The 547,183-nt window shown below is 40.8% G+C and overlaps 3 protein-coding genes and 1 long non-coding RNA gene across 9 annotated transcripts in view; 2 read left to right on the top strand and 2 right to left on the bottom strand.

Moving 5' to 3' along the window:
* Positions 1-227,726: 227,726 nt before the first annotated feature.
* Positions 227,727-419,721, bottom strand: mfsd3 (major facilitator superfamily domain containing 3). Of its 4 annotated transcripts, none has more exons than XM_069930860.1 (6): positions 419,058-419,721; positions 416,644-417,377; positions 366,330-366,477; positions 337,952-338,055; positions 318,495-318,604; positions 227,727-228,213 (listed from the first exon to the last, which is right to left on the bottom strand). In XM_069930860.1, the coding sequence occupies exons 2-6, from the start codon at positions 417,311-417,313 to the stop codon at positions 228,163-228,165; spliced, it is 1,083 nt and encodes a 360-aa protein (XP_069786961.1). In that variant the 5' UTR covers positions 417,314-417,377; positions 419,058-419,721; the 3' UTR covers positions 227,727-228,162. The 4 variants fall into 4 exon arrangements, with proteins under 4 accessions (XP_069786961.1, XP_069786966.1, XP_069786943.1 ...); XM_069930865.1 differs by lacking the exon at positions 227,727-228,213 and adding an exon at positions 247,345-247,909 and having other exon boundaries at positions 419,058-419,720; XM_069930842.1 differs by lacking the exon at positions 227,727-228,213 and adding an exon at positions 292,265-297,939.
* Positions 419,722-420,000: 279 nt separating this feature from the next.
* LOC138760374 (uncharacterized) lies at positions 420,001-455,530 on the top strand. Of its 2 annotated transcripts, XR_011355571.1 has the most exons (4): positions 420,001-420,501; positions 447,469-447,555; positions 453,572-453,895; positions 454,486-455,530. It is a non-coding gene; the product is annotated as an uncharacterized lncRNA (long non-coding RNA). The 2 variants fall into 2 exon arrangements; XR_011355569.1 differs by having other exon boundaries at positions 453,572-455,530.
* Positions 429,462-448,233, bottom strand: anxa1a (annexin A1a). 2 transcript variants are annotated; one of them, XM_069930879.1, is made up of 13 exons: positions 448,151-448,233; positions 446,582-446,651; positions 444,967-445,060; positions 443,456-443,550; positions 442,216-442,329; positions 440,599-440,689; positions 440,444-440,523; positions 437,533-437,589; positions 437,362-437,455; positions 436,389-436,484; positions 433,162-433,220; positions 431,420-431,542; positions 429,462-430,313 (listed from the first exon to the last, which is right to left on the bottom strand). In XM_069930879.1, the coding sequence occupies exons 2-13, from the start codon at positions 446,633-446,635 to the stop codon at positions 430,257-430,259; spliced, it is 1,014 nt and encodes a 337-aa protein (XP_069786980.1). In that variant the 5' UTR covers positions 446,636-446,651; positions 448,151-448,233; the 3' UTR covers positions 429,462-430,256. The 2 variants fall into 2 exon arrangements, with proteins under 2 accessions (XP_069786980.1, XP_069786991.1); XM_069930890.1 differs by lacking the exon at positions 448,151-448,233 and adding an exon at positions 447,050-447,130.
* An 80,317-nt stretch (positions 455,531-535,847) lies between the features above and the next one.
* LOC138753978 (uncharacterized) overlaps positions 535,848-547,183 on the top strand; it is a 21,626-nt gene continuing 10,290 nt past the window's right edge. The window contains exons 1-5 of the mRNA XM_069917643.1: positions 535,848-535,926; positions 535,992-536,194; positions 538,111-538,221; positions 540,619-540,894; positions 543,675-543,841. Of these exons, the coding sequence (XP_069773744.1) occupies positions 535,848-535,926; positions 535,992-536,194; positions 538,111-538,221; positions 540,619-540,894; positions 543,675-543,841 (836 nt within the window). The remainder of the gene's footprint in view (positions 535,927-535,991; positions 536,195-538,110; positions 538,222-540,618; positions 540,895-543,674; positions 543,842-547,183) is intronic.

Consider the following 547,183-nt stretch of genomic DNA (forward strand, 5'->3'; position numbering starts at 1 on the left):
AACACAAATTGGAAGAACAACATCTCATATTCCTCTTGTATGAACATTAGATTTTCTAAATTGATGTAATCCATATCCCCAATGTTCTCCTCCAACACACACATCTGTCTACCAAGTTTTCTTCTTCATTGGTTCATCTTTTTCACCCACTTTCCTCATGGTGCCCAGGCCAGCGCTCCCTCCCCTTCGGCTTCACCTTCTGTTATGGGAACACACATGCATGCATGACGTCATATACATAGAGTTACATTGTATGATGAGGTTCCGTTGGTACCATTTTGGCATGAATAAAGATGCTTATAGTTTCTCCTTCACTTTCTCTTTTTGTATTTTCTTACTTTTCCTTATTCTTGCTTTATCTCATTTCTATTTTCTCACTTTTCATTGTCTTCCTCTTGAGTTTCTTCCTTTTTCCTCCTGCTGAGCACATGGTTTCTTCTCATAGCAGATCAATGTTGTTCATGTCATTGTTCTCTTTTCACCACATTTTCATATCCAATGTCCCTTCAACCTTAAATCCTGTAGATCCCATTGTCCAGAGTGTGGAATTTTTCATCCTTGTCATTTTGTTGAGAGGGAACAGCTGGGGCCAAGACTGACAGGACAGCCAATCCAGGATGCCAAGCAAGGAGCCAAATAGCCAGAGCAGTGACAGCCAGGAGCTAGAAGACAAGATAGGGGCCAAACAGTTTGGGGCAGGATGCCCACAGAGGGGCCAGGCAGCCTGGACCAGGACTGCTGGATCAGCCAAGGGCCAGAAGCCCAGCAGGAGGCCAGACACTGCCTGGACGTTGGTCCAGAAAAGTGATGCACTAGCCAGTGAGTCAGTTACCTGTTTCAATGCAGCAATTTCCCATCTTTGGAATATCTGGGAAGATATTGGGATTCCAGAAAATCAAAAACTGCAAAGAACAGAGTTGTTAAAAGGGAAATTAAGGGTCTTTCGGATATGATGATTGCAGAGGAAGAAAATTTAAGGCAGTGGCTGAAAAAAGAGCATTGCTATGTGCCAGAAAGAGCTCCATGCAGAGTGTCAGGAAATTGGTTTGGATGCATGTCCGCCAGAAGAAGATTGCACAATGCTGCAGATGGAAAAAGATTTGTGGACATATTTGGAAGTCCTTTTAAAGGAGAAGAAAGAGAGGAAGACAAGATTAAAGTGTTTTCAGGAGGAAGATGAAGAGCTTTGTGATATGTTGTGTGCAATATTCTGTCCCTAGTTTTGAACAGCTAGATGCATTTCATCAGCACATTTTTTCATTTAATGAAGAAAAGGAACATAGAAGGGCTGAGTTTGTAGAAATGAAGAAACTCAAAGAATGTAATGTCTTCAGGGCACTTAAGGCAGATGAGATGAACTTCAAGGAAATAAGCAAAGAAATGGGAAAACACAAGAGGGAAGGATAAAGCTAAGGAAAAAGAAAAGGAGCACGTGCAAAGAAAATGGCAGTAAGAGAAATAATGTAACAAATGCAGAGAATGGGAGAGGCAGGAACGGTGAAACAGGAGGAAAAGTTTGATGGGAAATTTTGAAAAACTTGTATGACAGGAAATCTAAGTGAGACTCACAAGAGGAAAGAGAGCTTCAAGAACACAAGACGGAGAAAACCATGTGCAATTCACCAGACAGATGAGAAGAATCAATAGAAGATCAAGGTGAGAAGGATGATTCTTTGGCAATTAAACTTCCAAAAAAGTTGAAAAGTCATACTCCGTGTAACGCAACTGATTGCATTTGGAGACAAGTGAGAAGTACAAACACACTTTTAATAGCTTACAATCAATGGCCGGTAGACACAATAGTCCTCAGGTAAATCCGAGGTAAGGCGGAAAACCAAGGTTAATATTGGGGTAGGTGAGGGTGGAGCAAGGGGAGGAGCCAGCCATCTGAACAATACAGGCAGTGAATTCCAATTCACTGCATTCATCCCTTCCTTCAGAATAGAACCTGTGGGTGATAAACAAAGACCATTAATTTAAAAAAAACAATACTTTACAAATATTTAGAAGTTAAGTCTGTCAGGGGGTCTGGTAATTCTGGGTGACTGCTGCAGTACTAGAGGACTTTGGGGTTCCTGGACCCCCTATGGTGCAAAGTCAGTGGGTCTCAAGGGCTCCGGCTCAGGTCATGGGGTGATTGGACCACTTCCTGAACAGTGTCCTCCAGGATCCTGGGTGGGGTACTCAGAAGTTCCTAGCACACTTGAGTTCCGGAAGATGCCAAGTCTCTGATCAAGACGGTGTCCTCTCTTCCATCAGGGTATGCCATGTAGGAATATGATGGGCTGGCGTGCAGCAGGTGCACCCTCTTGATCAGGGGGTCTGTCTTGCTTCTCTTCATGTGCTTTCTCAGCAGGACTTGCCCTGGTGCCATCAGCCAAGCCAGGAGAGTAGTTCCAGACATGAATTTCCTCTGGAATGTAAGCATAAACTCAAGAGGATTACATTGGTTGCTGTGTAGAGGAGTGACCTTATGGAGTGGAGCATCATAGGTAGAACTTCTTGCCAGTGTGAGTCTGGAAGTCCTTTGGACCGGAGAGCCAATTTCATGGCCTTTCATTCAGTCACGTTCTCTTTTTCAACTTGTCCATTACCCTGGGGATTGTTGCTAGTCATCCTGCTTGAGGCAATGCCCCTTACGAGGAGGTAATGGTGTAGCTCTTTGCTCATAAATGATGAACCCCAATCACTATGGATATAGATGGGATACCTGAACAGGGTGAAAATAGAGTGCAAGGTCCTGATGACTGTGGAGATGGTCATGTCTGGGCAGGGGATGGCAAAAAGAAAATGTGAATATTCATCGATAACGTTGAGAAAGTACACATTTTCATTGGTGGAAGGGAGGGGACCCTTGAACTCGGCACTGAGTCATTTGAAGGGGTGGGATGCCTTTATCAGATGCGCTTTGTCAAGGCAGTAGAAGTGCGACTTGCACTCTGTGCAGACCTGGCAGGACCTGGTCATTTCCATGATGTCCTCAATGGTGTAGGGCAAGTTGTGTGCCTTGACGAAATGAGCCATGCAAGTGATGCCTCGATGGAAAAGCTCATCGTGTAGTGACTGCAACTGGCCGGTGTGTGCAGAGGCACAGCTTCCTCTTGACAGAACATCTGGAGGTTCATTGAGAGTATCTGCCCTGTATGCCATGTCATAATTATAGGTGGAGAGTTCAATCCTCCACTTAGTGATCTTATAATTCTTTATTTTACCCCTTTTTACATTATTAAACATAAATGCCACTGATCGCTGGTCAGTGAGCAGTGTAAATTTTCTGCTGGCCAGGTAATGCCTCCAGTGCCTGATGGTCTCTACAATGGCTTGAACCTCTTCCTCCACAGATAAGTTCCAAAGTTCGTGACCTTGAAGGGTGCAGAAGAAAAAGGCAGGTTAAGGGTTAAGGGTAGCAGCCGGAGTTACATCAGAGGCATCGCTTTCCATCTGGAAGGGTACATTCTCATCCATCGTGTGGTTGGTGGCCTTTGCAATGTAGGACCGAATGTAGTCAACAGCCCCCTGGGCTTCGGCCAACAATGGGAAAGAAGTGGACTTTAAAGGGGGCAGGCCTTATCTGTGTAGTGAGGCACCCACTGGGCATAGTAGGAGAAGAAGCTTAGACACCTCCTTAAGGCTTTCATGGTCCTCAGGATCAGGAGGTCTAACAGGCGGCACTTTTGATCAGGGTCAGGGCCAATTTTGCCATTCTCCACCACATAGCTCAGGATTGCCAAATGTTTTGTCCAGAACAAACACTTACTGGAGTTGTATTTGAGGTTCAGGGCCTTGGCTGTATGGAGAAACCTCTGGAGGTTGGTGTCATGGTCTTCCAGAGAGTATCCACAAATGGTGATATTGTCAAGATAAAGGAAAGTGACTTCAACCCATATTCATTGACCATTTGGTTCATGTGTCTCTGGAAGACTCAGATCCCATTGGTGATACCAAAAGGAACCCTCTGGAACTGACAGAGCTGTTGGTCTGCCTCAAATGCTGTGTAGGAGCGATCCTCTGAATAGATCAGTAATTGTTGACATGCAGCTTTCAGGTCCATGGTCGAATAGACCTGGTACATTGCAATTTCGATTACCATGTCTGAAATTCAAGGGAGGGGGTATGTGTCCAAAAGAGAGAAAGGATTAATTATTTGACTGTAGTCAATCCCTAGCCTGGACTTTTCTTCCCCTTTCATGACTATCACCTGGGCTCTCCATGGGCTGTTGCTAGGCTCAATGATGTTTTCTTTGGGTAGCTGCTGTGTCTCAACTCTGATAAATTCCTGATTCCCTAAACTGTATCACCTGCTTGTTGTAGCTATTGGTTTGCAATCAGGAGTCAGGTTCAGAAACAGTGGGTGTGAATCAATATTTAGGGTAGAGAGACGGCATGTGGCATCCGGATTTAGGGATCTTCCATTCTTCACCGTGATTGGAGGAAGTGGACCAGAGTACTCCATGGTCACGCTTTTAAAGTGGCACAGGAAGTCCAGGCCCAGCAATACAGGAGCACACAAATTCTTCAGTACATGCAATCAGAACTTACAAAATTCCCCCCTTTTTAAAGTTAGATATACTATACAATACCCCTGGATTGTCACAGAATGCTAGTGCAAAGCTAGGAAAATATGATAGTCTGTCTTGTACCTTCTTAATTTGTACTGCAGAGCAGTCGCAGAGTTTATAAAGCTCTCCATGGAGCCAGTGTCTACCGAGCAATCAGTCAAATGTCTGTTTACTCTCACCTCCATCGTCGAGTTATCCAATTGGTGACGTTTTGCCTGATCAAGGACGACTGATACCAGTGCTCTAGAAACCCCGCCGCTCCCCATGCTGATGTCAACTCTCTCCTCTTGGCACGCCGGCAGACAAGATGGCGTCGACCATGAGGCACAGCAAGATGGTCGCCCTCAATTTTGGTCTGACAATGCAGTAGGTGGTGCCAACCTCAAGGCATGGCACGATGGCCACCATGGTTTCCCGCGATGCTTCACTTCTGGTGGAAGGTCCTGCTACAAGGTGCAGCAAGAAGAAGCTTGCGGTGAAATGCACGGGGAGGCGGTGGCCAGTCCTTTGGGACTCAGATATGTGTCAACCAATGATTCTGGGGTTGCACATGCGGTCGTCCTCTTTGGGTTCCCTTTAACCCTGGAAACCTTCACTCAGTGCCTTTGCTTAGCACATCCAGAACACACGGAGTCCTTTGTGGGGCATCGGGCATGGGGGTGCTGCGCCTGTCCACAGAAATGGCATCCCCAATCACACATGGCCACAGCAGTCGGTGTTGGGGCTGTGGGGTGGGAGGGAGATCACAGGTGCCGCAATAACTTGTTCCTCTGAAAAGGCGCCGCTTTTGCCAGTAAGGTAGTCAGCTCCCAATTGGACCTGCTTGAGCACTTTCCCCAGCTCCAGGGTGCTGGCCAAGTCTTTTTTCCCCAACTCCAGCAGATTCTGCCTCACGTACTTGCGCTCAATCCTGTCATGACTGTGTCCCAGATTTGTTCCTCCTCTCTCATCTGGCCACTTCATAGTTCAAGAATACTTGGTTCGGGCTGTGAGTCGGAGGAGGAGGCGACTGGAGTTTGGGCGACTATCTGGAGGAGGAGGAGCTTGGAGAGAGTAAGGGGGTTAATTGGCCAAGGGGTCAATAAAAGGAGGATAAGTATAAGGGAGTAGCCAGCGAGAAGCAGCCCACTTAGGTGAGCAGAGGCTGAGGATGAGAATGCTGGACGAAAGGTAAAACATTTACAGTTAATTTAATACATATCTGTTTATTTTTTACTTTGTAAGGTGTGAGGAGCAGGTGAAAAGATGAGTGTGAGGGCAGTTTTCTGCTCTCAGTGTCACATGTGGGAAGTCATGGAGTCTTCACGTCTCCCAGACATCCACGTGTGCGCAAAGTGGGCTGAGCTGCAGCGTCTAAAGGACCCAGTCAGGGAACTTGAACTGCAGCTCGATGACCTCACTCTGGTTAGGGAGAGTGAGGCCATCACGGACAAGGAGTGTGGCCTGAAGGTCCGGGTCAAGGAACTTGAGCTGCAGCTCGATGACCTCTCTCTGGTTAGGAGAGTGAGGCCATCACAGACAAGGAGTGTGGCCTGAAGAACCGGGTCAAGAAATTTGAGCTACAGCTCAATGACCTCACTCTGGTTATGGAGAATGAGGCTATCGTAGACAAGAGCTACAGGCAGGTGGTCACACAGAGGCCACGGGAGAAGGGGCAGTGGATTACCTTTAGGAGATGTTAGGAGGGATCAGGTTCATTTGCAAGCACCCAAGTCTGTAATCTTCAGAAATCGGTACTCTATTTTGAGTACTGAGGAGGGGGGTAGTCAGACTATGGTGTGCAGAGGTGTGGTGTCCACCTCTGTGGCCCAGAAAGGTAGGGATAAAAGGAAAAGGGTGATAGTTATAGGGGATTCAATGGTTAGGAGGGCAGACAGAAGTTTTTGTGGACATGATAAAGAAAACCGGATGGTGGTTTGCCTCCCTGGTGCCAGGGTCCAAGATGTGACTATGCACGTTCAGAACATCCTAAAAGGGGAGGGTGAAAAGCCTAAGGTTGTGGTACATGTTGGTACCAATGATGTTGGAAGGAAGGAGGAAGTGGTCCTGCAGAATGAGTATAGAGAGTTGGGTAGGGAGCTTAAAATGAGGACCACTAAGGGGGTAATCTCTGGATTGCTTCCTGTGCCATGTGACAGTGAGGGCAGAAATAGAATTAGGTGGAGGTTAAATGCGTGGCTAAAGGGGTGGAGTAAGAGACAGGGTTTCAAGATCTTGGACCACTGGGACCTTTTTTGGAGAAAATGGGACCTATACCATAATGATGGGTTACATATTAATCCTAGAGGGACCAGAGTCCTAGTGGGGGCATTTGCTAGGGCTGTCGGGGGGTGTTTAAACTAGTATGGTTGGAGACAGGGTTTCAAGTTCGGCAGGATAGCAGGATGAGGGTTAGAAAGAAGCAAGCTTGAATAATTTGAGGGATAAAAAGCAGGAAGTAGTAAAAAGATGTTGTAGTGAAAATTGTGAAAATGGAAGAGAGGAGGATATGCAGAAGGTAGGATGTAGGAGATCCCTGAGTTGTATTTATTTTAATGTGAGGAGCGTAGTAAGGAAGCTGGATGAGCTAAAGGTATGGATTGACATGTGGCATTATGATGTTGTGGCCATTAGCGAGGTGTGGTTGAAGGAAGGTTGTGATTGGCAGTTGAATGTTCCAGGATTTTTCTGCTTTAGATGTGACAGAGTTGGTGGATTAAGAGGGAGAGGTGAGGGATTACTTGTCAGGGAGGATATTACAGCAGTGCTGAGGCAAGGTAGACTGGAGGGCTCGTCGAGGGAGGCAGTGTGGGTAGAGCTGAAAAATAAGAAGGGTGAGGTTACTATTATGGGGGTATAATATAGGCCTCCAAATGGAGAAAGGGAACTAGAAGAGCAAATGTGCAAGAAAATATGTGAGATGTGCAGGAGAAATAGGGTGGTGTTGGTTGGGGATTTCAATTTTCCAAATATAGATTGAGAAACGTAGTCAGTAAAAGGGCGGGATGGATTAGTATTTATGCATTCTGTTCAGGATTGCTTTTTGCAGCAATATGTTGAGATGCCAACTAGAGGGGGAGCAGTGTTAGATCTATTGTTTGAGAATGCAATGGGCAGGTGACGGAGGTAAGCGTTGAAGAGAACTTCAGATCCAATGATCATGGGTCCATTAGCTTTAACTTAATGATGGAAAGGGATAGGTTAGGTCCGAGGTTGAAGGTCTTCGAGTGGGGGAAGGCCAGATTTGGAGAAATGAGAAGGGATTTGCAGAGAGTTGTGTGGGCTGATCTTTTTTGCTGGAAAGGATGTAGAGGAAATTTGGGGGGCATTTAGGTGATGAGATTTTGAGAGTACAGGATCTTTATGTTCCAGTCAAGCTAAAGGGGAAGACTAAAGGTTTGAGAGACCCGTGGTTTTCTGGTGAAATTAAGAAGTTGGTTCGGAACAAGAGGGAGTCCTATACCAAATATAAAAAACAAGGGATTGAGAAGGTGTATGGTCATTACTTAGATTGCAGGAAGAACCTTAAGAGGGAAATTAGAAAAGCAAAAAGAAGGAATGAGGAGTCCATGGCTAATAAGGCAAAGGTGAATCCTAAGGGTTTTTACAGATATGTGAACAGTAAAAGGAGGGTTAAGGATAGAATCGGTCCACTGGATGATGGGATCGGTGAACTATGTCAGGAACCGTATGAGATGGGAGAAATACTGATGAACTTTTTCGCGTCTGTATTCACGAGGGAAAGGAACATTGGGCTATACGAGATAAGAGAGGCAAAGGGCTTAGTTGTGGAAAGGATAGGGATTAGTAAAGTGAGAGATTTGGAACTTCTAGGGTCAATTAAGGTGGATAAGTCTCCTGGTCTTGATGGGATTTTTCCCAGGACTTTAAGGGAGGTCAGGGAACAAATAGTGGGGGCACTGACAGTGATTTTTCAAAGATCACTGGAAGAGAGTGGTAGGTTCCTGAGCGTATTCTTCAAGATAATATATATGCACATCTGGATAGTCAGGGATTGATTAGGGGGACCCAGCATGGGTTTGTAAAAGGAAAGTCATGTTTGATGAACCTTGTTGAGTTTTTTAAGGAAGTGACAAAAAAGATGGATGGTGGATGAAGATCGAGTGGTGGATGTGATCTATTTGGATTTTAGTAAGGCTTTTGATAAGGTTCTGCATGGAAGGTTAATAAGGAAGGTTCAGTCACTAGGAATTAGTAGAGAGATTGTGACATGGGTTCAGAGGTGGCTGGGAAATAGACAGCAGAGAATCATGGTGGACAACTGTATGTCAGGTTGGAAACCTGTGACAAGCTGGGTGTCTCAGGGATCGGTGCTGGGTCCCTTGTGGTTTATCATTTATATTAATGATTTAGAGGAGAGTGTGGTTAATTGGGTAAGCAAATATGTGGATGATACGAAAATAGGGGGGGTGGATAGTGAGGTAGATTTTCTTGGATTACAGAAGGATTTAGTTTGTTTAAAAGAGTGGGCTGAAAGAAGGCAGATGGAATTCAATGTAGACAAGTGTGAGGTGTTGCATTTCAGTAAAAATAACCAGAATAGGACATATACAGTTAAGGCGAGGGCATTGAGGTACACAGAGGAGCAAAGGGACCTGGGGGTTATGGTACAGAGTTCACTGAAGGTGGATTAAGAAAGTATATGGTATGCTGGCCTTCATAAATCATAGTATAGAGTATAGGAGCTGGGAGGTGATGCTGCAGCTGTTTAAGCCATTGGTGAGGCTAGGTTTGGAGTACAGTGCTCAGTTTTGGTCTCCAAATTATAGAAAAGAACTAGATAAGGTGGAGAGGGTGCAGAGAAAGTTTATAAGGATGTTGCCTGGCTTACAGCATCTGGATTACAGGGAGAGATTAAGGAGATTGGGACTTTATTCATTGGAACGTAGACGACTGAGAGGGGACTTATAGAGGTATTTAAAATTATGAAAGGAATAGATAGTCTAGACATAAACAGACTCTTTCCCCTGAGGGCAGGGGAGGTTGGAACAAGAGGCCATGAGTTAAGGGTAAGGGGGCAACACTTTAGGAGAAATATTAGAGGTGGCTCTTTCACTCAGCGAGTGATGGCAGAATGGAATGAACTTCTGAATGAGATAAATGCATCAGGGTCCCTTCTGTCATTTAAGAGAATGTTGGATGTGTACATGGAGGTGAGGGGGTCGACAGTGAGCGGGAGGTTTGAGCTAGTGGAGTTGTTCTAGTGAACCGATGCGGACTCGAAAGGCCGACATGGCCTGTTTCCCCTCTGTAAATGGTTATATGGTTATATATGGTTAATATATTCATCCAGCGACTCACCCGGACCCTGCCGACATTTGGAGAGTTGGTGCCTCACCAGCTCATCATTCTGGGCCCTCATGTAGTGGGCCTTCAAGCTTTCTATGGCCCACTCATAGGTAGCACAGTCTCTGATGACAGTGAACCCTTTGGGGCCAACTCGAGAGAGACGTGCCAATCTTGGGACATCATCCAAGTTGAAAACATCTTGTGTGGCTGTCATGTAGGACTGGAAGCACTCCAGCTGGTAGACAAATTCCTCCGGAGCCTCAGGGGACAGAGGGTCAACCTGGAAAATGCCTGACTTCAACAGGGCTTCCATCCCATTTCAAAGTTAAGCTATTAAAATTGTAATGCGAGTGATTGCACTCCGAGACAAGTGAGGAGTACAAATATGCTTTTAATAGCTTACAATCAATGGCCGGTAGACACAATAGTCCTCAGGTGAATCTGAGGTAAGGCAGGAAAACCAGGGCTTATATTAGAGTAAGTGAGGGTGGAGCCGGGGAGGAGCCAGCCAGCTGAACAATAAACAGACAGTGAATTCCAGTTCATTGCACCCTGGTTCAGTGTTCTTAATCCCTGAGAAGATCCAAGAGAGTTAGTCACCCTCCAGAACATTTAAAAGACTATGTGCAGTGACTTAAAAATTTTATTCAGTACATTGCAAAGACTATGGGCAGTGACTTACAGTAAATATGCATGTATAATGTGAAAAATTTGGTACTAACATTCGAGCTCAAAGTAGGGGGTCGCATTATACACGCATACTTTTGGCAGCGCAAATCGGGCAGGCGAGGGAAAAGAGAGATGGCAGCGCAAATCAGGCAGACAAGGGGGAAGAGAGACGCCAGCGTGAATTGTGCGGACGAGGGGGAAGAGAGATGGCAGCACAAATCGGGTTAAATTTTTTGAGGGGGAAGAGTGTTAAAGGAACACTCATATGGCGAATGACATCATTTACATGGAGTTAGATTGTATGATGTGGTTCAGTTTGGCAGCATCTTGGCATGAATAAAGATGATTATAGTTTCCCTCATAATGCTGGCAATGTTTCCTCTTACCTCTCAGTCCTGATGCAGCCTCAACACAAAATATTGGCTCACATCTTTTTGCTTCCAAAGATGCTGCTTGATGCACTGAGTAAACCTCGTGCTCTGATTTCAGTAAGTGATTGAGTTACTTATCAAATAAAAATCTACAATTAAAAAATTGTATTTGCAACAATAACCATGAAACAAACTATTAAAACCCACCCGATTTACCATTACCTTTCAGTGGTGGAATTTTGTTGTCCCCTTTTGTCAGGAGAAACCAACACTCCAGACCTGAAGCCACGTGGTTGACTATGAAGTAGTTCAAAAAGCTAAGAAAGGATTTTTTTTTTAATTTTGTCACATAAAACATCACAAAAATAATTGGATTTCTGTTTCAGTTGTTGCTACTCTGATGTGTATTTCTACTGTTTTTATTTTTAATGATAATTTAACATCATTGTCTCTCATGTTTCCTCATATGCTCTGTTCTCTGTCAAATTATTTTAAGTTCCAGCATCTGCAGTTCACAAACCATTGTCAAATATATTTAATTAAATGCACATCAGAAGGACACATGAAACCAACAAAAAGCTGAAAGGTTTATGCCACCTGTTATGAATTTGTGATTGACTACATTGTGAAATAAATCAGAAGCTTGATTCTCTGCCAAGTTATCTCCCACAGATGCTCAGTAGATCCATGATGTTTTGAGAGAGGGGCATGGCAACCAACCTCAACTTGGTGGATGGAAAGTGGCCAAGATCCACAGGGCTACACTTAATTAATAAGGTGGAATATTTTGGAAACAAAGCTGCAGTCCTCTATCTCCCTTTAAGTGCTATAACGAAAACAGTAAAGTGAATCACAAGGATTTGTATGATCAATTATTCAAATACAGTATCTGAAGAGGAGTCAATGAATTGTGCACTGGTTGTATTATGGAAGTTGAATCATCCTGTGTACCTTACAACTTGTTCACAGTTTTCCTGGTCATGCAGCTACAAAATGGAAGATGATAGCATTACCAATATTCATATGTAATATATTAATCTTAGAACACTCCAAGAAGTGACAATATCATAAACTCAGAGTATCCAGTAATTTATAAATCTAGTAATTTATTAAGTGAGTGGATTGGTTTTAATTAAACATATTAAGCACTTATCTAGCAGAAGTCCCCATAGCAATTCCCTCTCTGCACTACCTGTAGCAATGTTATCTTCCTTGTGATCTGATTTTGCTGCTTCTGGCTCTTCTCGCAAACCATTCAATGCTATTCAGTAGCATTAATATTGGAGACAGAGTACAGCAGAGACATATAACACAGAACACTCCCTTTGGCTCAACTTGTCTTTGCTAATCAAGTTGGCATTGTGGGCGAGTCCCGTTTGCCTGCATTTGGTCCAAATCACCATAATTCTTTCCTGACCATAAATCTGCCCAAACAAATTTTGAATGACAGAATTGTGCCTGCTACTACAGTTTCCTCTTGTAGCTTGTTCCCAATGTGTACTAACCTTTGAGTAAAAAAGTTGCCCCTCAGGCCCCTCTTAAATATTTCCTTTCTCATCTTAAACCTAAGCTCTCCAGCTCTACAAAAAAGATTGTGAACATTCACTTTATCTGCAGTCTCGTGATTTTACAAACCTTGATATCACCCCTCAGCTTCCCACACAAAGGCCCAATCTATTCAACCTCTCTCTATATCTCCATGGCAATATCCTGGTCAATGTCCTCTGCACCCTCCTGCAGTTTATTGATGACCTTCCTAAAGCTGGGTGACCAGAACTGCACACAGTACTCTCAGTATGGTCTCTCTTCTTTGTACAGTTGGATCGCAGACTAAACAGTGAGGCAGCAAGTAAAGTTGTTGGGTCACAGCTGCAGAAACCAAGAATCATTCCTGACCTTGCAGATTGTCTGTGGAGTTTTCAGATCCTGTTGCATCTCAGAGACATGCTGGTGGGTGGGTTACTTGGCTAATGTAAATTGTCCCTAGCACATAGAATCTGAGGAGAGTTGATGGGAGTGTGATGGATTTATGCAGGATTATATTGCAAATAAGTGCTTAATGATTTGCATTGACTCAGTGGGCCAAAGTTGCTATTTCCATTCTGTATGATTCCATAACTTAACTGACTCGCAGGACAACCCTTTTCAAAACCCAATGAAGCAAAAGAAATTAGGAGTAAAAGTTGGCATCAAAGAGGAGCCTTAGATCAAGTCTTGTTCTAGATCAATCTTTGAAGCAGGTGTTGCTGATGGAGAAGGGTGTGAGGAGGATTGCCCCACTTGACATTCTTACAAACTCACCATGAGAGGTTTTCAGTGAAGCATTCCTGGTGAAAGGCAATGATTAGAGTCAAAGCTGCCTGCTGGAACCCAAAAGCAAGGAACAGGACAGATTTTGTCATGGCAGCATGACAATTCCTCCATCAGTTCAATATCTTACTTTTTAAGAAGCCGGTGACCCTTTGACAATGCACTTGTGGCCTTTTCAGTCATTGTGTTGTGGTCTTTCCTTATTCCCCACATCAGCCAGAAATAAGTCTGCCTGAAATTTGTATGCAATGATTTGGGAGAGAATGTATATGAAAGTTTAAATAGTGTGAATATATATTTGCAGGAGCATACCCATGCAAAAAAAAACTAAAACTTTTATGACTTCAAATTAATTAGGAATTATAAGCAAATTATGAGGAAAGATTTAATCTATAATTACTCCAGAAAGATGGAGGTAACTGGAATCAGAATGATATTTCACAAAAACAAGGTAAAAGGTGATCAGAAAGCATAACAAAAGCAAATTAGCAGCTAAAAATTAATTCCATGCCAGCAAGAAGCAATGAAGTGGTGAGAGTAATAAAATATTTAAATAGCCTTGAAACTGACATGGTAATAAATATTCTGACTGATAACTTCCTCAATGTATTCATAAGGGAAGACATAAACAACATATCTCATGAATGTAAAGATTGAAGATCTGGACAAACTGAACTGGCTCAAAACAAATAGATCCCCAGGGTCAGACAATATTTATCTCATTATGTTGAGAGAAATTAGTAAATCAATTTGTGAGGCATTAACTGTCATAATGAGGAAGCCAATGGACATCGGGGAAGATTGGAATTACACTAATGGAGTCTCCAGTCAAAAGAGCAGTAAGACTTGAGGCAACTACAAAGTTATTAGACTTAAAATCAAGAAATCCAATGGATTTGATTATTGGCAATAAACTTTAAAATCATTTGTTCAGCTGTGGAGAGAGCATTGGGCCTTAAATGAATGAATCAAGTTGGGCTGACTGACCTTTTTCATCCATAAAAACTCTGAAAATATAAAGCAGAAAATCTTTTTCCTTAGTTGTACACAAACAAAATTTTAAAAATCTGAAAAATAAATTATTACCATGTTTGTTCACCAAAATTATTCAACTATATCAATCTCAGATGCAAGAAATAAGTCAGATGTAAAGAAAATATGATTAAATGGATGTTTCTGATTGTATTGAAATTGATGGCAAGTGAAATTAACTAAATTAAAGTTAATGAATTGTATATTTTTTTTCAATTAATCAATTAGCAAGTTGCAAACATTTTAAAGTGCACTTACTGCATTTATTTTTATTCAGCCCAGTGAGGAACTAATGAGTAGCAAAAGTCAAGTCCAATGTCAGGCAAGGTAAATGAAGTGTACAATGTGCACACAGCACCTGTTCATATCTATATTAAGGCCTATACTCCAGCTGTGTTTCCATATGGTGCTTAGTATATCCTGAAGCTATTTATATCTTGACGAATTTTATTTTGTCCCTCACCTTATTTATGTTTCATTAATACAGTTCTTCTCAAAGCATTCAAACAAAATGTAAATGACTATTTTAAAGGTAACTACATCATACCTGCCACATTGACCACCGCCAGTGGGCTGATAACGCCTCAAACCGTGCATCTTGGCGCCTCACAGTTTGGCGGGCAGCAGCCTCCTTTGAAGAAGACCGCAGAGCCCACCTCACTGACAAAAGGCAAAGGAGGAAAAACCCAACACCCAACCCCAACCAACCAATTTTCCCTTGCAACCGCTGCAATCGTGTCTGCCTGTCCCGCATCGGACTGGTCAGCCACAAACGAGCCTGCAGCTGACGTGGACTTTTTTACCCCCTCCATAAATCTTCGTCCGCGAAGCCAAGCCAAAGAAAGACATCATCAAAGCATGAACAGTTGAAAGAAGAATTAGTTGCATTGTGCTTTTCGTAGCTGGGAATTGAACTCCAGCAGAGATGATGCAACTGATTCACAATTCTAATATGCATTGTCAACTTGAGTTGAAATATGATCCATCTGTTTTCTATCTGCTTTGTCCACTATGAGAGAGCAAATGAAGGGAATACTCAAGCAATTACTGGGGCACCAGTGAACAGGGGAAGGGGAGTCCAAAAAAGTCTGCTGGTGGAAGACAAAAGAAATTAAATAGGAAAAGTAAAGAAATGAAAGTAAAATATAGAAAATTTTGAAAATATTCGGCAGATCGAACAACATCTGTGAAACGGTAAACAGATACGCAAGTAGTTTGATGAAAGTTAATTGCTTTAAAATGGCCGCTGAAGTTGCGGGCTAGTCCATTGAATGTTTGTAAAATGAACAACTCCATCACTTTCTTTATTGTGGGACAGGCAATGATGACATGATTAACACCAAATCTAGGATGCCACAACTTTTAAAAAACCCCTTGTTAACAAGGTTCTAAGTTTATAATTTATATAAGCTTGCACCAATATTTGACAATATTCCTTTTATGAACAAGCACCTGAGTATAATGGTTGTACCAAACACAAAGGTGTGATAATATGCTTCTATAACCTGAATAATCTTTGTGAGGTTTTTCAGTTAGTTGTTTTTCCAGACTCTTTTGTGTAGTCTTCCAAAGGCGCTATTTGCCTTGGCTATCTCATTGTCGATCCTTGCATCCGATGAAATGGTGCAGCCGAGATAGGTAAACTGGTTGACCATTTTGATTTTTGTGTGCCCGATGGAGATGTGGGGGGGGCTGGTAGTCATGGTGGGGATCTGGCTGATGGAGGACCTCAGTTTTCTTCAGGCTGACTTCCAGGCCATACATTTTGGCAGTTTCCGCAAAACAGGACGTCAAGCGCTGAAGAGCTGACTCTGAATGGGCAACTAAAGCGGCATCGTCTTCAAAGAGTAGTTCACCGACAAGTTGCTCTTGTGTCCTGGTGTGAGCTTGCAGACGCCTCAGATTGAAGAGACTGCCATCTGTGCAGTACCGGATGTATACAGCGTGTTTATTGTTGAGGTCTTTCATGGCTTGTCTCAGCATCATGCTGAAGAAGATTGAAAAGAGGGTTGGTGCAAGAACGCAGCCTTGCTTCACGCCATTGTTAATGGAGAAAGGTTCAGAGAGCTCATTGCTGTATCTGACCCGACCTTGTTGGTTGTCGTGCAGTTGGATAACCATGTTGAGGAACTTTGAGGGGCATCCAAGCGCTCTAGTAACAACCAACTGAAAACCCTCACAAAGATTAGAGTATACAGAGCCGTTGTCATACCCACACTCCTGTTCGGCTCCAAATCATGGGTCCTCTACCGGCATCACCAACAGCTCATAGAACGCTTCCACCAGCGTTGTCTCCACTCCATCCTCAACATTCATTGGAGCGACTTCATCACCAACATCGAAGTACTCGAGATGGCAGAGGCTGACAGCATCGAATCCACGCTGCTGAAGATCCAATTGCGCTGGGTAGGTCACGTCTCCAGAATGGAGGACCGTCACCTTCCTAAGATCGTGTTATATGGCGAGCTCTCCACTGGCCACTGAGACAGAGGTGCACCAAAGAAGAGGTACAAGGACTGCCTAAAGAAATCTCTTGGTGCCTGCCACATTGACCACCGCCAGTGGGCTGATATCGCCTCAAACCGCGCATCTTGGCGCCTTGGCAGGCAGCAACCTCCTTTGAAGAAGACCGCAGAGCCCACCTCACTGACAAAAGGCAAAGGAGGAAAAACCCAACACCCAACCCCAACCAACCAATTTTCCCTTGCAACCGCTGCAACCGTGTCTGCCTGTCCTGCATCGGATTTGTCAGCCACAAACGAGCCTGCAGCTGACGTGGACATTACCCCTCCATTAATCTTCATCCGCGAAGCCAAGCCAAAGAAGAAATAACCTGAATAAATACAGAATATCAGATGACATTGGTACTTATTTGTACATGTGAGGTCAGCTTTTCAAATTGTTAGAAGGACCTGTCTCAGCAGATCTCTATAAATGAAAATCAAAATAACTACAGACGCTGGAAAACAAAAAGAGAAAAATACTGGAAAAATTCAACAATTCGGGCAACATCTGTGGAAAAAAGAACCAGTTGACATTTCTAAAACTCTTCAATTATTTCCAAACTTCAGTGCATCATTTTGTCAAATGATTTTGTCCAAATCAAAATTCTCTTTGCCCATGTCATCACTCCCGCTAACTTCTCTGCAACATAAAGCCAACTTATTTTCAAACTTTCATCCCAATTCTGACAAATGGATACTCTCCTCTTATTTGAGCAGATCCCAGAACTTGGTTTCCATCCTGGAAAACCATAACAGGTAGATTTACTTTCACAGAAAAAGATACCCTTCACAGCAGCCTCCTAGGAACCCAGCCACCAAGCATTCCCCCCCCACCCCCATATACACTTACCATCCTTCCCCAACCCCCCCCCCATATAAAAAACTTTTGGTTTCAATCTAGACACACCACCAGTTACTATCACGATAAAGCAAAATGGTGAGTCTCCAAATCATAGCCCAGCAATGGAAAAGAATAGACAGGAAAGACTTTGTAGCACAGTCAGCAGATAGGCTTATACTGTAGTTGACGATCCTCACAATGAACTATCAACCAACTGGTGGAAAAGTCAAAAACTGCAAGTGCTGGATACCTGAAATAAAAACAGGAAATGCTGAAAAGCCTTTGCCATTGCAGGTTCCTATTTAATTCTTCTTATCTATGCCCAAAGAATGTTAAGTTACAGGAATTTCTCCTTTGGGTGCGGTTGCAAAAATATTCAAGAGATGTTGTACACTTTGCAGTATAAAGCATTTCATTTATTCAATACTCCTATATTCCTGCTGTAAATTTAAAGTGCATCATAAACGATCTAAAATCTGTTCAGTCATATGTAGCAACTTGTCTAACCTAAACTGAGAGGGATTTACAAGCACTACGCCTTTCATCACGAGACAAGAATTTTTCAGGTGCATTCTACACTAAGAATGCGCCTGAAGAAGCAGAAGCGGCCCTTTAAATTGCCATTCAGGTGGCAGCGTTTAAAGCACAACGCTGGCCACCTGAAGGATACAGCTGCCCAGGATATGGCTCTGAGCACACTCTGGCTCCTGCCCAGTGTCAGCTGTGATCATCAGCCTGACCCTTTAACATCCGCTTTCAGCCAGCTGCATTCAGTTGGCTGGGGGAGCCACTGAGCTGAGCTGATTATCCCTATCAGAGGAGAGTTACGTAGCTCGCCTCAAGAGCACCTCCTGCACATTCAGGTGGCCTCAAAACAGCTGCATATTGCCTAAAGATGCAGCTTTACATGCGGGGCAATTGGCTACCTGAAAGTGCCTACAGAAACTGACCAAAAACACCAGTAACACCTTTATCTTATTCTCCAGCACTTATCTGTACTACCTTTTTCTCTAAGTCTGATACTATCCCATCTTGGAAATAAACTGCTATTATTTTATCATCATTGACTGCCTAACAAAGAGTCCCAGGTAATTAGCTTTCTATTTTGCTCCTGCTAAGGTTAAACATCTAACCAAATTAGATAAACATCTAACACTATGAGCATGAAGATCCTAATAAATGGGGTGGATGCTGCACCTATAGCAATAGAGTCCACAAATGAAACACTATACTTTGAAAAAAATAACTTATTATGGATCTTAATAAGCATTTGAAATTTGTAGATTTATAGGCTTAACACCTTCTCTTATGTAATAGCCAAATTGTCGTATGTATTCAACAACACCTATCATGTCAGCTACTTTGATGGCAACATTTGATCTAAAAGTTGAAATTGTTTCACAGTGTGCCATTATTTTTAAGAAATAAAACTTAAAATAGCTATATGGCAATGTAAATTTGTAGGGGACACAAGGAATCTCAATTAATGATATCAGGGGTCGTGAGGTTTAAGTCGGGGGACTAAGAGTGTGAAAAGGAAGGTCCAAGATGAACATTTTCCCAGTGGGGGTAAAGGGCAGAAATGGCAAGGTAAAGGAACCCTGACTATCATGATCCATGGAGGGCCAGGTCAGAAATGAAAAGGAACCATATATCATGTACTGGCAGACAGATTTGAGGGAATGCTTGAGAAGTAAAAGAATGTAGGAACATAGTGAAGAGGGAAATAGAGAGGTTCAAAGAGGTTTTGAGAGGGTTTTGACAGAGTGTAAAGGAAAATCCATAAAGATGATTGAAAACAAAAGGATTATAAGGGAAAGAATAGGTCTCCTTAAAAATCAGGTGGTGTGTCTATGTATAGAGCCAGAGAAGATAGGGAAGAGCTTAAATCAATATTTTGGGAATGAGTCTACTGTGGAGCAGGATAAGAAGGAGTGGGAAGTAAAGAGGGTAACAAAAGATAGCCTTGAGCATATCTGCTTCAGTAACAAAGAGGTGTTAACAGTTTTAGATTGTATCAAGGTGAATAAATCTCCTGGTCCAAACCAGGGGAATCCCAGAACATTATGGGAAGTCTGGAAGAAAATTGTTAGGGCATTGTCAAACATTTTTCTTTACTTTGGCTTGGCTTCGCGGACGAAGGTTTATGGAGGGGGTAAAAAGTCCACGTCAGCTGCAGGCTCGTTTGTGGCTGACAAGTCCGATGCGGGACAGGCAGACACGATTGCAGCGGTTGCAAGGGAAAATTGGTTGGTTGGGGTTGGGTGTTGGGTTTTTCCTCCTTTGCCTTTTGTCAGTGAGGTGGGCTCTGCGGTCTTCTTCAAAGGAGGTTGCTGCCCGCCAAACTGTGAGGCGCCAAGATGCACGGTTTGAGGCGTTATCAGCCCACTGGCGGTGGTCATTGTGGCAGGCACCAAAAGATTTCTTTAGGCAGTCCTTGTACCTTTTCTTTGGTGCACCTCTGTCACGGTGGCCAGTGGAGAGCTCGCCATATAACACGATCTTGGGAAGGCGATGGTCCTCCATTCTGGAGACGTGACCCATCCAGCGCAGCTGGATCTTCAGCAGCGTGGACTCGATGCTGTCGACCTCTGCCATCTCGAGTACTTCGACGTTAGGGGTGTAAGCGCTCCAATGGATGTTGAGGATGGAGCGGAGACAATGCTGGTGGAAGCGTTCTAGGAGCCGTAGGTGGTGCCGGTAGAGGACCCATGATTCGGAGCCGAACAGGAGTGTGGGTATGACAACGGCTCTGTATACGCTTATCTTTGTGAGGTTTTTCAGTTGGTTGTTTTTCCAGACTCTTTTGTGTAGTCTTCCAAAGGCGCTATTTGCCTTGGCGAGTCTGTTGTCTATCTCATTGTTGATCCTTGCATCTGATGAAATGGTGCAGCCGAGATAGGTAAACTGGTTGACCGTTTTGAGTTTTGTGTGCCCGATGGAGATGTGGGGGGGCTGGTAGTCATGGTGGGGAGCTGGCTGATGGAGGACCTCAGTTTTCTTCAGGCTGACTTCCAGGCCAAACATTTTGGCAGTTTCCGCAAAGCAGGACGTCAAGCGCTGAAGAGCTGGCTCTGAATGGGCAACTAAAGCGGCATCGTCTGCAAAGAGTAGTTCACGGACAAGTTTCTCTTGTGTCTTGGTGTGAGCTTGCAGGCGCCTCAGATTGAAGAGACTGCCATCCGTGCGGTACCGGATGTAAACAGCGTCTTCATTGTTGGGGTCTTTCATGGCTTGGTTCAGCATCATGCTGAAGAAGATTGAAAAGAGGGTTGGTGCGAGAACACAGCCTTGCTTCACGCCATTGTTAATGGAGAAGGGTTCAGAGAGCTCATTGCTGTATCTGACCGACCTTGTTGGTTTTCGTGCAGTTGGATAATCATGTTGAGGAACTTTGGGGGACATCCGATGCGCTCTAGTATTTGCCAAAGCCCTTTCCTGCTCACGGTGTCGAAGGCTTTGGTGAGGTCAACAAAGGTGATGTAGAGTCCTTTGTTTTGTTCTCTGCACTTTTCTTGGAGCTGTCTGAGGGCAAAGACCATGTCAGTCGTTCCTCTGTTTGCGCGAAAGCCGCACTGTGATTCTGGGAGAATATTCTCGGCGACACTAGGTATTATTCTATTTAGTAGAATCCTAGCGAAGATTTGCCTGCAATGGAGAGCAACGTGATTCCCCTGTAGTTTGAGCAGTCTGATTTCTCGCCTTTGTTTTTGTACAGGGTGATGATGGTGGCATCACGAAGATCCTGAGGCAGTTTACCTTGGTCCCAACAAAGCTTGAAAAACTCATGCAGTTTGGCATGCAGAGTTTTGCCGCCAGCCTTCCAGACTTCTGGGGGGATTCCATCCATACCTGCTGCTTTGCCACTTTTCAGTTGTTCGATTGCCTTATATGTCTCATCCAGGGTGGGAACCTCATCCAGCTCTAGCCTTAGGGGCTATTGAGGGAGCTGGAGCAGGGCGGAATCTTGGAATGAGCGGTTGGCACTGAAAAGAGATTGGAAGTGTTCTGACCATCGGTTGAGGATGGAGATCTTGTCGCTGAGGAGGACTTTGCCGTCTGAGCTGCGCAGCGGGCTTTGGACTTGGGGTGAGGGGCCGTACACAGCCTTTAGAGCCTCGTAGAAACCCCTGAAGTCGCCAATGTCCGCGCTGAGCTGGGTTCGTTTGGCGAGGCTAGTCCACCACTCATTTTGGATCTCCCGGAGTTTGCGCTGAAGATGGCTGCATGCACGACGGAAGGCTTGTTTCTTCTATGGACAGGATGGCTTTGTAAGGTGAGCCTGGTGGGCAGCTCGCTTCTTTGCCAGCAGCTCCTGGATTTCCTGGCTGTTTTCGTCAAACCAGTCCTTGTTTTTCCTGGAGGAGAAGCCCAGTACCTCTTCAGTGGATTGCAGTATGGTAGTCTTCAACTGATCCCAGAGGGTTTCAGGGGACGGGTCCGTGAGGCGGGTTGCAACGTCGAGCTTTGCTTTGAGGTTTGCCTGGAAGTTTCCTCTCGCTTCGTCTGACTGCAGGTTTCCAACATTGAACCTCTTTCTGGGGGCTTTATTGTTCCTGGGCTTTGGCTTGAAGTGAAGGTTGAGCTTGCAGCGAACCAGCCGGTGGTCAGTGTGGCATTCCGCGCTAGGCATGACCCTGGTGTGGAGCACATCTTGTTTGTCACTTTCTCGCATCAGGATGTAGTCCAGGAGGTGCCAGTGTTTGGATCGGGGATGCATCCAGGTGGTCTTAAGGCTGTCCCTCTGCTGAAAAAGGGTGTTTGTAATGACAAGTCGCTGTTCTGCGCAGAGCTCCAACAGGAGGCGCCCATTGTCGTTGCACTTGCCGACGCCATGCTTGCCCAGGATTCCTGGCCAGGTTTCTGAGTCTTTGCCGACACGAGCGTTGAAGTCGCCCAGGATGACAACCTTGTCGGCTGTAGGGGTACGTTGGATGAGGTTGCGCAGGTCGGTGTAGAACTTGTTCTTTTCTGCTGGTTCCGCCTGGATTTTAACTTATTATTAAAGACAGGAGAAGTTCAGGAGGGACTGAAGGATGGCAAATATAATGTAGCGGTTAGCGCAACACCTTTACAGCACCAGTGATGGGGACCAGGCTTCAAATCCTGCGTTGTCTGTAAGGAGTTTGTACATTCTCTCTGTGTCTGCATAGATTTTCCCTGAGGGCTCCTGTTTCCTCCCACCATTTGAAACACACTGGGGGATGTAGTTTAATTGGGTGTAAATTGGGCAGCACAGATTCATGGACCGAATGTCTAAAAATATATTTAAAAGTTTTGTAAGCATAATCTCAGTAACTACAGACCTGCTAGTCTAACATCAGTATTAGGGAAACTACTGGAGAGGATTCTGAGAGATAAAATTATGAACATTTGGATGGCATAGGCAAAATTATGAAAATGGCGGCACTGCCAGAGCCACTGTAATGCCAGCGAAGCTGCTGGTGCAGAACCTGGTGGAGTGAGGAGTTGAGATACAACACTCCCACGGGGTTCAACTACCCAGTCAACTGCTGTCAGCTCCGCACAGGCTTTGAACCATGGAAAGAGCCAATGGTAGTTTAATTTAAAATCCCATGACTGTGGGGTCTGCTTTGTGGCTGAAAGATCCACACATGTGGCGAGCTGCTGGCGACTCAAGGTGAGCAGCGGTGGGCTGCTGGAGACTGGCACTGGGCTGGGGATTGCTGGAGACTGGCTCAAAACTAGCTGAACTATCAGAACCGGGATGCAAGGGGGTGCCAAAAACACTGAAGGGTTCCTGACTGTGTTGGAGGTCTGAATCTGGAGCTTCGGTTGCCAATAGTTTGGACTGGACTCTGCATGGCTGCGGAGGCTGCAGAAGCCCTGGAGGCGAATCTACGGACACTCGGTGACTCTTGCTTCTCTGTAAAAGACAATTTCTGCCAATGGCAAATCTGCCTTACAGCAGGCAAAAGCAATTTCAGTAATATGACACGGTTTTATTACAATGAGAATAAATTGAAACTTGAATTTTGAATCTTGAAGGAGAGCCAGCATGGATTTGTGCATGGGTAATTGTGTCTCATGAGCGATAGAATTTTTGAAGAGGTGACAATAGGTTGTGAAAGCTGTTAAAATGCATATGGAATCCAGGAAATTATAGTCAAAAAAAATAGAAGTTGTGTTGAACCTGAATTAAACATTCATTCTGTCACAGTTAGACTATTGTGTACATTTCTGAACATCTCATTCTCAGAAATATGCAAAGATTTAGAAGTGGTTCAGAAAAGAATTGCTCTTGTTGTTTTCCTCAGAACTTAGATAGTTGAGAGATTATATGAAAAAAAAATCAAAATTGCAAGTGGTTTGTACTAAATGAATAAATTGGAACTATTTCTATTAGCTGAATAAGGTGTAAGTGAGAAAGGGGAAAGAGGTATAGGTACCACAAGACTTGCACCACAAGTTTCAGGAACAGCTGCTTCCCCTCCACCATCAGACCTCTCAACAAAAAACTCAATCAGGGTCTTATTTAAGGGCTCTTATTTGTGCAATTTATTGATTTTTTTAATTCTCTCTGTATTGCGCAGTCAGTTTGTTTACACATGTTTTGCACTCCCAATAAATGGTAATTCTGCTTGGCCCACAGGAAAAAAAGAATCTCAGGGTTGTATATTATGTTATGTATGTACTCTGACTATAAATCTGAAATCTGAAATCTGAATCTGAATCAGAAGGACTAAAAACCAGAAGATTCAAATTTATAATGAATAGCAAAAGAAATTCTCTCACAACAAATTGTGATCTGTGATGTAACATGTGAAAAACTGAGGTAAGTTCTCTAAAAAAAATAGAAAATCTGCATGAGAGGGAAATTATTTTCAGGATTGCAGGGGATGAGCTTAACTGGACGGGCAGTTAAAATACTACAAGGGCCCATGTGTGCTGCAACAGTTCAATGCATATCAGTTTCATTTAATATTTAAAAAAGAATGTATGACTCATTAAATTTCTATTGAACGACTAATCCATTTTTTAAATTGTGATCAATTTTTTTCATATTTAAAAATATAATGTGGGTTATATCACTATATTACAGCAACTCTTCTATTTTTGGGGAAAATATTTACTTGAAATATATGTTTCAAATAATTCAACTGACTATACCATCAGCTTTATGCACTTCTGCTAAGATATCATGGAATGACTTCCAAAGAATCTACTGATCCATGTGGTCTTAATTTAATAACCCAAGTTATGCTGGTTTTGGCTGCTTTGGGAAACTTGGAAGAAGTAAGAGATATTTTCCAGACATAGTATGGTGCTCCAATGGAGTTTATCTTTGAAAACATATAATTGAGCATAATAATCTTTCTCAGTCCCAGGTTTATTCATTTTGAACATATAAACAGTGTATCTCTTCATCATTAAAGCATCCAAACTTTGACAGTTACCACATTTCAAAGCTTTATAATATTGATTTAGAATTCATTCTGCTTCTTAAGTGCATTGAAAATAATGTTGGCATGGATAATTGCACACAAAGTTAAAAAGTTGTTCACGAATGATAAGTGCTTTGATGTATTCTGAAATATGAAATGCGACACATATTTGCATGTTTTTTTTTCTTACTTGTCCATGTGCTCTAGGCCCAAGATGTAATGTGCCATAAGGACTTTGGCTTTCTCAGATATGTTTGTGTAACTGACCCCCACGTACTTGACTGCTTCAGGTCCAACTCAGCGTACCTAAAAAATAAGAGTATATTCACAGTATTTAGCTCTTGACATTTTAAAAGTGCCAATATCATTGGGCCAAACTACCCCGTTCCATTGGCTGCAAAAGGCTTCAGGTTATCCTGAATGTGGTAGCCTTCACAAAAAGCCATCCAAAATAAAAGAGATTCAAAACCCTTCCAAATGAAAGTGGTCTGTCTACAGAACTGTGTAAATATTCCTTAAGTGGAATAGAGTTTGACCTCATTTGCATATAAACTCAGTGCTAATGAGTTTTGGGCATGGTTTGCACATATGCACAAGTATTTGTATGGCTTTGAGACCTGATTTAAGGGGGGACTGTGCACTTGAGACATTAAAGTAGCCTCAGGCCCCAATGACTGATAGCTGTGCCTAATATATTTTGAACCTTTGTCAGATACTCTGTATCTTTTAAACCCCATCAATCACTTCTTTGCTCAAGAGGTCAATGAAATTTTAGAAAGTCTATAATAATCCATCCGTTACGATGAACATTTTCAGCAAGTTCTCTTTCCAAATTCTTTATCAGTGTTTAAGTTTTCAACAATTGATCATTTAATGCAAAATAGTGATGCAAAGTAGTCAACTTCATTTGGTTCAAGACATCTCTCAGGACTTTTTACCCCCTCCATAAATCTTCGTCCGCGAAGCCAAGCCAAAGAAAGAAAAAAGAAGAAAAGTGATGCAAAGTAGTCAACTTCATTTGGTTCAAGACATCTCTGATAATAATCTTCCAAATGTGTATATCCAACTGTTTAAACAATTATTTTAAAAATCAAGCTGCAGTTGAATCTTAGAAGTCTCTCAATCTAGTTCCTTTGTTGGATTTCCTCTCATGCTCTATTTCAGTGGTTTTCAAACTTTATCTTTCTACTCACATTCCACTTTAAGTAATCCCTATGCCATAATTGTCCTGTGCTTATTAAGGGAAAGAAAAAGTTTGAAAGCCACTGTTTTAATCATACCTAATTGACTCGTTATGTGCACAGTTTCATAACTCCAAAGGAAATGAGCCAAAGACAATATTTCTCAAGCAAAATATTTCAGTAACAATTTGGTCTAGAGCAGTGTTTCTCAACCTTTTTTTCCCACTCACATAATCCTTTACTGATCACAGAGGACCTATGGCATAGGGATTACTTAAGGTGGTATGCGAGTGGAGAGAAAAAATTTGAAAACCACTGCTCTAACAGATTAATAAACAGGAACCACGAGGACACAATCTTCTCCAAGTTTCCATCAAAGTTACAATACATTCTGTCTTGGAAATATATCACCAATATTTCTTGGTGCTCACTCAAAATTCTGAAGCTGGCAGCACTCTAGGTGTACTTCCTTCATACACAATGCCACAGTCCATAAAAATCAGCTCACCACATGTTTTGAGGGCATTTATAGATGAATATTTAACATCTGCCTCTTTACATTCATTAGGAACTTTTTTTTTTGCTTTTGCTTACTTGTTTATATGTGAACTGGGGATTTTTTTAATTTAATTGCTGTCAGATATGGTTACAATGGTCATTATAAGATGACGATGAGCTATCAGAAAGCACACAGAACCAGGATTCACACCGGAGAAGGGAGTCAAAAAAGGTGAATAACAGCAAAAGGTCACATGTGAACACATGTGCGCATGCACACATACACACACACAACACATGCACACGTGCGTAAACTCACACACACACACACACACATGCATGCACACACATGTGCGCACGCACACACCAATGCCTGCACTGGTGCTACATCCTGTAATCATGCAGAACTTGACAATTTCATTAAATTCCTTGCTAATTTTTACCCTGCTCTAAAATTTTCATGGACTGTTTCTTACACCTCTCTACCTTCATTTCAGAGAAATCCATGGATGTATATTACAAACTCACCAACTCTCACAGTTACCTGGATTATATCTGATTTCATTCTATACATAGTAAAGATATAATTTCTTCCTCATAAATCCTCTGCATCTGTCACATCTGTCCTCAGGATGAGACCTTCCACTCCAGGACATTCAAAATGTCCTCTTTTTTAATAAACCTGGATTTCTCACTTTCATTGATAAACCCCAGACCTGTATCTCCTCTATTTCTTATACTTATATTCACCCACCTTCTCCCAGGCAGAACAAGAACAAATCCCTTATGATCATCACTTTCCTCTATATCCAACACATTGGCCCCTTTTAAATTACAGCACCTGGGTTGCCCTCCTGGGACCCGGGTGCAATTTCTGGGGCACCTTTTAAATTGCAGGGGGATCAATCCATTAAATCATCAACCTGGCGATTTAAGGGGGACATGCCCCCACAATGATGTGTCACGTTCTCACCAGAAGTACTGCCAATGTTCAGATTCTGGCTACCTAGTGATACATGCAGACAAGTGCTGTCATAACCGGAATAAGTGGGTCAGCCATTTTCCTTTATGAATCAGCCATGGACGAGACCTAGGTAAGTTTAACTGGGTTCCCTGGTGCCTCTAAGTTAGGTCAGGGACCTGCTTGGGTTCCAATGGGGTTGACCCAGTTAGAACCTTTCTAACTGCTTTGTAACTGGGGCACTAACCAGGTAAATTGCCTGGTTAACTGCATTTTACATGGCAGTCCTATAAGAACATAAGAAGTAGGAGCATGAGTAGGCTACTTGGCCCAATGTGCCTACTCTGCTAGTCAATAAGATCATAGATGATAGGCTTGTTTCCAGCTCCTTCCCTTTTCCTCATATCCATTATTTCCCTTACTATGCAAAAATCTACCCATTCTTGTCTTAAATATGTTTACTGAGATAACCTCCATGGCTTCCATTGGCAGGGAATTCTCCACCCTCTGGCAAAAGCATATTTGTCTTAAATCTACTATCCTGAATCTTGAGGCTCCTTGGTTTTCATCTCACCTACCAGGGGAAAAAGCTTATCTACCTCTAGCTTATCTATTCCTTTCATAATTTGATATGCTTCTATGAGATCTTCTCTCATTCTTCTCAATTTTAGTGAGTACAGTCCCAAACAATTCAATGACTCCTCAAAGGCTAACCCCATCGAATCTGGAATCAATCTAGTGAACCTTCTCTGCACTGCCTCCAATGCCAGTGAGTCCTTCCTCAAGTAAGGACACCAGAACTGCACATATTACCAGTTGCAGCATATCCTTCCTGCTCCTAAACTCAATCCCTCTACTAATGAAACATTCAATTTGCCTTCCTGATGGCCTGCTGCACTTGCAAACCCACCTTTTCCCATCATACACCAGCACTCCCAATTCCTTCTGTACAGCAGCGTGCTGCAATTGCTTGCCATTGAAGTAACAATCCGATCTTCCATTTTTCCTTCCAAAGTGAAAAACCTCACATATACAAACATTGTAATGGGTGGTAAGGTTAGCAGAGCAGTTAGTGCAACACTGTTACAGTGCCGGTGACTGGGGTTCAAATCAGGCACTGTCTCTAAGGAGTTGGCACGATCTCTTTGGCTCTATGTGGATTTCCACTGGGCCCTCCAGTTTCCTCCCACCATTTAAAATGTACCAAGTTTGTAGATTAATTGGGTGTGATTAGGTGGCACAGGCTTGTGGGCTGTATGTCCATTTTTAAAAAATGTTTAAAACATTACACTCCATATGCCAGACCCTTGCCCACTCATTTAATCTACCCAGAGTATATCTCTATACAGACTCTCTCTATCCTCTCCACAATTTGGTTTTCCACTCAATTTAGTGTCATCAGCAAACTTAGGTACACAGCCCTCTGTCCCCTCTTCCAGATCATTGATGAGCATCGTGAGTAGTTGTGGGCCCAGTACCGACCCGTGCAGCAAATCAATCACCACTGATTGCCAACTAGAAAAACACCCATGTATCCCAACTTTCTGCTTTCTATTGGTTACCCAATCCTGTATCCAGGTGACTACATCACCCCCAACCCTATGCATCCTTATCTCATAGATAAGCCTTTTTGGTGGCACCTTTTCAGAAATCCAAGTAAATAATGTTGACCTTTTCCCCTCTTAGCTACTCCACCCAATACATCCTCAAAGAATTCCAGTACATTTGTCAAACAAGACTTGTTTCTGCTGAATCCATGCTGTGTCTGCCTGATAGTTCCAATTCGTTCCAGATACTTCTCTATTTCTTCGTTGGCAGATGTTAAACTAACTGACCTATAGTTATCTGCCTTTTTCTTACATCCATTTTTAAACAATGTATTACATTCACCTTCTTCCAAAATGCGAGAACATGCCCAGAGTCCAGAGAATGTTGGTAACTTATCACCAAAGCATCAACTGTAACTTGTGCCATTTCTTTCAGTACTTTGGGATGCATTCCATCAGGACCAGGGACTTATCTATCTTTAGGCCCGCAAGATTGGAGAGCACTCCTTCTATTGTTGTATCCAGGTCCTCACCTCCCACTGTATGCATAACTTCTGTATTTGTCATGGCAGACATGTCCTCCATACTGAAGACTGACACAAAATTGTCATTTAAAGCTTCTGCCATTTCCTCATGACTCACTACCAAACCCCATTTCTTATCCTCCAGGGGGACCTACATTCGCTTTAGCCATTCTTTTGCTTGCCATTATATAAGAATAAAAACATTTTCAGATTTTGTGTTTATCTTTTCTCATAATCTACCTTCTCTTTCTCCACTGCTCTTGGAGACTGTGTACACAGGGGCTTTTAGTTTGATACTTTCCTTTATTTCCTTAGTTATCCAAGTGTGACTGTCCTTGCTTTTAAATGGAATATACTTTTGTTGAGCACCGTGAAAAAAATCGCTTTGAGAGTTTTCCACTATTCCTCAATCTGCGTTCCCAGTCTACTCTGGCCAACTCCTCCCTCATCTCCTTGTAATTTCCCTTGTTTAGGCATAGTACACTGTTTTTAGTACAAACTATTGCATCCTTCATTTGATGTGGAACTCAATCATATTGTGTTCACTCTTTGCAAGAGAATCCCTGACTACAAGATTGCTATTTTTACCAATACCACATAGAACATTACAGCACAGTACAGGCACTTCAGCACTCAACGTTGTGCCGATCTTTATATTCCTACCAAAAAAAACCCTTCCTACCTCGTAACCCTCTATTTTTCTTTCATCCATGTACCTAAGAGTCTCTTGAATGCCCCTAATGTTTCAGCTCCACCACCACCATCCCTTTCCATACCAGGCACCCACAAATCTGTTTAAAAAAAAACCTACCTTGATATCTCCTCTGAGCTTCCCTCATTTCACTTTGTTGAGATGTTCCTTGATGTTTGCTATTCCTGTCCTGGGAAACCTGAGCTGGCGGTCCATCTTATCTATGCCCCTCAGAATCTTGAAATCCTCGATTAAGTCTCCTCTCATCCTTCTTTGCTCCAAAGAGAAAAGTTCCAGTTTTGCTAACCTTGCCTCATAAAACCTATCTTACAATCCAGGCAACATCCTGGCAAATCTTCTCTGCACCCTCTCCATAGCTTCCACATCCTTCTTATAATCAGGTGACCAGAAATGAATACAATATTCTAAGTGCAGTCTCACCAGAGATTTGTAAAGTTTCAACATGGCCTCTTGACTCATGAACTCAATCCTATAGGGTTTCTTAACTATTCTATCAACCTGCACAGCAGATTTGAGAAATGTATGATTTAGACCCCAATGTCCCTCTGTTCCTCCACATTATAAAATATCCAACCATTAACCCTGTACTCTGAATTGCCGGTCTTGACTCTGTTGTATAATAATCAACTTATTTATTTCTCAATACATAATCAAAATTTATTATATTGGAGATTTAAAGGTGTGGAAAATTTGCGAGATTGTTTTAAAGAAGGTAAATTTTTATCTTTTGATCAGATGAGGGACAGTTATGGTATTGATAAGAATTCTTTGTTTCTTTATTATCAGATTCGATCTTTGGTAAAGCATGTGTTTGGTAGAGATATGATTTTACTTGAAATGACTAAATTTGAGACTTTTCTTATGAAGGTACCAGAGAAGGGTTATATTTCAGTTATGTATCAAATATTACAGGATGATATAGATAAAAAGGGTTGGGATAAATCTAAAGGTAAATGGGAAGCGGAAATTGTTTTTATTTTTTCCACGGATGATTGGTCAGATATTCGTTATGATAGTGTAACTAGACTGATAAATGCACGCTATGCAATGATTAATTATAATTTTTTACATCAATTATACTTAACACCTGAAAAACTAAAAAAGTATGGTTTTCATGAATCAGATTTGTGTTTTAGATATGGTAACGCTGTTGGAACTTTTTTTCACGTGGTTTGGTCATGTATATATACAATCTTTTTGGAAGAAAATACAATTGTTTCTGGAATACTTGTATAAGATTATAATACCTTTAGATCCGACAGTATTTTTGTTGGGTAGCTTGCAACCTCTGAAAGATCTGGGATTAGATAAATTTCAACTTGCTTTTGTATATTTAGCATTATCTGTAGCGAAAAAATGTATTGCTAGTACGTGGAAAGATATAAATATGATTGATATTAATAGATGCATAATGAGATGAAATATTGCTCAATAATGGAAAAAATCACATGTTTCACATGATAATTATAGTTTTTTTATTAATAAGTGGTTGTTATATTCAGAATATTTACATTTTGATTTACATTGATTAGATTTTAATATGTATGCTTAATTTTTCTTTTTTTTCTCTCTTTATGACTCTCCTTAGGAGAGTTGGATGGAAGGGGGGGGGGTTCTCTTTTTTTTTCTTCTTTTTTTTTCTTTCTTTTTTCTTTTATATATATATATATAAAATATATCGTTCATGTTTAGTTTATTGTTATATATGTTACTTATTATCTGTATTTTGAATGAATAAATAAAGTTTAAAAAAAACCCTGTACTCAGTCATCTGGTTTGACATTCCAAATTACATCACCTCACACTTAGCTTGATTGAATTCCATATGCCATTTTTCAGCCCAACTCTGCACCTTGTTTATATCCTTTTGTAACCTATAACTACCTTCAGCACAACCCACAACTCCTCCAACTTTCATATCATCCACAAAATTACTGACCCATCCTTCTACTTCTTCATTTAGGTCAGTGGTTTTCAAACTTTTTCTTTCCACTCACATACTACTTTAAGTAAGCCCTATGCCAATGGTGCTCTATGATGAGTAAGAAATTTCTTAAGGTAGTATGTGAATGGAAATAACAAGTTTGTAAACCACTGTTTTAATCGTACCTAATTGACTTGTTAAGTGCATGGTTTTGTAACTCCAAAAGAAATGGGCCAATGACAATTTTTCTCAAGCAAAATATTTCAGTAAAAATTGGGTCTAGAACAGTGATTCTCAACCTTTTATTTTCCCACTCACATACCACCTTAAGTAATTTCTTAAGAACGTTCTTACGTTCATTCCTGGCTACCATATAATTCTCATGAGCCCTTCCTAATTCCTGCTTCCTAAACCTAATGTCTGCTTCCTTCTTCCACTTAACTAGCTGCCTCGCCTGTTTTGTCAACCACGGTTCCATTGACCTACCAGCTTTTTCCTGTTTCAATGAGTATCTCCTTGCACAGGACCAGATTCAAGATAGCATGTTCCCTTGTCGGTTATGTAATATGCTGTTCAATAGATCCAACACATATGCATTCTATGAAGTCCTCCTCAAGGCTGCCCCAACCAATCTGATTCATCCCGTCCAACTACTTCACCCGGTTTATGTGGATATTAAAGTTTCCCACAATAACTGCTGTTCCATTCTTTCGCTTTTGATATTTCTTGGTTTATTACTGTAATGTTATTATTAGATGGCCAATAGACCACCCCATCAGAGTTTTTTTATCCCTTATCTCTACCCAGATGGATTCAACATTTTGCTCTTTAGATCTTGCATCATCTCTCATTATCATACTGATCTCATCTTTAACTAAGAACACTACCCCACCTCCCTTACCTTCCTACCTGTCCTGTATTATTTTATATCCTTGGATATTTAATTCTCATGTTTATGTATTGACCACAAAATCATACTCTTTTGTATTGATTTGTGCCACTAGTTCATTGACCCTGTTTCAAATACTACAGGCATTCAGATAAAGTGCCATCAAACTCATTGAGCTTTTAAACTCTCATAATAATTCCCTCTGTTTCCCTTGACATTTATCCACTCTGCTCTTACTTTGCTTTTTCACTTTTGCTTTTACTTTACCCACTCATTACCATTTTACTTTATTCACCCTTCTCCATAAATGTTGAATCCATACCTCTCCCTCCCTCAATCTCACTATTTAGTTTAAAGCCCTATCCACTATCCTAGTTAGGCGAGTTGCCAGGATCCAGGTCCCATCATGGTTCAGGTAGAGCTTGTCCCCTTTGAACAGTTCCTTCCTTCCCCAAAACTGGTGCGAATTTTTCATGAAGTGGAACCCACTTCTCCAGCACCAGTCCTTGAGCAACACATTTAACTCTTTAATCTTCTTGACTCTGTGCTCATTTGCACACAGCTCAAGTAGTAACCCGGAGATTACCATCTTTTTGGTTCTGTTTTTTACTAATTTAGTCCCTAGTCCCTCAAATTTCCTCAACAGAACTTCTTTTCTGGTTTCACCTATATCAATCATACCAAAATAGACCATGACAGCTGGATCTTTCTCATCTCACTGCAAATTAATTTGTAGTTGAGATAAGATGTCCCAAACCTGGGCACCAGGCTGGCAACACAGCCATCGAGATGCTTTATCTCTAAAGCAATTTTTACCCTAACTATACTATCTCCAATTATGACTACATTTGTCTTCTCTCTCCTCCACACCCCCACCCCAACCTTGAAAGGCTTCCTGAATCATGGTGTCGTAGTTAGGTTACTCATCCTTGCTACAGACCCCACTCTCATCAACATAGGAAGTTAGAATCTCAGACTTGTCAGATAAGATCTTGGGTTCCACTATCTGCCTCAATCACAGTCACATCCTCTTGCCCCTGACCACAGACTGAATTTGAAGCAACTGTTCTAGTGATCTAACCACCAGCCACATCTTCCCCTCTCCATCCTTATCTGCTTTTTGCATGGATAAGTCTCTCTGAGACTCCCTCATCTGCTCTTCTCTCCCCACCCAACCTTCCATCTCCTTTGGCACTTCCTACTGTAACCTCAGAAAATGAAAGTCTTATCCCTGTTCTCGTCCCTCACCTCCATCCAGGTCCACAAATAAACCTTCCAGATGAAGCAGTACTTTACATACACACCACCCAACCTAATCTGTTGCATTTGGTACGCCAAGATTTGCCTCCTCTACTTTGGTGAGACCCAAAAGCAAATTGAGTGACTACTTTGCTGAATGTCCATGCTCTGTTTCAGGGTCTAAACTTGAACTTCCTGTGACCAATGATGTTAACACCCCCAAACCATTCCTACAATGACATGTCCATTCTTAGCCTCATCGATTGCCATGTCGAGGCAAAATGTAAACTTGAGAAACAACATGTCATATTTCACCAGGACAGCCTGAATTTTAATTTGCCCTCACCCTCATCTGTTTCCACTGTTTCCATCACTTTATCTACTCTTGTAGTTATTTCTTTTCTTTTCTCCCTCCCCCCACCCCCTCCCCCCACCCCCTCTCCCCCCCGTCTCTCCATCTCAGACCTTCTGTCCTAAACTCTATCACTTTTGCACCCCTCCCCCAGCTTCTTTCCCCCTTTAATATTGTTACCTACCCTATTTAATCTTAGATTCAAATGCTGACTGGTCATTTCTATTCCTAGATGCTGTCTGACCTGTTGAGTTCCTCCCCCATTTTTTTGACAACACAATGTTTGGATTATTGTGTTCTTCAGTGATCAGGTAGACTGAAATGTCTTTGACCAAGCTAATAGTTTTATTCTAAAAATCTTCTTCAAAAATCAGCATCTTGAAGCAAATATTGATACGAATTCAACTTCTGAAATTTTTAGCAGAGCATGGCATTTGACACTCTTCTCATTGTTCAAATACATCTTTCAAGTGATATTTCATTTATACTAAGCATTTACAACATGTGGAAATATTGGCACGTGTCATGACGTAAGTGTTAAGATGTAATGGGATTCCATCCAAGCCCAACCACAATTATTCCTTTTAACATCTGAACTGAAAGAAGAAAAGATAACACAATGATGTAATGACATCAGAAGCAGTTTCATCAATGGAATTGTTCCCCTAAACTTCCTTCATAAATATGAGGGAAACTTTACAACTAAAATAATTGAGCACTATTTTAACATTTTCATTCCATGAGTAAGATTAAGCTCCAGACTCTGCAACTGTATTCAGGATCCAGACTTGTTAGGAGAACTGTTCTGACAACTGGTGCTAGGGAGTCATCTCTCTAAATAACGCTGCTATCAAATATAGCTTCTATTGAGAACACAGCATTAGCTAATATAGCTTTTCCAGCGCAGTTAGTTTAAAAAAAACACTAGCAAGGAATAGTTATTTGTTTATTGAACAATATATAAAATATTCATTGCATTTAAATAAAATAGACCACTGGCACATGAATATACAGTATCCTCCTTTGATAATTAAATCAAACAATGCAGATTTTTTTAGGTCAGCATGGCATTTGGCAAGTTAAGATGACATATAACTACCAAATCTTCTCCATCCCATGCCATATATCTTCTGGAAAAAAAACTGAAGGGCATTGCTCATGATGAAATCATTGGACACTTGGGAGATATTGTAGGTCAAAAAGCAAATTAATGTGGTACCTCTATTATGAAAGGATGATAAATCTGATGGAGCAAAACATAAACTCAAGAGTCTAACATCAGTGACAAGTGAAACAATGGAAACTATTTTTAGGGTCTAACTGGTGAAACTGCATCTGCACTGCAACTCAACTGAAAACGTTAAGATAGTGAAGATTTTTTTTAGGAATGTTACAGGAAAAATGTTACAAGAAAAATGCAATGATTCTAAACTTTGACTGAGGTTTCACAGAACTCTCATGCAACTTCAGTGAAGTATATCTGGTGATGGCAGCTAGAGTTTATGAAATGATGCTGGTCGATGACAAATTTAGAAGTTTGGGAGAGATTGAATTCAATGCCAATAAACATTGCACAATAATTGACAGAAAGGAGATGACAAATACACAATAAATAAAATGAAGCTGAAAGAGAGAGAGATTGAAAATATTGAAAAGTAAGGAATGACAATTTCTGTGTAGCCTGATTCTATTGAAAACAAATTAAAACATGAATATATTTATGTAGAACGAGCCCTACATGTTTGGTTGGTTTTTTTCAAGCCATGGTCAATTCGACCTTATTGATCATTCCTGGTGAAATATGAAATATGAAAGACATGAGAGGAATGCAATAAGTGCAATTGGGTAAATGCAAAGAGATATTTCTATTTTAACAGCTGTAAAATAACCAGAAGGCACATACATTTAAGAGTCATCTGATGAATATAGATTAGTTTTGTTGATGAACAATCTTGTAAATCCTTATTCTAATTTTAGAGTTGTACAGATTATCCTTGAGTTTACTTTTAATCATCGATTCTATTATTTACCATGTATTTAAAGTAAGACTACTGTTGTGTTGTTACACATATTGTCCAGCACCTTTGGCTTCAAAAACAATTTCTTTCTTCCAGCTACCATGCTCTTGAACTAATCATGGACTGTGCACTTTTGCAACATCACTTTTCTTTCTTGCACTGGGAATATTTATTTATCAAGATATTTTGTGATCATTGCTTCTTTATTATTCAAGTTGTGTTTACTATTGTAGTTTTTTTTTTAATTAAGTACCTGTTTGGATGCAGCAAGTAAGAATTTCAGTGCATATTCTGCAGGTGATAATAAACTTCTTATTGTTATTGTCCTTTTGAAATATGGGAAAACTTTAATCTGTTACTGTCAATGCCTCACAATCTCTTTTTGATTGAGAGGCTGTGACCAGTGGGGAAACATGGATTGATGTTGGGACCTTAGTTGTTCACAATCTAATTCCATAATTTGGATGGGGATCAAGTTTGCTGATGAAGTAGTGTAGACTGTGCAAAGAATGCAGAGGGAATGAATGAATAGGCAAGGGTGTGGCAGATGAAGAAGAATATCCCATCTATTTTGGTGGAAAAAGACAGAATACTATTTTTTTTAATAGAGTTTGAAAGATATTAGTGATCATATATTCTTGTGCATCCTTGTACAATAATCACTGGCTGTCTTAGTAGACAATTAATAAGATAAATGGTATGCTGTCCTCTAATGCAAAAGAGATTAAGTCCAAGGGTATGGATGTCTTACTCTAATTAAGCAGAACCCTTGCATTGGAATATAAATGGCAGATCTGCTATCTCTACCCAAGGAAGTATATACACTCGCAATTGAAAGAGTGCAGCAAATGTTCAGGAGCTTGATACACAGGAAGGGGAGCTTGAAGTAGGATTATGCAGATTAAAGAATGGCAGGAGTTCTCATTGAAATGTATAAAATTCTTATGGTCTTGAATTGGTGAATACAGAGTTGAAAATTCCCTTAACTATTATATATGTAACCAGGATCTCAGTTTCAAACTAGGGGTGGCATTCGAGGAGGAGATGAGAGGTCCTTCTTCAAATGGGTATTGAATCCTCAAACTTGTCTTCCAAAGAGGACAGTGAATGTTTAGTTACTGAGTATAATAAAGAGGAAAACATAGTTTTTTAGATATTAAAGAGATCTGGAGATAGTAGCTCTAAAGAAAAAGTTTACCCATTAACTTATTAAACAATAGAGCAGGCACAAGAAGCCTAATGACATACTCCAGCTCTCATTTCTTAAGTGGCCATGTTTAGATTGAAATGGTCAAGCTATTTAAGTAAAGGGCAAAGTGGTTTATATGTTAATGTATTCATCTCATCTAAACATACCACGTATCTTTTGAGCAACAGGTTAGACATAAGATACCAGATGTCCACTAGCCATCTGAATCTATTAGAGTATTGGCTCTCCTGAATGAATTCCATGACGCAATCCAACATGAGTGGAAAAAATATGCACAAATTAGCAATGTTTGGTCACAGGCACAAGGAATACGACAACTAGTTGAATCCAAAAATGTTGATAGGGCCCTTTTATATAATCATAGGGCTTTGATTTGCTTATTTATACTGCCTATGGGGCTCCATGTTCATCACCAATTCTTAGAATGTTTACATGGAAAAACTATTTGATGGAAAGAATAATAAATCATTCCCCTTGATTTTGCTTTTGCCCTTTTCATTGGGTAGGAACTCTTAACTTATTCCATCTTGTTTCTTAATTCTATTTGTGTTAGGTATAAGTTCGCCCTCTGCTGGACATCGTGACGACACCCTTCCACATATATAACCCTGTGTGACAGTAGCCATGTTAGTCTAATAGAAGTAAAGGATGAGAAAGTATCACGTCTCCAAGTCTTAATTGTGTGAGTACATACACAACAGTGGCGACGAGGAAAAAAATGAACCCTACACATACTCTATGCACCAATCATGAGAAATAAAATAACAGAAGAAAGTTAGAAAACAACTTCCTAACAACCCCAACAAATTTACACCAAAAGATCATGGCGAAAGTGCACCAAGATGGCGGAGAGAATGTTCGGGGAATTCAACGAAGTAGAATAAAGTTGGGATAACTATGTAGAATGATTTAACTACTACTGCATAGCCCACAATATTCTGGAAGGTTCAGTAAACCACAAACATGTCCTCTTCCTCAGTATATTGGGCAGCAAAACATTCGACCTCCTTAAGACGTTGCTGACAACAGAGGATCCAGGAACAAAGACATTCAACTAATTATGCACAGCTCTAAGGAACCATTTAAGCCCCAGACCACCAGTTATGGCAGAAAGGCAATGATTCTATGAAAGGAGACAAGGACCAGAAGAAACAGTAAGTGAATACCTAGCATCATTGCACAAACTGGTGGAGTACTGTCATTTCGAGCAGTTTCTAAATCAGGCACTGTGAGGCAGATTAGTGATGGGGCTGGCAAATTGCTAAGCGAGGCAAAAATTATTAGGAATGGATCAAGAAGTTATGTTACAGATTGTATTCAGAACTGCCTGCAGCTCTGAAATGGCAGATAAAATCTTGGATGTGGGTCAACCAGACCTACTGGTCAGAAGGTCTTCCTGCCAACAGTGCTTCCATTGTGGGAAATACAACCACCGACCAGAAAACTGTTTCTTCAAAAATTCTAAATGCAACCATTGCAAAACAGAAGGACATATCAAAGCTAAATGTCCACTTCTAGAACGCAGGTGGCCTTCAAATAAACAGGCAGCTAAAGTCAAAGCAATTGCAGCGAGAAAGAGAGAGAGAGAGAGAGAGAGAGAGAGAGAGAGAGAGAGAGGCAACCCAGCAACGATGATGATAACAGCCCAATGGCTGACCTTCAGGCTCCTGAAATTTCAGCTCCTGAGATATTCTTCTTAGGCTTGGCTTCGCGGACGAAGATTTATGGAGGGGTAATGTCCACGTCAGCTGCAGGCTCATTTGTGGCTGTCAAGTCCGATGCAGGACAGGCAGACACGGTTGCAGCGGTTGCAAGGGAAAATTGGTTGGTTGGGGTTGGGTGTTGGGTTTTTCCTCCTTTGTCTTTTGTCAGTGAGGTGGGCTCTGCGGTCTTCTTCAAAGGAGGTTGCTGCCCGCCGAACTGTGAGGTGCCAAGATGCATGGTTTGAGGCGATATCAGCCCACTGGCGGTGGTCAATGTGGCAGGCACCAAGAGCTTTCTTTAGGCAGTCCTTGTACCTCTTCTTTGGTGCACCTCTGTCTCGGTGGCCAGTGGAGAGCTTGCCATATAACACGATCTTGGGAAGGCGATGGTCTTCCATTTTGGAGACGAGACCTACCCAGCGCAGTTTGATCTTCAGCAGCGTGGATTCGATGCTGTCGGCCTCTGCCATCTCGAGTTCTTCGATGTTGGAGATGAAGTCGCTCCAATGAATGTTGAGGATGGAGCGGAGACAACGCTGGTGGAAGCGTTCTAGGAGCCGTAGGTAATGCCAGTAAAGGACCCATGATTCGGAGCTGAACAGGAGTGTGGGTATGACAACGGCTCTGTATACACTAATCTTTGTGAGGTTTTTCAGTTCGTTGTTTTTCCAGACTCTTTTGTGTAGTCTTCCAAAGGCGCTATTTGCCTTGGCGAGTCTGTTGTCTATCTCGTTGTCGATCCTTGCATCCGATGAAATGGTGCAGCCGAGATAGGTAAACTGGTTGCCCATTTTGAGTTTTGTGTGCCCGATGGAGATGTGGGGGGGCTGGTAGTCATGCTGGGGAGCTGACTGATGGAGGACCTCAGTTTTCTTCAGGCTGACTTCCAGACCAAACATTTTGGCAGTTTCCGCAAAACAGGATGTCGAGCGCTGAAGAGCTGGCTCTGAATGGGCAACTAAAGCGGCATCGTCTGCAAAGAGTAGTTCACGGACAAGTTGCTCTTGTGTCTTTGCCCTCAGACAGCTCCAAGAAAAGTGCAGAGGACAAAACAAAGGAGTCTACATCACCTTTGTTGACCTCACTAAAGCCTTCGACACCGTGAGTAGGAAAGGGCTTTGGCAAATACTAGAGCGCCTCGGATGCCCCCCAAAGTTCCTCAACATGGTTATCCAACTGCACGAAAACCAACAAGGTCAGGTCAGATACAGCAATGAGCTCTCTGAACCCTTCTCCATTAACAATGGCGTGAAGCAAGGCTGCGTTCTCGCACCAACCCTCTTCTCAATCTTTTTCAGCATGATGTTGAAACAAGCCATGAAAGACCTCAACAATGAAGACGCTGTTTACATCTGGTACCGCACGGATGGCAGTCTCTTCAATTTGAGGCGCCTGCAAGCTCCTGAGATATTACACATCCGAGAAATGAACAGAGGAAACACAGCAATCTTTATACAGCTAAAAATAAATGGACACCCCCTAAAAATGGAGTTAGACACTGGGCAGAGGTGTCCCTAATGCTGTTACATGTAAAGGAATGCTTGCTATCTCGCCTCCTGGTAAAAACAACTGAAATATCTCTAAGATCTATTACAGGAGACAGAATCAAGGTGTTTGGAAAAAGTACAGTCCAAGTACAATACAAACTACAGCAAACAAAAACACTCTCTCTCTACATCGTAGATACCCAGGGACCATCATTCTTCAGAAGAAACACATCCCCCTAGACTGGCTGAAAATCAGTTCAATACTAAATGTAAAACACACGGACACCTCCTAGCCAGAACTTGACCAAATCCTCAACAACCACACAGTGGTTTTCCAACAAGAATTGGGGAAAATCAAAGGTGTTCAAGCCAGACTGCAATTAAAAGATAATGCTTCAAATTCTTTGAAAATTGTTCAAAGCCAAAACAGTCCCATTTGCTATGAAAGGAAAAACTGAGGCTGAATGAAACAGACTAAAACATGAAGGCATATTAGAACCAAATACAATACAGCGATTGGGCAGCGCCCAACGTACCTGTACAAAAAGCAAACGGTGAAATTCGCATTTGCAGTGATTACATAATCACCCATCAATCCATCACTCAAAATACCTGAACATCCAATGCCCAAGGCAGAGAATTGTTTCAAGCACTAAATGGAGGGCAAAAATTCACAAAACTAGATTTGTCACAAATATATCAACAGATAGAATTGGTGAAAAAAAATCAAGGGAATATATAACAATCAATACCATTCTGGGACCATTCATCTATATACGCATGCCTTACGGAATTTCCGCAGCACCTGCGATTTTTCAAGCAACAATGGACAAATTACTACTTGGATTCTCAGTTAAGTGTTACCTAGATGATATCATAATCACTGGCCGAAACGACAAATGTGTCTTCATGTGCCCCTCAGTAACATACCTTGGGTTTACAATTGACAAGGAGAGAATGTGAATAAATCCAGCAGGAACAGAAGCCGCTCGCAAGGCCCCATACCCAACCAACAAATTAGAATTAAAGTCCATCCTAGGACTTGTTAATCACTACCGAAAACACATCCCTAATATGTCTACACTATGCAGCCCTCTGAACCAATTACTCAAGAAAGATCAAACATGGCATTGGAACACAAACTAAAAAGTTTCTAAACAGTCGATCGACTAAAGGAAATACTAACGTCAATAAATATGGTGCTGATCCACTACGACCCTAATAAAGAAGATACACTCACCGTGGATGCTTCACCAGTGGGACTAGAAGCGGTATTATCCCAAATCACAGAAAAAGGAGAGCAACCAGTAGCGTATGCTTCGCAAACATTAACCACAAGCAAACGCAATTACGTCCAACTAGAAAAAGAAGGATTGGCAATAATTTTTGATGTAAAAAATTCCACCAATATCGTTACGGAAAAAATTCACCCTGATCACAGACAAAAAGCCTCTTAGTTTAATCCTGGGGCCACACAAAGGTATACCAGTATTAGTTGCAGCCAGAATTCAAAGATGGCCCAGGCTACTAGCGGCATATAACTATGATATAAAACATAAACCAGGAACACTCAACAGTCATGCAGATGCCTTATCACACAAGCTGCTACCTGAGACAGAACAGCGAGAAGAAATCATTAAATGGACAGCAGAGGCAGTAGCCATCAACCAAGAACAACTTCAACAACTGCCCATTACAGCCCAGATGATCAGAAAGTAAACCTGAATAGAGGCAACATTAATTAAGATCCTATACTTCACCCTTAATGGGTAGCCCGAATCTGAAGTTATTCCAGAAGGTCTAAAACCTTACCACACACGTCACCATGAACTATCAGTCGAAGAATGATGTTTACTATGTACAATTATTCCAGCCAAATGGCAAACTACCATGTTATCAGAGCTACACCTCAACCATCTGGGAATGGTATGAATGAAAGCACTGGCCCGGATGCATGTCTGGTGGCCCTCCATAGACAGGGACATTGAAACAACAGTAAGAGAATGCAAAGTATGTCAGTCAATGCAGCCAAAAATGCCACAAGCCGAAGCTAATCCATGGAAATGGCCATCCAAACCCTGGCATCAGATTCATGTAGACTTTGCTGGACCATTCATGGGTGAGACTTTCCTAATAGCTGTGGATGCACACTCTAAATGGCCAGTAGTTTCACAGCTGAAAAACACCAAACCAGATCCCACGATTGACTGTCTATGGGCTATCTTTGCCACTTATGGATTGCCTCCCGAATTGTTATGGACAATGGGCCTTAATTTACATCAGAACATTTTGAAAAATGTATGAGTGACAATAATATCAGACATATTTTGTCCTCACCCTATCACGCAAATGCTAATGGGGAGGCAGAACGTTTTGTACAAACATTCAAAAAAGTAATGAAAAACGTGAAACTTCTAAATACCTCCTGGACACACAAAATCGCAGATTTCCTATTGGGATACAGAAACACGTTGCATTCTACCACAAAATGTACTCCAGCAGAACTAATGTTTGGCTGCAACCTGGGGACCAGGCTGTCCACAGTTCATCCAGATCTGGGTATCCGATTGCAAAAACCAGCATCGCCACAAACCTCATTTAGAACATTGGAAGTGGGTGAGAGAGTTCTGGTAAAAGATTATAGACAATATAATGTATAATATATATACCCATGGGTGATAGGAGTAATCTTACAAAAATTGAGCCCCTGCTCATACTCTGTTCTAGTGGGGGACCAATTGTGGAAGTGACACATTGACTGACACTAAAGCCTATGAACTGCCTCATGAACTGGAGGAGGCGGAAGCAGACCTGCCGTGGCCTGCCCCGACTACCCTACCCCTCAGACTGAGTGGAGGGAGGGCAGAGACGGTCACAGTGCCATGCAATCCAGTTAGGAGTCCAGTAACTGAGACACGTAACCAGGAGGGCAGTGAAGACAGGCAGTCACCACCGAAGGCCAACAAAGGTGGGCAGTCACCACCAACTCAACCGATGACCCAACTATCTACAGGTCCTGAGCAAAGACCTGTACAGAAAACCACGCCGAGATTGTTCAAAAGAGAAAGAAGATCAGCTGAAGGCCTATGTGCCCTGATTAGTATTAATTACTTTCCCTTTTATAATTATAATTATTCTAATTCTCACTTGTAGTCCTGGGCCCTATCTTGTTAGTTCGAAGGGCCCCAGTCAGCATTTACTGTACGAGGGGGGAGGGGGAAGAGTGTTGAGTATAAGCCTACCCTCTGCTGGACATCATGACCCTGTGTGTCAGTAGCCATATAAGTCTAATACAAGTAAAGGATGAGAAAGCATCACGTCTCCGAGTCTTAATTGTGTGAGCGCCTACACAACAATTTGACTATGGTTAAAATGAACACAGTGTAAGGGACTACATTATTTTGATCACATGAAATAATGTGCTTTAAAATGAGCCCAGATTAATAAACTGAATTAGTGGGTATTATTTTAGAATAATTTCATATTAACATCAGATAATAGCCCAATTAATATGTTTGAAGCTTCATGAACCCTACATTTTTGGTGTGATTTTGTGTACATATTGAACACTGGGGAAAATTTAAATAACTTGTCTATTGGAAATAATATTATTTTAGACTGGACATCAGTTCTCCTTCTCTTCCCTATCTCTCTGTCTCCTTTCCTCCATCTCTTTACCCCCTTCCCTCCCATTCGCAGAGCTATCACTCCCTCCCCCTGCTTTTTGTTGTGCCCTCCCTCCTGTATTCACCTATTACCTTTTGTCATTGGGCCTCCTCCTCCTGCCCCTCCCCCAACCACCATTTTAATCAGGCGCCTGCCTACATTTTGTTCATACCTTCATGAAGGGTCCTCAAGTCCGAAATGTTGGCTTTATATCTTTATCTTTGTTTTATACACTGCTTGACGTGCTGAGTTTCTCCAGCACTGTGTTTTAAGTGCTGTTTTGTCTAATTAATCTCAATAAAATGTGAATACATAACTCTTCCATTATCTCTAAGATTTGATGATAAAAATTACCTCTCAATTCTTCAAAATTTAGATATTTATCTCTAAAATGGCTGAGCAAATCTGAACAAGTAACAGTGTAAGGAAAATAATGAATTTTAGTTTACAGAATGAATTTAAAGTGGATTGACATAAGCATACATATTTTATTTATAAAAGATGTGTTTATCTTTGATCATAAAATCCAGTTATTATTTTGGAATAACACAATTCAATTAATTCAAAATTATTACACTTGAAAGAGCAATTTACACACAGCATTCACACAGACAACTTTGCTCTTCATGAACTGGCTCTGAAGAAGAGTCAATTGAACTCAGCTGGACAAAGCCATGCTTGTTATGGGAAACAGCGAATGGTTTGTTTGCCGAATAAACAAGCATGTCTTCATGAATCAAATTAAAAAAAGGAATCAAATCTTATTTATTAGCAGTGTAACCTATGACGTGCAGCCATGGTCCTATGCATCATTTTTTTTTTGTCTAGAGATAGCGAAACATTGAAAAGTGACAAAGTCTTATGATGCTAGATGGACTTAAAAGAGAAATTGTCTTCTTTCTGAAAACCATGACACTTCTCAACACTGTTACAATGTTTCCCTCACAAGACCTTAGACTGGTTTATGAGCAATTAACTTCAATTTGAGTTTAATATGTCCTTGGAAATTATGCTATAAAAGAACAAATTAGAAATATATGTTCTGATAATTAAATGCAATATTGAATAGTGGAAGAACTGTACATTCAATATTCCAAAATATAATTGTATTTGTTTAGTCACTTCCATCAACACAACCAATCGGAATTTAGAAGGATTCTCTAATTCTATTTTACAATATTCCTGAATGAAAGGACTTGAATGATTCAAATATGCTGAGTTTAAAGTGTTAAAATATCGTTCACTACTTCTAGGTTTGAATTAATAGACACATCAGAAAGCAAGACCTTATATGTTGCGCTGTTTAAATGCTCACTCAGACCAAATCCTCTCATAACTAAACACCTGAATGGATGAGATATGAATTTAGCATAGGTATATCATATGTGGGCTTGTCAGTCACCAACGAGCCTGCAGCAGACGTGAACATACCCCTCCTAAATCTTCGTCCGCGAAGCCAAGCCAAAGTAAGTAAAGTAAGTAAGTAAGAATTCCACTGCTTAGGGGATTTATAATAATCTTTCACTCTGGTTTCCTTCTACATCCCAGGTTGGTAGATTATTTGGCTACTGTAGGTGAGTGGTGAATCTAGGGGAAGTTGTTAAGATTATGGAGGAAATAAAATGGGATTAATGACATCTGAGTGAAAATAGATGTTTGATGTTTGATGTGGACTCATTGACCTGAAGGGCATATCTCTATGCTGTCTCACTCTATGATTCAATGACTCTGTGGCAGGATCTGTCAGCTGGGGGTCAGTGGAAGAGTAATCTAAGCACCAATCAATTGGCGCCCTTGGCTCTACCTAGTTCCAAGAGCTCACCTGGTGACCTGATTTAGAACAGTGATTTCCTCTCTCAGAAGTCAAGTAATTCCTTTCCCACCAAGGCATCTCAGACTGTACCCATGCACCACAGCCAACTTAGATCATAGTTTCATCCTCCTGCTACAATTTACGCTGGGGAAAATGAATGCTGTGCACATTGATGACTTCATGTGTCTGGCACTGGAAAACGTGACACATAGTGACCCATGGATGCTACATGTCCAAACACTAGTCAAATACAAACATCGGCAAAATGCCTTTGAAACATAAAACTATGTGTAAATAGGTCTAATTTCTCAGCATCTATGTTCCATTATTCATCAAAGTTCAAAAGAGTCCTGTCAAGAACCCAGAAGGTGATGAATCTATGGAATTTGTTGCTGTGGATGGTTGTGAAACCAAATCATTGGGTATATTCAAGGGAGAGGCACATAGATTCTTGATTAGGAAGACAAGATTATGGAGAGAAGGCAAGAGAATAGGGTGAAAAAAGATAGGAAATCAGGCATGATGGAATAGCAGGGCAGACTTGATGGGCTGAATAGCACAATTCTAATCTTATGTCTTATAGTCTTAACCTGGCCATTATCAGTTCAGAGGAGTGAAAAAAAATTGACTAAACTCATAAACAGGCAATGGAGAAGCCCCACCTCCAGAAATATGTGGTCCATAATCATGGGTTTACTTACTTTATCCAAATAAGTTAAATGTATAGAAAACAAAGACCACAGATTCTGTCATCTTGAGCAGCAATGAGATGGTAGAGGGACTTAGCAGGTCAGGCAGCATCGATGAGTGGAAATAGTTTCAGGTTGAGACCCTTTGAGATTTTATCGAGTCTCGATAAAGTGTCCTAACCCAAAATGTTGACTGACCATTTTGACCCACGGATGCTGCCTGACCTGTTGCATCCCTCCAGCAACTCGTTTGTTTGTTAAAAGTAAAACTGGTTATCCCTCACATATCATTAAAATGTTATCTATGTAGAAATGAAGACCAGCTAATGGATGACTCTTGCACCCCCTGGATGAATTGCTGATAATATGTTATTAGAAATCTATTCCAATTTTTATGATTTGAAACCTTATATAATTTTACAAGGAGCAGCAATGCTTCGTAAAAAAAAAAAATAAAATCAAGGGCATCAAAGCTCAGTGAAAAAAAGTGGTTTATAATCAAGTGGTGAGGATGAAATATTTATGAGAGTGTTGAAATAGAAATACTTCTATGAAGTGATATCATTCTGAGCTGATTTAGAGTGAGCTACTACATTATTGTAATTGTTTGTGTGAGCTCTCAGTTCATATTGTGTCTGGCATGACAAATATTCCAAATACAGAAATAGAAAATTTTTCCAGTGTGAGTAGCCATTAAAAGCCTGATGTCAAAACTTAACATCATCTGATGCCGTAGGATCGACTGTGTATTTGAAACCTAATCTTTTTTCCAAAGATATAATAGAGAAGGCAACAACACCTGCTAAAGCAATGAATCATGTTTCTCCCTTTAAAATGAAGGAGTGGTGGCATAAGAGATTGCAGATGTTGTAATCTGGAGCAAAACAAAGAAATTTATTGAGGAACTCAGTGGGTCAAGAGCATCTGGGGAGGGGAGGAATTGTCAGTGTTTCAGGTTGAGATCCTGAATCAAGACTGAAGCAGGATTTCAACCCAAAATGTCAATAATTTCTTTCCATCCACAGATACTGCTTGACCCATTGAGTGTTTCTAGCAGTTTGAGTTCTGCAGCATAAGAAATTGTTTGATTTGTACTTGAAAAAAATACCACAGAGGAAAACAGAACAGCACTCCCACAGGAGCTGGTTGCTGGGATCAAGACGGTACAAAACTCCAAGGGGCATGGGAATAAGGAATGTTGTCCACTCACAATTTTGGTAAAATAAGATTAGCTAACCCAGCAAAGCCTCCTCTGAGCTGAATGACCAAGGATTATACACCTAAAATTTTGTCTGCTTTCTGAGATTTGGGCCCTACAGATGCCTACCTCATTTCTCAAGTTGCTCTGTTAGTAATCTTGACAAGACCATATCTCATTGCTCCAATAGACATTTTCCTTTTCTGCCTTGCCACCAAGAGAAAAAATAGTACCTGTGTCATAGAATGGTGTGTGTATATACTTTTCCCATAGAAATTCCATTGGATGCAGATTTATAACCAAAGTTTTTGGCATTGGGTAATCCCTGACTGATCCCAAGATGCATCAGGGTAAGGAAAAAATAAGTGTGCTTTGCCTTGCTGTTACAATGACCTAATACGAGCAAAAATTCCCTTTGGGTCAGTATTTCCTATGGTGTCAGACTCTATGTAAAAGCCTCCAGATGTCAGGTGAAGACTATTGTTTGGAATTTGAAGAATCCAGCAGCTGGAACAAAGCATGCCCTGGTGAAATTCTTGGAGTGCTTTTAAAATGTTAGTTAAGCTTAACACTTGCTGGTGGATTGTCTCTAAAATCTACCCACTTCACACCAAAATAGTAGTGGGGGAGGAGTGGAGGTTCGATGATCCCTGTTTTCGACTTAAAAATAGATGCGGGTGAATTGTTAAAATTTGGCTGAAAATGAATTCTCATGGTTTACCTCATAAAGGTTAATTACAATAAATCCAATTAACTACTCATCTGCAAACTCAATCCTGTTGTTACAAGGATTACAAGCTCACCAGATGTTGATCCAAGTTTGAGCATACAGCAATAAAGATGGTCCATCAATTAGCCAAACCTCCATGGAAGATAAGGGTTTTCTCTATCTTTTTCATAAACAAATGGAAAGACACATTGACAGAAAAACAAACATTCACGAGCACATACGCACACACTCACTCACTGGATAGTGACTTGCAGACGAATGAATACTGGGTAAGGTTTTTCTACACTGTTCTATTACAATTTTAGCCTATTGCTATTCGAAAGGTACAAGTACCATATTTTTATGCATATTACACCTGCATTATTTGTGTTTTTTTACAAACCATGAAACCCACTGCACGTTATATGTGTGTGCATGCTATACAAGAATTGTTTTTACATGTTGAATATAAAAGTGAACTTAACTGAGCACCAACTAGTTCTAAATTTTTATTTTAATCTCTTGAATTTAAAATAACCATATAACATCTTAAATAACAACTAAAAAAGCTGGACAACATGTTAAAGTCAAAAAACCATATAAGATCTGAAATAACAAATAAAAATGCTGGACAACATGTTCAAGTTAAAAAAAAACAACTAAAATAATGATGTCATTTATTCGTCTTCATCATCATCCATAACCCCTTTGAATCCTTCAAAGTCAAATTATTCACTCTCTTCATTAAAATGTTAGGAGAGCCTGCAACCGCTCTTCTGTTGCTGTGGTCAATACTGACACGTTATTACTGTCACTGCTTTTGTCATCAGTGGTGGAATCACCATCCATTATATACTACACCAGCTTTTCTGAATTCACTGTGTATAGTTTCTGGTGTTATCTTATCCCATGCTCTGGCAACCCTTTTGCAAACTTCAGTATAAGGTGGCTCTTTTCAACTGTCCGGCTGTGGTGAATTCAGTATTTCCAATAATCATCCATTCATTCCTTCCATTCTGATCTGATGAACGTCTTGAATGGATGATTATTGGAAATATTGAGTGGCTGCAGTCAACCCACCCGGAATTATTGCAACATGCAAACCAACAGAATTTATAGTCTTTTCTGCTGAATTCTCTTTACGAGCTGCATGGAATCAAATGTGAATAACAATATCTTTGAAAAAAATTTCCTTGTCTAGGCCTGTAACACATTTCCACCCACAGTTTCATAATATTGGAGTACATTCAACCTTTCTTGTTACGGTGCATAATCACAATATTGGGATTTTTTTTCTCACAGCAATGTACTCTTTTAAATATAATAATTGGCTTCAATTTTGCAGTGCACCCAAGGACGACCTTTCATGTCCAGTTGTGGTTATGGCTATGGTTTTTGTTCACAGTTCTTGTGGCGGGGATGACTTCATTCATGTTAATGACGTCTGCAGGTGCGATTTTAAGTTTGCAAATTTCATTGGTGACGAAGCTGAGAAAATCAATATTTTTTTTGTTCCCAATCTTCTAGAATTTACTGACCTACAGTTGTTCTAATTCTTACCAACAATCCATTTTGCTTCATAAACTTTGATATCATGGGGAGACCTTCCTTGAAATCCAGGCTGCCTCTTTCACTTACCAATACTCTTGCTTTCAGCTGAATAGTGACTGTAGATACAGCCCGATTTTGTTCTCTACAACTAAGTACCCACTCATTTAAGTCAGACTCTAACTGGGGCCATTTAGTCTTCTGGCCATGACATGCACATTTTCATGGATTCATCTTCTCAAACTCATCTTTCTCTTTCCTCCATTTGTAAATGGATGATTCGCTAACATCAAACTCTCTTGCTGCTGCTCTGTTGACAGTTTCTTCTGCTCTGGTAACAACTTTCAGTTTGTAATTAGCAGTGTCAGATTTGCATTTGACTCATCTCAGTGTCAAAACTATGGGTAGTCTAGATCTGAAAGATAGCCCTAAATGAAAGGGCCTTTTATACTGATTAGGCTAGATCAAATGCAGGTGAAACTATACAGGCTCATAATGTTATCTGTGCATGTATTGCTTTGTTTTTTGTGTCTTTTATAGGATATATTGTGAAGGTGCTGGACAGGACCAACTAATACTACACCCATGCATTTTATGTGGTGCACAACTTGCATGTGTACACTATACGAAAATATTTTTACTTAGTTTAAGATTTTCTGTGTGTTATATGTTTGTGCGTGTTACCTGTTTGTGCACATTATAGGAGTGAAAAAACTGTAGTTATTTGTTCAATACTAAGCTCATGCACTGCATGGATTTTAATGCCAAAAATATTGTCCAGGTTCAAGAGTATATTTTGTATTTTGAAGTTCTTTATCTCAAATGTTGATTTTGTTTCTTACTAGTGAGATATTCAAAACCACCCCAAAAGAAGAGGAACTCAGCAACATTTTCAACTGAAGGGGTGTATTGTAAAGTTGAAAAGATACAGTGGAGCTCTACAAATTTTCCATGTGTCAAACTAGTTCATTTATAAATTAATAGCGAAAAGGTCTATCAATTAGGTTAATCTAAAATTTCAAAAGACAATTTCCTGCAGCAGTTAACAAAGAAGGATTTGTATTTATCTTTATCTTTATGTCTTTATGATCAGGGTTTACAGAGTAGATCAGCTTATGGGTTGTAGAGTGGAACAGCTCTTGTTTCAGTGGTGCAGCCCATGGAGTGATACGCTGGCACCACTGGGAGACCAGCTGCTGCACAACTCCAGCAACCTGTGCACAAGTTTACGGGTTCTCCCTGTACTTATTTGGGCTTCCTCTGGGTCCTTCCTCCGACATCCCAAAGAACTGAAGATTGGTCGGTAAATTTATGAAAGAAAATTGCCCCATGTGGAGAATTGAATCTTGGGGAATTCATGGAAATGCGCGGATTGGGATGAGAGGGAAAATATGAGGGATGGAGTTTTGGCTTGTTCTCTGAGTTGCCATGAACTCTCTGGACTGAAATGCTTCCTTCTATGTCATAAAAAAGGAAATATTTTAAAGCAACCATAACCATTTTTCAGCTATGCCCTACCCCCACCCCTCCCAAGACTCTGCTCAAAGTTTATGGGCTCCCCTTCGCTGTGACCCAGTCAAGTTTTGGTTTCTTCTGTACTTCTCTCCCACTGGCCATAAAATAAAACATGAAACATATCTGCGTTATGTAAGGTGAAAAGAAAACAAGGCATTTTCTGAAATTTGGGCCTCAGATGGAAATGGCTGTTCTAAACTTGCCAAGGTGCAAAGTGATTGAACATTAACAGTGGATCAACCAGCAGCTCTGCATGGAATGGACAAATTTATCTAGTTTAAACATAATCATTCAACAAAAGGCACAATATTATTCTTTTGATCTCCAATTACCTCCACATTCAAAACCAAATTTAAACAAAATAGGAGAAAGAAGTGGTTACTATCAATGAAATAATTTTATTACATTTCTGACATCTGCACTTTCAGTCAGAGGGAGTGGAGGAGAGGGATGGGGGGTGTTACATAATCTTAGTCTTTGCATCAAAAGAACGTTTGATCTGGTTTCAATATTCTAGCACTATAACAAGAGAAAAAAATAAGCTGGATTTCCTGCTTTTGACCCCTTTCCAGTGGCTCAACTGGAAAGTGCATAAATGACAAAAGGACTAAACTAAAATAATGATATTGTGCAGACACAGATGGAACAAAGAGAACCAGACTCTCATATAATCTTGGAAAGCAAGCAGCTTTATTCATTCACCAGCTTCAATTTAAAGACGTTAGATTCAGGACTGACAGGCAGGCTTGCAGCAAAGAATGAAAGGAGATCCTGTTAGTGAGGCCTCCTGCCTACTACATGGCCCTGTCTCAGCCAGACCCATGATCAACATCACAATGTTCTGGGCTGGGATTGCTAGTAATTCATTATGTTTTAAGTGTTTGTTTATTTGTCACATTATACTTGCTACTGTGAAAAGGGTTTGTCCATTGGCAATCTAACATGTCAATTCTAATCTTCATACTATGTGTGAAGTAGAACAAGAGCATAATTACAGGAAAAGCAATGTCAGCATGAGAAATCTGTTGTGGGTTCATTCACAAGCCTGACAGTTGCAAACATGAAACTGCCTTTAAGTCTGTTGGTGGGTGCTTGATTTTACACTTTTGAGCCTTCTCCGTGATTGCGGGGAGGGGAAAGGGGGGGAGGGAAGAGGGAAGAGTATGTATCCAGTGTGTGATGGGTCCTTGCATATATTGGCTGCCTGTGGTAGGCAGCAGGAGATTTCAATGGAGTCCATGGAGGGAAGGGAGGTTTGTGTGATGTCTGAGTTATATTGAGTACCTGCTGCAGCTTCTTTGGATCTTGAACCAAGCAGCTTCCACCAACTATCCTTTCAATGGTGCACTGTAGAAGTTGTTGCAGGACATAGAGAACATGCCAAAATTACTTTGATTTCTCAGATTGTAAGGAGTGAAATTTTTTTTTTATGATTTAAGATCTGCTCCATGTTCCCCTCCAACATATTCTCCACAATTTCCGCTGCCTTCAGCATGATCCCACCAGCAGACACAGCTTCTGCTGCGCTCCCTGCTTTCCATAGGGATTGTTCCCTCTGTAACTCCCTTGTCCACTCATCCCTTCCCACCAAATGCTCTCCACTCCTCCAAATGCACTATCACCTCCTCCTTTATTTTTTGTAAAACAAAAATAGACTTCATTCACAATAAATTATTTACAAACACACAACCTTTCAAAGTCTTTTCCCACCCTGAGTTTCATATCCATAGATATCCATCACTATATTATTACATTCATTTTCTTGTAACACCTATAGCACCTTATTGTTACTCCCCCCCCCCCCCCCCCCCCCCACTGTTGTTGGAGGAGCTTTCCCTTGGTTTCAATCAGCTATTCTTAGTTTATTTTTGGCTATGGCCTCGAAAACTGTGCTCAAAGTTTAAGGGCACCCTTCCCTGTGAAGCAGTCAAGTTTAGTTGGTTTCCTCAGTATATCTCTCCTACCAACTATATAAAAAAATTCCGTGACTCCCCCCACCATAAATGTTCTGTGGCCCCCAGGATGGGGGAGTGGATAAGTATGGTTGGAGATTTGGAGTCTCCTTGCTTTTCAAGATCTCGGTCGCTACTGGGGTCTCTGTTGCAGTCAAAGTTGAGGGGGTGTTAACCTCACTGGGGATAGTGATGTCGACTATTTGAACTCTTAATTTCTGTGTGTAGGTGGCTACCCATTTTTGGCAGGCTTTGTAGAAGTGCCCTGCTTTCCCAAGCAAGCTGCAGCACTTATTCTCTGCATAGTCTTTGGTCTGACAGCCGTTGTGCCCCAAATAGTCTTTCCCAGTAAAGCAATACTTCATGTGAGAATCTCCAGGGGTCATTAGTTGAAAATGTTGCTGACTTTCTCTTCTTTAGGGGTGGTTTTGAATATTTCACTAGAAAGAAACAAAATCAACATTTGAGATAAAGAACTTCAAAGTACAAAATATACTCTTGAACCTGGACAATATTTTTGGCATTAAAATCCATGCAGTGCATGAGCTTAGTATTGAACAAATAACTACAGTGTTTTCACTCCTATAATGTGCACAAACAGGTAACACGCACAAACATATAACACACAGAAAATCTTAAACTAAATAAAAATATTTTCATATAGTGTGCACATGCATCTGGTGCTCCCGACATGGTCCTCCACATCAGGGAGATTGCTTTGTTGAGCACCTTTGCTCTGTCCACTGCACCAAAAGGGACATCCCGATGGCCAACCACAGCAATTCCACACCCCATTGTCATCCTAATATCTCTGACCATGGCCTCATGTACAGCCAGGTTAAGGCTACATGTAAATTGTAGGAACAAGATCTTGTATTCCATCTTGGCTGTCTCCCTCCAGATGGCATTAATATTGAATTCAATTTTTGGTAACCTCATCCCCTCATTCACTCATTTTCCCTCATCCCTTTCACTGCCTTCCTCTAGCAGCCCCCCTCCCCCGATCCTTTCCTTTCTCCTCCTATCAGAGACTATCTATCTCAGTCTTTTATCCCCTCTCCATCATTTCTCAGTTTATTTCTCCTCTTTCCCTCCCTATATCACCTATCACCTGCTAGAGCATGCTCCTTCACCTTCCCTCCCCTCCCTCCCTCCCCCACTCACCACCTTTGTCTGATTTTAAGCACAACTGAAGGAAGGCTCTGGCCCAAAACATTAACCGTCTATTCTTTCCATGGATTCTGCATAAGCTCCTGAATTCCTGTGTAGTCCCTTGTCCCCTTTCTAGCTTTACTCTAAATGCTGAATTTTTGTGTGGTAAAAGGCAACATCTGCAACACTTTTCTCTGCCTTGACCATTGGTCATTGCAAGCCTTGAATCTGCACAGTATCAATGTCATTTTACAACAGTAGCTGTGATCCATTCAGTAGAAGTTTGACTTCAAAATCAAAGGTTTCTAAGTCCAAATTCCACTGCAAAGAATGACACAAAAAAAAACCCACATTGGCTGACAAACCAGTGCAGTACTGATGCGGAGCTGCACTGTTAGAGGTGCTGTATCTGGACTGAAAATTTAACGTAAGGTCCAATCCATTCTCCCAGGTGGTTGTAAAAAATCCAATAAAATATTTTTTGATGGAATGTTCAAAAACTATATTCAGTGTTCTTTACCCATCTCTAGCCCTCAGATGATTTGATCATTATTAAATGCCATTATATTATAGTTTGTTATATACAAACTGGATGCCACATCACCTTATAGCAACATCACCAACATTACACTTCAAAAGTATTGCTGCACATGATGTAAAAGTCACTGTATTAATGCAGGCCATTTTCTTACCTTTCACCACTGAGTGCAACCATGTTGACATTTAATTCAGTTTCTAGTTAAATTTCCAACTGAATTACTGGGGCAATGATCAAAAGCAGAAACCCAGCTCAGTTTTTCCTTCTCTAGCTCTTGGGCACTGAAGCCAAAACTGGTAAGGCCAAGGTTACCTAGCTCATACAGACAGGGTATACAAAATTGGGCAATGAAGCCAAAACTGATAAGGCCAAGGTTACCTAGCTCATACAGACAGGGAATACAAAATTGGGCACTGAAGCCAAAACTGGTAAGGCCAAGGTTACCTAGCTCATACAGACAGGGAATACAAAATTGCAGAGAGCGTAATAAAAAGTGATCTCACAAATTAATCAGATTTTGATTTTTTAAACTTTTCCAATTACAGTTAATTAGAGACTGAAGAATAAGATTATGCATTGTGATGAAATGAAATGTTAATAACTGTTCTTATTTTTTCTGGTATCATGAATTACTAACATTCCATATTTTAAACAAATATCATTGCAAAAGATTGTTTCTTATTGGTTCGATATATGGTTAGAATATTTTCTCTTCCTTATAGTTTAAAAAATATCACAGCACTATACAGGCCCTTCAGCCTTCCATGTAGTGACCAACCATATAAAAATGCTAAACCCTCCCTACCCTATAACTCTCTACTTTCTTTCGTCCATGTGTCTAACTAATAGTCTTTTAAAGGCCCCTAATGTTTCAGCCTCTACCACCACTCTTGGCAAGGCATTCCAGGCCTCAACAACTCCCTGTGTAAAAGGTTTACCCCTAATGTCTCCCTTATACTTTCCTCCCTTAATCCTATACATGTGGCCTCTAGTGGTTGTTATTCCCACCCTAGGAAACAGGTATTGGCTGTCCAACCTATCTATGCCTCCCACAATTTTGTAGACATCAGTCAAGTCCTCTCTCATCCTTCTACACTCCAAAGAGAAAAGACCCAGCTTTGCCAATCTTGCCTTATAAGACATGCCCTCCAATCCAGGTAAATCTCCTCTGCACCCTTTCTGTAGCCTCCACATCCTTCCTATAATTAGGAGATCAGAACTGGACACAATACTCCAAATGTGGTCTCACCAGAGACTTATAAAGCTGCAACATGAATTCTCTACTCTTAAACACAATCCCCCTATTAATGAAACCCAGAATCCTATAGGCTTTTTTAACTATCATATCAACCTGAACAACTACCTTGAGGGATGTGTGGACATGAACCCCAAGATCCCTCAGTTCATCCATGTTCTTAATTAACTGACCATTAACCCTGTAGTCAGCTTTTTGATTTCTCCTGCCAAAATGTATCACCTTTCAGTCAAGTTTGAATTCCATTTGCCATTTTTCTGCCCAACATTGCATCCTATCTATGTCCTCTTGCAACCTCTGGGAACTTTCAGCTCCATCTACAATTCCTCCAATCTTCATGTCATCCGCAAACTTACTCACCCAACCTTCTGTATCATCATCCAGATCATTTATAAAAAGTCACGAAGAGCAAGGGACCGAGAACTGATCCCTGTGGCCCCTCCACTACTCACTGTCCTCCATGCAGAGAACCTCCCTTCCACCACCATTCTCTGACTTCTTCCTGCAGGCCAGCCTTTTATCAAGCCAGCCAAGGTTCCACTGATTCCATGCCTCTTGACCTTCCAGATGAGTCTATCAAACACCTTACTGAAATCCATATAGACCACATCTTCTGCCCTCCCCTCATCAATTCCTTTTGTTACTTCCTCAAAAAACTTAATTAGACTCGTGTGGCACTACCTTCCCTTCACAAAGCCATGCTGATTATTCTTGAGTAAATTATACCTCTCCAAATGTTGGTGGATCCCTATCCTTAAAAATTCTTTCCAATAGTTTACACACCACTGGCGTGAGACTCACCAGTCTAATAATTCCCAGGATTCTCTTTATTACCTTTTTTAAACAAAGGGACTACATTTGCCATTTTCCAAGACCATAGCTAATGTTCCCACAATTTCTTCTCTTACCTGCTACAGCAACCTAGGGTATGTCTCATCCAGCACTATCTTGATGTTATTTAGAAGATCTAACACTTCCTCTTCCATAATCACCATATTGTCCAGCACATAGTCAATTTCATCCCAATCAAGGTCCTTTTCTCTTGTAAATACAGACACAAAGTATTCATTCACGACCTCCCCTACCTCCTCCGCTTCTAGGAACATGTTACCTCTTTTATCTTTTTGGAGTCCTACCTTCACTTTTATCATCTTTGTAATTTTTATATACACATAAAACGCCTTGGGGTTTTCCTTAATCCTACCTTGCGAGACTTTTCATGCCATCTTCTATCTCTCCTAATTTTCTTCTTAAGCTCCTTCCTGGGTTCAATATATTTCTTATGAGCCCTATCTGTTCCCTGCTTCCTATATCTAACATATCTTCCTCTCTACAAGTTGCCTTACCTGTTTCATCATCTACAGTTCCCTTTTCCTATTATTGCTTTTCTTGTCCTAGTGGGACAAACCTGTCTTGGACCCAGATCATTTACATTACTTCTGTGCTCTCCCCCTTGAACATCTCTTTCCAATTAATATTCCCTAGTTCCTGTCAAATCCTTTCATAATTAGCTCTTCTCCAGTTAATCACTCTCCTATTTAACCTGAGTTCATCTTTTTCTATAGCTATACTGAAGTTAAGGGAGTTGTGATCACTGTCACCAAAGTGCTCCCCCACCACTTGACCAGGTTCATTACCCAGCACCAGATCCAGTTTGGCCTCTCCTCTCATCAGCCTGTCACATTCTGTGTCAAGAATCCTTCTTGAACACAACTAACAAATTCAGCCCCATCTATCCCCTTTGCAGTCAGGAGGTTCCAGTCAATATGAGGGAAACTAAAATCTCCCATAACTACAATCCTCTATTTCCTGCACCATTCTAAAATCTGCCTGCTTATCTGTCCTTCAGTTTCAGGGAGACTATTTGGGGACCTACAGACTACTCCCAGCGCAGTGCTGGCTCCCTTCCTATTTCTGATTTCCACCCACACCAACTCAGTGGACTCACCTTCCTCAGTGTCCTCCTTCTGTACAACTGAAGCAACAATGCCATTTCCACCCCCCTCCTTCTTCTTCCCCTCCTATTTTTTTTTAAAAACAGCTATACCTGGTACCTGCATCATCCATTCCTGTTCTTCCTCCAGCCAGGTTTCAGTAATGGCTACAACATCATAGTCCCATGTACTTCCCTTTTATTCCTTATACTCCTAGCATTGAAATAGACACATTTCAGCCTTTCTGACTGGTTGTATTTATGATTTACCCCCTTGCTGTCTTTCTCTAACATAGGACTCATAGCATCCTGCTTTTGTCCTAGTACCCTAGTCTCTGCATTTCACCTGAAATTTTATCTTCATGCCAGATAATGGTTAATGATAGAATGCTTAAATGGGCGTGTCTGAGCAGACAACGCAAACTTTACAGACAAGGTTAGCCATGCCTTCAGTGGGAATGCACTTTCAGCAGGAATACTAATCAGATCTCCGGTTAATTTTCTTGTCCTATCTCTATGATGCTTTAGTAAATGGTAGAATTCTGACCACAGGCTGACCAATATCTGCTCCCCCATCTTAAAGTAAACTGTTTCTTGACAGTAGCCTGTTGATTCCGTGCAGAAGCAATGGTAACATCACATGTCTATACAATAGATATTAGATTCATTACAATAGAAGACCCAAAATAAAGAATATGCTTATTCAATTTAGGCTTGAAAGGAAAATGTAAGTTCTGGGAGAAAATTCCATTTATGCAGTATTTTTATTTCATTAATCCTCTGTGAAATTGACAATAAGCAAAGTAAAAAAGGGCATAATATAGTCATCATTGCATACGATATAATTGAAAAAAAATTGTGATTTTTGTAACTTCACACATTTTTGTGTGCTCAACCCATTCCTGTTCATGCTACTGACTCAAGATCGCATTGCCAGATCCAGCTCCAATAATGTCATCAACTTTGCAGATGACACAACCATAGCTGGACTCAACAGCAATAACAACAGCAACAGCGACTGCACTTTTGGAGAAGACTCCCAGCCACCTTCTATAGGAGCTCTAGCGAGAATATCCTGGCCGGCTGTATCACAGGTTGCTGCAGAGAAATGGATCAGAGGTCAATCCACAGGACCATAAGACAGGGTCGCCACCAAGGGGGACATCTGCGGGCATCAACCCCCCCCCCCCCCAAGCAAGATGTGGTTCCCCCCATATATGAACAGAGGATATTAACATTCGTTCAGCAGATAGGTACCAACATCCACGAGCATCCCCCCCCCCCCGCTGAGCGAGTTTACGAGTGTTGGACTGTGTTCCCCCCCCTCAATTCCTTAATGCCCCCTCTAATACTTGTTCTGGCACCGACCCTGCGATAAGAATGTCAGAGATTATCACTGGAGTCTCCCTACCGGGGGGTGTCCCCCCACCCCCACCCCCACTGAAGTGATCTAATGGGATCGTTGTCTGAAGAGAGCATGCAAAATCATTGAGGTCTGTCTCCACCCTGCACACAGCATCTTTCAGCTGCTCCCGTCAGGAAATAGTATCAGAGCCAACACCACCAGTCTGAGAAACACCTTCTTCCCACGGGCAGTGAGAATGCTGAATGACCAAAGGAACTGCTCACACTAACCATCCGAGACTTTCATATTCATGAGGCAATATTCATTTATTTATACATATAGATGAAATACTTGTCCTGTGTATGTATTATTTGTCAATTATTTGTCTCCATGTGTGGCTGCATGTTTCTTGCACTGTGGACCAGAGAATGTTGCTTCATCAGGTTGTACAGGTTACACAATCCTTTATCCGGAACCCTTGGGGGACAGTGTGTTCCAAATTTCAGATTTTTCCAGATTTCGGAAAGCCAGATTAAACCCACCCGAATTGTGCTGCCGTATCCACCCCCACCCCCTTCCCGTCGCGCTGCCGGTCTCTCCCCCTCGCCCACCTAACTCGTGCTGCCAGTCTCTCCCCCTCGCAAAAAAATACATCTGAAATGTAAATGTTATATTTTAAAAATATATAGTTGTTTGGAGCACATATGAAATGCGAAAAATAATAGCAAATTCTGAAAATCTGAAAATCCAAATTAAAAGTAGAAACTGTGAGAATGCAGGTTGGGCAGCATTCATGAAGAGGGAGTTAATGTTCCTGGTGAATATCCTTGCTTCAGAACTGAACTTATCTAAGGTCACAAGCTTGTTTGTCCTCATTTGAACTCATTTATTTAATGCAGTTAAAAGAGGATGAAGTTTTTGGAATTTTGTCAAGTTCCATATCCATTCTACATTCACGTATTCCCAACATATCTCGAGCATTCTCTTACAGTTTGTAGAAGCCCTCTATATATTAAAAGGAACTTATAATGTAAAATAGTATTGTAAAGCTACTGTTAAAATCCACCACATCCTATGTTTCAAAATTCCTTTTTTTTTGCACGTTTTCTCTCCGAAAAGCTAATGTTGAATTTATATTTTTATAAATGTAGGTTTAAACTAGTTTGGCAGGGGGGTGGGGAACAGAGGGTGAGAGCAGTGTCCAGGGAGTATGGCCACCTAGCTAGGAATAAAAAAGATAACAAAGGTAGGATGGAGATTAGGGTAGAAGGTAAAAAAGAGAATATATGTGAACAAGGTAGATGAGCTGAGAGCATGGATAGATACTTGGGGTCACGATATTGTGGCAATTAGTGAGACCTGGCTACAGGAGGGGCAGGACTGGCAACTTAATGTTCCGGGATACATTTGTTTTAGATGTGATAGATCAGGGGGTAAAAAAGGAGGAGGAGTTGCTCTGCTTGTTAGGGAGGACATTACTGCCGTGAGGTGGCAGGATGGTATGGAGGGATCGACCAGTGAGGCTGTTTGGGTGGAATTGAGGGGTGGAAGAGGCAAGAGGGTGCTAATAGGGGTGTATTACAGACCACCAAATGGGCCAAGGGAATTAGAGGAACAAATTTGTAGGGAGATAACGTATATGTGTGAAAATCATAGGCTAGTGATCATGGGAGATTTTAACTTCCCACACATTGATTGGGATACCCATACGGTTAGAGGGCTGGATGGGCTGGAGTTCGTTAAATGTGTTCAGGATTGTTTTCTAAATCAGTTAGTAGAAGAACCGACTCAGGATGGTGTAACACTGGATCTCCTGTTAGGGAACGAGCTAGGTCAGGTAGCGGACATTAATGTTGGAGAACCAATTGGGTCTAGTGACCATAATTCTGTTAGTTTTAGGGTAGTTTTAAGGAAGAGCAAGGAGAGGCCTAAAGTTGAGGTTCTGGATTGGAAAAGAGCAAATTTCATAGGAATAAGAAGGGATTTGGGGAGTATTGAGAGGGACAAGATATTTTCAGGTAAGGATGTTAATGAATAATGGAGGATATTCAAAAAAGAAATTTTGAGGGTACAGAGTATTTATGTCCCAGTCTGGATCAAAGGAAAGGCTGGAAGTCATAGGGAGGCTTGGTTTTCGAGGAATATTGGAAATTTGGTTAGGAGAAAAAGGGAGGTGTACAAGAGGTATAAAGAGCAGGGAGCTGAGAAGTTGAAGGAGGACTACAAGGAGTGTAGAAGGAATCTTAAGAAAGAAATTAGAAAGGCCAAAAAAAGGCATGAAGAGGCTTTGGCTGACAGAGTAGAAATAAATCCAAAGTGTTTCTATAAGTACATTAAAAGTAAAAGATTAGTGAGAGATAAAATTGGACCCCTTGTAGATAACGAGGGTAGGCTGAGTGAGAAGTCTGAGGAAATGGGGGAAATTTTGAATGATTTCTTTCCCTCGGTATTCACTAGGGAAAAAAATGTTGAACCAGTTGAAGTAAAGAAAAATAGTGGGGAGGTCATGAAGCATATAAGGATAACCAAGGAGGTAGTGATGGCTATGTTAAAAAAGATAAAGGTGGATAAATCTCCCGGACCGGACAAAATATTCCCTAGGACACTCAGGGAGACTAGTGGACAGTTAGTGGGGCCATTAACAGAGATATTTAGGATGTCACTGGCCACGGGGGTGGTACCAAAGGATTGGAGGGTGGCGCATGTGGTTCCTCTATTTAAGAAAGGGTCCAAATGCAAACCTGGGAATTATAGGCCTGTAAGTCTGATGTCTGTGGTGGGCAAGTTGATGGAAAGTGTTCTGAGGGATGCTATTTACACATTTTTGGAGGTACAAGGATTGATAGGGAGTAATCAGCATGGTTTTGTCAGGGGTAGATCATGCTTGACAAACCTGATTGAGTTCTTCGAGGGGGTTACAAAAAAGATTGATGAAGGGAAAGCTGTGGATGTTGTCTTTTTGGACTTTAGTAAAGCTTTTGACAAAGTTCCCCACAGGAGGTTAGGAAAAAAGGTGGAGGCATTAGGTATAAATAAGGAGGTAGTGAAATGGATTCAGCAGTGGTTGGATGGAAGGTGTCAGAGAGTAGTGGTAGACAATTGTTTGTCCAATTGGAGGCCGGTGACTAGTGGAGTTCCTCAGGGTTCGGTCCTGGGTCCACTATTATTTGTTATATATATTAACGATCTGGATGTAGGGGTAGAGAATTGGATAAGCAAGTTTGCAAATGACACAAAGATTGGTGGTGTTGTGGACAGTGAGGTAGATTACCGTAGATTAAAAGGTGATTTAGGAAGGCTGGAGGTGTGGGCTGAGAAATGGCTGATGGAATTTAATACAGATAAATGTGAGGTGCTGCATTTAGGAAAGGCAAATTTAAATAGGTCATATACATTGAATGGTAGACAATTGAGGAGTGCAGAGCAACAAAGGGATTTAGGAGTTATGGTAAATAGTACCCTCAAGGCTGATACTCAGGTAGATGGTGTGGTGAAGAAGGCATTTGGAATGTTGGCCTTCATAAATCGGAGTATTCAATTCAAGAGTAGGGAGGTTATGATGAAATTGTACAAGACATTGGTGAGGCCAAATTTGGAGTACTATGTACAGTTTTGGTCACCAAATTATAGGAAAGATATAAACAAAATAGAGAGAGTGCAGAGAAGGTTCACGAGAATGTTGACAGGATTTCAGGGTCTGAGTTATAGGGAAAGGTTGTGCAGACTGGGGCTTTTTTCTCTGGAGCGTAGAAGATTGAGAGGGGACTTGATAGAGGTGTTTAAGATTTTAAAAGGGACAGACAGAGTAAATGTGGATAGGCTTTTTCAATTAAGAAAGGGGGAGATTCAAACTAGAGGACATGGTTTAAGATTGAAGGGGGAAAATTATAAGAGGAACATGAGGGGAAATTTCTTTACGCAGAGGGTGGTGGGGATGTGGAATGAGCTTCCGGCAGACGTGGTCGAGGCAGGATCATTGGTTACATTTAAGGAAAGACTGGATCGTTACATGGATAGGAGGGGACTAGAGGGGAATGGACCGGATGCTGGTCAGTGGGACTAGGAGGGTGGGGATTTGCTACGGCATGGACTAGTAGGTCCGAACTGGCCTGTTCTGTGCTGTAAGTGGTTATATGGTTATATGGTTAAATGATATGGCCTTTTGTAATTTTTATCATTTGAAAACCAATGTATGAAATTTGATACCTTGAAATTAATTGAAAATAATTTATGCTTTCACTTTTAATTAATTTTAAGATTTCAAGAATGGAACTTGTGTTTGTGAAAGAAGCAGCTACTCAAGAATGAAGGAACTTTATTTTTCATTTACAGTCCACACCTGACTACAATACTCAGCAGCTCTTAAAATATCCATTTCTATAGTGTATAAGGGTATGATTACTTCATTTATTAATGAAGCTCAGGACAATTACAAACAAAACAGTGCATGGATGCTTTTCTGTTTTTCTGCTATTAAAATATCACTGATGGCAAGAAAAACCTCAGTGTTAATGATACTTTTGTCATTAGTGAATTCAATCTTTTCCGGTAGTCGAATTACCCTTTTAAACACAAACCACAATCATCACACACTTATCAGCTGAAATCACTCTGGATAATTTATGTAATATTATCTATGTTCTTGCAGATAGAAGAATATTATTAAAATACAGAACAATTAGGTGAAAGAAACAAAGAACCATGACTAAAGGACATCATTATGAGTAAGGAGTTCCAACCATCTTTGTGAACGTGTTACAAAAATAAAATGACATTTTCCTTGCATGTTTAAATAATTATAATTGGAACATTGAGGAAAAAATATCATTGTCCTAAATGCATTTTCAAAGGGTGGAAAGTAAATGATTTCCTATCTTTCTGTGATAGGAATATAATTCTTTAGTGATTCTTTAGTGATTTAGTTCCAAATCTAAGGATTGTGACTGTTCAAAGGTTAAAAACAAGGAACAAGTAAATAAAAGTTCATAATTAATAAGCAGATAACAAGGTTTTCCATTTCATACTTTGATCTCAATTTTAACTAGTAGGTTAAAATAGGGAACAAACTACAAAGTTATCAAAGACATTGTGGACATCACAATATGACAATATTTTACTAAAACTTAGATCATTGAGAGAAGTGCTAACTTGTAAGAAAACCTTCTATGTTGATCTGATAGTAAGCTTAATAGTATCTTGAAACTCAATGCAATACAGCTATATTAGACCTACCTATCGAAGTACATTATTGGATATTTCTGTTTGTTGAAAATAAAATCACAATTATCGTTTCGATAGCATGTTAATATTTTTTTCATTTTGTCACTCTCCAATCAACTGAGCGTTTTTTGTTCTTTCACTACCTTCTTAGTTATGGACTTTAGCAATTTCTTGAACTTCAACTGCCAATTTTCAGTGATGAACATGTATGGTTCCTTTTAGAAATAAAGCACAGATCTCTCTCCAAAAGGAACTTTAACATCTAGTGAAAAGCAGATGCACTAGAGACGTGATTCCACAATCCTATGTTCCTGATGTGGAGCCAGGTTTCAGGGACTATATTCAGGGTAATTGAGTTGTTTTGTTTTCATGAAATACCGCTTTGGCTTCAGCAAGTAAAAATTTCTGTGTGAATGTACATTGTACAATGTATATGACCATAAATTAATTTTCCTCATTAACTTCATAAAATAGAGCCTTCTCTATTACATGCCCTGTTTGTGGGCAACTTGCTGTTTGTGAGCATAGGGCTGTAGAAACAAATAATATATTTTAATGAGACACATGAAACATCAGATTCTGAAATCTGAAATGAGAAACAAATGGCTCAAGGAATTCAGCAGGGTCTTCATGAGTTTTTACTTTACCTTTTATGAAGTCCATTTGGACTCTGTTCCACAGGGCTGTGAAACATTATTTGATAATATAATGAAATTATTGGCATATACAGATACTCCCAAACTTATGGGCTAAGCAACTTATGACCATCCCCACATACGACCGAAATTTTTTAAAAAAAATTTGTACAGGTATTATCCTCCCTAGAGGCAGACATTCCTACATCCTCTCCCTCTCTCCCTCCCCAGTGACAGCTTTGTGGCCAACATGTTGATATATTTCACCACATTTTAACTTCTTGTGTCCCTTTATTTCTGATTCTGTGACTCAATATTCTGATGGTCAGCCAGATCTTAGAGGCCAGTAGAATCCGTAGGGTGCTCAGGGTTTGCAGCCACAGAGAAAATGAGAAGGGTTCGGAGACAGAGAACGAAAGGAAATCGATCGTTTTACAGGTAGGGCAATTCCGAAATATGTCCATCCTGAGATATGATCGATCATTCAGAAGAGAACACGGACATATGTTAGAGTGTACTTATAGGAAAAGATGTGCTCAAATTTCAACTTGATTTTTTTTTTAAATCACATGATTTTGATTCATATATGTAATCACAATTAGTTTGGCTTCATTAAATAAGACAAATACAGTTCATCAGTTTATTTATTATTGTATGAAGCAAAGAAGGATACCACAAACATTAAGGAAAAAAGGAATATAGGAACACTGCCACCTGCAGGATCTTCTCCAAGATATTCATCATTGTCCAAATCTTCAACATATTAGAAAAGCTCCTTCACCAGAAGGGCTGCAGGTGTTTAAGATGGTGTTTTTTCAGATAGCATCAGGGATGGACAATCATTGTTGTCTTTGCAGGTAATGCCCTGATTATAAAAAATGAAATATGTAAAGTTATATGAATGGGCTATCACTAACAATTGGATGTTAGTTACTCAGATTCATACAGCAGAGAAACAGGCCATCTGGCCATTTAGACCACCAAGTGCACACTGACAAGAAGACATCTGTCTGTATTAATCTCATTTTACTGCCCCCGGCCCGTAGCTTTCTTATCTAGTGCCATCTAAATACTTCTTAAATGATGTCAGTAACTGTTTCCACCACTCTTTCCAACTCTGCATTCCAGGGAATCACCTCTCTCTGGATGAAAAAGGTCCCTTTCAGATCTCCCCTAAATATTATAACCTTTACCCTAAATCTACATCCTATACTTTTATTCACCTTTCTGATTGGAAAAAAAAGTTTCTTGCAGTCTACCCTATATATGTCCCTCAAACCTTTATAGATCTCAGTCATGTCTTCTCTTCATCTGCTCCTTTCCAGAAAAAAAAACAGATCCAGCTCTTCTCTTAACTAAAATACTTCATCCCAGACAATATCCTGGTGAATCTCAACTGACTGCAGCCTCTCCATCCTGATCTTGTCATTCCTGTTGTTTGATTCTGTCTATATGGTGGAGGTACAAGGACCAGTGGGGCATTGTGGATGAAATGAAGGTAGGTGGAGGAACAGGGTAGTGTAGAGAAAACATGGAGGCTGCAGAAGGACTTAGATTAGCAGAATGAGCAGGGAAATGGCAAATAAAATATATTGTCAGAAAGTGTACAGTCATGCACTTTTGTAGAAAAATAAACAGGCAGACTATTTTTTAAATGGAGAGAAAATTGAAAATACCCACATGCAAAGGAATCTAGAAGTCCTTGTGCAGGATAGCCTGAAGGAAAATTTGCTTGTTGAGAGGGTGGTGAATTAGGCAAATGCAAAGCACTTCAAGAAGAAGAGAATATGAGCGAAGATGTGATGTTGAGGCACTGGTGAGACCTCACTTGGAGTATTGTGAGTCGTTTTGACTCATTACAGAAAAGATGTCCAGAAATTGGAGACAGCTTAAAGGATTATTCCAGAAATGAAAGGTTTAACATATGAGAAACATTTGACAGCTCTTGGCTTGTATCATTGGAATTTAGGAGAAAAAGTGGACATCTTATTGAAACATTTTGAATATTGAAAGGCAGAAACAGAATCGAAGTAGAAAGGTTGTTTCCCATGGTGAGAGAGTCTAGGACAAGAGGCCACAACTTCAGGATTGAAGGGTATCAGTTTATAACAGAGATACATAAGAATTTCTTCAGACAGAGTGTGGTAATTTTGTGGAATTTGTTACCACAGGTGGTTATGGAGGCCAGGTCATTTGGTGTATTTAAGGCTGAGGTAGATAGGTTTTTGATTAGCCAGAATCAAAGGTTATGGGGAGAAGATCGGGTAGTGGGGCTGAGTGGGAAAATGGATCAGCACGTGATTAAATGGCAGGCAGGCTGAATAGCCTATTTCTGCTCCTTAATCTTATTGAGCAATGAGATCTAGGCCTGCCAGAATGAAAGAAAAGGGTTTCTCTAGATAAGCTCTTGCCAGGGTCATTATGGGACTGGTATCTTCATTACAGCCCTCTGCATTTGTTTTACCAAATGCATCTTTCTTTAATCAAGATGTTATTAAGAGTTTGATATTATATTTGACACCTTTTTTAAAATCTTTAATTTTGTGGTCACGATTTAACCATTGCAAATACATAAAATGAAATGGAAAAAATCAATGATACAGGTTGTTCATATTTCCAAACAGCCCCATCCATCCTCCCCCCACAAACAAACCCCAAGATAGAAAATAGGAAGGAAAGAAAGGGAAAGTGAATAAAGGAGATATAAACAGAAAAACAGGAAAAGAGGAAAAGAGGAAAGAAAGAGGATCTGTTGGGGTCTGGGATCCATTTCAGAGGAGCTAATTCTTTTTCTTGCCTGGATCTCAAATAAGGCAAAGAACAAGGATGCAAAACTCTGGAACAGAATAACAGAATATAGCTGCCATACCTGCAAGAAAATATTATACTTCTTCCTTAAATTGTAAGTAATTTTCCCCAGGGGAACACAACTATGCATTTCCACATTCCATTGGGCTATATCCAGAAGGGAATCAGACTTCCAAGTAACCACCATACATTTCCTGGCCACTGCCAATTCAATTTTAAGAAATTCTAATTGGTACCTGAACAGCCTTATTTTAGGTGTTATGTCCACAATATTTTCCAAGGAGAAACAATTCTGGGCTTTGTGGCAATTGTTTTGCAATAATCTGGTCTAATAAAATTCTTAAATTTTCCCAAAAAAGGTTTCACTTTAGAGCATGACCAGGTGGAATGTAAAAAGGTTCCTGTTTCTTCCCCGCATCTAAAACATATCAGATATACTAGAATTTAATTTATGCAACTTCTGGGGGTAAGATACAGCTGATGCAAAAAATTGCATTGCACCAATCTATATCTTACATTAATTGTATTGGACATGCAATCCTGGCATAAGTAAAACCAGGTCTTATCGCCAATACTAATATTCAAGTTTGATTGCCTGACTGAAGTAAAGAATACATTAATGATGTAAACTTCCTTGTGTTCCCCTTTCTATCAGAATCTCCATTTCACTGCACTCTGTAAACATCATAGTCAGTCCTAATTAATCTCGGGAAAAAAAGCTTTTAATTGAAAGTAGCAGATGATTGTATTATTAAGAAACTTGTCCGTGAACTACTCTTTGCAGATGATGCCGCTTTAGTTGCCCATTCAGAGCCAGCTCTTCAGCGCTTGACGTCCTGCTTTGCGGAAACTGCCAAAATGTTTGGCCTGGAAGTCAGCCTGAAGAAAACTGAGGTCCTCCATCAGCCAGCTCCCCACCATGACTACCAGCCCCCCCACATCTCCATCGGGCACACAAAACTCAAAACGGTCAACCAGTTTACCTATCTCGGCTGCACCATTTCATCAGATGCAAGGATCGACAATGAGATAGACAACAGACTCGCCAAGGCAAATAGCGCCTTTGGAAGACTACACAAAAGAGTCTGGAAAAACAACCAACTGAAAAATCTCACAAAGATAAGCGTATACAGAGCCGTTGTCATACCCACACTCCTGTTCGGCTCCGAATCATGGGTCCTCTACCGGCACCACCTACGGCTCCTAGAACGCTTCCACCAGCGTTGTCTCCGCTCCATCCTCAACATCCATTGGAGCGCTCACACCCCTAACGTCGAGGTACTCGAGATGGCAGAGGTCGACAGCATCGAGTCCACGCTGCTGAAGATCCAGCTGCGCTGGATGGGTCACGTCTCCAGAATGGAGGACCATCGCCTTCCCAAGATCGTATTATATGGCGAGCTCTCCACTGGCCACCGTGACAGAGGTGCACCAAAGAAAAGGTACAAGGACTGCCTAAAGAAATCTCTTGGTGCCTGCCACATTGACCACCGCCAGTGGGCTGATAACGCCTCAAACCGTGCATCTTGGCGCCTCACAGTTTGGCGGGCAGCAGCCTCCTTTGAAGAAGACCGCAGAGCCCACCTCACTGACAAAAGGCAAAGGAGGAAAAACCCAACACCCAACCCCAACCAACCAATTTTCCCTTGCAACCGCTGCAATCGTGTCTGCCTGTCCCGCATCGGACTGGTCAGCCACAAACGAGCCTGCAGCTGACGTGGACTTTTTACCCCCTCCATAAATCTTCGTCCGCGAAGCCAAGCCAAAGAAGATATTTATTTTTTTAACTGTTCAAATCATATTAGTTGCCCTTGCATATAACAATCTTCCACATATCTGATCCCTTTACGGGATCATGTATGTAGAATATTATTATCCATTGTTAAAGGAATTAATCTATTTTGAGTCAAGGGCATTTTTGAAGATATTTTTTCCTTTTGATCCAATTAAGTTATTCAATTTATACCAAATATTCAAAATATCCTTTATTAATGGTGCTTCCTTTCCATTTCCATTTACATATCAGATCTTCTGCTACTCTTTCTCTCTCTGACTTTGTGCAGTTCAATTTCCATCCAAGAAGGCTTGTTTCTTCTATCAAAGAGGGAAGTGACAAATTTTATTTGAACTATCCAATAATAATATTTAAAATTTGGGAGTTGCAAACCCCCCCCCCCCACATATGATATTTCCAAGTTAATATTTCCATGGTGATCCTGGCTAACTTACCTAATTAACATATTCAAATTTTGAAAAATCCTCTGTGGTAATGCTATTGGAAAACTCTAAAAAAGGTATTGTATCATGGAAATATATTCATTTGAATACAGTCAACTCTCCCGATCAAAGTTATCCATTTATTTAAGTCTTCCTCAACTTAAATAAGGGGAAGTAATTCATTTCATACAAATTTTCCAGTTCATTATCTGTTTTGATTCCCAAATACTTAATCAATTCTTCAGCCATCTAAATTGCATATTACTTTAACAATTTGTAGAATCCCCATCAGTTAATGGCATCATCTCACTCTTATCCCAATTTATTTTGTACCCAGAAACCCTCCCATAATCTTTCAGTTTTAGGTGCAACTTTGCAAAGAATCTAATAATTCAGAATATATTCCAATATAAAATTCTCAGTTTCAAGACTGATGGGAAATAGTTAAAGAGTGTATCCCTGTTCAGGGTAGGAGAAGGGCAAGTTTGTAACATTGCTCCTTGCACATGAAATAAATATCAGCAATTTTTTCAGTAAACAAAAATATCCTGATATCCAAGGCCAGTCAATAGTTAGAAGACAAATTACATTTTCTGGATTAATATCTTCAAGAAACTCAAATTAATTTTATATCTCTAAAGTTTTTTCCATAACTTTTATGTTTGTTCACTGGAATTAACAAAGAAATCTAGAAATTTTATATTGACCGAAATGGTGTGTTAAATCATAATGAATTGAAGACCAACAGATGTTTTATTCTGCTGTCTATTATAAGATTTTATTGGGTATCAGGCTCAGGCCATTAATGTTGGGAAAATAGGTTGCAGGTTTTGATCACAGGTCATTGAGGTGAAGTAAGATGGGATCATGGAGATGCAAGGCTCCCTGAGAGGAGAGGTGACTTTAAAGGGTGGTTGGGCATGAATATGGATTGGGGTACTTAGGAAAACTGATTAGGGAGGATGGGCATGTGCATTAGGGGCATGTCTTGAAGAAGTGGATCTGCTCAACAACATAGTTAAGATCATGTTGAGGAGATCTTGCCAAACTAGTTCATCTTGCTATCCATGGCCATAGATGTCAATGAATTTACAGAATAGGCAGTAAAATTAGTGTCATATGACATCGGGGAGAAACATTGCAATATGCAGTAGAATCTTTAGGCCAATGTGTGCCAAGATCATATTATCCAGGGACAATGGGCACAACTGATGAAAGGTGTAGCCTCCAAACAAACCATGAGACATAGAAAATACAGATGAAAACCAAAAATATCAAAGGCAAAAAGAAATATGAGAGGAACCTGGCAGTCATCATAAAAGAGAAATAACATGGGCTTTAATAAGTGCATAACAAATAAAATGAAAATGAATGAAGAAGTTGGACAGCCTAGACAAAAAAAGGGAAATCTTAAACATTAGCGTTTGGGAAATGCCGAACTACTTGATAAATACTTTTTGTCAGTTTTAAACATGAAGTTGAAAATAAGGTGGCAGCAAAGATAATGTTCATCCTAATTACACCTACAATGGCAGGTTACATAAAAAGGTATAATAGCAAGTCTTTGCTTTGTAAGATAAGTAAAACAGAGAAAGTTAAGGAAGGTCCAGGTGAGGTATCCAAAACTGCAAAATTCTGAAGGAACAAATCTGAAAATGTTACTTTCACAGGGTAGCAAATCTGCAATGAGAGAATAGAATAAAACAAATGGAAGAGTAATATTTTCACAAAAAATCTGAAGATAAAAGAGTAGATTGCAGAGTTTGTCAGATTCCAATTTGCAAGAGTGCAGGAAACACAATATTGGCTGCAAATAATAACGCTGGATTTAAAAAAGAACAATTTAAAGTTGAATTGGTTTAACTTTATGGAAGGGATAGAAAAGGGATACTATTGCAAATAAGATAAAGTTGTTGAATTATAAAGTTTAAGTACATAAACAGACTCATGGACACAACTTGTCCTTGCTCACCAAGTTGTCTATCCAAGATACAGGTACTCCCTGACTTACAACCACAATTGAGACCAAAGGGTCCGTCATACCTCGAAATAAACACAAGTTGAAATTTTACCCGCACGCATAGTGTACCAAACTCTTAAAGCAAACTTTTTCATCCAATGTTGTATTTGACAAACTATAACAGGGATACAGAGCATGTAAGAGCCAAAATATGTGTATTTGTTAGTCAGAGTCCCAGGATTCATAGGTTGGGTGTGGCCATCTTGATTTTTGTGTGCATGTGCGAGTCTTCATTTGGCACATGAGCAGTAGGTTGGTGTATTGGATTTCAGTTAGCACATGTGCGAGTGTTAAGTGACCTGATGATATTGACTTCACACCCTTACCTCTTGCGCATGTGCCAACTAAACTCCAATATGCAAACCCACTGCATATGCACCAACTGAAGACTTGTACGTGCACGCAGGATTCAAGATGGCTGTACCCAGTCTATGGAGCCTGGGACACCGCCTAACAAAGTAAGTATGCACATTTTGGCTCTTACATACTCTGTATCCCTGTTCTTCTTCTTTGGCTTGGCTTCGCGGACAAAGATTTATGGAGTGGTATGTCCACGTCTGCTGCAGGCTCGTTGGTGACTGACAAGTCAGATGCGGGACAGGCAAGCACGGTTGCAGCAGTTGCAAGGGAAAATTGGTTGGTTGGGGTTGGGTGTTGGGTTTTTCTTCCTTTGTCTTTTGTCAGTGAGGTGGGCTCTGCGGTCTTCTTCAAAGGAGTTTGCAGCCCGCCAAACTGTGAGACGCCAAGATGCATGGTTGGAGGTGATATCAGCCCACTGCCGGTGGTCAATGTGGCAGGCACCAAGAGATTTCTTTAGGCAGTCCTTGTACCTCTTCTGTCTCGGTGGCCAGTGGAGAGCTCGCCATATAACACGATCTTAGGAAGGCGATGGTCCTCCATTCTGGAGACGTGACCCACCCAGCGCAGTTGGGTCTTCAGCAGCGTGGATTCGATGCTTGCGGACTCTGCCAGGTCAAGTACTTCGATGTTGGTGATGAAGTCACTCCAGTGAATGTTGAGGATGGAGCGGAAACAGCGATGATGGAAGCGTTCTAGGAGCCGTAGGTGATGCCGGTAGAGGACCCATGATTCGGAGCCGAACAGGAGCATGGGTATGACAACGGCTCTCTACACACTGATCTTTGTGTGTTTCTTCAGGTGGTTGTTTTTCCAGACTCTTTTGTGTAGTCTTCCAAAGGCGCTATTGGCCTTGGCGAGTCTGTTGTCTATCTTGTTGTTGATCCTTGCATCAGATGAAATGATGCAGCCGAGGTAGGTAAACTGGTTGACTGTTTTGAGTTCTATGTGCCCGATGGAGATGTGGGGGGGCTGGTAGTCATGGTGGGGAGCTGGCTGATAGAGGACCTCAGTTTTCTTCAGGCTGACTTCCAGGCCAAACATTTTGGCAGTTTCCGCAAAACAGGACGTCATGCGCTGGAGAGTTTGTCATAAACTGGGTAAATGTTATATTTTTTCTTAAATATATTTTTTAAAGATTTGATCCTGCATGTGGATGGATGCAAGTCACACAAGTCGCATGTCATGGAGTACCTGTAATTCTATTCACTTGCATTCACCCCATAGCCATCATATCTTCCTCTGGCAACTCATTTCACCTGCCCACCACCTTCTGAGTGAAAACAATGCCTTGTAGCGGCCATGTAGTGGGCCAAGCAGGCACACAGTGCGGCAATGCGAACTGTCACCGGAGCGGTTCTGCGGGCGTGCGGAACCATAATACGAACGTCCGCCTACTCATCAGGACCGCACGCAAGGGATACCGAGTGCTGAGAAACGGCACGTTAAGCTGTTGAGTCTCCTGTCGAAAGGTGCGGGACACTTACAAGGCTAAATTTAAACCTGCCAGTCCCATGGATCAGCAACAATCTCATTGTGACATCCCACGTTGTCCTGTGGAGCCTAGGACATTAAGTATATAAAAGAAGCCTTTGTAAACCCTGAATAAATCAGTCTTCAGTTGACTAATCTGGTGTGTGTTTTTGTATTATTTCAGTAGCTCGACCGTAGTAACCACTACAGCTTTTCATTTAAATCGTTCCACTGTCACCTTAAAATCTATTTCCTCTATTTTTGGATTACCCTCTCCATGGTAAAGGACCATAACTATTTAACTTATCCAAATCCCCCATAATTTTATAAACTATTCAAATAATATAGATATTCCTCTCAAGGCACTCAACAAGCAGAGACCACTTCAGATATTCATTTGCTGTGAGAAAGTGACCTGTAGTTGGATTCAACAGGGACTTCTGCTTTTCCTATATTTTCCTGCAGTCTTTCCAAACCTTTCAGTTCTCAGAGTCCCTGGTGCCAGGGTCTGCGATTTCTCATATCGTGTTCTCCCTATTCTCAGGAGGAAGAGTGAGCAGCCAGATGTTGTGGTCCATGTAGGTAACAATGACGTGGGTAGGAAGGATGAGGAGGTCTAGCAAAGAGAGTTTAGTGAGTTAGGTGCAAAGTTGAAGGATTGGACCTCCAGGGTTGCGAACTCAGGTGTGCTATCTGTGCCACATGCTAGTAAGGCTAGAAATAGGAAGAATGTGTAGGTGAACATAATGTCTTTAGCTTCAAGTTGATTATGGATAAGGATAAGATAAGTCTGGTCCTCGAGTTGAGATTCTAAATTGGAGAAAGGCCAATTTTGTGGAATTGAGAAAGGATCTAGGAAGAGTGGATTGAAATAAGTTGTTTTCTAGCAAGGATGTGTCCAGTAAGTGGAAGCCTTCAAATGTGAAATTTTAAGAGTACAATATTTGCATGTTCCTGTCAGGACTAAAGGCAGAGTTAGCAGGTATAGGGATCCTTGGTTTTCAAGAGATGTTAGCAATCTTGTTAAGAGGAAGAGAGAGGTGTAGAGCAGGTATAGGCTACAAGGAGCAAATGAAGTATAGAAGAGTATAGAAAACGTATGAAAATACTCAAGGAAATCAGGAAGGCAAAAAGAAGAAAGGAGGTTGCTTTGGCAAATAATGTGAAGGTAAACTGGAAGGGTTTCTACAAGTATGTGAAGCCCTATCGAACAACCACATTAGACAGAGAGTTGTGATTAATAGTCTCTAATCACCTTATGAGATCAACACATACCACATGTTTCTGGCCCGGTTCCAAGGTAGGTACTGAGGGAGGAGTTTGAGCATAACAGCCTTTATAGGGATATTTGGGAGGGAGAAATCACAGGTTCAGGGGGTGGGCCACTCATACAATACATTCAGTGGTTGCGCCACATTAAAAGTAAAAGGATAGTTAGCGACAAAATTGGTCCCCTAGCTGATCAGAGTGGTCATCTATGTGTGGAACCTCACGAGATAGGGGAGATCTTAAAGAGTTCTTTTGCATCCGTATTTACTCAGGAAATTGGCATCAGGTATAAGGAAGGAAGGAAAACAAGCAGTAGTGGCATGGAACATATAGAGATTAGAGAAGAGGAGGTGCTTGCTGCCTTACAGTGAATAAAGATAGATAAATCCCCCAGGCCTGACATGATATTCTCTTGGGCCTTGAGTGAGGCTAGTGTAGAAATGTTAGGGGCCCTGGCAGAAATATTTAAAATGTCCTTAGCCACAGGTGAGGTGCCAGAGGATTGGAGGGAAGCTCTCATTTTTCCATTGTTTAAAAAGGCTTGCAAATTAAACAAGGAAATTACAGGCCAGTGAGCTTGACATTAGTAGTGGGTAAATTATTGGAGAGTGTTCTGAGAGACCAGATATACAAGTAGCTTGACAGCCAAGAGCTGATTAAGGATAGTGTGGTAATCGTGTTTAAATGATCTTATAGAATTTTTTCAAGGAGGTTACCAAGAAAGTAGATGAAGGAAAGGCTGTGGATGGTGCTTACATGGACTTTAGTAAGGCTTTTGAAAAGGACCCACATGGGAGGTTATTTCAGATGGTTAAGATACTAGGTATCCATGGAGAGGTTGTAAAATTGATTTGAAGTTGGCTGAATGGGAGAAGACAGAGTAGTAGTGGATGATTGCTTCTCAGACTGGAGGCCTGTGATTAGTGGTGTGCCTCAGGGAACAGACCTGGGACCATTGTTGTTTGTTGTCTATATCAATGATCTGGATGATAATGTGGGAAATTGGATCAGCAAGTTTGCTGATGACACTAAGATAGGAGGTGTAGTGGACAGTAAGGAAGGCATTCAAAGCTTGTAGAGGGATCTGAACCAACTGGAAAAATGTGACAGAAAATGGCAGATGGAATTTAATGGAGACTAGTGTGAGGTGTTGCATTTTAGAAGGACAAACCAAGGTAGGACATACACAGTAAATGGTAGGGCACTGAGGAGTGCCGAGGAACGAAGGGATCTGGGAATACAGATACATAATTCCCTGCAAGTGGCATCACAGATAGACAGGGCAGTAAAGAAAGCTTTGGCATCTTGGCCTTCATAAATCAAAAGTACAGAGCACAACAGTTGGGATGTTATGGTGAGGTTGTATAAGACAGTGGTGAAGCCAAATTTGGAAAACTGTGTGCTGTTCTGTTCACCAAACTACAGAAAGGATATCAGTAAGATTGAAAGTGCAGAGAAGATTTGCTAGGATGCTGCCAGGTCTTCAGGAGTTGAGTTACAGGGAAAGATTAGACCGGTTGGGAATTTATTCCTTAGAGTGTAAAAGAATGAGGGGAGATTTGATAGGTTTACAAAATTATGAGGGGAATAGACAGAGTAAATGCTAGTAGACTCTTTCCACATAGATTAGGAAAGATAAAATCGAAAGGATATGGCCTTAGGGTGAAAGATGAAAGATTTAGGGGGAACGATAGGGGGAACCACTCAGATACTGGTGGAAGTTTGGAACGAGTTATCTGACGTGGTAAATGCGGGCTCATTCTTAAGTTTTAAGAATATATTGGATAGATACATGGATGGGAGTGCTCTGGAGGGTTATGGAATGGGTGCAGATCAGTGGGCAAAGGTTCCAATTATCCAAGAACTTGATTCCCTCCCCACTACACCATCTCTTCAGCCTCACATTTGTCTGCACTATCATCCGTCCTGATCTTCCCCAGCTCATGGCATCCAGAGTAATAAAGAGATTACCACCTTGGAGGTCCAGCTCTTCAGCCTATTTCCTAACTCCCTAAAGTAACTTTGCATGTCCCCTACCCCACTCACATATTGGTCCCAATATGTACCACGATCTCTGGTTGCATCTAGTCAGAGAAATCCTGGGCTCAAACACCCGGGAGGCAACATACTGTCCTGGAGTCTCTTTTGCAGCCCCAGAAACTCCTATCTCTTCTCCTATCAATTCCCCTATCACAATCACTCTAGCTGACTTCATCCTTCCTTTCTGAGATTCAAAATTGATCAGTGCTATTGGTCTTGCTGTTGTCTGGTCCAGATAGATCATCACCCTCAGCAGTATCGAAAGGGGTATACTTGTTGCTGAGAGGAATGGCCACAGAGGTGCCCTAAACCATCTGGCTGCACCCTTTCCCTCTCTTGACTGTCACCCAGCTAGATGTGATTGCATTCCTGTAACTCGTGTCTATCACCTCCTCAGCCTCCCGAATGATCCAGAGTCCATCCAACTCAAACTCCAATTCCCTAACATGGTTTGTAAGAAGTTGCAGTTGGATGCACTTCTCACAAATGAAGTCATCAGGATAATGCTAACTTCCTAACTATCCACATTCTGCAAGAGGAGCATGTCCCCATCCTGGGTGCCATTCCCAAGAGCAAAGGGTTAGAAAAACCATAGAATATTATAGCACAGAAACAGATCCTTCAGCCCTTCCAACCTGTGTCCCAATGACCTGCACCCAGTCCATAGCTTTCCATACCGCTCCCATCAATGTACCTGTCCAAATTCTTCCTAAATGTTAAAATTGAACCTGATTTCACCACTCCAACAGGCAGCAGATTCCACACTCCCACCACTCTCTTTGTGAAGGTGTTCCTCCTTATGTTTCCCTTAAACTTTTCCCATTTCACCCTTAACCCATATCCTCTGGCTTGTATCTTACCTACCCTCAGTGGAAAAAGCCTACATAGATTTATTCTGCCTAACCCCATAATGAGAAGGGTTGAGGCTGTCAATTGACAGCACTACCTACTACCTGGTCAGAAGACACACCACCTGCCAATCAAAGTTTGGCCCCACCCCACCGTTGCCGTTGGCTAATTAAACTTCCTTTCTGTTTGGCCTAGGGCTATTGGCCTTTTAAATTAACTTAACCTTGCTAGTACCGAGCCATTTCTACCCTGTAAATTACCTGAGCTGGACCCCCCCAGACCTCCAACACTATAAGGGGTACCACATATGCTTGGTTCTTTCTCTTTGCCATCTTCAAGCGACCACTCTGCTTCATTTAAAGCCAAGAACCATGGAACAGTGCTTGAGAAATATTTGATAAGATGTGCTCTGTTAATGGTTTGGAGCATTTTAATTCATGCCCCTAGTAGCATTGAGCCGTGCCTGAACTGAGCCAAGGGGTGACAGGTATCATATTATTTTTCCTTTGGTTGTGAAATGCACCCAATTCATTGTGTATGCGTGTGCATTTTACCCCATTGTGATTTTCCCACATTTGTCTATAAATTGTGCATGTGTATTTTATTCCTAGTGCAATTTTCCCATGTTTGCTATAAACGGTGTTTCTGTGTTATTCCAGTTACCATTTTTTCCACACTTGCCTTTTGCAAATAAAATTATTCACTACAAGATTGTGTTCAGAGTCCTTTCTTTTGAGACCCATTGAATCAGTTTTCTCACTCATAACACCACCTCACCTAACCTGCTTAATCGTTCCCTGTAATTCAGTTCCTGAAGTCCAGGCAAACAAATTTGGCCTCACCAATATCTTATTCAACTTTACCATAGCATCCCAACTCCAATATTCAGTACTTGGATTTATGAAGGCCAATGGGCCAAAAGCTTTCTTTTCAACCCTATCTACCTGTGATGCTACTTTCAGGGAATTATGTATCTGTATTCCGAGATCCCTCTGTTCTACTGCACTTCTCAGTGCTTTACCTTTTACTGTGTATGTCCTACCTTGGTTTGTCCTTCCAAAATGCAACCCTTCTCTGCATTAAATTCCATCTGCCATTTTTCAGCCCATTTTTTCCCCAGCTGGTCCAGATACCTCCCGAAAACCTTCTTTGTTGCCCACAATGCCTCCAATCTTAGTGTCATCTGCAAATTTTCTGATCCAATTTTTTTAAGCACATTATCATCCAGATCATTGATATAAACAATCCCTGATGCACACCACTAATCACAGGGCTCCAGTCTGAGAAGCAATCATCTACCACCATTCTCTGGCTTCTCCCATCAAGCCATTGTTGAATCCAGTTTACTACTTCAGCATGAATATTGAGAGTCTGAACCTTCCTGACTAACTTCTCATGTGGTACCTTGTCAAAGTCCTTACTAAATTCCATGTAGACAATATCCACAGCCTTTCCTTCATCAACTTTCCTGGAAACTTCTATAACATTGGTTAAACACGACATACCATGCACAAAGTCATGTTGACTATCCTTAATCAATCCCTGGCTATCCATACACTTAAACTTCCGATCTCTTAGAAAACCTTCCAAAAATTTACCTCTCTTGCAGTCCCCATTCTGAGGGTAGCTCTCTCTGAAATGATTGGTCTGCTGGTAACGTGCGATACGCTCCTTTTTAAATTCTATAGGCAGGTTCACCAGCCTATAATGTCCAGGGTTACTCTTGGAGCCTTTTTTTTTTAAACAACAGAACAACATGAGCTACCCTCCAATTCTCCAGCACCTCACGCATGGCTCAATACATTTTAAATATTTCTGCCAGAGCCCCAGTAATTTCTACACTAGACTTGTCTGGCCCTGGAGATGTATCCATCCTTATTTGCTTTAAGACAGCAAGCACCTCATTCTCTTTAATCTGCATTAGTTTCATGACCTCACTGCTTCCCATGACCTTTCTTCCCTCGACTCTGTGCCAGTTTCCTGAGTGAATATTGAACCCATCTCTTCAGGCTCCATATATACCAGACCACATTCTTCTTTGACAGGACCAATTTTCCTTTTGCTCTTACTATCCTTTTGCTCTTAATATGCCTGTAGAAACCCTTTGGAATTTCCTTCACATTGCCAAAGCAACCTCGTTTTCTTTTAGCCTTCCTGACTTCTTCCTTAAGATTATTCTTGCATTTTTTATACTCTTCAAGTTCCTCATTCTTCTGAACCAGATCCCCAATATTCCTCAAAAACCAAAGTTCATTGTGCTTGCCAAGTTTCCCTTTAATCTTGACATACAAACTCTATACTCTCAAAATTTCACCTTTGAAGGTCTTCCACTTACCTTGCACATCCTTGTCTGAAAACAATCTATCCCTATTTATCTAAGTCTCTTGAACCAAAGCCTCTTGAACCAAAGCTTCTTGAACCAAAGCCTCTTGAACCAAACCCTCTTGAACCAAACCCTCTTGAACCAAACCCTCTTGAACCAAACCCTCTTGAACCAAACCCTCAAATTCCCACTCCTACACTGGGCCACTTACACAATGGCCACACCACACCTCTCTTGACTTTGCTTTCCTTTTATTGGTTATAGTTAATTAACCAATGGAGAAATATAAACGTGCTAACCTTTCCCATCACCTTTTAACCACTCCTCTTCTTGTTTATAGCCCCAATCTTACTCTCCCAATGAGATTTAAACAAACACCTTCCTCTCCTACTATTTTTTAAATGTTTATCCTCTCATCACAGTCCCACTCTTGCAGTCCCCATTCTGAGGGTAGCTCTCTCTGAAATGATTGATCTGCTGGTAACGTGCGATACGCTCCTTTTTAAATTCTTCTCCCTGACCTGAGTGTATCGCTCTTGCTTTGCGAATCAATTTGTCCATCACAGGCAACTTCAAAAAAATGATCAAGAATACCATTATCCAGATATCCCACCCTCTCTCATTATAAAAGCACTGTCATTCACTATTGCAGATGGCATAGCTATACCATTTCAAGACCAAATATAGGAACCATGGAGGAAACCTGGCAGCATGAATTTCTGCCCCCATTTCCTTTGCATTGGACCTGGAGTCATTTATCTCAATGCTTGTTGAAAAGGTGAATCTACCTGATTGCTAAGTTGAAGTGCCTGAGCCAGAATGGACACAGTAAATCAAATGATTTCTTTCCAGGTTATAATTTCTATAATTCAAACAATGCTCCATCATCCTACAGACTCAGCTATTCCTATATTCATCTCAAGCTCAGCATTACCTGTAGTGGTTGCGAATGGGAAATAATTCCAATGTCCCTATCCAGAAAGGAGCAACATCGAAAGATTAGGTTTTTTTGAATTATACTTGCACTCAAAGTAAATTTACAAAACTGTGGTAACATTGTTTAGTATCTGCCAAAGTGAAAAGCATTGTTTTAAATATATAAAGCATTGATTAATTTGTATTTTTTGTATCAATTAGTTTAACTCATTTCTTACTTTATCAAATGAATATTGCCCAGAATACAATCCTTCATAATATTAATGCACCAGCAATAAGCATGCATACGAAAAGCAAGAATTCAAAATAATTTGAACAACTTTGTAACAACTTTTGCCAATGTGCAGGTATTTTATAGGTTTTGATCAGGATTGAGTGTATAAGGATTCACCTCAGAATCTATATTTATGAAAAATTATGTAAAGAATTTATTCAATAAAGTGGGTAATTCTCGATCCCCTTTGCTAGCTGAGCTAATTTAAAGGTTTAAGAGATCTTTGATGTTTAATATCATAAAGGATATCACCATCTTGGTCACAATATTTTCTCACTGTTGTCTTCTGTAGAAGGTAGAAATGCCAGAAAACCAGCACCTCTTGGTTCAAGAACAGTTTCTTTACAACAGTTAACAGACTCTTGAAACTCACAAATCAAAGACTGAGTAGCAAAAAGATTGTTTGTACTATTGTAAGTCACACTTTTTGCACCAGTATTAATGTGAAGATTTGTTATCTATTTTATGTACTTATTATGTTTTAATTTAATTCACTTCATTTAGCACTATAGGTTCTCTTTACAAATACCTGCTGGGGCAGCACGATTGGCGTAGTTGTTAGCACAACACCTTTACAGAGCCAGGGATCAGGACCACGTCTCAAACCTGTCTGAAAGAAGTTTGTACATTCTCCTCATGACCATAGGCACTTTCAGGTGGCCAAATTCCCCGATTGTAAAGCCACATATTATGCCAATATGCGTCTGTCGGGAGGACACTTGAAAGAGCAGGAGGCGCCTGCGAGGCAAACTTTGTAAACCTCCTCTGGGAGGGATAATCATCGGAGCACTGAGGTCCCCCCCTACATATGAATGCTAAGGGGATGAGAGTCAGCTGGCGAGTGCCTGACAGCTCCCCTCCCAGCTGCCCCTACCCCTCGACACGGGACTTCAGGGCAGCGGCAGCCAGCATGAGCTGTCAGCGCGGGGATGTGCCGTGCGGGTCGTCCCCACACTGATACCACTGCCCTGCTCTCCCAACAGCCCAACATGTGGGGACTCATATTGGGCTGTTGGGAGAGAACAGGGCAGCGGTATCAGTGTGGGGACATCTCACGTGGGACGTCTCCATGCTGATAGTCCACACCGGCTGAAACAGCTCTGACAGCCAGCCATCCCAAACTTGACAGCCTGAAGGGACGGGAGCCAGAGTGCCACCTGAATGGCACCAATTCAAAGGGCCACTTCTGCTTCTGCAGGAGCATTCTTGGTGGAGAATGCACCTGAAGAAGCCTTATGTGAATTTTCCCCTGTGGCTCCAGTTTCCTCTCACCGACTGAAAAATACCAGGGGTGTAGGTAAATTGGGCAGCACATTTTACAATGCATATGACAATAAACTCATCATTTACTCTGCTAAGGAAGTTTTGCATATCTCTAATCTGCTTCCTTCAAACATCTTTCAATACACACCATTAGTTTTTATCTGTATTTTTGCGTGATTTAACATCATTTTGTTTTGTTATATCTTTGAAATAATTCCATGTTGGTCTTTGGTGTACTTTAGGCTTTGAATGGCACCAACTCTGACTTTGGCCTTGCGACATTTGGCACATCCCTTTAAGTTGCCTTACATTTTTTTTCTAGTTGCACTTTGTACTTAATCCTCCCTGGAGCTCTTCTCACAGTCTTATAGTTTGTTCTTATAATACCTTGCACCTGTTCATTTTGGCTTAGCCTTTATTAAAATATCAAATTTATGTTTTTCATATGGCTGATAATACAAAACAAATTTGGTTCCAATAAAGAAACAAACACATATTGTTAAAATGTCCTTGGTTTATGATATGATGTGTTTTGTTAATGACAAGTATGTGCACCCAATTTGTATCCAGTTACATTAAATTTTATGAATGTCAAATTAAATCATCCGTTGCAGCAATATTTATTCAGAGTTAATCCTTTCCATCCAAAAGAATTTATTTTAAAAGCAACAGGATTATGATAGTGAATTGCAGCAAATTCCATTTGAGTTTTAAGTATGTGTAGGCATTGAAATCTATTGAAAATCTATGTTGGAAGCAGAAGTGCAAATGCTGATTTTTGTTTTCGTTGGATAGACTACTGATATACCTTTGAGAATTTTTTTCTTATTACAGCAGAGATGAAGGTCGTTCAGCCCATCAGACCCTGCAGAACAATGTAATTATTTCCATTCCCCTTCACTTTCTAGGCCCACCATTTATTTTCTCTTAAACATCCATCAACTCTCTTTGGGGTTTTTGCTCCTCATCAACACTAAAGTGCAATTTATGACAACAACTAATTAACCCATCAGCACATCTTTAGGATGTGAGAAGTAACTGTTAAACAGGATCACCCTGGCAAAAGTCCACACTATCATGGGCATAGCATGCAAATATAGGCATGATTGGGATCAAATCCAGATCTCTTGAGGTGCCAAACAGCAAACCTAACTGCTACATCACTGTGTCATCCTTTAAGAAAGATTGATTTATAATTTGGAGTATAGCATAACAAGTCACTTTAAACAATAAACAGCTTTAAAATGTTGTTTTATAACACATGATATTAATAAGCAAAATGTGTGTTCTCATCATTGTGAACAGAACGATAGAAGCTCTAATAATATCCAGAGATAATCGAATGGATGTGCAGGGAAACGGTGATGCTCCAGTTTTTAAGAAGAATTAACATAATATGAATGTAAGAACTCCATATTATTCAAATTTGAGAGCAGCATCTGTTATTGATTGCCAAATTTTCAATAATATAGTCAGAAATCCTGTTGAATACTTATGTTCACCTTTCACAAAGCAACAAGCCACTAGAAAAAGTCATTCTTGATTCACCTGTATCCCTTTCAAAAGAGATTGTTGAACTATCTTTCAGAAAATGAAGAGCAAAGTACTATAGATCCTGGAAATCTGAACAGGGACAGAAAATTTAAATACATTTAGTGCATGAGAAACTACGTAGAAATAAGTAGGTTTCCCAGGAAATTCCTGCTGGGTAATTTTAGTACTTGCTACATGTATTATACATCCAACCAAGCAACAGACAGACATGTTCCCTCACTAACATCCTCTGATGGATTATAGGACAACAAACCTATCCACCTGTGGTGAAGTAACTGTGATATTCCACCTCCGTTAATTCCAAGTGTGAAAGAAAATTCATTAAGAATATACATTTTGCTTGGAACAATGTCTACCATTGAATTAACTTGGAAAATCAGGAGTATAATGAAATGAGATCCATGTGAAGTTCTGTGATCTGCATTCTCATCAAATAAGATTCACATAAAGCTACATAACTTTATTAAATGTATTCAAGTGAGTACCTGCAATGCGATACCCATCTGAAAGACCCATCTGAAATTATGCAGACTTTTCACTTCCCTCGCTGAATCAAATGTGGTAGAATCTAGCCAAAGATTTTAAGCCAAGCTTCACTAAGGCATGAAAATGACTTTTCTCACTTTCTCTCATTACTCTTGAAAATGTGGTCCAACAAGTCTGCAGAGGAGTGGATTTTGGGAAATTGGACAACATGACTTGGAAGCAAGTTACATTAAAAAAAATGTTAAGATGGGAAACAAACTGACAAGCAATGATGCAGAGAAGCAGAGAAGACATTTCAATTGTTCAACAGGGTCCATCTAGAAATTATGCAATTAACAAACTGATATTGGAAAGAGATGAATGAGTGAAGAATTTTGCAAAATATACATATAAATAAGGAGGACAACCGTGAACACGAGAAGGGAGAATGCAGAGAAATTAGGAGACCAAAATGGATTTGTGAAATTAAGCCAACGGAGAACATAAAAAACAAAATATTCTGTAGATACATAAATAAGGAAAAGTCATCTGAATAGGGAGTGAAGTTAGTAATGGGATTCACAGGATAAAATTACATGAAGTGTCAGTGAAATTATAGAAACATTACTTCATGTTTTACTTAAGAATTTAGAGGGAAAAGCAGGTGCGCAAGGGATCAGAAGGTTAAAGTCGAAATGATATGAATATAGTTAATAGAAAGTGGCAAAATATAAATAATCTGTAAAAAAAATTTACAAAAACTTTTATTCAGTGTGTATCTGCGTGATTTAAAATGTTTTTTTTAAGAAAGTAAAACATTTTGATTTAGATTGAATGATTTGTGAGTGAAAGGTGTGCTTCCAGGAAATAAAGGATAGGAAGAAAATATCAGATGATCTTTTAGACCAGTCGACTTGGCATGAATGATAGGAAAGAAAAGAAAAGAGAATTCTTATAAAGAGGAAAACGTGCCAAATTAAAAGCTATAATAAAACATGATCAAGATGGATCTGGAAAAGGAAAATCTTGTTTGACCAGCCCCATTAAATTCAATGTAGCAATAACACAAGATTATGGGTCTCTATAATAAATGATGAAATAAAGTAACAGCATGTAGACGGAAGAAAAGTAGCAGAATGGCTGCAAGAACATTGAATTGAAGTGGTAAAAGTTAGCTATTCAGAGAGACAGAATTCAAGAATTGCCTGCAACAAGGTTCATTATATTAAAAATTTAGACTTTAGGATTATAGATAACAGAAAATTTAGAATGATAGCAAATGCTGAAGTGAATGTTAACCATTTGCATGAATAAATTTGAAGAAAGGGAAAATAAATTACAAAACAAAAAAAATGTATTATTTTAGCAAGAAAAATTGTTAGCTAGCAAATAAAAGGTAGAATTTGGAAGTACAAATAGACAAATGTCTTAAAGTAGCCTTGTAAATTAAAAGAGCCAAAGTAAATTGCAAACCACCCATAGGGGATTCAAATCTAAAGGTGCAGAAATGAGTTGAGAAGTTGTATCAAATCCATATTGGGCCTCTGTCCTCAGTCAGTCCTTAATCAACATGGTTCAGATTTCATCAATGCTTTAAACCTATTCAAATCAATGCCCTTCATTGAAATGGGATAACGTTATACCTTTCTATTTGGCTGTTTGCTTCTGAGATCAGAGTAGAAATATGTATGTTTACTTCAGAGAAGCATTAGTTCTAGTCTTATTATTGTCTGAGGCCAGGCATTGTCAATATTATTTCAGCTATGGCCCCCTTAAATCTCTGCTTAAGGTTTATGGGCCTCCTTCCCTGTGAATCAGTCAAGTTTAGTTGGTTTCTTCCATACATCTCTGCCATTGACTGTATATAGAAAATATATATTTTATGATTTCAGTCCATGGTCCCCCTTAAATGTGCTGTGGCTCTGGGGTGTAGGGTGGGGGGTGCATATGGCTCCTGTTGAGAATGGTCATCTTAGGCCATATTGATGCTGATGTTCAGGATAGAGATGTTTTTATCTGAATTAGACAACAGAAAACTAGAAAGGGAGAATTGCATATAGTAAGGCCACCTGTTCAAAGATACTGTGTGAAGTGGTGTTCGTCTTTACATTTCAAATGCTAGTGAATTCACTGAGGCTCTGTTGATGCTTAGCAGAGGCTTGAGTTGAATAACCATTGTAGTTAGGACCACACCTGAGCATATAACATCAACTACAGAAGAACCCAACAATGAAAGTGATGTCTAAACCACGACTCCTATTAAAGAGCTAAACCAGCCATCTAATGTGATGGTGCCAGTCTGCATCCAATGAGGTTTCTGCTACACAGTGCTGATTGACCAAAGGCATTATAAAAGTGGTCAGTGGTTAAAATAGCTCAACCTGCAGCAACACGGTAACTTGACATCTCACTTTTCCATCTAAGTGACCAAATCCTGCCAAGAAGTCTGAGATTAGGAAGACACTCTGTTCCCCAAAAATAGCATGGTGATATTAATGCAAGTAACAAGAAGTTAAAACTAATCAAACTAATGCTTTTACTGTAATAGGCAAAGGGGCGGCTTCAGATAATTGCACTGAGTGCAATTCATTCTTTTCACCAAGGATTGGGAAATAAAGTCTCATAATTTTTCACCCTAACGGCAAATACTCCAACAAATACTCTAAAAATCAAACTCAGAATGATGGCAATTTGCATATCAAAGAATATCACATGACATCATACTCAGTTCACATGAAATTGGAGACAAGATAAAACAGTGATGGGTCTCAATGCTGGATAATCAGAAGGCTACCAAAGTTAGCACTGACATTCGCAATGAGAGAAATCTGGCCAAGCGAGGTAATGATATGCCAGTCTCCTAACAATAAATAACTGGGACAGAGTCCAGTTGCAGATAGTGCACTGCTTTGTAGTCAGATAAGAAAATCACCTGTCATTCACTCAGAATAAAAACACAGCTAAAATTCATTCAATTAGGGAAGGCAGGGAAAAAAATAGCCTCACTAGAAAACAACAAACACATTCCGTAAGGCAATGGACCAGAACCCTCAGATTCTGGAGCAAGTGGGTAAGACATAATTGCCCAAAATGTTACATTCCATTGCAGTTTACTCAGTCATTGAAAAGACAAAAAAAATGGTGTCAAGAGGGTTCAAGTCCATAGCTCCCTGAAAGAAAGCACGCAAATAGAGAGGGTTCAAAGAAGGCAAATGGCATGATTTTTTTTTTAATTTATTCATACAGCATGGTAATAGGCTCTTCCAGTCCACGAGCCTATGTTGCCCCAATTACACCCAATTGACCTACAACCCCATACATTTTGAAAGGTGTTAGAAAAGCAGAGCACCGACAGGAAATGCCATACAGACACAGGGAGAACGTACAAACTCCTTACAGACCGCGCCGGATTTGAACACCAGGTCGCTCGCACTGCAATAGCAATGCGCTAACTGCTATGCTAACTGTCCTGCCCATTGCTAACCCCCCACCCATGCTGGTCTTCAATGGTCAGGGTCTTGAGAATAAACTCAAGGAAGTCATGATTTACAAAATTTTAGGTTAGTCGCACGGAGCATTCTGTGCAATTCTGGTCACCCCATTACAGGATGTGGAGGCCTTGGTATAGAAAGGTACCAGGATGCTGCCTGGATTAGAAGATAGGATCTATGTGGAGACTTTGAACAAATGTGGATGGTTTTCACTGGAACATCAGTAGTTAAGGGAAGACCTGGTAGAACTTTATAAAATTACAAGAGACATAGTGTAAAAAGGTAGAATCAATTTTAGGGAAAAAATGTTAAGCACGAGAGAACATGAGAGAGGGAATGTTTAAAGGAGATGTGAAGGGCAAGATTTTTCAAAAGTGGAAAGTGCCTGGAATGCACTACTAGGGTTACAGATGAAAACAGGTCTAACAGTAGCATTTTAAGGAGCTTTTAGATAGACACATGGATGTGCAGGAAATGGAGAGGGCATGGCTATTGAGCAGTCATTATGTTCAGTGCAGTCATTACGGGCTGAAAAGTCTGTGGCGGTGCTGTAGTGTTCTACATGACCAGCATGAAAACATGCCCTTTAGCATCCATTTGTACCAGACCTTTTTTTTAAAAAAAATTCTCCCTACATTCCTAACAACTGCCTACATGATTCTACAACTCATCTGCATACTGGAGGAAATTTAGAGTGGCCAAAATACCGTAGGAGGAAATTCAAGCACCCGGAGGAAACCAATATGATCACAGGGAGAACATTCAAACTCCACAACAGATAGCAGCGGAGGCCAGAATTGAACCTAGGTCTCTGGATCTGTGAAGCAGCAGCCCTAACAGTTGGGTTACTGTGACACCCATCTTAGAGATAATGGGATAATCAACTGAGAAAAAAATGAGAAAACATAAATCAGGATGATTGATACATGGTGCGGTACAAACACTTATTGGAATGTTTGAGATAACAGTTGGACTATCTAAGGCTCTAATGATGTGATTATGAAACTTTTCATCTTATGGAAACACAAAAATGTTTCACCCATTTAATTGTAAATATACTTTTCTGAAGTTACTGTCACTCATTTTGTCATTTTAAAGTTCAAAGAGCAAAGTTCAGATTAATTGTTGAAGTACATACATGACATCACATACAACCCTAAGATTCTTTCCTTGCAGATGCAGCGGAGTTTCTGTTTTTTTGTAGTGCCAAAAAAAACTGTACTTAAGAAAAGATACACAAGAGAGAAAAGTAAACAAGGAAGTGCAAGCCAACAGTGCAATACTGAAAATAAATGTTCAATAATAGATAAATGGGCAAAGTAAGAGTCCTCATTTTGGAAAGACAAATCTAAATAGGTCATATACATTGAATGGTAGACAATTGAGGAGTGCAGAGCAACAAAGGGATTTAGGAGTTATGGTAAATAGTACCCTCAAAGTTGATACTCAGGTAGATAGAGTGATGAAGAAGGCATTTGGAATGTTGGCCTTCATAAATCTGAGTATTGAATTCAAGAGTTGGGATGTTATGATGAAATTGTACAAAGCATTGGTGAGGCCATATTTGGAATACTGTGTGCAGTTTTGGTCACCAAATTATAGGAAGGATATAAACAAAATAGAGAGAGTGTGAGAAGGTTCACAAGAATGCTGACAGAATGTCAGGGTTTGAGTTACAGAGAAAGGTTGAGCAGCCTGGGGCTTTTTTCTCTGGAGTGTAGAAGATTGAGGGGGGATTTGATGGAGGTGTTCAAGATTTTAAAAGGGACAGAGAGAGTCAATGTGGATAGGCTTTTTCAGTTAAGAATGGGGAATATTCAAACCAGAGGCCATGGTTTGAGATTGAAGAGGGAAAATTATAAGGGGAACATGAGGGGAAATTTCTTCACGCAAAGGGATGTGGGATGTGGAATAAGCTTCTGGTGGAGGTGGTTGAAGCAGGAACTTTATTTACATTTAAGGAACGACTGGATAATTACATGGAGGGGAGAGGATTAGAGGGGTATGGACCAGGTGCTGGTCAGTGGGACTAGGAGGGTGGGATTTGTTCTGGCATGGACTAGTAGGGCCAAACTGGTCTGTTCTGTGCTGTATATGGTTATATGGTTAAATGAGTCTCTGATTGTTGTTGAGGAGTCTGATGGTGGAGGGATATCAACTGTTCGTGAAATTGGTGGTACGAGTCTTGTGGCACTTGTATCTCCTTCCTGATTGCAGCAGCAAGAACAGAGCATGCCCTGGATGGCCTGGATCCTTGATGATTGCTGCTACTCTCCAACGGCAACATTCAATGTAGATTTTCTCTATGGTAGGGAGGCTTTTACTGAGCTGTTGCCCATTACCTTTTGCAGGGCTTTCCACCCACAACTATTGGTGCCATCATACCAAGCCATGATGCAGCCAGTCAGCACACTTTCCACTATACAAATGCAGAGGTTTGCCAAAGTTTTCGATGTCATACTGAACTTCTGCAAACTCCTGAGAAAGTAGAGGCACTGATATGCTTTCTTTATGATGACATTCATATGTTGGCTCCAGGAAAGGTCCTCCAAAATAGTTTAGTCATGGCATGGGAGGCATAAGCATCACCTTTACACTCCACACACCTACCTACTCATAATCTTCCACACTCCTCCAGAGGATTCCATCCTTAGCTGTTCAGCAGCACTCCATCCTCACACACTATTGTTTCAAGCCCCTTTTACACTTGCCAGTGATCCCAGGAATTAACCGCCAATTACCCTTTAAAGTGGCAAGTGTGAAAGCAAAATCTGCTCAACACCGGCCTCAGATGACGTCATCTCACTCCGGGGATTATTGGCCTCGACCCCTAGTAGAATCCCCAGCATCTGCTGACAGTTGAGATCAGGCAACGTTGCAGGCACAGCCGATTAAAGATCAAACACTGGGGATAAACCCTTGCAAGTGTGACAGTGTTCACTGTCCCAGTTAGGAGTGGTCTAGGCTAAACCCCCATTCCTATCCCGGGACACTGAATGGCTGATTTACTGGGATGCAAGTGTGAAAGGGACTTTAGACAGTCAGACAAAATTTCAGTTCACCCATCATAAATCATTTCCTCAGTGTGTCTTCACAAGCGTTGACCAACTTCTAGCCAAATGGTTTCAAAGTTTAATTGCTGTGAAGGTAATATAAACAGGAATGCCTTTCCAAACTCAAAATTAAACTGCAGCCTAGAGTCACCTTAAGCTGCCTTCACTGCTTTGCTTCTCCACCATCTAACAACCAACTCCAGATCCATTGGTATGGAATCACATCAGTTTAAGCAGGACCATGACCCTGACAGGCAGTTGAATCATCCTGGCCAATTACTGGCCACACTCACCTTGCTTAATTTGCATGTGATTCAGAACCACATTTCAATTATGCCTCAGGATAACATAAGCCCCTTTGACATTTGCATCCCATTAAAGTGGCTGTTCAGTGTCCTGGGATAGGAATGGGGGTTTGGCTCTTCACATTTGACCAGTCCTTACTGGAACACTAAATGTGTTCACACTTGCGAGGAGCCATCCACAGGATTAGGTCTATTCTTCCTTCTACCTTGACATCATGACACATCGAGTGATGATGAACCTGCCCTAAATCCTGATCAATGTATTATGATCTTATATTTGAACAAAATTAATCATGCATAATTATATCATAATTAAGCTTTATGTACAGCACAGTATGAGTCCTTCAGCTCCTGTTGTTGTTGTGCCAACTTATATAAACCTGTGGGAAAGTGCGAGCAATAAATTTGCATGGGAAAGTTGGTAGCGCTATCGCTTACAATTTATAAATATTGTGGGAAAAACCAATGGCAAATCTGCCCTCCCAAAATTCCATGCGGCAGAGAAAAGACTATATGCCCAGCTGAATACATGGAACATTCATAGAGGGGTTTCTCTGCCGCACAGCATTCTGGGAAGTCAGGTCGGCCATTGCTTTTTTCCCCAGTCTTTAAAAATTGTCCGCCATAGCACCACCAATTTTCCCACGCTGTTTAAAAATTGTCCGCTATTGCTGTTTATTGCTGCTAATTGCTATTTATTTCCTCTCTTTCTCTCTCCCTCTTCTATTGTGACTTTCCCATGACAAAGTTTATAACTTCATTTTAATCTTTTCTTCCTCCACTCACGCAAAAATTTGGGTAATTTCAATCCCACAATGCAATTACCCCTTTCACACTTGCCTGATTGCAATGCCGACAACTGCAGATGCTGGGAATTGTACTAGGAGTCGAGGCCGTCAATCCCTGGCATTAGATGATGTCATCTCTTGAGCTGAATTTGCTTTCACACTTTCCACTTTAAAGGGCGATTGGCGTTTGATTCCTGGGATCTCTTGCAAGTGTGAAAGGAGCTATAGACTGGCAAGCAAAACAATTATCTCAATAACATGTTACCTGTTTTGGCACAATTTCTTTATTATCACATTGGCAAGTTGCAATAGAGTGCTAACTGGTTTAAAGAGTGAGTAAAGCCATTGAGCAGGTGGGAACATGAAAAATTGATTAAATAATCTTTGGGTTGAAATCAATGTCCTGTGCGGATTTTTGAAAAAAAAAACAGTAGGACAGATTTTAGAGGTCAAGCATAATTTAAGTTCCTCTATGAGAACATGTAACATAGAACACAAGAACAATACAGCACAGTACAGGCTGACCCATATATTCCTTCCTTTCATCCATGTGCCTGTCCAAGATTCTCTTAAATGCCCCAAATATTTCAGCCTCCAGCACTTTCCCTGGCAAGGCATTCCAGGCACCCACAACTCTCTGTAAAAAACTTACTACTCATGTCTTCCCTAAACCTCCCTCCCTTAACTTTGTACATATGTCCTCTTGTGATTGCTGATTCTGCCCTGGGAAATAGGTGCTGGCTGCCCATCCTATCTATACCTAACATAATCTTATTCATCTCTATCAAGTCTCCTTTCATCCCTCCACACTCCAAAGGGAAAAGTTCCATTTCTGCTCACCTTTCCTCACAAGACTTGTTTCCCAATCCAGGCAACATCCTGGTAAATCTCCTCTGCATCCTCTCCATAGCTTCCACATCTTTCCTATAATGAGGTGACCAGAAATGAACACAATACTCTAACTGTGGTAGAGTTGCAACGTGACCTTTCTACTCCTGAATTCAATCTGGCTATTAATGAAGCCCAGCATTATATAGGCTTTATTAACTATCCTATCAACCTGTGTGGGGACCTTGAAGGATGTATGCATTTGAACCTCAAGGTCCCTCTATTCATCCACAGTCTTAGTAACCAACTATTTCAAACCTATGATTTGTTCTTCCAAATGCTTCCCCTCACACTTATCCCAACAGAAATCCATCTGCCACTTTTCTGTCCAACTCTTGTAACCTTTGACAATGTTCAGCTCTATCCACAACTCCTCCAACATTCATGTCATTCACAAACTTACTGACCCATCCTTCACCTCTTCATCCATGTCATCTATAAAAATCTCAAAGATCTGGGGTCCCAGAGAAGATCCTTGCTGCACTCCACCAGGCACTGAGGTCCAGGCAGAATACTTTCCTTCCACTAGTACTCTCTGTTTTCTTCCTACAAGGTTTCACTGATCCCATGCTTCATGACTTACTGGATGAGTCTCTCACAGGGGGAACCTTGCAAAATACCTTGCTAAAATCCATGTAGACTACATCTACCACCCTACCCTCATCAATTTCTTTTGTTACCTCCTCAAAAAACTCTATTAGATTCGTGAGGCACAACCTTCCCTTCAGACTATCCTTGAATAGACTGTACTTCTCCAAATGTTAATAGATCCTATCTTTAAAAATCCTCTCCATTAGTTTGCACACCACAGAAGTAAAAGTCACTGGCCTATAATTCTCAGGATTCTCCTTATTACCTTTTTTAAACAAGGAGACTACATTTTCCATTCTCCAATCCTCCTGCACCTCCCCTGCAGCAAAAGAAGATTCAAAGATCATTGCTACTGCCCCAGCTATCAATTCTCTCACTTCCCACAGCAACCTGGGGAATATCATGTCCAGCCCCGAGGATTTATCAATCTTGATGTTTTTAAGAAGATCCAACACTTCCACTTCCTTAATCTCCACATTGTCCAGCACACAGGCCTGTTTAATTTCAACCACACCATGATCAAAGTCCTTTTCTCTTGATTCAAAGTATTTATTTAGGACCTCCCCAAACTCCTCTGCCTCCAGGCACATGTTGCCTCCTTTATCCTTTAGCGTCCCCACTTTCATTCTCATCTCCTTCGGTTGTTCACATACATATAGAATTCCTTGGGGTCCTCCTTAATTCTACATGCCAAGGCCTTCCTTTTGAGGTCTCCTGAATCTTTTCTTAAGGTCCTTCCAGGCTACTATATACTTCTCATGAGCCCTTCCTGTTTCCTGCTTCCTATATCTAATGAAGGCTTCCTTCTTCCTCTTGACTAGTTTTCTGACCTGTTTCATCAGCCATGGTTCCCTTTTCCTTCCATCATTTCCTTGACCCAGTAGGAAAAACCTTTCTTGAACCCTACGCAAGTGGTCCCTGTTCTTCCTCAATGTTATTTCTGTGCTTTCACCTTAAACATCTGTTTCCAATTTATTCTCGCTAGTTCCTGCCTCATCCCTTCATAGTTATCCCTTCCCTAGTTAAGCACTTTCCCAGTTTAACTGTTTATATCCTTTTCCATAGCTATGTTGAAGCTCAGGGAGTTGTGATCACTCTCACCAAAATGCTCCCCCTCCAAAGGTCCGCCACCTGACCAGGTTCATTCCCCAGAACTAGATCCAGTATGGCCTTTCCTCTAGTTGGCTGGTCCACATACTGTGTCACACCGTTCCAAAATCTGCTTGCTCATCTACTCCGCGATATCCTGAGGGCTATTTGGGGGCCTATAGACTACTCCCAGCACAGTGATAGCTCCCTTACCATTTCTGACTTCCACTCACACTGACTCAGTGGACAATCCCTCTGCAGTGTCACGCCTTTCTATTGCTATGATACTATCCCTGACCATTAATATACTACCATCACCTCCTGCCCCCCCCCCCCACCTTTTCTATCTCCCATCCTATCCTTTTTAAAACAGCTAAACCCCTGTACCTGCATCAGCCAATCTTGCCCTTCCTCCAGCCAAGATTCAGTAATGGCCACAACATTGTACTTCCACATACTGATCAATGCTCTAAGTTCATCTCCTTTATTCGTAATACTTCTATCATTGAAATAGACACATTTCAAACCCTGTAACCCTGTAACTCTGAGCACCTAGCATCATGCTTTGGCCCTTCTACCCTAATCTCTACACTCACATTCTGATTCCTACCCCCTGCCAATCTAGTTTAAACTCTCCCCAACAGCTCTAGCAAACCTGCTGGCCAGGATATTGGTCCCCTTCCAGTCCAGGTGCTATGATGATACACTGCGATACATCACTCGGCCAACAGGCAGCCTAGAGACATGGAACCCGGCCTAATGACATCTGACCAACAGGTTGGCCCAGAGGGCCCATGGTATAAAGCTGACACTAGATATTTATGTGAATGGAATAAAGCTGTGTTGCCCCAAACGGTATTGCGCATGTGTTTTCCTTTGGTGCAGCCTGCCACAATTTATTCCACTCACATAAATATCTAGTTGGCTGCTAGCTGTGCTTACAGTGATCCTGGAGAGAGAGTACACAGTCGGGATCTCTGCTTTATACCCCGGGCCCTCTGGGCCCACCTAGTGGTTGGATGTCATTAGGCCCGGTGCTGTGTCTCTAGCCCACCTGTTGGCTGAGTGATGTACTGCAGCATATCATCATAGGTGCAACCTGTCCTTTTTGTATTGGTCAGACATTCCCCAGAAGAGATCTCAGTGATCCACAAATCTGAATCCCTGCCCCTGGCACCAACTCTTCAGCCATGCATTCATCTGCCACAACTTCCTGTTCCTACCCTCTCTGACGTACAGCACAGACAGCAATCCTGAGATTATTACCCTTGAGGTCCTGCTTTTTAACTTCTTTCCTAACTCCCTATATTCTCTCTTCAGGACCTCATCCCTACTCGTATCTATGTCATTAGTCCCACGTGGACTGCAACATCCGGCTGCTCACCCTCCCCCTCTAGAATGCTATGAACTCAATCAGAGACATTCCTGACCCTGGTACTTGGGAGCCAACATACCATCTGGGAGCCTCAATCTGAATTATTCTGAATAAGAGGGAGAATTAAGAAAATAGTGGCACTGCCAGAGCCACTGTAATGGCAGCACTGCTGCTAGTTCGGACCTGCAGGGGAGCAAGGAGTGGAGATGTAGCACATTCCATCGTGGTCCAACCGCCCAGTCAACTGCCATCACCTCCACACAGGCTTTGAGTGGCCCATTAAAGGACCCACAGCAGTTTTATTTAAAATCCTGCAACCACGGGGTCTGCACACAAGATGGTGGCTCCTCTAAACGGCAGCAGGCATGAGGGGTTTCAGACTCCAAGGAAGTGGAGGACTGGAGCAGAGCACCAGAAAATGGGGAGGCCATCCCTCATGTTTTTGAATGCTAATTAACTTGAACTCACTTTTCCAACTTGCATACTTATATGATTCATTGTCATAATCTCTACACTCACATTCTGATTCCTACCCCCTGCCAATCTAGTTTAAACTCTCCCCAACAGCTCTAGCAAACCTGGTGGCCAGGATATTGGTCCCCTTCCAGTCCAGGTGCTATGATGATACGCTGCGATACATCACTTGGCCAACAGGCCAGAAGCAGAGGAGATGACCCATGGGACGGTGACCACAATGAAGGGGGTCTGCGTCTGAAAGACCAATACATATGGCAGGCTGCTGGCAACTCAGGGCGAGGAACCCACAGATGCTGTAAGCTGCTGGAGTCTGGCTCAAAACTGGCTGGTGGAGTACCAGCTATCAGAATCAGGATGCAAGGGGATGCCGAAGGCGCTGAAGTGTTCCTGAACATGTCAGAGGTTCAGATTTGGAGCTTAGGTTGTCAATGCTTTTGACTGGGCTCTCTGTGGCTGCAGATGCTACAGAACCACTGGAGGTGAATCTACAGACACTTAGTGACTCTGCGAGGATTCTCTTTTGCTTCTCTTTCTCTGACTGTAAGAAGCACTTCAGGTAATCTCTGCCAGTGGTGAATCTGTCTGCCTTACAGCAGGTAAAATCAATTTCATGTAATATGACACTGTTTTATTACAATGACAATAAATTGAATCTTGATCTTGTTCACAGAACCTCCTATCTGCTCACCTAACCAATGAATCTCCAATTACCATAGATCTCCTTTCCTGCCCCCCTCCCTTCTGAGCCAGAAATGGGGGGCGGGGGGGGGGGTGGGGGAGGGCAGCCTCTGCACCTGAGACTTGACCCTGGTAGATCATCCCACCCAACAGTATCTAAAACAGTAGACTTGCTGAGGGGAACAGCCACAGGGGTACTCTGCTCTCTCCGCCTCTTCTCCTTCCCTCTCCTGACAATCACCCAGTTACCAGTCTCCTGATGTTTAGGGGTGCCTGCCTCCTGAAACTCCTATCTATCATTACCTCTGCCTTCCTTAAGATCCAAACTTCATCCAACTCCAGCTCCAGTTCCCTAACGGTTTGTCAGGAGCTTCAGCTGGATGCACCTTTTGCAGATGTAATCATCAGGGACAGCATGGCGGTCAATGAGAATTCATTCATTAACAATAGTACCAGCTGTAAAGACAGCAAGTGAGACATGAAGAATATCACATTCTGGTTAGCAACATTGATTATGACAATGAATCATATAGTATGCAAGTTGGAAAAGTGAGTTCAAGTTAATTAGCATTCAAAAACATGAAAATATACATGGAGACAACACACATACAGACAATCACATATGCATCACAGATACATATATAAAAATAAATAAATATTGTTAAATAAATAGCAGAGTCTCGGAGGGTTTGTTTGAGCAGTTCATCAGCCCTTCAGCAGTCCATGTATTTCTATGGATCGGGCTCTGATACACCTGTATCTCTTTCCTGATGGAAGTAGGTGAAAGTTGCTGCAAGTGGGGTGATAGGAATCCTCAACAATTTGGCAAGACTCTGTAGATCACATTGATGGGAGGGAAAAAGGAGACCACCAGGATGCAGGCCACCAGGATGCTCTTAACAGAGCTCCTGTAGAAAATTGGTGTCCATTAACCTTGCCCGCCTCTGTTATCTCAGGAAGTGCAGTCACTGATGCACCTTCTTGACAAGTGAGGTGATGTTGTGTGTTCAGGATAGGTCACTTCTTAAGTGGACTCAAAGCAATTTGGTGCTCTCTTCTCTTTCCACTACAGACCTATTTATGTCTAGTGGAGGGTGATCATTCCTGGTCTTCCAAAAGTCCACAAACATCTCCTTTGTTTTGGCCATGTTGAAACTCAGGTTGTTATACTCACACCATTTCATAAGAATTTCCACCTCCTCTCTGTTGTGTGACATATCATTGTTGCTGATGAGGCCAACTACTGTCGCATTCCTGTGATCCCATCCTCCTCCCCCATAGCCATGTCCCAATCTCCATCTGAATTGGGTTCATTCATTTGCCAACGGTCTGTATGCCAGGTGATCAGGATTGATAATATGATTCGAGCATCCAAGGTGGGAGCAAAGGGCAGCCTTGTGCACGTGTGCACCCTATCCAGGGTGTTCTCTTCACTGGTGGTAAAGGTGACATGTTTCTGAAACTGTGGTAGAACTGTTTTTAGGTTGGCATGATTGAAGTCGACAGCTACAAACATGCAACCATCAGGTGGGATACATGGGCTTCACAGATGGCACCATAAAATTCCTTCATTGCTTCACCTTCATTTGCCAAAGGCAAAACATAAACTGCAGTAATCAGCATGGCCGTAAATTCCCTGGGCAGGTCGAAGGGTCTGCATTTCACCATTAGGTACTCTGTTCCTGCTGAGCACAGGGTCTTTACGACAGCTTCATTTGTGCACCAGTTCTCATTGATGTAAATGCACAGACCTCCTCCTCAAATCTTGCCAGCGGCAACAGCATCTCTGTCTGCCCTGAGGGAAATAAGGCCATCAAACTGGATCGCTGAGCTTGGTATGAAGCCCTGGAGCTATGTTGCTGTAATCAACAGAGCATAGCAGCCCTGCAATTCTTTCTGGTTCATGTGCAGTCTCAGGTAATCCATTTTCTTCTCCAGTGGTCTTGCAAGTAAAGTATGAGATTATTCATTTGGATAGGATAAGCAGATAAAGTGAATAATATTTAACTAGTAAATTACATGAAGAAGGATCTAACTAACACACATAAACACTCAAAATAAACACCCAGTACAAATGAAGAGATATTGAGTTCCATTGCAAGAGAATTAGAGTCGGAGAATGAGCGAGTGTACAGAACTTTGTGGGGATCTCACCTGGAACACCCTGTGCCGTTTGATTATCTCACTGAAAAGAGAATCTACTTACCTTTTTGGCAGAGCTCTGTGATTTCTAGGATTGGATGAAGCATAGACAGAGTGGGTTATCCCATAAGCCAATAAATCCGAACTTTGTGGGAGCATATAAGAAACTTGACATTCTGGAACATTAACTGTGATGTTTCTCTTATTGTAATTAAGAAACTTGGGTTATTTTAAAACAACTATACTTTATTAGCTAAAGTGCACACACACACACACACACACACACACACACACAAACACACACACACACACACACACACACACACACACACACACACACACACACACACACACACACACACACATACACATGATTGTGTGGAGGCATCCATCTTGAATCAAACTGAAGCTGCCACAAACTAGTCACCAACTTCCTCGAGTGGTCAGGAGGATCTCTAGCCCTCTATCACTACAATTAACCATGGCATACAACAGTGGAACAGGGGTGAGGATGTTTACTATGATATCCCTGTTAAACAACAACATCTAGAGGTATGGATTATTGATCTGAGTCTAAATGGTGGTTCAGGAAATTAATTCAGATAATTAAATCAATCTGGTATTTAAAAAATTGCAATAGTGATCATGAAACTGCTGCTTTGTTGTAAAAACATATAATTTCCTGTGGTCTTTTAGGGAAAGAAATCTGTCATCTTTCCTCAGTGACTCTTTCCCTATCACAATGTGGTTAATATTTAGTTGCCCTCTAAATAATCTAGCAAACCACTCATTTTGGTCCAATAAGGGATGAGCAATAATTAGTCACCAAGCCAGTGAGATCACTTCCTAAAAGCAAAAAAATAAGATGCTACTATTATTTTATTATTATATACTTTGAAGAAGTTCCTCTGGCCAAAGAGTAGATCCAGCACAAAGAGTAGATCCTGCTCACCTGAACTTCTGCTTTGATTACATATGCCAGTTCCAATCAAGAGTCCTGGCTGTTGTGTTGCATTCACAGCTGAGTGCAAAGTTAAACCCACAGAATATCCTGAATGTTTTTGAATGAGCCATCATTATTAAAGACCATTTTAACTTGTTATTTTAAGATGATTCTGGTAATCAAAAAACTTACAACAAATTAATTAAACTTACTTTAACATGCTAGAAATTAATTCACTAATTAAGATGAAAAAATATTTGCATACCTTTTAAATCAACACAGAGTTCAGCCAAGTTAACTCACCAATCACCTTCTGGCGGTGTGAAGCAGCAACCAGTCATACCAGGTATGATTAGTGATGTTAGTGCCTGCGTGCTTGCGTCAGTCTGGCAGGTAAATTCACAGTACGGCTGGCCATGCTCTGACAAGCCCGGCAGCCTCATTCTGACACCACCCCACCCCACTGTCTGAGCCCCCCCACCCTGCTGCCCAACACCCACTCTGATAGCCCCTGCTGTCGCATTACCTGGGGGAATGGCGTGAGGGAACAGGCCAGAGGAAGTGGGTGCTGTTGAGGGAACAGGTGGCATGTGTGAGCAGGTAGCATGTCAGAGTGGGTGGCATGGGGGAGCAAGTGGATACATAATCATATTTTTTGTTAAGTGTACAGATGTTGTTAACATTTCAACAATAAATATTTGACAAATTAATCTGATTGTGATTTTGTATTTATGAAGATCATAATATCTAAAGCTCTGACAGCTGTGAAATGTCACTGTGCAGACAGCTGGCTGTCAGACTGCTGTATGTAATAAGTCACTGGTGAAGTCACCGCTGGAGGTGGGACCCCTCTTAAAATCCAAAATTCTCTGCAAATAATGGTGCAGTGTAAAACACTGCCAGGTTCAGCTTGCCCTGCCATTTTTCCCATTCCTTAGGGGGTCAGAAGTGAGAAAATGACTAAAGGCAGCCTGACCCATGTGTCAGTCATCACTGGTGGACTCATCTCAAAGATCACATCCCACCTTGCTACATTCTCTTCTCTTTCCTCTCATTGGGAAGATGACTGAGCAATGTGAAATCATGTATCACCAGATTCAAGAACATTTTCTCTCCAAATGTCATCAAACTCCTGAACAAACCTCAGATTAGTGAAATAACATTGCCCTTACTCTGGTCTACTCTGTAATCTTCCTTCTGCTCTGTGTTTTATTTGCTGAATTTATGTACGTGTTGACGTAGTGGAGAGCACGCAAAACAAAACCTTTCACTGTCGCTCGGTACACATGGCAAAAAACTTGAACTTGGCTCCTGATTTAACTGCCAGCCAGAGATAAGCACCTTAAGCCTACTGGTCAGTGATAGAATCTTATCATTCTTGTTCAATCATAATCTTATTCATTTTACTTGCACAGAATTAATTAAGATCAGAAAAGAATTTAACCTAGTTCTTCTCTTCACATATTCTGTACTATGAACTATTTTTTCCAGTCCTACTCTATCAATATGCTTGAATCATTTGCTTCCTTTAGGCTGCTAATGTCCAAGAGAGATAATCATTAAACAGTGGTAGAGTTCCTGTCTCCATTACAGGTAAAATGATAATTTCTATGATGTTATTTTGTATAATGAGGTCAGGCTCATTAGAGTGATAAAGCAGGTTGACTGGTAGTTCCTTTGCAGTAAGTACAATTGTCAGTTCCTTCAATTAAAAACTCCCTTTCTGCTATATTCGTGCCAATATCAAAATTATATTTTGTTAATCCCCTTTATATAGTAGTTCTTTTTTTACAGGACAAGTAAAACAACTTATTGATTGATAGGCGATTTTATATGTAATACATACCTGATACATTGTGTTTCTGTCAAACTTCATTCCAATTGATGTATGCACAGAGTACTTTGTACAGAGATATTAAGATAATAAAATGACTTTCATTAGAATTATTTGGCTTATTGGTCAATAAGGATTTATGATTTTGGCACACTAGATAACTAGACTTTTTTAGATAAGGTAGGCTCCATGAACTTCGGAGATCCAAGGGACAATGGTCATCAAATTTCTAACTAAGTGGGAGTTGCATATTCTTAGCTGGAACACTGTTAAATAGACAGATTAATCAGCATGTTTGGATATACAGTCTGAGTTCAAGTTCAAGTCAATGGTCATTGGCCTGAAACATTCATTCTCTTTCTATGAATGCTATCTGAATTACTGAGCAGCTTCAAGAATTCATGTTTTATTTCAAATTCCCAGCATATGCAATTTTGTTTTATTGTTTCAATCACACTGTTAGTGTTTTTTTCTCTGACTTGTCCCTATTTATTTTTATTTACTTGCATGCCTATTGTTGTGTTAATTTCACATGAAATAAAACTCCCAGAGTAAGCCATAAAGGTAGGCACTATTTCAATCTTTAAAAGACTTCTAGACTGGTATACAGTTATGAAAGGTTTTGAGGGTTATGTGTTAAACGCAGGAACAATTTAGACAGCATGGATGAGTTAGGCCTATTTCCATGGTGTATAACTCTATGACTCTATTTATTTGTTTCAGTTTCTTGTCCGCTTACTCTGACTCCACGTCTCTCCCAGAATTATATAATCTCCTGTGGAAGAAGTCCAATTCAAACTTCGAGGGAAAAATTAATTTTTGTGAACTTGTTGAATCTGTTGATTTTTTTTTCCAAATTAATTGGATTCAACAGCAGTTCGGTTCTTTTTTACCCAAAATACATGGGCCTGGGATTTTGATCGGGCAGTAATTCCCATTCCTGTTTGCCGTTTCTACACATCTTACATATGGATTCTCAAGCGGCAACTTGGCCCAATAACTTCTTTTCATCCAAGTTATTTAAGCCTTGTTCAGCAGAGGGCTACGTGGCCATGACTGGCATCATGAGCAAGCCTCAGAAATACTGTGATGGCAACATGAATCTCTGTAAATGTCCCTAGCTTTTATTTACATTCATGATTATTACATACCCATGACTATTAAATTCTTAACTATTAGAATTTCACCCATTTTAAAAATATTTAAAGCCTATGGAAAATACTTGGAATACAATTATTATATTTTTGTAAATTTCAAGGAAACAGGATTTGGTTGGTCTTCCTCTGTTTGTCTTCATGAGCTTACTGTTGGAGCATAATAATGAAGGTACCAGCTGGGAGGAAGTTCGGGACCTCTGCATCAGCACAAGCTTGTACAGAAGTCCTGAGCTTCCTGACTGTTCTAGATATTAATCAATTTCATGGAAAATATGGGTCATTATGCTTGTAAATTAAATACTTGGCTCAATTGTCATCTTCTTCCTCAAGAACTAAAACACTCATATCTAATTTATTGTTTACTACATCTTGTTTTAACATTTAAAAAGAAACATGCTCTTAGTCATGTTGTTCCTTCCTTCTATTTTTATATTCTCAGCTATCATGACATAGGCACCATTATGAAAATCTTTGCAAAATTGCATGAGCAGCCAAAGTGAAACGTGTCTGATTTAATTAAAGTACAAAACGATCCATCTGGAATAATTCTCTAAGGGAAAGGTCTGTATGTTGAGGTAATATATGTACTGCTTTGCACATATTGGCCCAGATTTTGCAATTGTAATCACGATGGAGCTGTCAGTGTTCACTGTCAACAATTTGCTGGAGTCTGCACACATGTAGACCTCCAAACCCAAAAGTTGTCAGTAATGTCATGCTCCTCCACAGAGTGCACTGATGAAATCTTTGCAGATGCAAATCTTGAAATCACTAAATTGGTAAGATCTTTACTATTTTATACACTACCACTCTCACTCAGATAAACTGTTAAAGTGTGTTGATTAAAGTGTAGTTGAGTATTTAACAGAACACTAAGGCAATAAAATTAAAACATAACTTCTATTTTACCTTTGTGAATGTTTTCTCATGTCTAATCTACTTTAATCTGATGTCAGTATCTCAATATTTTCAGATATTCAGATTTCAGATTTATTGTCAGAGTACATGCATGATATCACATACAACCCTGAGATTCCTTTTTCCTGCAGGCACAGCAGAATTACCATTAATTGGCAAAAACAATTACATAGTATAAACATGTAAGCAAAGAACTGTAAACAGATAACAAATGTTACAATACAGAGAGAACAAAAGAAAATCAATAAAGTGCAACAAGTAAGAGTCCTTAAATGAGACCCTGCTTGAGTTTGTCATTGAGGAATCTGATGGGGGAGGGGTAGCAGCTGTTCCTGAACCTGGTGGTGTGAGTCTTGTGGCACCTATACCTCTTTTCTGATGGCAGCAGCGAGAACAGTGCGTGTGCTGGGTGGTGTGGGTCTTTAATAATTGCTGCTGCTCTCTGACGACAGTGTTCCCTGTAGATGTACTCAATAGTGGGGAGGATTTTGTCTGGGATGTCCTGGACTGTGTGCACAACCTTTTGGAGGGCTTTACACTCAGAGGTATTGGTATCCCCATACCAGACTATGATGCAGCCAGTCAGCTCACTTTCCAGCACACATCTGTAGAAATTTGCCAGTGTTTCTGGTGTCATATAAAACCTCCTCAAACTCCTGAAGAACTAGTTTTTCAAAATACCATTGGTGTTTGAGTCCAGGAAAGATCCTCCAAGAACTTAATTTCTCACCTTCTCTAGCCTGATCCCCCAATGATCACTAGATTGCTTTCCCTTCCTGAAGTCAACAATCAGCTCTTTAGTTTTGGTGACATTGAGTGAAACATTGTTATTGGTGCACCATTCAGTCAAGTTTTTAATCACCATCCTGTATTGAACCCTTTTTTCATCAATGGTTGAATGCAAACATCATTCTTCCCTTCACGTTTCCCAATTTCAATTGGAAACGCATAAGTGCAATGGGGTTTAGATCAAAGCAATTCATACAATATAGTCAAGATGGCTTTTGAACCAGTGACTCCCTCTTGGGATGGGGTTGTACTTGATCTTACCTTAGTTTCTCTGCTGCATGGTTCAAAGATTCTAGTAGCGTGCTGGAACCCATAACACTGGACAATGAAGATTTTACTTCCTGAATACTTTTGGGTGTATCTTATGGATTTTGAGTTATTGATCATGAAAATCACTGTAAAATTTTAAATAACTTTTAATGTTTCATTATTTAAATCTGTTTCAAAGGTTTTGAAAAATCATTTATCATCAAAAGTAATATAGAAGCCATTGAAAACAACAAACACCATTAGGATGGTCTGCCAGACCTGGACAACTCAATTATATGACTTAGCTGTGAAACTGAGGCCCAAAGAATGCTTGGACCTGTTGGGCTCAAAGAAATAAATGCATCTGAAGGAACAGCATGGGGTTGTGAGCACAAGAAGCAAGCCTGGACAAGCATGAACAGCCCCAATATTTTGTTGCCCATAAAGGATATCAAGTATGAAATCTTGCAATAGTAGCTTAAAATTCAAAATATTCACTCTGCTTCCTTAAATTTCCCTTCTCAAAGGAGAATGTTCATCAATCATTTTATTTTTTAAAATAGCATTTGTACTAGAATTTTAATAAATTTTATAGCTCTTAAATTCAGATGTTCCTGCTCCTTTCCTACAGGTGACAGTAAATTTGTGCATTCGCACCAATTTAAAAGATGTGGCAGGGATTTGTTTCCACGGCCAAAGCATGTGGTTTGAATCACTAAGGACCAAGATGGGAGCAAAGTTTTAAAAGCTAATGGATAACTTTTTTACATACTGGTCCCTCTAAAAATAATCTGCTTTCCCTTTCAAAGTTCTGGTTCTACCTCAGACCATGTACCAGGTGGAAAAGAAATAGGCAACATTATGTCCAATAAAAATATAATGACAAATAGATAGTTGCTGTAAATTCTAACCCATTTTCGATAAAATCCATCTAGTTCAGGATTTTTTAAAACTTTCATTATCTTATCTTTTTAATCACATTTAAATGATGAGGATTAACACCCCCGTTAGGGAATTGGCAAAGAGAAATTATTGAGCTTAACAGTGTGATAGAGCTGAATTAATTACAGATAATATGCTCATTAATTTTGGATCTCTTCATGGTCCAGTGATATTTAGTATAGTAGAAAGAGACTCAAGAATGTTCCACTAATACAACTCAAAATATAAACTAAAATTTTTATGCAATTGTTAGATGAGCTTCTATTCTGGCAGTTGGATTAAAATTCAATTAAATCTAGCTGAACTAATATTCTTGTTTAATACTTCATCAGTCCTGAATCAAAATAATTTTATTTAAATAATCTAACAATTCTTAATATTGATGGGCCATAACACCATATTTCAATGAAACCAGAATGGTGCTAAACTGTAAAACTTAAGACAATCTAAGAGGATAGCAATAATGGAAGCAGAACTGGTCCTAAAATGTCAATGTCTGTGGAAAGGCAGCATCTGAGGAGGGGTCATCAACCTGAAACATTTACTCTGCTTCTCTGTCCACAGCTGCATGGCCTGTTGGTCATTTTGAGCTTCTTCCGCTTTTAGTAAGAAAATCAAATTTCTCTTTATCTCTCCCTTCTTTTAACATCCAGCTAAAGACACCAGAAACAGAGGCTGCTGCAGAGCACTTCATGCCTACTTTATCTTCCAATAAGATGCTATTGACTTGTTTTCATACTGGGCCATTTTCCTGAGTCAACCCCAAATTCAATGATTCCCTTGATATCTAATAATCCATCGATTTCTCTTTTAAATATTTTCAGAATCTGAACCTAGCCTTTTCAGGTAGTGAATTCCAAAAATTCACTGCCCTCTAGGGGAATAAATTTCTCTTCAGTTTTGTCCTGATGGTTGACTCCTTATTTTGAGACGGTGGCCAATCGCTGAGGACATACCAACTGGAGGAAACATCACCCCACATTTATTCTCGAAAGAAATCTGGGCATTTCAATGGGATCACCATCATGGTCCAGAACCTGTGAGAGTAAAGACCCATTCTCTCTCATCAAACTTTTCGTCCTCAACCCTACTTTATCAAATTTTATTTAAGAAAGCCTGTGATCTCAGGGGTTTCTTTCAGGTGTTCAGGTTTCCTCCAGCATTCTAAAAATGTACTGGGTTGGAAGGTTAATTGGTCACATGGGTGTATTTGTGTGGCATGGGCTCGTGGGCTGGAAGGGCTCATAATTGTGCTATATCTTTAAATTTAAATTAAAATTAAATTACATAAAGCTACTGTGAATTACAGTTTACCGTGTAAAAGAAAATGAATAAGCTTTCTGTTGTCAAGAAGCTTCTCGTGGCTAGACTCCTACACATTGATAACTTTAAATCAATATTTCAAAATATATTTAAATGGTGTTCAAAAACACTATATAAGAATTAAAGAACAGAACTTGAAAATTAACTACAATGGACTACAAGGGTGGCACAATTAACATTGCAATGAGCACAATGCTATTAGTGCCAGTGACCTGGGTATGAATCCAGCGCTGTCTATAAGAGGTTTGTACATTTTCCCCATATCTGCATGGATTTCCTCCCACTGTTTAAAACATACCAAGGTTCTAGGTCAATTGTATGTCTAAGTTAAATTACATTTTTCATTGCTCTTTTTATGGATCAAAATAAATTGCAGCAATAATCTCCAATGAAAATAAAAGACACTACTGGAATCAAAAACAAAAAGTAGAATGCTGAAAGAATTCAATGGATCAAGCATCATCAGTGGAGGAATTTTTGGTCAAGTTGCTGCATCAGGGCTGAGGGGGAAGAGGTGTTTGGATAGAAGTTGGTAGGTGACAGATCCAATCAAAAAGGAGGTAAGATGGGAAGATGGAAGCAAGTGAGAGATAGGGGCAAGAAAGAGACTGGTTGGTGATAGGTGGAACCAGATGCAGAGGCCATGATAAGCAGATTTAACCAGGAGGGAAGGTTTAGAAGTGTTGAACAAAGGGAGAAGAAAACTAGGTTGTACTAGTTATCAAGTCAAGCTTATTGTCATCTAACACACAACCAGACATGACACACATACTGACAAACAGTATATATGCAGGACAAGTATTCATATATACAAATAAATAAATAAATATTGTTTCAAGAATATGAGAGTCTTGGATGGTGAGCGAACAGTTCCTTTGGCTGTTCAACATTCTCACTGCCCATGGTTAGAGGCTGTTCCTCAGCCTGGTGGTTCTGGCTCTGATACTCTTGTATGTCTTTCTCAATGGGCGAAGCTAAAAGATGCTGTGTGGGGTGGAAGGGGTCCACAATGATTTGGCATGCCCTGTTCAGACAACAATCCAGGTAGATCATGTTGATGAGGTAGGAGGAGGGGGGATGAGGGAGACTCCATTTATCTTCTCTGCAACTCTTATGAACCTGTGGAAAGACCCCCAATCCAATTCTATGCAGCAACCATACAACATTGTGATGCAGTCAACCAGGACGCTCTCATTAGACCTCCTACAGAAGGTTGACATAATGGGGGTTGGTAGCCTTGCCCGCTTCAGTCTTCTCAGGATATGTAGTCACTGTTACATCTTCTTGACAAGTGAGAAGATGTTGGGTGTCCACAATAAGTCACTAGTAAAGTAAACTCCAAGGAACTTGGTGCTCTCCACTCTCTCCACTAGAGTTATTGATGTATAGTGAAGGGTAGTCATTCCTGGTCTTCTTGAAGTCCATGATCATCTCCTTCATCTTGTCCATGTTGAGACTCAGGTTGTTACGCTCGCACCATTTCACAAGATTTTCCACTTCTTCTCTGTAGTGCAGCTCATCATTGTTGGTAATGAGGCCGACTACTATTGCTATCAGCAAGCTGTATCTGGTGATGCAGTCGTGGGCCAGTAGTGTGAACAGGTGCAGGCTGAGAACACAGCCCGGAGGTGCTCCAGTGTTCAATATAATATAGTGCTCGATGTTCTGCTGCCAACACAGACATTCTGTTATCTTTCTATTAGGAGGTTCAGAATCTAGTTTCAGAGAGGAATGTTAAGTCGCAGTGAGGACAGCCTCTCCATTAGCTTCTGGGGAATTACTGTATTAAATGCTGAGCTGAAATCAATGAACAACAGCCTGGCATATGAGACATCTTTCTCCAAGTGGGTCAGGACAGAGTGAAGGAACAAGGCTATAGCATTGTCTTTGGAATAGATTCTTCTATAGGTGAATCAAGCATCTTCTGGGAGGCATACTTTGATGCACCACCCTATGTCCTCTTGAATCCCAATGATCAAGCAAAGATAACTAGCCTCAATGACTGTGTGGAGGACATAAAGTGCTGGTTGGTTCAAAGCCTCTTGCAGCTAAAAAAGGCAAATCCGAAATCATTCTATTTGCTCCCCTCAACTCCACCAAAATTATCTCTAATACCCTTGGTAACTTAGCCACCCTCATTAAACCACACATCAAATCCTTTGGTGTGATAGTCGATTCCAAGCTTCAAGTTTGACAAACAAGTCAATGCAGTAAAATGTGGTAAAAGCTAGCTTTTTCCAGCTCCACACTATTGCCAAAATTAAGTCATTCCTGTCACTGAAAGGCTCAAAAAAGTTATCCATGGCCTTCTTTTCTTCCGTTTAGACTACTCTAATTAGTCAGTCGTCATTATCTCGTCTGCACCTGGTTCAGAATGCTGCAGCAAGGCTCCTGACAGGAGCGAAGAAGTGGGATCATATCACTCCTATTCTAGCTTCCTTCCACTAGCTGCTAATATGGCTTTGATTTAATTTTAAAGTTTTCCAGTTAGCCCTTAATGGACTAGTCCCCTCTTACATCAACGATCTCCTAACTCCCTACTCCTCTTCAAGGCCCCTTAGATCGGCCAATTTAGGGCACTTGATTGTCAAATTGAAAACTTGGGGGAGATCGCACCTGCGCTATTGTAGCCCACAAACTGTGGAACCACATTCCTCCCTCCATCAAATCAGCCCCTTCCTTTAACTCTTTTAAATCCAGGTTGAAGTTTTTATTCACAAGCATTTTGTGGAAGTTGTTGATTGCTACCACGTTGTATGTACAATTCTGAACCTCAGGTGCCCATTTTATATTGCACTTTAAATAGCTGCTTAAGTTGAGATGTGATTATGATCTGTACAGCACTTTGGTCAAAATTAGTTATTTTAAATGTGCTATATAAATAAACTAAACTAAATTAAACCAGCCGCTCAAAGCATTTCATAATGGTGGAGGTCAGTGCCACGGGGTGGTAGTCATTGGGCCTGTTATTGTCACCATCTTGGTACTGAGATGATGGAAGCTAGCTTGAACCCTGCAGGAATAATGGACTGCTGTTGTGATGTGTTGAAAATATTTGTAAAGACCTCCGTCAATCAGTCTGCGCAGTCCTTCAATACCCAACCAGTTATGATATCTAGTCCCACTGCCTTGTGTGGGTTCACTTTGGATAGGGTTCTTCACATCTCGGCTGCAGCTGTGCAGAGGGCCTGTTCACTGGGGACATGGAGTTTTCTTCAGCGTCATCCTGTTCTTCTCACTAAACTATGCATATTCAGTCTGTCCGGATGCAAGGTGTCCTTGTCTGTAACTCACAAGGTTGACATCTGATCCATTATATTCTTGATCCCTTGCCACATGTGCTTCATGTTTCCAATGTCACTTAGCTGTGTGTGTGAGAGGAGGTGACCTGAAATTGGAAGATTCAATATTCCTACCATACAAGTTACCCAAGAGGGATGTAGAATGTTGTTCCTCCAATCTGCAGAGAAAGTTGAGACAGATCAGTTGGTAACATGCAACCGGAAGCTTGACATGGCTGTTGAATACAAAGCTGAGGAGTTCCACAAAATTATCACCAAGAATGCCTTGGTTTGTAGAGAAGCCACAACAACAAATGTAGTCAAGCGTCCACTCCTATGGTGATATTAAATGGCCTCATGTACTGTCAAACCAAGACCACCTCATTCTTCTTCATTCCAAGAAATAAAGTTTTAACCTGTTTAATTTTTCCCAGTAATTCAACTCCTGAAGATTCGGCAACATCTTAGTAAATTTTCTCTGAACTCTTACAATCTTATTGATATCCTTCCTGTATTTAGGTGACCAGAACTGCACACAATATTCCAAATTTGGCCTCACCGATATCTTAAACAACTTCAACATAACATCCCAAATCCTCAATACTTTGATTTATAAAGGCTAAGATGCCAAAATCTTTCTATACAACCCTGTCCACGTATGACACCACCTTTAGGGAACAATTCCCAGATCTCATTGCTCCTCAGTGCCCTACCATTTACTGTGCATGTCCTACCTTGGTCTTCTCCCATTCAGCCAATTTCGAATCCGGTTTACAACTCTCCATGGATACTTAGTGTCTGAACCTTCTGAACTAACCTCCCATGTGGGATCTAAGTCCATGTAGACAACATCCACAGCCTTTCCTTTTCTTTTCTTTTTAAAATATTCTTATTGAGTTTAGCAAAAACCCTTTACACATGGTATTCTAATGACAATATAAATCAAATCGTATCATATACATATCACATATCAATTGTAAATTAGAAGTGTAGCCATGATTACAACATAACTTATTTCATTCAGAACATCAAATCCTATAATTATAATAATTAAACAATTAAATCATAACTCGTACAATGTCCAAAAATAATACACGTAAGATTTATATAAGATTTTGTATGCTACCCTAATGTGATCACATTGTTCTGTGATATGCAGCCATTCGTTCATCTACCTTCTTGGTAACTTCCTCAAAAGACTCTAGAAGATTTGTTCAACAGGTCTACCATGCACAAACCCATACTGACTGTCCTTAATCAGCTGAAGTCTGTTCATATACCTATATATCCTATCTATCAGAACTCCTTTCAGTAATTTACCTATTACTGACATCAGGCTCACCAGTTTACTTTTGGAGCCTTTTTTAGACAACAGGACAACATGAGCTACTTTCCAATCCTCTAGCACTTCATATTTTGAATATATCTGCCAGATCCCATACAGTTTTTACACTTGTCTCCCTCAAGATCCAAGGGAATATCATTTCTGGTCCGAGGGATTTGACTACCTTAATTCTCTGTAAGACAGCAAGCACCTCCTCCTCCTTGATCTCCGTATATTCCATGACATTTTTGATTGTTTCCCTTCCTTCCTTATGAACTATGTCAGTTTCTTGAGTAGATATTGATGCAAAAACAACTGTTTAAGACCTCCACTATTTTGTGAGGCTCCACACATAGACGACAATTCCTTTTGAAAATTGTATTTAAAGATTTTATAAAACATTACAAAAAAAAACACACAACCTACAACAATTAAATAAACAATACAATACCCCCCTACCCCCTTCCCCCCTCTACTAGACTATCTCAGCCAAACCCTCCCCCCACCCCTCGGAGCCTTAAAAAAAATTTCGGATATTTAAAATGAATTGTACATATAATTTATTTAAGATCTATATCCATATGTTCTAAATATAAACTCCACATTTTAACAAAAAAAGAATAATTATTTTGCAAATTATAAGTTACTTTTTCCAAATATAAACATGATTGTAATGCATTATGCCATCTTTGTATATTCAACTCTACATTGTTTTTCCATGTAACAGCTATACATTTTCTTGCTACTGTTAACCCTAATTGCAAAAAAGCAAGTTCTGGTTTGTCTGCTCTCAACCTCACAATTACGACATTCATATAACCTAATAAACACATCATTGGATCTAGTTGAAAATCAGTTTTGAATAAATCTCTCAAAAATTTTATAACTTTTTCCCAAAAAGTTTTAACTTTCTTACATATCCAAATAGAATGCATAAAAGTACCTGACAGTTCCCCACATCTAAAACACAAATCTGATTAACTAAATCCATATTTCTTCAACTTCTCAGGAGTTAAATACCATTGATGAATAAAATTATAATTGACCATATTATATCTCACATTAAGTAATTTTGTAACATTAGCAATACATATTTTTGACCATTCCTCCCAAGACAGTTCAATATCTAAATCTTTCTCCCATTTCTCTTTTGTCTTATACATATCAACTTTGTCCATTTTTTCTTGCAACAACCTATACATATCTGATATAACCTCTTTCATTCCTTTATCTGCCATTTAAAATCTCAAACTTCATTTGACCTGGTAAAACTAAATCCCTACCAAATTGTGTTTGTAAAAAATCTCAAACTTGATGGTAAGCCAAAAAAGAATTTGATGAAATATCAAATTTCTCTTATAATCTATTAAATGTAGAAAATCTACCTTCCTCAAAACAATCTTGTATAGTACTTATTCCATTTATTTTCCAGTTTTTTAAATAAGGATTATTTAAAGAAAATGAATTAATTTAGTCTGATACAAAGGTGATTTTTTTGAAATTTTTTCTTTAGACCCTATAAGTTGATCTCGCTTGTACCAAATATCCATTATATGTCATAATACAGGTAATTTATATTTTTGTAACAATAAAGGATTCCATTTATATATAAAATCACTTGTTTCATTTTCAGAAATTTGATCCAATTCAACTTTTGCCAACATAGGTGGTTGTTGAGAGTCAAATAACCTATTGATAAATTTCAATTGTGCCCCCTCATAATAATTTTGAAAATGTAGTAATTGAAGTCCACCCCATTCATACCACCATGTTAATTTTTGCATAGAAACTCTTGACAATTTAACTTTCCACAAAAATAATCAAATTACTTTATTTAATTCATTAAAAAATTTATTTGGTATCACACTTGGAATAGATTAAAAAAGGTATTGTATACGAGGATATATATTCATTTTTATACAATTAACTCTCCCAATTAAAATCAATGGTAAATCTTTCTATCTATGTAAATCAACTTTAATCTTGATCAACAATGGTATATAATTTAAATTATATAAGTCCTGGTATTCTCTATTAACTATAACTCCTAAATATTTAATTTTATTAGACCATCTAAATTTAGTGATTTGTCTACAATCTGTATAATCTTCATCTGATATAGATAGTATTTCACTTTATTCCCAATTAACTTTGTAACCTGAAAATGTACCATATTGATTTAACAAATTCTGCAATGATTTTAAAGAATCATCAGCAAACAGATTAATTTTATACTCTTGTTCACTTAATGTAATGCCTTAAATACTAGAATCTTGTCTTATAGCTTGAGCCAGAGGTTCTATTACCAAAGTAAACAATGCTGGTGAAAGAGGACAACCCTGTCTAGTTGATCGAGATAATGTAAATGCCATTGAAATCTGTCCATTTGTCATTACTCTTGCAGAAGGACTAGTATACAGAGCTTTAACCCAACTGGTAAAAAGCGGTCCAAAATTAAATCTTTCTAAAACCTTATACAAAAAATTTCATTCAACCCTATCAAAAGCTTTTTCCACGTCTAATGCTGCTAGCATTGGTTGATCAACCTGTTCTCTTGCAGCATTAATTATTGAAATCAATTTAGTAATATTATCCATAGAATATCTACTTTTTATAAAACCAGCTTGATCAACATGTACTAATTTTGGCAAAAAATCAGCTAATCTATTAGCCAATACTTTCACCACAATCTTATCCACATTCAATAATGATATTAGTCAATAAGAAGCTACTTTTAAAGGATCCCTATCCTTCTTTGGAATAACAGTAATCAATGCCCTTGAAAAAGATTCTGGAAATAAACCAGTTTCAGTTACCTGCTTCAAAACTGCTATATATACCGGAAATAACAAATCATTAATTTTTTTATAAAATTCCGTTGTGAACCCATCCTCTCCAGGAGTCTTCCCTCCCGGCATCAATTGCCATACTTCCTTAAGTTCTAATGCCATTAAATAACTATCTAAATCCTTAATATCATCACACCCAATGATGGTAAATCTAAATTTGATAAAAATGAGTCAATTTGCTCAATATTTTGCATACCTTCCGATGTATAAAGACCACTATAAAAAAAATTAATTCCTCATCAATTTCCTGTGGTTTGTAAGTAATCTCTGAATTGTTCTTAATTGCATTAATCATTCTTGATGCTTGCTCAGTTTTCAATTGCCAAGCCAAAACTTTATGTGTTCTTGCACTTAACTCATAATAACGTTGCTTCGATCTTTGAATCAATTTTTTCATACTTTTAAGATTGCAAGGTATTACAACAAAGCTTTAATTTAAACAATTGCAACTTATTAACTTCAGCAGATTACTTCTGAAATTCTTTCTCTAACATTTCAATTTCTTTTTCCAAATTTTGAATCTCTACCAAATATTGTTTTTTAACTTTTGCTGTATAACTAATAATCTGATCTCTTAAATATGTTTTCAAAGCATCCCATAAAACAAATTTACTCTGCACTAAATCTTCATTCATTTATAAATAAAAAGCAATTTTATCTCTAATATATTTAACAAATTCAGGCTTTTTTAATAATGATTCATTAAATCTCCAACGATAAACATTTTCTACCATCTCAGTACCTAAACAAGAAGCCAACAACAGCGAGTGATCAGACAATGTTCTACTTTTATACTCTGCTTGTATAAATCTACCTTGCAACTATGCTGAAACTAAAAATAAATCAATTCTAAAAAATGGATTATGTCAAGCAGAATAGAAAGAAAAACCTTTTTTCAATAGGATTCAATTTCCTCCATATTTCTACCAAATTTAAATCTTTCATCACCTCATTTATTCTCTTTGCCATTTTAGTTCTCTTCACAACTTTTGGAGATTTATCCAGGCAACAATTAAAATCCCCTCCTATCAAAATATTTCCATTTGAATGGTTCAAATTTTAAAAAGTATCTGTAACAAATGCTTCCTCATTCTCATTCGGTGCATAAACATTCATCAATGTCCAGGTTTCAGAAAATATTTTACAATTCACCATTAAGACTCTACCAGCATTAGCAGAAAAAGAATCCAAAATAAATGGTACTTTTTTTATTTATCAAAATAGCAACTCCTCTGGCTTTCTAATTAAAAGAAGAAACAATCACATGTTCAACCCAATCTCTTTTCAGTTTCAAATATTCTTTCTCTGTCAAATGAGTTTCTTGCAAAAATGCAATATCCACCTTCAACTTTTTAATATAATCCAGTATACGTTTCCATTTTATCGGATGATTTAACCCCTTAACATTAAAAGTTGCCAAATTCAAATTACTCATTATCTCCTATAGAGTGGAACTTAACACAGTCAACCCTTACACGAAGTTTCAGCTCCTTATTACCCCCCCCCACTAAATCTACTAAAAAGGAAAATACACACAAAAAATCCCTCCCTTTCAAAAATCTAAACTTAAAATTCATATATATAAAAAAAACACACCATCCCCCCACAAAAACTGCAAAGATGTGCTTAATACCACTAGTGGCAGATGACTTTGAATTCAGCAGGGGTCATCTACCCCTCCCCAGCAGGACTTTCAAAATGATGTTCATCAATTTATTGTCCAGGATGAGTTGAAGTATCATCCATCACGTCAATTAGTTGTACTTTTTCCATCTTCTACAGTTCACCGCCATTTTCATTCTTAGCCTAAGCAATATTGATTATTGGCTTCTTGGAAAGATCGAAACTCAGCTTATTATCTGGTAAAGAATTAGCAAAAGTTAAAGCATCCTGAGTTTTCTCAAAAAACTGATGCTGAAATGGCCCATAAAACACTTTCAACAATATCTAAATGTTGATCTATAGCCTTTCTTCCACAGCATTGCCTTAGCCTGATTATGTCTCTGTATAACCTCCTGACTTAGATCTGCATAAAAGAAAACTCTGCTGCCCTGAACCATTATTGGGTTCTGATCAACATGGGCCTTCTGTATGGCAAGACATAAAATCGTCTCCCGATCCTGATATATTAAACATCTAATTAAAACCGCTCTCGGAGACTGCCCCAGAAAAGATTTCCTTCTTAATGCTCGATGAGCTCTGTTCAATTCCAATCTATCTGAAAATGATTCCATCCCCAATATTTCTGGAATCCATTTATGAAAAAAATTCATAGGGTCTTGTCTTTCAATATCTTCTGGAAGTCCAACTATTTTAACATAATTCCATTGACTTTGATTTTCCAGTGAATCAATATTTAACAAAAACATATTCTTCTGCATATCCCATCCAGTAACTGACTCTTCCACTTGATACATTCTTTCAACTTTCTTACATCTTTCTTGCACCTCATCCACTGCAATCAAACATTTATTAAGATCCCCTTTCATAGCAGCACTTTCTCCACACATATCAGACATTTTCCCTTTTAGTTCAACAAATTGTTCATGGGAAGAGTAACGTGATGGGGTAGTGGCCGGTAGGAGAATACCAGCCCTCTCCAGAAAAGAAGAAATAAAGTGAAGAAAACACAAAGTTCAAGAAACACAAAACACAACAAATAAAAGATAAAGTTGTGGAGAAAAGAAAGAAAATGGCACCTTAGAAGGAAAAAGTAAAAACAACAAGAAAAAAAAGAAGAAAAGACACTGGAAGAGAAAGGAGAAGGCCTTACCTGCATGAAGAAACAGGGAGCCATCGTGGAGAACAGAGCCCGGTCCCTAAGGTTGGTGACAACTCCACAGAGTTGCGACCTCCCGACCACTAGACTGCAAAAATGGCTCTCTCAGCCAAACAGAAGTGCGCAACTGCGCATGCACACACTAAGGAAAAAGAAAACAATGACAGGAGGGGGGCCAAGCTGAGGAGCAAACTAACAAAGCATGACCAGCTGAGAGATGCCCGACATCAGGGCTCTCAGCTGGAAGAGGAAAGCGACAGGAAAGGGAGTGATAGGAAAGAAGAACAGCAACAGGAGGCCCAACAGATAACTAGCCCAGAAGAACAGGACCAACTGCAAGATGCCATGCAAAAAAACACCCAGCAAAGTGAGGCAAGCAGCTCAACAAGAAAGTCAGAAGAGACCCAGATACAAGGAAGAGAAGTAGAAGACACAAGCACAGGTGCAGACACAGAAGAAGAGGAAGAAGAAGACCAAGCTCTGCACAGAGGAATATAAGGTAAAATAGATGGACAGTATATAGATTTTTTAAATTTTCAAGAACAGATGAGAGCATTAAAAGAATGGTTGACATTATAATTTAGTGAAATGAAAAGAAACATGAAAAGAACAGAAAAAAAAGTGAATAGATTAGAGCTGATCATGACAGAAATAGGGAAAAGATTAGAAAATGTGAAAGAATGAGAAATGGCTGTAGAAATGGAAGTGAATGACTTAAGAAGAAAGTTGGAAGACAGTGACAAAAAAGTTAGAGTTATAGGAGTTGTTAGCTCAGAAGATGGATATAATGGAAAACTATAGTAGGTGAAACAATATAAAGACAGTGGGCCTAAAGGAAGATGAAAAAGGCACAAATATGAAAGAATTCAAAAAAGAATGGATCCCAAAGGTCCTGGCAATGCCAGAAATACAGGAAGGAATGGAAATAGAAAGGGCACACAGAACACTAGCCCTGAAACCACAGACACAACAAAAAACAAGATCCGTTTTAGTAAAATTTCTGAGATACACCTCAAGAGAAAATATACTGGAGAGGGCAAGGAATAAAATTAGAGAAGACAAAAAACACCATTGGAATACAAGGGTCAAAAAATATTTTTTTACCCAGTCATAAGTTTTGAACTCCTAAAGAAGAGGAAGGAGTTTAACACAACAAAATCGATCCTATGGAAAAAAGGCTATAAATTTATGTTAAGATATCCAGCTGTGCTTAAAATATTTATCCCGGGGGAGCAAAACAGACTGTTCTCAGATCCGGAGAAAGCACAAGAATTTGCAGAATGCCTGCAGGACAGAAGGAGAGATGAAGAGATGTAACAAGAACAAAGAATGATGACAAACTACATATAAAGATGTAAAAATAATGTATAAGTAAGAACTAAAGAAGGGAAAGAAAAGGGAAGAAAGGAAGTAAGTGGGGGGGGGGAAGAAGGTGACCTTTGTTATATGTGAAGATAAAAGTCTTTTCTAGAGGGAGTTGGGTGGGAGAGAATAACAGTCACTGCGAAATCAGTTGACGCTTGTGAGCGGGTTCACAATCCAAATGGAGAGGGGACTTGTGGTTGCCTGGCAAGGGACAAGGGGTGACTCAGAGAGGGGGGGTTAAGTGAATTTTAGATGTGGGAGTTGTTGAAGTATTTTATGTTTTAGAAGTGTTGTCATACATTGAGTTATTAAAGGGAAAACTGAGAGATGAAAAGGGGGAAAAGGGGGAAAGTGGTGGTGAGGAAGCGGAAATGAAGTGTAAACAGAATATGAGATGGCCATGTTGAACTATATGACTATAAATATTAATGGAATACATAATCAAATTAAATGAAAAAGGCTATTAAATTTCCTGGAAAAAGAAAAAAATAGACATAGTATCTGTGCAGGAAATGCATCTAACTGAAGAGGAACATAATAAATTAAGGAGAGACTGGGTAGGGCATGTAGTGACAGCATCATATAATTCAAAAGCCAGAGGTGTAGCTTATAATAGGCGTATATTAATCAATAAAAATGTACCAATCAAAATAGAGGAGGAAATAATAGATCCAGCAGGGATGTATGTAATGATAAAGTGTCAGATATATTCAGAATTCTGGAATTTGATCAATTTATATGCACCTAATGAAGAGGATCAAAAGTTTATGCAAGATATGTTTTTGAAGATTGTAGATACGCAGGGGAATATATTGACAGGAGAGGATTTTAACCTTAATTTGTCCCAAAGTTGGATAAAACTGGACAAAAGACGAGCAAAAAGAATAAATTGGCCAAATTTATGGTTAAATCAATGCAGGAAATGAAACTTATGGATATATAAAGGAGGAAGCACCCAAGAGAGAAGGAATAGTCATATTATTTGAGTAGGCATAAAACATACTTAAGGATTGATATGTTTTTGTTGTCAGCCCATATTCAAGGGAGAGTTAGGAAAACTGAATATAAAGCTAGATTGCTATCTGATCACTCACCCCTGTTATTAGCAATAGAACTGGAGGACATCCCACCAAGAACATATAGGTGGAGATTAAAGTCCATGCTACTTAAAAGACAGGAATTTAGAGAATTTATTGAACACCAAATTAAAATGTACTTTGAAATAAATACGGAATCAGTGAAAGACAAATTTATATTATGGGATGCAATGAAAACCTTCATTAGAGGGTAGATAATAAGTTTTGTAACTAAGATGAAAAAGGACTACAATTGGGAAATAGAACAGTTGAAAAGAGAGATAGTAAGTAAAGAAAACGAACTAGCAACAAGGGAAGATATAACAAAAAGAAGAGAATTGGCGGACAAAAAAAATACGCAACATTACCAACATATAAGGTGGAGAAGAACATAATGAAAATAAAGCAAAAGTATTATGAGCTAGGAGAAAAAACACTCAAAATATTAGCCTGGCAACTTAAAACAGAACAAGCTAAAAGAACTGTATTGGCATCAAGGAAAAAGAACAAACAAATTACATATGGAAATTACATATGTTTTAGAAGTGTTGTCATACATTGAGTTATTAAAGGGAAAACTGAGAGATGAAAAGGGGGAAAAGGGGGAAAGTGGTGGTGAGGAGAACTTAACTAATGAGAACTTTAAGGAATTTTATACCAAACTCAGAATGAGGGGAAAGAAGACAAAATAGAAGAGTTTTTAGCTAAAAATTAACTGCCGAAATTGCAAGAAGAGGAGCAAAACAAGCTGATAAAACCATTTGAAATAGAGGAAATACAGGATATATTAAAAAACCTTTCGAACAATAAAATGCCTGGAGAGGATGGATTCCCAATAGAATTCTATAAAACATTTAAAGAGTTATTAATTCCTCCTCTCCTGGAAGTAATGAACCAGATAGAAGAAACACAAAACTTGCCAGATTCATGTAAGGATTACAGAAATAACAAAGATGGGGAAGGATCCATTAACACCAGCATCATATAGACCAATATCTCTACTTAACTCAGATTATAAGATAATAGCGAAATTATTAGCATACAGATTGGTCGACTGTGTACCAAAAATAGTAAAACAAGATCAAACTGGATATATTAAGAAAAGATGAACAGCGGATAATGTCTGTAAGTTTATTAATTTAATTCATGCAGTTTAAGGAAATAAGATACCAACAATGGCTGTTGCTTTAGACGCAGAAAAAGCCTTTGACAGGGTAGAATGGAATTATTTATTCAAAGTATTACAGAGGTTCAACCTACCAGAAAAAATATAGTAACTGGCGAAGGTGACAGTAAATGGATATGTATCAAACCAATTTAAATTAAGTAGGTCAACTAGGCAAGGATGTCCACTATCTCCCTCACTGTTTGCTTTAGCAATAGAACCTTTGGCAGAACTGATAAGAACAGAAAATACAATAAAATCAATTTATTTGCAGATGACATCATAGTATACTTAACAAAACCAGAAATATCAATAAAAGAACTATATAAGAAATTGAAGGAATATGGACAAATATCGGGATACAAGATCAATGCAAATAGAAGTGAAGCGATGCCAATGAGTAAAACGGATTACACAGAATTTAAAAAAGAAACACCATTTAAATGGCAAACACAACCAATCCGATACCTAGGTATTAGACTAGATAATAATTTAAGCCACCTATACAAATTAAATTATCAGCCATTAATGAAGAAATTACAGGAAGACTTAGAACATTGGAAAGAATTGCCACTAACATTGATAGGGAGGGTAAATTGCATTAAAATGAATGTCTTCCCAAGGATACAATACCTATTTCAATCGTTACCAATTCCCTTAACAGAGAAATTCTTCAATGAACTTAAATTCTTATGGAAAGGGGGGGAAACCAAGAATAGCATTAGATAAATTAACAGAGTGGTTCAAACAAGGTGGTTTGCAGTTACCAAACTTTAAAAATTATTATAGAGCAGCACAATTAAGGTATTTGTCAGATTTTTATCAGTCAAGGGCAAAACTAGATTGGACTAAGATAGAGCTAGATAAAATAGGAGAGAAGGTACCAGAACATATACTTTATAAGTGGGATGAAAAACTGGTGCAATATAGAAGTTCACCAGTACTACACCATTTACTCAACATATAGAAGAAGATTTACGGAGAAAGGAAAAAAACAAATTACCAACTACCAAAATTATTACTGACGCAAAATCAACTAATCCCTTTCACAATAGATAACCTTTCCTTAAGAGAATGGGAGAGAAAAGGAATTAAAAGAACAGAAATTTTTTTTTTGGGAAATAATTTATTATCATTTGAACAAATGAAGTACAAATATGGAATAACTCATGGTACAAAGCTTGCATACCATCAACTGAAAACCTACTTAAAGGACAAATTTGGAAGCAGACTGAAATTACCAGAAGGAAGCAGCTTTGAATATGTGATTACAGAAACAACGATAATAAAAAGATTTATAATGAACATGTGCATCAAGCTGCAAGAGAAGGAAAATGATGAAATAAGCTATAAACCCAAATAAAAGTGGGGAAAAGATTTCAACATAAAGATAAAAAATGAAATATGGGAAAAGTTATGCTCTGGAACTATAAAGAATATAATAAACACGAGGATACACATGATACAATACAATTGGTTACACAGGCTATATATCACACCCCAAAAGTTAAATAAATGGGACTCTACATTATTAGATAGATGTTTTCACTGTAAGAAGGAAACAGGAACAACAGGACATGCAATTTGGGCATGTGAGAAAGTGAAAAAGTTTTGGGAAGATCTAAATCAGGTATTAAATAAAATCACAAAAAGCAACATACCAAAAAATCCAGAGATCTTTCTTCTAAGTAATATAAGTAAATAATTAGGCCTCAAACTGGATGAAGCGCAAAAAAGATTTATTATGATAGCCGTAGCTGTAGCAAAAAAATGTATAATGTCAACCTGGAAATCAGAAGAGAGCCTGAGAGTACAGCAATGGTACATGGAAATTAATAAATGTATTCCATTGGAAAAAAATAACATATAATTTAAAAAATAAAGTCACATTATATGAACAAATTTGGGAACTGTACATGGAACACAACAGAGAGGGCTTGCCTTGGACCGCCACCCACTAAAATTATAAAATGATAAGAAGACAAAATGACTTGATCTAGTGTGTAAAAGTAGAAGACACAATTTTCTTGTTTATTTTCATTGTGTGATGACATTATTTAATGGTTTTATTGTATTGTATAGGTTGAAAGTTTAATGGGTTTGAAGGGGGTGGGAAGGGGGGGAGGGAAGGTAGGGGGGGGAGAAAGGGGAGAAAATGCCACTGTGTATATTTAAGAGGGAAATGTTTGTATGTATTTTGATTGATATGGTTCACAGTGTGAAAAATTTTAAAAAAATTAAAAAACAAATTGTTCATCTATGTTATGGAAATCAGTTATGGAAATATATAAGCCATAATATTTTCATTCTGCTTTGTTAACTCTTCAAACATTGTAACCACATCAGGTCCAGGTGAAGGATTTGTTAAAGTAGGTGAAGTGGCAGATTTAAAAGGAGAAGCCATTTTTGTAGTTCTGGGTCTACCTTCCGTTGCTTCAGCTGCCATCAGCAATAATTCTTGATCCTCTTCATCCAAATATTCAACATGCTCTTCTTCTTCTTCCTCTGGTACTAAAATTTCTTCTCTGACCACTCTGCTACGGATCTGAAACCCAGTCCACATTGGGTCGAACTCTTCAGCCCGATGTGGAGTGGGTCCCTCCGCAACACAGAATCGGTCCAGTACTTTGCAGAATTGTGACGTTGAGCGCATGCTCATAGGGCCCACCACGTGGTAACGTGCACCCATCGGCACGTCGGCATGCATCAGGACACTGCTGGTCACATTTCCCTGCTCGTATCCCTGCGCAGCCCTGCTCAGCTCACCACACTCGGCCATGCCACGGACGTCCTGGCCGACTGCCAGATTCCCTGCGTGGGTGCCATCTTTCATTGACTGCAGCTTCGATGAAGTCAATCCTCTTCCAGATTCCCCCGAAAATATCCTCCGTGGTTTTGGCTCCATAATTAATCAATCCCGGTGCTCCTTCTGCTCGGAAGGCCCAGATTTTTCATTTTTTTCCACAACTTTAATAACTAATTTCTCCTGTTTCTGACCTCTTCCTTTCTTCATTTCCTGCAGCCCCAACACTTGATACTTTGTCTAATAGACTTTTTTGAACTTTAAAGTCTTTGAAGTTTGGGCATTAATTAGTCCTGCCAGGGAGAAACAGATCCCATGTCTTTGTTCTATGCCATCTTACCACGCCCCATAGACAACAACTATGATCCTCTAGGGGACAAATTTTGTCCCTTACTATCCTTTTACTCTTAATATACTTGTCAAAATCCTTCGGATCTACCTTCACATTATCTGCTAAAGCAAATCCATGTCTCCTTTTTCTCCTTCTGATTTCCTTCTTTAGTATTTTCTTACATTTTCTGTACATTTGTTCCCGGTTGCCTGTACCTGTTATACACCTCTCTCTTCTTTTTAACCAGATTCCCAATATCCCTTGAAAACCTAGGTTCCCTGTGCCAGTTAACTTTGCCTTTTATCATGATAGGAACATGCAAACTTTTGCCTACTGTTAGGTCTGCTTTGTTCATGAATGAGTGAGTCAGACACCAGACTGAGTCGAAATCAAGGTTCTCTATTGCCGGATTGTAACACTTGCAACTAACAGTGTTAGTTGGAGAAGGCGCATTCTGCCGTTATCAGCAAGTGGTGTTTTTTATATACGTACTTAGTAAATTATCATACCATCACATTGTCCAATGAATAAACTGTTGCTATCCTTCTCTGCTAGCCTCCTGCACATCAATTTGTCATCCCCACTCTTATCTTGAGAGTACAAGGTCACAACTGCATCCTGTTACGGCCCAGCACTGGGTGACTCCCTCTACATTCCCAGCTCATGATGTTTTTACCTAACAACACTTAAAATTTTGCTTTTGAAGGCCTTCCATTTACTGGATGCATCCTTGCCAGAAAACAATTTATTCCAATTTGCTCTTCCTAGATCCTTTCTCATTTCCACAAAATTGGCCTTTCTCCAATTTACAACCTCAACTTGAGGACCAGACCTACCTTATTCATAATTAACTTGAAACTAATGACATTATGTCACTGGACCCAAAATATTCGCCAACATATACTTCCGTCACCTGACCTGACTGGTTCCCTAATAGATCAAATATTCCATCCTCTCTCTTTGGTACCTCTATATATTGATTTAGAAAACTTTCCTGAACACATTTGACAAACTCCAAACCATCCAGCCCTTTTATAGTATAGGAGACGCATTCAATATGTGGAAAGTTACAATCTCCTACTATCACAACTTATTCTTTCTTCCATCAGTCTGCTATCTCTCTGCAGATTTGATCCTCCATTTCTCTCTGACTATTGGGTGGTCTATAATTCAACCCAATCAGTGTGGCCACACATTTTCCATTTCTCAGCTCTACCCATATGGCCTCAGTAGACAAATCCTCCAGACAGTGCTGTCTATGTACAGCTGTGATAGTTTCCCTGACTAGCATTGCCAATCATCCCCTTCATCCCTCCCCCTCTATCATATCTGAAACAACGGAACACTGAGCTGCCAGTCCTACCCCTCCTGCAACACTAATACCAATAATCCCACAAGCCAATCCATGCCCTAACTTCATCTGCCTTTCTGACAATACACCTTGCATTAAAATAGATGCACCTGAGAACATTTCTATCATGTTTAAACCTTAGATTTCTGTCTATACCTGCAGTACTCGCATGATCTTTGTTCTCCTCCACCTCACTATCTATTATAACTCTCTGGTTCCCATCCCCCTGCCAATCTAGTTTAAACCCTCCAGAGCACCACTAGCAAACTGATCCACAAGGATATTAGTCCCACTCCAGTTCAGGTGCAAACCATCCCCTCAGAATAGGTCCCACCTTCCCTGGAACAGAGTCCAATTATCCAGAAACATGAAGCCCTCCCTCCTGCACCATCTCCTTTGCCACATATTTAGCTGCATTATCTTCCTATTTCTAGCCTCACTAGCACGTGACACAGGTAGCACTCCTGAGATCACAACTCTGGAGGTCCTGTCCTTCAACTTTGCACCTATCTCCCTAAACTCTCCCTGCAAAACCTCCTCACCCTTCCTACCCACATCATTGGTCCCCTACATGGATCACAGCATCTGGTTGCTCATCCTCCCCCCCCCCCCCCCCCGAGAATAGGAGAATTCGATCTGAGGTATTGCACATCCTGGCACCAGGGAGGCAACAGGCAATCAAGGAATCTTGACATCTCCCACAGAGCCTCTTATCTGTCCCCCTAAATTTAGAATCCCCTATCACTACTGCTCTCCTCTTTTCCCTCCTTCCTTTCTGAGCTGAGAGTCCAGTCTCGGTGCCAGAGACATGACCACTACAATTTATCCCTGGTAGGTGGCCCCCACCAACAGTATCCAAAACTGTATACTTATAGTTGATGGGACCACAGGGGTACTCTGCTTTCTCTGCCTCTTCCCCTTCCCTCTCCTAACAGTCACCCAGTTACCTGTTTCCTGGCTTTTAGGGGTGACTGCCTCCCTGAAACTCTTGTCTATAACTGCCTCTGCTTCCCTTATGATCCAAAGTTCAATCAGCTCCATCTCCAGTTCTCTAACTTGGTTTGTCAGGAGCTGCAGCTGGATGCAAAAGAGCAACGTATTCCCATTTACCTACATTCACCTGATTTATTGAACTCTGGATGCTGTAAATCTAAAGCAAAATTGGAAAATGCTGCAAAACTTCAGTAGGTCAGGAAGCATCTGTGGATAGACAAAAAAAAGTGACCATTTTAGGTTGAAAATTCTTCAAGTGAACTATCAACAATAATTTCTGGCAAAGGGTCTTCAGCCTGGAGCATTCATTCTGTTTCTCTTCCAGAGAATGCTACATGACCTGCTGAGAGTTTCCAACAGCTTCTGGAGCACAAAACGATCTGCTAGATGGACTCAGACAGTTAAGTAGAGCTGCATCAGTGGAGGAAAAAGAAATGTCGACGTTTTAACACTACATCAAGTCTGAGAGTGCAAAGGAGAGACATACTCTGTAAAGAGGACAAGGAGTGATGGGCTAGGCCAGGGCCAGGAAGGGATTGATGAACCAGGGAGGATGACCGATAGATGGGGAATCAAAGGTAGTTAAAAGGCAGGGCCAGACAAAGAGAGAGAGGGGCACGAGTCAAAAAGGGGCTCAGGTGGACCCCTGCGGGATCTGAGCATCGCAATGGACAGGCAGTCTGTCATCTTCAACAGATTGGTCACACGAATGGAGGCCTATCCATCCCCATTCCCACAGTCATATGGTCAGCCTCATCCCATGTACCTGGCCCCTCCAGCCAGCATGCCATTTCATTCCACACCAGTGCATCACGGTAGTGGATCCTTGGGCATGACTGAGATGCTGGGGTCCAGGACAGGTTCTTCAACCCCCCCCCCCCCCACCACCTACTTCCTCTCAATGCTGGTGTGTGTCTGACTAAACATCCTTAATGCTACTAATTCACTGTTCACTTTTGTTGATCATTAAGCCCTTTATATGTGCAATGTTCTGTGCAACACTTTAAGGATTGAAACACTCAGCAGTGAGATGCTATGATGCTGGGTGGAGGTGTTTGTTGTGTTGACCGTTTTTGTGTTTGTTCTGTGGTGTTCAAGTGTGGAGTGGATTTGCACTGTGATTTGTCCATTCCATGGTTTACATCTAGTTTAAGCATAATGTGAAATGTTTACGTCATGATATCTACCTCAGATATTTATGAAGCAATAAGATTTCTCAAAAAATTATTTTTATTAAATTTTTGACAAGCACACAAGTCTCATGTTTCATTTATATGCAACCATTCCTTCACGAGAACACATAACATGCCAGACAGCAGGCTCATGTCAACTCATTGGGGGTGGGGGAGGTGGAGGGGGGAACAAGTTGTGGAAATTGGGGAGCTGGGTGACAGGGACATACCCTTACAGGATGGACATCATGGCAGAATGGATGGCCTGGTGCCCATGGGCCTGCTGACCATGACAATCTTCGCTATTGGGTGCAGGACCATCTGCTTCAACCGAGGTCCACTCTGACGGGAAGTCTTCCTTGTTAATGTCACATATATTGTGCAGTACATAGCAGGCAAACACAACATCTGGGACTAAGGTGATAGAGATATCCAGACGCTCGGACAGGCACCACCAGCATCCTTTTAGAAGGCCAAACGCATGTTCCACCACTATCCTTGCAGAACTAAGGGCCTTGTTAAATCTTCGCTGATCCGGTTCCAGTACTCGGTGCTATGTGAACCCCTTCATCAGCCAGGTTCGTAGAGAGTATGCCACATCACCCACAAGATGCGCTGGAACTTCCACTCCATCAACATCCTTGGACACCTGCAGGCCCAACAATGCAGAAATGTAATTAATTCATACACCTGAACGTTGACACTATAAGCATGCATAATAACACGGAGATTTGAAGGGTGAATACTCATATCATGTGGGGAAGAGGTATCTGGTCTGGTCCTCTGCCTTTCTATACAGAGGAAAGTTGGCAAGCACTCAGGCATCATGCGTGCAGCCTGGCCAATCCACAAACACATCTGAGAAGCTGTAACATGAATGAAAAGCACAGTGAAGTTATAGACATTGAGATGTGATGTGATAAAGATCAATAAAGGCTTAACTCACCAGAACCTGTGGTTGACCACCGCTTGCAGAAACACTGAGTGCCACCCTTTGAGATTGCAGTAGGCTGCAGCATCCACGCTGGGGGCGATAATGGGAATATCTGTCCCATCAATGGCACCAGCACACATTGGGTATCCCCTTTGGGCAAAGCCATCAATGGTCTCCTGGAGACGTGTTCCACTTGGCAGGGAGATGAAACGTTTACCGAGGAACTTCCTCAAAGCTGCAGTCACCTTCTGCACCACCACCATCCTATTCCAAAGATGGTACTGATGGATCAATACTCACAAGGGGTGGCATACCACCACAGGGCCACAGCTAATTAAAGTCCAGGCTCCAATGGTCACTGCAAGTCTGGTCTATATGGTTTCAAGTGAGTTTCTAAGAGTTCCAGCACTAAGTGAAAGGTGCCTCGCAACATACGAAAGTGTCTCCTCCACTCAGCATCATCAAATTTGGTGAGGACATTACTCCAGAACACAGTGCCCTTGGATCAGTTCAACCTCCAGAGAGACCGATGTGTCACCATAGCTAATTGACTGACCAGCAGCATTCGCCTTCATCTGCAGTGCTTACACTCTGCGTGCCTTTCAACCTCTAACTGCTGCCTTCTTGCCCATAATCTTTGCAAAAACCTTCTCCTGATTGCACCTATAAGATTTTCAGATCTCAAGGATGTTTGAAGAGCTTCAACAGCAGAAATAGTCTTACCTGGGATCTGACGTATCTCGTTCTGAAGACTCAGAAAGGCTGAAATCATCATCATTATGACTCCTGCCTACACAGGGTCCACCATCACCCTGTGTTCCTTCTAGTCACACTCAAAATGACATTACATCAGTGGGCGGGAGTACAGCTGACACTGGGCAGGAGCCGGAGTGTGCTTAGGGGCACATCCGGTGCAGCTGTCTCTTCAGGTGGCCAGCGCTGGGTTTTTAGTACTGCCATCTGAATGGCAATCAAAGGGCCGCTTATGCCTCTTCAGGCACATTCTTAGCGGAGAATGCGCATGAAGAAGCCTACAGCCAACCTGAGGGAGTGGTGACCGGACAGGGGGCAGGGGGAGTAATGACAAGGAACCACAGTGAAAATGGAAAATTTATGTACAATATACAGTGATGGAAATATATGGATACATCACTAAGGGTGTGAAGAGACTTTATAGGTTTTCTTTTTGTAAATAATTTATTGTGAATAAATCTATTTTTGGTTTTGAAAAAAATAAGTGGAAACAAAAACTACCAGTGCTGGGAACTGATAAGTAGAGAAGGTGATAAATGTAATGGAATGGCAGCTGTTAAGGGGAGAGATGAAAACAAATCGAACCAACTGGAACCAAGGAGCAGGTGGGGATTCATGTGAATGAAATATAGGGAGGAGAATGAGTGTGTGCAAGGTTGAGTGAGGTGTTTAGGAAAGAGGCCAAAAGTAGGTTCAGCAGGAAGAGGGAAGAATGAAAGTAGCTAGGGAGTCTTGTCACCTGAAATTGGAAAAGACTGTCTTATTTCAACCCTGGCAGTTTTACCTGCCCAAACTTTAACTTCACTTTATGAGAAATAAACACAATTAATCAACTTCCAGCATCAGCTACAATCATTGTCGTGAACAAATCTGAAATTTGGTATTTTGCAAGTATACAATATTATAACCATCTTACGATATTACTATAAAAATAAAACAACAAAAATAGAGCACGAAAAGTAAGTCAGTGTTTTTGGTTCATTGATTATTCAGGAATGTAATGCCAGCGGGGAAGAAGCTGTCCTTGTGCCGCTGAGTGCTTGTCGTTAGGCTCCTGTACCTTTTCCCTGAGGGTAGCAAAGTAAAGAGGGCATGGCCTGGGTGGTGGGGGTCTTTGAGGATGGAGGCTGCTTTTTTAAGACAGCGCCTCATCTGGATGTCCTCGACGGAGTGAAGTCTGGTGCCTGTGATGTCGCAGCTGGAGTTTATTCTTGGCGCCTCCATACCAGGCAGTGATGCAACCAGCCAGAATGGTCTCCTCGGTATACCTGAAGGTTTATGAGTGTCTTGGGTGACATACCAAATCTCTTCAAACACTTCACAAAGTATAGCTGCAGGCGAGCCTTCTTTGTGATTGCATCACAAAGTCGCATTGTTATCAATGGTTTTTAATTAATTTTTATTTTAAAAATTTAACTGATACCTCAAACCTGAATACTTTGAGGGAAATAAATGCAGGTGAGGAATTGTTTCATCTCTTTTTTCTCTCTTTGTTGCTACATCAATATTTTTAGTCATGGTTAAAAAGTATTAACATAATAATTTGCAGTGATAATAAGTTTTACTCCAGCAATTCGGTTACTTTGAATTTTGTGGCTATTTTCTTGAATTTTTCTGTCTCATTTACTACACGAGATGGTTAAAGTTGACCTTTTACATTGCACTGATATTTCAGGAGATGTGAAATAAACCTGTGTGAATTAGAGGAAGCAAAGTACTACAGAGCCAATCTAAAATCCCCATTTGTTCATTAATATAGAAAGTCAAAGACAAGCCTATAAATCAACATGGGATGCAGGGGGAGTTTCACTGACGACAGTAATTAAATAATGACTCATGTTTCCTTCTTTCAGGGGGAATTAAATCCTTTTCACCTTTTCACTGCTGTGGCAGAGACATCCATTATCACAAGTGGCTGAAGTGCTTGTCAAATCCAATCAGCTCCAGTCAGCCTTAAATCACCTGACATCAATTCACTTCTGCCTCTTTTACTCCCTCCCATGTCCCACCATCCTTTCATATGTGTGTTACAGTCAGAACTAATCAAATCACTTGCCAACAATGCAAAATAACATATGGTGTGATGAGTCACTGCAGGTTATGGTTGAATAGCTGAACCATGCAGCTGAACAATTGACCAAATATATTTTTTGCATATATTAACCTGATTTTGCTAAAGTTATTGTGTATTGCTCTAGAAATACAAAGTAAGAATATGAAAAACTAAGAACATTATGTCCTCTGTATAAATCATTAAGATCCACTAATATCCAACTCAGCTACACAGGAACAATGTAAATAAATGCCTTGATTGTAACTCAAACTTCAAATCATTGCTTGGTTTACACTGTAACCACACAAAACAAAATCATTCAGCAGCCAATCGCTTAATGTCGTGGTTCTCAACATTTTTTTCACCCACAGCCTATTTTAAGCTTTCCTTTATTTACTACAGATTGCCTCTACCACAACTACGGACCACCAGTGGAAAGGGATGTGGATGGCAAGCTTGCATCCTTTCCCAGAATTTTTGTTTTGTTTAAGGAGGCACATTTTTGAGAATTTTTGTTTTATCCATCATCAAATTTACAACCTTGTTTTACATATTAACTTGGTTGCAATACATCATTAAAATATCTTTACTGATACCACTACAGACTGAGAAATACTGTTTTAATTAACTTTTCTGATTTTTGTTGTTGAATACTGATGTTCAAAGAGAACAAAAACAGAGAAACTCTAATTTGGGAGGTTTTGTGGAAAGATAAGAATTTCTAATGTAGTGGTTGGGTGTTTATCTCTGCTAATAATGGCCAGTCTTTGCATTCCCCTCAACTGGATTCAATTGGTCTGAATATTGTGGAGGGGGCAGGGCTCCAAGTGCTGCACAGGGTAATGGTCGTCCAATACTTGGACACTCATTCATCACTAGCAACATGGGACAAATTTCTATGCCAAGTCATAATAACAAACTTTCTCGTATCCATTTAGTTTTGCCGTTAAGGTCTATCTGAAAATGTGACAACTAGAGAAAAAATATGTTTCTATGAGCTTTTTTACCAAGTTGCAATTTTCCCATCAAATGGTACTTTTTACATCACTTGACCAACCCCATTATTAACCAGGACACTAGGAATATCAATGTCCAAAGACCAGACCATTATGAATAGTCAGGGATCATTTGAAATTCAGCACTGAATTTTGAGCACTTACTCTGTGACAGCAGGCATGCTGCTAAAATACAAGACATATTTTCACGGCCCTGTCAAAGTCCAATGAAAGGCTTTAATAGAGTCAGAGATGCAAAGGTTTCAAGGTATTTTAAAAAGAGGGAAAGTAGAACAGCTGAAATGGTTTGCAAGAGATTGAAAAGCATGTCCACCAACCAATCACCAATCATTTAAACCTCTCCACACCACAACACTGAGGTTTATGTTGCTTAAGATCTTGAGATGATTCTATTTCTCCCATAGCAGACAAAAATAATAACTGATGCCACAAAACATGGTGTGCGTGGAATAATGACAGGGGCATGATGGTGATTTTGTGGATAGTATCTCATTAAACTTATTAGGTTGGAAATAGTCAGCATTACCCATCGAATTTTGTTCCTGTCCTAACACTCCCCATTCCTATTTGCTTTTAAATTTCATGCTTCTTTTAGGTACATACTTCTGAATGATCATTCCAGTGGCCAGCTTAATAATACACATTGTCATATAGCTGATATTACATATGTCCTTCTTTTGCCTTAGGTTCATTAGATATCACAAATGCAGAAAACATGTAAATGAAGACAAAGAGCGTGGAATCTGAAACAAAAAAGCCGAATTCAGGAAGAACAGTCAGACACTGCTGAATGCTGAACTGTAGTGTTACAGGCCCAGAGGGCCCCAAAACCCAGCAGCAATAGAAATTCACCAAGACAAATGGTTACTTTAATAAAAGTTACTTTTAATTCTCTTTAAACATTAAAACAGGATCAAACTTTAACTTATTACTATTAACCTAACTTAATCCCCTTCTAATTCTAAGTGCACATGAATGTAATGTGTATAAGTTCAGAAAAGTTCTTTGATTCACAATCCAATCTCATTTCTCACTCCTCCAATTTCATCAGTATCAGGCAATTCTAATATTGTGCACAGAATTTAGCATTTATGAATTTTCACCAGGCTCTGGTGTTTAAAGGTAATTGGTTACCACTGAGGAAGGTTCTTGTTGGTTTCAAAGAGAGATTCATTGCCCGTTGGACACACACAAACTGATTCCCTCCGATCAGTCACTTCAATGCCTTGCTGAAGAAACCTGTCCCATCTGGGTTTTCCAAATGATAACCTCTTGTTTCAGATCACCACAAAGTTCCTCTAGTTTCCCTTATTTCAGGTGAAATACTCTATCCAGTCATTTCCTCTTGTATGGACCACAAGGGTTTTGAACAGGCTGAACTCAGAACTCAGAATCGGTCTTCAAAATGGGGTTTCAAAAAGCTGCTAGCTTGCCATAACTGCATAAACTAGTTCTCTCTCTTTCTCTCTCTCTCTTAGAGAAAGTCTGCGTGGACTCCTCTCTCTCTCTGTCTCTCTCTTTCTCTCTGCTTGCAAAACTACATGACTTTCTTAGAATAGCAAACTACAACCAGTCAGATTGCAGCACCGGACCCAAGGTTGAGCCAGTTCATCTGTTGCTTTCTAAACAATAATCCATTTATACCTGTATTTTAAGTTTCTTGAGCTCAGGTTCTTCTGTTTGCACCTCCTTATGAAAAGCTTTAGCAAAGCAGGTTTCATTGTCTTTACAAAGATACTTGGCCCAGCGTGACTGGTTGAGCAGAGTTCTTGCACTTTAAATAAGATCAATTTTGTGAAATGTTTGTTTGTGACCTATACTACCCCCACGATCTATCATTTCCAAAAACATATCTATACATAATATAAAATATAATATAATCTGTCACAGTTGTCACAGAAGAGCATCCTGAAGTTGACATTTTGAGTCAATACCCTGCCTCAGGACTCCAGATGCACAGTCACAAACCCAGATGCACACATGTGTAGTTCAAAAATTTCAAATTTATTGTCAGAGTAAATACATGACATCATATACAACCTTGAGATTTGATTTTCTGTGGGCCAGGCAGAATTTATAATTACCAGTAACTGTAAACAAAGAAATTAAATGTAAACAAACTGACTGTGCAAATACTAAAGTATAAATATCTGATAATAAATAATCTGAAAGAGTCTGATGGTTGGGGGACAGCAAGTGTTCCTGAAGGTGATAGTAGTCTTGTTGCACCTACACCTCCTTTCCAATGGTGACAGCGAGAACAGAGCATGAACTGGGTGATGTGGATTCACGATAATTGCTGCTGCCCTCCCATGGCAGCGTTCCATGTAGATGTTCTTGATAGTGGGGAGAGTTTTGCCTATGATGCACTGGGCTGAGTCAACCACTTTTTTGCAGGGTATTTTGCTCAGATGCAAAGCCCTAAGGAAGTAGAGGTTCTGACATGCTTCTTCATGAAGTCATTAGTATGATAGGTCCTGGAAAGGTCCTCCAAGAGAGTGACCCCAATCATTTAAATTTGCTCTTCCTCTCTATCTCTGATTCTTCCAATGTTCACTGGACCATATATCTCTGGATTTCCTTTATGACTAGCTCCTTGGTCTTGGTGATATTGTGTGAGAAGTTGTTGTTAGTACAGCATTCAGTTAAGTTTTTAATCTCCCTTCTGTATGTTGACTCATCACTCCCTTTTATGCAGGTCTCTATGATGGTATTGTCAGCAAACTTGTATGTGGTGTTGTCCTACTGAGCCATGCAGTCATAGGTGTAAAACAAGTAGAGCAGGGTGCTCACTATGTAGCCTTATGGTGCTTCAATACTAATGGAGATTGTGGCAGAGATGTTTTTGGCAATCTTCACTGACAGGGATCTAGAGGTGAGGAATGTAGGATCCAACTACACAGTGGAGTATTGAGGCCCAGGTCTTGGAGTTGCTGATTACTTTGGAGGGGATGATGATGTAGTTACTAAAGAGCATCCTGATGTATGCATCTTTGCTGTCCAAATGTTCCAGAGCTCTGTGCAGAGCCAGGGAGATGGCATCCACCATAGATCTGTTGCCTCAATAGGCAAATTGGAACAGATCCATGTCGCCACTCAGACAGGAGCTGATATGCTTCGACACCAGCTTCTTAAAACATTTCATTACTGTGGATGCGAGTGCCACTGGTCGGTAGTCATTTAGGCAGGTTACCACATTCTTCTTGGGCACCAGTACAATTGAAACCTGCTTGAAACAGATGGATATCACGCCCTGTGGGAGCAAGATGTTGAAGATATCTATGAATACACTAGCCAGTTGGTTGGCACAGATCTTCAGGTACTTTGTCTGGACCAGGTGCTTTCCTTGGATTTAGTCTCCTGAAGGTATCTTCGGACACAGACAGTAGAGAATCATCAGGAGATGTGGGGGTCCTCACCAGTTCTTCCTTGTTCTGGTGGTCAAATCGAGCATAAAGGCATTGAGCTCATCTTCAAGTGAAGCTTTGCTGTCTCCTATTGCATTGGATTTGTTTCTTTTGAAAGTTATGTCATTTTGACCTTGCTACATATGCTCTGTTTCGTTAGGAAACTGGTCCTTGTGTGCAGTGTGGTGGTAATATTCTACTCGATTTCCAAAGTTTCGTCATGGTATAGCTCCCTGAGAATCATGTGCACATCTGCACATACCTTTGCAACTTATTGGATAGAAACTCAAGCAAATCATTTTCATGGGTGGGTTATGGCAACATTTGTGTAGTCAATGGCAACGGGCATTGCAAGAAGGAAACTAGTCAGAGGAAGGACTCAGGACTCCCATGCAAAAACTGAAATATCCTTTTGCCTTGGCAAGTCTTCCACTAGTCACTTATTTCTTGTATTATTTAAATAAATGCAGTACATGTCCTGTGTCCCCTGTTGCCTGAAAGAATCCGGATGTGAATAAATTGAAGGTGACATTACTTTCCCTGCCATTTGGACCATCTCACGGGATAGGAGGAACCTGATCAGTTGACATTCCATACACGCTCCCTATTGTCAGGGCTGCCCCAAGCTGAATCTCCACCTGTTCTGGGGTGGAAATATTCTCATGTGACTCGCTGCTGACATGTATGCAGGCCCTAAGTGCATTAGCATCTGGCATTCTCAGCTTTCTTGTAATTCAGGTCAGCACAGAATATATACATCTCTTGCTTTCTGAGTGAAGATGGTCAGATAAATTCTCAAAACCTCTATTCAATGCTATATCCCATAAATTTCTGAGAAAGTTACAGTAGCTCAAGAGGAGTTTTTCACCTCAAGATTGTCTCAGTGAGATATTTAAAATAATTAAATATTTTGATAAAATGAATGGCGAAACCAGTTCCTCCACTGTGGAGTCAGGAATTTGACAAATAATATTTGAGTCATTAAGGAATATCAGAATGCATTCCCTCACACAATGGAAAGTGGAAATATGTGATCCCTCTCCTCCAAATAGCAATTAATGGAGGGGTAATTTCAAAATGTCCAAGTGACATACCATTCAATTTTCTCTTGGCAAGAGTACTGAGTATTAGAATCATAGAACCATAACATTCCACAGCACTGAAAATGGGCCATTCAGCCATTCTAGTCTGTGCTGACCATTATTCCACTCGTCCCATTTATCTGCTCCAATTTCATAACCCTCCATACCTCTCCCATCCATGTTTCTATCCAACTTATTCTTAAAGCTTATGATTGAGCCTGACTTCAACACACCAGATGGCAGCCCATTTCACATTCCCTCCATTATCTGAGATAAGAATATTCCCCCTAAACCATTGGTTCTCAACCTTTTTCTTGCCACTCACATACAACTTTAACTATTCCCTATGCCATCAGTGCTCTGTGATTAGTAAGGGATTGCTTAAGGTGGTATGTGGGTGGAAAGAAAAAGTTTGAAAACCACTGTTTTAATCGTACCGAATAGACTTGTTATGTGCATGGGTTCATAACTCCAAAGGAAATGGGCCAATTGCCATTTTTCTCAAGCAAAATATTTCAGTAACAATTGGGTCTAGTGCAGTTATTCTCAACCTCCCAAGATGAGGTTTTCCAGTCCAGACCATTCAAGATGTCTTCCTTCCAAAAGCATGGCTTTCCCGCTACCATCATCAATACCCCTTATCCACATCTCCTCCATTTCCTATTCATCTGCCTTGGCTCTCTATGCTCCTTGATGCAACAAAAACATTATTCTCCTTGTCCTCCCTTACTACCCCACTAGCCTCCACATCCAACATTATCTTCTGCAATTTCCATAACCTACAACATGATCCCACCATCAGACACATCTACCCCTCTCCTCCCTCTCTGCCTTCTGTAGGGACTGCTCCCTCTGTGACTCCCTCATCCCTTCCCACTAAATGCTCCCTTGGTACATTCTCCTGCAGGAAAATCACTGAAAATGCCACACTTGCATCCACACCTCCTCTTCCTCCTCCTCCTCACTATCCTTTCAGGGCCCCAAATAGTACTTCCAAGTGAAGCAACACTTCACTTGTGAATCTGCCAGAGACATCTACTGTAACTGGTGCTCAAGTTGCAGTCTTCTCTACATTGGAGAGGCAGAACGCAACCTGGGAGATCACTTTGCTTAGCACCTTCAATCTGTCTGCATCGATGGAAATCTCCCAGTGGCCAACCATTTCAATTCTGCACCTCACTCCCATGTCTGTCCATGGTCTCATGCACTGCCAAACAAGGCCAAACGTAAATTGGAGGAGCAACATCTAATATTCCATCTGGGCACTCTCCACCAGATGACGTTAACATCAACTTCTTCGACTTCAGGAAGCACAGGTCTGACCCGCTCCCCCTCTACATAGATGGTGACTGTGTGACGAGGGTCCACAGCTTCACCCTCCTGGACATCAATATCTCAGACGACCTCTCCTGGACTGTAAACACTTCAGCAGTCATCAAAAAGGCCCAGAGGCCCCTGTACTTCCTGAGAATGCTCAAAAAGAGCAAGGTGGGTCAGAAGCTGCTGATTACCTTCTACAGTTCCACCATACAGAGCATCCTGCTGTACTGCAGCACAGTATGGTTCTCCCATTGCACTGAAGAAGAGTGGCAAAGACTTCAACGGGTGGTGAGGACAGCAGAAAAGATAATTGGATGTCCCCTCCCCTCCCTGAAGGATCTCAACACCTCTCGTTGCCTCAGTAGAGCACAAGCAATAATAAAGGATCCCAGCTACACTGCCCTGCATCTGTTTGACCTACTACCCTCTGGCAGACACTACAGGTCAATCAAGACAATAACAAACAGATTCAGAAACAGCTTTTTCCCTCAGGCCGTCACTACACTGAACACACATATCCACAAATTCCCCTCTCTGTCCTCCTCATCTATTATACATACAGCCGACACCCCCCCCCCCCCCCATTCATATAAAGGACATATACGGCACTGTAAATTAAATTTTTTATTTAACTTCTATGGTGCTGCCTGTGGTTGCGTCGCTGCATTGGTAACCTTGTACTGCTGTCATAAATCTCGTTGTATAACTTGTACAATGACAATAAAAAGCTATTTGATTTGATTTGATTTGATTCTGCTAGCTTACTCGCTGTTCTCCCTTTCTTCCCTATCCCTCTGTCTTTTCTCCAGTTCTCCACCCCTCATTCACAGAATGCAAGCCCTTCCCAATTATACTTATCAATGCCTGGACTGGTCCCAATTTCCGAGGCGAGTCAACGACTGCACACTTGTAGTAGGTTGTCGGGGCACTGGTAGCAGCTTCTCCACCTCCCCCGACTGCAACATTGGTTGGACTCTAGAAGTTCTCCTTCTTGCTGAGAGATGTTGCCACCTCTCAGAGAGTCTGAAACTTCAGCAGTGGGACCATGGCTATTATTACCCAAAAACTGCTCACTCAAGCACCTATTCCCAGCACAGAAAAGAAAGATAAGCAAGCAAGCTAGCATGCCTAGGCTTCTATCGAATAACACAACTTTCAGCGTATCACTTTGAATACAATGGTTTATTTTGCGTCAAGGTTAGATCTCTGCCTGAAAGACTGTGACCAAAACAAGCAGGAAGATTAAATGTCTTTTTGTCAGATAACTGCATCTCTGGGCCCCATGGAGGAATTTAGCTTATGTCTGCTGTGTCTCAAGCAGGTTACTGATTCTCAGCCTTGCAGAAGCAAAAAACATGGTTTAAATCCTCCAATACAGTCGGCAGGATTGGTCTCGAGATGTTTCGCCAAAAGAAAGAGGTGAGCCCTGAGCAGTTCTTGATTCCGGGATGGACTTCCAAAGATGATGGGTTTGGCATGTTGGCCAATACCCTGTCTTTGTTGGGACCACCTATTAGTTGGGATGAGAGGTTAGATCCATCAAGTGCACCTCTGGGAGAGCGGGTTGGCACTCTCCTTCGAGAAAGTAAATTTCCTGTTAAAAAGGGGAAGCTGACGCCCGCCCCGTAAGGCAGCGGACTTTCCAAACAGGCGGAGACAGAAAAGGATATGATGTAATTGAAGAGATTGAAGGGATAGATGTCCCGGCCTCCCAAGCGGACACAGGGGAAGGTACCCAAACCCCTGCTTATGCTCTATAGCCCCCCCCTTCTATGGGATGGCCACGGCCTCCTCCTGTCCACTGGGTAGAGGACCTTAGGGGCCAAAGTGGGAACAGGGAGCGGGAGCAGTCAACAATTCATGACTACTCTATAAAAGAGCTGGCCGCCATTGGAGATCGATTTAGGCAAAGGACGGGAGAAACTCTGGCGGCCTGGCTCCTGCGTGTTTGGGAACAAGGAGGGGGTAATGTATATTTGACCCCTGAGGAATTTTTGGCATTAGGAACGTTGACTACTGATATCTGGGTCACTGCTGAGCTACGTGGTAGAAGGAGAGGGGTGGATTACTTACTTGCCACTCTAGGGGATGCCCTGTTACAAGTATACCCGTCACCACTAGATTGGGATTTACATTTGCAGAACAATTGGGGCACCCCAGAGGAGGGTATAGCAGTAATTTATCAACAGGCCCTGGTCTCTGCCTTGTATGAAGGGCGTTTGAGGCTGTGGGTACATGGGGGGAGCCCTGACGAAGAGATGTTCATTTCCGGAATGCATACCCGATTGGCTCGTTCCGCCCAACCCACTGTACAGGGACTGGTTCTGTCCATAACTAGTCTGCTAATTGGGCACCCTGTGTCTGAGGCGGTGCACGCCTTATCTGGGTTTCAAGAATTAGAGTTGGGAGGTAAAATCCACTTATGTACAGCCCAGGTTACATCAGACAAGCAGGATGAAAGGAGAGGGCCTGCTGCTAATAACGGACCGACAAGAAAGGACCTTTTTCTAACCTTGTTAAAGTTAGTTGTACCTAAAAGTGATATTGATGGGAAACCTACTGCAGTCCTTTGTGCCCTTTATAAGATGAAGGCAGAGGAACATCATCCCCAGCTGTTGAGTCCTCCTGGCTCAGCTGTGCCTTCTACTCCCATTGTTGCTCCTATCGAGCCAGCTTCTCTTGCTCCAGGTACCCATGATGAGATACAACAATTGGTTAAAAAGGCTCTTAAGGATAATAATAGCATGTGGTCCTGGAAGTCCCCAAACCCTACTAAGGCATAAGGGTGCGGGCGGGATTCCTGTGTCTACTTCATTGAGATATGGTGGATACACGGGGACCCGTGGCCCTACATACCGTTAACAATCCATTAGGGTGGGGCTAATGACCGCCAATATTTGGCCTTTGTCGATACCGGTGCAAAGCACTCGGTGATTCCAGGTAACCCTGACCTCTGGACTGGACCAACATTTCGAATAGAGGGGATGAGAGGAGCGATCACCCTGGTGAAGGAAATAAAAGTCCGCGTCATGGTGGGTGATGGCTGTCCCCCTGTATGTTTACATGTCCTGGTGGCTGCCACTGCTGAGTGTATCCTGGGTATCAATATGTTGGCCGGTACGGCCCTTAATACTAGCCAAGGGGGATTTGCATTTAGAATTCGGACTATTACAACAAGACTAGTGGTGGGTCAGGCTAAGTGGGATCCTGTGATGGTGCACCCCACCCACCTGAAACCAGTATGTATTCCACAGTATCGCCTCCCTGGAGGGCAGGAAGAGATTACTGCCACCATTGATCCTTTGCAAGAAGAAAGGGTAGTGAGACCCGCAACGTTGCCCTTTAATAGCCCTGTTTGGCCAGTCCAGAAGCCGGATGGCTCCTGGAGAATGACAGTTGATTATCGTTTTTTGAATAAACATGCCCTACCACTTGCTTAGCAAGTTCCTTAGCAAAGCTTCCAAAATGGTTTTTATTGTCTTTGCAAATGCACTCGTTGCCTCGATGTCTCACTTTCAACAAAGCTCTTGCATTTTAAATGAGATCTGTTTTGTGAAGTGTTTGTTAGTTTGCGACCTACACTCTAACCCCCACAATCTATCTCCTTTAAAACCTATTTATATATAATATAAAATATAATATATCCATCACAATGAAAGCAGAATCTTGCAATAGTTCTTTTTTTTTAAAATGGGGAAAATAACTACTTGATTAACATGGGACTGAAAGGTTATAGGAAGCAGATGGGAAAGTGGAGTTGAAGTTACAGTCATATCAGCCGTGATATGATTGTATCTGGTAACTGATGGAAGAGGCTTCAAGGGCTATGGTGTCTGCTCCTACTCCTAATTCTTATGTTCATTTGCTCTTATTAAGCAAAGACCAATGGGCTGATTGATCTATCTGTTTTGCTGAGTTCTTAATCTGTCCACCATATTCCTAGAAATTTGATCAAACAGTTGGAAAAGTACCGCAGTTGTTAAAATTGAAACTGATCTGTCTGTTATAAATACAGTGTCAGATAACACTTTGCTGGATCTTTCAGAATGCAGTGTAACACTCCTCTGAGATTTAGTTCTGACTGGCATAGTCATAGCTTTTCAGTTCTGTGCTCACAAACATTGAGACACTGGTTCTTTGCTTCCAAGATAGCAATCAGGAAACAAACATTGAAGGATTGAACAGAATCTGGCCATTATTTACAAAGTTTAAAAACAACAATAAGTCAAAGTATTTCCTCATTTGGATTGCAATACAGTGGCATAGTTCATTACATTAATTCTGTACGCAAGTATCAGGACATTCCCGAATTTTGGAGACTTGGCCATGTTTTCATTCACTTTTGTTAGTGCACATGGCTCTGAGACTGAACTGGAGGATCTACTGAAGCCCTGCATAGATGTCATTAAAACGTGGACAACCTACTGGTCACCTTTCCTACCTCAGCAGCCAGCAGATCCCACAACTGCACATTTCTATTGCAGGGTTAAAGATACCATGTAAGGTTGGGGGAGAATAATAGTGCGTGGGCATCCTCATCCGCTCTTCAAAAGGCACTGGTGAGGTTCATCTTTCCTATGGTGAAAATTAATAAAGCTAACACTATGGAATGTGAGAAGGATATTCACAGAGACAGGATAGTAACAAGCTCTTCCCGCCCACAAGTCTGCACTACCCAAATACACCAATGGAACCAATTAACCTAATACCCCATGTTGCTTTGGAAGGTGGGAGGAAACCAGAGGACCTGGGGAAAACACACAGGTGGTCATGGGAAGAACATACAAATTCCTTACAGACAGCATTGGATTCTAACCAGACCAGTTACACTATAATAGCAATGTAATTTTGCTAACCACTATGCTAACTGGGTCATCCTCCACAGACTGCTTTTTTTTTAATGCCTGAGATGCTACAATTTGCAGGATGCACCTCAGTCACATTAACTATTTCAGAATTATATCTCTTCAGTGTCAAAATGTTACCACATGAATGTTTACATAGGTTTTCTGAAAATGCCGATTAGTACAGGAGCATGTAAGGCTTGTCATCGCAATATGAATTAATAACTCTCCATGGCAAACTCAGGCAAATGTCTGCAGTAATTGTGTTCATTGAGTGAACTGGACAACAATCAGTGAGTGTTCTCTTTCTTTTTAAAGTTTTTTTATTGATTTGGTGGAGAGAAATAATACATGTTATATATTGTCTACATATGCGTTACCTCTTATGTAATGCAATTCAGAATATGGATCATAAGTGATTTATACATTGTCTTGTATACAGTGAAAATTTCCTGTGAAAACCTCACCTCATATTCTAATATTACAACATATTCATTGTTTGTTACTAATTAGACTAATCTCTTCTCCTTATAAAGGAAAACAGAAAAAAACCCTCCCCCCCCCCATTCTAATCCTACCCCTCCCACTAAACACTTTCACCAGAGAAAAATATGTAAAGAATCAAGTCTCGGCTCCCGGACATCAGATAGAAATCCCCCAGAGCACCCAGGCCTATGTATTCAAATTATGATAATAATCCATAAATGGGCCCCATATCTTCTCAAATACAATCTTGTTCTCTTTAATGTCATATCAGATTTTCTCCAAACTCAAGCAAGACGTAATATCTCATACCCATTGCATATGAGTTGGTGGTAAAATATCTTTCTATTTTAACAAAATTGCTAATCTGGCTATCAATGAAATAAAAACTACACCTATACTACTCTTTTGTTGAATTAAGTTCAAGGAAATATTTTCCTGTTGAGAATAACCAAACAAAGCAATAAAAAGGAGCAAGGTTCCACTTTAATCCTAAGGTTTGGAGGAATTGTTCTCAAAATTCTTTTAGTTTTGTACATTCCCAAAATATATGAATCAGAGAGACCTCAAAGGTTTTATATCTATTACATAGTGGATGAACATCAGAATAAAAATGAGATTGTTTAACTTTGGACATATGTATTCTATGTGACACTTAAAATTGTAATAAGCAATGTCGTGCACCAAATGAGGTACTATTAATCAGGTCAAGCGTGGTATCCCAATCTTCATCTAGAATCGATATATTCAAATCTCATTCCCAATCATTCTTGATTCTCCTCCCTAAACATATTCTTAGATCCATCAGGTTATTATAAATAGTTCCAATCAATCCACCATGATAAAACTTCAAATCAAAAAGTAAATCAAGGATATTGGTTTCAGGAATTCAAGGAAAATTACAAACTTTGGACTGAGCAAAATGCCTAATTTGTAGGTATCTAAAAAAAATGCCTATTAGGAAGATTAAATTTAACTGTTAATTGTTCAGATGAAGTGAACTTACCTCGAATATAGAGACCCCTACAACTTTTTATACTCAATCTGACCCACTCATTGAAGCCTACATCAAAAATGGAGGGTTGAAAAAGATGATAGGGCTAGAATAATCGGGCTAGAAACATTGAGAAAGCCAAAATATTTTCTAAATTGTGCCCATACTTTTAATATTCACTCTATAAGACCCTACTTTACCCACTCCACTATCCTACACCCAACGCTCCCTTCTTCACCCAGCAGCACATGACTGTTATGCATTCCTGGGTTAGTTCACACCATGCTCTGCCCATCCCTGTTAATAGTTCACCCAACTCAGTCCGCAGGAACTTCACCCTTTCAGGACCATTTGAGCAGCAGGTTGTGTCTTCCTTTCAGGTCCATTTGAGCTTGAGCTTGAAGACAGAGTATGTGGTTTGTTGCAGGATTCTTAGCAGTGGGAAGGAACACAGGGATCTTGGGATCCAAGTCCAGAGATCCCTCAAGTTTGCTGCACATTCACAGGGTGGTTAAGAAAGAATTTTGGTGTGCTGGCCTTTATTACTCAGGGGATTGAATTCAAGAGCCATGAGGTAATGTTGCAACTCTATAAAACTCTGTCTAGACTACACTTAAGAGTATTGTATTCAATCTGCCCACTTAATTACACAAAGAATGTGGATGTTTTAGAATGGGTTCAGATGAGATTAACCAGGATGTTGTCTGGATTGGAGAATGTGTTTTATGAAGCAAGGTTGACAGAACTAGGGCTTTTCGCTTTAGAATGTCAGAGGATGAGTGGTGACTTAATAGAGGTTTATAAAATTATGAGAGAAGCAGCCAGAAGACTTGGATGGACAATGAAACCCAGAACCTGCTGAGAGCCAGATCACAGGCATTTAAGTCTGAAGATCTAGATCAATACAGAAGGAGCAGGTAAGACTTGCGGAAAACTATTTCCCGGGTAGTGGAGATTCTGGATGAAAACGGAAACAACAAGTGACACCTGTGGCAGGACTGAAATGCCATAACCTGCTACAAAACCAAATCCGGTGAAGTAACAGATGGAAAAGCTTCTCTCCCAGAGGAACTCAATTCCTTCTACACCCAATTTGAAAAAACAGTGAAGAACCATCCCTCCACACCCCCTCATACCCTTATGATCCCATCCTGACTGTATCTGAGGATGATTATATGTGTTGACTTCAGGAGAGTGAATCTGAGGAAAGCATCTGACTGGACGGAGCACCTGGCCGAGTATTAAAATCAGTGCTGATGAACTTACCAATGTATTCACGGATATTTTGAATATCTCACTCCAGCAGGGTGTGGTACCCACCTATTTCAAACAGATGTCAATCACACCAGTTTGCAAGAAGAATGTAGTAACCTGCCTTAATTACTATCAGCCAGTAGCACTTACATCAACAGTGATGAAGTGTTTTGAAAGGCTGATGTTGAAGCATATCAGTTCTTGTCTGAGTGGTGACATGGATACCTTCCAGTTCGCCTGTTGTAGCAACAGTTCTACAGCGGATGCCATCTCACTGGCTCTATACAAAGCCCTGGAACACCTGGACAGTAAAGATGTATTCATCAGGATACAATTTGGTATTTAACACCTTCATCCCCTCAAAACTGATCAGCAAACTCCAAGACCTAGGACTCAACACCCCACTGTGTATTTGGATCATGGATTTCCTCACCTTCAGACCACATCAATGAGGATTGGCAAGAACATCTCCTCCACAATCTCCATCTACTGGAGCACCGCAGGGCTGCATTCTTAGCCCCCTGCTCTACTCACTTTAAACCTATGACTGTGTGGCTCAGTACGACAACAACATCAACAAATTTTCCCACTCTAATCACAATAGTGGGCTGTATAAAAGAAGGTGGTGAAAACTTAGCTGAATGGTACACCAACAACAATCTTGCACTCAATGTCACCAAATCTAATTGTTGACTTCTGGAAGGGAAAGGTAGAGGTATATAATTGGAGGATTAGAGGTGGAGAGGGTGAGCAATTTTAAGTTCTTGGGAGTCACTATCTCAGAGGATTTTTCCTGGACCAAACACACTAAAGGCATCATGAAGAAAGCACATCAGCACGTCTACTTCCTTGGGAGTTTGCAGAGGTTTGGTATGACACCATATTTCTACAGATGTGTGGTGGAAAGTGTGCCGAGCAGCTGCATTATGGTCTGCTTTGGGGACACCAATACCCTTGAATGTAAAGCCTGCCAAAGTTAGTGGACGCAGGCCAGGACATCACAGGCAAAACCCTCCCCACTAACGAGAACATCTACAGGGAACGCTACCATTAGAGAGCAGCAGCAATCATCAGAGATCCACACCACCCAGCACATGCTCTGTCCTCGCTGCTGCCATCAGGAAATAGACATAGGTGCCACAAGACTCGCACCACCAGATTCAGGAACAGCTGTTACCCTCCACCATCAGACTCCTCAACAACAAACTCAATCAGGAACTTATTTAGGGACTCTTACTTGGGCATTTTATTGATTTTTTTAAAACATTTTCTCTGTATTGCACAGTTGGTGTGTTCACATTTGTTATCTGTTTACAGTTTTTATTTGTTTACATGTATATGCCGTGTAGAGCTTTTTTTTTTGCACTACCAATAAGTGGTAATTCTCCCTCACTCGCAGATAAAGAATCTTAGAGTTGTATGTGATATCATGTATGTACTCTGACAATAAATCTGAAATCTTTTAACTGAAGTAGCAATGGCTGATACTAGAGGGCATCTAGTTAAGGTGAGTTTAAGGGAGATGTCAGAGATACTGTTTTTTTTTAACAAAGCATGGTGGGTGCCTGGAATGCATTTCCAGGAGTGGTGTTGGAGGATCCTGGAACAATTGGGACATTTAAAAGACTCTTAAATAGGCATATGGATGCAAGAAAAATAAAAAGTTATGGGCTATGGGCTGGAAAGGGTTAGATTAATGCTTAAATCGGTTTATAGAGGTCAGCAGAACATTGTGGGCTGAAGGGATCACATCATGTGGTACTGTTCTATGTTCTGAAACACTATTTCACTTTAGTCTTCTTTACACTAATAAATGTCAGTGCATTTTTATTAAATCATCCATGCACATTGTTTTAGAAGTACATCTTTTAAAATGTGGATATTGTGTACAATATGAAATCCAAAAGGCAGCAGATTGTGGAAATCTGAGAAAAACTGAAAATCTGGAAACACTAAGCCAGTTTGTGGAGAAAAAAAACAGTTAATTTTCAGGTCAATGATTTATCATCAGATTATGTTCAGACTATTGACCGATCAGCAATGTTTTGCAGGTAAAAATCCTGTACAAAGATAGCAAGCAATGACTTTCAGTGTGCAGTTATTATTTATTGCTATTACTAATTTAGTTGTGATTTATTATTGAAGTCATATGTTGATGTGTTGGATGAAAGTTTGTTTTTTAACAGCAAGTACCTAATCTTGGCCACAATTGAAATAAGAAGATCTCAAAATGAGCAAAAATAAAACACCAATTTTCTCCCTTGTTATACTGAAATATTTCTGTGATACAAAAATGATGCATTCTTGACCATTTAAACAGATGTACTTACCCACCTCTGATTTGTCCACTTTTTGCAATGGCTAATATACACCATTTGAATGATGAATTTTAAATCTAGCAGAAATTACTAAATGCTGCATCAGATAATGGAATAGAGCATATTTTCCACGTTTTTACAAATCTTTCTGGATACAAGCTGGCTGTAGCTTTCTGTAGCTGAATGATTGATTGCATGGTCAGTTTCATCTCCAGTCAAATTCACCACTATAAAGTCATTGCCATTTAAATTTCAGCAGGTATTGTCATGTGCTAGACACTTAGGACCTCCTGGAATAAGTCATAGAGAAATAATTGCACCTTCTTGACAGGCAACTCAAAATGCTTTCTCCTCTATCGCAGATTTGAGTATTGCAGGCCTGTTATCCTTACTTCAGTGCACTTTTTACATTTTAAGTGAAGGTGGTAAAGTACCTTTTTGAACTGCTTGTTTAAGAAGGTAGTTTACAGCAGATGTGTTTACACAACTGTAATTTGCCCGCTCTTTGCAATGGCTGATATACTATATTTGAATTAATTTCTCTCATTGCACAGTTAGATGTTCCAGTGATGATAAAGGATGAGCAATGTTTTTCCAGCTCAGATGATATGCAACATGATGGGGAAGCTGCAGCTCATGACATTCTGAAGTATACATCTTTACTGATAGTTTTGCAAGCTGTTGTAAAACCTACATGACTTCCTGTAGATGTGCATCCATGGAACAATAGTGCTAGAGGGTGTGAGTATTTAGAATGCTTGGTGTGTGGGATGCTGATCAAACAGAGAAGTCTGATGGTTTTGAGCTCCCTGTGTTGAAGCCATGCTCATCATAGGCATGTGGAGTGCATTCCAACACAATCTTATTTGTACTTTGAAAATAGTGAATGTGTGGGGAATTTAAGAAATAAGTCACTCACTTTAGAATACCTGCTTTTGTTCTGCTGTTATCGATATTTTTTTGGTGACTGGTCCAATTAAAGTTCTGATCAAAATTCCCAGGTTTTCAACAATATTATTCTATTGAATATTAATGAGAGGTGGCTTGATTCCCAAACAAATATTACTTGCCAGTGATTGGCCCAATTCTGAATAATGTTCAGGTCTTCCTGTAGGGGTGAATACAGGGTTTCATTTTCTAGAACAGTTATGAATGGAATTGAACACAGTGTGTACACCAGCAAACATCTGACTTTTGAAAAAGTAATTGATAGGCCTTCCAAAACATTCAACACAGTGTAAGCAGGGTCTCTGTGATAATGGAAACTGATGATCTGATTTAAGTATCCATTCAGGATAAATGGAGATGGAATAGAAACTACATGTGCACATTTCAATGCTCTTCTACAGCATACACAGGAAAATATTGGGATTTTTTTGTTATTTAAAATAAATTATATTGTGAAATTGAAAGTGGCTGAAATCTATTGCAATGTTCTGCATCATATTTGATATTCATGCTTCCAAATGAAGAAATATTTCATAAGTAGGCATTTGAAATGCTGGCAGTTAAAATATGATCAATGCAGAAATCTCCATTGAAAAAGAGAGAAGTTGAATGTGCAAATAAAGGATTAAATCATTTTACTGTCCCCTGAATGTACTTCATGGACTAGTGCATACCATCCTCTGTGTAAATGGTATGCTTATCTCCAGAGCTGCTGTATGTATCAGTGACATTGCTAGTGTATTTGATCAAACTGCTGAAACATTTTATCATGTATTTGTACAAACGCAGTGAGAGGATCAAATGCATGAACAATCTTTAATGAGACAAAGAAAGATAACGCCATCTTTACCATAGTTTATCATAGTTTACAGTCAGGAAACTATCAGTGATGTAAGTCATAGAATTCAAGCTCATGTCTTCTATGTCACAGTGAAGAAGCTCTTTATTTGAGAGCTCTTTATTTGCTCATCTCTGGGAGCATGATGCTACTTCATTGACTGTCACAGATGTATTGCGCCAGCTCCCATCTCCCACCTTAAGGGATGGTTGTGCCAAATGGGCAACCCAATGTGAAGCGGTGATTCCTCTTGAAGAATAGCTTTGAGAGCGCCAATGATCCAGATGAGAATCGAATCACCGGTGATCTCAGATGTAAAGGAAGGACCCTCAGCAATGCAATGTCTTATTGGAGGTGATCATTGCCTGGCATTTTTTATGTTGCCCCACTAATTCACAATAGTTATCAACTGTGCCTTCATGTCTCTAGGTTTAGTGGTGTGGTAGCATGGACCAGTTCATATCAGAAGAGTCATGAATGGGATTGAAGATTGTGCAAATAGTAGTCAGCTCTCCACTTGCAACTTTGATGACAGGTAGGTAATCAATTAAGTGGGTCTAATTAGAATTCCTGCAGTGTGGGTCAGGATCTGGAGTGATTGATTTCCAACAATAATATTTTCCATGTATGCAAGCCATAATTCCAGTCATTGACATACATTTCCTCTGAACGCAGTGGATCCGTTTTACCAGAGCTCCAAGGTGTAATGGTTTCCCTAGGACCATCTTAATGTCAAGAGTAATAATTCTCAAGTCACTTTACCAACAGCAGAAATATGATAAAATTATAGTGTTGTACAAAACATTTATCTAAATTCTCTCAGTTTTTAGAACAATGAAAACCAAAAATAAATGACAGTAATTAACTTCCAATTAACATTTCATCTTTCCAAAAGATTGATAAATGTAGACTGAACCTTAATGGAGGAACTAGAAAATAATTTAAGACTATTAAAATTAGATTTTATGCCTTGATAGGGGATCTGTATTTGCAAAATTTGTGCCAGTACAGCTTCCAGTAATTTGAGCATTTAAAGAGTGACATTTTTTTGTATTTGTCCACAAGAGTTTATTTCACCAACAGATTTAACTGATGCTCATGAATTCATAACGCAGTCATAGAAAGATGCAACAAGGAAACATGCCCTTCAGGGCACTGAGTCCGTCCCAACCATCAGGGTCATTTACACTATTCTACATTGTTTAATCTCCCCATTTTCAACTTCCCCGGGATCTGCCAAGCACCTACATAATAGAGACAATTATCCTATCACATCTTTGGGATGTGATCAGAAAATGGAGCATCCATGTAGTCACAGGGAGAGCATCCAAACTCCACACAGACAGCTCCCAAAATCAGGATTGAACCGAGGATTCTGGCCTTGTGAGGAGGTGTCCCCATGAGATTTGCAATTGTGCAACCTACTCTGTCACTGTGCTGCCGACGAAATTAAGTAGCTAATGCGGATCAGGCAACATCTGAGGAGAAACTAAGAGTGTTTTTTTTTTCAAATGACGGACAATTGAAGAACTAATTGAAGAAGAACTTGCATATTCTCCCTGTGACTATAAGAGTTTACTCCCACATTCAAAAAATGTTTTGGAAGGTGTATTTGCTATTGTAAATTACCCCTAGTGATTGCAGGGGCAAACAAATCAATGGTTAGTATATGGGCATGTGAAAAAAAATGAATTTCAGGCCTGTATGAAATTAAAAGGGAGAATGAGACTGATAGGTTTGCTCTGTTAGGAGCCAGCATAGCCTTGCTAGCCTGCATTTTTACTGTGTTGTAGTAAATACCATACATTTTGGCGTAAAAGTTGAGTCGTGAAACCCAAAAAAATCTCTCAAAGAAAATAGGATTCAACTTATACACTAGATGTACTTTTCATACCTTAAATTCAGTTCAAAATCTAATCCGCGCTGATTCGGCGTCTAAGTCGACCCTGAAAAATTTTTTTAATCCTGACTGTGATAGATTTTCTTTGAGATTTTTATTGAATACAACAACACAATCAGCACCCTTCAAAATTGATATCATTGTCTGAAAACAGCAATACATTTAGAACCCTTCAAAATCACTCTCCCTATCATCGGCTGAAGCAAAGATGGCAACAAGCACATCAATACTTGTACTGTTTAAACAGCCATCATAAGGGTCCCAGTCTGTATCTGATGAGGCGGATTCAGCTTCGTCATCAGTTTCCCACAATAAATCATCTTCCATGCCATCAACTGTACAAGAAATACTGCACTTTTTAAAAGATTTTCTCATAGTCTCTACTTTCATATAACCATGGAATGCAGATGGTGGATGGATTAATTATATAACCATATAACAGTTTACAGCGTGGAAACAGGCCATATCAGCCCTACATGTCCACGCTGGTTCACTTGAACATCTCCACTAGCTCCCCCCCTCCTACTCTCTGCCCATAACCCTCCAACCCCCACATATCCATGGACACATCCAACCTTCACTTAAATGACAGAAAGGACCCTACCACAACTATCTCCTCTGGAAGATCATTCCATCCTGCCACCACTCTCTGAGTGAAGAACTATCCTCTAACATTTCTCCTAAAGTTTTGCCCCCTCACCCTTAACTTATGCCCTCTTGTTCCAACCTCCCCTCCCCTCAGGGGAAAGAGTCTACTCACGTCTAGTCTATCTATTCCCTTCATAATTTTAAAAACCTGTATCAAATCCCCTCTCAACCGTCTATGTTCCATTGAATAAAGTCCCAGTCTCCTTAATCTTTCTCTGTACTCTAGATGTTGTAAGCCAGGCAATAGCCTTGAACATCTTCTCTGTACCCTCTCCACCTTATCTATATCCTTTCTATAATTTGGAGACCAAAACTGAACACAATACTCCAAACCTGGCCTCACCAATGCCTTAAACAGTTGCAGCATCACTTCCCAGCTCCTATACTCTATACTATGATTTATGAAGGCCAGCATACCATATGCCTTCTTAACCACCCTGTCTATATAAGAATCCACCTTCAAGGAACTCTGTACCATAACCCCAAGATCCCTCTGTTCCTCTGCATACTTCAATCCCCTCTCCTTAACTTCATATGTCCCATTCTGGTTATTTTTTTCTGAAATGCAGTACCTCACACTTGTCTACATTAAATTCCATCTGCCATCTTTCAGCCCACTTTTCCAAACAAACCAAATCCTTCTGTAATCCAAGAAAAACTTCCTCACTATCCACCACTCCCCCTATTTTCGTATCATCTGCATATTTGCTTACCCAGTTAACCACATTAATATAAATGATAAACAACAGGAGACCCAGCACAGATCCCTGAGGCACGCTGCTTGTCACAGGCTTCCATCCTGACAGACAGTTGTCCACTATGACTCTCTGCTGTCTATCTTCCAGCCACCTCTGAACCCATCTCACTATCCACAAACTCATGCTGGGTGCCTCTGATCAATCCCTGTCCATCCAGATATTTGTACATACTATCTCTAAGCATGCTCTTTGTCTCATGCCTTGAGCACAAACTTACACAGCATATCAAGTGAAATAGCACACATTGCCTTGCCTTTTGTAAATTCCTTTTCTGCACTCGATATCCACATATTCCATTCCTTGCGCACATGGTCTTTGAAAGGCTTGTTCAAGCAGACATCAAGAGGTTGCAATATAGACGTCAAACCACCTGGGATAACCGGCATGTAAATATAATATAGGGCTAATCTACTTTTAGTCTCATCAGTTAAGTGCCTGTGAAACATATCCCAGACCCACAAACTCTGTTCTTTATGTAAGCTGCCTGACCGCCTGTTCCACACGTTGTCTCTCCATAGTTTTACACCATTTTCGACCATCCATCCTTTTTCATTAAAATGTACAAAAATACCTAGAGAGAATTACATTTTTGGTTCAATTTTGCATTCGAAGATTACCATGGGTCATAACTTTGTCCCATTGGCCATGCATGATAAAATCACAGTAAACCTAGTCCTTTTATGGCCTGTACTTCTGGTTTACACAGTTTAAACACCTTTCCATTCCACTGTTCTATTGCCTATCATGTCAAAATTCATGGGGGTTTTGTCCATGTTTCTGATATTGGTGTTTCTGCTAGTTCCTTATAATAAACTGGTGAAAAATTACAAATTTATGATCAAGATCTTTTGGTAGTTTCTGAACAATTTTTGTTTTCTGGTGTAATTCCAGATTTTTACTCTTCATGAAACATTTGTACCAGCCAACTGTAGCCTCAAGATCATCACTGAGGTCTGGGTGCGACTTGCCTCAATGCAGTGCAAATGTTCTTATTTTATTTCGGGTAACTAGGTAGCCACCTTGCTTTTGTTCATGTTCCCTATCTGCAATGTGATTTTACAACTCTGGCCAACAAGGGATTTCTTTTCTCAAAGAACATTGCTTTTTTGGTATTTTTCTTAAAGTCTCTTCTTTCTTCCTCCAATCTCTTACCAACTTCTCATGCACATCAAATTTTCTTGCAGCAGCGCAGTTTTTGGTTCCCTTGGCCATTTCTGTCACTTTCAACTTAAGGCTCGCTTCATAATTTTGTCACATGCTGCGTTGTGTTGATGGACCCTCCATGCTAGCAATCACCTCCAGCCAATGCCCAGCAGATCATTCCATGTGATCTATGGGGGTTGATATATATGATGGTCAATGGTCCATCTCAGGCACTGCGAGCTTTGGGGGTCAACTTATAAGCCGGTCAATGGGGCACCTCAGGCAGCCAGAAAATGAGGATTGACTTATGTATTGGATATACACATGTGACTTTGACATTTATGCTTAAAAATTAGGCTTAAAAATGGGAGTCAACTTATACACTGGTTGACTTATACACCAAAATGTATGGTATACTATAGATAGGTAAATTTAAGGCAAAGGGCATGTACTGCCTGCAGGACATTTCGACTAACAGTCACTTCAATGTGACATTCAAAACCATGGTGGGAAGGCAGAGAATGCACTGGGACTTCTAGGAGAAGGGGAATGTTGCTCCACACTCACTATTCATCCTTCCAGCACAGAAGGAACAAATGATAACAGTTGCACATGTTCAATCCGCATGCTCTTGTAGTGTAAGTTCTAAACTTATATCGAGGGGAACAGGGATCTGCATAAACGTCAAAGTCACATTTGAAATCTGAACCAGAAAATTCCAAGTGTAGTTGAAGCTGGGAGAAGACACCAAAGGACCATCATCCACTGCCCCCCTCTATATTCACCAATGGAAAGAACCGTAGTATTTTGTCTACACTGGATGCAGGAACTGCAGTGGGTGCAGGAACTGTAACGAACCTGAGCATCTACAAAAACTGAAGATCTGCAAAGAAGATCTGTGCGTAGAGCCAGTGCTACAAATTGTGTAGGGAAGCAGGCTACCTGTCCAGACCTGACCAAAATGTGTAGCTACCTACGCCCAGGCATTACGAGGGGAAATCATCCCCAGTGAGATCAACAACGTCTCAACTTCAACTGAGACAGAGACCCCAGTAGAGACAGACACTAGGAGAGGTAAGGAGAACCAAAGAACATCCACTTGCAAATTTCAAACCCCAGCCGCAAGGCCAGATGGCCCTTCTGAGGAGGTAGAGTCAATGAAGGAGGGAGGTGCAGAGGAAGAAAATGTCAGATATTGAACAAAAAAAAGAAAGCCCAAAAAGCTCCACGGAAGAAACTGACAATCAACACTGCAAGCAAGAAGAGAAGAGTCAAGCTTCAAATGGAAACCAGCAGCCTCTCATCATCTGAGGATGAATGCCGGATGAAGGCAGAGGAAGTTCCAAGATGGAGGGGAAAGAAAGGAGAACAACAGTTTAGGAGTAATCCTGACTGTGGGATAGACAGCACTCAGTGACCCCCCCCAGCTTCAGGAGTCCAGGAGCAGTACAGAAGCCATTGATCACCCCTCCCCCCCCCCCACCCTTCACCACCCCAGCTTCAGGAGAGCAGAGCAGTGAAGAAGCATGTCTCCCAGCTACAAGAGAAGAATACAAGCCATTCAGGAGACAGAGAAACTGGAGCACATTCATATCTCCACTGATACCACCAGCTATTCCAAAGGAGACCCCACTCCCAGAGGAAGATCACTCCCTGTTCCTGAGCCTAAAATCAGTGTTGCAATTCACCAAAGTGATGGGCATGTGAGGTCAGGCTGATTGACACTGGACTGTAAGGATTTCGTACTGGAGACTCCAATAAACAACAATGGAGAAATTAAATTAGCATCCCTCAACATCACAGAGTCAAACACACTACGTGGCATGTAAACACCTTGCAATACCTTACTAAAGTCAAATGAAGTCAAGACAAGTTTATTGCCATCTGATTGCACAAGAACAACCCAATGAAACAGTGTTCTCCGGTCCTCGGTGCAAACCACACAGACGCACAACCAGGTAAAACACACATACATACAGACAAAAAATACATATGCAAGAGAAGTATTCATGTACATAAATAAATTATTAAAATTTTGTTTTGTAAATATGAATCTCAGATGGTTAGTGTAAGCATTTCCTTTGGACTTTCAGCATTCTGACTGCTTGTGGGAAAAAGCTGTTCCTCAGCCTGGTGGTGCAGGCCCTAATACTCCTGTACCTCTTTCCCGATGGGAGCAGATGAAATATGCTGTGATTGGGCTGGAAGGGGCCCTCAATGATTTTACATGGCCCCTTCAGACAACAATTCTGGTAGATCACGTCGAAGGGGAAGGTTGGAGACTCCCATCTTTCTCTGTGCCGCTCTTATGGTCCTGTGTATTGATCTCCAATCCATTTCTTTGCAACAACCTTACCACACTGTGATACAGTCAACCTGAACAGCATTCTCAATAGAGCTCCTATATTTGATATAATGGAAGTCAAGACAGATGTGGCTTTCATTCAGGCATGTGGACTGCCATCAGAGGTGGTTGCAATGGTGGGCCCATGCCTTGTCCATGTGGTTGTGGGGAATGGAACAATTGTTGCACATCTGGGGAGGCAACTTAGTAATCACCGAGATCAAGAAAGTGGTTAGGGGGTTTCTCCGCATGGTACAGCGACACCCTGCTCTGGCTGATCAATATATACATTTTCTCCATGCAGAGGGAGAGGCTGGACATCCTCCAGCTGCTCCTGCCATGCTGGCAATGTCCAGGCCAGTTGTTCTGGCTCGTGACTTTAACTGCATCATCAATGCAGCTGGATGACCCAGCCGGATCTAGAGCAGACTGGACAAATCCTCCATATTCCTAATGGAGATGCAAAAGGACCCACCTTGCAAATGGAGCACATACACAGTCTAACTCAGGCTTTATCTTTGTGTCAAAGGCCGTCACAGTCAGAACCACCTGCGTTACACCAGTGTTCTTCTCCAATCACTGCCTCCTTTGCACTTCTTGTCACCAACAAGAGAAGCAGAAACTAGGAAGGGGAATGTGAGAGCTGAACATGATGTTGCTGACTGCAGAGAACAAAGAGGTACTAAAGAAGCAGTAGCTTGTCAGAGAACTGTGGTGTCCTTCTTTGTCTCACACAGTCGGGCATAGAAAGGATTAGCAGATCCTTTCATGCCAAACTGTATGACATGAAGGCTACAGACATAACGGCCTCCCAGAACTTCCTGTCCTCTATCATGGAGTTCTTAGATGACAGCAGGGAGAAGAGTCTGGACCAACCAATTACCTTGGTGAACTAAAGGATTCCATCTTTTCTTTGTGGTCAAACAAAACTTCCAGAAATGACAGCTTACTGGTTGATTTGTACACCAATCTATGGGACTGGTGGGCCCGTACCTGCTGGAAATATACAGTGCTATGCTCCTGAGTAAGGGTATCATCACCCTCATCTTCAAACAGAAGAGGGAGAAAAAGGATGTCAGGAATTGGAAACAAATATCACTGTTAAAAGTTCACTACAAAATCCTGTCCAATGCTACTGCCATTTGAGTCAAGACTGCCCTGGGGCAGGTAATCCACCTAGACCAAACATGCATGGATCTGACAGCCTCAAGCTGCTCAGAGATACTATTACAAACATGCAGGACAGAGCAGTGGACACTGCCTGCTCAGCTTAGAACAGGAGAATGCTTTCAACAGGATATCGCACATGTACATGATGGACAAAAATAGCCTTTGGGGAGAAAATCTGAAATTGGATTTACCTGCTCTATATAGATAACTATAGCGCAGTCCAAGTCAATGGGTAGGAAACACATAGCTTCCCCATTAAGTCTGGAGTCAGACAGGGTTGCCCGCTCTCTCAAGACTTATTTGTGTGCTGCATAGAGCCCTTGCTGAATCCATCTGGAAAGATGAGGGCATTGCCAGGCAGTGGAGGCACTCTGGTCAAGGTCTCCCTGCATAGAGACAACGTTGTCATCTCCATTTGAAAACACAATCATTCTGTATCTGATCAGCATTTGTGACCATTTCGATTCTGCATCAGGTGCTAGGGTACACCAGAAGAAGAGTGAGGCAATGCTCTTCAGTCACTGGTCTGTCAAGTCCACCATTCCCTTTACAGTCAGATTTGATTAACTAAATGTATTGGGGATCTAGTTTTGAGGGGCCAAGGCATGACCTAAAATTAGTCAAAGTGGATCATAAAGTCCACCTGAAATTGGGTCTGTGAACTTGGCAACAACAGGGGAGAACATAGTTTTCAGGTGCAAGTGCTCTGGGTACTGTTGTACATGGCACAGGTGTGGCCCATCCTCCATACCACCAGAGAGGTCTTCTGGTTCATATGGGGATCTGGGATGAAAAGGGTCCAAATGGTTGTCATGTACAAGTCTCCAGACAATGAGGGCAAGGGCATTCCCAATGTGGCCCTCATCGTGATGACCATATTTGTGCATTGCTCCATCAGGCTGTGCTTGGAACCAAAGTATGAGGGCACCAAGTGCCCCTATGTACTGTCCCAGGTGTGGCAAAGGATGGGCTTGGCTCCATTGCTAAGCAACGTCCCACACTGTTGGACTTTGCAGCACCACATATCCTTCATGGAAAAGTTTTTCCAGACAAACACCTTGGACCATCAGGCCATCAAGCAGTGGTCAGCATGGAATATCCTGCAGACACTGAGAGACAAGGACTTAATAGACATGGGGAGGTGGCATCTGGTGTAATGCCTCATCAGCAGTGCTCACAAACAAGCACCAGGGCCTGACTGGCGGTGAGAGAAGCCCTCCCAGTCTGATCCTTCCTGTACAACCAGAACATCGCCCACAATACACACTTTCCCCACGATGACTGCAGTGGATTGGAGCCAGTTGCCCACCTCTTCGCAGAATGCAGATTCACCAAAAGTGTGCAGAGAAGGATGCAAGTGTTCTTGTCACCGTTCAGCACCTGCAGCAACATAATAGAGGACTCTCTGATTTACTGGTGTGGAACTGGAGCCATTGTCAGCCAGCAGATTCAGAAGCACACCCAAGCTATTCCCAGGGATGCACACAGAGTAAGTCATCTTGAACTGCTAGAGAACCATCAACTCAGTGATATATGCACTTTTGTCCACCAGAAATCTGTTGGTCTTTCAGCATATGGTAATGTCAGTGTAGAAATGCTGCTGACATTCACATTGTAGGCTGCAGGAGCACATGCTGTGGGATGTACTGAGGCTTGGTTCAACCAACGCAAGGGCACTGTGGGGAAGGACCTTAGAGTCCTTCCATTACTGGGCATTGAGGGGCTGAGATGTAGAGAAGCTTCTCAAACAACAGAGAGGGGAGTCATGACACGATGCCACAGTGGTGCCAATGGTGCAACTAGGAATGAATGTAACTATGTACAGTGATGGATATGTATGGATATGAAACTAAAGGTGGGAAGAGACTTTGAACAGTTTTTCTTTTGCAATAATTTATTGTGAATAAAGTCTATTTTTGGTCTAAATATTATACATAGGCATTGAAACAAACTGTAAATAACTGTCTTTGATGCCAGAAAAAAAAAATTAACACAAGAATTAAGGAACCTAATGACTATTATCAAATTTAACTGCTAGCCTGAATATCTAACACTGAATTATTTTCATACTTGATATTTTAGATGTTACTGTTGCCTTAAATACTATGTTAAAGTTGGTTATTTTATTTTTATTTTTATTCTTTTAATTATTTCTCTGTGATGAATTAGAGGTCAGTGAGTAAATTCAACACAGTCTAATTATTGAAGTTGATTCAAGAATGTTAAGCCAGAATCAAGTTGTTGTACTTGTGACCATAATGGAACTTAGTGCCAGAGTATTGTAATGGGGTGGTTTTAGCTACATAATCACACATACTTTCAGATATGTGTGTAATTTCTCTTACATTATTTCCTATCCTCATGGTGCTGAGATCAAAGTACTTACCAGATTGCAGCTGAGTTTCTATGAATTCTCCACTTTACAATTTCTGGGGCTTTAAGCCATCAGACTAAATGACTTGTCTTTTGTTGTGTTTCCTTCCTTCTCTGAAGCAAAGCTGCTCAATTGCACACAAACCCATTCATCATTTTGACCTTGGACCTCAATAAAATGTTAACATTTTTTTGAAGAACTAACTTACTCCAATGTCCATTGAAAAAGATAATATAAGGAAGAATCTACATTCCACCTGAACTCAGAAACATAATTTATCCAAGTAAAGTCAAATAACTTTTCTTCATTGCAAATTAAACATGAAGAGACTATTGAGCTGAATCTTGATAGTCCAGGCCCACTGCTCAGTCCCCACTTTTTCCCAGATGCTTACACTCACCTGACCCAAATTGTGTGAGCCATGCACACGTGAAGTTTGGGTCATGAGGCCTTTGTAGAAACCCTGCCCCAGAAATCCGCCCACACACCTTCACAGAAAACTGAGATAGAGGGGGTTTTGTCTCCAGTCAATGACTATAACTAATCTGAACAATATTTAAATATCTCTCATACACAGGCATATTTAAAATCCATTAAATTAACATAAACATCTATGTTGGGTTATAGAAACATACGAACATAGCCAAGCCTACACCGCCATTCAATATATGGCTGATCAGTACCTGGTTCCTGCCTTCTCCCCATACCCCCTGATCTCCTTAGCCACAAGGGCCAAATCTAACCTACTCTTAAATATTGACAAGGAACTGGCCTCAACAACTTCCTGTGGCAAAGAATTCCACAGATTCACCACCCTCTAAGAGAAGAAAATTTTCCTCATCTCAGTCCTAAAAATCCCTTATCCTTAAACTGTGAACCCTGGTTCTAGTTTTTCCCAGCATTGGAAACAACCTTCCTGCGTCCAGTCTGTCTAAACCCTTAAGAATTTTATAAGTTTCTATAAGATCCCCCTTCAATTTTCTAAATTCCAGAGAATACAAGCCTAGTCTATCCAACCTTTCTTCATATGCGAGTCCCTCCATCCCCGTTATCAGCCTAGTGGACCTTCTCTGCACCCCCTTCAAGGCAAGGATATCCTTCTTCAGATACAGTGACCAAAACTGCACGCAGTACTCCAGGTGTGGTCTCACCAAGGCCCTGTACAGCTGCAGCAGGATCTCCCTACTCCTGTACTCAAATCCTCTTGCCATGAACGCCAACATACCATTCGCCCTCCTCACCGCCTGCTGCACTTGCACGTCCACTTTCACCGACTGATGCACAGCAGCACCCAAGTCTCACTGCATCTCCCCTTTTCCTAAACAGATACCATTTAGATAGTAGTCCTCTTTCCTGTTCTTACCTCCAAAGTGGATAACCTTGCATTTATCCACATTATATTGCATCTGCCACGTCTTGGTCCACTCGCCTAACTTGTCCAAATCACTCTGCACCCTCCTAGCATCCTCTACACAGCTAACTCCGCTATTCATCTTCATGTCATCTGCAAATTTTGAGATACTGCTATCTATTCCCACATCTAAGTCGTTGATATAAATGTTGTAAATAACTGTGGCCCCAGCATGGAGCCCTGTGGTACCCCACTAGTCACTGACTGCCATTCTGAAAAGGACCCATTTATTCCTACTCTTTCCTTCCTGTCCATCAACCAATTCTCTATCCACCTTAATACCAGGTTTTTCAAGTTTGTGCATGGAAGCTTATCAAATGCCAGATATACCACATCCACTGATTCCCCCCTATCCACTCTACTGGTTACATCCTCAAAAAACTCTTTTAGATTCATCAGACGTGATTTTCTCTTCACAAAACCATGCTGACTCCATCCGATGATACCACTACATTCCAAATGTATTGCGATTGCGTCTTTATTAACTGGTTCTAGCACCTTCCCTATGACCGATGTCAAACTAACTAATCTTTAATTTCCCAGTTTCTCTCTCCCTCCCTTCTTAAAGAGTGGGATTACATTGGCCACCCTCCAATCCTCAGGAACTAATCCATTATCTAAGGAGGTTTGAAAAATTATCACTAATGCATCCACAATTTCCTGGGCTACTTCCTTCAGCACTCTTGGATGCAGATCATCCGGCCCTGGGGATTTATCTGCCTTTAATCTCTGCAATTTAACTAATTAAACCTCTCGATTAACAATTATAATTATTAAAGGTTTTTTTTTAAGTAACACAAATTAATCCAACACAGACATAATTAAAATAATTAAAACAGAGATTTTTAAAAAATAAACAACTATACCTTTGCTTCTGAATCTGCAAGCCGACAGTGGCACGAGGAGGATTAGAGTGACACTTTCCCTGCAGAAGGCTTATTGAGTTCTGATGAGTCCAAGTCTTATTTTGCCGGGAATGGCCTTAAAGATTGATGTTCCCTTTGAGATCATTGGCCACAACCAGGATGATCCCCCATCCCCCACCCTCCCTTCTCTTTGCTCTCCCACCTTCCCCCACCCCCCCCCCCTTTCCCTGCCCCTCCTTCAATGTCTCCAAGAATCACTGTCATCACTTGTTTGAGATTTTGAAAAAAGAGTTGTGCAAAGCATTTAATTGAAATATACATTCCAGTGCCTGGACATTTTATCATACAAGGCATTTTAATGAAGGCAAGCAAATGTTAGCTGAGCCCCGCCAGCATGGTATACTTCATGAAATTCTATCGCTTCTCCATGTATAAATTGAGGAAAAACAGAGGCCACTGGGCAAGTGCCATGCAGTACTGAGCTGATCTCATTGCACAATTGTTTCCCATGTTACACCATGAACCTCAAGAAGTGAAGATATCCTCTCACGGAGAGATCAGCACAGAAGCAATCCCTTGGGCCATCACAGCAACCCTTTATGCTAATCTTATATTGATTCCATTATTTTATTCTCCACTCCTCTTAGATTCTACCACTCACCTATACACTCGAGCAATTTAGAGTGCCCAATTAACCTCCCAACCTACATCTCCTTAGGAGGTGGGAGGAAACCTGAAGACTGGAGGAAACCCATGTGGTCAGAGGGAAAATGTGCTAATCCCAGGCAGGCAACAACTGAGATCAGGATGGAACCCAAGCCTTTGGCACCATTAGAGCATGGCTGCGCCACTGTGCTGTCCCCTCTCCCTAACTGCCACAGCTTCCCATCTTCACTGATCCCCTTCCCTTTATGATGTGGGAGGAAATTGAAAAGCAAGGCCAAGTGAGAAGGTCGAGCATGACCTGTGTTTAACAATTTGGCATGATGCATCTTAGAATAATCATTCCTTTGTGGCCCCAAACCAGTCGGCTGTAAATCTCCAACACAGTGGCTTTTCAGAACATCTTCATGCAGTGAAGAATCTTCAACCTGTAAATCTCTTACTTTTTGTAAAAAGAAAGAAAAAACTATTTTTCACAAGAACTCCATGTGAAGCAAATAATCCAAGAAAAATGAAATTTGACTTTAATACATATGGAAACAATTGTTTATTCATGTGAGAGTCAAAACCTAAAAGAAAATTCTGAAAAGGAAGATTTATATGGCAACAAGGACAAAGAGAACTCTTGTATTAGCAGTGGGTAAGATTTTAAGAGCAAATGGAAGTTTACCCAATAGATTAGGAAATGAAATGGTTTTCCTTCTACTTATATTCACAAGGGAAACAAATGCCATTTTGCCAGTAACCAAATTGTGTACAACCAGCAACAAAAAACCTAACTAAAAGGAGAGATTAGGAAGGAGGTGCCTATTATCAGACTAAAAACTTCTGAAAGCTGATGCAGCACTTTGCAGTGATAACATTTATCCCAGGATATTAAAGGAGGAAATCAGAGGAGCCTTGGCAGAAATTCATTACATTCAATTCAAACTGGAGAGCTGGTTCTGAATGAAGCAAAAACAATAAATGTTACAACAATTTCAAGACAAATTAGAGTTTTATGTACAGTACCAGCAATATGTCCAAATTGTTTCATGCCAATATCATTATCTTAACAAGACAAGTACACCTAAAATCAAATAAACACAAATCGGTTTTAACTGCCATAATTGGAGCTATTTTGGCAAACACCTACTTGTCTGCACCACGAGGCAGTACCGTTCAGCAAAAAAATACCCAGGTAAAGCCCATGCAGGTCACAGGGGAACGTAAAGATTCTGTACAGACACCGCCGGAAGTGAACCTGAGTCACTGACGCTGTAATAGCGTTGCGCGAACCACTTTGCTGACCATACTACCTGTTATTAATATGGGAAGACAGAGCATTCAATAATGGGAGCATCTTGGGAAATTCCCCATTCTTCATCAACTCATTCTTTGTACTCTCTTTTTTTTCCATATTTTATGTTTTTATTACGTGACAATAAAATAATCTTGAATCTTTATCTCACACGGATGGTGCTTGCCTGCAGAGTTCCTCTAGCAGATTGTGCTTAACTTCAGATTCCCACATCTGCAATCATCTGTGTGTCTCTTTTCCCCATTGATTCATACAGTATGTCACTCACAAAATATTTCTTCATCACGTCATGAATTCATTCTCCATACTCTCACTCCGAATTTGGCATGTCCAGTTTCTGTATAGATTTGTCACCAATATCTACATAGATATTTCCCTTATTACAAGTATTTTTTCATTTTCTGATTTATGCTCTGGCTTGCATTGCTGAATTTTGGGCCTTTGTGCAACCATGACCAATATTCGGTACACTTTGCTGTCTCTTTGGTCAACCTAAGAAATTGGAAGTAATTCTACTTCTCACTTTCTGATCTAAGGTGTTTCTCTTCTCTTATCTTTAGCTTGCTCTCATCACTTGACATATGTAATACCATAAGATCTAGGAGCAGAAATAGGCTATTCAGCCCATCAAGTCTGTCCCACCATTTAATCATGAGCTGATCCATTTTCTCACAGACCCATTGCCCGGCCTTCTCCTCATAACCTTTGATGCCCTGGCTAATCAAGAACCTGTCTGCCTTAAATACACCCAATGGCTCCACCTCCACAACCGCCTGTGGCAACAACTTCCACAGAGTCACAACCCTCTAGCTGAAGAAGTTCCTCCATATCTCTGTTCTTACTGGATGCCCTTCAATCCTCTTGTCCTAGATTCCCCGACCGTGGGAAACAACCTTTCTACATCTAATCTGTCCATGCCTTTCGACATTTGAAATGTTTAAATGAGATCTCCCCTCATGTTCCTAAATTCCAACGAGTACAGGCCAAATGCTGTCAAATGCTCCATATGTGATTAGCCTTCATTCCCGGAATCATCCTTGTGAACCTCCTCTGAACCCTCTCCAATGTCAGTGCATCCTTTCTTAAATGAAGAACCCAAAACTGCTCACAATACTCTGAGTGAGCTCTCCCCAGTGCCTTATAAGTCGGTTATAATATGAATGTTTGTGCTATAATGTTGCCTCAAAACACCGAATTTCATGACTTGTTCATGACAATAAATCCTGATCCGAGCATTGAATTTGCCTTCTTCACCACTGCCTCAACATGCAAGTTTACCTTCAGGCTACCCTATAGGAGGACTCCCAAGTGCCTTTGCATCTGGTATTTTCAATTTTCTCCCTATTTAAAAAATAGTCTGCCTGTTTATGTACATTGCCGTTCTTTCATGATCGTTACCAAGACAAACCCCTATATACTCTCTCTTGATAATATTACAGATTCATAGAAATTTACAGCAAATGAAAAGGTTTTTGATTTACATACAACGTGGACCAGCACAGAACAGGAACAGGCCCTTTTCCATAGCATTAGTGCCAACATCAGGCCAATTTAAACTAATCCCATCTGCCTACACAATGTCTGTCTCCCTCCATCCCCTGCCTGCTGCCTGTAGACATGCCTGTCCAAATGCTTTCATTTCTGTGTCCACCACTTCCCTTTGCAGCATGTTCTAGGTGCCCACCATTCTCTAGGTGAAAATATTGCCTTGACAATTTCCCATGCACTTTCCCCCTCCCACCTTGAATCTACTCTCCCCTAGTATTTGCATTCCCACAGAATTAAAAGATCCCAACAACCTTATCTATGCCTCTCATATTTCTATCGGTTCACCCCTCAGCCTCTGAAGAAGAAAACAATTCAAGTTTATGCAACTTCTCCTTTTTTCCATAATACCCAAAATGTTGTTCCTAAAATCTACGCTTCCTGGTTTTCATGCTCTCTACAAAGGGAAGTAACTGCCTCCTGCTTTCATAATTTTATACAACCTAATTAAATTTCCTCTTGGTCTCCTTTGTTACATTGAAAAGGAATACAGCCTAGTCAGTTTCTCCTCATAGTCTTTGCTGCACCCTCTCCAATGCTTTCACATCATTCCTGTCATGTCATGTTTGGAACAAGACACAATACTTCAGCTGTGACTGTTAAAATTAATCTGTTGCACTGTCCTCTCCCATTCACCTCCTTTTGATCCTCACTCCATTTAGCTAAGAAAACCTTTTTGAGATTAAAATCCCCACTTCCTTTCCCACAGTATAACATTGCATTTATAAGATTACTTTAAAGTATCTTTATGATTGCCAGCTATCTCTCATTTGTGCCAGGTGTCAGTGTTTTGTTGCTACATTTTCTGGGATGGAACATTTTAATATGGCTGTGCTTCTATATTTTATGAATAAGTCAGAGCTCTACATTTATTTGAAAATAGTGTCCATTATAAACTACTAACAAATTGATTGAAAGTCTAAAAGCAAAACTGCAGAAGCTGCAAATCTAAAATTAATACAAAAAATGCTGGAAATACTGAACGTCAGACCACATTTATAGAGAGAGAAAAACAGAGTTAATGTGTGAGGTCCAAGACCCTTTATGAGAACAGAGAATTGATTTTGACCTGAAACATTATTTCTGTCTGTCTTCTCAAAGATGTGGCCTGACCTGAATTGAATTGAATTGAATGTTTATTGTTACATGTACGAAGATACAGTGAAAAGCTTTGGGGTTTTTTGTGCTATCCAGGCTCAGCAAATGGCACAGGATCCATGGGGGGGGCACAATCTTGGGACTCAGGTTTACAGGCCAGCTGTTCATTATCACATCCAACAAGTGAGCCTACTACTGCTGCAGTCTCCCAGGAACACCCAAAGTGCTACTTCTGTGGCCAACTAAAGCCCCTGAAAATGCTGGTGAGATGTGCAACACGCTTGAAGGGCAGAAAGAAGGGACACTATGCAAAGATATGTCAATCACAGCTGCCTTCCAGTCCCAGCATTGTTGTGTGTGCAGCATGAGGGCCGCCATCTTGGCCATGATCATCTTCTGGAAATGGCCATGCAGTGACATGGGGTCTGACATCTTGAACAGTGCCAACTTTCGGGGATAACCATACCACCACATGAGTGCCACCATTATGCTCCAAGACTATGAGTCAGCACGGACCAGACCATCAACTGACACTGGCCTTCATGCTACCGGATCAGAACAGCCCTCATCAACTCTCCTGGTCTATGATGGACATCTCGATCAACAATCAGGTGGCAAGATGCCTTTTCAATAGTGGGAGCACTGAGAGTTTTATCCACTTGATACGGTGCAGCATACTCCCTTAAAGAAAGGCCAGTAAGCTATAAGGTCGCCTTGATCTCAAAGTCTCACTCAGCCAAGATCCACAGCTGCACCACCATGACACTGGACTGTGTGGGACACAACTTACAATGACTTTAAACTCTGCGTTCCAGTGCTGCTGAGGTTGGACTTTCAGTGCCACTTTAGGAGTGTTACGATTCAATTTGACAGTCCTCTCCCCCTCTTAGGGTCGGTAACCCACAGTTAGTCAGCGGGCTGCTTTGCTTCCCCCCACTGCCCCTACCAACCCTCCCCCCGGCTGGCCTAACTGGCACGCGGCCTCTCTACTCTCCATTTCGATCCGCCACCGCTGTTCATGAACTTCACCAAATGTAAACCAGTTGCTACAAAAAGCAGACGATACAGTGCAGGGAACAGGGTATTCATTAAAGCAGAAGTGCAATGACTTGAATGAGGGGATCATCGAGGCCAGTTCCAGCCTGTGGAGAGCTCAAGCAGTGGTGGTCAAGAATTAGGGCAAACACAGAATGGTGATTAATTATAGACAGACCATTAACCGTTATACACAGCTGGATGTGTACCCACTCCTTTACATTGCAGACATGGTCAATCAAATTGTCCAATATCATTTGTTCTTCACAATCGGCCTGAAATCCATATATCACCAGCTCCCCATCTGCCCGGAGGACCACCAACTTTGAGGCAGATGGCCACCTCTACTACTTCCTCAGGATATCCTTCGGTGTTACCAATGGTGTCTCCATCTTCCAGTAGGAGATGGACCAGATGGTGGACCAAAATGACCTGTGCACCATTTTCTCCTAGCTGGATAATGTCATAATCTGCGGCCACAACCTGCAAGACCATGACGCCAATCTCCAGAAATTCCTCATAACTGCCAAACACCTCAATGTAACCTGCAACAGGGATAAATGTGTTTTCTGCACTACCTGCCAAGCGATCCTTGCCTGTGTTGTGGAGAATGGAGTAATTGGCCCCGTCCCTGACTGCATGCACCCCCTGCTAGAGCTACCCTCCCTCATAGCCTCAAGGCCCTGAAAAGGTGCTGGGGTTCTTTCCTACTATTCCCAGTGAGTTCCTAATTATGCGGACAAAGCCCATCCCCTTAACATCCACATCCTTCCCCCTGACAAAAGTGGCCCCGGCAGCCTTCAGTTGCATAAAAGAAGACATTTCTAAGCCCATAACGTACATGGTAGATGAATCTTCCCCATTTCAGGTGGAGAGCAATATGTCTGATTTGCCCTGGCCACCACCCTTAATCAGGCAGGTCAGCTCGTGGCCTTCTTCTCCCACACCCTCCAAGGGCCCAAAATCCAACACTCCTCCATCGAATAGGAGCCTCAGGCAATAGTTGAGGTGGTGCGGCACTTGAGGCATTACCTGGCCAGCAGACGTTTTACCCTGCTTGCGGGCCAATGGGGTGTGGCATTCATGTTTAACAAGAAACTGCGGGGGAAGATAAAGAATGATACAATTTTGAGGTGAAGGATCAAACTCTCCACCTATAACTATGATATTCTGTATCGGCTAGGGAAGCATAACGAGCACCCAGATGCCCTGTCCTGAGGGACATGTGCCAGTGAACAGATAGACCACCTAAAAACCCACCACAATGACCTCTGTTGGTGTCACAGGTTCTTCTACTTCAAATCTTGTAACCTGCCGTACTCCATCAGGGATGTCAGAGACATGACCAGGGACTGTCGGGTCTGCACGGAGTGCAAACGCACTTCTACCCACCAGATAGGGTACACCTGGTGAAAGCCATGTGGTCTTTCAAATGCCTGAGTATGGAGTTCAAGGGTCCCCTTCCCTCCACTACCGCAACATGTATTTCGTCAATGAGTATTCACGTTTCCCCTTTATCATCCCCTGCCTGGACATGACCAGCACAAATCATCAGGGCACTGTACAACTTGTTCACCCTGTTTGGGTACCTGTCATACATCCACAGCAACCAGGGTCCTCATTCATGAGCAACAAGCTTTGCCAATACCTGCTGGCCAGAGATAGCGCCACCAACAGGATCACTAATTATAACCCCCCCCAAGGGAACGGCCAGTTGGAGAGGGAGAAAACCATCATGTGGAAGGCTATTCTCCTTGCCCTTATGTCCAGGGGGCTGCGAGACTCTCACTGGCAGGAGGCGCTCCATGCTCTCAGGTTGCTGTAATGTACTGCCACAAATGCTACCCCACATGAAGGAATTTTCTCCTTCCCCAGGAAGTCTATGTCAGGGACCACCCAGCCACCCTGGTTGGCATCCACAGGGCCAATCCTGCTGTGAAAGCATGTGAAGGGCCATAAAACTGACCAATTGTTCGAAAGGGTCCAGCTCCTCCATGCAAATCCCCAGTATGTGTATGTGGCCTACCCGACTCGGCATGAGGAAACTATCTCCATACAGGACCTCACATGCGCAGGGGCACCTGAGGAGTACACGCAGCAAACAGCAGCCCCCCACCTTCCACTTCATACTATCGATCCCTAACCCCAACCCTGGTCTAGTCACTCTGATTGAGTCACCACACCCTCACCAGGTCAACATTCTACAAAGGCCCCAGCTACAAGACAGCAAATGGCTCTCCGCTGGTGACAACATAAGACCAGACCACCTAACAGACTTAATCTGTAAGACTTTGTGCCCAACGTCATCCCACTGGACAATTTTTGTTTTTTAAAAGGGGTGAATGTGGTGAACTGCTGTACACGTATTTATCTGGCTCCGCTCCATTCTGTGACTGTACCCATGGCTCCTCCCACTTAACACTCTATAAAGGCTCCAAAACCATTTACCCTTCCCAGAAATCCTGTGTTACACCACAGGATGACTTTCAAGTTTATTGTAAATAAAAGCCTATTGTTCTGTTACTCCAGTCTTCTGAGTTATTGATAGCGCATCAGTGGTTATCCATCCTGACAGAATACCTTCAGTGTTGTACCTATAGAAGTTGTTAAGGGTTGCAGGTAACGTGCCAAATTTCCTCCGGTTTTTGAGGAATTAGAGGCACTGGTGTGCTTTCCTGGTCATTGCGCTGGAGCAGAACAGGTCACTGATGGTTACTTCTCTGAACCTAATGCCATCTGCTATCTCCATTTGGGGAGTGAGCTCCGCTCCTCCTCCAGAAGTCTTTGCTGAAATTGTCTTCTTTAATCTTGCTGAGGGGTAGGTCATTGTCTCAACATGAAGCCACCAAACCCTCTATCTCCCTTTGATACTCCAATGTTGTCATTAGAGATCCCACCCACGACAGAAATGTCATCCATGAATTTATGGATGGATTTGGAGTGGTGTTTGGCCACACGGACATGGGTGTACTGGGGATTCAGTACCCAGCCACGTGGGGCTCTGATGTTGAGGACATTTGTGGTGGAATTGCTGTCATCACCTTTCGTCAATGAGGGGACTTGATATAAAGAGTGCTGTAATTTCTACATGATCAAACCAAAATGTATACATATAACTTTGAATAAAATCTGGAAGGTGCTCTTTAATCTTATGTGAATTATTTGATTACAAATTTAAAACTGTGGAGCATGGGGCAAATAAAGATTTTTAAGAAGTGCCAACATTTCAAAGCATTGCCAGTTGCATAATCCAATTTTACTGTTGAAAAGCAACATGAAACAAAAGTGCCATATCATTCAATATGGCACTTCATTTTGACTTGTATTTTTTATGAAAATGCAAATCCACTCAGGAATCACATGAAAAGTTTACACATTGCATTATTGATCTGAAAACGTCAAGGCTCAGGGCCTTTTTTGGAAATTTCAACAAGCAGAAAAGACAGGGACAAAGCCTATTACTATATTTTTCAAAGCCTAGACAACATTGCTTTTTCAAACAGGTGAGCATGGTTTTGATAATGACAGATTTGCTTGTTGCTAGGACCTTTGCTATTTATCGGCAATGAGTTTCAGACTTGAACAGTGATGTCAGGAGTTCTCTATTTTAAAGACATGAATAACAATACTCACATCTGTTACCATCAAAATAAAATCATTCAAAGTAAAATAATGAACTTTGTTTTCTAGGGAGCTGTGCTGATTTTAGTTTGCTTTAAAAATAACAGGAGACATCAATGAGAGAACTAACGTAGGCCTCATTAAAATGTGAATGTGAGATTTTTTTTCTACAAATCTGACTGAAATCAAATGAACTACAGAAATAATATCCATTAAATTATGACTTATTAAAGAAGCTAAAAGAGAAAAAAAATCTTTATTAAATATTCTGAGCTTTGACAGATAAATACCCAACTGCACGCATATTTTGCAAACCCCATGCAATTTCAAAAGAAGTGGTATATTAAATTGTGTGCAATTTTTTTTAATGCTGATTTATTACCAACTGGAAAAGGAGAAATGTGACATGAAAATGTATTTAGAAACTGTTAAACACCATGGCTTTCTTGGCTTTTCTAGTGCACTCCCGTGTCGTCTCTGGAATGGAAACAAAGTAACAAGAATTGCCCCTTTAACTTCTCAGACCAACTCTTGCATTCAATCAAGTTATACCTGATCTACACATTAACATTATCTTTATTCCCATGATTGAATTTGATTGAAACATTTCCAAATCCCAAATCTTTTCATCTAAATTTTAGTGTTCAGTTGACCAAGTATCTATACCTTTTTGGGAGAAAACTGCTCCAAATCCCCAGTAAACTTTGAAAAAAAATGTTCCTCTAGGGTTTAGGGTTATGATTTCTTGTTTGGACTAGCTGATCAATGAAAATCACACATATAAATATTAATTACAAATAAAATACACATAATCTTAACACTTTTCTCCCAAAGTTAGGAAGTGTGATAAGATATTGACTGAAACATTTAAGATATAGAAAGTGTGACAGGGTAGATGTAGAGAGGAGTTTTCACATTTTCCTTTTAAGATGTAGATGAGGTGATTTTGTTTTTCTCTCAGAAGGTGTTGAAACTTTGGAACATCTTCGAAGTGTGATGCGTGCAGCATTTTTGAAAACTATTATGAAGGCAGAGGTATGTAGATTCGTCTGATAGGCAAAGAGCTAAAAAGTTACCATTGGTATAAAAGAATGCAGAGTTGAGATTATAATTCGATCAATCAATATATTTTTTAAAATAGAGGAGCAAGTTTGCAAGGACTACTCCTGCTCTTCCTTCATCTGTCAGCTTGTTTGTATGTTTTAATCTACAGGTCAAGAACTCTAACAAAAAAAGGAACTCCAATTCCCACATCAGATTTAGCTGATGTAAAAAGGATCATGGAGGTGGATTTCTTAGGATAATGCTGGGGAATTTCAGGAGGCAGGCCTCTCCCATGGAACATAAAGGATATGGGTCCCAATAATAGAGAGAAGCTGAACACTGTTGGTTTTCTTATGCTACAATTCAGGCCATAATCAGCTATTATAATTCAATTATAATTTCGCTATTATTAAATGGTAATACACTGTAGAAAAAATGTGATTTGTTTTGGAGAATGGTAATTAATTTGGAGGTGATTTAGGTTTACAGTCATGTTAGTAGTAGTTTTGCTGCTAAATATATCATTGGTGGGTGAAAATGTAGATTGGTGAAATGTTGTTGAGATACTGTATGCTCCGACTCAACAGTGCATGATTTCAAAACATGCAAAAAAAAACCATAGATAATCTTGCATTTGAATGGAAACATTTTCAGTAGAATCGCAAAGTACAGAGGGATTCCGCACGAAGCTTATGCTGGAGCCATAAGAAAGTACTGTCATCAATTGCAACTTGTAGAGTTTTCCCAATGCCAACAGACAAAAGTACATTTATAATTCTGAATTGCTGACCGAGAGACCACTTTATGCAGTATTTTTAGCAAATTGATCTGCTTTAGGAAGAACAGTGGTTATTTGATTTTAACCAAATTTGTGGCTAAGATTCAATCTGGAATTAACATGGAGTTTGATTATATCACAAGGCAGCAACCAGGAGTGCTTTTTTGTTGATGAAAATGCTTAAGTGGGATTTGCTCTAATCAGAATTAATCTTAAATGCTTTCCAAAATATGGGCTAAGGTCACTCTCCGATTGTTGTTGTAAATATGAAAGGTTCATCAATTCCTAATCCATCTACCAAAAAAGAAATACATTTTTGATTGATTTTCAGCTTTAACTTGTTCATCCTTTCAGCTGCTTTCAACAGATCCACAGCTGAACACTGATTAGACAGTGTTTGTTGCGTTCATCTGATACTGTTTTTGGGAAGAGAAATATAAATATTGCATTGAAATGGAGTCATTTGAACTTGCTTTGCAATATCGAGTTCATTTAAGTACCAGCAAAATTATTTTTTTTGTTGTAGATGAGGAAAAGGAACCCTGATATATTTCTGTATCCTTCCTGCAATATTCTATTTTGCAGTTTGTAACTATTTTCTAATTGCATTATCAAGATCATATGAATATTGTTATAAATGTTAATTAAAGAAATAAATGATGCAATATTTAGCCAACACATTTTTGCTTATGTTTCTATTAATTTATTGTTTATTTAAAATGCAGTTGAAAAGATTATGCCAAGTATTATCTGTCAAAAGGAAAGCTTTAATGGTGAAATACTATTCAAAAATTGTTACAGGATGATTTTACCTGACAGCTCCAGTCGCTATGTTTTACACTTGATTAGAAACGATGGTCATTAACGTGGATGTTGAAGCCAGTGTTTCCATGGAAATTCTAGACCACTATAGTGCACACTGGGACAATTTGCGCCATTTGTCCATTTGATTAATTATGCTTTTGTATTCAACATGGTTTGGCCTGATTGTCCCATTGAGTATAAGGGAAGCCGGCGGTGTGACAAATGCAGCCATTGTTTGGAGTCTATTCATCTCCGAGCATCCCTGAGAACTGACAGACACTAAATGAAATTACTGTCCATTAACAAAATGTTTGCTGTCAGTCATCTTTATCCTTTCCTGCAGAGCAAATGTCCATGTGATGCTTCATGGACAAATATTGGTATAATATTTATTGAAATGTGTTTTTAATTTTAATATTACCAGTACATAGTTTTAATAATAACCTTGTTTTATAAATATGAGGAGCAAGAACACAATTTTGAATAAATAATAAAGAATATAAATGTCAAAGATGGAAAACAATTTTGTAATACAAGATAAATTGAAAGCATTGTTCCGATTTCACTGATTTCATCCCTGCACAAAGGCACAAGCTTTCTACTTGATTCAGTTTGTTGTTTTCGTATAGCCCAACTTTTCGTATAGCTAAAGGGCCCAGTCCACTATTCAGATTATAATGATTTCCTGACAATATACATTTAATGCTTTCACACCCAAGAGCATAAAATTGGTTGGCTCAATTACTCCTCGCAATATATTTGGATGGGTTTTTTTAAGTTACATTTTTCCCATCAGCCTTTTTCTTTTGTCTGTCATATAATAGTGAATAGACAGTATTGTACAATGATTATAAACCTGCACTTTCAGTTATGTAAGAAAAAAGAATACAAATAATGATGCATATCCCCAAAGATTTCTCTTCTGTACTCATGATACACCCTTTGGCAGTGTGCTGTACCGTGTTATCCTTTGTCCTGCTTAGTAAAACCAATCTCCATTTGGTTGGTACACTGACTGCTGTGAAAAATCATTTGAGCACTGGTTCTTTTTTTATTTTTAATGTTAAAATTCTACATTTCGTGCATAGTAGAGGGGAAAAGAACAGATGAGAGATGGGGTTAAAAAAATTTGATGCAGACCTCAATGGATCAATTGCCAGTGGGCATTTTGGGGTCAAGTGACAAACTTGCTTTCCAAAGGTGAGTCTATAAATATTTTAATGAAGCAGTCTGTCTCACGTACCTGCTGAGCTTCAGATTTAATGCTGGCCGACCAAGCCTCAGGAAACCTGGTCAACAAAAGAACAGAATGGCTAAGTGGAACAAGGATTTTTTTTATTGCTCCTTAGTGCTACTGGCCCAACAAATAAACCTGCTCCCTTTCTGTGATCCCAGCAAGTAGACCTCCTGTCCATGACTAAAGCCCTCTGCCCAAAAATTGAAGCTTCTTCCCTTATCTACTTCTGATGTCTTTTCTGCATTCAATTGGTTATAGTCATTCAAATAAACATGGAAGCAGCGTAATCTAGATATAGAATAATGGTACCTGCTAACTATTCTCTTACTCGCAGAACAAACTAAGCAACAGGTCTGTTGTATTTGAACATTTTTTTAAATTGTGCTACAACTCCACTATTCATTTTAAATGTTCAGTATATTGCTTTATTCTTTTCGGCATGACAGCATATTTAGGAGAACAGAGTTATGGAATGTTTTCGACAAAATGGTGCTTGAAAATGTGCAAAAAAAACACAGAACACGATTTTCCTTGTTCTCAGCAACAGGCTGTATCTGAATAGATCTGGTACGTGTAGATCCAACTAGCTCTGTAGTTTGAAAATACAACTTGTATGCTGGATCTTGTTGTTATAGAATCATAGAACCATGGAACATTAAACACAGAAACAGGCCCTTTGGCCCTTCTAGTCTAGGCTGTACTATTTTTGTCTAGTCCCATTGACCTGCACCCAGTCTATAGCCCTCCATAACCCTCCCAACCATGTACCTGTCTAAATTCTTCTTATATGTTAAAATTGAGCCTGCATTCACTACTTCAGCTAACAGCTCATCTCACACTCCCACCACTCTCTGTGTGAAGTTCCCCCTAATGTTCCCCTAAACGTTTTCCCTTCACCCTTAACCCATGTCCTCTGTTTTTTTTTAAATCTCACCTACCCTCAGTGAAAAAAGCCGCCTACATTTACTCTGTCTATATGCCTCATAATTTAAAATACCTCTACCAAATCTCCACTCATTCGTTTATGCTCCAGGGGAAAAAAAGGTCCTAACCTGTTTAATCTTGCCATGCAACTCAGTTCCTGAAGTCCAGGCAACATCTTTGTAAATCTTCTCTGCATTCTTTCTTTCTTATTGATATTTTTCCTGTAGTTAGGTAACCAAAACTGCACACAATGCTCCAAATTTAGCCTCACTAATCAATGTCTTATACAACTTTACCATAACATCCCAACTCCTTCTACTCAATGCTTTTATTGAAGACCAATATGCCAAAAGCTCTCTTTACAACCCTATCCACCTGTGACGCCATTGTTTTACTACACTTTTCAGTGCCTGACCATTTACTGTGTATTGGTTTGTCCTTCCAAATGAAACACCACTCACTGTCTGCATCAAATTCCATCTGCCATTTTCCATTCCATTTTTCCAACTAGCCCAGATTCCTCTGCAATCTTTTAAAAACCTTCCTCACTGTCCACAACACTTTCAATCTTTGTGTCATCTGCAAACTTGCTGATCCAATTTACCATCTTATCATCCAGTTCATTGATATAGATGACAAACAACAATGGTCCCAGCACTTATCCCTGAGGCACACCACTAGTCACAGGCCTTCAGTCTGAGAAGCAATCATCCATCACTACTCCCTGACTTCTCCCATCTAGCCATTATCCAATCCAGTTCATTACTTCACCATAAACACCTAGCGCCTGAACATTCCTGACCGATCTTCCATGCGGGACGTTGTCAAAGGCTTTACTAAAGTCTATGTAGACAACATCCATAGCCCTTCCTTAATCAATTTTCCTGAAAACCTCCTCAACATATTCTATCAGATTGGCTAAACATGACCTATCACATACAAAGACATGTTGACTATCCCCAATCAGTCCCTGGCTATCAAATACTTGTAGTTTTTCTATTTGTAAGAAATGCAAATAAGACATTTGATTTTGGTTAATGTAGCTCTTAGACATTTATTGTCCACTTTACTCAATAATAATTGCATCTGCTCAAAATTAATAATAAACTTATATTCTGAGGAACGTTCAGAAAAAGTGAAAATGGCATTCATCTCAATTCCCCACCATCAACCCTGATCCTGGCTTCAGCCCAATTTCTCAGCAGATGGGTTTAGTGTACCTGCATAAAATCAAAATATTCAAACCTGGAATGGCTCAGGTTTGATTTGCAGTGGAGCAAGCAATGTTTGTTCTAAAATTGTCTCAGTTATTTAATCCTAATTAACCTTGTGCAGGTTCCCATTGAGTTGAGTTGAATTTTGACTGTCTGGAACCAATTAACTAGATTGGAAGAGTGTTAAAAAAAAACATTTCTGTAAGAGTTTCTGTTAAGATATCCCTGCTGTGAAAATTCTTACACAGACATCTGGTGAGTACATTGACTCCTCTTTTATGTTAAAGAATATTTATTTGTTCCAGTCATTTGATCCTCACTAGTAATGTTTGCAGATATACAACAAGGCTTAATATTTTCTTAATGTAACTTTTCAGTTGGAAGGCAGTGAGGGTTCAGGGAAAGGGAAGGGGAGTGGAGGTGGGGTGGGGGGGATTCTTGTGTAGTGTTAGGGAAAAAAGAAAAGTGGCTGGGTAGAGAGAAAAGAAATAATGAGTAAAGAATTGGTAGACCTGTGGGCAGAAAGATAGGGGGAGAGGAGAGTGAATGGGAAAGGAGGGGTAAGGGGAAATTGGGCAAGGATGAAGGGAGAAGTAGGCAGAGGGAGAGGAAAGGTCAGAATTTGTGGGGAAGGGGAAATAGAAGAGTGAATGGTGAAAAGAAATAGGTGAGTGGAGGTAAACGTGTGACTAGGTTGGGTAAGGTGTTTCTGATAATGTCAGATCTTCACGAGTCAGTCAAACTGTTACAGCCTTGTAGATTCTCAGGCGTGAGTTTGCAATGTAAGGAATTTTGCATGTGAAAAATATTTGAAAAATGGGGAAAAAGGTTTTTTTTAAGTACCCTGTATTAAAATGTGATCATTTATATAATATAATTAGATGTTTATCCTTTTATGAAGGCTATCAGACAATTGCTTTTTGCTATTTTGAACCTGTGGTTGACAAATTTGGTAAAGAGTCAGTATTTACAGTTTTTGCATGTGAGGGTCCACTCTTCATACTTAATTTCACACAAGTATATATTTGTCTTTTCTTTGGTCAAAGTTTGAAATAGAAACAGTATATTTATTAATGAAAATATCTAAATCAACAAAATCACTTGACACTAATGGTAAAAGAGTAACCAAGCCATTGTTGAGGACTGGTAGAACTATAAATTCAACTAGAATGCTGCAGAAACATTTAATCTACAACTGCAAAGGATTATAATTTGTATTAACCTTGTTGATATAGTTTTTGACTGGATTGCTTTCATTAATTTGCATGATGTCTAGACATGACATCACATTTCATTGTTGATTAAAACAATGTAATTAAAATAAAGTGGTTTTCACTGTAACTACTTTCACTCTATGTAAATAATACTATTGCTTCAGTCCACTGGCACCACTCTGTTTAATTACAACACTAAACCCTTAAAATGTGGGATTCTGAATTTTGATTTTGTTCTGTTTATATTGTCAGAGTGTATATTAATTTACACTGCTATATTTACCCTTCAAATTCAATTTGTGTCAATCCTTTTCTGGTTGTTCTCATTCACAAGCTTGTTTTTTTAAATATTTTTAACCTTATATATTCATAGCATTCATAGCTGTAATGCTATGAATATATAGAATGCATTTATCCACTCCACTTGCACTTGCACTCATCAGCACAAAAGCCTCCATTGAGTAATATTTCCTAGTGTTTTGTTTCTCTATGAATTGGGCAGCTATAAAGAAACCTGGATAATGAACACATTATTTGATGTTGATTTATACAGACTTGTGCTGGGAAGGTCTATAAAATCAGTATTTGATGTTCCAAATGGTGATACCATTTTTTTTAAATAATGAAATGACCACAAGATGAGGAAGAATTAACATTATTTTCAGAAATTAATGATATTTGAGCATCATTTTAAAACACCTCAGAAATGTAAAATCTTGTACAGTTTGTTCAATTTGTAATTGTATTTTGGGAGTCAGCTCTTGCACGTGAACCTGAAAATAGTTGAAACGCTGTTTGAAATTCTCATTCTCCTTGCAGTCATTGCATGCATATGGCAATGTGAAATAAGGATCAAGAAAATGGAATGAATTGGTGTTCAATTTCATTATTTTAAAGTGAAAAAAATTATCAATTTTCAATGGTAAAGGAATATTTCAATATTCACCACTCTGCTATTGATTAGTAACATCAACATGTGCTACCCCTATGATGGGTCAGACTGCAAATAGTTGAGCACCGAGGATTGACATATTATAGAAATGGAGAAGAGTATTTACTGGCAAATAAACTAATCAACTAAACTCGAAGTACTCCATTCTCAAGTACTATTTGTGAGGGATGTCAGTAATTCTGACCCAGCTGGAATGATTTAGAATTGGGGGAAGTGAAAATGCTTTTCAAAAGTTTACAAATTCATATGAATGTTTGTTTATTTATCAACAAAATTACTTACTGGCAGGTACAGAGTGAATGTAGATTCACCATAATAATAAAGCAGCGGTGCATTTAATTTCTGTGATAGAGAATGTAGCTGCATGAAATATGGTTGAATAAGGATATGAAATTCATACTGGTCAGCTTTTCAATATAATATGTGATGATCTGCAGATAACGGACAAAGCAGTGCATCTCTAATTGCACTGCTTAGTATACCATTTGTCCATTGATATTTGCACAGCATTCTAATAAAGGCTCTTGGATTTGAAAGGTTAAACCTTTTTCCTCTTCGAACTGATGCTGTCTGATCTGCTGAATGTTTCCAGCATTTCAAACATAGAACATTGCAGGATAGTAGAAGCCCTTCGACCCACGATGATGTGCCGACCTATACTTTTTAAAATCTACTTACCAATCTAAACTTTCCCTATCTCACACCCCTCACCCTGTCTAAGAGTCTTTGAAATGTCCCTATTGTTCAAGCCTCCATCACCATCCCTGCCACTGCATTCGAGGCACCTGCCCCTGATGTTGCCCTCACTTAAACAGATGCCCTCTGGTATTTGCTAGTGTTGCTCTGGGAAACATTAAAAGGTGCTGCCTGTCCATCATTTCTATGCCTCTCATAATTTTGTAGGCCTCTACTAAGTCACCTCTCATTCTTTTTTCACTCCTTAGAGAAAAGCTCTACTTCTGTGAACTTTATAAGACACATTATCCAATCCCAGAAGCATCCTGGCAAATCTCCTCTGAACCCTCTCCAAACTTTCCACTTTCTTCCTGTAATGAGGTGATCAGAAATTAACTCAATGTTTCAAGTGTGGTCCAGCCAGAGTTTATAGAGCTGAAAATTACCTCATGTCTCTTGAACTCAATCCCTTGACTAAGGAAGGCCAGCATACCATAATCCTTCTTAACTACCCTATCAACCTGTGCAACAACTTTGAGAGATTTAGTCATTTAGACCCCAAAGTCGCTCTGTTCTTCCACACTGTTAAGAATCATGCCATAAACCATGTTCTCCACCCTCAGGTTCAACCTTCCTAAATGCATCACTTCACACTTATCCGGATTAATCTGTCACTATTTCACCCATCTGTGCATCTTGACTATATCCTGTTGTAACCTATGACAATCTTCTACATATCTTTAATCTTCGTGCCATCTGCAAACTTATTAATCCATCCCTCTGCTTTTTAATCCAGGTCATTTATAAAAATAAGAATCACAAAGAGCAGGGATCCCAGAACAAATTCTCACAGAAATCCACTCATCACTGACCTCTATTTCTGAGAAAACCATGCTTCCCTAAATAATCATAAATACTGTCCCTACAAATCTCTCCAAAAGTTTCCCAACCACTGATTCATTGGTCTATAACTCCCAGGATTCTCCCTATTATCTTTTTTAAATGTGGATCGCATTTGCCATCTCCTGTGGTCAGAGAGGATGCAAAGACTATGGCCAACACTCCAACAATCTCTTTGCTCTCTTCCTTTAGTGCATTGTGGAATGTCTCATGCGATCCATGGGACTTTTCAATCCAAATGTTTTTTAAAAGATCTATCACTTCCTCTTTCTTATCCTAAATGCGCTCCAGCACATAAGCTTGTTTTATTCAGACCTCACCTTGACCAATGTCCCTACCTCTGGTGACCACTGAAGTATTTAGGACCTCCTCCTCCTCCAGACACATTTTCCCTCCTTTATTCTGAAGTAACCCTACCTTCATTCTCATCATCCTTCAGTTTTTCATGTACGAATAAAATAATGTAGGGTTTCCTTCATTTTACTTGCCCAGCCTTCTCATGCCCTCTTCTAGCACTTATAAATCCTTTCTTAAGGGCTTTCCTGGCTACAATATTATTCTCTTGAGCCTTCCTGGCCTTTGTTTCCCAAACCTTTTGTATGCTAGCTTCTTTTTCTTTTGTTGACCACTGTTCCCATAACCCAGCATCTTTTTCCCTGCAGCAGTGAGACAAGCCCATCCAGAAACCCATACAATTGTCCCTAAACATCTTCCAGATTACTCCTGTGCTTTTTTCTGAAGAATAGCTGTTTGGAATATACTCTCCATCATTGCTGCCTAATCCCATCATAATTAGCCCTTCCCCAAATAAACCTCTACAGTTTTGTCTACTCCTATCCTTGTCCATTGTGATGCTGAAGGTCATGGAGATGTAGTCACTACCAGCAAAATTTTCCTCCACTGAGAGGTCATCCACTTGACTAGGTTCATTATCCACTTCTAGATCCAGTATGGCCTCTCCTCTTGTCAGCTGGTCCACATAATGTGTCAGGAATCCTTCTTGGATGCACCTGACAAATTTTGCTAGCAGTAAGGAAGTGTCCGTCAATATTTTGGAAGTTGAAATCTCCCACAACGACAATTCTGTTATTTCTGCACTATTCCAAAATCTGCTTCCATATCTGCTTCTCAGTGTCCCAGGGGCTATAGACTTCTCCCAATAGAGTGATTGCTCCCTTCCTGTTTCTCAGTTGATGACCCTTCCACAACATCCTCCCTTTCTGCAGCTGTGTTACAGTCCTTAATTAGTAATGCTACTCCCCCTCCCCTTCTTTTACCTCCCTTCCTGTCCCTTTTGAAAAATCTAAACTCCAGTGCCTGCATCAGCTAATACTATCTATGCATCAGCCAAGACTATATAATAGCCACAACATCGTAATTCCACGTATTGATCTGTGCTAAATTTATCTCCCTTATTCCCAATACCTCTTGCATTGAAATAAACAAATTTCAATGCCTCCAGCTGACTAAATTTATGATCCCTCCACGGCCTGTCCTTTTCTCACAATCTCACTACACATCGCATCAACCTTTCCACCATCTGCTCTGTTCCCTGCCCGATCATTCTTTTTCCCATGATCCTGCCAAACTGGTTTAAACCTTGCACAACAGCTCCAGAAATCTCTCTGCCATGACATTGGTCTCCTTGTAGTTCAACTGTAACCCATCCATTTTGACCAGATAGTAATTTCCCCAAGAAACTATTTGTTTGTGATTTCCAATTTCTAACATCTGCATACTTAAAAAAAAAAAAAAAAAATTTGACAATGTTTTGTACCTGTGTGTATGAAATATGAACACAACATAATTTGCAGTTATATATTATGCCCTTGGACTGAAAAGCAAGGTCAAAAAATTGAATGTTTGATTAATGATCAGATAATGCTTTTGGTCTTTCTGTGAAGGATAAATGCTGCCTGAGAGAATTCTCCAATGCTTCTTCAAAGAAATCCAAAGAGGCAGGTAGTCATTAGTTTGTGTCTCATTTGAAACATGGTGCCTTTAAAAATACATGTGTGGAAGCTCTTATTATAGGATCATGGACTTAATGCTGAAGTACTAGAATGGCAATATAACCTGCTTTATCTTTCACACTCTGAATCACATTTGTTACAATAGAGCAGCAACAATAGAAATTCACCTAGACAATGGTATCTTCAAAACATTAATTTTTATTAATAACTATTAATAATATAAGATTTCTTATTTAACTCTAAACTTAACCCCACTATGCACAAGCCATTATAGTTCAGGCACGATTCTGAAAAGTCAATTTCAAAGTTCAGTCCTTATAAATCTTTTGTACTGAAACTCAGAATCTTTAAACTGTTGTTCAAAAGGAATATGGAGCAGGTGAGTTACCAAGTCATTAGACTTCTCAAAATTCACAAATTCTTATAGAGTTCCTTTCAGAGGAATGTTTCTTTTTAAATGAATGATTTTGTTTTTCCACAATTCCCTGCTCTTATGTGGAGGTTACAGAACTTTTCATTTCCACAATGATTCCACAAACCCAGGCAAGGGTTTTAGATGAAGTAACCATTAGAATGGTTATGATCCAACTGCAAGAATGATCTTGCTTTCTTTTACCCAGACATGGGTTAGTCAAAAGTGACCATTACAACAGCCACCACAGCACTGCTCTCTCTCTTGACAAAGAGAAGGAGTCGAGTGACCACCTTCTTCGAAGCACTGTGTCCAGACGATTCTCTGCTTTGATACTAAAGACTATTTTTCCACAATCACAGGACTTGCTTGAGTTTTTTAGGTTTCATTTTCACAAAAAGCATGGCTTGTCAAGCAAATGGACTCCTGTTTTACCAGATGCCTTTCTGGTTAAGCAGGTGTGGTTTTGAGCATCCATTGTTTTAAATTTTCAATGGGACAATCATTCTGATTTTTATGGCTTTCAACTGAACAACAATAATCTGCTCAAAGCTTCTACTTGACAGAGCCTTTGCATCTGCCAACATAAAGTGTTGTGTGTCCCTGTGTACAAACCCACAAAGTAACTTAACTCTATATAAAAAAAAAAATGAAGATACGTTTTCTATGAAGATTAAGAGAAAAAAGGATTTATATTTGGCTTTTAATTTGAGCAAATTAATATTGTTTCAATAAGATGAAACAATTTCCAATATAATCCCCTTAAATTAAATACTGTAAAATTCAAAAAATTGACCCTATTGCTGTTTTGGCAGAATGTATTGGATCTGTGATTTATTGTTGCTGGTGCTCATTAGGTCACCCAGTCATGTGGCTTCCATCTGTTAAATCTGTCTCAAACATAAAATTGATAATGCTTCAACTGACCTTTCCATAATAAGTAATAAGGTTCTTTCAGCAGACTGGCTCAGGATCTGCCAAGGTGCATTAACCTTGTGTTTTGAACTGTCTCGAGGCTCAAATATGAACTTCCCACTTCACTCCAGGCCCATTCTACACCATGAGAAAAGATGATGGCATCTGCCAAGCAGTAATTATTTCTGACAATACAATATCAGGAGAACTTCCAATTAGTTGACATTAACTTAGATTGGGGCAAGTATATTCTTCTAAACTGATAATAAAAAAAAACCTCCAGATTTCATTTCTTATTCCCAGTGAAGGATTTATGTCCACTGTGAAAAAGATTGAGTCCAAATTGGAATATGCCTGGTAATTTCAATGGATTGATAGATATTCTGCGATGCAAAATATTTAATATTGTTATTTGTGTTACTTTATTACTGCAATATATTTTCTCTTGTGACATTTAATCACCTTTTCCATATTAAAAGTTTTTATTTATGTTGTGAAGCTCCTCAGGCTTCAGTATCTACTAATAATCAAAGATCTGATCCTTTTAGATTGTTTTATGGTATGAGGGCAAGTTTGCCCACTTCACCCTTTATTTATTAGAACCATTGGCTATTGCATTTTGGGACTCAGTACATATTTCAGGCATTCAAAGGGGGGACAAAAATCATAAAAGTCTCACTTTATCCTGATGGTTTATTATATCTCTCTCATCCACAATGCTCCATACCTACTATTTTAAAATTGTTATCAAACTTCAGTATTTTTTCAGGTTACAAACTTAAGTGAACTTTTTTCCCTATTCCTATCTATGATAATATTCCATTTAAAGTAGTCAGGGGATCTTTCACCTATTTAAGTTACTAAGATATTTAAAGAAAAATTCAGTCCTCTGTTTAGACAGGTGAAAGTGACCCCCTTTCTATGCCACTTCATGGTTGAATTAACATCATCAAAATGAAGGTTCTATCTAAATTTTTATATTCATTCCAGGCAATTCTGATTTTTTTAATCAAAACATTTTTTGACTCGGTTAAATCTATTATCTCTTCATATGTTTGGAACAACAAAAGTCCAAGGTTGAATAAATCTAATTTACAAAAAAAAAATTATAATTGGGTTATTAATATTAAATAGATTATTTTCTGGATTCATTACATAGATAAACAGGACTTCCCAGAATGGACATCCATTGAAGCAGAAAGGTTTTTAACAAATTTGCCCTGGCTATGCTACCTGGTGCTTCTCTTATGCTTTCTTTGGTAAAGGTGAATAAACTAATCGGCAGTTCAGTGGTCAAAAATTAATTACAAATTTGGTTTTAATTCGGGTGCTGTTTTGAACTGAATTTTTTAAAATCCATTCCTATTTTTAATTTATTTTTTCTTCCATCTTGCCTTCATCATGTTTTTCATAAATGGAGAGAGAAGGGTAGCACTTCATTTCTTTATTTATTTGTAGATGGCTGTTTTATGAACATTTGTCACGTAAATTTAATCTTCCTAATTTCCATTTTTTTAGATATTTACAGGTTAGAGATTTTTCTGAGAAACTTTTGCCACTTTTCTGTTCTCCCATGATAGAAATTGTATTGACTTTTTTCAGTTAAATCCTTGTCAAGGGGGTTTAATAAGATTTATTTGTGGATTTAATTTTAAAATACGTTGTGTCTCTATGAATAAAATTAAGAGAGCAACTTACAAACTATTCTAAGGATACATAGGCCAAGTGTTTAAGATTGGTCCATTCCTCTTCCATTTGTGTATATCATTCACTTGTTCCATTCAAAATAGAGCACATTTATCCAAAGATTAAAGGTTGATAGTCAGAAAAATCTTAGATAATTTATGTGACTGATGTCATAATGGGATTGCTTCCTTATTTCGTATGTTTTGGTCCTGTTCAGCATTAGATCACTATTGGAAAGAAATTTTAATGCATTTTCCTGGTTACAATTCAACCTCATCCCATTACAGCTTTATTTGGTGTGGTGATAGAGAACAGTCAATTATCAGTGTCGGATTCCCATGTGATATCTTTTGCCATTTTAATGGCTAGAAGATGTATTTTGCTAAGATGGAAGGATTCTATTCCTCCCAGTTGTGCTCAATGGATGCCCCAAACCTTAACATGTTTGAACCTCGAAGATTAGATATAATGTTTATTAAACTCAAGTTTAATAAAATTTGGCACACTTCTATGGAATATTTTAATCTTTAATGAATAATACCATGGTTTACTACTTTTTATAACATACGAAACATTTATAATCTCTTCCTGAACTTACTTCTTTACACATAAGCGAATTCACCAACATACCGTTACTGTTAACCTTTTGTTGGTTTAAGGCATCCCTGCAGGTTTGTCTCTTTTTTTTGTTAGGCAGTAATTCTCAACCTTTTCCTTTCCACTCAGACCACTTTAAGTATTCCCTATGCCAGGGGTGCTCTGTGATTAGTAAGGGATTGCTTAAGGTGGCATGTGGATGGAAATAAAAAGACTGAACACCACTGTTTTAATCGTACCTAATTGACTCGTTATGTGCTTGGTTTCATAACTCCAAAGGAAATGAGCCAATGACAATTTTTCTCAAGCAAAGTATTTCAGTAACAATTGGGTCTAGAGCAGTGATTCTCAACCTTCCCTTCTCACTCACATACCACCTTAAGCAATCCCTTACTAATCACAGAGCACCAATGGCATAGGGAATACTTAAAGTGGTATGTGAGTGGAAAGAAAAAGGTTGAGATCGACTGTGCTAAATGAATAACGGGAGAATGACGAGGCTTAAGAATCCACCTCCTATTTTCTCCACCATTTCCACACTAGCTATGATTCCGTGCCCAAAACAAAATATAAAGCATTTTAAAAACAAGTTATTTCTTAGTTCACAACAACATAATTAAATATTTTTCATAACTGAAACCTATGATGTTAGACAATGATACAACATAGAAACATTTCAGTCCATTGAACCATTGAGTCTTCATAGAGATATGTGAATAATCCTACCCCCTTGATCTTTCTCCAGAGCCTGCTAATTTTTTTTTCATCAAATATTTATGCAGTTCCCTTTTAGAAAATCATCCATTAACTTTGTTCTACTTCACCACCCTTTCCGAAGCTGCATTCTAACAACTTGCTTGGTTTTTTTTTTAATCCTCTTGGCTGCCTGCTTTAAAATTGCTTATTTAGAGCATCTCTGTTTTTCTTAAAATTTAGATAAATCTATTTGTATTGCTGTAAGTCTACATAACTACTGAGTAGGATTCTTATTTTTAAGCCATCTAATATTCAATGGATGGTTTGAATTTAGTTAAATGTGGAACAAGCCCTTTGGCCCACATGTCTGTGCAAAACATAATGTCCAAATCAAAAGAACAATCTGCTTCTATCTGATCAATATCCTTCCTTTCACTTCAGAGGGGGTCATCCCTGAATGTTTCCTATATAGAATGCGTCTGAGATCATGTCTGAAGTATTGCAAACAGTTTTTTTTTTGTCAACAACAGAAAGATGATATATTTGCACAGGAGGCAATTCCAGAGAGGTTCACTGGGTTGAATCCTGGGATGAAACATTGGACAAGCTGACTCCAGACTCATTAGAGCTCACAAGAATGAGAAGTGACATTAGAACATGTAAAATTCTGAAGAATAAATGCTGGATGGGAATTACCCTCATGGGGGATGGGGGAGGAAAATCAAAAACCATGGTGTATTGTATCAGAATAAGGAGTGAACTATTTAAGATGGAGAAAGTGGACTTTTTTCCCGATAGAGGTTCTTGAGGACTTGAATCTTAAATTCTTTATACCAGGAAGCTACATTCAGAGAATAAGGTTCAGGCAGGAAACTGAAGCTGAACAATGCCCAAGCTGACATGTCCTAACTCTTAGTCTTCTTGTGAAACCTCACCATAGAGGGGAAAATTGAAAGGAAATAATTAAAATGAATAATTGAAAAAGGATAAATATGGTCAACTGTTCTTATTGACTGAGACTTATGGAATATTAATAAATGAAAACTATATTAACTATTTCCATTACCTTTCATGACGCAGATAAGGGAAACATCATAAAAATTAAATTTCCAGGGCAAGCGTCAGAAAATCATAGCCCCTATTCCATTTTATTTCAAACATTTACAATATCAGGCAAAACTATCAAATAATATGGGCCCATGAATCTGTAAGCATAAGTTCTTGTGAATACCTCTGCTCACCAATAGTACTGGGTACCAACAATTTTAAAATGAAACTGCTGAAATGCTTATAGAATGTGATTAGGTTGATACAAAAATAGTCAAAAACAAATGCATGCAATATTTGAAATGTTTAGGAAATCCAGAAGTAAAATTAAGCTTACTGTGTTGGAAATTTGGAACTCTTCCCTATTGATGCTTAATGCACAAATTAGAATAATCAAGATTGATTTTTTTTTTGATTAGGTGAAGCAAGTGTGTAGTAAAGGATTTTCAGATCTAGATCAACCATGGTTTAACTGAATGGACCAGGAAAATTTTGGCTCATATGTGCAAGTATTTATTTCATTCCTATCAGTTACTATCTTATGATGTCTGCAAGGAAGATGATCAATTTAATGCTGATGAGTGGTCATTAAGGATAGTTTTGTGCTTTAGGAGTATTTCTATTTGGATCTGGACTGAAACTGCCCAAGGTCATTTGTCAAGGAACCCTTGAAGCCTGCAGAAAGAGGAAGCTTTGATTAGCAGTTTGGCCTGAATCTGAACTAGATCTTCCATCTGACCATTATAAATGTTTTATCTGGATATTAGATGGGGAAAGATCAGAAAAATAAATATTGTTTTAATAACTAATTAAGGTACAAATCATTTCAGAACCATTTCTTTGCACATCACTAATGATGGATATATCTTCATAGCATTAACCATTATTGCAATTCCATTTAATAATTAATGAATCACAATGTGCAATTAAATCAACTATGAAAACCAGAAGCTGGACTTTTCCAGAAAACAAATAGAAGGCATGGTAATTTTTCATTCAATTTTTAACTTCAAAGTTAAAATGTCCTGTTCTGATTTGTATTATCTGAGAATTTGATTTCATTAGGCAGTTGGTCACAAATCTGAATTGACCTTCAACACATCTGAAAGGAAAATAGGCAACTTTACCACCATACATCTCCAAATATTATTATGGAATTATGATAATGACTTGATGCTAAATTAAAAATGGTCTGTGTTATCCAGAAGGCATTACACCCTTTGCAATGGAACATACGTTTAATTTTCTAAGTGTGGATATCACTTCAAAGCTTACTATTTATTGACCATCAGCGGTTCTCTGAATGCTGCAGAACTTCCAACAATTCTTGGGAAAGCATTTCCAGGAATTGGACCCAGTGAAGAGGAAGGAATGGACCCTCAGCACACAGTCCATGTTCTCTTCTCGCTGCTACCATCAGGAAGGCCGAACGGGAGCCTAAACACAAACATCCCATGGTACAAATCAGTTGTTTCATCCCAGATGGCGTCCACTCTTATTGTTATTCGATCTGTACTCAAGCAAAAGCTTTGGGCTATCAGAAAATTAGTCACAGGATACTTGACTCTGACTTGCCTTGGTAGTCAAAGTATTTATCTAGTTGGTCCAGTTATGTTTCTGGTCAATTGTGACCTCTGTAGTGTTGATAGCTGTACAGTATACGTCCAATATAGGTAGGTTGATTACTTTTGTCTGGGACATTGTATAGACGACACTTTCCAAGTTCTAATATTTCCCAATTTCAAAACATGTCATCTTCTAGGCAATTGAGTGATGATATTCTGAATTACTATTTTATTAATGCAATAAACCAATTTTTGTAAATGAAGCTTTGAGAAAGTTTAATTCATTGATAAAACAAATAAATATTTTGCATAACTTCGCATTAAGATTTTCATAATGAATAAACAAAGCATACATTTTAATGATAAAACAATATTCAACTTTAAACAGACATAAGAAGAAATAAACAAAATAAGATGAATTAAAAGAAAAGTATCTCAAGCTCACATCTCTGTCGTGATTCTTTGAATGATGAGATGCAAGCTCTCCGTCCACCCGGATATTATGAGATATGATGTCATTGTCACTATGGTAACACTCCAAACAATAATTTCTTAAAGGGATAGGCACAAAATTAACAAAAATCATAAACAAGGTTTTAACCTTTACATTCCAGCCCCTAATTATTATAATAGACATTAATTACTAATATATGATCATTACTATTACAGATACAAAGTAAATATGGTAAGTATCAGATTAGAAATCAAAACTTTCTGCTTCTTTAAAAGATAGATTTTAATTAATTGGTTGATTTAAGTAACCAGTCTTGGTTTTAATCCACACTTACTGAACGAAACCTTTTTTGTCCAGAACTGTTTCCATGATTCTCCCCAGCAATCAAGAATTTCTTGGTGCAGAATTGTCCCTGATAATTACAATGTCTCTGCATACAAAATTGTGTTTAGCTTTAGACCATTTTTGTCTTTCTTGTAATAATGAAAAGTATTCTTTAATCCATCTTTTCCAAAATAAATCTGCAATAAACTGCACTTGTCTCCATCTGCGTCTTGCATGAATATCTTCTTTCTGAAATTGACCTGAAGCCATTAAGAAGTAAGAGATGATTCGGTGTAAATGCCTCGATGTCATTTGAATTGACAGAAATTTTCGTTATTGGATGACTATTTAAAATAGTTTCAATTTCACACAATACTGTCTGAAGATTGTTATCATTCAGCATTTGATTATTCAAAATGGAATTAAGAATTTTCTTGATTGATTTAATCATTTTTTTCCCACACATCTCCATGATGTGATCCCGTGGGTGGGTTAAGTATCCAATTAATTTCCTTTTGAAGTAATGCATCATGAATTTGATGTTGATTCCAATTTTGAATTGCTTTCTGTAACTCTAGTTGAGATCCTGTCAAATTAGATCCATTATCAGAGCATAATTCTTTTACTTGACCACAGCTGGCAATAAAACATCCAAGAACATTGATTGAAGAGTCTGTATCAAGTGATGATCTACTTCAATATGAATATGTTCTCGTAGTCAAACAGGTAAAAATAGTTCAGTATCGTTTTTCAACACTTCTTCCTCGTTTTATTTGCAAAGGACCAAAATAATCAACTCCCACGTATGTAAATAAGGGTTCATCAGGTGAAACTCTGCCTTGTGGCAAATCCACCATTTGTTGTTGTCTAGGTTTAGCATTTGCACGTCAACAATTCATTTTGATATGATTCTTTTGATCAATGTTGAAGCACCAAGTATCCAATATTGCTGGCATAATTCTGACAACACGTGATTATAACCACCATGACCTAATTTTTCATGTATATGTCAAACAATCAATTCAAAGATAGGAAATTCCTTAGCTAATATAATTCCATGTTTCACTTCTTTTGGCATTATTGCTTTTTTAAATCTTCCTCCTACTCTCAATGCATCATTTACAAGAACAGGATTTAGCGTATAAACACGACTTGCTTTTGTAACATTTAAATTCTTCTTCAATTTTGATATCTCAATATCAAACACTTTTCTCTGACAAAAACGAATGATCTCCAATTCAGCATTTGCCAACACATCAACAGTTAGGTAACAGCTTTTTCGATAGTTCAGATTCTCTTTTTTGATATGATGTAAAAACATAGTTTTTAATCTAAGAATTCATGCTGCTGCCCTTTTCAAATGAAACCATGAAGAATGATAGCAAATTAATTGAATAATTGGATCATTCTTATTAGATACTTAGATAGTATTCACATTAGTGTTTTAGATTTCTGGATCCTTTATTGAAAATTCTTTTAATTCTTCTGGATTTTGAGGCCAATTTTCTTGAGATTGCAAAAGAAATTGAGGACCGAACAACAAGTGTTAGTTCTTTTCAGAAATGATGGAACTTTTGACCTATCAAATGGATTATCCACTGTTTTAACATATCTCCATTGATGAGCATGTGAAATCTTCTCAATCAATCTCATTAATTCTTTTAGTCACAAAGGTACAAAACCTCATGGTTCTGTTATTAATATATTTAAGCACTGATGTACTATCAGACCAAAACATAGAATCTTCTAACTCCATCTGTAATTCTCTTCATAACACAGTGTCCATTTTGCTCACCATAGTTGTGTCAGCATTTCAATTCAAGGTATGGTGACTGGCTTTAATGGAGCCACTATGGATTTTCCCATTCCACATCCACAATGTACTTGCTCTTGGTTATTTCATGGTACTAAATAACTGACAGTACCAAAACCACCTTTGCTTGCATCACCAAAGTGGTGTAACTGAGCAAATGTGACAATTCCAAAGTCTGTAGGTTTAAAACATCTGTTGACTTCAAAACTTTCTAACCTTTCAAGACTCCCAATCCAATCCATCCAATCGCATGCGATGGAATCTGGTACAGTGTAATCCCATCCAAATTTTCTTCTACACAATTCTTGCAGAATTTTCTTGGCTATTAATGCTACTGGTGCCAATATTCCAAAAGGATCATATATTGAGCTTACAATCAAAAGAATAGCTCTTCTTGTCAAAGGTCATTCTTTCAAAACAGTTTTGAATTTGAAAACAACAGATTGAACACACCATTGCACCCCTAAAATTCCTTCAACAGGTAGATATCACAATCCAAGTCAAGATGTTTTATCTCCTTTGATCATTCTTCCTCAGGAACAACCGCCAACAGATCTCGACTGTTGCTAATCCATTTAGTAAGGAAGAAATTTCCTTTATTACAGATCTCTTTTAACTCGTGATAAAGAATCTATTGCTTTTTTTTCTGAAACCACCGAAGTAAGACAATCATCAACATAGAAATTACTTCTGATTATGTTTATAGTTTGAGAACTAAATTGCTCTTCATTATCTTCAGCACATTTCCTCAGAGCAAAAATTGCACAACTCGGTGATGAATTTGCTCCAAATAAATGAACTGTCATTCTGCATTCAATCAAATCTTTACTGGAATTGCAATTAGGCCACCATAACAATCATAGAAAATCACAATCTTCTGGTCCCTATTAAAGTCTGGATCTTGTAAAGGTTGAGAATTCAATGAAACTCCTTGAAATGATGCTCAAGAATTAAATATTACACATTTTACTCCTTGTGAATGTAAAACTCCATGATGAGATAAATGCCATTTTCTACCATCTTGACATTCCAAGATATCTTCAGATACCTTTTCTACATAACCCTTGGTCATCATATCCAACATGACACTGGTATATTCCAAATGAAAGGAAGTATTTCTCTTGAATTTTCTCTTCAAATTCAGCATTCACTGTTCAGCTATTTTATTATCTGGCATACAAATTTCTCTTTTTTTCCAAAGGTAATGCTATATCAACATGTTTTAACAGAATTTGAAGCTAAATCCAGAAACTGTTTATCATCCTTCAAAGGTTCTTAAATAACTTTGAGACATTCAGGGGAATCAATTTTAAACAGTTGTTCCCATAGATCATTAAGTTTGACAACTGAAATTCTGTTGACATTTACATCCAATAACTCCTGAACATTATACATTTTTCCTTCTAATGGTCCATTAATTATCCATCCAAGCAACATTCACATGGCATAAGGTCTGTCATTTTGGCTCCTTATTACTTCTAGAGGTTTGAGAGCTTTTGGTACATCTAATCCAATTAACATCTTGATTTTAGCATCAATCTTGGATAAGCAAACTTCTTTTAGATAATCCTATTGTTTGATATCATCCTGATAGAGAATATTCTTATTCAAAGGCATAATATTCTGAGGATATACACTTTGAAGACCATAAAATTCATTGCTATTCAATCAAGCAATCTCTAAATCAGAAACTATATTAGTTTCAATGTTCATTTCATCATTCATTGTCTTCAACCAGATTTGTGACCTTTTACCATGAAGATTACATTTATTAATCTATTCAATAGTACAAAATGATGTGGTACTTCCTGAATCAAGAAATGCATAGGTCTTCAGTATGAAGTTTCCTTTTTTAGCTTTAACCTGCACAGGAACTATTGAGAGAGCTTTGCCACTGACCCCAGTAAGACTGTTTGTCTGAACCGAAGCTGAAGAATTCTCTTTCACTGTGTCTTTTAGTCTTGGATTTAGATTGTTTGACATCCTTCTCAACTTTATTTTGTTGAGTGTGCAGTAACTTGGGATGTTTTAAACTGCATATATCACAACTGAGTCATTTATTACAAGTTTTGCTGATGTGTCCTTTACACAAGCAGCCAAAACATATTCCATTCTTCTTTAAAAAGTTTAATTTCTCATCATATGACTTTTTTTTTCCCAATTGTGAACATTTTTCTAAAGCATGCTGTTCTTTGCAATACAAACAGCTTTCCTGAACAGTCCTCTTCTTTTTCCTTTGTGCCCTTGTTCTGACACAGCAGTAACAAAGGTACTTCCCTTTGGTTTCTGTTGAGACGATGATTTAGACTTCTTTACATCTTCAGGAACTATTGAAGTATCCTTAATATTTCCAAATACTGGTATGGTGTAAACATGCACATGCTATTCCAAAAATTGTACAACATCCACAAAAGTGATGTCCCTTTCAGGAAGAATCTTAAGCTCCACAGCTTATAAAGTCATTTATATGACAATAATTGACAAATTGGTTGTTTTTCCAGACTCTTTTGTGTAGTCTTCCAAAGGCGCTATTTGCCTTGGCGAGTCTGTTGTCTATCTCATTGTCGATCCTTGCATCTGATGAAATGGTGCAGCCGAGATAGGTAAACTGGTTGATAAGCGTATACAGAGCGTATACAGAGCCGTTGTCATACCCACACTCCTGTTCGGCTCCGAATCATGGGTCCTCTACCGGCACCACCTACGGCTCCTAGAACGCTTCCACCAGCGTTGTCTCCGCTCCATCCTCAACATCCATTGGAGCGCTTACACCCCTAACGTCGAAGTACTCGAGATGGCAGAGGTCAACAGCATCGAGTCCACGCTGCTGAAGATCCAGCTGCGCTGGATGGGTCACGTCTCCAGAATGGAGGACCATCGCCTTCCCAAGATCGTATTATATGGCGAGCTCTCCACTGGCCACCGTGACAGAGGTGCACCAAAGAAAAGGTACAAGGACTGCCTAAAGAAATCTCTTGGTGCCTGCCACATTGACCACCGCCAGTGGGCTGATAACGCCTCAAACCGTGCAACCTGGCGCCTCACAGTTTGGCGGGCAGCAACCTCCTTTGAAGAAGACCGCAGAGCCCGCCTCACTGACAAAAGGCAAAGGAGGAAAAACCCAACACCCAACCCCAACCAACCAATTTTCCCTTGCAACCGCTGCAATCGTGTCTGCCTGTCCCGCATCGGACTTGTCAGCCACAAACGAGCCTGCAGCTGACGTGGACTTTTTACCCCCTCCATAAATCTTCGTCCGCGAAGCCAAGCCAAAGAAAGAAGAAATTGACAAATTAGCAAGCAAATTTAGCTCTTGGAAATGTACACTACTTCCCATTGCATTACAACATCCTCTCAGAAAGAGTGTGTATGCTTGTAAAGCCATTGTGTTCTCTGATTTTATTACTGGCCAAGAAAGAATCTTGTCTCTGTGGCCCTTGCGATTTTATGTTCATCGCCCTAATAATGATGCAATAATTCTTTTGCCCTTTTAAAACCTTGTTCTGGATCCATATATTGGCCACTTTTGACCTACTCCTTCACCTGTCCTCCAGCTTACTGTTCCAGGTAATACAGACGATCTTTAATCCTTTTAGTATTACTTTCAACGTGCTGTTCAGAGGATTTCATGAACTTCAGATATTGTAATGGATCTTCATTAAAAACTGGAATTTCCTTCTGAGGTAAACCATAGGAACCTTGTTGCTGCTCTTCATTTTGTTTTGCTGTGAGTGGTAATATATTGTCTTGTCCACCATGGCTTGAGACTGGTTGTCTTGTTGTGAATGGAGCATACGGAACTCGAACTGGTGCCATACGTGTAGGACCTTGAGCTCTAATTGATGGCATCAATGGGGATCCTTGGTATGTAAGTGATGGCATTGGTGGAGATCCTTGACTTATCGTTGGTTTGTCAACAACATTAAGAGACATCAACTGTTGAGTGTGATCAACTCACAGGGTTGAACCTTTTTGAGATGCTCTCCTTTCTGGAAGATTCATATATTGTGTACTCATAAGAGATTGAATGCAGCTAGCCCTTTCCACTGGGTTAGTTATTGATATTTGAGCATTAGCAGTACCACCCGTGGCTCCTTGCTCGAGTATACTAATTTCTTGTAGCTGCTGTACCCATTGACCTGCTGGAATTTTGGGTGTGAGCTCTTTAGGTATTTCATTTTGAGTGATAGATCTTGCAGAAGCCTGAGCTAATGCTTTTACTTTGGCCATATTCAAGCATATTGTTCCTCAAGATCCAGTTTTTGTTTCTTTTCTTTCTTCAATTATCTTTTTATCTTCTTGCTGGAATTGTTGTTTCTTGATTTCAGCTTCCATATCTTCTAGAGCAGATCCTTTCTCCAACCACTCACGTTTTGTATGGATAGTAGCCAAATCTGCTTGTGCCTTAGCAAGCATAGGTGATATGCTTGAATCATACAAAACTATACTTGCTCTAGATGACTTTGAAGACTTTGAAGATCTTCCTATGCTCATAACCCCGATAATACTATCATCAGGATTCACATCTGAAATTTCAGATACCACTGATTGAGTCTCTGTCTTCAGCATTTTGCTCGGTTCTGCACCAGTGGCCCTTTGCAACGTACATTAATATGTTTCATTTCCACTAACCTTTAAGTCAGCTAATGAGGCCTGCAGTTCCTTATTGGAGTCTTCTTGCTTGGTAGTTGAAGCTGCTTCTTCAATGGTGGCTGGCTCCAATCTCCTGCTAAGTAATGTCGGTCCACTTTGCTGGCTCAACTCACGAGCAAACAGTTCTTTGAGAGGAGCTGTTTGGTTGAGGTCTTTAGGCCGATGAGACTTCTTATCAATCTTGGATTCTTCACACTGCAGCCCATCTTCCTCTGGCTTTCCTGGTTCCTGGGAACTGTAAACAAATTTGTATGTTTTTTGGTCCCTTTAAGAAGATTTCTCTGGCTGAATTAACTTTGTGTTCTGCACACAAACTCTCTAATCAGTTGTTTTTAGAACACATACTTCTAGGGTTCCTGCCAGATTCCGTGGTCCATTGCTCTTAACTCTACAAGGTTACAGATGTCTGCAGTTAGACAGGTATATTCTAACTGAGGCTTCTGGAATATTCTCACAGACAACTAAACTTCTTGTTAAAGCTTAAATGCTTCTTGCTTTTAACAAGCTGCGGTTCTTTCATACAAATTTTACGAGCCTTTCTTCCAAACAAAGTTCACAATCATAACTTTTCTTTGAATAAAAATATAGGTGTCACTTTCCAAGTTCTAATATTTCCCAATTTCGAAACATGTTATTTTCCAGGAAACGTGAGTGACAATATTCCAAATTACTACCCTACTAATCCAATAATCCAAACATAATAGTTGCAGCTTTAATTCATTGATAAAACAAATAAACACTTGGATAACTTCACATTAAGGTTTTCATAATGATGAGTAAACAAAGCATTCTGTAAAATGATATAACAATATTCAACTATTGACAGATAGAAGAAGAAATAAGACAAAATAAGATGATATAAGATGAATTCAAAGAAAAGTATCTTGAGCTTGCATCTCCTGCATAATTCTTCAAATAATGATATGCAACTCTCTACTGCTTGGATATTATGACATATGATGTCATAGTCACTATGGTAACACATAATTTCTTAAAGGGATAGGGACAAAATTAACAAAAATCAAAAACACAAGGTTTTAATCTTTACAGTCTGTACCTGATTATTAACCACCCCAATCTCTCCAAGGCTGTGCTGGTTTGCAGCTTTATATGTTAACTTTTAAAGTGACAGTCCCACTAAAATAAAAATGGGAGCTCGTAATAAATGCAGTAAATGCAAATCTGCTGGGACCTAACTGGGTAGACGAATTGCCATGGGTATTCTTGGGCATACAACCGGCATCTAAGGACAATATAGGTGCCTCATCGGTAGAGCTGGCCCATGGCACACCCCTGATAGATCCAGGAGAATTTGTATCAGACTCATGAGGACAGAAGGAGACACCTGCAGCGGTCCTAAGCAAGCTCCAAAGGAAGTTTGATTCTTTAGTGTGCATACCGACATCTTAATAGGGTCAGGCCATGTCCTATATACCCCAGAACTTGCAGGACTGCAAGGACGTTTTTCTACAGAAAATTGCACATTGAGCACCATTCCAGCGACCATATGAGGGTCCCTTTGAGGTAAGAAGATGTAATGGTTCGACAAACATTTTGGACATTGAAGGTAAAGAGGAAGCTTCTGCAATTGACCACCTCAAACTTGCCCATCTCTGGACAGACCAGTTGTGGTTCAGGTATCTTGGCGGAGAGGAAGGCCTCCCAAACAAAAAAATATACAGACTTTGGAGGTCTGCAGCAGGATTGCCAGTTCTGAGGTGGGTGGGGGAGGGGGAATCATGTGGCGACCCACTTATCAGCAAGTGAACTGGCTCCTGAAATGGCAGACATACTGTGGAAAATGCAGGAAATTGATCTGCATCCAACACACGTTTTTTTTCTGAACTGATGTCATCCCTGATTATGTCACTTCCTGTTCATGTAGCAGAAGCAGTGATGTATATAACCCCTGCATGCAAGCCTGGAGGTGTTAGCTTACACTAGACTCCAAAATGGACCTCCCCACATATACATCAACTCAACAACATGTGCAGTGATTCCACATGTACACTGATGTCTATAGTAGCTCAGTATAGAATATTTTGCTAGATGTCTATACATTCATGATACACGCTCTTCCCTACAAAGTTGTGGGATTTCAACAAGGAAGCTATTTATTCCTCTTGGCTAACTTTGAGCTGGGATTTTCTCAACTTCTTATCTGTCAGCAGGGTGACAAGGAGTGCTTTCACCATCCATCATCTGTTCTTTAGATAGCAGGTTTTCTGCTGCACCTCTGCCTTCAGGTGTCTGCAGGCGGTTTCTTTTTCTTTAAACTAACAGTAATCATCTCTTCAATTTTGTGTTCATTCTCACCAAGTCATTCTCCAATTCTTTCCATTAGAGAAGGAAAGAATCTCTTCCCATTTACCAATTCAATGCAGCCACAATGCCTCATGTGGCTAAGATTTGACAGGTTATCTGATGCAACTGTCAAGAAAGTAGACCAATGCCTCCTACTTTATCTGAAGACTAACGAAGTTTGGTATGTTCTCTCTCCCTTGTCCCTAGGTGCACCGTCAAAAGCATTCTTGCCGGATGCATCACGGTGTGGTACGGGACTTCTCTGCTCCAGATCCAAAGAAGCTACAGAAGGTCATGAAAACGGCTCAAAATGTAATGTAAACTTCCCTCCCCAACATGGACATCAACTACATCTCCCACCACATAGGAAAGATAGCCAACCTGCTGAAAGACCCATCACATTCTGGATGCACATTCATCTCCCTTCTCCCACCTTGAAGAAGGTTTAAGAGATCGTTCCTTAACTTATTTGTGACAGGCTGTTTTCATCACTGTACAGAGCTTTGAATTGTGTTCTATTGTTCCCAGTCCTTTCCTAGGATTGAAGGATAGGTAGTTTTTTATTGCCCTCTTTTTACCATTGGCAACATCAATAGCAAGCACCTTTCAAATGCTACTAAAGATAGTAAGTGTACCAAGAGCAAAAGCGCAAGCTCGTTCATTTATATTTCACTGACAATTTATCACACAAGAATGGTCTGCCTTGTGCAGGTTTGATCATGTGTATCCAAGCAGCATTCCATATCCACAGTGTTGAGGGAAAAATGAAGGAAAATCATTCTAAAGGATCATCCAGCCACTTAGTGCAGCATAAAATTTAATCTGGAAATGTAAGAGAGCAAGAGGTCAGTTTGGGCCGAGAATTGATGAAGATTATCTGATGATAGATTTCCTCCTGCAATCATTACCTTTATACAGCATCCCATTTTACATCTTGTTCAGAAATCAAATTACAATCTGTTGCTACATTACAGGATTCCAATTTTAAGGAGAAACAATGCAGAATCCCTTGAGCATCAACCACTGAATTATATAACACTGCAGGAGAACCTCCCTCAGACAGTGGCAGTGAAGGTGGCTGTCATTTCAACTACTTTTGCCTCAGGCTCTTCATGCAGAGTGTGAATGTATTTGACATTAGGAGTAGTGATGGGAAGTGAAGTTAGTTGCTGTTTGTGTTGTTATTGTCTGCGTGAAAATCATTACTTATGCTGTGTTTTTTGTATGAGCCAAATGACCCTTTACTAAATATTGCAAATGAGATGAAGTCCTGTGTTTTCCTCCCTGCGTTACATATATAAGCATCAAAGTACCCCAGCAAATGAGTTATGATCAAATCCTAATCAGTGTGTACTGATCACTGCATGAATAACTCTTGCCTTTTTCTCAGGTACGCTGACAGATCTTTGTACTGAGTTAAGATTTTGGCAAACTGTAATTTAATTTTCCCCCAGTGAATTGACCACTGGCACTTTTTAACTCACAGATAAGGAGTTCTGGAATTTCAGCTTTTGATCTTTTGATGGATGAGGAGGATGAAGGAATTGAAACAGGATAAAAGGACAATTAGAAGAAGTGAGTTGCAGCCTGAATCTGGCAGGAAGCAATAACTCTCAAGCAGAAATGAAGCATTCAGCAGGAGTACATCCCTATCTAGCAGTAAAGAATTGTCTCGTAATATACCAAGTCACAGAGAAATTTTTCTGCAGTTAAACCAGGAAGTCTGCAGATCAGAATAAGTGATGGGAGCGGTGAAGTCAAGACTGTTATTGTCTCAGCAGCAGTTAAAAAACTTTGTGTAGCTGACTTTCTCTCCTCTTCCTGGACCTCTGTCTCCATGACAGGAGACAAGCTATCCACAGACATCAAATTAAAACTCATTGACCACCCCAGGTACTTGGATTTGCACCCTTTTTTTTGCAGGAATTAATCTCTCCGACACTCCCTTATCTGCTCTTGGACACTTTCTGTTATAGTTACAGAAAGTGCAGAGCGTGTCCCTAAAGCTCCTCCCTCACTCACCTCCATCCAGAGCCACAAGCAGATTTTCCGGATGAAGCACAACTTTACATGCATAATTGTCCAATCTAATCTTTTTCATTCAAAGTAAACTATGTGGCATCATCTCCATTGGTGAGACTAACTGCTGGTTGGGTGACCACTCTGAGCTTTTGCCCTCTCTGTGGATCTGAGCTTATACTCTCAGTAGTCAACCATTTAAATTCCCTTCATCATTCCCACACAGTCATCTGTCCTTGGCCTCATCCATTGACAGGGTGAGGCAAAGCATAAACGTGAGGAATAGCACATATTCCTTCTGTCCAACTTTAAACCCAATGGCATGAACTTCAATTTTGTTTTCTCTCTAATTTTAGTCAGCCACTGCCACCACCTGGTTCCATTAATTCCAGCTCTCCTTTACCTAATCCTGTTCTTTCTTTTCTCTCTCCCCCTCCCAATGATCGCCCTCTCTTGACCTCTCCCACCTTCTATCTAATACCCTATCACCTCTTGCCCTCTTCCCCAGCTTCTTTCCCAGCATGATATCATCTCTTGCCATTTTAGTCTCAATAAAGAGTGCTGTCAAATCCTGAGGTCAAATAAAATCAACACTTTTAGTTTCAGTTCAAATATGCTTAGTCTTTATTCCACCATTACTGTTTTTTACTCCTTCATGGTCCTGTGCAACATGCCAGCCATTACAATTGATAACCAATCTATATTATCCTTCAAAGCATTACAGTCAATAACCAAACTATATTATTTATCACTACGACATCCTTCCATAATCAAATAAAAGGATCATCAAATAAATGAATGATGCTTAAACTACTTTTAAACCAGTCAACTTTCAATACTGATTATCTTCAATACCAATATCAACTTCAATTTTCAAATCGTATATTTTCCTGGACGATTTACAAAAAACAGATTTCCAAACCATAAAATACAAAGTTCTCCACACTATTACATCATGAAGTCTTGAAACCTCCTAGGTGGTCATCACTAATGTTGCGGTCTCTCTCTTCGTATTGTCTGGCCTGCTCCTGGACAACTGATCGCGATGTCCTACTCAGTTTGTCTACCACCTTAATGCTGGTTTCCAGTAGTTTCTCTTTCCAGGTGGTGCATTCCAGGTCCATCAAGCTGGTCATCTCGGCTCTGCTCTCTTACAATTTCGTCTGGTGTCGACATCACAGCAGCGTTGCAACAATAATACTTTTACACATGTGATGTGTTTCTGTCATAAGTAACACCTTCTGGTGACTGGACCGTCATCTGATTTCCTTCTCTGGACACCACAATATATGGTTGGGGAATAAACGGTGTGTCCATTTTATTCTGATTTTCTTTCCTCACCAGTACCTCATCCCCTGGAATTACATCTGAAGGTCTGGCATTCCTTTTCATGTCCCCATACAGTTTTGTTGCCCCTTTTCTTTCAGCATCATGGTCTTACACTTCCTGGTCATTCACTACATCAACAACCAGTGGTACTTTGGTTCTGATCTTTCTTTCAAACAAGAGTTCTGCTAGACTTTTTTCTGTGGTACTATATGGTGTTGTTCTGTGTAATGCGCATCGAAAGAACCAAAGACTTGTTGATCCAAACCAAGACTTTTATTAACTAAAAGACTGGAGCATATCACAAATAGGTCGACCAGTCCAGAATGACCTGGTCTGGCTAGGAGCAATCCTTTAAGACCTGCCAGTAGGTGTGGCTATACTCTCAGCCAATCACAGTCATCCTACACTACCATCTATTCATATGTACATATACACATTGGTGATAGAATCTGTACTATCACACTCTGTATGCTGCTACATGGGTCAAAAGAGCACATTTCCAGTCCTTGCATTCTGCTTGAGCGATTCTCATTCTTTTCTCCAATGACTGATTCTGACGTTCAACTTCTTCATTGGCCTGTGGCCACTTTGGTGTAACTTTGTGGTGGTGCACACCAATGGTTCTCATTAATTCTCGGAATATCTCTGATATGAATTGAGGTCCATTGTCTGAATGCAAAGTCACTGGTAAGCCATGTCTGGTGAAGATCTCCCTCAGTGCTGCGATAGTCTTTTCTGCTGTTGTTAATTTCATTATGGCATATTCATAATATCTGCCGTAATAGTCAACAACCATCATAATCGACTCTCCAGTTGGGAATGAGGCCAAGAAGTCTACTGCAATATCCTCTCATGGTCCTGCTGGTAGCAGTGTACTTCATATTGGTTCAGGTGGGTTAGGTCTGCTTGTCACCTGACATCCATGGCATGATCTCACATATTTTTCCACATCTTTTTCCATTCCTGGCCACCAAACATTTGTACAGAGATTTTGTTTTGTCCCAACAATTCCCAAATGATCCTTGTGAGCCAGTGCTACCATCCTCCCTCTCAATTTCTGTGGAATGACAAATCGGGTTCCCCATAGTACACATCTTCCAATTGTACACAGTTCATCTCTGATGGCCACATAGGTTTTGATTTGACAGCTGTTCCAGTCACTGCTGTTGATCCGATCCCTAATGTCCATCAGTTCTGGGTCCATGCACGATTTCTCCTCGATCTCCTTGGTTTGTTCTGTCCATGGTGTAGCATTCACCATAACGAATCTCACGAATGATTCAGCCTCCATCTCAAGTATTGAGTGCTTTACCCCATCGTCTTTCAGTAATCTTGATAGTGAATTGGCAATATTGTTTTTCCCCGCTATGTAAATCACCCTGTAGCGATATTGTTGTGGTCTCAGAATCCATTTTTCAATTCTAGCACACGGCTTCGATCTCGGAGAATAAATGGCTTCCAGTGGTCTGTGATCGGCTAAGAGCTGGAACTCTATGCCACATAAATAAGCATGGAAATGTTTGAAGGCCCATACAAGTTCTAGGGCCTCCTTCTCTGTCTGTGAATAACATCTTTCAACATCAGTAAGTGACTTGCTCACATATACAATCACCCTCCATTGTTCCCCTTGCTTCTGAACTAGGACTGCTCCTAGTCCCACTGGACTAGCATCAGCTATGATTCGTGTCTGAGCCTTTGGATCAAAATATCCTAATGTATGTGCACTCATCAGGCTTCTTTTCAATTTCTGAAATGCCTTCCTTTGGTCGGGTCCTAACACAAAATGAGCACTTCTCCTTGTTGGCCTCCTCAGTGGTTCTGCAATAGTTGCTAGATTTAGTATGAACCTTGCACAAAAGTTCACTAGGCCCAGGAAGCTCCTCACTTCTGTTGCATTCCTTGGTTCTCGAACCTCTGCAACTGCCTTGATTTTATCTTCAGTTGGATTGATACTTTCACTAGTCAGCTTGTGACCCATGACATCAGCTCAGATATACCCAGCAAACATTCACTGTCAATCCAGCATCTCTCAACCGGGCTAATGTCTGTCTAAGTCTCTCATCGTGTTACTCACATGTGGCACCATGGACAGTGATATCATCTGAGATGTTAGCTGTGCCTGGAACTCCTTGGATCACTTTGTGGTTTTCGTGTTGATAAATCTCTGGAGCAGCATTTACACCAAATAGTAAACTCTTGTATCTAAACAATCCACAATGTGTGACGAATATAGTGGTTTTTCTTGACTCTGGCTCTAATTCTAGCTGGTGGAAACCCCATCTCAAATCCAACTTTGAGAAGAGTTTGCTCGTCGATAGTTTCTGTAGGACTTCATCCAATGTAGGAATGGCGTACCTTTCCCTCACTACTGCTTCATTTGCTCTCCTCATATCAATACATAGTCTGATCTCTCCATTGGGTTTCGGGACTACAGCGACTGGACTGACCCAAGGTGTTAGATCCTCCACTGGTTCAATTATGTCTTATTGGATAAGTTCATGTATTTTTGCTTCTTCTTTCTCCCTCTTCCCAAACGGTGTCCTACTCATGGGTTGTGCTACTGGCCTGACCTCTGGATCTATTTTCAGTTTGATCTGCCTGTTCCTTAGTTTTCCAAATCCTTCAAAAACTGACTGGAATTCCACTGCAATCGTCCTCTTGGAGCGGGCTATGGTGCATTCAAGAGGTAAGTCTCCCGATGTAAGGGCAGAGAACCTTCTCCTTTCCTCCAGCTCCAGCTCACAGAGGCACCCCCTCCCTCATCAATTCTCACATTTTTTTCTCGTATCCTCCTATCCATGACCAATAATTGCCTTTTGTCTGTTGGTCTGTGCTCTTCCCTGGCTCTTTCATTTCTCTCCCCAGCCTTTCCATTCAGGCACCTGCTTGCTTTTTAATCATACCTTGAAGAAGGGCTCAGGCCCGAAATGTTGGATAGAAATCTTTACCTCCTGTAGATGCTACAAGTCCTGCTGAGTTGAACCTTGACCTCTTTCTACTTTCATCCAATTGTCAAGCCTTGTTTAATTCTCTACTCAACCCTATGTTGTAATTGGCTATAACCAGTAGAAACAGTAATAGAAAATCAGTCGTGCAAAATAACAGTGAATTTTCAGACAGCCTGTAATACACAGTGGTGCTCAACCTTTTTCTTTCCACTCACATACCAGTTTAAGTATTCCCTATGTCAGAGGTGCTCTGTGATTAATAAGGGATTGCTTAAGGTGGTGTGTGGGTGGAAAGAAAAAGTTTAAAAACCATTGTTTTAATCATACCTAATTGACTCATTATGTGCATGGTTTTATAACTCCAGAGGTAATGGGCCAATAACAATTTTTCTCAAGCAAAATATTTCAGTAACAATTGGGTCTAGAGCAGTGATTCTCAACCTTCCCTATCCTCTCACATACCACCTTAAGCAATCCCTTACTAATCACAGAGCATCGATGGCATAGGGATTACTTAGTTTTACTTAAAGATGCACAAGAGCAACTTGTCCATGAACTACTCTTTGCAGACGATGCTGCTTTAGTTGCCCATTCAGAGCCAGCTCTTCAGTGCTTGATGTCCTGTTTTGCGGAAACTGCCAAAATGTTTGGCCTGGAAGTCAGCCTGAAGAAAACTGAGGTCCTCAATCAGCCAGCACCCCACCATGACTACCAGCCTCCCCACATCTCCATCGGGCACACAAAACTCAAAACGGTCAACCAGTTTACCTATCTCGGCTGCACCATTTCATCGGATGCAAGGATCGACAACGAGATAGACAACAGACTCGCCAAGGCAAATAGTGCCTTTGGAAGACTACACAAAAGAGTCTAGAAAAACAACCAACTGAAAAACTGCACAAAGATAAGCGTATACAGAGCCGTTGTCATACCCACACTCCAGTTCGGCTCCGAATCATGGGTCCTCTACCGGCATCACCTACGGCTCCTAGAACGCTTCCACCAGCGTTGTTTCCGCTCCATCCTCAACATTCATTGGAGCGACTTCATCCCTAACATTGAAGTACTCGAGATGGCAGAGGCTGACAGCATCGAATCCATGCTGTTGAAGATCCAACTGCGCTGGGTAGGTCACGTCTCCAGAATGGAGGACCATCGCCTCCACAAGATCGTGTTATATGGTGAACTCTCCACTGGCCATCGTGTCAGAGGTGCACCAAAGAAGAGGTACAAGGACTGCCTAAAGAAATCTCTTGGTGCCTGCCACATTGACCACTGCCAGTGGGCTGATATCGCCTCAAACCGTGCATCTTGGCGCCTCACAGTTCGGCGGGCAGCAACCTCCTTTGAAGAAGACTGCAGAGCCCACCTCACTGACAAAAGACAAAGGAGGAAAAACCCAACACCCAACCCCAACCAACCAATTTTCCCCTGCAACCGCTGCAACCGTGTCTGCCTGTCCCTCATTGGACTTGTCAGCCACAAACGAGCCTGCAGCTGACGTGAACATTTACCCCTCCATAAATCTTCGTCCGCGAAGCCAAACCAAAGAAAAAAAATGTGAGTAGAGAGAAAAAAGTTGAGTGCCACTGCTGTAATAAAATGTTAATCTGAAATATTAAATTGGGTGTAATGAAATTCAGTTGATAAATTGGAAATTGTAAGCAGAAATGACCCTCTTTTGGAGTAGCAGATCAGACCCCTCTTGAGTAGTTGGCTCTTCATCTACGATACATAGGAAATAGAACAGTACAGCACAGTAGGGGCCCTTTGGCCCATGATGTTGTGCTGACACATATAAACCTACTCCACATCAATCTAGCCATTCCCTTAATCACAGCCATAGAACCATAGGACTCTTCAGCATAGAAACATGCCCTTCAGCTCATCTACCTAGACCCAATAACCTGACCTGGACAATAGCCCTCCATAACCCTCCCATCCATGTACCTTCAATGTCAATATTCAGCCTGCTTCAGCTGACAGCTCATTCCACACTCTCACCACTCTCCATGCCTAATGTTCTCTTTAAACATTTCCCCTTTCATCCTTAACCCATGTCCTCTGGTTCTTGTCTCACCTAACCTCAGTGGAAAAAGCCTTCTTTCATTTACTCTTCACCCCACACAATTTTGTATGCCTTTATTAAATCCCCCCTCATTCTTCTATGCTCTGGAGAATAAAGTCCTAACCTGTTTAACCTTGCTCTGTAACTCATTTCCTCAAATTCTGGCAACATCCTAGTAAACCTTATTTATACCTTTCCTGTAGTTAGGTAATCAAAACTCCATTCAATAATCCAAATTTGTATTCACCAATGTATTATACAACTTTACCATAACATCCAAATTCCTACACTCAACACTTCAATTTATGAAGTCCAATATGCCAAAATCTCTCTTTACGATTCTGACATCACTTTCAGGAAATTGTGTGTCTGTTTTCCCAGATCTCTCTGCACTTCTGCACTCCTCCATGCCCTACAGTTTACCATGTATATCCTATCTTGTTATATCCTCAAAGGGCAACACCTCACACTTGTCCACATTAAAGTCCTTCTGCCATTTTGCAGCCCATTTTTCCAGCTGGTCCAGATCCCACTGGAACCTTTGAAAGCTTTCCCTGCTGTCCACTACATATACAATCTTTGTGTTATCTGACCTAAGCATTATTCTTGCATCCATGTACCTATCTTAAGAATTATGTATCAGCCTCCACCCTCAACTCTAGCAATGCATTTCAGACACCTACCACTGCATGTGTGTGTGTGTTTCTGTGTGTGTGTTTGTGTAAACTACCTCTGATGTTTCCCCTAAACTTCCTCCAATTACCTTAAACAGATTTCCTCTGGTATTAGCCTCTGCTGCCTGGGTAAAAGGTGATGGTTGTCCACTCTTTCTATGTCTCTCATAAACTTGTACCCTATAGGTTGTTGCTCACCTTCATTCTCTCCAAAGTAAAAGGATCTAGTTCACGCCACCTTGCTTCATAAGTCATGATCTCCAATTCAGACAGCATCCTAGTAAATCTCTTCTTCAAACCTCTTTACATCTGCCATATCCTTCCTATAATGAAGTGACCAGAAATGAACATGATACGCTAAAAATGTGGACTAACTAGAATTTTATAGAGCTTCAAAATGACCTCACAACTCTTGAATGTAAACTTTCTACAAAATGAAGGCCAACTGAACTCCAAAACGCAAAGACACCGCGCATGCGCCAACTGACAACTCGCTCATGAGCACAGGAATCAAAATGGCTCTTGACACTTGCAGAACCTTTTACAGCCTCAGTATTTTCTCTTTGTTCTTTAAAATTGTTGAAACGGTGGAATGAGACAATCTATTGACAAGGTATAGATTTTTCCTCTTGCATGCCATCTTTCTAGCACGCCCCTACAGAACAGCGACTTCTCGCCAGGCACTATATATTGCACATCCGCATACGTGTTGTTTTTTTTTAATTTGGCCGTATGTGCGAATGGACACAAGTTGAATAGGTCGTAAATCAACCTGTCTGTCAGATAAATGTAGCCTCGGCAGAAAGTGAAAGAGGAAACCTGAGTTTTTTTTCCTGCAATATTCTCTTGCAGACAATTTCCTCCTTCAGTGATTATTATGTAATGGTAATCTTCTGACAAATGTTTTTTGTTCACATTCCATGTTTTTTTAATTAATTGTACTTGGTGGATTTTTGACTGGGAAGGTCCGAACCATCAGAGTATAAACTTTTCAACAATTCATTCATGAAACGCTTTTCAAATGATCAGAATTTTGTATTGTTTACTATGGTTGATGCCTTTGATAAATTCCAAAATCCATGGTGATAAAATAGTGCACTATTCCTGATCATATAAAACTATTAATATTTGCTTTATATTCACACTAAAGTTATTTTTTATTTATCTGGTGAGATGATTTTAAAATGATATGGAATAAATTATGTTCTTTTAGTCTGTTCCATTGTAATGAAAATAATTTGTTTGATAAAGCAATACCACAAGTTGGGACTGGCATCTGTAATATAAAAGACTTATGAACGCATTGATGATCAAATGCTGTTTGATCCTAATTCCAAAAATAATTTCCAAAACAAAATTGATAATCGCCAACATTTTGGAACTCTGATTCAATATAAATCAAGCTCTCTGAAGACTAAATGAAGATTCTCTCTTCTGTGCCTCCATCCCCACAGCTCACTTCAGAACTTGGCCAGATTTCATTGGTCTGCAACATTATCTCTTCTTGTCAAATTCCTCCTCGTCATCACTTTCCATTCTGGTATTGTGTTATGATGCCGCAAACAGGATCGCCTGTTACGTGATTGATTTTCCCAAATCTAATTTCCCACCTTCGGTCTTAATAGTCATTCTCGTCCATGAAATCCCCAGAAAATTGCACCTGATAGTGGATTATTACCAGGGTTAGGTCTGAAATTGTGAATATGAGCCTGCAAAACAGAGCAGAAGTGAATGTTATCTCAGTCTGGAATGAATTTCTGGATCCTGTACAAAATTACATTCATTATCTGATCAGTACGTTGTTAGGGTCCTTTTCAAGAAAAGATCTTTTTTACTCAATGTGGATTTCATTCTAAAAAGAATCTACTTTCAATTAGAATCATTGAATTGTGTTTAGTGCACAAAAGTTTTTTTTGGCTAACAACTAAAAGAAAGAAACAGAATTTGCTTGGGGGAACCTGTCATGGGGGAAAAAAAAATTTTTTTTTTTTTTTGGTACCTTGCTGTGAATGCGCACAAAATAAGGATTTGAAAGTGGCCATGTTACCAAGCCAACAGATTAACAAAGTCCCAGGTCTGATCCTTCATCTATGTGAGTTAATGATCTTTAACTGAGCTGACGGCCGTTGGGGGGGTGGGGGGTGGGGGGGTGCTGGTATAGAACAATTATCTATGGTATAGAAATCAAACCTGTTTCTCCTTGCTGATTGTTATCCAGTGACCTCTGCTGGAAAGTCATGGGAAGTCACTGTGTGGAGAATCGCAGGTGTGAGATCGACCCTATCCATTCTTCTGTATCCTTAATATTGAGGAGAAGTCATAATTCGACTTGTGATGATCTAGGTATAACTTGGTCAGAATACTTGATTGAAAAAAAAATCTATTGCTGATCCATGAAATATTAAATTTCTTCATAATATAATAAAATCATTGCTATTTGTTTTAATTTACATAGCAACAATGTAGACACCAGGGGTTTATGCATGGTTGATTGTGAGAGCTCCAAAAATTACAATGTGTGCATAAAACAGAGAAATATGTAAATCTGCGTAGTTTTGGGATGGCATGGTTAGTGTAATGGTTAGTACATTGTTATCACAGCACCAGTGACTGGGGTTCAAATCCAGTGCTGTCCATAAGGAGTTTGTACACACTCCTCGTGTCTGCATGGGTTTCCTCCAGATGCTCCGGTTTCCTTCAAAATATACCAGGGGTGTTGGTCAATTAGGGGTAATTGGGTGGCACAGACTCGTGCTGAATATCTAAGTTTTTTTTTAATCTTAAAATTCTTGAAGGTGGTCCAGCCAGGTAAAGAGATGCAGGAACTGTAAGAGGAGACTTTGTCAGATAATGGAGTAGAAATTGTAAAAATAAATTTGATAGTTTATGGTCAAACACATAAGTACAATATAGATATGAACCAAAATTCTTGCTTGCTGCAGTCAAGCAACTATTTTTTTTCACAAAGGTACATATTAAATTATCCCAGTTTGGCAAGAGATCAATTATGTTCAGTTGTGAACAATGCAAGAAAAGGTTCAGTAAATGCAGACAGGTCTTTTTGTGGTCCCAGAGTGGTGGGGTAGTGACGGAAGGTCCAAGATCGTAATAGCTGTTTGAGGGGGGGAAAGGTGCTGAACTTCAAGCTTTGCTACCTTCTTCTCAAAGGTAAATCAAGAAGAGGTTGTGATGAGGGTAAGGGTCCTTTATGGTACTATGTGCTTTGCAAAATGCCCACAGAAGTAAAATTTGCATTGATCTATTGTTTTAGGCAGGCCAGATTTGGCATCAAATTTGTCTGCTGGTTGCAATAGCCCTGTTTCTACTGCTTCTTGTAGCTGTTGACAGGAGGAACCAAGTGATAAAGACTTTGGGCTGTTATTAACAATGTGAGGAAGTTAAAAAGTACAGTGTTTCTCCCCACATGAAAATTATTGCATTTGAAAACTGAAGACTGTTATTTCCATCTGAATCAAACTGAAAACACTATTCATTCCATTGAAGAGAAGCAGGGTCTGGTGCCAAGGGGGGCATCCATGGGCATTGACCCCCCCAAATGAGGGCTGTGCCCCCCATACTATCACGGCCATCCCTGGCCTTCAAACCTGTCCCACTCCCTCCTGTATCAGAAGTGACTAGGTTGACGCACACTAGTGACTCTCCACCCATCCCAGGCCGTGTCACTAGTGTGCGTCGTGTCAATAGCATCCAGTGATCCTTGACGCAATAAAAAGAGTGTCCTTGTGCCCCACATCTGAGGGGCAGATGGCGTTAATGACAGGTAGGTCCCTGCCAATCACACCCCCTACCCCCGTGTCAACAAGTTCCTGAAGGCACCCCCTCCCCAACCGGTCAACAGGGGCCTTCCAGCACCCCTCCCCCCACCGCTGAATAAGCCCCCCTCAAATCGCTAATGCCATCCTCTAACATGCTTTCTGGCACTGACGCTGAAGAGAGGATTGCAGCTGGTGTAATTGATTCTGGATTTCCTCACCTCCAGACCACAATCAGTGAGGATTGGTAAGAATATCTCCTCCACAATTTCCATTTGTACCGGAGCACCACAGGGCTGCATTCTTAGCCCCCTACTCTTTTCCCTTTACACCTATGACTGCGTGTCTCAGTACGATGACAACACCACCAGCAAATTCACTGATGATCCCACAGTAGCAAGTTGTTTAAAAGGGATGATAAGTCAGTATACAGGAGGGCGATTGAAAACTTGGCCAAATGGTGCATCAACAACAACCTTGCACTCAATGTCACCAAAACCAAGGAACTGATTGTTGACTTCAGGAAGGGAAAACCTGAGGTGTATGGTCCAGTGATCATTGGGGGATCAGAGGTGGAGAAAGTGAGCAAATTTAGGTTCTTGGGAGTCACTACCTCAGAAGATCTTTCCTAGACCCAACACACCAATGGCATCATGAAGAAAAACATCAACATCTCTTCTTCCTCAGAAGTTTGCGGAGGTTTTGGTATGACAACAGCAACCCTGGCAAATTTCTACAGATGTTTGATGGAAAGTGTGCTGAACGGATGTATCATGGTCTGGTTTGAGGGCACCTACACCCCGAGCATAAAGCCCTCCAAAAGGTAATGGACACAGCCCAGGACATCGCAGGCAAATCCCTCCCCACTACTGAGTACATCTACAGAAAACACTGCTGTCAGAGAGCAGTAGCATTCATCAAAGATCCCCACCACCCAATACATGCTCTGTTCTCACTGCTGCCATCAAGAAAGTGGTATAGGTGCCAAAGAATTTCACCACCAGGTTCAGGAACTGCTACTACCCCTCCATCATCAGACTCCTCAATGACAAACTCATTCAGGGTCTCATTTAAGGACCTTACTTGTGCACTTTATTGTTTATTTTCTTTCCTCTCTGTATTCCACAGTCAGTTGTTTACATTTTTTTATTTGTTTAGATGTGTACATTGTGTGCATTTTTTTTCACCAATTAGTGGTAATTCTGCCTCACCCACAGGAAAAAGAATCTCTGGATTTTATGGGATGACATGCATGTACTCTGACAATAAATTTGAAATCTATTGTTATTGGAACTGGGGGAGTGGGGCAGTGGTGCAGCCATTAGTGCTGCCTTCACAGAACCTTAGCAACCCACATTTAATTCTGATCATGGGTGCTGTCTAGATCAGTGGTTCTCAACCTTTTTCTTTCCACCCAGATACCACTTTAAGTAATCCCTATGCCATCGATGCTCTGTGATTAGTAAAGGATAGCTTAGGTGATATGTGAGTGGGAAGGGAAAGGTTGAGAATCACTACTCTCGACCCAATTGTTACTGAAATATTTTTTTCTTATGAAAAATTGTCATTGGCCCATTTCCTTTGGAGATGTGAAACCATGCACATAACGAGTCAATTAGGTATGATTAAAACAGTGGTTTTCATACTTTTTCTTTCCACCCACATACCACTTTAAGCAATCCCTTACTAATTACAGAACACCTATGGCATAGGGAATACTTAAAGCAAGTGGAAAGAAAAAGCTTGAGAACCACTGGTCTATCTTGATCTTTCATTTTCTCCTTGCAATGGTGTGGGTTTCCACTCTCATTCCAAGGATAATCTGGCAAGTTAATTCGCTGTTGGAAATTGTGCTTTGTGTGGGTGAATGGCAAGAGAATCATAGGTAATTGAGGAGTAGATGGGCATTTGACAGAGAATTCTATTCTCTTCTTCTTCTTTGGCTTGGCTTCGCGGATGAAGATTTTTGGAGAGGTATGTCCACGTCTGCTGCAGGCTCGTTGGTGACTGACAAGTCCGATGCAGGACAGGCAGGCACGGTTGCAGCGGTTGCAAGGGAAAATTGGTTGGTTGGGGTTGGGTGTTGGGTTTTTCAAAGGAGGTTGCTGCCCACTGAACTGTGAGGTGCCAAGATGCACGGTTGGAGGCAATATCAGCCCACTGGCGGTGGTCAATGTGGCAGGCACCAAGAGATTTCTTTAAGCAGTCCCTGTACCTCTTCTTTGGTGCACCTCTGTCTCGGTGGCCAGTGGAGAGCTCACCATGTAACATGATCTTGGGAAGGCGATGGTCCTCCATTCTGGAGACGTGACCCACCCAGCACAGTTGGGTCTTCAGGAGTGTGGATTCGATGCTTGTGGACTCTACCAGCTCGAGTACTTCGATGTTGGTGAAAAAGTCACTCCAATGAATGTTGAGGATGGAGCGGAGACAGCGCTGATGTCATGCACTGGAGAACTGGCTCTGAATAGATTGTGAGGAAATGGGACTGATGGGAACTTTGAGAGCCACATCAGCTTGATGGGTCAAATGGCTTTCTTTTATGTTTTTTTTTTAACTGGTTAAGTTGGATTGATGAAGAAACAAGAAACTGTGGATGCTGGAATTTAGAGCTAAAAAACAAACTACTGAGGGAACTCTGCATTATAATTTATTTTTAATTTAGACATACAGCAAATTAATAGGCCCTTTTAGCCCACAAGACCATGCTGCCCAATTATATCCAAGTGGCCTACACCCCCATTACATTTTTTTGAACAGTGGGAGAAAACCAAAGTATCCAGAGGAAACACAGGGAGAATGTAAAAATTCCTTACAGACACCGTGGGATTAGAACCCTGGTCCCAGTCTCAAGCCCGCATCAGCATTGCACTAACAGCTAACTGTGCTGTTAACTGTATTGCATTTGTGAAGAGAAATGGACGTTGTTGTGTCAGATTGAAGCCCTGCTGCAGATCTGATGGTTGGTGGTTGGCACGGACCCATTGAGCCTGTTTCTAAGCTGTACAATTCTATGTCACACTTCACTGTTTGGCATGAGGGAGCAAAATGGAGAGGGCAACACATATAATCACAGGGAATATGTACAGATGTCACTCATGGCACCCAAGGGTAGACTTGAACCCAGGTCTCAAGGGTTGGGAGAAAGAAGCATTAACCATTGCACCACTGAGCTGTACAGCTCTTGTCAATGTCAGGATCACAGTTGAGAAGATACTTGAAATGTTCCTTTCAGCGGATGGTGACTCTACCTTTTCACCCCCAATGAGTTAATCCCTTCTTGCCTCTGTGGGATGAGGCTCTGGGCATTTGGGTCATAGATGGTTCTTGCAGTGCTGAAGAACTGAAGCATATTGTGCCTGTTAAGCAAGTTTCTGAGCATCCTATACACCCTCCAACCACTGCCTGCTCTTTAGATCAGCCATTCTCAACTGTTTGTTGGGGTGGGGGGGGTACAGCCCGCTAAATGAGCTGTGCTAAATGTTTATGGGCCCCCTTCCCTGTGAAGCAGTCAAGATTAGTTGGTTTCTTCTGTACTTCTCTCCTACTGACTACATTTTTAAAAATCATGATTTTAATCCATGCCCCCCCCCCCCTTAATTATGCTGTAGCTCCCAGAGGAGTGTGGTCCCAGTTAAGAATGGCTGCTCTAGATCATGTGTTTACTACTGAACTTCTGCTTCTGGAACTACTTTTCACTTAAATAATAGTGGACTTTCCAATCCAGGAACACTTAATATTTATAGTTGCTTTGCTTTTTGATTTTTTTTCATTCTTAGTTCTAGTTCTTGGTATCGAAGATAAGGGTGTCTGTATAAATAAATTTAAAAAAAAAAAATTATGGAGGACTTCAGCACAGCCCATAAATTGTGAAGTCACAACTCTTGTAGGTTGGGATTAGATGTGCTGTTTGTGAGGCGCTGTCTGAGAAGAGCTGGTTTTGTGGGATTCATGAGAGCTTCAACATTGATCTTCTTACAGAAGTGCTTCAGTTGTTGCTGATGTTTTGGGGCCAGGTTGATATTGATGGAGAGCCTTGAAAGGATTACTTAGTTAATAGTTAGTGGCTATTGGTGCTTGTTATGCACAGGTGATGGGAATATCCTTGCAGTCCCTCACTTGTTGCCTGTGATCAAATTAGGGTTGATTTAATAATGCCTTGTGCTTGTCCCTTTAGAGAAAAAAAAACAATGGTGTTTGTTAATTCAAGGCCATGCTTAAATATTTTGTCAAGAGCAGGATTCCAACAAAATTTGTGTTCCCCTAATCCTTCCTTGCCAATCACTCATTGGTAAAGGATTGTGTCCCCTCCAACTCCTGGGATTGAAGATGTCCAGGAGGGTCAGCTTGCCTCCTTGTGGGCAGCAATTTTACAAGGTAAGAGTAGAAATTATTTTTTCATCTCCTTTAAGGTCTCTGGGGTTGTAGACCCTGCACTAATTAATGTAACACATTCTTTCCTCATTGAAGTGAGGTCACTATCAATTCTGCTATGAGATTTGCTGGATTAATTCCTTTTTGATGGCAGAGCTCACTCCATGAAAATGTGCTTTGACTTCCAGTTATTCTTTCAGAGAAAGATGTACCCCTACTCTGCTCTGTAAACTGGCTATCTCTTGTCCAGACAGCAGTAATGTCAAAGCTTGAGACTTCCCTATCTATGATACCAGACTGCTTTTATTGTTGGCATAGTCCAGGAGGATATTGACTTTCCAAATCACAAACATTATATTTTGGAGTTGGAGTTGGAGCTGCCATGCAAATAATTTGTGTTGATGTGCAATGGTGATTGCACGCAAGCTGTTGCATGAGCTTCATGGAGTAAAGTTCTGATCCAGTGGTAAATGACTGGAGATAAGGTTCTGCTGCATTGGATAATGATGTTCACACATGCCACCTGCTATTTCCATGTGTCTATTCTTGCATTTCACTTGGTCACCGGATCCTAAACTCAGCCACAAAATAAGATGCTTTCCAGTGCTTATCTCTAGCTGCAACCAATCCTCTCTTCCCAACCTCCAAACCAATTATGCAGCTAAGTGTGTGCTGAAGCATAGATAACAGAATCAGTCAGTAGTGTGCCCTGAGCTTGGATTCTGATCTGTTTCTGCATGTGTGACAGCTTCAATAAAAAGAAAGATATTGAGCTTGAGATTGGGAGCACAGGCAAGTGTCCAAAGAAGGCTCGTAGTGGGTTTGTGGCTGAGCCAGGGCTGGGAAAGTGTGGGGGCGAGGAGTTTGGCATTTGCATATTGCAAGTAAATTTGTCATTTATTAACCTGAGTTGAAACAGTGGTATGTTTACACAGGTTACTTCATTTGATTCCTTTCTTCAATGTTTTTTTCATTTCTACTCAAGATGAATGAAGGTCCCTCATCTTGAGTAAGAATCTTCCCTTTTGTGCTATATTCAAGGCTAGAATATGTAGCATGTGACAACATCTGTCCAATGTGCACTAAGCACCAAACTTTACTGGAAGAGCAATTCAGGTGTTGCTCAATACTCTCATGCAATAATTACTGAATATCTGTTACCATTTCTTTGGGGGAAAAATTTACCTTCTGGAAGTGTTGCAACTGTGATCCGTGGAGATCAAAGATCTACCAAGTTTTGAAACACCTGCCCATATCCTTTCTCCATCCGCCAGCTCTGCTTGTGCTGAAGACTCAGAGTAGGCAATATTCAATCATCTATATTTTACAAATAGATGAATATTTTTATTGAGAAGTGATGAAAATATCTGCAATTCTTATATTACCAGCTTTTAATCTTGTAAATCATCATGTGGTCTCCCCCAAAAAATAATAAAGGGTCTCATTTTAAATGGCACAAGAGGCAGGTTTTCATGGTGTGGAGGCTTGTTATTTTAGTTTGGGGATTGACCATTTGACAGGGCTGGTTTTATAATGGTATTAAAAGGGAATGAATGTTGCTCATGTGCATAAACCTAGCATGTGCGTGCAATACCTACAACCCTCAATGCAACACTGCATGTAGTGTGATATCTGCTGTAATATTAAAATTATGGTTCATCAACCAAATTGTACGGAAGTAGACTTGTAACATGGAAATGCTGATTAGCTTTCCAGGCCAAAGAATCTCAGAGTTGTATTTGATGTCATGTATGTACTCTGACAATAAATCTGAACTATGAACTTTGAACTCCATTTATTGTATTGTACAGTAAATGTGTGTTACATTCAAATCATGGGTGAACGAACCTGCTAAGTTCTACCTCCAATTTCTACATTTGAAATAAAGACCTTTTATACTATTTTTCTATTTGGAGTTTTCAAAAGGAAAAGCAGGCTGAAACTGCAAGGGCTCAAAAAAAAATGTCATTATTGTGTAACTGTCGGATCATATTCTGAGTGATTTCTACTTCTAAATTGCCAGCTGTCATCATTGTTCCTTGGCTAGTCTCTACAGCCTTGGGCTGTCTGTGTTGGGCTTCATATAGTTTGGCAGACATCAAGCACACTTTGGCACTAAATCATTTGTACAGGCATCAGTGTGGACACATAAACATGAGCACAATTCTCATTAACTATTGCAGTTGGAGAGCAGTTTATTTGTTGTCTTGATTTATTAAGAATTTAGATTTTGGAATCTTAAGCATTCAACATCTTTCAAGATTTGACATCTCAAAATCAATTTGGTCTTTTGCTTTTTAAATTCACACACCACATAAATGTAAAATTTATGTAAGGTTGTTTTTCAATGTTATAACTTAGATTCAGAATAACAATGGGGGAAAAGTAATAAGAAAAAAATAAGGCAGAGGAGATAATTTATTAGATTTCTAACACCAATGGAAAGTGCCTTTTAATCATTTTTAGCAACATCTTCCCTGGTATGTCAAGCTAATTAGTCCATTGTATAAACAGTGTGTATCAAGGTGATTGAATAGGAAAGCCCATTTGAGGCTCAAAATTTATAAGGAAACCAGTTTTAAAAAACGTCTCACTATTATGAAATCTGTTGTAACCCTTCCAAGGCAATTATCTCTTCTCTTGAAAAAAGTTGACATTGCACACAGGTATTGTCTCAACAAGACTTACTTAAAATCCAACCACATTACAATAAATGTCAAATTTGTCCATTATTTGTTAAATTTAGAACCATTAGCAAATGGGTGTAATTGGGTAGCATGGGTTCATGGACTGAAATGGCTTTTTACCATGCTGTAGCTCTAAATTATTTTGTGTTTTGAGAGACCAAGATGACTGACTAATCTTAACTTTTCCATTCTTCTGCATTTCCCTTTTCGGTCTTGTTGTCCTCTGTGTAGATTACTTTCCTGCTTATTTCTGTATAATAGCAAATATATAGATCATGTCATTCAAAGCTCTGATCTGATTTATTTTCCACTCTGTCAGATGTCTGAATAGTAGTTGGGTAAACAGGAAATCCTGCAGATGCTGGGGTCCAGTGTAGTACACAAATGTGCTGGAGAAACTAGAGTTCAAAGCAAAGGCATAGATGTTTTAGGCCTGGGTCCTTTTTCAGGAGTGCTGGAAGATACCTGAAGAAGGTCTGGGGGGTGGGGGGGGGGGCGGGGGGGGGGGGAAAAAGGAAAGAGCACTGGCTACAGTGATAGATGGATACAGATGGAAGAAAAAGAAAAAGAAGCTAGGAGGTGTTAGGGAAAATGGCAGAGAGCTAAGATAACCCTCTGATAGGAGAAGGAAGGCAAGTGGCTAGGTAGCTGTAGGAAGAGAGACAGGGATGAGGGAAGGGGTGACAACAGGGGAAGGGGGTTAATGGAAATTGTAGAATTTGATAACACTCATCTGGTTGGAGATAGCCAAGACAGAATATAAACTGTTGTTCCTCCAATTTTAAAGATTCAATTTTTTATTTATTGTCATGTAATAAAAACAGAGCAATATTACACAAAATAAGGCAGAGATTCACCGTCAACAGAAATTGCCTGAAAGGCCTCTAACAGACAGAGCAAGTGAATTTATGAGTGGTCTTAACTTGGAAGTACATGAGACCATGGGCAGATATTTCAGTGTGGCTCTGGGGTGTGGAATTAAGTTGGTTGGGACTGGGAGGTCCTTTCTTTTTCAGCAGACAAAGAGAAGATCCTAAGTGAAATAATCTCTCTGTCTGAATTCAGTCTCCCCAGTGTAGAGGAGCCCATATCAGAGCAGTAGATTACCCCTACAGAGAAGGAATTTTTGGGGCCCCAAACAGAGGTGAAGGAGAAAGTGCGTGAGTAGCATTTCTTGGGGGATAACAGGGTTATTACCAAGGGGGTGATTGGTAGGAAACAATCAGTGAATGAGGGAGTGATACCTACTGAAAACTGGGAGAGAAGGTTAAGATGTGTCTGGTGATGGGATCCTGTTTTGGTGATGCAAATCGCAGAGAATTATATGGTGGAAGGTGATAGGTAAGGACTAGGTGAACTCTGTCCTTGTTACATCTGGTAGGAAGGAGGTTTAAGGGGCTAGGGCAGATGTGCAGGAAAGACAGAAGATGTGGCTAAGGGCTAAGTTAAATGCAATAGAGGAGAAGTCGCATTTTCTGAAGGAGGACATCTCAAATATCCTGGAATTGAGGACATAATCATGGGTGTAGATGCAGCAGGGTCAGGGGAATTAGAAAAGGGAATAGAATTTTTTCAGGGGACACAGTGAGAAGAGAGTAGTCAAGAAAGCTTAAAGTTGGTGGCTTTATAAAAAGTGCCTGGAGAGGCTTTGCATCCTGAAATGGAGACCAATTGAGAAAGGGGAGAGAATTACCAGGGATGGACTAAATGAATTTGTGGTTCAAGATCCACAAAGCCAATTTCCCCAGTAGACCCATTGTCTCCTCATGCTCCTGCCTACTGAATTTGTATAATTCCTGACTCCATTTTAACACCCCCCCCCTTCCATTGGTCCAGTCCCCTGTTGTCTACATCTAGGACACCTCATATACTCTCTATCTCAATGACAACTTTCAATTTCTTGTTGTGGACCACCTTATTTTCACTATGCACATCCAGTTCCTCTAGACTTCCATACACCACCCCCCCCCCCCCCCACCCACAGAAGATGGCCTCGAGGTTCTCTGTTTTTTCCTCGACAACAGGTCTGACTTCCACTTCCACCACCCTCTGCCTGGCAGAACTTGTACTCTCCTTCAATAACTTCTCCTTTGGCTCATTCCGCTTTTTCAAAATCAAAGCTGTGACCATGGGCAATCCTATGGGTCTCAGCTTTGCCGGTCTTTTCAATGGCTATGTGAAGCAATCCATGCTGCAAGCATACATGGGCAAGGCTCCTCAACTCTTCTTCCATTACACTGACAACTGCATTGATGCTCCCTCCTGCACCCATGATGAGCTTGTCAGCTTTATCCTCTTTGCTGCCAACTTCCATCTGAACCTGAAATTCAGTTGGTTCATCTCCAGTAACTTTTGTTTTTCCCAATCTCTCTTTCAATTGTTAATTAACATTTTATTTGACTTTTAGATGTATTATTTATTTATGTGGCTACATAAATCTGGATCTCATAGCTCATAGATATACAGTGTATGCTAGGGTTTTTTGGAAATTCTTGATGGATATTCTTGCTATTCCTCACGGCAATCACCATTTAAAATAATATTGCTAAACTCTTTATCACATTCTCTTACCATCAAAAAAACTTGCCAACTAGATAGGCCCATTTCCAAATTTGAATATACAACCCGATTCAGAAATGAATGTGTGATGAAACTGGCTTGAAGGTCAAGCATTCAATTTTTGTTGTCCCTCATCCAATTCAATGACAACGTATGGTGAAATACCAAGAATCCCTGAAGAGGTCCCTTGAGCTCAGCGACTGTCATATCCCACCAAACAGGAACTTTTTTTTTCCCTAATTGATCTACTTCCCAACCAGTTGCCAAGCCATGTCATGATCTTACCAAAAATGCAAGCTTTAATTCCTGCTAATTTTGTATAGCTAGCTATCAAATGGTGGCTGAAAATCATGTACACAATGCAATGAATATTCTTTATCCATCCACTCCACTAACCTATTTCAAAATATTCAACTAGATTGGTTAGGCATGACCTATCATTCACATCCTTGCTGACTCATTTTCATCAGGTTGGATTTGTCCAAATGTTCAGTCATTCCATCCAAGATGTTATACACTTGTGACTTACCAAAATCAATGTTAAATTGACATCTATTGTTACCTGATGTTTTGCACCTTTAAAGATAATAGTGATATTTGTAATTCTAAATCTAGAGACCATTAAATAATTTTGGCTCATTGGAGGTAAAATAATGGAGTGTGGATATTGTGCTATCCCAAGTTTATTATCCAAGGCCTAATCAATTTCTTATATCAAATTATTTCTGGGACTTGTGTCATTAAGCTTTGGGTTTAATTGTCTTTTATTTTCACTCAACATGTTATCATCTTGATTAGGTCATTCATTTCTGGTCTAATGTTCACATTGACTACAGTACTCTTTCTCTAGAAGGTTTGTAAAGTTTATAAAAATTTTTTAATATTGACCACGTTTATATCACTCCCAAGTTTTTATTTCTCCATGTTGATATTTGTGTACCTTTTGGTCACCTTGAAGGGTTCCAACCTGATGTAAATCATTCTTTTTCTCGACTGATACTGCTTGACCACTGCGTTCCTCCCAGCACATGATTTTTTTTTGCTCCAGATTCCAACACCTAAAGTTTAATGGTAAAGCGAATTGATGAAATCCTTTAAAATTAAAACTAATTTCCTTTCCAGTATTTGCAGAGCCTCCATTCACTGAGCAAAATGGTCAGCTTGATATTTATACCGACCCAGTAGTTTACTGTCAGACCTACCCACTAAAGATCCCATCATCGTTTACAGTAAACTTGGAGGAAGTATAAGTTATCCCTTATTCTGGCCTTTGACAAGATCCCACATGCAAGATTAGTTCAGAAGGTTAAGACACTGGGTATCCATGAAGAAGTTGTAAGCTGGATTCAAAATTAGCTGAATGGGGAGAAGACAGAGAGTGGTGGAGGATGACTGCTTCTCAGACTGGAGGTCTGTGATTAGAGGTGTGCCTCGGGAATCTGTGCTGGAACCATTGTTGCTTGTTGTCTATATCAATAATCTGGATTATAATGTGGTAAATTGGATCAGCAAATTTGCTGATGACACAAAGATAGGTGCTTTGGACAGTGAGGAAGATTTTCAAAGCTTCCAGAGGGATTTGGAGCAACTGGGAGAATGGGCCAAAACAAAAAAAGCAGATGGAGTTTAATGCAGACAAGTATGAGGTGTTGCAATTTGGAAGGGCAAACCAAGGTTACATTTATAATGTAACCAAGGTTACATTATTGGTTACATTTAAGGAAAGACTGTATAGTTACATGAATAGGAGAGGACTGGAGGGGTATGGACTGGGTGCTGGTCAGTGGGACTAGGAGAGTGGGGATTTGTTACGGCATGGACTAGTAAGGCCGAACTGACATGTTCTGTGCTGTAAGTGTGGTTATATGGTTATATATGGTAAGGTAGACAGTAAGTCTACATGCATTGAGGAATGCAGAGGAGCAAAATCTGGGAATACAGATAATTAGTTCCCTGAAGGTTGCTTTGCAGGTGGACAGGGTTGTAAAGAAAGATTTTTGGCATCTTAGCCTTTATAAATTGAAGAATTGAGTATAGAAGTTAGGATGTAATGTTGCAATTGTTTAGGAAAGGTGAGGCCAAATTTGGAATATTGTGTGCAGTTCCGGTCACCTAACTACAGGAAGGATATCAATAAGATTGAAAGAGTGCAGAGAAGATGTACTAGAATGTTGCCGGGTCTTCAGGAGTTGAGTTACAGGGGAAAATTAAACAGGTTATGACTTTATTTCTTGGAATGAAGAATGAGGGGAGATTTGATAAATGATTATAAGACTATGATGGGTAGAGACAGAATAAATGTGAGTATGCTCTTTCCACTAAGATTAGAAAGGATAAATATAAGAGGACATGGCTTTAGAGTGAAAAGGGAAAGGTTTAGGGGGAACATTGGGGGAAATTTCTTCACTCAGAGGGGCGGGAGTGTGGGATGAGCTGCAGTTGCTCATAAGTTTTAAGAATAAATTGGATAGATACATGGATGGGAGGTCTGGAGGCTTGTGGAATGGGAGCAGGTCAATGGGACTTATGGAATGGTGGTCAGCACAGACCAGAAAGGCCAAATGGCCTGTTTTCTGTGGTGTGGCATTCTATGGTTCCACAATAGAAATTAATTTCTAATGGTCCATCAATTCAAAATATCCAAGGTTAGACTGTTAGGTTTTTGTAATTGCACAAGATCTAAAATGAAACAAAATACTTGAATGTTTTGATTTTTAATTCTTTTGCTCGTAGAAAAAATATGAAGATTAGAATTTAATTATTAGCAATGATATTAAAGATGTATCAATTTAACACAATGTAATAATACTTGAGGAGTAACTATACAAAATATTCAAAATGTACTGCCAGTGAAAGAAATGTAGGTCCTGTACTTGTTGAATGCCTTGTGTTATTGGTAAATATATTATGACATTCTCATTTGGTTCAACAAACATAGTTATATACATGTGATGTTGCACTGCCAGTACAAAATTATAACTACAAATGAAAAATGACAAATATTTCATAATTATTTGCAAATGCTTAAATCCAACCGAATAACAAATTTCTAATTCTGTTGACATTTAAGCATTCATTAGAATTACTTGTGCATCAAATTAGTACTGGAAATTTAGTTATGTAATTCAATTGAAAACGAGTTATGTCATGTTTAATACATTAATGTATTTTCATTAAATTTTGTTAAATGATTTGAAACTGGAAAGGATTGGTGCAATTGCACCAATAACTTCATTAGTCATGTTACAGTGAATGATTTCTACTCTGTACAAGCATTTTCAACAGCAATCAGCCTTGATATTGTCAGGTTTAAGTCTTTTTTTAAACGTGTCAATTTCTGAATATTTGTTTTGTTATCTTGTCACTGGTTTTATTGTAAAATGATTGAAATTTTACAACGCCCTAAATAAAATGCTGATTTAGAAAAATGGGAAAACATTTCTATGGCTCCGATTTAGAAAAGAAATCCATTACATTCTCTTTTCTTGCCGATTCACGATCTTAATCCAATTCGTACAAACCCTTGAGGAAATATCTCGCCAAAGTTCTTTGTGTCTCCATGAGCAGTTGAGCAAAATTTCAGAATTTCTTTCTAAAATTAAAGCCTTTGTTATCCATCTTTGTCTGGTTGAGTTCTCTGGTATAATATTCCCATAATCCCAATAGCTCAGAATATTTCATCATCTTTTGTCAAGAATTCTGACAGACATGAGCTGCTCTGGAAAAATAAACGAGACAATAAAATTAAATTATGTATGTTGTAGAGAAAAATGCATCATGCACAAAAATATTTGTAACAAATCAGGAAAACTCAATTAGGACAGTCTGCCAACTGTTGATAAATCTGGAAAATGTGCTAAATCCCAAAGAAACTCCTGATAGACAGTAAGTTCCCCATTATTTGGAATTCAAGACACCATCAAAAAAAAACATGGAAAATAAATAGGTAAAAAGTTTAAAATTTAGCACCCCCTCACGGTTATTTTGCCAATCAAGCAACGCACAATCTTAAAATCTTAAACAATGAAAAAATCATGTATCCACCATTCACCAATCCCCATAGGTGCTGGATAATGGTTTTTACTGCATTGGTGGTGGGGGGGGGGGGGGGGGGGGTGGGAGAGAGAGAAAACTTTTTTTCTTCATTATACAAAAGAAGCCAAATATGCTGGGTTGGCTATTCACATTGGTGACCATATTTTCTGCTCCCATTCAGTCTGAACCTGAAAGAATAAAAATCTTAAGAACCTTCCATGATGTCAGGCCATAGTACGTTAGATAAAGAACTGACTTGGCCATTGAAGACAGAGCAGAATGATGGAGGGATATTTTTTGACTAGATGTCTATGATCAGTATTAGAGCGTCTGATTATATTTATATATACACACACACCTCCAATTCATGTGAATTGGATGAAAAAGTAGGTAGGATGATTAATAAATCTGCAGATAACATGATAATTGATGGGCTTGTGCAGAGTGAGGAAGGGAAGGGTCTCTAAAAGATGCAGCATAATACAGATCTGTTGGAAAATATAGTTGAGAAGTAGCAGATGGAGATTCATCAAGACAAGTGAGAGGTGAGTTATTTTTGGAAGCAAAGGCAAAATGTAGATTAATAAATGGAAGAACCTTTAAGACCAGTTGAGGTACAGAGGGATCTTGGGCATGTCCACAGCTTATAGAAAGTGGCAACACCAGTGGATAGGATGATAAAAAAGGTAGATGGCATAGATATCGATCAAGGCATTGAGTAGAAAAGTCATGCTGCCAGCTGCACAAAAAGTTTGGTTAAGCCACATTTGGAGTATGGTGGACTATTCTGATTGCTGCATTATATGAAGGCTGTGGAGACTTTGGAGAGGGTACAGAAGAATTTCACCAGGGTGTTGCTTGGATTTGAATACATGGGCTATCAGGAAAGATTGGACATGCGTAGATAGTCTGAGGTCTGACCTAATAGAAGTAGAAATGCATAAAGTTATGCTTTGTAAATATAGGGTAGGGAGTCAGTCTTTTTCCCAGGACATGAATTTCAGGCATGAGGGGAAAAGTTTAAGAGATGTGAGGCAAGTTTTTTTTTAATTTAAAAACGAAATGGTAGAGGTCTGGAGCTCACTGCCAGGGGAGGTGGTGTAACAGCACTGATTTACCACAACTTACAAACAAATAAAGAATACACTCACTCATTTCTTCCAGCACACCATGAAGTTGACTTTCTTTATTATTCACTAGACACAACATTGCATTCCTCAACTCCCCAAACACCACCCAGCCAAACTTCTCTAAACTTCCCATTGGCTCATTGACATATGGATGATCCTGACACTCTAACTCTCCTCCTCCTCCTGCATCTAAGATCCATCACTCATATACTGATGCTTAACACACTTGTGTATGCACGCTATTCCTCACGCATGTCTCATTGCTTACATCTCCAGCAGCAACCGGCACCGTTCCTGATGAAGGTAAGTCATGAAAGTGACAGCTCCCCATCTCAGCCTACAAGCCATGCAAAGAGGTAACTGATTGGAATTGTCTGCTACGTAACATTCCGGAGGGCTGACAGTTTGGCCCGACCTTGTTCAAGATGGGTGATGCACAGGGCAACTGGACCTCTGACTCTGACACAGAATGTGGGCCATCGGTATACGCCGGCTTAAATCTGCTGATGGAAACCATGTCAGCTCTTCCATTCCTGTCGATCACAAAAGTCCTCAGGTGGCATCGTAAGACCAGAAAAGGGCCATTGTAAATGGGTTGAAGTTGTTTGTGAACTGCATCATGCCAAAGGAATATGAACCAGCATTGCATATCATTCCACACATACGCTACAGGCAACACCTGCCACATTGGAGTAATCTCATGTTTTCCTGAAGATAATCAACATAACTAGTTGGATCATAGTGCGTTGTGCTTGGACTTGGATTCACAAACTCACCTGGCAAGGTTAACGTAGTGCCAGATACTAGGTCTGCTGTTGAACATACAAGATGTGCCTAAACAGCAGTATGTATGCCAAGGAGAACCAAGGGCAAACATTCATTCCAGGTAGATGCATCACCACCTGCAGTTAATGCTGCCTTCAACTTTCAATGGAAGTGTTGGCCTGCGGTTGGTAAGCAGTAGTGCAAATACAGGTAGTGTCCCGAAGGTCAATGAGAGTTTAGAACAACAGCGACTCGAGCAAAGACACTCGACCCATTGTAATAGTGACCAGAACACCAAAAGATGGAATCCTATGAGCCACGAAAGCCCTAGTGACCATTTCAACAGAGATGCCAGTTATAGGAATGGCCTTCTGCCACCTGATGAGCATATCCGTGAGATGACAGAAGCGGGCCTACCAAGTCCAGGCTCAGGTGCTGGAAATGGGAATCTGCAAAAACAAAATCCACCAGCTTGAATTTCATGTCTGAAGACTTTAGAGTTTTGACACAGCAAGCAGGTCCTTGCCCATAATCCAGCATCCCATTTGACAAGAGGCCAGGTAAAACATTCTGTAACGAGTGTGCTCGATGGTCATCTACCAGGATACAATAGATTGTGAAGAGACTCAAAAATCTCCCGCCTCAAAAGGTCATGCGGAAAAATCGCAATCTAACTTTTCACCCAATTCATCTAGGGTCACATCTTGAAGATGGAGACAAGAATTTTCATTATTGCCAACTATAACAGCACTGATTTATCATAGCTTACAAACAAATAAGGAATACACTTACTCATTTGTTTCGGCTCACCATGAAGTCGACTTTTGCATTTGTAAACTCCCCAAACAACACCCAGACAGACTCCTCTGACCTTCTCATTCACTCACCGCCACATGGGATATCCACACACTCTCACTCTCCTCCTCTTGCGTCTGAGAGCTATCACCTGTATACTGATGCTTAACACATCCATCCATGTTACTACTCACGTGCGTCTCATCACTTACATCATCAGTAGCAACTGGCATTGCTCCCGACTAAGGTTAGTACACGACAGTGACAGTGGTAAAAGTAGATAAGTTAGCAACTTGTAGGAGGCCTTCAGATAGACACATGAATGGGCAGGGCAAGGAGCGATAGAGATCATGTGTGGGCAGATGAGATTCATAGAAACATAGAAACATAGAAGATAGGAGCAGGAGTAGGTCATTCGACCCTTCGAGCCTGCTCCGCCATTCAACGAGATCATGGCTGATCTTAAAGTTCAGTACCCCGTCCCCGCCTTCTCTCCGTAACCTTTAATACCCTTATACTGAAGAAATAGATCTAATTCCCTCTTAAATATATTTAATGAACCTGCCTCTACTACCCTCTGTGGCAATGAATTCCACAGATTCACCACCCTCTGGGTAAAGAAATTCCTCCTCATCTCGGTCCTAAATGGTTTGCCTATTATCCTCAAACCATGGCCCCGGGTTTTGGATTTTCCCATCATTGGAAACATCCCATCTGCATCCACTCTGTCCAGTCCTTCCAGAATTTTATATGTCTCTATGAGATCCCCTCTCAATCTTCTAAACTCCAGCGAGTACAATCCCAATTGGCGCAATCTTTCCTCATAAGTCATTCCTGCCATTCCAGGTATCAGCCTGGTGAATCACCTCTGCACTCCCTCCATTGCAAGAACATCCTTCCTTAGATAAAGTGACCAAAACTGCACACAATACTCCAGGTGTGGTCTCACCAAGGCCCTGTATAGCTGCAGTAAGGTATCCTTGTTCCTATACTCAAACCCTCTTGATATGAAGGCCAACATACCATTTGCCTTTTTAACCGCCTGCTGTACCTGCATGCTCGCCTTCAGAGACTGGTGTACAAGTACCCCAAGGTCTCTCTGCACTTCCCCATCTCTTAATCTATTGCCATTCAAATAGTAATCTGCCCTCCGGTTTGTATTACCAAAATGGATATCCTCACATTTATCCACATTGTAGTGCATTTGGCATGTATCTGCCCAGTCCCTCAATTTATCCAAATCACACTGGAGCTTCCTGACCCCTTCTTCCGTGCACACAACCCCTCCTAACTTAGTGTCATCTGCAAATTTGAAGATATTACATCCAATCCCCTCATCCAGATCATTAATGTAAATTGTGAACAGCTGGGGTCCCAGTACAGATCCCTGTGGCACTCCACTGGTCACCGCCTGCCACTCAGAAAACGAGCCATTTATCCCAACTCTCTGTCTTCTACCTGCCAGCCAGTTCTCAATCCGCATCAATACTTTGCCCCCAATCCCATGAGCCTTGATTTTGTAAGCCAGTCGTTTATGCGGGACCTTATCGAAGGCCTTTTGGAAGTCCAGGTACACCACATCCACTGGCTCTCCCCCATCTATTTTACCTGTCACCATCTCAAAGAATTCCAATAGATTTGTCAAGCACGATTTACCTTTTGTAAATCCATGTTGACTCTGTCCGATCCCTTCTCTGCTAGTCATATGCTCCGCTATTACATCCTTAATAATGGATTCCATCATTTTGCCCACTACTGATGTAAGGCTCACCGGCCTATAATTCCCCGCTTTTTCTCTACCCCCCTTTTTAAATAATGGGGTAACATTAGCTACCCTCCAATCCATGGGTACTGATCCTGAGTCTATCGAGTTCTGGAAAATAATTCTTAAAGCATCTGCTATCTGAATGGCCACTTCCTTAAGTACCCTAGGATGTAGATTATCAGGCCCTTGGGATTTATCTGCCTTCAATCTCTTCAATTTCCCCAAGACCATGTCCTTAGAGATACTGATTTCTTTCAGTTCCTCCCTTGGATTAGTCTCTGTTTCCCAACATCCTTGGGAGGTTATTTGTATCCTCTCTTGTAAAAACAGAACTAAAGTAAGAATTTAATTGGTCTGCCATTTATTCCCCATTATATATTCCCCTGATTCTGACTGCAAAGGACCTACTCTGGATTTCAACAATCTTTTCCTCTTGACATATTTATAAAAGCTTTTGCAGTCGGTTTTTATATTTGCCGCAAGCTTACTTTCGTAATTTATTTTTGCTCTCTTGATTAATCCCTTTGTCCTCCTTTGGTGCACCTTGAACTGCTCCCAGTCTTCGGTTGTGGTACTTTTTTTGGCCAATTGATAATGCTCTCTCTTTGGACCTAATTTCCCTTGTTATCCACGGTTGGGTCACCTTTTTTGGTTTATTTTTATGTCAAACCGGTATAAACGATTTCTGCAATTTCTCCATTAGATCTGTGAATGCTTTCCATTGTCTATCCACTGTCAACTCCCCCATAAACACCACCCAATCAATCTTACTCAACTCCTGTGTCATACCATCATAATTCCCTTTATTTAAATTCAGGACCTTAGTCTCGGTTTTAATTTCATCACTCTCCATGTCGAGTGAGAATTCGATCATATTGTGATCGCTCCTACCCAAAGGGCCTCGTAAAACAAGATTGTTGATTAGCCCCTTATCATTGCATAATACCCAATCTAAAATGGCCTGCTCCCGAGTTGGTTCCTCGACATATTGGTCTAGATAACAGTCCCGTAAACATTCAAGGAATTCCTCCTCCTCAGTATTTTTACTAATTTGGCTAGTCCAATTTATATGCAAATTAAAGTCTCCCACGATGACAGCTGTTCCCTTATTGCACGCTTTTCTAATTTCTCTTTTAATGCCTTCCCTCACCTCTACACTACTATTTGGAGGACTGTATACCACCCCCACTAAAGTTTTCCGCCCCTTGCTATTCCTCAGTTCTACCCATATAGATTTTGCATCTTCCGAGTTGATATCCTTTCTGTCAATCGTGTCGGTCCCTTCTCTCACCATCAATACTACCCCAACCCTTTTCTTTCTTGCCGATATCTCCTAAATATCGTATACCCCGGGATGTTAAGTTCCCAGGCTTGCCCACCCTGCAACCATGTTTCTGTAATCCCAATCAAATCATATTTGTTTATCTCAATTTCCACAGCTAATTCATTTACCTTGTTCCGAATGCTTCTTGCAGCAAGATATAAAGCCTTCAGATTTGCTTTTTTCACCCTCCTTGCTCTTTCTGATTTTTTTACTTTCGCTGCCTAACCTAACTTTTACTGTTTTATCTTTTTTGTCCTTTGCCCAATCATACAGGTTTCCACCCCCCTGCCAAATTAGTTTAAACCACACCCGACGGTAGTACCAAACCTAGCTGCCAATATATTGACCCCTTTTGGGTTTAGGTGTAACCCATCCTTCTTGTAGAGGTCATGCCTTCCCCAAAAGAGATCCCAATGATCTAAACATGCACTATTATGTTGGTCTAATCAGACACATCCTCATCAGGGAAGTCATGGAAGTTCCTGATAGAACTCAACCAAAAAAAATGGTCTCTTGTGTTTTATTTCTTGAACTTTAAAGTAGATGGTGTGAAAGAGGAGGATTCAATACTCATTATTTTTAGAACTGGGAACACTGTGTACATTGCTGTCTAACAAAGCGAGTGTACAATGCTTATCCATTGCTACTTCAGAATGCTGATGAACCTGCTCATTACTCTCAATTAGGACTGTAGGATTTTGACCCAGTAATACTGAAAGTACATCAGCTTGTTAACTTTTCAGATTTAACAGGTTTTTCATTAGCGCTGTAGAATCATAGAACATTACAGAACAGAAACGAGCCCATTCAGGAGCCAAACCATTTTTTTTGACTAGTCAGTTCATAGCCCTCCATACCTCTCCCATCCATGTGTCCAGTTCATAGCCCTCCATACCTCTCCCATCCATGTGCCCACTTCATAGCCCTCCATACCTCTCCCATCCATGTGCCCAGTTCATAGCCCTCCATACCTCTCCCATCCATGTACCCAGTTCATAGCCCTCCATACCTCTCCCATCCATGTGGCCAGTTCATAGCCCTCCATACCTCTCCCATCCATGTGGCCAGTTCATAGCCCTCCAAACCTCTCCCATCCATGTGCCCAGTTCATAGCCTTCCATACCTCTCCCATCCATGTGCCCAGTTCATAGCCTTCCATACCTCTCCCATCCATGTGCCCAGTTCATAGCCCTCCATACCTCTCCCATCCATGTGCCCACTTCATAGCCCTCCATACCTCTCCCATCCATGTGCCCAATTCATAGCCCTCCATACCTCTCCCATCCATGTGCCCAGTTCATAGCCCTCCATACCTCTCCCATCCATGTGCCCAGTTCATAGCCCTCCATACCTCTCCCATCCATGTGCCCAGTTCATAGCCCTCCATACCTCTCCCATCCATGTGCCCAGTTCATAGCCCTCCATACCTCTCCCATCCATGTGGCCAGTTCATAGCCCTCCATACCTCTCCCATCCATGTGGCCAGTTCATAGCCCTCCATACCTCTCCCATCCATGTACCCAGTTCATAGCCCTCCATACCTCTCCCATCCATGTGCCCAGTTCATAGCCCTCCATAACTCTCCCATCCATGTGCCCAGTTCATAGCCCTCCATACCTCTCCCATCATGTGCCTGCCCAAATTCTTCCTAAATTTTAAAATTGAGCCTGCATTCACCACTTCAGCTGGCACACTCCCACCATTCTCTGTGTGAAGAAGATCCCCCTCATGTTTCCCTTTAATCTTTTCCATTTTCATTCTCTGGTTTGTATCTCACCTACCCTCAGTTGAAAAAAGCCTATCTACATTTAGTCTGTCCATCCCCCTCATAATTTTAAATACCTCAGCAAATCACCCCTCACTCCAGGGAATAAAGACCTATCCTGTTTAACCTTTAAAGTTTTATTTAAATTTAGACACAGAGCACAGTAACAGGCCATTTCGCCCCATGAGTCTGTGCTGCCCAATTTACACCCAATTAACCTACATCCCCGTTACGATTTGAATGGTGGGAGGAAACCAGAGCCCTCAGGGAAATCCCACGCAGACACTGGGAGAACATACAAACTCTTTACAGACAGTGCAGGATTTGAACCCCAATCCTGACTTCTGGTGCTATAAAAGTGTTGCATGCTGCCCTGAGTTACAAGGGAACCATGTTTTTCCACTAACTCAGACCTAAGTCCATGCAACATCCTAGTAAATCCTTTCTGCACTCTTTTTATCTTATTGATATCTTCCCTGTAGTTACATGACCCAGACTGGACAGAATACTCCAAATTTGGCCTCCCCAATGTCTTGTACAACTTGACCATAACATCCTAACTCCTATTCCCAAAACATTGATTTGTGAAGGCTAATATGCCAAAAGCTCTCTTTATGACCCAATCTTTCTGTGATGCTACTTTCAGGGAATTGTGTATCTGTATTCCCAGATCCCTCTGTTCTACCACACTCCTCAGTGCTCTACCATTTATTGTATATATCCTTTCTTGGTTTGTCCTTCCAAAATACAATACCTCACACTTGTCTGCATTAAATTCCATCTGCCATTTTTCAGCCCATTTCTCCAGCTGGTCCAAATCCCTCTGCAATCTTTGAAAACCTTCTTCATGTCCACAATGTCTCCAAACTTAGTGTTATCTGCAAACTTGTTGATCCAATTTACCACATTATCATCCAGATCATTGAAAACAAACAATAACTGGTCCCAGCCAAATCTCTGAGGCACACCATTAATCACAGGCTTCCAGTCTAAGAAGCAATCATCCACAACCACTCGCTGGCTTCTCCCATCCAGCCATTGTCGAATCCAGTTCACTACTTAAAAAAAAAAATTATAGGACACAACAGCACAAAACCAGGCCCTCCATCCCATCTAATACATGCAGACTATTTTCTGCCTAGTCCCATCAACCTGCACTCAGCCTATAGCCATTCATGTCTGCCCATATATTTATCTATCCAAATTTCTTTTAAATATTGACATCCACCAGTTGTGCTATCATCTTATTTCATCCTCTCACCACTATTTGAGTGAAGAAGTTCTTCCTAACCCTAAATCCATGTCTTCTAGTTCTTGTCTTTCCTAGCTTTAGTGGAAAAGCCTGTTTCCTATCTAAATCCGTCAAAATTTTGCATACCTCTATCAAATCTCCTCACATTCTCTGACACTCCAGGGAATAAAGACATTGTCTAAAATCAGCTCTTCAAATCTCAGAAACATCCTTGTAAATCTTTCTGCACTCTTTCAATCTTTTTGATATCTTTTCTAAAGGTAGGTGACCAAAACTGCTCACAATCCTCCAAAATTGGTCCAGGCAATGCCTTGTATAACTTCAGAATAACATCCCAAGTCTTGTAATCAATACTTTGTAAAGAGAGCTTTTGGTACATTGGGCTTCAAAAATCAATCCTATTTCCCTGCATTGCCACTTTCAAGGAATTGTATACCTGCAGTCGCTACTGTTCTACTGTATTCTGCAGTTCCTTGCTGTTTCATGTGCAAGTCCTCCCAAAGTGAAACACCTCGCCCTTGGCTGCATTAAGTTCCAGCTGCAATTTTGCAGCCCATTTTTCTAGCTGGTCCTGATCCAGCTGAAACCTTTGAAAGCCTTGCTGTCCATTATATTTCCAATCTTTGTGTATATGCTGATCTAATTTACCACATTATCATCTAAACCATTGATGTAGATGACAAATAACAATGGATCCAGCACCGATCCCTGAGGTGCATCACTCGTCACTGGCCTCTAGTCAGAGAGACAATCATCTACATTCTACAACCACTCCTTGGCTTCTACCTCAACATGAATACAGAACAACTGAACCTTCTTGACTAATCTCACTCATGACTAATGACTTTATAAATGCATCTGCTCAGGTCCCTGCAAATTCTGTAAATTTCTGTACTAGTCCCCCTCAAGGATCAAGAAAATATCTTGTCAGGACCTGAGGATTTTTCCACCTTTATCTGTCTCAAGACAGCAAGCATTTCCTCCTCTGCAATCTGTCTTGTTTATGTCCTGGTTTAATGCCTAAAACATCCAGCTGATTCTTTTTTGTGGGGGGTTGAAAAAACACAATTGGGTAGTATGGCAGCGTAGAAGTCAGCCCACAGCTATTGAAGCACCAGTGAACTGGGTTTGAATCCACCACTGTCTGTCAAGAGTTTGCACATTCTTCCCTTCATCACCTGCGTTTCCTTCGGATTGTTTGATTTCTCTCATATTCCAAAGACATACAGGTTAGTAGGTTAGTTGGTAACGAAGGTGCAATTGGCTGGAAGGGCCTGTTACTGGACTGTATCTCTAATTTTTTTTTTAATTAATGCAATGCTCTGAGGAAGTTTAGTTCGGAACTCAAAAAGTGTGGCAGAAATTGTTGAAACTCAATGTGAATTCTTAGTATTTTTACCAAAAACATTATAATCAGGTTGAATTTATTATTTGAAATGATGAAGTTGCTCCTCTTTTTTAAAATTTGGTGTTTCATTGACTAAAATTATTTTTTTTCAGTCAGGTTTACTTTTTCAACTTTCTTTTAAATGTCCTAGGATAGAATTAACTATTTATCTTGTGATCCCTGTGGATATTAAAAGCTGTCAATTTTAATCACTGAATCAAAAAAAAGCTTCCTTAAAGTTGGAATGTATTACTCTCTGTCTGGAGAAATACAAGTTTCATAAATTGCATTTCAACTAGATTAAGCATACCCATTTCTGATAAGATTCTTTAAAGAGATTAATCATCCATTGAATAAAATATTATGACAGGAAGAGGATGTAATAATGTTAATTAGTATCTATCAATTTTTCTTTGTGTGAAGTGCAATCACATTAATTTCATTTGCATACCACATTTTCTCAGTTCTATATAACTGGAAAAAAATCAATTTTTTTCTGGAGAAGGACCCAATTAAAAATAGCTATTGATTATTTAATTTATGTCCAGAAATTCAGCCACAGATTTCTGGACATGAATAATTTGAAGTCTGTGAAGAAATTTCCATGTCAAGGATGTTTCCCAGCACCCAGCTCCCTGCACCCCTTGGTTGATTAGAGGGAAACATGGACTGTGTTATCATAAAAGAACCCTGTGATTAAACATTTTGAAGATGATCTGGTTTATCTATTGCAGCTTCCAGTTTATGCCCCTAGCAGTGGCTCACTGATCTCAATAACATTCACCCATCCAACTTGCACCATCTGTTGCTTTGCAATTCTCTCCATGTTCTTTATAATTTGTCCTTCCCACTATCTTGTCTATCTATATCTCTAATACAGGTACACTATCCTTTATCCGGACATCTAAAATCCGGAAAGCTCCAAAATCTGGCAAATGGGGAGAGAGATGGCAGTGCTTCGGGGGGGGGGGGTGGGATGAGGGGGAGAGACTGGCAGCGCGAGTCACGGGTGAGGGGAAGACTGGCTGTGCAAGTCAGGAGAGTGAGGGGGAAGACTGGCTGTGCGAGTCAGGAGAGTGAGGGGGGAGACTGGCAGCGCGAGTCAGGTGGGTGAGGGGGAGACTGGCAGCGCGAGTTGGGCAGGTGAGGGGGAGATTGGCAGCGTGAATCTGGTGGGTGCAGATACGGCAGCACAATTCGGGTGGGCTTAAATCTGGCTTTCCAAAATCTGGAAAAATCTGAAATTAGGAACACGCTCTCCCTTAAGGGTTCCGGATAAAGGATCGTGTACCTGTATCCCCATTTATTTTGTATCCTCCCACTCTCCCATTGTTTTACTGATCATAGTTAACACCTTCCTAAGATTGTATAAGATGAGGGTGGGAAAGTTTAAGGGAGATGACGGGTAAGTTTTTTTTTTACACAAACAATAGTGGGTACCTAGAGTGTCTTGCCAGGGGTGGTGATTGAGGCTGGTACAATAGGAACATTTAAAAGACTCAGGCAGGCACATAAATGCAAGAAAAATAGAGGGTTATAGGTGTGAGGTAAAGAAGGTAGATTTTTGATTAGGATTATATAGGTTGGCACAACATCATGAGCCAAAGGTCTTGTACTGTGCTGTAATGTTCTATGTTCTACGTTAGGGTTCTGAGCAATAGAATTACAATCCCATATTGGTCACTCCTGAGCACTGAGCAAGGAATACACAAATTTGTGCTGTTCCCATTGTGGAAGCGTTTCAGAATGCACTAAAATTAGGGCTTGAACTTAAACAAGTTTGGATACAAATAATCGAGATTAAATAATGATTAAATAATGAACTCTCCAAATCTTATAGCTGTATGGATGTTTCGGGAAATCCTTTATGTGATGATTGCATGCTAAAATAACAAGACCACAAAAGTGAAAACAATTACAAAGTATTGAGAACAATTGGCAGTCAGATAGCGTCTGTGGAAAGTGAAATAATCTGTCAGTTTGAGAAATATCTTCAACCTGGAACAGTTACTTATTTTCTTGTTCCACAGATCCTGCCATGTTGAATGTTTGCAGCATTTTCTCTCTTTAAATTCCTGATTCTAGCATCTCTTCATTGTTAAATTTTTCAAAACTACCAATTTTATTGTGTCAATTTATATATTGGCAATAAAAACAATGTATAGTTTTGATGTCAAATCTGTACATTCAAAAGTAAAATTCCAAACTGAACCCCAGGCAAATTGACAACAATTTCTATTCATATTGCATGAATAAATATGAAACAGCTCTTCAAACTTTCCATTTTAACTTGTTCAAAGTTCAGATTTATTGTTAAGAGTACATGCTTAACATCACATACAACCCTGAGGATTCCTTTTTCCAGTGGATCCGGCAGAATTTCTACTTTTCTGCAAAAGTAAAACTCTACTCGAGAAAAGATTTGTATACAGAAGAGAGAAATGTAATCAAGAAGGAAGTCCAAACAAACAGTACAATACAGAAAATAAATATTCAATAATAAATAATTTGCAAAGAAAAAGTCCAAAATAAGTTCCTGGTTGAATTTGTTGTTTTGAAGTCTGATGGTGGAGGGGTAGCAACTGTTCCTGAACCTGGTGGTATAAGTCGTGTGGCACCTATCCCTCTTTGCTGATGGCAGCAGTGAGAACAGAGCATGGTCTGGTCTTTTACATGGGACTAAATGCACTTTATTTTTTTCTAAATATAAAATTTACAGTCATGGAAGAGAACATTTCATTTTACTGGAAATGTCATGCTTTAAGTTGATATACTTTCTGTGGGCAGTTTGCAAAAAATAAAGGTTGATTTAATATGAATCGGATGGTAACTCATGGAGGTGAGGAATAGACTACTCGATTCCATTATTACTGATCAGATTGGTAAATATCTACTAATTCCATTGTTATTGTTCCCTTGGGCTCATTACTGACTGCAATTTGATGAGAAAAAAAATTAAGGAAAACAAGGTTTTTTTTGGTTTATTTGGCCACCTGCACTGGAATCAAATGATACACCACACTTTAAGGAGGAAACTTTAAATTACATGTAACATTCCTTGCAAGTCTTGGGAGGGGGTTAAATTTTCTGGCCAGTCTGATTTGACTAATAAAGTCTGGTAACCCAGAAATAACAAAACACTCAAGGCAGATACTGGCCAAATTTGATTGCACTTAAAAAAAAAGTCATCAAAAGTCTAAGATTTCTTCATGATCAAAGAGCTCTGAAGTCTTCACTGATTGAGGAATATGCATCCAATTCATCATTTACGCTGTGGTCAAACAAGAATATATTCTTGCTCCAATTTCGTTTAACATTTGCCTAACAGTAATCTTAAGCCCCTTTTACACAGCTGTTAAAAGATAGGAATTATATCATGCGTAACCTTATGTTTATTGTATTTCTCATAGTTCCGGAGCATAGCTTTTCCCATGTTTCCTTCTTTATCTTTATCGGCAAGAAAGAAAAGGGGGTGGGGTAACATTGATGGTGAGAGAAGGGACCGACACGATTGACAGGAAGGTTATTAACTCGGAAGATGCGGATTCTATATGGGTAGAACTGAGGAATAGCAAGGGGTGGAAAACGTTAGTGGGGGTGGTATATAGGCCTCCAAATAGTAATATAGAGGTGAGGGAAGGCATAAAAAGAGAAATTAGAGAAGCGTGCAATAAGGGAATAGCTGTCATCATGGGAGACTTTAATTTACATATAGATCGGACTAGCCAAATTAGTAAAATTAGGACTGAGGAGGAGGAATTCCTTGAATGTTTACGGGACGGTTATCTAGACCAATATGTCGAGGAACCAACTCAGGAGCAGGCCATTTTAGACTGGGTATTATGCAATGAAAAGGGGCTAATCAGCAATCTTGTTCTACGAGGCCTTTTGGGTAGGAGCAATCACAATATGATCGAATTCTCACTCGACATGGAGAGTGATGAAATTAAAACCGAGACTAAGGTTCTGAATTTAAATAAAGGGAATTATGATGGTATGACACAGGAGTTGAGTAAGATTGATTGGGTGATGTTTATGGGGGGGGTTGATGGTGGATAGACAATGGAAAGCATTCACAGATCTAATGGAAGAATTGCAGAAATCGTTTATACCGGTTTGGCATAAAAATAAACTAAAAAAGGTGACTCAACCGTGGATAACAAGGGAAATTAGAGATAGCATTAGGTCCAAAGAGAGAGCATATCAATTGGCCAAAAAAAGTACCAAATCCAAAGTCTGGGAACAGTTCAAGATGCACCAAAGGAGGACAAAGGGATTAATCAAGAGGGCAAAAATAAATTACGAAAGTAAGCTTGCGGCAAACATAAAAACCAACTGCAAAAGCTTTTATAGATATGTCAAGAGGAAAAGATTGGTGAAATCCAGAGTGCAGTCAGAATAAGGGGAATATATAATGGGGAATAAGGAAATGACAGACCAATTAAATTCTTACTTTAGTTCTGTTTTCACAAGAGAGGATACAAATAAACCCCAAGGATGTTGGGAAACACAGAGTCTAATGCAAGGGAGGAGCTGAAAGAAATCAGTATCTCTAAGGACATGGTCTTGGGGAAATTGAAGGGATTGAAGGCCGATAAATCCCAAGGACCTGATAATCTACATCCTAGGGTACTTAAGGAAGTGGATATTCAGATAGCAGATGCTTTAAGAATTATTTTCCAGAACTCGATAGACTCAGGATCAGTACCCATGGATTGATATGCTCTCTCTTTGGACCTAATGCTGTCTCTAATTTCCCTTGTTATCCACGGTTGAGTCACCTTTTTTGGTTTATTTTTATGTCAAACCGTATAAACGATTTCTGCAATTCTTCCATTAGATCTGTGAATGCTTTCTATTGTCTATCCACCGTCAACCCCCCCCCCCCCCCCCATAAACATCACCCAATCAATCTTACTCAACTATTTAAAAGGGGGTAGAGAAAAAGCGGGGAATTATAGGCCGGTGAGCCTTACATCAGTAGTGGGCAAAATGATGGAATCCATTATTAAGGATGTAATAGCGGAGCATATGACTAGCAGAGAAGGGATCGGACAGAGTCAAAATGGATTTACAAAAGGTAAATTGTGCTTGACAAATCTATTGGAATTCTTTGAGTTGGTGACAGGTAAAATAGATGGGGGAGAGCCAGTGGATGTGGTGTACCTGGACTTCCAAAAGGCCTTCGATAAGGTCCCACATAAAAGATTGGCATGCAAAATCAAGGTATTGATGTGGATTGAGAACTGACTGGCAGATAGAAGACAGAGAGTTGGGATAAACGGCTTGTTTTCTGAGTGACAGGTGGTGACCAGTGCCACACGAGTCAGTACTGGGACCCCAGCTGTCACAATTTACATAAATGATCTAGATGAGGGGATTGGATGTAATATCTCCAAATTTGCAGACGACACTAAGCTAGGAGGGGTTGTGTGCACGGAAGAGGGGGTCAGGAAGCTCCAGTGTGATTTGGATAAATTGGGGGTCTTGGCAGATACATGGCAAATGCACTACAATGTCAATAAATGTGAGGTTATCCACTTTGGAAATACAAACCGGAGGGCAGATTACTATTTGAATGGCAATATATTGGGAGATGGGGAAGTGCAGAGAGACCTAGGGGTTCTTGTGCACCAGTCACTGAAGGTGAGCATGCAGGTACAGCAGGCGGTTAAAAAGGCAAATGGTATGTTGGCCTTCATATCAAGAGGGTTTGAGTATAGGAACAAGGATACCTTACTGCAGCTGTACAGGGCCTTGGTGAGACCCCACCTGGAGTATTGTGTGCAGTTTTGGTCACCTTATCTAAGGAAGGATGTTCTTGCAATGGAGGGAGTGCAGAGGCGATTCACCAGGCTGATACCTGGAATGGCAGGAATGACTTATGAGGAAAGATTGCGCAATTTAGGATTGTACTCGCTGGAGTTTAGAAGATTGAGAGGGGATCTCATAGAGACATATAAAATTCTGGCAGGACTGGATAGAATGGATGTGGAAGGGATGTTTCCAATGATGGGGGTGTCCAGAACCCGAGGCCATAGTTCGAGGATAATAGCCAATCCATTTAGGACCGAGATGAGGAGGAATTTCTTTACCCAGAGGGTGGTGAATCTGTGGAATTTATTGCCACAGAGGGCAGTAGAGGCAGGTTCATTGAATATATTTAAGAGGGAATTAGATATATTTCTTCAGTTTAAGGGAATTAGGGGTTACGGAGAGAAGGCGGGGATGGGGTACTGAACTTTAAGATATGCCATGATCTCATTGAATGGCGGAGCAGGCTCGAAGGGCCAAATGACCTACTCCTGCTCCTATCTTCTATGTTTCTATGTTTTATGTTTAGATCTTGTTCCCATTTTTGTTTGGTGAGACCACACAGGGAGTATTGTGTGCAGTTTTGTTTCCTCGTTCTCTTTCTCTTGCAGTTTGATGTACATGTTTGTTATAAATCTTTTAATTATCATTGTTACACAGGCTATATATCACACCCCAAAAGTTAAATAAATGGGACCCAACATTATCAGACAAATGTTTTCGCTGTAAGAAGGAAACGGGAACAACAGTACATGCAATTTGGGCATGTGAGAAAGTGAAAAAGTTTTGGGAAGATCTAAACCAGGTATTAAATAAAATCACAAAAAGCAAAATACCAAAAAGTCCAGAGATCTTTCTTCCAAGTAATATAAGAAGTAAAGAACTTGGACTCGATTTGGATGGAGCACAAAAAAGATTTATTATGATAGCCTTAGCTGTAGCAAAAAAATGTATTATGTCAACCTGGAAATTAGAAGATTGCCTGAGAATACAGCAATGGTACATAGAAATGAATAAATGTATTCCATTGGAAAAAATAACATACCATTTAAGAAATAACATCACAGTATTCGAACAAATTTGGGAACCATACATGGAACACAACAGAGAAATCCTACCATGGACCTCCACCACCTAAAATGACAGAAGGAGAAGAAGACGAAATGAACTGACCCAGTATGTAAAAGTAGATGACACAAGTTTATTTTCATTGTGTGATGACATTGTTTAATGTGTTTAATGTATCATGTATGTTGAACGTTGAATGGGTGGGGGGGGGTGAAGAAGGGAGGGGGGAAAAAGGGGAGAAAATGACACTATGTACATTCAAGAGGGAAATGTTTGTGTGTATTTTGGTCAGTATGATTCATAGTGTGAAAAATAAAAAACTTTTTTTTAAAAAAGATAGGAATTAACTGCTTTTTAATACTTCCCATATCTGTATACAAAGGTGAGATGGGGTCATTTTAATTCCATGTTTTAATTCCAATGCATTTTGCAATGGCTTTTGTCTAAAAGGATTACCAGGCTTGCCGGGTCCAGGACTGTCAAAAGCTGTGCGGCATTGATGACGTTGAATGCGTGCGACTTACCAATAAGAGATTCAAACTTGAGCCAGCAGCAATGAGGTTGCATAGGTTATACATCACATAGGATGCCAATGCGGTAATGCTGCAGTCCCGTTTCCTTTTGCTCCTGAATGGCGGCATGCTTGTATAGAAGGTCGCAATGACACAGCATTTCTTGGTTCAGTGTGAATGATTTGAGCTGCCTTTAAAGATGGGTCATTCACATGCCAATTAAGTAGGTTTTCTGGGAAAATGGCATTTAGTTGTTTTATATCACCTCCTATGAGCAATACTGGATAGGTCTTTGACCTCGAATATCTCCATCCAAAGATCATGGATTCTCACACGGAACAGTAAACCTTTGTCAGAAATAGGTGGCCTGTTGAGCAAATGACTGGGAAGAAAATTCTACTCCTAATCATTTAGTTTAAATTCAAGTTTGTTATCACATGTACAAAGATGGTGATAAATGATGGAAATATTGGAAACTAGGACTGTTTTTTTCAATTCTGTGTGTCCTGCTGTGTGCACTGGAGTAGGGGAGAATAATAAAATAAGGGGAATATGTGGTTGACCCTACATTTGTGAGCTGATTAAAATGGTACACTCACTTTTGCCACTTTAAGGTGAAAATGGAGTCTTGTTTCAGACTCAGCAACTCCTCTTGGTGATGTTCCCCTGTTATAACTGATCTGGCTGGTGTTATGTCAAGGGTTCATCTCAGAGAAGCTCTGAGGCAAATAATGAAGCAGGATGGTCTTAATTAATATCAGAGTCAGGAATACTTTGGTAGTGCACAAGTTTAGAACACACTAATCTTGTTAACGATTCTCATAAATTCTGATATTCTGAGCTCAAAGGAATTTTAATCGTTTGTCACTATCTCTGGCAATGCTAGTATCTCAATTTCAATTGGGGTTGGTCAAATTAAATTTGATTCCACAGTGAATTGCAAATATTTCAAGGTCATAAACTGACTGAGATATACAACCCAGTTTTTGGAGCACGCGAGTCAATTTTCTTTCTCTTTGGTACAAGGATTTCAGCATTGAATCAACCAGAACAGGTCTTCCAGTTCATGTTCTTAATTGCTCGTGGTACTTATTTGACCATTGGAGGTTTAAATGTCAATTAAAATACTGCCCATGGCCCTAATCACATTAGCAACTACTTATTTGAAAATGTAACTGATTTTAAAATTAGAAGTATTATTTTGTTCTATTAATATTTTTAAAAAATGTTTAAACTTATTTACATTTAGACATACAGTGCAGAAACAGGCCATTTTGGCACACAAGTCTGTGCCACCCAATTTACACCCAATTAACCTACATCCCAGGTACGTTTCAAATGGTGGGAGGAAATCAGAGCCTCCGAGGGGAAAACCCATGTAGACATGAGGAGAACATACAAACTCCTTACAACAACACAGAATTTGCTGTCTGTATGGAGTTGTTCCCTCTCCTCCAGTCTTGCCAGAAGCAATAGCATCTCTGCCTGCCCTGAATGAAATAAGGCCATCAAGCTCGATCGCTGATCTGGTATGGAGTCCAGAGCCATGATCTTCTAATCACCAGAGTTCTTTTTGGTTCAGATGCCTTCTCAGGTAATCCATTTTTCTTCTCTGATGATCTTACAGATCATTGGGAGCTCGGGTCTGAATGGGTTAACTGTCTGACCCAAATGGTGGCCTGCTCCTAATGCTTCTATCTTCTCCAACTGCCTCTTTCCCTATACTCAACCCCTCCAGTCCCAACAAGATCCTGGTGAATCTCCTCTGAACGCCTTTCAATTTGTTGATATCTTCCCTATAGCTGGGAAAATAAGAATAAATGGTGCAGAATTAATGCCACATTCCTACAACAGAATATAGTTTCTATGCAATACAAAGTACCAGAAAGAGTGTAAATGCCCATGGGATATCTAATGCTTGGTGCTAAGGATGTGACTCAGTAAAATTGTATGGAGAAGAGAATTCAATCCAGTGATTTTTTTTTTTCAAAATTGAAATCCTAACCAATCAGCAGGACCCTCATTTCACTGGTTGATGAGCAGACTATACTACATCTTAGCCCCCCATCTCTTCACCTCTGTCATGGGCGCACAAAATCAGTGAACCGGTGCGGACTCGAAAGGCCAACATGGCCTGTTTCCGCTCCGTAAATGGTTATATGGTTATGTGTTACATAACCTTTAACAATTTTTTTTTAAATGTAGATGCTGGAAAATGCAAAACTGAAACTACTGGAAGATCTCAGCTGGCCAAGCAGTATCTGAGGCAAGAGAATCGGGTCGACATTTTAGATCAAAGTTTTTTTTTACTACTACTGTGACCCATTAGGCCTGGGATACAGAAAAACAGATTAAAATTCTCACAAAATGCAGCATTTTATGGCCTATAATAACAAAAAAATTCTGACATTAATAACCCTGCTGTCATTTGGTCAACTGTTTTTAAACTGTTATCAATCACAATGCGCGTCTGTATTTGCTGGGGTGAAGCTCATAAAGCCACGGAACTTGGGGAAGAGAGTGGAGATGGTTTTAAAGTTGTTCACATTACGAGAGAGGAGCTGCTGGCAGTCTTAAAACACAAAGGTGAATTAATCCCTAGGGCCACACCAAATGTATCATCACACATTGTGAGAAGCAAGGGAAGAAATTGCTGAGGCTCCGGCAGAGATATTTGCCTCATCTTTAGCCATAGTTATGGTGCCGGGATACTAGAGGGTGGCTAATTCTGTACTTCCATTTAAGAAGGACTGCACATTCAAGCCAGGGAAGCAGAAGTGAGAAAATTACTGGAGGCAATACTAAAAGTTGAAATCTAACTGCTGTTACAGAGTCCAGAGGACCCCCAAAACCAGCAGCAATAGATATTCACCACAACACATTACTTAAACAAAAATAGTCTTTAATTATAATTGAACAAGAAAACAGAATTAAACTTTAACTTATTACTTAGCCTACCTAACTATTTAATCCCCCCTCTAATACTAAGCATAGGTGTGTGTAATATATATTTAAGATTAGAAAAGTTCTTTGGATCACAATCCAATCTCACTGGTAGCAGGCAATTCTTGTACTGTGCACAGAAGTTAACATTAACAAAGTTCACCAGTCTTTGGTGCTTAACAGGCAAATGGTTACCACTCAGGAGGGATTTTGCTGGTTTTCAGAGAGAGATTGCTTTTCCAGGACATCCATAACTGATTCCTTCTCAATCGGTCTTGATGAAGCTTGCCCCCTTTAGGGTTCTCCAGATTATCCTCTTTCTTTCAGGTCACCTTTCAGACAGCCAGTCTTATCCATTAACCAGGCAGCCTTCCAAAGTTTGCCAGCTTGTCCTTCAGGAACTGATTTCAGGTCTCCTCTCTCTGTTTCACTCCCTCCCTCTCTGAGAACAAAACTCTTCTCCTCTCTCCTACAAAGATCACATGCTCCCAGGCATGGGGTATGTTGCAACTTTGTTGCTCCTCTGCAAAAAGCATTCTGCAAATATTCTGTGTTTTAAATTGTGTGTGTGTGTGTGAGCTGCTCTAACAATTCCTCCCAAACCACCTCTAAATACTCTGTCACACTGAATTTCAAAAGGCTATGAATAACTAGGGATAGTCATCTTGGCTTTATGCCATGTCTCAGGAATTTAATTGAGTTTTAGAGAGCTAATCAAGATGATTACCTATTTGGACAAGGTTTATGTGGGCTTTAGGAAGGCCTTTGACAAGCTTACATATGGCTAGTCTGGAAGGTTAAATCCAAGGTGAGCCAGCCATTTGGATACAATTGGTGATAGGAGGCAGGTTGTTGTTTATCAGATTGGAGGCCTGTGATCATTGGTGCTCCACAGGGATCGGAGCTGGGTCCAAGATTGATCATCATCCATATTACTGTGGTTAGGAAGTTTAAGGATAATATCACCATTAGTAGTTCAGTAGACAATGAAGAAGATTATCTAAGACTTCAATAAGACCTACTGTGAGAATGGGCCTAGAAATGGCAGTTGGGTTTTAATTTGAAGAAGTGTGAGATGTGAATTTTGGAAAGTTAAACCAGGACAGAACTTCTATGGTAAATGGCAGGTCTCTGGAGAGAGAGATGTGGAACAATGAGACCAAGAGGAACAGGTACGTACATCCCTGCAAGTGGCAGCATAGACAGTCAGAGTGTGAAGAAGGCTCATCTTCATCAATCAGAACATTGCACACAAGAAATGAGGCATCATGTTACAACTATGCAAGACTTTGATGCGACTACTTTTTAAATATTGCTTATTGTTCTGGTCACGCACTTATAGGAAGGATATCATGCAGCTGGAAAGGGTCCAGAAAAGATTTACACAATTGCTGACCCATCCAGCCTTTTTTCCTGGAACACAGGAGGTTGAGGGGTGACATTATAAAGATCTATAAAATCATGAGGTGCCTTGCTAAAATAAAGAGCCAGTCTTTTTTCCAGAGCAGGGGAGTCCAAAATTAATGGGTTTAGATTCAAGATGAGCAAGGAAAGATTAAAAGGGGGCCTGAGAGGCAACTTGCACACACAGAGAATGGTGGTATGCCAAATAACCAAAATGGTAGAGGCAGGTACAAACAAGAACATGTATAAGAAAGATTCAGAGGGTGATGAGCCAAATTTGGGTAATTGAATAGGTAACTTGACCATGTGTTTGTGTTGCATAGCTCTATGACGCTGCAAATTTTGCATAGATATTTACAACAATGCCATCACAACTGACAGCCTGAACTGTTAACTTTGTCTTTCCAACTATTTTGATCACCTGATGAGTGTTTCCAGCAGATTCTGTTTTTGGTCCTACTACTGTTCAACACGTCTTTTGCAAAGTGATATTCGGTAGCATGATTCAAATTACAACTATTCCAAAGGCATTTGGAATTTATAACAGGGCTCCACCAAGATGTAAAATAAAATTAGGAGCTGGGAAAAAAGATGATGCACATTAATACCATTTCATCAGATGCTAAAGTGGGAATTTATAATGGCCAATATGCACATCTGGGAACTCTGTGTCTAGATAGCTCTCTTTTCGTTTGTTTGCAAGAAAGCATACAATTCTGACTGAAACTTAGTTGAGAAAGCACTTGATCATTTAGCAAATTTCACCCAGATGCTACCTGCCAAAATCTTGGCAGAAATATGGAAAAGTCTGATTCGCAAGTCTGTTTTCTTGACTACAAGTGGACTATGTCTTAAATCAGAAGTTGGCTGACTTCTCTGTTTCACTTTTCATTTAAGTTCATCATGGCCTATAATACTTCCAAATGTGTACATATGTATGCAGAAAGAGTTATGATATCTGACTGTATTACCAATGTATCCCCTCAGAAGCAATCATCTCTGTCTCCAAGAATTTAGAGGGATTCTCACTCAGCAATTTATCTGATCAACACAAAGCAATGTCTAAGGGAGTTCTGATTGGGCTTCTAACGATCCTAAAAGGATTGAATTTTCTATAACTCGGAAATCATATTAACTTTTAAGTGGCCACCTGTTTCAGTGTATGCTTGGAGTTATTTGAAGCAGGCTTGAGTGAAATTAGAATGAAAAGAGGAATAATTCCCTTTTTCTGGCTTGAAGTAGATTACGTCTTTACTGGGGAATGGGTTCTTTTGTGGATGATAATTAGAATGCAATATATTTGCAATATACTTGAGGCTAAAGTTTCAAAGAGCTCATTTTATTCCTTGTCATCAAGATGCGGCCAAATGTGTTATTTTACACTTCTCCAGTTTGCATGTTGTGCTTGAATACATACAGGCTGCTTCAAATCCTGACGTCCAGTGGCATTGTCCATCACAAAACAGAAAAAAAAAACTTCAAAACTGGCAAAACTCTGTTCCATTTTACTCAACTCTTTTAAACAGCTACCAATCACAATTGGGAAATTTTAAACAGAATGTTACAACAGTGGCTTCAGAACTGATAGGAACTGAGCTTATCTTTTAAAAAAAAGTTGCATTGAGATGAAAATTAATATGATAGACCATGTCTCTTATTAATCAGATTCCCCAAGAATACAATATCCTGAAGTAATGTCAGAGAACTCTGCTTTCATGCCTTGTCAAAAATGACATCAAAGGCCTAGGGAGGGTGGACTGCTGCAATATAATGAGCAGCAAAGGATTTGTGAATGCTGTGGTTTGTCATATAAATTGTGTTACATTTAAATCTCCAACTTCAAAAAAAAATCCGTGTATCAAAGACAAGGTCATTGAAGAAGGAAGATGTGCGAGCCTTGACATATTTCAAAGGAACTAGTTTGTGACAAAAGCTGCATTACAAATACCTGTATGAACCTACCAGCTTTGGAGTTGGAAACTCCAATGGTCTTGATGGCTCTTTTTCCAGTAACAAGTACTTGATGCGATTTTGCCGTAGTTGGATGGATGTTTGATTCTGTTAGAGTTTGTGGAAATTGCCTTTCTCAAAGTATAACGGTGAGAGCAGCATCTCCTCAAGTTGTCCGTCAGCTTTGAGAATAATGAGCTTACACCATGGATTTGTGGGTTTTGATAACTGATGAGGCCAGTGAGGTTACTGCAATCCTTCCACAGAAGGGGAAGGTGTAGTAGATGAGGTAGGCAGGCAGTGTTTCTCCTGCTGTTTATGCAGGACCATTGAGTGATCTGGTTGTGTAACATTAAAATTCTCAATACCATCCCAAATACTGCCCCTCCCTTTGAGCTGATAGAGCTTGGATTAGTGGCCCTTGTATAATCTTGTTTGTAGAACAACCCTTCCATTCTCTTTTGAGCCATCCACTTTGAAATGACTTCTACATCTCTTAAATGTGAATGCAAATAAATAAATGTCTCTACTGGTTCATTCCGCATCTGTCCACCAGTTATTCTGGCTTGCTAAATGGAATTATTGATCAATCAATCTAGTGCATGCTCATTAAAGAAATCATAATGCAGCTGGAATGGCCAAGTAGGAAACAAATTAATTTGATGTCTTTTATGTTCCTGCTTTACAACAATTCAATAATGTTATATATGCTATGAGTTGAACCTACCATAAGACACATCTTTCCCTCTCCTCCACCTTCCGTAGAGACCGCTCCCTCATGACTCCCTTGTCCACTCATCCATTCCTATTAATTGCTCAAGTGCCACACTTGAGCCCATACCTCCACCCTCACTACCATTCGGGGCCCTAAACAATCCTTTCAAATGAAGCAATACTTCACCTTTGTATCTCTGAGGAACATTTACTACATCCGGTGCTCCAGTGGTGGCCTTCTTGTGACAGAGTATATAGATATTCTTTTGGGAGATAAATTGGCAAAGGTTTTTTAGAGTATGTTACATAAAAAACTTTAAAAGCGATCTTATTTGAAATACTGGAGCTCTGCCCCATGCTAGACATATTGGCTCCACAGCTTTTGCAAATGCTTTGGAGAGTGCTCAAGAGACTTCACTCATGGACTGTTGCTTACAAAAGGCAACAGATGAAAGATCTTGTCAGAGCCGTCTTCAGTCTGGAGTAGGGCTTCCTGTTTTAAGGTGGTCATATGGTTTTGCAAGCAGAGAGAGTCAGTCTTTCTCTCTGAGAGAGAGTTATTTCTTCTACAGTGTTGCAGAAGCAGCTGGGACTGGAACAGGAACAGGACAAGTTGGCAAGCTTGTGGAGAGCCCCATTTGAAATACTGCCTGGTCAAAGCCATTGTGGTTCATGGAAGAGGAGAGGTCTGGCTGACTAATGTTTCACTTGGAATAAGTGTAACTAAAAGGAACTCTGTGGTGACCTGAAAGGAAGAGGTTATCATCTGGAGAACCTTGAAGGGGTAAGTTTTGTCAGCAAGACATTGAGGTGACTGATGGAAGTATATCAGTTGTGGATGTCCTGGAACAACAAAGTTCTCTCTGAAAACCAACAAGAACCTTCCTGAGCAGTAACCATTTACCTTTCAAGCACCAAAGCCTGGTAAACTTTATAAATGTTAAATTCTGTGCACTGTAAAGGAATTGCCTGCAACCAGTGAACTTGGAGGAATGAGAAGTGAGATTGGTCTGTGAACCAAAGAACTTTTCTGAACTTACACACAAATTACATAGATGAGTACTTAGAATTAGAAGACGGTTAATTAAATCAATAGTAATGTTAAAGTTTTCGGAGTGGCCTTCTCCTATGCAGGTTTCTTACCCGGGCTGGAGGGGCCTGCCTCCCCTCCTAGGTCGATCCATACTGCCCGGACCGGGGCCGAGGCCGCCGCAGCTCACCCTGTGCCTGGACTGGGGCCGCCGCCTCCCACTCTCTGCCCGGATCGGGGCCTCCCCCTGCCCCACTCGACCGAGGCCGGGGCCGCCGTCTCCCCCTTGCTCCTGCCCGGATCGAGGCCGCCGCCGTCTACCCTTCGCCCGGACTGGGGCCGGGGCCGCTGCTGCTCTCCCTGTGCCTGGACTGGGGCCGCCGCCTCCCACTCCCTGTCCGGACCGGGGCCTCCGCCTGTCTCACTCGACCGAGGCCGGGGCCGCCGTCTCCCCCTTGCTCCTGCCCGTATCGGGGCCGCCGCCGTCTACCCTTCGCCCGGACCGGGGCCGGGGCCGCTGCTGCTCTCCCTGTGCCCGGACTGGGGCCGCCGCCTCCGATATAAAACCTACGACCCAAGGACCTCGCTGCCACGTCCCAGCTTGCTTGGCCACGGCACACGAACCATGGGTGTAAAGGGTGGGGCCAGTACTGCGCGCACTGCACTCCACCTAAAAGCTCCTTTGCGCAGGCCCGAGGACAGGTCCACGTCCTCCCCCTCCACGTCCTCCCCCTCCACGTCCTCCCCCTCCACGTCCTCCCCCTCCACGTCCTCCCCCTCCACGTCCTCCCCCTCCACGTCCTCCCCCTCCACGTCCTCCCCCTCCACGTCCTCCCCCTCCACGTCCTCCCCCTCCACGTCCTCCCCCTCCACGTCCTCCCCCTCCACGTCCTCCCCCTCCACGTCCTCCCCCTCCACGTCCTCCCCCTCCACGTCCTCCCCTCCACGTCCTCCCCCTCCACGTCCTCCCCCTCCACGTCCTCCCCCTCCACGTCCTCCCCCTCCACGTCCTCCCCCTCCACGTCCTCCCCCTCCACGTCCTCCCCCTCCACGTCCTCCCCCTCCACGTCCTCCCCCTCCACGTCCTCCCCCTCCACGTCCTCCCCCTCCACGTCCTCCCCCTCCACGTCCTCCCCCTCCACGTCCTCCCCCTCCACGTCCTCCCCCTCCACGTCCTCCCCCTCCACGTCCTCCCCCTCCACGTCCTCCCCCTCCACGTCCTCCCCCTCCACGTCCTCCCCCTCCACGTCCTCCCCCTCCACGTCCTCTCCCTCCACGCCTTCCCCCTCAAAAGATGCTCACAAACTCAAGCTAGCATGCTGGAACATCAGAACCATGCTAGACAAGGCTGACAGCCACCGACCTGAACGTCGGTCTGCCCTCATTGCACATGAACTCCTCAGACTTGACATCGACATAGCCGCTCTCAGTGAAGTCCGCCTGGCAGATGTAGGCAGCCTCCAAGAACGCGGCGCGGGCTACACACTCTACTGGTCTGGCAAGCCTTCGGATGAACGACGCCTATCTGGTGTAGGCTTCATGGTCAAGAGCTTCATTGCCTCCAAACTCGAAAACCTTCCGACAGGCCTCTCGGACCGAATCATGTCCATGCGACTCCCCCTTCAGAACAAGCGTCACATCACCCTCATCAGTGTCTATGCTCCAACCCTCCAGGCGGAACCAGCAGAAAAGGACAAGTTCTACACCGACCTGCGCAACCTCATCCAACGCACCCCTACAGCCGACAAGGTTGTCATCCTGGGCGACTTCAACGCTCGTGTCGGCAAAGACTCAGAAACCTGGCCAGGAATCCTGGGCAAGCATGGCGTCGGCAAGTGCAACGACAATGGGCGCCTCCTGTTGGAGCTCTGCGCAGAACAGCGGCTTGTCATTACAAACACCCTTTTTCAGCAGAGGGACAGCCTTAAGACCACCTGGATGCATCCCCGATCCAAACACTGGCACCTCCTGGACTACATCCTGGTGCGAGAAAGTGACAAACGAGATGTGCTCCACACCAGGGTCAAGCCTAGTGCGGAATGCCACACTGACCACCGGCTGGTTCGCTGCAAGCTCAACCTTCACTTCAAACCAAAGCCCAGGAACAATAAAGCCCCCAGAAAGAGGTTCAATGTTGGAAACCTGCAGTCAGACGAAGCGAGAGGAAACTTCCAGGCAAACCTCAAAGCAAAGCTCGACGATGCAACCCGCCTCACGGACCCGTCCCCTGAAACCCTCTGGGATCAGTTGAAGACTACCATACTGCAATCCACTGAAGAGGTACTGGGCTTCTCCTCCAGGAAAAACAAGGACTGGTTTGACGAAAACAGCCAGGAAATCCAGGAGCTGCTGGCAAAGAAGCGAGCTGCCCACCAGGCTCACCTTACAAAGCCGTCCTGTCCAGAGAAGAAACAAGCCTTCCGTCGCGCATGCAGCCATCTTCAGCGCAAACTCCGGGAGATCCAAAATGAGTGGTGGACTAGCCTCGCCAAACGAACCCAGCTCAGCGCGGACGTTGGCGACTTCAGGGGTTTCTACGAGGCTCTAAAGGCTGTGTACGGCCCCTCACCCCAAGTCCAAAGCCCGCTGCGCAGCTCAGACGGCAAAGTCCTCCTCAGCGACAAGATCTCCATCCTCAACCGATGGTCAGAACACTTCCAATCTCTTTTCAGTGCCAACCGCTCAGTCCAAGATTCCGCCCTGCTCCAGCTCCCTCAACAGCCCCTAAGGCTAGAGCTGGATGAGGTTCCCACCCTGGATGAGACATATAAGGCAATCGAACAACTGAAAAGTGGCAAAGCAGCAGGTATGGATGGAATCCCCCCAGAAGTCTGGAAGGCTGGCGGCAAAACTCTGCATGCCAAACTGCATGAGTTTTTCAAGCTTTGTTGGGACCAAGGTAAACTGCCTCAGGATCTTCGTGATGCCACCATCATCACCCTGTACAAAAACAAAGGCGAGAAATCAGACTGCTCAAACTACAGGGGAATCACGTTGCTCTCCATTGCAGGCAAAATCTTCGCTAGGATTCTACTAAATAGAATAATACCTAGTGTCGCCGAGAATATTCTCCCAGAATCACAGTGCGGCTTTCGCGCAAACAGAGGAACTACTGACATGGTCTTTGCCCTCAGACAGCTCCAAGAAAAATGCAGAGAACAAAACAAAGGACTCTACATCACCTTTGTTGACCTCACCAAAGCCTTCAACACCGTGAGCAGGAAAGGGCTTTGGCAAATACTAGAGCGCATCGGATGTCCCCCAAAGTTTCTCAACATGATTATCCAACTGCACGAAAACCAACAAGGTCGGGTCAGATACAGCAATGAGCTCTCTGAACCCTTCTCCATTAACAATGGCGTGAAGCAAGGCTGTGTTCTGGCACCAACCCTCTTTTCAATCTTCTTCAGCATGATGCTGAACCAAGCCATGAAAGACCCCAACAATGAAGACGCTGTTTACATCCGGCACCGCACGGATGGCAGTCTCTTCAATCTGAGGCGCCTGCAAGCTCACACCAAGACACAAGAGAAACTTGTCCGTGAACTACTCTTTGCAGACGATGCCGCTTTAGTTGCCCATTCAGAGCCAGCACTTCAGCGCTTGATGTCCTGCTTTGCGGAAACTGCCAAAATGTTTGGCCTGGAAGTCAGCCTGAAGAAAACTGAGGTCCTCCATCAGCCAGCTCCCCACCATGATTACCAGCCCCCCCACATCTCCATCGGGCACACAAAACTCAAAACGGTCAACCAGTTTACCTATCTCGGCTGCACCATTTCATCAGATGCAAGGATCGACAATGAGATAGACAACAGACTCGCCAAGGCAAATAGTGCCTTTGGAAGACTACACAAAAGAGTCTGGAAAAACAACCAACTGAAAAACCTCACAAAGATAAGCGTATACAGAGCCGTTGTCATACCCACACTCCTGTTCGGCTCCGAATCATGGGTCCTCTACCGGCACCACCTACGGCTCCTAGAACGCTTCCACCAGCGTTGTCTCCGCTCCATCCTCAACATCCATTGGAGCGCTTACATCCCTAACGTTGAAGTACTCGAGATGGCAGAGGTCGACAGCATCGAGTCCACGCTGCTGAAGATCCAGCTGCGCTGGATGGGTCACGTCTCCAGAATGGAGGACCATCGCCTTCCCAAGATCGTGTTATATGGCGAGCTCTCCACTGGCCACCGTGACAGAGGTGCACCAAAGAAAAGGTACAAGGACTGCCTAAAGAAATCTCTTGGTGCCTGCCACATTGACCACCGCCAGTGGGCTGATATCGCCTCAAACCGTGCATCTTGGCGCCTCACAGTTTGGCGGGCAGCAACCTCCTTTGAAGAAGACCGCAGAGCCTACCTCACTGACAAAAGGCAAAGGAGGAAAAACCCAACACCCATCCCCAACCAACCAATTTTCCCCTGCAACCGCTGCAATCGTGTCTGCCTGTCCCGCATCGGACTTGTCAGCCACAAACGAGTCTGCAGCTGACGTGGACTTTTTACCCCCTCCATAAATCTTCGTCCGCGAAGCCAAGCCAAAGAGAATGTTAAAGTTTGATTCTGTTTTTATGTTTAAAGATAATTAAAAGCAACTTTTCTTTAAGTAACCATTTGTCTTAGTGAATATCTAATGCTGCTGGGTTTGGGGTTCACTGGTCTCATAACATTCTCTACATTGGAGACTGAACACAGTCTGGCTGATCACTTCGCTGAGCATCTTTGCTCTCTCTGCATCAGTGACCAGGATCTCACAGTGGCCAACCATTTTAAGTCTGCATTCTACTCTCATGCTGACAAGTCTGTCCAAGGCCTTGTATACTGTCATATCAAGACCACCCATGCATTGGAGGAGCAACTCTTGATTTTCCATCTGGGCACTCTCCAACTGAATGGCATTGACATCGATTTCTCTAGTTTCTGCTAGTTTACTCCCCATTCCCCCTTCCCTCTCCATTCATTGAGCAATACCACCTTCCTCTGCTTGCTGGTTTGATCTCTCTCCCTTATCCACCTATTACCTCTTGCCTGTGGGACTGTGCTCCTTCCCCTTCCCCACCCCCCCCCCCCACCATTTTGTTTAGGTGCCTGCCCACACTTTGTCTCACCTTTAAGAAGGGATCAAGTCCAAAATTTTATGTATCTTTGCTACATAAAGTTCACTCTTTGACCTGCTGAGTTTCCCAGCATTGTGTTTTTACTTTTATGCTATGAGTTAGTTATGTTTTGAGTTTGTTACCATTGATTTCAATTATTTACGGGTGAGGGTGATTTTTTGGTATAATTAGGTTGTGAATAACATCAGTTATCATGTGGCAATTTAAACATTGACTCAACATTTTTATAATTTATTATAATGTTTTCACCATCTTCTTGACACATCAGAATTTGTATTCAAGTTTATTTTCAAATATAATAATAAATAAAGATTGTTTTGCAAGCAGGTCGTCTGGACATCTCGTAAGCCCCTTTCATACTTGCAAGTGACCCCAGGAAGCAATTGGCCTTTAAAGTGGCAAGTGTGAAAGCAAAATCAGCTCAATGCTGGCATCAGATGACATCATCTCCCACTGGGGATTGACGGCCTCGACCCCCTAGTATAATCCCTGCATCTGCAGACACTGACGTTGCAATCAGGCAAATGTGAAACGGGCAATTTGAATTGTAGGATTGAAATGACCCAAGTTTTTGTGTGTGCAGGAAGAAAAGAATAAAATTAAGGTATAAACTTTGCCATGGGAAAGTTGCAGTGGAAGGGAGAGAGACAGAGAGTAAATAGCAATAGTGGACAATTTTTAAATAGCGTCGGAAAGTTGGTAGCACTATAATGTACAATTTATAAAGTCCATGGGGGGAAACAGCAATGGCGGACCTGACTTCCCAGAATGTCATGTGGCAGAGAAACCCCTCTATGAATGCTCCATGTATGCAGCCAGGTATATAGCCCTTTCTCTGCTGCATGGAATTCTGGGAGGACAGGTCTGCCATCACTTATTCCCATGGTCTTTATAAATTATACACAATAGTGCTACTAACTTTCCTACACTGTATAAATTGAGCGCTATAGCTTGCACTTTCTCATGGTCCCTTATAAAGGTTTATATAGTTCAGCACAACAACAGGGGCTAAAAGGCTCTTACTATGCTGTACATAAAGCTTAATTATGTTCAAATATAAGACCATAATACATTGATCAGGATTTAGGGCAAGTCCATCATCACTCGATGAGTCATGACATCACCGGTAGAAGGTAGAACAGTCCTAACTCCAGGGATGGCACCTTCCAAGTGTCAAAGCATTCAGTGTCCCAGTTAGGATCAAGTGTGAAAAGCCAAACCCCCATTTCTATCACAGGACACTGAACAGCCAATTTTGTAGGATGCCAAGTAAAACACAGCCCCTTCCATGTTTGCATCACGTTAACTGGGACACTGAACACTATCAGACTTGCAAGAAGCCATCCCAGGGGTTAGGACTGTTCAACTTTCTACCAGTGATATTATGACACATCGAGCGATGGTGGACCTGCCCTAAATCCTGATCAATGTATTATGATCTTGCATTGGGATAAAATTAATCATGCATAATTATAACAATTAAACTTTATGTACAGCACAGTATGAGCTCTTCAGCCCCTGTTGTTGTGCTGACCTATATAAACCCTTATAAAGGACTGTTGGAAAGTGCTAGCAATAAATAGTAATAGCAGAAAATGTTTAAACAGTGTGAGAAAGTTGGTAGTGCTTTAGCACACACCTTGTATAGCATGGGAAAGTTGGTAGCACGATCGCATACAAGTTATTGATACCCTGGGGGAAAAGTGATGGCAGGCCTTCCCTCCTAGAATTCCATGCAGCAGAGAAAGGGCTCTATGCCTGGTTGTATGCACGAAGCATTCATGGAGGATTTTCTCTGCCGCACAGCATTCTGGGAAGTAAAGTCTGACATTGCTTCCTCCCCCCCACAGTCTTTATAAATTGTGCGCTATAGCGCTACCCACTTTCCCATGCTGCTTAAAAATTGTCTGCTATTGCTATTTATTACTATTTATTTCCTCTCGCGCTCTCTCCCACTGTGACTTTCCCATGACAAAGTTTATACCTTCATTTTAATCTTCCTTCACATTCTTGCGCTCATGCAAAAACTTGGGTCATTTCAATCTCACAATGCAATTACCCATTTCACAATATTATAGTTCCACACAATAGTGCCAGATTGCACTGCAGGTGTCGGGAATTGTATTAGGGGTTGAGGCCATCAATCCCCGTCATGAGATTATGTCATCTGAGCCGATTTTTCTTTCACACTAGGCACTTACTATCCTTTTGCTTTTAATATACCTGTAGAAACCCTTAGGATTTTCCTTCACATTGTCCTCATGTCTTCCTGAAATCACTTGCAAGTGTGAAAGGGGATAGAGAGAGTTCAGTTGGTGTGTAACAAGACAGCATAGTTTTACTATTGCGAGATTCATTCAGGAGTCTCCTAATGGGAGGAAAATGGACTTGAATCTGGAGCTGCATTATTCAGTGTGAATTTTCCTCACAGGAGGGGGTAGGTGGTGAAGCGATTGTGGTTGGGGAGAGATGAGTCTTTTAGTACGTTGGCAGCTTTTCCAAGATAGTGTGAGGTATAGATAGAGTTGATGGAGAAGAGGGGAGATGTGCGAGATGGCCTTATGGCAGAGGGTTCACAATCTTCTTCAGTTCCTTGCGATCTTGGGAGGAGCAGTTCCATACGCCACATGGTGCTGCATCCTGACAGGACATTTTCATTGGAGTATCTGTAGATTTTAATTATTCTTTTTGGAACTTTGTTACAATCTCTACAATTTGAGCACACATTCATAAATATAACACTGGACATTTTTTTCCCCAAAAGGTTTACTTTCTGAAAAAAATTGGGATTTGCTGTATCATAGGAAGTTGGAGAAACATTAACTTTTATTGAATTTAGTATATTTAATTACATAATAATGCTAACTCATTGCATTAGTTTGATTGACCTAAAAGTTTTGTGGCTGATTTTCATGTGTACGCAGCATCTGATGTCTCTCATATCAGTGTCCCACATTAGTCGGTCAGAATTGATGAATTCCAGCTGCCCTGATGCCGCTTTTCCATGGTTGTCATGTCCTGGTGAAACCTTTCACCATGTTTGTCATTGAATGCACCAAGATGAGCAGGGAAGAAGTCCAAGTACAAATGCAGGAAATGAATTTTCAATGGCCTATGTGTTTGTCTATGTATATTGCACTTCATGGTTTTGTATGCTTGAAGTATACTTACAACTTATTTTTGTGATTTCCTGTCATATTTTATTTTTTTTTAAATAAAAGGTGTGTGATAGGAAACTGTCAGGTAATTTTTGTGATCAACAGCCAAAAATCTATAAAATACACCTGAAAGTATTCATGAAGTAAAATCTTCAATGTCCAGTATAATCAGAAGGGTGACTTGCTCGGTTCTGATAAGAAGAGTCCCCTCTTATTTTAACACCAGTTACATGCAAGACTGAGACTACAATCAGCCTCAAAGATCAGAAGTTTTTTTAGCATTGGAAAATTGTCTCTGGATACTTATGTAAGTGAGTACCATTTAAACTTTGTGTAGTGGATCATCCCCATTTATGAGGATAAAAGTTTGCTGAAGCTTTGCACTTCAACTTTGCTCTGCTTTCTTGATCTTTGGGAGCCTGAAAAATTCGTCATGATTTAAGGATGCGAAGAAGATTTATTTATAAAGATCAAATAAAATTGGAAGCAGGCACATAAAGTCCAACATCTGCGAACAACATAAGCTATAACTGAATGCATGTTGCTTTAATATTCTAAATCTAGCCAAAATGAGAGTTGTGGAAGTAGTAAGTAGTGTTACAACCATATGCTTGGAAAGCAGGATATTTGTAACATTAATAGATGCTAAATAAAGATACGGAAATTATTTTACTTGCGGGTATGGCTAAAATTCATACTGATGGCAATGTATGCCAATGCAATGCCATTCCTGCCCTTGATTCAATTGCATAATAGTAATCACTCTGAGACATTGAATCTATCACTATAAAAGATGAATGTCTATTTAGTTATCCATTTAATGTCTGTTGTCACTGGATGATTCAGTTTGTACTTTTAACTTGTCAAATGAAATCAAACCATGATCTTAATTGCCCAACATGCTTCTGAGACACCCATATCTAAACAGTTGTTCCACCATTTATCACTTGTGATTCTAGATAACAAAAAAATATTTGATTCACTAGATTACATTTAGGCTGAAAAGAAAGGAGGTGAAATAGGAGATACATCTGCAGTGTCCAACCTATAAGCTTTTAGGTATCATTGGATCTTATCACATTAGAAATGCATGGCAACCCTGTCCTCCACCTCTCCTGACAAATATCTTTTCATCAGCCAATCTGTTGATAATCAAGTATTTTAATATGATTATCAGCATTTGAGGAGAAATTTAGACATTTTAACTAGAATATTTCTTGTCCCCTATAGTATTTTTATGTTTAAGGTATATTTGTGGTATGGGCCCCAAGAAATTTGCCGGTACCAGTCTCAAGAAAGTTGAGACTCCATCCAGTGATACAGCCTTGCCGTCGAATGTTTTCATTCTTTTGTATCTCCTTTGGATTTTGTTCCAATTGGAAATTCAAACTGTGTGTAAATGTCATATTTGTACACCACTGCACTGTGAAAGTTTATGAATCTTGTAATCTTAGAGACAATTGTAAGCTTTCTGACAGTGGTGCTGGCACTAATGGGATGTTGAGGAGAAATTACATACAGGAATGTGGAAGTAAAGTTGGGGTGTTGAATTCTCCTTTTTTAACCTTCTGGAATTTAAACTTGAAGGCTCTGTTACAGCAGGTTGATATGATCTAATTTCCAAAAATTGAAGGATCAATTCAGAAGAGGATTTGAAGATGTTGATAGAGGATCTCTCTTGAGCAAGGACGACATCTAGATCAAACTGGGCTTCCCTAAAATTTACTCGTATGAAGATCAGGAGCTTCACGGTCATAATTTGATAGTGGGAGTAAAGCAGTGGTTCTCAACCTTTTTCTTTCCACTCACATACCCTAGGCCATCTGCACTCTCTGAGTAGTAAGGGATTGCTTAAGATGGTATGTGAGTGGGAAGGGAAGGTTGAGAATCACTGCTCTGAACCCAATTGTTTCTGAAATATTTTGCTTGAGAAAAATTGTCATTGGCCCATTTCCTTTGGAGTTATGAAACTGTGCACATCACATGTCAATTAGACATGATTAAAACCGTGGAAAGAAAAAGGTTGAGAACCACTGGAGTAAATAAACCTACTATGATCACAAAGGAAATTAAGTTGAAGAAAGCTGAGAATTGAGTATCAAGAAATAAGGATTATTGTATTGTAATGTTACAGTTTCTCCGCCCCATGATTTTATTTTTGTCTTCCCTCGTTTTTGTTCCCCCCCCCCCCCACCAATGTAAGATGAGGCATTATTTTATGGTCGCTTTCATTGAACACATTTCCCTCCTTTGGGGAAGGGATGATCTTTTCTGGTCGTCTTACTGTAATTTTTTTATTAACAGCCTGAAACTGGTATAGAAATGTAATGGGGAAAAACAAAAAAAAACAAAATAGATACATTAAATGAATTGTTGAACTTTGATGGAGGGATTGAGAATATGCAGAGGCATGGATTAAAATATTTGAGGTGATGGTTGTTACTTTTGGATGGATTTGGGTTGGTTATGATTAAATTAATTAAGCATTCATAATAATACTGTATAGAACAAATATAGTAAACCAGGAAGAGGGTTAACCTCACTGATTAAGAATACTGTTACAATGTTAGTAATGGAAAGACAAATGGAAATTCTGGTGCCAGGAATTGACCCATAGCTTGATTCAGAACTGTATCTTATGTTGTGTATTCAGAAATGTGGTAGGCAAGTTGTGGACAGGAAGCTCCCACTAATAGGAAAATGATGATGATTGGATTATCTTTTATTGAATGTTGATAATTGTACAAGAGTTAAACTATGTTCAGGGAATAACTTCCCTGTTCTTCAAAGTAGTGGAATGCAAGAGCATTGGTTTATCATGATTTTCCCCAGGATCTGATCTAAAAGCAAGTGAGCTTGGCAAGAAATGAGCCATGGATCTGTAGTTACAATGAAAGGACATAAAATACTTGTCTTTTAGTAGCTTTCATGGATGATTACTGTACATCTTCCATTAGACTAGGAAGAGCAGAATGGATTAGGTCAGAAAAGTAGAGAACTGATTAGTTATTTTCTGCCAGATTGGTTTGGATTTTGGTGCTTATCAGGGTAAGTTGAACAATTCTACATAGCCTTGCGTATGCCAGCATGCTCAGGAAAGCAGCATGAAAGTGTAAGTTTGAAACTTAGAAACCCAGCTCCACCAGTTATTTCCCCCACCAGGACTTTGGTTTTCCCTGAGATTTTATGCTCAGGGGTTTTGGTGTCCTCACACCAGACCATGCTGCAGCCGGTCACCACACATCAGTAGAAAATTGCCAGGCTTTCTGGTGTCATGCCAAACCTCCATAAACTCATGAGGAAGTAGATGCAATGATGTGCTTTCTTCTCTATGCCATTAGTGTCTTCGATGCATGAAAGATCCTCCAAGACTCCAAAAACAGACACCAATAAAATAATTATAAAGGGATTTACTGAGGGTATTTTAAAATATATAAATAAATACATTTTAGAGATGTAGCAAGCCACAGGCCCTTCTGGCCCACAAGACCATGCTCCCAAATGCACCATGTGACCAATTATTCTTGTAAACTCGTATGTCTTTGGAACATGGGAGGAAACCAGAACACCCAGAGGAAATCCACAAAGGTCACAGGGACAATGTACAAACACCTTAAAGACAGCAGTGGATTTAAACCTGGGCAGCTGTCCCTGTAATAGCATTGCATTAACATCTACACTATCCATGCCACATTTTCAAAGAAGATTGTGTCACCTTGTATGGTAAGGCAAATTTAGCAATGAAGCAAAAAAGAAAATTAAAGCATGATATTTTTAGAGCTACCTTTAGTTTAGCTTTGCTGCATGTCCAGTAGATCTAGAGTTAACTGTGCAGCCTGCCAAAGCCAAGTGATTATTCCCTCAGGTATGGAGAGGATTAAGATGCAATTTAATACAGGTTTCTGGAAATTTTGAAAGGTTTTGATCAGGTGATTAAAGAAAATTTATTTCCTCTAGTTGCCTAGTTTCTGACAAGGAGTAATCAATTTAAAATTGTTGCTGAGTCAGTGAGGAGGGAGAATAAAATTTCACAGAAAGCTTTTGGAGCATGGAATGATTTCTCAAACACAAAGGCAGAGACTAACACATCTTCAAAGAGAATCAATAAACATCTGGAGGAGGAAGAGATTCAGGGATATGGAAAGTGTGGCGGCCTGTGGGATTAGATTTAAATTGCTCTAACAGAAGTTAACGTGCAATAAAAGTGACTTGCTCTGTACTGTAAATACTGGCGTCTCTTCCAAAAATTTTCTTATAATCAAAATCCAAGCTAATGTTCCTGCCTATAATTAGAAAATCAAATCCAGTTGAGTCAACCACTCCTCATGGTGTGCAACCACAGAACGTTTTGTTTTGTAACCAGCATCAATCATCAGACAACTAATGAAATTTGCGTTAGTTGTGTAATCATTCAGCCCTAACCCATCACCTCACTATTGTTCAATGGACCTCATTAGAGCCCACAGCCTAAACACTGAGAAGAACTGAATTATAGAAATGAACTAAGAATGACTACTTGAGTGAATGCAATGCAAATGAATCACATTAAAACTCACCAAGCCCTCTCACATGACATAAATTTCAAAGTTTTAAAAAGGAACTTGCCACAAATAACAAATGCAAATAGAGATGGCAATATATGTTAGCATTACCTCTGTAAAATAGTGAAAAGAAAATGTACGTTCCATGGCAATATGGCCTCACAAAATCAAGACTAGTTTTCACAGATTCTAACTTTTAAATGTATTTCTTTCAAAGGTTGTTATATCGGAAATAAGTTGACTACACCTATTTACTTGCACCTAAAATATACTAAAGTAACCAGCATCAAATCTCTCAAGCAAAGTAAAATCAAGTAACAGAGCAAAGTCAGAGGATATAATTTTGAGACATTTGACAGCATTTTTAAGTGTTACTTTGACAAAAGCAGTTGTTTTACATTGATTAACCAAATTAAATGCAGATTTGCTAATACTATAAACAGTAAAGGCCTACAAACATTTAACCCAGGTTGCAGCTGATTAAACATTTTGCTTGCATGAAATATTGAAATGTAACAATTTTAAGTAGAAAAAAGTAAGATTTGGATCACTTGATTTTTATTCTATTAGTAGTAATCCTTATTTTCAGAAATATCCACATTCTTTTGCACTTTAATTTTGCATGGACTAAATGAAATTTTTAAAATAAATTACTTCAATAAGATGATCTTATCTGTAGTCTTTCTGAATTTCCATCTTCTATTGTTGCCCTATAGATCACAGTAAGCTTTCTTTTCTGAAATCTCAATGTGTGCTAAACATCTGGGAATAGAATGGTATTGTACAGTGAGAACCACCTTCATCAGATCATATTAAATATGTTTATAAACACTTGTTGTTGTGCAACTTAATTCCCAGAAACCTGATCGGCCTTCCAAGTGTAAAAGAAATTCAACAGCCAGGATCAAATTAAATATTAAATTCAATGTCAACAGAACTGGTGCAAGGGCTTGGTGACTAGATTATTTTCAATGAAAGAAGGAAGTTTGTTTCTGAAAGAATGAAAATGTCCAACATGTCATCCAAAGAATTTGTTGTAGCACCATTTACCTTTTATGTTGGTATTGGCACAAAATGCACATCTTCTCTTCTAGAGCACTTCTGTTAATGTTTGTTAACAATAATGACATTGTGGCTTGTACAGATGCAGCTGTTGCAAGAATGTATTACTTAATATAGGTGGATCAAATTCCTCGAACATTTGTCTCCCACGTTAAATCTTGGAGTCAGAAAATTACCTTTCACATAAACCTGTTTTGGTGGCATTTTTTGACTTGTTTCTTGCCTATTTATGAGAAATATTGTTAATGTATTTAATGTTGTATATCAGATTCCAGACTTTACAAATTGTGACAAATGTACAGTTTTATTTTAGTAGGGCGTAGGACTATAGTTTAAATCTGTTTCTAAATGCAATTCTTGAACTTTGTAACCTGATCTGAAATAGAATCTAGATGAGTACAGCACAGGAACAGGCCTATTGGCTCACAATATCTGCCAAATTAAACTATAGAACAGTACAAACTTTACATTATTCAATTCAATAGGAACTATAAATAGCTAGCAGATGGGAGAAATTTTGCTTTTTGTTCCACCAAGCCCAAGAATGTAATGACAAGCATTTACACTCTGCTGAGAAGACACAGGAGATGCAAGTTGAACTTTGGATTAATCTTTTGGAACCTATAGGTAGGTTATTGGGGCTGGAAGTCGACTGGCTTTTATCTTTGATAAGTAAACCCAAGACAATAGTTGGAAGCCTTGATTTTTTTTGAGATTTGTGGAGAAATATGGTGCCTATTAATTCTAAAATTATGGGTGACTTCACTGCCTCCTGAAATGGCCTTCAGTCTCGTTGTAACCTGGTCATGAATGACAAAGGAAAAGAATATAACTGGATAATCCACATAGCATTGACCTAGGCACTAATTCTCTCATGGAAATGTCCCTTCCAACCTGGTCAACCTTGAAAAGTTGTGACCATCCAGGGCTGCCTTCCAACAGATGGGAGACTAGCCAAGCACAGAATAGCATAGATGTACTCACAGAAACATGGCTCTTCCATCACAGAATCCTTGTGTACATTCTATCCAATTGAAAGACACACACACAGCACAAGTAGCAATACATAGTCAGAAAGGAGTACTGCTGTGTATCCTCAGCATTAATCCAAGACTCATGAGGTCTCATGGCATCAAGTCAAATATTGACAGGAAGCCTTCATCTACGGTTTTCTCTCAGCCTATGATTTGGTGCATCTTAACATTAATCAACAATTGGAAGAATGTCCAGAAGCAGCAAGTAAGTTGGAGACTTTGTGGACAATCATAAAAAGTGACCCTGACAGAGCTTCCTGTCAAATCGGTAGTGATAGCAGGCAGTGAGTGAAACAACACGAGGAATAAATTTACTGGATCTTGCTGTGAACAATCTACTTTATGCTGATGTATCTGTTTAAAGCTATATCCTTTGAAGCGACAATCACAGAATCCTTGATTATAGAGACAAAGTGCATTCTTCATGCGAAGGACATCTTTGTGTAGTATGAACCTAGTGCTAAATGGTATAGATGCCAAACAGTTCTGGCTGCTTAAAAGTGAGTCTCTGTGAGGAGATGGAGACCATATCTCTCAGTTGTGATTATATGGACCATATGGGGCGAGGAAGGAGGATTAATTGGTAATGTCTGTGAAAGGATGTAGTCCAAGAGAAAATGGATGCCACAATATGAGAGAGGTTTGTGAACACTGTTCCCTCTAAGCTGAGGCACTACGTGCTTGCAAACATGTTTCGCAACCAGTGCACAAAGGAAATTAATGTGCGCACAAAAGGTTAGTCACCTAAAATAATGTTGTAAGTAATAATTATACAATTTCAAATTTACACTCAAGCATTCAGTGTGCACTTACTTTTGTCACAGGAAAAAAAATTGCACAAGATAAGATTTTTGCGCACACTGCTAAAAATTAGAGGGAACTTTGTTTGCGAACTCTTAATAATGGTAACAAAACCACCTGGAGGAGGTGTAAATAAAGGATGAGAGGAAAAGGAGAAAAATGCCACAACTGTGATACAGGACGGCAGTGCTCGAAATCTGAACAAAGAGACAAACCTGGCAAAGTTCAGGTAGCATCACTGGGAAAGGACAATGAGTTGCATCAGAACTGCCCAAGGACTGAAAAGCAAAAATTAAAAGCTGAAAAATGCTGGATACCTGAAAATGAACGGAATGTTACTGAAAATGCTGAGCAAGCTGGACACGTGCAAAGGGAGAAACACAGTCAAACTCTCATTTTGATGAGATGTTCATCTAAAATTTCAGTCCAGCACCTCCCTCCATCAACCCCACATCAAATGCCAACCATTCTTCACTAAACCAGGGGATCATACACACTAAATGGCATGGTGTGCACTACCTGATAAAGCATATCTGAGGAAGTTGCAGGGAAACTAGGGAAGAAATTGCAGTAGCCCTAGTACAAATATTTATATCATCATTAAGCACATTCAGGTGTCTGAAGAATTAAGGTGGATAACGTTGTGGCTTTTTTAAAAAATCTGTAAGGATAAGCCAGGGAACTACAGGCCAGTGCACATACAGTCCATTGTGGGAAAGTTACTAGAGGGGACTCTAAGAGACAAGATTTACTTGCATTTGGAAATGTGAGGATGATACAGCATAGTCAGCATGGGCTTGTGTCCCAGTTCATTTTATGTGTAAGAATTTGGCCAGAGAACAATGAAGGAATGTTGTACTTGAGAACTTGTGGGCAATACTGAAGATCTTATTAATTGCAATTACCAGGTTAGAAGACAAATACTGCATATCCTAATGTAAAATGCTTTTGCTTCTAGCATTTGCAAGACAAGTACTTTGATCGCAAAACTTTGCCCATTGTTGTGAGGTACAGATTGTGTCTCCAGCCAAGATAAGAGAGCAAGGTCACCTGCATCCCATTGTGAACCACTGAGGGTGAAGTCAATGGCATTTAAGAGCAGTAATCCAGATCTCTGCAGGAAGTCCAGCTACGACCTATGGAAGGCTACCTTAGCAGCAAAGAGGCACTCCAAGTGAAGTTGGAAATTGAATCACATACTCGCTAGCAATTGCAGGGCTTTCAGGCCATTACATCCTACTCGGCAAAGACTCATCATAAATGGCTGTGAATCTTCACTCCCCAATGAGCTGAACACCTTTTATATGCACTTTAAAAAGGAGAATTTAACTATACCAATGTGAATCCCTGCAGAAGCTGGCAAACCCATGATACCTGTCTTTGAAGTCAAAGTCAGAACATCTTTCAAGATGGTGAACCATCAGGCTCTGATGGCATACTTGGCAGGGTACTAACAATCTGTGCCAGACAACTAACTGAAGTATTCATGGGCACTTTCAATTGTTCACTGCTGCAATCGAAGGTTCCCACCTGCCTCAATGACTATCACCCAGTAGCACTCACATCCACTGAAATTAAATGCTTTGAGAGGTTGGTCATTGCCATAATCAACTCATACTAAAGAAAAGACAGCAGATGCAAGCTCACTGGCTCTTTGTCTAGGATCACCAAGGCAACAGCAACCAGTAGATCAGTCTGTTTTTCATTGGTTACAGCTCTGCTTCCAATACCATCCTTAGTAGTGGTCAGCAAGCTTCAAAACCTGGTCCTCTGCAACCTTTCTCTGCAACTGGATCCTTGACTTCTTCATCGGAATACCACAGTCAGTGTGGATTGGTAACATCTCCTCACAGACAATCAAAACAGGCGTACCTCAAGGATGCATGCTTAGCCCAACACTCTACTCACACTTCACCCAAGACTGTGTGGATAGGCACACATCAAATTCCATCTACAAATTTGCTGATGTCACATGGTGGTTGGAAGAACCTCAGACAACAATGAGGTAGCATGCAGGAACAAGATAGTTCAGCTAGTTAAGTGGGGTCACAACACAACCTTGCACTCAATGTTAGCAAAACTAAGGAACTGATTGTGGACTTCAAGAGGGGGAAATCAAGAGAACACAAACTAGTCATCACCAAGGGGACTGCAGTGGAGAGGAAAAGAACTTAAAATTCCTGGGAATCAACATCTCTGAAGATCTATCCCGGGGCCATCCTGATGAATTAATCACTAAGAAGGCTGGCCAATAGCTATGCTTTGTTAAGAGTTTGAGGAGATTTGGTATTTCACCAAAGTTTCTTGCAAATTTCTACAGGTGTAATGTAAGAAAGCATTCTGACTGGCTGTATCACTGCCTGGTCTGGGGGTGCCAATGCACAGAACAGGAAAAGGCTACAAAGGTCTGTAAACCAGGCCAGCTCTATCAGAGCCATTGGTCTTTATTCAATTCAGGACATCTTTCAAGAAAACAGCCTCTATCTTCAAGGGCCCTCATCACTCAGGCCATGCCTTTTTCTCACTGCTACCAACAAAAAAGAGGACTTGAAGATGTGTTCCCAATGTTATAAAATAGATTCTTCCCCTCCATCATGAGTTTTGAAAGAACAATGAGCATATGGGCACTATTTCACTTTCTTCTCTCTTTTTGCTCTAATTACACTAGACAATGAAGATTTTGTTTCCTAAACACTTTTGGGTGTACGTTGTGGATTCTGGGTTGCTGATCACAAAAAGCACCTTAACATTTTCCTATCACGCACCTTTTTATTTTAGATACAACCTATTTTTGTGATTTCCTGTCATATTTTAAGTCTACTAGTATATTGCCTACAAAGCAAGCTGTTTTGGTCAGTCCAAGCATGCCTGGACACACTCAGCGCAAGTGCTATGCAAATATTGTCTTAGTCCTGGGCATACTTAGTCAGGATAGATGCAGACAGGGTCTAAAATCAGCTTACATATACAGGTGCTGTGCATTACATTGATATAGATTGAACTCGTGTTGATGCACATGCTCTTCAGGTGATAGCATAGTGAGTGTACTTAACAATAGCATTTATTGTTTTTAGAAAGATTCAATACAGCAGAAATGTATCACAGCTGTTGCAACATTGATAAGACATCTGTTACGTACATTTGTGGTCAATATACGCTTAAGGCACAAAGATGCAGCATGACTGCATTTATTAAGAGACCCTATGAGCTCTACTTCAGTTGTAAAATGGTGACCAAGACAAACCCTAGACTCCTCACATTTGTTGTGCCACATGTGCAGTCAACCTAAGAGCTTTTGTCAGCATCATTATGCAATTAAACATGCTAAATTCAATAAGCTAATTTAATGTTTTTTTCAACCTCCTATGTGATACTGGAAATCTAAAATTATCTTTTGTGTACAGCTCAAAGTTGTCTGTCATAATCCCCTTTTTTTTCAGGAAGCAAGCCTTTTGGGGAAAAAAAATGTATTTATGGAACTGTAATTTATAGCAATTTTGCATCTGTAATGCACAATAATGTTGCTGGAAAACAACAAATGTTGTGACAATGAACCTAATTCTGATTCTCATGAGAATCTCAGGAGGTAGTATTTGAGGCTAAAATGTGTCATGTAAAATGGGTGAACTTTTTTCAATCATATTTCTCAGCAAGGTCTCAGTTCCACAGTTTATTTAGAAGTGCAGACAGTTTGAAGTTTGGTGTATTGAAACTTAGTTTCATTATTTGTTTTTTCACTTACTTCATAACGTCGTGTAATCATTGTTATCCTATACTTGTAGACAAAATCAGATAAAGGCATTATCATTGAACTTGGTTTCTCAAAAGACAGGTAATAATAGTTGGAGCCTAAGATCATTCCGACAGAAATTCCCGGCTACTACATGAAGACTATTAGCTGCCTTTTTGCACACCTTCAGTGTTCAGCATGCTCATGAGAGTGCCACCAAAATGATCGAAGATTGCCAGTGGTGATTTTGATATTTTTTTTTTCTGTCCACACTGAAAATGTGAAGATTTAAATTACAATTTTCCATCCTCCAGCATTTGACCCAGGCAATAAAGACATTCTGTAAATAGAGGACCTGTACATAAGGACTAGGAAATCATTTATTGCTGTTTGCATTTTTGTATCTAGATAGTATACCTAGGTCACTCTTAGTCTGTCCAAAAATTCCATTTTTTTCTCATTACAACAAGGTAAAAGCTGATTTCGGCCATTGAAACTTATGCCACCCAATTACACCAAATTAACCTACCCACCTCTTACGTTTTTTGGAGCGTGGGAGGGACTTGGAGCACTCGAGGGAAAATTCACACAAGTTTAAGGGAAAATGAATAAACTCTTTATAGACCACAGCTGATTCGAACCTGGGTCATTGGCGCTGTAATAGTCATGTGCTAACTGAAATGGCCTCCAAACTGTGAATGATGGTTGCATCATCTGGCCATTTTTTTTCCAGGTTCAGCTAACTACTCTAGGCAGCTACCCAAGTCTCAAAATGGCTCGAGTCTCACATCGGAGTGGGGGGACAGGAAATGGCTTGTCTATTCCATCTTCTTGCAAATGAAAGGACATTTTGAGCAAAGCTGTGAAGAATATGCCTTGCTAGAATGAGCTCAAGGTAATCTTGAAACCACAATCTTCTGATTTACTGGCAAGAAATAATGATTTTAATTATGAAATAAATTTTGCTTGCTATTTTTCCAATTTAAAATCATTGTGAATAATATCAATTCTAAGGTTGATGGGAAGAAAATTATTTTGCTGTATGCATATTCTTCAATCTGATGAGTACAATCAGGGATATTTTAATGCTAAAAATAAAGAAATGAAGTACACAAAAATACTACCAATGCAATATAAATTTTTTTAAAAGACATAATCTAATTAAAAACAGTGAATGGCACCAATAGTAGAACCACCCTCTCACCACAACAGAATACTCCAGGGTCAATCCAGACCTCGGATTCTGTTAATTAGCAGTTCTTCCTGTGACCTCGTGGATTTTCTCTGAGTGTTCCCACAACTCAAAGATATAATGATTGGTACATTAATTGCCACAGTATATTCCCTCTTGAGTGTAGGGAAGTGGTGGTATAGGGAAGAGTTTATAAGAAAATAGGGATAATAAAATGGGATTAGTATTAGATTGGAGTACATGAAATTGTCAAAACAGATTAAATGGCCAAAGGGCATTTTTCTATGCTTTTTGGGATAATAGAAATGGCAAATCTTAAAAATTGTTGATTTAAATATCTTTTCTTAAAGATACTGGTGGAAATACATGAATTAGTGAGTTAGCTATAAACCACATTTGTTTCTACTTTCATTTGTCACCTTGGGACAATTAGTACATTAACAAAAAGTATATGAATACATAAAATAATTGTGTTGCAAGCTGCAAAATAGATTTTCCATTCAAAATAGCAATTTGTACTGGATAATTACTGTTGTCAAAGGCTTGGATTTGTTACTCCTCTTCATTTTCAATGCCAGAATGACACTATCACTAAATAACACTGCAGATGGTTCAATCTCGTAGATTGTAATAGTTTTATTCATGTATAAGAACATTAATACAGAAAATGTAACAAGCATTATAACCTTTTTTAAAACTCATTTATCGGTTATGCATGCTTTCAGCAAATCTTAACTTTGAAAATGCTTTAACCCTTTGCAAAATGTATAATTTGTATCGACTTGTCGTGAAATATGGGTTCTCTAAAACCTTAATGTGAAAGAGAAGAGGAAGAATTTGGGTGGCAAAGGCAAAAAGGGACAACCATCTTGTTAATATGAATACACTTGCACCTCAGTAAAGAAAATGGATTACAAAAAAAAGGTAAGATACTCAGCAAGTCAGACAGTTTCAGTAGAATGTTAAAGAATGTATGCTTTTGATCAATCGAGTCAATTCACTAGATCTGTGACCATTTTATGGAGATAGTTAAACAGGTAGTCAAAGATGGTGAAAATATGAGGGAGGAGAAAGATAAATGTAATTCCTTCATGTGGTGGATGGCTCAAAAATTTGTAGAATGAGGCAGCGAAAGCTGGTGAAATGGAAAATTTATCTGATGTTATCACAGGAATTTGGAAGAAATGGTGGAAACCTGAAATTAGCATGCTGGATTGTTGATTATCTGAAATAATTAAATGCAATGTCATGTTCCCAAGGATGTAATATGCTTAGTCATAAGGTGAGATACTGTCCCTTGAGCTTAAATTGATTTTGGTTGGAACAGAATAGAGCGACAGAGTTGGAATGAAATAAAGAATTAAAATAAATTACAGATGACTGGAAGCAGGGGCTCTGCAAAGTACTCACAAAATCTGCAGTCAATTTTCCATTGTAGAGAAGACTACCACATGAGCAGTTCATAAGTTACCCTAACTTGGAAAAAAATGTACAGTGCAAGGAATATACTGATCCACATGAGAATAATATTTAGGATCCTGAATAGTGTTACGAGCCCAGAGGACTCCAAAACCCAGCAGCATTAGACAAATGGTTACTTCAACAAAAATTGCTTTTAATTATCTTTAAACATGAAAACAGGATCAAACTTTATTTTATTACTATTGACTTAACTAACCTAACTTAACCCCCTTCTGATTCTAAGCGCAGGTATATGTGATGTGTGTGAGTTCAGAAAAGTTATTTGATTCACATTCCAATATCACTTCTCATTCCTCCAAGTTCACTGGTTGCAGGCAATTCCTATACTGTGCACAGAATTTAACATTTATAAAGTTCACCAGGCTTTGGTGCTTGAAAGGTTACCGCTCAGGAAGGTTCTTGTCAGTTTTCAAAGAGAGATTTGTTGTTCCAGGACACTCACAACTGATTTACTTCCATCAGCCACTTTAGTGTCTTGCTGACAAAACTTGCCCTTTCAGGGTTCTCCAGATGATAATCTCTTTCTTTCATGTCACCACAGAGTTCCTTTCAGTTACTCTTATTTCAAGTGAAATATTAGACAATCAGTCCTCTCCTTTTGCATGAACCACAAGGGCTTTGACCAGGCTGAACTAAGCACTCGCAACCCGACTTCCAAATGGGGTTTTCCACAAGCTTACCAGCTTGTCCTGTTCCAGTTGCTGCTTCTGACTGTAACATTGCAGAACTTCTCTCTCCGTCTCTCAGAGAAAGCCTATTTGACTCTCTCTGCTTGCAAAACCACATGACCCTCTTAGTTCCCCTCTAGACAGAATGCGGCTTCGACAAGCTCTTTCATCTGCTGCCTTTTTGTAAACAACAATCCATTAGTGAAGTGTCTTGGGCATTCTCCAAAGCTTTTGCAAAGGTTCTGAGGCCCTGACATGTCTAACATTAGCAGAGCTCCAGTATTTTAAATAAGATCTATTTTAAAGTTTTTGTATGTGACCTATACTAACAAACTTTGCCCCAATTTATCTCCCCAAAACATACCTATATTCTGTTGCAATAGAAGGAAAGAGATATAAGCAAAAATGTTGCATCTTTTCTGTTTTTCATTTCAGATTTCCAGCTTTGCAGGATTTTGATTTTGAAACCAGCTACAATTTACTATCTGGTCTTCTATGCACAGAAGATCAAAGCAAATATTCAACTGATATGATAAATTTATTAGTTATGGAAGTTTTGTATCAAAATTGTTTTAAACCAAGTAAGACTTGAAATAACATCACTTATTACAAGTTCTGTACAAGATTTTTCCTGAAGTATTAACAACTGATTTACATTATGTAACTTAATTAAGCTTGCACAATTCTCTGCAGATTTTATAAGAGTGTAATAAAATATGTTAAATGATTCATAAATTAGATTCACATATTCAGGACTAATAGATTTTTCTTTACTGTTACAGAGACTGTTAGCAATGAATCACTTACAGATTTTAATTTAAGTCAGGTGTTCAATGAGGTAAAAATAAAGAACCAACAACACAAAGTTTGCCATTTTTATTGTCTGACAATCTGATTTGGTGCTAAGGACTTGCAAATATGGTAGACTATCCAATTAGTTATTAAATAAGATTGTTCAGTGGTAGAAGTTTCCAAACAGTGATATCCATATTTTAAGTAAAAAGAAACAGGAGTTGTTTTGATTAGGTACTGAGAGATTCCAGTTAACTTGAGTTTAAAAACATCAAGTCATTTGTTGATGACTTGGTAGGCATTAGCTAAGAGGCAGGTGATAGAGTAGGATAATTAATATGCATTTCTATTGGAAGGATGCAACCAGTTATTTTCAATCTCAAATGGGAAAAATCCTGGAGCAACTTTTCACTATACTTGCAAGTTAGATCAGCCATTCTCAACGGAGGCCATACAGCACCATGGGGGGCACAGCTCATTCAAGGGGTGCCACGGACTGAAGTAACAAAATAATTTTTGTTTTTATGTAGTTGACAGAAGTATGGTAGAAACCAACTAAACTAAAGGAATAGAGAGCTCTAGGACTGTGTTTGCTAATGACACTAAATTTGTTAATTCATTGAATGGTGTCCATAAGAGGAGATGATAATGAGCATTAATTATTAAGTGAGTGGCTGAAGCCATGGAAAGATCATTCACTTTAATGCTAAGAAATATTCTAAATCATGAGGATTGGAACTTTGGAAGGTTAGAAAGACTGAGACAGACAGGTACTGAAAATAGCAAAGCATAATTTTGATTTGATTTTTTTTTCATCTAAAGAGTCCTAGAATATTAAAGTTACATACAGTTTGCATTGCAAAGAATAGTGATAATTTCTGGGCACATCATCAAAGACTGGGTAAATTGGCTTTGGACCAAGAACAGTACACATTCACCAGAATAAGACTAGTATGCAGAGTAGGTAGTGGAGATGGCAGCCAGGGCAGTGATATGCTCCATTTTCAGGATGTGTGAAATCTGGCACATCACAAGTGTCCCAGATGATGATAACTGAAAGAGGTGCATCCAACTTCAGTTCCTTACAGACCGTTTGAGGGAACTGGAACTGGATAAACTCCAGATCATTCAGGAGGCAGAGTGGTAATAGACAGAAGCTAAAAGTAGAAAGTCACACCCAAGAGGCAAATGACAGGTAACTGGATGACTGTTAGGAGAACAAATAGAATAGGCAGTCAGCACAGAGCACCCCTGTGATTGTTTCCTCAACAATAATATCTTTGGCTTGGCTTCGCTGACGAAGATTTATGGAGGGGGTAAAAGTCCACGTCAGCTGCAGGCTCGTTTGTGGCTGACAAGTCCGATGCGGGACAGGCAGACACAGTTGCAGCGGCTGCAGTGGAAAAATGGTTGGTTGGGGTTGGGTGTTGGGTTTTTCCTCCTTTGTCTTTTGTCAGTGAGGTGGGCTCTGCGGTCTTCTTCAAAGGAGGTTGCTGCCCGCCAAACTGTGAGGCGCCAAGATGCACGGTTTGAGGCGAGATCAGCCCACTGGCGGTGGTCAATGTGGCAGGCACCAAGAGATTTCTTTAGGCAGTCCTTGTACCTTTTCTTTGGTGCACCTCTGTCACGGTGGCCAGTGGAGAGCTCGCCATATAACACGATCTTGGGAAGGCGATGGTCCTCCATTCTGGAGACGTGACCTACCCAGCGCAGTTGGATCTTCAGCAGCGTGGATTCGATGCTGTTGGCCTCTGCCATCTCGAGTACTTCGATGTTGGAGATGAAGTCACTCCAATGAATATTGAGGATGGAGCGGAGACAACACTGGTGGAAGCGTTCTAGGAGCTGTAGGTGATACCGGTAGAGGACCCATGATTCGGAGCCGAACAGGAGTGTGGGTATGACAACGGCTCTGTATACGCTTATCTTTGTGAGGTTTTTCAGTTGGTTGTTTTTCCAGACTCTTTTGTGTAGTCTTCCAAAGGCGTTATTTGCCTTGGCGAGTCTGTTGTCTATCTCATTGTCGATCCTTGCATCTGATGATATGGTGCAGCCGAGATAGGTAAACTGGTTGACCGTTTTGAGTTTTGTGTGCCCGATGGAGATGTGGGGGGGCTGGTAGTCATGGTGGGGAGCTGGCTGATGGAGGACCTCAGTTTTCTTCAGGCTGACTTCCAGGCCAAACATTTTGGCAGTTTCCGCAAAGCAGGACGTCAAGCGCTGAAGAGCTACCCTTCGCCCGGACTGGGGCCGGGGCCGCTGCTGCTCTCCCTGTGCCCGGACTGGGGCCGCCGCCTCCCACTCTCTGCCCGGATCAGGGCCTCCGCCTGCCTCACTCGACCGAGGCCGAGGCCGGGGCCGCCGTCTCCCCCTTGCTCCTGCCAGTATCGGGGCCGCCGCCGCCTACCCTTCGCCCGGACCGGGGCCGGGGCCGCTGCTGCTCTCCCTGTGCCCGGACTGGGGCCGCTGCCTCCAACTCTCTGCCCGTATCGGGGCCTCCGCCTGCCTCACTCGACCGAGGTTGGGGCCGCCGTCTCCCCCTTGCTCCTGCCTGTGTCGGGGCCGCCGCCGCCTACCCTTCGCCCGGACCGGGGCCGGGGCCGCTGCTGCTCTCCCAGTGCCTGGACTGGGGCCGCCGCCTCCCACTCTCTGCCCGGATCGGGGCCTCAGCCTGCCTCCGTGAAGGCAGATTCAATAGGGGAACACTAAGGAGGGTCCAGGTGCCAGGGTCAGAGATGTCTCAGATCAAGTCTGCATCATTCTTAAGCAGAAGGTAAGCAACAAGGCGTCGTGGTCCATATTGGTACCGATGTCATAGATAGGAATCGGGATGAGATCCTAAAGAGGGAATATAGGGAGTTAGAAGGATGCTAAAAAGCAGGATCTCAAGGGTGGTAATCTCTAGGTTGCTGCCTGGCCATGCACCAATGAGGGCAGGAATAGGAAATTGTGGCACATGAATGTGTGACTGAAGATTTGGTTCAGGGAACAGAGGTTCAGATTTGTGGATCATTGGGATCTCTTTTGGGAAGGGTTTAAACTAATTTGGCAGGGGGATGGGAACCAGAATAGAGCAGATGGTGGAAAGGTTGATGAAATGTTTAGTGAATTTGTGAGGAAGGACAGGCAGTAAGAGGGAGCATAAATGTAGTCAGTTCGAGGGTTTGAAATGTCTATTTCAATACAAAGTATTATAAATAAAGCATGGATCAGTACATGGAATTATGATGTTGTTGGCATAGGAGAATTGGCTGATGCAGATACTGGGGTTCAGATGTTTACTAAGTGATAACATGGGAGGTAAAAAAGGGAGGGAGCAGCATTAATGGTCAGGGATAGTATCACAGCTGCAGAATGAGATGCCGTTGTGGAGCAAGTATTGACTAAGTCAGTGTGGGTCTGTCAGAAACAGGAAAGTAGCAATCATTGTACTGGAAGTAATCTATTGGACCCTAAATAGCCCTTGGGATACTGAGGATCTGATAAGTGAGATGATTTTGGAAAGATCCAGAAAAAAAAAGTTGTTGTGAAGGAATACTTCAAATTCCACACTTTATTGCAAGAGGGATAGGTGGGGCAGAATTTGTCCGTTATGTGGAAAAAAGGATTCCTGACACAGTAATGTGGACAAGCTAACTCTAGGAGAGACCATATTTGATCTAATGAACCTGGTCAGGTGACAGATCTCTCAGTGGGGAAGCATTTCAGTGAAAGTGACCACAGCTCCATGGCCTTGACATAGCTATGGACAAGGACAAGAGCAGACAAAATGATGGTGTTTAATTTGGAAAGAGCTAATTACAATGGGATTAGGCAGGAACGAGGGAGAATAAACTGGGAACAGATGTTATCGAGGAAAATCACAGAAGAAATGTGGAGGACTTTTAGGGACATTTTGAGTACTGTTCTGAATAAGTTTGTCCCAATGAGACAGGGAAAAGGTAGTAGCGTAAGGGAACCATGGTTGACAAAGCATGTGTGAGACAGCTAGTTAAGGGGAAGAAGGAAGCATACATAAGATTTAGGAAAAGCCTAAGGCATTCCATGCAGACCTGAAGAACATAAGGATGATAACAGTGAATGTAAAGCCACTTAAAGAAGGCAACATGTGCTTGGAGGCGGAGGAGATGGGGAAAGTCCTAAATGAATACTTTTGCTTCAGTGTTCATCAGAGAGAGAGACCTTGGTTAAGGTAAGGTCAGAATAGAATAATTTGGAACATGATGAGTTTAAGAAAGAAGTGCTGGATCTTCTTAAAAAAGGAGAGGTATTGGAGGATTGAAGAAAGGAAAATGTGGTTTCTTTGTTTAAAGAAGGTAATAGAGATTATCCTAGGAACTATAGACCAGTAGATCTTACATCAATGGTGTGCAAACCATTAGAGAGGATTCTTGGGGACAAGATTTACGAGCATTTCAAGAAGTATCGTCTGCTTAGGGATAGTCAGCATGGCTTTGCAAGGGGTAGGTTGTGCCTCACGAGCCTAATTGAGTTTTTTGAGGATGTGACAAAAGTTGATGAAGATAGGGAAGTAGTTGTTGTGAAATGCCTTACTAAATTCTATATACTCAAGGACCCACCATGGTAGACTCGTTCGGATAATCGTGAAGCATGGATTCTTGGTTGTGTGAATCAAGAATTGTCTTGCCTGCAGAAAGCAGAGGGTAGAAGTGGAAGGAATGTTTTCTATCTGGAGGTCAGTGACTAATGGACTTCCACAGGAATCTGTTCTGGGATCACTGCATGAAGAAGTAAAACAAAGAGTCAGTAAGTTTCAGATAATACAATGGTTGGAGGTGCTGTGGATAGTGTAGCTGGTTGTGGTAGGTTATAACAAGATATTGACAGGATGCAGATTTGGGTGAAAAGGTGGCAGATGGAATTCCATCTTGGTAAGTGTGATGTGATGCATTTTGAAGGTCAAACCTGAAGGCAAAGTATATGGTAAATGGCAGGATTCTTAACAGTGTGGAAAAACAGAGGAACCTTGGGGTCCAAATCTATAGATCCCTCAAATTTGCCATGTAGATTGATAGGTTAATTAAGAAGGCTTGTGGTAGGCTGGCCTTCATTAGTCAGGTGATTGAGCAGAAGCGTTGATGGGTAATGTTGCAGCTCTATAAAGCTCTGGTTAGACCATGCTTGGAATATTGTGTTCCATTCTGGTCACCTCATTATAGGAAAGATGTGGAAGCTATGGAGAGGGTGCAGAGATTTATCAGGATGTTTCCTGGATTGGAGAATGTGTATTATGAGGCAAGTTTAGCAGAGCAAGAACCTTTCATTTTGGGGTGAAGAAGGATGAGATGTGACTTAAGAGGTCTACAAGATTATGAGGCATAGATAAGGTAGTCAGTCAGCACCATTTTCGCAGGGTAAGAGTAGCGAATAGCAGAGGACATCTGTACAAATCGAAGGGAGGAATGTTTGGGGAGACTTTGGGATAAGATTTATTTTTTAAATAGAGTTGTGGGTGCCTAGAATGTGCATTGCCAGGGGTGATGGTGGAAGCACCTCTGGCAATATATTTCAAAACTATTTAAAAGACTCTTAGACCGACACATGGATGAAAGAAAATTAGAGGGTTATTGTGATGTTTCTTTTATTGTAATTAAGCATCTTGGGTTATTTTATATTAAGCATATTTTATTAACAACACCTGACCTTGTGTGACATCCATTTTGTATCTAGCCCAAGGTGGACTATTCATCTCCAATTCCTCTAGTGGTTATGGGGATCACCAACTCCAAATCACCACATCGTCTTTCCTTAAGATGTTCAATCTAGCAGCATTACATGGTAATATGGAATTAATTTCAATTTAAAGTTAAATACAAGCATAAATACAAAGATCAACAGCACAGACTTTGTGTACAGTTATTTCTCTTCTAGAGATTCAGCCTGTCATGTGCTTTGATAATGTGTGTAGATCTTCTTAACACAGATGCATGTGTTGGCTCTGCTGGTCCACTACTGTCTAGCACTGATGGTGTTTCCTCTGTTGCTGTATAGGCTGGATCTTCTGCATTTGTCCTTTCTTGCAGCATCATTTGTGTTTTCAGCAGGCTCTTTCAATTTTTTCCTCAGTGTTTGAACATCCTCTGTTCTGGCAATGTAGGACCTTGGATTTACAGCCTCCAGAACAGTGACCACCTTGTCCCAAGTGTTTGAGTCTCACTGTGGTTGTGCCAGTTTACTTTTTAACTCCTTTGCAAAAGCTTTAGTTTCTGCTTGACATGTCTGTCCTTATTTGGGTCTACAGAGTAGGCAATAGGAGTTCAACAGGTGACGTGCCATGTTCAAGAGATGAAGCTTGGTAACTCAACAGAGCGAGATAAGGATCTGATCCACTTTCTTGTGCAGCTATTTAAGTATGTGAACTACTTTCTTGGCTTTACCGTTTGATTGTGGATGCGGAAGACTTGAAGTCACATGTCAAAAATCGAACCCTTCTGCAATTTTCTACAACTGTTGCATGGTCCATTATCATCGTAGACAATTGGAGAAATTCCATGTCTCACAAAGATTGATTTCATATATTTGATCACGCAGGCAGCAGACATCTTGGGAAGCAGCGCAATCTCAGGATAGTTCGATAGTCAATAACAAGCAGGTAATTCTTTCCATCCAGGTAGAACAGATCAGTCCTAACTTTCTGCCATGATTACAGGTTCCTTTGGCTGCTTTGAGTGATGTTTCAGATGGGTCTCACAGCTGGAAATCATCCTATCAATGTCAGCATTTATCCTTGGCCAATAAACAGCAGACCTGGCCCACCTCTTGCAATTTTCCATTCCAAAGTGCCCTTCATGCACACTCTTCAGTATATCTTGTCACAGAGATTGAGGAATGACAATTCTGCTATGTGGTGGTACACCACCGGCCTACTGCAGGGGGCAACCTCTGTATCTGTACGAGTGTAAGGGGACAGGACAACACCTGGCCGGCTGTCAATCAGTCAGCCTGAATGAATCAAGCCCCACCCAGTCAGGTGTCATTCACCCTCCGGGATACAAGCCTGTGCCGGCCCCGAGCCTCACACTGAGTTACTGCAGCCACAGCCAGCCTTGCTCTGTGGAAGTCTTTGTGGATTAAAGCCTGTTGTTCAGTCTTTACCTTGTGTGTGTCTGATTCTATCTAACAGCGCACCACATGCTGTCTGAGTAGAAGCCCATTGGCAACACTCAACTCTGCTCTGATGTTGTGAGTATTGGTGGCATTCATCACTAGGCCATCCTTCATTCAGATTCTTGATTACCTTCTGATGAATCATATTCTTTTTTGTTTCAGCTGTGATCAGCTTGAATTTCATGTCAGATATGGGAAGAGATTCAATGATCAGGTTAACATGGAGATTCACATCTCTCTCTGGAACTCCCATTGTGTGCTTCACTCTGTGTCATTGACCTGGACAACACATCAGTCAGCACAATAAGATTCCCTGGTATGTACACCAGTTCAAGGTCATAATGTTGTAGCTTCATCATCAGTCTTTGGATTTGCGGTGACATCTCACTGAGATTTTTCTTGATTATGGCTATCAATGGCTTGTGGTATGTCTCTGTCATGAATCTTGGTAGACCATACACATAGCTGTGGAATTTCTTGAGTCCATAGACCAGACCTAGGTATTCTTTCACTATCTGTGCATATTGACATTCAGATGTGGTCATCATCCTTGATGTGTATGCAACTGTCCTCCAATCTTCTCCCACAGCCTAAAGTAGTACGACACCTATTCCATCTTTTGAAGCATCCATAGTTGGTTTTGTCCTCCTGGATGAATCAAAGAATACCAAAAGCACAGATTCTGTAGTTAGAAAGATTTTCAGATGTCCCCATTCTTCCTCGCGGTTGGCTGTCTGCTTGAATTCACATTTGTCATGTAACAACTTCCTCAGGTACATTGTTTTGGAAGACAGGTTTGGCATCAATTTACCAGTGAAATTGATCATTCCCAGCATTCTCAATATACCCTTTTTGTCAGTGGGTCTGGGCATCTCTAGAATTGCTTTCACCTTGCTCTTGTCTGGCTCCACTTGTCTCCAACAGCTTATCTCCTAGAAAGGTGATTCCCTTCACACCAAACTGACATTTTTCTCGGTTTAACTTTAATCCATACTTCTGGAAGCATTGTAGCACTTTGAGTCTTTTGTTGTGTTGCCCCTCTGTGGATTCCCATAGAATCATCTCGTCCATGTACATGCGTACCCCATTTATGGCTTCTATGCTTGATTGTCCTGTGGAACACTTGAGGAGCTGAGGAAATTCCAAAAGGCATCTTTAAACAGGAGTATCAGCCAAGAGGTGTATTGAATGTACAGTATTTTGTGCTATCTTCATGGAATTTTAATTGCCAGAAGCCCTGGGATGCATCCAATTTAGTGAAAAACTTTGCACCAGCCATTTCATTTGTAATTTCATCCCTGGTTAGAATCTGATAAGGTTCTCTTTTTTATATTGACATTCAAGTCTTTTGGGTCCATGCACACATGTAGGTCATCATTCTTCTTTTTGACACACGCCATTGAATTCACCCATTCTGTGGGCTCCTCCACTTTCTTTATGATTCTAGTGATGTCATTCAGTTGAGTTCCTACTTGAGCTTTTCTTTTAGTGGTGCTGGAACCCATCTTGGGGCATGCACTACTGGCTGTGTCTCCTCCTTTAACTGTATCTTATAGTTGAATGGTAGAACACTAAACCCCTTGAAGATGTCTGGAAATTGATCCAGTATTTCCTCTATGCTGTTCTGTACATTGGCACTGTTAATGCGGTACACTCTCTTGACTAGGCCTAAGTTTTCACATGCTTTGTCACCAAGTAGTGAGTCATGTCCATCTAAGACTATTTCAAACATGAAGTGGTGCTCTTTACTTTTAACTTTCACCCTGAGTCTATATGTACCTTTTGTGTCAATGTGCTGTCCATTGTAGGCCTTGAGCTGAACAGAATTTGGATTGATATGTGGATGGATGGCTTTATCTTCATTGCCCTGATGTTGTGCTCACAGATCAAATTGGCCTTTGCTCCTGTATCCAGCTTAAAGAATATTTGCTCCATTTTCATGCAATGGCACTGTCCACTTCTCCTACTCAGCTCTGTTCATGCTTGGCTGTTGGTTTGAAACCTTCCTGCCCTACCATGCCCACAAAGAATATATCACTGAGAGCAGTTTCTTCTATAGCATGCACCCTTTCACTTTAGTTTTGTTTCCCTTTGGAAAAACATTGCTTTTGCAGAGTGATTCTGTCTTTTGCACTTGTTACAGACTTTTTCAAAGGTTGGGCATTGTCTTGGTACACGTTGAGTGCTACATCGTTTACAATTGAATATCTCTCTGTCTTTTGTTTCCTCTATCTCATTTTCTGTTTATGCGAGCATCCAGACCCTATGCCACGGTTGTGCCTTTGTTTTCACTGGCCCTCTCTCTCACCAAACCTTTTTTGCATTCTGCAGAGCTAATTCATTGACGCGGCATATCTTCACAACTCCAGCTAAGGTAAGCTCCATCTCTTGTGGCAAACTCTCTCTCACTTTCTTGTCAATAGTTGCAAACACAATTTGGTCACAATCATTAAATCTTGTAGCAATCCAAAATTCCATATTCTTGCTTTCAATTTCAAGCCCTTTTTTTTAAAAAAAAAAGAGCATCAAAGATCTCTGCCTGGTACCAGGTGTGTGTGTGTGTGTGTGTGTGTGTGTGTGTGTGTGTGTGTGTGTGTGTGTGTGTGTGTGTGTGTGTGTGTGTGTGTGTGTGTGTGTGTGCGGGGGGGAGGGAAGGTAACAATATCTCTGAGCAATGCCCTGCAAAATATAATGGACACAGCCCAGTGCATCACAAGCAAAACTCTCCCTACCATCAAGAAAGTCTCTGTGGAATGCTGTCATCGGAGATCCACTCCATTCAGGATGTGTTCTATTCTCACCGCTACCATTAGGAGAGGCATAGGTGCCACAAGACTTGTACCATCATGTTCAGAGTTGCTACTCCTCCACTATCAGGACTCCTAAACAACACTCAATCTTGCTTTGAACATTACTTATTATTAAATATTTTTTAAGTATTGTACAGTGTTTATATTTCTTCATTTACATTTCTCTTTTATATATATAACATTTTCTTGAGTATACTGTACATTACTGATAAGTAGAAATTCTGCCTTGCCTATAGGATAAAAAAAATCTCAGGGTTGTATGTGATGTATGCACTCTTAATAATAAATATGAGCTTGAACTTGATCTGGCTTGTGTTCATTAAAGAATGGAAGTCAAATAAGTGATCTAATGGTTATGTAAAATATGATTCAAGGAATTAATACAGGAGAAGAAGAGAAACTATTTCTTCACATAGTACTGAGGAGCAGAGAGGAGACATTGACTCCATGGCTTGGTATAGAAAAAGATGTTAACCTGCTAATTGGAACCCATCTTTTCAGCGCGAAGTCAGGAAACACTTCTTCGTTTGAAACATGCTGGAACTGGAACACACAGAATCAAAACAACTGTGGAGGCTATATCAAATAAATTTCCAAATTGAAATCTCTTATCATTAGAACTGTATTTGGCAAGGATATTAAAGGTTATGGAATCAAAGTGAGTGGAGGGAGAAAAGATATTAATCAGCCGGAACTAGCTTGAGGTATTCAGTGTCTTGGTGCCTATATTCCTAACTTACAAAGCTTGTTTCTCAATTATCTGGCTGCCAACAAACAAAGTGATGTAAGACTATCTTGGACAGGTGTTCATCCAATACCTGCCAGATTTAAATATAATGACAGATCAGAGCTTCTCTTGCTAATTACACTGCACGTTATGCATGAATGTAACATGAATCCTGCAGTATAACTAGGCTGTTACATGAAACTATGATGTGAAAATTATAATTCAAACTCATGAATTGAGTATTGGTAAGTTCATTTTATTAACTATATTTGATGTCAAAAGACAAGGGAATATTTTTTGTTTGTCAGTGCTACTAGTAATACTCTTTAGGCTAAAATTTCATTGCATCCAAATCAGGTGCAAAGGAGTTGGCTATGTTCCTCTTCATGCAATTTCAAGTAACACCTTAGAATGATTAAGGCTTGTGGGCACACCTGATCATTGACTGTACTTTAGTTTAGGGGTCATGGAATCAATGTCTCCAGCACTTTTGAAAAGCACCTGGCACCTGTCAGACACAAGATGAACCCCTGCTGGAGCTAGCAGGAAATCTGCCCAGAGAGAAGATTACAAGATGAAGTTCACGCAGGGCACTGAAGTTCTCCTTCATGTGACTCAGCCAACAAAAGAACTGCTATAGCTTGTTTCTTGATGTATTTGGAGAATGTGCCTATCTCAGTGAAAGGATTAAAGAGGTATTTTGCCTCAAATTGTATTATCTGCTCACCAACCCTATAATGAGCAAATTAATTTTAAAAATATTTATATTACATACTTTTGTTTTGGTAATCTATCTTTATTAGTGGTTTGATTTATATAAAAAAAAAGTTTTTTTTTAGGATTCAGTACACACAATACCTGTGTGTACTGTTACGAAAGTGTGTGAGTTGCAGAAAAGCTAGAGGAGCAGGAGGTGCTACCTCAATTCAAGAGTTTCTCCCAAGGCAGCTCCAAGCAACATTCCTTTCATTGATTTATTATAAATCAAGGTCATGTTGTCCAGGATAGTTTGGTAATCTGGTCAGGCTTGTCAAATTATGAATACAGCTGTCTGCTCATCTCCCTCACCTGATTATTCTCAATGATTCCATCTTCGAATTCCCTACACCTATCATCATACCTCATTCCAACTTCTCCTTCTCTTCCTCCACAAGCACCACACTATTGCACCCCTGACCTCCCTAAACATCTTGCACATGAAGATGAACTATTTGAACAAATACAAACGTCTCGTTTCTGTGAGGGAGCTTGTGAAAGCTGCTATCAATCCTCTTTTCCCCAGAAGGAACTAAGCTATTGTGGGCAGAGGAAAGGCACATTTAGGGTGACTGGCAATGGCTTTAATGTTATAATTTCTTCACATATTCTTCTTTCCGCTCTTCTACATTGCAAAATTGGATGGTATTTTATCTGTCACTTTGCTAGTGTTTACTTTCATATTAAAGTCTCACCCTCCATCTTTCTTTTCACCTGGTAAAATTTGGAAATATTGTGCTGTATGATGATAAATTATCATTCAATCAGATGCCAAACAGCATAACCTCAAAGGGCAGCCCATGTGCATTTGAGTGTAATCTTGAGAGGATTGTTTCAGTATTTTGAAATATCGGTTGTGGTTGATTGAAAGATCACAGAAGGGATTCAAGGCCATAAATAAGAGGAGTGGTTCAAAAACACATTCCCAAATTCATTTATTGTCCTCCAACCAAGCCACTAGTTCTTCTATATTCCAACTCAATCTAGCCTCCAACAAATGATGTCATCTCTAAATTTATGGAGTTGGTTGTTGTAGTTGCGTTCATTTTGTGAGCAGTCCAGCTAGATAACTCATACCATGTACTTGATTCAGCAGTAAAAACACTATGTAGTTACAGAAGATATGTTAGAATGGAGCAAAGGCCACATTACTTTCCTTTGTGAGGTTAATTGAGGAGTTTGATAATGGCAGAAATTAAACTATTTTTGGATCTGGTGCTCACAGGAACTTGCACTGGTAAATCTTCTGAAGGGTGAAGAGTATGGCCAAGGATGGAATGAGTTTTGTAATAGGATGGTTGGTTTTTTTTTGAGGCCATGTAAATTGTAGATGGAGTACAAGAAAGTGAAGGATTTTTGTGATGGTCTGATCTGCATTCACTAATCTTTCTGGTTTCTTGTAGTCTCAGGTGGGGCAATTCCCATACCATGCAGTGATGTATCCTTGACAGGATGCTTTTGGTGCATCTGTACAAATTGTTGAGGGCTTTGGATGGCATGCCTAATATGTTGTCCTGCAACCAAGCCACTAGTTCTTCTGTATTCCATCTCATTCCAGCCTATGACAAATGGTGTCCTCTGCAAACTGATGTGTTTGGGAGTGGTTGTCACAGTCGCATCAGTATATGGGTGATGAATCTCGAATGCAGGAGGAGGAGAGGGAGAGTGTCAGGATCACCCATGTGGCAGTGAGCCAATGAGAAGGTCAGAATTTAGCTGGGTGGTGTTTGGGGAGTTGAAGAATGCAATATTGTGTCTAGTGAATAATAAAAGAAAGTCGACTTCATGGTGTGCTGGAAGAAACGAGTGTTTTCTTTGTAAGCTGTGGTAAATCAGTGTCGTTACATGGCATTTAGCCACACAAACATGGGTACACAAGGAATATAGTAAGGAGCTGACTACACAACCTTGCAGGTTGTACAAGTGGTGTTGAGGGTGATCATGGAGGTGGTGTTGTCATCAACCCTCACTGATTGTGGTCTGCAGGACAAGAAGTTGCTAATCTACTTGCTGGGGAAGTGAAGGTGTGGGAAGGCTGGATGTGGGCTGGCACTTAGTGTTGGAGTTGTAGTCAACAAATAGCAGTCTGATTTATAGATGCCCTTGTTCCAGAGATGGCACCTGATGTGGAACTGTTGAGGTGGTGGTGAAAATTATGCAAATTAAACATTACTTCCAGGTCTTGATACACAGAGATTCAAACTCAGAACAAACTGTGGATATCAGATTGAAGATCTAAATTTGTGATGGAACAAATCAGTTTGAATAAGATGACCTATTCCATTGAATAAGAAACCACAATTTGATCAATCTTACGGAGCAAATATTAGCCATGTCATTAACTGAGAAATAAATCCATGTTCTAATTGTTTTTGGATGCTATACTGTACTTTCTAATGTAATACTCTAGTCATTCTATTTCTACCTGACATTATAATTTTGGTATTAATTTTAATGTCCTCAATAGTTTCAGCTTTGTATAGAAGTGTTTTTTTTAATTCTATCCAAGCAGTAGCTGTCAGTGAACTCCATAGACTTGACATGTAACCATGTTGATTCTATAACAATCAGTTATAGAATAACAAACATGCAGATTTTCTGAAAAGTAATCTGAGATTGATTACAAGGAAATTTGTTACTATAGGTTAGAGAACATTGATAATCAGAGACTAAATAGAGGAGATTCATGGAATTAATGATAAACTATTTGATTCCAGAAAAAAAATATTTTTAATAATTTATAAATTATTAACATCTTATCTAGAAGTGAAATTGCAAAATTTAATAGGGATATGTGGAAGTAGAGAGACAACGGAGTTATCCACATACAATAATGTGAAATAAAACATTGAAAACTATTGCATAGAATAAATGGTCAGCATAAAAATTTACTGCAGTGTAATTATTTAAAAAAAATACAATCTGTACACCTTCACATGAAACAAGATAACAGACAAATCAAAACTACAGCACTTATTTAGCTAGTTTCAATGTTTGCATTTAATATTCATTTACTCTTGATGTTGAGTACAAGTTAACTAATCTTGCTAAATTTAGATCCAATGCATTAGTCATTTATTCTACATCTGTTCTTATTACTTTCCAGCCCACATCACGACCAATTTTTAAAAATATTTTATTTATGATTTTCATAAGACTCACAAAGCTTAACGAATCATCCAATTTTCCCAACATTCCTGCATACATACATAAATATAGACATATTTATCCCCTCACTTTCCCACGTACAATTTAATATACCATCAACTAAATTATGTTAATATGGTAAACACAAATCAATGGGGCCTCGACCCCTACAGACTCTAAAAAGAGAAGAGAAAAAAAGGCTCATGCCTGCATCATATCCTGTTTCATTAGTTACACTACTTTTTCTACTAGGGACTAATTATTATAGTATCTCTATTTCTAGAAAGGGAGGGATTAGTCCACCTGGGTGCTGATTATATCTCAAATAAGGTTGCCATACTCTAATGAATGTGTCATGTTTCTTCCTTTGGTTATATGTAATGTGATGGTTTTTTTTTCTATTTTCCTTCCCCCCCCCCCCCGCCCCCCCAACCTCCAATCAGGGAAAGTAACTCTGCAGTGCCACATTCCATCGTGTGGTACTTAGTTGGGAGTCAGACTTCCACAATACTGCTATACACTTCATGGTTACCACTTCGGCGACCTTCACAAACAAAATTTGGTGTTTAGTTAGTCTAAACTGACCAATGTCTCCCAGGAGGTGCAACTCTGGATCTCATGGAAAATCCACTTCTGTACTTTTTTTTCAGAATGTCCCCCAAGTTTCCTAGAAGGGTCTTAACCTTTGTACATAGTCAAGTGGAGTTGGGTGACTGTGCCCCATCTGAACTAATAGATGATGGCTGGATATGTTATTTGAAGAGCTCATCCTGGAGAGGATGCCAGAAGATGTTATTGCAGAGTTCTTTTGAAAATTCCAGGGCAGTAGTTGCAGAGGCAGAAGTCCTATTGCTGGCAAACAAAAGGTCTTCGGACAATGTCACTGCATCATAGCTGTCCGCATCCAGCACCTCAGTTGTTGACAGTACTTCCCAAGCCAATGCTCTCAACACACCAGGTCCTATAACGAGGCAATGTCTCAAGTCACGCAGACAGCCAGTCAACACTTCCACTTGGTGTTTTTACCACCCGCGTTGGGGAGTCGATGCCCGTAGGTGCCTGCTACCCTGTGTGTTCTTGGGAAATGCCCTGGCCGACCATCGTTAATAATTGTGACGGTTGGCTGAAAGTCTCTGAGCCTTCTATATATTTGGGATTAGCTATCCCAACATAAATTTTTGGTGCACACAGGATTGGCGGTTAGTGTTTTTCCACCAACCAGTTTTGATACGTTATCCTACCCCTAACCTCCAACTCACAGCAGTCAATAATTCCAATATACCCACATATGGCACCAAAAAAAATGAATGTTCAGTTTGAGGAAAACATTTACACATGGCCTTTTATTACAGCAGCAGTAATAATTACACCGACTGCTACTCAGTGCCGATTTCCTTCAAGTTAATTTGTTCAAGGTGGATTTAAAAGGGCATCAGAATCATGGTGCGGCTTTCGCGCAAACAGAGGAACTACTGACATGGTCTTTGCCCTCAGACAGCTCCAAGAAAAGTGCAGAGAACAAAACAAAGGACTCTACATCACCTTTGTTGACCTCACCAAAGCCTTCGACACCGTGAGCAGGAAAGGGCTTTGGCAAATACTAGAGCACATCGGATGTCCCCCAAAGTTCCTCAACATGATTATCCAACTGCACGAAAACCAACAAGGTCGGGTCAGATACAGCAATGAGCTCTCTGAACCCTTCTCCATTAACAATGGCGTGAAGCAAGGCTGTGTTCTCGCACCAACCCTCTTTTTAATCTTCTTCAGCATGATGCTGAACCAAGCCATGAAAGACCCCAACAATGAAGACGCTGTTTACATCCGGTACCGCACGGATGGCAGTCTCTTCAATCTGAGGCGCCTGCAAGCTCACACCAAGACACAAGAGAAACTTGTCCGTGAACTACTCTTTGCAGACGATGCCGCTTTAGTTGCCCATTCAGAGCCAGCTCTTCAGCCTTGACGTCCTGCTTTGCGGAAACTGCCAAAATGTTTGGCCTGGAAGTCAGCCTGAAGAAAACTGAGGTCCTCCATCAGCCAGCTCCCCACCATGACTACCAGCCCCCCCACATCTCCATTGGGCACACAAAACTCAAAACGGTCAACCAGTTTACCTATCTCGGCTGCACCATTTCATCAGATGCAAGGATCTACAATGAGATAGACAACAGACTCGCCAAGGCAAATAGCGCCTTTGGAAGACTACACAAAAGAGTCTGGAAAAACAACCAACTGAAAAACCTCACAAAGATAAGCGTATACAGAGCCGTTGTCATACCCACACTCCTGTTCGGCTCCGAATCATGGGTCCTCTACCGGCATCACCTACGGCTCCTAGAACGCTTCAACCAGCGTTGTCTCCGCTCCATCCTCAACATCCATTGGAGCGCTTTCATCCCTAACGTCGAAGTACTCGAGATGGCAGAGGTCGACAGCATCGAGTCCACGCTGCTGAAGATCCAGCTGCGTTGGGTGGGTCACGTCTCCAGAAAGGAGGACCATCGCCTTCCCAAGATCGTGTTATATGGCGAGCTCTCCACTGGCCACCGTGACAGAGGTGCACCAAAGAAAAGGTACAACGACTGCCTAAAGAAATCTCTTGGTGCCTGCCACATTGACCACCGCCAGTGGGCTGATATCGCCTCAAACCGTGCATCTTGGCGCCTCACAGTTTGGCGGGCAGCAACCTCCTTTGAAGAAGACCGCAGAGCCCACCTCACTGACAAAAGGCAAAGGAGGAAAAACCCAACACCCAACCCCAACCAACCAATTTTCCCCTGCAGCCGCTGCAACCATGTCTGCCTGTCCCACATCGGACTTGTCAGCCACAAACGAGCCTGCAGCTGACGTGGACTTTTACCCCCTCCATAAATCTTCGTCCGCGAAGCCAAGCCAAAGAAGAAGAAGAGATGGTGGATTGTACCACCTTTCAAACTATTCGACTGGCAAAATCACATGTTCCTGCACTATGCCTTCAAGCACTGCGTAAGACTGATGATAAGTTTTCCAGACTTGTAGAAGTTTCCCAAAATTACAACTCTGCAATTTTTGACCCCTGCCCCCCCCACTGAAAAACATGGGGTAACTCACCATATTTTTACCAAGGGTCTTCCCATTCATGCTAAAGCATGTTGCTTGCCTCCAGAAAAACTGCAAGAATTCCACAAAATGGTTGAGCTGGGGATAATTTGCAGGTCCAATAGTCCAAAAACATTTAGTCCAAAAACGCACCGGAGGAGATTATAGACACTCAACGACACCAGGATCGTTACTCTATTCCCCATATTCAATATTTTTCAGTGAATCTGCATGGGGTGAAAATCTTTTCAAAATTGGACTTGATGCACAGATATCTCCAGGTTACATTGGAATCAGATGACATCCCGAAAATGGCAATAATTACCCATTTCAGATTGTTTGAATTTTTACGTATGCCTTTTGGATTAAAAAAAATGCAGCTCAGACCTTTCAGCAAGTTATGGACACAGTAGGGTGTGGCATTGCCAATGTCTTCATTTATCTAGATGACATATTAGTCACCAGCAAAACTAAAGAAGAGCACATGGAACATCTGTGTTCACTCTTTAGATGCCTGAGAGAATTTGGACTGACCATCAATCCTGATAAATGTGTTTTCAGACAACACTCCATAGAATTCCTGGGGCATACAATCACCGACAAGGGTGTGGTTCCGCTGCCTTCCAAGATCAACGCCATTACTGAATATCCCAGACCAACCACTGTCAAAGGTCTGCAAGAGTTCTTGGGCATGGTTAATTTTTATCGTCAATTCCTTCTAGCTGCAGCTCATGTTATGAAGCCTTTGTTCAATCTGCTGTCTGGCAATGCCAAATCTATTCAGTGGACAGATGAAAGTCTAAATGCTTTCATAAAGACAAAGAACTATTATCTCAAGCAACCATGCTCAGTTATCTAGTCCTAAACGCAGCCACTGCCCTTTCAAAAGATGCATCTGATGTGGCCATAGGGGGCGCTCTGCAGCAGTATGTTGATGGATAATGGAAGCCATTGGCATTCTTTAGCTGCCACTTCCTTCATGTTTTCAAAGGTGTTGTAGCCCTGGTCAGCTCAACAATAGCAGCAGTTATCCTTCATTTGGGATTTTTCTAGCAGAATAATGTACATTTCTAGAAAAGACTACGTAGTGACTATGCACTTTCCCACTCAGTTACGCTCAAGGTCTCATCTACGGAATACTGACCAAGCACAAGATGGTGAGATGGAGTTGTATCGCACCTCGATAACCAACCTGCAATGGAAAGATGTGCAAATCAATGCCAATGGCAAGCTGCTCTTTTGCGACATGTCAACAGGACATTCACGGCCATGGTTCCAGCTTTTTGATTCTATCCATGGTCTTTCTCATTCATCCATCAGATCGACGTTCATTTGATTTCAGACATTTGTTTGGCATGGTCTGAAGGAAGACATCATGTAAATGGCCAAATCTTGTGTAGCTTCTCAAAAAGTCAAAATCCATCAACATAGCATCGCTATGATACTTCCTACTGATAACTCTAGGTTTCATCCTACAAGTCAAGACCCACAGTCCAACAGGATGGTTGAATGATTCCATTGTCACCTAAAATCAGTCTTAATGGCCTATTTGGACTGTTCCAGCTAAGCAGAAGAATTGCCATGGGCGTTGCTCGGCAAAAGAGGATCTTCACACTTCATCTGCGGAGCTTGTATACTGCACACCTTTTCAAAACTGAGCATTCCAAATGGACAAATATGCCTTTTCTCCATTACATTAAATAAATACTGGAGCATATATACAACTCATTACATATAGTGGTGATAATAAATGTGATTTTACATTTGGTTCAAGTTAAAATATATACTGTTTGAAAGTTAGAATCACAATTGATAGAATTCCCAATTTAATTTTTTATTATTAAATCTTCAAACTGTAAGACCACATGTTACCAAGGGTGGTGATGGGAGATTTAACTTTAAGGATTTATTGGATGGGTAGGAGAGAAAGAGAAAAAGCTTCAGATTTGCCTCATAACATTGGTTGGGCAATGAAATATGGGTTGGGAAGAGGACAGAAACAAAGTTGAATCTAGAAAGTAGAAGCTAGATATTCTTGATGAGCCCTGTGGACCATCAGTAAAACAGTTCAATTACTAAAAGTTCTGAATGACTGTAAGTGATCCTAAGTTCATCAAAGTGCTTCTTTACATGAATGAATGATGCCCTTGTCAAGAGTCAGATGACACATCAGTTTCCTAAAAAATAAAGGTCTGTGTTTACATTTAAAAAAGTTGGTACAGCCATTTTATCTACTGCCAACTTAGTTCTTACTGATGGTGAAAATTTATCCCACAGAATCTAATTGGTGTGTTTTCCACGACACCATGGTAAGTTTGTCGTGAGAGATCATTCATAGAATTCCCAGGTTTCTGAGATATTGTAAATTATTTTTACGTTATTGTTTGTGTGGTTTGGGTAGTATATCAGGTGGATTCAAAACATGGAGCAAGGCTAAACCTGACAGGAACAGAAAGATCCAAAAACTAGAAGGAAACCCAATCCTATCCACAAGTATTCCAGCTATGGCACTGAAACTGAGTTTCCCCAGGACTTCAAAACTCGCCAGAAATGTGTAATGGGTGGCCTGCAAAAGAGAAGTGATAAATATTAACAATTCTTCATCTGCCATAAAAATAATCGGTATTGTATATTGCAAGCATAAACAATGATTTTACAATCTTGAGAAAAAACTTTATATTTAAAGGTTATCATCCCATATCTAACTTGGTTTGTCATACATTTCCTGTTATCAAATTTTTATCAACATCTTTAACATTCAACCCAACTCCAAAGTGTACAGAATTACCACAACCAGTCAATGTCACCAGTTCTCATTGATCAATGTGGAGAACCAATTATTATTATCACAGATTATGCTCAAGGGCCAGTTTATTTTCTGATTTGTGCCATCAAGTTCCAGTTCAGTTTCAGTCCAATGAAAAAAGTACAGCAGCAAAAGTGCAAGGATAAAAGTGTGATAGTTAACTATAAAAGATTTTCTACTTCCTTCTAATTTACATTAGTTTCCAAAAATGAAGTGGCACAGTGGCGGCATGTTGTATTCTGCCAAGAATCTCCATGCCAATCCCAAGTTTGTTCCACCAACATATGATTTTCAGAGCAAAGAAATGAAAAGGAATGAGGACTCCACCCCAAATGTCAGTGGGATAATTGCAACGATGAGAAATATCACAAGATAAACAAACAGAAGCAGGCCACTAGGCCCATCGAGTCTGTTCCATGACTCTACACTACGCTGAACTATGCTCACACCGAGTTCCAATTTCCAGCCTTTTCCCACATCCCTTAATACCCTTATCCATTTCCTGTTTAAATACTCCCAGTGATCTGGCTTCCATTTGTGGCAGTGAGTTCCACAGATCCACGACCCTCTGATTAAAGAAGTTCTTCCTCCTCTCTGTTTTAATTGGATAACTTCTAATTTTAAGACTATGAGCCCTTGTCCTCGATTCACCCATCAAGGGAAACATCCGCATTCACTCTGTCAAAACCTTTCAATTTTTGAAATGTCTCTGAGATCCCCTTCATTCACCTATACACCAATGAATACAACCCAAGAGCTGTTAAATGTTCCCCATACACCAGCCCCTGCATTCTGAACAGTATTGATATGCGTAGGGATTTGGAGTTCAGCTTCCTTGCTCCTTAAAAGTGACCAAACTAGTAGATAGAGTGGTAAAGAAGATGTAAGGTATGCCAACCTTCATTGGACATGGCATTGAGTATTAATGTACAGAGATCCTTGCAGCTATATAAAACATTGGTCAGGCTGCACTTGAGAGCATTTAATGCAATTCTGGTTGTCCCATTAAGGAAGGACATGGAGGCCTTGGAAAGAGTACAGAAAGGAATTACCAGGATGTTGCGTATGAACTATGGGGAGAGGTTAAACAATTTTGGGTTGTTTTCTCTAAAGCATTGGCAGCTGAGGGTAAACCTGATGGAAGTTATAAACTTCTGAGGGACATGGATAGGGAAGGCAGTTAGAATCCTTTTCCCAGGGTAAACATATCACATGCAGTTGAAAGGAGATGTCCAGTTCAGTGTTGTTTCCCTCCTCCCCCTCCCTATATCAGGCATAGTGGTGAGGATAAAATATAAGAAATCAAGAGGCTTCTAGATAAATGTTTATGCAGAGAAGAAAGAATTATGTCTGATGTATAAAAGGCAGAAGTTTAGATTTGGCACAGACACATAGGCTGTGATGTACTGTTCAGTTCTACAAAATCGCACTCTCTCTCATTTAAGTCTTTACCCACATTCTTTCTTATAATCAATTTTTTGCAGGTAAAGCCATCAAAATTAGTCTTGCCCCAATTCAGGATTTTAACTTGTGGACAGTCCCATCTTTCTCCACAACTATTTTCAGGATATTTCCACTTGATCTCCTCCAGACCTGCCATCACATGGTAGGTGGCCCAGCAGCCTAAAGCACTGGATTAGGGCTCCAGTCTTTTAAGAGATGTGGATTTGTGAATCCTACCACAGCCATTGAGTGCACACCATTCCTATTTTTTGACACTGAGAAATTGCAATACAGTTCTAAAATAATCTGTGTGATTTAGTGAACTAATAAACAAGTGAATATCACCTTTTACTGCAGGCTTTCACATCTGCAATTATGTCATAAATGTTAATGTGTGGATTCACTAAAAGAAATATCAATTTGAATTTAGGTGATAAAACAAAGCATGAATGATCCCCATGCTGTAAATACTCCACTGTACTAGTTAATTATGCCTATAATCTAATAATAAAATAATACAATTTAAACTTAAAATAAATTGAGGTATTTTTTAGGTGTTCAATATCCCTGTGCTGAGCTGAGATTAAAAATAACTTGTGAGGTCCTTTCTGGAGCTTCTACGTCTCTGACACATCAAAGCCTTTAAAAGGGCAACCTGGATGGCATTTTCTGGGAGCTTGACAATCCTCATGGATGTCTCCTCCCCAACAGGACTGTGAATGATGTGATCTCCTCACAGAAGGAATCTGGTGGAAGTTGAGTCACGTCAATTTGAGGTCCATGCCAGGCAGCATGCCAGAAAAGCAGAGACTTAGGTTCTTTGGCTCAGTGCTGCTCCACATCATCTGTATATCTATCTATGGCTGTTTTCATAATTTACCAACCAAAAAGATGGAGAGAAGCATGGAATATGATATTGTGATTCAATAAAGTCTCAAGATAAATCTCATGTTAAAGTGAATAGCACATTTCAATAAATGGCTATCTCAGATCAGTCAGTTAATAGTTATGAAATATTATTTTAAGATGTAGATTTATCCAGTATTTATGTTTCAGGAATGTAAATGATTCATTTTTATAATCTTTTATTAACATTGGTGCAGAAATATTAAAGTTCCTTAATTAATAAAAGCTAAGCTTTCCGAACAAAGCACTGATCAATATGAATAATTTGTTCATCCACAAAATAATGTATCTCCATCTAGTGGTAATACCTCATAACATATTGCCATTAACTCAGTTCTCAAAACTAGACCAAGATCTTCCATGATGTTTTTTTTAGATACAGTATCTTGGCTAGAATCTCAACATTTGCCATCATCTTACTGATATGTGCCTGGTAGTTGTTGATCCAAAGCCTTGCTATTCCTGTGCAACTGTAACTGGACTTCAAAAGTTAATTGAATGATAAAAATTAATGTACAATGTAAATAATTTAAAGTTGAAAAAATTCCATTATTATATACTGCATACTGTTAAGAGAAGTAAGGAAAATAGTTCTGTGGTGTAACATTTTTCTTTTGCTAGAGAATCTGACATTCATTTTCTAAACCTTGCATTGTTCCATGCAGTGCCCAATATAAAATATAGTTTTACATAATTTAGGCCACAGGTGCAATCCTGGACTCATTTGGAGCTGGTAGATCTCAGCAGGGAGTTACTAGGGTACTACTAGAATATTAAATATGGAAAAAAATGCAATAATATTCCTGCTCATGATAATTATCCCATAACTCTTCCTGTAAAATGTAAAGGTGTAAATGTTAGCCAAGAGCAAAACTGTTTTGTCAATGGTGCTCCAGTCAAGATGGCTAAGGTCACACATAAAAATCCCTTAATCACAAAGAACTTAATCACTTTAGTTCAAAGAACAGTCCCTTCACCAACTACTGTACCACCATTCCAAAGCCACTAAATAAGGTTACTAATAAGAGTAAAACACTCAAGTCTGCAGACACCATGATTGAAGTAAAAACAGAGGTGGGGAAACTCAGTAGGTCAAAGAGTGTTATATAACAAAGATAAAGGTACATAACCAACATTTTGGGCTTGTGCCTTTCATCAAGGTAGGATCCAACTTGAAGGGCTCAAGCCCGAAATGTTGGTTATGTATCTATATGTTTGCTATATAAAGTACACTCTTTGTCCTGCTGAGTTTCCCCAGCTTTGTGTTTTTACTTAAGGTTAATAATATCTTTTATCAATGACGTCCTCATCTTTCAAAGCTTCAGTTTTAAAACAACGTTTATACTTCAATACCGATTACTGTCATCCTCTCAACCAACATTCTTGGAGGTAGCACCATCAATCAAATCAGGCAATTCAATAAGGACATAATTATCTGTACAAGTTTGTTGCTAATATTGTGGATCAAGGATGGCCATTTCAAGGACATGGTTATCTGTGTAAGCCTGCAACCAGATCACACATTTTTTAAAACTCCTGAAAATTCTACTTGAAGAATAAACAAAGCAAATAAAATTATTCTTTCAGTACAATTAACCCCCTGGTATCTGGACTTCAAGCAACCAGCAGAAAAAAAGGAAAATAAATAAGAATAAAATAAAAGGTCAAAAATAAGCAAGTTTGAAATTGTAAATGTTTTCTGAAGTAACGCATAAACCTTTGGTGAAGATGGAAGCAAATATTCAGCCAGCAGAGTGACTTCATCATGCTTTGCTTATAGCAACTATTTGAATAAAACTGTGAAGCAGCAATGGCATTGCCCAGGATGAAAAGCTCATTGATGCAACTCACCACTGGGATGACTCTCTGAAAGGGTCACCTTATCCCTGCTTAGTAAGTCTTTATTAGTATGTTATTAAGTATATTGGCAAGACTTGGGGGGGGAAGGAAATATTAATTATCTATAATGCTATTGTTCATCTTTCGGGCAACTCAATGAAGGGAGACCCTGCAGAGTTAGTGATGGTTAAATATTTTCAAAGAGTGTGACTGAAAATAAAGTAAAATGTTTTAAGGTATTCATGCAAGTGAATTTTGTTCAGTACAAGTACAGTAGAGTATATTTGTCTTAAACTGTTTATTCTTAATGCAGGTGTATTAATCAGGCATTATAAAGTACACTTATCCAGCATCTGCCAGCTGCCATACGTGCCAGATACCAGGGGTTTTACTGTATCTGCTTTCTCCTTAATGTTTAAAAACTATCCAAAGTGAACTTTTAAATAATGTAGTACCTGTATTTTTTTTAAATTTTGTAATCACAAATCTATTACTAAATTTTACATGATCATTTTTTGCCTTATTTAAATACTTGAAACCTCAGCAATGATTATGCCTTAGTTGATATATTCCTATGAAAATGGCTCAAAAATTTTCAAATATTTTAGAGCCTATGGATCAGCAATGTTCTTAAGAAATGTTCTTAACTCGCTCATGGTGCAACAAGCCATGCAAGTTTCTCAAACTGATCGAAATTATTTGAGAATTTGTTGGATTAGTCGCATTTACACCATTTTTCTTCTTCTTCAGCATCACCAGCTGTATGGTATAACTCGGCACAGTTGTACCATTTGTGGCTTCTTTGTCAGGCCATTATTTCAGGCTCCAATTTAGGAGCATAAGCTACAGTAACACCTCAATATGACATTGAATACTCCTGTGTAAGCAGTATCAGTTAATCTGTTAAAGTTGACTGCACCCTAAATTGTTTTCCTAGTGAATAATTTTCACTAGAGAGTTAGTTAAGACTCTAGTGGGCAAAGGAGTTCAGGGTTATGGGGATAAGGCTGGAAAGGGGTACTGATGGTAGTGATCAGCCATGATCTGTAAAATGGCGGTGCTGGCTCGACGGGCCGAAGGGCCTACTCCAGCTCCTATTGTCTATTGTCTATTGTCCTTACCATTACCAGGTTGTGGGATCTTGGTGCACACTTTCTGGTAACTAATTTTACCTAGCGGTTTATTAAAAATTATTAATTGGCTGCAAACTGCTTTATTTAAACTAAGAAAATGAAAGGTGAAACACACTGCAATTTTTTTTGATTAAAATCTGACAACTTTCATCTATGGACTGGCAAGAAATTGTCTGTTGACAACCAGCCTGAAGCAAGCTGAAAGATGAAGTTTAGACATTTTATTTTCCAGTAAAGAGCAAATGATTGACCACTTTTTGCTTTCCATTCTTAAAGCTATGAATTCTTTGCAGAAATTTTGTTCTTACTACTGAATACAAATGATGGATTTAGCCTTTGCTAAATGGACAAGAATTATCCAGATTATCTTTCTACATCAAAAGAAAACAGTTGAAATTATTGATAACTTCCATTTAATTTAATAGCAATTATTGACACATTTATAGAGAGAAGGCTGAGAATGACAAAAAGACAACCAAAAACCCCAAATTTAGAATATCTTTACAGTTTAATTTCGGAATTCCCAAATGTGTTTTTTTTTAAATAAATCAGATAGTTTTTAAACAACTATTTTACTGTTTAATCAAATTCCATAGTCTTGCCACTTTCCAGATTCATAAGTTCAATTTTCACCTGCTGCACCAATAAAACAGTTCATTTTATTGAGGAGTTTTCTGCATGTGGTTCATTGGCTTTTGCAAATGATAAATCCCCTTGATACAGCATTCATATTCTATAATATATTGATGCTCCATTTTTTTAGTAATGATCAACCTTGTTAAAAAAAAAGTAGCTATGAAAATGTCAAAATTAAAGTGATTTTCTCCCATTTGAAAATAAGTTTTGACAATTTTAACTCATTCATTTGGATGTATTTAGTTCAAGTTGTTTCCATTTATTAAGTTAATATACGTGAGTGTTGAATATTCCACACGTGTAAGATCAAAATTTTCATTCGTTTTATCGGATGAGAAACAATTTTGTATTTGAGACATAATGGGAGGGGGATAGAAGCAAGATGTTCATCGTGAGTTGAAGGAAGATGTGTAGTAGGTTGAAATTGGGGAGGGTAAGGAAGGGAGTAATTCTGCCACAATCATCAACTTAGATGGCAAAATGAAGCCTGTTGCTGTTCACGAAATATTACACCATATGTTAATAAATCAAAACAGAAAAATTGATATTTTAACTGTAATCACAAGTATTTTTAAATCAGCTCCAGAAAGAAAGCTACTTCCTCAAATGGTTAACAAAAATGTCACATTTTTTGGCAGAGTCTGTAAGCTTCAATTTAGCATCAATTTATTACAATAGTAATTTTACAAAAACATTTCTGATTTAAAGGTGAAATTCCCGTCAGCTTCAAAGCATGGCCCTGCAATATGAGCTGCAGTCTATTAAGACTACTGTACTCTTCAATATAGAGATAAGTTACAGAGTCTCGTATTTTTGCTATAGAGGTGCCTAACCTTTTACCCGGAATCATTGGGACCGGACACCTGCCATTGTTCAGAATCTTCTGAATTTCAGAATCATCTTAAAATGGTGGTCCCTTTAACCCCTCCCATCTTGCCCCCACACTGCTCAAGTCTGTGTCTCTCGCCTAAGTCGGGCTGCCGTCTCTCCTCCTCGCCCGCCTGAGTTGCAGTGCCATCTCTTTCCCCCCCCCCCCCCAACTGTTCTCCAACCCTGCTGTCTCTCTCTCCGCCCACTGCTGTACCGGTACCAGGGGAACAGTTCCCTTCTCGGTTCCCCTGCGCTGGCATGGCAGTTTCAGCTGCATGGGGGATTATGAGTACAAACAACGGATATTGAGCTGCCGCTGGGACAACTGAAAGTGCTGCGACACTGGACGTGCATCAGTATACGGTGATTCAGAATGCTTATAAAGTAGCAGAATGGCACGGGATATTCCAAAGTGAGTTTAGCGAGGGTCATGCTTGACCGGTAGGGTATTTATAATGTAATGATACCACTAATTAGGGATGTGGAACACAACGGGATATATGTGAGTTGAGCGAGGGTCGTGTCGGGTCATTTTTGGCACCAAATTCCAACTTTGATGAGATGTCATCTACCAAAAAAAGTGGGTAGGCATCTGTATTAATAAATGCTGATCTTTAAATGAAAATGTCATTGTGACAAATCACCACATAAAGGTGGCCATAGCTGAATAGAATGAAACCTGAGCATTTTATTGTGAATTTTAATGCTATTAAGATGGTTCAGAAGAATATGCCATCAAAACCTTTTAGTTTCTGTATTAATAACTTAATACCATGGACTGAAACATTCTTGATCCTATTTTTCCTCCATACATTAATCACCAGGAATAGAATTTTACAATAATTCAGAAAAAGTAATATGGTGCATATTTTTGAAAATATTCATAACACATCAACTGAAAGGATTTAGCAGGTCAAGCAGTAGCCACGGATAGTCAATCTTTCAGGTCGGGACCCTTTATCAAGACTAGTAAATATAACAACTAAAACGAGTGTTTGGTCTTCCATAAATTCATGTCTGAGGCATCAATGGGTGGATTTTTGAAGTGCCAATGCAGTCAGGAAATAATATTTCCATACCAATTCTCCACCAATTCAATTGATAGCAGATCTATCCATTAATTCGATAACTTTTGAAGCTTGTTTGAGCAAAAAAAGAAATAATTGTTGTTTTCTACTATTAATATGCACTCTAAACTTTGTTGACTGTAACTGATACCATCAATGTTAATCTAGATGAATTTGTGCTAAAATCTGAGAAACATGAGCTCTGGACTCTCCAGTCAGTTGCACAGTCTTAACCAATCTGAACTCCTTTACATCTGTAATTGAAAATCTACTTTGCAGACTGGTATTTTATAAGAATATCTCAAATCTTTGCTAATCACTCGAATCCAAATTTGTTAATTTTTGTTCCAAATAGCTTGAAGTACAGTCCTGATATTTTTTACAATTACCATCCATATGAAAAGGTTGTTCATGAAAAATGCTTTATTTAGTCTGATGTGGTATGCTGGAAATTACTGCCATTAATATGGAGTAATTCTGCCACAATCATCAACTTAGATGGCAAAATGAAGCCTGTTGCTGTTCACGAAATATTACACCATATGTTAATAAATCAAAACAGAAAAATTGATATTTTAACTGTAATCTGTGAGATTTGATTACAAGATATCACATTAATCTATCAACCAGATTACCTCTACCAACTGTGCAGTTACAGAGAAGCTCTTATCTTCTCAACTAAGACATGTAATAATGAGTAATCAGGTTACCCTATTCAACACTTGAATCTGAATCTGCATAAAAACACATTTCTTCAGTTCAACATTTTGTAAACCTTATTTTCCTACAACCTGCCAACATTTGCATTGATCACAATCTCAAAAAAATCTAAACAAAAAAGTAGGTACAAGATAGTGATTATAAAAATTTTAAACCTATTGATGGTCCTGTGGCAACCCACCACTGTGGGGATCGAGCCGGCACATTGTGCGGCGCGCATGGTAGTAAACACCAGTGTAACACACTGTAACACGTCCCTTAACACAGCAAACCGGCACGGTTGAAAGCTGGAGCAGTACAAGACCAGCAGCCCTAAAATGGCACTGGCCAAGCTGCCCAGCTAACAGATCAATAACAGGCTGGGGAAGAAGGGTATTCACATGCAAGAATGTCCCCGCCCGCTATTGTTATTCATGCGGCTGATGTTAGCCAATCCAACAAACGGCGGGAACTCCAACTGTATAAAAGGAGCTTTTCCAGCCTCAATAAATCTCAGAGCTTAACCTCCCAACACTGCGAGTGTGTGTGTTTCTTTATAGCAGTCGCCTACATTCCCATATTTCTGTTCTGATTTCAAAGATCAGTTTTGGTTTTGGGGTATGTCACGTGATGTAGAGGAGGAAAGAGGTGGCCTCGTAAAGCTCCCAGGTAATTATAAAAGAAAAATAAAATAATTTACAGTAATTCAAAGAGGAAAAAATGGAAGAATTTACATTTATGTTAAGCATGTTGAAGAAGAATCAGCAATTGTCGGAATCTCAAGCTCCCAGCAAGAAGTGGAGATGTTCAACAAAAGGGCCTATCTGCAGGAAGAAGCTGAGGGTTGTAGCTCATCCTGTAGACAGCCTGACGCCTGGGAGGAATGGTACCATTCTCAGCATTGGAGACAAAAGATGCTCTGGAAAAGGAAGAGAGGAGACTGAACATGCACACTACTGTGTGCATGCGCGATGTGAAGGAGTACCAGCAGAAAAAAGAAGGAGCTGTCTCCCAAAATGGCAACTCGGAGATTAACAAAAGTACAGAGGAAGAGGATGAATTGGTAAATGTTAAACCAGTGAGTGAAGTTATAGTACAAGATAAAGAAAAATATACTAATGAAGACATAATGAAAGTACTCTTATTGAAAGAACAAAACACAAATAAAAAAAACTGAATATTATTTTAAAAGTAGTGACGAGGTTAGAGGTAGAAATTGGGATCTTAAATGAAGGAGTTACGGAAGTGGAAGAGAAGTTGGATGAAACTACGGGAAGAGTGGTTAATGTGAAAAAATTAAATGAATGGGCTGTAGAGAAAGCAAAAATATGAAAAAGTTGGATTCTTTAGAAAATTTTAGTAGATGTAATAATGTTAACATAATGGGACTCAAAGAGGGAGAGGAGGGGGAATATCCCATCCGCTTCTTTCAAGAAGTGGCTACCAAAAGTCTTGGGACTACAAAATATCGGAGCAATGTAGAATTTGAGAAGGCATATAGATCCCCCCGTTCACATTCAGGAATGGATCAAAAACCACGTTCTACATTAATTAGATGCATGAAATTTAGGGATCATGAAAAAATATTAAGAGCTGCAATGAAAAAGATCAAGGAGAGAGAAGGAAAACCACAGGAAATTGAAGGTGAAAAACAGAAGTGCTGCACTATTAATGCACAGACAGGAATTTAATCCACTGAAGAGCACCGTTTGGGGAAAAGGTAACAAATCTGTGTTGCATCAACCAGCCAATTTGAAAATTATGATCCCAAATGGACAAATTAAGTTTTTTACTGATATTGAAGTAGTAAGGAACTTGGTGAACAAGCTACCAACTTTGAAGAAAACTGAAAGAGAATGAGAGAACTTCTTTGAACCTGATTTTTAAATTTGAATAATGATACTTTTACTTCTTGTATTTTGTATTTGTTTGATATTAATTCATTGGAGAAAAAAAATTTCTGAAATTGCTTTGCCTGGGAGTTCGGGAGGATAGCCTCCAGAATCTACATGCATGTAGTGGGTTTTCTCACTACCCAGACATTAGAGGGGGGTGGTGTTTCTTCTATTTTACACTAAAGGGAGGATTTTACCATTTAGTAATGGTACTTTTCTCTTTGTATCTCTTTCTTGGGAAGTGTCGTTGGTACTGGGTCCTACCTTTGAGGGAAAGGAAATTGGTCTCTGAGGGAGTATGGTGTAGAGGACAGGAGGAGAGATATAGAACAAGTATAATAATTAGAACAATAATAAGAGGTAATAATATTTTTGGAATGTGATAATTATAGATTTAAAATAATGTTGTAATGTTGTTATTTTCCTATATTCTTGAAACCCACGCTGATTATCTGGGATAGTCAGGAAAATTTGATCCCCCTGGTTTAGATTGTAGTCCTAAAATGTTTCTTTCTTTATTCCTTTTTTTAAGGATTGTTACTTTGCTTCTTTCTTTTCCTTGGGGAGAGGGGATAGGGGGGAGGTGGGTGGGGTAGATTAGATTTGGGTGTAAAGTCAACATGTAACATGGTTTATAATGTATAATTAATTTTGAATATGGATGCCTGTATGACGAAAAATTCATAAAATATTCAACAAAAAAGATCAGTTTTGATTTTCTGAAAACTTAATCGCTGATGTTGACCAGAGAGCATTAGGTATATTTTAAATTAAATGTAATCAAACACACAATATTGGAAGCCTTTAGTTTCAAAGAAAAACAAATTCTTAAGAAGAAGATGTGATGCAAGAAACAATATCTGCCATTGCACTGAGTTCACTTTCAAAAAGCACAATATCCTCTGTAACCATGACATCTGGTTTCTGCCCATCTTTTGCTCTGTCATCTTTTATATCACTGCTTATTCCAGCCTTCTCCATTATTTATTTCCTCCAACATTTGCCTTCCTGTTTTCATATTACTTTTCCCCTAATCTCCACTAAAATACTTTGAAGAACCTTTTGGACCTCTCTACTTTATTGACATTCTAAAACATTAGGATGGGTCCTGTGAGAGCATTTATTACATTGTTTTACCCTCTTTATTAGATCATATGATGTCATGATATTCTCCAACATTTTCTTTTAACTTTAGGACCTACATATTCCTCCCAATTAGCATCAGTAAAGCCTAGTCTATCTTCCTTGGCTCTGATCTATTGTCATCAGCTTCAAAAACATCTTTCTCACAAAATCTACTCTTTCACCTATATAGTTTTCTTCCAGTAATACTGCCCATGTCCATCACTGTTATGTCAAACTGCTTCAGTCCATCAGCGAAAGGTTGGATTCTGCAGTGCTATTCACCAGCCGCCTCCCTCAGTGTTGAATGTTGCAACTTATTCTCAATGCCAGCAGCTTGTATTTTCATGGCAAGCACAAATGAAGATATGCAGCAGGTCTTGGTGCCCGTTTAGTCAATAATCTGATGTGAATTTTATTCCACATGGTAAGAAAGTATCTGAAGTAGCAGGAGAGTGGGACTTTAGTTTTTAGGTAGTGCATTGTTCTAGTTTTTATGCAGGGCATCGGTGTTTTCCCAATACATGATTGAAGTTTCTTAATATTATGCTGAATTCTACTTTTCTGCTTGGAGCACTCAAGGGCTACATGTTCACAGAAATCAGCAGGGATGTTACTTAATTTCAAGGAGGTTTAAAGCGCAACCGTGTGCAAAATTCTTGTTTGAGCAAGTCTTTTTATCAAAAGCAGCCTGCTGTGGGCTTGTTGTAGTTTAAGGCATGATTTTTCCATTCATTCCCGCTCTCTATCTCTCTCACTCATCCTTCAAACATGCAAAGATAGGTGTGGGAGCAGGTAGTGTTGAGGAAACAGGGAGGCTGCAGAAGGACTTGGACAGTTTAGGAGAGAAATGGCAATGTCCGAAAGGTATGTTATGCACTTTGATGGAAAAAATAAACAGGCAGACTATTTTTTTTAAGTGGGGAGAAAATTTAAAATACCAGATGCAAAGAGACCTACGAGTCCTTGTGCAGGATAGTCTAAAGGTAAACTTGCATGTTGAGATGATGGTGAAAAGGCAAATGCAATGCTGGCATTCATTTCAAGAGGAATAGAATATAAAAGCAGGGTTGTGATGTTGAGTTGAAGCTTTATAAGGCACCGGTGAGACCTAACTTGGAGTACAGTAAGCAATTTTCAACTTCTCTCTGTCAGCACATCCTTTTCAAATGAGGATTCAGAGGAGATTCTCATGGATGATTCTAGGAATGAAAGGGTTATCCTATGATGAGCGTTTGACATCTCTTGGTCCGAACTCGTTTAAATTTAGGAGAATGAAGTGGATCTCATTGAAACATTTCAAATGTTGAAAAGAATGTAGAAAAGTTGTTTCCCATTGTGGGAGTCTAGAAGAAGAGGGAACTTCAGGATTGAAGAGTGACCACTTAGAACAGAGATGGAGAGGAATTTCTTTAGCCAGAGTGTGGTAACTCTGTGGAATTTGTTGTCAAAAGCAGTTGTGGAGGCCAAGTCATTGGGCTGTATTTAAGGCAGAGATTGATAGGTTCTTGATTAGCCAGGGAATCAAAGGTTCTGGGGAGAAGGCCAGGCAGTGACACTGAGTGGGAAAATTGATCAGCTCATGATTGATTGGTGGGTCATACTCAATGGGAGCCTATTTCTGCTCCTATGTCTTATTGTCGAAAAGGACATGGACTGGTTCTCATTGTTTGCCATGCAATCCTACTGCTTTATGTCTTGCAGTTAATTGAAGCCTTATTACACAGATATTATAGATATTTCTTTATTCTCTTTATTAAATTGGTACTTTACCACAGGCATTAATCAGAGGTATTTGGTAGTTTAAATTACCAACAAATTCATCCTGTGCATATTGGTAGTTATAAAATTGTAGTTTTATAACAGCATAAATATAAAATGTCAGGTCACTCATCTAAGTACTACTGGTACTATGTAACTTGTCATATGGTCAGGTGGTCGGTAACCAAACTGGCTCTCCCACCAGGCTTACCTGGTGCGGAGGGTGGCTAGATAACCTGCAGAATGAAAAACAAGACCTGTCAAAGCGGGGATGAAACCTCCCGTAGGGTCAATGGCCATCTAGTAAACACTTGCTATGAAGGGCAGAAAGGACACCCCTTGCATCGAAGCTTGGTCTAGCCATTCACTGCAAGAGAATTTCCCCCAGCCTTCTTGGACCTCATCATGCCACTGGATCCGGGAGGGGATGTTGAGAGGGTAGATCTGGATCTGTGCAAGCCCCTACTCACCTAAAATCCATTCACACACATGCTGTTCCTTTCTGAGGAGTGGGGTATAAGGTGTGGACTCTGCTGAGAACAAGCTCAAAGGGGCAACAGAGCTTCTGCCCCTCCACGTCCCATTTGCCAATTAAGTGCCTGCCAAGGATCGGCCTGTACAGCCACTCCAGGACACACATAACAAACCCCACAAACTGACTGAAAGGAACCATCATCATCCTACAGGATGGATAGCCAAAAAATGTGAAATGGGAGAATAACTTTGTATTCAATAAGCATATACGAGTGAAATACAGTGCTTGCCATGAGCATCAGTTGATCATATGCAAAGTCACAAAGTGAAAAGTGACCTGCAACTCTTTCTTTTCAGGGACCCTGAAAATCCCTGCAGCATTTAAACTAAAAATATCAGTCTACTAAAAGCCATCTTATAAAATTTCAGTTAACTGTCAGGTACAAAACAACAGGAATACATGTTATGCAATGAGTACATGTCTGTGTTCTTTACATTCATGAAGGTTGAGGGAATGAAATGAGAAACTCTTCCTTAAAAATCACAATTTCACCTTTTGCTAAAACTAAAAGTGGAACTGCTTTCAATGAAACTTTACAACTCATGGCAAAAGATTCCAGACAACATAGGAAAAGATTCATAGTTATACTCAAAAACACCTGGCAAAAATGCTTCATCCCTATTGACTACTGGGAATTTTTGGTGCATGATCACTCAAAGTGGGAAAGTCCATGCATGGGGCACATACATTTAGTGGAAATGGCAAAGGAGTACACTACCCATCTACTCAGTTACTCCATTGGGAACCTGACCAAGAATTCCAATTCCTGCAATGGTTGCATCAACTAGCTCAGAACCCTAAAATCAAAAGTTGATGCAAGTCATCCTTGATTCTGAGAAATGTCCACAAAGTTGAAAGCATTAAATGCTACATGTGGAGGGAATATTTATTTTTCCAGTCTTAATATTTTGTGTGTAAGCACTTATTGCAATCTATCTGATAACTCAAATCTTTTGGGGTCACACTGATGTGTATGACATCTGTTGCAACAGTTCACACTTTGAGGAAAATAAAATTGTATCAGATTCAGAAGAGATGGATGTGGGGACAATGCCCCTATCACTCTGGGAAAAACCCACAATTTATAACAAAGAAAAATTGTCAATTTCATAAGGTTGGACCTTCATAAAATAAAACAATATGCTTGGTTCTTAACTGAAAATTAGGCAGTAGAATGAAACTCAGCCTTTTTAAATTTAGCAAGCAACATTACAATGCTCATTGATTTTAAAAGAAACTTTGAATTTCCCATGTAGATAAGCAGTTTGAGAAAATTATTATATTATATTAAAACTGTTTCATAGCTTTATTTTTCAAGAGAATTAATCCCAAACAAACTAATGATTTAACTTGTTGTCTACCACAACCATTGTATTCATGCAGCCCAAGAGGAAAAAGACAACTGAAAAAAATCTAGTTCAATGCTACGTACATAAAAATATTTTTATGCTTAATTTACTCCCTGACTCATACTAACACAGAAAACAATTTACAAAAGTTGCTTTTCTACATCACCAAGAATCTTGCAAAATATCCAGACTCATTTTGCAGGATAGCTATCCAACAAAATTTGGTACCAAACCAATTAGGAAGATGTGGTCTTAAATCTTGATAAAGACTTTGGTTTTATGAGTATTTTAAATGGGAAAGAGAGAAAGAAAGGTTGAGATGAGGAAGTCTGATTCAGAGGAGACATTTCAACACATTCCTCCATGAAACATAGTTCTGAAATCGAAATCCCAATCTATGACTCTTACTGGGATTAGTTCTCAAAGGAGCAGTATCAACAAATTTAATACCAAACTCCAGAAAGATGGCATCAGGGCAATGCCTCAAACCTTGGTCAGATATGCATTTTAAGGAAAGACTTACAAGAAACATGAAGAAAGAAAAGAAAAACAGAAGGATGACAAGATTGAAGGTGGAGCTGCTAAAGGATAAAGGAGGCAACATGTGCCTGGAGGCAAAGACTGGAGACATCCTAAATGAATACTTCCTTCAGTATTTACAAGAGAAAAGGATCCTGATAAGGGTGAGGTCAAAATAGAACAGGTTTGTGTGCTGAACAATGTGGAGATTAAGGAAGAGAAAGTGTTGGGTCTTCTTAAAAACATCATGGTTGTTAAGTCCCTAGGGCCGGATGCAATATATCCCAGGCTGCTGTGGGAAGTGAGAGAAGAGATAGCTGGGGCAGTAGCTTTGATCTTTGAATCTATTTTGGCTGTAGGGGAGGTGATGGAGGATTGGAGAATGGCAAATGTAGTCCCCTTGTTTCAAAAAGGTAATAGGGAAAATCCTGGGAATTATAGACTGGTGAGTCTCACGCCAGTGGTGTGCAAACATTGGAGAGAATTCTTAAGGGTAGGATCTATGAGCATTTGGAGAAGTCCAGTCTACTCACGGATAATCAGAATCACTTTGTGAAGGGAAGGTTGTGCCTCACAAGCCTAATCGAGTCTTTTGAGGAGGTAACAAAAGAAATTAATGAGGGTAAAGCAGTATATGGTTGGTGCCAAAGTGAGGGGGGACATTTGCAGGATTGCCCCAAAATGAGGTGTTGTGACCCACCCCCCCCAACTCGCTCACGGTCATTAAACCCACCTCGCCCCCACCTGCAGCACTAGTGTAGCCACGAGCGTCTAGCGTCACTATCCACGCAATATAAGCAGTGCGTTTCTCTGCTATGTTGGAGGGTTTAGTACTATTTTTAAAGGAATATATCGAGGGCCTATACTGTGCAGTAGTGTGTATTCTATTTTCTATTTTTTTTTAAACCAATTTCTTCCCTTTGCTGTTTAGGGATAATTGTATCTTAAATGATAAATTTATTTTGACAGTTTCCAGTGTATTTTACATTGATCTATGGGAACCTTTGCAGGTTGTCAAAAACAATCTGTGCATTCAATTAGAGGAAGCCTTTCCTGTTATACTAGTTGAAAGGCTTTTATGTAGAAAATGACAATGCAATGCGAATATTACTTATTAGCAGTCTACATCTTAGGCCAATCTACATTCACCTAAAGTGCTCACCCTATCAGCTGCAGCCTACAATGGCAAATGTCACAAATGTTTTGGTTCTCCTGTAAAATGCAATGATCGTACAATGAATATATGCTCCTATGAGAATTTTGACATTGGACTTTGCTACTTGACTGTTTGACATGACCCTACCCTGTATAAGCTGACTGGGCTCACTATGAGAGAGTCAGCAATGCATCCAGATAGCTGCAGGTCAGTTTGCAGTAATTGGTAAAAGTATTCTTATTGCCTCTCTGGTGAAGGGTACCGTTCTCATTCAAATCTCCTTACTAATACATTCATTAATGTTTTGACTTGAAGGCTTCAACATTTACAGAAGCTTGGGCTTAGATTTTATATTTTTACCCAGAGCTGTGACATTGTGAACTGAATTTGAATTATGCAGTGAACATGTGCCATTTAATTTATTATCCTGGACACATGGGTACCATTCAGTCAGATGAGGGATATTTTTGATTAGCTTCGAGCTCAAATGCTTTTAAAAATTACTAAACAGCAGTTGTGTATGGGTTATGCAAGGAAAAATTAGAACTGACAGGCTGACAGAGGCTTTACTGCACAAGTTGCAGTCTTTGTTTTCGGTTTTCCAGTTTTAACAGACTGAAAAGCAGCAATGATAAGTGGGGAGGGGTTGTGAGAAAGTGTTTAATATTAATTTAAATATGAAACCAAGTGATTGCCAATTTTTTTTGTTGACAGTTAGAATAGGTCAATACCAATTGTGTATATTCAGGAGATATTTGCACTCAAAATCTTTCTCCCAACCCAGCCCCACGTGAACTAGTGTTCTACTAGTGTTGTGTGTGACAAAGACTTTGCTCAAGGCCTGAGATGAGACTTCACATTATGGGTACAGGGTACCTATGTGACTCCCAATTGTCTAATGAGCAGAAGGAGAAAAGAATACCTAGATCTCCGGGTTTGCTACAACATAGATGATCAATCACCAAATTGAATAGCTTTACCCTCTGTTCTGTAGAAGGTACAAAAGGGACATGGCAGGCTATGAATTTTTTGAGGCCTTGTCAAGCCAAAAGGCAAAATGTTCTCAAGGAAACCTGAGAATTTAGGGTGAGTACATCCTGTTAACATAGGGAGGGAAGGCAATCAGAAAGTCCTGGCTCTATTGGCATGTGGTGACACACTGGTAGAGTCTAGCTCTAAAATATACTTCCTGCCCCCTCTGAAGAATAAATAACTCTTTTCTTGTCCCAGGAATGTGACATAACTATTTTAAGCCAAATGACTATCTTGACAGCAACTTCACAAGGCTTCATGAAATGTTCATACGTCCTACATTTCCCTCAAAAAAGGCAAGAACTTTGAGAATGTCTATCAATCCATGAATATCCCACAGGATATTGCTTTCTGAGTTTTTTTTTTAAACAACTATCTCCTATCCCTCTGCCTGCCTGACGGTCCTGGTTATTTATTCAGAACTATCAGTTTCCAGGTTACACATCGTGTAAGAACAGCAGCTCCATTCATTTTAATGGACAACTGGATACAAGTTACACCACCAGTTCAAAATCTACCCATCAGTTTCAACTTACCTAGTCACAATCAACTAGCTTTACATTTCATTGCTTTTTATTAATTCATCTTTGAACAAAGTTCATCTAAGCTGTGGAGACCACAATGTTTTCCTTCCCGAAGCCAGATTTGGATTCCTTAATTCATAAATGTTTCTCTTATGGTTTCTTATAAGACAAAGGTGAAGTCTTACTTAATATTTCTAAATATAGGAACTTGGGCCTCTAACAATTGGAATTCCAGAAGATATAGGAACAAATGAAGTACAATAGATATTTTGTTTCCTTCACAATGGTCACCCACTTCTTTGATTTAGCATAGCTTGAATCCCTCAAAACTGGCAGTTGACTTTAACAGGGTTTATATCCATAGGGAAGGCACATTATTAATTCAGAGTTATGACACATATATCTGCCATATCAAGAAACTACATATGTACTCATTTTGTGCAATGTTTCAATGTCTTCCTTGCTTAAGGATACCTGAACAAGGCTTTTCATTATTAGACTAATTTAACATTACTTCCTATAAATCTAATGAGAAGTGCAAATGAATTAGGTTAGAGAATGAGACAGTATAGAATACAATCATTACAGCATGGGATGAGCAGACAACTTTAAAACATTTTTTTTTTATACAAAGAATTTAGCTTTAAGCAGCATCTCAAAGAATGAACAAGTTGAGAGGGTCAGCAAAGTAACTCCATGAGGCTAAGCTCTAGACTATAAAGGGAAAGATGCTACCAGTAGGGCAAAGGAATCTGAGCATGCTTAGGAAAATTGAAATGAAGCTAAATGATGGTCCTGGGATTCTTCAACCCGAAATGCTAACTATTTCTCTTTCTATAGATGCTGCCTCATCGGATCAAGGTTTCTTTTTATTTCAGAGATCCTAGAGAATTGGAAAGTTGAGAATACCAGAAGTTGCAAAGATGGACAAGTGAAAGAATGGAGAGATTTGAAACTATCGATGCAAAAAGTGGTAAACTGTGAGTCATGTAGATTAGCAAAAAAGGAGTGATGGGTGAATCTCAGTTATTTCACTGATTTACACCATGAGCCTTGGCATGTAATTGAAAGAATAGTTCTCACAATAAATGAAATATTGTAAAACTGCATTTTCACATACAGAATCCTAGTATCAGTCAAATTTAAAACACTTAATTCTTCATCACATTAAAAGGGATAGTTTTCTCTTCATTAAAAAAAAACTGGATTTGTTTACATCAGGAAATTTAATGTTCGCCATTCCGGCATCATGATTGCATTTTTGTCTTAATTTTCCTATAAAATGATTAAGGTCAATAAGGTGAGCTGCACAGAAACCCTAAGATTTCAAAATACAAGGAAAGCCAAAAAGTTAAAATGCCACAAACAGGAAAAATAGAAAAAAAATATATGGGCAAAGGGGTAAGGAAGTGTCTCCATTTAACATGGATACACAGGATGGGGAGCTCCACACCACAGCTTGACATGGGCCAAAGTTCGAACGGCGATGATAAAGCTCAAATCAACCTGCTAAAGCTCTTCCCTATCCCAAAGTGTTTTTTTTTAAATCATGAATTATTTGAAATTCAAATCCCACGAATTTAGGCCCTTGCCATATAGGATAATTCTGCATATTTAAAAAGATGTAGTTTTAGTTAACTTGGAACTGGACAAATTGCTTCATATCTTTGTGGCAGAAAAAATTGGAACAATAAAAAAGTTTGAACTCAATGACTCAATTAGCTGATGGAACAATGAGGAAATCTCAGATGTTAGAAAACCAAATCAACATGGAATTACTGTTCAAACTGATAGAATAAGGACTGCATATCTGTGACATTTTTTTTTACCTGTATTCTTTTGTCAGCTTCCCGAGTGCACAACATCATGATACTAAATGTCAATGCTGTTATCAATCCACTGAGAAAATGCTGTAAAATAATACTTAGCACAGCTGCACCTAGAACAAATGTAAAATAAATTGACATTGAAACCTTCTGACACTCTATTGATATGTTGTAACATAGCAAGGGGAATAAGCATGATAAGAAATCTCTTCTACTGTGACATATTAAAATATATACCACAATCAAGTACATTGCCTCAAAGCAAACACCTGGTTCTGCTTTGAACATAAATTCAAAAATATTTACATTTAGATGTTTTGTTGTTGATGCGGAGAAGACAGAGAACAGAAACCAGTAATTTCAAAACTGGGAAGTGATTCAGGAATTTATCCAATTAAATTCAAATTGAAGTGAAGGACTGAATAATATAGTTCTACAAAGGGAAGAGATTACCTTTCATGAAAACTTGAATATCTTTCTCCGTCACTTAAAACATTTTAGAGAGAATAGCACAAATACTTCCACTGTCATTGCCTTCGTCCACTGAGTGACAACATAATTTTGTATCAACATTACAATAAATACTTGTAATTTCCAATTAATGACAAATTTAGTCCATACGAGGGAAAACAGTTCCAAATCATTGATAATGGCAGCACAAATTAAAGTCGCAGGTTAGCAACAAAATCAGGAGAAATTTAATATAATGAAATTATTGTATCACCAGCAAGAGAATATATTAAGTTTTTCTGTATTGATTAAGCTCTTAATATTTCTAAACAATTCAGCACCTTTCTTCATTGAATGACCAGAATAAGAAATTTTAAATCAACCTTTAAATGCTAAAAAAAAATCATTAAATTAATTAATTTATTGAAACATATTTTCATATTTAGGAAATCTATGTATAGATGTTATTCAAGGAGAAAGAAGAACACACCATATGAAACAAACAAACTACCGTATTTGATGGCCTCTCGCTCACCGCCACCTGTCCCCACACATCATTCAATTTGCTTGGGGACATGCTCATCGAAAAAAAAAGCTCATCATGGTGCTTGATCATCAAGGCCCAGCACTCCTCTCAAAGCAGGCAATCAATTGTACCATTGGTGTAGACTATAAGCATGGTTGTTGCGCTGCTGACAGGGGCCGCTGTGGTCAGCCATTTCACTGCGATAAGTGAGTGGCAGTGGTAGCTCCGGAAAGCATGGGCCACCCGAGGGCAGGTGGTCCGTGAAGCTGTGGGCCTGCTTCCTGGACAGTGCAGCACCTCCGCAGGCTTCTTGAAGCTGGGTGAGTAGTTTCAGTGCTTTCCTCCTGTCACCATCTTGAGGATGAAAGCCTCCACTATATTTGTATTTCAATGCCCAAAATGGCGGCATCAAAATGTCACCATCACGTATGAGACCCGGGGTGGAGGAGGGAATTGGGGTGATTTTTGTGGAAAAAGAGGAGCATCTTATAAGCCATCAAATACAGTAGATACCAAATAATGCATTTTTAAAGACATTTAGACAGATACAGGAATAGAAAAGCTTTTAAGAGATATGGATCAAACACAGACAAATGAGATTAGCTTAGGTAGACATCTTAGTCAGCATAGACAAGGTTGATCAAATAGCCTGTTTCCATGGTGTAAAATGCAATCACTTTAACAGTTTCCCTTTGCTCCTTATTGTCTAAACCATGTTTTTCATAATAAATAGTTTCATGGTAGCAGGTACCCTTTAGATAGCTCAAGCATTGAAGTTCAAAACTCAGTGACCAAGAAATTCAACCTAGATATATGGCTTGTGAGATGAGGGGCTTCCACAGGGAATATTCTCTATGTTAGAAAGGTCTGGATCACACATAACGTTGCATTTGAGACCTCATTAGCATTGAGCTGGTCATCTCAGTGGTGGAGCAGATATTGGAAAAGACCCAAGACCCAAGAGTGAACAATGGGAATTTTTGTTTTCAAACTTGACCAGTAAATTCTATCAGTCTGGTTTTTTTTTTTTAAAAAGACTGCATTTAAGACTAGTTTTCTTGAGAATCTACTCACAATCTGCCTCAGACCAAATAAATATAGCATAATAGCCCTCAAACAGACCTTACTTACTCAGACCAAACATATTTTCTTTGTTTTGTATGACAATCATTTTCATTTTTATCAAAAATGGTAGTGCTTTTGTAGTGCTTTTGACCATGTAAAAAGTTGAGGATTCTGCATCCTGTATTCCCATGTACATTTTTGTTTAATGAATTAGGTACATTTTTTAAATTTAATTTCAAAAGTCAAATTTCTAGGCCAAAGCCTTGTTTAAACTGTGAGGCTGTATCAATTTGCACAGGCCTGGTGTGCGTGTGCATTGGGATACAGGATGTGAAGACGTTATCTATGTATTTCTAAGCATAATGCGTTGACCTAATTTTCTTGATGAACAAGCAACAAATGTAACATTACAATGATCTGAAAGTTTTATTTGAAAGTAGGTCTATTATCAAACACAAAGAATGGAAGGCTCTTTATCATGCAGCAGGATTTAGTGAGATTTGTATTCCGTTTCCAACTGTAACTGATATTTTAATCCACCATACTTAGGGTGTGAATCATTCTCCATACTTACCTCTTTTAAACAGTCCAGAATTTGTACAATTTGTTCAAATGATCTGGAGATTAAGTATTCATTTGATAAAGATGAAATCACAATAGCATATAGTTATGAGACAGGAAACTGGCTAGAGATCCCATCTCAGTAGCACCTGCTGGAGGTACAGTTCCATGGACCAAATGAGTAAAGATAATGCCTCTTGTCAGTTATCAGTACATTCTCAAGAGAAAAGGGCACACGAGCAAGATCCCAGACATCATTAGACCCCAGTGAATATAGCCTGCTGAGGGGACAGCATCTCACTATTTGGAGAGTTGAGAAATCCAGAGATGAGCAAGAATCAAGGCATTGTAGCAATACCTTGGGAAACAATTGGAAAGATCAGGCAGTCAATAAACAACTACATTTCAAAGTCTAAGGAGTGCAAAACAGTATCAAGCTTTTCAAAAAATAAGGAAGTTCCTTATAACAAAAATTAGACAACTACACACTTGCCTTTTGATCCTTTTTAAATAGTCTAATAGCTCTTCTTGCAGATGGTTTCCTGAATCGAAGCATCACAAAACCAATTGGAGACAAAGTCATCCTAGACTAGGTATTGTGTAATGAGAAAGGATTAACTAACATTCTTCTTATGCCTGACCATGTGAGGATCAGCAACCATCATATAATTCTTCATTATTCTGAAACCAGGATCCTAAATCTAAATAAAGGAAGCTACAATGGTATGAACAAGATCTGGCTAAGGAAGATTAGAGCATATTACTTGTGGAGTTGATGATAAACAGCAAACACTGAAAGCATGCATAGATGAAGTTCATTCTTGTCTGGCAATGAAAATAAAACAGGAAGTGTGGTTTTGAATGGGGAAAGGAAACCCATGCAGACATGGGGAGATCATACAAACACTTAGACAGCATGGGATTTGAATCTGGGTCTCAATTGCTGACGCTGCAAAGGTGTTGCACTAAGTGCTATGCCAACTGTGCTGCCCTCAACTTGTATCTGTACACACTGTCATTTGTAATCAAAGCACAGAAATGCTGGAGGAACTCAAGTTGGTCTCTCAGCATCCATAGGAGGTAAAGATATATTACCGGCAGTTCAGGCCTGAGTCCTTCCTCAAGGTATGAATGAAAAAAGTGTCAAAATTAAAGGCAGGGGGAAGAAAGAAGAATGGGAGAGGGAGGAGTACAGAACAACTGACAAAAAGTTGATTGGAGATGATGAGAGGAAGGATGCTGGGAGACTGGCTGAGTTCCTCCAAAACTTCTGTCTGCAGACTTTCATGTTTCATAGATTGAGGGTTCATTGGGATTGGAAATTTTGGGGAAAAATTTTGGTTTGGAATGCATTGTTAACATATCATCACACATTGCTATAGGGCAAAATTCCTGTGTGCTTTGAATAAAAGAACATCGCACTGTTAGAATTTTCATAAAGAATCAAGTGGAAAAGATGGAAATATAAAGATGAGCTGCAGTCAACATTTCCTTTAACATTTCAATCATCCAAAGCATCTTAAGCACTTGCTAACTTTCCATTTACCCACAGAGAATTTGAATAAAAGATAGTCAAACTAGGCAGCAGCTTTAAAAGGTGTCACATTTCTTTCAACAAAGCTCAGAAATAAATAGCACTTTTACAGGCAGTCAATGCCATGTAAGATCAAACAGTTTTCTGATCTTGTTTATCATCCTTGGCATCAACTTTGATGTACTGTATGATCTATTGGAGATGTCTGCAAATAAAAGCAGCTTCTTGATACTCTTACATTAAATCATTCTCCCAAGATAGATCCTAAGCATTTTTTGACATTCATTTTTCAAAGTTCTTTGCCTTATTTGCAGAAAAAATAGATAAAAAAAATCTTTCAACTGACTTTTTCTAGAGAAAAATGGCAGAAACAACAGAACAGCTCATCCGCAAGAAAGCAATAAATACATTCAATGCAAAATAGCACTTTAACGCACAACTTTACTTCTGCTTATAGTCACATAGATTTCTTGTTCATCAAAAGCTTACCGAGGTTTGTTAAAAGAGAAAATATCCTTTATTTCAAATAAAACTAAGCTGTTACTTTATGTACAAGTAAAAGGATTTCCAAACTTGTCTGTTTGCTGCCTCATGGGGCACATCCAGGAACTCTATGGAACAAGGTACTATCTTGTGATCTTTGTCCAATGCCAATAATTGTATACATAAGATGTCACACATCTTATAGCTTTACCAACCCCCACTATTCACCACCCCCCCCCCCACCAAAAGCCTTCATAACCTGCTTATTTTTAACATTTCCAGGTCCAATGAAAGGGCACTGATCTGAAATGCAAATTCTTCCCCTTTCTCTCTACGCATTTATATAGCTGATCCATTGAGCATTTCCAACACTTTGCGTTTATTTTAAATATAATGACTGCTCATCTAAACTTGTGCCAAAATCCATTTTGAATACTGAGAAATGTGAAAACTAATCACATTTCTATTTACTGTTAGCATGGGAAAATGTTCTATTTTAATAGTTTTCATCTAATCACATACAGTACATAAGCAATGATGTATATTCTTAGATATTGCTGGAATTGAACTGATCCAAGCAATTAGCATTGCTACAGGAGCCAGAATATTTTGTCTAACCTCACTTATCTGGTGTTTCTTTATCCACTGAAGTTACCTGAAGTGCACATTGTTTGTGGTACGATGAATTGTTACTTTGGTAAGCCTTAATGCTTTACAACTACCCCATTTTGAAGACAGGTTGTGAGTTCTGAGTTCAGCCTGTTGAAAACCCTTGTGGTCCGTACAAGAGGAAATGGCTGTCTAGAGTGTTTCACCTGAAATAAGGGAAGCAAAAGGAACTCTATGGTGACCTGCAGTTGAAGAGGTTATCATTTGAAAAACCCTGATGGGGCAAGTTTGTTCGACAAGTGGTTGATCGGAGGGAATCAGTTTGCATGTGTCCAACGAGCAACAAATCTCTCTCTGAAACCAACAAGAACCTTCCTGAGCAGTAACCAATTACCTTTAAGCACCAGAGCTTGGTGAAAATTCATAAATGTTAAATTCCGCTCACAGTATAAGAATTTCCTGATACAGGTGAACTTGGAGGGGTGAGATGTGAGATTGGACTGTGAATCAAAGAACTTTTCTTAACTTATACACATTACATACACAGGTGCTTAGAATTAGAAGGGGGTTAAGTTAGATTAAGTTAAGCTAATAGTAATAAGTTAAAGTTTGATCCTGTTTTTATGTTTAAAGAATGACTTTTGTTTAAGTAACTATTTGTCTTGGTGAATTTCTATTGCTGCTAGGTTTTGGGGTCCCCCGGGCCTGTAACAGTGATGCCATTAGTGTGTTGGGTCCAGGAAAGATCCTCTGAGAACTTAATGTGCTCACCTTCTCCATCTCTGATCTTCTAATGATCATTGGATTGTATTCCTCTGGCTTTCCCTTCCTGAAGTCAACATTAACTCCTTCGTTTTGGTGACATTGAGTGCACAGTTACTGTTAGTGCACCATTCAGCCAAGTTGTCAATCTCCCTCCTATATGCTCACACATCACTTTTCTTTATACAACCTATTACTGTGGTATTGTGGGCAAATTTGTCAGTGGTGTTCCTGTCGTACCAGGCCACACAGTTGTAAAGTAAGTAGAGCAAATGGTTAAGAATAGCCCTGTAGTGCTCCAGTACTGATGGAGATTCTGGAAGAGATGTTCTCACCAATCTTCACTGAATGTGGTCTGGAGGTGAGGAAATCCAGTTAAACAGTTGGGTGTGGAGTCCCAGGTCTTGAAATTTGCGGATCAATTTTGAATGGATGATGGTGATAAATGATGAACTGTCATCATAAAGAGCATTCTGATGAATCCATTTTAATGTCCGGGTGTTCCAGTGCTTTGCGTAGAGCCAGTGAGATGGCACCCACCATAGACCTGTTGATACGATAGGCAAACTGGAATGTATCCTGTCACTGCTCAGACAGGTGCTGATATGGTTCAACACCAGTCTTTCAAAAAACTTCATCACTGTTGATGTAAGTGTTACTGGCCAATAGTCCTAAAGGTAGGTTTACTACACTCTTCTTGGGCACTGGTATGATTGATGCCAGTTTGAAACAGGTGTCATCAAATTATGAGCAAAATGAAAGGAGTCACCCGAATAAAATGCTGGGGGGAGGGACAGGGGGTGGTGCACAGGCCCAAAAGGCAAGTGGCAATAAGTGGATAATGGAGGAAGGGCACAAGAGAAAATAGAGGGAGTGGGGGATAGCTCTGTCAATGAAGAGAGAAGGGGTTGGAGGGGTGGAGAAAAAAAAGAGATAGATAGATACAGAAGAGAGGGAAATAGGGGTGGTTTAGCACAAATCGGAGAAGTCGATGTTAATGTCATTTGGTTCGAGTGCCCAGATAGAATATTAGGTGTTACTCATACAATTTACAGGTGGCCCTGGTTTGGCAGTGGCCATGGACAGATATATCAGTGTGGGAATGGGCCACAGAATTGAAATGGTTGGCCACTGGGAGATCCCTGTCAATGATGTGGACAGAGCGAGGTGCTCAGTGAAGCAATCTCCCAGTCTGCGTTTATTCTCTCCAATGTTAAGAACGCTACAATGGGAGAACTGGATACAGTAGAGGACTCACGCAGATTCACAAGTGAAGTGTCGCTTCACTTGGAAGGACTGTTTATGGTCCCGAATGGTGGTGAGGAAGGAAGTATGTGCACAAGTGTGGCATGTTTTTTTCCAGACATATAGCATGGTAACAGGTTCTTTCAGCCTAGCAGCCCATGCCACCCAATTACACTCAATTGACCTAAAACACCGGTGGGAGGAAATCCATGCAGACTTGGGTGAAAAAGTACAAACTCCTTACAGACAGCACAGGACTAGAATCCTTGTTGCTCGTTGTAAAGGTTAAAACCTTGTGTTTTTGATTTGTAGTTAATTTTGTGCCTATCTCTTTAAGAAAGCATTGTTACCATAGTGACAATGACATCATATGTCATAATTTCTGTGCGGACCAAGAGCTTCCACCTCATTTTTTGAAGAATTATGAATGGGATACGAGCTCAAGATACTTTTTGAATTCATCTTAATTTTGTCTATTTCTTCTCAGCCACAAACGAGCCTGCAGCTGACGTGGACATTTACCCCCTCCATAAATCTTCGTCCGCAAAGCCAAGCCAAAGAAAAGAATGTTTAAAGTTGAATATAGTTATATCATTATACAGTATGCTTTGTTTATTCATCATTATGAAAACCTCAATGCAAAGTTATGCAAAATGTTTATCGTTTTATCAACAAATTAAAGCTACTTAAAGCTGCAACTACAAAACTTGGCTTATTGGATTAATAAGACAGTAATTCGGAATTTCATCGCTTGTGTTTCCTTTGAAGATGACACATTTTGGAATTGGGAAATACTAGAACTTGGAAAGTGTCGTCTACACTTAGATTCAAAGAAAAATAATAATTGTGAACTTTGGAAGAAAGGCTTGTAAAATTTGTCTGAAAGAACTCAACTTGTTAAAAGTATTTAAGCATTTAAGCTTTAATAAGAATTCCAGTTTTCTGTTAGAATATTCCAGAAGCCTCTATGGGAGCATGTCTGACTGCACAACCTATAACCTTGGAGAGATAAGATAGAGTTCTGGTTAGCAAAATCTGGCAAGAAGCCCAGAAGAATGTTTTCTTAAAAGTTATAAACATAAAAGAATGAGGTTTATGAGCAGAACAAAGAGGCAATTCAGCAGAGAAATCCTCTTAAAAGGACCAAGCAAGATACAAATATTTTACAGTTCCAAGGAACCAGGTTAAGCCAGGAGAAGACAGTGAAGAACCCAAGATGGAGAAAAATAAGTCTCATCGGGCTAAAGACATTGAACAAACAGCTCCTCTCAAAGAACTGTTTGGGTCGTGAGTTGAGCCAGCAAGCTGGACCGACAATGCTTGCCAGGAGATTGGAGCCAGTGAAGAAGCGGCTTCAACTACCAAGAAGAAGGCATTGCAGACCTCATTAGCTGACTTAAAGGTTAGTGGAAGAGATGAATCTACTTTACAAAGCCCCACTTGTGCTGTACTGAGCAAAATGCTGAAGGTAGAGACTCAATCAGCCGTATCTGAAAGTCCAGCTGATAGTATTTCCAAGATTATGAGTCTCAAAGTCTTCAAAGGCATCTAGAGCAAGTACAGCTTTGCGTGCTTCAAGGATATCAGCAATGCATCCTAAGGCTCAAGCAGACTTGGCTACTATTTGTACTCAACATGAGTGGTTGGAGAAAATATGTACTTTAGAAGATATGGAAGCTGCAATGAAGAATCAGCAACTAAGGAAAGAAGCAGAAATGAAGAATCAACAACTAAGTTACAAATGGCTCGTGAAGAATAAAAAAATTATTGAAGAGAGAAAAGGCTAGAGCTTGAAGAACAATATGCTATGTCTGTGAATAAGAAGTATATTCCCTATCAGGATGATATCAAACAGTGGGATCATCTAAAAGATGTTTGCTTACCCAAAATTTATGCTAAAATTGAGATGTTAATTGGATTAGATGTACCAATTGCTCTCGAAGGAGTCAAAATGATAGACCTTATGCCGTGCAAATGTTACTTGGATGGACAATTAATGGACCATTAGATGGAAAAATGAATAATGATCAGGAGTCATCAAATGTAAATGTCAACAGAATTTTAGTTGTCAAACATAATGATCTATGGCAGGGGTGTCAAACTCAAATTCACGGAGGGCCAAAATTAAAAACTTGGACTAAGTCGAGGGCCGAATTAAATATTTATTGAAAATTTTCAACAACACCTGCATGTTTTCTCTTATTTCAACATATGTAATGTTAAACTTTTTCTTATTAAAATAACTGTTTAATAATAGTTTTGGATAAACTCTTTCCAGAAGCATTAACAAATGAGAAATAAAATATTCAATAAATAATATTTCTCTATAGAGGATTTGTCAAATGTTGCTAGTGTGCTGTCGAATAGTAAAATCTGAGGGCTATTGAGAATGTGGGAGAATAACATTATTCCTGAAACAATCAAATGGGTGACTGATTGTGGGCATGAACTCTAGCAGGGTTATTTGCTATGCCCTTTTTCCATTGGTACAGATATCCTTTGATTTACACATTTTTCAAGTTTTATGCCTAATGAGCTTGTATCCAGGAGCAGGACCATTTTTAACCAGGAATATATTTATCACTGTGACATGAAACTATTGGAAGATCGTTTTATCCTGAGAATAAAGTTCATAATACTTACTCAGGCCTGTGTGCGGGAGGGCGGGGTTTGCGGGCGATTGGGTTGGACAACGACAGTGCAGGGGCATCGGCTCTCGCTCCATCTCGGCGGATCAGCGGCCCCATCACCGTGAGTCGCGGGTCAGCCTGCGGCAGGAAGGGGGAGTGGGCAACGGTCCTGGCGAGGTCAGGCCCCCCCTGAGTTTCTGCCAGACCCCCGTGACCTGCTGAGTTTCTCCTAGACCCCCCTTGACCTGCTGAGCTTCTGCCGGACCCCCCTTGACCTGCTGAGTTTCTCCCGGATCCCCCTTGACCTGCTGAGTTTCTCCCGGACCCCCTCCCCTTGACCTTCTGAGTTTCTCCCGGACCCCTCCCCCTCGACCTGCTGAGTTTCTCTCAGAACCCCCTTTGACCTGCTGAGTTTCTCCCGGATCCCCCTTTGACCTGCTGAGTTTCTCCCGGATCCCCCTTTGACCTGCTGAGTTTCTCCCGGACCCCCTTTGACCTGCTGAGTTTTTACGAGAACCACAGACTTTCGCTCATACATTGATGAGGGGGATCAAGGGCCAAACATTGTCAGGTACCTCTCTGCTGGATAAAGGATATGGTTTAACCCGCTGAGTTTCTCCAGTGTTGGGTTTTCACGAGGTAGAGTCAAAGGGCCGAAGGGCCTGTTTCTGATCTGTAATGTTCTACGGACCCTGCTCTTCTTTCCGTGCCGGTGTCCCAGGACCTTTCCATGGCAGTCTCCGCGCTCAGGACCGTGCTGGGATCCCGGTCAGCGGTGGAGGAGCAGGTGAGCGCGGCTAATCCCGATCCAGCCCACGCCACTCCCGAGATTGGCAGGGGGTTCCACCCTACCTGACCAACCAGCCTCGCTCTCCATGTGTACTCCGGGCACCCGCCGCTGGTCCGGTGGGAAGGCGCAGGGCGGCCGGTAGCCGGCGCCCCCATCGCCCGGCGGGGAGCCCCAATCTTCCCTCCGGCGTCCCGACTCCATCTGCAGCTCCAAGAAACGCTGTGCCACTGGGGTTCCGGGCGCTGGGAAGCGGCCTTGGCTTCCCCTGACACCGGCCAGGCCGCGCTGCGGTGGGGGGGTGGGCGGGGGGACACGACAGCGTGTTTATAAAACCACCCACCACTACTTTTCAAGGACCAGGATTTTTCTCTCTCTCTCTCACCCTGGGACACAGCAGTTACTGTGCATGCGCTATACTGGCGCGGCGGCCAGCGGGCCACCTCTAATACATTTTTTATATGATCTTGCGGGCCAAATATAATTATATCGCGGGCCAGAGTTTGACATGTGTGATCTATGGGAACAACAGCTTAAAATTGATTTCCCTGAATGTGTGAAAGATATTCAAGAACATTCAAAGGAGGATAAACAGTTTCTAGATTTAGTTTCAAATTCTGTTAAACATTTTGATGATCATTATTGTATAGCATTACCTTTGAAAAAAAGAGAAATTTGTATGCCAGACAATAAAATAATAGCAGAACAACGTATGCTGAATTTGAAGAGAAATTCTTTCTTCCATTTGGAATATACCAATGTTATTTGGACATGATAACCAAGGTTTATGTAGAAAAGGTATCTGAAGGTATCTTGAAACATACTTTAATAGATGTTTTGATAAGAGTTTGTTAAGAGCTTATTGTAATTGCTGCAGATATTGAAATGATATTTCATCAAGTGAAAGTACCATCAGAAGATCATGATTTTCTACGATTGTTATGGTGGCCTAATGGCGATTACAGTAAAGATATGATTGAATACAGAATGACAGTTCATTTATTTGGAGCAAATTTTGTTCTTAGGAAATGTGCTGAATATAATAAAGAGCAATTTAGTTCTCAAGCTATAAGCATCATCAGAAATAATTTCTATGTTGACGATTGTCTTACTTCAGTGGTTTCAGAAAAAGAAGCAATAGATCTTTATCATGAGTTAAAAGGGTCCTGTAATAAAGGAGGTTTATTCCTTTTGAAATGGATTAGCAACATTTGAGATGTGTTGTCTGTTATTCCTGAGGCAGAAAGAGCAAAGGAGATAAAACATCTTGACTTGGATTGTAACGATCTACCTGTTGAAGGAATTCTAGGAGTACAATGATGTGTTCAGTCTGTTGTTTTCAAATTCAAAATTGTTCTGAAAGAATGTCCTTTGACAAGAAGAAGTATTTTTTTGATCGTAAGCTCAAAATATGATCCTTTAGGAATATTGGCACCAGTTGTATTAATAGCCAAGAAAATTCTACAAGAATTGTGCAGAAGAAAATTTGGATGGGATTCCATCACACAAGATTGGATGAATTCAATTGAGAGTCTTGAAATGTTAGAAAGTTTTTAAGTCAACAGATGTTTTAAACCTACAGTCCTGTCCACATTTGCTCAGTTACACCATTTTGCTGACGAAAGCAGAGATGGTTTTGGTGCTGTCAGTTACTTAGTACTGCGAAATAACCAAGAGCGAGTACATTGTGGATTTGTAATGGGAAAAGCCAGAGTGGCTCCGTTAAAGCCAGTCCCCATACCTTGAAAGGAATTGCTGCTACTATGGCGAACAAAATGGACACTGTGTTCAGAAGAGAGTTACAGATGGAGTTAGCAGATTCTATGTTTTGGTCTGATAATGCATCAGTGCTTAAATACTCGAGAAAACAGGTCATGGTGGTAGTAATCACGTGTTATCAGAATTACACCAGAAATATTGGATAATTGCTGCTTCAACATTAATCAAAAGAATTATATCAAAATGTGTTAATTGTCGACGTACAAAGGCTAAACCTGGAGAACAACAAATAGCGGATTTACCACAAGACAGATTTTCACCTGATGAATCTCCATTTACACAAGTGGGTTTGATTACTTTGGTCCTTTGCAAGTAAAACGAGAAAGAAGTATTGAAAAACGATAAGGAACTATTTTTACCTGTCTGACTACAAGAGCAATTCATATTGAAGTAGTGTCATCGCTTGATACAGTCCCTTGTATCAATGTTCTTAATGTTTTCTCGCCAGACTTGGTCAAGTAAAAGAATTACGTTCTGATAATGGATCTAATTTTACAAGAGCTCAATTAGAGTTATGAAAAGCCATTCAAAAGTGGAATCATCATCAAATTTATGATGCATTACTTCAAAAGGAAATTAAATGGATATTTAGCCCACCCACAGGATCAAAATCATGGAGGTGTGTGGGAAAAAAAATGACTAAATCAATCAAGAAAATTCTCAATTCCATTTTGAATAGTCAAATATTGAATGATGACAATCTTCAGACAGTATTGTGTGAAATCAAAGCTATTTTAAATTGTCGTCCAATAACGAAAATTTCTGTAATCATCTCTTACTTCTTAAATCTAAACCTTTAATGCCTTCGGGTCAATTTCAGTAAGAAGATATTTATGCAAGACACAGATGGAGACAAGTGCAGTTTATTGCAGATTTATTTTGGAAAAATTGGATTAAAGGACATCTTTCTTCATTACAAGAAAGACAAAAATGGTCTAAAGCTAAATGCAATTTTGTATGCAGAGACATTGTAATTATAATGGATGATCCTGCACCGAGAAATTTTTGCTTGTTGGGGAAAATCATGGAAACAGTTCAGGACAAAAAAGGTTTCATTCGGCGAGTGCACATTAAAACCAAGATTGGTTACTTAAATCAACCTATTACTAAAATCAGTCTTTTACAAAAAGCAGGAAGTTTTGATTTATAATCTTATACTTTTGTATCTGTAATAGTAATTATTATGTTAGTCATTAATGTCTCTTATAATAAACAAGACGCCAACAGTGGCGGCTGCCTTAGACGCAGAGAAAGCCTTTGACAGAGTAGAATGGAATTATTTATTCAAAGTACTACAGAGGTTCAACCTACCAGAGAAATATATTAATTGGATTAAAGCATTATATAAGGGACCATTGGCAAAGGTGACAGTAAATGGATATATATCAAACTAATTTAAATTAAGCAGGTCAACTAGACAGGGATGTCCACTATCTCCCTCACTGTTCACGTTAGCTATAGAACCATTGGCAGAACTGATAAGAACAGAAAATAAAATAAGAGGGATAAAAAATAAAAGAGAAGGAATATAAAATCAGTCTATTTGCAGATGATGTCATAGTATACTTAACAGAACTAGAATTATCAATAAAAGAATTACATAAGAAATTGAAGGAATATGGAGAAATATTGGGGTACAAGATCAACGCAAATAAAAGTGAAGCGATGCCAATGAATAATGCGGATTTTACAAAGTTTAAGAAAAAAATCACCATTTAAATGGCAAACACAAGCAATACAATACCTAGGTATTTAACTAGATAATAATCTAGGCCATCTAAACAAATTAAATTATCAGCCATTAATGAAGAAATTACAAGACGACTTAGAATATTGGAAAGATTTACCACTAACACTGATAGGAAGGGTAAATTGCATTAAAATGAATATCTTCCCAAGGATACAATACCTATTCCAATCGTTACCAATTCACCTAACAGAGAAATTCTTCAGGAGCTAAAGAAAATAATAAGGAAATTCTTATGGAAAGGGGAGGAAACCGAGGATAGCGCTAGATAAATTAACAGAATGGTACAAACAAGGGGGCTTACAGCTACCAAACTAAGAATTATTATAGAGCAGCACAATTAAGATACCTATCAGATTTTTATCAAACAAGGGAAAAACCAGATTGGGCCAGATTAGAGCTAGATAAAATAGGGGAGAAGATAACTGAACATATACTATATATATATGGGATGAAAAGCTGGTGCAACATGGGAATTCACCACTACTGCACCATCTGCTCAACATTTGGAAGAAGATCCACGTAGAAAGGAAAAAAATAAATTATCAACTACCAAAATTAATATTGATGCAAAATCAACTAATCCCCTTCACAATAGATAACCTTTCCTTTAGAGAATGGGAGAGAAAAGCGTTCAAAAGAATAGAAAATTGCTTTTCATGAAATAAATTATTATCGTTTGAACAAATGAAGTGCAAATATGGTATAACTCACGGTACAATATTTGCATAACACCAACTGAAAACCTACTTGAAGGACAAATTAGGAACCAGGCTGAGGTTATCAGAAGGAAGCAATTTTGAATATGTGATTACAGACACAATGATAATTAAAAGATTTATAACAAACATGTACATCAAACTGCAAGAGAAAGAGAACGAGGAAACAAACTGTAAACCCAAAAAGTGGGAACAAGATCTAAACATAAAGATAAAGAATGAAACATGGGAAAAGCTATGCTCCAGAACTATGAGAAATATAATAAATACGAGGTTACGCATGATACAATATAATTGGTTACACAGGCTATACACCACGCTCCAAAAGTTAAATAAATGGGACCCAACATTATCAGATAGATGTTTTCGCTGTAAGAAGGAAACGGGAACAACAGTACATGCAATTTGGGCATGTGAGAAAGTGGAAAAGTTTTGGGAAGATCTAAATCAGGTATTAAATCACAAAAAGCAACATACCAAAAAATCCAGAGATCTTTCTTCTAAGTAATATAAGAAGTAAAGAACTTGGACTCGATTTGGATGGAGCACAAAAAAGATTTATTATGATAGCCTTAGCTGTAGCAAAAAAATGCATTATGTCAACCTGGAAATCAGAAGATAGCCTAAGAATACAGCAATGGTACATAGAATGAATAAATGTATTCCATTGGAAAAAATAACATATAATTTAATAAATAACATCACAATATTCAAACAAATTTGGGAACCGTACATGGAACACAACAGAGAAGTCCTACTGCAGACCTCCACCACCTAAAATGACAGAATGAGAAGACGATGAAATGAATTGACCCAGTATGTAAAAGTAGAAGACACAAATTTCTTGTTTATTTTCATTGTGTGATGACATTGTTTAATGGGTTTAATGTATCATATAGGTTGAATGTTGAGTGGGTGAGAGAGGGGGGTGAAAGAGGGAGGGAAGGGAGGGTGGAAAAGGGGAGAAAATGACATTGTATATTCAAGAGGGAAATGTTAGTGTGTATTTTGGTCAGTATGGTTCATAGTGTGAAAAATAAAAAAAAAATAAAAAATAAAATAAATTTTAAAAAATGTCTCTTATAATAATTAGGGGTTAGAATGTAAAGGTTAAAATCTTGTGTTTTTGATTCGTAGTTAATTTTGTGCCTATCCCTTTAAGAAAACATTGTTTGTAGTGTTACCATATTGACTATGATGTCATATGTTGTAATATCTGAGAGGACCAAGAGCTTGCATCTCATTCTTCGAAGAATTATGAACGGGATGTATGCTCTAGATACTTTTCTTTGAATTCATCTTAATTCCTCTTATTTTGTCTGTATCTTTTTATATCTGTTTAAAGTTGACTATCATATATCATTATGCAGTAGGCTTTGTTTATTCATCATTATGAAAATCTCAATGCTAAGTTATGCAAAATCTTTAACCGTTTTATCAATGAATTAAAACTACTTATAGTTGCAATTACAAAGTTTGTGTTTATTGGATGAATAAGATAGTAATTCGGAATACTATAGCTTACTTTTCTTTTGAAGATGACATTTTTTGAAATTGGGAAATACTTGAACTTGGAAAGTGCCATCTATACTTGTGCTGTAATAGTGCTGCACTAACCTCGCCATCCCTTCTACCCATCCTACTACATGGGTCCCACTATGCCTGCATTTTCATCGGCATTGTGAACAATCTGTGCTACAAGCTTACACGGCATAGCTCCTCAACTCTTTCTCCACTGCACTGCCGACTAGATCGGTGATGCCTCATGCACCCATGATAAGCTTGGCAACTTTATTCACTTTGCTGCTAACTTTCACCTCAACCTCAAATTCACGTGGTTCATCCTGACCTCTCTGCCTCCATCTCAGGAGACAAACTTTTTATAAACATTTTCTACAAACCTATCAACTCCCACAATTACCTCAACAACACTTCTTCACACCTTGTCACCTATAAGAATTCTATTCCTTTCTCTAAATTACATTTTCTCAGTACCAGAAAAGGTAAACGTTTCTGTGATAATTTCGAGCACTACTAGTAATGCTTCTGAGCGCAGCAAGCAATTTTCTCACAGACCACTCTCATTGCCATTCATTATGAATTACCAAATAATTCAGTCAGGATAGCCTTATTTCAGCTTAACTCCTCTCATATTTCGCTCTGAAAAATCAATTAGGCTTCAGTCAATCTCATAAAGTTCAATTTCGTGGGCTTGCATTCCACTAAATTTGCTTATCTACTGAAAGGCTTCAACACCAAAAATTGATGGATGCCACATCTAAATTTACAGACAAGATAGACATTTGAACATTTCAGTTTTAATCATAAGAGATTTACAGCAGGGAGACTAGCTCTTGGCTCAACTGCTCAATGCTAATCAAGTTGTCCTCCAACGCTTATCCTGTTTGCTTGGATTTTCCCATACCTCGCCAAATCTTTATCCACATATCTCTCCAAATTACCTTTGATTATTAAGATTGTACCCATCTCAAACAGTTCCACATACCAACTATACATATGGAAAAAGTGCCTCTCAGGTCCCTTTGAAATCTTTCCCCTCGCATCTTAAATCTATACCCCCAGTTTTAGATTCCCCTACCCTGGGAAAGAGATAAAGACTATTTACCTTATCTATGCTCCTGATGAATTTTGTACACCTCTGCAAGATCAGCCCTCAGATTCCTCCATGGAAAAAAGTCGCGTCTATCCAGTCTCTCCTTGGAATTCAAGCCCTCCAATTCAGCAAAATTGTGATTAATCTTTTCTGTACCTTTTTCACCTTGATGACATCCTATCTATGAATGGCTAATCAGAACTGCACACCATACTCCAAATGGGGTCTCAGCAACCTTTTGTATGGTGCAAGTACTGTACTCAATATCCTTTGTGATAAAGACATGTGTGCCACATTCTTTCTTCATTACCTCATCTAATTATGTAGTCTCTCTCTCTCTCTCTCTCAAAATCATGTTTTCCCCTCTTCCACCATCAACTTGGCCCTTTATTACCTGCAGATCTGCCATGGCCCCCTCCGCCCCATGGGCAAGAACGACAAGATTACCCCTTGTCCTCACCTACCATCTCCACATCGAACATATCATCCTCTACTATATCTACCATCAATTATGTGATCCCACAACAGACATATCTTCCCCTACTACCTTCTGCAGGGACTGCTCCCTCTGTAACTCCCTTGTCCAGTCAGGCCAGAAACATTAGTTATATATCTTTAACTTTATTGATGCTGCAAGACCTGCTGAGTTCCTCCAGTATTTCTGTGTTTTTACAATCACAGCATCTGTAGACTTTTCTGCTTCTCTTACTGTTCTGCCCTTGTTTGACTTGCCAAAATTCATCAACTCACACTTACCTAAATTAAAATCCAACTTATCCAAGTTAAATTCCAAAACTAAATGCCATCTGCTTGCACATTTCATGTCAAAACTTTGATCCATCACCAAAGTGAAATCCAAATTGTAGGTACATTCTGCTCACACCACCAATTGGTACCACATATTTTGCATGCACTAATATGGATTCACAACTCTAATGAAGAACCATTTTCTACAATCCTTAATCAATTATTTCTAAAGAAATGACCTTTAGTAGGGTATCACCAAAAATATACATTTTTGCTTTTGCAAATATACTTTTAATTAATTGTGGAGTTGGAAGGAGAATTACTGTCTTAGAGTAGGGCAAGAACATAGATAAGTAAAGCTGGGCCAAGTCAGCATACCTTACAGAATTTACTTTCCAATCACTTTAATGCTTAGAAACACTGTTGGGTCTTCCACAGTTAAATAACGAACAAGCATTCCCAGCTCTACTTCAGGAGCAGAAACTTGTCAAATATGTCATTATTGGTTCTGTGTCAAATCTATAACTCATTTATTACTCAAATAATAACATGCAAATCATCATAAATATGAATACTGTTAACAGACATTGGTTAATGCAGAACACATTCAATTTTTGTGTTTGTCCTGTGGTTTGAGACTTTGTTCTGATACAGCACAACAAAAACTCCTCTCCTCCCCTTCAGGGGCTTGTCTGCTTTTTGCTCACACCTTTGGTTACCCTTTATTTCCAATAGATGCTGCATGACCTGCTGAGTTTCTCCAGCACTTTTGGGTATTGCAGCATAGACGTGAAGTTATGTTCATTATAAATCTATTTCAACTTTTAATCATATTTTACCTCATATTTTTTGAGAGGAGATGTATTTAAAGAACGTTATGCACAAAATACATAGTCATAGTTTTTTTCCCCAGAATGGAGGTATCTAGTTTTACTGAGCCTAACTTAAGATGAAAATAAAGATTTAAAAGGGACCAGTGGAGCACATTTTTTTTTAAAAGGGTGGAAGGTAGGGAACAAACTGCCAGAGGCAATCTGAGAAGTGGGTACACAACTTGGTCAGCACGGATAAGTTGGGTTAAAAGCCTCTTTGACTCTAACTTACCCCATCCTGAAAAATTAAATATGAATGAACATATGAAATGTTACTGAAAACATGTTAAATTAAATTTATCCATTAAATATTAAATTTATTCACCATACCTTTCATTATGAATGATTCATCGTGAAACAAAAGTAGTAGCAATATCTGTAAACTTAAATTTCCAAGGCGCATCAAGAACAGGATCATTATAAGTGAAAACACACTGTAAAGAAAAGCAAAGTACTTTTAAAATAAATATATTTTGATGTCACATTTTAAAGGAAAGAAATTGAAAGAACATATTGTGTATAATGAATTCAAAGGTCATGTTGAAATGTACTGAGGTTGATAAAAAGAATAGATTTTTATATGCTAAGAAATGGAACAAATTGAACTTTCTATTTTTGAAATATGTTACTCATAACATTTAATGAGCTTCCATTATTATTGTATGCTTTTATACACACTACACAAGCCAAATATGAAAATGTTCAAGTGGTAATGGAAAAAAAATCATTTGTTTCTCAGTGGATGAAAAAATTGGATTTTTTTCTTCATCACTCAGCAATATTTGAAATAATCTTGAAATTTGTTACTGCCAGTTGGGACTTTAATGTTGCTGCATTTTATTTGAACCTGGAATAATCCCAAAATTTAAAAAAATGCAGCAATACAGATTGTACTGGGTTCCTCTTCATGGAACCATTGAAATCATAATAACATATGAATAAGCAAGAGTCTTCACACATTGTGCTCAACTGTAAAGAAACTTTAGAATTTGGGAAAAAAAAGTGTAACTACCGATAATATTTTATTTTGTCAGCAAAACTTCATATTGATGCTTTGAATATTGTAAAACAAACAGCAAAAAAGATCACCATTAAACTTTCTTGGAATAAAGCTACAAGTTTAGATAAAACACGCCAAACTAGAATTATTCCAACAAATTAACTCTCTGAAAGAGTTTAAGCCATTATACACTGTTATGGAATGGGTTAATAAAATGATGATAAAAATATATCTTAAAAAGTATAGATTGTGGAGTTTAGTTTAGGTAAACTAAACTTCACAAACAGACATTAACATTTCACAAAAGACATCTCATTTGAAATGCAAGAACTATCCATAAGCAGGGACTCCATGCGACTTTGAAGACTTCACAAGTAGGTGTTAATTGGACTGATATTGTGCAATCGAAATGGACTATTGCCTTTAAAGAAATAGATGTCCAGGCTCAGAAATTGATTAATCTTTTGCAGGTGCCAGTGATCGAAGTTTGGTTGAAGTTTGCTGTTCTAAGAGGGGTCATGTGCTTTTGCAAATTGAGAGAAAAAAAACATGCTATTCTCTTTGGAGAGAGAGAGAGAGAAAGTGAGAGGGAGAGACAATTAGTTTATAGCAAGAGTTAGTGTTGGAAATTGCATGTTTTGCAGACTTGCTATAAGACAGGTTTTTGAGTTTCAATTTCAGCCTATTCTAGACCCTTGTAGTCAATTACAAGAGGATGTGGCTGGTTAATGTGTTTCTCCTGAAAATAGGTTATCTTTCGGAAAAACCCATGAGAGGGTTTTTCTTCGGCAAGACACTGAAGTGGTTGATTGAAGCAGTCAGTTTGCGCGTGTCCAACGAACAACAAATATCTCTCTCTGAAATTAACAAAGACCTTCCTTTGCAGTAAGAATTTAAGTTAAAGCAACAGAGCCTGATGAAAATCACGTATGCTAAATTCTGTGCATAGTATGAAAATTGCCTGCTACCAGTGAACTTGAAGCAATGAAAAGTGAATGAATGGACAATGACACAAAGAACTTTCACATACAAACATACACATTACATACACCTGTGCTTAAAATCGGAAGGGAGTGAAGTTAGGTTAAGTTAATAGTAATAAATTAAATATCGATATTATGTTTTAAGACAATTAAAACATTTTTGTTTAAGTAACAATTGCTTTGGTGAAGTTCTGTGGCTGCTGGTTTTTGGAGTCCTCTGGGCTTGTAATAACATTTTCAGAAATAGGTTTCTTGGTAATCTGTTCCTCAATAAGGAACACGAGCGACATCAGACATAAAAATTTTGAAAAATTATACATGCACCTTAGAAGCAGCACCCGAGTTAAACTCTGATAGCTTTAAACAGGAAAAGCACCAGGGTATGCATACACGCCCTCAGCAGAATGCAAAGACCAGTTCAAGTTTAGAGGGTGCAAATTGAAAAACTAAAATATTTGGTTACACAAGGAATTCCGTAGAACAGGGAAGTTCAGTAGTTAATTGGTGAAGCATATCAAATTGTGCTGGAACTTTGTCCAAGTTTGCTTTTAGAAGCATGAAACCTAATGAATTTTTTTTAAAAGTAAGAAATTCTATCTATTAAAAGAATTAAACTAAGATGAATGGACTACGTAGCCCAAGAAACCATAAACCAAGATCTTCTGAGGAGTGTGCGATAAAAGTACAAAGAGTAGAATAAGGGGTCATTAATGTAATTAAATACATATTTCCAGGAAATGTTTAAAGATTAGACTGTTTTCTTCCTATTCCTGTGAGATTTGTTTTCGTTACTTCTCAGAAAGAGTTATACACTTTTAAAATTCATTCTCAGAATATGAGTACTTCTGGCGAGAGCCATAATCTGTCTATTTTACAAAATCACAACGCTGTGACCAGTAGAAATCAAGAATTAAAAGTAAAATTCTTTGGAAATATCACAGCATCTGTGGAGAGAAAAAACAAAATTAAAATTTTAGCTTAATGAATATAAAAACACAAGATAAAGAAGCAGGAATTGGGCATTTAGCCAATCATATATCCGCTTGCATTCATCAAGATTATGGCTGATCATTTACCACAGCACCACTTAACTGCATGAAAGAAAAGAAATAAGAGAATAGATAAATAAATATTAGCAGTTGCAGTTAGTGCAGAAAAAGTGGTCTCAACAGTGCAGGCAGATTCTTCTTGAACCTAGAGTGCCAAACTTCAGGCTTCTGTACCTTTTGCTAAAGAGAGCAGCAAGAAGAGATCATGGCCAGGATAATGGGGATTCATTATGATGTCGGCTATTCTTGATGCAGTGTCTCAAATAGGTGATTTCAATGGATGGGAGGTTGATACCAGTGATGAAATTGTCTAGGTTTGCCACTTTCTGCAGCCTTTCGATTTCCTCTGCAGCAGTAAATCTCCAGTTGAACATAGACAGAAACTTGCAACCTTCCAAATGTAGTCTCACCTGAGCCTATACAACCAGGGTTCTATATAACAGAGCAACACGTTTCTTTAAAAGGAAAACATGAGGTGAGGCATTTGTGGCAGTACATAGCAGAGTGGAGCACCTCTAGGAGAACCTCTTGCCAGGAAGGGTCTGGGAGGCCCTTAAACTGCAAAGCTAGGAGGTCTGCCTGCCAAACCTTAGCATTCTCCTTCTCCGCTTGCCCATTACCAGGGGGTTGTAACTAGTGGTCCTGCTCGTGGCAATATCTTTGGCCAACAGATACTAATGCAGATCATCACTCAAAAAAGGTCCCCGGTCACTGTGGATATAACTGGGGAAGCCAAACAGAATGAAGAGGCTGCGCAGGGCCTTGATGGCTGTGGCATCACATTGCAGTCAATGGAGGGCAGGAGTTGCTCAAAGGAACGGGTGGCTTTAATTAATTGTGCCCAGGGATGCAGTGCTAATTTTTTAGGTGCAGGAGCTTACCAAAAAACAGCAAAAAGGTCTTGCAAGAACTACTCTTGGATGTATTTGGCGTTGCATAATTGAGAGCATTGTATAATTTAATAATAAGTATTGCATTGTTGCACTCACTAATTATCATAAAATATAATTAGCAACAAAGAAATAGACAGTAACCATGTATTTTATCAATTTAAAACTAATTACCAGAAATAAAAAATACGTTTTTTTGCACTTTTAGCCACCTAAATTGGAACCAACTAATCAAGTATGAATACAGACTGTCTAATGAACTATTGCTGTTCCGGTTTCGACTTCCCCACCCTCCCTCCCCACCAGCTTCCCTAGCATCCCAGCCCTTGGGCTCCCCTGACACACCCCCTCCCCAGCCCCCAGCCCTTGCACCGCTCCTCCACCGGCTTCAGCTTCCCACCCCTTCCACCCGACTTAACCTTCCTCTGCAGCTTTCCCAGTCTCAGCCGCCTCGGCTTCCCTGCAACCCCCCGGCTCTCCCAGCCCCGACTCTTCTCACGTTCTCTCTTTCACTTTAGTGTTTTCATTGCTCATTTTTCCCTTTAGTTTCTTCCTTTTTCTTTTTCCCCAGCACGTGCTTTCGTCAGAGGAACTGAAGTGACGGCGCCAAACTCTCCGTAGAACAAAACTTGGTATATCTGACATCATGCATACATTACTCGCTCATGAACTTTCCCATAAGACTCCGCATCGCCACCCCAACAATTGCTTCCCTTAAATCCCTGCTGTGTTTAAAACTTCACCGCTGCTGCCACTGTTCAATCGCCACTACAGTAGTCTAAATTCTCCGCTTTTTGTTTTTTGCACTGCACTCTTGATTGTACCTTGCCTGGCCATAGAAGTGCGTCTTGCACTCAGTGCAGACCTGGCAGTTCTTTTTCATCGATGGAGTACAGCAGGTTATGTGCTTTGACAAAATGAAAAAAAACCTGTGGAAGTTTTGCAGTCAGTCGATCTGTGTGCTGGCACAAGTCCCACGGGACAGAGCAGCTGGTGGCTCATTAGGTTTCCCTGGCCAATACAGAATGTCATAATTATAGGTGGACAGTTCAATTCTCCACCTTAATATTTTGCCATTTTTGATTTTGCCTCACTGTTGATTATTAAACATGAACGTGACAGGATGTTGATCAGTCAGCAGGGTGAATCTCTTGCCGGCCAGGTAATAACGCCAGGGTCACACTGGCTCGACAATAGCTTGGGCCATTTTCTCAACCGAGGAGTGTCGAATCTCGTGGCCCTGCAGGGTAAGTGAGAAAGAAATGTGACTGGCCTGACTGCCTGGTTAAGGGTGGCTGCCAAAGTGAAGTCTGACGCATCGCTTTCCATCTAGAATGGGTTGGATTCATCCACAGAATGCATTGTGGCTTGGCGATGTCCGCCTTAATGTTGATTGAAGGCTGCACAAGCCTCCCCTGCCGGGGAGAAGAATATGGATTTGATGAGGGGGTGGACCTTGTCTGCATAATTGGGGACCCATTGTGTATAATAAAAGAACCCTAGGCACCTCTTCAGGGCCTTGAGGCTATGTGGAAGGAAAGCTCCAGGAGTGGTTGCATATGGTCTGGGTGACGCCATTCTCTAGAACACAGCCAAGGATGGCCAGATAGGTTATCCAGAACATGCATTTGGCTTTATTATATGTCAATTTAAGGAGCTTAACTGTTTTGAGAAATTTCTGGAGATTGGTGTTGTGGTCCTGCAGGTCGTGGCCGCAGATAGTGATGTTACTGAGGTACGGGAAAGTTACCTGCATCTCGTTCTAATCCACCATGTAGTCCATCTCCTGCTGGAAAACCAAAAACCATTCATGACACCAAAGGGGACCTGCAGTAAGTGCTAGAGGTGGCCATCTGCCTCAAACACCATATACTGGTGGTCCTCTGGGCAGATAGGGAGCTGGTGATATGCCAACTTCAGGTCAATGGTTGAAAAGACCCAATATTGGGCAATTTAGTTGACCATGTTGGTGATGCGTTGGAGGGGGTTATCTGTTGATGACCATCCTACTCTTTTCCCCATTCTGTACTACCACAATCTGCGCTCCCCAAGGGCTGGTGCTGGGTTCAATAATCGCCTCCTTGAGTAAGTGCGGTACCTCTGCCCGGATGAAGGCCTTATTCCTGGCATTGTACCCCCTACCTTTAGTAGCAATGGGTTTACAGTCAGGCGTGAGGTTGGGGAATAACGACAGTGGGGGGGAGGGAAATTTTAAGTGTGGATGGAGAACTGACAGGCCCTGCATGGTGAACAGGTGGATTGTTGGTTGTATGTGATGGGGGATTGCGGATAGCAGGAGGTGCACAATGGTTGGTTGGAAAATTGCCAGTTATACACAGTGAGGGGTGTTTGGGACCAATCAAACTCCATTGTCACGCTTTTAAGGTGACACTGAAAATCCAGTCCCAATAGCACAGCAGTGCAGAGCTGTGGCATTAACATTAGCCTAAAGTCCTTATAATCGGTACCCAGCACTATTAGAGTCACTATGCAGAACCCCTGGACGTCAGCTGTGTGCAATTTGGATGCCAATGAGACCTTCTGGTTCTCCAGCAACACTGTATGGGAAAGTTCAACACTATTTCCGGGTGTATAAAGCTATCCGTGCTCCCACTATAGAATAAGCAACTCATCTCGAGGCCCTTTACCTGAATGTCCATCATTGACCTGGCGAGTTGATGTGGGCTGTCTTGGTCGAGAGTGATGGAAGCCAGTATCAGGACATTGAACATCACTCCTGTGGAAGATGGTGGTGCCCAAGATGAAGGCCCCCAAAGCCCACATGCAATCCTGCTGGATCCAGAAGATGGCACCCAAGATGATGGGCTTCACAGCCCACACTCAACGCTGCTGGGTCCCAAAGATGCCGACCCCCATCACTGCTGACCCCAGTGATGACAGTGTCCAGGATGGCAGCCCCCACGATCTGCACATGGCGCTGCTAGGAAAGGGATTCGGCTTACTTTGGCATAGTGCCCCTTCTTCCTGGAGCTGGAACAAGTTAAATCCTTTACTGAGCAGTGTTTTTTCTGATGCTTGCACAGGTCACAGAATTTGTGTGCTCCTGTAGCACCACAGCTGTAGTCAGGTTGCCACCAGAGCCAGACAAGAATGATGGGAGGTGGTCATGGAGGACTGCTGCCATGGTCGAGTTGTTAGCAGACCGAAGGGTGGCAGCACATCCCAAGATGGGGAACCTGGGGTAACCACAAGGCAGCCACGTAATCGGTTGAGTAGGTCTCCATGTTCTGGAGAGCCACATCCAGCATACCTGCTAGTTCGACTGCTCTCCACGGACTGAGCTCCCTTGCCTCAAGAGTCTCTGTCGGATGTAGTTCGACCTAATCCTTGCGACGTAGGTGTTTGGATCAGGTCCTCTGTGTACTCCACAATGGACACAGCCTTGCATTTACAGGCCCTCCAAAGTGCTCACTGGGCCCGAAAACATTAGGCATTGCACTCACCAGGCCATTGTTTGCTAGTCACTAGAGGCATAGATGACATTGATCTTACACAGGTACTGTCTTTTGAGCATGTCCATGGCTTCCTGGTACGACGTAGCATCCTTGATCATGGAATACACCAGGGTGCCAACCTGGGAGTGCAGCACTTGTACCTTATCGATATCTGATCACACAATGGAAGAAGAAGCCTGCAGGAATGCTTGAAAACAGTTCAGCCAGAGCTCGAAGTTGGTGGATGCCTCAGGCGATTGATTTTTATTTTTTGAAAACTTTATTTAAGAAGATCGTTAATAGAAAAATATACAATCCAGTATAAGTAATTTTATAATTATATATATTTAAAAAATTAAAAGCATAAACACAAAAAAGAAAAATTATACCCTCCCACCCCATCAGCCAGCTCTCTTAAGTAGAACTAATAAAAAGGAAAAATATACAATACATCAAAGTACATCTAAATGCATATATTCCAAATACAGTAACCATTTAATGACAATAAAAAGAATCATTATCATGCAAATTATATGTAATTTTTTCCATCACAATACAAGTTTTCAATTCATTGTGCCATCGCGTTATATTAATCACTGTGTTATCTTTCCATGTACTTGCTACACATTTTCGAGCTAAAGACAGTACTAAACGTACAATGGCAATTTGAAATTTATCCAGCCCTAATCCCTTTAAAGGAACCATGTAACCCATTTAAAAAAATAGATGGATCTAATGGTAACTTAATGTTATATAATTTTTCCAAAATTAACCTAATTTCTTCCCAAAATGGTTGTACCCAAACACAAGACCAGACAGCATGTAAAAAAGTACTAATACATACACCACATCTAAAACAAGAATCCGAGTTACTGAAACCATATTTTTTCAATTTCTCTGGAGTTAAATATAACTGATGTAAAAAAATTATAATTAACCATTCCATACCATACATTCGTCAATTTAGTTACACTGTCGTAGCACATATCTGCCCAATAATCTTCAGGGAAAACAAAAGCTAAATCATTTTCCCACTTAAGTTTAGACTTCTCCCATTCCAGTTTATCCATATTGTCTTGTAACACTTGATACATAACAGAAATATATCACTTTTTTGGTATAGAAGAAATCAAAGATTCAAATACCGTCAATACAGGTAAAGTCATCTCTCTACTATACATGTCTTTCACCAAAGCTTGAAGTTGATAATAAACAAACAAAGAATTTTCAGCAATATTAAAACGTTTCCTCAATTAATTAAAGGAAATAAACTGTCCTTCTACAAAAGAATCCTGCAATGTCTTTATACCCTTAAAATCTTTAAATACTTATTAAATATTGAAAAGGGAATAAGCTGACTATTATATAATGGGGATAAAATTGACAATTTACCTTTTGATCCTAAAATCTTATTTCTTTTATTCCACACCTTTAAAAAATGTTTTAATATCGGCATATTATGTTCCCGCAACAAATTGATGCACTTCAATTTCAGAAATCCAAGCTATCTCAACTTTCGCCCAATTTGGGGGTTGATCCAAATCCATCAATCTACTAATAAATTTCAAATGGGCTGCTTCATGATAATTTTGAAAATGAGGTAATTGAAGCCCACCTAACTCATACTTCCAAGTAAGTTTATAATAATGCTACCTGCAATAATTTACCTTTCCTTAAAAATTCTCTCACAGCTTTATTTAAATCCTGAAAAAAATCCCTTTAAGAGGACATGGTATTGATTGAAATAAACATTGAATTCAAGGAAAAATATTCATCTTAATACAATTAACTCGACCAATTAAAGTTAATTGGAGATTTTTCCATTTAATTAAATCTGCTTTAATCTTTTTTAATAAAGGAACATAATTTAACTTATATAAATATTGATGATCAGCATTATTTAATTATATTTAATTTTATCAGACCATTTCAATTTTATAATATCTTTATATTCTGAATAACCTCCTTCTTCAACTGGCAAAATTTCACTCTTATCCCAGTTAAACTTATATCCAGATATTGTTCCATATTGCAATAAGCATTCCTGCAGATGCGGCAATGATCATTCTGGGTCTGTGAATTATATCAAAACATCATCTGCAAATAAATTAATCTTATAGTCTTCATCCACAACTCTCATCTATCTGTTCATTCTGTCTTATTGTTTGAGCTAACAGTTCAATAGCCAATGCAAACAAGGCGGGTGACAATGGATACCCTTGTTCAGTCGAACGTTAGGTGCATAAACATTAAGCAAAGTCCAAGATTCAGCAAAAAATTTATAATTTATAATTCACCCTTAAAACCATTCCAGCATTTCCTTCCATAGATTGTAATTCAAAAGGAAAATTCTTATGAATTAAAATCGCTACACCTCTTGCCTTGGAATTAAATGAAGAAGAAAAAAACCACATGCCCAACCCAATCTCTCTTCAATTTGAAATGTTCTTTTTCAGTCAAATGTGTTTCTTGCAAAAAAGCAATAACAATTTTCATTTTTTTAATTTAAGGCAAAACTCATTTTTGCTTAATTGGGTTATTTAATCCCTGAACATTAAAAGTTGCAAATTTCAGATTAGACATCCCTAAGAATTAACGATATGATCACTCACTACAAATTATAATATCTTAAAATCACTATCCCTCCCCTACATATTTTTTTTAAATTCCAAAACAAAATTTTTATTAACCATAAAAGAAACAACCCAAAGCTAGTAACGCCCTAAAAAAAAACTGGGTGTGGTAAACCCCACTAGTGGCAGATGACTATCAAAGATTTCAGTGCCATCCAACCCAACCCCCCCCCCCAGCCAGAAATACATTATTCACATCATCATAATCAAATATAATCAATATATTAATCCCAATCCCAATGATTGTTCCCGGTCTTCAATGTCAATAAGACTTTGAGTTAACACTTCTTTCTTTCCATTCTTCCCATTTCTCCCATTCTTCCCATTTCCATTTGTCTTCCTTTTTGGTGACGGGGGTGAAAATCAACCATTTCCTCGCAACTCTGGTAGTGAATTAGCAAAGATAAATGCATCATGGTCATTTTCAAAAAACTGAGATTGAAAATTACCATAAAAGACTTTTAACACTGCAGGATAATGAAAAGCACTTTTGAAATGCTTCCGCCACAACACTTCTTTAGTCGAATTGAATTCCCGACGTCGCCTAATAATCTCCTGACTCAGATCTGCGTAAAAAAATACTCTTATTTTGAATCATCGTTGGAGTTTGACTTTGTCATGCCTTCTGCACCGCCAACCATAGTATCATTTCTCTATCCTGATATTTCAGAAAACGGATTAAAACCACCCTTGGCGGTTGTCCCAGAAACGGTTTCTTCTGCAACGCTCTATGTGCCCGGTCTAGGCCTTACGAAAAAAACTCCTTGCCCAACATCTCGGGAATCCACTTCTTAAAAATTTTATTGGATTGGAACTTTCAATATCTTCTGGAAGACCCACAATCTTCACTTTATTTCTTCAACTTTGATTTTCCAATGAATCAAATTTTTTTAATAATTCCTTCTTCTGAATTCCCCAATCCACAAAAGAATCTTCCACTTTCTCCATTTTTTTCTTTTGACGTTCAACCTGATTTTTACATTCAAAAAAAGCTGTTTCAATTTTTAAAAAATTTTCTTGAACTGTGTCCATTGATTTGATATACTTATTATCATCACTTTTAACTGCAGTCATATCTTCAGACATAGTATTCAATTTAGTTGTCACTTCCAAAAATCCTTGAGTAATTTGTTTAAACATATTATCCATTTGATAAGCAATCCCTTCCAAAACAGCACACATCGACTCCATTCCAGATTCCAGTGCCTCTTTTTGAGGCCTACCTTCTCTAGTTTCCACTCCCAATTGCTCCTGCATGTTGCCCAATAAAGGTAAGTCTTCTTCCTCTTCAGATGTCATCGGTCCCTTTCTGGAGCGGCTGCGGGTCTGAACACCCGACAACGGCACCCCGACCACTTTGGGAAGTCGCCGCTCGGGCCCCCCCACAGCCCATACCCGATTCAGCAACTCCCGAACCCTAGAGCCGCCGCGCATGCCCGGTAAGGCCAGGGACTATGCAGATGCGGCTTCCAACGCCACTCTGCGCGTTCCTGGCCCACCCGACAGCAGCATGGGCTCACAGGATCCTCTCTTGGCCAAGTCGCCCGCCCGCCCGACATCATGGGCACCGACCGAGCTTGTCGTCGAGCCGGCACCATCTTGCAAAGGCAGGATCAGCGCCGGCGTCATACTCAGTTGGGCAAGGGTCCTCTGTGCCTTCATGCTTCATGCCTCCGTGGCTTCATTTAAGCAGGTAGGCCTCGATTCTTCAGCACTCTTAAAAGATAGTTTCTTCTGCAATTGAGTTTTCTTTTTTTTACAGTAGTAGCCTTTGTAACCAACTAATATTACAAAAAATAAAAATACAATTTTTAATCACTTTAAAAAACTTTAAAAATGGGTACTTAAAAAAACTAGCTGAGGAAGGGTGGGATCGCACATCTGTCCTCTACGCCATCTTGCCACATCCCCCCGATTGATGGTTGATCTCCAGCTTTTCTGGTTTCAGGATCTGCTCCATTGTGAAAAAAAATCTTTGAATAAAATTGATGCACTATCAATTACTCAAAAGATTTGTTGAGAAACCAATAGGCTTTTATTAATTTAAGAACAGCAAATTCATACTGTTCGACTATCGTGCACTGAGGAGAGGGCGGTGGAACAGCCACTTTTATACAGGAGCCTGTGGCGAGGGGCCACAGGTACAATCAGCCTGACCAGACAATTATACGTAATAGTGGCTTACCACATACTCAGCAGGTCAGACAGTGCCTGCAAGAAAAATAGAGTTTGCATTTCAGTTCATTCATGGTCCTTCATGAAACTTGTAAAAAATGCAGAAACAGGTGTGCCTACAAATAGGGGGTGAGATGAAGAGAAGTAAGGGAACATCTTTACAAAGATAGCCCAGGAGTCGCAATGTTTTAATGCCATCTAGTTGGCAGATGAATGAAGAACACTGAAGCAAAAAAATACTAAAAATGCTAGGATATAGGAAGAGAGGAAGTGGACATTAATGTTAAAACTGGATGACCTCAGAAATGGTCACAAATAGGAAAGACCATTTACTGTGCCCTCGATAATGTTTGGGACAGACATTTTTCCTTAATTTGTCCCTGTGCTCCACAGTTTTAAATTTGTAATCAAACAATTCACATGTGATTAAAGTGCACATTCCAGTTGTCACTTGCCTTCAAAAGAGTGTTTCTGATCAGTCGAACATACGTTTGGAGATTTGGAATAAAAATTCTTCTGACATCAGCAATGGAAGTCTTCTTTGGAATACCAATCCCTTTGCGATTACTGAGTTCCAATCTTTCCTCTTAATGATGTTCCAAACTGTTGATTTTAGTAAACCTGAGGTTTGGGTGATGTCTCTTACTGTTTTATTCTTATGTTTCATCATAAGTTCTTTGACTTTCATTGGCACATCCTCATGTTGAAAAATGGCATCTACAGACTCCAAAGGTGATCAAAGGCTTAGAAGCAAGTCTACCTCTCTCATACCTTCACCAGCAAAGCAATTAAACATACCCGAGTACTCACAAACACCTGTGAAGCCAAATACCCCAAACCTTATCGTACCCTGAAATGGGGGAAACTATATATAAAAAGTGACAATTTCTACATGGTTAAACCAAAAGGTATATAAATAACCTTGAATAAACTGAAATGTGCACGTTAATTACATGTGCATTGTTTGATTACAAATTTAAAACTGTGGAGCTCAGGGGCAAACAAAGGAAAAAAGTGTCTGTTACAAACATTATGGATAGTACTGCATCTGAAATTGCTGGATACAATATTGAGTCCAACATGTGCAGCGTATCTTGATGGAAGATGAGTTGCTATTCCTGGATCTAGGTTGATCTTCATCGGAACCAGTGTAGGGGGCCAAAGATGGAGAGGTCAGAGTGGGGTGAGATGAAGAATTAAGGTATCAGGAGACTGGAAGGACAGAGTTACTTATGGAAACTGAATAACTGTCAGCCAATTTGAGCACTGAATGTAATAAACAAGATTGTAAAAAAAATGCAAGCGAATAGTTATTACATCTGGAATGAATGTTTAAGTTCTTAGATGATGTAAAAGGACAAGGCAAAAAAAGGATTGCATTTTCTATGGATGAATGGGTAAATGCATTGATAAGAGGAGTATTCAATGGAAATAAAAGAACACATCATTACAGCAGATCTGTGACATACAGAAGTTTTTGATTTTCAAAATATCTTTACTATTGTAGCCAAGATACCACTTTTCTTTGTAACTGCAGTGAATCTTTCCTCCCTCTGGAACAATGCCAATGTGTGACGCAATGAGTTAATTAAATATATGCTTATAAAAGGAATAGGGTTAGCTGTTAGGATTATATGCATTTTACAGGCAGACAATGCCTTGCAAAATCCGAGGGCAGGTGCAAACAGAAGGTTCTGGCCTTTAGCAACATTTGCAAGCACACTCCAGAAAATGAAACATTTGAAGAGAGTAGTTTTTTGTAAAACCTGGCAATTGCAAAATTTACAAATTGAAACCAAAAACAATAACAGTGCCTGAAACATCAGGAGGGAAGGGGCAGAGAACGAGAGAGAAGGCAGTCTGAAAAAAGGCCAGACAGAAGAGGAGCCTGCTAAAAAGGCTTCCTTTTTCAAGACTGGGCAGAGTTCTAATATGGTAGCTTGTGTGTACTCTCTGTGGAAATCAGGAGTGGTGGCTAGTTTTCCCGGTGTGGCAAAGAACCAGGAAAGAAGATGTTTCTTCTGGAAGACACTCCTATTTGGGGTGTCCAACAACCATCTCTCTGAGGCCCTCCACAACTTTTCTGCCTGGTAATTCTAAGTAAAGCACTGAGGTTTGCTTGAATGTAGTGACTGTTTGATTCAGTGCACACAATTTAAGATTAATGGAAACTGTAGCCTTGAAAACGTGGACAGTGGAAGATTGGCCAGTAAAAAAGGACTTTCTTAAAAACACATTATACAATAAGCACTTAGATTACATTGGTGGGGGAGGGGGGGGGGTGGAGGGATTGTTTAAATAACAGTGTTGGTAGGTGTTGATCCTGTTTTATATTCAGAGAATTAAACTAATTTTGCTTAAGGAGCCATTGCTTTGGTGTATTTCCATTGCTGCTGGTATATGGGGTTCACTGAACTCATAACAAATTGAACCTCAGAACTCTGAGACAATCAAGATCATGACCTAAACAAGGAGCAAGATGCATGGTCTGACCCCAGAATAGTTTTCAGTTCAACATTTCAAACTTCATATCAAATTATGATTTAAGAATAAGACAGAAAGTCTCAATTTAACTCAAAATTTTTAAAAATGGAAAAATAATTGAGATTAATCAATTTATATACATTTCAAATTATGATACAAGGGGCTTGCAATAATAAAGAGTGTTTTAAGAATATCAACTATGTTTAAAATTTAGTCACTAATACATTAACTCAAAAACAGTAACATCTCGCAAAGTGCCACATTTTATGACATGCACAATGCATTTATAAACATTAGCATGACTTACTCTGCAAATGGAAAGTCAATAATATGATTGAGGTGTGCTACATTATTGAAAGCTTTTCTCATTTCAATTGATACAATGTTCTTCTCCTGTTCAAATTGTTTTCAATCGGAAACCCATATATTTTTCTAGTCTGGACTAACAAGTCATTGCTTACCTCCACGGCATGGTCCAATTTGAGTGCAGATAGCTTGCATTCTGTTGCTTGTATGAATTCAAAAACATGATGCAGTTGGGCATTGTAAGGTCATCAGGTCCTTGATGTGTCCAGCACGTGCACTGGACAAGTTCTCAGTACCACAGATGTATTCATGCAATAGCAAGCTATGAGAAACAAGTAGGGCACAGACATCATGTCTGTTGCTTGGTGATATAAATTACCTTTTGAATATCTGCAATGGTTGCAGAGTTACACAGAGAATACAATACAGAAACAGCCCATTTGGTCCTCCAGGAGTGAGAAACCTCAGACTATTCAACAATGCTGAAAGGAAGATCACGATATAACAAGGTAAGTTGAGGTTAAACAAGCAGAAACTGGAGAGCACTGCATGGGTGGACAGAAGTACAGAGCTGATCTGGGGAGGGAAAATAGGCTGTATGTAATGCTAGAGATAATCCGTTAGTCTATTTGCAGAAGAACCCCTCTCACAAGGTATTTTGTGACAAAATAAACTTTAAACAGAAGAGCAGCTTTGTAGCTGTCTGTAGTCAGTAGACTGGGCTGATTCAAGGACACAGCAGCAGACCTAAATGAGTACGCCACTGTTTTTACTAACCTTATCAAGAAATGCACAGATGTTCCAACTAAGACTATTCAAGTATGAACTAACCAGAAGTCATGGATGAACCAAGAGATCTGTAACCTGTTGAAGACCAGATCTGTGGTGTTCAGATCAGGCAATTCAGAAACATAAAGGAAGTACAGATGCAACCTCGAGAAAGCTATTACCAATGGAAAAAAAAAGACAATTCCAGACAAGGCATTGCTAATAGATGCTCAACAGCTGTAGCAAGACTTGCAGGCCATCATATCCAAAAAGGCGATATAAAGGCAGCACCATTAACTGCAAATCATCTAACCTATGCTCGCTGAAAAGGAAAACAATGATGCAGCCTCTCAATCCCCTGTGACACTGTGCTTTTAGTTTCTGAGGTGAACTTGAAAATAATCTTCAGATGGATGAATCTTCAGAAAGCATCTGGCCTTCATGACATACCTGGTTCCTTCCTTAAATTTGTGCTGAATAACTAGCTGGTGATTTTGCAAACATTTTCAACCTCTCACTGCTACAATCCTGTAAATACTGTTACATAGCTAAGTTCGGCTCCAATACAATACAATTAATTGTGACAGAGTATATAGAAATATTTTTGGGAGATAAAGTGGGAAAGGTTTGTTAGAGTAGGTCACTTTATAAAGTGTTACAAACACTTTATAACAGATCATATTTGAAATACTGGAGCTCTGCCCCATGCTAGACCTATCAGCTCCACAGCTTTTGCAAGAGCTTTGAAGAGTGCTCAAGAGACTTCTCTAATGGATTGTTGTTTACAAAAGGCAAAGGATGAAAGATCTTATTTGGAGCCACAGACTGTCTGGAAGAGAGCTTGTTGTTCTAAGAGGGTCATGTGGTTTTGCAAGCAGAGAGAGGCAAACAGGCTTTCTCTCAGAGGGAAAGAGAGACACACACAGAGATCACTTCTACAGTGTTACAGCCAGCAGAAGTAGTTGGGACTGGAGCAGGATAAGCTGGCAAGCTTATGGAAAGTCATTTGGAAAACAGCTTCCAAACCCTTGTGGGTCATGCAAGAGGAGAGGACTGGCTGTCTAATGTTTCACTTGGAATAAGAGAAACAAAGAGGCACTCTGTGGTGACCTGAAAGAAAGAGGTTATCATCTGGAGAACCCTGAAGGGGCAAGTTTCGTCAGCAAGACACTGAAGTGGCTGATTAAAAAGGAACAACAAATCTCGCTCTTAAAACCATCAAGAACCTTCCTGAGTGGTAACCATTTACCTTTCAAGCACCAAAGCCTGGTGAACTTCATAAATGTTAAATTCTGTGCACAGTATAAGAAATGTATGGAACCAGTGAACTTGGAGGAATGAGAAGTGAGATTGGACAGTAAACCAAAGAACTTTTCTGAACTTACACACGTGCGTTTAGAATTAGATGGGGGTTAAGTTAGGTTAGTTAAGTCAATAGTGATAAGTTAAAGTGTGATTCTGTTTTCATGTTTAAAGATAATTAAAAGCAACTTTTGTTTAAGTAACCATTTGTTTTGGTGAATATCTATTGCTGCTGGGTTTTGGGGTCCTCTGGGATCATAACACTATAAATTCACAAATGATACCACATTTGTGGGCCAAATAAATGGAAATAATGAGTTAGAATATAGGATGTCAATCAAGAATCCAATTGTGCGATGCCAGAATTGTTCTCAATGCCAACAAGACTAAGGACCTAATTGTTGATTTTAGGAAGGGGAAGCTGAGGGACTACAGACCTGTCTTCATTGACAAGCTGCTGGTGGAGTCAGTTCATATATTGGAGGCAACCATGAAGGTGGCACACTAATCCCACTATTTTCAAAGAAGTCAGAGGAGATTTGACATGTCATCAAATACTCTATTGAACTTCAACAGGTAAATTGTGAAAAGTATACAGACTGCTTGTATCATGGGCTTGTTTGTTCATCTGTGCCCAGGAACAAAGGGAGCAGAAAGTAGCAAACAGGTTTGGTAGGTCTCAAAGACAAGGACTCTGAACACAGTTCTGATATAGGGAAGGATTTTATTTACAGAAGGCAAGTGTAGGAAAATGGCAACTGATGCAGAACACACACACACACAATACACAACGAACTGGTATATATAATGATCAGGGAAAAATCACTACAATGCCCCACCACCCCTCAGTGCAGGCCCAGCTCTGTGTTACAAGGGACACTAATTAAACACTCCCAACCCTTTTAACAGGACATATCTTACCAACAGTTTCTCCAGCACCCTTCCACATTTCTCTTTTTTTTAACATCAGAAACAAAACCAGCATCACACACCCTTCCACATTTCTAAGCATGGAGTGAAGCAGGGTGGTCCCAAGCTGGCAAAGAGAGAACAAAGAGCACATACCTTTATTGTGCTGGAGGGACAAGCCCACATCATTTACTGGGGGCCAATAGCTTAGTGGCAGGAGGGTTAATCTAATTACAACAGCCAATGGCCCAAGGCCAAGTACAGGCAGGCTGGAGAGTGCAGTCCAGGTAATTAATTTACATGTGACCAACAGCAAGGTATGCACTAATGGGTGGGGCAGAACCAAACCTTGATTGGCAGCTGGTGTGTCCTCCAACAAGGTAGGGGGCAGTGCTGTTACATGACAGCCACAACCCTTCCCAATACAAACCACTCTGTCCATTGAAGACATCTATGTGAGGCACTGCCTCAAGGCAGCCAATATCATAAAGGACCCTGTAACCCTTCACAGAAGCCTGAAGTCCAGCATCACTAGGATCAATATCAGTTTTTATCCAACAGCTATCTTGAATCTCCTATACTACCCTTACCCTGACCTACTCCAGGTCCACCAGAGGATCTACCTAAAATGTTTACTTTTTCTTTCCCTGAATTAATTGCAAATGTGAATATTTATCTATCCATTAATATTTATCTTCTTCTGTTTTGACATATTGTCCTAATGTAATTTTTACCATTGTAACTTGCCTGTTTGTTGCAGCAAGAAAGAATTCCAGTAAATCTGTTTCTTTTCTTTTTTCTTTGGCTTGGCTTCACGGACAAAGATTTATGGAGGGGTAATGTCCATGTCAGCTGCAGGCTCGTTTGTGGCTGACAAGTCCGATGCGGGACAGGCAGACACGGTTGCAGCGGTTGCAAGGGAAAATTGGTTGGTTGGGGTTGGGTGTTGGGTTTTTCCTCCTTTGTCTTTTGTCAGTGAGGTGGGCTCTGCGGTCTGTACATTGTACTTAAATACATGAAAATAAACTCAAATTGACTTTGGTTATCTACATACTGTTTGTACCTGCTGAGTGCAGATTCTTAGACAATACAGCATTTCTATGCAGGTGTCTGGTGACACTAATCAGGAAATAGAGATGGTTGAGTGAGCCAGTAAAATAATTGGATCAGTTCATTCATTCATTCTTGGACCAAAATAGCAAAATGTGAGGGCATTATGTGTGTTAGCCTTATTGTCAATGTATTTTTGTGAATTTACATCGTAACTCATGGTACTTCTTCATGGGTATAGTTGGGTGGTACAGGCTCATGGGCCAAAAGGACATGCTCCATGATGTATTTATTCTACATTTAGAAAAGTTTAAATGAAACTCCATTTGTTTTAGTTCCAAAAGCAATGCAGTTCCTTTTGGACTCTTGCCTGGAGAGGATAATATCTATTACCCTAATTAGAGAATCCCTTCCACCATCATATTTCTAATCTTTTCTTGCTCGCTTCATTAGACTGCTGCAAATCTCGTATTCCAGGCACAGGGCCCAGGAGACTGTCAACAGTAGATCATTCAAAAGGTTGGGATTTAATAACCAATGCAGAATTTTGAAAGAAAAGAAACTAATGGATTTGGATGCCACAAGAAGTCAGATGGCCTTGCCCACGCTGTGATACAGAGCTTTAATAGGCAAATGACAAAAGACCAAGGAACCAATATTGAGGACTTGAATGAAGCTTGAAATGTCAAAATACCCAAAATTTTGAAGCACAGGCAGAGTGGATGGGGGTGAATGCAGCTTTTGAGGCTCCCCAGAGGCAACAGCAACTTGGAGCAAATAAAACAAGACCATTCCAACCTGGACAGAATCCTGAGCTACAGTCTGCACCATAGTCATATTACTTGTAGAGCTTCTCCCAACACTCATCTACAGCAAGCACTGTTTGGAACAATGTCCTTTAGTAACTTCTCAATATTTCCTAAATTCCTACTACCTGACTCTCGAAGACAGACCTTCCCTTCTTGAACCTGTGTTTTCCTCATGGTTGTGACTAACTTCTTGATAAAGTTATCCAAAAACTCCTGCTCATGGCTTTGAAGTGGCTTTAGTCGGTAAGAGTTATGGGGAGAGGTTGTACAAACTTGGCTTACTTTCTCCGGAGTGCAAGAGTCTTAAGGGAGACCTATAGTAGCAGTTTAAGAAATGAGAGGCATTAGTAGGGTGGACAGTCAGAATCTTTGCCCCATGGGAAAAAACATCACCCACTTGAACAGCCATTCTCAACCTTTTTTATGGATATGGCCCCCTTAGAACACTGCTCAAAGTTTATGGGCCCCTTTTCCTGAGAAGCAGTCAAGTTTATTTGGTTACATACATACTTCTCTCCTTCTAACTACATAAGAAACAAAAAAAAGATTTCAGTCCATGCTGTTTTTCCATAAATGTGCTGAGACTGTGGGGTAGCATATGACCTGCGTTGAGAATGGCTGCATGAGAGGATATGCATTTAAAGTGAGGGGGAGGAAGTTTAAGAGAGATGTTATTTATTTTTAAACAGTGGTGGATACCTGGAACAGACTGCCACATGTAATGGTGGAAGCAGATGCAATTTAGCATTTAAGAGGCTTCTCGATAGACACATGAATGTAAAACAGCATGAGGGGCCATGTATTAAGTGCAACAGCAGATTTTTCATTTCATTTGTACATCATGTTCGACATAGATACATGGACCAAAAGGTCTGTTCCTGTGCTGTATTCTTCTATATTCTGTTTATCTCACACTCCAACTCAATATCTGAACCAGAATGATGAATTTAAAGATCTATACAACTCGTATCAAAATCTGTCTGTCCATCGATGTATCAAAATATCAAATACGGCAATGTTATTTCTACCTTAGTCCCTATGCTATTCCTCCATTTCCCTTGTCAGTTTCTCCCCCTACTCAACTACTGTTTCCATCCCACAAAGGAGCTTGATGTTACAGGTTATCTCTGAATGTGATGCTCAGCTCAATCCTATCAATGTTTCATGCCCATTTACAGCCATCAAATACCAACTAACTAGCCCCTGTATTTATTTTCTTTTCATACCAAGTTCCAAGACCAATTCTAACACACCAACTGCAGCTCCAACTAATGCAGCAAATTCTGCAGAGAACCTGGAACTCCTTGGTCTGTTCAGCCCAATGACTTATGGTTTTAAGTAGCTGAGCTTTAGAGGATGATTTCTCTTCATTTGAATTTAATTCAAGAGGTCTACTAAAAAATAGCCTCCTATAAAATTAAAAAAAGGCACAGAAAACCCCATAGTGAAACTATTCTTGTCATTAGTTTGTGAGAGATTAGCCTCTTTCAGGTGGCCAGAATACCCGACTGTAAAGCTGCCTATTCTACCCCAATGCGGCTGTCGGGTGGTCACCTGAAAGTGGAGAATCGGCCAGGAGGAGCACTTACCTAACCTTCCTCACGTAGGTATATTCTTTGGCTCGGATAATCCCCTGTTGCACCTGAAAGCAGCAGTGGGACTACGGCCACACTCCACAGGAGCCAACATTCGCTCGGAAATGGTTCTCCTTCAGCCAGCATGTTCAGGTGACAAAAAGGCATCTTCTCCGCGGCCACCTGAACGTCCCAGCTGGACTCCCCTAGCCGCATCTGCCGGCGCATTATTTACGTCCAAGCACCTGTAAGTGGCTATTCTTAAAGACTCCAAATCGATTCAGCAGACGTAGATTGTTAAACCTTTAGAATCTATTTGGCAACCCCTAGCAGGATAAAGCAACAACTTCTTTCTGGTTACCCAATTTTCACAAGTGTACTGGTGTTCACTAGCAGTTAAAATAAAGAAACTCTCTTTTCAAATTTGTCAACCTTAATGTGTTGTTAATGATTAACATTCTTACAGAAACAGGTGAGGAGTAAAAAAAAATGGAAGTTACTAACAGAAGCCTAGATTTTTCAATTTCAATGTGAAATTCAATACATCTATTTAACAGCTGAAGTTCAGATATAACAGAATTATTCTTCATTCGTACAGCTCAAAATGAAAGCCATCTGTACACCATACCCCCCCTCCTCCCTCCACCATTACATGTTGGTGTGAAAAATGTTCAACTTTATTGTATCAATGTACATTCTGGGTACAAAACACAGTGCAATCTATTTAGAGTAACAAATCATTCTTTCTATTTATGTTTCTTTTCAGAACTGAAAAGGATGATGAAATATTTTTGATCTTACTTTATAAGGTAAGCAAAGCCTTTCATTTCAATTTACAGGGAAAGTGCTGAATCTAATGTTGCTGAGAAATACTGTATTTAGTTTGTGTCAATTATATTCTGCAGCCAGAAAAATTATAAAAATCAAATTCATCTTTACCAGAAATATATGAACACCAACATGAATAATGTAGGAAAGATGCAGCATGTTTTAGCTCTTCAACTGAGATGATAGCTAATAAAACAAGGCACTAGAGAAGTGCCATACAATGTATTGATCTGAAAAGGACACATATTGTGCAATCTGTGACCCACTTTTACAGGCACTCCCATCATCAGTTTGACACTCAATGTTACCTGACATGTCCCATGGGTTTGGAGGGGAGTGCTGGATGCCAAGTCTGTCCTTCGTTCTAATTTCAACATCAAATTGTAATAATATTTTTCCTATTTCAGTTGACTGTTCTAAAGTATTTTTATATTTTTCTTGCACAACTGTATAAAATATAAAAGTGCTACTGTAGCTGTTCATGAGTCTAAAGTCAATACAACAAATGGCTCAATGAAATGCATTCTTTACATTGGAATGCAAACATATAAAAACAAATGAAGGTGATGAAAATTACTCTGCAAACTTGTACCAACTATATTGGTACAAAGGATTAAATAATACTGTGAAAGATAAAAGAATATAAAATCATTTGGTGGCCATTATATCAACAGGAGGCCAATCCAGTTGTTGGTCATGTACAGGAAGTTTACAGATTTAAGAATTTTAAAATGATCTAACTAATAAAAATGCAATTTTCTCTCATTTATGATTTAATTTGGTAAAAATCATGGACTGAACATTATTACCTAAAATTATTTATTTCCACAACCAATATATTTGCATCTGTACAATTTCCTTTACTGAATATAGAGTTAAATTATAATAGTTGTGGGGAACCATGGAGGCAAAAAAAGCAATATTTCATATATTTTTCTATTTTACTCATATTGGATCCAACTTCAGATACATACATTTGATTTGTTTCTGTGAAACTGTAATTATATATTTCCCTGTTTAATTGTTCTGCTGAGATCAGTGTCATTAATTAATTTGATGAATGAGATTTTACAGTAAATTGATACTCAGGTCAATATTCCTATAATCATTAATTGCTCCTGTACCTATTCCTTGAAGGTAGTGTCTCAAAGATATGGCAGGCTGATTTGATAAGGGTCCTCCTGCAATGATTCTCATAGCCCTATTTAGACCATGTTCCAGGTAAATGTCATCTATCAGATGAAATAATGACCCCAGTGATTTACTCGGGTGTTTTGATTAACCTCTATTTTGACTTCCAGTCTGATGCTTGGCAGCAACTATACCAGCCAGACAGGACACTCTCAATTGTTCTCCTGTAAAAGGTCATCAAGTGGCCTTGTCCTCATCAGGAAGTGTAACATAGAAACACAGAAGATAGGAGCAGGAGTAGGTCATTCGACCCTTCGAGCCTGTTCCGCCATTCAACGAGATCATGGCTGATCTTAAAGTTCAGTACCCCATCCCCGCCTTCTCTCCGTAACCTTTAATACCCTTATACCGAAGAAATAGATCTAATTCCCTCTTAAATATATTTAATGAACCTGCCTCTACTGCCCTCTGTGGCAATGAATTCCACAGATTCACCACCCTCTGGGTAAAGAAATTCCTCCTCATCTCGGTCCTAAATGGTTTGCCTATTATCCTCAAACCATGGCCCCGGGTTCTGGATTTTCCCATCCTTGAAAACATCCCATCTGCATCCATTCTGTCCAGTCCTGCCAGAATTTTATATGTCTCTATGAGATCCCCTCTCAATCTTCTAAACTCCAGCGAGTACAATCCCAATTTGCGCAATCTTTCCTCATAAGTCATTCCTGCCATTCCAGGTATCAGCCTGGTGAATCGCCTCTGCACTCCCTCCATTGCAAGAACATCCTTCCTCAGATAAGGCGACCAAAACTGCACACAATACTCCAGGTGTGGTCTCACCAAGGCTCTGTACAGCTGCAGTAAGGTATCCTTATTCCTATACTCAAACCCTCTTGATATGAAGGCCAACATACCATTTGCTTTTTTAACTGCCTGCTGTACCTGCATGCTTGCCTTCAGTGACTGGTGCACAAGTACCCCAAGGTCTCTCTGCACTTCCCCATCTCCCAATCTATTGCCATTCAAATAGTAATCTGCCCTCCAATTTGTATTACCAAAGTGGATAACCTCACATTTATCCACATTGTAGTGCATTTGCCATGTATCTGCCCAGTCCCCCAATTTATCCAAATCACACTGGAGCTTCCTGACCCCCTCTTCCATGCACACAACCCCTCCTAGCTTAGTGTCATCTCCAAATTTGGAGATATTACATCCAATCCCCTCATCCAGATCATTAATGTAAATTGTGAACAGCTGGGGTCCCAGTACAGATCCCTGTGGCACCCCACTGGTCACCGCCTGCCACTCAGAAAAGAAGCCGTTTATCCCAACTCTCTGTCTTCTATCTGCCAGCCAGTTCTCAATCCACATCAATACCTTGCCCCCAATCCCATGAGCCTTGATTTTGCATGACAGTCGTTTATGTGGGACCTCACTGAAGGCCTTTTGGAAGTCCAGGTACACCACATCCACTGGCTCTCCCCCATCTATTTTACCTGTCACCATCTCAAAGAATTCCAATAGATTTATCAAGGATGATTTACCTTTTGTAAATCCATGTTGACTGTCCGCTATTACATCCTTAATAATGGATTCCATAATTTTGCCCACTACTGATGTAAGGCTCACCGGCCTATAATTCCCCGCTTTTTCTCTACCCCCCTTTTTAAATAATGGGGTAACATTAGCTACCCTCCAGTCCATGGGTACTGATCCTGAGTCTATCGAGTTCTGGAAAATAATTCTTAAAGCATCTGCTATCTGAATGGCCACTTCCTTAATTACCCTAGGATGTAGATTATCAGGCCCTTGGGATTTATCGGCCTTCAATCCCTTCAATTTCCCCAAGACCGTGTCCTTAGAGATACTGATTTCTTTCAGCTCCTCCCTTACATTTGTCTCTATGTTCCCCAACATCCTTGGGAGGTTATTTGTATCCTCTCTTGTGAAAATAGAACTAAAGAAAGAATTTAATTGGTCTGCCATTTCCTTATTCCCCATTATATATTCCCCTGATTTTGACTGCAAGGGACCTACTCTGGATTTCACCAATCTTTTCCTCTTGACATGTCTATAAAAGCTTTTGCAGTTGGTTTTTATGTTTGCCGCAAGCTTACTTTCATAATTTATTTTTGCCCTCTTGATTAATCCCTTTGTCCTCCTTTGCCGCATCTTGAACTGTTTCCAGACTTCGGATTTGGTACTTTCTTTGGCCAATTGATATGCTCTCTCTTTGGACCTAATGCTGTCTCTAATTTCCCTTGTTATCCACGGTTGAGTCACCTTTTTTGGTTTATTTTTATGTCAAACGATTTCTGCAATTCCTCCATTAGATCTGTGAATGCTTTCCATTGTCTATCCCGTCAACCCCCATAAACACCACCCAATCAATCTTACTCAACTCCCGTCTCATACCATCATGATTCCCTTTATTTAAATTCAGGACCTTAGTCTCGGTTTTAATTTCTTCACTCTCCATGTCGAGTGAGAATTCGATCATACTGTGATCACTCCTACCCAAAGGGCCTCGTACAACAAGATTGCTGATTAGCCCCTTTTCATTGCATAATACCCAGTCTAAAATGGCCTGCTCCCGAGTTGGTTCCTCAACATATTGGTCTAGATAACCGTCCCGTAAACATTCAAGGAATTCCTCCTCCTCGGTACTTATTTGGCTAGTCCAATCTATATGTAAATTAAAGTCTCCCATGATGACAACTGTTCCCTTATTGCACGCTTCTCTAATTTCTCTTTTTATGCCTTCCTTCACCTCTACTTTACTATTTGGAGGCCTATATACCACCCCCCACTAACGTTTTCCGCCCCTTACTATTCCTCAGTTCTACCTATATAGATTCCGCATCATCCGAGTTAATATCCTTCCTGTCAATCGTGTCGGTCCCTTCTCTCACCATCAATGCTACCCCACCCCCTTTTCTTTCTTGCCTACCCCTCCTAAATATTGTATACCCCGGGATGTTAAGTTCCCAGGCTTGCCCACCTTGCAGTCATGTTTCTGTAATCCCATTCAAATCGAATTGTTTGTCTCAATTTCCACAGCCAATTCATCTACCTTGTTCCAAATGCTTCTTTCATTAAGATATAAAGCCTTCAGATTTACTTTTTTCCTCCCTGTGGATCCAGGATAGATCAACCTTTAAATGGATGCCAAGGAACTTTGTGCCCCCCACTCTCTATAACAGTTATTGATATGTAGTGACGAGTGGTCCTTCATCTCCTAAATCCTCAAGCATCTTTGTCTTGTCCACATTGCTCTTGCACTACAGTACAGGCCTTTCACCTCCTTTCTGCAAGATTAATCATCATCGTTGCCAAGAAGGCCAATTACTATTATGTCCTCCACAAACTTAATGACTCTGTGGGAGCTGATCCTGGCAGTACAGATGCGAGTTAGCAGTGCGAACTGTAGTGGGTTGTAATGTGACGGATTATGCTCCAAAACAAAATCCAGACCGATCCATCCTACAGGTAACCACACAAGCAGATAAATGAAAAAATTAACTACTTACAAACATTACAAGCAAATTGGATGGACCCCAAGGCTAGTCATAACCACACTAGAAAATAACTATGTCTCACTACCATCCTTTCAAATAACTTTTAATTTGAGATATACCATGTTCTTTAACACAATAACACAGGGCAGTGCAATGACATAAATTCCATGACCAAGGGATCTGTACTGGGACCCCAGCTGTTCACAATTTACATTAATGATCTGGATGAGGGGATTGGATGTAATATCTCCAAATTTGCAGATGACACTAAGCTAAGAGGGGTTGTGTGCACGAAAGAGGGGGTCAGGAAGCTCCAGTGTGATTTGGATAAATTGAGGGACTGGGCAGATACATGGCAAATGCACTACAATGTGGATAAATGTGAGGTTATCCACTTTGGTAATACAAACCGGAGGGCAGATTACTATTTGAATGGCAATAGATTAAGAGATAGGGAAGTGCAGAGAGACCTAGGGGTACTTGTACACCAGTCTCTGAAGGCGAGCATGTAGGTACAGCAGGCGGTTAAAAAGGCAAATGGTATGTTGGCCTTCATATCAAGAGGTTTGAGTATAGGAACAAGGATACCTTACTGCAGCTGTACAGGGCCTTGGTGAGACCCCACCTGGAGTATTGTGTGCAGTTTGGGTCACCTTATCTAAGGAAGGATGTTCTTGCAATGGAGGGAGTGCAGAGGCGATTCACCAGGCTGATACCTGGAATGGCAGGAATGACTTATGAGGAAAGATTGCGCAAATTTGAATTGTACTCGCTGGAGTTTAGAAAATTGAGAGGGGATCTCATAGAGACATAAAATTCTGGTAGGACTGGACAGAGTGGATGCAGATGGGATGTTTCCAATGATGGGAAAATCCAGAACCCGGGGCCATGGTTTGAGGATAATAGGCAAACCACTTAGGACCGAGATGAGGAGGAATTTCTTTACTCAGAGGGTGGTGAATCTGTGGAATTCATTGCCACAGAGGGCAGTAGAGGCAGGTTCATTAAATATACTTAAGAGGGAATTAGATCTATTTCTTCAGTATAAGGGTATTAAAGGTTACGGAGAGAAGGCGGGGATGGGGTTCTGAACTTTAAGATCAGCCATGATCTCGTTGAATGGAGAAGCAGGCTCGAAGGGTCAAATGACCTATTTCTGCTCCTATCTTCTACATTTCTATGACCCAAGATTCAAGATTCCTTTATTGTCATGTAATAATAGAGAACATACAATATGACACCAAATTGCCTTCTGTAAGTCAGGCAAAGCATTGCCATTAGTGTCATCCAGTGCCCCTTGAAGTAAGAGAGATAGAGAAACAAAATTGACAACCTTCAGAGTCACTGAATGTCCGTGGAGTCACTTCCAGCACTCCCACAACTTCTGTGGCCGTACAGACCCCTGTTCGATCAGCATCCCAATTTCCATCCAAACCATTAGTGAGTAGTTTGCACATTCTCCCTGTGACTCTTGGGTTTCTTCTCACCTCCCAAAAACATGTGGGCTGATAGGTAAATTGGCCACTGTAAATTCCCCCTGGTGTGTAGATGAATGGTAGAATTTGGGAAGGGGATCAGGGAGTAATTAGGGGAAATTATGACAATGTGGAAATAATATAGATGCAAAAATGTGTAAAAATGGTGTTTAATGGCCTACAAAGACTCGATGACCTAAATGTCTTGTTTCCTTACTGTATCTCTCAATTACTTTATGACTGTAGAAATCTTAGATTAATTCTCTTTGTATTTATGTTTCAAAATAAAACACAATGCTTCATTGATATGTACATTTAGCTTTTTATGTCTATTTATGTATAAAATCATTCAATCTTTGAACTTACTTGTATGTAGGCATTAGTATACCACCAAAGCATGATCCAAAAATGGAAAATCCTGTTGCAACTATCCCATTCCAGAAGCCCAGTTCTGCCTGAGAGAAACCATGCTCCAGTAAAAACATTGGAAACATTCCTATGGCACCCTGTTCTCCTGAAAACAGAACAAAATGGGTACATGTCAATATAATAGCAAAGTACTTTTGCAACAATATGGGAATCTGTTCTGGCTGAGGGAGAATTCCCAGAAACAATAAATGTATCCAGAAACTAAGTTAATTAATGTTTTCAGACTGTAATCATACAGTATTTTTAAATTAGATATTTGAGTCACCTTTGTTCAATCTGTGATGGTGATAAATTAAGCTCCATACCGTCTGCTTTCCTAATCCAACAATAAAATTGTAGCATGTACCTCTACTTCATCAGTATCTCTTTATATAATAAAATGTGCTAAATTTTCATGGATTACTTACTGGCTCACTCATCTCATCAAATGTAAATGCCAACTGAACTTCATTCAAACACTGCAAATTTTTCTCACAGATTTAAAATAATTATCTGCACACAAAAGGCTGAGGTTCAGAGACAACTGACCAGTGAACCTGTTATCCCTACAGGTCAAGTGCACAATTTCTTATCTTGGGCTTTTTTTGTGTGTGTCTATGATGTAAACAGGATAATAGATCATACTACAGTGGAATAAATCAAAATCATCTTTTAGGAACCCAGTGGCTGCATGAAGTACCCACACAAAAAATTCTCCATAACTCATCATGCCCTTAAATAAAAAGAACCTTAACTCAGTGACAGTTTCTATTTAAATGAGTTTCCCGATTATGGAATAAGATGGCAGCAATCAGGCCGATTCCAGAGATTAATAACAATAACCTCTCATTGTGGCAATCAGAAATTCCCACCAGCTTCAAAAGGGTATCAATCATTCTGGTACCCCAAGAAGAGTAATGTGGGCTGCCTCAACGACCACTGCCCAGTAGCACTAACTTCTACTGCTTTGTGAGACTGGTCATGCCCAGAATTCAGAATTAACATGTACCCAAGTAAAGATCTGAACTCACTGCAATTCACCTATCGTCACAATCGCTCCACAGCAGATGCAATATCGCTGGCTCTCCACTCAGCTCTGGATTGCCTCGAAAACAACAATTCATACATAGGGCTGCTCTTCATCGACTACAGCTCAGCCTTCAATACCATTATTCCTTCAGTGCTGGCCAAGAAGCTACAAACTCTAGGCCACTGTACCCCACTCTGCAACTGGATCCTTGACTTTCTCATTGGAAGTCCATAGTCAGTACGAATTGGAAACAACATTTCCTCACTAATCATCCACACAGGTGCACTCCAAGAATGTGTCCTCTGCCCACTGTTCTACTCATTATATACCCACGACTGGGTGGCCAGGCACAATCCCATCTACAAGTTTGCCGACGACACCACAGTGTCAGCAGAATCACAAACATCAATGAGGAAACGTACAGGAGGGAGATTGACCAACTCGTTGAATGGTGTAACGACAACAACCTTGTCATCAACGTCAACAAAACTAAGGAGATGGTTGTGGACTTCAGAAGGAATTCAGATGAACACCACCCAATCTTCATCGAGGGGTTACTAGTGGAAAAGGTCAAGAACTTCAAATTCCTGGGTGTCAACATCTGTCCTGGAACATCCATGTTAATGTAATCATCGCAGGCGGTGAGGTGTCTGAGGTGGTTCAGTATGTCGCTGAAGACTCTCGTAAACCTCTACAGGTGTACCGTGGAGAGCATTCTGGCTGGCTGCATCACTGTTTGGTATGGAGGCACCAACTCTCAGGATAAGTATAAACTCCAGAGGCTTGTTAACTTACCCTGTGATATCACAGGCACCAGACTTCACTTAATTGAGGTCATCTACATGAGGCAGTGTCTTAAAAAAGCAGACTCTATCCTCAAAGACTCCCATCATATCCTCTTCACTCTGCCTATCAGGGCAAAGGTACAGGAGCCTAAAGACAAGCATTCAGTGGCACGAGGACAACCTCTTCCCCGCTGCCATCATATTCCTGAATAATCAATGAACCAAAGACACTGCCTTACTTTTCGTGAACTATAATTGTTATTTTTTTTATTGTAATGTCGTAAGATGGTTATAATATGAATGTTTGCACTAAGATGCTGCTGCAAACACTGAATTTCATGACTCGTTCATGACAATAAATCCTGATTCTAATTTCTGTTGAAACTATCAACATATAATAATACACACTCAATTATCGAATTATAATCATAAACATCATTGATAATTCACTTATTTTTTAATGGAAAACACAAAATCTATCAAATTGGAAATTTAGTTACTATAAGAGAAGAAAGGAGAAAAGTTTTAAATATCCAAGTTTGTCAATGACAAAAAAATAAGTGCAATTCCACAGCCTAGATCAGCCAGGATCATACTGAATGATGGAACAGGCATGAGGGGCCTGATGACTTACTTCTGCGCCTATACTGTGTTTTCATGCTCTTATGTTTATTTGCATTGCGTTATGAAATTAGAATTATGAGAAATAGATAGTGGTAGATTAAAATGTTGTGAGAGTGATATAATACAGTACAACTCCGATTATCCAAAATGGTCGGGACCACTCTTTTTTGGAAAATTGGTCTTTATTTTAAAAAAAACAGCTCAGTAGCAACAGCAAATCACTTATAACAGTGTTTAAAATACAACAAACATCAAGGGAAGGGTATTTAAGCATTAAAATAATGTTTAATTTTCACCAAAAAATGCCGGCCACCCTCGATCACTGACTCCTTCCTACCAAGGCCCCACTCCAGCTGGGAGCCTGAGGTTCCCACTCTTGCCCTGAGCCTGAGGCCTGCAATGCCCCGCCAGCAGCCCGACGTCCCCGCTGGCAGCCTGACATCCCCAGTCAGTTCGGCTCCAAAAAAATTTCAGATAAATGAGGTTTCTGATTTTTTTCGGATATCCTCATTTATCCAAAATATTTAAATATTTTTGTATAAATGAGGATTTCAGAGAATCCGATTTTGGATAATCGGTGTTGTACTGTATAAACTTTCTATTACAGTAGATAGGATAAAATTACCACTTTTTCACAGATTAACCTATTTTCCTCGCAATATCTTCAGTCAGTCATTTCCAGCAAGTCACATTTTCTTCCTGTACTCATTTATATCATGCAAATTTTCATGTTCAATTAGTCCCCAGTATTGAGTATTTCATATTTGTGAATTCTAAATTTCCTTCAGGTGCTATAGATTTTCTAATTACTATGTAATCACATTATCAAATTGAAATATTGTACGTTTACTGTTAAATGGAAGCAGCACTGAATTCAGTATGGTGTGTTTTGAATATATTCTACTGAATCAGCTCCAGGTCAAAATAAATTACTGTCATTTTCACTATTACATCCTGAAGGCAAATACAACAAATGTGGATCCAAACATATTGCCCCACTTTATTTGATAGAGAGATCACAAGTTTACACTGAAGATGGAATAAAGACCAACTTCATAAATGTAGGCAATTTTGTAAATGTAATAATCCACACAGATTACCTGCTGGTAGACTAATTTTGGCAACCCGTCTAGTGTTGTTGTAATTGTGGATTTTTGGATTACTATTACATGCTGACTCCATTGACCCACAGAAGCTGCAGTTGGAATTCACAACATTGAATTATGATGCAGGGTATTGACTGCAATGGACATAAAGAAAAAGTAATCCCTGCACAGTAATCTCCCTCTTCTTATGGTCTAATAATGGAAAATTACTCCATTCAACAAAGATTTACTAATCAGTTTCTGTGTATTTTACTGCTACACATTCTTAAAAGCAGAGTAGCTAGTCATACCTCTTCAAATTGTTTATCAATGTTATTAATACCAAGGCAGATTACTTTTTCAGTGTCGTCATAGCTTCATCTAGTGGAACTTCCATGAACTTCATGACTGAGAATTAACTTCCTATATTATGCTTTACTTCATCTCATATGGAAATATTAGCCATATCATTTTAATAATGTTTTAGCAACTTTTTTTAATGTGGCTATTGCTTTATAAGGGAAATGTATATCCAAGTTGCTTTTGAAAGCTAAGTCAGTTAATTTTTTGTATACTTTGCAGCGTTCTGTCCTAAAATTCTTGAGTTGCATAGCCCTCGAATCTGCAGCATCTCCATTTCCACCAAGTTATAAATGTGAATCAGTTTTACCATGTGGATTATATGCCAGTAGGCAAATATAAAATTGTCTGACTGGCTACAAACACATTGTACTCAAGCTCAGCTTTGAATGCTCAGAGCGCAAAGGATTTCAAATAAATGCAGGATCAAAGAGCTTTGGAGGAATGATAATCTTTCAGTCACATCAACTTAGGCAGTTCAATATATTTTTAAAACATCACATTGCCAGCCTTACCAAGACTGAGAGTCAAACTACATTAAAATATTATCGTATCAATCTAGATTTACCAGGAACATGGCATTTTGCGAGTTGCCACACGAGTTAGCCACTCTCTAGCATCCTATGTTATTATCTTCCTTCTTTGGCTTGGCTTCGCGGACGAAGATTTATGGAGGGGTAATATAGGGCCTTATTATAAGGCGTACACCCCAGACCTATTTGCGTGACGACGACGGTGGTTGACAAGCTGTTGGGAGTACACTGTCAACGATGAGGTTACAGGATACCAGGAGATGCATGAAAAGGTAGCCCCAAGTCAGCATGGTTTCCTTAAAGGAAAACTATGCCTGACAAACCTATTGCAATTTTTTTAAGAGATCAGAAGTAAGATAGACAGGAGAGATGCCGTGTAAATGGACTTTCAAAATTTAACAAACGAGACTGCTAAATAAGATGAGAGCCCATGGAATTACAGGAAGAATTCTTTCATGGGTAGAGCATTGGCAGGAAGCAGAGAGTAGGGATAAAGGGATCCTATTCTGGTTGGCTACCAGTTACCAGTGGTGATCTGCAGGGTAAGTGTTGGGCTGCTTCTTTTTATATTGTATATAAATTATTTAGATTATAGAATAGATGGCTTTGTAGCTAAATTTGCAGTTGGTGGTAGGGCAGGTGGTGCTGAGGATACTGAAAGGTTGCAGAAAGACTTGGATAGATTAGGAGAATGGGCAAAGAAGTGGCCGATGAGATACAATGTGAGAAGAAATAGACAGACAGACTATTATTTAAATGGGGAGAAAATTCAAAATTCCAAGGTGCAAAGGAATTTGGGAGTCCTCGTGTTAATCTCCAGGTTAAGTCAGGTGATTGCAATATTGGCATTCATTTCTAGAGGAATAGCAGATAACAGAAGGGGTGTAATGTTGAGACTCTATAAAGCACTGGTGACACCTCACTTGGGAGTACTATGTACAGTTTTGAGCACCTTATTTAAGACAAGGTGTCCTGCATTGGAGAGGGATTACAGAGAAGATTTACTAGAATGACACCAGGAATGAAAGGCTAGCAATATGATAAACAATTGTCCGCTCTTGGACTATACTTATTGGAGTACAGAAGTTTTGTGGGGGGGGGGGAACCTCATAGAGGCATTTCAAAAGTTGAAAGACCTGGACAGAGTAGACATGGCATGGATCTTTTGGGGATTCTAGGGCAAGAGGGCATAACTTCAGAACAAAAGGATATCAATTCAAAACAGAGACGTAGATAAATTTCTTTAGAGGATCGTGGGTCTGTGGAACTTGTTGCCATAGGCAGCTGTGGAAGTGAGGTTGTTGGGTGTATTTAAAGGCAGAGATTGGGAGGTATTGATTAGTCAGGACATCGAGGATTACAGGGATTACAGGCAGCAGATTGGGACTAAGTGCGAGGATTGATCATCTTCTGATTAGGATGGTAGAACAAAGTTGATGGACCAATGAGCCTACTTCTGCTCTTATATCTTGTGATCTTCTAAAAGCCATGAAAAAAAAATCCACCCAAAAAAACCTTCCAATTTTGATTCAGAAAGTCTTCCTTGCAGCATTTCCCTGCAATGATGAGTTTGACCAACAATCACTACAGCCCAATTAATTTAGAGGTCCAGCGCCATAATAGGGCCCTTGAACCTGCACCACCCAATTATACCAATGTGACCAATTAACCTACTAACCCAATGCATCTTTGGAACGTGGGGGTAAACCCATACAAACACAGGAAGAATGTAAAAACTCCTTACTTCGGATTTCATAGCAATTTTAGAAGTTTGCTCAAATTGCCTCCAGTTAAATTGTAAGAATGTTATGGATTTATAGCTTCATATCAACTACAAAAAAAAATCAAAGTAGCTATTGTAAGAGGTTCTCTTTCTAAAGTTAATATTTCATCTTTTCAGTTAATCCTTTGTTGCTCCCCTAATAGCTCAAGCCATTAGTCTCCCTCCGAAAATGATAACCTCAATTTCTTTATACTATTACAGATTTGATTACCTATCCATAGCTTTTCCAAGTACAGTATATAGATATTAAAACACAAAATTTACTGAGAACATGGTGCTGATCAAGTTCAGTATTGGATATTTTCAGAATATAACTTTTAAAGTTATTTTGTTGATGATAGGGTGTTAGGTATGATTAGGTTAACTTCGAGTCACATTTTAAAAAAATTATGTTTTAGCCTTTTTAAACAGGACAAGAATGACATCAGACAAATGTTGGAGCATCGAAAGGCCAACATGCCCTGTTTCTGCTCCGTAAATGGTTATATGGTTATACAGAAGACAAGTAATAGAGGCAGGAATAGACCACTGGCCTGTCAAGCCAGCTCTGCCATTTACCTAGCTCCACCTACCCACCTGTTCCCCATAACACTTAACTGCCTATTCAAAATTCCATTTGTGTTCAAATACCTCTAATTTCTTTCGGCAGCCTACACTGCTTCAGAGATTTACACAGATTGACTTCTGAAATAAGCTGTTCCTCCTCACTCTATAGAAGATGACAGCACAGAAACAGGCCCATCAGCCCACTGACTCCATGCCAAACTAGTTTTCAACCTAGACTCATCAACCTGAAACCTGACCCTAGTCCTCCATAACCCTCCCATTCATGTGCCTATTCAAATTTCTCCTGCATGTTGTGAACAAACCTGCATCCACCACTTCCATGCAGCTCGTTCCACACTCTCACCATCCTACAAAGAAGTTCCCCTTAAATACTTCTCTTTTCAACCATAACCCAGGTTTTTTTCATTCTCGTATCACCCAACCTTGGTGGAAAAAGCCTAATCTATACCCCTAATAATTTTAGATATCTCTAACAAATCTCCCCTCGTTCCCTGACATTCCAGGGAATAAGGTCCTTTTGGCTTTTGTGTGCTTGCACGCGTAAGCACCACAGGTGCACAGCAGCAGGATGCAACCACATAGAAGTCAAGGAAATGTAAAAAAATATTCATTTATTTTTGTACTTTGTATTTTATATGGAAAAAAGTTTGTTTTGTAAACTATTAAAATTGACCTGTTGTATTGAGAGAGGTTGTGGCTGTCACATGAAGGCACTCCTCCCTACTAGTCGGAGGACACACCAGCTATTAGCACACACCTTGCTGTTATCCCGTGTTAATTACCTGCACTACACTCTCCAGCCTGCCTGTACTTGACCTCAGGTCATTGGCTGCCATAATTAGATTAGCCTGCCTGTCCCCCAGTCAATCACCTGGGTTGGACTCCCCAGCTCTCCAGCACTATAAAGGTGGCATGCGCCTTTCATTCGCTCTCTTGCCATCTTCAAGGGATCCCCTGCTCCACTCTGGGCTGAGAAACTTGGACCTGCGCTGGAGAAGCTGCTGGTGAGATAAGGGTACCATTTAATAGGGGTTAATGGTGCTGATCAGTGTCCCTAGATTAGCACAGAGACGTGTTCGCCTAGAGTCAAGGGGTGGCAGGACACAAATTAACTTTTCCCTTGATTGTATGCACGTATGTATCTTTTTTCTCACGCCTGTTTATTAGCTGTGTGCATATTTCATTGCTGTTGTTATTTTTCCCATACTATCAAATTCTTATTCCCAACCAAGTGCGATTCCCATGCTAACTAATAAACTGTATGTGTTTGTTCACCATTATTCCGCCCTTCCCACACTGTTTTATATAGTGTGTGTGTGTGTGTGTGTGTGTGTGTGTGTGTGTGTGTGTGTGTGTGTGTGTGGGGTGTGGTGTGTGTTGTGTGTGTGTTGTGTGTGTGTTGTGTGTGTGTGGTGTGTGTGGTGTGTGTGGTGTGTGTGTGTTGTGGGTGTGTGTGGTGTGTGTGTGTGTGTGGTGTGTGTGAGGTGCATAACCTCATTTTCCCACAGCTTTGCCACTAGCAAATAAAGCTTTTTGCTATCAAAACCTGTGTCTAGATCCTTGCCTTTGAGACCGACCAAACTTGTTTCCTCACTCATAATACCTGTTTATTCTCCTTAAATTTGAATTTTAAAAGTACTACCCAAGAATCCAGAAAATTCAAAAATCTGGACCGACCCAATCCCCAAGCAGTTTGGACTTGTTCTCTGATCCCTGTGTTCTACCACACAGTGGTCCTACCATTTACGGTGAAGTACTACCCTGGTTTGTCCTTCCTCAGTGCAACACCTCACACTTGTCTGCATTAAATTCCATTTGTCTTTTTGTAACCCACTTTTGAAGCTGGTCCAGATCCTGCTGCAAGCTTTGAGAGCCTTCCTCACTGTCCAGTATATCCCCAATTTTAGTGTCATCTGCAAATTTGCTGATCTGATTTATCAAGTAATGCTCCAGAATGTTGACATGGATGCCAAAGAACAATTGGACCAGCACATCACTCGTCATAAGCCTCCAGCTAGAGAGACAATTATCTATTACCTCTCTTTGGCTTCTAACACAAAGCCAAATTTAATACCTCATCCTAAATACTGGTACTCCATCTCAAAGCTTCTTCCCCAAATCCTGAGGCTATGTCTCCTATTTTTTGCCTCACCTGCCAGATAAAACAATCCCTCTGCTTCTATTTTAGCAACTTTCAGAATTTTATTTGTTTGCATAAAATTCCCCACCCCATCCTTCAAGTCTCCAATGAATATAGACCCAGTAACTCAATATCTCATGAGCAAAATACCTACTTACTGGAATGAACCAGGTGAACCTCCTCTGCACTCCCTCCAAAACCAGTATATCCTTTCTCAAGTAAAGAGACAAGAACTACGGTTCTCCCAGTGCAGCATTACCAGTACACTCTATAGTTGCTGAAGAACCTCCCTGCACTTAAATTTAATGAACCATAGAAAAAGAGACTACAGCACCTGAACAGGCCCTTATAATCTGTGCCAAATTATTTTTCTGCCTAATCCCACTTACTTTCACCTGAACCACATTCCTCCATACTCCTTCACCAATGTATCTGTTCTAATTTTTCTTAAGTGTTAGAATTGAGCCTGCATTTACAAATTGAGCTGGCAGTTGCTTTCACACTCCTATCATTTTCTGCATGAAGAAATTCCCCCTAATGTTCCCTTTAAACATTTCTCCTTTCACTGTTAACACATGCCCTCTAATTTTTTCTCAGCTGACCTCAGTGGAAAAGCCCCACATGCATTTACTCTATCTGTATCCATCGTAATTTTGTAAAGCTCTGTCAAATCTCCCCTCATTCTTTTGCACCCCAAGGAATAAAGTCCTAACCTGTTTAACCTTTCCCTGTAACTCAGTTATTCAACCCCTGGCAACATCCTTGTAAATCGTCTCTGCACTTTTTCAGTCTTATTGATATCCTTCCTGTAGTTAGGTAACCAAAACTTCACTTAATACTCCAAGTTTGTTCTCACCAATGCCTTGTACAACTTCACCATAACATTCCAACTCCTATACTCAATGCTTTGATTTATTAAGGCCAATGTTCCAAAGCTCTCATTAGGACCCTATCGACCTGTGACACCACTTTCAAGGAATTATGTATCTGTATTTCCAGATCGCTCTCTTCTAATGCACTCATCAATGCCCTATCCTTTACAGTTTACCTTGTTTTGTCCTTCCAAAGTGCAACACCTTACATTTGTCTGCTTTAAATTCCATCTGACATTTTGGCAGCCCATTTTTCCAGCTGATTCAGACCCATCTGCAAGCTTTTAAAGCTTTCATCAATGCCACAATATTTCCAACCTTTGTGTCATCTGCAAACTTGCTGCTCTAGTTTACTTTGTCATCCAAATCATTGATATGAGTATAGATCACAAACAACAGCACTGATCCTCGAGGCACATCACCTCCCATCCAAGAGACAATCATCCACTACCACTCTCTGGCTTCTCCTATAAAGCTAATATTTAATCCAATTTACTACCTCACCATGAACACCGAGCAACTGAACCTTCCTGACTAACCCCTCATGTGAGACCTTGTCAAAAGCCTCACTAAAGTCCATGTAGAGAACATTCATAGGAACGTAGGAAGTAGGAACAGGAGTAGGCCAAAAATAGCCCATCGAGTCTGCTCCGCCATTCAATACGATCATGGCTGATCTAATTTATGACCTAACTCCATCTACCTGCCTTCTCCCCATATCCCCTAATTCCTCTATCATGTAAAAATTTATCTAACTGAATTTTAAATATGTTTAATGAGGCAGCCTCAAGCACTTCCCTGGTTAGAGAATTCCAAACATTCATTACTCTCTGGGAAAAACTATTTTTCCTCATCTCTGTCCTAAATCTACTTCCCTGAATCTTGAGACTGTGTCCTCTCGTTTTAGTTTCCCCGGCCAGCTCAAAAAAACCTTCCTACATCTATCCTATCCATACCCTTCATAATCCTATATGTTTCTCTAAGATCTCCTCTCATTCTTCTGAACTCGAGCGAATACACTCCTAGATGATTTAATCTTTCATCATAAGTCAACCCCTTCATCCCAGGGATCAACCTAGTAAACCTCCTCTGGACCGTCTCCAAAGCCAGTATATCCTTCCTCAAATATGGAGACCAGAACTGGACACAGTACTCCAGGTGCGGACTCACCAGTACCTTATACAGTTGCAACATTACCTCCCTACTCCTGAATTCAATTCCTCTAGCGATGAAGGCCAACATTCCATTTGCCTTCTTAATAACCTGCTGCACCTGCAACCTAACTTTTTGCGATTCATGCACATGCACTCCCAAGTCCCTCTGCACCACAGCATGCTGTAGTTTTTCACCCTTTAAATAATATTCAGCTCTTTTATTTTTCTTGCCAAAGTGGATTACCTCACACTTACTAACATTGTACTCCATCTGCCAGACCTTTGCCCACTCATCCAGCTTAACTATATCCCTCTGCAGACTCTCCACATCCTCACTACAATTTGCTCTTCCACTCAATTTGGTGTCATCCGCAAACTTGGCTACACCACATTTTGTCCCCTCCTCCAAGTCATCAATGTAAATGATGAACAGTTGTGGGCCTGACACTGACCCCTGCGGCACCCCACTTACCACTCTCTGCCAACCTGAAAAACTCCCACTTATCCCGACTCTCTGCCTCCTGTCAGACAACCAATTTTCAATCCATGCCAATATACTTCCCCGGACTCCACTTTCCTGTAACTTACTGATAAGTCTCTTTCCTTCTTCAGCATTTCTGATAATCTCCTTGAAAAACTATCAGATTGGTTAAAGCACACACAAAGCCATAATGACTGTCACTAATCATTTCCTGTCAATCCAAATACTTGTAATATTCAATCACTTAGAACACCTTCCAATAACATACCCACTAGATTATTTTTAGAGCATTTTTTTTAATGGAATAATGAGCTCCCTTCCAATTCTCAGGTACCTCCTCCTTGGCTGAGAACGTGTTAAATATATCTGTCAAGTCCCCTGCAATTTCTACTCTAGCCTCCCTCAAGGTACAAGGGAATACCTTGTCAGAGCCTGGGGATTTATCTTTTTATTTGCCTTAAAACAGTAGGCAGCTTCTCCTCTTTAATGTGAAGCAGTTCTAAACATTAAATTTTCAGATTTCATTCAACTCACGATTCTCTTGTCTGGAACTGTATCCACGATTTTACTCAGCTATCAAGAATGGCTGGCCTATCTTTAATGTGGTCATACCTTTCTCAGTCCTCAATTCCACCTAAATTGCTTCAGTCCCCTCTAATGCGTCTGAAACACTGGAACCCTGGAACATTGAGTTTCCAGTCCTACCCCTCCTGCAACCAAGTTTCATGCATGGCTACAGTCATAATTGCACATGACAATCTATAGTCAAAACTCATCTGCCTTTCCTACAATACTTCTTGCATTCAAATAGACAGAACATTAGAACATTATTAATGCTCTCAGAACATTACTCTCACCATTCACAACCTGTTGATTGCTGTCTTTGTAAGCAGTCTTAATATAATATACCCCCCACCCCCACTCTATGATCTGCTCTGGCACTCTGGTCCATATCCCCCCTGCAATTCTAGTTCAAATCCCCCAGAGCAGCACTAGCAAACCTTCCCACAAAGACAGTAGTCCCTCTCTGGTTCAGATGCAAAGCCTTCTCAGATTTAATGTCAGAGTACATACATGACACCATATACAATGTTGAGATTCATTTTTCCTGCAGGCATGGTAGAATTACCACTAATTAGTAGTGCAAAAAAATAATTGTTCACAGCATAAATATGTAAACAAATAAAAGAACTTAAACAGATAACGAATGTAAATAAACTGACTATGCAACACAGAGAAAACAAAACAAAATCAATAAAATCCACAAGTGTCTTTAACTGAGTGTCTGATTGTCATTGAGGAGTCTGACAATGGAGACGTGGCAGCTGTTCCTGAACCTGATAGTGCGAGTGCTGTGGCACCTAAACCTCTTTCCTGATAGCAGCAGCAAGAACAGAGTATGTGGTGGGTGAAGTAAGTCTTTGTTGATTGCTGCTGCCCTCCAATGACAGCGTTCCCTATAGATGTCCTCAATAGTGGGGAAGGTTTTGCCTGTTGTATCCTGGGCTGTGTCCACTACCTTTTGGAGGGCTTTACACTCAGGGGTATTGGTGTTCCCATACCTGACTGTGATGCAGCCAGTCAACACACTTTCCACCACACCTCTGTAGAAATTTGCCAGGGTTTCTGGAATCAAACCAAACCTCTGCAAACCCCTGAGGAAGTCAAGGCACTGATGTGCTTTCTTCATGATGCCATTGGTGTGTCTTGGGTCCAGGAAAGATCCTCTGAGATAGTAAATCCCAAGAACCTAAATGTGCTCACCCTCTCCACCTCTGATCCCCCAATGATCACTGGATTGTAGACTTCTGGCTTTCCTTTCCTGAGCTCAACAATCAGGTCCTTAGTTTTGGTGACATTGAGTGCAAGGTTGTTGTTGGTGCACCATTCAGCCAGGCTTTCAATCTCCCTCCTGTACGCTGACTCATCCCCTTCCTTTCTACAACCCACTACCGTGGTATCATCGGCAAATTTGTAGATGGTGTTACAAGCTACACAGATGTAGGTGTAAAGTGAGTAAAGCAGGGGGCTTAGAACACAGCCCTGTCCTGATGGAGATTGTGGAGGACAAGTTCTTACCAACCTTCACTAATTGTGGTCTGGAGGTGAGGAAATCTATGATCCAATTTCCAATTGCACAGTGCAGTGTTAACTCCCAAGTCATGGAGTTTTCTGATCAATTCTGAGGAGATGATGGTGTTAAATTCCAAACTGTAATCAATAAAGAGCATCCTGATGTATGCATTTTTGCTGTCCAGGTGTTCCAAGGCTTTGCCAGTGAGGTGGCATCCGCTGTAGACCTGTACAGTACAGGTTTTGCCAATAATCTAGAAATCTGAAGCCCTTCCTCCTGCACCATCTCTTTAGCCACATATTAAGCTGCTTTATCCTCCTACTTCTCACCTCACAGCAGTGAAAGCCAACATCCTATATGCCTTCTTGAATACCTGCTGCTATTGAAACCAACTTTGGGCAATTCCTGCACAATGTGCTGCAATTTTTCATCTTTAAATCATTGTCCAATTTACTATTTTTCCTTCTATTGTGGGTGACTTCACATTTACCACACTATACATCATCTGTCAGACACTTAACCACTCAGTTCATCTATCTTTTTGTAGACCCTCTACATCCACTACACTATTTGCTTTTCAAATCAATTTAGGATCATCAGAAAACCAAGATATTCTATACTCAGTCCCCTCCTCCAAATCATTTATATTTATTGTGAACAGTTGTGGGTCTGGTATGTCACTAACCTCTGACTGGCAACCAGAGAAACACCCTAACTCTCTGCCTTCTATTGGTTAATCAATACTCTTTCCATCCTAATACATTACCTCCAACTGTGTATCCTTTTCTTATGCAGATTCTTATACTTATTGAATTCCTTCTGGAAATTCAAAGATAGCATTGGAAAGCAGATTCTTTGCTCTGAAAGTAATCATGCAATCATCAGAGAGAAATTAATCATGAGAAACCAAATGGTGCAGAATTTATAGGACAAAGTCAGGCAAAAATAGAACATGTTGCTTGAGGAAAAAAAAGTTCATATACCACAGAATTATGCAACAACAGAAGAGCTTGTGTTATCATTGGCAAAAAGCAATTCTTTTTTAAGAATAATTTTAGGAAAGTTCATAATATGAGTAGCAAACAAAGAGAGAGCAGGGACTGCACATGCTCAGCTTTTTCAATGCAAGATCCATCCACATGACCTGTGAGGACCAATCCTGTATCAGCTTTACTTATGGGCAGATCTTACCCATGACTGGCAAGTGAGGTGACTTCATTTGAGGCTCGAGCCAGAGAGGTCACATGACTCTCCACAAACCAGATTTCAGACAGAGGCATTATCTTCGCAATCCACACTCCCACCAGGTTCCAGACGGAGAGGCCACATGACCCTCCACAATCCACACTGCAATGATGTCTTCACTTAATGGAAATTCACGATACATAACGTTTTCTAGAACAGAAACTAATGTAACACAATAATCACATATACTGAAAAAAATTGTGTTTTAAATACTGAACAGTGTTTCATCGCACTGATGCATTTACAATCTGTTTAAAACTACATCTAAAATAAAAAGTAAACCAATAGCAATACATCAATGGTCCTGTATAACATGAGAACCGTGGCACAAACATTCGTCCTCACCTCATTTTATCATATTTAGACAAAGCTAGAATTTTTTATTGCACTAATTTCTATGTTTCATTAAATTGTCAGCTTGGTTCTATTGACAGCGCTCTCACATTCAGTTGCAAGGTTGATGGTTCAGATCGACCACTGGATTTTTAACAAAACTCAGTTGATAATCCAACATAGTAAAAGTGAAACATTACATTTTAAGTGTCTAGTCCTTCAGAAAAATGAGGACGATGGCTCCAGTCACTGTTAGATATTCATTATTTGAATCATCCCACAACCTAATTTTGTATTTATGTGGAATCTTCCTCTGTGCTAAATGTCTGTAGACTTTGCCCCACAATAAATTAAGTAATTACATTGAAGTAGTACAATAATTAATTAAATAAATAGTGGCTCTACAGATATTTGTATTTCTTTTTCTATTGTTAAGGTTAATAACATTTCACTCAGTAATCTGAAAATATCGAACTATGCATCTCTTGACACTTGACCAAAAAAACTGATAAATAAATGTACTCACCAGACAGTAAAATTGAACAGTATGGCTTTTAATTGAACTTGTCATGTTCTGTTATTTTAACTATGCCACATCAATATACTTTGAAACTATCTATTGATTCATTCTGGATCAGAATGAAATAGTTCTTCCAGTTGTTTATCTTTTGATCCAGATTTCAACAACTACAGTTTCTTGTTGAAATCATGGTTCTCGACTAGAGTACTATATTTATAATGTTGATTGATTAAAACTTTCTTAATGAAGCAAATCTACAACAGTACATTTCATAATGCAACATTGAAGCCACTATGCAATGCATACTTTGGATCTTGGGCAGTTCCTTTACACCTCCACACTTTGCTCTCGCCATCACTCTGATACAGGTTAATCTTGGTCTCTTCTGTCCACAAGGTCTTTTTCTAGAATTCTGCAGGCTCTTTTAAATACTTTTAAGCAAACTGTAATCTAGCCATCCTTTCTGTGGCTAACTAGTGGTTTGCATCTTTCAGTGTAACCTCTGTATTTCTTTTCATGAAGCCATCTGCGCTCAGTAGTCATTGACACCTCCTCACCTACCTCCGGAAGAGTGTTTTTGATCTGTCAAACATTCGTTTGCGGATTTTTCTTCATTACGATGAGAATTTTTCTGTCATCTGCAGTGGAGGTCTTCCTTGGAATACCAGTTTCTTTGCAATAACTGAGCTCACCTGTACACTCTTTCTTCTTAATGATGTTCCAAACTGTTGAATGTGGTCATCTTAAGGTTTGGGTGATGTCTCTTATTGTTTTATTCTAGTTTTTCAGCCTCATAATGGCTTATTTCACTTGCATTGGCACAACTCTGGCCCTCATGTGGAAAAATGGCAACTATAGATACCAAAGGTGAGAACCAAGCCTACCTCTCTCATGCCTGCACCAATGAAACAATTAAACATACCCGAGTACTCTCAAACACCTGCGAATCCAAATGTCCCAAACATTATGGTGTCCTGAAATGAGGGGACTCTTTATAAAAAGTGCTATAATTTCTACAGGGTCAAACCAAAATTTATACAAATAATCTGGAATAAAATCTGGAATGTGAACTTCAATTGCATGTGAATTGTTTGATTACCAATTTAAAACAGGCAAATAAAGGAAAAAAATTTGTCTTTGTCCCAAAAATTATAGAGGGCACTGGATATTTAATAATACAGTCGACACAGTCAAATTGCCTTGTTAAATGGGGAAATTTTCTAGGGTGAAGACCCAGATACAGGCTACTTAAAAGGCCGAAATGGGTCAGAAAACCCAGTAAAACTTATTCGAGTGTCCTCCTCTGCCTATTTGATAGGGGAAATGGCACACCTGGTTACTCTGGGTCTTTAAACAGAAAGAACACACGTCACTCACCACATTCATTGCAGGGGCAGGATTCCCCTTAAATTGCCGGGTTGGCGATATAACAGGTTAGGCTGCTATTTGAAAGGTGCAGAAGGCACACACGACCCAGTAATATCACCCAGGTCCCAGGAGAGTTACCAGAGTGTTGCAATTTGAAAGCGCCTAATGACTTCGATCACTTTGAGAGTAGACCGACCAAGAATAGTTTGCTTTGCCTTTCATAGTAACAGCCTGTTTTGAGGCACAGGTTCTTATGGAGTGCAGGTCTTCAGTATTCCAGCCAGGATATTTGTAATAACCAAAACTCTCAGCCTCTTCTTGGGGTAACAAGGATTGATTCAAACTGACATTTGTGATGGTGTGAATATCAGAAGGAAGCTGATGATTGGCAGCAAGTCCGGTACTTCAGGGCTTCCTGTTCTTGCCGACTCAAACCTCCATGAGCCGCTTCATTGTATAGTATGGTTCAGCCTACTACAGGACTCCCCCCCCCCCCGCCCCACCCCCTCCACCCCAAGAACCTGTGTTAGGAGGTGATGACCCATTGTATATACCCCGTTTAGGTGGGAAACCTTTCCATGGTGGGCATGCAACTATCACGTGTGTGGCTTGAGGCGGTCTCTTGCTTGCCTGCCTCCAATGTCCAATACACACATTACACCATTGTGCCGAATCACTTTGAACTGACCCTCGTATGGGTGCTGAAGAGGAGTGTAATGCATCCTTCATTGTACGAATACATATTCACAGTCCTTTTGTTAAATAATTTTATTTAGTACTTCACAGTGAACCACGTCAATAATAATATATACAAATATTCAGCATTAAAATATACAGTGACATTTTCATTTTCCCCCCTTCCCCCCACCCCACCCCCTATAACTTAAAGCAAGAAATGAAAGAAGGAAGAAATAAATAAACAACAGAAGAACACAAAAGAGAATAAAAAGAAATCGTGTCATCCAATATTTCATATTTAATTATTTTTATACTTGTAACTTATCACTGCAAGAGATGGAGGTCTGAAATTGGTGGTTTCTTATATGCTCTATGTATGGTTTCCAAATTTGTTCAAATAGAGCATAATTGTCTCCTAGATTGTAGGTATTTTTTTCTAATGGAATACACTTGTTCATTTCTATGTACCATTGTTGTATTTTAAAGGCTGTTTCCGTTTTCCAAGTTATCATTATGCACTTTTTTGTGGCTGCAAGCGCAATCATAATAAATCTTTTTTGAACCGTCTAATTTTAGACCTAATTCTTTATCTTTTATGTTGTTTTACAGAAAGATTTTTGGGTATCCTATTTTTTGTAATTCTATTTAATATTAGGTTTAAATCCTCCCAAAAGGTTTTTACTTTTGTACATGTCCAAATTGCGGGTATTGTTTTTCCAATTTCTTGTTTTCAATGGAAACATTTGTCCGATATTGTTGGATTCCATTCTTCTAACTTTTGAAGTGTAACATGTAGCCACTTTTATTGTACCATACGAAACTGAGAATTTATTGTATTAATCATGGTACCTGCACATAGTTCCTTCCATGTTTCATTCTTTATTCGTATATTTAAATCTTTTTCCCAACCTTCATCATTTTCCTTGTATTAACATTTGCTATATATTTTGTGATCTTTATTTTTACTATCTCAGTGTTTGCAATTAAATACTCATAGCAGCTACTCTCAGGTAATCTTAATCTAGTTCCCAGCTTTTCTTTTAAATAAGTTTTCAACTGATAGCATAAAAATATTGTACCATGTGATATTCCGTATTTATTTTTAACTATTCAAATGTCAATAAATTATTTTCCAAAAAGCAATCTTTTATTCTTTTAATTTCTTTTCTTGCCCATTCCTTAAAAAATAAATTGTCTATTGTAAAAGGAATTTGCATTAGTAATATTTTTGGTATTTGATCATTTATCATCTTTCGCCCTAGATGTATTCTCTTCCCTATTTTTAGTACATGATGTAGTATAAGTAGATTGTTATGTTGCACCAGTTTCTCATCCCATTTATAGAGCAAGTATTCTCGGACCTTTTCTCCTAATTTATATATTTCTATCTTGAGACAAGCCAGCTTTTCTCCTGTCTGATAAAAATCTGATAGATATCTTAACTGTGCTGCCCTGTAATAGTTTTTGAAATTTAGTAGCTGTAATCCTCCTTGTTTATACATCCATGTTAATTTTTCCAAAGCCACTCTTAATTTTTTACCCTTCCATAGAAAATTTCTGATTAATTTATTTAATTTCATTAAAAAATTCCCCTGTCAAGGGAATCAGTAGCATTTGGAACAGATATTGTAGCCGTGGAAATACATTCAACTTGATGCAGATTACTCTCCCTATTGGAGTTAGTGGTAAATCTTTCCATTTCTCTGTCTTCCTGTATTTTCTTTATTAATGGTTGGTAATTTAATTTATACAAATGATTTAAATTATTATATATCTTGATACCTAGGTAACGTATGGCCTGTAATTGCCATTTAAAAGGGGATTCCCTTTTACATTTTGTATAATTTACTTTGTTCATTGGCATCACTTCACGTTTATCAATATTAACCTTGTATCCTGATATTGCCCCATATTCTTTCAATTTTGTATATAACCTTTTTAGTGATTTATCTGGGTCTTTTAAATATTCTATAATATAATCCACAAATAAGCTAATTTTAAATTCTTCCTCTTTTACTTTTATTCCCTTTATCGTAGGTTCTTTTCTTATCAGCTCTGCCAATGGTTCCATGGCCAAAGGAAACAGGGAAAGTGATAATGGTCATGTTGACCTACTCAATTTAAAGTAGACTGAAATATATCCATTTGTTACCACTTTTGCCAAAGGACCATTATACAGTGCTCTAATCCAATTAATAAAATTTTCCGGTAATTTGAATTTCAGTAGTACTTTAAAAAGGTAATTCCATTCCACCCTATCAAAAGCTTTCTCTACGTCAAGAGTCACTGCCACAGTTGGTGTTTTATTTATTTGTGCTGTATGGATTAAATTAATAAATTTATAGACATTATCTTCCACTCTTCTATTTTTCACAAATCCTGTCTGATCTAGTGTCACTAATTTAGTACACAATCTGTTAATCTATTTGCTCGTAATTTTGCAATTAATTTATAATCTGCATTTAGTAAAGATATTGATCTATATGAAGCCACTAACAATGAGTCTTTTCATGTTTTGGGAATTACTGTGATTATTGTGATTTTACGAGTCAGGAAAATTCTGGGTCTCTTCCACCTGTTTCATTACATCTAAGAGGGGCAGAGTTAATAGATTATTGAATACCTTATGAAACTCTGTAGGGAATTCATCTTCACCTGGTGCTTTAGTGTATCACAAAACTCAAAACGGTCAACCAGTTTACCTATCTCGGCTGCACCATTTCATCGGATGCAAGGATCGACAACAAGATAGACAACAGACTCGCCAAGGCAAATAGTGCCTTTGGAAGACTATACAAAAGAGTCTGGAAAAACAACCAACTGAAAATCCTCACAAAGATTAGCATATACAGAGCCGTTGTCAAACCCACACTCCTGTTCGGCTCCGAATCATGGGTCCTCTACCGGCATCACCTACGGCTCCTAGAACACTTCCACCAGCGTTGTCTCCGCTCCATCCTCAACATTCATTGGAGCGACTTCATCCCTAACATCGAAGTACTCGAGATGGCAGAGGCCGACAGCATCGAATCCACGCTGTTGAAGATCCAACTGCGCTGGGTAGGTCACGTCTCCAGAATGGAGGACCATCGCCTTCCCAAGATCGTGTTATATGGCGAGCTCTCCACTAGCCACCGTGACAGAGGTGCACCAAAGAAGAGGTACAAGGACTGCCTAAAGAAATCTCTTGGTGCCTGCCACATTGACCACCGCCAGTGGGCTGATAACGCCTCAAACCGTGCATCTTGGCGCCTCACAGTTCAGCGGACAGCAACCTCCTTTGAAGAAGACCACAGAGCCCACCTCACTGACAAAAGACAAAGGAGGAAAAACCCAACACCCAACCCCAACCAACCAATTTTCCCTTGCAACCACTGCAACCGTGTCTGCCTGTCCCGCATCGGACTTGTCAGCCACAAACGAGCCTGCACCTGACATGGACATTACCCCTCCATAAATCTTCATCCGCGAAGCCAAGCCAAAGAGAGAAGAGAGATTTCTGTAATTGTCAGGGGTTTTAGTAATTTATTTAATCTTCCAATTATAATTGGGGTAATTCAATGTTTGACATAAACTCATTTATTTTGTCATTCTTCCCTGGGTTTTCGGTTTGATACAATTGCTTATAAAAAAAGGTTAAAATTTCCATTAATCTCCAATTGGTTGTCTGAGATCTGTTTAACCTCCTTCCTTGTTGCTATGATAGTTCTTGTTGCTTGTTCTGTTTTTAGTTGCCAAGCCAACATTTTGTGGGTTTTCTCTCCTAATTCATAATTTCTTTGCTTTGTTTTCATAATGTTTTTCTCCACTTTCTATGTTTGCAATGCATCATATTTCAATTTTTTCTCTGTCAATTCTCCTTTTCTTTATATCTTTCCTTCTCATTAAATCTTTCTCTATAGTTAAATATCTCTTTTTTCAACTGTTCTATTTCCCGACCATATTCTTTTTTAATCTTGGTCATATAACTAATTATTTGTCTCCTAATAAAGACCTTCATTGCATCCCATAATATAAATTTGTCTGTTGCAGAATTTGCATTTGTCTCGAAGTATATTTTAATTTGTTGTTCTATTTATTCCCAAAAGTCTTGCCTTTTTAATAATATGGGGTTTATCCTCCATCTATATGTTTTCGAAAGAATATCCTACAAAGCAATTGTCAATAACAAGGGTGATAAAAGTCTTGGCTCATATTCGGTCTTTCAAACTCCCTTGAATCTATGCCGACAACAAGAACATATCAATCCTAGAATAAGTTTTAAGTCTGTTTGAATAATATGAATAATCTCTTTCTTTTGGATGTTGTTTTCTCCATATATCAATTATCTTCATCTCATGCATTGAGTTTAATATAAATTTAGCTGCTTTATTTTTTATAGTAATCTTCCCAGTTTTATCTATTGATGGGTCAAGCTTAAAATTAAAGTCTCCCCCTAGTAAAATGTGTCCCTATGTGTCTGCTATCTTTAAAAAAATGTCCTGCATAAATTCCTGGTTATCTTCATTAGGTGTAAAATGTTCAACAAATTCCAAGATTCTGAATGAATCTGGCACTTCATCATTATGAATCTACCTGCTAGGTCTGTTATTACTTTCTTCATCTTCATTAGCAGATTCTTATCAACTAATACAGAAAGTCCCCTGGCTTTTGAATTGTACGATGATACCATTACATTACCTACCCAGTCTCTCTTCAGTTTGCAATGTTAAGTGTGGTTTTTGTATAAATCATGTCTATTTTCTCCTTTTTAAGTAGTGTTAGTAACTTTTTAAATCTTAATTTGATTGTGAATTCTATTAATATTATCATCATATATTTCAATGTATCAATTTTATCCATCCATTTTCACCTCTATCCCACCTCTTCAACCTCTCCATCTCCCTTCTTCTAAAATCACTCTTTAGATTGTTCTTACTCTTTACTGTGACACAACTAGTAGGAAAATAACAAAAACCATAAGAAAACCAAAGAATAATATTAAAGAAAACCACATTAAATCCCCCTTTAATGAGTTGTCCTTACCACCTTGCAAGACAACCACACCTACCTTTTCTATGTGGGTTGCGGTGTATACTGCAAAGGTCAACAGATTTTGCAGTGGGCAGACACCCTCCCCAGACCTTCGCAAGAGAAATCACTATATATTATTCTTAAAAATATAACAAAGCCTTTTTTTTTTAAACCTCTTTTTTCTTAAATGTCTGTAATCAAACTTGTTTATTTTGTAATTGGTCTGCAAAGCAATGAGCTTCTTCTGGATCTGAAAAGTCTATTTTGCCCACTTGGGGTGAATATCCTTAACACTGCTGGATGCCGTAACACAAAGTTATAATCTTTTTTCCATAGTACAGTTTTTGTTAAACTCCTTTCACTTCTTTAAAAGTTCGAAGCTTATATCTGGATTTTCTTTTCCATTGTACTCCAATGGTTCATTGTTTTCTTTCACTCTTTTAGTAGCCAGTTCCAATATTTTCTCTCCTGTATATCGTAGTAATTTTATTAGTATGGAATATGGTTTCTGCTGTGGCTGCGGTTTTGGCGCCAATGCTCTGTGGGCTCTTTCAATTTCTATTTCTTTTTGGAGTTCTTCTACTCCCAAGATCTGTGGGATTCATCTTTTTATAAATCCTTTTATATCTGCCCCTTCTTCACCTTCTTTCAGGCCCATTATTTTTATATTATTATGTCTGCTGAAACTTTTGGGGCCAATAAGTCATGTGTCATCTTAATCTCCTTATCTCTATCTTCCAATTTTTCTCTTAATTCATTCACTTCCATTTCCACACCTATCCTTCCATTTCATAACTTAGCTTTCTCATTTCTGCCATAACATTCTCCATTCATTGTATTTTTACATCTGTCTCTTGCATGTTTTTTTTTAATAGTACAGAACTCGGCCATTATTATTTCCATTAGAAATTTATTTGACCATCAAAGTATTTCTTATTTAATAGCAAAACTATTAGTTAACAGATTGGCCGACTGTGTACCAAAAATAGTAAAACAAGATCAAACTGGATTTATTAAGAAAAGACGAACAACGGACAATGTCTGTAAGTTCATTAACTTAATCCATGCAGTACAAGGAAACAAGATACCAACAGTGGCTGTTGCTTTAGATGCAGAGAAAGCCTTTGACAAGGTAGAATGGAATTATTTATTCAAAGTATTACAGAGGTTCAACCTACCAGAAAACTACATTAATTGGATTAAAGCATTATAGAAGAGACCATTGGCGAAGGTGACAGTAAATGGATATGTATTGAACCAATTTAAATTAAGTAGGTCAACTAGGCAGGGATGCCCACTATCTCCCTCACTGTTCGCATTACCAATAGAACCATTGGCAGAACTGATAAGAACAGAAAATAAAATAAAAGGGATAAAAATAAAGGAGAAGGAATATAAAATCAGTTTATTTGCAGATGACATCATAGTATATTTAACAGAACCAGAAATATAAATAAAAAAACTACATAAGAAATTGAAGGAATATGGAGAAATATCGGGGTACAAGATCAACACAAATAAAAGTGAAGCGATGCCCATGAATAATGCGGATTACAAAGAGTTTAAAAAAGAATCACCATTTAAATGGCAAACACAAGCAATCCAATACCTAGGTATTAGATTAGATAATAATTTAGGCCACCTATACAAATTAAATTATTAGCCATTAATGAAGAAATTACAGGTTGACTTAGAACATTGGAAAGAATTGCCAATAACATTGATAGGGAGGGTAAATTGCATTAAAATGAATGTCTTCCCAAGGATATAATACCTATTTCAATCGTTACCAATTCCTTTAACAGAGAAATTCTTCCATGAATTAAAGAGAATAATAAGGAAATTCTTATGGAAAGGGGGGAAACCGAGTATATCACTAGCTAAATTAACAGAATGGTACAAATAAGGTGGTTTGCAGCTATCAAACTTTAAAAGTGGGATGAAAAACTGGTGCAATATAGATGTTCACCACAACTGCACCATTTACTCAACATATGGAAGAAGATTCACATAGAAAGGAAAAAAACAAATTACCAACTACCAAAATTATTATTGACGCAAAATCAACTAATTCCTTTCACAATAGATAACCTTTCCTTTAGAGAATGAGAGAGAAAAGGAATTAAAAGAATAGAAAATTGTTTTTTGGGAAATAATTTATTATTATTTGAACAAATTAAGTACAAATATGGAATAACTCATGGAACAATGTTTGAATACCACCAACTGAAAACCTACCTAAAGGACAAATTGGGAAGCAGACTGAGATTACCAGAAGGAAGCAGCTTTGAACATGTGATTACAGAAACAACGATAATAAAAAGATTTATAACAAACATGTACATCAAGCTGCAAGAGAAGGAAAATGATGAAATAAGCTATAAACCCAAACAGAAGTGGGAAAACAGATTTAAACATAAACATAAATGAAATATGGGAAAAGTTATGCTCTGGAACTATGAAAAATATAATAAACACGAGGTTACGCATGATACAATATAATTGATTACACAGGCTATATATCACGCCCAAAAAGTTAAATAAATGGGACCCAACATTATCAGATAGATGTTTTCACCTGTAAGAAGGAAATGAGAACAACAGTACATGCAATTTGGGCATGTGAGAAAGTGGAAAAGTTTTGGGAAGATCTAAATCAGGTATTAAATCACAAAAAGCAACATACCAAAAAATCCAGAGATCTTTCTTCTAAGTAATATAAGAAGTAAAGAATTAGGCCTCAAACTGGATGAAGCGCAAAAAAGATTTATTATGAGAGCCTTAGCTGTAGCAAAAAATGTATAATGTCAACTTGGAAATCAGAAGAGATCCTGAGAGTACAGCAATGGTACATAGAAATGAATAAATGTATTCCATTGGAAAAAAACAACATATAATTTTTAAAATAAAGTCACATTATTTGAACAAATTTGGGAACCGTACATGGAACACAACAGAGAGGGCCTACTGCAGACCTCCACCCCCTAAAATTATAAAATGAAAAGGAGACAAAATGACCTGATCCAGTGTGTAAAAGTAGATGACACATTTTCTTGTTTATTTTCATTGGGTGATGATATTGTTTAATGGTTTTATTGTATTGTATATGTTGAACGTTTAATGGGTTTGGAGGGGGGTGGTAAGGAGAGAGGGAAGGTAGGGGGAAAAAATGCCATTGTGTATATTCAAGAGGGAAATGTTTGTGTGTATTTTGATTGATATAGTTCAAAGTGTGAAAAATAAAAAAAGATTTAAAAATAAGTATTTCTTATCTACCATCTGCGTCTATTTTTTTATCTTGTATTTTTTTCTTGTATGTCTTTATCTTCTTCTTGATCTTCTTTCTCTTGCTCCATTTCTTGGCTCCGTGTTCTTGCTTCTATCATTGTTTTCTCCTTGGCTTCTCCCATTATAGAGTCAGTGTCTTGCTGTCAGCGTCCTCTTTACTATGTGTACCACGCATGCGCGACTCCTTGCATGTGTGCTGGTACTTCTTTTTCAGGCTTTGCAAGCCAATGTTCCAGACCGCCCTGGGGGATGTCATCCCTGAGCTGTCTGCTTACCAGTATTACAGCTTAGGTCACCCTCTTTGGGAGAGCTCCCTGTTCACGGACTCCATCCAGTAAGACCTTCCTCTTCTTTTCCTGCTGATTTCTTCACCTCTTCTTTGCTTGCCATTGTAGTATTTTCCTTCTTTGGAGCCATCCTCAGGTACTTATACTTTATATCTTGCAACTTTTTTTATGTTTTACTTCTCTGCCTTGTTTTTCTATGTTTTTTTTCAAATTTCTCTGTGGAGTGCTCGTTTTCCCTAACCAGCCACTACTCTATCATGTGACCACTCCCCACATATTCACAGTCCTTGAGGTCCTTTGGAATATATGAAGTGGTTGAACCATGCCTTGAGGTAGAAACAGGTGCCAACTTTCTCATGCAGCCGTGTTAGGAGTGCTGTGGGTGAATCCGTCTGTCCTCTTGCCGTTGGCGCGAACTCCCCTGGAACAGTGAATGATGTGCCATCTCAGCAGAGTGGCCAGATCCTCTTTTGGTGCTGGACGAATGCCTAGCATCACCCAAGGCAACTCATCCATCCAATCAGAACCTTTGAAGCGCATCATGAGGGCTGACTTCAAATGGCGGTGGAATCTCTCCACAAGGCTGCTGCATTGTGGATGATGTGTCATGGTGTGATGCAACTGCGTGGTGAGCAGCCAGTCTAGTGCCGTCCACAATGTCAATGGGCATTGTATCCCTGTCTGAGATCATGCCCACTGGCAACCCAAAATAAGCCACCCAGTTCATAATAAATGCTCTGGCACACAACATGTGAAGGGGTCTGACAGTTTCTGGCCACCTTATAAGCCTATCGACCATTTTCAGAAGATACCTGGCGCCTCGCAATGGTAGCAGTGGTCTCACAATGTCAATATGTACGTGGTAAAATGCTTGTGTACCAGGGGAAAAGATTGGAGCGGTGCTTTTACATGCTGCTGTGTTTTTGAGGTCTCACATTGTATAAAAGTTCTAGCCCAGTATTCAACTTGTTTCTGTAGGCCGCGCCAACAAATTTTCCTGCTACTAGCTGCTTGGTGACTCGAATGGAAGAGTGCACCAGGCCATGAATCACATCGAATTCTTGGCGTCTCCAAGCAACAGGAATAATTGGTTGGGGTTGCCCTGTGAACACATCGCATAGCCACTAAAAGTCCGAATCTCAAGTCCTCCATCTTAAGACCAGATACTGCAGTACAGTAGGTCACAATGTAATCAACCTCATACTGTGCTGCCACAAGAGCTGCATAGTCCATACCCAAAGACCATGCGGGAACTGAATGGAACTGATGTGTGGATAGCACATCCACTACGTGATTCTTTTTTCCCGCAATATGCCGAATGGATGTAGTATATTCTGAAATAAAAGAGAAGTGCTTCTGTTGCCTTGCTGACCACGGGTCCAAAACCTTAGCGGAGGCACATGTCAGGGGCTTGTGGCCTGTGAAAATGACAAAATCTCTTCCTGTGAGAAAATACCTGAAATGGCATATGGCCAGGTAAAGAGCCAGGAGCTCCCTGTCAAACACACTGTAATTTTGCTCAGGAGGTTTTAAGTGCTTGATGAAATAGGTCAACAGCTTCCAACTGCCCTCAATCAGTTGTTCCAGCATGCCTCCAATAGCCTTGCTGGATGCATCAACTGTAAGAGCTGGGGCACATTGGGTCAAGGGAGCACCAACATGGTCACATTGGCTAGGCTTCCTTGGTTTTGTCGACAGCAGCTGTCATTTCCTCATCCCAGTTCAGGTCTTTGGGCTGCCTGGAAAGAAGTCGGAAAAGGAGTCGCATTATTCAGGTCTCCAATGGCAAAAACTGATGGTAAAAATTTGCCATAGAGTCCTTTTATCATGTTTGGCTTGGAAAACTTTCTTATTGCCTCCACCTTGGCAGGAAGCGGCACCGCTTCGTGCCAATCAATCCAGTGGCCAAGGAAAGTGGATGGGAGAAGTATGGAGGGCTATAGACTGGGTGTAGATCAGTGGCACTAGGCAAATTAAAAAATGGTTTGCCACAGACTAGAAGGCTGAAGGGTCCTGTTTCTGTGCTGCAGTGTTCTATGTCTCTATGTGAACCACAATCTGGCTGAATATTATTGTGAATGTTGTTGCCTTTTCTATAGTACTCACTGAAAGGCCCCAGCCTCACAGAGGAGAATTGTACAGGAGCTGCCTCCTCCCATAAACTATTTAATTGTCCATCATAACTTGTGACTGATGTTGCAAGACTACTGAGTTAGACATGGGAAATTCATGGAAAAGCAGGCTATCAACACAATACAGGCCAAATTTCACATAAAGTATGCCCCTGCCCATTTAGTGCAGGAGATTACATCAGAAAAATCTGCAATGTGACCCAACCATATCTCTGCCCCATCTCCTCAACACTCAATCCCATAGTCACTGCAAACACCATTGCTAGCTCAACAATCCATGAAGTGAAGATCCTATCACCTTGTGTCCTTACCCCTTCCGTCTTCCCCCCACCCCCCACAGCACACAACATTGTGACCTCATTGTTTTCCTTCCCAGGTTAAGCATGGGTGCCCTGTTTTGCAAATAATTTAGGCATGTTACAAATGTGGGCCCTTGAACAAAAACATGCATTGGCTTTCTGCTCAATACACTTCAAAAATGCTTTCTCAGGTGTCAGAAAACAAACAGTTTGAAAATTTTCAAAGTAATTTCAAAGGAAATTTTGAAAGAAAGTGCTCACTTTTGCTAGATCAATGACTACTTCAGTGGGCACCATGAAAGCTTCTCACTTCATTAGAGTTCAAAACAATTTGAAAAAGCTCATTCATTCAGCTTGAGACCATTTAACATCTCCACAATGATAATGGTGTTGTTACAAGGCAAGGTCTCAAGCACCTGTTAACAATATTAATTCCTAGTAAGTTGTCAGTCAACAGAGAAGTTTTAGATTTACATCCAGCCATAATTATTGAAACAGGACTGGAACCTTGAAATATTATGGAATTAGAATCTGTGACTATTTTTTTCTTAATACCAAATGCCATCTTCCTACATGTAGTTCTCGTGCATCCCACCAGAGGGTACAACCGAACCACTTACTGGCAAAATGAAGTTCTGGAAGAGAATTTTTGCACTTAGCTTCTCTACACTTCAAGCATTTGATTGGAAGAGCAGTTAGACACGGTTAGGGAACAAAGCAAAAATTTGCTCCTAACTGCAGCCCGATCTACATATTATACAGTTTTCCCTGGAGTCAAGTTCTACAGCACAGAAACCAGGCTTATGGTCCAAATCGTCCATGCTGACAAAGCTGGAAACATCGAAAATAGGAGCAGAAGGCATTTGACAAAGTCCCACCATTTAATACTATCGAGAATGATCATCATTCTCCCTGAGCATCTTATTCCCTATTTCTGCTTAACTTCCACCCCCCTTGATGACTTTAGGGACACACACACACACACACACACACACACACACACACACACACACACACACACACACACACACACACACACACACACCATCCTGCCCCCTCCCCCAGCCTCAACCTGATCTTAGCTTTGCGTGGGAATAAGTTCTACAAGTTCACAACTCTTGAAATGAAGAAGGTTAATGCAATGTTATTACAGCACAAACTGGTGTTAGAAAGAGTTTGCACTTCTCTCACCAGCCCCACCCCCCGCCACCCGCCCCCCCCCCCCCCCCCCCAATCTGTAATGGTTTCCTCCAAGCTTTCCAATTTCTTCCCATCCTCCAAATAAAAGTACAAGGTTTGTAGATTAATCAACATATTTGGGCTCGAGGGCTGGATTTTTTTTAAAATTTGGAGCTAGAACTCAGTAACAGACCCTCCTAATTGGTCACATAGGGTGTATTTGCTGCCCAAATACACTCCATGTAACCAATTAGGAGGGGCTTGTTACAATGCTGTTACTCCAAAATTAAAATTAAATATCATCTCAGTCCTAAATGGCTTTCCCGTTTTCCTTAGACTGTGGCTCCTTGTTCTGGACATCCCAACATGCATTTTTATGCATCTAACCTGTTTAGTCCTGTCAGAATTATGTCTCAATGGGATTTCTTCTCATTCTTCTAAATTCCCCTTTTCCTTAGACTGTGGCTCCTTGTTCTGGACATCCCAACATGCATTTTTATGCATCTAACCTGTTTAGTCCTGTCAGAATTATGTCTCAATGGGATTTCTTCTCATTCTTCTAAATTCCAATGAGTATAACACTAGCTATCCATACAGCATGTCTTCATACATCAGACCTGCCATCTATCTGGTGAACCTTCACTGCACATCCTCAACAGCAAGAATGTCCTTCTTCAGATTACAAGATCAAAAGTGCAAACAATACTCGACGTGTTGTGATAGAATATTTGGAAATATATTTGGGAGATAAATTGGTAAAATTAGAGTAGGTTACATACATACACATACTTTAAAACAGATTTTATTTGAAATACTGAAGAATTCATATTAAGTGACTTTACAGAAACTATGGAGAATGTTATGCACATTTCACAAGTAGGTGCTAATTGAAATGATGTCATGAAATGAATGGACTGGAGACAGATCATCTGTGTTGAATATTTTTACAAGACTTCTGACCTTTCTGCAAAGTGCTCACACTCAAAGGTCACACCTGGGTTCTTGTTTACCTAAAAACAACAGATAGGAGCAGAAGACTAACTCCAATTGTTTGCTGGAGAAGGAGGGGGGTTTTGCAAGTGAGAGAGAGAGAGAGAGATGGAGAGAGACTGAACAGTCACAGCTGAAACAAGCAGGAGAAGTTATTGGAACTGAAACAGAAACTCCAGAGTGGCAGATGGCTGGATAGCTATCTGTCTGATGTTTATCTTGGAATAAGGGGAACAGAAAGGAACTCTGTGGTGGTAGCCTGAAAGAAAGAGGTCATCATCTGGAGAACCCTGATGGGGCAAGTTTCATCAACAAGACATTGAGGTGACTAATGGTGGTACCTCAGTTGTGGAAATCCTGAAACAACAAATCTCTCTCTGCAAACCCTACGAGAACCTTCCTGAGCAGTAAACATTTACCTTTCAAGCACCAAAGCCTGGTGAACTTTATACATGTTAAATACTGTGCACAGTATAAGAATTGCCTGCAACCAGTGAACTTGGAAGAATGAGAACTGAGATTGAACTGTGAACCAAAGAACTTTTCTTAAATTTACACACACATTACATACACGTGCGCTTAGAATTAGAAGGGGATTAAGTTAATTAAGTTAATAGTGATAACAAAGTTTGATTCTGTTTTCATGGTGAATGTCCATTACTGCTGGGTTTTGGGGTCCTTGGAGCTCATAACAGTGTGATCTTATCAAGAACCTATAAAACTACAGTAAGGCCTTCCTGCTTCAATATTCAAAACTTCTTTCAATAAAGACCAATGTCCCGATTGCCTTCTCACCACCTGCTATGTCTGCATTCCAACCTTCAATAACTAATGAACCATGACACTCACATTATATTTATGTACATTATACAGCATTTACTATACACTTTCCCATTGTCCTAATCTATCTAAGTTACACTGCAGCTTCTAGGAATCTTCCACGCACCTTACATTTGTAACCAGCTCAGTGTCATCTGCAAATGTCGAGATATTACAAACAATTCCTTCACCAATATAACCTTGTAATATTTCAAAGTTCTTCTTAATTGTTCTAAATAATATTAAATTCTAACTGTAACTATACAATAAAGTTGAGTAAAGTTTGAAAAGCAGCCTCCAAGTTTTTCATCCTCACAATTTACTCAACTTATTTGTCAAGCATGGAGACAGCGTGGAGGCCCAAGCTCACTGACAGCTGTCACGGAGTGGTGACACTGGCATTCGATTTTCATGAACTACGTCGACAATCACTGATGGCATCGGGATTACTTAAAGTAGTATGTGAGTGGAAAGAAAAAGGTTGAGCCCTACTGCTCTAGCCAATCGTTTCAATTCCATCAACCACTCCTATATTAACATGTCTGCCCTTGGGCTCATCCAATGACAGGGTAAGAACAACTTCTACAGGCGTTATGAGTGAAAAACGACATGGCAGCGAAGAAGATCACCTCTCTTCCAAATGATCAGGTGCTGTGTCATGCAGTGACTGATGTGAAAAGAGAGTTAGGCAAAGTTAACCCACAGAAACCTGTTGCACTGGATAAGATCCCCAGCAGAGGGCTCACCAACATCTTTAACATCCCCTAAGAAGTGCTGTGGTAACGTGCATCAAAGTCTCCACCATTGTCCCCATGCCGCATAAGTCATCCGTGTCCTGCCTCCTGCTGCCCCCCCCCCACCACCCCATTCTCTGGACCCTGTGCAGTTCACATGCAGATCGCATGGATTGAGAATTGGTTAACTGACTGAAGGCAGAGAGTCAGGATAAATGGGTGTTTTTCTGATTGGCCACAGGGGTCGGTGTTGGACCCGCAGCTCTTCACCGTTTACACTGATGATTTGGAGGAGGGGACAGAGTGTAGTGTAGCCAAGTTTGTGGATGATACTAAATTGAGTAGAAAAGCAAAATGTACATAGGATATGGAGAGGCTGCAGAAGGATATAGTTTAAGTTAGGTGAGTGGACAAAGGCCTGGCAGATGGAGTACAACGTTAGTAAATGTGAGATCATCCACTTTGGAAGGAAACATAGAAGAGCAGATTATTATTTAAATGGTGAAAAACTGCAGCCTGCTGTAGTGCAGAAGGATTTGGGCATGAATCGAAAAAGTTGGGTTGCAGGTACAACAGGTTATTAAGAAGGCAAATGGAATGTTGGTCTTCATCGCGAGAGGAATTGAATTCAGGAGCAGGGAGGTCATGCTGCAACAATACAAAGTACTAGTGAGACTGCACCTGAGTACTGTGTGCAGTTCTCATCTCTGTACTTGAAAAAGGATATACTGGCCTTGGAGGCGGACCAGAGGAGGTTCACAAAGTTGATCCCGGAGATGAGGGGTTGACCTACAAGGAGAAACTAAATCATCTGGGATTATACTCAGTCAAATTCAGAAGAATGAGAGGAGATCTTATAGTTGCATATAAAATTATAAAAGGAATAGAAAAGATAGAGGCCGGAAAATTGTTTTCACTGGTAGGTGAGACCAGAACTAGGGAACACAGCCTCAAGATTCAAGGGAATAGATTTAAGATAGAGATGAAGGAAAACTGTTCTTCCCAGAGGGTAGTGAATCCATGGAATACTCTGCCCAGGGAAGCAGTTGAAGCTACTTCATTAAACATATTTAAAGTTCAGTTAAATAGATTTTTTTCATAAAAAAGGAATTAAGGAATATGGGGAAAAGGCAGATAGGTGGATTTGAGTCAATGATCAGATCAGCCATGATCTTATTGAATGGCAGAACAGACTCAATGGGCCAGATGGCCGACTCCTGCTCCTATTTCTTAAGTTCTATATTATGTTCAACCACTCTACAGATGATGCCATCACCACCACCCTGACCCACCTGGAAAATAAGGACTCATATGTTCGAATGCTGTTTATCAACTTCAACACAATCATACCTCAGTACCTGATAAGGAAGTTGAGCTTGCTGGGTCTAAACATCTCCCTTTACAATTGGAGTCTTGACTTCCTGTCAGGAGACCTCAAGCAGTCCAGATTGGTAACAGCACATCCAAGACCATCACACTGAGCATGGAGGCCCTCCAGAGCTGTGCACTTAGACCACTGCTGACCCGCAGCTGTGCTGCTAAACACAACTCGAATAAAGGTCTCTGTGCTCCCACTGTCAAACAGGCAGTTCGTTCTTTTCCCATTTACCTCGATCTCCATCATCAAGTGGGCGATCGGATAGAGCTGCCTGGTTCAGAGTCACGGAGGCCAGGAATGGATCATCGTCATTGATATCGGACGGGAGGCCTGACTGGTAAGATGGCAACCTCCATGTTGACCCACTGTCGGATCGGTGGGAGAAATAGGAAGCTACGTCATCCGGGCAGCAGAAGGCGGAGGTGACATGATCCAGGAGGGTGGAGGAGATTCTAATTAAGATGACGACTCCCAGGTCGCGATGTCAGCGCCGCGCTGCTCGCTCAGGAGGGTTTGGTCTTGAAGACACGTTGGTAATGTCCCTTCTTCCCGCATCCCGAACAGATCGCCTCCTTGGCCAGGCAGTTCTCCAGGCTCCAGGAACTGGGAATCATCCAGCGCTCGGACAATACCTAGGCATCACCACTCCATATGGTCCGGAAGTCATCCTGGGGCTGGAGACCGTGCGGGGTCTACCGTCAGTTGAACGCTGCAACCACCTTCGACATGTACCCAGTGCCCCACATACAGGACTTCTCCGCCAACCTCCACGGTGCCCAGGTCTTCTCCAAAGTGGACCTCATGCGGGGATACCATCAGATCCCGGTGCATCCAGACGACATGGGTAAGGCGGCCATTATCACCCCTTTCGGCCTCTTTGAGTTCCTGCATATGCCCTTCGATCTAAAGAACGCGGCCCAAACGTTCCAGCACCTCATGAATGCGGTTGGAAAAGACCTGGACTTTGTGTTCATTTACCTGGACGATATTCTCATCACCAGTCACAACTGCGATGAATACAAAGCCCACCTCCGCACACTTTTTGCCCGACTGGTGGACTTCAGCCTCACTGTCAACGTGGCCAAATGCCAGTTCGGCGAGGAGTCCCTGCAGTTCCTGGGGCACACCATTTCGACGGCTGGGGTCGTGCCAGCATCGGAGAAGGTAGCAGCTTTTCAACGATTCCCCAAACCCTCCACCCTGAAAGGCCTCCAAGGGTTCGCGGGGATGGTGAACTTTTACCATCGTTTCATCCCCGGAGCTGCATGCACCATGCGCCCATTGTTCACGCTCATGGCCACCAAAGACTTTATCGTGGTCAGAAGAAGTGGACAGGGCTTTCATCACAGCAAAGGAGGCTCTACCAGTGCCACGCTGCTGGTGCACCAGCGGCCGGAGGCGCAAACAGCACTCTCCGTGGATGCCTCAGCTACAGCAGTGGGGGGGTTCTGGAACAGTGGCTCAATAGACAATGGTGCTCGCTGGCCTTTTTCAGCAAGCAGCTGCCCCCTCCAGAGCTCAAATACAGCACCTTTGATCAGGAGCTCCTGGCACTGTATTTGGCCATCCGCCATTTCCGCTACTTCCTAGAGAACAGGCTGTTAACTGCCTTCACAGATCACAAGCCTCTCACTCAAGCACTGGTGATGGCCAAGGATCCGTGTTCTGCCAGACAGCAGTGCCACCTCTCATACGTGTCTGAGTTCACAACTTACACCTGACACAGAGACAGCAAGGACAATGTAGTGGCGGATGCGCTCTCCCGTCCAGCCATCAACACTCTCGCACCTGTGTTTTGGTTCGTTGCTTGAATTATTATGACAGAGAAATAATTTTACGAGTGGCTATTAGAAATGCACAACAGAGAAAATCACCCTTGATGATTCAAAATAATCGAGTTTTCTTCTATGCGGATTTGAGTCAAGAGGTTATGTTCCAATGACGGGAATTCAACCCTGCTAAAGAGTTGTTGTGGAAGAAAGGTTATAAGGCAACCTTTAGATATCCAGCTGTTTTGAAGGTTTTTCAAGATGGTTACCAACCAAAGTTCTTTGATTCTCCAAAGGAAGCTATAGCATTTGCTCAAGAGCTGCCAATCACTCAGTTTCAACAGAGATATAGTCCGCTGCGATCTCCAAGGAGACAAGAGATGGAAGAGAAGAGCCGTGCTCCAAGAAGGAATGGTCGTAATGGTGACTCGGCAGTTGGAGCTGATTAAAAGAAGAGTTGTCCTTTTTTTTTTCTAATGCTTTTTTTCAAAAAAAATGGATATTAAATAATGATGATGTTAGTTTAAGATGAAGTGAGAGTTGGGGGAGAGAACTGGATAGGCACTATTTTCTGAAAGTCATCTGCTACATGTGAGTTATCTCACACCCATTTTTTTTTGGGAGTTACCGCATTGCGCGGTTTAGACGGGAGGGGGTATTTTTAACCTCCTACCCGGTTTTTTTTCTTTTTTTTTGTATTATTAGATTAAAGAGTGAAGGGTTTTTTTTGTTTAAATAATTTTTTAAAAAAAATTTTTTTCATTTTTTTTCTCTTCTTTCTTTTTTTTTGATCGTATTAAGAGAGGGTAAGTGGGTAAGAGTTTTTTTTTCTAACTGTTGTAAGACATGTCGAAATTTAAATTTGCTTCTCTTAATGTTCAGGGTTTGAATAATCCTATAAAGCGTAAGAAAGTACTTGCTTATTTAAAAAAATTTAAAGTAGATGTGGCCTTTTTACAGGAAACTCATTTGACAGATAAAGAACATTTGAAACTTAAGCGGGACTGGGTTGGACAAGTCTTCTATTCTTCATTTAATTCAAAGGCAAAAGGAGTTGCGGTTTTGGTACATAAGAATTTACCGTTTCAATTGCAAGACGAGGAGAAAAATGGAGGAAGACTATTTAAGTTGAATTGTATGATCTCTAATGAAGCCTGGACTTTGATTGATGTTTATGCTCCAAATGTTGAAGACACTGCTTTTATTACAGAAATATCTTTATTATTAGGACAAGCTAATTCCAATGTGATGATTGGGGGGATTTAAATATGGTATTAGAACCGTTATTGGATAAGTATCCAAAGGTAATTAAGAGATCTAAGATGGCGATACATATGGCTAATATGATGAAAGATTTGAATTTAGTTGATATTTGGCATAGATTTAATCCTACACAGAAAGACTTTTCTTTTTATTCTTCTCGACATAATTCTTTTTCAAGACTTGATTATTTTTTAATTTCGGCACATTTACAGGATAAGGTTATATCTGTGGATTATAAGGCAAGGTTAGTCTCGGACCATTCATTGTTATTACTGGAATATCAAAGTTCTCAAGTTACACAACATACTTTAAGATGGAGTTTTAATACTATGTTACTACAAAAGCCAGAATTTATTGTTTATTTGAGAAAACAAATTGGATTTCATTGCTAATAATGTTCACTCTGTTTCTGATCAGTTTGTTTTGTGGGACGCAATGAAAGCTTTTTTTACGAGGTCAAATTATCAGTTATGCATCCAAACTGAAGAAAGAGAGAGTTAGAGAAACTGAGGATTTGGAGAAGAAAATAACAATCTGTGAAAAAGAATTTCAAAAGAAAGCTACTGAATTCCAAAAGATCCAATTAACTAATTTAAAGTTGAGGAGGGTTACGGCTACCTAACTTTCAATTTTATTATGAAGCAGCTCAATTTAGATTTCTTAGCGCATTAATGGCCACACAAGATACGCCTAGTTGGGCACAGATAGAATTGGCAGTTATTTCTGAAAAATTTTCGAATGAATTTTTATTTCGATGGAATAAAAATGTTACGAACTTATGATGTACCAATATTGAAACATTTAATGAATTTATGGACAAGTAAATTACATAAAATGGGATTGAAAAATAAGTGGTCGGGAAGATTACCATTATATAATAATCAACTTGTTCCTTTCACGGTATCTAATACTATTTTGAAACAATGGGAGGAGAAAAGAATACATAATTTATCTGACTGTTTTTTTAGAAGGTCATTTTTGTTCTTTTGTAGAATTGCAAAAGAGATTTGATATAAGTGGTTATTCTATATTTGTGTATTATCAGTTAAGATCTTTTGTAAAACAGGTATGCGGTCGTCAAATGAATTTACTGTCTGAAACTGATTTTGAGAAATATGTGCTTTCATTTCCAAAAAAAGGTTATATATCAGGTTTGTATTGTATTTTGTTGGAAAGTGAAAGTAAAATAGATTGGGATAAAGATAAAATGAAATGGGAAAAAGATTTAAGCTTAACAATAACTGAAGAAGATTGGTCTGAAATTTGTCGTAACAGTGTTCGAAAATTGATCAATGCTAGATTGGCGATGATCAATTATAGTTTTATACATCAATTATATTTAACACCCGAAAAATTAAAAAAATTTGGTTTTAGTAAGTCAGATCTTTGTTTTCGTTGTGATCAGGTTTCTGGTACTTTTTTACATGCTGTTTGGTTGTGTGATCGGTTACAACAATTTTGGAAAGGTATTCAATCTGTATTTAATAATCTATATAATCTTCATATTGTATTAGACCCTGATATATTTTTATTAGGGAATATGCAACCGTTGATTGCTTTAGAATTAGATAATTACCAGATCTCTTTTATTTACTTAGCGCTGGCAGTGGCCAAGAAATGTATAGCGATTACCTGGAAGAATAGAAATGTATTGACTTTAGATAGGTGGTATTCAGAGATGAAGTTTTGTTTGGTTAGGGAAAGAATATCTTTTTCTATACAAGATAAGATGTCTTTTTATGAGTTAAAGTCGACTCCATTTATTGATTATATACAATTTAAATAAGTTTGAATTAATCATTCTTTTTTCTTTAAAAAAACTTTTTTTATTATATATTTTTTCTATATATATGTTTTCTTTTTTTCTTTCTTTTCTTTTTTTTTAGTTTTTAATTATTAGTTGGATTTTTTTTCGTTTGTTCTTTTTGTTTTTGTTTTTTCATATATATTCTTATAATAAAAATGTTTTGGATTAATAATTAATAATTAATTTTTTTTGTTTTTTTTATATATATCGATCTTTTTTTTAAGATATATATTTTTTATTTTTTTTATTATACTAATAGTATTAATTCTTTACTCTTTATCGTGGGGGTGGGGAAGGGGGGTTTAGGGGTTAAAAATAGTTTTTTTTTTAGTCTTAGTTTTTAGTTGTTAGGGGGAGATGCCGAGATTGGTATTGTATTAACTATGTTACTTTGTACTTGTATTACTTTATTTTGTATTTTTTCTGTACGTGAATTACTTACTTTCTTCATATGTTAAAATTAATAAATAAAGTTTCGAAAAAAAAACACTCTCGCACCTGGCCTGGTTTACGAGCAACTGGCTCAGGCATAGAGGAACGTTGCGGAGACGCAGGCCTTGCAGACTGCCATCTCGGCCCTCAAACTCAAGGATGTCCGGGTGCCCAGCAGCCTGGACACATTGCTGTGCGACGTCTCAACAGGCATGCCGCACCCGGTGGTCCCGCTGCACCGGAGGGTGAAGGTCTTCAGTCTGATCCATGACCTCACTCACCCAGCAGTAAAGACAACTGTGCGGTGCGGAGCAGTTTGTGTGACAACGGGCTGAAGAAGGAGGTGGAGGAACTGGCCAGGAACAGGTGCCAGACTTCCAAGGTCCAGTGACACACGCGAGCCCCCTTCCAGAATTTTGACCTGGCAGTTCGCAGTTTCCAACACATCCACGTTGATGTCGTCAGGCCCCTGCCGGTGTCCAAGGAGGCTCGTTACCTCTTCACGGTGGTGGACCGGGCCACGAGGCGGCTGGAGGCTATCCCGATCAAAGAGGCCTCTGCAGAGGCATGCACCAGGACTCTGGTCAGCCAAGGGATCGCCCGTTTTGGAGTTCCGGCGCACATCACTAGCAATGTGCCCTGTGGACTCAGATGCCGAAGCTCCTATGGGTCAAGCTCCACCACACCACAGCATACCACCCGCAGTCCAACGGGTTGGTGGAGAGGTTCCATAGGCACCTGAAGGCATCACTTATGGCCATGTTCTCTGGACCAGACTGGGCTGACGAACTACCCTGGGTCCTCCTCGGGATTAGGACGGCACCCAAAAAGGATCTGCAGGCTTCAGCAGCGGAGATGGTCTATGGCGCACCACTTTCCCTGTCGGGTGAGTTTTTCGCCCCAGACCCTGACACCACGGCCAATGACAAAAACCTGCAGGCGGACCTATGCAGGCGACTGGCCTCCCTAGCTCCCTCACCACTGGCACGCCACGGCACCCGGCCGTTTCATCTCCCCTAAGAGCTCGACTCGGCCCAGTTTGTTTTCATGCAGAGGGGACCACAAGGTGCACCGACTGCTACAGCGACCATATGTGGAGCCATACAAAGTCTTGCAGCAGAACCTTCACCCTGGACGTTGGGGAGAGAGAGGAACTTTTTACGGTGGACCGCCTGAAGGTGGCCCATCTGGACATGTCACAGCCGGTGCAGACAGCAGCGCCCAAGCACCGGGGCTGGCCGCCAAAGCGACAGGACATGTAGCCGTTTCTGGGTGTGGGGGGGGGGGGGTTGTGTGGCGGCACACATCCTCATGGCGAACCGGCCCCGCTTGTATCGCCATGTGGCGGGGCAGCCATTGGGAAATGGAGTCATCAGAGGTTTCTCTCTGACTCCAACATCCCTTCCAGCGCGCACCCTGGGCAGCGATTATGACATCACAATACACCAGGTGACTGAGCTCATCCTGCCCTTAAAGGGGCGTGCTGAATTTGAGTAAAAACAGTCGTTTACGACCCTGAGCATGGTGGCTGCGTTTCTCACACCGCCACAGGATCAACTTAAAACTGGGGCGAGTGTTTACAACAATGGAATAATTCACATGTACATTCTCATTAGTTTTAGTTAATGGAATTAGGTGAATAGGGAATTAGTGCACTTGCTCCATCACACATGACAGCTGATTTGTTTGTAATCATCAAACTTTGAGGAGTTTTTTTGTAGAATATTTCAAACACTAAATTTTTTTTTAATGTTGTGTGATTCATGACCAACAAAGATTTAAAAAAATTACCATTATAAAACAGTATGAAAACACAAGGGCTAAATATAACAGATTGATGAAGTAGAACTTTGATAAACCTTTTACAAGAATTTTATACATTAAGAAAGCAGAAACATTAATCCATTAATCTCTCTACATTCATCCCAACGAATATGATTTAGTACCATTGAGTTAAAAATTAAAATTCTTAGCATACACTTACTTAATGTATTAGATGCACACAGGGACTCAGACCTCATGTAATATTGAGGTGAACTGTGTATGAAAAACCATTTAAATAAAGTTTCAAAAAAAAAGAAAAACCATCATGTCAAGTCTAATTTATCAAATTAAAAATCATAGCTATCCTTTTCTTATTTCAAATACAGTACATCCACATTAAAAATTGATTGAATGAGTCACCAAAAAGAAAGGGCGTACTTAAAATAAAAAGTTTGTATGGATTGCATATTAGATTGATGAGGGTAAGGGTTGCACGCGGCCTTGCATAATTTTCCATTTTTCCAGATCAACAGAAGAAGAGTAGAGAATGGTAAATGTAACAACCTTCTTCAAAAAAGAGTTCAAGGACTTGCCCAGTAACTGGACAAGTCAAATTTTGGTGAGGAAGCTTTTAGAAACAATATCAGGGAAAACATTTTTTATAAATTTAGATGTACAGCACAGGAACAAGCCCTTCTGGTCCAGGAGCTAATAGCCCTAATATACACCAATTAACCTACAACCCCCCGCATACATTTTGAAAGATGGGAGGAAACTGGAGTGCCTGGAGGAAACCCACACAGACACAGGAAGAAAAAACAAACTCCTTAATGGCAGTACTGGATTTGAACCTGGGTCACTAGTGCCGTAATAATGTTGCGCTAATAGCTACATTAACCATGCTGCCCATAGACACTTGGAAAGTAAATGGGAATAAAGAGCAGCCATTCAGTTAAAGGCAATAATCAAATTGTTTTGATGAGGCAAAGAAAATGAACAAATAGTGGACATGACGACAAGGCTGATAGAAAATAACGTGGGAAAATGTGGATGTAATGTTTTCTATTTTGATAGACACAAAGTTGTTTTTATATTATTCAGAGTAATTTTGTTGTCTTTATACAAAAACCATTGAAAGTTAATGTGCATAGCAAACAATTAGTAAGGCGAATAACATGTTGGTCATCCTTCAGTCAGGTAGCCTTATTAGATTTGAGAAGACAGCATTAGGAATATTGTGCATTGTTTCATTGTTTAAATCTGATTTCTATCAGAGGGGCATGTGGCTGGTGGGGATGGGGTGGGGGGGGGGGGGGGTCCCTTTGGGTGTGGAATACAGAAGAACCAAGGAGAGTTGATATGGATATGAAAGAGAACAAATTGCAGAGAAATAATGGGATTGAGTGAGAGCCAGCATTGATTTATGGGCTGTGAGCCAATAGGCTCCTTCTGTCATGAGAAACTACGGGATCACATTGAAATACACAAAATTCTTCCAGGACTGGTCAGAGAAAAATAGCTCACTCTGAACAAACCTTGGGGTAAAGAGGCTTTATTTGGTGATATCAAAAAGAGTCCAATAGGCTGAAATCAATTGCCCAAGGACTCCAAGCAGCTCTCAGAGCCTCCCTTCCATTGTGGTCACAAAGACAGTTAAAACAAACTAACTGTACAACTGTCAGCTTAGTCTCAATAATACTAGGCAATGTTTATAGTATCTTTGTTGGTACAATCAAATTTATACAGAACTACAAATTCCAGACAGGCAGATATGGCCCCAGTCTGGCCTTGGGATGCAGCTGCTAATTTTAGTTCCCTTGCTTTTTATTCTTGCTTAGGCTTTAACTCTTTAAGTACCAAATTCTTCCACCTGCCTTGACTAGGCTAATGCAGAAATGATGCCTTCTCTGGATAAGGTGTATGGAATCTGGGGTCATATAGAGGTATATAAAATCAAAAGAAGCAGAGATAAGGTCATTTTTCCCAGGGTAGGAGAATTTAAAACCAGAGGCATACATTTAAAGTAAGAGGTAAAAGATTTTAAAGAGACCCTGAGGGGCGGATTAAGCTGCAATAGGAAGTGGTGGAGGTGGGTAAAATTTGAGTTTCAAGGAGATTTAGACAGGTAATGTTTAGATGGATACGAGCCAAACACGGACAAATGGGATTAGCTCAGTTAAGATAACTTGAATGGTAAGGACAAGATACACTGAGAGGCCTACTTCTATGACTGCCACTCTCAAAATAAGGGGACAACCACTCAGAATTGAGAGGATAAGTAATTTCTTTACCCAGAGAATAGTGCATTTCTGAAATTCGCTACCCAAAACAGGGATGGAGAGTCTGTAGTTGTGAATATTCAAGACAGGAATCAACCTATTTTTCAATTTTATGGGAATCAGGTGACATGAGGTCAATAAAAATGTAAAAGCACAGCAGAGATTTAATGCCCAGTGTACATGCAGAGCTGAACAACCTATTTCTATATATTACATTTCTGGAAGAAATTTAAAATGGTGTGGTGATACATTTGTCAGATAAAATAAAAGGTAACACAATGTCATTGTGGTTAAAATACTAGACTATCAGAGTTCTGAATCATTAATACAGAAAACAAGTTAAAATCCCAACTTGTTGTCGAGTGGATTGTAGAGTCATGTTAAGGTAACCCCTCCTGGAATCTAGTGGGAATATGGATGCAGAGGGGAATGTTGCCTTTCCATTTGTAACCTGGTGAGAATGTGGATTGCGGAGGGGCATGTAGCCTCTCCATCTGGATCCTGGTGGGAATGTGGATTGCGGAGGGGCATTTAGCCTCTCTATCTGGAATCTGGTGGGAATATGGATTGTGATGAGGCATTATAATGCAGAGGCCGCGTACACCACATGGTGGTGCTGCTGCTCTCCTATTCGGAGGACACATCGCATGCCAATCAAGGTCAGATGCACCCCAAGCCATCAAGGTGACCCTTGCAATTGGCCCATCTAAATTACCAGGTGCTGGAGACCAGGCTGCCTGCCTGGAATCAGCCCTGACATTCCCCCACTTGGCCCGGTGAATCACCTAGGCTGGCTGTTGCTGAGCCCCTACACTTGGCTCTGAGCCATTGGCCACAGCAGCCGAGGCCCAGCCTGCCCCAAGTGATTGACTCCCCCAATACCTGCTGCAGAGCTATAAAAGACTGTATTCCCCCTTGTTCTGACTCTTTTTGACCCTTCGTGGCAGGTAAGTATCATCTTTCACACTGGGCTGGGGGAAGTCCCGAGGTTAGGTAGCTAGAGCCATGCCTGTACCAATCAAGGGGTGGGGGCACATAGTATCATCTTGATTCTGTTGATTGTACTTGAGTCATTTCCCCAGTTCTGTCGATTCCTCTCTCGTTATCTGAAGTGTATATTCACCCCTTGCGTACTGTGTGTGTGTGTTTAGTTTCATTTAGCATTTCTACCCTGTTGCTCCATCTGCATCCCCAAAATAAACTTGTGCTTTGACCCTCGATCTTGGTCTGGTTCTTAACCTGTGGGACTCACACGAACCCTTACAATAAGCATGTAGCCCCTCCATCTGGAATCTGGAGGAAACATGGATTGCAGAGGAGCATGTGTCCTCTCCAGCTGGAACCTGATCAGAAGTCACCTCACCTGCCAATCAAGGTCAAGCCTGCCCATAAGTCAGCCCACACCTGGTCATTGGCGCTGACTAAAATCACTGATCCTGCCCTTCCTGGAACCAGCAACCAGGAAGACTTTTCAGGAAGCCATCAGATTATTAGAAGGGCTTAAATATATGGAGCAGGGGGAATCTTGTCATCCACAAGGCCGAGGTGAGGATGGGCGACAAGGGCCCCCAATTTACCTGAAAATAGTTGTTTAAGGCATTGGTGCATGTTGGCTTGGAGCACTATGGCATCCCCACTTCCATTTTGTACATACTCTGGAAAGAGCATTGCTGGGGTGGGGGGGAGCAGCTTTGAAGTCCCTACCCACAACTTGGAACAACCCTCCCTCAGTTCTTGCCCATTTCCAGCAGCAGGATACATCACCCATGGGGTGGAAAACATTCACGCCCCTCACATAGAAGTGCCTGGTAGATGTGCTCAGATGCCCTCCCCCAACCGGTGACGTGAGGCCATACATCCCAGCAGCTGTACACTGGGGCAAAGAAAATACACAGCATTGGATGACCCTAGTAGACACTGGGGCCGAGCACACCATCATCCTCAGCAATCCTGCATTTGGGGAGGACTGCAGGCTCATTAATCCCAGCCAGAGAAGTTACCCTCCACCTATCTATAGGCAGTACCCTGCTCCATCCCCGTTTTGGTTGCTGGCTCACAGTGTATCTTGTACATGAACGTGCTGAAGGGGCAATCCCTATGCAAACAAGGGGAAGTTCACTTTTGGGGTCGCCAGCTTAACCATAGTAATTGGGATGGTCAAACGGGAGCCCATAGTCATTCCCCCTACTCCAGCCGTCCACATGGTTACCTTGCAGAACTGGATAGCCCTGGACTTCCTACTCGCTGCTGAAGGTGATACCTGTGCAGTGATTGGTAGGGTGCTGCACTTATATTCCGTTTGAATTGGGGAACATTACTCATCTGGCTGTGCATATCTGAAAAATCAAGGGTCCAGCTCCTGCATCATGACTCCTCTTGGGGAAGGAGATGGCCCTTTGGAGTTCTGGGGAGTTGGTAGGCTATTGCCCTTCACTAGGCCACTACTATCACTCTCGTGGTGTTCAGGGTTTTATCTTTTATGATGTCATTGTAAATTTATCCAGAAGGCTCCTAGTCTATATTAATGTATGTGATGATTGGCAAATGATGTGATTTCTGAGGGGTGGAATGTCATGTGGATTGTGGAGGGTCATGCAAACCCTCCATCTCGAATCTGAAGGGAATGTAGATTGCAGAGTAGCATGTAGCTTCTCCATCTGGAACCTGGTAAGAATGTGGATTAAGGAGGACATTTGTCCTCTCCACCTGGAACCTGATTGGAGGTCCTCACCTGCCAATCAAGGTCAAGCCTTGCCCACAGGTCAGCACACACCTGGTCCTTGGCCCCTTGATACCTGGGCCAGAACCTCCAGTTGATGACACTAATAAAGCCCACTGCACATGAGCCATCTTCCTCTTTAGATATGAACCTGAGCTCCACTCCAGGTTGGGAACCTTAAGAAATGCTGATGGATCACTGGTAAAGTGTGCGCAGACAAAAGGTTGGAAGCTGTAGTATTGTGTACCTAGGAGTGATGGGTATCGTATGTGATAACTTAATTGTAAAGCCTTCTACCTGCGAGTGGTTGTGAGTGTATCGTTTAATCCGGCGAGTGTTTGTACATGTGTCTTTTACCCTGTTGCAACTCCCCTACACGTGTAAATAAAACACTGCTTGGGATCAGCTTGGGACCCACAGAACACGCATGCTAGGAAAATTAAATAAATCTGGAATTTAAAGAAAAAAAGCTTTTCTCGGTAACAGAAGCAGTGAGGTAGAGGACAGGGTTTAGAGCTAAATCTAGAATGCCAAGAAGGGAAACATAAGAGAGGCAGTGCAGGAAAATGACTGAGATAAGAAAAACAGAGCATTCAAATAAACGAGTGTGCAAACAAATAAGGTTCGGGTAAGAAAAATGCTTTTAAGACAAACAGTGCAGTAGTGAAATAAGACATTGAAGAGGCAAATATGGTTAATTTGAAAGCACATTTGGAAACAGAATAATGGCAAACAAGGATCGAGCGGAGTAATTAAACAGATTAGGTCTTCACCAACCAAAACATAAATGACAAGTTAGAGATACAGTAGTCACAAGCCCTTCCGGCCCACGAGCCCGCGCCGCCCAATATGCCCATGTGGCCAATTCACCTACTAGCCTTGCACATCTTTGGAATGTGGGAGGAAACTGCAGCACCCAGAAAACCCATGCTACTGACAGCACCAGATTCAAACCTGAGTCACTGGCGCAGTTTTAGCGTTGTGCTAACAACTACACCAACTGTGCCACCTAACACAACTGGGGAAGCCAATGGCACTAAAAGCCAATAAATCCCCAGTTTAATAATCTGCATCCAGAAATAGACACAGAAATAGATGTCATTTTCCAAAATTCTGTAAATAATTGATCAGTTCCAGCAATCAGAAAGTGAAAAATGTCACCTCACAACCAAGGCAGAGTAAAACCAAAGAATTATCAGCCTAATGTCAGATATAGTGAAAACGCCAATGCCTATAAATACACCACCAAAAATGCAACAGTAGACAAAGTCAACATCAATTTACGTTAAACACCTTGTAGCTTGTCTTGTTCGATTAAACATTTCAATGAGCTAGTTTTATGATACTTTGGACGAACAAGTTACAAATAACAAATTCATGTAAAAATTATCTCATTTTGTTATTGTCTGTTATAATGTATATGTAATACTCTACCCTGAACCATATAAAACTTGTAATCTTAAGTACATTTAAATTAATTTCTTTAGAATTCTGGAGAAAGTGCAGAAGAGATCCAGAAAGATAGGGCTTGGATTGGAGGAATTTAGTTACAAGGAGAGATTGGATGGGCTACGATTATTCTCACTGGAGCACAGGAGGCTGAGGGGTGAAAAAATATGGTTTAATAAATGGTGAAGTGTCAGAGGGTTTGTATGAGCAGTTCATTCAGTTGTTCAGCAGTGTCACTGCCTGTGGGAAGAAGGTGCTTCTCAGCCTGGCATCTGTATCTTTTCTGACGGGAGTAACAGAGATGCTCTGGGGTCCTCAAAGGTCAAACAATGATCCCGGTAGGTTATGTTTGGGGGTGGGAGGGGGAGGGTGACGGCAGTGATCCTCCCTGCTGCTCTTGTGGTCTGTGGATTGACTTTCCATCCAATGCTCCACACCAACTGTACCATACTGTGATGAAGCCAGCCAGGACATTCTTGAAAGTTGACAGGATTTTAGCCAGTAACCTTGCCGACCTCAGACTTCTCAGGAAGTGCAGTCGCTGTTATGCTTTCCTAACAAATGAGGGGATGTTATGTGTCCAGGATAGCTGACTTGTTATGTGTCCAGGATAGCTGGAGTTTAAGGAACATGGTGCCCTCTACTCTGTCCACTACAGAGCTATTAATGTGTAGTGGAGGGTGGTCGTCCCTGGTCTTCCTGAAGTCCACAATCATCTCCTTTGTCTTGGCCACATTGAGAATCAGATTGTTATTTCCCACACCATATCACAAGGTTTTTCGCCTCTTCGCTGTTGTGTGACGTCGTTGTTGCTGATGAGGCCAACTGCTGTCATGTCATCTGCAAATGTGATAACTTTGTTGGAACTGGATCTGACATTGCAGTTGTAGATGAGTAGAATAAACGGGGACAGGCAGAGTGCACAGCCCTGAGGTACAACAGTTTCCCAATCCAAAGTTCCGTCAAACAAAATAATCCATTAACTGAACATTTTTGCGGCGGCGAATGACATCACAAGTTGAAAAAAATTTTTGAAAAAGCTTTTGATGAGAATTTCTCCTGTTTTAGTGCTGCATTTCTCTTATTTTGTAAGCAGAGACCAAGTTGTTTCTTGGTACATATTAAACATTATTTCATGGTCAAAACGCCTGCCGTTGTTTAACCACTGATACAAGTATTCTGCTGTTGGTACAGAGCTGAAAATAACAATAACCAAAATACATCCAGTCCCAAGCTTTTCAGGTATGGGGAAACATACTGTTTTAGCTATTTCTGAATGCTGACAGGTGTCCAAAAAAAAGAGTAAGGGGGGGTGGGGTGATCGCGAAGGCAGGAGGGGATAGGTGGAGAAGGAAGGAAGGGAGGGAGGGAAAGCAGCGATCAAGGGGAGTTGGGAAGGCTAGGTGAAGGTGAGGAGAGAGGAGGAAGAGATCAGGTTAGCAGAAACGGGAAAAGTCGATGTTAATGCCATCTGGTTGGAGAGTGCCCAGGTGTTGATCCTCCAATTTGCAGATGGTCTTGGTGGGATAATACATAAGGGCCATGGACAGACATGTGAGGAGGACACAGAACTGAAATGGTTAGCTACTGGAAGGTCACTGCCACTGGTGCGGACGGAGCAAAGGTGCTCAGCGAAGCAATCTTCCAATCTGCACCCAGTCTCTCCAATGTAGAGAAGACCACCAAGGGAGCACCGGATGCAGAAAATTAGTCCTGCAGATACACAAGTGTTGCTTCACTTGAAAGGCCTGTTTGGAGCCCCTGGACCATGGTGAGGGGGAGGTGTGGGTGCAAGTGTGGCACTTCCTGCAGCCACAGGGGAAGGTGCCGGGGGGAGATTGGTGGGGAGGGATGAGTGCATGAGGAAGTCTTGGAAGGAACAGTCCGTACGGAAGGCAGAGAAAGGAGAAAAGGGGAAGGATGTGACTAGTAGTGGGATCCTGTTGTAAGTATCGGATATTTTGGAGGACAATGTGTTGGATGCGGAGACGGATGTTGCGTCTGAGGGCAGGGAGTTCCAGGGCAGGTGATGCGGGTGAGGGCTGAGTTGATGGTGGTGGAGGGGAAGCCAAGTTTATGGAAGAAGGCAGACATTGCAAAAGATCTGGACTGGAAGACCTCAACTTGGGAACAGATGCAGCAGAGATGGAGAAATTGAGCGAAGGGGAAGAAATCTATGCAGGGGACAGGGTGTGAGAAAGTGTAGTCAAGGTAGTTGTGGGAGTTAGTGGGCTTGTAATATATGTCAGTGGAAAGCTTGTCTCCTGAGATAGAGAGATCCAGGAAGGGGAAAGTGTTGTCAGAGATGGACCAGGTGGGTTTGAGATTGGGGTGGAAGTTGGCCATGAAGTGGATGAAGTTAACAAGCTCATCACAAGCGCATGACACAGCCCTGATATAGTCATCGACATACTGGTGGAAAAGTTGAGCGGTCTTGCCTGTGTAGGCTTGCAGCATAGATTGATCCACAAAGCCAACAAACAACCAGGCGTAGCTGGGACCCATGCAAGTAACTATGGCTACACCTTTGATTTGGAGGAAGTGAGTCAAGTTAAGAGAGAAGTTGTTTAAAATGAGCTCAAGTTCTGCCAAGCAGAGGAGGAGGGTGGTGGTAGAGGGTGACTGGTCGGGTCTCTGGTCTAGAAAGAAGCCAAGTGCTTTAAGGCCTTTTGTATGGGGGATGGAAGTATAAAAGGATTGGACATCCATCGTGAAGATGAAGTGACCCAGTTCGGGGAATCTGAAGAGATGGAGGGCATGTGAGGTATCGTGGATGTAGGTGGGAAGTGATTGGACCAGGGAGAAAAGATAGTCATGGTACGATGAAAGATAAGAACAGATGAAGAGCATTTTTTGTTAATGTTGCATCACTCCCCACATTGATTTCTGCTTTAAAAATTATATGAAGTCAATTAAATAAATTTTGAAAGCAAGGGCAATGTGATGACTACATAACCCAGACATGGATTGTATTTCTAAGCAAGAATTTTTGTTAAATTGAAAAACAATAATCATTTATAATATACAGGATACTCTTACCCAATTTGTAGAGGATAAGATAAATTAGGTTCCAAACTGTTCCAGGCACTTTGAGAATCTCTCCTAGTATTTCACAAGGATTTAGCACAGGCAATCTGTCTTTTATTTCAGAAGCATTTTCAGGTTCAGGTGTAAAATAGGAAAAAATCATAGCTACAGCATAGATGATACAGAATGTGATGAAAAGTATATTCCAGCTGATGTAGTTCATCACTGTTAGAAGCCCTGCCCCTGCCAGAAGAGAGCCCATCTTATAAGCCACAACTTGAATGGTATTACCATAGCCCACATCCTCATTGCTCAGCAAATGAACTGCAATGCCATCGACAGCGATATCTTGAACTGAAGCAAAAAGGTTCATCAACAGCAGGACGAAGGCTATTGCTGAGAAATCTGTATCTGGAGCCAGTCCAGACATTGTTAAACAACATAAAAATAGTCCCAACATGCTACACAGCATCCATTTCCATTTTGTTCCATATTGATCCACAAATGGAGCCCAGAGTATCTTAAGTAACCATGGAAAATACAACAATTTGGTCAAGCTGATTTTGGTAAATGAAAGTCCAAATGTTCTCAGGTATATTGGTAATAAACTAGATTGTAATCCATAGGGCATTCCCTGCACAAAGTACAGTAAACCAAATAATTTCAGTTTGAAGAGCTCCATTTCAAACAGTTGTCATCTTGGGTAAAACAAGCTGTTTCTTGTAGATCATTGCTGAATTCAATATCTGCAACACAAATAGTATGATTTGTTAAAACCTCCACAAATATTTGTTATACTTAAAAGCACAAATATCTTTATACATTTTAGCACTCTGGAATTGTCATGTGGCGGCCCGCCACAGCAGCAATCGACCCGGCGCTCTGGGTGGCGAGCACAAGCAAAGGCCAGCGGTCCACAAAGCGGCACTAGCCCCAACAAGCGAACCAGTGGGTGAACGGCAAGGGCAACTTAAAGACCAGCGACCCCAAAATTGAGTCATCCGCGCAGCCAACATAGGGGCGGTGCGTGGCGAAGGACATTGTTATGCAGGAAAGTACCCGCGCATGGAAAACCCACTTTTTTTCAATGCATGTTGTGACATTAGACCAGGCGGACCGTGGCAGGAACAGAACAAGTCTAAAAGCCGGGCCTGAGTTCAAATAAAACTCAGAACCTAACCTGATTACACTGTGTGTGTGTCTTCTTTCGAGTAGCGCGCAGCTACAGTTGCTACCTATTAAACTTTCATTTCTTGAGAAAGCTGTTGATTTAGATAGAAATGCAGGAAATTAATTTTGCATGGAAAGTTGCCTTCCTTTTTGTTTAATTGGGATCAATGAAAATAGGGTAAATTTAGAAACCAGCAAACTAAGGAATTCTAAATAATAACCTTGTCATGCAAATACACCTAAAACAAATGTTTTTCACTGCTTTTCCCTCCCTCTTAACTTCATTGAGAAACAACATCTATTTAGTCAAGTAAACACTCTTAACTAGTATTTAAAATGGAGTTGATATTTTAAGGAGGGTTCAGACTTTCATTTATCACCTAGCTGAAAAATTCTACAATGGTTAGAGATGGAAGAATGCACTGAAAGAGGACAGATAGGGTTGAGTTTGCAGAGGAAATGTGGTTTGGGGGCAAGGCCTTTGATATGTTTGGAGAGAGGGTGTGCAAATCAACTGCTGGAGCCTCACAGATGCAGTGACCCAGATTCAATGTTGGCCTCTCTTGCAGCATTTACACATTCTCGCCCTGACCACGAGTTTCACCCTGGGTCCTCCCATTTTCACCCTCATCCCAAGAACATGCTGATCTATGAATTGGCATGTCGATGACCCTTCAGGAGGGAGTGGCTGGGAGGAGAATTGGAAATGGTTAATAGGCTTAGATGAGAAAATAGAGTAGAGATAAAGGTGGGGAAATAGGACAATAGGCTAAATTACACATGAAAGAAAATATTGTTGTCATACTGCTGTTTGCAAGAATCTGGGAAGCTGGAAATTATAGACGGCAATATGGCAGCAGATGAGTTTAGAAGCTGCGTTTGACTCCCAAATTGCAGTTGGGTTCATTGTGCACTGAGGAAAGAAGTCACTTCATAGATACTGAAAGACAATGGACAACGAAAAAGTTTCCCAAGTCCCAATAGTTTTGAGAATGTTGTGAACAACTTCGAACTGAAATGTGGGTGGTTCTATGCACCAGTTGGAACTCTCCAAAACTGGGGTCACCCCAGGACTTGAGCAAGAGGCGACCAGACATGAGCAGTAACATTGTGAGAACAGCGCTGCCCACTGACTTGGAGGTGAACCTCAACTGAAGTGATGAGGCGTCCATGGGTGGAGGTTCTGGGAGCCACTGCTCCGGGGAACTTTAACTCTCCTGTTGAACACATGGGTTCTGTTCAGATTTCACTCCTACCCAATTCTTCTTTTCGTCGCTGATGTTCTCGGGTCTCCCTGGGCCACGATAAATATCCATCCACTCTATCTTCACCAGGCTGGCGCAAGGGAAGAGGCCCGGGCGCCCACCTGCTCCCGGATCTCGGGCCCGGGGGGGTGCGCGCGCAGGCTGCAGCGCCTCCCTGTGGCCACAAGGGCTCACTCCGAGCACGCCCGCGTTTCTCCCCCACCGCCACGAGGCGCCATCCTGCTGCAGGAATTGTGCGCTGGCACCACGTGGTCGGCAGCTCGCAATGACTTCGAGGTCGTGGCTTTTTTTTAAAGCTGTCCCTTGCAGATGCTTCGCATGTGGTTCATCTTCAATGCACCAATCCACCCTCACTGAACGGTTTCTGCCCCCGTTCAACAGTCATGCAGCGGGCTGATTATTCCGGTGTTATGTCATCCTTTAGGAATAACTGACAGACCGGAAACTGACGGCTAAAGGTCGTGCAACAATGAAAGAGAATCTTTGGAGCATATGTTGTCTGCATCGCTCCCACCCCTCGAGGGGGCGGCCTCCATCGCTCCCCTCCATGACATGGGAGGGCGGCTGGCTCGTCACTTCAAATGAGGTTCACCTCCAAGTCACTGCATCCCTCCGCCCAGGGGTGGGGCCCCGCTCCACGCGTGGGGGGGGGGAACTGGCCGCCTCCCCGCTCCACGCATGGGGGGGGGGATACTGGCCGCCTCCCCGCTCCACGCATGGGGGGGGGGGACTGGCCGCCTCCCCGCTCCACGCATGGGGGAGGGAACTGGCCGCCTCCACGCTCCACGCATGGGGGGGGGGGAGGAACTGGCCGCCTCCACGCTCCACGCATGGGGGGGGGGGAACTGGCCGCCTCCCAGCTCCATACGTGGGGGGGGGGGGGGGAACTGGCCGCCTCCCAGCTCCATACGTGGGGGGGGGGAGGGATGGAACTGGCCGCCTCCCGGCTCCACGCGTGGGACTGGGGGGGAAATGGCCGCCTCCCCGCTCCACGTGTGGGGGGGAACTGGCAGCACCCCGATGCCCTGCCAACGTAAGGCAGAAGTCAGTATTTGTCCAACGAAAAAAAACGTCATTTGCAAATTGCCAAGTGAAAGTTTGTGCGACGTGGAAGTCTCCTGGTGACCGAGTTTCTACCAGTGACAGCGTGAACGTTCACTCTGCCCTGTCCAATCCCCCACTGAACAGCAGTGGTTTTCATCTTTCCAAGCTCAGCCCCTTTCACATCATTATTGACCCTAAAAACTCAGGCATGCATGAAGAATTCAGCTGATCCTCAGCCTTCAGAGGAGGAGAACTATATTACCGAAGTTTCCAGCCTGAGCCCTTCTTCAGGGTAGGAGGAAACAGCATAGGTGCCCGAGCAAAAGAAACAGCAGAGGGAGGAGACAAGACCAAGGTGGTAGATATGGAGAAGAGCCCGGAAAAAGGAAAGGTGAGAATTAATCGGGGGGGGGGGGGTTGCTTTTGTAAATGCAGAGCTAAGGTAGACACAGGGAAAGATGGTGGGGCTAATGTAAACCAGAGAAGTCTGTGACAATGCCACCAGTTTGAAGAGTGGCCAGATGGAAGATGAGGTGTTGTTCCTTCAATTTGCAGGTGGTCTCAGTCTGGCAGTGCATGAGCCCATGGACAGACATGTCAGCAAGGCAATAGGGCATTACTACAATCAGCATCTGCAGACTCTTATTTCACTCAAATGGGGCAGGGAATTGAATCAGGTGTTGTCATGAAGAAGTGGCATGAAATTCCGTTTTATGGTAGCATTCTACGTACTAAATTGCTATAAATTATATTTTTGTAAATACACTATTCAAAAAAATTATAGCAAAAGGAAAAAGTTAGGGGATGTCTGCACTCCACTGTCCATTCAGAAACCTGATGACAGAGAGGAAAAAGCTGTTATACTGTTGGTTTTTAGTCTTCAGGCACCTGTACCTCCTTCCTGTGGTGACAGTGCGAAGAGGGCATGGCTTGGGTGGTGAGGGTCCTTGATGAGAGGCTTCTTTCTTGAGACACTGCCTCTTGTAGTTCACATCTGTCCCCTCTTCAGTCCATTGGCACTTGAAATCTCTGCAAAGATAGTCAAAGATGTTGGTACTCAAGTATTTGACGTTCTTTACCCTTAACACTGCTGACCCCTTTATGAGGCCTGGTTTGTGTTTCCCCTTCTTGAAGTCCACCATCATTTCCTTAATTTGTAGAGACCACAATGGGAGCACTGGATGTAATAGATTACTCCTGCAGAGTCACAAGTGTGAATGGACTATTTGGGGCCCCAAATTCTCACCTTCCCAATCAATTCTCACCTTTCCTCTCCAGCATTTGAATTCAGGCACGTGCCTGCTTTTTATTCATACCTTGAAGGGCTTAAACCCAAAACTTATAAATCTTTACCCCCCTTGGATGCTGTGTTACTTGCCGAGATCCCCCAGCACTTCTGTATTTTTATTACAAATATAGCATCTGCAGTCTTTGATTGACTATCAATTTCTGAACTCCTCTACCTGCTGTTGTGTTCAGAATAGTTTCAACAGATTCAAAGAGAATCAAGGCTGGACACGTGTTATCAACAAATACTGGTCTTCACACACAGGCAACTCAACTCAGATGAATATACAGTACAGTACTGAAAAACAAGGGTTGAACTTGTTCAGCACCTACCACCACAGGTGTGGTATACCCAGAAACAAGGATTTCTGTTCAGCAACCACTCGCACGGTATACTAAGAAATGAGGGTTTAATCTACCAGCCACAGGCACAGAACACCAATAATAATAACAAATAAATGAGTATATAGACATAAACCAGGTCTCCAGTGTAGCCCCTGCTCAGGATCCAGGACAGGTACAGTACATTGCAGTCACCCCTCCAGAACTGGCTGCAGCACCTACATATAAACCTAGTTTACACCATCGACCATGGCTTGTGATCCAGTACTGCCCTATTGCTATCGAACTTCCGGAGCTGCCTGCAGCCTGGCCTCAGGGATGTTTTAAAGGCAGTAGCAAAAAGAGAGAGACAACACATGCTTCATTTTCAATGAAGGACCCATTTGCATTACCTGTCAGGGCCAATCATGCATCAACCTCAACTGTGGGTAGAACTCACAATTGAGTATCACCTAGAGGACCGATTGCACATCAACTGCAAGGGCCAATCATCCATCAGCATCACAGGTGGGCAGATCTAACCCTTGATTGACAAGTGAGGAAATTTCCAACTAGGATCCAGCCAGAGAGGTCACATGACCCTGCAATCCACACCATTAAAGCCCTTGTTGTGAGTGAGGAAGGAGGTTTGGTAGGTCTCAAAGGCAAGGATTTTTAGACACAGTTTTGGTAGTCAAGGATTTTATTTACAGAAGGCAAAACACAAGAGAATGGCAACACACGGCAGCCGTGGGAAAACAGTAGTCGCGATGGAACAACACGCACAGTTTAATAGTGATTGTGGGGAAAGTTGGGACAGCAATAACCCATACAGTTTAATAGCAATTGTGGGAAAAAGTAAAAGCAGCTCTAAAACATGTACAATTAATAATGAACATGGGAAACTAGCATGGGCACAAAGCACACACATACAACAAACTGGGTACATCCAATAATCAAGTAAAAATCTCTATGATGCTCCACCACCCCTTGACTCAGTGCAGACACAGCTCTATGCTACAAGGAACACTTTAAATGCTCCCAACCCTTTTAACAGTACATTTTTACCAACAGTTTCTCCAGCGCCATTCTACAGTTCTCGGTCTGAAGTAAAGCAGGGTGGTCCCAAACTGGCAAAGAGGGAAAACAAAGAACACATGGCACCTTTAATGTGCTGGAGAATCCAGCCCAGATCATTAAAAGGGCCCAATGGCTTGGTGTCAGGAAGGTTAATCCAATTACAACAGCCATTGCCCCAAGGTCAAGTACAAGCAGGCTGGAGAGTTTAGTCCAGTTAATTTACATGTGTTCAACTGCAAGGTGTTGACTAATGGCTGGAAGGGGACCAAACCTTGATTGGCAGCTAGTGTGTCCTCGACTAGGTAGTCACACGACAGCCACAACCTTTCCTCCTTGAGTACAGAGGAAGGGGATAGTCAGGCTAAGGCAGGCAGAGGTGTAGGGTCAGACTCTGTAGCCCTGAAAAGAAGTAATAGGAAGAATAGGGCAATAGTTATAGGGGACTCATAAGTGAGGCAGATGGAGAGAGGTTTTTGTGGAGGAGATAAAGAAAACCTGATGATGGTTTGCCTCCCTGGTTGTAGCTACACGAGTCCAGAACATCCTAAAGGAGGAAGGAAAAGTGCCTGAGGTCGGTACCAACGAGATTGGTAGGAAGGAAGAAGTGGTCCTGCAAAATGAATATAAGAAGTTAGGCAGGGAGCTCAGAAGGACCACTAAGGGTGTAGTCTCCGGATTACTTCCTGTGCCACACGATAGTGAGGGCAAAAATAGAGTCAGGTCGAGACTGAATGTATGGCTGAAGGGGTGTGATAGTACAGATTCTATCACCAATGTGTATATGTAGTGTACTAAGAAATGAGGCTTTAATCTACCAGCCACAGGCACAGAACACCAATAATAATAATAACAGATGGTAGTGTGGAATGACTGTGATTGGCTGAGAGTGTAGCCACACCTACTGGCAGGTCTTAAAGGATTGCTCCTAGCCAGACCAGGTTATTCTGGACTGGTCGACCTACTTAGTTAATAAAAGCCTTGGTTTGGATCAACAAGTCTTTGGTTTTTTTCAACGCGCATTACAAGGGGTGGAGTAAAAGACAGGGTTTCAAGTTCTTGGACTACTGGGACCATTTCTGGGGGAGATTGGGCCTATACTGTAAGGATGGGTTACATCTAAATCCCAGAGGTACCAGTCTCCTGGCATGGGCATTTGCTAGGGCTTTAAACTAGTAAGGTTGGGGATAAGGGTTCATGTCAGGGAGGAGAGCAAGAACTGAGTCTTTAGGAAAAGAAAAAAGGCTTTTTCCACACAATCTGGAGGTGGAACAGGGACAGGTAATAAATAGTGGTCATAGAAACAATTGTAGAGAGGGTGAGAGGCAGAATGTTAAAGGTGGAAGATCTCTGAGATGCATTTATTTCAATGCAAGGAGTGTGGTTAAAAAAAAGGTGGATGAACTAATGGTGTGGATTGACACATGGTGTTATGATGTGATAGCAATTTGTGAGACATGGTTGAAGGAAGATTGTGACTGGAAGCTAAATATTCCAGGATTTTTCTGCTTTAGATGTGACAGAATTGGCGGGGTACGAGGGGGAGGTGTGGCGTTGCTTGTCAGGGAAGATATTACAGTGCTGCTGAGGCAAGATAGACTGGAAGGCTCGTCACGCGAGGCTCTGTGGGTTGAACTAAAAAATAAGAAAGGTGAGGCTACAGATATAGGGATATATTATAGGCCACCAAAAGAGGATAAGGAACTGGAAGAGCAAATGTGCAGGGAAATTATTGAGATGTGTAATAGAAACAGGGTTGTGATAGTTGGGGATTTCAATTTTCCTAACATTGATTGGGAAACACAATCTATCCATTCCAGATAGATCCTTGTCCCTTTGTCTCATGTTCCTATACCTCCTTTGCCGCTTCCCTCTCGGCTTCTCCCAAGTACATTACAAGCCGGATCTTTTCAAACCCTAGCGGTACCTTCCCCTGATGCTGCAGCTCTTTCCATATCTGTTCGTACCGTTTCATAGCTTGTACCTCCTCTCCCTTCGGTAATCCTCCCAGTAATTGATTCCTTGTTCTTTCCCACTGTTGGTTTACAGATGGGGGGAACCCATCTGTCTTCCCCAAACTTTTGCCATACATCCCCACTTACTCCTTCCATCTTACGTTCTGATTTTTAACCCTTCAGACTTCGTACTTCAATGGGTCTCTCCCCTGGTAGGATTTTGCCACCCTGCAATCTACTTTGACCCTTCACACATTATTATAAACACCTGCGGCATACTGTACACATTACTTAACAAATAACTATTACCCAAGATATACAATCCTTAAACAAATACTTATTATACACTACTATGGTACACGATCCTTAAACAAATACTTATTATACACTACTATGATACACGATCCTTAAACAAATACTTTTTATACACTACTAAACCAAATAATTATAACACAATGTACCTTATTCTATTTGGCCAAGTGTCTAAACTTATATCTCGAGATCTCTACTAGGGGCCTCTAACCCCGTTTTCTACAGGGGACTCTAACCCCCGTTCCTTACAGGGGACTCTAACCCCCCATTACCTACAGGGGACTCTAACCCCCCATTACCTACAGGGGCCTCTAACCCCTGAAGCTTTATTCCTTGGCTTCTTCTAGGACTTTTGCAGAGTAGTGACAACACACAATTTTATCGTTGCCAATAGCAGAACTTCGTTTAAACAGGCGTCTACTTACCTTCTTTTGTTGAGTGGCCACTTGTTGTTATCACCACACCACAATCGACTGTTGTGTCGTCTTTTTCTCTTCCATCACTTCTCCATCTTCATCACGTCGGGGTCACCAAATTGTCGGACTCTGGCTTTACCCTACCCTCAATTTAGTTTATGTGTTGTCTGAGTCCAGCGTGCTCGTTGAATGAAGTGATAGGAGAAGGTATTCGGTTCAACAATCAGTTTATTATACAGCACAAGAATAAAGCTCAACAGAGCTCTGGGTCAGTCGTTAGTTCATAGGTCACCTGCACAGTGAGCTATTCCCCAAGACTGACCCCTATTGTCCAGTCTGCTCAGTTTATATAGATCCAAATTACGATACAGAACAAAAGTTGGCTTCCTTTGCTAGATTTTTTTTTTTACATAAAGTATATCCAGCAATTTCCTATTCTACAGTTTATCTCGGGTGTAGACCTCTTATCTTAAATCTTCCAGATCAGACCATCCTATTGTTTTGACCAGAAATCAATTCCTGCCCCAGATATTTCCAATCATCGTTATGTTCCTGTCTGGCCAATGTCTTCTGTTCTCCTTAACACCTCCTCATGCCTTAATCTTCTTCCTAGACTGGCTTTCCATTCCCTTTGTTTCTTACAGGATATTCTTTGTTCTGGTCTGCCCTGTGTCTCCTGCGCTACTCACCACCTCCTTCAGTTGAGCATTCCTCCTAAATCGTTTCATCCATTTCCTCTCCCTTGTTTTTTCGGAGCAGACAATTCTGCCCCTACTGTACTCAGCCAACTTTGCTCCATGCTGTGATTGCCACTTAATCACATTACTCTTTTCCCTTAACCATGAAGTAAATATAATATTGTTATATAGTCATATATATTGTAAACATGAAGTAAATATAAGATTGTTAAATAGTCATATATTCCATGATGTTTTAACTAAATGTCAGTTCTTTCATTTAAGAGGAGGCTGGATATATACATGGATAAGAGGGGGTTAGAGGATTATGGGCGGAGAATAGGCAGGGGGAGCTGGCGGAGTTGTTTGAGTAAACTGGCGTGGACTTGTAGGGCCGAGATGGCCTGTTTCCATGCCATGAACTGTTATATGGTTAATACAATCCACCCCTATTCCAATTATTGAGACAATCAATAACTGAAAGTAAAAACAAAAGACATTTTTTAAAAAATGATACTAATCAAGCAGATCAATATATTCACCAGTACCTTCTGTATGCTGGACAAGGAACAATCAAATTCAATGACAATGCCTCACTAGCGCCCCCCACCCCCTGAGAAAACAGGGTCGCTGTGTTTCTGATGGGGCAGGGTGCTGCTCCCCAATGTCAGAGGGGTGGGAGAATAAAATAATTTATTTGGTCACTGACTCGTATGCAGTTTGGCTGGCAAATGTGAGCACTCTTACCACCAATGTCTGCGAGCAGGCAGCGCAAGGTTATCAGGTGCCAGAGCCCTCTTGGCTTGTGCATCCCAAGCCTTGGGCCCTCCCTAAGCACAGATCGCAGATGTCTGTTGTTGTGCTATCCTGTGGTGAGACAGGCCAGCAGGTATGCATCCAGGGTGTACCTGGGGACCTCATTTCCTGGGCTGACATTTGACACTAGGATACTGTTCCTGCTCGTGTCTCTTTCAACGGTTACATTAAGTGCCTATGCTGGACCCCTGCAATGATAGCCAGGAGAAGTCAGGACCAAAATCCAGCCAATTTAGTGTTTTTAAATAAACACTCCCGAAATGGCAGTGGTTGTTTTTTTTAAAAAAGGGATGGCAAAATTCAAAGTTTTGTTCTTAGCAGTATTCAGAGAAACAGGATATTCTGGCTAGGGCATTCCCCCTTTCAATATTAATCAGAAGCCCAGTTTCCTGAGGTTAGCATGTGAAGGGCCTGTGAGACAATGGTATAATGGCAAATTGACACATTGGGCAGCAGATTAAACTGGCTGGTAGAGGGATTATGGAATGAGTCTTGTCTCTTGTCTGAAGTAACTGCAAATTGCACTTGGTTGTTGAAATGGTGAGAAATTAAGGGGCCTGTACTGTGGGCTGCAAACAACCTGTGGGGGGGGGGGGTGGTGGGAAAGAAAGACAACTGGTTGTCCCATTTACAATTGGCCCCATGTGACCTTGAATGTTAACTTGCCCCTTTTAGTATCAGGAGACTTTCCCCTTTAAATCATTGATCCGAGAATGCATTTCAGAGGAAGACACAAATGTAGCCTCACTTGGGAAGGAGAGGGCAATGGAACAAATGCACTGGGTTCCATGGCCCTCATCCTATGAGAGAGGGGGGGGGGGGTTCCTGCTAGTGCAAATGGGTCATTTTGTGTCTCAGCAGGTCTGAACTCAGCCTGGAGGGCAAGAGAGACTGTTTCAATTTGGGGGGGAAAAGAGAGAAAGGAAGCAAGACTAAGTGGGGGCGTCCCTGGGCTTGATCCTGGAATGGTTGAGTTTTCCCTGGCCAGATTTCCCCCGCAAAGCTCTTTCCACAGCATGTAAATGGCAGAGGTCAGGTTCCCATTTTTTGCTGGAGTGGTCCACCCTAGGCACAGCAGATCAAAGTACAGCTACATGTGTATGAAACAGGGAAGGATTGTGTTTCTAGCCTTTGCCCTATGGAAGTGGATGGGTGCACCCCCACTGCATGTATTCTAGCCTTTCCAGGAAGGTGATGGCATCCCAGTCTTCCCATTAGACAGGACCATGAGCACCAGGACCACTGACCAAGTCAGGACATATGGTGGTGGCCAGGTATCCTGCTAGGGCAGTGGTCACCTCGGTATTTTCCAAAAGATTAGTCACAGGCTAGATACCATTGACCAGCACCCACTAATAACCCAAGTGCCCTTATTGACATTGCCCCATTGCACATGTCCATGAAGATCCCACTGCAGGAGGGTGGGGTACTCTACCTTCACCAGGGTCATTAACTTCTCCCAGGGTAGTGGCTTCCCAGGTCTGGCTGTGGTGCCTTAGGGCATTGTTGATGCTTTGCTGGTCAGTGGTTCACAGGGCAATTGCCTCTTGAGAGTGGCTCAAGTTAGAGCCCTCTCATCCCACATTTGGAGCAGCCTTGTGCTCACCTGGCCATTCATGACCAATCCACCAGCTGGGCCAATTCCTTTAGTGAGCAATCCCAGATCTGTGGTATAAGAATGGCCACAGGCAGGCCCCCAGGACTTTATCATCCAGGTCTCCCTCCTCTCTGCAGTGGACCTCTGCATGGTGATGGGTTGAGTGTGCAGGGATAACAGTGGTTGTGGGACTTAGGCTCATCAGGCACCCCATCACTGTTTAGTCATACATCCCTGTCACCCATCCACAAACAACTTGTTACTGCACTGGACCAGGTCCAAATTTTTAAGCAGGTCAAGCTGCGTGCCAGATATGTGTGCCCATGCCTGCTGCAGCTGAATGAGCCAGTAGGCAACTACCATGCCCCTGACTGAGCTTATTGGCTCGAGTCTGGGCAGCTTGTACCGCCTCCTGCAGTAGCACTGCCAGAGCTTTTCCAACTCCATCCTTCTGGCTGCATGCTTGCTATCTCAGGAGAGACAAACAGTTAAAAGGCACTCCTCTGGCTTTAGGGCACCATGACTTCTTGAAGGAGACCACATGGTGCTCTAGTTTCTCACTAGATGGGTCCAACTGCTCAGACCAGTCCACTTGTTTACCATGGTCCACCAGCATGCTGGCCAAGCACTCAAATCCCTCCCTCTTGGCTATCCACCCAGGAATCATTTTTTGGTCCTTGACCCAGAACATTTCCCCCACACTTGTGTCTAGCCAAGACCAGAGATCCTGGTCACCATGCCAATTGTTGAGTGAGGAAATAGGTTTGGCAGGTCTCAAAGGCCAGGTCTCGAAACAGTTTTGGTAAAGGATTTTTTAATTTACAGAAGGCAAAACATGGGAGAATGGCAATAGACAATACAACTTACAGCAATCATGGGAAAATAGTAGCAGCAATGGAACAATGGAGTTTAATAGTGATTGTGGGAAAAGACAGTTAAGTAATAAACAGCATGCAGTTTAATAGTGGTCATGGGAAGAATAGCAGCACTGAAACATGTATACAATAATGAACATGGGAAAATAGTGTGGGAACAAAGTGCACAGAAATAGGTACATTGAATAATTAAGGAAAAAATTACAACAATGCCCACCCCTCGACAGTGCAGGCACAGCTCAATGCTACTTAGGAACACTAATTAAACACTTCCAACCAGTGCACATTCTTACCAACAATTTCGCCAGGACCCTTGCATAGTTCTAGGTCTGCAGTTAAGCAGTGTGGTCCAAAGATGGCAAACAAACATGGCACCTTTATAGTGCTGGAGGGTGCAGTCCAGGTCATTATCAATACTTCAGTGACAGGTTAATCCAATTACAACAGCCAATGGCCCAAGGCCAAATACAGGCAAACTGGAGCATCCAGTCCAGATCATTTGGAACCAACCACAAGGTGTACACTAATGGGTGGGGCAGGACCAAACCTTGATTGGCAGTTGGTACCTCCAATGAGGTAGGGGCAGTTCTGTCACATGACAGCCACAACCCTTTCCAATCCAGGTCTGCAGTTATCTATTGAGAAATTAGAAGCTTGGCCAAGAAGCATTTTAAGCCAATAGAATCAATTCACATTTTATTTGCAAGTACAGACTTGATAGGCAGTTACAATTTCAAAATCCTACATTAGTTAACTTCATTGCATTTTCTTTTTTTACAATTTCACCAAAATGGCTGATGCACTGAATCAGCATTATTCATCTCCACAGAGAGCAAGCAAGATTTTCTCATAGTCACCCTTGGTTTCATCCTGTAAAGAGAAAAGCCCATTTCATCATGTTTATCATCATTTTCCATCTGAATCAGAAACCCCAAGTCCATTTCATGAACAGCATGACACTATTAGAAATCACTTGAAACATTGTTTATTGAACATTGTGTAATGCAGGCTTGCTAGGAATAGGCAAATATTGTTAATTCCTTTACAAATAATGACCTGCACATTGCAGAGAAATGTCTGCATTAATTTAACCCAATTTTTTTGTAATTACACTCACTCAAAGGACAAAATTCTGAAGTTTGGCATCAATGCTCAAGATATTAATACCTGTAACTTGTTTTGATAATTACATGCCATTTAGACAAATATAGCATTAACAGATTTCTAATCTGGCACTATTTAAGGAGTTTGTACTTTCTCCCTGTGACCCATAAGGGTTTTCCCTGGTGCTCTGGTTTCCTCCCACCCTCCCAAACACATGGGGTTGTAGGTTAATTGTGTAAATTGGCCCCATGGGTTTCAATGGCCAGCATCAGCTTCTATACCATTGTAACTAAAAAAAGTGTTATCGACCTCTTTAGCTTTAAAAGACTTGAAGTGTTGAACTCAAATATTTCATTTATCATTTAAGTTACTGGCATCATGAAGTCACCACACTCCAAACCATTATGGATTCAAAATAGCAAGATTTATTTCTAACATAACAGGCAAATCAAATTCAGTGGCTTCTTGCCATTCTAAGAACCACTCAGCACCAACAATTGCTCCAATTAGTCCTGATACAAATAGCATCCAGATCCACAATGATTGCTCCAATTTCAATACCCTCCCATGTTGGACTCTCCCTGGTTGAGCCAACATCCATCATTATACTCACTCATTCTCTCAATAAGCCCTTTTACCACTGGAACCCCAGGATAGGAAGCCATTTGTGCTGTTTCCACTGGACCACCTTTAATCAGGACACTGACTGGTTTTCCAATGAACAACTCATCCCCAGGGAAATTGGAAAGTCTACCTTCAAACAATGGATGGATGGAAGTTGTCTTCTGTACAGTGAGCAATTAATTCTACCACCAAATCTTGAGATAAAAGACATCTGCAGAACATTAGCAAGAGTGAAGCCAATATCTCACCTTGATGGCACTGTTAAGAGTTTTTCCATATTTAGCTTTGTATTCCATTTTAATATCCATCAAATCCACTTCAGAACGGGAACATATAATTCTAATCAACCTCTCATCACAAGTACCATGGCCCTGCAGGTATAAAAACAGTTTCCAAGGTGATGGATCATAGTTCATATAAATTTTTGAAGGAGATTGTGGGGTACTGTAGGTCACAAACTTCTCAAAACTGATCTCATTTAAAATGCCAGAGCTGTGCTCAAGCCAGACAGTCCAGGTTCCAAGTGCTTTTGCAAAACTTTGAATTCTAGTAGAAACTTAAGTAGGTGTTAATTGGACATGCTCTGGAGCAATGGATTATAGCTTTAAAAGCAACAGATGAACAAATACAGATGTTTGTCTGTTGCTTCAATCTGTCTGAAGGGAGAGGAGAAGAGAAAAAGTTTCTGCAGTCATGGCAAGCTGGCAGGTTGTTGAAACCTCATTTTGAAGACCAGTTACTAGTTCAGCTTGTTGAAGTCCCTTGTGGTCCATACAAGAGGAAATGGTGGCTAGAGTGTTACTCCTGAAATTAAGGAAACTAAAGGGACTCTGGTGACCTTCAAAGAGGTTATCATTTGGAAAACCCTGAAGTGGCTGATCAGAGGGAATCAGTGTGTGTGTCCAATGAGCAACAAATCTCTGAAACCAAGAACCTTCCTGAGCAGTAACCAATGACCTTTAAGCACCAGCACTTAGTGAAAATTCATAAATGTTAAATTCTGTGCATAGTACAAAAATTGCCTGATACCAGTGAACTTGGAGAAGTGAGATGGGACTGAATCAAAGAACTTTCCTGAACTTGTACACATGTGCTTAGAATTAGAGCAGTAATAAGTTAATAGTTCAATTTTTTTATGTTTAAAGAAAATTAAAGGAATTTTAAGTAACTATTTGTCTTGGTGAATTTCTACTGCTGCTGGGTTTTGAGATCCTCTGGGCCTGTAAGAATACTTAATATCAAGTTAAAGAAAGTCAATTTGATTGGCAAACTAAATTTGATACTTCTATTCCTTAAACTGGTTTGTTTCAAGTTACTGCCAAATCATTTATTGATGAACAAGTGATTTTAGTGAATCCTAAACATTTCTCCACATTCTGGAGAAACACATTATATCTACTTTCAATCATGTTGGAGAAACCAAATGTCGACAGGGTGACCACTCTGCACAACACCTTTCTCCAACAAAGATGACGATGCTTTTCTTGCCAGTCATCAGTTCTTCATTCTTTCATCAGGGCAATGCAGCCTTTTAGATTAAACTTAATTTCAGGGAACACATTTGCATCATAATGAATACTTCTGCATTTTATCTAATATTTATTTAGTTTATCCTCTCCATTTTCACTCCCCAATCTGCATTTGACAACAGTTATATTTTCTCTAATTGCCCTTGATCTAAATGAAGGGTTTCAGAAATTCTTGCCCCATTTTATCCAGTGTTTGGAAAGGGGTGGGTGGCCTTTGCCTTAGGCATTCATCCTTTTCACCCATCTTTAACTATCTTTATCAGTTCTGATAAAATGCATTCAACTTGAAATTGCCATCCTTTCCACAGATGCTGGCCAACTGGTGGGATTTTTCTAGCATGGTTTTCAAAGTTTCTAAGGTCTGCAGTTCTTATTAATGATTCATTTTTACAGCCACGATGCTACAGGGCTTTATCTTGTGGTCTTAAAGTGATTACTTTTCAAACATTTGGGACACTCACCTCCATGGAAAGATGCAACTTCTCAGCAAAGTAGGCTGGTGTGTTAACAATGCATTTCACTGTACAAAAAAAGTCATGTTACTACAAAATTCAAGTTTCTTTGATACAAATTGTTAAGAATGATCTTAACTAACAAGTAAATTTCTTCAATGGGGCTAAATTCCACAAGTGTATGCAACTATCATTTGTTTTAACAAGATGCAAAAATTGGGTCAAGCAGCATCATGAAGCAAGAGGGCAAGTTGATATTACATATCAGGAACCTGCATTAGAACTGCAAGTGGAGATGGTCACAGAGGTGAGGGGCAAGGCAGGACCTGGCAGGCAATGGGACCAGGTAAAGAGAGTTGAAACCTGACCCAGCTCCATGTGCCCATCATCTTCCTCACCTGGTTCAATCCATCAACTATTACCTCACCTCTATAGTCCAAAAATGTTCAGAATTTGTCATGAACGAGACACGAAATTCAGTTTTGCAGCAGTATCATTAGTGAACATATTTCATATTATGACCAGTTTACACATAAATAGTGCACAAAAAGTAAGGCAGGGTCTTTGGTTCATTGGTAATTCAGGAATCTGATGGCAGTGGGAAGAAACTGTCTTTGTGCCATTGAGTGTTCATCTTTAGGCTCCTGTACCTTTTCCCGATGGTAGCAGAGTGAAGAGGGCATGGCCTTGGTGGTGGTCTTTGAGGATAGAGGCTGCTTTTTTCCCCCCAAAAAGACTGCCTCATGTAGATGTTCTCTATGGAGTGAAGTCTGATGCCTGTGATGTAAGCAGAGTTAACAACCCTAGAGTTTATTCTTGTCCAGAGTTGGTGCCTCCATACCAGGCAGTGATGTAACCAGCCAGCCAGAATGCTCTATATTGTACACCTGTAGAAGTTTACATGACATAATAAATCTCCTCAGACACTGAAAAGTATAGCCTCTGATGAGCCACCTTTGTTATTGGATCAGTATGGAGGCTCCAGACAGATGTTTATATCAAAGGATTTGAAGTTTTTGACCCTCTCCACTACTGAGCCCTCCAAAGACTGGGTTATGTTCCGACTTCCTCCTGGTCCACAATCTCCTTGGTTTTGCTAACATTTGAGCACAAGGTCATAATTCCACCATTCAATTAGCTGGTCCATCTCCCTCCTGTAGCTTCCTCATTGCAGTTTCATTCTGCTGACAACTGTGTTGTCATCAGCAAACTTGTAGATGGCATTGAAATTGTGTGATCACAGTCATGGATGGACAATGAGTAGAGGAGTGGGCTAAGCACACATCCTTAGGGTGTGCCTGTCTTTATGATCAGCAAGGAGATGTTTCCAATTCATACTGACTGGTCTTCTGATGAGAAAGTCAAGGATCCAGTTTCAGAGTGGAGTATAGAAGCCAAGAGTTCTTGATCAGCACTGAGGGAATAATGGTATTGAAGGCCAAGCTGCAATCTATGAAGAACATATGAATTGCTACTTTCAAGGTGATCCAGAGCTGAGTGGAGAGCCAGCGATAATTGCATCTGCTGTGGAGCGATTGTGACAATAGATGAATTGCAGCAGGTCCAGATCTTTGCCAAGTGTTAATTCTGGCCATGACCAGCCTCTCAAAGCATTTCACCACAGTAAAGGTTAGTGCTACTGGGCAGTAGTTGAGGCAGCTCACACTACTCTTGGGTACCAGGATTATGGATGCCTTTTTGGGAACCTGACTGCAGCAATGAGGGGTTGAAAGTTTCTGTGAACACTCCAGCTGGTTGGTTGGTACAGTACCTTGCAGGCAAGCTGTCAGGGCTGGATGGTTTGAGGGCTCACCTTGAATGATGTTCTGACATCATCCTCAGACACACAGGGTCTTCAGCCTTTTCAGAGATTCTAGAAGGCACTCTGGTTCTTAAAACTGGCATAGGTGTCAGCCCATTAGATAATGAAACATCACAGCCATCTCTAGTGTTCACCCTCACTTTGTAGGCTGTAATGGCCTGCACTTCCTGCCATAGCTGGTGTGCATCTGTCGGTTTCTAGTTTCCTCCAGAATTGAAATGGCCTTCCATAGGCCATACCTGGATGTTGTCAAGATCCTGATCCTTGCTTTAAACAACCTTGTCTCGTCCCCAGCATGTTGCAAATTCTGATTCATCCAGGGCTTCTGGTTGGGGAATGCCCAGTATGTGCATGGGCACACACTCATCCATGCATCCCTCTGCCTCGTTATTTTGCATCATATCCATCTGGATAGATCTTACAGATTTATTGAACTAGTCATGCCAATTTAATACACAAATTATTTCACAAGTTATCCAACTCAGTGAAAAAGTAGACTTCCTTCCCCAACCCAATGCTACTTTTACAATCTTGTTCAAATTTGAGCTGCAAAGCATCTTTCTTCCTGAAACAATATCAGTTCATTCTACGGACTTCATTGGAAGTGGTTGCATTTCAAACATTTCTTTACAGACTACTGACCTCAAATCCATGTTGTTTATGTGAGCCATTGCACATTAGCAATACAAATATATTTTCAATTCAGAATTGGTGCTCAGAGTCAGCTTGGTTCCGACCAAGTATCAAGAAAGCAGATTTCACCCCAATTCAGTACTCATTTGTCTCTACCAACAATAAATGTGTGAATCCTTGCTTTTAATTTATTAATGATTGGATTTTAATTTTTACAATTAGTATACAAGAAGAATGCATTGTTAGAAACAAGTTTGCTCATCATTAGTGCACTGCTACCTTAGACCAAGGTACAAATTAGACAAGTTGCTAATTCCAGATTAGACAATTAAATTGCCCATTATTGTAACCAACATTTAGTTAAGTCACTTTAAAAAAATTCAAAACTGATGGGAACTTCAGTCATTCCAGCTTCCACAGAGGTAGAGATATGCATAGATTAATGCCCTGAAACTCAATCCTCTAGCAAGGGTTGATAAACTGGCAAGATCATACAAGACTGACTACCTCACTTATCACACAAGTCAAACTACATTCCAAATATTTTGATTAAGGAAAATATTAAGTACCACATTCTGCCAACAGAATTAGTTCATTCTGAACATCAGTTCTAAATTAGCACTCATCTTCCATTAATATAGTTTTATTAAACTAAAAATTTTCAAAACAGTATTTGAGATGGCTGTAATGCAATTTTTTTTGACCCAAAATAATGTAAAAGTGTCACAACTGCCCTGCAGTTATATTGACTTGGATAACAAAGCCCCGAGATGTTACTTACCCAAAGTTATCAATAGATTTTCTATGTCCCCCTTCAGCTCAAGTTCCAAGGCCTTGTCCACTTCATGTGGACTGTACTTTGTGTACCTCTCAAACACTAAGATGAGAAGATTAGGCAGTGACAAGGATTTTGTTGATGCAAAAAAACCCACTAAACAAATCAATGTCTAGAATTGCTATTTTTAAACAGTTAAAATCTGAGAATAACCTTTAAAATCAATTTCAAATTGAATGCCATATCCAATTTTTCCATGGCAAATGGTTTTAAAATATTTTAATGATTGGGTCACTTCAGGTATCACTACACAAAAAGGTTGCATGACTTATTTAATTGTAGGGTTAGGCAAATTGTTCAGCCAAGCAAATCCTTCAATTCAAGTCTTTGTAGTATTAAGAAAACAAGCTACCACAGAATTATTTTTGTTTTGCATGCACTTTAATCTTTCAAGCAGAATCATGAAGACTTGTCACTTCCACAAATTCTAATAATCATTCATATTTAACTTGCCTTTCTTCATTTGTTGTCACTGTCTTCTCTTCCTCCCCCAAACTGATATTATGTGAATAAGTGATTCTGACATTTTCCCCATGTTGATTGTTACCATTTGATCTAATATCAAAAGACCCTATCTGCAGAAGGTAGAATTTCAGATGCCACTCAAAATTTTAGCATACAAATTACATTCATTATACCCATGAAATATGTTGGAATTACCTTTTGGAATTAAAATTTAATAGATCTTAAATGAACAGCATTTTTATATTGGGACAAAAATTATAGTTCACTCAAGTAGAACTTTAATACATTCCAACTGCCACAAAACATCTTAATAGATTTTAATTACAAGCCATAAATTGGACGACTCCACATCACTTGAACATGGGTTAATAAATCAAATTTTAAGCCCCAACATTCAATAGAACTTGGCCATTGTATAATTGAGCAAATCCATTGCTGCTTTAATGAATCTTACCTATATTCAGATGTGCAAAATTCCTGCTAGAGAGTATTTTAATGAATGTGTCAATATCGGTCCCTTCCTTTTTTTCACCAGCATGATACAAAGCCTAAATAAAGGATACAATTTAGTTCTTACTAAAAAGATTTTTCCAAGTTCAAAATTTGAGAGGAGCATTCAACTCACCCTTGCGTCATCATCAGCAAGGTCGTAATCCACCACATCTCCTTCGTCTCTGGATGCCTGAGTTTCAAATATTTTCAAGTAAGATGAGTGCAATCAAAATTAAAGCATTGAGTTTAATGGGAAGCATAACCAATTCAAATTGACATCTTTTAAAGGACCACATGTTAGAAGAATTTTGCCATAATTTTCATTGCAAAACAAATTGTAACAACTACATTGCTGTTTCAAGTTAACAGTAGATGCAGTTTTAGAGTAATTATGCATTCTGGATTGGAAATAAAAGTTTAATCAATTGCCATCACCTTTCTTCCTTCCCCCAAGGTTTTCCCCAAGTACCTCTATAATTACACTTCCCCAGCAGAATCCATGTTCAGCTATCATTTAAAACAGTTAATTCAAAAATATTTCTTATTGAAATTGCAGGGTTGCCATGCAACACATTTTGCTCATCCAGGTACATGTACTTTAATTTCCAATTAAAGTTCACAACTGTTCCACACCCCATTATAATTAAGTTTACTTGTAGATCTGAACAAACCCAAAAACTTAGACCTGAAACTATTGAACTGCAACACTAATGAGCAGGAAACCTTCTGGTAACAAAAAGGAATGTTGGAAGCATCAAGATTAGTCAATAGTGAGGGGAAAAATTGGGGGCAGAACTAGGAAAATGCAAAGAAATTGTACTGTTGAATGATGGGAAGTAAAGGAATATCTGATTGGTGCCTAATGAAGGGCTCAAGTCCAAAATGTTGGCATCTTGGCTACATAAAGTACACTATTTGACCAGGCAAGTTTCTCCAGCGTTAGTTTTTACATGCACTGCGCATCAACTGTCATTAATGCTCTAAATTGACAGATCAGAGTAGAAATAGAATATTAAAGTGTTCCCTGGAGAAAAAGGGAATTTCCTAGAAAGGGACCAACCCATTCATCAATCTAGAAGAGATCAGACACCCAAATCTAATACACAAAATGTGGGACAGTGCCAAGGGGAGTTGTTAGATGTGGAGACCAGAGGTTCATGGGTAAAATCCCTTTGGAATGCAGAAGGGGAAGCAACATCTTGAAGTGGTGGAAGTTATGAAACAGAACACTAGAGCACAGGCCCTTTGGCACCCAATTTTGTGCTGACCCATGTTTCCATGAAAAAAAATGAAAAGCGAAGCCCTTTCTAGCTCAACATTTTTTCATTCATGTGGCTGTTCTCAACCTTTTTCTTTTCACTCACACTATCCTTTATCCAAAACCATTGGGGACAGTGTTCCAAATTTCGGAAAGCCTACCCAAATTGTGTTGCCATATCCACCCCCATCCCCTTCCAGTCCCTCGGCCACCACCCCCGACTACTAGTCCCCACCTGCCAGATTTTGGAGCTTTCTGGATTTTAGATGTCCAGATAAAGAAAAGTGTACCTGTACCATTTTAACTGTTCCCTATGCCATCAGTGCTCTGTGATTGGTAAAGGATTGCTCAAGGTGGTATGTGAGTGGGAAGGGAAGGTGAGAATCATTGCTCAATATAATTTCAGCTTGGAAGGAGAGACCAAGGGGAACTATCGTGTTGTCTGGGAAGTGGGACTGAGCAATGAAGAAAATAGCTGCCATTGACTACGACCTATTAAAAGGCAGTCTCAACACAGACTGAGACAACATGCCATTCAACCCAATAACCTCCACATTCAAGGAAACTTCTACAATTTGACTTCTCTAATGGGATTCACAAAAATCTTCTCTTGGGATTTTTGTTTGAGAACAACTTCAGCAAATTGTTAATCCACCATCTCCATCTTCCCACCATCAGGAGGGGAAGAAGCCCCTTCATGTGATGCATCACTTCATGCAAGCCACTTGAAATAATCTTCCCTGCATTGAAGAAGCCAACCTATACAACATGGCTGCTTTTCTAAGCACGTACAATTTGCAAGGCTGATCCTGAGCTTCAAGTTGCCAGTCACTATTTTGATTCCTGGTTCTCCAGTGATAAAGAGTTCAAGCTTGAATACATCATGCTCACTTTGAAAAGGAGCATGAAAAATTAAATAGTACCAATGAGAATTTCTGCAGAAGTGTCAAACCTGTGATATCCATTTGAGCCCAATGTCAGAACATCTTTCAAGAGGGTGAACCTTCACGATACATTAGGCCCTGATGGCATATCTGACAGGATAGTGAAAATTTGGCAACCAACTATTTTCAATCTCACTGCTACATTTGAAGGTTCCCACCTGCTTCAAAAAGTCATCATACCAGTTCCAAGAGTAGAGTGAGGGCCTCAATGACCCACATCTACTATGATGAAATGGTTTGAGGTTGGTCATGGGCAGAATCAACTTATACCCAAAGAACAGAACTCACTACCACAATTGCTCCACAGAAAATACAATTTACTGGCTCTCCATTTAGCCTTGTATCTTGTGGTAATGAACTCACTGATTCAAAATCTTACATTACCTTCAAAGCACAAATTAGAAGCACCAGGACACCACTTGCCTAGATGACTGCAGATAGACAGAGCATTTTATCTAGTAGCAAATATCAACTCTTTACACTGTGTTCACCACAAGCACTTTATAACTGCAGTTACCCCAAAAGTACTTGCATCAAAGACAAGGGTAGTGGGGAAAATAGGACTCCATTTCACCAAGTTACATACAAATCAACTTGGAAATATCAGTGTTTACCATAGCAAACCAAATATTGGAACATCCACAATTTGAAAAAAGTTCAAGGCACATCACTAACTTTCAGACAATTTTAAGTGCCCTTTTCCTGAAAAAGGTAAAATATTAATGCCTTCCTTCTTATTTGAAGATCATCCCCACTAGAGAAATTTGTTTTGGGTACTTGCATAACAGTGGTCCATCAAAGCATTGAAAGTTGTTGAATAAAAAGTATGTAGTTTACTTTACCTCAAGTAGCACAAGTAAAGCTTTTAGAAATGCCCCACTCGTATCACCTTTGATGGTTTCTGCCAGATCCTTGCCAAATTCTAAAAACAAATTTTTGAAAATTAAGGAGTGAAATGTCTTCACTACACATGGCACAAATAGGTTAAAAAGGTTACCTTCTCTGAAGGCTTTAATTATCTCCTTTATCTCTTTGTTTTTCCTAGTTACCAGTATTTCTATCAGACAGTCTTCATCAGTACCAAAACCCTATCAAAAGTATTTGAAAATTAATACAACATGCATAACTTACATGGCAAATAAACTAAAATTGGATTTTTATTCATGGTCTAACAAAGAAAAATGAAATTTCATTCCAAATCCATTTACCCAATTACACTTTAAGATGTTCTATTTCTTATCTGGACATCTCATGCCATTTCTAAAATACTAATCTACAATTCAGTTTGCTCCAAACTATTAGTTTTCTGACTGCCCTCCCAAATTCCATGAGAAAACTTATTAGAGTTCTGTGTTGTGTATTGGCCTATGTGTTGTGAGGTTTTATGTTAAAAAGTGACAGTTTGCCTTTGAGAGCCAAGGTGAAGGTGGACTGCTGAGAGTGGGAGACAGACTGAGCATGTGCAGAAAATGATCTAAAAATTTCTGGACTTGGACGATAAACCGCCACTGGAGTGGAAAGCGGCCCAGAGCATGAGCCATGGTCTGGAGGACAGTTTAGAATGTTGGGATTTCAAAAAGGGATGAACATTCCAAAGGCAGCCAGAAGGATCCAGATCAAGCCAGTGGTTCCTCTCTGCAAGCAACACAAGACGACAACTTCTAATTTTGTGTGCTCTCTCTCAGATCTTTTGGCTTCAGTTTACCAAGCAAACTGAATTTTGTTGATGACTTTTGCTTCAGTTGAGATCAGAGTCTTGTGTGTTGTGTCTAAGTTTTTCTGTGGGCTGGTTGGAAATAGACTTTAATTACACATGTTATATTTAGGCTGGGGAATTTATTAGTTTTACACTGTTATAGAAATTTGTATAGTAACCAGTGGGCATTGTTATAAAAGGGGGATTTTGAATTGAAGTTTGAAGGTGAATTTTTTGTTAAAGTAATTGTTCATCTTTACTCCTGTGTGATGTGCCTTCTTTGTGGTTGCTGGTTTGATCTTGTAACATTATTCATTCCCTAACATACCAAGTTCAATTCAATTTTACATTTCCATCCATATCTGCCAATTCCCTCTGCACACCAAGGAGAACATTTCTTTAGCATCCTTATAAATGTCAAATTATTTTAAAGCATAGAGACTCAAACTTAACCATACTGTTGAATGATTAGTCCACCTTAAACCACTCTTCCTCCTCTCCCCAAAAAGAGGATGGACACATTTAATGCAACTCTTCAAAAAGTGGCAAAATTAGAATTCTTATTTCAGACTTGGCCAGCAGATCTATATCAAAGAACAAGAAAGCAAGGCATTCTAATCTTCAAAGTATAAAATGTTTAAATAGTCATCCTGGGATGAGCATAATTAGTAATATAAACAAAAAGTTTTGTGCAAAACAGATCATGAAGTTCTCCAAGTTTAAAGCACATGCATCTCAACTCCAAATTCGAGGAAGTGTCCACAACAGCATGAGCTCAGGCAAAATGTCCCATTGTAGTGAAAACTGGCCAGTGAAATGGAGGACAATTAATGTTATTGTCCATCTTTCAGCCTTGGTTCTAAACCTTGAAGATGTAGTAATACAATGTTTTTCAGATCAAATGGTTGTATAAATTACCTTCATAGCTTTAGACAGCTGATGTGCATCAAACTGAGCAGGAGTTTTGAGCAGATAAAGGACCACCATCTTCAGCTTCGTGGACAGGTTGCTTTTCACAACATCTTTGAGTGACTGGCAAGAAAATGTTCAAAAACATCAACCTCTGTTTTAAAGTCAGCAGGTGGTTAATGCAATCCAAAGTTAAAATTTATGGAATATATGGGTTAATTAATCATAGAAAATATGTAGAATATATGCTTATGTACTATTCAGTTTGTATACACGAATCCAGTTCTATGTAACAATTTAATATTAAGGGGCAGCCACAGTATGTAGAAAAGTTGGCTGATTACAGTAGGTTTAGAATTGTCTGCTTGCAAAATACAAAAGAGAGAATATGTATGAAACAATTTAGTAGGAATGTTAAGGCAAAAGGAGGTGTTGATGAGCAGATGATGGCCAGACAAGAACAAAGAGAATCCTGATAGAGACTGTCAGAAACAAAGAGAATGGAAACTAACTCAGTAAGAAGGCCAAGACAGAAGGTGGTGTTGAGTAGAACAGAAGAATATGGCCAGATGAGAACAAAGAAATAATTAGAAATATCTGGGGTATGAATTGATTTCTGATCAAAACAGGATATTCTGGCCTTGAGGATTAAGATGGGAGCTCTACACCCCAGATATCTGCAGAGCAGGAAATTACTTGTGATAAATCTTGTGCAAGAAATCTAGCAAAGAAAGCCAACTTTTGTTCTGTACAAGGTTCAGCTATATAAACTGTAGAAACTGGACAGTAGAGATCAGTTTTGGGGAATAGCTCACTGTGCAGGTGACCTATGAACTAACAACTGAACCAAGCTCTGTTAAGCTTTATTCTTGTGCTGTGTAATAAACTGATTGTTGAACCGAATACCTTCTCCTATCACTTCATTTAACAAACACGCTGGACTCAGACGACACATAGACTAAATTAAGGGTAGGGTAAAACCAGAGTCCGACAATATACAGCACAGTAACAGACCATTTCAGTCCACGAGTTTGTGCCACCCAACCTATATCCCCAAAATGTTTTGAACAGCGGGAGAATAGAGTCCCTGGGGAAAACCCAGTCTTAGGGAGAACAAAGCCCCGTCCTGATCGCTGGTGCTGTAAAGAAGTTGTGTTAACCACTAAGCCAGTCATGCTGATCCAATTATTATTCAGTTCTGTGCAAGTTTAATGAAATATTCCTTCAAACAAGATTTTAAACAACTGACCTTTCCAACATCCTGTTGATAAACTGCTGCTATTTGTTGTCGCTGATCATTGGTCCGTGTTGTCAAAATACTAATGATGGTATCTTCATCCACACCTTAAATTAAAATACTATTAGTCAAATTCAAGAACAAAGTTTATTCACATCAAGTACCTGAAAGAAATCCAAAAGTTATTAGCAAAACAAGGTTTTTGGAAAAGTTCCAATCTTTGTTTGAAAAGTTAACCCATGGGACAGTGTCCCCGTTTTCAAGGGCTACCAATAAGTGCATATACTCCATGTCCTGGACTGATTTTATACCCAACCAACAGTTGGTTTGAATTGGTTGGTGTACTACAGTTTACCCATGGTACCAGTCTGGAGTATATTATGTAGGATGAAAATGGTTAATGCAAATGTTTAGGAGACTTGGGTTACTGGACAATATTGGTATCATACATTTGAAATAATCCTATAATGCAGTTTAAAGACCAACAATGAGGATACATAGAATGAAAGACAAGGATTTGAAGAATGCTGAGAACAGAGGGTCTTCAGTATCTAAAGGCCCTTTTATGAAGCAAAAAATCCAAAAGTAAAGACAGATTCTTCACCCTCACAGTAGAAAACTTACTTTCATAGTTGGTCTGTGAGTGGCTGCAAGGTGGCAACTCCAATCTATCTCCAAGGTAGTGCTGGAGGTAGAGCCACCAGGGGCAGTTGGGCTATATCACAGCAGCAGTCACCCCATCTACAGCAGATCCAGACAGTGCACCGAGGCTCCTCTCCACAAAAGCAGCAATGGAGCAGTCTTCTAGGACTGCTCCATAAAAAGGAAAGTTTAACATTTTTATTCATGTTTGAAACCAGCCTCAAAGCAGAGGCCCAGCATAAAAACATCAAAAGTACTGGTCACTATAGGAAGGAATGCAATTGCACTACATTTCAATTGTGAAGAATAGGCAAATAGATTGGGTTTTACTTGCAATGGCTTTGACTGAGAGTACCCAAAGTTAATACAAAATTGAGGGGCATAGATAAAGGCAGACAATAGGAAACAATTTTTCTCTTTTCCCTCCCCATCCCAATGCATATCTAATACTAGAAGGAATCATTTAGATGAAGTTTGGAGGGGATCCAAGCAAGATGCTTCTATTCAAGTGGTCAGAATCCAAAAATATTTTAGGAGGAAAGAATTTTTGACAGAAGCATTTGAATCACCAAGGCATAAAAGGTTATGAACCAAATACTGGTAGATGGAATTATCAATAATGAATACTTGACACTTAGTACAGACATGGTCAGAAAAGCATCTATTACTGTTAGACAGTCTTCAAGGTGGAGAAAATTTTGTAGTTGATCTTTTGAAAAATTCAGTTAACAACTTCTGCATTAATGCCATTAAGTTATAAATATTACATTTACCAAGCCACTGGAAGAATAATTAAATCAACTCAGATCAATTTGTGAAACTAGTAGCATTAACTACTCAGACATTTCAGATTAGATTTCTCATTTAGGAAATCAGCTCACCTTTTGCATTGAGTGCATAATTTAATGCACTTGCATCTGCCTGTGGGTCAAAGCTAGGAAACGGACAAACAGATGGTCCACCAGGGGAAGGACACTATATTTGAGTGAGGGAAGAAAGTAATTATTGTAACACTTTCCAATTTAATCAGTGCATTGTCTTCTATACAGTTGAATGTTATTTTTCTGTATCAAGTATCCCTTCATCACCAAGTATTGTTTGATTTCTACATCTTTATTGGTATGTTCCCAGACTTAATTATAGTCAATCTTGCCCCCCACCCCTCTCACGTCATCTCCCTTTTACAGTAACTGGAAACCACAAATGCTATCTGCAAACACAATTGGACGTGGCATTTAATCAACCAATGAACACTTATTGATTAGTGATCTGCTTCAGTGATGACATTGATACAAATATCTCAAATGTTCTGGAGTAGCCTCATTGTACTGCAAACATAAGCATGCAATCAAGGATACAATTCCTTCAATTCTGATTTCATAATTAATCTGTTGTTGATTTTCACTCCCAGTTAGCTATCTGAACACCACAAAACCATTGTCATGTGAATTAAGGTTCAATTTCAAAACACCACATCCCCCCCAAAAAAAAATCACTTCTCTATTCTGGACATTTCTTCCACAACCGGTCGTCCTACTCTGTAATCCTAAAGTAGGCTGTCAATTATACCACACCAAATACAACATGGTGGGCACCGAGGCTAGATCTCACGAGACCTCCTTGTTGCCATTTTGGTGACCTCTGGCACCCAAACAATTAGCCCTACTCCCCTGAAAAAACAGTGATTGGCCAATCCATGTACTTCATGTGGCCAATTCATAAATACACTATGAAATGGTCAATTAAGTCACACAAGTAAATTTTTATGATTTCAGAGCTCTTGTAACTAAATAGCACAAAGTCTGAAAAGTACCAATTTAAAAAAACTATTTAGTTGGAGTGCATCAAATGGATCCAAAAGGGGCTAGTTTCAATATTTTGGACCTGGTCACATTGCAAAAACATTTACAATAAAATAACTTTTGCAATGTATCTTATTCCCCCAAAAATTGTAGACATTGTTCTGCCTTAAGCTCTAGAAAAAGATGGTGTGTAGAAAAGCAGGAGAAAGCTTAATTGGCAGAAGTCTAGTGAGTAAAACCAACAAAATTTATTTCACTTGGATTCAAAACATGAATAACAGTAAATTAAATACTTGTCCAGGAAATGTTCTTACTGACCAATTGAGAGAATTGGGAGAATTTTGTAGAGATAGGAATTATTTTGCATTCCCAGGGCTTGTGCTGGTAGTTCAGGTCTCAGAGGTTATACAAAGCCAGGCACAGGTCATCCACAATGCAGATTTTATGTGAAGGTTATGAATGGCTTCAAGGAAATTATACTCAAATGAATCATTTTATACTCACAAGCAAACATGAAAATATGTTAATTACAGCATTGTTTCAGAGTTCTTTGAGAGTACCCCAAAAATAACATCAATTTAATTTCCCTTCCCTACCCAGGCACCCTCAAATGTTGAAGTCTTGCTGTTTAAAATGCAAAAACTTTAATTAACCATCTGTTCAAAGAGTAAGTTTGCAAATTATAAATGCTCACATTAGATCTGTATGCAGATTGTTTAAGTAACTGGCTGACAAGTCCAGATGCCATTATATTTGTTGATGCCCTGTTGAAGATAAAATACCCATTAGATCTTTTGATAAATGTCTCAGAATTGTAACTGTAGATTTCACTATCAGGATTTTTTTTGGTTTATCAACCAAAATATTCCATGTGAAAAATCTTTGTTCAATATATTTGTACATTTAAATAATGCTGCACTAGTCTGATAACTTTTTTTTAAAAAAGTCTTGAAAAAGCCATTCCAGGAATAATCAAACTTCACTCATTTAGTACTAAAAACAGAATCAAGTTATTTAGGAGGATTATAAGTTTATCATCAAGAATTTTTAAAATATTATACCAGCTAATTATCAGTTTAGAATTAGCAAGATATCTTGCAGGTGACAGATGAAATGTCTGTACAAATCAACAAAAATTGGTGCTTAAAAAATCTTAACTTACCAAAAACAAGTTAGTAATTTGAAGGCACACAAAGTTTAGAATTTGAACTTTTGCCTGCAAGTTGTAAGCCTCAATCAGGTTTTCCTTATTTTATTACTGTTAAAATAAAATAAGAGTCCTCAAGTAACTTTACATTGTAGGAAGAAAGCACCACACCCATGGGAAGAGATTTCAGAAGCCACTGGTAGCAATGTAAACATCTGTAGGTTGAAATGAGTTGATTTTTCTCTTATTCAAAGCTTATAAATTGCCCATTCAAAAAGAGTCTAGACCATCATTAAACAAAGTCCCAATGAACCAAATACAAACTCAAGCAACTACTTTAGTAATTCCAGCCAGTATAGCAGTTTAGCAAGGCAAAATGTAACTTGCAGCCTGATGTTCAAAATGTACATTTATATTTTTCTTCCTTTTTTTAGGCATAAGAAATTAAGTCAAGCATTTCCCTGGTTGTCATCTATGGCCTTGAACCACTACAGTCCATTCAGAGACAGTACTACAGACTGGTATGGGCAGTTCACAATTCTATCAAAGAGCAATATACCAAGACAGAGTTTGATACATTTAATCATTAAAATATAAATAGCCAGGTTATTTTTCTAAAAGAAAAACAAGCTCCAAGTGTTCACTAAAGAAAATCATTTTACCCCAAATTAAACTTCACTTGGTCAAATGAGATAAAGTTACTTTTTGTCACAAGTAGACAGTAAAATAAAAAAAATTCTGTGTACATACTTATAGATGATAAAATAGCTTAAGTTGCAAAGAGTGAGTTAACATACTGGTCAGTTTCTCCTGCCAAGATTCCTATCACACAAGATATTTTTTCTTTTAAGTCAGTTGCCAAAAATCCTGATCATAAACTCAATTTTTAATAGAAAAATTCTAAAACATACAACTCAGTTCTCCAGAATAAACTTAAAACCAATTAGTTATACAAAACACATCAGAAGTTATTTTAAAAGGCTTTAACTTCTCAGTGAGCTTGAATCAAAAGAAAATATTGTTCAGCAAACGTCCACATTCTTCCAAAACATTACTTGTGAATTGTTTTAGCCCCACATTTAATCAAAACAAAGTTTAAAAAGAAAAGAAACTTACCAAATGTTTGTGCTAACAAATGACCTTTCTACACTAGAGAAATTCTCAAAATCTGCCACCCAGCTCTTTGAGCTGGAATATATACTAATGCCACTCCCAATGAGGTCATCAGTTACGGGCCTACAATCTGATTGACTGAACATTGCAGATTATAATGGACCAATCAAATACCAGATACTGAATACGAGTATTCAGCTGCAGTGAACAAATTGAAGGTCACTATAACAACTTCTTGCAAACAAAATCACTTGGGAATTAAATAATGTTAACTTCTGTTTCAATTACAATTACATGATTTTTCATAATTTAGTAATTTTATAGAAAACAGGGAAATAATGAATCAAAATTGTATATATTTTATATATACATTAAGTATTTTGATTTGCTAAATCAAAATTCAGAAGATTTATCTTTCACACAATTTGGAAAGTATCTGTTATAGCACAGTAGGCATTATTCTTGTCCCAAGGTAAAATTTGTAAATTCCAGACACTCCAGAACCTGATGGAGCAAATCTTAATTGATTGAGTTTGATGTTAAAATCTATGACCCCATTATTCAGGAAAGACTATGAATTACCCATTTCAAATTTAGCTGTCCACAGAATGGACATTCAGGCCTGCAGAAGCTGAAAACAATCTGCTGGAGGAACTCAATGGGTTGTGCAACGATAGTGGGAGAAATAGAATGTAACCCTTTATTCAGACCTTCAAAGAGAAATCAAATACAGATTGGACGACTGCTTTGTAGAACACCTGCACGCATTCTGCAGGGGACATGGCAACCTTCCTGTTGCCTGCCACTTGAATTCTTCATTCGATTCCCACTGATATATTGGGCTGTGGCCTCCTCTGTTACAATGGGGCCCAGTGCAACTTTCTGGACCTTGTTAAATCAATGAAGCCACTTCAGTGTTGCATCTATCACAAGTAGAGCTCATATTAGGAATGACGTGAACTTGTTTATCTTAATCCTCCCAAAGTGCATCTCCTCACAATGATCAGGATCAAATTCCCTCCAACATTGCTCTGCTCTTTTTGCCAACATTGTGGTGTAGCTCCTCGAGCTGCGGACATAGGTCCAGCCACTTAAGTTTACATTTTCCCTCTGACCAAGTGAACTTCCCCTGAATGCTCCAGTTTCTTCCCATTTTGCAAATACATGCGCTTGGTAAGCCAATTGCTACTTTAAATTGCTCCTAATGTGTAGGCAAATGTTGGGAGTTAAGGGGCGCAGATTGGAATGTGGAAATGTATAATAAAATGGGATTAGTGTAAATAGGTGGTCACTGATCAGCATGGATACAGTAGGCCAAAGGGCCAGTTTCTGTGCAGTATGGCTTCATGATCCTATGATGCTACTACCTTAACCTATCCTTTTCACTGTTAATAACATGGCTGATTCTTGTGTCATGGGGAAAGTTGCTAATCATACCTCCTAATTTATATCCAAATCATCAATGTATAATAATAAATAATAAGGGTCGCTGCAGTGATCCCTGTGCTACCCCACTGATTACAGGCCTCCGATCACAAAATCAACACTCCATCACACTCCACCTCTGTTAACAATTCAGTTTTGGATTCAATTTGCCAATTTACTTTGGAACCCTGAACCAGTCTCCAATGTGAGATTTTATCAAAGGCCTTAATGAAATTCGTAGATTCCATTAACTGCACCAATTTCATCAATACATTTTGTTACCTCTTCGAAAAATCCAGTCAAATTGGTCAGACAAGATCTCCACCTAACCAAACAATCCTGGCTATAGTCATAAAAGTTTGATATGACATAAATATGCTCTTTGGCTCAACTTGCCCATTGAGTCTTATTCACCTGCAGTTGGCCCACATCCCTTTAAACCCACTAAACTCATCAGTAGGACAAAAAAAAACTATTTAAGGAAATATACATATTAAAAAAAAGAGACAAATGTAAACCACAAGAAAGTGCAAACAACAGAAAATAAAAATTCAATAATAAATATGCAAAATTAGAGACCTCAAATTAGAATCTTCTTTTTTAAAAATGATTTATTAGTTTAAAACCACACAATAAATAACATAATTAAAGATCATTCAAAACAATACAAATACATGTGGTATATAAAAGAAAAAGAAAGATAAGAAACCCCCCCCCCACACCCCCCTACAAAATAAGAAAAAAAAGAAGAGTAAGAACGGGACAAGAGATCCTCAACAGGGATGCCTATTACTTTAAAGTCTCTTGTAATATACTGAGACCTTAAGGATAGGGGAATGTCCCAGCTACATTTAAACATTAACACCCATATTTTATAAATAAGGGCTCCATATCTTCCAAAATATAAATGAGAATCTGACTGAGTTGTTGTTTAGGAGTCTGATGATGGAGGGGTAACAACTGTTCCTGAACCTAACAGTACAAGCCTTGTGGTACCTTTACCTTTTTCCTGATGGCAGCAGCAAGAACAGAGCATGTTTTGGGTGGTGTGGATCCTTGATGATTGCTGCTGCTCTCCACAATGGTGGGGAGAGTTTTGCCTGTGATGTACTAGGCTGAGTCCAAATTTTGCAGGGCTTTTCGGTCATAGGTATTGGTGTGCCCATACCAGACCTTGATGCAACCAGATTACACACATCAAATTACACATCTGTAGAAGTTTGCCAAGGTTTTCAATATCATACCAACCTTTGCAAGTTCCTGGTGCTTTCTTCATGATGACATGTGAGTGTTGGGTCCAGGAAAGATCCTCTGAGATAGTATCTCCCATGAATTTAAATTTGCTCATTCATCCATCTTGAATCTCCAAACTCTGGATCATACCCCTCTGACTTTCCCCTCCTGAAGTCCACAATCGGCTCCTTGGTTCAGTGACATTGAATGTGAGGTTGTTGTTAGTGCGTCATTCAACCAAGTTTTCAATCTCTCTCCTGTATGCTGACTCATTGCCCCATTGTATATAACCCATTGCTGTGGTATCGTCAGCAAATTTGTAGATGGTATAAAATGTGTAAAGTGAGTAGAGTAGAATATGGACTTCTGGTACTCCAGCACTGATGGAGATTGTAGAGGAGATGTTCTTACCAATCCTCACTGATAGTGGTCTGTGATAGTACAGGTTCTATCACCAATGTATATATGTACAGACTATAGTGTAGGATGACTGTGATTGGCTGAGAGCGTAGCCACACCTACTGGCAGGTCTTAAAGGATTGCTCCTAGTCAGACCAGGTCATTCTGGACTGGTCGACCTACATGTGATATGCTCCAGTCTTCTAGTTAATAAAAGCCTTAGTTTGGATCAACAAGTCTTTGGTTATTTCGACGCACTCTACATGGTCTTGAAGGAAATCTAGGATCAAAATAAACAGTGGGGTATTGAGGCCCAGGTCTTGGAGTTTGCTGATCAGTTTGAGGGAATGATAATTCTGAATGCTGAACTGTAGTCGATAAAGAGCATCCTGATGTGTGTCTTTGCTGTCCAGGTGTTCCAGTACTTTGTAAGATGGCATCTGCCATAGATGTGTTCCTGTGGTAGGCAAATTGGAAGGGATCCATGTCACCACTCAGAAAGTGCTGATATGCTTCAACACTAGCCTCTCAAAACATTTATCACTCTGGATGTAAGTGCCACTGAGCATTGGATTTGATGACTGCCTAGTGCCCCACATCTGGTAGGAGATCAAAGTATGGCCAGTCCTGCCAGTCCCTCCCACAACCTGAAAAAGCTTCCTACAAAGACTCTTCAGTTTGCTGATCACCTGGTGCTTGTTGTTGGCAAACCCCATGTCTCTGAGCCTGGAGGCAATCTTCTCATAAAAGGCCATCTTTAATCGTGCCCGATACATACACATCTATGGCAGATGCCATCTTACAAAGTACTGGAACACCTGGACAGCAAAGACACACATCAGGATGCTCTTTATCGACTACAGTTCACCATTCAGAATTATCATTCCCTCAAACTGATCATTCAGGCAGGTTATCACACTCTTCTGCGGACAGGTACAATTGAAGTCTATCTGAAGTATGTAGGAAACATGCCCTGCGGAAACGAGATGTTGAAGATTTCTGCAAATAAATTGGCGTTGGTCAGCACAGGTTTTCAATACTTAGCCGGGTATGCCATCTGAACCGGATGCTTTCCTTGGATTCACTCTCCTGAAGGCAGTCCATATGTTATCCCCAGGTACCAACAGTAGAGGATCATCAGGGGACATGGGGTGCACAGTGTCTCTTCCTTGTTCTGGTGGTCAAATCTGGTGTAGAAGCCCTTTCCCACTAGCACTCGAATCCAGTAATTAACCACCAATCAACTGGTTCACCTGCCACTGTGAACACTCCTGAACTGGTGAGGGGGAGGGCTAAATCATCCTAGGGATGAATCACCTAGGTAGGGTGTATCATTGCCGAAGCATTTTGAATCAGTGTACCGGTTTGTCCAATGGGAACAGGACACCTGGTATGCCAGGTCCAATTAGTGAGGCATGGATGGCGTGTGTGATAACGTGTGGTGAGGAGTTGAGAGGCAGGGTAGAAGGTGGAAGCCATCTCTTAGTGCTGTAAAGAAAATGAGTAAAATGGCCTCAAACTGGGGGATCGGGAGCTCCTCTCTTTAAGGGCTGAGGAGGCGGCTTCTCATTATGTATCGGGCACAATTAAAGATGGCCTTTTATGAGAAGATTGCCTCCAGGCTCAGAGACATGGGGTTTGCCAACGACAAGCACCAGGTGATCAGCAAACTGAAGAGTCTTTGTAGGAAGCTTTTTCAGGTTGTGGGAGGGACCGGCAGGACTGGCCATACTTTGATCTCCTACCAGATGTGGGGCACTAGGCAGTCATCAAATCCAATGTCCCTGATCGCCAACCTACAGCCTGAGGGGACTCCCGTATGCTCACTGGTACCTTCATCCAGTTTGAGACCAGAGAAGGGGGAGACCAATGACTCCTCTACCTCATCTGTCCCAGTACCTCATCTGCTCTCAGTAACTCAACTGCCCTTTTGCCTCAACTCCCCCCCAGTATCTCTTTCTCTCTTTTTCAATCTTTTTATTATTATTATAATTTATAAACACATACAGTTCAAAGAGATATAAAAAATACATAGTAAGTAATGAATTAATACAGAGATATTAAACAATAATATTACAGAATAAAAATATATCATAAAAAAAAATTTTTTAGATCAGTTTAGGGTGTGAACTATCTCTAAAAAAAAAGATATAATTAATAACAATATATGAAAAAAGAGAACCCCCCCCCCAGTATCTCAATTGCTCCAATTGAGGACCTCATTTGGCCCCAGCACCTCATCTGCTTTTGCGCCACAGCCAGATAAGTGCTGCTTTTGATTCTGTACAAATTTTTTAATGTGTTTTGTGAGTGCCTGCCCATGAAGTTCTGTCTGTCTAATCTCTGATGTGTTTCATTGCTCTGCAGGAACCGAGGGGAGGAGGAAGAGGAGGAAGCCCACCTGAATGCAGGAGATCACCACCAAAATCTGAGGAATGTTATGTGAGATAATCATGAAGATCGGGACCATATCTGCCTGTGTCAGGAGAGGCAGAAGGAGCAGGTGGAGATGAGGTGCAGCACCACCACAAGGTGGAGAGGCATGAACAAGAGGTTGACCAGCAGGAGCACTGGCAAAATGCCGCCGGTTTTGCCAGGATTATGGTTGACATCCATCAGGAACTTGCATAAATTACGTCACTCAGGATGTCACTGCTGGAGGATAGTTGCCTCTTTGCTCTGTTCTACCAGGTAGGCAGTGTGAAAGGGTGCACAGAACCATTTTTCCTTAGACCGGTGTGAACAGCACTACCAGTTTTTCTAAATGGTTCATTCACCTGCCAATTTAGTGGTTTTCCAATGTGAAAGGGGCTATTGAGTTCATCTGAGAGTAAAGGTTTACTGTCTCCTACTGCACTCGATTAGGTTTTGTGGCAGGTTATATCATTTAGGCCCTGACACAGCTGTTGGGAATCCTTTGTTGTTTCCATTTTCATTTGGAATCTTAACTTCAGCTCAAAGATAGCTTTCGTAGGTTGTATCTGCTCCTTCTTTAGTGGTCTGGATCTCCGGACTTGTATGCCTGTGATCTGGCTTTCATCAGGTTCTGTATTTTGTGGTTCATCATGGGCTTCTGGTTTGGGAAAACCCTGAACAATTTGGTGTGGACACACTCGTCAACAGCTGTTTTGATAAAATCTGTAACGACCCTGGTGTAATCATTCAGATCTTCAGCTGAGTTCTTGAACAGACTCAAAACAGTCCAGTACCATCTGACCCTGACCCTTACCCTTAATCCTGAGTGTTATTTTATTCTAATTTCCCTCTGTTCTACTTCATAGAAATGAAGATGACCAAGATCAACATTGGAAATGAACTTGTGACTTAATCTGCCAGGGGACTGAAATTCAACTGACTTTGCAACACACTGCTATCATCTTTTCTTGGAACTTGTCTATTTTGTTTGGAGGAGCCTTGTCCCAACCCAAACATGATAGGAATGTGGGAAAAGGCCTGTTTGAAGCAAAGATTCCTCTCCAAAGCCTAGTTTTGGGAAGGTGATGCACTAAACGAGGGGAGGTGTTATACCCACCTGCCCTGCAGCTGACGTGGACATTACCCCTCCATAAATCTTCGTCCGCGAAGCCAAGCCAAAGAAGAAGAAAGTGCTTGCTTTCTTAAAGAATTAAGTACTTCAAATTAAGCTCTGCCTTGTCATATTGACTAAATTCTGCTGAAAGTAACTATTTCTATCTAGAATTTTGTACTAACGACAAGAATAGAAGAGTGGGAAGAGTCTGAAACCATTACAAAAGTCCACCTGTTACCAACTGTTAACTTGCCTATGACTATATCATGTGACTGTACCATGTATCTCACTCTAAACTGATGGTAAAAAAAAAGCCCAAATTTGTGGTGGGTAGAGATCTGCACTATCTCTCCTTGGTATCACATATAATAAAGTACCCGGAATGAGAAATGGAGTCAATACTTTATTAGCATTAGATGTTTGGAGTTCTCCACAACAACAACTAGCTCGTAATCTGGGCATGCAGTGAAAAGGATATTTCTATTTCTTGGCAGAGATTGCCTAAAGTGGCTGACTTCTCAATGAACCCGCAGATGCGAACAGCATAAAGGTGAAAATTACTAGCATGGATGGATCTCAAGGGCAGGAGTTGAACTTGATAGTTTAAGCTGTAGGTTTCTGTCAAATACATGAAAAACCACTCAGAAAAATTAATTGTAAGAACATTTTAAGTTTAACTGCAACTTGATCCATTTTTGTGTTTATTGGGTTATACTAATACATTAACGCCGGGTAAATTTCAAATAGCATTTATACGTCTGAGGTTTGCTGTAGCTAGAAAATGTATTGCTGTTATGTGGAAGAATGATGTTGAATTGAATATACAAAGATGGCACAATGAACTAAAATCGTGTATTTATTTGAGAAGATAACTTATAACTTATGAAATAATTATCCTTTTTTTGTTAAAATGTGGAGTTTATATTTGAACATATAGGTTTAGATAAAAGATAACATAACATAAAAATAACATAACAATTTACAGCACGGAAACAGGCCATTAGGCCCTTCTAGTCCGCACCGAACCAAACACCCCTCTCTAGTCCCACCTCCCTGCACAATGCCCATAACCCTCCATCTTCTTCTCATCCATATACCTGTCCAACCTTTTCTTAAATAATACAATTGACTCCGCCACCACTATTTCTCCCGGAAGCTCATTCCACACGGCTACCACTCTCTGAGTAAAGAAGTTCCCCCTCATGTTACCTCTAAACCTCTGCCCCTTAATTCTTAACTCATGTCCTCTTGTTTTAATCTCTCTTCCTCTTAACGGAAATAGTCTATCCACATCCACTCTGTCTATCCCTTTCATAATCTTAAATACTTCTATCAAATCCCCTCTCAACCTTCTACGCTCCAAAGAATAAAGACCTAATCTGTCCAATCTCTCCCTATACTCTAGATGCTTAAACCAGGGTAACATTCTGGTAAACCTTCTCTGCACTCTCTCCACTCTGTTTATATCCTTCCTATAATTAGGCGACCAGAACTGCACACAGAACTCCAAATTAGGCCGCACCAACATCTTATACAGTCTCAACATCACCTCCCAACTCCTATATTCCATGCAATGATTGATAAAGGCCAGCATACTAAAAGCCTTCTTCACCACCCTATTCACGTGAGTTTCTACCTTCAGGGAACGATGTACCGTTACTCCTAAATCTTTCTGCTCTTCTGTATTCATCAATGCTCTCCCATTTACCACATATGTCCTGTTCTGATTCTTCTCACCAAAATGAAGCACCTCACACTTATCAGCATTAAATTCCATCTGCCATTTTTCAGCCCACTTTTTTAAGCAGCCCAAATCCCTCTGCAATCCTTGAAAACCTTCTTCATTATCCACTATTCCACCTATCTTAGTATCGTCTGCATATTTACTAATCCAATTTACCACCCCATCATCTAGATCATTAATGTATATAACGAACAACAATGGGCCCAATACAGATCCTTGAGGCACACCACTGGTCACCGGCCTCCAACCTGACAGACAATTATCCACTACCACTCTCTGGCCTCTCCCTTTCAGCCATTGTTCAATCCATTTGACTATCTCAAAATTTATACCTAAAGACTGCACCTTCTTAACTAACCTTCCATGTGGTACCTTATCGATGTTTTTTTAACAATGTAAAGGGTTGGCCTTTACCCTCACCCCAAGTCCAAAGCCCGCTGCGCAGCTCAGACGGCAAAGTCCTCCTCAGCGACAAGATCTCCATCCTCAACCGATGGTCAGAACACTTCCAATCTCTTTTCAGTGCCAACCGCTCAGTCCAAGATTCCGCCCTGCTCCAGCTCCCTCAACAGCCCCTAAGGCTAGAGCTGGATGAGGTTCCCACCCTGGATGAGACATATAAGGCAATCGAACAACTGAAAAGTGGCAAAGCAGCAGGTATGGATGGAATCCCCCCAGAAGTCTGGAAGGCTGGCAGCAAAACTCTGCATGCCAAACTGCATGAGTTTTTCAAGCTTTGTTGGGACCAAGGTAAACTGCCTCAGGATCTTCGTGATGCCACCATCATCACCCTGTACAAAAACAAAGGCAAGAAATCAGACTGCTCAAACTACAGGGGAATCACGTTGCTCTCCATTGCAGGCAAAATCTTCGCTAGGATTCTACTAAATAGAATAATACCTAGTGTCACCGAGAATATTCTCCCAGAATCACAGTGCGGCTTTCGCGCAAACAGAGGAACGACTGACATGGTCTTTGCCCTCAGACAGCTCCAAGAAAAGTGCAGAGAACAAAACAAAGGACTCTACATCACCTTTGTTGACCTCACCAAAGCCTTCGACACCGTGAGCAGGAAAGGGCTTTGGCAAATACTAGAGCGCATCGGATGTCCCCCAAAGTTCCTCAACATGATTATCCAACTGCACGAAAACCAACAAGGTCGGGTCAGATACAGCAATGAGCTCTCTGAACCCTTCTCCATTAACAATGGCGTGAAGCAAGGCTGTGTTCTCGCACCAACCCTCTTTTCAATCTTCATCAGCATGATGCTGAACCAAGCCATGAAAGACCCCAACAATGAAGACGCTGTTTACATCCGGAACCGCACGGATGGCAGTCTCTTCAATCTGAGGCGCCTGCAAGCTCACACCAAGACACAAGAGAAACTTGTCCGTGAACTACTCTTTGCAGATGATGCCGCTTTAGTTGCCCATTCAGAGCCAGCTCTTCAGCGTTTGACGTCCTGCTTTGCGGAAACTGCCAAAATGTTTGGCCTGGAAGTCAGCCTGAAGAAAACTGAGGTCCTCCATCAGCCAGCTCCCCACCATGACTACCAGCCCCCCCACATCTCCATCGGGCACACAAAACTCAAAACGGTCAACCAGTTTACCTATCTCGGCTGCACCATTTCATCAGATGCAAGGATCAACAATGAGATAGACAACAGACTCGCCAAGGCAAATAGCGCCTTTGGAAGACTACACAAAAGAGTCTGGAAAAACAACCAACTGAAAAACCTCACAAAGATAAGCGTATACAGAGCCGTTGTCATACCCACACTCCTGTTCGGCTCCGAATCATGGGTCCTCTACCGGCACCACCTACGGCTCCTAGAACGCTTCCACCAGCGTTGTCTCCGCTCCATCCTCAACATCCATTGGACCGCTCACACCCCTAACGTCAAAGTACTCGAGATGGCAGAGGTCGACAGCATCGAGTCCACGCTGCTGAAGATCCAGCTGCGCTGGATGGGTCACGTCTCCAGAATGGAGGACCATCGCCTTCCCAAGATCGTGTTATATGGCGAGCTCTCCACTGGCCACCGTGACAGAGGTGCACCAAAGAAAAGGTACAAGGACTGCCTAAAGAAATCTCTTGGTGCCTGCCACATTGACCACCGCCAGTGGGCTGATAACGCCTCAAACCGTGCATCTTGGCGCCTCACAGTTTGGCGGGCAGCAACCTCCTTTGAAGAAGACCGCAGAGCCCACCTCACTGACAAAAGGCAAAGGAGGAAAAACCCAACACCCAACCCCAACCAACCAATTTTCCCCTGCAACCGCTGCAATCGTGTCTGCCTGTCCCGCATCGGACTTGTCAGCCACAAACGAGCCTGCAGCTGACGTGGACTTTTTACCCCCTCCATAAATCATCGTCCGCGAAGCCAAGCCAAAGAAGAAGAAGAGAAAGGGTTGGCAGACTACATAGCAACCGATAAATACCCAAAATATGTATTTTGCTCCAACTCGGGGGGAGGGATGTAGAGGGTAGGGGGAGGGGGGTAGTAGGGGTATAGTTTTTTAATGTAAATTGTTTTGTATGCATTCTATAAAATTTATAATTTTTTTTTAAAAGAGCATTTTAAGTTTGCAGTTTGGGTCTTTCAGAAGCTCACTCTTCAGTTTGTGTACATGCCACGTTCACTTAGAGCTGGAGTTTAATTACTTACAAATGTCTGGTGTGTTCCAGCCTTTTCAGGCTTTCTTGAAATAAAGTTCACCGAATGAACAAAATTCCAAGTAGATGGCTCATTAAAGGAGAATAGTTGGCCCTAAAGCACATAAAAGCATGTAATTTTGGATCAACTCCTGGAAATTCCAAGCAGCATAGTGAGTGTACCTTCACCATAAGCACATCAGCGATTCAATAAGATGGCTCAATATCTTCTCAAGGCCAGATGGGGATGGACAATAAATGCTGTTCTTCCCATTGGGGCCCATTCCCACAAATGAGATAAAAAATGGAAAAGCTGGTTTAAAAAACCTATATAATTTCCACTTGTGAGGAACAAATAGAATAAATATTAATATAGACATTTTGTGATGCGGAGGAGAGAATAGACGTGGAAACCAGAGCTTCAGGAAAAGTAGCAGTAAAAGCAGATAAATACAGTCAGGAAAGTAACAAAAACAAGCAGTAACAGAAAGGGTCATAGGTAAGAAAGAAAATCTACCTTGGCGGTCCCGATGTTCTGCGACAACTAGGAGAGGTGGCATCATAGTGATGCATCATAGTCCAGGGAAGGCGTCTCACCAAGATCAGTGAGGGATGGCCATGATGGTGGTTGTGGCGGCGGGACCCACCCACAGGAGAGACACTGCCTGCAGTGCGAGGAGAGTCCTGTGAGCAGTAGGAGCAGAGTGCTGGCCGTGGCGCTTGTGTCAGGTTGCAGGCAATCCCGGCCCCGCATTGATGGCCGGGGGAAAACTACAGGCAGCGCTGTGAAAGCGATGCTGCCTACAACTTGAGAGACCCACAAGCAGCAGGGATGGTGCGACGGTGGAAAGGGTGAACTCAGTCGTGAGTTGGAGGCCTCAGGGAGCGGTCCAGACAAACGCCGTTTGCAGAGCAAGATGAGCCCCATGGGCGGCGGGAGCAAAGTGCAGGTAGCGTGGGTGAGTCAGACCTCATTTTGGAGATGTCGGGCATTGGCACGGATGACAAGGAGGAGGTTGACAGGCATGGAGGCCCAATGTTTCAGGCAGGGAGATGAAAGAAGATACATCAAGGGGAGAGGGAGGGCTCAGAGCCCTCCATATGAGACTGGAGGGAGGCTGTGGTGGGGGCCTCAGAAAAGATAATTTAAAATTATTAAAAGAACTGCCAATGTGGATGGGAGAGATTAGGAAGGTTATTGGGGATAAATTAATTCCTATGACCAAGGGTAATAAGATCCTGGCCAGAAAGGGATCAGATATACCAAGGACTTTTATGAGAAGGGGCAGCTCATGTCATTAGAGCCATTAAAAAACAAATTAGATATATCAAATAAGACCTTCTGCTATTTTCAATTAACATCTTTTTTGAGAGACAAATTAGGCCCATTTATGGCCCTGCTGTTGTGTAGTGACATGGAGGGTCCAGTTTGAAAGGAGATCACATGTAAATTCATCTCTGCTATGTATCTACTGTACCAAAATGAGGGCCTGAAACCAGGGCCATAAACTGAAGCAAAGATAGGAGTCAGACTTATGAACAATTACTGAATGATGCTGGTCCAACTTCTGTCGGGATAGCATGAAAGCAGTTATTAATGCCAGATATAGACTGGTGCAATAGGTGGGAAGTCAGTTAATTTAAAAATCTGCCATTTTCAGTGTGCGCATGTTAATGCTAATTCTTGTTACTGCCAGGGTGCTGTACCCCTCATATGGTTGCGGCCATCACTCGCCATCAGACCTGTCACCCCATCCCTTCCGGCGTCACTAGCGTGCATCAAGTGTCACTAGCAGTGCTTGATGCCATAAAAGCAGCACTCTTGCCACCTACCCCCCACTGCTGAGTGAGTTTACGAGCGTTGCATCGTAGCCCCCCCCCCCCCCCACCCCCAACCCGCTAATGTCCCCCTCTAAAATTCGTTTTGGCACTGATGCTGGTTACAGCAAAATGATTCATTTTTATGTGAGTGCTGGATTGGTGCAGGAAAGTGTTACTGAGGTGAGGGATTAGCCATGATCTTAGATTGAATTTCAATGAGTGGTGAGGCAGTTGCAAGGAGCTGAATTTCCTATTCTTGCTTTTATCTTGTGATTAACATGCTGATGAGTCACTTGATATAATGGAAACATCAGGCTGATTTAAATCTGGATCCTAGAGTGACTCATCTCACTATTGCAAAACAGAACGTGGAAACAAAGGCATATGGGACAGTATTTTAATTTCAGTTGTCTAGAACTGTTCAGGAATATTTAGAAAATATATCATAATGAGCAGCGATTCATAATTCTAGATAAACAATTTGAGTCCCAACCTTCATGTTGATATTACTGAATCAGAAAGTAAAAGGATTAGGCTTTGTTCATGAGTGGAGATTAGAAATGAAGAATTAGATGCTGCTCAGAAATTGCATCATCAGGAGTAATGGTCTCTTTAAGTTGTTTGAAACAACATGAATCGTTTGTTGTGCTAAGATCTATTAAATATGGAAAGGCATGCAACTAGGATGTGCTCTAATATTTGTTGGCTGAAAGCCTGCTTTGGGAAGGTGGAAATGAAATTTCCCTGATGATGTTATCGATTTGTGATTTAGTAATACATTAGCACACAGAAACATGAAGCTCCTTTCATGGTTTAATACAAGTTAAAGATGGTTCCCCAGTACACAGTATATATGAGTGACATCTTCATGCTCTGTGTGATAATGTCACACACACACAGCTGTATATACATAACACTCTTCCTCACCCCACCCCCCCCTCCACCTCACAAGAAATAAATGCTTGTAATAACATACAGGCAACACTTAAACTAAACTACGATAACTACATGGTGCCCCTAGACTAATGGTGAGGATTAAATTTACAGTATCACATAAGTATGAGAGATAGACCACTGTACTTAGGCCTTCAGTCATTCACAAGGATGTTTCTCCCTTCTGGATTGTCTTAGAGAGGTAGAAGCCCATAGGTTATATTCTGACTTTTCCGGGCTCTTTGCTTTCTGGGATAGCACCTCAGTTGGAGGTATGGACTGTGCACTTGTCTTTGGCAAACCCTATTGGGACTTTACATAGGACTGTATGATTGGGTAGGATGTAGTGTAGGACTGCTCCGTGGAGCCATAGGGCTGCTCGGTTGAGGGCTGCTTGGTTGAGGGCTGCTCGGTCGAGCAGTCAACATTGAAGGGGAATCGCTTTCCGAAGATGTTTCTGGAACATTGACGTAGGTCCTGGAATCTCGTCTGGAACCTCATCAGCGTCGTGAACGGTGGGCGTGGTGATAGGATCATCCCTTGCTTTCAAATGGTCGATGTGCCATTTCCATATTTTAGTCCCCAATAGCATGGAGTAAGAACAAAGACTCAATTTTTTAAGGACATCTCCTCTCACCCATGGCCCCCTGTTTCATACCAGTACTGGTTCTCCCACTTCTAGACACCTGGTAGGTTTACTGGGAGACATTGATTGTTCCATTCGAAGGCCAATGTTTGGTTGTACTGTAGAAAGTCTTGTTCTTAAGTTATATCCAAACTGTCATCTCAGTATTATGACATAAACCATTACCCATGAGGCAAATCCAAGGCTGTTTTGTCAGCTGCATTTTGAGAACCTGCATTGAATGCAAATGACACATACAAATGAAAAGCAAAGTCACAGTTATTAAGGTAAATAGTTGATTTTTTTTAGGAAATTGTGAATGTAAAATTTAGTTCTGTAGCCCCTACTGCTTGGTGTAAGTTATGGGAGGTGCCATTTGATGAAACCATTAATCTGTGCACTGTTGTGTTAAAAGCCCATTAGAAGCAGACAGAATACTTTCTGCAGGGTACTGAAAATCTGCACCAACCAACTAGCTGGAGTGTTCGCAGACATTTTCAACCTCTTATTGCTGCAATCGGAGGTTCTTACCTGCTTCAAAAGGGCATCAATCATCCCAGTACCCTAGAAGAGTAGAGTGAGCTGCCTCAACAACTACCACCTAGTAGCACTAACTTTTTGTGGTGATATGTAATTACACTATCAGGGGTCATCCCGGTGACCTTGTATATAAAACAGTCCAGAGCTAGTCTAGCCTTCCAGGTTTGTTTTGCAGAGAGACAAGACCTCTCAGTGTACATATTAGTTTATTAAAGCTGTCTTATACTGACAAAAGACGAAGGAGGAAAAACCCAACCCCAACCAACCAATTTTCCCCTGCAACCGCTGCAACCATGTCTGCCTGTCCCACATCAGACTTGTCAGCCACAAATGAGCCTGCAGCTGACGTGGACATTTACCTCTCCATAAATCTTCGTCCGCGAAGCCAAGCCAAAGAAAAGAAAGAAGAATACTCGCACTGATGTTGTGGTTATTGTCAGCACAATTTAATAAACTAATATATACACTAAGAGATCTTGTCTCTCTGCAAGACAAACCTGGAAGGCTAGACTGTAGCTCTGGACTGCTTTATATACAAGGTCACTGGGATGGCCCCTGGTGACCTAGTGATGTAATTACATATTGCCACACTTCTACTATGATGAAATGCTTTGAGAGGCTGGTCATGGCCAGAATTAACACGTATCTAAGCAAAGATCTGGTCCACTGCAATTTGCCTATTATCACAATCATTCCACAGCAGATACAATATCGCTGGGTCTCCACTCAGTTCTGAATCACCTTGAAAACAACAATTCATTCATATGGCTGCTCTTCATTGACTACAGCTTAGCCTTCAATACCATTATTCCCTCAGTGCTGGTCAAGAAGCTACAAGCTCTAGGCCTCTGTACTCCATATTGCAACTGGATCTTCGACTTTCTCATTGGAAGACCACGGTCAGTATGAATCGGAAACAACGTCTCCTCCTCACTGATCATCAACACAGATGCACCGCAAGGATGCTTAACCCACTGCTATACTCATGACTATGTAACCAAGCACAATTCCAAAGCCATCTACATGTTTTCCGATTAAACCACAGTTGTCACCAGAATCACAAATGGCAATGAGGAAGTGTACAGGAGGGAGATAGATCAGCTCGTTGAATGGTGTAACAACAAAAACCTTGCGCTCAATGTCAGCAAAACCAAGGAAATGATTGTGGACTTCAGGAGGAAGTCAGGGGAACACAACCCAGTCCTCATTGAGGGCTTGGTAGTGGAGAGGGTCAATAACTTCAAATTCCTGGGTGTCAACATCTCCAAGGATCTGTTCTAGAGCCTCCACATTGGTGCAATCACAAAGAAGGCTCACCAGCAGCTATACTTTGTGAGGTGTCTGAGGAGATTCAGTATTTCACTGAAGACTCTCATAAACTTCTACAGGTGTACCGTGGAGAGTGTTCTGGCTGGTTACATCACTGCCTGGTATGGATATGCCAACTATCAGGATACGAATAAACTCCAGAGGGTTGTTAACTCAGCCTGTGACATCACAGGCACCAAACCTCACTCCATTGAGGCCATCTACATGAGGCGGTGTCTTAAAAAAGCAGCATCTATCCTCAAATGCCCCTGCCACCCAGGCCATGCCCTCGTCACTCTGCTACCATCGGGGAAAGTTACAGGAGCCTAAAGTTGAGCACTCAACAGCACAAGGGCAGCTTCTTCTCCACTGCCATCCAATTCCTGAATAATCAATGAACCAAAGACGCTATCTTACTTTTTGTGCACTATTATTTTTATTTTCTTTTATATAGTAATTTTGTAAAATGGTCATAATATGAATGTTTGGTCTATGATGCTGCCACAAAACACCAAATTTCATGAGTTGTTCATGACAATAAATTCTGATTCTGAAGCAGATCAAAACATCAATCATTTTAATGCTGATTTGATGCCAAAGGTGACATTATGGTGTGTGGCTGCGGTTATAAATCTGGGTTAGAGCTCAAGAGAAGACACGCACACTCGAGAGTACAAACAGTACTGATTTATTGGGTCATTCACTCTGCCTTTTATAGGCCGGCTGTGCCTTGCTGTTACATCATCAGCGATTGGTGGCTTTATGATCCGCTGATTGCTGATTGGTCCATTTCCTCCATTGCCATTGTGACCAATGGAAGCAGGCTGTCTAGGCCTGTGCTGCCTGCTCGGTCATCAGGGTTGGACATCGCTACTTTTGTAGGCCGTGGGTTGCTACTACGTCTAAGTCCTCAGCCTTCAACTAATGCATCTCTTCAACTCAAATGGGCGGCCACTCATTAGCAACAGGAAAGAACTCCAACAGCACAACCTAATATTACTTACAGATAAATTGTTAAATAGTTTATCATGTCTGCAATAGACAGAGTCTGGAATGCCAAACACAATTGTCTATTTTTAAAGTTTGTATTTAAACAAATGTTGGTCAAGCTATTTCAATTTGTGGGTAATGTCACTTAGATTAACTTCTGATCCTGTTCCTATCAAGCATCCTGGATTGCTTTTAAGAACACCATCACATTATCTGATCCCATTCAGCTGGCATCATTTTCATTTTATTTTAACAGTGAATGAATCTTTTATACCCTGGGTGTATCTCAGTCAAATTGACTCAACGAATGGCCAAATCTACAGCAGATGCAATACAGGGACCCCCAGAAAAAAATGAAATGTTGTTTTCTTAATGATAGATTAGGAGCTTTGAATCTGTGTTCGTAAATTGCGAGAAAAGATGACAGATTAAAGAAAAGCTAAACTGCGAAAGAACATTGCCCTTTATTTCTAGAGGGCTGGAATTCAAAAGTGGAAAATTGATGTTGCCATTTTACAGAGCCTTGGGAAACCCTCAGGTTAAATGCAAAAGTCAATGTTATCGAGCTTACCTTAGGAAAGATATATTGGATTTGGAAGTAGTACAGGGAATGATATTGCTCCACCTACTCACGCTTAATGGTTACCTGATGTTTTGTCATGTTTAAATGTAGTTCAATATCTTGCTTGAATTTAAATTTTCAAAGACTGTGGGAACCTTTTTTGAATTTCTTTGATTTGGTATTAATGCAGAGCTGTTGGCCAATAAGGTAACTTATTACGGCGACAGGGAATTTTTTTTTTCTTTCTTTGCCAAGCAGCTTTGGTTTTGGTAGTGGGATTAGATTTTTTTTATAATAAAATATTACCTAATATAATTTGTTTGATGAAGAATGTGGATGTAATAATATGATCTGAGTGTAGTGTATTCTGTACTTTTTTTATATTTTGATTTTTAATATGTATTCTTATGTAGTGTGTATTTTTATTATTGATGTGGAATTTCAATCAAAATGTTGAAAAAGAATTTTTGTCCATCTCCCATTTTTCAAGAGCATAATCCTTTTTTAACAGTTACAAAGGTCAGCAGTATTAATCCTTACAATTGTCACCTTCACCAAGGAAGATGTTCATTGGAGGAATGATTTTGGCACTGCTTCCTGCTTCATTTCCTTTTTCAAATAGCGGCAGGTTTCGCTGCCCCAACATAGCACCCCATCCCAAATCAAATCAAAGAAATCTAACATCACATTCCCCAATCTCTCCATAACACAATCATCCTAGAAATAGATGGAAATTCAGAGGTTCACATAATTTGGAAGATTATGATTAATGCTACAGAGAAGAGGAATTGTAAAAATAAACAAATAAGCTTCAGAATTGTTGACTTCAATATAAATTAATTATGAAGAATGGGGTCAAATGAGTGAAATGTTTAAAAGTATTTCAAAGAAATGCACTAAATATGTTTTAGAATGTCAGAGAAAGAATGCTTTGGTTATGTCGCCCATGTATTCATTCCACACAAATTCCTCTGGAAAACATATTTAGATTTTTTTTAAATGAAGAAGGCTGTCATGTTCAGGAGAGGAATTTAACCATCAAGGATGGGTAGATTTATTTGAGGTAAAAAAATCCTAATGTCCTGAAGCAGGAAGCAAGGTCACGTGTTATGAAACTATCTATAGTTTAAATGACTGGAGGAGGAACAGGTGACAAGTCACTGCTTGGTGCTGGATAGTTGTTATGACCTTGTAATCATTCCCAAAGGAACGTCAAAGTAAGTTAAGATGCAGGACATTATGACCTTGCCTGTGGACCAGGAAGAACAGGCCCAACAAGCTGTATGCTGAACAGCTTCTCTGTAACATTCTTTCTGATTTTTAATGTGCTAAATCAAAAATAAAGGCATGTTGTTCATTATCAGGATGAACATATTGGATATTTGAAAATATAGATAATACTAGGATATAATGAGCTTTATCCAAGTTGATGCACAAGAAGGGCCTCACCTTAGTGCATGGCCAGACAGAATGTAAAAAGGAACCAACCTCTACTCCACTCCTAAAACACAGCTCTGATAATTCATATTTATATTGGTGTAATATCTGTGGGGTGAAATACAGTTGATGGAGAAAATTAATATAGACCAATCTATACCTGGCATTGAAAGTAGCCAACATACTTCCCTGACATAGATCTGACCAGAGTTGTTTGTCAATTGTTGTGTCTAGGTCTGACTCCCATCTCATCCTAGATTTATGCAAATCTGGCTTTAGGCTCCCACTCATCAATAAAAAAAATGAATTCTAGAAATAAACATAATCATCTCCTTCATGGAGTAGCTTCTTCTTTTTAGTGAGTCCTGGTAAAGTCATTTCAGGGCCCAAATTGGCCCCAAAGAAGGATCATAACTAAAGGTAACAAAAAAAGGTCTTATTGAACAAGTCATATTTCTTTGTCAGCTGTTCAAATGACATGAAAAGTCCTTTTTTTCATAACAATCTTCCAGACGTTGTATCCCCTTAAGATACCAGGATTCCAAAATGTTATTGTTCAAAGTCATGGGTATACGTTCCTTCTATCTTAAAGGTGTCTTTGGTGACAATCCTCTTTTCAGTGTAGAACCTCCACAACCATGTGTTTTAAAATACAGTTGTCTGTCCTGCTGGCTATAATCCTGGAATTCCATTTACTACATGAAATCATTATACACATTCTCTTTTAGAGAGTGCAATCCATTTTGTACCTAGGAAGGGATATCATTACTCTCAAAAAATGAAGAAATTAATCTCATTTCAGCTGCCAAATAATACTTTTGGAAACTAGGCAACTGGATGTCTCCTAACCTGTAATCCCATGTTAATTTTTCAATGGATAGTCTAGGTGCTTTACAGTTCCAAATAAATTGCTCAACATGCTTATTAAGGGTTTTAAAAAGGTTTGAGGTAGTGGAATTGGAAAAGTCTGGAAAAGGTACTACAATCTTGGTAATATATTCATCTTTACATAGTTGACCCTGCCAATTGGAGTGATGGGCAAATTCATCCACCCACTCAAATCTTCTATTTTACTAAGTTGTGGGAAAAAAATTGAGTTTGTATAAATTCTGAAGATCATCATCCACCATTATTTGATGCCACCCAAGGGCCATTTTAATGGACTTGTTCCCTGGTACTCATGTGATCAAAATTTTTTAGTGGGATGATTTCACTTTTTCCCCAGTTTACCTCGTATCCTGAAACTTCGCTGTAAGCTTTTAATGGAATCTGTAATTTTGTAAGGGAATTAATCAGATCTGTTAAATGCATCACCTGCCATAAGATTAATTTTGTGGTTTGTCTGACCCACCATAAAACCCTTTGTCTCAGGGTCTTATCTAAATGCCTCTGCCAAGGACTCAATAGCCAAGACAAAAAATCCTGGAGACAAAGGAAAACCTGGTCAGCTCGATCTGCTCAAAGGGAACACTGGTGAGATTTGTCCTTTAAAGGGTCTGTAATAAAGAGTTTTAACTCAATTAGTGAACAGTTGCCAAAATCCGAGCTTGCCCAAGACTAATAAATACAGCCATTCCAGCTTTCTCAGCATCAAGAGCCACAGCAACACTTGATTCAGCCTTAGACTTTGCAAAGTGCATAATATTGAAAAGCCTACAGAGGTTGTTGACTGACCGACATTTCAAAATAAAGCTGCTCTGGCCTGGATTTATTAATTTCAGCAAATATTGGCCAAGCCTGCTAGCCAGGGCCTTAGAAATCAATTTGTAATGTGACAGAATATAGATATGTTTTGGGGAGATAAATTGAAGCAGGGATTGTTAGTGTAGTCACATACAAACACTTTAAAACAGATCTTATTTAAAATATAAGAGCTCAGAGCCTTTTCAAAAGCTTTGGAGAGTGCCCAAGAGACTTCACTAATGGATTGTTGTTTACAAAAAGGCAACAGATGAAAGAATTTGTCAGAGCCAAGATAGTCTGGAGGGGAACTTGCTGTTCTAGGAGGGTCATATGGTTTTGCAAGCAGAGAGAGTAAAACAGGTTTTTTTTCTCTCAGGGAGAGAGAGAGAGAGGGAGAGAGGAGAGAGAGAGAGAGAGAGAGAGAGAGAGAGAGAGAGAGAGAGAGAGAGAGAGAGAGAGAGATCTTCTACAGTTTTACAGTCAGCCGCAGCAGCTGGAACTGGAACAGGACAAGCTGGCAAGCTTGTGGAAAACCCCATTTGGAAGATGGGTTGTGAGTGCTTAGTTCAGCCTGGTCAAAGCCCTTGTGGTTCATGGAAGAGGCGAGGACTGACTGTCTAATGTTTCACTTGGAATAAGAGAAAAGAAAGGCACTCTGTGGTGACATGAAAGAAAGAGGTAATCATCTGAGAACCCTGAGGGGGCAAGTTTCTTTGGCAAGACCTTGGAGTGGCTGATTAAAAAGGAATCAGTTGTGGGTGTCCTGGAACAACAAATCTCTCTCTGAAAACCAACTAGAACCTTCCTGAGCAGGAAATATTTACCTATCAAGCACCAAAGCCTGGTGAACTTTATAAATGTTAAATTCTGTACACACCATAAGAATTGACTGAAACCAGTGAACTTGGAGGAATGAGAAGTGAGATTGGATTGTGAATCAAAGAACTTTTTTGAACTTACACACACATCACATACACGTGCGCTTAGAATTAGAAGGGAGTTAAGTTAGGTTAGTTAAGTCAATAGTGATAACCATAACCATATAACAATTTACTGTACGGAAGCAGGCCATATCGGCCCTTCTAGTCTGCACCAATTTATGTGAAACTCCACTAGTTGTTGGCAGTGCAAAATAAATTACCAATGTACACAACATTTAAACAAACTGACTGTGCACTGCAAAGAGAAAAAAAAAGTAAGAATCCTTAAATGGACACCTCATGGTTCAAGTCTTGTGGCATCTATAACTCTTTCCAAATGGCAGCAGTGAGAACAGAGCGTAGTTAAAGTGTGATTCCGTTTTCATGTTTAGAGATAATTAAAAGCAACTTTTGTTTAAGTAACCATTTGTCTTTGTGAATATCTATGGCTCCTGGGTTTTGGGGTCCTCTAGGCTCGTAACAGTAATCTAAGTTTAGTAATGAAATGAGTTGTAATGATGAGTTTTTTTTAAATGAATCGCAGTAATTATGGCAGTAGAAAATTATTCAGGGGTGTTTGGATTTTAGATGCTAAGCAATTATATCCATGATGAGGGGTATAAATTCTCTATAAAATTCTGGTGGGAAATCGTCCTCTCCTGGTGATTTTTTGAACTGTATTGAGCTCAAGGCTTTTTCAATTTCTTTTGAAGTAAAGGGGAGGTCCAAATTTGCTTGATCTTCTTGGTCAAATGGGATAGCTCAACGGGGATAATAGAATAGCCATTCTTAACTTTATTTTGGCTATGGCTCCTTTAGGACTCTGCTCAAAGTTTATGGGCCACCTTTCCTGTGAAGCAGTCATGTTTAATTGGTTTCTTCCCTACTTCTCTCCTACCACTACATTAAAAAAAATCATGATTTCAATCCGTGACTCCCATTAAATGGCTGATTATAGAAGATTATTGTAAGTTACAACAGGATATGGACAGAATGCAGAGTTGGGCAGAAAAGTGGCAGATGGAGTTCAATCCAAATAAGTGTGAAGTTATGCATTTTGTGAGGTCAATTTTGAAGGCAGAATACATATTAATGGCAGGATTCTTGCAGTGTAGAACAAAGGGATCCTGCAGAGCATAATTGTCATTCCTCAATCACTAGGAGAAGAAATGCAGTGGAGGGAGCTGTCTGGGTTGGGGTGATGCTTGAGGGCTCCTGGGAAGAAGGGGGATCTGATGCCTCCTGAACAACCGACTCTCAGTGGCTTGGCTTCCAGTATTGCACTCACGTGTAGGGAAGTCTGCTCCACGGGATGGACTGTGGTCAGCAGGGAGGTTTCGGGATCCCCAGCCCTCGCCAGGTCTCGGATAGGCATAGTGTCCTCGTGGCCATCAGGGTACCTCACAAATGCGTATTGTGGGTTGGCGTGTATGAGGTGTACCGCTTCCACCAGTGCATCTCTCTTATGGCCCCTCGCGTGTTTCTGTAGCAGGACCGGCCCCAGGGATGCCAACCAAGGAGGAATGGAGGCACCATTCGCCGATCTCCTAGGGAAAGCAAACAAACGTTCATGAGGAGTGGTGTTAGTTGTGGTGCATAGGAACGATCAGATGGTGTAAAGCGCTTCGGGCAAAACGTCCTGCCAGCGGGACAGCTGCATGTTTTTGGACCTAAGGGCCAGGAGCACCGCCTTCAAGACGGTGGCATTCTCCCTTTCCACCTGGCCATTACCCCTGGGGTTATAGCTGATGGTCCTACTGGTGGCTATGCCTCTGGCCAGAAAGTACTGTCGCAGCTCCTCACTCATGAACAAGGTTCCCCGATCGCTGTGGATGTACTTGGGGTACCCGAACAGGGTGAAGATAATGCGCAGCGCCTTGATGACCATCACCGAGGTCATAACCTGGCAGGAAATCGCAAAGTGGAACCTGAAAAACTCATCCACCACCGTCAGGAAGTAGGCGTTCCTATTTGTAGTGGGTAGGGAGTCCTTGAAATCAACACTGAGCCGTTCAAAGGTGCATGTGGCCTCGATGAGGTGTCAATCACCATTCGGGGCTTGCCCACCCCTCTGTCCACGAGAACCTGCGCCTTTCAGGGGCTAGAACGAGGGGCTATGATCCCCTCCGCCAAGAGTTGCTGAACCTCGGCCCGGATGAATGCCATATCTTCAGTGCTATAGCGCTTACTCTTGGTGGTGATCCGTTTACAGTCCGGGATGAGGTTTGCAAAAAGTGACGGAGGGGCCACCCGCAGGGTGGTGAGACTACAGGACGGTGCAGAAGGCTGGGCACTCGATTGGGGGGGGGGGGTGTAAGCTGTGGAATATACACAATGAGCAGAGGTTGGGTCCCCCAAACGGCATCGTCACACTCCTGAACTGACTCTGGAAGTCGAGGCCCAGGAGGATCAGCGCACAGAGCTGGGGCATGACCAACAATAAGTCTTTGTAAAACTCCCCCCCCCTCCACCGTCAGCGACGCGACACAGTACCCCTGGATACAAGTCCGCTGGTCTTTCACCACCATCGATACAGACCTGGTCATCGGCCAAATTGGGATCAAGAGTCTACGGGCCATGTTGGGGTGGATAAAACTTTTAGTTCTGCCACTATCGAAGAGGAAGTTCGATTTGTGCCCATTCACCTCAATTTGCATCATTGAGTTCGTGATCGGGTGAGGGCTGGCTTGCTCCAAAATAATTGATGCCAGGATAGGTGCGTCATCTTCGTCATCGGTGGGGAAGCCCAATGCCCAAGATGGCGGCCTCCATGTTGATCACGCTGCCAACACCGGTGAAGAAGGTGGAAATGACATCATTGGAGGGTGGAAGTGATGTCACTAGTGAGGGTTGCTGCTGCACAGAGGATGATAGTGGGAGCGGGTAAAATGCCTTACCACGCACACGGCCGGCACCGGAAGATCCTCGGCCATACACACTGCGCTGCTCTGAGACAGGGCTCTGGACCTGCAGACACGTTGATAGTGGCCCTTTTTCCCATAGCCCGAGCAGGTAGCTCCTTTCCCGGGACAGAGATGTCATGGATGTCTTGCCTGGTCACAGAAGTTCCACCTTGACGATCCCAGTGCTACCGCAGCTGCAGTCGGGTCGGCCGTCCCCGATGCCGACTCCCAGGATGGCAACCCTCATGGTGGCACATACTGGGTAGGCCCGCTTCTGCCCACGATCGACTCTGCGTGGCGCTGGGCCGAGTCTAAGGTTCTGGCCAGTTGGATCGTCCATTTTAACGGGAGTTGATCCTCCTCAAGGAGACGTCGGATATAATCTGACCTCAACCCTGACACACAAGCGTCCCGGACCAGGTCTTCCACGCACTGGGCCCCTGACACTGAAACCATGGGGTTCCCCAAAGAGTCTTTTCCCAGTGTGATCAGGGCTCAAATGAACTCTTCCACCAACTCACCAGGCTGCTGTTTTTTGGACACCAGGAGATAACGGGTGAAGATCTCGTTGATCTTGGGCTTGTATAGCATCTGTAGTTCAGCCATCGCCTCATGGTAGGCTGTGCAGCTTCAGATGGCCTGGAAAGCCCTCTGGCCGACTCTTGCCAGTAGGACCTTTAGCCTCTTTTCATCCAAATCGACCACTCCAGCAGTGGCCTCCAGAAAGTTGTTAAAGCATTTGACCCACTGCTTGAAGAGCTCCGATGAACCTGGGACTTGGGGATCTATTTCTAGCGAATCGGGTGCAGCAACTTCTCCATTACTGGAGACATTAAAATTTTTGTGCAATAAATTGTTGGGCACTATCAGTTTCCCCAATAATTGCAATGACAAAGACTTGGGGAGAACAATAGGCTTTATTGCACAAAAGACTTGAACTGGCCTGGATCCAGATAATGGGAAGTGCAGGAAAGGGAAAGGTGGCCTGACCTTTATGGCCTGGGTCCCAGGGGAGGAGTCCAGGTAAGAGAATCATCAGGGGTCGGGCCAGCCCGAGCCAATTAGGATATACAATCCATACCATTACATCCATCGTGTGATTTTTCCACTCGTACCCCTATACATTTTTATGGAGCAGCTGCAGTGTAAATTGACCGTAGCCACTCTGTAAGAAACAGGCCTAATGAATATGAAGTTCCTTCTACGACAAACTCCAAAACACAGGAAGACTGTGTAAAAGTGCCCTAAAAGTGCCCCTGTGTAAACGACCACATTGGGACGCAACGGAGGTAAGTATGTTAATTTTTTTTCAGAATAATTCTGAAGTTTCTGTGTAAAAATGCCAATTCTTTTAACAATCACATACATGTCTATCACTATTAGTGACATATATTAAGTCATTTTGTCCATCTGTCTAATTTACAGCATTCAATGTTAATAGATTATTTGATTTGCATTAGCTAAATACTTTAAATCTAAGAATAAAACATCAATATTATCTTTTCAAAAGACAAATTTTTGCACTCTTGAAATAGACAATTGGCAGTGATGGAGATAATCGATCATTCCTGATCTCAAGGATCAATGTCAGGTCAGATACAGTCCATTCTGCCATGTAGTATAATTTTTTAAAACTCACTATTATTTTCTGGATTGTGAATTTAACAAATTTAAGAAATGTTCTCCAGGCCTAAAATTATTTCACCATTTCTATAACTTGGTAAACCTCAGCATCACCATTTTCCTGTCCTTAGCCAATATTGCATAACTCCTGCATCTTCATTTATATTGAAATGGCTTTGGTAATGTATAATCTGAAAGTGCACCCTTCTTGAATTCTGGATTCACTTGCTTGATGCATCTGTCTCTGAACTCGAAATCACCCTATCTTCATCAATTGTCTTGCCAAGGGATCTTTGTTTAAATCTGGGCTCTTTCATGTTGTCTTCCCTCTGTTCTGTTTACAACAGTCAACCTCACTTTGTTTTGGGTCATGGTCCTTATACTTATTACTAACTGTGTGGCAAAATGAAAAGAGAAAAGGTTCTCTGTGGTGGTGCACCACTGGCCTATTGCAGGGTGCAATCTCTGTACCTGCAGAAAAGCATAGGGACAAGACAGCACCTGGGTGAGTGTCAATCAGCTGACCTGAATGGACCAAGCCCCACCCGGTCGGATGTCAATCACCCTCCGGGATATAAGCCTGAGCTGGCCCTTCGAAGTCACTCTCAGAGTTCACAGCAGCAAAATCTCACAGCTGGTTCTGTGGAGTTTTACGTCGAATAAAGCCTGTTGCAGTCTTTTGGTTTTTGTGTGCTTGCTTCTGACCAACAGCACACCACAATTTATTTGACATAAAATTTTTACAAGCTGCTATGGAAAAGCTCATGAGCGCTGGGAGCCTCAAAATCGACCCACGCCACCCGGATGTACAAACACGCTTCGAGATCTGGAGGTACACGGTCGAAGCGATCATTGAGGCTCACATCCTGGACTCCGATCGAAAGAGACTCATCTTACTCTTATCAAAGCTGGGTCCCCAAGCCTTCCAGGCTCTTAAAGACTGCACCAGGTACTTTGAAGCGATGAGCACCCTCGAGGCCACGTACCAACCTCCCACAAACGTGGTCTTTGCAAGATACCTCCTAAGTATCCAAGCCCAACAACCCAGGGAGGTGGCCAAGTCCTACCTGCGAGCCCTGAATGAGTTGGGCCCACCTTGTCTGGCTGAACCCGGGGTAAGCGAAAGGGAGGTCAAGAGACTGATCAGAGGCGCCTACGTTCGAGGGCTATGCACAAGGTCCACCAGGCAGAAGCTGTTGGAAGAAAATATCTACTTGATGGCCAAAACAGTGGAGGTAGTCCGAACTCTGGAGGCAGCAGCCCTGCACATTGAAGCCTTTGATTCCAGGTTCCTTCAGGCTTCCTCATGGTCAGCACAATCAGCTGCTGTGCCCCTGGATCAAGCTGGGGAAGAAAATTTCGCCCTGTGACCCTGTAAGTACTGTGGGTCCTGGTGTGGGTCCGATCACCGATCTCACCAAAACTGCCTGGCCAAATCCCAGTATTGCTCGAGGTGCGGCAAGAAAGGCCACTTCGTCAAAGTATGCCTCACAAAGCCTGCCGGCAGTTCAGCAGCCCACTATGATCTTCCCTCTTCCCTCACAGCCCCCACCACGTGCGATTGCTGGGTGATGCCATTGCCCCCACAGCCACTTCTGGCCTACCCAGCCCAGGCGACCCAACTTCCGGCCTCGTCGCCAACGATCGCTGCGTGCGCACCATGCATCCGGCCTAGCCCTTGCTCTCGCCAGCGCCACCCACCGAAGACTACAACGACATCACTTCTGGTCTATGGAATGACATCACTTCCACCGGCCATGATGATGTCACCCTCCCCGACAGCCAGCGGAATGATGACACTTCCCCTGACGCACTGAGTGAAGCTGGAGAAGATGGCCGGCCATGCCACACCCTCCCGTGCAGCGCCACCATCTTGGACCAGACTGATATGGATGCCGCCTTCACTGAGGCCACCCCAGGCTTCCAGCAATGACGATGTGGTCAACACGGGTGCTGACCAGGCTGCCCTATCGATGCACCCAATGCCCCTGGTCGCCGCCAATAGCCGCACATCACACCCCATGACTATGGAGAGCACAATCGGTCAACATTCATCTCTCATGATGTCTGCAGTAGACACCGACGACCACACCTCACCTCCACTGTCGGGAAATGACAAATCGGGCCCCGAGATGGTCCTAGCAACCACCACCCTGACCAGGAACGTCCCTCACGACCTTGGGCACTCCATGATGGACATTAAAATCAATGGACAGGTTACAAAGTGCCTAATCGACAGTGACAGCACCGAGAGTTTCATTCACCCGAGCATGGCCCACTCATTAAAGCTAAAAATCCACCCCACCACCTTCTCTATCGCCTTCGCCGCCAAGGACCGGACTAACAATACCCTCGGGCGCTGCTCGGCTGATCTGACTGTGGGAGGGGGGGAGACATACACTGGGTTCAGGCTCCTGGTAATGCCCAAACTCTGCACACCCGTCCTCCTGGGCTTAGACTTCCAATGCCACCTGCAGAGCGTCACCCTCACTTTCAGGGGGCCCTACCCCCCACTCATACTCCACAGCGCTCCTTCCAACCAGCCCTGGTCAACCTGTGGATTCTCCACGCTGCGCATCACCCCTCCCGCGCTCTTCTCACACCTCACACCAGACTGCAAGCTGATAGACACCAGAAGTAGGCGCTATTGCGCAGCGGACAGAGAGATCATCAGTGTAGCAGCTTCTGGCGGAAGGTGTCATAGAGCCCAGCAACAGCCCTTGGAGAACCCAAGTCCTCGTGGTTAAAGGGGGAAGCAAACCGAGGTTGGTCATTGACAACAGCCAGACCATCAACTGGTACACCCAGCTGGACACCTACCCCCGAACAAGGATAGCTGACATAGTCAACGAGATAGCCCATTACCAGGTCTTCTCCACAATTTTCCTGAAGTAGGCCTATAACCAACTCCCCATCCACCCATGGGACAACCCCTATACCGCCTTTGAGGCAGATGGTCATCTGTACCAGTTTCACCAGGTTCCATTTGGGGTCATGAATGGGGTCTCCATCTTCCAGCAGGAGATGGATCGAATGGTAAACCGGCACAAGCTGAAGGCGACTTTCCCGTACCTGGATAACGTCACCATCTGCGGCCACGACCAGCAAGACCCCAATGTCAACCTGGAGAAATTTCTCCGGACGGCTGCGGAGCTGAACCTAAAGTACAACAAAAGAGAAGTGTGTGTTTAGCACCACCCACCTCGCCATCCTGGGGTACATCGTAGCACATGGTGTCATCGGCCCAAATTCAGAACGGATGCCCCCATTAATGGAGCTGCCCCTCCCCACCATGGTCAAAGCCCTCAGCAGGTGCCTTGCCTTGTTCTCTTATTACTCCCAGTGAGTTCCCCGCTTCTCGGACAAGGTCCGGCCACTGGCCCAAGCTACAACTTTTCCCCTCCCACACGAGGCGCAGGCAGCCTTCATACGCATCAGGCAGGACATCGCAGATGCCATTGAAAAGGCGATTGTGAAAGCAGTCCGTCACTGGCACCACTACCTAGCCAGCAGGAGGTTCAGCCTCCTCACCAACCAGTGGGCAGTGGCATTCATGTTCAACACCACACACAGGGGCAACAATAAGAACAACAAGGTCTTGCGCTGAAGAGTCGAGCTGGCAACATACAGCTACGACATCCAGTATCATCCTGGGAAGTTTAACAACTCCCTCGATGCCCTCTCCATGATAACCAGCTGCAGGCACTGCATGAGTCCCTCTGCCACTTGGGCGTCACCCATTTATACCATTTTATCAAGTTCTGGAACCTCCCGTACACCGCAGGGATGTCAGGAACATGACCGAGGCATGCCGGGTCTGCGTGGAATGTAAACTTAGATATTACCGCCCACCCCAGGCTCATGTTATGAAGGCCAGTCGGCCCTTCAAGTGCCTCAGCATGGATTTCAAGGAGCCCCTGCCTTCCATGAATCGCAACGTCTATTTCTTCATGGTCATAGATGAGTACACACGCTTCCCTTTTGCCATCCCTTGCCCAGATACCTCCATCGTCATTGGGGCACTGACACGGATTTTCACCATGTTTGGCTATCCCACATCTATCCACAGGAACCGGGTGTCTAGCTTCATGAGTGAGGAACTGTGCCAGTACCTGACATCAAGGGGCATCACGACTAGTCGCACGATTAGTTACAACCCAAGAGGTAATGGGCAAGTGGAACATGAGAACAGGGTGATCTGGAAGGCAGTTCTTTTGGCTCTTAAGTCAAAAGGGTGGTCCATAGAGTATTGGCAGGACGCTCTTCCGGAGTTGCTCCATGCCATTTGGTCACTTCTATGCATGGCTACCAACGTGACCCTTCACGTATGCCTGTTTTCATTTCCCAGGAGATCAGCGACAGAAACGTCCCTCCCAGCAAGGCTCGTGTCCCTGGGACCAGTGCTCCTGCGTAGACACGTGCGGGTGCACAAGGCCGAACCCCTGGTCGAGCAGGTATTCCTCCTACACACGAACCACAACTATGCCTACGTTAGCGGTAGGGAGGACACCATCTCAAATAAGGACCTGGCACCGGTAGGAGCACCCACTACAACACAGCATCCTCCAGCCCAGGACCCTGCTGGCCTGACACACACCCCTGACCCCAAACAGCTATGGGGCACTCAAGACCTATTTGGGCACCAAGGACTTGCTACAACCGTGGGGGGAAAACCCACCCCCTCCTGCACATCTGATGTGATGCACATGACTCGCCCTCGGCCTCCCCAGCCATCTCTCCATGCTGCACCATGCCAGCTGCTCCAGCCCCTGCCCCCAGCCCTCCAACACCCTCACCGACCAGTGACCAGGAGCCAGTCCTGCGACAGTTGCAGAGACTCTGACAGCCGCTGGACCATCTTAATCTGTAAATACTGTATATGTTGGGGCTTTTACTGCAACACCTCCTCCCGGGTCAATTTTAAAGAAGGGGGTGAATGTAGTGGTACACCACTGGCCTACTGCAGGGGGAAACCTCTGTACCTGGAGTAGGGCATGGGGACAAGACAACACCTCTCTGGCTATCAATCAGATGACCTGAATGGACCAAGCCCCACCTGGTCGGGTGTCAATCATCCTCCGGGATATAAGCCTGAGCCGGCCCTTCAAAGTCACTCTCAGAGCTCACAGCAGCACTACTCACAGCTGGCTCTGTGGAGTTTTACGTCGAATAAAGTCCGTTGTACAGTATTTTGGTTTTTGTGTGTTTGCTTCTGACCGACAGCGCACCCATCCTCACTTGTTTTGGGTCATGGTCCTTATACTTATTACTAACTGTGCGGCAAAGTGAAAAGAGAAAAGATTCACTTGGATTAATGAGAAGCAGGGAAGAAGGGCACTTTTCCTTCATGATTGAAGCAATCCTGATTCAATCATTTTCCTGTTTGCCTTAGAAAATGTGCTAAGAGGAAGTGAGGTAATATGTGACATTTAGCTCCTCTTGATTTAGTTAGCCCAAAATCTGTGAATATCTCACTTCAATCCATAATGGTGATGTGGCTGGGTTGAATTAGTTGCTGTGGATTGGAATTAAGAGCATTCATGTCAAAGACAGGGTGGTGGTTGAGGAAGTCTTCGACGTGCTACTTCTGGCAGCTAATGATTGTCTCTCTGTCTTTAATCATTCCTGCCTGTTTCAAACAGGGGTCAATTGTACTGGTTCCCAAGAAGAGCGTGGTCAATGGCACTCACATCAACAGTGATAAAGTGTTTTGCAAGGCTGGTGATTAAGTATATCAGATCTTGTCTGACCAGCGACATGGATCCATTATAATTCACCAATTGTAGCAACAGATCTATGGCAGATGCCATTTCTCTGGCTCTGCACAAAACCCTAGATCACCTGGACAGCAAAGATGCATTCATCAGGATGCTCTTTATCGACTACCATTCAGCCTTTAACATCATCAACCCCTCAAACCTGATCAGCAAACTCCAAGACCTGGGACTCAACATCCCATGGTGTAATTGGTTCCATGATTTCATCACCTCCAGACCACAATCAGTGAGGATTGGTAAGAACATCTCCACAATCTCCATCAGTAACAGAGCACCACAGTGTTGCTTCCTTAGACCTTGGTCTACTCACTTTACACCTATGAATGTGTGGCTTGCTATGACAACAACAATGCCATCTACAAATTCGCTGACAATACTGTAGTAGTGTGTTGTATAAAAATAGGAGATGATTGAAAACTTGGCTGAATGGTGCACCAACAATGTTGATTTCAGGAAGTGAAAACCAGATGTATGCAATCCAGTGATTATTGGTGGATCAGAGGTAGGGAGGATGAGAAAATTCAAGTTCTTGAAAGTCACTCTCTAGAAGGATCTTTCCTGGAGCAAACACATTAATGGCATCATGAAGAAAGCACATCAGCACCTCTACTTCATCAGGAGTTTGTGGAGGTTTGGTATGACATCAGAAACCCTGGCAAATTTCTACAGATGTGTGGTGGAATGTGTGCTGACCAGCACCAATACCCCTAAGTGTAAAGCCCTCCAAAATGAAATGGACACAGCCCAGGATATTACAGGCAAACCCCTTCCAACCAGCAAGAACATCTATGATGAATGCTTATGTCAGAGAACAGCAGCAATCATCTAGGAAGCACATCACCCAGCACATGCTCTGTTCTCACTGATTCCATCAGACAAAAAGGTACAGGTGCCATAAGACTCACACTACCAGGTTCAGAAACAGCTGCTGCCCCTCCACCATCAGACTCCTCAACAACAAACTCAATCAGGGACTCATTTAAGGATTCTTACTTTTGCACTTTATTGGGTTTTTTTTCTCCTCTCTGTAATGCAGTCAGTTGTTTACATGTGCACATTGTGTACAATTACTTTTTTCACTACCAATAGTGATAATTCTGCCTGGACTGCAGGACAAAGAATCTCAGTGTTGTATGTGTTATCATATATGTACTCTGACAATAAATCTGAAATCTGAATAAATTCATCCATGTTCTTGTGTTGGAAAGGCCATATCCCTACTAAATAACAAGGCCTCAAAGACAAATGGCACCACTGCTGTCCAATATGGCAGTGAAAATCCTTAAGCATGAATCCACAAACTCATCAGAGAAACGAAGGATATACCAGATGACCTCTGAGATACATAATTATGACCATTCTACCACAGGTGAGTCATCTTGATGGTCTCTAATTGGCATGAACTTCAAGGAAGAAGTTTATAAAGCTACCAGATATGCAGTGAACTTTAAGAATGCGAGCACATTAGAATGGAGCAAAAGAGGACAAAGAAATTGATAAGTAATGACAAGATAGATGATGAGTTTGAATTTGAAAAAGGAAAGCAGACCAGAGCAGCTTCTTTGTGAATGTAAGAGGCAAAATCCCCTTGCATTCATAGATGGGAAAAATCATCATGGGAAATTAAAAAAAAAGGCTAAGAAATTAAAGGGCTGCATTATGTCTGTCTTCACAGAATCTAGCCAGAAATACCAGAGAACCTGTCATCTAGTGGGAATGAAGAAAATAAATATTCATAAAACAAGGTGAGTACAGATTAGGATGTAAAGAGACAATTAATGGAAGCTAAGAGAGTGGACAAGAACAGGGAAAATGGAACATAATGTGGAAAATTTGAAGTTACCTGTTTTGGCGCATGAAACAGAAAAAGAGTAGATTTTAAATGATGAGAGAATGAGTAATGTTAATGTTCAAATGAATCAAGTCATCCTTGTGCAAAAGTCAAAGCCAACATGTGGATGTGACAAATGGTTATGGTGCAGTGGGAAAACCAGATGTATGGAATCCAGTGATTGTTGGTGGATCAAAGGTAGGGAGGATGAGAAAATTCAAGTTCTTGAAAGTCAATCTCTAGAAGGATCTTTCCTGGAGCAAACACATTAATGGCATCATGAAGAAAGCACATCAGCAATTATGAGAAAATTGTATTGGAGTAAAGGTGCCTGACTGCAAATAATATAGGCCCATAATGAGATTACAGCTGGAAGAATGTGTACACTTTTGATGAAGTTTCTTGCGAAAGAATATATTTGCTCCAAAAGCACAAGAATGACTCCTGACAGAGCAGGTTTGCATTGGGTGGAGAGATTATGCACATTTTGCCTATATACTCAGTTCAAAAGAATTAGATTTACAGTACAATGTTCAGATTTATTGTCAGAATACATAAAAGACATACAACCCTGAGATTCTGTTTTCTGCAAGTCAGACAGAAAAATCTATTTAACGGTAGTGCAAAAAACTGAACTCAAGGAAAGATAAGTATACAAAAGAGAGAAATGTAAACAAATAAATAAATGCACATAAATAAATAAAATATATATAAATAAATTAAATATAAATAAATATTCAATAATATATAATGTGCAAAGTAAGAGTCCGCAAATGGGTCTCTGACTGAGCATTTTATGTAGGAGTCTGATGGTGGGGGTGCAGCAACTGTTCTTCAATCTGGTCGGATGAGATTTATGGCACTATACCTCTTTCTTGATGGCAGCAGCAAGAACAGAGCATGTCCTGGGTGGCATGCATCCTTTTTTTTTAAATTTTTTTATTTTTCACACCATAAATCACATTAGCCATGATATACACTTTTTCTTTTTCACACATATACAGTGACTTTTTCTCCCCCTCCCCTCCCTCCTCCCAAGCCACCCCCCCCACCCCCCCCTCTCATCCATTTTAGGTATACAATCTAGGTTGCATTAAACCCGTCAGACAATGTTGTCATTCAACAAAAATACACCAGAAATTCTACTGAGTCCATTCTTTTCTTTCCTTCTCCTTCCATCAACTTAGGTAATGTTTGTCCCCGGTAGGTTTTCGCTATTGTATTTAATGTAAGGCTCCCATACTTGTTCGAATATTTCAATATTATTTCTTAAACTATATGTTATTTTTTCTAATGGAATACATTTATACATTTCTATATACCATTGTTGTATTTTCAAATGGTGGCATGCATCCTTGATGATTGCTGCTGCTCTCTAACAGCCACGTTCCATGTAGATTTTCTCGATGGTGGGAAGACTTTTGCCTGTGATGCGCTGGGCTATGACCACTACGTTTTGTAGGGTTTTCTGCTCAAAGGTATCATACCAGGCCATGATGCAGCCAATCAGCGCACATTCTATGACACATCTGTAGAATTTTGCAAAGGTTTTTGATGTCATACCAACCTCCACAAACTCTTGAGAAAGTAGAGATGCTGACATGTTTTCTTTATGACATTTGTGTGTTGGGTCCAGGAATGATTCTCCAAGATAGTCTCTCCCAGGAATTTAAATTTTTTCACCCTCTCCACATCTGATCCCCCAATGCTCGCTGAATCATACACCTCTGATTTTCTCCTCCTGAAATCCACAATCAACTCATTGGTTTTGGTGACTGAATGTGAATTTGTTATTGGTGCACCATTCATCTGAGGTTTCAATCTCCCTCCTGTGTGCTGACTTATTGTCCCCTTTTATCCCTTTTATACAACCCATTACCATGGTGTCATCAGCAGATTTGTAGAGGGTGTCCATTGTCGTACCGAGCCTCGTCATCACAGGTATAAAGTGAGTAAAGAAGGGGGCCAAAAAAGCACCCCTGTGGTGCTCCAGTACTGATGGAGATGTGGAGATGCTGATTGCATTCATGAGGTGAGGAAATCCAGGATCCAATTACACAGTAGGGTATTGAGGCCCAGGTCCTGAAATTTGCTGATCCATTTTAAGGGGATGACGGTGCTAATTGGTGGATTGTAGTGTGGTGGTGATACGAATATGTGAATATGTGACTGTCAATGGATAGCTGGCCTTTCCCCCACTGGTGACTCGCTCCCTGTTAACTCCTCCACTTATGACCCTGGAATAAAGGTCGACTTCCCTCTCCCTGTCCTCAGTCGAACGCATGAAATCGGGCCAGCTACAAGTCTAAAGTTTAATAAAGCCTTCCGTTCATCACTCTACAGCTTTGGAGTTATTGATAGAGCCTATCAAGTTATTATACTTTAAATCTTCCACACGAGATGGAGAAACTGTTGCGACATGACAGACTAGACCTCAACCCACAGATGCCCAGAGCCTCAGAGCTGTACGACGAGTGGATCGAGTGGACTGGAAGCTTCTGAGGACCTCGTGGACTCTGATGAGAAGAGACTCAAATTACTGCGAGTGAGAGTTGGCTGCTGTGCGTACTTGGCGATTAGGGGCTGCATGACTTACCCCGCAGCCATGACTGAGCTATGCATCCTCTACAGACCGCAAATAAATGAAGTCTACTCACGGTACCTTCTGGCCTCAAGAAAACAGCAACCCGGTGAGACTCTGGATGATTTCTTTTGGGTCCAACACGACCTGTGGTGAGAATGCAGGGGCAATATCCCTGCCCCAGTATTGGCAGACCAGTATGTGGAAGAGCTGATCTGGGACACCTCCGCCAGTGACTGTTAGAGGAAGTCAAGTTGCAGTTGCAGAGAGCCCTCCTGCTCGCTAAGACTAGATTCAGCCCACCTCAACACTGAATCCACCGTGGCTGGCAATGGGCCCTCCATGTGCAGCCATTTTGGGACACAACATCACAGACTACCTCAGTACAGGGAGACCCTGACCCCATTGCTGCAGTTGCTGCCACAGCCGAGCACCCAAAGTGCTACTTCTTTGGCCAGCAGAAGCACCCTGGTGACGCTGCCCAGCGAGCGAAGCCACAGCTTGGAATATGGGAAGAAAGGACCCTACGGGAGTGTGTAAGTCCAAGCTTTCCCTACCGAGCAGCAGCGCGAGGCACCCCCACGGGTAGGCCATCGAACCCAACTTCACTTCCTCCTGCAGTGACAATGTCACTTTGGGCTTCGAATGGCTTGAACCCAACTCCACCCACTGTCATGTACGACGACACTTGTGCCTTCTTCATCCACTTCTCCCTGTACAACTGCATGGTCGACATGGAGGCCACCATCTTACCAAACCGGTTCCTCCTCTGACAGCAATGGCGATCCAGTACTGACATCTATCAACTTGGATCAGGGCAGCCCTCACCTGATCACCCACTCAATGATGAAGAGTGATATAAATGAGAAATTAACTAACTAACTGTTCGACAGTGGAAGCTTTGAAAGCTTCATCTACCCAGGACACTGCTCACAAACTCTTTCTCCCCGTCGGACCAATGAGCGGCACGATATCATTGGTTGCAAAGAACGAATCTGCTGACATCCGGGGATACTGGTTTGTGCTGTTAACAGTGCATGGTAAACGTTATGACAATTTCCATTTACTGTTAATGCCTCAGCTCTGCGCACCAATCCTTCTGGGACTGGACTTCCAAAGTCAGTTCAGGAGTGTCATGATGGCGTTCAGGGGGCCCCAACCACCTATCACTGTATACAACCCCCAACTCATGCAGCCGGCCCCTGCCTGCGGTCTGTCTACCCTCCGTATAGCCCCACAATCACTGTTTGAGAACCTGACCCCAGATCGTAAGCCCATAGTGACTAGGAGCAGACGCTACAGCGCTGAGGAGAGGGCATTCAGAAAGTCCGATGTGCAGCGACTCCTGGCGGAGTGAGTCATAGCGCACAGGCCTAGCCCATGGAGTACCCAAGTCATGGTGGTCAAGGGTGGAAGTAAATGCCACATGGTGATTGACTATAGTCAGATGATCAACCACTTCATGCAGCTGGATGCTTACACCCTCCGCCGGATCGCTGACATGGTCAACAAGATCACCCAGTATAGGGTGTTCTCCAACATTAACTTAAAGTCGACATACTACCAACTCTCCCTATGCCCAGGATTCCACCAGTATACTGCATTTGAAGTGGATGGCAGGCTCCACCACTTCCTCTGGGTACCCTTCAGAGTCACCAATGGAGACTCCATATTTCAGAGAGAAGCACAAACTGATGGCCATATTCCCCTACCTAGATAATGTCACCATCTGCGGCCACAACCAGAGGACCATGACGCAAACCTTGCTAAATTCTTCCACACTGCTTAGTCCCTCAATGTGACCTGCAACAGGGACAAGTGTGTGTTCAGCACAACATGCTTGGCTCTCCATAAATGCATTGTGGCACATGGTGTCATTGCCCCCAACCCCAACTACTTGCTTCCCTTTATGGAACTCCCGATCCCACACAACCTCAAGGCTTTAAAAAGATGCCTGGGGTTCTTTTCCTACTATGACCAAAGTGTGCCCAACTATGCTGATAAAGCCTACCCCTGGTAAGATATACAACCTTTCTCTTATCAGCAAAAGACTGGGCAGCCTTTAATCAGATCAAGGGAGACATTGCCAAAGCCATGACATATGCTGTGGACGAATCCATCTCATTTCAGGTAGAAAGCGATGCCTCCGATTTTGCGTTGGCTGCCACACTCAACCAGGCAGGAAGGCCAGTAGCAATTTTTTCCAGTACCCTACACAGTCATGAGACATGGTACTCCTTGCGGTGAATCTCTGCCAAGCTGTCTGTCTCCCTTCTGGCAAGACTTGCTGTACTAACATTGGCTGTGCATTATCTCTACTGTTAAGGACACTCCCCTTGGGTATAACTGTGTATGCACCTCTTGTCTTTCATTATTGTACCATGAGTTTCTGCTAATAAAACCATGATTATTGTTTGACCACATCGTCTTTGTGTACTTCATCAACTGGCACTTCACTTCTCTATCGAGAAGTAGGCACAGGCCATCGTTTAGGCAGTACACCACTGGCATCATTACCTGGCCGGGAAATGATTTACCCCGCTAACGGACCAATGGGCCATTGCATTCATGTTCAATACCAAATTGCAGGGAAAGATAAAAAATTACAAAATTCTGAGATGGAGAATTGAGCTCTCAACCTACAACTACAGCAAGCTCAACGACTCCTTATCCTGGGGGACATGCGCCTGCGCGTATCTCGGCTGCCTCCAATTCCTCCACGATGACCTTTGCCACCCCAGAGTCACGAGATTGTTCCACTTGGTGAAAGCTTGGAACCTTCCCTACTCCATTGAGGATGTCAGGTCATTGACCAGACATTGTCAGTTTTGGGGAGAGAGCAAACCAGCCTGACAAATCACAACTCATAAAGGCCACAGACCCCTTTGAACAACTCAGCATTGATTTCAAGGGACCCTGCCCTCGTCCAACTGGAATGTATACTTTTTCGACGTTATTGACGAGTACTCCAGGTTCCCTTTTGCCATCCCCTGTCCCTGAATACCTGAATTACATCCACAGTGATCGGGGGTCCTCTTTTATGAGTGATGAACTATGCCAGTAACTCTTAGCTAGAGGCATTGCCACTAGCAGGACGAGCAGTTACAATCCCCGGTAGAACGGCCAGGTGGAGAGAGAAAACGCCACAGCTTGGAAAGCTGTACTCCTGGCTTTTAAATCAAAAGGCCTGGCAGTGTCCCAATGGCAGGAAGCCCTGTTGGAAGCACTCCATGCCATCTGATCTCTGTTATGCGCCGCTACCAATGCAACCCAACACGAAAGTATGTTTTCCTTCCGCAGGAAGTCAGTTACCAGAACCACACTGCCACACTGGCTCTCATCCATGGGACTCATCTGCTGCAGAAACATGCGAGGGTCACAAGTCTGACCCGTGGTCAAAGAGGAGCAACTCCTGTACACCAACTCTCAGTGTGCCTACATGGTGTACCCAGACAGCCATGAGGACACGATCCCAGTTTGGGACCTGGTGCGTGCCCACTCCCCACCATCTTCAACCCAGGTCCTACCTACATCCATACTACCCCCCCTCCCTGAGGGACTTGATGCAGGTCAGTGACCCACCCCTAACCACCACACCATACACCCAGGACCTTGCTCCTTGCTGCTCCGACTACCATGACTGTCCCACATACAACCAGTCCTCCCTCCCCAGCCTCAGGACACATGACCAGCAATGGAGCCAACCATTATACCACAACAGAACTGTGCTAGTCACAGAGGCAAAATAGACCATCCGACCGGCTGAGCTTCTAGGATTTTTAACCCGATGGGGTTTTGTTTTAAAAGAGGGGGTGAATATGGTGATACGAATATGAGAATATGTGACTGTCAATGGACAGCTGGCCCTTCCCCCACTGGTGACTCGCTCCCTGGTAACTCCTCACCTTGTGACCATGGAATAAAGGTCGACCTCCCTTTCCCTGTCCTCAGTCAAACACTTGGAATCAGGCAAACTGCAAGTCTAAAGTATTATAAAGCCTATCATTCCTCACTCTATGGCTTTGGAGTTATAGATAGAGCCTATCATGTAGTCAATAAAGCGCATCCTGATATATGGATCTTTGCTGTCCTGATGTTCCAGGGCTTTGTGTAGAGCTAGTGAGATGATAGCTGCCACAGGCCTGTTGCTGCAGTACGCAAATTGGAACAGATCCAATGTCACCACTCGGACAGGAGCTGATATGCTTCAACACCAGCCTCTCAAAACATTTAATCACTGGGGATGTGAGTGCCACTGATCAATAGACATTTAGGCAGATTACCACACTCTCCTTGACAGTTCTTCGAAACACCCTGTCAGAGTAAGATATTGAAGGTATCCATGAAAATATTGGCCAGTTGGTCAGCTTAGGTTTTCAATTTTCAGCCAAATCCTCCATCCAGACTGAATGATTTCCTTTAATTAACTTCCCTCAAGGCAGACGGCATATTATCCTTGGATACTGATAGTAGAGGATCATCAGGAGACACAGGGGTCCGCAGTGGCTGTTCCTTGTTCTAGTGGTCAAATTGGGTGTCAAAAGCATTGAGTTCATCTGAGAGTGTAGCTTTACTGTGTCCTTCCGCACCTGATTTGTTTTTACAGCAGGCTATGCCATTTAGGCCCTGCCACAAATGTCGGCTATCCTTTGTTGTTTCCATTTTCTCTGGAATCTCCACCTCACTGGAAGATGGCTTTCCATAGGTTGTATCTGCTTCTTGGGAAGTGTTCTGGATCTCTGAACTTAAATACCTGTGATCTTCCTCTCAGCAGTTTCTGGATTTATTTCATTGTTCATCCAGAGCTTCTCATTGGCGAAAACCCTGAACAGTTTGGTGAGAACAGACTCATTCATAACTGTTTTGAGAACGTTTGTAATGGTCCTGGTGTAATCATTCAGATCCTCAGCTGAGTCCTTGAAGATCACCCATTCCATTGACTGACTCAAGGTAGTTCTGTACTATTCTTCAGCCTCTTGCAATCATCTTCTGACTGTCCTGATCTCTGGAACATCTCTTTTTAGGCTTTGTCTGAAGGAAGGAAGAAGGAGCACAGAAAGGTGATCTGACTGGACAAAATGCAGTATCAGGCCTTTCTTATCCTGGTGTAGCAATGATCAAATGTGCTGGGATCTCTGGTACAGCAGATAAGGAGAAAGCAGATAATGGGCTCATCAGAACTAATACATTTTGTAAAAAAACTTGACAGGCTGGATGCAGGGAAGTTTTCCCAAATCTCATTGAAATGTCAAACATTGTTTCATGGCACAACAAGCTGGAGTCAAATAGATTACCTATGAGGCAAATAATGATGACAAGATAAAAAGTTACAGGAGAGGTAAAGAGAAAAAAGAAACACAAGGAGAAATAAATTGCATCAAGATTTTATCCTTCATGGAGACTTTCTGATTCTTCATCACAGCCATTCCCTTAAATCTTCAGCTCTGTATTCTCATTGTGTGAAGCCAATAACACTGGACCACACAGTTTTTCAAAAGGTTTGCTTCCTGAACAAAAACTTCAAGCTGAACACAAAAATAATTTCAGATTTGCTGTATCACATCGTAAGTTGGAGAAACATTAAATTAACTTTTATTGAATTGAGCATATTTAATCGCATAATAAAAAATAATAAAAAAAGTGGCAAAGCAGCAGGTATGGATGGAATCCCCCCAGAAGTCTGGAAGGCTGGCGGCAAAACTCTGCATGCCAAACTGCATGAGTTTTTCAAGCTTTGTTGGGACCAAGGTAAACTGCCTCAGGATCTTCGTGATGCCACCATCATCACCCTGTACAAAAACAAAGGCGAGAAATCAGACTGCTCAAACTACAGGGGAATCACGTTGCTCTCCATTGCAGGCAAAATCTTCGCTAGGATTCTACTAAATAGAATAATACCTAGTGTCGCCGAGAATATTCTCCCAGAATCACAGTGCGGCTTTCGCGCAAACAGAGGAACTACTGACATGGTCTTTGCCCTCAGACAGCTCCAAGAAAAGTGCAGAGAACAAAACAAAGGACTCTACATCACCTTTGTTGACCTCACCAAAGCCTTCGACACCGTGAGCAGGAAAGGGCTTTGGCAAATACTAGAGCGCATCGGATGTCCCCCAAAGTTCCTCAACATGATTATCCAACTGCACGAAAACCAACAAGGTCGGGTCAGATACAGCAATGAGCTCTCTGAACCCTTCTCCATTAACAATGGCATGAAGCAAGGCTGTGTTCTCGCACCAACCCTCTTTTCAATCTTCTTCAGCATGATGCTGAACCAAGCCATGAAAGACCCCAACAATGAAGACGCTGTTTACATCCGGAACCGCACGGATGGCAGTCTCTTCAATCTGAGGCGCCTGCAAGCTCACACCAAGACACAAGAGAAACTTGTCCGTGAACTACTCTTTGCAGACGATGCCGCTTTAGTTGCCCATTCAGAGCCAGCTCTTCAGCGCTTGACGTCCTGCTTTGCGGAAACTGCCAAAATGTGTGGCCTGGAAGTCAGCCTGAAGAAAACTGAGGTCCTCCATCAGCCAGCTCCCCACCATGACTACCAGACCCCCCACATCTCCATCGGGCACACAAAACTCAAAACGGTCAACCAGTTTACCTATCTCGGCTGCACCATTTCATCATATGCAAGGATCGACAATGAGATAGACAACAGACTCACCAAGGCAAATAGCGCCTTTGGAAGACTACACAAAAGAGTTTGGAAAAACAACCAACTGAAAAACCTCACAAAGATAAGCGTATACAGAGCCGTTGTCATACCCACACTCCTGTTCGGCTCCGAATCATGGGTCCTCTACCGGCACCACCTACGGCTCCTAGAACGCTTCCACCAGCGTTGTCTCCGCTCCATCCTCAACATCCATTGGAGCGCTTACATCCCTAACGTCGAAGTACTCGAGATGGCAGAGGTCGACAGCATCGAGTCCACGCTGCTGAAGATCCAGCTGCGCTGGATGGGTCATGTCTCCAGAATGGAGGACCATCGCCTTCCCAAGATCGTGTTATATGGCGAGCTCTCCACTGGCCACTGTGACAGAGGTGCACCAAAGAAAAGGTACAAGGACTGCCTAAAGAAATCTCTTGGTGCCTGCCACATTGACCACCGCCAGTGGGCTGATAACGCCTCAAACCGTGCATCTTGGCGCCTCACAGTTTGGCAGGCAGCAACCTCCTTTGAAGAAGACCGCAGAGCCTACCTCACTGACAAAAGGCAAAGGAGGAAAAACCCAACACCCAACCCCAACCAACCAATTTTCCCCTGCAACCGCTGCAATCGTGTCTGCCTGTCCCGCATCGGACTTGTCAGCCACAAACGAGCCTGCAGCTGACGTGGACTTTTTACCCCCTCCGTAAATCTTCGTCCGCGAAGCCAAGCCAAAAGAAAAAAAGAATGCTGACACATTGCGTTAGTTCAACTGACCTAAAAATGTTTTGCCACTGATTTTCATCTGCACTCTTCATCTGATGCCTCTTGTGTCAGTGTCCAACAATAGTCGGCCAGCATTGATGGATTCTAGTTGCCCTGATACCGCTTTTTCGTGGTCACATGACCTGATGAAGCCTTTCAATGTGTTCATCACTGACTGCACCAAGATCAGCATGGAAGAAGTCCAATTGTGGATGCAAAAAATGAATTTTCAAGACATGTGGCACTTTATAGTTCTGCAGGCTTGAAGGAGACTTAAAATATGGCAGGAAATCACAAAAATAGGTTATGTCTAAAAAACACTATGTGATAGGAAAAAAATTAAGGTGCTTTTTTTTTGTGATCAGCAGCCGAAAAATCCATAAAATGCACCCATCAGTTTTCAGGAAACAAAATCTTCATTGTCCAGTGTAATGATCTCTTCCTGCATTGTCCAGTGTAATGATCTCTTCCTGCACTGTCCAGTGTAATGATCTCTTCCTGCATTGTCCAGTGTAATGATCTCTTCCTGCATTGTCCAGTGTAATGATCTCTTCCTGCATTGTCCAGTGTAATGATCTCTTCCTGCATTGTCCAGTGTAATGATCTCTTCCTGCATTGTCCAGTGTAATGATCTCTTCCTGCATTGTCCAGTGTAATGATCTCTTCCTGCATTGTCCAATGTAATGATCTATTTCTGCATTGTTGATGGTGGGTGAGGCAGCAAGAATCAATGACATTAATATTCATTTGTTTCCATTTTATAAAAGGCAATAAAGAAATGAAAGAAGAAATCCACATCAAATTATGCTTGTTGAAAAATTACTATGAATCTGCTTTCCAATATTTACCCCCAAAACTGCATCATTAAAATAATTTATTTGCTCATTATGTTCTTATTGTTGAAAGTCCTTGCACAAGCTGGTTTCTAAATTTCTCACAGTGAATTATTCCAATAATTGGCTGCATTTCTTGAATATAAATTGGCTGCAAAGAAACTTAAGGCACGCAGAAACTGTGTAAGATACTGTGTGGCCTGACGCAGCAGCGATCGGGCCGGTGCTCAAGGCGGCGAGCGCAACCAAAGGCCAGAGGCCCATGAAGCAGCACTGGCCCCAACAAGCAAACTGGCGGGTGAACGGCAAGGGCAGCTTAAATACCAGCGACCCCAAAATGACTCTGGTCTTGGTGCGCAGGGGAAGCGTGCGGGGACGAAGGGCGTTGTTTATCCAGGAAAGTACCTGCATGCGGGAAACCCGCTTTTGTTATGGAGGTTGTGATGTCAGCCAAGGGAGGCCACAGCGGGAATGTGTGTGTGTGTGTGTGTGTGTGTGTGTGTGTGTGTGTGTGTGTGTGTGTGTGTGTGTGTGTGTGTGTGTGTGTGTGTGTGTGTGTGTGTGTGTGTGTGTGTGTGTGTGTGTGTGTGTGTGTGTGCGAGCGAGTATGTTCTTTTGAGTAGCGCGAGGCTACAATTGGTGATCCTGATGGTTTAGATGGCACCTAAAACCAGCAATGAGCAAACAAACAGGCAGCAGTCTACACGGTTGCTCTCAAGCTGCCGACTTTCTGGATGAATCAACCACGTGTGTGGTTTGACCAGGTTGAGGCACAGTTCCAGATCTGGCAGACCAAAATAGAATCCACTCAGTGTTACCACGTGGTGAGCGCCTGGACCGGGACACAGCAGGCCGGGTGGCCAACTTCATCCAGGAGCCCCCATCGGAAGGCGCATACACTGCCTTCAAGGACTTGCTGATCGAGATCTTTGGGCTCTCACGGTGTAAGAGAGGGGCATGTCTGCTCCACTTGGACAGGCTAGGGCATAGGTCCCCATCAGCCCACATGAATGAGATGCTGGCCCTCCTCGGCAAACATGAGCCCTGCATCATGTTCGAGCAGACGTTCCTGGAGCAACTGCACAAGGACATCCAACTGCACCCTGACTCACTCGGATTTCAGAGATCCTGGGAAAGTCGCAGCATGAACAGACATTCTGTGGAAACAGAAAAGAGAGTGCTCAGCATCCATGGGGGCTCATCACTGAACCCCGAAGCCAAACCTGAGAGAACAGCAGCACCAGAGCCCGCCGGTGCCGTCTACCATGCATGCTGCAGGGAAATGCTAGGGCCTGCCATCGCTAATGGCCATGATGGCTGGCCACCAAGACAGCTTACTGTATGTTTGGGACTGCCAGTCTGGATGACGCTTCTTCGTGGAAACAGGAGCAGAGGTTAGCAATCTGCCCCCATCGGGACAGGACACCTGGATCAGGCAGTCAAGCCCCACGCTGAGGGCTGCCAACAACAGCATGATTCGGACCTATGGTAGCCACAAAGTCCAACTGCAGTTAGGATACAGCCTCTTCTCATGGGTGTTCAAGCTGGCTGCAGTGAAACATCCGCTCCTTGGGGCAGACTTCCTGCACGCCCACAGCCTGCTCGTGGACCTCAAGGGAACTATATTGGTCCATGCCAAGACTTTTCAAACCTTTCCCCTCAAAAATGCCAGGCTCTAGGCACTCCACCTAGACTCTGTACAGAGATCGAACAACGAGTACGCCAGGGTCCTGGCCGAGTTCCCTGCAGTGCTCACCCCCCATTTCACCACAGTAATGCCCAGACATGGAGTACAGCACCACATCCTGACCCAGGGCCCGCCGCTCCACACAAGGGCAAGATGCCTTCCTCTGGAGAAGCTCCAGGTGACGAAGGAGGAATTCAGGAAACTGGAGGAGCTTGGCATCGTATGGTGGTCGGTCAGCAAAAGGGGTGCTCCCCTGATCAATATCTATCACAAATTCATCCTCAAAGCAACTTGAGGCTGGAGAGCATGTGGCAACTAGCGCCGGCTCAATGAGGCCACAGCACCGGGTTGGTACCCTGTGCCGCAAATTCAGAACTTCGTGGCTAACCTGCATGGGGCAAGGATCTTCTCTAAGGTGGACTTCATGCGGGGATACCATCAGATTCCTGGTACACCCTGATTATATCCCCAAGACAGCCATCATCACCCTGCTGATCTGGTGCAGCTCCCCACTCATGTTCGGACTCTTCAAATTCCTCTGAATCCCATTCGGGATCATGGACGCAGTGGGCCAAGACCTAGATGGCACCTTCGTGTAACATCCTGGTGGCAAGCAAGAACCAATAGGATGATATGGCACACCTCCATAACCTCTACACCCGACTGAGCAAGTTTGGCCTGATGATCAACCCAACCAAAGGCACTGTCTTTATAGTCCATGAGTTGCAGAGCAGTGTTCACAGGTTTAGTCTCTGCAGTGGTTTTACACATTATTAGGACCTCTGCAGTTCCGCTGGCTGTGTTTCTTGCTCCAGCGGCCCAATGGCTTGGTCACTGGGCTGGTTGGTGGGGTCAGTGTCTCCCAGGTCCGTGGGAGTGGGGAGTTAGTCAGTAACCGAGGAGGGGAACCCTCCAGTGGAGGGAAACATTCAAGGACCGTGCTGGGGGTAGGATCTCAAAGACCTCAACCCAGGTGGTCTCTGGAGCCATTTGGCCGCTGCCCAAGGGTATCAGATACACTGCCCATGCTGGAATTCTCTCATGCGCCAGGCCCTGGATGGACACTGTGTTGTCCCGTCCGTCTGAGTACTTTATCAGTGCATTTCCTCCACCAGCAGGTCCGCCTTGTGGGTCCTAACATGCTTCCAGAGGAACACCGGCCCAGGGGCCGTCAGCCAGACTGGCAGTGTGGTTCCTGATGCTGACCTCCTAGGGAAGGAGAACAATCTTTCATGGGGCGTTGCTTTCGTAGCAGTACTGAATAGGGCCTGGTGGCATGCAGCATTTTCGGAAGCACCTCTTGCCACTGGGACACAGTCATCCCTTTTGCCTTTAGGGCTAAGAGGACTGCCCTCCCTCTCTACCTGGCCATTCCCTCGAGGGATGTAGCTGGTGGTTCTACTCATTACTATGCCCCTGGAGAGGAAGTAACGTCGCAGCTCCCCACTCATGAACGCTGAACCCCAGTTGCTATGCACATATGTGGGGCACCCGAACAGTGTGAATATGATGCTGAGGGCTTTAATGACCATCGCTGTGGTTATGTCTAGGCAGGGAATGCCGAATAGGAAGCATGAGTATTCATCCACAATGTTTAGGAAATAGCTGTTCTGATTTGTGGACGGGAGGGGCCCCTTGAAGTTTATGCTGAGACATTCAAAGGGGCAATTGGCCTTGATGAGGTGGTTCTTTCTGGCCTGTAAAACATTCTGCACAGACTGGGCAATTGTGTGTCAGGTCTCTGACTTCCTCCATCGAGTAGGGAATGTTATGTGCCCTCACAAAGTGATAGAGTTTTGTGACCCCGAGGTGGCAGAGGCTATTGTGGAGGGCATGGATGCGATCTACCTGCACCCTGGCACAGGTTCCCTTGGACAGGCCATCGGGTGGCTCATTGACCTTACCCGGCCGGTACAAGATCACATAATTATAGGTGGACAGCTCAATTCTCCCACACACAATCTTGTCATTCTTAATTTTGCCCCGCTGTTATTAAATATAAAGGCGACAACTCTCTGGTCCTTCAGCAGGATGAATGGCTTGCCGGCTAAATAGTGCCTCCAGTGGTGGAGTCCCTGCATTCAGGGCCTGCAGGATTCGCAAAAAAAATGCCACAGGCCTACCTGACTTGTTCACCATGGCGGCCATGGTGAAGTTGGAAGCATCACTCTCCACTTGGAACGGGACGGACTCATCGATGGCATGCATTCTTGCCTTGACAATCTCGTCCCTGATGCTCTTGAAAGCTTTACGGGCCTCCACCGATTGGGGAAAAGTCGTGGTTTTGACCAGAGGTTGGGCTTTGTCAACATAGTTGGGGACTCATTGTGCGTCATACAAAAAGAGCTCCAGGCACCTTTTTAAAGCCTTGGGGTTCTGTGGTAGAGGTAATTCTAGGAGGGGGCGCATGCACTCAGGGTTAATGTGGCTCCACCACATACCCCAGGATCGCCAGCTGCTCCATGCCGAACACACACTTCTTTTGGTTTTATGTTAGGTTGAGGGTTTTCACAGTGGTCAGGAATCTCTGCAGGTTGTCGACGTGTTCTTTCAGGTCACGGTCGCATATGATGACATTAACTAAGTATGGGTAAGCGGCTTTTAACCAATTGTAATCCACCATACGGTCCATTTCCCTTTGGAATACTGACACCGTTTGTGAGGCTGAAAGGGACCCATAAGAATTGATACAGTCGATCATTAGCCTTAATTGCTGTGTAGGGCTGGTCCTTTGGGCGAATAGGGATCAGATGGAACACTGACTTGAGATCTATGGTCGAGAAAACCCTGTATTTTGCAATCTCATTCACCATGTCATCAATTCGAGGCAGGGAATAGGCATCCAATAGCGTGAACTGGTTGATGGTTTGACTGTAGTTAATCACCATCTGGTTCTTCTCTGCCCCCTTTACCACCAGCATCTGTGCCTTCCATGGGCTATTACTGGGCTCTATTATGCCTTCCCTCAGCAACTGTTCCACCTTGGACTTAATGAATCCCCTGCCTTCTGGGCTGTACCATCTACTCTTAGTAGCCACCAGCCTAGAGTCTGGGGTGAGATTTTTGAACAGCATAGGAGGAGGGACCCGTAGGGTGACCAGACTGTAGGTTGATAGCGCCAGGTCGCAGGTTGGTAGTGCTGCCCAGCCTTCCAGTGTATGATTGAGCCAATCCAAAAAGGGGAGAGGAGGGCGGGATCTCCCGGAACTGGTCGTTCCTGACTGTGAGCAGGGATAGGGGCTGTAAAACTGCATCAGTACCCTTTTAGCTGGTGGTGGAAATCCAGTCCCAAAATGACAGGGGCACAGAGATGGGCATCATCAGTAGTCTGAAATTTTTGTATTTGATCTCGCCCCACAATTAGGTTCACAGAGCACTTCCCACAGATTTATGTCGAGAGGCACTTGAAGGCTAGTGCTACCCGACATTTCGCAGGGGACATGGTCAGAAAGTAGCATTTGGCAGTGCCCGGAGTATGAAACTCTTGGTGATCCCCGTGTCTTACAGGCAACCTATGGTGTAACTGTTTACCTCTATGTCCATCATGGTACGTCCCAGTTGGTGTGGTTCGCTCTTGTCCAAGATGATCAAGTCTAATGACAGTTAACTGTCTGACCCGCTGCTGCCATGTCATTGAGTCAGCGGCCGCCAAGATGACCACCTGGGAGATCGTGAAGATGGCTGCCCCCACGGATCGCACACAGTGGGGCCTGGAAGTAAAGCCAGCAGTGATGTCCCTCATTGTCGTGACTTGGGTCCAGAAGTTCGGTTCTCTGCAACTCAAAGTGACGACTGGAGCTACTCAATCCAAACTAGTGACACGGGTCGCGGGCCACACACAGTGCTGCTAGCAGGGGCCTTAGATAATCATTATCTTGTGTAGTGCCCTTTTTGCCAGCAGTTCGAACAGGTCACGCTACATGTAAGACAGTACTTTTGTGGATGTTTGCTCTGGCCATAGCAGTTGCACCTCGTGTGCTCAGCAGTTGCTGTGATAGTCAGGGGCAGGGGCCCCGAATCCCAAGATGGCTATGTATCTGGGGGCCATGTGGCCCACAGCATAAGCCTCCATGTTCTTCTGGGGCGTCTCCCTCGGCTGAGCCATCTGCACGACCTCCTGTAGGGACCGATCGCCCTTCTCCAGGAGTTGTTCGTGGATCTGTTAAGAGTGGAAAGCAGCGACCAGCCGTCGTGGATGAGCTCCTCCTGGTACTCCGCTGCTGTCATGTCCCAGCACCCGCAGTCTCGCCCCAGCTCCCGCATGGCCCGCACGAACTTGTTGACTGACTCACCTGGGCCTTAGCGTCGGGAGCCAAGCTGGAAGCATGCGTACATGGTGTTCCTCGGCACCCAATACTGCTGCCAGAGCAGGGCCGTTGCCTCTTCATACCCTGTGCAATCGCGGATCAATTGGTATGCGCGATGGTCGACTGCTGCGAATAGTAAGTGATACTCTTCGCTGTCTGGTGTGATTTTGTGGCGCCTCAGGTAGGCCTTCAAGCAGTGTAGCCATATTTCGAATTTCACGGAGGGCTCTGGGTCTTTCAGGTCGATCTTCAGCTTCTCCAACCGAATCGCCATGTCCATTTAGATCAATAAATTGTAGAGCGATCAATGACCACTCACAGACACCAAGTAAAGGCCAAAGACTTTATTGATCTAAAGATCCAAGCATGCCTCAGCATGCTGCTGGCTCAAGTCCAAGGGCATGTATGAAGGAGGAGACTAGGGCTCTCGGCCTTTATTAGGGGTTTTTAAGGGGAGGGGCTACCAGTTCAGCAGGTGGGCCAGCCTGCCTAGTTCATTGGGGAATGTGCCCTCAATACCATGTTCCATCACAAGATGTAAGGCACGTCTCCAGCAAGGACAACATTGTGGCTGATACACTGTCGAGGTGAAGTATCCACGCACCATTGAGGAGAGTGGACTTTATGGAGGCACAACAGAAAGACGAGGAGATGCTCCAATACAGGACTGCCATATCAGGACTGCAGCTCCAGGACATCCCAGTCAGCACAGGTAACACCACCCTCCTGTGTGATGTGGTCACCGGTTAGGTCAGACCCATCATCCCGGCAGCTTGGAGACGACAGGTTTTTGACTCCATCCATGGATTGGCTCACCAAGTGTAAAACAACTAATGTACAGCAGCACACCAAGACCCCACCTTAGCACTTCGAGCCCACAGAATGAAGGTTCAACCACATCCACGTGGACGTAGTAGGACACTTGCCGGTTTCTGCTATCTGTTCATGATGGCCGACTGCTTCACCAGGTGGCCAGAAGCAGTCCTGCTGGCAGACACGTTCATAACCTTGTATGCCAGGGCCCTCATCTCACCCTGGGTGGCACGGATCTACTGGTGGTCCTGGGAGAATTTGTATCATCCCCAGGTGGACAGCAGGACGACTTGGCAGTGTTCCTCAGCAGGCTAAGGGAAAGAGTCAGCAACCCGATCCCGATTCCATCTTCCAGGCAGGGACACGTGAGGACCAACATACCTAAAGACCTGCAGGACTGTGAGTATGTCCACATCGTGCACCACTTCAGAGGCCATAGGAGGGTCTGTTCTGGGTTATCTGTTACAATGAGGCCACATTCGAGCTGGAGGTCAGAGGCAAGATGGAGGTCTTCATCACAGACAGGCTGAAGCTGGCACACCTGAACCCGACATGCCCGGTCGAGACACCAGCATGACGCCAAAGTTGCAGGCCACCAAAGGCTCCAGAGACTTTGCCTCGAGCGCCAAGACAATAACACAGACAATACCGCCGGTTCTGTGAGGGGTCATATGGTAGCCGACCATGGCAGTGATGGAGCCGGTGCTCCGGGCAGTGAGCGCAACCAAATGCCAGCACTCCTCACAGTGGCACTGGCCCCAACAAGCGAACAGGCAGGTGAATGGTAAGGGCAGCTTAAAGGGCAGCGACACCAAAATAGCGCTGGCCTTGCTGTGCAGCCAACAGACAGACAGCGCGCAGGGAAGAAGGGCATTGTTATGCTGGAAATTACCTGTGCGCGAGAAACCTGCTTTTGTTATGCATGTTGTGACGTCAGCCAAGGAGGGCCACGGTAGGAACAGGGCTAGTATAAAAGTTAGGCCTGAGCCTTAATAAAACTCAGAGCTTAACTTAACTACACTACGTGTGTGTGTTGTGACAGATTATGTTTTATTTTAGATAGAATGCTTTAAAGGAGATAAATTGTGGTAGGTTTTTTTTTTAAGCATAGGTCACATACAGACACTTCAAAACAGATCTCATTTGAAATGCAAGAGCTTGGCTCAAGCCAGACAGTCCATCCTCTGGGTGCCTTCATGTTGTGTCCTCTTTGTACTATCGGAGGTCTTAATAAACACTAAGAAAGCTTGTAAATTTAACTGCACAATTCTCTACTCACTTTAGGTTACTGATCATGTATTGATACAATGTCGCACTGAGCATGCTCTCCTCTCAAGTGTGATGCGGCTCTTATAGTCTTGCAGTGTTCCTGCTCCAGAATAAAATAATCCCAAGTTTCCTCAGTATATAACACTTTGCAAAAACTTTGAAGAATGCCTATAGAGACTTTACAAGTAGGTATTAATTGGACATGCTGTGGAGTAATGGATTATTGTTTTGGAAAGCAACAGATGAACAAACTCAGAAGATTGGGTCCAGTGCCACAGTCTGAGTTCAGTTTGCTGTTCTAAGAGGGTCATGTGGTTTTCTCTGAGTGAGTGTGAGAGAAAGGAAGAGAGAATTCACTTCTACAGTTCTACAGTTCAGCAGTAGCAGATGGGACTGGAACATGACAAGCTGGTAAGCTTGTGGAAAACCCCATTTTGTAGATGGGTTGTGAGTTCTTAGTTCAGCCTGGTCAAAGCCCTTGTGGTCCATACAAGAGGAGATGGCTGGCTGTATAATGTTTTACTTGAAATAAGGGAAACAAAAAGGAACTCTGTGATGACATGAAAGAAAACCCTGATGAGGCAAGTTTCTTCGGCAAGACACTGAAGTGGCTGATCAGAAGGAATCAGTTGTGGGCATCCAACGAGCAACAAATCTCTCTCTGAAAACCGACAAGAACCTTCCTGAGCGGTAACCATTTACCTTTCAAGCCCCAAAGCCTGATGAACTGTATAAATGTTAAATTTTGTGCCCAGCATAAGAATTGGCTGATACCGTTGAACTTGGAGGAGTGAGAAGTGAGATTGGAATGTGAATTAAAGAACTTTTCTGAACTTATATACACATTACATGCTTAGAGTTAGAAGGGGTTGTTAGGTTAAGATAAATTAATAATAATAAGTTAAAGTTTGATTCTGTTTTCATGTTTAAAGATCATTAAAAGCAACTTTTGTTTAAGTAACCATTTGTCTTGGTGAATTTCTATTACTGCTGGGTTTTGGGGTCCTCTGGGCTCGTACCATTGCGGCTACAGTACTGTATAATTTTAAATTTTTTTAAATAATATTCGGGTACAAAGAAAATAATATGGAAAAAGCTATTTTAGTTTAAAAGAAATATAGATGGGCTGGAAATTATATGAGATGGAGCAGTATTTTAAGCACTATCCAACAGATACAATCAGTCATCATGAGCTTTGAGAAGAAAGGTAGAATATTTGGAAAGCAGTCACTTGTTTGAAAGATAAATTAACACTAAAAGTTCACCAGCTATCCTGATATGATGACATCAATGTCCAATAAAAGCAAATCTGCCCAAAAGCAGGTCTATGATTTGAAATGTCAGTTCCTTTTGTGATTTGGAATTAATGCAGGGTTTCACATTTATATGTCCGTTTGACACGAGAGAAAGCCATTTGCCCCATTGACTCTATGCCAGCTTTTGGAGATATATCGGTCCCATTTACCTTGAACTTTTTCTCCTTCACATACCTATCAACTCCCTCCTAAGCCTCCTGTCACCCATCCACACCAGGGGGCATTTAGCCTACCAACATGTACTTGGGATGTGGAAGTAACCCAAAGCACCCAGGAAAAACACAAAGATCAAGGAGAATGTGCAAATTCCACACAGTCAGCAACCAAGGTCGGGATCAAACCCAGTTGCATGAATTGCTACAGTGCACCACTGTGTACAATTGCATATAGAAGGCCAAGGTCTGTGTTACAAAAGAGCATTATGGATGCAAGTTGTGTGCTTTGAATATCAATTAGCACAGGGAATCCACAAGATGATCACATGCTCATACTGTACTGTCTTTAACGTATGTTTTACATTGTACTCTAAGGGCAAAAAGCATGTATTAGGGGTCCTCTCAGAGATATAAACACCTCACTTATGGACACCCCTATATTTCAAACAATCTCCCAGAATACTATTAAATTCAAATGTTCAAATGTTCAATTGCTTCCTACAAATGGCAGATCTACTTTCCTCTCTCCATTTTTGGCAAAAATTCTTTGTCATCAGTCTTATGCTGTTCATTACAATATGCTGTGATTACTATATTGGGTGATTTTTTTTTACAAATTTACAGAAAAATTAACTTGTGGATATCTATTAAAATGTAACCTGTTTCTTTCTCAGGGATGGCCTGTACTTTTCATTTTCCTGTGCTGAAAGCATGAGACAACTGCAAGAAATAATGGAAGAACCAAGAGTATAAGTTTCACAATGCTATTGAAAATTAATTTTGAAAATGGTGAATAGCTTGCAACAAAAGTTCTAGGTTGTAAATGAAATGTTAAATAATTGTTAAAGAACAAAAATTTCCTCACAAGAAAAATTCCTTTAGCTATCTTGATAACCTTTCACTTCCAAAATCCTTAGAAAATGTGTACTATTTGTGGTAATGGTGTGCAATTTCTACAAAAGTTTCCATGTCCGCTCTATTCACATTATGGATGAGAATGTAGGTGGCAGTATTAGTAAGATTGCAGATGACACCAAAATTAGTGACATAGTGGATTGGGAAGAGTGAGAAGATACATTTTAGGAAATTACATCAGGCCAGGACATAGTGAATGGCAGGATCCCTGAGGCGTGTTATGGAAGAGAGAGATCTCAGGGAACCTAGTCCCCTGAAAGTGGCAACACAATTAGACAGGGTGGTGAAAAATGCAGATGGCAAGCTTACTTTCCTCGGTTGGGACATTGAGGACAAGATTTGGAATGTCATGTTATAGTTGGTGAGAGCACACTTGGAATACTGTAAGGAATTCTGTTCAGCATACCAGACACAAGACATGATTAAGATAGTGAGGGTGCATTGTTGATTCACTAAGATCTTGCCAGAACTGGAAGGGTTGCATTATAATGGAAGACTAGAAAGGCTTTTGGAGTGAAGGAGGCTGAAGGGTTACCTTGTAGAGATATATAACATCATGAGAGGCACAAATAAGGTCAATGGTCACAGTGTTTTTCACAGGGAAGTCAAAACCAGTATGCAAAGCTTTATGGTGAGATGGGAATGATTTAAGGGAGACCTTGGTGATGTTCTTTCACACATTGGGTGGTGGTTGCATGGAACAAGATGCCAGAGGAAATGGTAAAAGTGAGTACAATTACATTATTAAAAATAAACATTTGAACAGGTTCATGGATAGGAAAGGTTTTGAGGGATATGGGCCAGATGCAGACAGACAGATCAACTCAGGTAGGCACATTGCTCAGCATGGATGAATTGGGCCAAAGGGCTTGTTTCTGTGCAATATAATTCAATGGCTATGTCCCTCACTTCATCCACAAAGACAACAAAACACCAATGGTAAATATTCATCGGCATAATAATGAAGATAATGTGTGTATTGTCAAAAGCATAAGCGCAATGTACAGATGCGCCAAAATTCTTACTTGTTGCAGCTACACTCTTCCATATAGTTCACCAACTATTGGTGAAAAGTTACATTAATTAAGACGTTTTAAATCTCCGAAGGTTGCTTGTCACATAAGAAAGTGAAATTGAAGCTCTGTTAGAAGCTGTTATCACCTTTCCATGTGAATTAATATTGCAAAACCTCAACAAAAGCAGGAGAGGAGCATACTCCATTGCATAGTTACTCCCAAAAATAGTCTCCAACCTGCAGAGGATCATCACCTGATGTTTCTTTGAATCTGCTGTGATGCAAAACAGGTGAAAAATGTAAGTAGCAGAATTTTTAATGGAAAATACTCTGAAGTCATTTAAGCTAACTGGAAAAGGGAAAGAGAAAAGAAAAAGTACTAGAAAGATGAAGGAATAGGAAACTAGATAGAGATGAGACAATAGTGCAGAGGTAAGAAGGTAGTATCAAGAAAATAGAAAAAAAAGTGGAATAAAGGCCAAAATTTAAAAAAAAACTGGTTAGCTTTAATTAAAAATATCAAATGAAAATGAAAGCAAATGTAAACCAGTGCACGTCTTACAAGCACCTGCTTTGGAGCTGTTTCTGATCATAAAAGATTGAGACATGGAGCTGGAAGGAGTAGAATTCAATTTGCAGTGAGGCAAAAACTTTGACCTTTACTGCACTTCGAGTGAAGTACTGTAAGGCCACTTGGGTCAAACATGCTCAGTAGATCTTGTGATGAATGTGAGTTATTCTGGTCATCAGTGGGATCTACAAAGAGAAAACTGATGAGAATTAGAATAGGGATAAAAGCAAATAAAGTTGAATGTCAATGAATGTGAGATGGCAAAAACACAAAGCGTGGGACAAGATAGAAACAGCAAGAGCCCTTTAAGGTCTCAAATTCTCACCTGAATGATTTCATCACTTAATGGAAATATGGATAGGTATGTGATTGGGAGGGTTATGGGGGGCTATGGTCTGGGTGCAGGTTGATGGGACTAGGTGAAATAATAGGACCAACCAGATGGGCTCAAAGGCCTCTTTCAGTTCTTCAGTTCTATAGACATCAGTGAAAGTAGAATGCAATGTTAAGGCTTTACATTTATTTATGTCTTCCTAAGTGTTTTTTAATAATAGTAATGAAGTTTCTTTAAAAGATATATCGAGTATTGTTTAATATGTACATAATTTTTCAATTTATTGTTTTAAATTTCAAGATTATAACAAAAGTCTGATCCTTTGATCAGCTAAAACATTTTTTTCCATAAGACATAGGAGCTGAAATAGGCTATTCAGTCATTTGACTCTCCCCCGCCATTTAATCACGAGCTGATCCATTTTCTCACATCCCACTGCACGGCCTTCTCGCCATAACCTTTGATGTCCTGGCTAAGCAAGAGCCTATCGATCTCTGTCTTAAATGCGCCCAATGGCTTGGTCACCACAATCGCCTGTGACAACAAATTCCACAAATTCACTACCTTCTAAGTGAAGAAATATTTCCGTTCTAAGTGGCTGCCCTTCAATCCTGAAGTTTTGCCCTCTTGTCCTAGGTTCTCCCTCTTGTAATTTGTTGTCCATATCCCGGCTACAGTTTGGATGTCTGTATAAAAGTCCCAATAGTGACCTTCAACTCTTGCCATTTCTTCACTCAACCCACAATAATTCTATATCTTCTGATCATATATCACCTCTTTCTAAAGATTTAGTTATTCCTTACTAACAGAGCCACACCATCTCCTCTGCCTACCTGCCTATCCTTTTGCTACACTGTGTATCCTCGGATTTTCAACTCCCAATGATATCCATCCTTTAGCCTCTACTCCATGATGGCCACAATGTTTAGCTGTACTATAAGGCTACTCATTTATTTCTTATGTTGCATGCATTAAATATTAAAGCTTGGGCATTTGTTATTTTTTTGACTCTGTGTCCCCGTTGCATTGTGACTCATCCCAAAGGCACTAATTTTGCCCTATCTGCCTGTCCATCTACACAAACTCCCTGGAGCTGTCTCGACTTGTGCACCAACCATCTGTTCCTCTGCTTCTTCACTTTAGTTCCCAGTACCTTCAAATCTAATTTAAACCCACCCACCTCCCTACCCCAACACCATTAGAAAAACCTCCCTGCCAGGATATTGGTTCCCCTCCAGTTCAGGTGCTCCCTGTCCCACTTGTACAGGTTACCCCTTCGCCAGAAAAGGTTCCAGTGATTTATGAACTTGAAACCCTGCTGCCTGTAGTATTTCCTCAGCCACTCATTTGTCTGCACTGTCTTCCTGTTCTGACTTTCCCTTGCTTGTAGCATTGGGAGCAATCCAGAGATTACCACCTTGGAGGTCCTGCTCTGCAGCCTCTTTCCTAACTCCCTAAACTTACTTTGCAGGACTTTACTTTCCATCCTAATAAAGCCAAAGGTAAGGACTTTGGTCATAATATCACTGAGTTTTAATGACAAATTTTAATTTCATCTTCCTCTGGCAGAAAATTAATTTCTGCAATTATTTTGCACTTATTGTGTTATAGGTGAAGCAGGTACCATGCACATAGGATAATTAGGGACCCTGTGGAAATTTTGATCATTGCAAACCTTTGAATTTTTTTTTGGGTGGGGGTGACAAGGACATCAACAGGAACATTTTAAAATGGCATTGATGCGAATTTGCAAAAGGAAATAATCTCACAACATGCATTTTGGAAACAGAAAATTCTGAGAAAATGCTGTAGGCCCGGCAGCATCCCTGGAGGCAGAAAATGAGTTAATGATTCAGGTTGATCAACTTTCATCAAAATTCTACATAAAATCTGCTGGACCTGGTGTGTATTCCTAGCATTTTCTGTTCCAAATTAATTTTCAGGACATGATCTACCACATTAATGCATTGTTATGGAACATTTTGCATTGCCAATTCCAGGTAAATTCCTCGGCTATGGCTTCTCCAGTGTTTGGATATCACAGAATCGGGGAAATATGCTTGGTCAGGCATTACAGGATGCTAAACTAACATGGCCGTAAACTAACATTTTGATGATATTATGGTGCACTGGACTGATGGTTAAAGACCTCTAAAACTAAATCATGTGTTTATTTTTTCTTAGGAGTTGCGAGAGAAACTGTAACTGAAAAAAAGAAACTATAATGAAGAAATTTTCTAAAATGAGTGCAAATGAAAGTAAGGTTGATATTAAACTCCTTGCATAAAAATATACTTATGCATAATAGCAAAGTATTTCATCAACTTAAAATATGGATAAAAGCTGTGTGATACTTGATAACTGTTCACATTTTGTACTTTTCCTTATTGGCATTGTTCAAACACAGTGTCACATACAACTCCGATTATCCAAAATGGTCAGGACCGGGCCTATTTTGGATAAACGTCTTTTTTTTTGGAGAACTGGTCATTTTTTTAGAAACAGCCCAGTAACAACAGCAAATCACTTGTAACAATGTATAAAATACAACAACAAACATGTGAAGGCATTTTAAGCATTAAAATAATGTTTAATTTTCATCAAAAAATTGCTGACCACTGCCAATCACCGACACCTCCCCACCGAGGCCCCGCTTGTGCCAGGCCAGGAGCCCAAGGTCTGCTGTTGCCATGCCAGCAGGACCACTAGGCCTGTTGCTGCCGCCACTGGTCCCAGTAAGTTTGGCTCTGAAAAAAATTCAGATAATTGAGGATTTCTGATTTGTTTTGCGTATCCTCATTTATCTGATTTTTTTTAATTGGATAACTGAGGATTTCATAGAATCCAATTTTGGATAATTGGAGTTGTACTGTACTTTAATCTAGAATTATAACTTGTGTAAGTCATTCTTCTTGTTGCCAATGAAGAGTGAATGGAACCTGAATGCATGTTTAAAGTACTCCCATCAGAATGTTAAACTCAATTTTCCAGGTCAAATATAATTGCATGCAAACCTAATTGATCAAATTTGGCATTAAGAAATACTTTCAAAATACAATTGATCTAATTCAGGTTAACTTCATATGTCCATGTTGCTCATTTATACATGACCTCTATTACTACATCTAATCATTCTGTGGTTCTTGCTTCCATCATTTGGCTCAGAAACCAATTCAACTTTCTGCACAAAGTAGAACATCCTTAACTTCTTCAAACAGGTTATTTGAAAGGATTAACCTTTTCCAACCCAATTACTTTCTGAGGATGGAAGTGAAGTGATCTTTTCATTTTGAGTCCTAAGCGAAAAGCTGAAATATTTCCAGCCATTCTTCGCAATGTTAACTCTGAAGGACAACCCTATTGTTTTTCACAACACTGCTTCTCGTACTTGTCAGTGAACATACCCAGAGTATAGTCAGACCAAAATGTTTGTTGAAGCAGTTTGATCATGACTTCTAGTACTGGTTGAAACATTTTGATCATGACTTGTTCTGACTTTGGTTTCCTGTATACCTACACAGTTTACACTTGTTGACCTTTGTTAACTGTTGCTCTATATTGATTGCACATACATATAGCATTTATTGGTTTTCTGAGGCCAAATATTATTTGAAAGAATGAGATAGCAATGGTAGGACTTGGGAGTTGGGTAACTGAAGTTCCCAGGGATGGAAATGTTCTGCTAAACTCAACAGCAGAACCTAGGTGCAGGCAGGCAGGCAGGTAGAGGAGCAGGAGGTTTGGCTGTCAGGTGGGAAACCTGTCTGGGAAAATCTGGAGATTGATGGGAATGCTTGGAGTTAAAGGGTGGTTACACCAAGGCTACTCTAAGGGAAGAAGGGAAAATACAGGATTTGAAGAGATGACTAATAGAATAGTCATCAAGATGGAAGATAGAGAAGGGAATGAGTGCAGCTGCCATCATTAAATATTACATAGAAGCTGGGCAGTATTCATGCTCCAATTAGTCTACGAGATGTATTATTAAAAATCACCTACTCTCATGATTTACCAGAGATTTTCTCTTTCATGACCATGGTATCTTAGAATGGTTTTGCTTTCAAGCTAAGGAAGCAAATTATAGCTGAGCTACTTTTCTATGAAATAAAAAGATCATTTGCTCATAGTTGGAAGTGTGAAGGAAAATAATTGGTTAAAGAAACAAAAGAATGTCTTAGTAGCTTAATCAAAAGGAAACACCAAAAATCGCAAGAAAGTTAGAAAAATCTAATATATATATATATATATATATATATATATATATTCTTTGGCTTGGCTTCGCGGACGAAGATTTATGGAGGGGGTAAAAAGTCCACGTCAGCTGCAGGCTCGTTTGTGGCTGACCAGTCCGATGCGGGACAGGCAGACACGATTGCAGCGGTTGCAAGGGAAAATTGGTTGGTTGGGGTTGGGTGTTGGGTTTTTCCTCCTTTGCCTTTTGTCAGTGAGGTGGGCTCTGCGGTCTTCTTCAAAGGAGGCTGCTGCCCGCCAAACTGTGAGGCGCCAAGATGCACGGTTTGAGGCGTTATCAGCCCACTGGTGGTGGTCAATGTGGCAGGCACCAAGAGATTTCTTTAGGCAGTCCTTGTACCTTTTCTTTGGTGCACCTCTGTCACGGTGGCCAGTGGAGAGCTCGCCATATAATACGATCTTGGGAAGGCGATGGTCCTCCATTCTGGAGACGTGACCCATCCAGCGCAGCTGGATCTTCAGCAGCGTGGACTCGATGCTGTCGACCTCTGCCATCTCGAGTACCTCGACGTTAGGGGTGTGAGCGCTCCAATGGATGTTGAGGATGGAGCGGAGACAACGCTGGTGGAAGCGTTCTAGGAGCCGTAGGTGGTGCCGGTAGAGGACCCATGATTCGGAGCCGAACAGGAGTGTGGGTATGACAACGGCTCTGTATACGCTTATCTTTGTGAGGTTTTTCAGTTGGTTGTTTTTCCAGACTCTTTTGTGTAGTCTTCCAAAGGCGCTATTTGCCTTGGCGAGTCTGTTGTCTATCTCATTGTCGATCCTTGCATCTGATGAAATGGTGCAGCCGAGATAGGTAAACTGGTTGACCGTTTTGAGTTTTGTGTGCCCGATGGAGATGTGGGGGGGCTGGTAGTCATGGTGGGGAGCTGGCTGATGGAGGACCTCAGTTTTCTTCAGGCTGACTTATATATATATAATATATATATATATATATATATATATATATATATAATATATATATTATATTATATATATAATAATATATATAATATATATAATATATATATATATATATATATATATATATATATAATATATAACAATTACAGCATGGAAACAGGCCATTAGGCCCTTCTAGTCTACACCAAACCAAACACTCCTCTCTAGTCCCACCTACCTGCACAATGACCATAACCCTCCTCCTTCTTCTCATCCATATACCTGTCCAACCTTTTCTTAAATAATAAAATTGTCTCTGCCGCCACTATTTCTCCCGGAAGCTCATTCCACACCGCTACCACTCTCTGAGTAAAGAAGTTCCCCCTCGTGTTACCTCTAAACCTCTGTCCCTTAACTCTTAACTCATGTCCTCTTGTTTCAATCTCTCCTACTCTTCACAGAAATAGTCTATCCACATCCACTCTGTCTATCCCTTTCATAATCTTAAATACCTCTATCAAATCCCCTCTCAACCTTCTATGCTCAAAAGACTAAAGACCTAATCTGCCCAATCTCTCCCTGTACTCAAGATGCTTAAACCCAGGTAACATTCTGGTAAATCTTCTCTGCACTCTCTCCACTCTGTTTATATCCTTCCTATAATTAGGCGACCAGAACTGCACACAGAACTCTAAATTAGGCCGCACCAACGTCTTATACAATCTCAACATCACTTCCCAACTCCTATATTCCATGCAATGATTGATAAAGGCCAGCATACTAAAAGCCTTCTTCACCACCCTATTCACGTGAGTTTCTACCTTCAGGGAACGATGTACCGTTACTCCTAAATCTTTCTGCTCTTCTGTATTCATCAATGCTCTCCCATTTACTACGTATGTCCTGTTCTGATTCTTCTTACCAATCAATAAAACTGTATTTCTAACAATTAATAAAACTGCAAAAATGGGCTCTCTCAGATTTTTGCCCTTCAAATCACTGCACGTGAAGGAAGGGTGAGCAGCGGTTATCAGAATCACTTCATCATAACATTATTATGTATAGAGGCAAGGATGGCAGAATCAACAGTATGATAATTATTTGTGTTACCTTCTCACGAAAGCATTTTTATTTGCAGATTTCTTAGAAAGAAATGTTCCAGGACTGGGCCGTTCAGTATCCATGAATGATTTCCAACCTAAAAGTATTTCACACTTGGAAGACTGTATCTCTGAAAGTATTGATCTTCCTGGAAGTGTATTGGACACAAAGGAGGAATTTAATAATGACTCAATATGCAATGTTAAAAGCACAAAAATCGATGAAGAATCTGATCAGTGTAAGTTCAGTTTACGATATGTATAAATCCATTATGGATTATCTTTTAGAGACATGACGTTGAAATGAAATGACTAACCAGAAAACTAAAATAAAATAAATTTTCAAGTTCACCACCTGGTTAGAAATCTGGCAGAACCATGTCTGTAACATGTAGCATGTGCATCTTGTGGTGGGCAATTCAATATTATAGCCACAGCTTTTAACATTGACTTGATACTGATTCATCTTTTACTGATAGTCTGGAAGAGAACTGCTAATAGTGTACTGCTTGTGGGTCCGTTCATGCTTGTATTCAGTATCAGCATATTGATACGTGGAATGGGCTGAAGCTCAGGTGATTTGCACATCCTCACTCAATTCCTACTCAGTGGTGATTTCCGATTATCTTGAACTGAGGAACTGGATGCACTTTGCATCTCTGTGCTCAACTAAACTACACCCATTCAACTGAATGGTGTCACCAACCTAGAAAATATAAATTTGTTGCTTTGTTTCTTTTTTCTTTAATTAAATTAAGATTAGTACTCTGAATGAATTTACACTTTCTGATGTTTTCGTTTTTAAAATTGTTGAAATATATTTTAGTGGCTTATATTTGAGAGCATTGAAAATAACTTAATCATCAAAAACCATCAGAACAGTCCAAAGTCTAAGCTTCAGGATCCACCACCTGAGGCCAAATCATCACCACTGGATTGGCGTAGTTCAAGGGATGGTCTTGGCCTATGTACCCTATGGCTACATGTTAAATACTGGCTGGTTGCATCGCAGCCCGATTTGGAGTGCCTGGAATTTGATATCTATGAGAAGTGTTGCTTCAAGATGGCAGTCAACTCGTAAAGGACCTCTATCTCCCTGGTCACAACCTTCTCACTGCTACCTTTGGGTAGAAGGTACAGAAACCGGAAGACCAGCACCTCCAGGTTCAAAAATAATTTATTTTCAGTGGGTATCAGACCCTTGAACCAAATGATTACAACATTAATTATAAACTACTTCAACATCACAAAAAGGCCTGACTGCAATATTGTAACACCAATTTCTTTGCACATTGGTAACTGTGAATATTTATCATCTCTTTTTAATTTACATTATTGTAGTTTTTTTTTGACAACCTGCCTGGCTTCAACAGGTAAAAATTTTGGTGCATATGTTTATTTTAAAATGGATATGAAAATAAACTTATTATCCTTATCAATAACAATGGAGGTATACAAGGATGAAGCAGTCTATCAAATCCTACAAGGTGTTTTAATACAGAAATTTCTTTCAATATTAGAGCTAGCCCAGGAACCAACTGGTTATTCATTTGTTTTTGTTGGTAATGACAGGGATTGCAGTTTCATGGTCTTTAATCATATAAGTACCTAAATAGTATCATAAAATGTGAAATAATAGAAAGAAAATAAGCCATCAACTACTATTAAGAAATAAATATGAAATGAGCCCCTCCCCACATCCTTTATCGCTCAAGTATCCTATTACCTCTTAACTGCTTCCTGGCCCTTTATTTCACCTTTTTTGCTTTGCTGTCTCTCTTTCCCACTTTAGTCTCAAAAATGGGATGTGACTTGAAACATTGACATTTCTCTTCATGTTTGCCTTCTGACCCACTGAGTGCCTCCAGCTTACTATTAAATAATATTGAGTCTGAACCTCTGGTCTCCTTGAGCTTCAAATATGCCTTTATGTTGAATTAATCATTCTGGAATGAGATGGTAACATGATAAAGTAAAACATGAAAAATTAAGCAAGGACAATAATGTAAAGGAAGCAAAAACCACTGTTGCAGGAAGCAACAGCGATCCATCAGGTGGTGGAGAAGAACCCTTTCAATGTCTCCTCTCTTGACATTTATTTTGTGTTCAGGGACATGGTTAAGTACAGAGAATGTTCCTTAGACAATGAAGAAATGTTATTGATGATAAAACATTTGAAGTGATTTTTAAACAGTAATTATGATTTATTATCACATCAAAACATTTGTTTTTATTTCAGTTACTCAAGTCACTCCTGCTAAAGAATCATTTATGAAGAGATTGAGTGTGAGAATAAAACAGTTGTCACTCTATAAACAATTTACTGGGCAAAATAGAAATGATACTGCTACAAATGAAGGTACCTGAAAACAGTAAATGAGGGGCATATCATTTTAATTATCCGCATGCTTAAGTTATCATTCATTCAATTAAAGTTTAAAAACATTAAAATTAATGGTAAGAATTTCTCGAGCAGAATAACTAATTGAATATATTTAGACTTCCTCATGCAACATCCAGATCAGTGTATATTTGATTAAAGTTGCTGACAGCTGATGATGGCACAAGAAGAAAAGCAGGAGAGCTGGAATGTGGACCAAACAATTAAACATGACACATCATATTTTCAAAAGGATGGCTACAGTGTGAATGGCAGAATAACTTTTGGTGGCATTTGAATTGGAAGTCCTAAGATAGCTAAGGTCGAGAATGTGGTGCCTTCTTGAATTGATTATTTTTGAAGCAGTACAACTAGATTAAAAGCTGTTGGATTCAGACTGCTTGCCTGAGCAGTAATAAATTAACCCATTAGTAATGGTGAGTGCCATTTGTTCTGACTGAAAGGATATTTTGGCAAAGTTATCCAGACATACTTAATTAAAGTGCTGTTTCCTGGGATGGCAGAAGAGTTAGCTTGATATCTTCATTAGAATTTGGTACATTCTGAGCCAGGCAAGAGTAAAGGGAAGAATTAGAACTTTTATTTCCCAGATTTTATACCCAATATTATGCTCCTCAATTTACGTGTTCATAAATTTAATTTGACAATTATAATTTTCATTTAACATGTGTCATTTGAACGTTGCCTTGTTGGCAATGACATTGTAGCACGGAAACAGGTCCTTAGACCCATCGAGTCCACACTGACGTCAACTATTCAGTTGTACTAATCTTAATCCCATCCCTCCTACATTCTCTCAACTGCCCTCAGATTCTACCGCTCATCTACACACTAGGGATAATTACAGAATGACCTACACATTTTTAGGATTTGGGAAGAAACCAGAGCATCTAAAGGAAACCCAAGCAGTCATAAGGAGTGCGTGCTAACACCACACAGACAGTCAGTATTGAACCCAGGACTGTGAGCCAGTTTATAACCGATATTTTAGTCAGATTGCACTCTCACCTCAGAATCCTGCTAGATATGAATGTAAGTGAAAAATCAGCTTGTGTTGAAAATTGACCCGAACTAAATTTACTTTTAAAATTTCATCTCGATTAGGAATTGAAAGTGGAATACATTCACATTTTTAATATAAAAGGAGACATAGAAGTATCATTGCACAAAGGTTGTTTGGCCCAAAATATCATGCCAGCCTAGCTCCTTATCAAATCTATGTAGCACTGAAATCCAATTTTCCTGTTCATTCCCTACATATTTTAAATGTTTCTTCAATTGCTTATTTCATTTCATCATTTCTAATTTATCCTTAAGAATAAACCACACCCACACTATCCTGCAGAATAATATTTTATTACTAGACGTTTGCAATTTCTCCCTTTTATTTGTTCTGACAGCTTAGTTCTTATCATGTTATCCACAGTCCAGCTATTCTTTCAATAAGCAGCAGGAACATTAATGAGAGCACTTCACCTCTAAATGATTTAGACAATCTACATTATTCATTTGCTATTCAAGTGTGCATTTAAGCTTTCCTTTGACTCTATATCCTACAACTTGTTGCTTTAGGACAGAGAACAATACACCAGAAGATCAGGTCCTTCAGCCAATTATATCTGTGCTGACACCATAGTTTATTTCCAGGAATTCACCACAGAGGCTACTTTCATGGGATATAAATGGAATCTAATACTGCATCCAGTGGACAACAGTGTGTATGTTTCCTCTTCTTCTACCATCTTCTGTGTTGTTGCATATGGCAAACTGGAAATTATTGTATTTTTCTACTTCTAAATCTCTTGTCTTTGCATCGCTCTTAACAACCATTTCTGTTAAACTCCTGGAAGATACTTGAAATAACTTACAATATCAGAGGAATTATACAAATGAAAAATATTACCATTGTTGTTTTCCATCGTGTCTTTGCTACAACATGTCTTTCTCTCTTTCTCCTCATCTGCTTTCTGGTTGTCAATTTATTTTGTTTTCTTTCTATTTTCTCTCCTTTTTTTGTGTGTTTCTACTTGGGTGGGTAATGGGAGCTACTGGCTCATGGTCTGGAAAGTTCAGCAGCTTCTGATAGCATTCTTCAGGGAAGTGTGATTTTCAATTACCCCCCACCCCCCACCCTTCTAGTTCCTGTCCTAGTCATACTTTTATGTTCTTAATCTTCCATCCCATATTGACTATCATGCCTTCACTTCTCACACATCTCTTACCAACACATATTCTCGTTGCTATTATCACTTTTCCCATGTGACTTGGTCAACAATCTCATCATTTTCTACTCTTTGCACTCACGTCATTTATTGATAAGAGAAATTTGGCTGCAAGATAGAAATGGTAAAGAATATTTTGAAACACACATGCATAAAAAAACGAATCTGCCTAACATTTGCCCAGATGATGGACAGGAGCTGCTTCAGATCAATAAGGAGGGAATAAAGCAGCTATTAGTGAGTTAAACAGGCTAGGACTTTTTTCCCCGAAGCATAGAGGAATGAAGGGAGATTTGTTAGAGATACAGGTATACATATTGTGATGGCTATAGATAGAGTAAATGCAAGTAGGCTTTTTTTTCCCCCACTGAGATTGGGTGAGGTACAAACCAGAGGACTTGGGTTCAGGATAAAATGGGGAAAGTTTAGGGGAAACACCAGTGGGAATTTTGTCACATAGAGAGTGGGGGAGTGTGTGGAATGAGTTGCCAGCTGAAGTGGTGAATGTATGCCCAATTTTAACAATTGTTGTGTTCTCCACTATAATGTTGAAACACTTGCCAATTATGTTGAATTTAATTGTTTATTGTTACTGAGTTACAGTGAAAAAAATGTTTTGCACGCTGTCCAGAAGATCAGCTTATACTTACGTACAAGAGGTAGCACAAACTAGCTGTTTGAGGTTGTAACATTAATGACATGGGCTACTTTGCAACTTATAATCATAATTAAATAGAAATCAATGTTATTGAAAGAGCAAAGAAGGGCAGATGTATATGGATGAATGGATTTTATTTTATTTTTGTTACTACTGACGTTGGTTCACTATACTTGATCCAAAGTCATCCTCACCTCTTTTACACCATGGAAGAAAAATGAAAGGATTGAAGTAACTTCTGAGGATCTTACATCAGACACAAAAACTTACATTCCATATGAATGTGCCAAGTTTCATATTATCAAGGTAAAAAAGCATACTTTCTTTAATCTTTATTACATTTTATTTGGAAATCAATAATACATTGAGAAGTATTGGCATTGTTAAAATGGATGTTGATTTGAACACTGAAATCTTCTCAAGTCAAAATTATTAATGATTTAAGGAAGTTTTTTTTATTAAATTGTAACTTGAAATAATCTGTCATTATCTCATGACCTTTAAGTTACTACTACCCAGCTGTTAAATACTGTTCTATAATTTGCCGTGCTTTATTTATGATGTGAATAGCAAGAGGCTCATCTGCATTTTTCTTATCTCTAGATAGTAGAAGATATGCATGAAATGAGAAATAAACATATCAAGCATATCCGTGAAATTGAAGCAAGTTTACACGCTCACGGAAAGGAAAATAAGGTACATATCACCAAGCTGTTGTTGCCCTTTTGATTAAGGTGAATTGATATAACTAACATATAATGCAGAATCACTATGATGGGTGCAACATTTTAACCAGAGTATTCATTTGTAGCAGCCCGCAGCCCACTCCGTGGGCTGACACAGGAAATGGTTGTCAAATGCAGTGATTGAACAAGCAGCACGTGGGATGGGAGAACCGCTCCCATAGACCACAGTAATAGTGGTTGAATCAACCGATCACTGTCAGTGGATCACAAGAGGTCCAATCTGGGCCTGCGGATCTGAGGCGGCCAATCAGCAGACAGCTCTGCTCAAGTCACACCCTGGTGGTGACACGCCCGGCTGCCTATAAAAGGGAGAGCTGCGTCTCAATAAACTCAGCGTTGATTACACTCCCTTCCTGTGTGAGTCTTCTTTCTATAACCTCCAGCTATAACCCTATTATATCTCGAACTATAACCGTAGCGACTCTCTACAGTGGTGACCCTGATTGGGCCAAATAGCTTTGGACCCAATGATGAAGCAGCCAGGCTTCTGGACATCACAATCATGGGTGTGGTTCCAGCAGTCTGAGGCTCAGTTCGTTATTCGCCAGATCTCCGCCGACAACTATTACCTCATAGTCAGTGCCCTCAATCAGGACACCGCAGCCCACATCATTGACTTCCTCCAGCAGCCCCTGGAGCAAGGGAAGCATGTGGCCATCAAGGAGCTATTAACCCGCATTTTCAGGCTCTCAAAGCGTGAGCGCAAAGCCCGACTGCTGCACATTGACGGTTTGGGGCCCTCATGAGCGACATGGTTGCTCTCAACGATGGCCACACCATTTTCCTGCTGTTCCAGCAGATCGATGACCCCAGGAAGGTGGCTGCCTGAGCAGACGTACTATGGCTGGTGAAGAGGGACGTCTGCACTACACTCGAACAGGTGACAGCACCTCATAAACAACGCCCAACCAAGAAGCCCACGGACTGACCAGCCGACTGACCACCTGAACGATGAACCCCACAGGGATTCATGTTTCTATCATCAATGGTGGGATTCTGAGACCCGGTGATGTCACTCCCCCTGCACATTCCAGGGAAACGCTAAGGTCGGTCGTTGTTGATGGCTGTGACAACTGGTCAATTGCATAGCCTGCTACACATCCAAGACTCCCTGTCAGGTCAATGTTGACACCGGGGCACAGTACAGCGTCCTTCCCCCCTCCAGCCTTGAGGCATGCAGCAGTAAGGTGGGCCGAGAACTTCAAGCATCAAACAGCTCCAACATTTGGGCATTTGACTCCCGTACAAATCCCCTCTGCTTTGGAGAAAGACAATTCACTTGAAAGGTGGCTGTACATCAACCATCACTGGGTGCCGATTTCCTAAGGGCCAATTCGCTACTGGTGGACATTAAGTGGCGTCGGCTGGTACACACCTGGACATTTCAGTCACTCTCGCTCAATGGCATTGAACTTACTAACCCCCACCTGTACTCAGTGAGTACTGCCAACAATGAATTTGTTCAGGTCTTAGTGGAATTTTCCTCTATCACTACACCCCATTTCAACTTGGTGGAGCCTAAACACAGGGTGAGACACCTGATCATTATTGAAGGTTCTCCCCTCCATGCCAGAGTGTGGCATCTTCCCCACCCTCCCTCCAAGAAACTTAACCTGGCCAGAGAAGAATTTTGAAAGATGGAGGAAATTGACATTGTGCAGCACTCTGATAGCCCATGGGCCTCCCTTCTCCATATGGTACCTAAGGCAGCAGGAGGTTGGAGGCCGTGCGGAGACTACCGCTGCCTTAATGAGGCCACCACATCTGACAGGTATCCCATGCCCCATATCCAGGACTTCACCGCTAATCTGCAAGGGGCATGGATATTCTCTGAGGTGGACCTCATCAGGGGTTATCCCCGATGACATTCCCAAAACTGCCAGTATAACCCCCTTTAGATTGCTTGAATTCCTCCAGATCCCATTTGGGCTGAAAAACGCAGCTCAGATTTTCCAGAGGATGATGGACACAGTGGGCCAGGATCTGCAGATTGCTTTTGTCTACCTCGATGACATTTTAATACCCAGGCAGACCTGTACTGAGGACACCGCTCACTTAAGACTATTGTTCTCCAGGCTAAGTGAGTTTGGTTTAACCATCAATCTGGCCAAGTGCCAGTTTGGCCAAGAAACTGTTGATTTCTTGTGTTATTGTATTGACATACATGGGGCCAGGCCATTGCATGCAAAAGTGTTTGCTATTCGTTCCTTCCCCAGACCAACAATCATGAAGGGACTGCAAGAGTTTGCAGGTATGGTCAATTTTTATTATCGCTTTATACTGGCAGCAGACCACATCACAAGCCCTTTATTCCCCCTCATGGCAGGGCCCAAGAAGGACACTTAATGGACACAGGGGGCGATCAAGGCTTTCCAAGCAACTAAAGGCGCCACCCTCCTTGTGTATCCAAGGACAGCACTCCAACTGCCCTCACAGTAGACACCTCCAGCACAGCAGTTAGGGTTGTACTTTAGCAACTGGTTAACGGACAGTGGCAACTGGTGGCCTTTTTCAGTAAACACCTCAGGCCACCAGAGCTCGTACAATGCCTTTGATAGGGAGCTGTTAGCCTTATACTTGGCAATTCGGCATTTCTGTTACTTCCTGGAGGGCAGGAAGTTCAAAATCTACACAAACTATAAGCCACCTACCTTTGCTTTCAGCAAGGTGTCAAACCCATGGTCAGCTAGACAACAGTGGCACCTGTCCTATATATCTGAATTTTTGACAAATATTGAGCATATCGCTGGCTAGTCCAATGTGGTAGCCGGTGCCCTATGCCATCCAGCTATCCTAGCAGTGCATGACCTCGCCCTGGGTATCAACTATGCAGTCATGGCAGATGCGCAGCAAGCAGACCCTGACATACCGGTGTACAGGACAGTACCCACTGGCCTCCATCTAGAGGACATCCAGATTTCCCCAGGTAGCCTATGCAGCTCTGCAATACCTCAACTTGTAAACCGTACCCCGTCATTCCGGCCGCATGGAGGAGGTGAGTTTTTGATTCAGTCCACAATTTGTCTCACCCTGCTATCAGGACTACAGTGTGTCTGACACGGCCTCTGTAAAGAGGTCACTCAGTAGGCCAAAGCATGTACTCAGTGCCAAGCTATCAAGGTCCAGACCCCCATTAAGGCCCCTCCACAGCCCTTCGAACCAGCACGCCATCGTTTCAGCCACATGCACATAGACATTGTGGGCCCCTTACCTATATCTGCGCGTTATCTGTTGACTATGGTTGATACGCTGACCAGATGGCCCAATTCACTTCCAGCCTGTGGACCACCTGAGCAAATGCCCTGGAGACCCAACTCCACCACACCACAGCATACCACCCGCAGGCCAACGGGTTGGAGGAGAGGTTTCACAAGCACCTGAAGACAGCATTATTGGCCCGACTCACTGGAATAAACTGGGCAGATGAACTCCCTTGGGTCCTTCTTGGCATCCATGCTGCCCTAAAGGAGGATCTCGAGGCATCCTCTGCTAAGTTGGTCTATGGCATGCCACCTAGACATCCCAGGTGAATTCATGGCTACTTCCAAAGATATGGGGGAGCTCCCGGCAGCCATTTTGTCTCAACTGTATGGGCACCTGGGCACACTGGCCCCAGTTCAGCCTGGGGTGCACGGCCAAGCCAGCACCTTTGTTCCAAAGAACTTTGCAGGCTGTCACTACGTATTTGTCCAACGCAGGGCTCACCGGCCACTTATCCAGTGGCCTTATAAAGGGCCATACCACATTGTCAGATACAACAGCTCCACCTGCATTTTGGACACTGGTGGACACGGTCAACCAGCTGAAAAGGCTCATTTGGACTTTAACCAGCCAGTCACTCTCCCAACCACACAGCACAGGGGTTGGCCTCCAAAAGACAGCATTCCGCTCGCTGGTTCTTGGGGGGGGGGGGGAGGGTCATGTAGTGGCCCGCAGCCAACTTCATGGGCCGACACAGGAAATGGCCATCAACATGGCGATCGAGCAAGCAGCATAGGCCACAGTAACGGTGGCTGAATCAACCAATCACTGTCAGCAGATCACAGGGGGTCCGTTATATAGTCAGGATAATGAGAACTATATTGTAACCGTGTAAGAATACATCCTTCTTACTGTAGTAACTGTAGTGCATCACTGTGGGGCGTATGTATATAAACAGCTTCCTTAGATGGTGGAAGGCATCAGTAATTAATGATTCTTTTGATATTTGAATCTTGCTTCTCTCAGTTATCTAAGAAGCCTCCTAAGTAACTTCAGAGACATAACATGGTGGCAGTGGTATGAGAGAACAAGAATAAACCCATACAATTGATTGTAAGTCACTGAAATATGAAGGGGAAAAAGAGAAAACACATTCCTGAAAAAAAAATGGCTGGAGCAACAGCAGTTCACTGAGTGATGGTCTGGGCGGCTGAAGACATTGTTGAATCATTTAAAAGGTTTCAGCAGAAGTGCAATTTAGCTTTCAAAAGCCATTTTAAAAATGCAACAGCAGAAGAGAAGATCAGTTATTTACTTCTCTGGACAGGGAAGCGAGGCCTTGACTTATTTAATAGCTGGGAGTTGACAGAGGTGGAGAAACATGATCCAGAGCAGATATTTGCAAAGTTTGCTTCTCACCTTGAATTTCAAAGTTTAATATAAGAGACTGATGAAACTGTGGATAACTTCCTCACTAGACTAAAAATTGTTGCTGAAAAATGCAGATTTAAGGATATAGAGGAAAGATTAGTTGATCAACTAATATGGGGGAGTGCCCATCCCGAAGTGCAAAAGTCTCTTATAGGGAAGGATAGCTTGAAGCTGGCCAAAGCGATAGACACAGCCAGAGCCTTCGAAGCCATGAGAATGCAAATGAAATCCCTATCTATGCAGACCCACCCACATCAAAGAGAGGGAAGGGTTGATGCTATAAAGAACACAATCAGAAAAGTGCAAACCCCCAAGGCCTGCATGAAGTGTGGCAGACAACACCCCTTCAATGACCAAAACAAATGCCCCGTATACGGTTCTGAATGTAGAGCCTGTGGTAAAGCAAACTACTGGGCGAAGATGTGCAAGTCTGGTATGAAGAAAACAGTAATACTGGTGAGGAAAAATGACAAAAAGAAGATCCACCACATAAAAGGAAATAACAATGAGAATTCAGATAGCCAGATACTGGACATAGAATCCATACACCTTCACGAGATGTTAAGTGAGTTGAAAGAAGGAAGTGAGTTGTACTCAAGGATCCAAATACAGAGAACAATCCAGAACAAGCCTGCGATATTTAACCTAAAGGTGAAGCTGGATACTGGATCACAAAGCAATGTCCTTCCACTCAGACTCTACTGTCAGATGTTCCCAGAAAACATAATAAAAGGGTATCCAAAAGACAGTGGATTAGAAACAGCAAATGTCACATTAATGGCCTATGGTGGACCCATGATCGAGTAGCTAGGGAGAGCTAAGATCAATGGCTGCTATAAGGGAAAAAACATTCTCTGTTCGTTCTATGTGGTAGATGCAGATGGACCAGCAATTCTAGGTCTGGATAGCTGCGGGAGTTTCAGTTGATTTCTGTCAATTATGAGATTCAGACATAGAAGATATCCAAAAGCATCTACAGAAACACACCTCAAAAAGAGGAAATGATTTCCACAGAAGTGTCTGCCAGGCCATGGCTCACAGTGGGAGCAGACTTATTCACTGAGCATCAAGAGTGGTATTTAATAGTAGCCTGTTGCTACTCTATGTTTCCATTCGTCAAAAGGCTGAAAGACCTGAGGGTGTCAACTATCACCTCAGAAATGAGAGTACTCCTTGCTGAACACAGAATACCCAACCAAGTAATATGTGACAATGGAACACAGTTCACATCAAAAGAATTCAGAAAGCCGGCTGCAGAGTATAGATTTGTTATCACTACATCATCCCCATACTACCCCAAAGGTCATGGGTTCATTGAAAGACAAGTCCAAACTGTGAAATGCACACTAGTTAAGTGTCACAAAACAAAAGAAGACCCATACCTAGCTCTTATCTCATTATGACCAACACCTTTAAGGGCTGACATGAAGTCCCCGGCAGAACTTCTAAATGGCAGGAGATACAAAACAACTCTGCCAAGCAAAATACACCCTCCAGAAGACCAGGAGGAAACCAGAAGAAGATTGGCTGACACACAAGAAGAAGGACGCCAGCATTATAACGAACATGCACAAACATTGCCCAAACTCTTCAGAGGGCAGCATTTGCATATTCAAGAGCTGATGTTGAAAACATGGACCCCAGCAAAGCTCATCAGAGAAGCTGAGACACCAAGATAATACATTGTCAAGACAGACTCTGGCAATCAGCTGAGGAGGAACAGAATTCACATCCGGCCAGCACAGGATGTGATGAAGCAGATAGCTTCAAAGCCTGCAATGCCAATATCAAGTGAAGTATCAAGTGAAGAGACCACAACCACTAATACTGAAACGTCAACACAGCAGTTACTAGGTGAAGCACAACGAGCTACATCACCGACATGTGTACCAGGAACACAGAGCCCAATGGTTGCAGCCATATCCACAAGATGGTGAAGGAACATACTGCCGCCAATACGATATCAACAAGAACTATTTAAAAATAGTTCTTTAAATAAACTAGTTTACACAGTCAGTTCTTAAGTTGCACTAGAATGAAAGTGAGAAAAAACACTAAATTTTTCTTTATCTTGAGAAGGAGAGATATTACATAGTCAGGATAATGTGAACTATTTTGTAACTGCATAAGAATACACCCTTTTCACTGTAGTAACTGTAGTGCAACACTGTGGAGCCTGCATATATGATTGTGTGAACAGTTTCCTGAGATGGTGGAAGACATCAGTAAGTAAAGTCTCTTTTGTTATTTGAATCTTGCATCTCTAAGTTATTTAAGCAACCTCCCAAGTAACTCCAGAGACATAACTGGGTCCAATCTTGGCCTGTGGATTCAAGATGGCCGATCGGCAGCCAGCTCCACTCGAGCCACACCCCTGTAAAAGGCAGAGCTGCATCTCAATGAACTCAGTGTCAACGACACTCCCTTCATGTGTACCTTCTTTCTATAACCTCGAACTATAACTGTAGCGACCCGCAACAAATTATCATTATCAAAATTCATTATCGGAACCATTCCTGAAGCAGCCCAAGTGTTTATTTTTGCATTGGTGCAATGATTTCATACAGTATTCCATTTTTTTTACAGACTGGCTCAGAGTTAAAAATTAAATATTTTGCTAATGTTGTTTTCCTTAATTCATAGGAACAATGTATCCAAATGCTGAAAAAACAACATAGAGATATGCTGGCCTTTTTTAAAGAAGTACTACAAGTTTATCAAGAGAACAACAAAAAGAATAACAAATGTTGGGAAGATCTAGTACAGGTAGAATATTGGAAAAATGTGAATGTGTAAACTGATCCATAAAATGTAATTGCATTGCATAAGGCTTTTGTGCATTACGCAACTAACTTTAATTAAAAAGCAATCATAGAATTTAACTGTATTTCACACACTGATACCGAGTTTTAAAAAAATTTGGTCCAGGATTTCCACGTGGTTACAGGAGACAACTAAGCACATCCAGTGACATCATTTAGCCTGCAATGAATAGTTAGTATTCCTTTTACATAGCCGTTAAAAGACAGGAATTAATTGCCTTTTTACCACTTACCTATATAAATGCAACAAAGGCGGTTTTGGAGGGGTGTAATTTTCATTACCCGCCAAGGTAAGTAGTATCAGAGCCGATGCATTTTGCATTGGCTCCTGCCTAAGAGGCGCACTGACCTGGCTTTTCTTGGGTCCGTGTGAACAACCCGAGCTGACTTTAAAGGCAGGTTATTCACATGCCAATTAAGTGGGATTACTGTGTAAAAAGTGTAAAAAGAAAATATTGGCATAGTCCTTGAACACTGATGCTGATCTGAATTGCTGTTTTACCAATCCCCAATATTCAAACCTAAATAATTCACCTCGCTACCTTAACTGTCCTTTTCTGATCCTCAAGCACTTGCCTACCCAATCTCATCTACCCAATCCATAATTTTTCTAAAATTTACCTAACCCCTGACCTCAACACAATCCTTTTGCTGCCAAACTTAGCCCAGACCACTCTTCAAACTATCTTGACCATTTTACATCCTAAGTCAGGCCACTTTATGGCTGTTGCCATTCTGTCTTGACTAATTTCACTGATGTCTCTACCATGGCCTGATAGTTTCTGTTCCACTTCACACAGTCTCCAGCTCCACTGAGTTTTGTCCCGTGGCAGCACGATAGCCTCAGCAGAATTGTGTGTGATATAATTTTGCTTCAAGTTGGCCTCACACAATAGTGGCATGGGGACTACACCAGACTATAGGCCATTTCATGTCAGGCCTCTGCCTGGAGGCCGGTTACAAGAGTGAATCTAAAACGTAAAACTTACCTTTCAGACAGAAACTCTAAAAGGCTACTCCAGCATCCCATTCATATCCCAGCACCTCGTAGTGCCCTCCAGAGCCATTGGTGCCATAGCACCACCCATTCTAAATCGTGGCAAACCAATGGTTGTCTTTCCTACTGTGATGATGTAATGGGTGGTGTATTATACTGACTGCTATTCATGTATGGAGTTGCTTGCTATTGGCTATGACTATAAAGATGCTCCGCCCTACTGGTCTAACAGATGGAGATGCTTTCCCACTGGCTAGAATAATGGTGCCTGAGAGTTTGTTAATAAATGTCATGTCATAACACTTGTCTGGTCCATGTCTATGGCATATCAATTCTATTAACAGACTCTCAATCATGGATACTTCCCTGAAACCTGGAAGACTCAAGATAGATCAAGATGCCACTCGAGCTGGAGAAATCTTTCACCACTGGCTCCAGTGTTTTGAAGCATATGTGCGAGGGAACAATGTTGTGCAAGATGCTGTGCAGATGGACAATCTTGTGGCTCTCCTCAGAGAAGTACCTCACTCCGTGGAATACCACAATGCACCAAATCTCCTAGGAACCTATTATAATAAGCAACAAAATACTTTGTTTTCAAGACATCAACTTCACACTTGAAGACAACAAGCCGGAGAGAGCGAAGATGCTTTAGCATTCACACTAAAAGTGCTATCCAGAGCCTGTGCCTGCTTTGCTGTCACAGCTGAAATCCACCGAGAATCCTTAATGTTGGACACATTCATAAGCAGATTGGCGTCGGGGTCCATCAGACAATGCTTACTGGAGACCCCAGGCCTAACCTTCAATGCTGCTCTATAAAGTATTGTACTGGCATTTAACAGCCCACTTCCATCAATCACGGTACCCCAAGAGGACAAACTCTTTATCAAGAACGAGGTTAGTCGTTTATTGAGAGAAAAAAAATCATCAAACTCACAAGTCCTTGGTGCACACAAGTAATAGTTGTCAAAAATGGCGCAAAACCTAGAATGGTCGTGGACTACAGCCAAACTATAACCAGGTTTACGCAACTGGATGCCATGCATCTCAGACATGGTAAACCAGACTGCACTGTACAAAATATACTCCACAAATGATTTCCACAAATCCATTCACAAGGATGAAAGGCAGCTTATTGCTTTTGAGGCAGATGGCAGACTATTTCAATTTAAAAGGGTCCCTTTTGGAGTTACCATTGGTGTTTAGGTTTTCCAAAGAGAAAGGGATAAGCTAGTAGATGCTCACAACTTGCAAGCCACCTACCCTTATCTGGACAATGTCACTACATGTGTCAAGGACTTAAATGATCACGATCGTAACTTCGAGAAGTTCCTTCAGGTGGCCAAGGATCTGAATTTGACCCTTAACAATGACAAGTACGTATACAGTACTAAAGATCTGGCTATACTGGGCTATGTTGTGAGTAAAGGCGAAATCAGTCCTGACCCAGAGAGAATGAGACCACTCATGGATCTACCCCCACCTGCAATGCGAAAGTCCCTTAAGCGCTGCCTGGGTTTTTTCTCCTATTACACTCATTGGGTGCCGATGAGACATGGCCACTATTTAAAACAACTAGTTTTCAACTGTCTGAAGAAGCCCTCTGTGCTTTTGAACACATCAAATAGGATATAGCCAAGGCGACAATGTCAGCTATTGATGAGGATTTACCATTCCAAGTGGAGCCTGACGCATCTGATTGGGATTTAACAGCAGCACTAAATCAAGCTGGTAGACCTGTGGCCTTTTTCACTCGGTCATTACATGGGCCGGAGGTCAGGCAATCCTCTATTGAAAAGGAAGCACGAGCTATTGTAGAATCCATTCGCTATTAGAGACACTTTTTAGCTGGAAAGAAATTCACTTTTCTGACTGATTAAAATCTGTTACATACATGTTCAACACCAAATTGAAGAGCAAGATTAAAAATGATAAGATCATGTGTTGGCAAACTGAGCTTTCTACTTATGATTACGATATAGTCTATTGCCCGGAAAAGTTCAATGACCCTCCTCGGATGCTCTTTCTCGCATGACCTGTGCAAGTCTGCATCTGGACCATTTGAAAGGCCTTCATGATGAATTATGTCACCCAGGGGTCCCTAGATTTTATCATTATATTAAGTCCTTCAATTTGATGTACTCACTCGAAGACATCAAAAAATTGACTAGCGAGTGTCCAGTCTGTGCGGAGTGTAAACCACACTATTACAAACCTTCCATTTCTATGCTGATTAAGACATCTTCGACGACGAGTACTCGAGATGGCAGAGGTCGACAGCATCGAGTCCACGCTTATGAAGATCCAGCTGCGCTGGATGGGTCACGTCTCCAGAATGGAGGACCATCGCCTTCCCAAGATCGTATTATATGGCGAGCTCTCCACTGGCCACCGTGACAGAGGTGCACCAAAGAAAAGGTACAAGGACTGCCTAAAGAAATCTCTTGGTGCCTGCCACATTGACCACCGCCAGTGGGCTGATAACGCCTCAAACCGTGCATCTTGGCGCCTCACAGTTTGGCGGGCAGCAACCTCCTTTGAAGAAGACCGCAGAGCCCACCTCACTGACAAAAGGCAAAGGAGGAAAAACCCAACACCCAACCCCAACCAACCAATTTTCCCTTGCAACCGCTGCAATCGTGTCTGCCTGTCCCGCATCGGACTTGTCAGCCACAAACGAGCCTGCAGCTGACGTGGACTTTTTACCCCCTCCATAAATCTTCGTCCGCGAAGCCAAGCCAAAGAAAGAAAAAGACATCTAGACCCTTCTAACACCTCGGCGTGGATTTTAAAGGACTGCTACCCTCAAACAATAAGTATGTCTTCTTCCTTAACATCATTGATGAGTTCTCTCATTTTCCCTTCATTATACCATGAGCTGATGTTTCTGCTAGTACTGATATTAAATGTATTGATATGAATTTTCAGTATTTTCAGTTATCCTAACTTCATTCATAGTGACAGAGGGTTAGCTTTAATGAGTACAGAACTTAGGCAAATCCTTCTTGAAAGGGGAATCGCTATTAGTTGTACTACAAGCTAAAAACCATGAGGTAATGGTCAGGTGGAGCGTGGTAATGGTACAATCTGGAAAGCTCTCACTCTTGCACTGAAGTGTAAAGGTTTCCCCACCAGCCACTGGCAAGATGTGCTGCCAGGGGCATTACACTCTATTCGTACATTGCTTTGTAGAGCTACTAATGAAAGTCCTCACCAACGTGTTTTTACTTTCTCTGGAAAATCGAAGGTTGGATCGACCTTGCTGACTTGGCTATCTGAGCTCGGAGAAGTCTTATTAAGAACACATGTTAGACTCAGCAAATCTGTCCCGCTTGTAGAACATGTTCAACTGCTTCATGTTAACCCGCAGTATGCTCATATTGCTTTTCCTGATGGGAGAGAGGACACTCTTTACCTTAGTGACCTGGCTTCACCTGGTCTGCAGTCTGCTAGCCCTTCCACTATTCTAACACACTCGTTGCCCTCCCCACCATGAGAAAATCAATTACTTGATACATTGCCCAAGGAACAAAACTCTCCACTTGAGAATGTTGCCTCTTGCTCTCCACTCCATTCCACAACTGGTACGAAAAGTCCTTCATTTGGAGATAAAGCTCTGCTCCCACCAGTGCCTTTGTGCAGATTTGCTCGTATTTCTAAACCTCCCCAGAGACTGTTATGACCATTTCTAGTTTTAGACATAATTACCAAGGCTGCTGACTGGTTATCTCTGTAGCCTGTTTTCTGGTATGCATTCCAATTAATTCTGGTTTTGTATTATCCTGCTGCTACCCTTTATCTCTGAAATTTTTAACATGTTTGCTTTTCCAGCTTCTGCTTTGGTTAGTATAATATTTTATTAAAATTGGTCAATTTTTGTGGGGGGGGGGTGAATGTGATGATGTAATTGGGGGGTGTATTATACTGACTGCTTCTCATGTATGGAGTTGCTTACTATTGGCTATGGCTGTAGAGATGCTCCACCCTACTGATATAACAGATGGAGATGCTTTCCCACTGGCCAGTACAGTGGTGGCTGAGAGTCTGTTAATAAAAACCCTGTATTAGTATAACACTTGTCTGGTCCATATCTATGGCGCATCACCTACCCATAATCCCCCACACAGCTCGAACCACTCTGTGGTTACCAGAACAGTTCCAGCTGCATGGGGGATTATGGGTAGGGAAGATGGCCATTGCTCTGCCTAATTTTGAGCTGTAGAGAGCAGCCCCGAAGACAGAAGCGGCTGGGTGAGGCCGTCATAGCCCTCATTGGCTGCACTCTGATGGCTCCTGTTGGTTCCGACGACTCCCACTGCCCTGCCGGCCCCTGCTGTCCCGAATGCTCCGACTGCCCCTCTGGCCTCCGCTGCCACGACTGCTCCCACTGCCCCGACGGCTCCTGCCAGCCCCCACTGCCTCAACGGCCCCCACTGATGGCTCCTGCTGCCCTAATGGCCTCCCGCTGCCCTGACGGATCCTGCCCGCTGCCCCTTCCTTGAGGGGGTCATGGAGAAAGAGGGGTAAGTGGGGAAATGGGTCGCAGGCTGACAGCATCATCAGCTGCCCCTAATGCTTGGAGTGGCTGTACATTCAGGTCAGGTGACGGAGCGCAGCACTCTGCCAATTATCCTTCCCCAAGAAGGGTTGGAATCGGCGCCTTGGAGCCAACCACAGTGCATTCATAAAGGTATATCTTTAAGCCTTTACAGACTGGTGTTTTCCCTGCTTGAAAGTACCTTATGTTAATGCATCTTTTAATGCATCATACAATTTCTGGCCCCAGGCCCCAGGTCATTTAACATTTAAAGTATATTGATTTCTATTGAAAGTATGCCTTACAAAATTTGTTCTGAAGTCTTTAAAGCTTGAGATAATAGTCTATATCTATAATATAAAGTTATAGCTTGTACTGACAACACACACTCACTCTCACACACACACCCACACTCACACACACGCACACTCACGCACACACACTCTCACATGCACACACACACACACACTCACAGACACCCCACACACACCCTCACACATTCACACACACACCCCACACACACTCATACACACACACACACACACACACACACACACACACACACACACACACACACACACACACACACACACACACACACACATTCAGACACAGAAAACCTTTGTCTGTAACTTCATAATGTTCTATTTCAGGACATGATCAAATGCCTGCTGTCTTATTTTTTTTCCTTTGACGTAATAGCTTTAAGGATCATTTTGAATTTGTGCAGCTATGGAAAATGGGTACCCGGTAACTGGAACTTAACAGCAACCCTACCACAGTCCTATCATGTTGCCTTTGTTTGGTTCTAACTTATTTTTCTTTTCATTGTAATTCTGCACTCTGTAAATTTTGTGCTCTTTACAGCTGCATGAATATTGGAGATAACCTGTTAGACTGCTTATAGTAGGACCCTACTCACAATACTAGGTATAATTTGAAAAATAAATGTAAGCTTAAATCCATGTTGCCATTACATAATAAAATCTCTTCTGGGTCTCATGGTGCTAATATTTTGCACAAATTGATAGGGACCTTGTTAGTGCATTGGAACGTATTCTCTTTTTTTTGCAAACTTAGCTTATGAAACATGGGAATGGTTAACACATCATTGTAATTTCCACTTAACACTGCATTCAGCATGTTCTTGGAGAAGAGGAGTCCCTACAACTAAGGCTATCATAATAAATCTTTTTTGTGCTCCATGCAAATCGAGTCCAAGTTCTTTACTTCTTATATTACTTAGAAGAAAAATGAATAAATGTATTCCATTGGAAAAAATAACATAGAATTTAAGAAATAACATCACAGCATTCAAACAAATTTGGGAACCGTACATGGAACACAATAGAGAAGTCCTACTGCGGACCTCCTCCGCCTAAACTAACAGAAGGAGAAGACGAAATGTACTGACCCAGTGTGTAAAAGTAGAAGACACAAATTTCTTGTTTATTTTCATTGTGTGATGACGTTGTTGAATGGGTTTAATGTATCATATAGGTTGAATGTTGAGTAGGTGGGGAGGGGGTGTGGTGAAGGAGGGAGGGAAGGGAGGGGGGAAAAGGGGAGAAAATGACACTGTGTATATTCAAGAGGGAAATGTTTGTGTGTATTTTGGTCAGTATGGTTCATAGTGTGAAAAATAAAAAAAATTAAGAGGAGTCCCAAAAGCATCACTAGTGGCTTGAGAACACCCTCGGCAATAATAATGAAAACTGATATCTTCCTACTAACCCGGATTAGTCCAACTTCAGCAATGGTGTCATTGGGATACACATTAATTTCACATTTGGATGGAACACATCCTTGAAGATTCGCTGCTCCAAAGTTGATTTTGTTCATTATACTCAAAACTATTAATTGATGTGCTGTTCTATTATTTAATTGCAGAATTTAAAACAGGAAAAAAGCCAACTTGTCCAAGAAAAGATTGATGTCTACATGCAAAGTAAACAAGAATTTGAGCAGTGGGAAAAGCAGAAGGTAAAATACATGTGCAAACTAAAATAAATTGTAGCTGATTCAAGCAGAGAATTACAATTTACCAAATTGTTTACCTCATGTCACACTCCTAACACAAAAAGCTTAAGTGCAAAATCAGTAACAATAATTTTCCAACAATCTAAGTCGCATTCTTACTTCCTTATTATTTTGAGTCACTGAGGTAGCAAAAACATTAATAACTTGAATGATGATGCCACCATAAAGCAACAAAAAACATGCTAGTTCAACCTGACAATCTCAACCTTCTGAACCATCACATAGAATGAATAAGAAACCAACTCACTCTTCTTGTTTTCAACTCGGCCCTCAGTAGAGAGTGTCAAAAGTGAGAACTCCTTTGCATAGTCGGTCTGCTGCAGAAGGGTAACCAATGTTACCAGGTCTGAAATGTTAACCATATAACTGTTTACGGCGTGGAAACCTTGATTTCCCTTTACTTTCTACAGATGCTACATGACCTACTGAGTTTCTCCAGTACTTGCAGTTGACCCTAGAATCTGTAGACTTTCTTGTTTCAGGTCTTCTGCAGACATACCCTAATAAATTAGGTCATTGGTATCTCTCAGGTCGCATTGATATCCGACCACCCAACCCCCTCCCTCTCCCCCCACCACCCTTCACCTCAGACATCCACCCCAGGAGATATATATTAAAAAAATAAAAACAAAATTTAAAAATACATTTGTTAAAGTAATTAAACAATTTAAGTTGACTGAATGACCTACTTATCTCTCTCCCAGCATCTGACTTGTCCCTTAATCTTAATGGGACCATTGCACTTGCTCAGTTAACCTGCATTGATGTAATGGGCAGATTTCTCAGCCTGAGAGTTAGGAACTTTATCAAAATTGGTGTTGCTCTATTGGGTTCAAAGTTCTAGGGAAGAGAGTGAAACGTTATTACAAACACAGATAAAAATTTTAAATCGCTGAAGTTCTATTACTCCTTACAAACATGTTGCTAATCTTGCTTTAGGTGACTTATTGTTTTGTTAATTATTGCATTCATATTAAGCACATCATAAAAACATTAATAGTTTTAGAGATTTTTCAATCTAACTTCACAATGCCTAACAATGAACCAAATTATTATTTGTTTTATCATTTAGCTTTGCATTTCTCAAATTTCTGATTGAAGTAATAATATGAAGAGTAATTACCTTGATATTACTGTAGTGTGCATTATTCCAGTTTAAAGTATCTGGCAAATATTTTGTTTTATAGACTAACATTTTAGAAGAATTTTCTCAGAAGATGGATCTGCTTCATGTTCATCCAACTTCAAGCAAGTATTGATGGCATTAGAAAACAAGACACGATGATTTTGTTTTTGTATAATGAACAACCCTATTCTCAAAAGAAAATTGGAAATACAACACGGTAATAGGCCTTTTCAGGCCATGAGCCGATGACGCCTCAAATATGCCAATGTGACCTATTAAACTGCTAACCCTTTGAAATGTGTGAGAAAATCAGATTACTCGGGGAAAACCCACACAGACACAGGGAGAAGGTACAAATCCTTACAGACAGTGCCAGATTTGAACCAGGATCCCTGGCACTGTAATTGTGTTGCACTAACCATGGTTTAAATTTGTATCAAAAAGGTATATTTTCAAAATAGAATCAAATATATAAAATGGCAAATTGAAGTAATGTGACTTGATTACAGTTGCATTTGTTAACAATTACCGCAGCTATTGCAGTTTTATTTCAATGGAAGAAAATCTTTGCACAGATTTGGGATTAATTATAACTGGCATGTACTTACTTCTGGTTCCTAGTCATTAGCAAGAGTAATTATTGAAGAGCTACAAGAATTTTTTAGCCATTAATTATGTTAGGACATATAAATTGTAAAGCCTGCTATGGCTATTAATGTCCTTTGGTTCTTTTTTCATCTACAATTAATTATGATTGAAAATAGCTAAACAATCCCTTTTTAATACATCTCCAAAACTAATAGTTTGATGAAATGATTTTGACTATTAATCGTGAATATAAATAATGACTCTACAATTTTTTCCAAGACCCTTATTTTCAAGTCCTGTACTTAACAGACTATACCTGTATCATGCACATCTTTGACTCTCTCTGTTCATCTACTGAAGATTCACTTGCATCTTTTGTGACTGAAATCGGTGGAGGTTTTAAGCACCCATGTTGGTTTTCTTACTTTCAAAACTATCACACAATCTCCCCAAATAACTTCTCCAAATAAGCATATTATTGGCTTCAAAAAGAATATGTCAATATCACAAGAACTCTTACAATAAATAAACATGAAAGGTTGGAAGTTGCTGGTTTGAACGCCTGGATTTCAACAAGGGTTCTTATGCATAAAAGCCGCGTTATTACCTGATCAAGATTTTTTTTAAAAAGGGAAACTTACCTTTTATCCAGAGGATAGAAAAGGCGGATTGTACATAGCCCACAGTAGTGCACTGGCTTCTCAGGGCAAAAGGGGGGACAGAATGTGTAGCACAACAGCGGCCACCCTGCGACAGCCCACCCCCTCCCCGTCCTGCTGCCTGACAGCCCTCCAGCGCCGCTGCCTGACAGCCCCGTCCTACTGCTTGACAGTCCCTGGCCCACTGCCTGATGATTCCACCCCACTGCCTGACAGCCCCCCACCCCGCTGTCTGACAACCCCACCCCACTGCCCACGAGCCCCATCCCACTGCCTCATAGCCTCCCATCCTGCTGCCTGACAGCTCCCCGCCCTGCTGCCTGACAGCCCCCTGCACCACTGCCTGACAACTCCCCCCGCCCCTGCTGTCTGACAGCTCCCCACCCTGTTGCCTGACAGCCCCCCGCTCCGCTGCCTGACAACGCCCCCCTCCCCCGCTGCCTGACTTTTCTGTCAGGAGCAGGCAACGTGAGAGGGAACAGTAGGGAGCGGCCTGAGGGAATGGGGTGGAATGAGTGAGCAGGCAACGTGAGGGAGCTGGCAGTGTGAGGGAACGGATGTCATGAAGGAGCGGGTGTGGGCAAGTGGGACAGCATGAGGGAGTGGGTGGTGTGAGAGAGCAGTGGGGGAGTGGCGTGAGGAAGTGTGGCAGTGTGAGAGCGGGCAGTGTGAAGGAATGGATGGCATGAGGAAGCTGAAGATGTAAATAGAGTAATAAGGCATTTGTGGGCAGGTTTTGCTGTGCATCACTTTTCAAAAAGAAGTTTAATATTCCCTTACATTTCCAATATCAGACCTAATAAAGTTAAAGTTGGAGTGACCATGTTTGGCAAATTCACTTACCATGTACCGAGTACTATGAACATTTTGAAATGAGCTATGAGCAAGCTGGAGCCGAAAATCGGGATCTCAGCAGTGAAATTCGGACTGTATCCTCAGGGTCTTACAATATGGATCTGTAAGTAGTTACATTGCTTTTTAAATAAATGATGCTGGACTTACATTTACAAAATTATATCCTAGCCCTCAAAGAACTTCAGAAAACTGGATTGAAGTTAAAAGGAGAACAGGAAATACTAAAACCACAGCAAGAAGTCCCCATTGCTGAGAAACAAGAAAAACATTGTCTGCAAGCAAATTCTGAAATCAAAGTATCTGATCATCCAGATTTTGAGAGGCAAGAGAACTATTCACAGGAGGTTCAAGAACAGAAGCCAAACTTTAAGGTATTTAATTTTACTTGATTCAATCCATTCATCATCCTCTTCACCTCATTATTTATAGAACCATAGAACATTACAGCACAGAAAACAACCCCCTTCCCTTTTCTAGTCTGTGCTGCCCTATTATTCTGCCTTAGTTCCGCTTACCTACACACAGTCCATAGCCCTCCATACCTCTCCAAATACCTGTCCAAATTTTTCTTAAATGTTAAAATTGGGCATGCAATTTAACTGGCTGCTCATTCCACATCCCCACCTCTCTTGTGTGAAGAAGTACCCCCTAATGTTCCCCCTAAACCTTTCTCGTTTTACCCTTAACCAATGTCTTCTGGTTTGTATCTCACTTCACCTCATTGAAATAAGCTGACTTATATTTAGTCTGTCTGTACCCCACATAATTTTGTCTACATCCATCATATCTTACCTCATTCTTCTACCCTGCAGGGAATAAAGTCCTAACGTGTTTAACCTTTCCTTGTAACTCAGTTCCTGAAGTCCCGGAAACATTCTAGTAAATCTTCTCTGCCCTCTTTCAATCTTACTGATATATTTCCCTGTAGTTAGGTGACCAAAACAACACACAATACTCTAAATGCAGCCTCACCAATGTCTTATATGCTTTACCATAACATCCCAACTCCTGCACCCAGTACTTTGGTTGATGAAGACCAATATGGCAAAAGCTCTCTTTCTAATCCTATCTACCTGTGGTACCAACTCTGATTTTTTAATGGAATTTGATAGCTCTTGTATTTATAAAGCAACATAATTCATACATTTCAGAATCTAAAACCAATGTCAAAGGATATTGTAGTTCAGTTTAAATGCAATAAGGTGTACGCTTTAATTCAGAGAAAGTTTATCATTATTATCACCTTGTGGAAACCACAAAGGAAAATGTAGATGATCAATAAAATCCTAAAAGGTTCAACAGATCAAACAGCCTCGGTAGAGAGAAAAGAAAAGTTAATGGTTCAAGTTGATATCGTGACATATGACCTGACATATGAGTTGGTCACGAAAACTCAGACTGAAATGTTAACTGTCTCATTCGCACACATACTTCCTGAGTTGCAAAGTAGTTCCAGCATCTTCTGGTTTTTTTAATGTTGTATTTTCAATAACTGCATTATCTGGTATATTGTGCAAATATTCACTGCCTAACTAGTGGATCCCTCTATTTAATTCTTCTACTTCCTTGAAAGGAAGACTGTTCCAGGCAATGATCAATCTTTGCGTGATGATATGCCTTCCGGCATCAGTCATAAATTGATTGGGAGCACCAAACCTAAGATCAGCAGTGAGCAAGACATGTCAGTATCCGTGTGCATTGTGCAAGCTAGTTCATTGAATTTCTGCTGTTCATGGATTGTTGTGGATAGCTATGCAATGTAGTGCAATACTTGTGCATAGGCAGGAAGTAATTTTGGTTTGCTTCTTAAATTAGGCAGAAAAGAAAGAATCTATAATTCTTCTTCCTCCCTGAGCAGAGCCATTGGTTAGTGGTTGGGTTTTATCAGTACATGGTCAACAATTACAAGTATTAAACAGGCAATCTAAGTCGCCTTTTTGCCTGGATTCTATGACAGTCTGCTAACAATTCACATATGAATCAAAAGAAAAGGTGTAACTAAAGGAATTGAGTGTGGGGCGTCAAACAAGGGGAAATCTATTGCTGAGCCTTTGGAAATGACTGGTTAGCATTTGTTGGATTTAGAAATTAATTTACTTTAGTTAAAATAAATGAAAACAAGCTTTTAATTGTCTGCTGCTTTAGCAAGCCCAACTATCGATATCAGATACAGTTTGCAGACATTATTTACTGGTAAAGAAATGCATTACAGATATCTCACTGTCAAATTCAAGAACAAATTTATACACAATCCTTCCACAATATCTAATCTTATTTCCCTCTGTAGATTGGGAGTACATTGGGAGAAACAGAAAATATTGGAATTGAAAAATGGGCAACTGTCATCGGACTACCAAAAGGAGTACAAGAGAAGGAATTGTACCTCAGTGCTTCACAGGTAGGGTTGTAATAAAGAATAAAATGAAGCAGTGCAGAAATAAAATTCAGCTGACAATATCTTTAGTAAATTAAATAATAAGATTGGATATGAGATTAGGTATTGAGGCCAATGTTAAACCAAGACACTGTTTTGTTTCTGCAGGGAATAGAAATGTAAATTAAATTTGTGCACTTTTACAAAAATTTTGACTTATTATTACTTTCCATTAACTTTTGCTGATTAAAAATAATGAGACGCAAGGGTGAATGGAAGATGCTTTCTGTTCATGGAGATGAAATGTTTTCAGCAACAAGTGACAAAAGAAGTCAGCTTGAGTCTTCTCTGCTATTCAGTAAAAAGGCTAATCCTCTTTCTTGTCCACTTTCCTTCCAATCCTTTATCCCTTGATTGAACAAATTTGTGCTTTCTGCTTCTTTGATAGGGAACATTTGTATGTGATTGCTAAAAGAAACATTTTCTTTCACGGTTTCTTAGGGTTGGGATCCAAATGAATTTGAGGTTGGGATGAAAGTTAGAAGCAAAATTGACAAGCTCATTATAGGTGCAGGAGACAGCACCAATATAGTCTTCGATGTAGCAGAGAAAACTTGATATTACTCTCTCCTTTCTCAATTTCTCTGTCACTATCTTGGGAGACAAACTCTCTACAGATATTTTTTTCGCACCCTGTCCCCTGTAAGGATTTTATTCCCTTCTCTCAAATCCTCTACCTCCATCACATCTGCTCCCAGGATGAGGTCCCCCTTCTTCGTGGCTTTTCTCTACTGCTATCAACTCAGCATTTAACTGCATTTCCTCCGTATCCTGTGGCCCCCCCCTGCCCCATTATGCAACAAGGACAGGTTTCCCCTTTTCCTCATCTCCCACCCACCAGCCCCTTCATCCAACATATTATCCACCACAATTTCTCCCACCTACAACATGATCCCACCACCAGACATATCTTCCCCTCTCCTCCTCTATCAGCTTTCTTCAAAGACCATTCCCTCCAAGATTCTCTTGACCTTCTCCTTCCCCCACCTTTTTATTCAGGTTCCTGCCAGCCTTTTGTTCCTATCTTAACAAGGGGCTCAGACTGAAACATTGGTTATCCTTTACTACCTATAGATGCAGGGTGACCTGCTAAGTTTCTCTAGCTCTTTTGTGTCATGCACTATAATTATAGATTCTGCAGTTTAACTCACTGCTCTATTGGTATAGCTTACAAAAATGGTTGTGTTTTTGTCCAGTGAGCACATGGATTTAGCACAAGTTATGGTGTTTTCTCAAAGTGAAAGTGAAATGTTTGTTCAGTGCTCTGAATGGACACCTTTTATTGAAAATAAATGCTTATTAAAGGAATGCATCATCAAATTGATACTTCTGGTCCTCTTTTTAAGAGGACCATCCTTCATCAAGCCCACTTTTGGGCTAACATTTGAAGTATCTGTTGTGCATTAAATGATCATCTTTCCAAATATTAATGCTATACCATCAGCTGAAAGAATTTTTTCCCAACTGTGGGTAGGAAACATTAGATTTGCAAATTTCAGAACTTTGACCCACATGAAAACAAACATCAATCAACGATTGAAATGAAAAATTAAGAGCAAAGAATGATCAGACAAAATCTTACTTTTATACTCCGCTTGAGTAAATCTACCTTGTAACTGTGCTGATAATAAAAATAAATTCTAGAATAAGATTCATGTCTGGCCGAATAAAAAAAAAATCCTTCTCTGTCGGATTTAATCTCCTCCAGATCTCCACCAAATTCAACTCCTTCATTACCATTGACAATTGTTTAGCCATCTTTGTTTTCCTCAAAGTTTTTGGAGATTTATCCAATAAAGGATCTAACCAACAATTAAAGTCACCTCCTACCAAAACATTTGATAGATCTTCAAATGCATGAAAGTTTCCGTCATAAACACTTCACCATCTACATTAGGTGCATCAATATTCATTAACGTCCAAGGCTCTGAAAAAATCTTACAATTTACCACCAATACTCTTCCCCCTGCTGAAAAACTGAATACAATGTAAAAGATAACTTTTTATGTATTAAAACAGCAACACCTCTTGCTTTAGAGTTAAAGGATGACACTATTGAATCTGGTAATGATTCGTCACAACTTTGTTGAGAAGCATTGTAAATCAACTGAAAAATGGCAGGGCTTTGGAACTGACACCAGATAATGTACTTGTGGTATGATGTGAATTATGGATTGATCTATATTGGCAGTTACCACTGCACCCCTCGGCATAACATTGCAATACCCACCCTACCCATCTTCCTCATCAATACTCCATCTCTTAACGAGAATTAGAATTCTTAGAGTGCTTGGTGCATTCTAATGATGTTAACTGATTGCCATAATGACCATTAATGTCATGAGTTATGCTGTATTACAGGCTTCTAAGGAAAATTTTCTGGAAAAAGATTGCCTAATGTTTCCTGATTCATACACGAGAGAGAATGAAGCATCAGGCACCGATCACACTGAAATCACAGAGGCAAGGATCAAACTGGAGAAGCTGAAACAGTCCCTGAGTAAAAAGGAAGAAGAAATTACTGAGCTTTTGAAAAATAAAAATAAGCTGAAAAGTGATTTTAGAATATCGGCCAAACATCAGCTTGACCATAGTGATGCGACAAGCCTCCTTCTATTGAAGAGAATATTAGAAAAGGTGAGACTTTTAAAATCATCCCATTTTGGCTATTTAATGTTATAATGGTGAATTTTATACACCAAGAGTTCAGATTTTACAATTTTCATCATCTGTTTTGTCTTAACTCAGATATTAGATTGTTTCTGTACTCATTTTTGAGTTAGAAAGTTGAGTTGAATTCCAATCTAGTAGCTAGATAATAACCAGGTGTGATAGTACAGGTCTATCACCAATGTACATAGTGTATATAGTTACTGTATCTAGACTGTGCTTACAGCGATTGGCTGAGAGCTAAGCCACTCCTATTGTCTGGGCCTTAAAAGGTTGTGTCCCTAGCCAGGTCGGATCATTCCGGACTGGTCGGCCACCTGTGAAGAGCTCCGGTCTTTTGCTAATAAAATTGTAGAGCTCGTCGAAAGAACCAAAGACTTGTTGATCCAAACCAAGGCTTTTATTAGCAAAAGACTGGAGCTCTTCACAGGTGGCCGACCAGTCCGGAATGATCCGACCTGGCTAGGGACACAACCCTTTAAGGCCCAGACAATAGGAGTGGCTTAGCTCTCAGCCAATCGCTGTAAGCACAGTCTAGATACAGTAACTATATACACTATGTACATTGGTGATAGACCTGTACTATCACACCAGGCAGTGGAATTTCTGAGGTATTGTCTTTTTCAAGGTCCACACATGTAAATTGTCACCTTTGTGCTCTGGGAAAGAGGGGGAGAATGTGAGAGGCAGAGACAAGTACAAGGTATATGAAGGTACTACAGCTCACAGAACTAATGTGTCTCGACACTTAACATTTACTGATGGTTTGTACTCATGGAACTGTCTAACATCATGAGTTCTTCCAGCAATTCTTTGTCTGCTCACACTAAAATTATATCTGATATGAGTTGATTGTATAAAGGAAAGATCGGAAAGGCTAGATTTGTATTTGTTGGAGTTTAGATGGCCTTCTTGGCCTTTTGGCTAAGATCAAGTGTAGTTTGTTAAGATATGGGTGATAAGATATGCAAGTTCCTCATGGAAGATGCTTCCTCTTTTAGAAGAAGGTAGAACTAAGAGTCACTGTTTATAATGGGAAGTAATCTGTTTAAGGAAGAGCTGAAGTGAATAATTAATCTCACAGGTTTATGAGGTGAGTGGCCAACTGCTTCTGCTTTGCATTTTGAATACCTTGTCTTTAATATGTTCATAAGTGTGATTTTCTTTTTGCAGCACAAAATGTGTAAAATTTAGAGAGCTATCCAAATATATATAGCATTAATATCTATCAAATTAGCAGTATGAAATGCTCTCACTGTGATCACTTCCAGCGAGCTGATTTATCATCGAGAAGGAACACTGATGCATTATAGATAGATTGTGTTAAAAGAAATTGACGGGCAATTTTGTCAAAATCCAGTTTACCACAAAGGTTTTGAACAAAGCAATATAGAAAATAAACTTGTTAGACATGTTCTTATTATAATATTCACTTATATAGATTTTCAGTCCTATATTCATATCGACTATTAGAATGTTTTTAAAGTCTTTAAATCTTTTTTTTAATATTGACCATGTTTATATCCCTCCAAAGTTTTTATTCCTACTTACTTCTCCAGGTTGATATCTGTGTACCTTTTACCTTTTGGTTTTCATAAAGGGTTCCAACCTGAAATGTCAATCATTCTTTTACTCCCACTGATGCTGCTCTACCACCGAGTTCCTCCGGGAGGTGGTATTTTTTTTTGCTCGAGATTCCAGCATTTACAGTCTCTCACCTTTCTGCTTATATAGGCATGAAATCAAAGTAAATCTATTTTACATGAATGCCATCTTTAATGGTAAAGTGAATTATTGCAATGCTTTAAAATTGAAACGTTCGTCCAACATTTCCTTTTCAACATTTGCTGATCATTTATTCACTGAGCAAAATGGTCAGTTTGATATTTATACTGGTTCAGTAGTTTACAGTCACAGCTGTCCACTAAAAATTACTGACATAGAAAACATCGTTATTTAAAGCAAACCAAGAGGAAGTACAAGTTATCCTTATTCAGGCTGGAATTTGAATTGGGAACATCAGCAAAACAATCTTCTAATATGATGAACATCCCACCTTGAAACTGAACAAAACTGATGCCACTGGACAATATTTTTTATCTCAAGGTTTGCTTACTGAAAAAAAATTCGAGATTATATAGACAATTTTAAGATAACATAAGGATAAATTCAGATTTGCTGTATCATGTAGGAAGTTGGAGAAACATTTAATCAACTTTTAATTAAATTTATCATGTTTAATCGCAGAATGATGTGGTCACATACCATTAGTTCAATTGACCTAAAAATGTTTTGCCGCTGATTTTCATTTGTACTCAGCATCTGATGCTTCTCGTATCAGTGTTCAACAATAATCGGCCAGCATTGATGGATTCCATTTGCCCTGATGAAGTCTTTCACCATGTCTCTCACTGACTGCACCAAGATAAGCAGGGAAGACGTCCAAGTGCAAAGGCAGAAAATCATTTTTTCAATGACACGTTGCACTTCATGGATTTGTCTGCTTAACATAGACATAAAATATGACAGGAAATCACAAAAATAGGATATATGTAAAACATGGTCCATGATAGGAAATTTTTAAGGTGATTTTTGTGATCAGCAGGCCAAAATCCATAAAATACACCCAAAAGTGTGCAGAAATTTTCATTGTCCAACTATTAGAAGAAATTTTGATTTTGTTCTTTTCTCAAATATAAATGTTGTATTCTTTATATAACCAGTGCTTACTGTCTATTTCTGGCCAGTTTCATTCTGTTTATAGTCGAGTTCCTGAGGCACAGCAATTTATTGATTGCCTTTTAAAAGAGAGTGAAAGGAAGGCAATGACAGCCAAAGAAACTTTGAAAAGAGTCCAAGACAATGTGGTTGACTCCAGACAAGTAGTAAGAGGAAATCCTACAGAGTTTAACAGGTACGGAGAAACAGGTTTGGATAAAATAGATGATTCCCTCATTTTGTCTGTCAGTCCTCATGAAGACTTTTATTTTCTCCAGATATTGTAACAGTCAAATATTTCAACTAGGGTAGTGATAATGAGACCTCTGCTGGTGTTGTAAGGTAATAACTGAATGAAACAGCATGGTGATTTGCTCACAGATGAAGAACCATAGAACATTACTGCACAAACAGCCCCTTAGTCCTTCTTGTCTGTTCTGTACAATTATTCTTCCGAATCCTACTGGCCTGCACTCAGTCCATATCCTTCCATACCCCTACCATCCATCTATCTGTCAAAATTGTTTTAAAATATTAAAATCAAGCCCACATTCACTTCAGCTGACAGCTTGTTCAACACTCTCACCACTCTCTGTGCAGAGATATTTTCCCCCAATATTCCACTAAACTTCTCCCCATTCACTGTTATCCTATGTCTTCTAATTTGATTTTCACCTAACACAGAGGAAAAAGCCTACCTGCTTTATACTCTATCTATACCCCTCATAATTTTGTATCCCTCTTTCAAATCTCTCCATATTCTTCTACACTCCAGAGAATAAGGTCCGAACCTGTTTAACATTTCTCTATAACTCATTTCATCAAAATCTAGCAAATTCCTAGTAAATCTTCTCTGTACTCTTTCAATTTATTGATATCTTTCCTGTCATTAGGTGACCAATACTCCAATCTGAGAGGAAAGATCCACAACCATTCTCTGTCTTCACCCATAAAGCCAAGGTTGAATACATGAATATCGAGCGACTGAACCTTCCTGACTAACCTACTGTAGACAACTGCTCCCATTAGCTGCTCTGCACCCACTGCAATTGCATTGCAGCCACCGTACTTGGCACAGCGCTACTGCACATGCGAGAATCCCTGCGAGATGAGGCAGTTGAAAATGGAGCTTGGCTGATACCAGGCGCCATTACAGGAAGCTCCCATTGTAGATAGTGTTGTTTGATTTTAACAGTAAAGTGTTGACTAAGGTTATCACTTGTGTTGTCTGCTTATTTATTGCAATAACAAACACAGTGTCAGAAGTGGAATCACGTGCATCCCAACCCTGAAGCCTTCAAGTGAAAAGTGAATAACCAATGCCCTGCTTGCAACACATTTGTAACTGCACCATAATGGCAGACGGATTCAGAAGGCCCAACTCAGTTGTGTTTGAGGGCAATTTGGCCAAGAATTGGTGCATATTCTAACAAGAATACGACATTATCATCACAGCAGCACATAGTGATAAGTCTGCCCAAGTCAGAGCATACATTTTACTAAATTTGGTAGCCCTGAAGCCATCAAAAGGGAAAGATCATTCATATACACAAATGAGGTGCATGAAGGGGATATCGTTATCAGCCCTGCTGAGTCAAGAGTGGACCCTGAATGCTTAAAAAGAAAAGTTTGAAAAATGTTCAATGCACAAAAGAATTTAATGATGGAAAGGCACAGATGTAATACCAGAAACCAGAGGTCTGGCAAGTGATTCGCTTGTACGTCAGCGACCTAAAAATCAGGGCAAAGACCTGTGACTTTGGAGCACTCATTAAAAAGTTGATTAAAGACAGGATAGTTTGTGGCATCTGCAATGAAGTCATGAGAAAGGCACTGCTGCGTAACAATGAACTAACACTCGCAAAGGCCATCTCCACATGTCTGGCCTATGAAGCCATGGAAGAGAACAGCAGAACACTAGCCCCTCCACAACAGTAAGGTGCGAGCATAGACGCAGTCCAGGCAGGACCTGCAAACAAACAAGGGGCCGGAAGGCAGAAGATGACTAAGCCAAACAAGCCCTACTACAATCTCATCTAGGATGGAGTGTGGTAATTGTGGCAGCAGCCACTTGGGAAGATGAGAGATGTGGCCGGCAATCAGCCAACACTACAGAGCCTGCCAGAGATGGAACCATCTTAGCAGATGCTGCAGAGCCAGGCAGCAATTCACCCCGAGACCCACATACAGAAGAATGATTAACCAGTTGGAACCTGAGTAAGGACAAACCAACTCGGATGATGAGTATTACATTGATGGATTGACTGTGCAGACGGCAGGAGACCCAGCAAGAATCAGAAGCAACAAGGAAACATTTGTAACAATGGAGATTAATGGTAAAGCAACAGACGCGAAAGTTGACTCTGGGGCCAAATGCAACATCATGTCACAAAGAACGTTTAACCAACTGAGGTGGTCAGAATAGGTCACACCATGCACCAAGACCACAAGCCTGCTGGCAAACAAGAACAGCAGAATCCAAACTGATGCCACAGTGCGACTGCGGTGCTATGTACAAAGACAGCTGCACATACTAACTTTATTCGTAGTTCAAGAAGACATCATGCCTTTGCTGACCTTGAGCACAAGCATGGCTGAAGATGATTTGACACACAGAATCTTTTCTGAGTACAGTGACCTTTTTTACAGAAGAAATGGGAAAACTGCCAGAGACATACTCCATGTGGCTCAATCCAGAAGTGAGGCCCATGGTCTGTCCGACATGTCATTTACGTAGCAATGAAGGAAAGGGTTAAGGCCGAGCTGGACAGGATGCAGGACCTGGGTATGATTACCCCAGTCTCCGAGCCCACCATGTGGGTGTCCTCCATGGACTTGGAAGAACATGACACAAATTTTAAAAAGATACTCGACAGAGCCTGGAAGGAAAACCTTAAGCTCATCCCTCAGAAGTTCAGATTTCGGCTGAACCAGGTTGGTTATGTAGGCCATGTTTTCACAGGAGAAGGCCTGGAAGTGGACCCTTCAAAGACTAGAGCAATCAGTGAAATACCAGTTCTGACAGATGTGACATTATAATGTTTCCTAGGCATGGTCAACTACCTGGGCAAGTTCATCCTGAACTCCAGTGATCTTATTGCTCCACTGAGGCAGCTGACACACAATGACATGGAGTGGTCCTGGTACGAGCAGCACAAAACACATTCTGTGCATTAAAAAGGCATATGTCATGGCCACCTGATCTATTGAACTACAACTTACGAAGACAAATCATGCTAACCTGTGATGCATCACGGTATGGTCTGGGTGCAGTATGCCTGCAAGACAGAAAACTAGTAGCCTATTCATCCAGATCACTCACTGAATCGAAACCAGGCATGTCCAAATAGATTAGGAGTTGTTGGCCGTAATTTTCACCAGTTCAAAATTCAACGACTACATCTACGGTAGGCCAGTGACCATAGAGATTGACCACTTACCTCTGGTCACAATTCTGAAGAATCCAATTTACGCAGACCTTGCACGATTACAGAGAATGATGCTCAGGCTTCAGAAATACCACCTGACTTTAGTTTAC

The sequence above is a fragment of the Narcine bancroftii genome, chromosome 1 (genome assembly GCF_036971445.1).
Source record: "Narcine bancroftii isolate sNarBan1 chromosome 1, sNarBan1.hap1, whole genome shotgun sequence".
Taxonomy (NCBI): Eukaryota; Metazoa; Chordata; class Chondrichthyes; order Torpediniformes; family Narcinidae; genus Narcine; species Narcine bancroftii.

Bases quoted from the DNA above. Each gene is read 5' to 3' on its own strand.
- mfsd3 (XM_069930842.1), bottom strand. From the start codon at position 417,313: ATGGAGCTCTTCAAACTGAAATTATTTGGTTTACTGTACTTTGTGCAG. The intron at 338,056-366,329 runs GTAAGTTCAAAG...TTTTCTTTACAG, and splicing joins ATACTAATGCCTACATACAA to TGTGTTTTCACTTATAATGA. The intron at 318,605-337,951 runs GTATGGTGAATA...CATTTGTTCTAG, and splicing joins TGAATCATTCATAATGAAAG to GTGCAGCTGTGCTAAGTATT.
- anxa1a (XM_069930879.1), bottom strand. From the start codon at position 446,635: ATGGCATCTGGACTTGTCAGCCAGTTACTTAAACAATCTGCATACAGA. The intron at 443,551-444,966 runs GTGAGCTGATTT...TTTTAATTTAAG, and splicing joins TTATGCACTCAATGCAAAAG to GTGTGGATGAAGATACCATC. The intron at 433,221-436,388 runs GTAAGTAACATC...TTTTTTGTACAG, and splicing joins AAATCTATTGATAACTTTGG to TGAAATGCATTGTTAACACA.